The following is a 542,198-nucleotide window of genomic DNA, read 5'->3' as shown; positions in this document are numbered from 1 at the left end:
TTCCTAGCTGTAAAATGGATAGTTGTACCTTCCTCACAGAGCTTCTGAGAGGATGTAGTTTGTACACCACTTTGGAAAAAGTAATATACTGTAAGTGCTAAGTACCATTTGTCAAACAATACCACAGGTATTGGTACATTCTCCTTCAAATGCATCTGTAAGCAGAACATTAGGTAAAATAATCATTAATGCTGCTTTTAAAAACATATATTACAATATATCTTGCTGTGAAAAAATAGCATCTCACATATAATTAGTATTTTTAGTTTCACAAAATGATTATGAACCTAAGAAAAAACTGTACAAGATACTAAATCAATGAGGATTCCCACCTCTGTTGTTTTTGCAGCTACAGTCTAACACAGCTACCCCTCTGAGGCTTGTACAAGATTCCTTAACTTTAAAATCCAAATTTTCAAGGGCTAAATTTAAGGTTTTCTTGGAATGAGTTTGGCATTTAGGGAATTATTTTTCAAGTGTTTTGAATACATTCAAAACTTTTAAAAATATGTTTAAACTTCAGCCAGGGACAAATGTTTCAGTTTATAAATTAACATTGACTTTGGGCTAAAAACGTAGTTACATTTAACAAAGCAGCTCACATGGCTTTTTTTCCCTGAAGTTCAATTTATGGACATGGATCACAGGCTCATAACTGGGTTTTGTACATTTCCACATTATTGCAAGTTACAGAAGATGACACTTGGAAATGCAAGTTCACTCATATCACCCATGCAACACTCAGCCCAAAGGCAATATTGAGTGTAAAGGCAATTTCTCTTCATACCATGAAAAGAGAAGTTTTCCAAATCAAAATCAGAGAATAGCAGCATGGAACCAAATTAAATATTATTCTCTGGGCTTCTGCACATACTTGCAGAATTTGTGGTTTAAAAATTGCTGGAAGAATTAAGAATATTGTCCTACTTTGATTCAGTAAGTTTCTGCAAATGAAATATTAATCTTACTGTTGTGGATACTTACTAACTTTAACAGAAAACATTCTTGCAGTGTTCACATTGCAGTGTTTTCTTAGCTGAGAAGGAAATTAAAATAGTCAGGTATGAAGAGTTACCAGTTAATTACATTGTAGCCAAGCCATGAAGTAATCAGAACCAGCATTCTTATAATGGTTATTCATTGCCTTTGGAGAGCCCGTCATGGCCAATTCAAACTCCCACTTCTGATTGTCTTCCTTTCCTTGGAAAACAATAGTTAGCATATCACCAATGCACATTTCTTGTAACAACCGCCCAGATGGTCAATATTTCAAATGCTGATAGTGCCTTAGTTACACAACTAGATCACCAGACACTGCACCAAGTTATCGATATTGGTCAGCTACTTCTGATCACTAATTATAAACAGAAAGCCATCACTTTCAGAGTTGTCCAAGCCCATGAACTCAAGGGCTGGCCAAGGCAGCAGCTGTTCTCTGGGACATAAGCACATTTTGTATGAGTAAGACTTCTTAATGAGTCTGCACTGAAGTCTAGCTGGTGCAAAAGGATTTGTACACAACAGGAGACATATCTATGCCCAGATACTGAATGAACAATTTCTGAGTCAGACCAATAGCTTGCGTTTGTCAGCCAGCTCCAAAGAAATAGAGCACCAAGAAAAATTGCAAGAATCAGCAGCTTATGCAGAGGAAGTAAAACACTGAACAAAATATTGTGAAATCAGGAAATTCTATCTAGATATGAAGAACAGGAGGAGGAAGAGAGTTATCCACGACCACAAAGACATAACTGCCTGAAGCACTTCAATTAAATTTTGTGAACCCATATAAGAGTCAGCAGCCAGAGCCCTGTGCCCTTAAAACTGCTGCCAGAGTGCCATGTGGCACGCTTTGGGTGCCACTAAGGGCGGGCTGGGGTAGGTGCATTGCACTCCAGGTAGTGCTGAGGTAGCTTAGGAAAAACTAGCTCCAACCCCTGCCTATTCCTCCTGTGGCCCCACCCTTTTCAGAGTGCAGAGCCACCCCCTCCTCTGCCTTACTCCGGGACCCAGTGAATCTGTCAATCCCTCTGAACTTTAGACAAAAATTCTGTATTACAAAAAATGACCTTTATTAGCCCACTCTTCCCTGGATCTATAGCGACTCTTTAAAAGTTTTATTTCATGACCTTTCCATCTTCCTACTCATCCTTCAGCCACATCTTCCTGTTATCATCTTTGCATTTAACAAACAGTGGCAAATCAGAGCTAGCCAGAAACAGTTTCACTCGACACTTAGTCAAAGACTGTTAAAGCAAACAAAGAAATTGGTCATTACGTAGCTATGCCTAATCTTGGGGAGGTGTTCTTTTGGGGAACAAGCCTGTATCAAATAGAACAAAGATATTCCCACAGCAAAGCCCTTCATTTAGGAGAAGAATGTTCAGAGGTTCATCTCTGCTTCAGTGAATGTAAATGGGGGATTTGCCATAGTTTCAGTTGGAGCAGTATTTGATCAAATATATATTTGTGCATATGGGTATTTTGTAATAAGATCCCTACTTATGCAACAACTGAAGGAAGAGCAAGATTAGATGCTAGTTAAGTCTTGACAGGCTCCATTTTAAAATCTTTACAAGATGTGACCTGGTTGTTGCTATGTCTTAAGTAATTAGTTCTGTCAAAGATGTAAAACGGGCCCCTGGCTGGTGGCAATATTAAAACCTGGAGAGAAGAGTACTTTCCAATAATTTGCTGTTTATGGTTACCCCCATCCTTTTTGGCCATTGAACTGCTGGAAGAAGATTAATAAACTCTCCTCCTCACTTGCCACTGGTCTTTAGAACAGAAACAAGTCAGTGGTTTGGCTGAGGACTGCTGTCTCATTGTAGAGGAGGCAAGCCTTGGGAAAGTCTAGACCCTGCGATGGAATAATCTAATGCAGACAAAAGGGAGCCACACTGAGTAACATCAGTCTCAGCGGTTCTGGAAAATTTAATCAGATAGCTGGCTATGTATGCTAGTCTTCAGCCATTGAGGGCCCTTTGTAGTTCTGTTTCCACCTAATGTACCAGTAGAATGTTTGTCTGTGTACAGACGATAGGATCAGACAGCCTCATGTTTGTTGTCCAGTTTCACATAGAATACCAAGTTTGTTGTTCCCGTTCAGAATACGTGACATTGTGCTAACAACTTGGCTGAGGAGGGGGAAACTGTGCATGTTAACATAGACTAAAGAGTGGTATTTCCATAAGTAAGGCTGGTATAATCTGACCTGAACTTTAAGGTTACATTTCATGACTCCATTTGGGTTACTATAGCAGGGAATTATCAAGACAGATATGAAGCCCATTCACTGCCTCAGTATCCCACAGCATGCTGCCTCAGTTTCCTCTCCCTTCCCACTGATAAGGAACTGTTAGTTTCCAGCACTGCTAGCCTACTGTGGTGACTTAGCCCTCCAGCTGAGCAATAAAAGTCCATCCCTTTCAGAGTTAAAGTCCAAAAAGGGGCATAAAATTCTGCCTTCCACCCCAGATTTTTATCCAGCACAGCCCTTCCTCTCAGCATCTGTCTTATTCCAGAATAGTATTTAGCTCTTTTGGGCTTCTTTTCCAACCCTCCTTAGCTCTCCTCCACTCTCTTTTCTCCCGGTTGACACGGATGTCTACAGACCTCACAGTGAGTGATAGGATGACATATGGAGAATCTATAATCAGCCTTACTACAAGTCCCTAGCCTTTGAACCCTAAACCACTGGACCATCTGCCCCATAACCCAAGCTGCCCTGTCTTTCCTTCCCTGGACCTTTTCCTGTGAATTCAGGCTAAGTGTAGTCACACACTTACACTGCTTTTCCCACCACTCTTTAAAGAGGCCTTCTATGCTCCAAGGCCTGTTCTCTCTGGAATCTCACCCAGGATTTAATACAAACCACCCGTATATCTCCCAGCAGGAAGTTCTTAGTACGCCTCATCACATTACCCTTATACTCTCATTCATGGGTGGCGGGTGAAGCTTCCTCTAGGGAAGACTAGCTCCCTGCCACATCTCTTCTGCCTGTACCCTTGCCCTGGTTGGTTCCCTCTCCATTTAGCCCCTCTCACCTGCTACCACTTGCCACATCCCTCCTCCCCTCTCTCTCCATAGGAGTCAGGCTTGAGCGGTGGGAGGTGAGGCGGGAAATGACAAACGGGGGTACTGCAGGGTGGAGGAGAGGATGAATGCAGCAAGGTCTCACAGGGGTGGGGGTGTGAGGAGGGACACAATGAGTGGCAGGTGTCTTGCGGGAAAAAGGGGTGAAGCAGAGGAGGGATGTAGGAGCAGTATGGGATGGGGGGAATCTTGTGCGGATGGAGAAGAGAAGAGACAAGGTGAGTGGCTGATGAGGAAACCCTCTCAGGGCTGGGGGACAGAGGAGAGATGTGGCAAGCCATGGGAATCTCTAGAGAGGAGGGACTCACTTAGCAGTGGGTGCTCCAGGGAAGAGGCAGAGCACAGGGTAGGCCACCACAGCCCAGGCATCTGAAAAGAGTTAGCAGTGGCTGTGGTGGCAAAAGCTTAGCCTCCCCTGGCCTATCATACCCGGGCCCATGCTCTCATTTTCTCCACCTGCGACGGTGGGCTAAATCTGGCACAGGGGAGTGCTGAGCCTTAAACACCCCCCGCCCTCATCCCTCCCTTAAAGGGCTAGCTCACCCCATGAGTCACAACAGACCTTCTCTTCTGGGTTGAACAAACCTTTGAGAACTCAGTGGAGCCATACACAATAAAGAGTGTAAGAAAACTTCCTGATTTAGTTTTCAGTTTTGCTTTCGCCCTAGTAGATTTCAATTACTAATCTGAAATTTAAAGAGAAATGTGAAACTACATAAATCAGAAGAATTAGTCAAAACCTGCATGGCTAGAAACAGGCAAGTTTTACATAGTTCTATGAAGGAAGTGCTTCACATTATATGGCCTACAGTAAATGTAGAGAAGCATCAATGCTGCAGAGAAAAACATTATTATGACTCATACTGATTGTACCCTAGAATTCTATCCCCCTTTCTATCACAGATGCTCAATATTACTAAGCTCATGTCATACTTTAGATGAGATAAAGAAAACAAACTAATGGATTTGTGCAGAACGTGTTTTTTAATTTTCAGTAAGCTGTATGGTGAACAAACCTGCGATGTCTTAAAATGAAGCATTATACTGTCTGTTTGGTACTTGTCCTAAATTTTAGCATGTTACATCTTATGCTAATAAATACAAGTTAACTGACTGGCAGCCTTGTTGAATTTTTGTGGTGCTGGCAAGGACAAGGTAATGGCTGAGTGCCTGCAAAAACAGAGAAATCCCATCTGAGAGCTAAAATACCAGGCTCCAGACCTACCCGCTTCAGTGTAGTAAACACATGCTTGACTTATTTCAATTGGATTACTGCTTGTCTGATTTGTGTAGCAGGAATAAAACAAAAGTCAATTAAGATTTAATTGTTTAAAATTAAATGTACTTGTGATTCTCTAAGTACACATGTAGATTTAAATTGCTTAGATTAATGCATAATGCGAAGTAAATTTATTTCCTCAATGCATCTTTCTGGTGCAGTAGAAAACTAGAATCATCAGGTTTTGGTTTTCATATTTGAACTGTATTCAGTTACGGAATTCAGTAACATTCACAATTTTAAATTTAGAATAAGTCTCTTATTACCATTGAAGGTCTAAAGTCAAGCCAAGAAAGAAAAAGAACGTTGATTTTTAGTGGCCACCACGCTGTTTTCCAAACCCCCAACTCTATTCCACATCCCTAATAGAAAGGTAAAGAATAAAAACAGATTACTAAGATTTACATAATCTTAAAACCCTCTGCATGTGCATCATTTCCAACTCTCTTTGTGTGTGTACTCTGTAATTGCAGGTACAAATAGCATCTGCACAAGGAAATATGTCACCTACATAAACACCTTATATATATGCACCCAACAGGGTGGGAGCAGAGTTTATCTGGAAATGTAAGTGTACATGCCCTAATAAGTCTGTTGGTCTCTAAGGAGCCACAGGACTCCGCATTGTTTTTATGTTTTTGTATTTGGACTTCCATCTCCACACTTTTTTGACCTATTGCAGCCAAAAGTCAAAATGACGCTTAGCTCCTGAAGGGAAAGCAAAATGGTGCTGCTGGCATGGGGAGTCTGAGGCACCTAACTTTGAATAAGGAAGGTCAGCTATCTGGATTTGGTCTATAGCTACAGATGCAACTGTGCTTGGTAGCATGTACAAATGAAAGGGTTTGCTGCTTCTCCCTGGAACAGCAGTAAGATTTGCTATGAACTGTTTCTCAGCTAGGAGAGAGGCAAGGGGGCTTTGAAAAATGTCCTTGGTTGTACATTTTACTATTCAGGGCCATCATTAAGAATATCCAACATACACAGCTGCATAGGGCACTACAGGTTGGAGCTCCCTGGCCTGGCACCCTCAGGACCCGACCAGTCCCAGATGAGGGATTTTGCTGGACCAGGGGAGATCATTTCTGGACCTTCTGCTGCTGCCCTCCCCCTCCCCTGCTCCTCACCTCAAGCAAGGTAGCAGGGCCACCAGACTCCGCTGAGCAGCCATCACTGCCCTGGCTCTGGGACCTGCAGGGCAGCTGCATGTGTTGCTCTGAAATTCCAGGACCTGCCCAGCAACCGTGCACCAGGGATCCCTGCCCCACTGAGCTACCACAGCTCCCAGCCCTGCCGAGCAACCACGCACATGTCTCTCGACCCCGCTGGACAGACTTGCACTGACAGCAGGTTCACTGCAGGCATCCCAGTGCCCTGTTGACCCTCCAGGGGGACACTTGCCACTGGCCCTCTACCAGTACACTCTGGTCGTACAATATCTGTGCCAGACCATGGATGTTGCCAGATCAAAGAATCCCAGTTAGGAGAGTTTCAACTTGTACTAAATTTGTAGTATGCCTTGTATGCCTAGGGACACCTCTGGCCACAGGCAGCACCAGCTCTGGCAACCCCAATCTTCCATGGCTGGTGTTCTGCTTCCCAGCCCCATTGGATAAACTCCCCCGGCCCTGGTCTCCCCACCCCAATCCTCTGTCCCCCTGATCCACCACCCAGGCTGCCATTCCAGCAAGCTGCCCTGCCCACCAGCCTGAAGCTCCAGACAGCTGTGCCATTCAGTCTGCCTTCTCCCCCACCATCCTCCCTTCCCTCCCCACAGCTCCTGAGCACAGCCTCATCCCAGGGAGTGGCCCTACTTCTCCCCTCCCCCGGCGATGGAAGGTACAGGTGCTCGGGTTGCATAGGGCACCAACAATTTTAAGGACAGCCCTGTTTACTATTGCTCCAAAACAAGTAGCATAAAAATATTTAGAATATGCTCCTCCCCTTAAAACATGCTACATAGCACATGTCCAGAGAGTGTGATCAATTGACCTTATTCTCTTCGGGTCATAGTGTCATCAGGTGAAATTGCTGCTCCCACAATTAACATTCAAAGGAATGCTAGAGTGAAGTCCCGACTAGTTGCTGAAGAAGGGAGAGTCACTGGGAGAAAAAAAGAAATCTGAATCCCCTTATTAAGGTTCTCAGAGTAGCTGTACAGCAGTCCTTTTGCATTAAATTGTACATATGAAGGTATTGACCTATCTGCAGAGTTGCTGTAAGGCCTTCTAAAATACATGGGAGGTATTAGAATTGCAGCAAATACAGTACCTCATCTATGACAATGTTACATCGTGATTAAGGTGGGATCTGCCAGTCAAGAGAGCTGGGTTTTACTTCCTCCTTTTTCTCACTGACTAGCCAAGCCATGTTGGGTTCTCTGCCTCAGGTGCCACATCTGTAAAACAGAGATAATAATAATTACCTCATTAAAGTGCACTAAACAGTGTTTAAACTGAGCATTACAGACTCCCATATTTTCCCAGAAAGGATGGGGATTTGCATTTGGTAAAGGAATATGCCAGTAGCAATAGGGAAAGGAGAAAATGAAGGTAGGTGTAAAATCAAGAAACCTTTTTTTATTACATTTATTTTATAGTTACTTTCTCTGGGAAAATCACATTTCCTGGTTGTATTTTTTTTAATTGCATTTCAACAGGGCAGTTTAGATCGTGTTCTGAAAAATTTTGTGTGTGAATGTTATTCACCTAATTAGTTTATAATATTCATGCCTGCAGCGTACAATGTATTCACTTACAGAAAGGTCATTCAGATTGCTTTATGGTGTTGGCGCAAACAAACAGAAACACTGAAATGCACAGCTAAGTATGAAATGCACCACATCTCCTCAATTGCAATCAAAGTATAATAAGCTTTACCCAGAAAACCATTAATATTGTGCTCTAGAGTCTCTAGCCACTAGTGGGCGTGTGTACATTTTATATTTAACAGAGATTGTCCTTGTTAGTGGTTTGTCCCACCAAGCATGGGGCCGGAAATACTTTCCATATCTCACAAATCTTTTCGTGAGTTCAGCTCTTTTTTCCCCATCTCAAATCAGGGTAAGAAGTAGAAATGTCAAAAATATTTGTGAACCAAAAAAAAAAGTTGGTTTTTTTTATTTTGGCTTAATCAAACTATTTTTTTCAATCGTTTCGAAATGTTTCATTATGATTCAGTCTAATTAGCTTACATTTCTCAACCAAAAATTGTTTCATACTGGAATTGTTTTCATAATGGAAAACTGTAATTTTCCATTTTGAAAATGTCAAAACATCTTTTTTAAATTTCAGTTTTGAAACTTTTTTCCTCAACATTTTGAGGAGTTGGGAAATTGGATAACCCTACTGAACATTTAAATTTTGACAAATCAGCATTTTTGTATTAGAGAACAATTCTTTGAAAAATTCCCAACCAGCCATAGTCCCACCTTAATTTGCTTTTACTGTACTTTTCTGTGTACTCTGTATTGGGTTTTTTTCAAGTTTTTAAAAGTCAATTTAAGCACCTGGAAAGGTGCCAGATTGACAGCTCTGAAAACCTATGTCTTCCGTTAATCCCAAGCATCACTACAGCTCAGTCAGTGGTAATGCACACTTTACAACATCAACCTTCCAATGTGTCCCAGCCCTGTCCAGGAAGAATAATCTCAATGCAAGTCCCTATGCCCAGTCAATCCTGGCACTTTCTATTGAGATTACCAACAAAGAAGTCTTTTAATGCCACTGCTTGCTAGGATAGGAGACTGACCAGAGTAGTAAAAGTGTTGCACTTATGCAATGCAACAGCCAATAGCTAGTAGAGAGAATTTTTTAAAATTCTATAGAAGAATTGTGATTTTAAAATATATTTTTAACAAAACAAAGACTATTCTAAAGCATGTTACATATGTAAGTAAATTAAATTGCAAAACTATATCCTTTGAATTGTGACTATTCAACTCATTCAGAATCAATCCACTCGTAATAGAAGTCTATGATAAATAAGGATGCATTAGAACACACTAATTCATTCTAGTTACTGCCAACAAATCTTGAAAATCTGGGTTTCATTTCTTCCCTTACACATAATGTTTCAGCAGGATACCATCTAGTAATACTAATACATCCAGATACACTTACAACAATATCATCTTAAGGAAACTCTTTGAGAAAGCTTTAGAACTACGAGGATTTATAACAGCTTACTTTAAGAGTTTCTTCCTCTGATCAGTGGTGTTATAGCCATATTCATCCCAGAATATTAAAGAGACAAGGTGAATGAGGTAATATTTTTATTACACCAACTTCTGTTTTCAGAATGGCAAGTTTTCAAACTTACACACAGAACAAGAGCTCTGTATACCTCAAAAGCTTGTCTCTATCACAAGTAGAAGTTGGTTCAGTAAAAGCTATTACCTCATTTGCCTGTTCTGGCTGTAATTTAAATCCAGATTAAATTAGTATCCACTTTTATTGCCTTTCCTATGAGTCTCTCGGTGAAACATTTCATAGGGATCTGGGGCACAGGGATCAGTGAAATAAATCCATTGAGCACAAGTCCAATCGATGCTTAGCAGCAGAGGGCTCCAGGACTTCCTCATGGATGGTCTCTGGCTAATCCATCAGGAACTGTGCATGTCTCAGTGTATCTGAAGGCGAAAAGGGAAGGCTGGAATTACTGCTTGCAATGGTGAGAAATAAAATAGCAGCAATTCACCATGCTTAGTCCCTGGCAGGCTGTTGCTGCTATATTTACCTGTGCCTCTGCATGTATGTGCAATTGTAGCTCCCATTGGCTGTGGATTGCCATTCCCAGCCAATAGGAATTGTGCAAAGCAGCATGGACCAGAACATTGCTTCCCACAGCACCCATTGGCTGGGAATGGTGATCCACGGCCATGGGAGCTACAATTCCCCTTACCTGCAGAGGCATGGGTATATATAGCATTAGCAGCCCACCAGAGGCTAACCCTGGGGAATCAGATCTGGCCTAGGGGCAGTATTTGCCCACCTCTGTTAAAGGCTATCATCTTCCACATAAGGAAAGGCAAAGCTTTCCTCCTCTGAGATCCCTCAAATAATAAAGTTGTGCCCTACTGCTTTTACTTTAAAGAATGATGAAAAGTATCCAATCTTCTGTTCTGCAATGGCATCAGCAATGTAGTTTTGCACTTTACACCTTTAGCTTAATAAAGGATTTATCCACAAAACACGATCTAATAGAAAAATGTACTATGAATGGGCCACATGTCTATTCAGTGGCATAAAATATGCTACGAGTCTTGTTTCCAAGAGTAAACATAGTATTTATTCTAAATGATAAAAAAAATGGAACAAGATGTTAAAAACGTGGTCCGGGATAGGGCGGGGAAGGGAGTTGGATATTAACAATGGATTGGAAAACAGTGAATTTACAGCAGGAATGAATTTCGCTACAATGTTGATTCTTCTGTGTAACAGAAATCAGATAACCCATGATTATTCTATATACAACTGAAAGAATGTCTTCAAGGGTCTCAGGGACTCCTTCAGAAAGAAAAGAAATAGATCATTGGCACATCTGAATTAAATAAGGATTTAAGTGCATTAACTTCACAGCAAATGTTGTGGTAAGACACTATGTGCCATTACAACTGGTTTGATTTTTTTAAAACAATTTGGAAACCATTTTTTCTATGTCTGTAAAATGATCAATGACATTACAGGAGCCAAAAAAAAATGTCTATGATTTCCTGCAGAGTGTTACTTCAACAGAAGTCCTATTTTAACAGGATATAAATAGAATCATCCATGCAAAAGTAATGAAGATTTCTTGATGCATATCTTTATTTTAAAACAATCATTTTATCCAAAAGATTCCCATATGCTTATATCACCTATTGTTTCACTTAAATTGAATACAGAATATTGGATTTTCCCCTCAATGCTAAAAATGGGGCCTTAATAAAAACAAAAAACAATGAAAACAATGAAAATGGTCTTTACTGTTTAAGTTTAAAGAACAAAGCCTGTTTTAAAATATTGCATGTTTTCAATTACATATCTAAAAAACAAAAAGGACAGTTTTTCTTTGTAAATATGCTTTTATAGTTTAGTGTCTTTTTTCCCCTTTAATTTTAAATATATTTTGAAAGTCTTCAATAGAATATCTTCCAAATGCATTGCAGTTACCTTATTTTTGTCACTTCAAATTATTTAGCTAAAAAATGAAGAATCATGAAACAATGTTTATAGAAAAATGGCATCCACACTGCCCTCTTGTGCAAGAGTTCTCACGCAAGAAGACTTATACCTGTTAGAAAAGTGTAGCTCTTGCGCAAGAAGCCCTCTCTTACCACACTTTACTGTAAATCCTCTTGTGCAAGAGCGAGTGAGCAGTGTGGATGCTCTGCGGAAGAATGGCCCTTCTTGCGCAATAACCCGCCAGTGTAGACATAGCCTATGTGTTTGTTAGGCCTTGGTTCAGTCTATCCAATTTGCATATGAATTCCAGCTCAGCAGTTTCTCTCTGAAGGCTGTTTTTGAAGCTTTTCTGTGCAAAAATGGGAAGTTTCAAGTCTGAAACTGCCCAGGGAGGTTAAAAGGCTCCCCAGTGGCTTTTGGATGTTGCCATTCTTAATGTATGATTCATGTCCATTTATTCTGTTGTGTAGAAATAGTCCAGTTTGTCCGATGTACATTGCAGAAGGACATTGTTGGCATGTGAATAGCCTTTAATGGTATAGCTGATGTGGTTAGGTCCTGTGATTGATGGTGTCACTAGGGTAGATGTGTGGGCAGTGTTGAGAAGGGGCTTGTTTCAGAGATAGGTTCCTGAATTAGATTTTCTGTTGTGGGGTGTTAAGTTGGTGGTGAATTTTTGCCTCAGGTTGGGGGGCTGTCCATAAGCAAGCAATAGCCTGTTTCCCAAAGTCTATGAGAACAAGGTATCATCTGTGATAGGTTGTAGATCCTTGATGATGTATAGCAGTGTTTCTCAACCAGTGGGATGAGTACCCTTAGGAGTACTCAAGAGAAGGCTGGGGGTTACATCAACACAACTGAAATTTGGAGAAAACTGAATTTTTGTTTTAAGTTTTACAGTGTTTTATTATTTTTGTACTTTTTACACCCAAAAATTCCATTGCCCACTCAGCTACGATTAAGTTGTTTAAACAAATGTGTTGCAATGGTAGAAAAAAATTGCGTGTCTGAAAACTGTAGGTACTGGGGATACTTTTTTTTTTTGAAAAAGGGTTACATTATAAAAATGGTTGAGAAACACTGATGTATAGGAGAGGTTTTGGCTGGGGGGTTAGGTAATAGCTGGCAGTGTTCTGTTGCTTTCTTTGTTGGTTCTGTTTTGAAGTAGGTGACTTCTGGGTATCTACCTGGTTAGTTCTTCAAAAGACACAACAACACATTACAGCCTATTAACTTCACTAGTGAATACAGCTTCCTTTCAAACACTGAATTGCTCTATAGTGAACCTAAAACAAATTTACTGAGGAACAAAGACAGAAAGTTTCAAGTAAAACAAATCAATTTAAGAGTATAAGAATGGCCATACTGGATGAGACCAATGGTCCAGCTATGCAAACAATGAATATGCAAATATGCAATTAAAATGTTGCTGGTCCACCAAAAGCCCCGGCCTCCAGAGTTGCCATGAACAGTCAGCTTCAGCTCTGGCAATTGCCACGTGGCGGGTGGCTGCTGCAGCTGAAGCCAGCTGTTCACAGTGGCTCTGGGGGCTGGGACTGAGGTACACCCCAGCCCCAGAGCCTCCCAGTACCAGCCCTAATCCCTAGATCCCTCCACCACCACCCCAGAGCTAGCTACTGACTCCAGAGTTCCCTGCACCCAACCCCCAGTGCCAGTCCTCCACCCCAAATGCCTCCGTGCCAGTCCCGTGCCCCTTATAGCCCCTCACCACCAGACCCCCCCAAGGCCAGCCTCCTGTTTCCAGAGTCCCATTGCACCTAACCTCCCCGAGTATGCCCTCATTTGCCAGCCCCCAGACACCAATATTTGCCCCATTCCCAGAGCCCCCCAGTGCAAGCACCCTGTGTCATAGAGCCCCCACCCCTAAAGCCCCCCAGCACTAGCCTTGCCCTTGGAGTCTCCAGTGCCTGCCCCATCCCACTCACTTAACCTTATACTGCCTCCCACCAGCCAGCTGAGCACCGCTGCCTGGGTCATGGATGCTCTAAAGCTGCCATGCTGGGCTCTACGTAACCTTCCCACGGTGCAGTGAACCATTGTTCCACATCCGGCAGGAGACCACACCCCTGCCTGGCACTGGTTGGCTGAGAGGTGGGGCAGAACATGCCTCTCCCAACAGCTATGGTGGGAGGGGAGATGCTGGGCAATGTACCCCAGCCTGGCAGCCTACACAGCTCAGTGAGGCTGGAGCTTCTTCAGCCCTGTGGGGCTGGTGCTAGAACTTGGATTCCTTCAGCCCTCATTGTGGGGCATGGACTTCAGCTTTCTGCTCTGGGCAGAAAACCAGTTTTGCCTAGCTGACTCCCTGAAACCTGCTCACAGCTCCTCCACAGGGTAGTGGAATGCTGGTAGAAAACTGCTGAGCTAGTCAGCTTTTGCTTTCCTATATCATTCCCATAAAGTAATTCTGTAACTGTTCTAACAGTTACTGTATTTTTGCGCTGGTATCTGTCAATGATAGTTTTGCTGAAAGACAAAAGAAATGTTAAGTTGTTTAGAAGAAAAATACAATGTATGGTGATGTCCCAACTACACTCATTTGAACACGTTGAAAAGCAGATTCAATATTATTGTGGATCCAGTCACTAATGTGGTTTGCCTGCGGACTACATGGCCTACCCATCTCCTCTTCTCAAGGTACATCACCAGCACTACATTGGTCACCTCTGTACACCTTCTGATCTCCTCATATGTGATATGTGATCATGGAATGATACCTTACACATTTGCCTTTCCATTCCTCCTGGATGACAGTGAATTTTTCTTCCTCTGCTTTCATCATTGACTAGTTTTCCAATCCATTTAGCATTGTTGGAAGAATAGTGGAGTTAAACAGGTCTTTTTCTTCCTGGGCAGTTCATCATCTGTTAAAGGCATTTTTATTTTGTTGAAATTTGCTCAACCTGCCTTTCTCCTCCTACTGCATTCCCCTTTGAATGAATTGTCTCTGTTCAGCTGCTGATCCAGGTAAATATATTTGTCAACCTCCTCGATTACTTTCCCATCTACAGAGATGATTCCTGCTGTGTGATGCTAATTCCACATCTGCATTGTTTTCAGCGTGTTAGAACATAAGAACGACCAAAGGTCTGTCTAGCCCAGTAGCCTGTCTTCTGACAGTAGCCAATACTAGATGCCCCAGAGGCAGTGAACACAACAGGGAATCTTCAAGCAATCCCTCTCCCATCACCCATTCCCAGTCTCTGACAGAAGCTAGAGACACCATTCCTACCCATCTAATAGCCATTGATGGACCTAACCTCCATGAATTTATCTAGTTCTTTTTTAAACCCTGTTGAAGTCTTGGTCTTCACAACATCCTCTGGCAAGGAGTTCACCATGTGCTGTGTGAAGAAAAATTTCCTTTTATTTATTTAAAACCTGCTACCTATTAATTTCATTTGGTGACCCCTAATTCTTATGTTATTGAAACAAGTAAATAACATTTCCTTATTCACTTTTTCCATACGAGTCATGATTTTATAGACCTCTATCATATTGCCCCTTAGTTTACCCTTTTCTAAGTCTCAGTCTTTTTTTCCTCTCTCTTCAGATGGGACCCATTCCAAACCCCTAATCATTTTTGTTGCCCTTTTCTGAACCTTTTCCAATGCCAATATATCTTTTTGAGATGAAGTGATCACATCTGTATATAGTATTCAAGATGTGGGTGTACCATAGTTTTATATAGAGGCAATAAGATATTCTCTGTCTTATTTTCTATTCCTTTTTTAAATGATTTCTAACACTGTGTTTGTTTTTTTTGATTGCAGCTGCATATTGAATAGATGTTTTCAGAGAATTATTCACAATGACTCTAAGATTTCTCTCTTGAGTAGTTATAGCTAAATTAGTCCCCATCATATTGTATGTATAGTTGGGATTATTTTTTCCAATGTGCATTTCATTTGCCATTTTGTTACCTCTCTCCATTCTGAAAACTTACCATTTATTCCTACCAGGAATACTGTTTTTTTAACCAGTTATTAGACCATGAAAGTACCTTCCCTCTTATCCCATGACAACTTACTTTACTTAAGAGCCTTTGGTGAGGGAGCCTGTCACAGGCTTTCTGGAAATCTATTGGAAAGATAAACTTTTTGTAATCATTATCAATATCTCTGTTGACCTTATACTCGAGGTCTATTTCACTCACTTCTTGTGCCTCTTCAATGAAATGTCATTTTCACATCAGTTTTTGTCTTCTTTTTATTCAGTTGTCCATTGTCAAAACATATTTTTGGGTACAGCATACAATGGTCTGAGCCTGTGTAAATAATTTGGGTTCCTATTGTCACAACATCATTAAAGATTTTTCTAGTATCTGTCAATGCATAATCCCATCAGATTCAGTGCAATTCCATCTAGGTTTTTCCATGTGACTGCTGATGTTCTATTTGAAATATCGTATTAATTATGTACAGATAGTTTGCCTCAATGTACAGATAGATTGCCTCAATTAATGCAACCAGATGTGCTTTGTGATCATTTCTTATGCCTTTATTTAATTTTCCCATGTACTTTTCCTTCTTGCTCTCCTTTTCAGCCACTATTGCATTGAAATCCCATTGGATGATTGTGTAGGTGGATCTTTTCTGCATTGCCTTCTTCAGCTCTCCATAGAAATGCTCCATCTCTTTGACTTCCATTTGCTGTGTGGGAGCATACACCTGAATAATTTTAATTTTTCTTCTTCATTTTATCTGAAGCATAAGAACTGCTATTGGGGGTGATGTGTCACAACTGCTAATCTTTGGAACTGTTTCTTTCCTGTCAATGAATCCAACCCAAGTTCCTTCTCTATTGTCAAATTCTTTGCTGGGAATACTTGCTCTCTACTCTACCATTGTGCAACAAGGTCGTTTGTTCTTGTTTTTCATATCCTGACGATATCCACTTTTACGGATTCTGTGATTTGGATGCAATCATTGTTGTATAGACCAGACGATAGAGCTCTTGTGTTGTGACTTACAACAAATAGCTGGACTATTCTTTTAGACATTTCTATTTTATGCCCTATGCTACCCCATATTGTGAGTATTGGTCAGACTGATGCAAATGTCTGTGCTCATTTCCCCAATTTATTTTGTTTTGTGTGGCAGACAAATTTTACAGCAGTTCTGTCAGGATGCCAGCCCTTGTGTCCTGTAGTTGCGATGTCCCTTCCACTTTGGCCAGGTTTTCCTGGAGTAATAGAGGCATAGTCAGATTTGCAACTACCCTTGATACTAGCTCAACACCTTCTTGGCTAGGTAAAACTCGCCAGAGCATATGTTCCCCCGTACTTTGTTGTTGAACCCTATTCACCCTCATATTAATGCTGCGGTAGAGAGGTATGATTTATGAAGATGCATCATATTTACAATGGAAAAATCATGTAATTTTTATTGCAAACATTATATGCATTACTTACACAGCCTCTTTTCATACAAACACTGGAAATATAGTTTTAACTGGAGTTGTGTTTATCTTTCAGGATGACTATAAGAGCAGAGAAAGTGAACAATATTACTTAATGCTGGAACTTAATATACAACATGTGAACTATGCTAAAAATACAGAGATCTCAGTGTATACATCATGGAAGTTGATGTTAATTACAAACTTGTTTTTAAATGGCTCTTTATAGAGAAGGCTAAAGTAATAAACCAGAAACATAATCCAACCTTTTAAAGAATGGTAAAGTTGTGACACACATACATGGTCATAATCAAGGGAATTTGATGTTAATCTTGACTATTATTGCTAATATTAATATTAACATGGGCACACATATGAGGCAACACAGCTGTTGCAGTAGACTCAGAAAAAACAACCTATGTAGAACACTATATCTGTTGCAATAATATTAACCTATGACTCGTTGTTTAAGGCTCAGCTAGCACAGAATACAAAAAAAACCAGAGAGGAAGTAACTTAAATAAATAAAAATATTTTGAACTTTATTAACCGTGTGTCTTTACATCGAAAGACATTGGGGCAGGTCTCCAGAAATGGATAAACTATGCTCAGTGTAGGATCCTGGGTGGGAGGTGCAAGTAACCTACCTGCTCCTCTGATCTAGGGCTGTTTCTGTCTGCCTTGCACCTCCTGACTCAACCTAGGGTCAAGTTATGGCCCATAGGATATTTCTGTTTTCACATGCATATATAAAAATGCTTTCTCTATATTGTATTTAGAGTAAAAAATACTCATAAGAACGGCTTTACTGGCTCAAACAGGATGGTCCAGCTAGTCTAGTATCTTATCTTCTGGCAGTGGCTGGAACCAAATGCTTCAGAAGGAATGAATAAAACAAGGCAATTCACTGAGTGAACCATTTTCTGTTGTCTAGATCCAGTATCTAGAGGTTTAGAGATGCTTCAAGTATGGCATTACATCCCTGGCCCTTTTGGCTATTGATGGACCTGTTCTCCATGAACATAGTTTATTCTTTTTGGATCCAAGTTATATTTTGGTCTTCACACCATCCCCTGGCAATGAGTCTGCAGGTTGACTGTGTGTTTGTGATGAAGAACTACCTTATGTTTGTTTTAAATCTGCTGCCTATTAATTTCATGAGGTGTTCCCCTACTTCTTCATTCATTTTTTTCTTGCACCATCAATGATTTTTATAGACCTCTTTAGTATCTCCCCTTAGTTGACTCTTTTCTAAGCTCCAGTTCGTCTTTTTAATCATACCTCCTATGGAAGCTGTTCCATACTCCTAATAATTTTGGTTGCCCTTCTCTACATGTCTCAGACTATTCTAAGTTTTAACTGCACTCATAGAAACTTGAATCTCCCCCCCACCACACACACAATCAGTACCTATCAGCCATGATGATCTTACTAGGAACAAGGAAATAATGCTTTTATTCACCTAAAAGTGTTAGGCAAACCCTCTTAATGCAGATATATCTTATGCTGGCAAAAAAGTGCTTTTGCCAGTATAGTTTATACAGGTTCAGTGAGCTAAATAATCTACTAACAGAAGCACTTTACGCCATTGTAAATGCACATATGGCTTTTTCTAGTATAGAAATGTCACACACACACCATCCACCTTCCAAACAGGCTAAAGTTTCTAGTAAAGAATTGCCCTTAAAGTACTTGGTATACAAGAAAAGTTAACTTTGGAAAGATTTGTATAATGCATATTCCTCCTGTCTTCAACCACATCCTTACAAGCTATTTTACTGACTGACTCATGTACACAACAATCTAAAGCTATAATTCAGCAAGGAATTTAAGTCTTTGCCAATTTTTAAGCATGCAAGTAGGTCCAATGGATGCATCAAGGGTGCCATTTCATAAGGGAAGGGGGGGGGGCAGCAGCTGTGTACTCTGGGATGTGGCTTGCTTTTCATCCTGTTCCCCGGATGCTAAAGGAGTGAGGGGAAAGTGCGTGCATTCTGTGCATGCCTCTCACACCTGGTTGGTGAGCTTCCTTCACCAGCAAGGTTTGAGAGGTATTCCTGGAATGCAAGCACTTTCTCCGCACTCCTTTAGCATCCAAAGAACGGGATGAAAAGCAAGCCACGTCCCAGAGTACATGGCTGCTGCCCCCCTAGCCTCCCAAAATGGCACCTTTGGGATGTATATGCTTAAACTCTGGCATAGGTTTAAGAACGTTGTTCAATCATGGCCTTGATTATCTAAACACAATGGACACAGTTGGTTCCTTTGGCTAACTGCATATATGGTTAAATTGGGAGGTGCTGGCTACTGGCTTACTAGTCAGCAGAGTTTGAGTTCTATGGGATAAAAAGGGTTCATTTTACATCTGAGATGCTACTGCTTATTTTAAAATGGTGCTCCACTTCCATAAAAAAGCAAAAATAAAGAAGGACAATTAGATTAAAAACATGATATTCTGTCTTTTGTTCAACTCTGAACTTAATAAATGTGCTATGATTGCTTTACTTTTTAATATTTAAAGGATTATACATTAATACAGACTCACTTCTTAAAGGACTCCCATCCCACAACTATTCTGTTGCAGCTGTTGAGGTTGGTAGAACCATATTCTCTGAGAGCCCTTGACTTTGAAATTCTCTTCCCATCACTGGACACAAAAATTGATTTGTGGAATCCATCATACTCTAAGCTGTAAGAATAATTTTTGTTCCCTTTTCATGTTGTCTGTGTGGTCTGAGAACCTGTTTGCATTATGCAATATTCATGCTACTAGGTTGTTGGGGTATTTATTCCTTTTGATGGACTCAGTGGTTTATTTGGAACATGATTCTCTTTTGATCCTAGTTATCTTTTGTTAAGATTCTCAGATAATTTAGGCAAGAGTATTGGGTACTGAAAGATGTAATATTCTAATGTTACTATTTATTTACAAAACACACTGCCAAACAGTTAAGTATGATAACAGCTATTCCTAAAATTTAATATGATATATCTTTAATTTATATTAATGCATTATGTTGACTACTATATATTTTAGAGTGTTTGTTTGATCGAGAACTCCTCCTAAACTGCAAGAGCTAGGACTACCAAATTTGGTGTACAGCTTCCACTTATCATAACTTAAAAGTAAAATAAGGGTTTGATTATACCAGAAAAATGGGATATATCTGGAATGAAATTGCTTCTCATAAAACCAAACAGAAATGAGACAGAATCACCAAATCAAATACAGTCCTCAAAACTGACATGACCAAGTGAATATTGAAAGAGACTGAACCAAGATGAGCCAGAAAAATAGGACGAACCTAGAATAGGATTGCTTCTCAACAAACCTTAAAGGAAAGACATAAAATGGAAAAATTTGGAAAAAACAAAAACAGCAGGAGAACATTTAAAGCACACAGAGTTACAGACACAGAGTTACAGACTTGAAAGTTGCCATTCTCAAGGGAAAAAATTGTGTTGGCACAGCTAAATCAATGTTTAAGGTTTGAAAACTAGAAGAAAATATTATAAGAAAATATTGTTGGAAACCAAATTGACAGATCCAAATGAGTACCCAAAAATCACTTACTACAGAAGAGACCCAACAAAGAAAGCAACAGAATACTAACGGCCATTACCTATATCTCCCAGCTAAAACTTCTCCAACACATCATCAAAGATCTACAGCCTAACCTAGAATAAAACCCCATGCTCTCATAGACCTTGGGAAGCAGGCCAATCCTTGCTTACAGACAGTCCTGAAACACATACTCAGCACCATCCACATACCCCAGAACAGAAAAACTAACCCAGGAACTAATTCCTGCTACAAACCCTGTTGCCAACTCTGTCCACACATCTACCCTAGTGACGCTAACATAGGACCTACCCACATCAGCCTACCATCAAAAGGTCGTTCCCCTGCACATCTACTAATGTGATATATGCCATCATGTGCCAGCAATGCCCCTCTGCCGTATATATTGACCAAACTGGACTGTCTCTACACAACAGAATAAATAAACACAAATCAGACATCAAGAATGGCAACATACAATAAACAGTGGGAGGACATTTTATCCTCCCTGAACACAGTTACAGACTTGAACATTGCCATCGTCAAGGAAAAAAAATTTGAAACCAGACTGCAACATGAAACCACCAAACTGGAATTCATATGCAAATCTGATACAATCAGAATAGGTCTAAACAGGGACTGGGAATGGCTCTCATTACAATAAGTAATTTTCATCTTTGGTATTCTCACCTTCTTATCCATATTTACTCTGACTGAATTAGCTCTGATATAACATACCCATTATTTATTCTGTTGTGTAGAGACAGTCCAGTTTGGTCAATATATACGGCAGAGGGGCATTGCTGGCACATGATGGCATATATCACATTAGTAGATATCCCTGCTATCTTTTTTTTCTTTCACTTCATGCATCTGATGAAGTAAGTTGCAACTCACGAATGCTTATGCCATAATAAAAGCACCACTGGACTCCTTGTTATAACCAAGAATGTATTTAAACTAGTACAACAAAAATAAAATAAAAGGTTCCAAATGAAACCAAAGCAAAGCAATTGGTGTATGAGTGTGTGAAAGGGAAACTATGTGAACACATTTTACAAATCATAGGTTTAAAAGCTTACATTTTAATCAAAGCTACTCTAATGATGGAAATAAAATTGTCACGGTGAGGAAAAGGTACAGCTATAGCGCTGCATGCACCAACTACTTGTATCCAAATAACAAGGGGTGGTTAAATCCCTAGCTAAAAGGCATCTGGATGTAATTTTCTACAGTTACATGAATGGAAAAGCTTCTACATGAGCCTAAGGTTTCTTTGAGTTTTAACTGCTGCTGCAGGAATCTCCTTTCCCTAGTATTTTCTTTGCTTCAGATCAAACAATGTGAATTCATAGTAGAAACCGCACAAATAGCCTCTGTCTATGCCAGAGATCAAACAAAAGCTTGATAAATAAATAAGTTCCTGGCCTGCATGAGTACTTTGTACATTTCCATTTTTTTTAAAGATAAAATTAACATTAAAACAATATATAGGCTTTTTTGTGAGGAGCGGGGGGAGTTCAATTAGTTCATGATAAAAGCCAGAGCTATGGAAACTTGGGACAAAGCCATCCACAAAAGAAGACAAATTCTCCAAGTTCAAGCAAACAAGTTTAATTACTATGGTCAGTAAAGAAAAACACTCTTTGCGAGATCTCCCTAAAAGATTTCAACACTGTGATTAGATCAACAAATGCAATTTTTTATGATTTCGGAGTAAATTTTGTGAACATATTACAGCTCAGTGCATATTCCTCCAACACCTTAATTCTGTTCTCTCTCTCATCATGCCAGCCAAAGCCGAATATTGCAGGTGAATGAAAAGTTTTGTGGGCCACCACCAGCCTCTCTGCTGGATGTCAAGGAAGTCAGGGAACAGTCTCTATATGTGAAATACTCCCCTCAGAGAATCATTTCTCTGTGAAATTATACACCATAAATTCCAGATGTTCTGATACAATAAGCATCTTTAATAGTTTGTGAAGTCTGTGGGAGGTCAACACATGAACACAGACACCAAGGTCTCTTCTACTTGCTTGTGTAAATACCATCAAATGAGGTCTGTTCTACAAGTCATCTCCTCCCAAAGTGCTCTGTTCAATGGCATATCACACAACATACTGACATGTCTTCCTTTATTGCATCCTACCCCTTCTTCTTGAGTCAGCCTCTCATCTTTTTTTCCCCTCAGTCTTGGTCTTGTGGACTCTCTTACCTAATTAGTTGGCAGGACAGTGCTTTACCAGCTGAGTCTGCACTCCCTCATTTATTTTATCTGTGTGACTTTCTCTGAGCATGTCTCTAACATACACACTCCCCAAGCGATTGTTCTTGCGTTCCCCTCTCCTCCATCTCAACATTCGTGTATCTGTGGAACAGATCTTTCATTCATGTTTCTTTTTTGTTGCTCAACACTCAGTGCCACACATTAAAATTGAATGGACAACCATTTTATAGTCTTTCCTTTTACTCTTCCTGGTGACTTCCTGTCACAAAGTGCACTACTTATCTCTCTCCATCTGTGCCAGGCATGTATTATCCTCACTCTAATTTAATCCTCCATTTCCTCAGATAATAGAGCCCAAGGTCAAGGAGGAAAAAAGATTAGCCTACAGGAGACAATGGAGCTGACCATAGTTGAGTGTGGTGAGAGGAGCATCATGTTCCAGCATGTTATGTATACAAGCACCAAGAGACACATAATTTGGATGAGGTTTTCTCATAGTTCCTCAGCCTCTATGACTTCAATAGTCCAATCTTGCTATTTCCAAAATGCCATTGGCCACATGTCACACTGTACTATGGCAAATATCAGAGGGGTATCCTTGTTAGTCTGGATCTACAAAAGTGATAAGGAGTCCTGTAGTACCTTACAGACTAACAGATGTATTGGAGCATAAGCGTTCGTGGGCAAAGACCCACTTCGTCAGATGCACGTAGTGGAAATATCCAGAGGCAGGTATAAATATGCAGGTCAGAATCAGACTAGAGATAACAAGGTTAATTCAAGCAGGGAGGATGAGGCCTACTTCTAGCAGCTGATCTGGAGGTGTGAATACGAAGAGAGGAGAAGCTGCTTTTGTAGTTAGCTAGCCATTCACAGTCTTTGTTTAATCCTGAGCTGATGGTGTCAAACTTGCAGATAAACTGTAGTTCAGCAGTAACAGTTTATCTGCAGAGGCAGTTCAACTGTAGCTGAGCTACAGTTCATCTGCAAGTTTGACACCATCAGCTCAGGATTAAACAAAGACTGTGAATGACTAGCTAACTACAAAAGCAGCTTCTCCTCTCTTCCTACTCACACCTCCAGATCAGCTGCTAGAAGTGGGCCTCATCCTCCCTGCTTTGATGCACTCTGATGCCTCTTTTATTACAGTAGTAAGAATGATAAGGTTTCTTGAGATGCTAGGTGCTATCACCTACCTGACATTCATTCTGTTAGCTTATTTATTCTATGCACTGCCAAAGCAACTTGGCTTGATTTAGTTCAAATTTCAGTGAAGTTGTTGGAACAAAACAGTTCTACTAATGCACTTAACATGACAAAACAATAAACCTGTCTTCTTGTAATATGTGACAACACATACCACCTACAATGGATTTAAAGAAGTAATATCACACTAGCCTCAATATTCTCCTAATTTCTCTGCGAGTGTAGGTTATACAAAGGGTCCCAGAAATCCCACTCGGATACTGTTGTTGAAATGGATATTATCTAAATACTAGCCTGTTTTAACTTGGGATTGAAATTCACATAATCAAGTCTACACCTGTGAAATAGTTTTTACCAGGAGCGCCTGTGTTTTTATCTTAGCTGCTTGATTACATTTGCAGACTAATAATAAAGTCCTTGTTTCCAAGTTCATCTGAAAGGAGATTAACAATTGTGCATAAAGCATATGAATTATTGATAGTACTTGTGACTGTACAATGTATATTCAATTGATCTGATGCACATATATTTCCGGAATTACGATAGCAGATCTGCTTCTCAAGTGCAATAAACACTAAATGATCTTTTTCACAAATAAAATAAGCTCTTTCTTCTTCCCATATCTGTGTTTAGATAACTGTTAAATATACTCTGGTATATTCAACAAGAGTAGTAGATAAAACTGGTGTCCTGACCAACTACTCCTCTTCCAACAACAGCAATTCTTATCACCATGCCTGTGTGAACTGTTATTGTGCTGTTAACCTCCACAGTAACTGATCTGTTCAAATCCATGTCATTTGAGAGGCCCTGAGAATGAAAAATTGCAACCAGTTGGAAGACCACATGCACAGATCCAATGGAGCCAGGATCATCCGCCATTAGAGGCACAAGATCCTAATGTGGATGACCTGGCCGGAATCCCTTCCACCATCCTGAATGGAATGATGGGGGTGGGGGAGTCTCCATATTTAGATCCTACTAGAGATTTTCTCCCCTTCTACTTTTAACTACAGGAATAGACAAAGAAGGAAATGGAGATGTCAGCAATATGGGATAATACTGCTCACGTTTCTACCTTCTGGGGGAGTGGGGAATAATTAATCAGTGTTTGGACAGCTCTTTGAAGATGTATAATGCTAAATCATATGATCTTCCTGCGTGTAACATTCAGTTCTTTTCTTCCATTCTCTGACCATCTCACCTCTCCACTAAGACAACACTATAGGAGTTTTAAACAATGAATACCAAAATACTTCAGTGTTTGCCCCACAGATGCTTCCAAAATAGCATTTGGGGGAGGAAATGAGTTGGATCAGAAGGTCCTCACTGGGGCTGAAGGTGGATTTAGCTACTCTAAGCCATCACTGCCCCCACCCCCCTCTTCCCCACATCAACCCAGTCATGAAACTTGCTGGAAAACATGTTACATCTGAACAAGATTGTTGGGGAAATAAATACTAAATACCTCGGCTCTGATCTACTGAGCATTAGCTTATTCACAGTCGATGTGAAACAAGAAATTCGCCCCCCCCCCCAATACTATTGTTAAGAGCAAATACAGGGTAGTTTTTTATAGTGAGTTCTGTAGGGGGGCAGAATCTCAGCAAGATTCTTTGCTTGGGACATGTCAAACTCAATGGATAACAATCCAAAGTCCAACTGACTGCTCTCTTTCACTTTGTACAATAATTTACACCAATGCAAAATGAGCATTACATTCTATTAAATCAGAATGATTGTAAATTCACTCAGTTTGCACTGATTTAAGTGATTGTACAAGATGAAAAGCGATGGAAAAATCAGGCCTCCAATTTGTAATCAGGTTACTCCTTGACTACACAGAAAGTGGCATCTGTTTAGTTAAACCTGTGCAAACCCCTAAATAAGACACTTACTTGGTTTGAGAGCAGCTTATTTCTGTTCACTTTAAACCAGACCTTAACAGACTCAACCTAAATCAAAATAAGTCTTGTTTAAACTGAAATGAGAATATCTATGGAGCATTTTGCAAGAATTTAATTAACCAGTTTAAAAATTACATTCTGTCATTGGTATTTGTACCTTTTGACCATTTTAATGGCTCCTCTTGTTTCTTGTCTAAAATCCTTCAAGAACTATTAGCTTATCTGCCTCATAGTTTTCAGTGAAGCAATATACATTTTGTTTTTTAATCTTTCCACATAAATCAACCCCTTCAGCCCTTTGGCAAAGAGGAGATGCACTGGAAAAATGGAGGGATTTCCCAGGCTTACAGCTTTGACTCTATACAGTTGTGATGGGAATAGGATTTAATGTTATTTGAGGGGATTGCAAGCTACAGGTTTAGACCTCCTCTTTTATGATTTATTCTTGTGGTTTACTAATGTGTTACATTAATCAGTCAGTTGGGTCATTTCCCCAGCTTCCTTCTGAAGAGGCTCTTTATAGTTCAAGTAAATGAAGCATAAATCAAGATCCGATATGCAAAGTCAACAACAAGCATATGGTCACTGACAAGATGACATATACCAGTGAGGTGAGTAATGATCAGACTACAACTGCTAAAGAAAAATGTTCATTAAATAAATCCTACACAGTATTCAGGCCAAACAATCTCCCCCAAACACTTTGCAGTACCTTAGTTATACTGTTTAATAATAAATTATCTAGTGCAAAAGGAGAAAGCAAGAATTCTAGACAAGCAAAATTTTTCATCTGAAATTTTAAATTCATTCAGGAGGTAGTGACACACTCATATTAGAGTGGGTGTGTAACCGAGTCTCTCTTCGGGGGCCACCGGGCACGCCCCTCCCCGAGTCCGAGGGTCCCCGCCTTCGTGTGCCTGGCACCTCCCGATCCCGGTCTCTATCCTGTCGTCCCCCTGGACGCGGGCCCCCCCTGTCGGTCCTCCCGGGGCCGACAGCCTCACTGCCTCTGCCTCGGCTCCGGTGCTGGATCCTCTCCGGTCCGCTCCCCGGCCGTTCCTTCCCTGGTGGGGCTTGGCTCCGTCCAGCTCCTCTCCGCTCCGGGCGTCCCCGCTGCGCAGTCGGCTCCTGCTGCTGGGCTCCCCGCCGCTCCTGCTGCTGGGCTCCCCGCCGCTCCCGGTGGGGTCCCGCTCGGGTCCTGCGGAGGAGGCTGAGAGCAGAATCCTCCCTGCTCTCCCCAAGCCTCCTCTGCTGCTCCTTCCTCCCCCCTTTTGAATTCCCCGCTCGGCGTCTGGCCGGCCCCCGCCCTTCCGGGCGCCGGCCCTGCGCTCCTGGGTCCTAGCGCTGGCCGGGTTCCAGCCGCGCCGTCTTGCGCATGCGCGCCAGTCACGCCGGGTTCCCCTTGCCCCGCCGGCTCCGGCACGCGGGGCTGGGTTCCTGTCCCCCGCTGACCTTCCCCGTGGGGCGCGGGGCCGCGGTCCCCGTGGCTGGGAGTGCGGGGGTAAGTTCCCCCGTCACACCCCTCCCCCCTAGTCTCTCTTGTCTCTCTTTTTACCTCCTCTCTCTCAACACACCGGGACAAAAAGTCTACGTTTGAGTGCTCTCGCCCCGCCCGATGGACTATTATAAATGAATATTGCTGCAAAAACAGGTACCATCTCATTACCCGAGGGTTAACCTCTTTCATGTTGTGCATCCACGTTAAGGGTGCATGGTCCGTCACTAATCGGAACGTGTTGCCCCAGAGGTAATACCTCAGCATTTCTACCGCCCACCTAAGTGCTAGCGCTTCCTTTTCTATGGTGGAGTACTGTTGTTCTCGTGGCAGTAGTTTGCGGCTCAGGTACACAATGGGTCTATCCCCTTTTCCTTGGTCCTGAGCCAGGACCGCCCCCACCCCTAAATTGGACGCGTCCGTTTGCACGATGAAGGGTTTAGTGAAGTCGGGTTGTGTTAGTACTGGTGCGGAGGTAAGCCTCTGCTTCAGCTGTTGAAATGCCTCTTCGCACCGCTCCGTCCACTTCACTTTTTCCGGGTAACCCTTTCTCGTTAGGTCTGTTAGGGGGGTCGCGATGGTGGCGAACTGCGGGATGAATCGGCGGTAATATCCGGCCAGCCCCAAGAACTGCCGCACCTGCTTCTTCGTGGTCGGGGCCCGGTAGTTCTGGACCGCTGCTATCTTGTTCACTTGCGGCCTCAAGTGGCCCCTTCCTACCACGTACCCCAGGTATGCCACTTCTGCCTGGCCAAAGGTGCACTTGGCCGGGTTGGCTGTCAGTCGCGCTTCCTTTAACGCCTGTAGGACCGCTCGGACATGTGTCAGGTGCTCTTCCCATGATGCGCTGAAAATGATGATATCATCAATATAGGCGGCGGCGTATGCCTGATGGTCTCGCAACACCTGGTCCATGACCCTCTGGAAGGTGGCCGCCGCTCCGTTTAATCCGAAGGGCATTGTGATAAAATGATACAGTCCCGATGGCGTGGCGAAGGCAGTCTTTGCCTGTGACGTGGGCGTGAGTGGGATCTGCCAATATCCCTTGGTCAGATCTAATGTCGACAGGTATTGTGCCCGCCCCAGTCTCTCCAGTAACTCTTCTACCCGCGGCATCGGGTAGGCATCCATTCGGGAGATGGCATTCACCTTTCGGAAATCGATGCAGAACCGCAGGGTCCCGTCCCGCTTGGGGACGAGCACGATGGGGCTTCGCCAGGCGCTCCGGGATTCTCGTATGACCCCCATCCGCAGCATCTTGCTTACCTCCTCCTGCACGGGGTCCCACATCTTCCGAGGTAGCGGGCGGAGGGGTTCTCGAATCTTTTGCCCGGGTGGCGTCTGGATATGGTGATACCCTGCCGTGGTCTTGCCTGGCTGAGTCGACAGCACGTCTGCAAATTCCCGCAGCAGGCTTCTCATCCCCTCCCTCTGGGGCTCCGTCAGCTCCGCTCCCAGGGGGGCCTCTTCCTCCACGTCCTTGATGTCGCCTCCCCAGGGTCCCAATTCCGGCTCCGCCTTCTGCAGGCTGACCATGAGGCCTTCCCGTTCCCTCCATCTTTTTAACAGGTTTACATGGTAGATTTGCGCCCCTTTTCGCCGGTCCGGGAGTTTGATCTCGTAATCCACGGGACCTACTTGCCGGATGACCTCATAGGGGCCCTGCCATTTTGCTAATAGCTTTGATTCTGCCGACGGCAGCAGCAGCAGAACCCGCTCTCCCGGGGCAAAGGTCCGCACCTGTGCCCCTCGGTTGTAGTAGCGCGCTTGTCTCGCTTGGGCCTTGCGGAGGTTACCCTGGGCCAGTTCTCCTACGGCTCTCAATCTCTCTCGTAGTCCTAAAATGTACGGGACCATCCCTTGTACCTTGGGGGGCTGTTCTTCCCATTCCTCTTTGATAAGATCCAATATACCCCGAGGCTGTCTCCCATAGAGTAACTCAAACGGGGAAAACCCGGTAGAAGCTTGGGGTACTTCCCGCACGGCAAACAGTAGGGCCGGGAGGAACTGGTCCCAATCCCGGGGGTCTAGTTCTATAAACTTCCGTAGCATGGTTTTGAGGGTCCTATTAAAACGTTCCACCAACCCGTCCGTTTGGGGGTGGTATACGGATGTGCGGAGCTGCTTCACCCGGAGTAGGCGGCAAAGCTCCGCTAGGACTCGCCCTGTTAAGTTTGTCCCCTGGTCCGTTAATATTTCTTGGGGTAACCCGACCCGGGAGAATACCTTAACCAGCTCCTCGGCCAGGACCGGGGCCTTCGTGCTGCGGAGCGGGACCGCCTCCGGGTAGCGGGTGGCGTAGTCTATCAATACTAAAATGTATCGGTTGCCCTTTCTTGACCTCTCGAGGGGCCCCACTAGGTCCAATGCTATTCTCCTAAAAGGCACATCCACTACTGGCAAGGGTACCAGCGGAGCTCTCGCCACACTCTTCCCCGCCACTCGCTGGCACTCCGGGCAGGAGTCGCAGAAGTCTCTGGTTTCTTTGTGAACCCCCGGCCAATAAAACCGTTGCAGTATGCGCTGCAGTGTTTTTTCGCTCCCTAAATGTCCTGCCCAGGGGTTGGCGTGCGCTGCCTCCAGCACTCGCCACCGCCGCCGGGCTGGCACCAGCAGCTGCCATACCTCTCCTCTTTGCTCTGGGGGGCAGACTACCCGATACAGTCGGTCGTCTCTTACCTCGAAACGAGGTCCCCTCTTGCCGGTCCTGTCTGGTTCCGCCGTATTCCCCGCCTGCTCCCATGCATGCTTCAGGGATTCGTCCTCGCACTGCTCCCGTACGAACTCGTGGTCGTCCGCCGTCGCTCTTCCCCTATCATCGATGCTTGGCGTGTCTCCGGCCTGGGCCTCCCGCGGGGGCGTTGTTGCGTGGGGTCGTGACTCCGCCCTCTCCGCCTGGGTGGGATGGACCTTTCCCCACTCTTGGAGGAGTCGTGTTAGTCCTGGCCAGTCCCGCCCTAGCACTACGGGGTAAGCCAGGCCCGGGGCCACGGCCACCCGGCACCTCCGCTGTTGGCCCCCCTCTGTAATCAGGACCCATTGTGTCGGGTAGTGCTTCACGTCCCCGTGGATGCACTGCATCGCTATTGTCGGGCCCATTGTACCTCCTCGGGGCAGCAACGCTTCCCGGACCATCGTCTGGTTGCACCCTGTGTCCACGAGGGCCCATACCTCCTTCCCTGCCACGCCTACCTGTACGGTGATCTTGTCGTCGGCCCTGCTCCTAGCCCGTTGGTCGGCCATCAGGGCCCTCCCGTATGAGCAGTCCATGAACGGGCAGTCTCTGCGGAAGTGTCCCTCTTGCCCACACTCGAAACAGGCGCCGGGTGTCGGTGCCTCCGGGGGTCTCGGGGCGACTGCCGGCTTTTCCCGGGGCAGGTTCTCCTTTGGGGGTCCCGGTGGGGGTGTGGTGGAAGGCTCCCCCCACCTTTTCCACAGTATGGGTGGCGCGCCCCAGCCTCCGCGGGCCCTTGAGGGCCGTGCTCTCCCGCGCTCCCCACGACCCCCAGGGCCTTCAGGACCCCTTTCCACCCTCTCTTCTCCCCCTGCCGCTGCCATGTAATTCTCCAATATAGAAGTAGCCTCTCCCAGGGTAGTGGGCTGGTGGCGTCGGACCCACAGGCGACTATCTGGGGGCAGGATCTGCAGGAACTGGTCCAACACTACCATCTCCACGACTTGCATGGATGATTTTCTCTCCGGCTCCAGCCACCTCATGGCCGCCTCTTTGAGCCTCTGTACCACCGCTCTCGGTCGCTCACCTGGCCGATATTTCTCCGTCCTAAACCTCTGCCGGTGCGTCTCCGGCGTGATCCCTGCCTGGTCTAAGATGGCCTCCTTTACTTTATGATAGTGTAAAGCGTCTCGTGCTGCCAGACCCCTGTAGGCCCCTTGCGCAGCGCCCGTAAGGTATGGGGCCAGCAGGGTCGCCCAGTTCTCCTCGGGCCACCTGGCTGCCGTGGCCACTCTTTCAAACGTTATGAGAAACGCTTCGGGGTCGTCACTCGGGGTCATTTTCACTAGCCTCAAGGGTAGTGCCAGGGCTGCCCCTACGCCGGCTCCCTCCGTCGTGGCCCCTGTCGGGCCCCTTGACCCTGCCTGGAGCCAGCGCTCGACCTGCCCTTGCTGCTGCTCCATTAACTCCCTCACCAGCCTTTGTTGTTCTTTCTGTTGCTCAGCCATTTGTTGGAGGAGCTGAGTTTGTTGTTGCTGCTGCTGGCGCTGGTTATCAGCCAGCCACTCCAGCAGCTTCCCTGCATCCATCTCCGTAACCTCAGTTGCCCTCAATCTACCTCGTCCTTTGGGTCTATACATCCATACATACGGTGCACCCCTATCCGCTACGGTGTACCCCTGTCTCCCCCCCTTTTTTCCTTTTTTATATATATATATATTTATGTTTTTTTTTTTTTTTTTTTTTTTTTAAACGCACCCCCACTATACTACTCCTACACCCCCTTTTCCCCTTGGGGCAGTACCCACATTCTCCACCAGTGTAACCGAGTCTCTCTTCGGGGGCCACCGGGCACGCCCCTCCCCGAGTCCGAGGGTCCCCGCCTTCGTGTGCCTGGCACCTCCCGATCCCGGTCTCTATCCTGTCGTCCCCCTGGACGCGGGCCCCCCCTGTCGGTCCTCCCGGGGCCGACAGCCTCACTGCCTCTGCCTCGGCTCCGGTGCTGGATCCTCTCCGGTCCGCTCCCCGGCCGTTCCTTCCCTGGTGGGGCTTGGCTCCGTCCGGCTCCTCTCCGCTCCGGGCGTCCCCGCTGCGCAGTCGGCTCCTGCTGCTGGGCTCCCCGCCGCTCCTGCTGCTGGGCTCCCCGCCGCTCCCGGTGGGGTCCCGCTCGGGTCCTGCGGAGGAGGCTGAGAGCAGAATCCTCCCTGCTCTCCCCAAGCCTCCTCTGCTGCTCCTTCCTCCCCCCTTTTGAATTCCCCGCTCGGCGTCTGGCCGGCCCCCGCCCTTCCGGGCGCCGGCCCTGCGCTCCTGGGTCCTAGCGCTGGCCGGGTTCCAGCCGCGCCGTCTTGCGCATGCGCGCCAGTCACGCCGGGTTCCCCTTGCCCCGCCGGCTCCGGCACGCGGGGCTGGGTTCCTGTCCCCCGCTGACCTTCCCCGTGGGGCGCGGGGCCGCGGTCCCCGTGGCTGGGAGTGCGGGGGTAAGTTCCCCCGTCACAGGGTGACTCATTAAAATATATTTCACTGAAAAAATAAAGATTCGGGTTAATAAACATTTCACAAATTTGTTTCAAATTCACTAAATTTTCTTGGTTGTAACAAGTTCTCAAAATGTTCCCTTTTGACATTTTCTGAACAAAATAATTTGACTAGTTTGAAGCAATGTTGTTTTGAAATGTAGCTCACTTTTACTGAAAAATAAAGAAACATTTTTAAAAGCTCAAAAACTAACTCAAACTATTTTGTTGGAACAGGTTCCATTCCTGTTATGAAGTGGATTAGAACTCCAGATAACAAGGATATAAGCAAGGTAAGCCATTGGAAAAACAGATGCAAAGGCCACTTAGCAAGGATAAACTAGTGGAAAGGCTGCTGATATTGTACATGATATTTTGGAGTTGGGATTTTTTCCAGATATGTTCATTTTTCATCATTAAGAAGATGGAAATATCCTTTTTTCTGCCTGATCTGAGTGTTATATATTTCTTCCACAAAGTCCAATAGTGATCCAGGACACTGTGGTGGCATAGAACATCCCTTTGCTCACTAGCTTGGCTGCCTGGTTTTTGTTCACATGCTTAGGTTCTAATTTTTTGTCATATGTGAGACTGGTAAGGAAAGCGGGTTTAGGGGGGCATTGGGGTTATGTCAGCTCTGTGCCTTGGCTGGGGGACACCAGAAGATTTGGACCAGCAGGACAGGGTGGTGCCCCAGAGAGAAAGAAGGCGAATATCAGTGGCTTTATCAGCACACCAGGAAGCAGCCCCAAGGTGTCTTCTGTTACTGCACCCTGTCATAGTTGGATTTAGTGCATGTGTGCTGCTGGTGATCTGTGGAATAAAGTGAATTACCTCGTGGTCCTTTCTGGGATTAAACTCTAACAAAAACAGAAGCACTATTAAGGCTTTTCTATCTATTTACCAAATTGTTTCCTTTTCTTGACTAAATGATTCTCTACCTTTTATTTAGGTCTTTTTATCTCCTGTGTTGTTCAACCTGCTCTATATTGTCTGCCTATATATTTTCCCAAGGGCTCAACATTTTATCACTTACTAAGGAGGGGTTCTTAACAATACAGTTTGATTTTGAAAGCCTTGCTTAGGTTGAGTGGCACTTACTCATTTCGGTCCATGGGAAAGCTCCCAAGAGTACGTGCTGCTCAGTGACAGAACCAGGCCCTTAAAAATAAATGACCTAAGAAGAGTCAGAAAATTAGGTGAAATCCACAAGGGCAAGGAAATTCAAATGCAAGGCTGAAATGTACCATATGTCCTCTAATACTTAAGCATAAAAGGAGGCATTGTTGGAAAGTAGGTCATGCTCTATTATGATGAAGTATGAAAAAAACACATGGCCCATGTCAGCTTTACCTTTGAATTTCTTTGTTTTTATAGTTTTAAATTAGAGCCTTAATCATTACAATGATGTCACTTGGTGTTTTTATATTTTATGCATGTTGGAATAACAAATATAAAGGAAACTTAAGAAAATAAACTCTTCTGCATGTCTCTGAAATGCTTTGTTTTAGTTGCACTGACAGTTCTGTGCAGTATACAAGGTACCATTGCAAGCTTATGAAACTGTGGGCCTGATTCTCATTTACACTGAAGAGCCCCTTTATATTAAATGTAGTTTACAGCCACTCCAAGTTCACTTTACACTGTCAGATGGTGTAAAGATATCTTAGCATAAATATAAGCAAGATGTCTGTTCTATTCAGGTCATGAAATCTTTGATTAATCAACTATAATACATTCTGGTTCTTCAACTGCAGTTCAATGGAAGTGAACAAGAGAGATTGTTTTGCTATACGCTGTCACATCAGTCCTTAAACAGTTAATGCAAATAACTCACTTTCATACCAGGTTTTAAATTGGAGTTGCATATGCTAACATTTTGTGAAAGATAATTGTTGTGTACGTGCTATGACCATCTTTACTGCATCTGTATCTTGGAAACACTGGCCACATTTTATTCAAATTATTATAAAATATTGTCTTATTAAAGGCAAACTCTTGACTATATTATTTGACTAGAAGAGAAAAAAAGACAGCTGAAACCAATAAAAGCGCATATCCTTTTGATCCTTCCCCTGCCTCCTCAACAAATGACAATAAACTGATTTTTTAAAAACACTTTTTTGACATCTTCCTTATGGTCCAGTTTCTGTCCACAAAGGATTTTTTAAGTTTAATTATGTACCCTTGAAAATAACTGCAATCCCCATTGCAGATGCTAGCTATCACATGCATAGAAATATTTAAAAGATATTTTAATACATTTATAGTTTAAATCATCTTCTATTTTACTACATCAGAATCTTCATTTTGCTCATGAGCTAATCACAATTTTATTTATATTTGATTAGACTGGTGTTGCATAGGTTGAAACCTATTTTTGTTTGTAAAGGAAGACATTTATTAATGTTTTTCCCATTAATTTCATAAATTCACAATCTCACTAAATCCTCTTTATGTGATGTTCATTGATTTGGGTTGAAACCCAATTGTTTCTACCAGGGAACCAATTAAATAAGATAGCAACAAAAAGTAAAGCATTTTCACCCTTCCACTCTATTTTTATGTATTTTTTCTGTCCATCAATGGCAGAATTCATTTTGGTGGGAAAAATAACAGTAAAAAGGAAAGTAGATATTAGGTTTTGTTTTGCCATTTGGTATGCAATTCAAGTTTGCCAAGATACAGTATGAAACTGACCATATATTACTATAACAATGGCAATTAGACCATTTCTTGGGAAATTTATTGTCATGCTTCACCATTTGAATTTCTTCACATCATTTACATTAGGTGATTTTAAGAAAAGTTAACTTTAATCAATACATACAGGAATTTAGGGTCAAATTTGCAAGAGTGCTTAGCTCTTATGGTGACTTTTATGGACAGATTTTCAGAAGGGTTCAGTATTAAATGAGTTAATCTATAGTGAATGTAGAGTTCTTTTAAAAATCTGGCTATTTATTTTGGGATTAAACAGGAACAAAGTTATTTTGCAAATGAGGCTCACATGGATACTGTTCCACAGATCTTTTTTGCCTCATTCTCACCTTTCTCTTCACTGCAAATTTTACACCTTTTATAAAAAGATGAAATAGTCTCTTATACAAATTCTTGGACCGCCCCACCCTAACCTTTGCGGTCCTCACCTGCAATTTGTAAATGTCTACTTTCTCTACACTGAGTGAAAACCCTGAATCACACATCCCAAAAGCCCAAAACTTGGAAATTCAGATACAGATTTTGATTTAAACACGTGCCCCAATCCTATAGTTAGCATAAATATATTTCTTCACTGTGTGGGCTATGTTGACAAATTACAAATGGTATACTATTGAATGCAAAAAATATATATCCAATAATGAAAACGTTAAGAAATTTTCCTTTTTTAGCTCTTTTCAGAATTCATGTTTGACATTTATCTGAGAACTATGCAGTCTTTTCTGCAACAATGACTAATTTGTAAGGGATAAGGAAAATGGATTTTAGACTCTACTACATAGTTGCTGAGCTCTTCACATTACCTTTGAAGTGCATTCAAAAGCCACAAAAGAATATTTTTGATTATTTCACTATTCCTGCTGATGAGAACATAAGAGCTGCTATACTGGGTAAAACCAAGGTCCATCTTGCCCAGTATCCTGTCTCAGAGTGGCCTGTACCAGAACTTCAGGAGAGTACACACAACATGGAGATTATGGAGTGATTGCCTCCTGTCTTCCACTCTTGGTTTCTGGTAGTCAGAGGTTTGGGGTTTCCCAGACCATAGGTTGTGTCCTGACCATCTTGGTCAACTCTCATTGATAGTCCTGTTCTCCATGAACTGGTCCAGTTCTTTTTGGAATCTACTTATATTTTTGGCCATTGCAACACCCAATGGCAATCAGTTCCAAACAGTAGCTGACTGAAATGGTGCTTCCTGTTATTTGTATGAAACCTGTGTCATATTAATTTTGACTATTTTCACTATTTTTTGGATTGTGTGAAAAGGTAAATAACACTTATCTATTTTCCCACACCATTCATGATTTTGTGGATTTCTACCATATTTCCTCCCTCTCCCCAGTCATCTCTTTTCTAAACTGAACAGCCCTAATATTTTCAGTCTTTCCACATACAGAAGTCATTCCATAACCTTGATCATCTTTGTTGACCTTCTCTGAACTTTTTCCAGTTCTACTACATTCTTGTTGTGATGTGGCCACCAGAACTAGACACAATATTCAAGAGTGCATCATGGCACTCTGTAGTGATATTTTGATATTTTCTTTCTTATTTTCTACCCCTCTCCTAATAGTTCCTAACATACTATTATAACTACTGCATATTGAGCTGAAGTGTTCAGCAAACTATCCACAATAACTTCCTCGGGTAGTAACAGCTAATTTAGAATGCATAACTGTATACGCTTAGTTGGGGTTAATTTTTCCACTAGCGGTACTTTTGTGTCCATCGACATTGACTTTCATCTGCCATTTTGTTGCCCAGATTTTCAGTTTTGTGAGATCCCTCTGTAACCCCTCACAGTCTGCTTTGGACTTGAATAATTTTGTATCATTTGCAGACTTTGCCTCTTCACGCTCTTTTCCAAATCATTAATGAATACGTTGAATATGTCTCAGTCCAGATGCTTAGAGAATCCAGATGCTCTCCTCTCTTCCCAGTGGAAACTGACTGATTATTCTTACCCTTTGTCTATTGGTGCATTTTGCCCATGTTTGTATATGAAAACAAACTTAGAGAATTAAGACCCTTTGAGAAGTTGGTTGTTGGTATCTTGTTTATAACATTTGGAATGGGACACTGAATGGCTCCTTAGCAGGGTTTGAACATGAGAACGTAGGCAGCAATGCACAGTCCTCTCCCACTTGAGCTAAAGGAATAACTCTATTAGCTAGCAGCAGAAGTAGGCCATTATCTAGTGAAACCACCACTAGAGAGAAGCGTGATACTTAATTTGCTAAAGAGTTATATCTAAAGAATGTTTATATGTACAATGGCTCAATTATCTGTGTTATAACAAATAGCACATCTTCATACTAGTGTAGCATCATCTGCATTACGAATCCAAAAAGGTATAACGGGAACTATTTTTATTACAAAGCTAAAACTGCAATCTTCCTCAAATGCCACTACTAGGCTCAGATTTTTGTCATACAACAAGAGAATTTCACGAATACCACAGGAGAACACATCTATACATTAATTAACCAATATGTCCCCCCTACACACAAACACACTTTTTTCTCTTTAAGGTTCCTTAGTGATTTGCTAGACTCTAGTACATGTTTATCCATGACACCCAGAAGAAACATTGCAGGCATGTCATATTTAATTTCTCTCTGAAAAGAACTCTTTCTGGCAATGACTATGGTTCAACACCAGTTAGCACTCAGTTCTCATGAGTAACATCTCAAGTAAGTAAAAGTGACACCACATACCATCTGAAATGTTACAAAGAGATGAGAAGAATCAATACTGATGTCAGTTTGTTGTAAGTTCCACATCAAAAAGAGAGTATTTCACCTTGACTAGTGCTAATATTCTGCCCGGAGACAAAGCTGTGTCAGTTTAAGTTGCTCTCTGAGATACGATGTTAGCTGGTAAGCATATCATATTACATTAGAACTAAAAAAGGACCTGTTATACTTATTTAAATGTGACACCTAAAACACAGAGATTTTGTGATAGTCGATACAAGAAGGTCATGTATATTTTACATGTATCATAGGCTGGAGTATACTGAGAGGGCTTCATTTTCCTCTTTCACCTTTTTTTATGTTTGCGGAGTTCCACTGAAGCCAATGGAGATAATCCTAAATTATATCAGGATCAGAGAAAAAGGACTGAGCCTAATAAATTAAAAGTGCACTATCAGCTTAATCCTGCACCACTGGAGTTAATGGACGTTTTACCTCTGACTTCAATGGGAGCAGGATTCAGTTCTAAATGAATGATGACCATAATATTTTGGCCTTAGCAAGACAAATGGAATCTAGTTTTCCCTTTTTTTCTATGGTTAGTTATTTTGTTTTTCTTATAGTAGCAACAACAAATTTTAATGCTTTATCAATATGGAATAATTTACAAAGTTCAGTAATAGGTCATCAATGTTCAGGCTAATTTTAAATACTTGTAAATTGAGCATGAGAAATAAAAGCACGATATTTGTTCTTATCACCTTCAAGTGCAAGAGAATCATCATAAAATGTAAGAAAATCCCTCCCAAAACTGAAAAATGAAGAAAATAATCTTTAAAATAATCTCTGGTGTTAATAAAAGTATTAAAAATTAAGAAAAACTCACTTCATAAATATAGAGCATAGGCTTTTCTTCACTATTATCTTGGCACAAGGCTGAAGTTGATTCCTAGTTTCTTATTAAAAAGCCAAATCATGTTCTTTACATTTCTCCAGTTTACATGTAATTTGTTTAGAAATGTCACCAAAATAAACTGAATTTTATAACAATATATGTTCAAGCAAAACCACAGTCCCACAAGGTGAAATTTCAAAAAGTAACAGATATTTAATTATATATAAATACCCTATATTATGAATATCACATTACATGTTGCATGCCAAAGAATTCCCCACAGGATTTTCAGAGACTATACACAGAGACTATTTTACTCACCCAATGCAGCCACCTCAGTCTGTGCACCTTTCTAATCCCTTATTTTGATACCTACATACATTTGAGGGTCAGAAGAAATATTTATGATCCTTTAGTCCAACCTCCCCCCCCCCTTTTTTTTTTGATAAAAGAAACAGATTGACCTGCTCTTACTATAAGGCATGTTTCCCAGACCTTGAATCATTCTGGTAACTCTTTTCTGAACCCTTGCCAATTATTCAACACTCTTTTGAAGTGCGGACAGCATAACTGGATGCAGTGTTCTAGGAATGATTTCACTAATGCCACATACAGAATGGTACCAACTCCCTGCATCTACTTGATATTCTTTTTGATGCCTCCAAAGATCATGTTTGCCCTCTTAGCTGTAGTATCACACTGGCAACTCATGTTCAGTCGATTATCTATCACAACCTCTAAGTCCTTTTCACAATGACTTGCCTCTCACAGGTCTTCAGAAACACCTGGGCTGAAACAGAAATACTGGTTCACTAGGAAAAATGAGGAGCCAGACTCTGGGTCCTCCTAGAATGGGCGTGACCTTGAGCAGAAGGCGCAGGATGGGGCCTAGTCTCCCCAGTGAGCCCTTCTATACTGTCCCAACCACATGGCCAGGCCTTCTGGAAGAAATTTAAAATGGCCCAGAGCTCTGGACACTCCTGCGGCTGCAGCCCCAAGCCTTTTTAAATTGCTAGGCCTTTGACACGCCTGCCCATCGGTGGTCCTCAGAAACCCTAGACAACTAACTCCATGTGCCACTGGCTATAGTCAGGAATAGCCTTTGAGCAATAGCCTGGCACACAATTTTCACATGATATTTTACAAAAATTGGAAGGGAAATCCAACAGTAAAGGCCTAATCCAAATCCCTCTGAGGACAGTCATGCACGAGAAGAAAAGCTGAGACTCTCCATAGCTAATTTTGCATGAATGAAATTGGTCTGTACTGATCTAGATCTGAGAAAAGAGTTACACTGCAGAGCCCACCAAACATAGACTTGCTGTTCACTACATATTTCATTCTATGGATTCACTGTCATCTTCAAGACTCTCTGATAACCCAGGAGTAGCTATAGCCATTACTAGTATGTTTTCTATGCAAATGTCATACAAAAGAATCTAGAGTTTCAAAAACAGGATTATTATCCTGATAATTCCTACAAGGTAGAAAATATTGAAACACCTATCCTAAAATTCATTTAAAAAACTATGATCAATATAATAAATATAATTTAAAAAATCTGAGAATAAAAATGAATTGCCAAGGCAGAATAAGATTTCATTACAGTGAGTGCTCTTACTAGTTGAATGAACTTATTAGGGTACTGTACTTCTTTTTCTAACAAACCTTAAGTACATTTAAAACATTGCTGAAACCAGCAATAGCTCTAAAACTGGAATAAACTTTTCCAGTGTAGCCACTGCATATGTTCCTGTAAAAACACCAACTTGACTAAGAAGACTGATTGTAGCATAGCAATCTGAATCATGTTTTTTGGAAGTAATACAGCATTACACAGACATTTACAAAGAGGAAGTTCACAAATTTTTCCTTATTGAAACCAGAGCGATACACTGTTTGACTAAAGGGGCTGTGAAATTTTCAGTCTTAAACTGTAATTTGCATTTGTTTAAAATATTAAAGTAAATTAAGAGGATCAATAAATGAGCAGATCCAAAACATAATGGGTTATGTCTGTCTCTAGTATATCTGCACTCAAATCAATGGCATTCTATCAAGGATGTCTTTTTGAATTTTATTTAAATATTTTTTTTTCTTTTTGTGGTTATTTATACTGGAGCCTGCTTTCTGTCAAAAACAGCAGAACTATAACCGCTCCCGGTTCCCAAGGGCTGAAATGCAATTCCTAATCATGTTTGTTTCATTCATTCAATTTTTACTGACCAAAGCCTGCAGTTCTTACTTGGACAAAATCCCCACCAAGCACAATGGATGATTTGCTTCAGTAAGGAGTAATTTTTTTAATTGCACGATTCTAGCTAATGTGTTTATTTTGAACAACAGAGATATTTTGTCTTAACATTAAGATTTAGATGCCTATAATCTCTAGCTTTCCAATGAGACATATCTGAAGTCATAATACATTTATGTATATGTGCTGTACAAATATTTCTCAGTATACTCCTGTTCATCTGAAAACCAATTACCCAAATCTTCATATGATCCAAATCATTTCCTTGTCCCTGTCCCCAAAACCAGCTTCATGTGTGCAACGTCTTAAGTAAGGTATCCTGCCCATTTGCTGGGAGTGACACCTCTGCCATCCATACACAGCTGCTTGTATGGACGTCCCCTCCCCTGCCCACTGTGCTATCCCTGCACCTTCGCCAGGAAGTTGCTGTTCACCTGGTCAGTGTCATAGCTCTAACTAACCCTGATGGATCCACACTTGAGTGACCTGCTCTTTTTTCAACATGGCCTCTGTCCTGCTTCCTGGTTGGCCCACTGGTGTCACTGCTGAGGCACATCAAGCTGAGCAGACACAATAGGAGCCCAGGTGCTAGCAAGTTTGCTGCTTTGTTCTCACTGTTCATGTTTAGTGACAACAGCAAAGTCTATACCCTGCTCTACTGTTTCTGACTGCAAAGGAAAGCGCTTGACCGACCTGAGAGAAGAGTCTGTCCTCTCGATTATCGAAACTCCTGACTATCTCAATACAATCTGCGTCCACCATGCTATTTGGGTAAACAGGAGCATACTGTACACTTTGTATTGGCACAAACAAATCATATAAAGAAGGTACTGTACTGTTATTATTAAAATCTGTTTGACCTTTGTACTTCCACTGAAGTGTTTAAGTCACTTCTGAAAATGGAATTTAGACTTCTAAGTCACATGCGTGCTTTTGGAATTTTTTACCCCAAATAAACATGGTTAATGATAATGGACTTCCTCACTGGCTAGAGCCATTTGATCATCAAGTCTGGTGCCCTATGTCCACCAGTGACAAGACAGTAAATCCATAATGCACCCATCATCTAATGTACAAGACGGGGGGGGGGGGGAGATAAATACCCATTATCCCTTCTGTCCTCAGCATGACATTGGGAGTTCATTATCTACCATGACCCTGAATATTTTTCTGAATCACTGCTTCCAAGGATAGCACCTCCTCCTCCTATTCTGAATGCCTGGCCTCTATAAGTTGTTACCTTGTACACTAGTGTATGAGGTTACATCTCCACTTGTTGCACTAGAGATCAATCTGGTGTTTGATTTAGTGGGTCTACTAGACACCTGTTAAAATGAATGCCGAGGGTGTTCCCAGTCAGTGTCAGCACTCCTTGCAGTTGTGAGGAGTAAGGGAAGTCGATAGGAGTGTTTGCTTCCATTGACCTCCCACTGTGGGGATTGTACCAAGCTCGGCTTATGGTAAATTGAGTCCAGCTATGTTATTTACATAGCTGGAGTTGTGTCTCTTAAGGCAGCTTTCTAGGTCTAGTATAGACTTAACCTGAGTTGATCGCCCTTTTCACTTTTCCAGCTTCAGTAGGTACATTTGTTAGCAATGATGAAACTATCCATGTCTTTTACATTTTTCAATTACAGCATCTGAGCCACATAATGTCTCGTATTTTAAATAGATTATTACTTTATTCACCCAGAATAATTAAAAGATATGGCTACATATATGGCCCTCAGTGTTAATGGTTTTATTAAATGAGTCATGGATTTTTTCCCCTCCTTAAATTCAGAAAACCCATATATTTAGAATATAGAGGACATAAGGTGGGTCTTGTTAGTCTCAAGTTAGAAGCATCCTCTTTAATGTTTTTTTTTCCCAGATATCTATCACTGACCTGCCTTCTTCCATCCAATTTAGCATCTCACGTCATCTCTCCGATTTTTCTTCTTGGATGTTCTTGTCATCTGGGATAGGTCAAATAATTGTTTTCAAGGGTTGGCTAACACTTAGTTGAGAAGCCATCACAAATAGTTTATGAAATTTCTATTGATTGCCCAGAGTCCAACTATAGTTCATATCCAAATCCTAAAGATAGTTAGCACTAAACTGAAAACTCATTTACCTCACTTTGATTTACAGAAAAAGCTTCATTTGGATGCCAGAATTCTTCACTGCACTCACAGTAGTGGACTGCCGTATTTGCTTTAGAAAAACTGAAAAGAATCTCTCAGTGATTCTCCTAAAAGTCAAAAGAAATGGTTCCATTAATTTTAATTTGAAATATACAAGCATCAAAGCAAAATTCCCTTCATGCTTTCCCAAGCATTACCTGTTTTCTTAACTCCCTTTGATATTGTAGACATTGTGAATGCATGGCTTTTCAGATACAGAGAGCTAAATATCAAAGTGAAATATGTGAAATATCCCATTGAAATGTGAAATACCAGCATAGTTCCAGTTCCTACATTATTCTGCATTGATAATTTTTAACTACACACCAGTCAGAGTCAGTCATTTAAGATTTTATTTAGTGTACATAGAGTTGGATTAAAACAATCTGAGGTCCTAGGCCAGGGGTGGGGAATCTCAGGCTAGCCTGGATCAGGTTGCCCAAAGCTCAGAGCCACCCCCAGCATTGGGGACCTTGTGTTGCTCCACTGCAGTGCTGCAGCACACAAAATCTGCTAAGCTGGGTCGCCCTAGACTCTGGTGGGCAATGGGAATGTGGGGAGTGTCTTTCTCCTCAGTTGGGGACCACACCAATGAGAGGGGTTTGTTTTTTGGGGGGTTGGTCCTCCCTTTCTCTCCAAGGTGTGGAACGGGGGCTATGAAGAAGTACCGGCTCTGATTAAAATTAATAAGTATGCTTTTCAGATCAGAATCAGGCAAAGAATATAGTGATACAAATGTATCTAATACAGGGGTAAACAATTTTTGATGGGGGACCGCTCCAAGAATTTGGTAAGTATTCAAGGGCCACACTTTTTTATAATCTTAATAGAGGGGGTGTGAGGATTGAAATGGAAATTGCATGCAGTAGAGAGGTCTGGGTAAGGGATTAGGGTGAAAGAGGGGTTGGGGGACTCTGGCAGTGAGGTATGGGTGCAGGAAAGGATTCTGACATGGAGAAGAGGTGTAGGAGGAGGTGCAGGATTTGGGAAGGAGTTGTGACCTGGGCAAGGGTGAAGAGGATTTGGGTTGTATGACTTGGGACTGAAAGGGATGGTGACCTGGTGCGGGAGGGGGGTGCAGAGGGTTTAGGTTGTGACCTGGGACAGGAGGAGGATGCCAGGTGCAGACTCTGGCCAGGAGTTGTTTACTTTAAGTGGCACCCGACCAGCAGCCCAGCAGGAATTTCAGGCAGATTCCCTGCTTTCCATGCCCCCACACACCACTCCAACCAGCCAGCTGCTGGGGCCAGGCCAGTGTGTACATCACTATGCGGTGCACCCTTTGGGGAGAGAACAGTGGCTCTCTGTGTGTTGCACACACCTGTAAATCCTGCCCCTGCAGCTCCCATTGGCAGGAATCCAGCCAATGGGAGCTGTGAGGATTGTGCTGGAGGCAGGGGCAGTGTGCAGACATGCCCCAATGGGCATGCAGTGCAGAGACACACATGTTGCATTTGGGGGCACAACAGGCAAGGAGTCCTGCTGAGCAGGATATTGGCAGCCCAGAGTATCATGTTGGGCTGCTTCTGAATATTTGGCCATGGGCTATATTTTGCTGACCCCTGATATAACTCAATGGCGTGATGTCTCTTTAAAAGTAAACATTGTCTCCTTTATGTCCTCTAAACAAATGTGATCAACTGTACATTTGATTTTGCATTGAAGCTTTAAGACACAAGCCCATCACTAATTTAAACTGGTATTTACCAAAGTCTTGAATGAAAGAGCTGAATATATACATGAACAGCTACAAATGCACCAGCTCCTGACGCGTTTGTATCCAGCCAGCTCCTTTATACTAATCTCCGTTCATGCCATACCAGGAACTCAGGGCATTCTGACTCAGTCATAGTAAATGTCAATGAGGTAACAAAACCTTGCTACTTTAAAGAAACGCCTACCAATTTTATTCAGCAAATCTATCTTGAGATGTGAAAATCTAAATATACATAGTGATAGAGAACAATAATCTCACCTTGCAAATCTCTTTATGCAAAATCATCCTCTAGAGAACTATAATGATAACTACTGACAGAGCAATGAGCCGTCTGTGCTGGTTTGTTAACTGTCAGTGAAATGGAAAATCTTAATTAGAAAGAGCAAGGAAAAGCAAAACCAGGATACATAACTATGACAAATTAATATGGAGGATAATGTGCAATAAAGGATTTAGCATTGTTATATGCACATAGATAGTATTATTCTTTGCAGAAGTCTTAAGCTTGTTTATCATTAACTCCCTGAATGAAAGCTACAATATACTGGAAATAAATGAGCTTCAGCATCTTACATGGTACTTCCATTCATTTCAGCCAAAGAATCCTAGAAATACTGGAATGCTGTTGTAATCCAAGAGTTGCTGGGTATTTTTCTTTATATTTCGCCTCAACTTACAGCTAGTTTCTGCATCTATTGAAATAAAAGGGAAAGCTTCATTTCTGTCCCTGTTCTATTTTACAGAACAAATTTAAGCTGTGGCTACATTATATCTTAAGTTGACATAAGCTACACTGCTCAGGGATATGAATTAGTTCCCCTCTGAGCATCAAAACATATATTGACTTCAGTGCAGATGTGGACAGCTCTGTGTGGGTGCATGTGCAGTGCCAGTCTGGGGCACACAGTCCCCAGAGGGAGCAACAGAGGGTGCTCTGGTTCACAGGACGTGGGGGCCTGCCATACTCCTGACACCAGGGTGGGACACCCTCGTGCCACAAGCCACCACTAGAAGACTGGGGACATAGACACACACACACACACACACCCTCAGCATGCTGGACATGGCACACGGGCATGCCTGCACTCTCAGGGAAGCATCCACTCCCGGGGCCAGTACAGTGAGGCGCAGGAGCGTTTGCCGCTCACACACACACCTTTGCCACAACATTCTGTCCTCCTCTCCTCCAGCAGGCAGGGATACACATCCTCTCCCTGCGGGGCACCACCACTGCCGGTCCCAGCATACACGTGGCATGGAAGGAAGCCCAGCCACCCCATGGCCCCCCTCCGGCCTGTAGGATCCTGGTCTGGCCAGCACCTTTACATACCTGCTTGGACCCAGGATGGGGCAGGAGAGGGTAATAAGGCTCCTCCTTCGGACATATTGGTCTCTGCAGGCAGGAGCCCACTGGCTAGAGTGCACATCACCTTCGTTTGAGCCAAGAACTTGGCTCGCAGATGAAGACTAGGCTTCAGGCATAGTGTCTCCTGGGATGACTGACTGTTTCTGTTTATTCTCCACAGCCAGAGCAGCTGTGAGGGGAGGGGATGGTCAACACCACCTGCAGCCGCCTCCCAAACCTGAGGGACCCGCAGGTGCCAGTGTCACATGGATGAGTTCCAGAGGGAGCACCTCGTGGCACGCTGATCCGTGGAGCTGACCCTGGAGTGCAGACTTGAGAAAGACATCTACCTGCAGCGAGACACCTGGTGGGAGATGCTGGATCAGGGCCGCACCATGTGCACAGCCGTGTAATCCCTTGTCACCAGCATGCTGCCTGCGCCTGCTCCTCCCCCAACACCCGTCCAATGGCTGCCAAGGCCTCTGCACCCATTGCAGTGGATCACCAGAGCAAGGCACCACTCCCAGCACCAACCCTGAGCCTCTCCTCATCCCCCCACCAAGGTTCTAGGTTCTCATCCCCCCTACTTCCCCATTCCCCCTCTCCCAGGTTTTTCCCCCAGTCCCTCCCCGGTTATTTTGACCCCAAATAAAAAAAAACCATGGAGTTTATTTTTTATGGTCTCTGCAGGGGAAGAGGGGAAGGATGTGGGAGGAAAGAAAGAGACAGGTGATACTCAGGGCCCAGGGGGGAGGCCCAGGGGACCTTGAGAGAAACTCTCCCTCTGGGTATCCCAGATGCACACAACCTCTTGATGGCAGCCTTGTGTGGCTACTTGAAGTCCCTTCCTATGGGGTCCGCCTCTGCCCCACACACCCTGGCAAGAATGCCTCCCCCTTCCACTCACAAATATTGTGAAGGACACAATATGCAGCCACCACGTGATATGTGAGATGTTCCACTCCAATGTCCAGCTGGGTAAGGAGGCATCTGAACCGTGCCTTGAGATGCCCAAAGGCACCCTCAACAACCATGAGAGCCCTGCTGAGCTTGGCCCCGATGGTTGAGCTCACCACAGCAAACTGGTTTCCAACAGATCGGTAGCTGTCCAGTGTGGCGAGCTTCCAGAGGAGGATGGTGGATCACTTCTGGAGGGAGATAGCAAGTCTCACATGAGTGTCCTGTCACCTGAGGGCAGGGGTGAGTCATTCACAGAGCTCCAGAAAGGTGTCCTTCCTCATTTGAAAATAGTGGAGACGCTGATGGTCGTCCCACCACTCCATGACTAGCCGGTTCCACCAGTCGGCATTGGTGTCCAGACACCAGAAACGTCGGTGCACGGTGTGCAGGGGAGGACGGGCGGGATCCAGCAGCATGAGCTGTGCATCTAGAGAGATGAGTAGGGTCTCCAAAATGATCAGAGGGTTGAGTTCCTGCAGGGTCTGGGAGGCAACCTACTGAACTGCTGCATGAGGCGTAGCACAAGCTGCAGTAGCTGTCAACTGCCCAGAGGCAGCTCCGGCTCCATAGTTGTATTGCAGAGGTGTCCACAAGGGCAACCACAGCAGGCAAAAGAAAAGGCTTTGCTGTCCCTTGATGAGGTAGGCAAAGGAAAAAAGCCTGGGACACTGCTATACAGGGGAATCCCTTTAAGCAAAAGCCTCAGATAGCCTCAGGCAGCAACCATGGGAAGTGAGTGCTGTCCTGATGCCCTGCCTGAAACGGTTTTGGGTGGTCTTAAATGTGATTTAGAGTTCAATCAGTGTGGATGATCTATTTCAAAATAGCTCAGTGCTATTTCCATGAACTTTTGGTGTATAGACACGCTATTCAAAGTAAGCTATTTGTGATTATTGCTTCCAGAATATTTTATTCCAAACTAAATGTGCAGTGTAGACATAGCCTTAGTGACCTCCGTACAGCATAACTAGAAGATTGCATAAAGCTGTAGGATAAAGATTAACATTGAAAACTCTTTGAGGCAGGACTTTTTTTGTTTGTTTGTTTTGTTAAGTCTTTGTACAATGAGGTCCTGGCCCCTTGAATAGGGGTCCTAGGAGCTATGCTAAACCAAATAAATAATAAATATTTTAGGATATAGTGAGGTATTCCTATAATAGGCCAACAAATATCTGTTTTGTAATACCAGTACTTGATGTACAATTAGTATGTGTTTTCAATGTGTTATTCCATCCATTTTATCTCTTTATAGGGCACTCATCACTACTTTAAGTAAGTACTATTTTCAGAGGCCTTTCTTTGAATGTTCTTTATAGTTTCCATATACACTGGTATACCTGAGGGTATTTCCAGGGGTTATTTTTAGAGAAGATTATTTACTGCACAGCATGGTGGATGATATTTATTGCTTAGATATAAATCTGCAACTTCCTGTAAACCCTTATGGATCAAATTCAATGTAATGTTTGTTTTTAAGCCTTCTCTCTTGAGCACTACATAATCAGTACACAGGGGAGTTGGGGATAAACTAATGATACCTCTGTATGCTCTGTTCCCTTATTATTTTTAGCACCTTTATGGCAGGTAAAGGGATAAAAATCTTAGAATATTTAAATAATGGATGTACTTTAAGTCAAGTACAAGAAGAACTAAAACAAATTATTCTATAAATCATCTTGGCTCATTTTCCATTTCTTCTAGGGGAGAGAAGAGAACTAATGACAGTCTATTGTAGGTAGTTTCAGAACAGTATTAACATCAAGCAATGTTGCCTCTAACCTTTTCCATCCATGTGTGGAATACATTTTTGTAGTGCACCAAGGCATGTGTGAATATACACCACCAGCAGAACAAAAAAAAATCCTATCTGCGGGTACGCTCGGCTAACTCGCTGGGCAGCATCTAAATCTCTCCAGAAAGGCCACAGTTTACAGGGAACATTGTCATCAAGCCTTTCAGAAATATATAGCTTATGAGAGAACACACAAAAGACCACCTGTACCACTACTAAAATAAACATCTTAAAGAGTGGTGTCTCTGTCTAAAGCTACTAAATAGTAAATAACTATAAAATAGCTATTAGTTCAACTACAAGGCTTTACTTTTCAACTTGAGTTCAATGGGACCTTTTACCTAAGGCTATGTCTAGACTGCAAGCCTCTTTCGAAAGAGGCTCTTTCGAAAGATACTTTCGAAAGAGAGCATCTAGACTGCACGCGGAACTTTTGAAAAAGCAAGCCGCTTTTTCGAAAGAAAGCACCCAGTGAGTCTGGATGCTCTCTTTCTAAAAAGCCTGTTTGCTTTCTAGAACGCCTTTTTTCAAAAGAGCACTTTCGAAAAAAGGCGTTCTTCCTCGTGGAATTAGGTTTACCGCCGTCGAAAGAAAAGCCGCATTCTTTCGATTTAATTTCGAAAGAACGTGGCTGCAGTCTAGACGCAGGTGAAGTTTTTTCGAAAAAAGGCTACTTTTTTCGGAAAAAACCCTGAGTCTGGACACAGCCTATGTAAAGATCTAAGGCAGGGGTGGGCAAGATAGAGTTAGCAGACTGGATCTGGCCCCCTAAACCACCCCTGTCCAAAACAACTGGCTGTTCTCTCTAGGCACCGCGCACCCCTGACAGGGTGGGGATGGTGGGCAGACTTTATGCACTCCCCTGCCCCTAGTCCAATCAGGATCTGAAGACAGGGGAACACTCAGTTTCCTCCTTTCATCAGGGGTGGACCGCACCTAGAGGGAACAGCCCTCTTCTGCCCAAGGACCCACCTCTTTGGAGTGGCCTGTGGCTACTTCCAAAATTCATGAAGTAGTCCCCTTCAGAAATTATTGTCCACCCTGATCTAAGGTCTAGAACCCAGGAAAAATGGTCTTGTAGCTAAGGTATTAAATTAAATTAAACTGGAGCACATATGCAATTCCTCGGACTGCCACAGACTTCCTGTGTGTCTTTAGGCACATAGGTTAGGTACTTATCCTGCAAAAATGAATGCACATGCTTAAATCTAAATGAGTGAGTAGTCCCATTGGCTTCAGTGAATTACTCACATGCATAAGTGCCTGTCTGTGCCTAAATTTCTCACCTACAAAATGGGGATGAGAATATTTCCTCTCCCCCTTTTGTCTAGTTCGTCCATTTAAACTTCAAAGTGGTTTTAGTATGTGTTTGTACAACATATAGCACAATGAGAGACTGAGCTTGATTGCTACATCTATATTACAAATAAATAATAATAAATAACCTATAACAGGCTTCTAAGCAAATGACACTACGTTTAGTGGAGGGCAGAATAATAGGCCATATAAGTTGTGCTTATTTGGAAAAACATGATATTCAAATATGCTTTGCAACTGGATGTTTTTAAATTGAGGTAGCAGCAAAGAACACAGCCTTGCTTCTGTGCATTATTTATGTTTTCAAATTATATAAATTGCATGGAACTGCTTTCTTCAGTGGTATGGTGAGGTTGGTGTTCCTATTTGTGGAAAATTAGAGTTGAATCACCTAAATAAATGTGCAAATTTTGCACTACAGAACTTTAGTTACATTTTGGTACATACTGTATACAGTACTTTTTTGCTAGATAGACTCAGTATTCCCGTTGAGAATGTTTTGTTCACTCATTCTTTCCTTGTTTTTTTCTTTTTTTTTTTAGTACTGCTGAGTTCACCTTGATCCAGTCAATCCTGCCAAAATACTTCCATTAAAAAAAATTCCCTTGTTTCTCTCTCCAGTAACGAATTCAGTCCAAAGCAACATCTTTCCATATCATACGTGGGCCAGGATTTGTTGGCGAAAAAGAGAAATCAGCATGGGTTTGTCTAGCCATTATATTATTTGTAAGGGCAGCCCCATTAAATCACAACCACACTACAGTGTAAAATATTCCACATGTTTTTCAACAACCTTCTTAGAGGGAGAACTTTGTATTTTTTGTAATTTAATATTGTGCTTTGGAGATGCATAGTAAGAAATGGGATTTAATTACAGCAAATATAGTGTATAGGTAGGTGAATGCTTCTTTTCTTAAGCTTTAACTGCATACTTTGTATTATTATAAAAAAGAAAATTACAAATTGTGAAGTGTGCCTTAAGAAAAACGCAGTCTTGTTTCCAACACAAATTATGCTGGCTGGTGAAAAAATCATTCCTACCATTTCTTTTAGGTCACATTTTCACCCACAAGAACAACAAAATGTGTCACTCCAAAATCCTCAGTCATTTAGCAGAGCAAAATCATTCATGGGAGTACTTCGTTTGTTTCTTTTCAGACTGAATTTAGTACTTACAAAAGGTGCCTGATTGATAGTGTTGAAGTCTTCTATTTATCTACCAAAGAGGAACAGGATTTATTTAGCAAAGAGGAACAATTCCATGTCCACTCAATGCTTGGTCTGGCTGTTGAGACTGATGGGGGAAAAGCCAATTAATACAACTGGTACTCTCTTGTAGGAATTGGACTAAGATCTATGCAGTTCACAAAGGGCACATCTAAACAGCAGGACTAAACTCAAAATAAGCTATGCAACTTGAGCTACGCTAATTGCATAGCGTAAGTCGAAATAGCTCATTTCGACTTTTGGCTCTGTCTACACAGCAGTTATTTCAAGATAGAGCACTCTTCCCCCAATTTCCCTTATTCCTCATACAATAAGAGTTACAGGAGTCAGAGTAAGCAGTTCTCCAGCTTGACATTATGTCAAAATAACTGCTTGTGTGTATATGCAGACTATGTTATTCCAAAATAACGATGCAGTGTAGATATAGCCAGACACAGCACTGAAAAAATATTGACTTCTACTGGGTGTTTACCTAGGAGAGACTTCTATTAGTGACTTGGGTGTAAAAGGCAATGTATTTCATTACTAATTTCCTGAGCATCTACAGACCATTAGAGAAAGATTTACTACACTGCTACAATATTAGTTTTGGAAATCATGAAAACTTTTTTAAAGTCAGCTAAACTGTTCTGAATAAGGAAGCATTGAGAGTTACATAAAGATTTATATCAAAATGCTCATTTGTTTTCTTATGAAACCATCTTGATTTTTTTTAGAAATCTCAACATTTCTTTAAAAGCTTTACCTTGTATATACTGTTGACACTATTCAGTCTCAGTGTTTTCAATGAAGACACACAGCAGGACTTCCTCATCCCTCTAGTAGTTAAAGTTTGAGGCATTAGAGCATACTTCTCACTCATAAAATTAGGCCAATTAAATTAAATAGTTTAAGAGAGTCAACCACTGCTGAAATTTATAACCACTCCAGCAAGCAAGGATGAAAACCTTCCAAGATTACATGTGTCAGAATTCAGGGCACTTGTTTTGTTTAGTTGGTTTGCTATCCTTTCCCATTATGTCCTTTATTGGTCTTAACTAAAACTGATAGTAACTCTAAAGAGATTTTAATTGACATAAAATGAAACATTTTTTTCAAATCTATAATAGGGAGTTCTTATGGCCACCTTTTCTTAAATAGATTGAGAAGCATTCTTAGGGCAATCCTAGAAAGACCCCTCCCGTGTCAGTGAACAATTTTAATACAGTTTGCTTGTAATTCTATCACATACATTTGATATAGATCATTCTGCAATGCCAGCAGCAATGCTGCTGCATTGTTTTTTGCATATAGTGATGGTAGTATGTATTTTTTTTTAGTAAAAAGTAAATGAGCCATTGTCCATTGGACAGGACATTGGAGTGAGACTCAGAAGATCTGCATTCTGCTCCTGATTCTACCACTGGTGTGCTGGGCAACCTGAAGTAAGTATTTCAGAGCAACTGTGTAGGAAAAGCTATGGTGATACTCTTCGAGATAAGCTTACTGGATCTTTCTTAAGTTGTGTATCAGCACTGATTTAAACTTCATAAACATTCATTTTTGTTTTGACAGTAGCACCATGTTCAGGTCCATCTTCATTATCTTCAATTTACTTCGACATCCCTAATTTCACTCCTTTATTATTGTTATTACCATGGCCCATTTTTACCTGCCAGCATGTAATACTGTCATGAAGATACAGTGCATGCTCCTGCTGATGAAAAGTTGACATAAAATATTTTATTAGATTTTAGTTTGGAGGAGTTTAGGTCCAGAGAAATTTTAATTTTTGTAAATCAGCAAGCTCCCAAAATAGTAGGCTTTGCACTTAGCTGTATTTAAAAGCACTTGAATGGAAATAAGTAGCAAAACAGACATTTAAGTCATTTTACAACATCTGTAGATAATTATTCCAACATTTGTTAATTCCTTTGACTGAGTATTTCATTTTTAGTATTCATCTTGTTGAAAGGATCTGGAAGTTAAAATATTATTTTATAAATAATTTATGTATTTTCTTTGCTTAAAGAGTACTTTAATATAATAGTCAGTATATCATTTTCAAAACTTCTTGTTGCTGTAGAGCAGGGGTGGGCAATAAGTGACTCATGGGGCTGAGGTGCTTTGCCATGGTTATCCCCAGTGGTCCACTAGGCTATTTATGTGCGCATCTGCAGGTACGGCCGCCCACAGCTCCCGTTGGCCATGGATCACCATTCCTGGCCAATGAAAGTTGTAGGAAGTGGTGCAGACTGGAACACCACTTCCCATAACTCCCATTGTCCCAGAATGGCGATTGGTCTCCAACAGGAACAGTGAGAGGCTGTATCTGAGAATGCAGCCCACTAGGGGATAGCCCCGGGGAACCACATCCAACTCGTGTGATGTTTATTGCCCACAACTGATATAGAAGGGGGCAATATGTCTGGAAGATTTAATGATGTCAAATCTACAATGACAAAGATGTTTGTGTTTCTTCCTTACATAATGGGACATGTAGTCCAGACCAGGATCTTAGCCCATAAGGGTAAACCAGTGCCTGGTGGCTCAGACAGTCATAGATTAATGTCAACCTAGCCTAATATGTTTCAATTTTCCTAACGGAAAATGCAAATATTTGGCAAAAACTGACATTTTTTCTAAGGAGATTTTTCATTTTGTGGAAATTACATTTCCCAGTGAAAAAATTCTGATGGAAAAATCTCTGCCAGAAAGCTATTCAAAGTCCTATGTAAAGTAAGTTGGTGAACATAGTCTATTTACAAATAGACAAGAATCTACATCATATTACAAAACCCCTATAATTGACACTAATTGGAAAGCTCAACAAAGCAGCTGAGGTCTTGGCAGACAAGGAGCTTGAGGTATTATATCAACCCTAGAAATCAACATTGATGCACATTGGCAGGCTAGTCTATGAAAGGCTTGTACTGATACTTCCTATGATTTACCTGTTCTTTAAACAATTCAGCACCATTTACAGGGTATGAACAACCACTGGTTCCCTCCTATGTCACCTCTCATCCTGCAGTGGCCCTTTCTCCCATGCCCATTTTCTTTTTCACTTAGTTAATCACAGTTCCTTTGTGACCTTTCCCAACTGATGGCAAGAGTAATGGTCACTTCTGTTTAAGTGGGCAGTGTCCTTGTTTAGCTATGGATGTGAATGTCCTGATTAAGAGTCAGTGCAGACAGATACTGCCCGTTGACACAGAAACAGCGGGGCCAACAGAATTGCTGGGACCGTAGGCAAGGTTGGAGGAGGCCAGCTCTGCACTTCTGGAAGGGGTAGGGCTGGGGACAGTCAGACCTCATCACTGCCCAGAGTGTGCCATGCCCTCCCCTCCCCCACCAGCCCTCAGCATCGCCCAGAGTCCACCGCACAAGGCTCCAGCAATGATTTCAAGGGCCTGGAGCTCCAGATGCCACTGCAGCTACAGCTGGAGTGGAGGCCATGAGCACTGGACCCCAGGGCAATTGCCCACTGGAAGAAGTTACAAGTTTGACTGGTAAAGCTAACAGTATTTAGAAAATATACTTACCTTTATAGAAAGCATAGGACTTGCTACTACATGACATCTTCATAAATAAAATAAAATGATACAAGATCAACAAAGCACACATTAAATGGATTTAAAATGGTTAAATGTCAGGTCTCAACTTGTAATTATAAATGGAGAATCACCATTGAGAAACTGTGTTTCTAATGTTGTCCTGCAAGAATTGTTTTTTGGCCCTATATTATTCAATATTTTTATCAATGATTTGGAAAAAAAATAAAATCATTACTGAGGGAGTTTGCATAGCGTACAAATAGTGAGGGGATGGTAAATAATGAAGAGGATTGATCACTGCTATAGAGCAATCCGTATCATATGGTAAACCAGATGCAGATAAATGATACGAGTTACAATATTGTCAGATCAAGTCATACATCTAGGAACAAAGAATGTAGGTCATACTTAAGGGGACTATCTAGAGAAGCAGTGACATTGCAAAGACATGGGTATCATAGTGGATAATCAGCTAAACATAGCCTCCCAGAGTAATACTATGGTAAGAGAGTTAATGTGAACTTTACCTATATAACAAGGGGAGTATTAAGTAGGAGTTGAGGTGATATATTGGGAACATCTTTAAACAAAGCAAAATAAACAATAGGACTAACTATATGGCTCCTGGAGACTCCCCCATATATACTGAAGCAGGGGGTAGAAAAGGAATAAAAAGAGGAGAGAGAGGGAGAGAGGATACTGAGGAAATTCTCTGAAGTGCTAAATTGACAATAAAGACAAGCAATGAACACTAAAATGACAGCAGAGCATTTCCAATTTGTTCATCATTGTGGTATAGTCCCTGGTGATCCTGGGTTATTAGAGAGCAGTACTTCATATAAAAGTCTAGAAATAAATAATAATTATCCTCAGACTGTCTACCACATGCCCCACAAATATCCACTCAGTTCTTACACCAGTGCTTGGTGCTGGATGGGGAAATTGGAACAATCCCACCACTGCATCATCACTGCATGATATTAAATGGTTTATGGCAACCTAAAGCGGCTCATAGCCTCAACTGTATACAATTCCATAATGTGTACTTTTCTTCCATTTCATGTTTGTCTGTAAAACTGTTGTTCCCTCTCACTGGTGAAGGAAAACAGACAAAAGAAAGAGATTTAAGAACAAAGGATACAACCTTAACAAAAATACACAATTGTTGCTGACAATATTCTGCATTTAGCACTCAATTGAACAGCAAATATCCTCCCTGCTGTTTGGGTTATATGATAACTGTTGTCCGCTTGTGCTCCAAGACCACAGATTTAATGGCTGCTTTGTGAAGGTGAGGGAGTGGGAAGGTCCCCCTTCTTCAGCAGCAAGTGTTAGTGCACATCTTGATACAGCAACTAGAAGCTGTGAATGTATATTATCAACTGTAATGTGAAAAAAGAAAATCAGAGGCACTCGCATTTCTAGTTTATAGGGGCTGGAAGAGTTCCCCTATATGGATGTTCACCTTCCTACTATGCTGGATCCAGACCTTAGTGCAGTGGTCCCCAACGTTGCGTGGCTGCCAGGTGCCCGGGGCAGGGGCCGGCAACGCACCCCGAGCCAGCACTGCACATGGGCTGCGCGCCCGGGGCCGCCCACGAGCCACGCGCCCCAGGCCGGCACCGCACATGTGCCCTGGGGCCGGGGCTGGGGCCACCCACGCGCCCCTGGCCGGCCCTGCGCATGTGCCGCGCGCCCAGGGGAGGGGCCGCCCATGCGTCCCGCGCCTGGAGCTGGCACCATGCATGTGCCGCGCGCCGGGGGCGGGGCCAGCCCAGATGTTTCAGCGGGCGCCCAGAAATCCCCCGGCGGGCGCCATGGCGCCCACGGGCACCGTGTTGGGGACCATGGCCTTAGTGCCTATATGTTCTTTGGTTTGCTGGGATCTGGGCAGAGTCCAGGCACTATCAGACTGGAGTTCTAGGCACACATTTGGGTTACAGAGCCCTGTCTTGTGTCCATTCCTCCCGAGAGATGAGGAACCCATAATCCAACTACCTAGGCCTGAAACTGGTGCTATCTTGGCCAAGAATACTCAGCATATCTTGTGTGCTCCCAAAATTCCACTACAGTTGTGGACCCTTAGACTGACTTTGGGGGCTACATGACAGTACAAAACAAACAACACCGAGACTTTGTAAAGGCATCAATAACACTTTACTCACAGAGTACAAGAGACACTGAAATCTAAAGAAAATAACAAAATCCTGGATTCACTTTCTTCACCATTCTGAGCGCCTTTGGTCAGTGTCTTTTCAGGAGTCCAGGATCAATCCTCTCCTGCATTCCTTGCCTTCTGCCTCTGATCTTTTCTCTAAGGGCACATCTACACTAACATTATTTCAAAATAATAATGTGAGTGTCTACACAGCAAGCCTGTTCTTTTGAAATCATTTAAAAAGAACAGGCTTCTTATTCTGGAAAAATAAACCCTCATTTTATGAGGAATAACACCTATTCCAAAATAGTTATTTTGAAATAGGGTGTGTACAGCTGTGGTTATTTTGAAATAAGTGGCCTCCAGGGTTTCTCACAGCTACCCTGGTGGACACTCTATCCACACTAATCAGAACTCTATAGTTCCCCTTCCCCTGCAGCTTTTAAAGCTGCAGCCAGAGGAAAGGGCTTATGGCAGGACATGAGCCCAGCTAGCAGCATGCCACCCAGCAGTGCCCTGCTCTACCTACCCTGCTGCCATAGCAGACCCCAACATTCCATCTGAGCCCCCCACAACTGCCAGCACAGCTGCAGTCAACTCTCAAGCCCCCAGCCAGGGGAGAAAGAGGAGGGCCCCATCCTGGTCTGGTGCAGATATCCTGGATCTCATTGAGGTCTGAAGAGAAGAGGCAAACCTCCAGAATATCTGCACCAAGTGCAGGAATATAGCCATTGACAGCAGGATGGCCAACAACCTGGGCCAGAAGGGATACGTACACCTAGGAGCATGAAAGTCCTACACCAAGGCCAGGGCACAGAGTGCTGTTGTGTGATTTATTTATTTTAGATCTGAGGGAAACCAGGACAACTCCAGAGAGATTTAACCACTTTCTTATTTATTGCAAACTTTAAGCAGTTAATATCGTTTTTTAAGTTTTACAAGCCTTAAAAACAATTACTATGCAATTTAAACCTTTATGAATTTTGAAAACAATAGAAAAGCAATTCATAGAAGATTTATTATATTACAATAATTAAGCCTAGTTTACTTAAACTTCACCCACATACCACCTACAGTATCAGTCCTTTGACTCTCATGTTTCAAGATGCCATGCACTGCCATAGCTGATGTGAAGGGTCTTTTACTTCTAGTTATAACTAGTAGGACCTGTGCGTCAATCCTGCTCACTCACTCCCGTCGATTATTCTTACTAAGCCATTTTATATCTAAGTGAGACTTGGTCGTTCTAATACTACCTACCAATTGACTATGTATTATGTAAGATACTTAAAATGTTCAATGCCCTTATTTGTGGTACATCCTGCTACTCAGGATGTTGCAAAAACTATGTGCTTGGTTAATAGTTTTTGGCTGTATCATGACTTTGCTTATCAGAAATAGAATGTACCTGTACAAGGTTCCTCCCAATGTCCTTGGTGTTGTGGAAGGACACTCTGCGTTGTGTTTAAGCAACAGTGTGGTCTCACTGTAACATGCTGTATCTGCTTAACTGTGCAAAAAACATTCCTGCCTCTCAAAGCTTCTCCCCACTCCCCCCAGCCTTGCCTGTGTGCTTGCATGCACCAGACTTGAGACAGGCCTGGGTTTTGCTTTGATAGAGATCTGCACTGTGATCAAAGCAGACATTATTATTTGTGTCAAGGCAGAGCCGTTCAAGCTCCCCTACAAGCTCCTGCTCAGGGGCGGCACCCCAGACCTACCTCTATTAAGAACAGCTCCACTGCATCATGGGAGGGGGGGATCAGTCCCTTCCCCCTGTTGTGGACTCTGGGCTGGAGGCGTCCATTGTCAGCCTCATGGAGGGCAGGGCTGTGAATGAGGAGGAAGAAGAGGAGGAGATAGCCAGCACTGACACCATGCCAGCCAGCCAGGAGTTTGGCCTGTACCTGGAGCCAGTACTCCCTTCCCAGGATATCACACAGGGCTCGAACGAGGCTAGGGAAGACCCACCAGGTGAGTTCCATTAATTTCCTTAGACATGCGCCGGGGGAGGCGGTGGGTGTTGAGGGGCTGCACACTCCTTGCTTGGCCTTCTTGGCCTGGGGATCACATAGCAGCCTGTGCACGTGAGTGCACATGGAGCACCAGTCCGAAGCACACAGCCACAATGAGGCTGCCACACAGGAACCTTGCACTCCTGCTCTCAGGGTTCTTGCACAGGCCTGCCTTACTCCCAACCCCATAGCGCAACAGCTTCCCACCACAAGCCACCACTAACGAGGCTGGGGTCATGGACACACACATCAGTGCCACATATGGGCATGCCTGCACTTTCAGGGCAGCATCTGTTTCTGGGCAAGTGTGGTGAGGCAGAGGACACTGAGCCTCTACCAGAGGGAGGAAGAAAAAGGGGCCCCAGTACCTCCCTCCCCAGCAAGTGGCATCTGCTACTCACACACCTTCCCCAACAACCTATTCCCCTCTCCTCTAGAGGGCAGGGATTGAAATCCTCTCCCTGTGGGATGCCACCACTACCAGACCCAGCGCGTGCTCGGCTCGGAGGGAAGCCAAGCTACCCCATTGCCCTCTTGCTATCCACAGACTCCCAGCCTGGCTGGGACCTTCTCATGCCTGCTTGTCCCCAGGGCATAGGGGTAGCAGGACTCCCCTGTGACATCTGTGCCCCTGCAGGAAAGCATCTATGCCACAGAAGCGCACGGCCTTCATCTGAACCAAGACCTTTCAGTGTCAGCTCACACATTAGGGCTAGGCTTCTGGCACCCTAAGATGACTGCCCTTGTCACTTTTCTTCACAGCTGGACCAGCTATGAATGAGGTATGTCCACCACCTCTCATGCCACCCTCCTAACCCCGTGAGACCCGCAGGCACCAGCCACCCAAGGAAGACCTAAAGTGGGAACATGTTGCCAGCCTGCGTGCCCTGCAGTGGTCTCTTGAGTGGCAGGAGAGGAGGTTGGATGCTGACCTGGAAGAGTGCCGTGCTGACAGGGAGCTTCACCGCACCATCTGGCAGGAACTATCCCAGAACCAGGAGACCCAGAGCATGTGTGCGGCATACACCACCACTGCCAACTGCCTGATGGCTGCCATTAAGCAGTCCAGCAGCCGCCCCCTGCTCCTGCTGCCACTGCTGCTCCCACTCCTCCAGTTTCTCCTTCTAGCCTCTTGGGCCACCAAGGGCCCCATACATGAGGCAGTGGGACCACCAAAGGCAGGTGCCAGTCCCAGCTCCATCCCTGAGCCCCCATCTCCTTCCTCCTCCCCCTTTTAGCTCCCTCCTTCCCCCTCCCAGGTTCTTTCCCCAGTCCCTCCCCAAATGAAAAAAAGAGTTTATTCTTTCAAAACAAAAGTCCAGTTTATTGTGTCTGCAGGGGAGGGAAGAAGGAATGGAAAATGGAAAGGGCGCATAGGGAAGGGGAGAGATGTGGGAGGAAAGGCATAGAGGGGCAATGCAGAGGCCCCTGGTGAGGAGGCCCAGGGAAGAGTGTCATAGGTGTCCTTGCCTGAAACTCTCCCTCAGGACCTCATGGATGCGCACAGCCCCCTGATGGGCCTGCCAGATGGCAGCAGTACATGGTTGCTCAAAGGCCCTGGTCAACCACTCAGCCTCTGCCTCCCACCATGGCAGGAACGTCTCCCCCTTGTTCTCACACAGGTTCTTCAGGACATAGCAGACTGACAGCACCTGGGGGATGTTCTATTCACCAAGGTCCAGGCAGATGAAGATACTCCGGAAACTCCCCTTCAAACAACCGAAGGCATCCTCCACCATGATACAGGCCCTGCTGAGCCAGGCATTGAACATTCCTTGGTGGGTCTAAGTGTCTCATGTAGGGTTTCATTAGCTGCAAGAGTAAAGGGTAGGCTGTGTCCCTCATGATGCACATCGGCATGTCCACATCCCCGACCTTGATGGTGCAGACAAGGAAAAAATTGCTGGCATGCTTCTTCTGGAACAGGCTGGAATTCCTGAAGACGTGGGCGTTATGTGCTTTCCCCAACCACCTGACACTGATGTTGATGAACCAGCCTTGATGGTCCATGAGGGCCTGAAGGACCATTGAAAAGTACCCCTTCTGGTTGATGTAATCAAAGGCCCAGTGGTCTGGGACACAGATGGAGATGTGGGTGCCGTCAATGGCCCCCACAACTGGGGAAGCCCATGATGACAAAGCCAGCCACAATGGGGTCCATGTTGCCTAGGATGATGACCATGCACAGCTGGATGGTGTTGACCCTGCACAGCTGGTGGCCCTCACCACCTGTGGAAGGATACAAACAGAGAATCACAGGGGTATCCAGGGCCCTCAGGAGGTCCCTGAGCCTGAGCCTGAGCCCAAGCCCTTTCCCACAGCAGGAGCAACCTCAACTTACCGCATCCCCCACAAGGCTTTGTGAAGGCGGGACTGAAAAACCTTCAGAGGGAGAGTCTGCTCCACCTTCTCTAGGGAACCCCATTCCAGTGGTTTACCACCCTCTTGGGACAATAGAATAAGAGTGTCAAACCTGCATAAGCACGGCCCTGACAGTCAATCTCCCTACGGTGAACTGGTTACCAATGGAGTGGTAGTGGTCGGGTGTGGCGAGCTTGCAAAGTGCGATGGAGACCTACTTCTGGAGGGGGATGGTGGGTCGCATGTGGGTGTCCCATCACTGGAGAGCAGGAGTGAGCCACTTGCACAGCTCCAGGAAGGTGTCCTTCTGCAGGTGGAAGTTCTGGAGCCACTACTGGTCATTCGACCATTCTGAGAGGATTTGGTCCTACCAGTTGGAACTGATGTCCCAGCACCAGAAGCGGCAGTGCACAGTGTGCAGGAGAGGGGGAAAGGGGTTGTACTGCATGAGCAGCACATGGAGAGAGGGGAGGAGGTGCCCCACGGGGGGCAGCAGGTCTTCTCCCTGCACAGCCACGTGGGCAGCCTTCAGTAACTGCACCAGGAGGTGCAGCATGAGGTCTAAGAGTTAGCAAGTGCTTTGAAGCACATCCAGCTCTATGGCAGAAGTGTTATGGTGTCTACAAAGACAACCAGAGCAGGCAAAGGTGAAGAGTCTGAGATACAGCTGTTGAGGGGAGCCCCTTTAAGCACCAACCTCAGATAGCCTCAGGCAGAAGCTCCAGGAAGTGACTGCTGTCCTGGTGCCCTGCCCGAAGTGCTTCTGAGGGGCTTTAAAAGCAATTCAGCCTCCAATCAGTGTGGACACACTATTTCGGTATAGATCTGTGCTGTTTCAAAATAGCTATTTTGGAGTACTGATTCTGAAATAACTTATTTTGAAATAAGCGTGTAGGACAGATGTACCCTAAGAGACCAGTGAGAAACACCTTCCTGTTATAATTTTTTAGCCTCCTCTGTCAAGTGTCTCTCCTGAGTGACATCAAGATCCTCCTAAAGTGAGATGATGTTGGTTACAAGACAACCTGAGAGAAGTGGTTCTTCAATCTGGAAGCTAGCTTATTGCTTTACAGTGCTTCCATTTGAATTGGCGATGATCCAGGTTAATGCTTCTTGATCATTTTCTACTGTTAGGCATAAGTATTTTTTCCTGATACCACCACATTTGAAGGGTCAGAACTGTTTTATAATCACTTTGGCATTCACAAAACAAAATGGAATTTACAACATACAAAAATTCATCACAACCTGACCCTGCAAGATTTTATACATGTGAGTAATCCTTTATCATGGAACCAGTCTTACTAATCTCCTGGGGACCACTCAGATAAGTAAAGACTTTGTGTGAAAAAGAGGTTTCCAGGACCAAGAATGTAGTAGTACTATTAGTGGAGTACTATTAGTTATAAACTATTGACTTAAACACATAACTTTTAAGAGAACTGATGGGCGGTGGACTGCATTTCATTCTCTCTCACTTAACCACTGTCATAAATCCTCAATTTCAACTGGGACTTCTTGTTCCTAGTCAATAACGCCAAATGAAATACAGTAGCACAGAGTATTTGAACAAGCAATATAAATCTAAATAACTCATAAATTACTCCCCTTCAGTCTGTGGCAGAACATGATACAAAGGAAGACAGAATTTTCTTAAGAAAACAAGCACCCATAAATATTCTACCCTCCCCACCCTTAAGGACTGTATGCCATTTTTTGAAGTAGTAAGGGGGATATCTGAAAATGGGGAAATGGCAAAATGCCTAAGTGGAGAAAAGTAAATAATTACAGCAAAAATAATTTAGACAGTCTCTAAATCAGACAGTTTTTAAATTAAAATGTTTAAATCTATAAAAAGCCTAGGAACCGTAGAATACTAGAAGTGAAAGGGTCAACAAGTCCAGTCTCCTGCACCCATGGTAGGACCAAGCATGATGGGTTTAGAAGAATCTTGTTGATGTTGAGTATGCATAGGGTTTTTTTTTTGTCTTTTTAACTCATATTGTATTTGTGACATGAGTTTTGAGTAATCACATTTTGTAACCCCAAGAAAAGAAGGCAAACCTTAACCAGTGGCTTTCTAGTTTCTACAGTCTAAGGTTTCGTTAAAAAGGAAAAGCCTTAAACACTTATGGTTACAAAGCAAACTTTCTGAACTTGAACTGAATAAAAACTTCAGAGGGGTAGCCAAGTTAGTCTGTAACAGGAAAAACTTAAAAAACAACAAATAATCTAGCAGCACTTTGAAGACTAACAAAACATGTAGTTGTGCCCACTAAAGTTCATGATACCATCTACATGTTTTGTTAGTCTTTAAGGTACTGCTAGATTATTCATTGTTTTCTAAGTTTTTCCTGAGTAAAAACTAACAGATACATACCTGTCTTTCAGAGTCTGAAAACAGGCAATAAGTTAAGGGATGCAAATTAGCTCAGTTCAGTTCACGAGTGTTAACAGTGAAACTCAGGAATAATTTAATCAACAACAAGAGCCATATGCTTATGTAGTGGGTCTAGTGCAAAGAATATTGCCTTAAACATGAAGTAGGCAAGCTAAAGCATAATTAATTAGTTATCATATGTTAAAAATGATTTTAAATGAAACTTTTAACAATAAAGCTACACAATTAAAAAGTTAAACTTGCCTTTGATAGCAAGGGTGGAGAACTGGATGTGTGACAATGAAACTCTCAACACTGATGCAAAAATTACTAGTAATTAATAAAAATAACAACATAATCAAAGATAATATTGTTTGGATTATTACTAACCCAATTTCCTCAAGTTTCAAGAGCTTCACAAAATTACACATTTTACACTTATTGGTTGCTTAGCATACATGTACTTATTTATGGCAATTTTATTTAATAAAGTAAAATTCTAAAGCAGGTTGAGACACATTCTTGGGACTCATCCAGGCCTTTTATTTCAAAGTGACACAAACACTTATATGCCAGCTAACACTCATAAGAAAATATGGACTGGTCATACAAAGATCCATAGCTATTACTTTGATTTTTGTATTCTCTTATACTGGATTATGAAGGAATATATTTAAAGTAGTTGTTGCTTATGTAAAAGTGTTGCCAAAAGTTGTATAGCTGCAAACTCAGATGTGATCAGTAATGATTCCCAAGATATTATGTTTAAAAGGCATAATAAACAAATATGTTCCTTCAGAAAATATGGCATTTATGAGATGCCCTTAAAAAACCCTAGGGCTGCGTCTAGACTACATGCCTCTGTCATCAGAGGCATGTAGATTAGACACATAGGCAAAGTCAAATGAAACCGCGATTTAAATGATTGCGGCTTCATTTAAATTTACATGGCTGCTGTGCTGAGCCGACAAACAGCTGATCAGCTGTTTGTCCGCTCAGCGCGCTAGTCTGGATGCTCCCCTGCCGACATCAAAGCCCTTTGTCGGCAGCCCCGTTATTCCTCGTGGGATGAGGTTTACTGGGGCTGCCGACAAAGGGCTTTGATGTCGGCAGGGGAGCGTCCAGACTAGCGCGCTGAGCGGACAAACAGCTCAGCGCGGCAGCCATGTAAATTTAAATGAAGCCGCGATCATTTAAACCGCGGCTTCATTTGACTTTTCCAAAACAACAAATCTACATGGCTCCGTCAACGGAGCCATGTCGTTTAGATGTACCCTAGTTTCTCAACTAAGATACCATAAAACCAATCTTGCACCAATTAAAAACTTACCATTAAGACACAAATAAATTATCTGACCAAACTGACATAGACTTACAGACTTTAAGGCCAGAAGGGACCATCATGAGTACCTAGCCTGATTTCCTGTACATTGAAGGCTTTCTCTCTCCTCCAGCCATCTCCTTAGTTCATTCATTCACCAGACAAGGGAATTCAGCTGGCCAAGGAAAGGGACAGAGAGGTCTCTAGTAGCAGCCAAGGAAGCAAAGTTCTCAAAACCTCACTAAACCTTCCAAGTAATCCAGAGAAGACTGCTGAGAACAGACATGAATGCAGAAATGTGGACCATGTGAAGAGAAGAAAAACAATAAATACAGAATTTATAGCAGATGCCACCTCTTATTTTGTGTTTGTACAGTGCCTAATGCTGATCGCATCCACTGATCACTACCACTAAAATGAATAATAATCAGTAAAGTCCAAGTGACTCTAATCTGCTATATGGAAATGCTGAATTTGTTTGTCAGGTCCTGAAAGCTGATCCAAGACAGATTAATGAGCCACAGGGGATTTAGAGCTAAAAGTAGGTGACACAATGGTTCTTCACTTTAGAGAGAAGACGACTAATACAATTTTGCAGAGACATTTTGAGATGTTTAGACCAAAGCTGGCAACAGACTTTGTGGAGCTGCAACACAAGCCCTCAGGAGGGGCAAAGAGCATGGTGGGGAAGGGGGAATTAAAGGGGGCAGAAGGGCCATGCCAAGGGTCAAGGATGAGTATGGTGGGGGCTGGGGCAGGAGCAGGTGCTGAGGAGGCAGTGAGTGGAGGGAGGAACGGGGGGGGTGCTTAAGACAATGACATGGTGGGGGGGAAGGGAGGTGCAGAGGGGGGTGCCCGGGGCAATGCCCATGGTGGGGGAGGGAAGGCCAGTGGGAGTGCCCGGGGCAATGAACACGGTGTGGGGGGAGGGGAGTGAAGACGGGGCAGAGGGGCGCGCAGGCGATAGGAGGCCACGGCCCACGAGGCGGGGCAGAATCAGCAGCGAGAGGCGCCCGCTGGGCTCAGGGTCCCGCAGCTGCAGCGCAAGACAGACTCCCCGCCAGCCGGAGCCGGGCCGCTCTCCTCCAATCAGCGCGCAGCAAGGGCCGGGGGGCGGGGCTGCCGGCGACAGAGAGCTGCTGACAGCGGAGGGGGCGCGGGAGCCCCTCGCTCACCGCGGGCTGCAGCCACCGAAGCGGCTCGAGCCCTGGCACCTGCGCAGGGAGGGGGGCGCTGGCTCCGGACACGCGGGGTCCACGCTGCGGAGCCTTCCCGGGCGCTCTCGCCATGCACCTGGACTCGGCTCGGGGGCCGGCGTCTCGCTGACGGGGGGCAGGTAAGTCACCCGGCTCCGTGCCTGGGGCGATCTCCTCCTGCGGCGCGTGTCTCGCTAGCTTTGCTTCTAGCCCCATTGCCCGCCCGGCGCGATGGGACTGAAAGCGGCACCGACGGCGGCGAAAACCTGCCCCCCACCCTTCTGAGCCTCAGGTATGGTCCCCTGGGAGGGCCTTAGGGCACTTGTCTTGGCAAGTTTCTCTTTGGTCACTTCAGGCACCACTGGACGTAGCAGCTGTTTTAAAAGGAAAATTATGTAATGAACATTGAAAGGGCTGAGACTCACTTATTAACTATTTAGAAAATGCTGTGAAAAGGCCGCTATGCAACCAAATTTTGCTTCCCTTATTCAGCTGGCCAGGTTTATGGAAATGAGGAACTAGATTTGACCTATTGATTCTCCAAACTCCCACAGTCCCTTGGCTATGGGTCTAAAGCGTTGCTGAGTACATTGTTGATTTGCTCTCAGACCTGAAGGTACTTAGCATTTCCCAGGTTTAGGGCACAGATTTTTCAACAAAAGAAATTTGACAGTTCAATATAAACTTGTCTGTAGTTAGGACTGTTACCAAATGCAGCTCAGTTTAGGGAACCAACAAACTGTTGGTTCTAGACTTAAGTACCAAACTGGTAGATGATTATAGACATTCCTGGTGAACAACTATATCTGAGAAACTCTGTGCCCATCTTTGCCCTCAGGAGAAGCAGAGTATGGGAGGGGAGATTAGAAAGGACAGGATTAAACTTGAGTGGCATCTGTCATGCTTCTACATCATGATTTTAAAACTAGTACGAATTCTTTGAAATGTGTTAATTTTGTTTGTAGTAATTATTTGGCAAAAGAGGAGCTGATGTGTTCTTTGGCAAGAAGTTTACAAGCATATTTATGAATGTTGCAAATAATGAAAATCATATATTTGTAACAATAGTCTCATTGGGGTGTCAGGTTTATTATTGTTACTACTATTACACCTGTAAAGCCTGTATAACCTGCCTCTTGCTTCTCAATGAAAGTAAGAAACTGTGCAAGATTTTTTTAAATGATAAATATTCCAAGCTATTGCATAGATCTGAAAAGTGAGGAAAACTGTACAGTTTTTGTAGCAAACCTCTCTCATAGTTGTACTAGTATCCAGATTTCAGATACCAGATTCGTATCTCACAACATGACTGCTTGTGGTTTTTTTGTTTTGTTTATAGAGTTGCATTTGTTCATGCTTGCTGTGAGGGATGTTGTTTTAGGATTAGCACGCAGGATGAAAGTAAAAGGCAGAGCTAAACCCTGCTTGCTGGAGTTTCTCTTCAGTGTCTGCCTGGCTACTCTTCCCAGCAGTAGTGCCTGCCCCCAGCGCTGTGCCTGCTACGTTCCCACTGAAGTACACTGTACATTCCGGTACCTCAAAGCCATCCCACCGCACATCCCCCAAAACGTGGAGCGCATCAATTTAGGGTATGTTTAACATCTGCATTTTGTTAATGCTGTGCAGTTCACTTCCATTGCCTTGCAAAATGTTATTAGAGTTTTTGGATTTGGGTTAAAATTGATTTTAAACCTCCAAACATCTTTAAAAACTACTATTTTGCAGTATTTAGAATTCGTTACGGTGACAGCTGGTAAAAATGTTCTCCTAGACTGATTGAGAATTCAAAGTATCAGACACTATCAAGCCAGTTAAATAAATTAAGAATGATAACTTATAAAAACAAATTGAAAGCAAAATGTATTCAGTTTGAAGCATAATTTACACAAGAATAGACACCACAAAACAACACAAAAACAAAGCTAGAAACCCTATGTACAGTAGTCTTGTCCTCAAAGAGGTAATTTTATAAAAAGCTGCAGTTTTCTGACTTCTATCACTTTCACCCACTTTCCCTTTTCCATAACTATCAGTTTTCCACTATCAGGGACTTGAGTTTTCCACTACTTTTATGCTACCACCTTAAAGCACTTTGGAGTATGAGATTCAGTTTTTATACTTATCTGAAATTACTGAGTCTATAAAATTAAATTAAGGGCCTGTCTATACTGGCAAGTTACTGTGGTGTAACTTTCTCACGTAGGGGTGTGAAAAAAACCTCCCCCACAGTGAATATAGCAATTTACGGTGCTGTAAAGCACCAGTGTAAAAATTCTACCAGTGCTGTTAACTACTTCCCTTGTGAAGGGAAGCGCTTGAAGCCTGAGGCCCGGCACTCGTGGAGAATGGGTACGCAGGTAGGTGGCCCTTTGCTCCAGTCTCCCCAGCCCCAGAGCAGAGGGTGGGAGCTCAGATAGCTTCCCTCATCTCCAGAGGCTGCACTGAATTGGGGATGGGCCTGGAGGTAGTGTGTGGGTGAGGCCAGACAGACAGTTTGACAAGGCATTGCCTCTTATACCTGCTGCCCATGCATATCACAATATCCCTGATCATAACCAAAACTGAAAAGCCGTCAATATGGTGAAATTATTTGAGAACATGCCTTACAACGATAGACTCAATCTATTTAGCTTAACAAACAGCAGGTTAGGGAGTGACTTCATCACAGTCCATAAGTACAAGTTGGACCTTCCTGGTCCCGCACGCTCGGGACCTGACCAGTCCCTGATGAGGGATTTTGCCAGACTATGAGAGGTCATTTCTGGCCCCCCCGCCACTGGCCCCACTGCCCTGATGGCCCCTCCAGGCAGCCCATTTGGGGTGCACCAGACTTCAAGGCCCTGCTAGCTGCTCACTGCCGGCAGCCCACTGCCCTGCTGGCCCACAGAGCTCCCAGCAGCCAGCTCTCCACCAGGACTCTCTGGTCTTGGTCAAACCAAAGATGTTGCCAGACCAGAGAGTCCTGGTTTAGGATGGGTCATCCTGTACCTCCACAGCGAGCAGAAATTTGTTAATGGGCTCTTCACTCTACCAGACAATGATACAACAAGATCAAATGGTTGGAAGTTGAAGCTAGACAAAGTGAAGCTAGAAAAAGTAAAAAAGGAAATACGGCACACTTTTAAACGATGAGAGTAATTAACTAATGAAACCATTTACCAGTTGTTGTGATGGATTCTTTATGACTGGCTATTTTTAAATCAAATCAAGATTGGATTTTTTTTAAATGCTATTCTACTTTGAATAGGAATTATTTTTGGGAAGTTCTACAGCCTGTATTAGATAAAATTATCACAATCATCTCTTCTGGCCTTTGAATCTATTCATCTACTCTTTAGTTAATGCAACAGAAAGCAGTAACTGAACTGGCATGAAGAGTTATGACTTGTTATGACTTCATCTACTGTTAAAGCACTTTGATGGGACAACTTGGGGAACCTTTTATTTGTAGAAAAAGACCCCAGCGATCTTACCTTTCACCTGCCATGAATAATTTAAAAAATAATTTAAAGTTCAGTACATTATTGTAGACATCTACTGGCACTGAAGCTCTCTTTCTCCTACACAAGAGTTCAAAATGTCAACCTTTTTCTCATGTTCTTGTAACCATCTACTGCAGACATCACCACTACCTACTTGAATACAGTCCATATGAATCACTTTGTGCCAGACTAGCAAAATCTTTGATTTTTACTTGCTAAGAATTTGCCTTTTCAAATCAGTAATAAAATCTACTTGTTGTGCATTTGCAAAAGAAAGTTTTCTTTTGTTTTTTTTACTTTTGAACTTTAGCTGACTGACTAAACCCAGATCTGGAATGAAATGTTTGTTACAGTTACAACAGCTTGGTTAAACTGACCGAAACAGATTTTTCTGGCCTGGAGAAATTGGAGTTGTTGATGTTGCACAGCAATGAGATCCATACAATCCCTAACAAGACATTCACAGGTTTAAAAGCATTACAGGTAAGAACCGAAACTGGAAGATGGCCCTGTCTTAGTTTTGCTACAGAGATACAACAAAAGGTACAAATCAATAGGAACAGACTCATAATCCATCTAGTCTGGAGACCTGTTTCTAATGGTAATTCAGAAAAATATTTCAGAGGAAATCATGTTCTTCCCCTTCCCAGTGGATGTAATTTTGCAATACGGTACCCACAGGGGAAATTTCTCTGTCCCAGATAGGGATTCAGATACCAGAACAAGCAAAAAGGAAGAGCTTTGCCACAGAGCTCCTTGTATTACATCTTTGGTAGAAAAGTTCTCTACCAAAAAATGTTCTCTTGTTAATTTGATGGACTAAATAATTTTTAAATAAATTTTAAATCATTATTCCATCAAATTTTTCTTTCACCTGCCAGCATGCTCTAGTTTTGCAGCTTTCTCTCACTTCAGCCAAGAAAGTTTTCTACTGAAATAAAATGCTACATTCTAATAGTAATGGCCATAGCAGTTCCTTGGTGTTATAACAGTATATAAAAGACAGGTGTACAGAATTTGGTGCTTTAATATTTTATTTTAAGTAAGAAATAATCAACATACGACAATAGATATTTTAAATTTGCACATCCCATCATTTACACACAGACCCAAGCCAGTCTTTGCAGAGATTTTCTAGAATATTTTTAAAGGAAGGTCATATTTTTATTATGTGTATTACATGTTCAGAGGCAGTCCTGCCATTGGAGCTGCTAGTGAATTGCAATATTCAGAAATATTAGAAAATTGAACAAAATTAAATATTCCTCTCCAGACCAACACTGCGTGCAACTCACACATTAATTTGAAATTATAGACTATTAATTTAAAATCAGAGAATCTCAGATGAGAAGCCATGTAGGATGACTGCTACAACGTCTCTGGCTTTATTAGTGCATATTTCACTAGGGATGGCTCTCTCAGATTTCAGAGCATTTTGCATTTCATTGAACAGCCTTGGAGGATACACTAGAGCTCTGAGGGTTTGTGCACGTTTGTTTTTTCAGGAGTTCTTTAGCAGTTAGAGTAAGGGCGTGTCTACATATGGAGTTAGGAACTGTTATTTTTTAATAACTCCATGTGTGGGTACTTCTATTCCAGAAACCAAATTACTCTTGCGTTTAACCGGTTAACCAATTAAGTGGGGTGCAGTGGGGTTGGCTTCTGCTGCTGGCCCCTGCACTTGGGGCTTCTGCTGTCCTAAGGTTGCAGTCCTAAGCACAGGGAGCTGGCTTCTGCTCCCCGCCTCCCTGCACAGGACACCGGCTCCTGATTCCCACGGGGCTGGTGCAGCCCTCTGCCTGCGTCAGGCCACCAGCAGGGGGCTGCTCCCAGGTACGTTAATTTATACTGGTAAACATCATCTATCAAGGTTAACTAGTTCAGACCCCTAACTTTTACCTAACAGAGTAATAATAATGCAAAGTTGACTACAGAGTATTTAACAATACTGAAATAATATAGTTTATTAGATTTTTTAATCACTTTTTTCCCCACCAACAGGTTTTAAAAATGAGCTATAATAAAGTCAGAATACTTCAGAAGGACACTTTCCATGGCCTCAAGAGCTTGGTACGGTTGCATATGGACCACAATCAAATTGAATTTGTGCACCCAGAAGTTTTCTATCTTCTTACATCCCTCAGGCTGGTACACCTGGAAGGAAATTTACTTAAACAGCTTCATCCAGACACTTTTGTCACCTTGCGCTATATCCAGATATTTAAAACATCCTCCATAAAGCATATATACCTGTCTGACAACTTCTTAACTTCATTACCACAAGAAATGTTTTCCTACCTCCCTGAACTAGAGAGTATATACCTTCATGGAAACCCCTGGTCCTGTGATTGTAATCTACAATGGTTCGTAGACTGGGCAGAACAATGGCCAGGTACAGTCTGAGCTGAAAATTTTCTATTTTCTTATACCTTTTTATTAGATTGGTGACTTTCCTTAAACTCTTTACATCATTGTCTATTGGTTATAGGTACAGGGTGAGCCTAAAGATCAGGATTCTATCTCTGTCATTGATTCATGTGTCACCATAACTTCTGTAACTCACCATTAAAATGGAGAAAATAACTGCCAATTTTGAAAATGCTTTGAGATTCTTTGTTGCACTGCACTATAAGTGCAAAGTATTATGATTACCAATGAGTAAGGGATGGCTAGAAGCATCTTTAGAATAGTCTCTTTTTTAGGGGGCAAATTGGTAATTAAATGACTATGAAAACTAAGAGACTGATCATTACTAGTCTAACACTTTATTCTGTGACTTTCTGTTGATCTTCTGTGACTTCCTTGTCAGCGACTTAAAAAGTATTTCTTGCCACTCCATGGGGCCATGGTATTTTATTCTCTTAAGCAACAATGAATTATTTATTTCCGTTATTGTTGATGAGCAAGGGGTATTCACACGCACATTCATGCAAACAGGGAATATCTGAATGATAAGTGGTCTAGATGAATTGTCGTTAGTGGTCCCAATGTATTTCTAAGTTCAGCTGTTTCTAAATAGAGCCAATTTGGCAGTGCCAAAGACTGAATGTTCAAGAATGATTTATCCTACAATATTGAATTGTGTAATTGTCAGTGTATTTTACAATGTGATTATCAGAGCAAATAATTTTGCTGGTTTTTATATTTTTAGAGCATATTATTATTTGTAATTTTAGGCTCAGGAATAATAATTATTATTTACAAAAATTAGCAGCTTTCTTCAGACACACTTTGAGATAAAGCATAGCCAGATGATATTACCACACTACCACAACAGGATTGTCTTGTGGCTAAAGGAGAAGAAAGGCAACCTTGGATATGTCCCTTTGTTTTTCTAGGGCTTGCTGTTATTAAAATAAGGAAAGTAATAATTACCTCACAATGGTTAGCCTCAATTAATTAGGGCTATATTGTGTCTGACCAGAGGGAAAGCACACAAGTGAAGAAGAGGGATCAAGGAGTGTCTTCTTTTTGTTCCCCAAACAGGATCTGGGTACAATACAACAATGCCTCCTACAGCTCTTGCTAGATCTACATGCTTCCCAAGGCAATGCTGTGGCATGCTAATTAGCTGTGATAGCAATGCTGATCATGATGAAAGTTTCACTAATGGAATAGGAAACAGTTAAAATTAAGCTTGGTGATCATTAAAAAAAAATCACTATTGTCAGTATTTTTTAACCCTTTATTCAAGGAAAGATCTTTCAGCAAAATACAAGTCATTCTTATAGTATTAGAACTAGTATCACAAAAACTTACATTATTTTTTCCTCCCCCTAGATATTATAAAGTGCAAGAAAGACAGAAGTTCTTCAAGTGCCCAGCAATGTCCAGTTTGTGCCAATCCAAGACATTCTAAAGGCAAACATTTAGTTAACATCTCATCTGCAGCTTTAGCCTGTAGTAGGCCAATCATAGACCCCTCCCTGAAATTGAAAAACATCACTGTGCCAGATGAAGGGGACTTCATTTCCATCTCTCCTGAAGATTTTATAGCTCCTATTGGAACCATAATGTTGAATATAACAGACCAAACAGGAAATCAAGCTGACTTAGTTTGCAATGTTCAAAAACCCACAAAAATGTCCCCAATCTCCTTTGATAAAGATGGTTATAATACAGTCCTCAAAGTATCATTTTCAACATTTCTGGTGTGTAGTATTAATTATGAATACATTCAACAGCTATGGAGCATATTGGCCCTATACAGTGACTCTCCCCTGAAACTTGAAAGGAATCTCTTACTGACCAAAGTGCCTTACACCAGTTACAAGTATAAACAGATGTACTCTGAAAATGAAGATGTTTTTACCAATGTAGAGAGTGAAGTGAGAGCTGAACCTTCTTGGCTGCTCCAAGATCAGGTGGCATTAAAATTAGACAGAATGGCAACCACACTCAGCACACTACATATTCAATATGTAACTGATGCTCAAATTGTCTTGCCCCGTGGTGATGAAAAACAGTTGAGACACAGCTGGGCCCTAATTTCAAGAGATAATAAAACAAGAACAGAACACTCCATTTTAGTGGGTAGAACCATGGAACTGGACTGCCAGGCATTGGGAGAGCCTTCTCCTACCATTGAATGGATACTAGCCGATGGGAGCAAAGTTAGAGCGCCATATATTAGCGAAGATGGGAGAATTCTAATTGCTAAAAGTGGAAAATTCACACTACAGACAGCTGATAGTTTTGACACTGGGGTTTATCACTGCATAGCTACAAATTATAACAGTGCAGATGTCCTAACATTTAGGATCACAGTGATTGATCCTTCTGTGGAACATGACCACATTAATGGGGCTCAGCTCTTGGCATTCATTGGTGACACACTCTACCTTCCCTGTCAGTCTGTTGGAGTTCCAGATGCATCTGTTAGTTGGATCCTACCTGACCACACAGTTCTTCATCATTCTGTACAAAACAAATATATTTTCCACAACAGTACACTAAAAATACAAGAGATGACAGAACGAGATAGTGGCTATTTTAGATGTGTAGCAGCCAATCAATATGGTATTGATTTTTTGATTTTCCAAGTACTGGGTAAAGTGAATGAGGCTGCTTCACAAGAACAAATGACAGCCCCAGAAGAAAATGAAGAGAGAGATGGATCTGGTCATGAGGCTCTTCAAGCTGTTACAAAGCGTAAGTATCCATTAGCTATTGTGCAGACTTCAGTAACAGTTAAAGCACCTACTGATTCTGCATCTAGAAATCAACCAATATGGAATAACTACAGAGAGATGACTTACAGACACAATGGAGACAAAATAAACAGACGGTTTAGGGGACACAGAAGAAAATTTACTTCCACAGCTAGGAGAATTGACCCACAGCACTGGGCAGCATTTTTGGAAAAAACAAAGAAGAATTCCACTTTGCCAGAAAAGCAAGAAAACGCTGCAATAAAATCACCTACACCACCAGACCATCTGTCCTCTAAGATGTTTGGGAATAAGGAAGAAACATCTGGTGACCATATACCCCCAGAAGAGGAATTTATGACACTACCATCTGAAACACCTACTATACCTACTTTGAAAAAAGTTTCAGCAATTGTTGTGACTGGAGAGCCTGATGCTACATCAAGAAATACCAAGTCTAAAACAGCTTCTGTCATAGTTACTGAGGCAGTAGCTACAACAGTTAGTCCCTGGATTATGCAGTCTATAAGATCCAAGACCAAACCTGCAATCACAAGACCAAACTCACTAGAAACTTCTGAATTAAATCAAACATCATTAACTATTATACAGCCATTAACATCATCTAGTTTAGTGAACAGTACAGCAAAAGACTTTAATGCTGAACACAGATTGGTATCTTTTGGGCAAAGTAATCAGTATTTACAAGTCAGATCTACAACACCAACAATCACCAACCTTGTAACCTCCCAGAACACAGTTGAAAAACCCAATTTATTTACTGATTCTATTTATAAGACTTCAACTAAATCAAATAATCAGTTTTCTATGGTGACAGCCAGTGAGCCAAACAATGAATTTGGTCACCTTTATTTTCACAGTACTCAAAAAGTAACAACTCCTAAATTACAACCATGGTCAACTAATATTACTCATCAACAGATTCAGATAATTAGAGATGCCACAACTAATACACCACAGTCAAGACAAAGATTTGGAAGACGAAGGAAAATTTCTGGTAGGAGACGAATTGTTAGACCAGATCGAATTCCAGTTATCAGAGGTCATAGGTATAATTTTGTGAGACAAGAATCCAATAGAGAAAGTACAACTCTGCTTTCAGCTATAGAGCTATACACAAAATGTCTATCATGTTTTCATCTCACAACACCTTCCCAAAGTTCTCTTGATCTGCTTAGCCCCAAAACACATATAGCCCCATCTTTGAAAGCAGTTATACCAGAACTCACATCCCAGCAGCCTACAAGTCAAACCACAGCATTCCTGGATGAAGAGAAAAACAGACCCACTGCAGAAGGAGAAAAAAGAATTCCCACAGTCGTGCCTTTCTATCATGAAAACACACAGGGTACCCTGCAAAGAGAACAAGAGGCCAATGCACCATTGCAAACATACACTGACAGAATCCTATCTTTTAGTGTCGGACTCCCTGCAACCGCAAAACAGACCCCTAATGTATCTATGGAAATTACAACTTCTTCAGATAGCAAGACACCCTCAGATGTTAAATCTGTTTCCCCAACCACTGAAACTTCTTCCAGAAATTTAAGAGGAAAAAATCCTTGGCACCATCTCTTTGGAAAGACACACATTCAAAAGAAGAAGTTACCCAGAAGACAAACAAGTACAGTGCCACCAACAGCAATACCCATCATGCTTCCTAAAACTACTGCCACACTATCCAAGGATAGAGTTTCTCCTTTACATTTAACAACTATATCAGTGAAAGTGAATCAAGCTGATGACCTCTTATCCCTAGCTAAGCCTATCAATCATGACAACAGTATGTCAGAGAAATTTACTCCCAGCCTCTCTTTTACGACTACAAAACTGCCATCTCCAGCCTATTTTTCTAAACAAGTAACTGTTATAAACAAAGAAATGAATGCAACAAAAACAGTACCATCATTTAGATATGTTACTCACACTGAAACTAAAATGACTAAAATCAAAGCATTCAGACCTGGAAGGAAGAGAGAGCAAAGAAGGAAAAAGCCGCAGAAGATTATGACTTCACAAAGCACTACTACTACAAGCAGTAGCACCACCACTGCTATGTCAGCAAATACAGGCTTGTACATCATGACAACTGCTAAGTCTTTAACTAAGCCCACCATCCCCATGCCCACTGAATCTCTTTATGAGAGCACAAGTTCAATCCCAATTGCAACTGTGCCTCAGCCGCAGATTCTTAGCACAAAAGATGTATCTAAAGGTTCACCTGCAACAGCAACACAAACACCACCACAAGCATTAACAAGAATTACAACAGTTGAGAACACTCAACATGTTGAGCTACCATCTGATGTTCTCATAACAGAAAAACTGGCCATTGCAATCCCAGCTGTGCCACCTTATTTGAAGCCTTTCAAAACCACAACAATATTACCTGCCCCATCCTTTGTAACATCTGAATCAGTGTCTGTTCAACCAACGAAAACTATCACCATGGTAAGTGAAAAACCACATCAGAAAGTGGGACAGAAAGTTATTCAGCAGAAATACACAGCAAAGGCAACATTTCCTGACAGAGCTGAGCTCAGGACCAAATCTCCTGCTGTAACTACCTATGTGATCAAACCCAGCATACATCATTCTACTCCATTAGCATCTCAAACAACAGAGACACCCCGCACAAGTACCTTACAAATGACCTTATCTCCCCTGTGGGAAAACAAGTTTTGGCATAAACTATCTCCTGAAGTTTCAGAAATAGGCAAAACATTAACAGCAAATACTCTGACTATATTAAAATCACCACAGAGCTCCTCTCCGTCTACTCCTGCATGGGGAAAGGACAAGGACAATTCTGTCAAAAGCTGGTCAGACAAGACTGCAGATCAAGAAAAGAACAATAATCGCATAGCCCTGGACTCCTTATATAGAAATAGATTGGAAAAGCCTAGAATAGTTGGAGGAAAACTGGCTGCTTTTACCGTCTTGGCTAATTCAGATGCCTTCATCCCTTGTGAAGCAACTGGTAATCCCCTTCCCACGATTCACTGGACTAAAGTGTCATCAGGTAAGTTTTTTATAAGCCTTCTTTAAAATGTTATCCTCTAGTATAGATTAGAAATAAGACAGATGCCAGGTGCACCATGCTGGGATAGTGCCATGCTTTAGGTGGGACACCAGGCATAAAGCAAAAAGATGAATAGTACATTTAGCTGACATGTAATAATAGCCCAGCACTGCACAGAGTAAGACGCTTTAGGATACATTTACAAAGTGACCCTTCAAGAAAAAAAGAGAAAAGGAAAAAAGGTCAATCTGTATTTAACAATGTTTAACTATGTTTAGCATCTGTGGACAATCACATAATTGTAGTGATGCTTATAAAGACCATGCTTATTATTAAGAATCCACCTGTAATAAAATATTATGCTTCACTGATGAGCAATTCTGCTTCCCCTTTATTGGAGTGTCCCATCCAGTGTGTAATTGATGCTTGTTGGTCCCTTAAGACATCCTTCACAATATACATAAACACATGCACTACTATTCCTTTCATTCCTGTTGCTATTTGTTACCCCTTTTAAGGAAAGCAGGCTAGGACAAAGAAAGTGTGCTCAGATACCACTGTGATGAGTTCAGACTACAAGCCCAGGCACCTGGATGGATGTGGGTTTTTGCTTGCAAATATTATTGTATTAAATAAAAATCAAAGTAATAATGGTTTTGTATGAATAATAATCAATTCTGTTTTTGTTAAATTAGGGATTGATGTGTCAAAAAGCAAGCGTGACAACAGGTTTGAAGTATTTGCTAATGGAACCCTCTCCATCCAGAATGTGAACATTCAGGACCGCGGACAGTACCTGTGTATTGCAGCCAACCAGCATGGCTCAGATCGGCTCCTGGTCACTTTGTCTGTGGTGGCATATCCCCCGAGGATCCTAGAGGGCAGGTCAAAAGTGATCACCATTCATTCTGGAAAGCCTGTGGCTGTGAAGTGTAGAGCTGAAGGTAGGCCCAACCCTACCATTTCATGGATTCTAGCAAACAAAACACATGTCTCAGAATCTTCTCCAGGAAGCAAGCAAGCATCTGTGCAACCAGATGGCACTTTAATAATCAAGGCAGCTACTGTTTACGACCGAGGACTTTACACGTGCATGGCTAGTAATCCAGCTGGTGCCGATACGCTGACAGTAAAACTACAGGTGATTGTGGCACCTCCCATTATTTTGGAAGAGAAGAGACAACACATTGCTGGAATTATGGGTGAAAGTTTGAAACTCCCCTGCACAGCAAAAGGAAACCCTCATCCCAGTGTTCACTGGGTCCTCTTTGATGGAACAGTAGTGAAGCCTTTGCATTTTGTAAATGCCAAGCTGTTCCTGTTTTCCAATGGAACCCTCTACATAAGAAACATAGCTCCTTCGGACAGTGGTAATTATGAATGCATAGCTACCAGCTCCACTGGGTCAGAGAGAAGGGTGGTAAATCTCACAGTGGAGCAGAGAGATACAATTCCCAGAATAGCAACTACATCTCTGAAAATGACTCAGTTGAATTTTGGGGACAGGTTGCTTCTGAACTGTTCAGCTACTGGGGAGCCAAAGCCAAGAATAATCTGGAGGTTGCCTTCCAAAGCAGTTGTTGACCAATGGCACAGGTAGGAACATGTCTTTGTGACTGAGCTCTTGTTTTGCATTTCTGCTGGTTTAACACTGCAGACCACAAATAATTGAAAGAATTCTTACTCAAGGTCTTGCCAAACAAATACTTAACGTAATATAACTGCTTAACTGATGCCAAACTTGTTTTTAACGTGACAAAAATAAGTCATCTCTGGTGACAGAAAATGTAATTTTATTAGTGTATTTCTAATACTAATGGCCCAAATTCAGCCCAGGCATAAGGGGGTGCAGACTAACTAAATCAGTGAAATTGCAATTTATTCAAGCAGTAGCTGAAATTAGATCATTTCATTCTGTTCTGATTTAAAGCCAAATCACCAACATATGCATGTCAGTTGAATGAGATTCAGATGTTAATATAAAATTGACACTACACAAGATATATATGTTGGACTAAGCTAAGCTTGAGGATTTTACTTTGCTAAAGCTTTTATATGCCATATGTACTGCAGAAGAGATTTAACATAAATCAATTAGATTAATGGCATCTCATGTCACAATGGCTGCAGAAAAACGCAATAAACTTACTATAAATCTGGTGTACATGACAATAGTAATTTTGCTTTGTAAGATTGCTTATTGAAATAAAACATTTTAGCAATGACAATGATAGTTTGTGAATGTAGTGCCAAGCAGTGATTGCTCAAATTGACACAGTTGGATAGCAGATAAATATTTAACTAGTAACAACTATCACTTTATTTTTATAAAAATAAAGAGCTTATTCATCAAGAAATCATGTAAAACAGTTTCTGCACAATAAAATCTAAATTTCATGGAGCACAAGTTGAGAAAGTTTAACAGTTACAAAATAAGTTTTCGTTGTAAGATTCCAAAGTTGCTAAAAATATGAAAAATATGAACACAGTTACTAGTTTATCTGCAAACAGGATCTAGTGAATATATTTTATTCTGAATATAGTGGGAACACTTACAAAACCATCAATTATAAAACCAGGGTTTTGATAACTCCGGCAACCTCTGACAGGTGCTTTAACTTCTGTATTTTATGGTTGAGTTGCCATGTCTTATATCCTAACCTGTTAGGGAATGAAAGCAACTAAGAGTGATTAGCACAGTTTGTTTTGACTATGTGCATACACCTCTTTCTAGCCATTTGCCTGATGAGAGATGGGCATTACTAAAGTATTCATTTTTTAACTTATACATTGAAAATATCCCTACAGAAAAAAATCTATAAAACTTCATTTACTGTATTAAAAGCAAAATCCCGTGAGTTTATAGTCCAATTACTGAAAGCTGGGAATAAATTTATTACACAGCCATGATACTGGCTAATTTGGCTTCACATTTTATATTGCTGGGTAAACATTAATGTTAGTATTATTGTTTCAAATGGTAAATAGCAGTTTAAAAGGCCCAATTCAATAATGACAGTTTACTTTTATTAAAAAAAAAACCCAAATAAATCTGCTGATGCTGAGTTGATTTCAATAAGTTTGCAGTTTATTGCAATGGCTACTAAGTTCACACACACAACATACTTGCTGTGAGTACTCATTTTATTATTACTTATTTTAATGGCCAGATTTGGCATTCCGCTGCTAGTGGAGAAGAACATGGTGGATGAGCTTTAGGTATAGCCTGTACTACGGGTGCATGGAAGAAACAAAGGGATATGCTCAGGTTAAGCGTAGATGGAACCTTGCATTTAATTATTATTTCTGAAAATCAGTAGACCAGGAGCAATTCCAGCAAGTATAAGTTACTGCTAGTCTCCAAGTGCCATTACTTGCTTGCAGTGCAAGAGAGCCTTGGCTTTCTATCTATATTCTGCATGCCAGAAAAGCTGTAGTATCTTCTCCTTTTATAGGCTGCTAGAAATTAAGATTCTTTTTTATTAAAGCCAGCCACTAAAGAGGAGCGAGAAACTCTGCTTCTCCTGTTTTCTGGGCTCTAGTTATTGGACAAAGGACATGGGGGTGTTCATCTTACAACTCCAGACTGAACCTTACTTCCCAACAAAAAGTTCAAGTTGATTACATTTCTCATTATATGAACAACTTCTATAATTCTAAAACCAATAATTTTAGAATTCCTCCCAAAGAGAGGCTGGTTGAGATCCAAAAGGTTGGCTGAGGAAAGGCTAAGTCTACTGAAGATGTCAAATAATTGCAATAATTGCATTTCCATAGTTTTCAGTTATATTGTAAAATTGAAAAAGTCATTTGATGCGGTAGAGCTTAGGCACTTGACAGAATTTGGTATTACAGAGTGCCTAGGTTCTGTGACCATGGAACAGCTAACCGCAGTTTCAGATGAACTGTGGTCCTCAAATTTTGGTGTGTAGCACGTTTATAATTTAGCCTAATTTTTTCTTTAGAGCAGAAGAGGTTGTCTGAAAGGCTGAAATGTGAGAAATGAAGAGGAAAAACAAAGTTTTCAATATAGCGTGCAACAAAAGCACACCCTAATTTAAAAAAAGGCATGATCACACAGTGTAAATCAGGGTGGTAAATACATTTTGATGGAAGGGGGGCACTCCAAGGATTTGGTAAGTGGTCAAGGGCCACGCACTTCCATCATACTAATGGAGGAGGTGTGAGATCTGGGATGGAGCTTAGGGTAAAGGATTGGGATGCAGGAAGGGATGTGGGATTTGGGAGGGAGTTTTAGTAAAGGAGGGGGTTGTGACTTGGGGCAGAAGTGCAGGAGGGAGTACAGGGTCTGGGAAGGGTACAGGACCAGGGGTGCAGAGGGATTGGGTTACATAGGTGAGGAGTGCAGGAGGGGGGCAGAGAATTGGGGAGAGGGAGGAGTTGTGGTGCTAGTGGCAGGCTCTGGCCTGGAGATGTTTACTTGGGTGGCTAACAGCCAGAAGTCCAGCTGGTTCCTCTGCCAGGATCCCTGCCTTCCATGCCCCTGCAGTGGCTGTGTATGGCTGAGTCTGGACACTGCTTGTCCAAAGTGGGAGGGGTACTTCATGCAGGCTCCCATGGACTGCAGTCTATGGCTTGGCAGGCCAGATGTGGTCCAGAGGCCATGTTTTGCCCTCCCCTGCTGTAGGTGAAGATTTTCTTATGCAATTGTCAAGTGTCTGAATTTGCCACTCTCTCTTTCCCAGTGTGCATTTTTCGTACAGAAGGGCAATATACAACTCTCACTTTACAACTGATAGCCAAGTAAGCATGTATTAAATAGGGAGCTGTAATAAATGGTTTCCAATTTAAAATTAATTACATGAAACTTTAATATGAATATATCGAAAAGATTGGATATTTGATCTTCAATGTTCATTTAATGAATGTTTATCCATATTATTTTATACATTCACTATCAGACATAAATAACTGAGTATGGCTCCACTCCGCCTCCCAAGTTTAAATAAGAGCAAAATAATGGAAAGAATGCGTGCCTGGGGGGCCTAATTTTACTCACTTGCACCACTGAGATGCCAAAGCTTTGCCACTGAAGTCATTAGAATTACATCATTGCAAACATTAGTGCGAGATCAGAATCAGACTCCAAGCACCACATTATTTGGTGCATTATGTTCTAACTAAGGTACGTGTAGACAGCAGAGGTATCCCAAAATAGCTACCCCATGTCTTTGAAACATGACTGTTATTTTGAAATATTTTTCAAAATAGCGGGCACACTATTCCAGCATAGCCCTCATTCCACAGGGGTTAAGGGATGTCTCGAAATAGCACGTAATTTCAAAATACAATCAAAATAAGATATGCAATTTGCATAGCACAAATTGTGTATCTTATTTTAAGTTTAGGGTGCTGTGTAGACACATCCTAAGTGTCATGCTGCTGGCATAGAGTGGCTCTAAATTCAGTTTAACCAGACAAGAGAAATCATCTCACTATAAGGATGGTCTTGCAGTGGCTGCTATACCATGTATTCCACTTGCTGCAGTCATCCTAAGGAAACAAAGTAGGTCAGGATGCCCTTTAATGCCATGCTGATCCTGGGTTGTTTTCAACCCCTTGGTGCTGGAGCAGCCATCAGGCTGTTCTAACACAAATGCAGGCAGAAAATGTCAATATGCACAACTGCTCCAGGAAGGAGACAGTGTAAAGGAGAGCTCTAAGTGTGCTGTGCACAGCTAACATAGGTCAGAGGATTGCTTTTTGGTTGAAAACCTGTCTACAAATTCTGGATCTCTCTTTCCCTGTTGTTCTGAAAGTACCCAAATTTTCTGACTTTCATGGTGCATAGCAATACATATTTTCCCAACCTTTTTTGTGGGGGGATTGAAGTGGATTTCATTGGTCAAGCAGGGGATAAATGGGTCCTGACAAAAATGGGTCTGTTGGAGAAAAATATTGATATTTATATTTTTGTTTCCTTAAAATTATGTACATGTACCTACAGCATAAGACAGGCACAGATTTAAGATATAGAAGAAAGCCACCATAGCACATTCACCCAGTTCAGTCTATGCATCTTCATGTCACTTACCAGGGCTTAGGGTTCTTCATCATGTGGCTACCTATTAATTCTTTTTTTTCTTCTAGAATGGGCAGTCGAGTCCATGTTTATCCTAATGGATCCTTGTTTATTGAGGCAGTCACAGAAAAGGATGCAGGTGACTATTTATGTGTAGCAAGAAATCGAATTGGAGATGACCTGATACTGATGAAAGTCAGTGTGACAATGAAACCAGCAAAGATTGACCAAAAACAGTATTTTAAAAAACAGGTACCATATGGGAAGGACTTCAAGATGGACTGCAAAGCCTCTGGGTCACCTGAGCCAGAGATCTCCTGGAGCTTGCCAGATGGCACCATGATTAATAATGTGATGCAAGCTGATGACAGCGGACACAGGTCTCAGAAGTACATTCTTTTTGACAATGGAACTCTGTATTTCAACAAGGTTGGAAAAGCTGAAGAGGGAGATTACACCTGTTACGCTCAAAACACACTGGGAAAAGATGAAATGAAGGTACACATTACAGTTATAGCAGCTGCACCTCGTATAATGCAAAATTACAAGACACATGCTAAGGTAAAAGCTGGGGATAATGCAGTGTTTGACTGCGAGGTTGTTGGCGAACCCAAGCCAAAAATATTTTGGTTGCTACCTTCCAGTGACATGATTTCAGCTTCAAATGACAGATATTTACTGCATATTAATGGTTCGCTGTCAGTCAGTAAAGTGAAACTATTGGATGCTGGGGAGTATGTATGTGTTGCCCGTAATCTTGGAGGGGATGACACAAAACTTTATAAACTGGATGTTGTTTCTAAACCACCCCTGATAAATGGTTTATATACGAACAAAACTGTCATTAAAACAACAGCAATAAGGCACTCAAAAAAGCAAATAGATTGCATGGCAGAAGGGACACCTTCCCCTCAAATTATGTGGATAATGCCTGACAATATTTTCCTAACAGCTCCATACTATGGGAGCCGAATAACAGTACACAAAAATGGGACCCTTGAAATTAGGAATGTAAGGCCTTCAGACACAGCAGATTTTATATGTGTGGTACGTAACGATGGAGGAGAAAGCATATTGGTAGTGCAGTTGGAGGTATTAGAAATGCTAAGACGACCAATGTTCAAAAATCCATTCAATGAAAAAATAATAGCAAAAGCAGGAAAAACCATCATATTAAATTGTTCAGTGGATGGAAATCCACCTCCTGATATCATTTGGATATTACCCAATGGCACACGAATTTCCAGTGGAGCCAGAATTTCCCAGCATCGCATCGGCAGTAATGGTACCCTCATCATTTCTGATCCTTCCAGAGATGATGCAGGGAGGTATCGCTGTGCAGCTAGGAATAAAGTGGGCTACATTGAAAAGCTGATCATCCTAGAAGTTGTCCAGAAGCCCATTATTCTTACTAATTCAAGAGGACTAATAAAGAGAATCACTGGGGAATCATTATCCCTCCATTGTCTCTCTGATGGAAGCCCGAAGCCAAACATTATATGGACAGTACCAAGTGGTTTTGTGCTAGATCGGCCTCAGATTACTGGGAAATACATATTACTTGAAAATGGTACTTTAGTTATCCAAGAAGCAACGATTCATGACAGAGGAAACTACATGTGCAAGGCTCAGAACAATGCTGGAGAGTCATCTATAACTGTTCCTGTAGTGACTTTAGCTTATCCCCCACGGATTACAAATAGACCACCACAGAGCATACGCACTATGACTGGAGCAGCAGTTCAGCTCCACTGTATGGCACTGGGAATACCAAAACCAGAAATCACATGGGAGCTGCCTGACCACTCTGTGCTTTCCCCAACTAGTAAAAGCAGATCATCTGGAAGTGAACTACTTCATCCCCAAGGGACATTAGTCATTCAAAATCCAAAATCTTCAGATTCTGGCATGTACAAGTGCACAGCTCAGAATCAGTTTGGCAGCGATTTCACAACAACATATATTCAAGTTGTTTGAAATGAGAAATACAGACTGAACAATTATTAAAAGTCTCCATCTGAACTGAGTTTATTTGTGGAAGAAATTTAATCAAAAGCAGCCATGAAGCATGTAGGTAAATCCAAATACATTTATAATAATCAATGTACAATGCTGAACACACACAGAGAACACATTTGGGGAAAAAAAATTGCATTGTGAACTAGCATGAATTTACTCAGTGACCAAAATAGAAGTCAATTAAAAAATAATAAGGCACTTTTTTAGTCATAAGTGAACTACTTGCTAAAAATGTATCTGAAAAATCTTCAGTAAAGAATGGACTTTTTTATATTAGTTTCTTATTGTCCCTCTTGTATCACTATAATAAGCATGGCAAGCACAATGCAAAAATATTTAAGAACAAAAAAGAGGAAAGTTTATTGTGATTTAAATTGCCTGATATGTATGAATATTTTGTAGTTATTTTATAAATATTTCACAAAAAATAAGAGTTTTGCTATTTTTAATAATATGACTTTCTATTCTTTTACAATGGAGATCTTTTCCCAGGGCAGTAGGAGAAATACAAAATGATTTACTAATGTTCTCTAAATGGACAATACGGTTCCTATTCATCTTTGTTTAAAAATTACAAAGCAATAAAACATGCTTATGAAAACACTCAAGGTTGGTATAATGTCCTTTTTACCACATGTTCAGCTTCTAAAAATTTCAATTTTTTAAAAGAAGTGCATAAATCTGTATAAGAATTTAGAATGAAGGAAGCACAAATAGAAAATAGTCTTCCCAAGTACCTGCCTCCTGTAATTCAGGAGATAGCCCCTTTAAAACAGGAAATGGCCACTTAGACATTCTGCACCAGAGAAGATTCCCTGGGCCAAATAAACCTCAAAAGCTTACATGCCTAATGATTCGTCTTTCTAAGAGAGGTGTTAAGGTAGGTACAAAAGTCCGAGCACAACCTCTAAAACCACCGCAGAACCTGAGTATTTCTGTGAAATGCTGGGCCTAGCCTCACAGATTTGGGACATATGCATGGAGCAGAAGCCCCTCAATGTTACTCCTCAAGGTCCTTTACACACTGGCTGGTTTTGCTGCCACTGGTTCCCATGCCCATAACCTGAGCTCTGCGAGCCCTTTCAACAGGGATCCTAGATTGCAAAATAGAAATTAATGCCTCTTAGCTGTGACAACAGAAAATCTGTTGGATACAGAAAACAGTGTAGAGCAGCTGCTATCATGTAACACCATCCTAGTACCTCACCTCAGTGAAATGCCATACAATCTTTATTACTGACAAAATATGTATTGCTCCACTGCACATAAAAAGCCCCATAATAGAGACCCTCCCTATATTCTAACAAAGCAACACACCTTCCCTCAACCCATCTATTGAATTAACCCATAGATCATGCACACTCTTGACAATCAGAGCATGGTCAGTATTCTCCCCAAGATCTGACTGAAGATTTTACCCCAGTTGACAAAATATTAATCAATAGGGAAGAACTTTAAAAAGAGCATCAGCCACCACATAACTGACAGTTTTGTGATGAATCAATCACTTCCTGATGACAGCTGTACACATATATACTAGCTGCTTGTTCCTTCCTTCCTTAGTACTGATAGAGAAGTAGTGAAAAATAGGCTGAATTAAATAGTTCTCTTCGCTTAATCTCAAGAGTGCTTTTTTTTGATCACCAAAGATGAGCACTGAAGGACAGTTGCCATGAAATTAACAAATAATCTCACTCCCATTATAAACCCGTGAAGGGAAGTAATCCTAGGCCATGGGAAATCAAAATGTATTTTCACTGAAAAAGCAGCAAAGATTAGAACTGTTCAAAGACCTGCCACTAATATGGTGGTATAAATCTTCTGAATTGTGGTCACGTAGAATTATGATTCTAATTTGCTGTGAGGTTCAAAGATATTAGGAATCATGAGTTGGTGGCAAAGATTACCTAGCCAGCACCAAATCTTTGCATCAAAAAGTTGTCAATTTGTTGGTTGTTTTTCAAAAAGAGCTTTTGATCGTTTTTACTGAATAACTTTGACTCGAGCAGAGTCAAGGCCCAAGAACTTTTGGGGTTTTGCAAGACATAAGGGCTGTGTCTACATTGACATCCCTTTCCGGAAAAGGGATGCTAATGAGACACTTCGGAATTGCAAATCCGCGAGGGATTTAAATATCCCCCGCGGCATTTGCATTTACATGGCTGCCGCTTTTTTCCGGCTCGGGGTTTTTGCCGGAGAAAAGTGCCAGTCTAGACGTGATTTTCCGGAAAATAAGCCCTTTTCCGGAGGATCCCTTATTCCTACTTTCAAGGGATCCTCCGGAAAAGAGCTTATTTTCCGGAAAATCACGTCTAGACTGGCGCTTTTCTCCGGCAAAAACCCCGAGCCGGAAAAAAGCGGCAGCCATGTAAATGCAAATGCCGCGGGGGATATTTAAATCCCCCGCGGATTTTCAATTCCGAAGTGTCTCATTAGCATCCCTTTTCCGGAAAGGGATGCCAATGTAGACACAGCCAGGGTGTGTCTAGACTACACGGTTTTGTTGACAAAAGTGGACTTTTGTCAACAAAATTATACCTGCATTTACACTACCACCGAGTTCTGTTGACAGTAAGTCGACAGAACACGGCAGTTTTGTCGACGGTGGTAAACCTCATTGTATAAGGAATAATGCCTTTTGTCGACAGAGTTCTGTTGACAAAAGGCGCTATTGCATCCACACTGTACTTTTTCAAAAGAGAACGTCTAGACTCTCTGTCGAAAAAGAGGTTTACTTTGTCGACAGAACTGGCTGTAGTCTAGATGCTCTTTGTCAATAGTATCTGTCGACAAAAGCCTGTAGTCTAGACACAGGGCTGGCCTTAGGCCGATTCAACCGATTCCCCCGAATTGGGCCCCGCGCCTAAAGGGGCCCCGTGCCCTGAATCCGGAAGTGTGCCGGGTGCCATAGGCGCGAGTTAATATTCAGAGCTGGGGGCCCTGCTCCAGCAATATTTAGAGCTGGGTCTCTCCCCCGACTCTGCCTGGAGTGGTACCCGACCACCTGCCGGCCCCCCCCCGGGCATTCTCCCATTCCACCCCCAGACCGTCCTCCTCGGCCCCGGACTGTCCCTGTCATGCGCTGCTCTCGGTGAGGCTCCCCCTCGTCGGCTGCTGTTGCCATGCGCAGCTTTTCCATGAGCAGGGATACGCCTGGCCATGACATGACATCATGACCTGGGACTTTAAGTGTCTTGGCGCTGCATTGCGGGGCGTGGCCTGGCTCCGGGTTCGGAGTCCGGGGCCCAAGCGCAGACTCCGGTCCCGCAAAGTGGAAGGCAGAAGGTAGAGGAAGGGGTAGGGGAAGGGGAAAACTAGGGGGAAGGGGTGGGAGAGGAAGGGGCTTGTGGGGAGGGGGAGAGAAATGCCAGGGGGCCAAGTGCAGACAATGAGGAAAAGGGCAGGAGGGGAGATGTCAGTGGGGGGGGGGGGGGGGGAGAGGGTGATGCTGGGAGAACAGAGGGTAAGGGCATTGAGGGTTAGAGGGGGAGGGGAAGTTGCTGCGAGAAGGCTTGACAAGAGGTGGGCATGAGAAAGGTGGAGATGGAGCAAGTCATGTGTGAGGGCATGGGGGCAGGAGGGAAATGGGGGCAGAGAGTGGTGAGGGGGTGGGCATCAGGGAAAAAGAGGGCAAAGGGGGTGGGGGCAGGGGCAGTAAGGGAAGAGGGAGGCACCAGGAGGGTGCAGGGCTAAGGGAAGTTGCAGGTGTCAGGGGATTTTGGGGGTGAATCAGAAGGGAAGATACCTGCAGGGGAGGGACCAGCACCAGAGGAGAGAGGCAGGGCAGGTGTGTAGAGGGAGGTGTTAGGAGAGGGGTAGCTCACATGATCAGAGTGGGGCTACTGGAGGAGTGGGCACAGGGGGGAGAGAAGGGCTGGTGGAGGGGAGGCAGGTCTCAGGAAGGCTGAGAGCAGTGAGAAGGGCAGGAGTCAGGACAGCAGAGGAGGGTGAGGAGTTGGGGGGCAGCAGGCACCAGGAGAGCTGATGGAGCAAGGAGAGGAGACATGGCAGCAGAAAGAAAAGGTAAAGGTTTATAAAGTATTTATTAATAACTTGGGTGCTACAGTGGCACATCCAAACAAGCCACATGAACTCAGTACAGATACACCACACAAAATCCATTCTGCTCATGGGAGGAAACTCTTAGACTATGTCTACACTGGCGGCTTCTTGAGTAAGAAAGCTCCAATGGCCATTTTAGCCATAGAGGTTTCTTGCACAAGAAATCCCTGCCGAGCATCCACACTGCCCTCTTGCGCAAGAAAGCTTACACTTGTTAGAAAAGAGCATAGCTCTTGCCCAAGATACCCTCTCTTACCAAGCCATACTGTAAATTTCCTTGAGCAAGAGCAGATGGGCAGTGTGGCTGCTCTGTGGGTTCTTGCGCAAGAACGCCTATACTTGCGCAAGAAGCCGCGAGTGTAGACATAGCCTTAGAGGGAACACTTCCCCCAGCCTCTCTGCCCCCTTTCACACACATTGGGTTAATGCAATTGCAGGATAGTTGCATGAGGGTGGCTTGGTGGGGGCCAAACTAATCCCTATTGGTAGGAGGATGGTGGGAAAAGTCCTTCAAGAGGGGTGACATGACACCTTTTACTTCTGGTCATGTGTCCTTCTTGCCCAGAGCGTGTTGCCTCCAGAGGCTTGGTAGCAGGGGTCAGGGCATGGTTAATGTGGGTCAGGGGGTGTGGCTAATGGGGGTCGGGGCATGGTTAACGGGGCTAGAGGGTGTGGCTAATGGGGCACCACCAAAAATTATACAAATCTGCTGCCCCTGCCAGCCCCGAAGGAGGAGTGCGTCGGCTGCCTGCACCACAGGAGGTGTGAGTTCAGTGCAGGGTTTTCCTGTGCCACAGGGAGGGTGTGTGTGGCATGTGTGCTGTTTCTTTTTTAAATTTTATTTTTTGCTTAACCAAAATTGCTGCCGGGCCCTGTCGAAATTGTTCAAATTGGGCCCAGCACTTCCTAAAGCCGGCTCTGTCTAGAGGTACCCATAGTCTGCTTTGAATACTTCTGCTGATTAGGACCCTGGTCCCATTGAAAGTTGATTATACAATACTCTAGATTATTTTTGTTTAATGTAGCAAAATTAAGGTTAAAATTGGATCTTGCTTCTGACACTTTCAATACCATTACTTTGTAAACAAGCAAATTGTATTAGGTAGACATGCACTCCCAGTTTTGCCCTCAGCTGAAACCACAATTCCCCTCTGCTGTCAATGGTGTTGTATAAATGTGGCCGAGGAACAGAAACTGGTCTTAAGTCTGCTTTTCTGGGGAGGATACTATTTCAGTTATAAGTAGTCACTTGAAAGGAAAGGGACATTGATTTGCATCAGTCTTTTATTTATTTATTGAAATATCTAATGTACCAAAAACCAGAAAATGAAAGTACAGATACACATTAACTTTTCAAAACAGACAACCTATTCATTTGTGGAATGAGTGGTCTTTCTGTTTTGATAAGGGTCCATACCAACTGAGATGGTAAAGGACTTTTGAGCTAAATAATTTTCACAGTATACAAAGCAGTTCACAAGAATTTTATTTCAGTAAAGATGCCGACCCATCCTACAGGTTGCTTGCACTGGTAAGACTTTGTAGTGTGAAAGTCAGAATTAGATCGTATCATCAATAATTTGTATTTTCCACATTAACTGTTATGATAAGTTTAATTACCTGTGCTGTCAGAGTTCTAAAGTGCTTGCTGAGTGTTGAATCTTCTATTGAATGCAAGTCTGATTATGATACCATACAGTACAATTATATTATGGCAAATGAAAAGATGAGTTAATACAGAATTTGAGAACAAAATTCCCATGTATTTTGAAATGCCCTGGATGATTCACATTCAAAATGTGTGCGTCTAATTCCAAAAAACTATCATATGGAATAACTCTTAACCAATAATAAATTTATCTGAATCTTTTCTTTTACTCTATGAGCAAATATACCACATACCTGAAAAAAATGTTAAAATAGTTTTCTTTATAATACATTTAATGTATAACTTGTGCTTTTGCAACACATTTATAAATGCAGTATGTATTACACAATCAAAACTATCTCTCAACATTCAAATCAAAATAAAATATTTAAGTACTTACCATACAAAATAAATACATCTATTAGAGGAAGAACTCATTTAGAGCAAGTTCAATAGATGCAAGGCCCAGAGAGAGCACAGTAAAAACAGCAAAAGGGATTTTTTTTCCAGGGTGGGGAGAGGAGGGACTTTGTACCCTGGCACAAGCTTCCAAAGGGCAAAAACTGGAAGGAGACTTTTATTAAATCTAGCACATTGAAATCAATGGAAAGATTCCCATCAGAGTGCAGCAGGCCTTGTTTCAGGCCCTAAATGATTTAGAGCAAAATCTGTTGTGACTATTCAGGCCTTTGTTACTACATTTTGTACCCTCACAAGGTTCACTGCCAGTGAACTTTGCACTAAAAAGAAAATGTGAAGCACGGCTACTTCTAGTAGGTTTATTAATGTTACATTGTGGCTTTTATATATAAACCTTCGGAAGCTCTAATACAAGCAAGAAACCCACTTCAGCACCTTCTTTCCACAATGAAAGCGAGAGAAAATTGGGTACTTTTAAACAAATAACTTTATAAAGTGCTTAATAAAATTACAAACAATCAAAATTAATGATTTAAATCAATGCTCATTTTACTGTTGAACTAAAGAGAGTACTTTAAATAAACAAATCAATCTTTATGCCAAAATTGGAAGTGCCTTTCAAATCAGTAGTTTGGTCCAGTGAAGTTCTTAAAAAAAGAAAAATGTTTCCCACAAATAAATAAATCCAACATTTTCATCCTATTTTAAAGTAACAGTACCTAAAAAGCACCAAATTCATTGCAACGACTCTTTTCTTCAAATAGGCCCACAAATCCATACATTTAAATCCAGTTAAATGCAAAAAAAAAAAGCCTCTTTCACTTCGTTACATATTCACATCAATTGCAACACAAAAATACGTATTGAAAAAAATTAAAGAAAAAAATTAAAAATTTGCTTCCTAGCAATAACTAGTGCATTGAATTTTGAGTTTTCTTCAGTGCAAACATAACACATTTCGATCCCACCTTCCAGAGTCAGAAGTGTGAAGAGTGTCCGTATTGGCTCACTCCTTGTTGTGGCTGGTTACCTAAATAACAAAAAACAAAAACAAAAAAGCAAAGTGTTTGTCTGTGTTGTGCGCTATACACTTTAAAAAATTCATTTATAATTTTGTATTTCAAATCACCATAGTAAACAATAAGCAAGGCTCAGAGCATTTCAGTCACAAAATTAGTTTCTCTCAGTGCTGAACAGTTGCAAATTAAGGACCCAATTCTGCACATCCACACAAACAAAATTCCAAGAGAGCTTTGCCTGCCCAAAGATTGCAAGATGGGCCCTTAAAAATGACCTTTCAGATAACAATTGCATGCAAACAAATGGGCCTGAGCTGATAAAGTAAAAAGCAACTATTTTGTAACACTTGTCTTCCTTTCTACTCTCATCAATTTCTGCGGTATTTAATCTTTCATTAAAAAAGGAGGGACTCCTCACTTGTATTTCCTTGATCCACATGTGGATCATGCTTCCCCTCTCTCGCTTTCCTTCTCAGTGCTTCCAGGAAAAAATCCTACACTCTTTTACCACACCATGCACATGGGCAGGATGAGTGCAGACACACACAACCCCCTCCCCATGGAGATTTGAGAGGAAAGATAATGTAGTCTCACATCCTATTAACTTCATTCTGTGCCACCTCCATGGTGGAGATCCACCTGCCTTTAAGCCGGCAAAGGTTATCTTACAGCAGTTTGGCTTTAGTGGAGTCATGGACAATGGGAACACAAATCCAAGACAGGCCTTGATGTGCACACAGTGATGATTGTTTTGAATAATTAAGTAAATGTGTCAATACAATGTCTGAAACATGACCAAAAATGAGTGCAAGAAAAACAAGAAACAAAATGTAATGCAATGGTGTCCCTGATTTACCCTGGCAATTGAAAATAGGACATGAAAGGGGAAAACAACATTGACGGAACTCAGATGGCACACAATTAGGTTCCAATCCTGCAAACGACTCAGTTTGGATTTCTGTGTTTCCATGCAGACCTATGGGAATCAATGGTTGTGCTGGTACTGAGTCATGTGCAGAGTCTGATCTTCAGGATTTGCAGTTACCTTGTTCTCACAACTGTCCTTTTACTAGGGACCAGAACTGAAGGTGTCAATAGGTTGATGTACTGACATTTTCTTGTTTCAAATATGCAAAAGAAACTGCAGAGAAATAAATGTCTTTTATAGACGGGTATACTTACTAGAGAGCTGTTTTTGGAGTTGTCTGACTAAAGCAGCCGTCTGCTGTTGCTGCTGTGTCTGCTGCAAACCTTGTCTTGGAAACTGCAACGGTAACAACAGAGAAGATGATAAATGCTTATACGATTCAGAATGATGCACTGATGTCTTATCAAAGAAGCATGGTATAGACCTTCCTCAAAACACAGAGAAAGCAGACACTAAAATTTTTATATACATATAAACAAAGGACTAGCATGCTGAATTTAATGTATCATGGTATACATCGGTATTAATGAACTGGGGACAAAGAAAATCCTTCTTAGATTTCCTGCTTCACCAACCCCTGACCCGAGTAGTAAGCAGTTTGTTATAAACATCAGGACTGAACATGTACAATAGCCTGAATAAACCTCCCAAACTGCTATCATACTGGCTCTCCAGGGAACTGCACCTCCTGTTGTTACTGTAGACACTGGGGGAGGAGAAGAATGCACCAGCAACTCTTTCAGATGCTCTCCACTTTCTCCTCCATCTTCTCTTTAGTTTTCAGTTAAGTCTCCAAATCTCTGGTGTCCCCCTGCCAGAGCCCTACACAGATACAAAATTGGTATCCACATCTGCAAAAATAAGCCATGGATAGCAGTGAATGTGCAGGGCTCTACCCACTGCTGTCATTGGTATGCTTACATTGCAGCTGGGAGCTTACTTCCCTAGCGGTGTTTAAGTCTCGGCTCGACAAAGCCCTGGCCAGGTTGATTTAGTTGGGATTGGTCCTGCCTAGAGCAGGGGGCTCTATGTCTCTGTGATTCTATGTATACATGCTACAGGTTGGATCTCTATAGACCAGGCTTCCCATGTCCCACAACATCCATTGTCCGGCATCTCTAGGTGTTCCCTGGTTGAAACACTCAAAAGGGGAAAGCTGGGAGCCCTGAGCTCACATTTCCTCCCCAACCCTTCCAGAGCTTCTGGAGCCCTGCAAACTAGCTCATTTGCAATGCTCCAGCCCAGGGAGGGAGCGACAGGAGCAGGGACAGTGAGGATGCACAGGGGAAAGCAGCAGGGTGGCTGTGGAGTCCCATCTCCAGCAGCCAGGAGTGCAGCCTTGAAGCTGTGGGGTTCAGTACACTCCCACGGGGCTGTGCTTCTCATCCCTGGCCACAGGGTTCCACAGCCTGCCCCACCTTTCCCCCGAGCATACCCCCCTTTGGTCAATGCTGGCCATTCTGCTGCCACTGGAGCAGAGCCAGAGGCAGTAGAGAGGCTAGCACTGACCTCACTTGGTCCAGCAAATTCCGTTTTGGTCAAGTCCTGAACATGCTGGATAGGGAGATACAAACTTGTAGTTCGTTTGAGCTAGTTAGCTTAAAATAGCAGTGTAGGCAAGAACAAGTTCCCAAGTACAAATCCACTGGAAACCTTGGAACATATTTAGGCAGCTAGCCACTCATGCTACTCCCAGCTACTGGAATCATAAAATCCTAGGGCTGGAAGAGACCTCAGGAGGTCATTGAGTTCAGACCACTGCCCAAGGCAGGACCAATCCCAACTAAATCAACCCAGCCAGGGCTTTGTCAAGCCGAGACTTAAACACCTCTGGAGATGGAGATTCCACCACCTCCTTGGGTAACCCATTCTAGTGCTTCACCACCCCCCTAGGTTTTTTATTAGGGTTTTTCCTAATATCCAACCTAGACCTCCCCCACTGTAACTTGAGACCATTGCTCCTTGTTCTGCCATCCATCACTACTCTGCCTTTTTAAACATGATATGTTAAGCAGAACTATTGCTTGTCTGGCTGCCCACGCTGGGAAGTGCGCTCCCAGCTGCAGTGTAGATGCTTGGAGGCACTGCCAACCCAGTACCAGAGACTCTGAACATGCACAGAAAATAGCAGGCAAGGAGGGAAGATTCTATGTAACAAAGAAAAATGTAGCAGTGACGTTCTGGAGTTTATATTGACCCAGCTGTCACCAAATCTATTGTTGCTGAAAGAGACAGAATGTGAATTTGGGAGCATTATACATACATTTGTTTTCCACAAATTCTGGAAGTCAAAACTGCTCATTTTGTCCGATCACATCCTAGGAAGAAGCAAATGCTGCTTTTCAGTTTCTCTAAGTACTAATTGTAAACAGAAAAGAAAACCTCCATACTTCTTGAAAATCACATATGTAACTGACAACAAAATCAACTCAAAGGAGACACTTCTGAAGATAGATGACGACAGAAATTTTGGTAATATATAATGAAGACACACAGAACAAAGAGTGGTGAGGGCTATAAAGAAATACGTGCTTTCCTCCATCCCTGGAACCTTCTACATTTCATGTTGGCTTATAGGATATTACAGGTGCACCCCGGCAGAGACAAGGCATAGATTCAGTCTTCTTTTGCAGACCATCCCGCATTCCTATCTTTGAAGTGGCTGGCATTCATCCAGGAAAGTAAGTGATTTTACTGCATGTCCTGTTCAAAGCTGATATGATCAAAACCAACAGAGCTTTTTATCATTTGTAAGTAACTACACGTTGGACCTCCCTTGGCTGACACCCTTAGGAATTGACCCACTTCAAATGAGGGATTTTGCCAGACCAGGGAAGGTCAATGCCAGCCCCTCTGCTGCCAGCCTCTGGGCTTTCCCAGGGAGCCACCAGCCTCCAGCTGCTGGATTCCCCCCTGCTCCTAGCTGCTAGTTCCCTACTCCCAGGCTCTCTCAGAGACACCAACCCTGCATCCAGCCCTGGCCCATGGGCTCTACTGACAGCTCTGGATGGGCTCCCTGCACCTGGCTCCAGTCCCAGCCCAGCTGCATTCTCAACCTGCCAGCCCAGCTCTGCCCAACCTCCAGTAATGTCTCTGTCTAGTTGCTTTTGTTGCCAGTTGTTTATGTGATTTTCTGTAATTCAGAAGGTTTTCTTTTCTATTTACAATTAACATGTAGAGAAACTGAAAAGAAACATTTGCTTCTCCCTAGGATGTGATAGGAGAGCATGCTTTCAGCTGACAGCCCCCTGGCTGCGGGCCCAGCTGCGCACTCGACCTCCAGCTGCTGGTTAGCTCCACTGGATCTGGCCTGGCCAGACTCCCAGCTGCTGGCCTCCTGGCCACCGGACTCTCAGCTGGCTCCCACTACCAGCCACCAGGGCTCACTGGTCCAGCAACATCCCTGGTCCTGCCAGACCAAACTAGTGTGTCTTGAACCAGAAAAGTTCAACCTGTATTATGTTTTGACTAAGTGTAATCACTATCAAAACTGATACTGGTGGGGGAGGGAGAATGATTTTTTCCCCCACTATGACAAAATTAAAGATAAGCACAAAATGGCCTGAGCCCCTAGGGTTCTGCATACCACTTGCTTGTCAGTGTCTGTGTCCTCATTCCCTTTGACTTCAGTGGGAAGTGAGGATGCCCAGCACTTTTCAGAATCAGACCAGCTCTGCCCATATCATAGAATCATAGAATAATAGGACTGGAAGGGACCTCGAGGGGTCATCGAGTCCAGCCCCCCGCCCTCAAGGCAGGATCAAGCTCCGTCTACACCATCCCTGACAGATGTCTATCTAACCTGTTCTTAAATATCTCCAGACAGGGAGATTCCACCACCTCCCTTGGCAATTTATTCCAATATTTGACCACCCTGACAGTTAGGAATTTTTTCCTAATGTCCAATCTAAACTTCCCCTGCTGCACTTTAAGCCCATTACTCCTTGTCCTGTCCTCAGAAACCAAGAGGAACAAATTTTCGCCTTCCTCCTTGTGACACCCTTTTAGATATTTGAAAACCGCTATCATGTCCCCCCTTAATCTTCTTTTTTCCAAACTAAACAAGCCCAGTTCATGAAGCCTGGCTTCATAGGTCATGTTCTCTAAACCTTTAATCATTCTTGTCGCTCTTCTCTGTACCCTTTCCAATTTCTCCACATCTTTCTTGAAATGTGGCGCCCAGAACTGGACACAGTACTCCAGCTGAGGCCTAACTAGTGCAGAATAGAGCGGCAGAATGACTTCACGAGTTTTGCTTACAACACACCTGTTGATACAACCTAGAATCATATTTGCTTTTTTTGCAACAGCATCACACTGTTGACTCATATTCAACTTGTGGTCCACTATGACCCCTAGATCCCTTTCCACCATGCTCCTTCCTAGACAGTCGCTTCCCATCTTGTATGTATGGAACTGATTGTTCCTTCCTAAGTGGAGCACTTTGCATTTCTCTTTATTAAACCTCATCCTGTTTACCTCTGACCATTTCTCTAACTTGCTAAGGTCATTTTGAATTATGTCTCTATCCTCCAAAGAAGTCGCAACCCCACCCAGTTTGGTATCATCTGCAAACTTTATATGAAATAAAACAACAACAAGGAGCCCAATTCTGATCTCATTTATGCCAAGGAGAATCGGGTGCAAGTCCTTTCAAGTAAGCGGAATTACATCAATAGATCACTAGCCAGAGATAAATCTTAAGGGCTAAATTCTGCTCTCCATTACTTCAATGGTCTTTCATTGACTGGAGTGACATTACTCTATGAATATTGGCATGAAATCAGAATTTGGCCATAAATTCGCTATTCCAACAACATTCATTACTTCCCTAGCAATTCTACCCAGGAGTCTGGGGCCGTGTTAACACAGTGGGACTAGCACCACTTTATTTTCTAAGCTTGTGGCTGCCATTCTAAGAAAATTATTCTCTGTTAAGAGCTTTTATCTGTAGGTAGCTGATGATAAATAGATCTTCCACGTGTGCGGCTGAATTAGAACAAGAATAACATGTGCTCCGAACTCCAGATGTTCCTTATACAAGCTTATAGCAACTTGAGTAGGTAAATAATTACAGAATAAGAAAAAAATGAGTAAATACACATCATGTATCTGGTTTGGTCAACACAGACATTTGACTTCAAAAGGTTTTTCTGATTAGTTTCAATTGGTAAAACTGAATTTTATTCTTACATGTTAGAATAAGAGGTTACTATGGCACATGAATTTTAAAGAATTACAATTACACTGTTTGCATTATGTTAAATCTCTTTTTAAAAGTGATGCTTCTCTTTCAGTTTTTTCAAAGACTAAGGACCCAAATCTGTAACCCCTTAATCACATAAGGAGACATTACAACAAAACCATGAATATTCACTGTATATCTGGAAGGTGTATTTCTATCTTAATTCTTTCATTATGGCATTATTGTCAGGGTTTATTATAAATTGCTACATTTTAGACATAAGAACAAGAAAAAACCTAGGATACTGGCAGAAAAGAGAATCATAATTCAGAAATCACTTTAAAAGACATTTATCACTGGGTATAATATACAGCGTAATAGACTTGGTCTATCCGTAAATCCCTGGATTAAACTCTGTTCTCAATTATACTGCTATAAATCCAGAGAATGTCTCCTGAATTACACCAGTGTGACTGAACCAGAATTTGGCTGATTGCTCTTTAACAGCTCAGTTCTACAAAGCTAAGCACGATGAAGATGATGTTACACAGCAATTAAGCACATCTGCTAAGTACTATGCATGTACTTAAGTGCAGTGTAGGAGCAGGGAAAGAATGCTCATCTTATTGCAGGATTGAGACACAAAGTAATTGAAGAGACACAACAGGAAGGGCCAAAGTAGACCTCAGTATTTATTTTAGAGGGGTAAAAGTATCTTCAGGCAGAGTTTAAGTGTTTTTTTGTTTTTTTAAAAGATCACTGCCCAGATTCCAACAACAAAACATGTTAAAGGATTCCATCATATTTTCCCCCTGGATTTGCAAGTATCCTTGATATTTAATTTAACACATCGGCCATCACTGTCCACCTTCAAGATTACAAAAATGAAAGTTCATTGCCCAGTTCATCAGGAAGATTTCCCAATAATGAACTAATTTCCCACGAGGATGGTGATTTTTTTTTAAAAAATGTTTCTCAAATGCAAAGTGTCATATAATAAAGATGAACAATCTCAGCCCTGCCAGATCCCTGTCAGCCCATACAGGGTGATTTCTTTACATTATATTTTCTAGTGTATGTCAATCTAACTTTAGATACCCAAAAGCAATGAGGCTTCAAAAGCTTTCTACAAACTTTGGTTTGGGACCCCCAAAAGCGGGGAGGGGGGAGCAAGATCCAGCTCAAAAGGCAGATCCAAACTTTCAATCCTTTGACCCTCAAGCAGGGAGAAGCTCCAAGCTACCTAAAGTAGCTGGCTGCTCCATGTAGTCTCTGTGCTCTCTGCTGGGGTGTGGGTTTGTGCGCTGTCCCCTTCAACTCCTCTGGTGCATGGCACAAAAAGGCACATGGAGCAGCCAGCCACTTTGAGCTATGTGGGGCTATGGCAGTCAGGAAGCTTGTCTCAGGGTTCCACTGGGCTGGGAGTTACCTAGGTAAGCACATCCCAGCCAGAGCCTGCTTCTGGCACCACAATTCCCTCCCAGACCCTGCACCACCGCACCGCCCCCCCCCCCCCCCCCCCCCCCCCCCCCCGACGGGCCCCAGGCCAGAATACTCTCTTGTTCCCATACCCCTCTCCCAGTTCCTGCACTTCAATCCTCTGCCCCAGGTCAAAACCTCCTCTTCACCCAAACTTCTTCTCAGACCCCACACTCCTGCACCCTAATCCCTTACCCCAACCTCTCTTCTGCACCCCACCTCTGTCTCAGATGCTGCATCTCCTCCATAGAAAAGCGTGGCTCTTGACCACTTACCAAAATCTTGGAGTGTCTCCCCATCAAGAATTATTGTTCACCCTTGCCCAAGAGGGTCAAAGAATAGTTTAATGGACACCTAGGCCTTATAAAAGGCCAGAGATAGCAGTCTGGGAATGGAACCACAGACAGGGAGTGTGCAAGCTTGAATGGAAAATCCTGAGTCAGGGTCTACAGGAAGCTGGATATTTCACAGGAACCAACCTGGGTGCCTACTGCTCTATACAGAGCAGGAAAGGATGCAAGGGAGAGTCCAGAAGGGGTTGAGAACAGTATTCCAGTGGAACCAGCCAGGGCGCTGAGAGCTCTATCCCGGAGACAGAAACACTCACACAGATAGCACTGAAAGATGCTCATTACAGGGCAGGCTGAAGAAAACCCCCAAAGAACAGAAGAATCTTGTGGTTGTTGGGACTTTTACTAGGCCAGAGGAGGTTATGTTTGTTGTGACTTGACCAGAGGTCTAAACCACATCTCCAGCACAGACCTTCGTAGGGAGACCCAAGAAGAAAGAAAGGAGGCAGGGAGCACTGGCAGTGCCATGGTTGGCCTGCAAGTGGTACTACAGAAAAACCAGAGCCCATGATGCTCCCCCGATACCTTACTAGGGCTGCCATTACTGATGTGCATGTAGTATACATACCTTAAACGTTTAGAAATTGACACATTCTAATAACTGAGCCTAACCTGGAAAAATCAGTAACATTCTAGCCAATCTGCAAAAACATTTTTTAAATGCGAGAGACAAACCAGAGGAAGCGAAGCTGATAAAGCATGGACCCCCACATCATCAAACAGCTGGAAGGCATAGTTCAGTGTAAAAAAAACCAAACAAACAAACAAAAAAAAACAACCAACCAAACCAAAAAACCTACAAAAAAGATCTTGTGCATTGAAGGCCCTGGTGATACTAGACTGAATTCAGCCATGGTTCCAGACCAGTTTTGATTCTGGCTTACTTCAGCCATGTTGAATCTGGGGCAAGGAGCAATTCCCACCCTGGCTTTCTTTTAGTTTCAGCCTCAGTTCTCTTCCCGGGTGACATTAAACCTGCCAGTAGGCTTATTAATATGTTCTTTCCTCATTGATACGCTGGCCCTGCTATGTTGCACCACCTTATGTGATTCTGCCTCTACAATGATTAATCCTTTCTCTGCCAAACTCAAGGCCCTGTCACAGCTTATTTAGCTCAAAGACCAACCAATAAAAGGCATTTCTACAGACTTACTATGTGTTCAAGTCCTAAAAAAGAAGAAGTGCTACAACACACCTCCAGCACTATGCCTTTGCTCTGTTTGAGTACGTCTACACTTGCACCCTAGTTCGAACTAGGGATGCAAATGTAGGCGACCGAAATTGCTAATGAAGCAGGGATTTACTCCACTGAACAGCTGTTTCAAAAAATGAGGCGTAACGTTAGTTTAAACCAAGAGGTTTGGTTCGAACTAACGTGTCCCGGCGCGCACTTTCACTTTCCAAACAGCTGTTCAGCAGAGTAACGCGCCGGCGAGATCATGCTAATGAAATGAGGGATATTTAAATCCCCGCTTCATTAGCAATTTCGGTCGCCTACATTAGCATCCCTAGTTCAAACTAGGGTGCAAGTCTAGACATACCCTGTTGGCGCCGCCCAACAAGCACACAATAACAACATTCCAGAGCTGTCAGCCACAAACCCTCTTTTATACACATTGCAATGTCAGACAACAAGCTTACAAAAGAACCAGAGTGACTATATTTTACACCATTCAACACACATTAGCAATGCATCAGGAAAACAACTTTTATGGGATATACAAGTCCATTTATCTGTACTAGAGACATATGTAGACATTAAGCTATAAACTCAAGTTTTTGATTAAATATGATAGTGGAATTTTTACAATTTAAAATTTGCTACCAGAAGAGCCCATACAAATCAAGTAAATAGAATACAAATGTATTTGTATTGGCAAGGGAAAATATAAAGTGCCTTAGAATCCAAAGTAGATTCTATTGTTCATATGGGATTGTATACCATCAGTCTCAATCATGTATGTTATCCTGTTTCCCTGTAAAAGTTTTTAAACAAAAATCCATGTAAAAATGTAAGGTGATAACCTTTAGCAATACTGAAACATAGCCAGTGAAGTTAACTCTTTATTAGTCAATATCATGAGGAAATTTATAAAACACATAGTACGCATAGAATATATGGTCAACATTCACTCCTGCTGCAGTAAAGGTTAAGTTCAGATACTTCACTCCTTGTAGGCTAATAAATGTGTAATCTCCCTGGAATAGAATGGAAAGATTCACAGTTTTCCAATTATACACCATCCCTTGCCATTATACCAGAGATTGAAATAGTGACATTATAATGTCCAGAATGTAAAGAAGAATTTGAGAGGTTTTAAAAATGTATTGATTATAAATTTTCACTATCTGCATAATAAATTATGTGGCCTTTCAGCAACCTGGTTTTACATGTGGAAGGAAATCAGAGGAAGTTCCAACAACATTTATTAAAAACTAGGGATGTTAGAAAGTGTGTAATCGAATAGTTCTAAAACTGCATCAAATTTTAGCAGTTACATGACTATTCGATAATCTCTGGGGGCTGGTGCCGTCAGCCAGTGCAAGAGCAGTTCCAACTTTCTCAGTATAACTGAACACTGACATCTAGGGGTAACTGGTATTCCAGTCCCAGAACTAGAATTTTGAGAGAGAAATTAAAATACGGAGTTTTAAGCAGATCAGGTGGGGGCAAAAGATCAATACACAAGTCTTTTGCTTCACAACACATGCTCAAATCTGGTCTTTACATTTAAAAGAAAAGATAGCCATTAGGTAACCTGTCTTAGCCACATCATAAAACCCATCACACCATTTGGCAAGGGCCATGGATAGAACTTCAGGGTTATGAGTATCAGCACTGCATGCAATGGCACAGTAGTTAGAGCAAGCTTCCACAACACTTCCTGGCATTGCTCCTAAATTGCTTTACTTTCAGGATTAATAAAATCTACCCCACAAGTACCCTCATACCCACACAAAAATGTCTGCTTACCAAAGGCTGCTGTGGTTGCACTGCTTGGAAACCAAGGGCTGGCTGCTGACCCTGCTGCTGCAACTGAAAGTACATTGCTATGGTAACAATAATAATATGTATACATGTACTATATTATATAAATGATTAATAACAACAGCAGCAGCCTTTTTAGTTGAGAAAGCATATGCTGTTCCAGGGACACATATAATGGAATTTGGCTTTTCACTATTTGTCTTTCTAGGCATGATTTGTGCACTGCTTTAAGTGTTGGTTGAGGAAGGCGTGTTCCTGACTAATATTTGGGAGCTAGACCTTACTTTTCTCTCCATTTGCACAGACAGAGCCACATCTTAAATGATGAATAATGAATATTTACAATACAGTTTTCATAATATCTATTAAAGAAACATTATTGCAGAAACAGATTTAAAAGCCCATCTGTCTGGTATATTCAGTTGTTAACTATAAGCCCTCATAAGTTTATCCAAATTTGTTAATGGCATTAGAGTGAAAACATGAAAATAATTATATCAGTCACAAAAAACAAAGTATTTTAAATATGTGGTGCTTTTTCCTCTAGGTCAACCCCAGCATGCTGTTTTAGTTTTTAATTGCCAAACTGAGATTTAACTACCAAATGGGGCATATCATCAAATCAGAATATGGAAAATATTGTAGATGTGGGCTTTTTCCACCCAACTTTAATTCTGCCATACACATATTTTCATAATACAATAATAATGTAATAACTGAAAAGTATGTATTTTATGTGTGATAATTATCCAGTAACTTGAGGCAAGAAAGGTTACTGGAGAGGACAAAAAAAGCAACACTTTTGAAAGTAGAGCTTGTCACACATCTTTTGACAAATTAATGTTTTGTTGAAAAATGATGATTGTTCCTTGGGTCCAGGTTGATATTTTTGTTCTAAATGAGAGAGAGAGAGAGAGAAACTAATTCCAGAATGAATGACTAAGGCCCTAAATCACCAGGGTATTGATTATTCTGAGATGGGTCTCTCAATCTCTCCTGTTGGAGCTCTTTCACTTTGTACGTATGTACAAACAAACTTTACAACATAAACATTCACTGGACTAGGGTTGGTGGGGGGAGGGGACTGGCTACACAGCATGGCAGCTAAGGCACTCTCCTAGGACACAGGACATCCAGGTTAATGCACTACCTGATTCAGAGAATAAGGCCCCCAATTCACTTTTCATTGACACAACCAAGTGTCCTACCTGAAGGAGTCGCTGTTGTCGTATTTGCTGTTGTCTCTGTCTCATCTGTTCCTGAGGCAGCTGTACCGAGTTAAGGTTTGGGTGAGAAGCTGGGGTTGGTACAGTGTCGAGTCCCCCTCCGACCAAGGAACTCTGTTGCAAAGGCTGATGAGTCAGTCTGAATGAGAAGAATCTATTTCAGGATAACTATATTTAATGTAAAGACAAAGATCAAATACATCTGAGCGTTAAACTCCCTGGAATAAAATTTGAGCTTTTATCTATTTGAAATGCAAGTTTTACAGGAAAGTTGTATTTTTAAGCAAGAATGTTTAGGAAGAAAGTATCCAATAGAAACATCTACAGTGATATTACCTAATAACTGAACTGGATGGTAATATGTTGTTGAAATTAATATATGTATACTAATCAAACTGAAGAGAAGAAATCCAGATTTTCAACTCTTCAGAGTTCAGATGAGCAGCCAGCTTCTACACCGCATATAACATTTATTGTAGAACTAGAAAGCAGACACTGCACCAGTCTTATGATTTAGTTCTAGACAAAAACTATGTTAAGATGAACTTGAGGTTGAGAAAAATCCATAATTTGGAATAAGAAACATTACAAGAACAATGTAATTATCCCCGGAACAAGCATTATAAACTCAGGACATTTAGAGTTAAGTTTAGAACAAATACAAACCTGTTCAAGTATGGAAATGCATAGTTAGTGAACCCAAATAATCTTAATAATAATCTTAATAATCTTTAGCAAAACTCTGCATTAAACACAATTCTGATTAACGCACATTAGACTTTGCAGTCCCAAATGAAACTGATTTTTGAACAAACAAAATACTTTTTAATTTTCTTCCATAATAATATGATGCTGTTCTTAAGCTGAAAGTGATTAAGGTCAAATTTCATAATGTGCCTAAACAGGGGAGTTTTGGTCCGGGAATGTTTTAGAACTGAATTCACAATGAGAAAGAACATCATATGGGATAGGTATAGGTAGCAGGGCAGCGGTCATCGATGGGCAACCTGGGCTAGCTAGTGGGCTGCATGAGTGATCCCCTCCCATTTCAGTGGCCACAAGATTGTTGCAACCAAGATGGTCTCCCAGGAGAGGGTAGTTTTGCTAACTCTACTTGCGTATATAAAATGTCTAGAGTGTGGTGACTGAACCATAGCAGCTCTTTGATTGCATGCAGAGGACGTGCATGGCTCTCATGGTCAATGTTGTGTGCAATCAGCACTCACCTGACTTCACATGCCCTCGCTTAATCTGCATTTGACTTTAGTAATACTGGAAGCGAAAAAAAACCTATGTGAGCAGAAGCCAGCGGAATCTGGCAACCTTCCTTGTGAGCCACAGTAAACAAAATGTTTTGTGGGCCACACGTAGAACCCTGATGGGCCGCAAAGTGCCTGTCACTGGCAAAGGTTATTATTCTCCAAGACTGCATCTACACTGCACTTTAGGTCGAAATAAGACCTATGCAAATTGTGTATCTTATTTTGATGTCTACACAGCACTTACTTATTTTGAAATAAACTGCTATTCTGAAACATCCCTTACTCCTTATGGAATGAAGTTTACAGGGATGTCAGAATAATGAGCCCGTTATATTTTGATATAATGGGCGTGCTCAAAAGATGCAGAATAGCTATTTGGGGATACTGCCCATATCCCGAAATAGTGCTGCAGTTTAGATGTAGCCCAACAGATAAATCAGTGTTACTCCAGAACATGTGGATAGAATTCAATGTGGGACATGTTCTCAAGATGGTGTTCAAGCACTAGATTTCCATGTAATTATTAATGCTTTTTTATTTGTAAACTGTTTACATAAAACTGGGGTGAATGTCTTCCAACAGTGGTGTAATTTACTAATAAGAAGCAGGTGAGGTAATGACATGCCAAAGTTTACAGTAAAAATTCTAAATACACCCAAATTAGGGGATCTCTCATTGGTTGGACACTGAGGGATACAATTCATTTCCTTAACAGGATAGTTAGTTTTGGAACGTGGCTAAAGTTTAGCCAGTTTTGTAACAAACTCAAGATGATTAATGCTTTGTTGTTAGCAGCCCATTATGTAGTCATCAGAAGTTGGAAATTATCTCTTCCCCAACAGAAGAAAAAGTTGGACACAAACTGGATACTGTTGCTGAGCTGAAAAAATGGATTCTTGACCTTCAAGATAAACATCAGTTACTCTACAGTGTGTGGGCTGGGATTATAATTTTGAACAATGCTGAGGACATTCAAAATGAACTGTGAAGCAGAACAGATTGCAAGCACTTCAGGGCAGTGACTCTTCTGACTCTCCTTGTGCAGCATCTAGCATGAGATCTGAAACTGATCAGGGCCCTGTGGCGCTATTCCAATCAGACTAGGATTTTCAAAGGAGCTAAAGGGAACTGAACATTCAAATCCCAATGAACTTTAGTGAAATCTGTGTGCCTAACTCTCCTGGGCTGTTCTGAAAATCCCAGCAGAAACAGATTGAGAAAATGACTTTTATTGCTCCATTCCTGTGCATAAAAATGGCCTTAAACTTTTTTTTTTTTTTTTAAGTTGTGGGAATTGGTGGTTACATTTTTTTCCTGCAGGGTTTTTTTCCCCCCATGATTTGAAATACTGTTGTACCTCTCTAATGTGAGAACCTGGTCCAGCAATATCTATGATCCAGCAGGACCACTGATGTTGCTGGACCTGAGAGACCTGACAGAGGGGTCAGTGGTCAGGAGCCAGACCAGAACCAGGCATCAGAATCAGGCCAGAGGACAGGAGTGTAGGGGCTGGGAGCACAGCCAAGTCAGCAGCAGGAGGCCCATAAGCCTGGTAGGAGAGCCCGGGGCAGACAGCTGAGTTGGTGGCTGGGAGAAGATCATCATGTGAACTGGGGCCACTGGAAAAGCCTGGATACCAGCTGCAGAGGGGCCAGCACTGACTTTCCCTGGTTTGGCAAACTCCTTTATTCCGGACCAGTCAAGTCCCAATGGTGCCAGATCAGGAAGGTGCAACTATAGACCAAGTCCTCAGAATCCTCACCCTGCTAGAAAGGTTTTTTGAGTGTCTGGGTGATGGACATGAGGGTAGAACCTGAAATGCAGCTACCTGCCCCACTACTGGGAGCAGAAAGGATACCAATTCGGAGATCATGTAATGATAAAAATTAAGTTTATGGGGAAATTAAAATACAATATTTTAATAGCTACATATTTGTTTCTAGAATATATTTAAAGTAATGAGGCTATTATTAATAACTACTACTACTACTGGCACACCTTTGGGCTAGGTGCCACGCTTTTAGGATAACCACTCCTGTACTCCCCTCACCTCCATGGCATCCCCCTCCCAAGAATGCCCAATCAAATCTAGAGCCTCCAGCCACGACATGCCTTTGAGCGAGGACCTATGCCCCACTCCCTTCTGACCAGGGTTTAAGGTTGCACAACCCCTAGGTCACATACAGCTCTTTCTCAGCAGAATGTTTATTCTTAGGGCAAAGCATCACAAAGAAAACAAAAAACATTAACACTTCCCCAGGGTTTACTGAGCTACCAGAATTCACCCATCTTTCACATGGGGAGCATAGTGGGCCAGCTCCCCTTCCAATCCTTCAAGAATCCCCCTCCAATCCCCCTCCACTGGCTTGCTCAGTTTGTTTAAACTCACCCTTTAAATACCCCACATTCTCTCTTTGTTGATTTGTCCATGACAAATCCAGCCTGGACCAGCATATGCAAATCCTAGGAGCTAGTGCTTCTCCAAAGTTGTTTACAGTACCACTGGTAGTCACCCCCTACTGGTTTTAGTTCCTACATAGGAGTTGTGGTAACCAGGGCTGTCCCAAGAGGGGCATAGGGCCTAAGGCAACTTCCCCTCCAGAGGCCTAAGCAATGGGCCCCGAGCAACCCCCCACCTTGGGCCCTACCCCTGCCCCTTCCAGAAGCCCACCCCTGCCCCTGACCACCGTAAATTTGCGGATTTGCAGAGGCCTGCATGGCAGCAGCAGGGGTTGGCCCCCACACTGTGGTGACAAGAGATGGAGCCTGCTTGGTTCCAACCTGCTGTGCTGCCCTGCCAGCATGCTGCACCCTGCTCCTCCATGGCAGTGGGAGACAGACTGCCATGGGCCAGGGCGCTCTGCTTCCCACTGCCATGGAGAAGCAGAGTGCAGTGGACCAGGAGAGGGCAGCAAGGCAGGGCAAGGCAGAGCAGACCGCTGGGCTGCTCTGGCTCTTGCCACCAAAGTGAGGGGAGAAGATGACCCCTGTGGCTGCCCTGCACCAGGTAATCCTGCAGGTTGGGGCAGCTGCATCCAGGCCCCAAAAGCATGGGGCCTGGAGTGGGCATCCCAAACCATCCAATGGATGGGACGGCTCTGGTAGTAACTCTCTCCAAAGAGTAGGACGCAAATCTGCATACATTTTTCATGAATTTAATAAAATGGTTCTCAGAGACCCTGCCTGGGGTTACAATATCTGTACAAGCACTTAACAGACAGTCCCCGCTCCAGGTGTTCATAGTGTAAAAATACAAACTAAGCATGCAAAGAGAAGCAGCAGAGGAAAAGGAGGGGAAAATTTGCCCAAGGTCACAGCAGGTTAGTGGCAGATCCTGGAACAGGATCCAGGAAGCCTGATTCCCAGTTCAATGCCTTACCAGCTAAGCCATTCTCTCTCATTAACAGAAAAATGGTCATTGACTTCACTGGGAGCTGCATCAGGCCTTGTGCTATTAGGCATATTTTAGAAATATTTTAGTTCCAGGTCAAGAATGAAGTTGGATGGCGCAGTACAATATCTAAAACAGCATATTATGCCAGATTAAAATCAGGGTTAGTCTCTCCAGCCTTGGTTCAGATTACTCATTTTCGTTATGGGAGGACATATATAACTAATAAATAGAAGCAATGTGTTTCATATTGATTTTGAAACTTAACATCTGCACTGTAAAGAAAGCCAATAACTGTTCTATCTTCTGGTCCCCACAGTTAACGTGATCTCAGAGATGCTTTCAACAAAGTGGGGGTAGTTTTTTAAAGTGTCCTTTAAAAAAAACAGGCTTTGAATTATATCGGTCTTTATTACAATTAGGGATAGATAAATGTGTAGAGTCTGAGATTTTGCAGCTCTTGAAAACTTTTTTTGTTTTCAAAGCTTTTTCATCTAGAATTTAACCTGTTTTTTTTCCCCAAGGATCATTCAGATAAAAATGTGCATTTCTAGACAAAAAGTAAAATTTGCTCCATATTAGGGACAGTAAAACTCTCTAAAAGATAGGTGAGCACAAGTGACTGTCAGAAATACACTGAGCCAGTGGGATTTTCAGAAACACTTGGTATTGGTCTAACACTGCTCTTACTGAAATGGAAGGTAAAACTCTCATAGGACTTCCATAGGAGCAGAGCGAGGCCAACACATGGCACTTTTGAAAATCCCAGACTATATTTTCATTAACATTTCCCTCTTTCCCCCTCGCTACATTGATTAAATGCCCATCCACTCTTCCTGCTTTGTATTCCATTTTCACATCTTCCTCCCTTCTTGTTTTTCCTTCTTCCCCTTAATGCTGCCTCTCTGATAGTGCCTTCTACACAGAAAATAAATTTCACTACATCATTTTCAAACCAAGGATGACCTAAGCAGACAAAACTAATATGCAGATCTTGTGTATCCCAGATTTTCCAACATTTATTTCCTATGAATCCTGCAGGATTTATGCATGTCAACCAGATTGCAGCACTGTGTTACCTTGGTAAATTCTCTGTGTATATGTAAATGCACCTACAGGCAGTCCCCGACTTACGCGGATCCGACTTATGTCGGATCCGCACTTACGAACGGGGCTTTTCTCGCCCCGGAGCTCACGGGCGGCGGGTCACCACCCGTGTCCTCCGGGGCGAGAAAAGCTTCTCCCGGTCTCCCTGGTCTGCTGGGGGGGTCCAGCAAAGCTGCTGGAACCCCCAGCAGACCAGGGACACCCGAGCAAAGCCGACCAGGGACCCCCCCAGCAGACCAAGGGGACAGGAGCAAAGCCGCAGAGCACGCCCGCAGCGGGACAGCCTGGGCGCGCTTGGGCTGTCCCGCTGCGGGCGTGCTCCAAGGCTTTGCTCCTGTCCCCCTGGTCTGCTGGGGGGGGTGCAGCTAGTGCCCCCCCAGCAGACCAGGCTTTTCTTGCCTACCCCTGGGGTAGAGCAGCTGGGGGCTGCCGGGTTGGTCCCGCAGCGCCGCTCCGGACCAACCCGGCAGCACCCCAGCTGCTCTGCCCCAGGCGTCCCCAAGTCAGCCGCTGCTGAAACTGACCAGCGGCTGACTACAGGAAGCCCGAGGCAGAGTTGCTCTGCCCCAGGCTTCCTGGAATCAGCGCTGATCAGTTTCAGCAGCAGCTGACTTGGGGACGCCTGGGTTTCTTAAGTTGAATCTGTATGTAAGTCAGAACTGGTGTCCAGATTCAGCCGCGGTTGAAACTGATCAGTTTCAGCAGCGGCTGACGCTAGTTCCGACTTACATCCAGATTCAACTTAAGAACAAACCTACAGTCCCTATCTTGTACGTAACCCGGGGACTGCCTGTATATACAGAAGGACTCCATTGTGCAGATGCTGCACCAATACAGAGGACTGCCCAATCTGTGAACAATTTATGATCTACAGCAGTGTTTCTGAAAGCGTGCCGCAGAATCATTCTCAGAAATACATTAACTGGCTGCCCCAGTTTGTTTATTTACCGGTGCTATGGCCACGGAGCCTCGTGGCTCCCATTGGCTCCATTTCGTCCTTTGCAGCCAAGGGGAGCCAAGGGAAGTGGCTTGGGCCAGGCCACCCCTTCCTGTGGCCTCCATGGCTGCAAAGGACGAAATGGAGCCAATGGAAGCCACGAGGTTCCATGGCCGCGGCGCTGGTAAATAAACAAACCGGGGCGGCCCGTTAATGTGTCTGAGAGTGACTCCGCGGTACGCTTTCAGAAACACTTATCTGCAGTACAACTTCAAAGGTACAAACATTAGTTATGGAATTCTGATCAACTGGACACCCTCTGGAACTGAAAATGATCCAACGGCATGTGCATGCATGCACACACACAAAAGGCAAATATACTACTGGCTCAGGGCTTCAGCCAGGATATGGGAGGACAGGGCTCCTGTCAGGGGTGGTAGTCATGGCTTCTGACTCTCGAGAGCATCGGGGCTTCAGCCACATTGCTCCCCCAATACCCCAAACCCCCCTCAACTCCCAGCTGCACCCAGGAGCAAAGCCATGGAAACCCTGAGCCCTACTGCCAGCTACCAGGCAGAAGACAGGAACTGCAGCGCAGTTCAAAGATTCCCTGCAGATCTAAGCCATGAGCCCTGGTGCTCCCAAAGTTCAGAAGCCCTGACCTCCCCCTGCCAGGTGCTGCATACCCTGTGGGTGCAGCCCCCATCCTCCCCCAGTGCCTGAAGTCCGTAATGTCTTATTCAGGGTTACAGCCATTTCAGATTAATGAACAACCTCCATTCCCAAGGTGTCCATAATCCTGAGGTTCTACTGTAACTCTAAACAAGAAGCAGCAAGCCACTGTAACAAACAATAGGTGGGAAGAAGGAGGGAGAACAAATGTAATAGCAGCATGACACATCATTAATCTCATTCTAATTAATGGGCATGATTTAAAATCAAGTTTTAGAGCAATATGTCAAGACAGTAATGTCCCTGGATTATAACGAACCAAAAGAACATGTAAAGCCTTACCGCTGAGTGCCTGTTAAAGGCTGAATATAAGCAGCAGTCTGCTGTTGAATGTATCCACTTGGCTGTTGCTGCATCTGTCTTAGTCTTTCCATGAGAGCTGGACTGGAGTGAGTTGCCGGATACGTTCTGGGATTGTAGCTGGGTGAAAGCACTATGCCACTAGCCTGTTGTTGTTGCAAAGGCATCTGAGTACTATACATTGTGTACCCATGAGGCACAGTCTGCATGGAAAACAGCCCAAGGTACAATTTAACAACAGCCACATGTTCATCTCCTTAAGCCATTAAAGAAAAACAGGTAACCTTTATTAAAAAGCTGTATTTGGGCCCTTAGTAAGGCACTGAGCTGTGCGATCATACCAAAGAACAGTTCCCCTTATATTTTAATAGTTGTATTTCTCTTCTTCTAACAGGGTCACTCAGCTGCCGTGTGGTGAATACACGTTTCCATTTTTAATTTAGATCAAGCCTAGATTTCAGTACTTATTCAGATATGATGTCTGGAGTCTTCAGCACCAATGCTTCTTTTGGGGATCAGTAGCATTACAACACAACGAGGGGAACACATCACTGATTCCAATCTCACTGAAACCAGCCTGGAATTCAGACTCAGTACTATAAAGGCATAGGGCTTCAGCCAGCCCCCAGAACTGCCTGCCCAAGCCCTGCCCCTTCTGCCTGATGCTCTGGCCCCTTTCCAGGAGTGAGCGCAGAGCTTCCCTCCGCTTCACATTGCCCAGAGGCCCCGCGATCCCGTCAGCTTCCCTGGGCACACATGGACTTTATAGTATCATTGGGAAAAGATTAGAAACCGGCCAAAAAGATGTTTGACCAAACTGAACTAGGGAATTGCCAATCACTTTTCATTAAGAGTGAAATTCTGAAACCCCACCCACTACTTTAACTCCCAATTAAGCCCTTAACGCAATTCTTAACTCGGTTGTAGGGCACTGCTTGTACCCTCTGCAAGAGGTGAATTTCATGTGTGTACCTTACAACCTGTAGCAAGTGTTCCATAGGAGCAGCTCAGTACCTGTGTCTGCTGTAACCCTGGGTACTGTGGAAGCTGGGGAGGAGGACGTACTTGCTGAGCGAAAATAGCAGCCTGATCTATTGGCTGGCCCTGAAAGACAAAGTACAATTCAAATAAAATCTGCTTATTATGAAACAAAAAGTCTTTCTACTTCTGTCCATGAACCCAAACGGCTCATGCAGTCAAATCTTACACTCATTTTATGAACAGAATTAACCAGTTTCCAATCTTTTTCCTTCAAGAAAATTCTGTTTTCTGACACTGAAATGACCATTGAGCAATAGGGGCATCTACATCCCTCTTGGGGGTGTAGAAAGGTTCTATTTTGTTCCCACCAGAAACACTACTGTAGCACAGAAACTTAGTGAAAAAAGTTCATAATCAAGTCAGTAGAAAGATTGTAATTTAACAATAAAGTCTGGAATACAACTGGCCCTTTTGCATGAAAAGGTAACAAATTCTTGAGGTCAAAGCACTGAATTATGCAGGAGACATAGCTGAGAATAAACTGAGAATAACTTACTTCGATTTGCAAATAACTTTTTAAAGCCATTATGATCAATTATTGTAAGAACCACTCCTCATAACAGAAAGTGCATAAAATGAAAATAAAAGTACATAAAATAAAAATAAGCTATCATAAGGAGCTTCGATATTGCCGTGAAATATAAAAACCTATTGAATAAATAAGCAGACAGACAAGGCAACCATTTCCAGTACAGTCTGAAAACACATGCAGTGCTTTTGACCCTAAAGAGCACAATTTGTTGATTTAATTTTTCCCTCTATATGTAGATATTGAATTGTGACACACTTGTCAGAGTCCATACAAACTAAAGGCACCCAAACAAATAAGGTCAATGGTACAATAGCAGAATTCATTACAATGTAATTTTCAAATCTGAACCCATTAGTGGTTATGCCCTCGATAAATAATAAAATACTAAAAGATTTTAACAGCCTACGACTGTTTTGAGAGTGAAAAACTGGGAGGTGCAATGACACTTTTCTTTTTCTGTGATTCTGATGCCTCAAACAGATGAACTGGACAATCATCCTAGTCAGTATGGGCCAGAGTTTTAGAGTATGTAGGAGTTGCTGTGCTCAGCACTGCAACCCTTAACTGATTTAGGAACTTAAGTCTCCTTTTCAAAAGTGAATGAAGTTTAAGTTCCTAAGGGTATGTCTACACTGCAAAGTTATTTTGAAATAACAGCCATTATTTTGAATTAACTTTAATACCTTCTATACATGCAAACTGCTATTTCGAAATTAATTCGCAATAGCGGAACGCTTAATTCGAATTTGGTAAACCTCATTCTACGAGGAGTAACGCCAAATTCAAAATAGCTATTTCGAATTAAGTGCTGTGTAGACACTTAATTCGAAATGGGGGCCTCCAGCCCTTCCCAGGGAGCCCTGGTGGCTACTCTGGGCACAACCAGGAAAACTTCCTCTCCTCTCCCTCAGCCCCGAGTCCTTAAAGCCCTAAGCCTGCCAGCCCAGAGCCAGCAGTTGCCACCAGGGCCCCTGACCCAGTGGCCCCAAAACATGAGCCAGCAAGCCACTGGCAGCCAGCCCTCCACTGCTCCCCAGGAGCAGTCTGCCAGCTCCCAGGAGCCTGACAGAAACTGGAGAAGGCGGGTGCCTTCCTGGTCCAGGGTGGAGATCATGGACCTTATTCAGGTTTGGGGGGGATGCCCCCAACGTCCATGATCTCCGCACTAGACGGAGGAATGTGGCCGTCTATGGTAGGATAGATGCCAGCCCAGCCACCAAAGGCCACATGCGAACCCAGGAGCAAGTTTGCATGAAAATCAAGTTGGTCTGGTGAGACCCCCCCAACCCTGAGCTTCCCCTCCTCCTTCTTCCCCTTGCTTCCCCCTTCCACCTCATCACAGGTTTCCCCCTCCCCTCTCCCACCCTCTCTCTTCCCCTCTCCCACCTCCTTTTCCCAGTCTCCCCAGAGGTTCATCCCGCCCCCTTCCTTCAGTTTTGTTCAATAAACCAGTTTCTATTTTTGAACATACGTGTCTTTTATTTGACACCAGGAAGGAGGGCTAGGGAGAGGAAAGTGGAAGGACGTGAGGGAGGAATGGGGCACGAGCCCCCGGTGGGGAGGACTGGGGAGTCTCTGAGGGGTGGACACTCTCCTGCAGGGCCTCCTGGATCCTGACAGTCCCCCGATAAACCCCCTGGATGGCAGCCTGCAGCAAGTGCACGAGACGCACCAGCATGCCCAGGGGCAGCTCTGGCTCCATGTGACCGAGTGCTGTGGTGTCCCGAGCGCGGGCACTCAGGACACTCCAAAGCAGGAATGCTTTGCTATCCCTCATCGAGGTAGACAAGCAAGCAGGGAACCCTGAGAACTGTCTGTCTGGGGTGAGGGTAGGGTCCATTTAAGCACGGAGCTCAGTTAGCCTCAGGCAGCAGCTCCACACACTAAGTCCTAACCTGCTGCCCTGCCAGCACTGGTTCCAGCCAGCCTCAACTTCGGTTCAGGGTCCACTCAGTGTGGATGCGCTATTTTGAAATAGCAAAACGCTATTTTGAAATAGTTTTTGTGTGTAGATGCATTAATTTGAATTAACTATTTTGAATTAAGATAACTCGAATTAACGCTGTAGTGTAGACGTACCCTAAGTGACTAAATTACCTTTGAAATAAGATTTAGGCTCCTAAATCATTTAGAGGTTGCAACAGTGAGTGTTCCAGCACCTAAATACCAAAAATTTTGGAACAAGGACTCAAGACACCTGACATTTGCAGAGGTAAATAAAATTACAGGACCTAAGTGTGTCATTCAGATTTTGCATTGAACTTCCCTCTCCCCTCAACAAAAACCAAACAAATCAAAATGCCAAAAAGCAAAACAAAAAATCTGTTTGTTTTTTTTCAATGTGGAGATGATACATAATTTATGTTCACCTGGAAAATAATGCACTGCCAAAAGCAATGTTACGCTCAGAGCCATAAGGGAGACAGAGTAATGCCACTTGGGGATTTTTCCTTTATCGTTCACACTCATCTTGTTGGAAGCTACATACACTATTGAAATGTGAGAGTAAATCTATACAAAAATTAAATAAGTAAATAACAGGTTTACGGTTTAACTATTAATTGGACATTGCCACAAAAAGCATCAGGAAAATAGATCTGGGGAGTAAAGACATTATTGTGGGCTGAGTGGATTCTGCAGAGCTACTGTGACACTCTACTTCAAAGCAGTCCTCGGGAGCCCCCGTATTCACCATTGTCATATAATTATGATACGTTTTGCACAACGTATTCCTTGTGAGGTATCACTTTAAAAGTGTTTATCGGTTGAACATTACTCTCATGTTGGATTGTATGTGCTATCATTGCATGTAGAGTTATGAAGTTTTGTTATGTGTGTTACTGAAATATATTATGAGGTTGGGAATAATCACAACCAGCCTTTCAGGTACAACAACAGAGTAGCCAGATGTACTCATAACACACTAAAGGAAATCCACTCTCCCATCAGCCATCCCAGAAGACTTCTCAGAGAGGACATATAGACAGTGGGCACTGCTTGCCTAATGGATTAGACCCCCCACATCACAAGCATAGACCTTTCCAGCAAGCTGGAAGAAACTATGGAAAAAGTGACATCAGTTGACACTGGAAGAAACATCAGGGGTACAAAAACTTATAACGTGGGAGGATGGTCCCAGGCCAGAAAACAGTTGAGACACAAGTGCTGAGAATTTGTAACCTGTTTGTACCAGTTTGCAGAACTCAGACTGTGAATTTATTTTTGTTTCTTAAGCAACCAACTTTGATCTCTATACTTGTTACTATAATCACTTAAAATCAATCTTTCTATGTTAATAAGTCTGCTTTACACAGGTTGAACCTCCCAAATCCACGATTCTCTGGTCCAGCAATATCTGTGGTCTGGCAGGGCCACTAATATTGCTGGACCAAAGAGCCCTCGAGGTGGGAGCAGGAGCCAGCTAAGAGAACACGGAGCTGGGAAGTCCTGGATGGGCCAGCAGCAGCTGGATGAGGCAGTGGACAGGGGAGTTCCCAGCCAAGGAACCCTGACATCAGCTGGGGTAGGCAGCCAGGAAATCCTGACCCTAGCTAGGGAACCTGAAATGCCGCGCGGCTTCCGCTGGCAGACAGCCCAGCCAGGAACACCTCCCACAGCAGGGAGGGTGGCAGATGGGCAGCCCTGGCTGGGAACCTCAGCTGTGGAACTTGCAGCCGAAGCAGGGCTGGCAAAGGCGGGTGGCCCTGGCTGAGGCAGCCCAGGGAGTTCCCAGCAGCAGCAGAGCCAGCTCCAGCAGCAGCACACTGTGGCTGGGCGATCCTGGCTGTGGAACCCCCGGCGGCAGTAGGGCTGGCGGTGGATGGGTGGCCCCAGCCCAGGAAGCCTGGGGAACACTGTGTGGCAGCACAGCCAAGCTGTCCCAACCAGAAACTCCGGGAGACCTTGGGGCAGTGTGCGGATAGCAGCATAGGAGCCCATGCCAGGCCAGTATTAGTGGGACTAACGGCAGGGTAGGGAACCCAAGGATGAGGAGCCCTGAAGCGGAGCAGCCAACAGGGGAGCTGACCTCCCCTGATCCAGCAAATTCCTTGGGTCAGGACAGCTCAGGTCCCTGGACTAGGGAGGCCCAACCTGTTTTTTTTTTTTTTTTAATCTAAAACAGTATGTTTGGATTGAAGGATTTGGGAAATCTCAACGCACTTTACAAAGGCTGATGCGTGCCTTCTCCACCTCGAGGGAGATGTGGACTTGGTAATGAACTTACACTGGTCAGGCTTCTGACCTGTGAAAGGCAGTACAGTACTGGGGTGCAAGGCTGGGGAGCCGGGAAAGAATTGGCCGGGGCCTCTCTGTTGTTGGTCCGTGAGTGACTGGCCAAGCATTCACGTAACTCAGGCCCCCTGCCTGAGAATATCTGTGTAAGTGCAGCACCTGCCTGAGATTTATAGCTCAACAATATGACACTGTGTGGGGTGGGGATTACCCCAGGTTGGTGGGACACAGGGCTCAGTCCAAGATGCACCCAGGGAATCCCATGACAGAGACATCACCTTGAGAAGGGGTAATTGAGCGTGGCTAGAAAGCCTGACAAAGTCCATCCCCCTGAAGACCGGGGGTTGGTTGTGCTGCACCCTGGGGACAGAATGGTGGAAAGGGCTCAAGGCCTGAACCAAAGGCCCACATTCTTTTCAAGGGGTTCGGGCTGAAGCTCTCAGCAGAGGAGGGTAAGAGGCCCCTCACCTTTGCTATCTTCTTGTTTGGGTAAAAAGTCTCAGAAACTGGAGCTCATTGTCTGTCCTACAAAATGCAGGGACCACAGTTAAAGAAACAAAGATGCCAGAATTGAGACAGAAGGGCACTTTAAAAAAAAAAAAAAACCTTGAAACTAGAGATTTGGGATTTTCGAGGAATTTGGTTTTCAAGAGTCTAAGACCTCCTGCAATCAGTAACACTGTTTCTAAAAGGATTTCAGGAAACCCATGGGCAAGTTTCTACAGGTGGCACAGAACCTAATATGTAAAAGTGTTTTGAGAATATGTATATCAGCCCTTTGTCACCATTGTTTCTAGTGATAAATACATCCAACTGCCAAGGAAGTCAATGGAAAATAGAATTTTGTCCACTGATGCAAAAACCCATTTACTAATGGCCCTGTAACTCTCACTGGCATCAGTGGAAACACTTCTGTAATTTCAGTGGGGGCTGGGCCCTACTTACTTTATTAAGAAAATGCTGAAATGATTTCACAGACAGAACCAAGTTGTAGTCTGGAACTTCCAAATTTAATTACTATTGTTCATAAAATTCATACAGACTTTTCTCAAGAATTAAAAGGTACAATCAGAAGCCCAGCAGACTATGTTTTATGAGTTACAAAGCAGAGCATATTTTTATTTATGACTGCAAATTTTAAATTTATTTATGAGCTATCAGCCAGAGATCAGAATAAATCTATTGATATAAGCCAGGGGATGGCCCATGGCCATCAGGGGCAGGCTGTGAAACATGTTTGCACTGACTGTTCATGGTTACAGTCCCTTGCAACTCCCAGTGGCCCTGCCAGTGGATTATCTTGATGGGCTGCATGCTAATCAAGGGCGGAATTTCAAGAGAAGGGGGCAGCAGCCATGTGCTCCGGGACAGGGCTTGCTTTTCATCCCATTTCCTGGACACTAAGGGAGTGAGGGGAAAGTGCTTGCATTCTATGCATGCCTCTCACACCCGCGGCATGTACTTTCCCCTCACTCCCTTAACTTCTGGGGAACAGGATGAAAAGCTGGCCATGTTCTGAAGCACAGGGCTGCTGCCCTTCCACTCCCCCATTGTCCCAAAATTCCACTCTTACTGTTGACCCCTGGCATAGGCAAAGTGAACTTTAAAACAAAAGGCTTAGCTAGGCAGGGTATAGATCAACTTTATCTAGAGCAACGGGCAACCACAGAAAAATTCTAGAGTGAGAGCAAGAATTCTGTTATTTTTTGATAAATTCTAAAGAGTTATCAGAACAGGCATTATTAAGTAAAGAGTAAAGAAGCATGCAAGTTAATTGGTGAGAAATGGAATCATGCATGCACGTAACAGAAGTGAGCTCTTCTGAGAGTGGATGCAAGCTTACAGTAATGCAATGTTAACTTGTTCCAATCATGTATAAAATAAAATACATCAAAGCTCGCTGCAACTGTCTGGTCATACATTATCTTTTATAGTAAGGCAACAGAATTAGCATAGATCATTTAAGCAGCCTGAGCTACCTCAACAAGGCTGGCAACAAAAACTGTGTTTGGAAACAGAGAGCAAAACACTAATACTTATTTAGTTAGACCATAAACATCATGGTTTGATACCTCCATAACATGAAAGACTCCACTCTATGCCCTGTACAAATCTAGGCATCATTTATTGACTGCGCTCTATCCCTTTGCAGCCAAGTCAGTAAATACAAATATTTACTGCAATTATATAAAACATTAAAATCGCAGCATCCAGCAGATATTTTTACAAAGATGGATTTAGTTTGCCTCTCTCTGTCAATTAGCGTTTTAACAACATTAACAGTGCTCACCAGGACAGGAAGTAAGATATGCAGCCAACTTTGAAACATAACTTTCCCAATCAATAATTCCTTACAAGCCATCAACACAGTGTCTAGAGTATGGACCTCACTAAGCCACAGTAATAAATGAATTTTTAAATAATTCTTTTAAACTTTAAAGAAAAGATTTAGGGTGGAAAAAAACCCCTCTTATTGATGTCAACAGGGCCAGGATTTTACCCTTGTCTGCTAACAAAATGTCAATCAAGAAGCCATTTAGGTCAGATTTTCCAAATTTGAAATGTGCTCAGCACTCAAAATGTCTCTCTGTGATACTTATAGGCAGATTTCTAAAAGACCTCAGCTTTAACAGACCACCCAACATGCTGATAATTTGTTTTTAAACTTGGTCATTTATGTTGATACCTAAATGGGAGCTAAGCTCTATTGAAACCTGGCCCTTGGATAATAGACATGCCAGAGACAAAATACCCTTTTCATAAAAGATTAGCTAGAAAATGTATATCATTTTCTCCAATTTCTGATAAAAACTTTACCTATATTAATACAAAAATTAAAATATGCTACCTACAGATCATAAAACATTTGCCTCTGGGATTTGAAACTGGGATAAGGGGTTACATCCCAATATTCATACATCAACATGCTATGATGATAGTTTTTTACTTGACTTAAAATCTAAAATATATTTATAATAAAACCTGCTTTCTGAGATGGCTCAGTAGGACAAGGGGTGCAGAGCTCAGGCCATGCCTTCATGGGCTCCAAGACAAGCTTTTTGGAGGGTGCCTCCAAATACAATGGAACAAGAGAAAACTTTGCTTCCATAAATGAAATGGAAAAACTACCATGCACTTAAGCAGGAGCAGGAGCAGGCCAATGCCCACAATCTGAATGAAATTAAGTGCTTCTTTGGAACGCCAGATAGCATGAAAAAGGGTGCTGAGAAGCATGTTGGCCACACTACTTTTACAGCTCATCAGTCAGTCAGTCCATGGAGCAGTAGTGGAAACACTGTTGCAGAATCCCATAAATTTCATTTTATTACATGATTAAACCTGTCATAATAGAAGCTCAAATAAGGGAGGCACAGGAAGGTAAAAATGGGAGCATATCCAACAATCGGCATGAAGTTATGGGCAGTATGTGACTATATGGATCATGCTTAGATGCATTTGACATCAGAAACATCTCTTCTTTATTCTAATCTTTAAGAACAAAAAGTATTTAAAACGGGAAAATAATAAATGAATGAAAAAAGTTACTGGAAACATTTGTCATAAGGAAATACTCCACGTGTGCAAGTGTATATGTAATCTACACACATGAACACATTCTGAGTAACAGGGGAGCTCAAAGCATATCGTTCTCATTTATAGCAAATTGTGCATTGAAAGAAATGCATGTTTGTGCAAAAGGAGAAAAAAGGGTTGAAGACAGCAGGTGGTTACCATTATGTTGTCAAAGCCTTCTTGAAGACCTACGGCAGTGTTACAGACATCCTAAAGAAAAAGGACAAGCGAGAAAATGGCAAACAACATAGAGAATAAATATTAGCTTTGGTTCATCAACAAAGATGTTCCCTTAATCCAAACAATATATTGTACGTGAATTATTTCAGTTTACATAATAATCTTTATAATATGGCTATTGCACTGATGACCAAAGACTAGTGACGTTCTTTCCTATGTCTTAGAAATAATTATTACTTTACCTATATCTCTACCATCAGCAGTAACACAATCCACTTACCAAATGTCTTCTCTTTGGAGACTTAGTATCAGATATTTTATACACTTTTATTTTTAATCTTTTTGCTATTTGAAGAAGACTCTGATAAATATGATCCAAGACAAATGATTTCAAATGTATCTCGTGTTTCAGTTTTGCATAAGCTATTTACAATAAATGAGTTTAAGAGTAAAAAGCTTCATAGTATCACAGAAGGTCTGAGACCTGACCAGAACTCTCATTTCTTGGCAAAAGAGGGGAAAAATTGCCTGGAAGATCTTAACAGGCTTGGCCAAAGCTAGACACCACCAGACAACATGCTCTGTGAAATGTGGTCACTGAAACAAAGCTATTATTAACAACAACATGTCCTCAACAGTCCACCTCTCAGGCTATGTCTACACGGCCAGTTTTTTTTCGACAGAAGATATGCAAATCGCACTCAGCGTATATTCTGCTGATCCTTTTTGTGGAAGAGGTTTTGCCACTAAAAAGCCCTGCAGACAGGGCCATTTGTTGGAAAAAAAACCCCTTTTGCGCAAGATCCCTTATTCCTCAAAAAATGAGGTTTACAGGATCTTGCGCAAAAGGTTTTTTTTCTGACAAACTGCCGCATCTACAGGGGGCTTTTTAGCGGCAACACCTCGTCCGCAAAAAGGATCGGCAGAAGATATGCAAATGAGTGTGATTTGCATATCTTCTGCCGAAAAAACCTAGTAGTGTAGACAGCCTAAGAGAATGCTCAAGTTCCCAAACACTATTGCTTGCACAGATAAAGGGGAGTCTCTGGTTTGGAAATTGGGATCAACTGTCCTGGATTAGGAAATAATTTTCATTGGGCCAACTTCTGTTTGTTAGAAAGACAAACTGTCAAACTACATCTCTATGGCTCTTCCTCAGGTAAAGGTACTCCAAGTGACATAGGTAAATGCAAGGTGCAACAGTTTGTTTAATATAACCACCAAAGTTGGTCCAATAAAAGATATAACCGCACTTTCCTTCCCTCTCTAACATCCTGAGTCCAACATGGTTTTGGCTACCCTGAATATTGGATTAGGAAAGGTACATCTGAACATGCAAACTGACCAAGAAAAAACAGGTTCTTGAAACAGGAGGAGAACTGATATTCAGAGAGCAAGGGAGGCTGCTAGTCTCAAAAGAAAGGGGATTACCTTCAAGAGATGTAAGCTATTCAACCCTTCCCTTTTTATTACTGTAATTTACCTGAGAATATCTTTCCATTTTCCCTTTATTTACTTACACACACACACACATACACACACAGTTTTATGCACACATCCCCAAACAGAATTTACAAGGAGAGAGGCTATTGTGAGAGCAGCAGTGGGAAGCCTCCAGATTCCAGTGGGAACTGTGGCCAGTGGGAACTGTGAGCAACTGTGCCTGTAGGTGCTCAGGTACACACAGTGTCTGGTGACATGCCAGCAGCTAACCCAGACAAAACACAAGGAGGTTCCCCACTTCTGGTGTGGAGTTCCTGGTGTCTAATCACAATGAGCTGGTGTTGCTATCAGGTCACAGAAGGTGAACACAAGGGGAGACGTCAACAGGCCAGGGAGGAGATGAGAGCTGGAGGAGGTGCAGGTCACAGAGATATGAATACCACCTGTGTACACTTTCCTTGCTCTTCTCCATAGGTCAAATCCTTAAAAGTGTTGTGTGCCTGCTTACCTGAGACAGACTAAGCATTTTCACACATTGAAATCAATGGGATTCAAGGGCAAGTAGTAGTTTTGCATTATCAGTTGAAAAGCTGCTTACAGAGAAACCAGTTACTTAGCAGCAATGAGATTACTTCACCTGAGGCACAACTCTTTAGTAATAAGAATATAAGAACGGTCGTACTCGCTCAGATCAAAGGTCCATCTAGCCCAGTAGCCTGTCTGCAAACAGTGGCCAGCACCAGGTGCCCCAGAGAGGGTGGACGGAAGACAAGGATCAAGCGATTTGTCTCCTGCCATCCTTCTCCACCCTCTGACAGACAGAGGCCTGAGACACCATTTCTATCCCCTGGCTAATAGCCTTTTATGGACCTAGCCTCCATGAAATTATCTAGCTTCTCTTTAAACTCTGTTATAGTCCTAGCCTTCACAGCCTCCTCTAGCAAGGAGTTCCACAGGTTGACTACACACTGTGTGAAGAACAACTTTCTTTTATTAGTTTTAAACCTGCTACCCATTAATTTCAGTTGGTGTCCTCTAGTTCTTCTATTATGGGAACTAATAAATAACTTTCTTTATGCGCCCTCTCAACACCACTCATGATTTTATATACCTCTATCATATCCCCCCTCAGACTCTTTTTTTCTAAACTGAAAAGTCCCAGTCACTTTAACCTCTCTTCATATGGGACACATTCCAAACCTCTAATCATTTTAGTTGCCCTTTTCTGAACCCTTTCCAAGGCCAAAATATCTTTTTTGAGGTGAGGAGACCACATCTGTACACAGTATTCAAGATATGGGCGTAGCATAGTTTTATACAGGAGCAGTAAGATATTCTGTGTCTTATTTTCTATCCCTTTCTTAATAATTCCTAGCATCCTATTTGCCTTTTTGACCGCCGCTGCACACTGTGTGGAAGTTCTCAGAGAACTGTCCACGATAACTCCAAGATCTCTTTCCTGATTTGTCATAGCCAAATTAGACCCCATCATACTGTACATATAGTTGGGGTTATTTTTCCCTGTTGTGCATTACTTTACACTTATCCACATTAAATTTCATTTGCCATTTTGTTGTCCAATCACTCAGTTTGGTGAGATCTTCTTGGAGTCCCTCACAGTCTGCTTCTGTCTTGACTATCCTAAACAGTTTGGTATCATCTGCAAACTTTACAACCTCACTGCTTACCCCTTTCTCCAGATCATTTACGAATAAGTTGAAAAGGACTGGTCCCAGGACTGACCCTTGGGGGGACAACACTAGTTACCCCTCTTCATTCTGAAAATTTACCATTTATTCCTACCCTTTGCTTCCTGTCTTTTAACCAGTTCTCAATTCAAGAAAGGACCTTCCCTCTTATCCCACAGCAATGTAATTCACACAAGAGCCTTTGGTGAGGGACCTTGTCAAAGGCTTTCTGAAAATCTAAGTATACTATATTTACTGGATCCCCCTTGTCCGCATGTTTGTTAACCCCTTCAAAGAACTCTAATAGATTAGTAAACCATGATTTCCCTTTTAGAGAAACCATGCTGACTTTTGTCCAACAAATTATGTTCTTCTACATGCCTCACAATTTTATTCTTTACTATTGTTTCGACTAATTTGCCCACTACTGAAGTTAGACTTACCGGTCTGTAATTGCCAGGATCACCTCTAGAGCCCTTTTTAAATTTTGGTGTAACGTTGGCTACCTTCCAATCATTAGGTATGGAAGCCGATTTAAAGGATAGGTTACAAACCACAGATAATAGTTTAGTAATTTTCCATTTGAGTTCTTTTAGTACTCTTGGATGAATGCCATCCGGTCCCGGAGATTTGTTGACATTAAGTTTCTCTATTTGTTTCAAAACCTCCTCTAATGACACTTCAATCCGGGACAGTTCCTCAGATTCACCACCCACAAAAGAAGGTGCAGATTTGGGAATCTCCCTAACGTCCTCAGTCATGAAGACTGAAGCAAAGAAATCATTTCGTTTATCTGCAATGGCTTTATCGTCCTTGACTGCTCCTTTTATATCTCGATCGTCTAGGGGACCCACAGGATTTTTAGCAGGCTTCCTGCTTCTAACGTACTTAAATATTTTGTTATTTCTTTTTGAGTTTTTGGCTAGCCGTTCCTCAAAATCTTTTTTTACTTTTCTTATTAGATTTTTACACTTGATTTGACAGTGTTTATGTTCCTTTCTATCTATCTCACTAGGATTGGACTTCCACTTCTTAAAAGATGCCTTTTTGTCCCTCACTGATTCTTTTACATAGTGGTTAAGCCACAGTGACTCTTTTTTAGGTCTCTTGCTATGTTTTTTAATTTGGGGTATACATTTAAGTTGGGCCTCTATTATGGTGTCTTTAAAAAGTTTCCATGCAGCTTGCAGGGATTTGGCTCTAGTCATTGTGCCTTTTAATTTCCGTTTAACTAACCTCCTCATTTTTGTGTAATTCCCCTTTTTGAAATTAAATGCCTGAGTGCTGGACTGCTGAGGTGTTCTTCCCACCACAGGAATGTTAAATGTTATTATATTATGGTCACTATTACCAAGCGGTCCTGTAACGGTTATTTCCTGGACCTGATCCTGCACTCCACTCAGGACTAAATCGAGAATTGCTTCTCCCCTTCTGGGTTCCTGTACCAGCTGCTCCAAGAAGCAGTTATTTAAGCCATTGAGAAATTTTATCTCTGCTTCTCTTCCTGAGGTGATATGTACCCAGTCAATATGGGGATAATTAAAATCCCCCATTATTACAGAGTTCTTTATTTTGATAGCCTCTCTAATCTCCCATAGCATTTCAATGTCAGTATTGGTGTCCTGGTCGGGTGGTCGGTAATATATCCCTACTGCTAATTTCTTATTATTGGAGCATAGAATTACTATCTAGAGCGATTCTATTGAACATGTTGATTCATTTAATATTTTTATTTCATTTGATTCTACATTATCTTTCACATACAGTGCCACTCCGCCACCCACCCGGCCTGCTCTATCCTTTCGATATATTTTATATCCCGGTATGATTGTGTCCCAGATTTTCCTCATTCCACCAGGTTTCAGTGATGCCTATTGTGTCAATCTCCTCCTTTAATACGAGATACTCTAGTTCACCCATCTTATTAGTCAGACTCCTAGCATTTCTGTAGAAGCACTTTAAAAATTTGCCACTGCTTATTTGTCTGCCCTTCCCTGATGCATTAGATTCCTTTATATGTGGTTGTTTGTCTGCTCTGGCCCATGGTTTGTCCTCTCCCTTCCTCTCTTACGGACTACAGCTTAGAGAATCTCTATCAATGGATTCTCCTCTAAGAGAAGTCTCCATCCGATTTACGTGCATCTCCACACCAATCGGCTTTCCCCCATCTCTTAGTTTAAAAAACTGCTCTACGGCCTTTTTAATGTTTAGTGCCAACAGTCTGGTTCCACCCTGGTTTAGGTGGAGCCCATCCTTCCTGTATAGGCTCCCCCTCTCCCAAAAGTGTCCCCAGTTCCTAATAAAGCCAAACCTCTCTTCCCTACACCGTCTCACCCATGCATTGAGACTCTGAAGCTCTGCCTGCCTACCTGGCCCTGTGTATGGCATTGGAAGCATTTCTGAGAATGCCACAATAGAGGTCCTGGATTTCAGTCTCTTTCCTAGCAACCTAAATTTGGCCTCCAGGACATCTCTCCTACCCTTCCCTATGTCATTGTTACCTACATGTACCACGACCACCGGCTCCTCCCCAGCACTACACATAAGTCTATCTAGATGCCTCGAGAGATCCGCAACCTTTGCACCAGGCAGGCAAGTGACCATACGGTTCTCCCAGTCATCACAAACCCAACTATCTATGTTTCTAATGATCGAATCACCCACTACTAATACCTGCCTCTTCCTAACAACTGGCATTCCCTCCCCCTCAGAGGTATCCTCAGTGCGAGAGGATACCGCAACATCCTCTGGAAGGAGGGTCCCAACTACGGGATGGTTTCCCTCTGCTCCCATTGAATGCTCTGTTCCCTTGAGACTTTCATCCTCTTTGCGGGCACTGGGGGTCTCAGACTGGAGGTGGGACAGTACTACAGTGTCCCGGAAATTCTCATCAATATATCTCTCTACCTCCCTTAGCTCATCCAGTTCAGCCACCCTGGCCTCCAAAGCCCAAACTTGGTCTCCGAGGGTCAGGAGCTCCTTGCAATGGGTGCACACATACGCCACCCGCCCAAAGGGCAGATAATCATACATGTGACACTCGACGCAATAAACAGGATAGCCCCCACTCTGCTGCTGGGCTTCTGTCTTCATTTTTCTTATGAGAAAGTTTAAGTCTAAACTGGGCTTATTAAATGTCTAGAATATAGATTATAAAAGTTATGTTTAAAGAAGGTCAGAAGTCACTAGTGCCCTCTAACCTCCCCCTCTGAATTCCCTCTCCAAACTTCCTGTTAGCTGCTCCTGGTCGCTGACTCACAGGCTTATAAAGCTCTGGTAACTCCCCCGCCTCCACCCCCCCGCCCCCCGGGACTGAGGCTCAGCCAACTAACAGATGCTTCTGGATTTCAAACCTTTTAGAAGCTCCTTCAAACAAATCAACCAACCAGACAAACACAAGCTCAGCACACAGCAAATAACCGCCCCCCCCCCCCACACACAAACATACACTCCAGACAGCCACTTACCACAAGGGTCCCGTATTTACTCCTCTTTTACCTGGAGAACTCCCTCTCCAAACTTCCTGTTAGCTGCTCCTGCTCGCAAGCTCCCTGGTCGCTGACTCACAGGCTTATAAAGCTCTGGTAGCCTTTCCCCCTCACTGAAGCTCAGCCTATTAATGGACGTCACAGAAAAATATCTAAGGAACTGCGTTTATCAACAAATTATGTATTTATCTGGTACTATTCTAACTCATGCTGAAGCAATACAAATCTGTGGTTGGCCATATTAGAAAGGTCTTTTAATTGTACACTTTTCTAAAAAAAAATATTTCCAATTAAAAACATATTTAAATAATTAAAGTAAGGGCTTTTTTTTTTACCTGAGCATACAATACTTTAAACAACAAATGGTCTGGTAGCACTTCATAGATTAATAAAACATGTAGATGGTATCATGAGCTTTCATGGGCATAGCCCACTTCTTCAGAAAAGTTAGATGCCTGCAAGTCACCAGGACCTGATCAAATGCACCCTAGAATACTCAAGGATCTGATAGAGGAGGTATCTGAGCCTCTAGCTATCATCTTTGGAAAATCATGGGAGACAGGAGAGATTCCAGAAGACTGGAAAAGGGCAAATATAGTGCCATCTATAAAAAGGGAAATAAGAACAACCCAGGAAGCTACAGACCAGTCAGTTTAACTTCTGTGCCAGGGAACATAATGAAGCAAGCAATTAAGGAAATCATTTGCAAACACTTGGAAGGTAGTAAGGAGATAGGGAACAGCCAGCATGGATTTGTAAAGAACAAATCATGTCAAACCAATATGATAGCTTTCTTTGATAGGATAACGAGTCTTGTAGATAAGGGAGAAGTGGTGAATGTGGTATACCTAGACTTTAGTAAAGCATTTGATACAGTCCCTCATGATATTCTTACCAATAAACTAGGCAAAGACAACTTAGATGGGGCTACTATAAGGTGGGTGCATAACTGGCTGGATAACCGTACTCAGAGAGTAGTTATGGATGATTCTCAATCCTGCTGGAAAGGTATAATAAATGGGGTTCCGCAGGGGTCTGTTTTGGGACTGTCTCTCTTCAATATCTTCATCAATAATTTAGATATTGGCATAGAAAGTATGCTTATTAAGTTAGCAGATGATACCAAGCTGGGAGGAGTTGCAACTGCTCTGGAGGATAGGGTCATAATTCAAAATGATCTGGACAAATTGGAGAAATGGTCTGAGGTAAAGAGGATGAAGTTTAATAAAGACAAATGGAAAGTGTTCCACTTAGGAAGGAACAATCAGTTTCACACATACAGAATGGGAAGCGACTGTCTAGGAAGGAGTACGGCAGAAAGGAATCTAGGGGTTATAGTGGACCACAAGCTGAATATGAGTCAGCAGTGTGATGCTGTTTCAAAAAAAGCAAACGTGATTCTGGGATGCATTAACAGGTACATTGTGAGCAAGACACGAGAAGGTTAGGCCTCGGTTGGAATATTGTGTCCAGTTCTGGGCACCGCATTTCAAGAAAGATGTGGAGAAACTGGAGAGGGTGCAGAGAAGAGCAACAAGAATGATTAAAGGTCTAGAGAACATGAGCTATGAAGGAAGGCTGAAAGAATTGGGTTTGTTTAGTTTAGAAAAGAGAAGATTGAGGGGGGACATAATAGCAGTTTTCAGGTATCTAAAAGGGTGTCATGAGGAGGAGGGAGAAAACTTGTTCATCTTGGCCTCTGAGGATAGAACAAGAAGCAATGAGCTTAAACTGCAGCAAGGGAGATTTAGGTTGGACATTAGGAAAAAGTTCCTAACTGTCAGGATAGTCAAACACTGGAATAAATTGCCCAGGGAGATTGTGGAATCTCCATCTCTGGAAATATTTAAGAGTAGGTTAGATAAATGTCTATCAGAGATGGTCTAGTCAGTACTTGGTCTGCCATGAGGGCAGGGGACTGGACTCGATGACTTCTTGAGGTCCCTTCCAGTCCTAGTATTCTATGATTCTATTATTCAGATGACCGGAGTTATGAGTTTAGGATGTGCACAACCAAAATTAATAGGAGAGAGGAAGGGTAGGGGGGAGGGAAAAAAAGAAAGGGGGGTGGGAGACAGAGAGCTAGACGGAATCAGTAAGTATCTGAAGATTGGGTAGTTGAAACAAAGCAGATAAGAATCGAAGTCTGATATTTTAAATGTTCTCATTAAAATAAGTGTACTCTGACACTAGAAGAATATGCCTATTCTACATGTTCCTTAAAACAAAAATATGGAAAAGGCGCAAATGTTAAACCTGTGAACTGACTTCTGTAATATGTTTTGCATGATCATGCGGCTCTAATAAAAACAAATATTTGATGTTCTAGGACTAGGAGAAACATAACCTCTAAGTCATCACAAGTAGTTAATTTTGATTTGTAACTGACACAGAGACATCACATCTCCTGGAAATAAAAAAAATATGGTTAACATTATCTTACTAATTGTAAGAATACTGATAAGACAAAACAAAGAATTTCTTTAGTAGCAAATACATCTATAAGGAATTTAGATCTCAATCACAACCTCCTAAATGCATAGATACATTATCATACTCAAGGGCTATATTTATTCATCGGCTACCCTGACTGGTTATCTTGTGATTCTCCCAACACAAATACCTAACTGTACTTCAACTCTCATTGTGCATCTCAGACTGGACCCCTATTTGTAATTCATTGTTTCCTTCACTTAATCTTTACACTTACCAATAAACCTACAGAACATTCCAGAATCAGCACCATAGTAATTTACTACATTAAAGCAGATGGACACAATCTTAATCGCAAATAGTAAAATACATGTTTTGCTTCAGAAACTGATTGCTTTTAATAAAGGAAGGGTGCTAGATTCTGCTGTAACTTTAGAATACAACTCTGGTACAACTAGGTTCATCATTTCAAAGTAGCCGTACTGCAATCAGTAGCATTACTCTGGCATTATACTAAAGTAACTTTGGTCATAATGTGACTTATTTATATCTTAAGGTATCTTATTTTAAAACAATCTAGATTATACATTGCAGAAAACAGAGAAAAGAAACCTACTATTTTATTGATAATAAAAATATCAACTAATTTTACTATCAGAGGGGTAGCCGTGTTAGTCTGAATCTGCAAAAGTGGTGAGGAGTCCTGTGGCACCTTACAGACTAACCGAAGTGTTGGAGCATAAGCTTTCGTGGGCAAAGACCCACTTCATGCATCTGACGAAGTGGGTCTTTGCCCACGAAAGCTTATGCTCCAACACTTCGGTTAGTCTATAACGTGCCACAGGACTCTTTGCCGCTTTTACTAATTTTACTGTCATTTAAATCATTGCACTTTCCTTATTACAAGTTAGGAAATTCATTCACCAAAATAACACAAAAACAACTTCAAAATGTCTACTGCAATCACTATATAGTAATCCTTCTTTCTTCCTTACACAATAAAATTAATAGAAGAATACATGACATACTTTTTCCCAACTAAACAAAAATCTTTATACTGCCTATTTGTATTTAACATCAGAAATTTTTTCCTTCAGGAATACTAAAAATTGCTTACTGGCATTTTAAGGTGCTAATTAAACTTAACATTGTTACAAGTTTCTGTACAGGAATTCTCATCTATAAACTCCTATAGCATGCCTTGTAATTCACAATACCCTTTTATTCTATATGTAATCTTTGAAATCAGGGGAACAAATAATAGTTTTAAAGTAGAGAATGGTATTTACTCTATAGCTAAAAGTTTTTAATAGAATGGTATTTACAATCCCACCAGATCAAAAGTGCTGGTTTCTTCTGGATTTATTTACAAGAATCTAGGGGATCCTAAGAACTGCATACTATGGATGTTTTCTGAAATACACAGTGCTAATTACATCAGTGAGTAACATCTCCAATTTTCCAGATGGCCGCTATATACAGAAAAATATTTAAGAAACCCTCTTTGCTTCGCCACTCTTTTTTTTTTAAAAGACAGCTCATGATGATGGTACCTCAGACTTGCCAAATGATTCAAAGAAAGAGAAGATTTGCATGGGCTAACTTTTCTTCTTCTTCTTCCAGTTTTCAAGGTATTTCCTATTCTAAGTCCAGGGAAATAAAAAGAAATACTTCAAATGCTAAAGTGAACATGTCTATTCATTTAGGTAAAGCTTGCAAATATTTCAATTGCACTACTGTGTTTGAAGTACAGAGGAAAAGGCTGCAGAGATGTCATAAGAATTTCTGGTTATACTATAACACGTGCCTGGAAAGCCTGTGAAAACAACTTATACTTTAAAAGTGCTTATTTACTCTTGATTTGACAACAAATTATCCACAGCTATTAACACAAATGCAACTCCACCATGTATTAAACCAGTGTTTCTTAAACTTTTTAAGACTGAGGAAGACCAATCATTTTTTTAAATAAAGAACACCAAGGATTTCTTGTTGAGGAAAAAAAAAAGGTTTGGGGGAAAGCTATTGAGCAAAAATAAACATCACCTGCCCCTTTAAGGGCAGCCATTTTGAACTCTAGTGTTCTCCACGGCACACTGGTGTGCCCTGGAACGCAGTTTAAGAAACACTGTATTAAACCCTAGGCAAAGCTGATCTAAACTATGTGATATTGAAAACACCAGCAGAGAGAGGAGCCTTTTCTATACTATCACTGGCACCACTGAAGCAGGTCACATGGTGTTAGTAATGAGGGAATATTTTGTTAATGTGTGTAGTATAGACACAGCTACAAATACAGGCAGTCCCCGGGTTGCATACAAGATAGGGACTGTAGGTTTGTTCTTAAGTTAAATCTGTATGTAAGTCGGAACTGGCATCCAGATTCAGCCGCTGCTGAAACTGATCAGTTTCAACAGTGGCTGAATCTGGACACCAGTTCTGACTTACATACAGATTCAACTTCCTGTAGTCAGCCGCTGGTCAGTTTCAGCAGCGGCTAACTTGGGGACGCCTGGGGCAGAGCAGCTCGGGTGCTGCTGGGTTGGTCCAGTAGCGTGGCCGCTCCTTGGCGCTACTGGACCAACCCAGCAGCACCCCAGCTGCTCTGCCCCAGGCGTCCTGATTCAGCCACTGCTGAAACTGATCAGCAGCGGCTGAATCAGGACTCCTGGGGCAGAGCAGCTGGGGTGCTGCCGGGTTGGTCCAGTAGCGCCAAGGAGCGGTGCTGCGGGACCAACCGGCAGCGCCCCACCTGCTCTACCACAGGCCCCGGGCTTTGCTCCACATCTCTCTGGTCTGCTGGGGGGGGGGGCACTAGCTGCGTCCCCCCCCAGCAGACCAGGGAGACGCGGAGCAAAGCGGCGCAGGACCCGGGCCGGACTGCGGCGCTTCCAGATCAGCTGGAAGTGCTGCGGGTCCGGCCCCGGGTCCTCCACCACTTTGCTCAGCGTCTCCCTGGTCTGCTGGCTCCCCCAGCAGACCAGGGAGACGGGGAGCAGTTTTTCTCGCCCCGGAGGAGGCGGGCGGCAGGACCAGGCGTCCCACCGCTCCAGTCCTCCGGGGTGAGAAAATCCCCGTTCGTAACTGCGGATCCGACATAAGTCGGATCCGCGTAACTCGGGGACTGCCTGTACTATCAGTAGGCCATTTAGGGCTCGTCTAGACTACATCGAAGTTCCGAAAGAGGATATGCAAATTCTGCGGGAATTTGCATATCTTTTTTCGATCTCACTTTCAGAAGTGGAGCTTTCAAAAGTGAAAGTAGTCGGGATGTGGTTTTTTTGGCAAGCCTCCCTCCCCTTTTTCGAAAAGCCGCTCTTCCTCAAAAAATTAGGTTTATGCAATTTTTCAAAAAATGGGGGGGGTGCCAAAAAAAGTGTCCCAACTACTCCGCTTTTGAAAGTGAGACCGGAAGATGATATGGAAATCCTTGGAATTTGCATATCCTCTTTCGGAACTTTGGCGTAGTCTACACAAGCCCTAAGGTTATGTCTACACAGCAGTGTTATTTCAGAATAACTTTTGTTTTTCTGAAATAACATTGTTTGTGTCTAAACTACAAGCAGTTATTTCAAAATACTGTCGAGCTGGAAGACTTCTTACTCCGACACCTGTAACCCGCATTTTACAAGAAATAAGGGAAGGTGGAGGAAGAGTGCTCTTCCTTGGACTTCCTGCTGCGTAGACAGTGCCAAAAGCCAAAATAAGCTATTTTGACTTAAGCTACACTATTGACTTAGCTCAAGTTTCACAGCTTATATCAGCTTTAGCCCTGCTGTGTAGACCTACCCTCAATCACTGATAACAATGCCAGGAAACTACCAAGAGTGCCTTCTGGGCCTAGGCATTACACAGCATCTTGGCAGTGGCTAACCCAAATATCTGTATAACAGCCTCTTGCAAGAGGTGAAAGTCTTGTCTACACATAAAGCTGCACAGGGTTTAACTAAAAGGTTTAAACGCTAATTTAGGGAAGTCAGTATGAAACACATATATGGATACTCTCACATTGATTTCAGTCTGGGGTGTGTTGATGTACCTTAAATGGATTCATTACCACATTAGATTACACTTATTATTTTTTGCTGGTATTTGCTAGAGTGAGCAATAATTTTTGCAGGGGGAGGCCATGTCACAAGTTTTGGCAGTGGTTGTGGGACACTCCCGCAGCGGAGGAGCCTCAAGTGGGAAGGGGCTGTTCCCTTTAGGCACGGCCAAGCCCTGGTGGGAGGGAGGGGAGATGTCCCACGCTCCTCCATCCCTAGACCAATCAGGGCCTGAGGGCGGGGGTGCACACAAAGAGTCTCACTCCCGCCCCTCCCACCCCCGTCCTTGCCTCTGCCCTGCCAGGGCCATGCAGTGCCTAGAGGGAACCACCAGCTGTTTTGAACAGCTGACAGTTCACTCTAGGCACCATGCGTCACTGATGGGGGGGAGGTGACCTCACACACTTCCCCTGTTCCCAGACCGATCAGGGTCTGGGGGCAGGGGACCATGCACCTAGCACAACAGAGATCTGGTCTCTAGGTGCTACAATAATGAAATGTCAGAGACTCGCTCACTACTCTCTGCTGTTCATAATAGTGCAAAGAAACCAAGGAACAGCTGCTCTCTGTGACTCCCCCAGGATGTGGGTAGATTTCAAATGGAAAGCAGCCCAGCAGTTCCCGCTGGTCAGCTGAGCAGCATCTCCTACACAGCTGCAAACCCTCCCATATCCTCCTTGGCTTTGTCTACTGGCAAGTCCAGTAGGGTTATATCAGGTTGGCGGTCACAGGTTCTCTCATTATACATTGTGTACCACCATGCTTCACAGTAGTATCTGGAAGCTTCAGAGGGTATCCAATTTAGTCTGTACAGGATAAACTTTAAAAATAACAAATGGTCTGGTAGCACTTTATAGACTAACAAAACATGTAGACAGGCTCATGTGTTCTACACTGATCACTAAGTCACAATCAGCACTTGTGTCGAACAACACATTTTTATAATATAGGCAAGTTTCCCATGTCTGTCATGGTGCTGGAAAAAGCCCACACAAATCCCCCAACAGCTTGTGGGTGTCCTAAGAGCTGTTTGGATCTTGAGACTCATACAGTTTTCTGCAGTCAACCCCTCTTCAGTGTCAAAAGAGAGGAAGAGAATTTCCTGACCCTGTGGAGGAGTAGCACTTAGCCCCAGCAGTATTTGGTTATGGGTATTTGTGTCAAAAAAATCAACAGCATTTGTACCACAAGAACTAAATGAGTTCCAAATGCTAGTAACTTCCCTCATTCTGAAGGAAGACACACACAAGGAAAGAAAAATCCTCAAGGAAGAAACTACAACAATGCAGGAATTTCTTCTCCTTCCATCTGAGAAGTACAGGTGAGTACATAGGAAGTTGTGTCATCATTATTTACTATTAGTATAGCAGCACTCCTGGGTTCCAAAAGAGTGATAAGGACCCCATTGTACTAGCCCCTTTATAAGAAAATCCCTGTCCTACAGGACTTTCAAGAGTTAATGAAGAGACAGACATATGGGAAAAGTACAAGGTAATGAGAGGATTATGGACAATGTACTTAGCAGGTGGTTTAGCATACCAGCTTTCTAATCAGGGTCAAGATTTTTGTAGGCTTCGCAGCCAAGGAGTGGTTGAAGAAGGGATTTGAAGGAGGACAATGAGATAGCTTTATGGATGTTTACAGCACGGGACAAAGCATGTAAGAACTTGTTGGAAAATTTGACAAATGGGCAATCAAGACAGGCATCTTTGGCAGAAGTCAACAGCGTGATAGCATACGGATGATACATAGCATGGAGATAGGCCAAAATGGCCTTAAAAGTGAAGACAAGTAGTTTATGTTTGACATCATTTACATTTTATTTATAAAATTCAGTAAAATAAAACTCTGAAGTGCTGGTAATTCTATATTTGGTTGACACGCAGGCAGGAATCTACCAATATCTGTATATAAACATTGAGCTGGAGAAGTATGCAGTTCTGCAAACAGGGTTGCATTCACTCTGGGAATAAATGGAAGACAGGTGTCTGCAGGACAGTTCATTCAGCACTTTTCATAAACTTTACATTCAGGTATGGAGAAAAGTGATAAGTTCTTGAGAAATGGAAGTGTAGTGAATGTCATTGTTCTAACAAAATAAACATCTTGCTGATCTAGTTTTACAAGGAATCTACCACAGTTAAATGGAGTCTGTCCTCCCCATTCTCAACACGTCTTTCTATCCATATATTTTAGAAATGTGCATTTTTGCTGGTCTGTCCATCTGTCTGTGAGTCTGTTTGTTCAAGAACTCCTCCAACAGCTAGGACTACCAAATTTGGTATACAGTTTCCTCTTATCCTAACTTAAAGCAAGGTCAGGGTTTGGTTATGCCTGGAAAATAGGATATGCCTGAAATGGGATTGTTTTCCATAACATGGAAAGTGAGGGGCCTGATTGAAGGACAGCAATACTGCAAAGTAATCACTGGAGGCAGTGAGCTCATGGGGACAGCTATCCTGCAGAGTGACCACTGGGGCAGCCACAGTGCCAAGAGAGTGGCCAGCTGGAGATGAGGCTTGCCATCTCGCCGGACACCAGACTGGGTAAATGCCCCCCCTGCTCCAAACCCCTCCCTGCCACTTTTGGCCTCAGTGACATACTAGGAGAGGGACAGAGCTCCGCTGATCCCCCTGGATGGGGAGAAGGGAGGGAGAAAGCCCTGCCGGGTTCCCTGGCCTGAGCCAGGGGAGGGGCAAAGGAGAAAGCCCTGCCCTGGGCCCCCCACCTCAACCTCTGGGGACAAGCCAGAGGGCAGGATGCACAGCTGCTCCACCCTGGGCCAGCCCCTGGAGAAAGTGTGGGGCAGCATACATGGCCCCCCAACCCTGAAGACAAGCCAGCAGCCACCCACACCCCTGCTGTGAGCCCCTTCCCTTTCCCCTGAATTTCCCCTCTCTCCCAACCCCTGGTCTGATTCCTGCACCTCCACCCCTGCCCTGAGCCCCTCCTCAACCCCCCACCCTGACACCTGTGCACACACGCACACGCACACACACCACTGCCAGCCCCCTGCCCTGAAGATGAGAGAAGCCCTTATTCTTAGGGAAACAAAATTCTTCAGCAAATTTTACTCACAAATGGATACCACATATAATAAGCATCATTTTAAATTGACAATGAAATTACAGCATAAGCTGGGAAAACAATAGAATTAACTCATTAACTGAGTTGTCTTATTTTATTTGTTTTTCCATTTATGTTTTTAGTGTGCATCTTGCACGTCAGGAGCTGCTGTTCATCCATTATTCTGGGCCAAGAATGACACATCCACAGTCACTTGCATGAAATGACAAACATATCATTTTACAAAAGCAGATTAGCAAGAACATATTTCCTAGAAAATTTAAAAACAAACAAACACCCCAACTACTCCCTAGGAGCAATAAGCCAATAAAAACTATGGTTCAAGCTCAACTCTATATTTCTTGGTGCCAAGGATTTCCTTACTGGAAAGCTTAAGTTTTTGTTTTAAACGTGTCCAAGAAGCAGATTTTGAAAGATTTGAAAACACAGTCAACACTAAGGGCAAGATGTGCAAGGGCAGAGCAACAAATCACTCAAGTTTTATTTACGATTTTTTTTTTGTAACAGGGATTTGGAAGCCAGTCTTATTTATAAAAACTGTTCATTAGCTCTGATTAAAGGCATCAGGCTTTAGGAGGGATCTGCAGCAATCTCCAGAAAACTAGGTTTAAGTCATGCACCTCCCACATACTTACATAGCTTGTAAGTGTAGTCTGGTGTAAAACATTTGTTCATTATATTCTATGAAGTGAGTTAGCAAGCGAAACACCATCAATTTTAGAGTATGTGTGTGCGTGTGAGAGAGAGTGTGAATGTGAGTGTCAGACAGACAGAGACAAACACTGGTGTGTGTCTCAATGTCTCCCCTGGAAATACTGGGATTATTAAAATGTAATTAACATTGTCAATAAAGAGCAGAAACTGAGCAAATTTGGTTTTCCCAGTCTGGCAATGTCCTGGATTCATGCAGCATGAATGTGAAAAGCTTTCTGAGATTCTCACCTTGAGACAATTTGGGCACAGTCTAAAATTATGTGCAGCTCTAAGAACAATAAAAAGTCTGTTGTATTCTCCTAAAGTGCACTGTAATATTAACGATACCAGTATGAAGATGAATAGGAACCTTCTACTTCAAAATTAATCTCAGCGTCATAGGAAAGGCATACATTTTGTCAGAGTTGCAGCGCAAGCACAGTGCTCATGAGCTCTTCTTTAGCACTGATTGAAGTTTTAAGTAACACCTAGTTTTATAAGGTAAGTGACACCCTGCTGAGATCAGAATAGGGCTGAAGGGATTTGAAATCGCTGATGATACTTCTGCGGTCAATGTATTCAATTCTAAACATGTCGTCTACCAAAAAAAGGGACCTGGTCCTTTTTACATGCATTTAAAATACCAGTACACTTGCTAACAGTGAAGTTAAAGGTCACTAAGCAGCAGAAGACAGGCCAATGATTTCATGACATTAAAAGGACACAGACAAAGTGGCTGGTTTGACAATGGGCCTGGTGGAGCACGCACACATGTACCTGCTGCTGTGGCAGTAAACTGAAGTCAAAATAACCTCAGATGGTTCTCAGTCTCACAGGCCTACATGCAACTAATTATAACAGAAGCTGAAACAAAAGCCTCCCTGTCCATATTTTGGGGTTTGAACAAACCTGTTGGTAAGGTCTTGTCTGGGCTTGCTGCCTGAGTAGCCGCTGTTGCTGCTGCTGCTGCAGAAGTTTCATCTGAAGCAGCTGCTGCTGAGACGTAATTGCATGTATGGAGGGTGGTTGCATCATGGTGCCAGAACGCCTCTGTAGCATGTTTGACAGGGCTTGTTTGGTGTTCGTTGGAAGAAAAGATCCTGTAGGATCCAATCGGGAACCTAAAAAACATAAAATATAAATGTTTCTCCTTCCATTTAAAGCAAAAGGGACTGACAGATTGCTGTTAATATGCAGTAGAATATATGCAGTAGAATAAATTATGGTGGGCTATCTCTTTAAAGGCAGAGAATTGGACTGAGATTAATAGTTCCAGAAAGAACACTTGCCAGGCAAACATGGTTTTCAAAAAAAGAAGACCACCTTTAGAACAGAACTTTGCTGGAAGTCTATCCATGTTTCCAGGTTCTAATAATGGAGCTGGCGCCCAAAACTAACATCGGAGTGCCTCAGATATAAAGCTCAGAGAGGAGACAATTTCTGTGTCAAACACACAAAATAGCTTGTCATTTTGCAACAGTCTGACACTGGAAAAACCGAAACTAAAGTGCTTGCCCAAAGCAACATACACAATCCTGAATGGATTTAAGAAACATACAAAGATCATTTAATAAGAGACCATCAGAACCGTCTGAGAAGTACATCATTGGAAATACCTTTCTAGGAAGTGTTTTAGGGGGCAGATCAAAGTAAACTCCTAAATTCTAGGTCCTTATCATGGCATGTGCTTGCCCAGAAAAGATTAATGTAGGTGAAGGATTACAAAGTAAAATATCTTACTTTGAAATATAGGATTAAAATTAAAAATGGACAAACTGGAGAAACTGTCTGAGGTAAACAGGATGAAATTCAATAAAGCGCTCCACTCAGGAAGGAATAATCAGTTGCACACACTGAAAAAGGGAAATGACTGCCTAGGAAAGAGAACTGCGGAAAGGGATGTGGAAGTCACAGTGGACCACAAGCTAAATATGACTCAACAATGTTGAAAAAAACCCGCAAACATCATTCTGAGATGTATTACAAGGAATCTTGTAAATAAGACATGAAAAGTAATGCTACTCAACTCCACGTTGATTAGGCAGGCCTCAACTGGAGTATTATTGTTCAGTTCTGGCTGACACATTTCAGAAAATTTGTGGAGAAATTGGAGAGAGTCCAGACAAAAATAAACATATGTTATTAAAGATCTAGAAAACATGATGTATGAGAGAAGATTGAATAAATGGGCTCTGGAGAAGAGAAGACTGAGAGGGGACTATGACAGCTTCAGTTACAGAGATCCCTTTGGGACTGTCACTTGATGTGTTGAAATATCCTGAGCCCACCAACCTGCCCTTTGGTACCTACTACCCACCCTGTCCTGCTGAGCCAGACCCTCCCGGTTACTCCAGTGCTGGCGCAGAGTTGGAATCACAGCTCAGAGGAGAGGAAAGTAGACAGTGAGATCAGCCCAGCTCCGGGAAGGGTCAGTCAAAGAGACTAGCCACATCACCTAGATGGACAGCCCCAATCGGACCAGAAGCCCAGATAATCCATCTCACTCTGTAAATTGTTGTATACAGAACAAGCTCACAATTTGGTTGCCTCCTTTATCAATGAAAGAAATATGCACAGCTGTTTCTCTCCCAGAACTATTATTTACACCGAGTTTATTAATAAACAAAAGTGATGCTATTAAGGGTAAAAGGTAGGATTCAAAGTAAGTTATTAAGCAAAATAAAACATGCCAACTAAGCCTAATATGCTAAGAAACTTGTTACATGCAATTTCTTATCCTAACGGTAGCTCTAATCATCTCTGCTCACAAGTTGGGAAGCCTCCCAACTTGGGCCTGATCCTTCCCATTGTTTGGTCTTCGATTTGGTTTCTAGTAGTCATTTTGGGTGGTAACCAAGGGTCTCCTGGCATCTGTCAGCTGCCCTTATTGTTCGGTTTCCCTCCTTATTTCTCTTTTGTGTTCAGTTTAAGCTTTTCACACTTCCAGTGGAAAAATACAGCATCCAAGATGGGTTCCTGCATCAGGTGACATGGACACATGTCGTGGCAGGACGAACAATAGTTGAGACTTGTTTTACTGCAAGACTATTCATAGACCACTGCATATCTGCAGATATCCATTTCATAGCTGCAGACCATTTTTGTGGATAGCTACTCCCCCTTGTCTGCTCAGCCACCAGGCAGAGGGGTGGCATCAGCACAGGACCCTTGAAGTGCCAGCGGGGAAGGGACACAACAAATTCCTAAATCTCCCTGCAGGATGGGCTGAGTGCTGTACCTGACCGGCTCTCCCCTACCCTCCCGCTGGCCTGGTGAGTACTGACCAGCAGGATCCCAGACCCCGGTTCAAATCCAGACACATACTGCTCACTCTACATGCTGTTCTGTGCTCCTGACTAGTGCAACAGGCCAGGAGCACAGACGCAAAAGAATGAAATACTTGGGTTTTCCCACAAATTTTAAAAAAGTATGAGTGTTTGTAAGACACCCAAGGGAGGGGAATGCAGTGATATAGACAGTGTACTTCAACAGTGGTTCAAGCTTCACTATAATGAAGGTGCTATCTTCAGGCAAGATGATGATGATGAAATAAAAAGAGACTCGCTTGTTACACTATTGACCACCCATGGTTCAGCAAATTCTCTGGCTTGGCACTAGTCAGGTCCTCAGAGTTGTGATCTAGAGATGTTCAGCCTATATAGATCTTGGCTGCTGGAAAGAGGCCCCTGGACTGGAACCCAAAGTAGTGGGTGGGCCCTGGTTCCCACGCCAGCCGATGAATGAGTGACACAGACATGGCAGTCACCTTGACGACTATCTGCGACTGTTCATCTGGTCACAGGAAGTGATTTAGCCAGAGCAGTGGATTTAAGAACGGTCTGGGATGGCACAGAGGACTTTGATAGAACACAGGAAGGGGAGGACCATTGTGACTTGGCCAGAAAGTTAAGCCATAAACAGAACGACCACAGAGTCACAGAATAAGATGATGAGCTGGGAAACCGAGAGAAAAGGACAATAGGCTGAGCTATCTCCCAGAGTGGCCAGGAGGAGGCACCCCAGCTATGAGTTATCAATACTGTGACAGCACTATTGTAATATCTCTCTCTATATATTTTAGAGAGTTTGTGCATCTGTCTGTCTATCCACGAGTCAGTCTCTCTGTCTGTTCAAGAACTCCCCCTAAATGGTAAAATATAGGACAACCAAATTTGATGTGCAGCTACTTATTGCAGGGGTGGGGAAACTTTTTTAGGTCAGGGGCCACTGACCCACAGAAAAGTCAGTCAGGGCCTCACATAAGTGAGAAGCAAAAAACAAAACAGAACAAACCCCCCTCACTGCCATGGCCCCTGACTGAGGAAGAGAAAGACACTGCCCAGATTTCCCTTGCACACCAGCTTGGGGGGGGGGGGGGGGGCAGCCTAGTAGATTTTGTGTGTTCCAGCCTCTTGGTGGAGTAGCAGGGCACTGGAGCACCAGCTCCTAGGCCATAGCTTCCCCACCCCAGTCTTTTCATATCTCAAAGCAACGTGAGATTTGGTTATGCCAGGAAAATGGGATAACATGGAAAAAAGGGGGAGGAAGTGTCTCAGAATAGAGACAGTTATACTCTGTAATGACCACAGGGGGCACGGAGTGCAGGGGGACAGTTATACTGCACAGTGACCACAGGGGGCAGGCCGCACCAGAAAAAGAGTGGCCAGAGCTTTCCATGTTGCTGCTAGTTGGGACTGGCAGAACAGCCCTGCTGCTTCCCCAATCCAGGAGCAGCTGTTGGCTGGAGCTGGGGGAAAATTGCCCTAGCCCTCCCCTCTCCACCCAGAGGAGCCAATGGCTGGGATCAAGCAGCACAGCCCTGTCTTCCCCTGAATTTCCCCCCTCCCCTCCCTCCAGAGGAGCCCCCACAGAGAGGAGCTACCAGCCAGGCAGCACAGCCCTGGGTGCCCCAGGAGGCTGCCATTACCAGAGCAGCACCACTCTCACTCCTTCAGGTGGCCCCAGTGAGCCCCAACACACCTCCAAGTCCCCTGCCTTGAGCTCCTCCTCACCCTGACCCCTGTAACTCCCCACACCAAACCCCTGCCCTGAGCCCACCCCTATCCTCAAAAGCCCCTGCCCTGACTCTTGGAACCCCACACCACTAGCCCCCTGCTTTTAGGGACCTGAGCAACATAGGGTAAATCATCTAATACATGTAGAATTGAGGATCACCCCAGAAAACCAGAGGGCTTGAAACCGCAAATCCCAGGGAAAGGTTTTGAAGCATACCATCCTGACCAAAGGACAGGGAAAAAGACAGCTATCTGAAGAAATATAAAATATTGATTCTTCCCTATAACAACCTCAATAGTTTAGCTTGCACCTTGTATGTATTTAGATTAGCATGCGGAGAATTTAAGCTTTACCCTATGTTATGTATAGGCTCTTGTTTTATATTATTTTTCTATTTCTATAAGCCTTGTTTTATTGAAACCCAGTTATTTCAGGCAGATAATCACAAAAAGGTAAAACAATTTCCAACTTTTAAGAGGTGGCAGTTAAGAGTATCTGAAATCTAGCCAGCTGTGGACTTTTGGTCAAAATGGCATGGCCTGAGGAGTACCTTCATGGACTCAGGGCTGTGATCCTCTGGCCAGATACAAAGAAGATACCCATATTTAACAGTCAAAGTGACAGGAGCCCAGATACCACACCTGTACTACCAAAACTATGGTATTTATGATCGCTGTGACTAGAATTGGACAGAAAAATTCCTATTTGAATAATCAAAGTGATTTAGGCACAGAGCTTTATATTCCTTCTCTTTTATTCCTTGCAAGTTTCCATTTCCAAGAGACTCCATTCCCTAATAGTTATTGTAGATGTTCAATTTGCCACTGTGCAGTGTCTGCGTGTGGGTGAATTAGTTCTGTACCAAAGGTTGAGCCTCAGCCTTCTCTATGGTGTATGGCTAAGATTGTTTGCCATCCTCCACACTAAGCTCAGCAACGCTGGCATTAGCAACGTTGAGACCCCTGGTGGGTATGGTTCTGGCATTGTTGGAACCCTAACAGGTACTGTGTGAAATCTTTTATGCTTATATATTTGTAACCAAACTTATACAATTTTTATATTGTATAATTTCCCTTCATAATGTGGTAGTAATATTTTATAACATTAAAAGATTTGCTGCATTAGCACTTGTAGTGTGCTAAATATTTTCATTGGTCATGGACATGAAATGAAAAACAAAATAATTTATACTAACACACATGGCAAGCAAATGCTAACGGATACCTATTATTCCATGGCATTTATGTCCATTTTAAGTGGTACATTGATCAATTTACAACAAACCAACAACCAGGATTAGAATAAATTCAAAATCTACATCATGAATCAAAGTAACAAGGCAAATACCATTTTTTAAAATTACATTTTCTTAGTGCTAAAATGCAAATGTAATACGTTAGTGGGGATGATCCTCAAAGCTTTTCAGTTGAGAGAGTCAAGCCCTTGTAGTACATGAACTAAGGATTAAAACTCAGGACCTTCAGTAGTCACATCATGTTTTGGGGGAAAAAGACTAAGGTAAAAGTAAAATATTGCTGCTATTTCAAGAAGTAACATACTTATTATATGACAAATAATGTATCCCCTTTTACTTAAAAAGTCTACACATACCTGGTGTCAGGGGCTGGTTCTGAACAAAAAAACTAGGCTGTTGTGGTTGTCCCATAATATTATAACCCCACAAGGCAGACTGGGGATGATGCATCATTTGAGAGGAAATCGGTGAATAGTTGGGAGGCACTCTATATAAGTTGTTCTGTGGATATTCCTTAAACATACCATAAAAAAGGAATGTTACTGACATTCATACCCTACTCACTCATAAATAATGCCAGTTTTCCTACTAAATTATTTAAAGCTTGGAGATAGTTCCTATTGTAGTCTAGCATGCTGTAAAAACAGCATTCATTAACTATTCATAGTTAATTAAAAATGACAGCTTCTCTTAAATGTTCCATCTTACTACTTCTTATAAACAAGTATCTGCTGCGTTCCATAGTTGGAAACACCACAATCGTACAATTTATAATATATCAACAGATAACATGGAGAATCTAAAGTGAAACATCACAAAAGGCCAAAAAAACCCAAACCCCTATTAAAGTTACCGCTACTGCAGTGGTGGGCAATAACCAGCCCATGGGCTGGACTGGGTTAGCCCCTGGTGGTCTACTACCACTATATTTATATGCACCTCCACAGGTACAGGTGCTTGCAGCTCCTGTTGGCTGTGGATTGCCATTCCTAGCCAATGGGAGCTGCAGAAAGTGGTATCCCACTCCATACCGTTTTCTGCCAATCCCATTGGCCAGGAACGGCAATCTGCAGCCAATGGGAGCTGTATCTATGCAGGTGGTGGTAGAAGCCAGATGCTGCAGCAAGAGCCTGGCATGGCAATGAGAGCTGGGTGCGTGTGGAGGCAAAGGGGCTGCTGAGTGCAGCAGCAAGAGCCCAGCAAGCAGAGGTGGCAGGGCTGCCCAGCAGGGCTGCCCAGCAGGGCTGCCCAGCAGGGCAGTGGGGACTATCAGGGCAGCAGGGGCCAGTGCAAAGGAGGAGCTGGCTGGAAGGCCAGCAGTTGTGCCAGGACTAGAGGGGGCTGGCAGCAGGGGGGCCAGAAATGACCTTCCATGGTCCAGCAAAATCCCTCTTCCAGGACCAGTCAGGTCCCAAGGATATCAGACCAGGGAGGTCAAACCTATAAATTTCATATTAATGTATAAGTATAATTAATTTTTAGTGCATTCTTGTACATCAGACCTTTAGGCAGGCTTGTCTGGTGACATTTTGTCTTATCACTTAATTTTATTAACCTTCTTCTTAGCACTTGATCCTGCAAGACAAATGCAGCAAAAAACCTTTTAATTCCTGGTTACTTGTTTAATAGTGTAGTTAGTCACTTACATCAGTTCTTGAGTTTGATTTTGTCTTTCTTTTCCTGCCTTTTGTTTTCTTCTCTTCATCTGTGCTTGGCTTTCCCTGATCTGACAGCTCTGCTGATTTCCTTTCTAGTTCCTGAGAAATGGGGGTTGTAGGCTCTTCCTCTTCCTCCTCAGGAGGAAGCGATAAGGGCTCGAGGTAGTAGCTTCGTGGCTTGGGTTTGGGATGTGTGTGGTATAGGAGAAGATGCTGCTGTTCCTCATACTTAATCACTTTCCTATCAACTCGAACTGTACCAAACCAAGCCCAGGAAAGTGGAGCAGGATTTTTATGACCCTCAAATAAATCCCAAGAGGACACTTTCTGTTTTGTTGATACCTGAAGACCCTGTTTCAAAATACAAAGTACAAAATATAATAATATATAATAATAATATAGAATAGCATTCTTAAAATGATACTTTAACAACAAAATAATGTGAATTGAGCTGCTTTTTGTGTCCTATATTAAAAATCAATATATGGATATGTTGTTTTCTTCAACACAAAAACATGCTTGTATGGGGATATAACTACTATCTGAGGCTGACACTTGTTAGAATGAATCAAGCTACAGTTACATAGTTTTGTTTGTTGATCACTCTAACAGAGGTTTTTTGAAAATATGGCTAATTTCCAATACGTTTCTTATGTTTCATCTATCATGCAAGAGATTCCTTGGAAATCAGTGCAAATAATCTACCTTTTAATTAGCAAAAATATTAATTACCAGATTAAGACATAGGACTAAAACAGTCTCTCAGTACATATATTCAAAATACATATGAATAAGAGTCATCAAGAAATGTAAAATCTGGGTTGTAAAATAAAAAACGGAATAGCACAGTAGAACTTAAAGCCCTAGCTTTACTTTTACAATCTGAAATTTAAGTGAAAATGTATGTAAACCTACATAAAATCATAGAACACTATAACTGGAAGGGACCTTGTGTGATCATCTAGACTACGGGGAACGGTAGAAAGAAGATATGCAAATTCAATGGGAATTTACATATCTTCTTCTGATCGCACTTTTGAAAGCAGAGCTTTCGAAAGTGAAAGTAGTTAAGACCCGGATTTTTCGGCAAAGCCCCCCATCGTCGAAGAGCTGCTCTTCCTCAAAAAAGGAGGTTTATGTGGCTTTTTGCCGAAAAATCTGTGTCTTGACTACTTTCACTTTCAAAAGCTTTATCCAGAAAGGATAATGCCAGTTTTGGCCAGACTTTTAATATATCTTTCCAGACTGCAGTAACAAAGGGGAAAAAAGCATGTTTAAAGGGTAAGGCTGTGGCTGAACTCCTTAACCACCAGTGTATAGCCCATCCTGGACCCCTATTAATTTTTTTCATATCTCAACAAAGCCCATTGCTTCTTGTCCTATCATCAGAGGCCAAGGAGAACAATTTTTCTCCCTCCTCCTTGTGACACCCTTTTAGATACTTGAAAACTGCTTATTATGTCCCCCCTCATTCTTCTCTTTACCAAACTAAACGAATCCAATTCTTTCAGTCTTTCCTCATAGCTCATGTTCTCTAGATCTTTAATCATTCTTGTTACTCTTCATAAGAACATAAGAACGGCCATACTGGGTCAGACCAAAGGTCCATCTAGCCCAATAGCCTGTCTGCCAACAGTGGCCAGCACCAGGTGCCCCAGAGAGGGTGGACCGAAGACAATGATCAAGCGATTTGTCTCCTGCCATCTTTCTCCACCCTCTGACAAACAGAGGCCAGGGACACCATTTCTATCCCCTGGCTAATAGCCTTTTATAGACCTAACCTCCATGAAATCATCTAGCTTCTCTTTAAACTCTGTTATAGTCCTAGCCTTCACAGCCTCCTCTGGCAAGGAGTTCCACAGGTTGACTACACGCTGTGTGAAGAAGAACTTTCTTTTATTAGTTTTAAACCTGCTACCCATTAATGTCATTTGGTGTCCTCTAGTTCTTCTATTATGGGAACTAATAAATAACTTTTCTTTATGCGCCCTCTCCACACTCATGATTTTATATACCTCTCTATATAAAGGTAGACAACTTTGTGAGGGCTACTCATCTAAGGAAGCTGGTCTGCACTGCTCATTTATGAAATGTCTGGAACAAGTTACATTCCAGAAATGCATTCCCAACATATCAGTTTCACATACCTAGTCCAAAAAGACCCTCCTTCAAAGGAGAAATAACTGTGCATGAGTTAACTTGCTTTACAGAACAGCACTTCCCAAATTTTGAGAAGCAGAGACTGTTCTCTCCCTTCAGGAAAAGGAAATCAATTGGGTACTTAACCTCCCTATCAAATCCCTCCAATGATTTTTAAAGGTATACCCCCATCCTTTGTTATATGCCTGATATGCCCTGTGGGTAGGGGCACAGTTCACTTTTGAGGAAAGTTTGATTGTGAGGCTGGATGATTGTGCCCCGGTGGGGCAACAGTTTTTCTCAGACCTCCTCTGCTAGTCTCCTCCATTGGCAACATGCATAACAGATGGCAATCAAGACCCGAGATTGTAAAATTAAACAATAAAAAAGTCATTTCTGATCAGATTATAATGAACCTGGGTCTCGAACTCCAGGGCCCTTATTTGTAGAGGTTCATAATAACTTTTTGTTCAAATTTAATTAGTAAGGCATCTCCAATTTTATGTATTAATTAAAGCAAAAATAAAGTGAAACAATCAAAACTGGTAGATTTTGATTGATAATTACACAGGACTATCTAAAAAATAATGAATTTTCCACGGCTGATATCTGAACCAAATCTATCCAATCTTCTCAAAACTTGCAAATATCAGTGAGCTGTCCATCCTTTGTACATATGAATATGATGTAATCTGTAATTGCATTGCCAGTGATGACCTTAAATGGATGTGTAAGTAGGTTTAGAAAAACAGTTAGTTGGGGGGGGAGAGGCCTTGATGCTGTTTGGAGCAGGGTTTTTTGACTCGGTGACTTCCTGAGGTCTCTTCCAACCCATATATTCTATGATTCTAGGAGGGCAGACTGAGGATTTTGGGTTGGTTGTTTTTTTGAGGGGGAGTTGGCAATGAAATCTAGAAAGTGTCACCAGCTGTGTGAGAATTTTCACACAGCTCAAATTAAAAAGTATATTATCTCTAATACATGCACCCCTGTACCAATAAAAGGTCAATTATCTTGAAAAAAAATTCTAAAAGATACTCTTCCAAGAGGTTGAGAATTCTCAATATACCAAGAGCATCTATTTCTCCTCACAACTTGGTAACCATATGGACCTTTTTTTAAAGAGTGATTATGCATATAAAGACTTCTGCTTTTTAAGGAAGGCACAATAAAACAGAGGTACAGTACTCTCATAAGTTTCAGATACATAGTCATACACAGTAAAAATTTAAACTATTTGACTTGCATATGCATAAAAAAGTCATAATAAAATTGAGATGCTAAGACAAGCATTTACTCTTGCCTGTTTCTTATCTATAGAGTCAAATCCTGCAATTTTGTTTCCCTTGGTGTCAATCAAAGATCCCATCGGCTCACAGGTGATAATGTCACACGTCTGTTTTGGCAAAGGTAGCAACTGGCGAACTCTGTCAATACTTTCCGAACACTTGTCTCCTAGCTCTTTCTGGAGGGAAAAAAAAAGTTCAAATGTTACAATACTTTCACAATTCAAAAGCAGCAAGTTCCCAGATGAATTACTTAATTGAGTAATCGGGTGTTTTAACTTGGCCTTTGTTCCACCTATAAATCCTTTTGCAATTGCCTTTCATTTGACCAGAACACAGAAGATATAAACAAGATAAACAGGATTTAAGTGAAAAGCGAATTTAAAAGTCTCAAACATGACTAAATGGATGACAATATTTCTTCAGGTATTGCTAGGGTACTTGTTGCTGAAGTATCTTTTTTCTTTCTACCTCCCTCCCTTCACAGTTAAACTGATAAAATTAAAAGCTAGATCTAAACCATGATTCAACAGGAGTGCAGTTAAAAATCAGAGGTCCAGAACTTACTTTCAACTTTTTCACTAAGTTCATGTATGCCCTTTTGTTTTCTTCAGACCCCCCTTGGGATGCATTTGATAGGTCAGAGGCTAAAGTTCCATTGATGAGAACTCCCAGCATATCAAGCACAGTTGTGAATAATTCACTAGGATGTAAAAAGACAAGTATTATGTTGCGTCTTGAAGAGCAATACTGACACATCTTGTAATAGAATTTTAAATGCTGGGTTAACTTTTATAGTAACATGATCATCAAAACATCTTGGAACTAGGTTATGACAAAGACTACTGACACTTGTTTAGGCTATGGAACCAGATATTTCAGGCATATTTTGCATACTCATGAACTCCATGCAGCTTGTATAACTCCCAGTGTAACATGTAGGTGCCTGGTCAAACAAGTGCACACAAATATCTGCAAAAAGGAGCCTATGTAGGTTATAACATCATATAAATTGTTGATGTAAATGGCCAATAGAAAAAATAGGCCCTGAATCAGGAAAGCACCAAATACATGCTTAAATACACCCCTACTCAGAATAGTATTTAAGGAAGTACTTAATTTTAAATTCTTGCATAAGTGTCGTTCCTCCCCCCCCCCCCCAAGAGCACTTCCCCAAATCAGGGTTGTGACTACAGTAAGCTATGATAAACACATACATATGACACATACATTCAAAGTATTATAGATATTAATGAACTATTGAATAGTAAGAGTAACTTACTTGTTGGTTTGCATATCAACAGTTCCTGAAGTAATTATCTGAAGGAGCAGCAATGCCCAGTCTGTAGTCCACTGAGTACTTCTCTGCACAGTGTCAAACATTCCACCAACCTACATGCAAAACAATAAAACAAACATATACATGTTTACATATTTAAAAATATTTAATAGTTATACTAGATTTGATGGCTTGTCTCCACTGAGTAATTTATACATTAAATAGAGAAATTATTTGACAATAAGATTTGATTCTCCCTGCCTCAATATAACACTGCAAAAAAGGGCTGAAAAAAAGATTGCAATATCAGTCTTAACACATTTGACCTTGATCCTACATCCACTGAGGTTAATGGAATGATTCTCACTGATTTCAAAGGGTTACAATTTCTCTTTGTCCAAAATTAGAGTAAAAATAGTTAATGTTGCTGCTGCTGAAAGATCTGAAGAAAAGGATACTACCAATTGGTGACACTGGCTCACAGTTAGATTGAAATAGCTACACATTGCAACAAATTTGATGCCTTGACCATGGGAAGCACATGAACCTCATGTTACTGAAGAGTTGGGACTCTATACCCAATGCACTGTCAGCCAATCTCCTCCATCAGACTTTAGTGGAGGGCGGATCAGTTGCTAACCTCTGGTCTGAAGCCACATGCTAGGGAGATATTTAACTATAAGTTTTATTTGTTGCTTCTCTTGCTGTAGGCACAATTCAGTCTCTCTCAGTAAAGTCTAAGGCTTGAACTGTTTCCATGCTGGCTTTTTTGTACAAGGAATGTTCTTAGAGTGTGCAGAGTAACAATCTTAAGTCCCAGTCGTGCATCTACTGAAAGTCCACATTACTCATGAAACTGACTTAAATAGGAGAGGACTGGGTCTGTTGCCTGTAAGACTGCTCAGCATTGCACTTTCTCCTTGGTTAAAATCTGCTGATTTCACCCAGCTGTTCTGTTTTATTTTGGGGCTTCCCCATTTTGCCTTTGCATGCTGTTTCTAAGTGTTAGCTATTCTGCTGTGCTAAGCATTTATTGGGAGTTGCATTAAAATGAGGAAAATGCTGTTCAACCACCTCTCTCAACTTATACATAACAGTTAGAGGCCTAGGTGAAAATTGTCAAAGCTGATTTAGAATTTAGCCACACAGCTGCCACATGTGGCAGAATCTTCTAGTTATGGCTGAGATTTTCTAAGCTGACAAGTGCACATTTCCAAAAAAGTCATTTTATATCAACATATAGTGACCAGTTCATAAGGACTGAAGCTTTCAGCTTCCAGAAAAAGGTAGCATATTTGTGACATTCTGCAAACATAATATAGGTAAGGGGGAAAAGGAAGAAAGGACAAGAGAAAGGGGGGAAAATGTTGATTCTGCTAGGGACCTTGCTATTGCTATTTGATTTTATGTAGAAGGTACCAAGGATATGGGCAGCAGTACAAAACCCAATAGGCAAGCAGGCAGACTTCATTATTCTCCACATTTCTTGCCTTTTATTGTTAACTGCAAACAAATGTTAAGTCAATGGCTGTTTTAGATAATACAAATACAAAGGAAAATGCATTCATGCTTCTTCCTTACCAAATTAAGACGTAGTTGTAAGGCTTCATGCATCATCTGCCTAGCTTTAACATCATCCTGGTATCGTTCTTCCCTCCAGTTACTTAGGATCTAAGAACAACAGTTATTTGAATATATGTAGATTTTCCCCATTTAACTGTTAAATAGTTTTACTCCTCCCGTCTTGATACAGTCTTATTTATAAAGAACTATGGAAGAATTTTCTCACTTTTAATCTTCATGCCTTCATTGAATTTGGGCTCGATACATTTTAGCCCCATTTAATGTTTATATCTACAATGAACTAAAATAGAGGAGATAGTTGTTTGTTAGCTTTGATAGTGAGACTATATCTTGCTACTGTTTTTATAAAGGGAAACATTTTTTATCATCCATTCTGTTAAATGAATATTTTCTGCCACATAGAATACCACAGGCTAAGAACTCAGTCATCAGGTTTGATACAGTCTCTCACAATATTCTTGTCAGCAAGCTAAGGAAGTATGGATTGGACAAATGGACTGTAAGGTGAAAAGAAAGCTGGCTGGATTGTCAGGCCCAATGGGTAGTAATCAACAGCTCGATGTCTAGTTGGCAGTTCGTTTCAAATGGAGTGCCCCAAGGATTGGTTCTAGGGTTTTATTCAACATCTTTATTAATGACCTGAATGAGGGATTGGATTGTGGATGACACTAAGCTAGGGGGAGAGGTAGATACGTTGGAGGGTAGGGATAGTGTCCAGAGTGACCTAGACAAATTGGAGGATTGGGCCAAAAGAAATCTGATGAAGTTCAAAAAGGACAAGTGCAGAGTCCTGCACTTGGGACGGAAGAATTTCAAGCACTATTACAGGCTGGGGTCTGACTGGCTAAATAGCAGTTCAGCAGAAAAGGACCTGGGGATTACAGTGAATGAGAAGCTGGATATGAGTCAACAGTGAGCCCTTGTAGCCAAGAAGGCTAATGGCAAAATGGGGTGCATTAGGAGGAGCATTTCCAGGAGATCTAGAGAAGTGATTATTCCCCTTTATTCAGCTCTGGTGAGGCCACAGCTGGAGTATTACATCCAATTCTGGGCCCTCCACTATAGAAAGGATGTGGACACAGTAGAGAGGATCCAGCAGAAGGGCAACCAAAATGATTAGGGGGCTGGAGCACATGACCTATAAGGAAAGGCTGAGGGATTTTGGCTTATTTAGTTTGCAGAAGAGTGAGGAGGGATTTGATAGCATCCTTCAATTTCCTGAAGGGAGGTTCCAAAGAGACTGTTTTGAGTGTCTCCAGATGCTACTGCAAAGCCAGGGACTAGATCTGACACAAGTAGCATCTAGAGACACTGAAAACAGGCAATAAAAAGACAGACAGTATCAGACAGAGCTTACAATCTTGAGGGCTAGAATGGGAATCAGGTGGGAAGGGAGGAACTGGTGTAGAAGTGGCAGGGAAGATGGACATGTGAATGTATAAATTTGCAAAAAAAAAGTTGCAGGGTTGCTTTGGAGGACTAAATAATTTTCGGATAAATAATTTACAAAAATATTAATATACATTTCTAATTAGCATCAACTAAAAAGAGAAACCTTTTTCCAGAAAAATAAAAAAATTATAATTGGAAAAACTCAGACATGAAACGATGGGAGGGGTTTCCCTGTCAATGAAAATCCACAATTGCTTTTATTCTATTATTTTTAGAAACACTCTAAGAATGTTATTGGTCAGTGAGCAGGAAAAAGTTATTTTTCATTTGCTGTTAAAGGAACATTTGCTCATTCTTATGAGCAGATAAGCTCAAGTTTTTTTCATCTTCAATTCTTCCTTCATTTGACAATTCATTTCTGCAATCAGTGGGCTGACCTTTAGGAACCTTCCCAGTTTCGCATGATCTGATACACATAAAACTGATGGCACAAATATCAGGTGAAGAGTGCTCATTAATACATGTTTGTTTTACCTGATTAACTTGATTTTGCAGTGAGGTTAGAAGCCCTTCCCGTTGCTCATCCTGTCCTTTAAGGCAAGTGAGTACCAAAGAAAGGAAAGGCTGCTGACTCAATAGAGACATGCTTTAAAAGAGGCAAAACACATAAGACTCAATTAGTAAAATGATTCTGATACTTCCCTTCTCCATTTCCTTCCTTCCCTATAATTTTTCCTTGGAAGAAAATGCTGCTGAGATCTACTTCAGCTTCTGTTTTAGTAAGTTACAGCCCTGCAAGCCAGAAATTAAACAAAGTGTAAAGCAGAGAGTGTATAAAGTGGACCGATCCAAGCATAAAGAGTCAAATCCTGAAGCGCTGTGGAGCTGAACCCTTCACCCCCTGTTTCAGCCAATAGGAGATGAAGAGGCACAGCACCTTGCAGGACAGTGTCAGGACATACTCTGGAAAACATGAGCCATTTTTAATCCATGTTAATAATCCATGTTAAAAATCCCATGAACACACTGTAGGGGTAGTTTTAATCCATGTTAGCTGGGCACAGTAAATCCCAGACCTTTCCTGAAGGTTTACCTCATTCTTCTAACATGCTTTTAAAATAACACGTTCCTTGTCCTCCCCAGGATTTTAATGGTTTTTTTTTAAGTAAAGTTAATGACCCTGTGTTAGAATCCTAGTGAAGAGAAGGCTGTTGTAGTTTTAAGCTATGTTAACTGGTCCCGGTAAATTGTCTGGGAATTGTAACAAAATTTAGCTAATATGAATTAAAAATACAACTTTTCCCTAGTGAAGACCGACCCCCAATAAAACTACCATTAAAGGGTATAGGAACCGTGTTGGAGTAAGAACTTCAAGACCCAGTCTAATGGAATATATATTCAAACAGAAAATTAAATAAATGTGCAAACATGCAGTAGTATATGAAGGAAGAAAAAAAGTAAAAACTTCAGCAGAGGCCTTTGCATTCAGATAAGCTTAATTCAGTTGTTTTAACATTGTTTTAAGCTCCATCTACCCTATGATCTAGGGTAATCCTACTTGAGTACACACACACACACACTAACTCTCATCAAGCTAGCATGAGTACAAATAGCAGTATAGCCATGGTATCAGGGATAGAAGCAGCACACTACACAGATCATAGCCACCAGTGTATACTCATGCTAACTCAATGACAGCTAACATGAGTATATGTATAACAAGCAAATGAATCACATCCCTACCTCATAATGTAGACACATCTTTCACTGTGTAACACTCACTGACAGTTCTGTACACCATTATAGATTATAAATCAAATGTACGTATTAATTTCAACACATGCACGTCTGCATACAACTGTTCAACAGCTGTATTCAGCATTTAATTTTTGCTTTTATAATTCAGGGGATAAGTAGTTAGAAGGGTCCAAAAATTCCAAAGATATAAAAAAAAGCAATGCAGAAAAACTTTTCTGTTGAAAGCATAAGTCAAAGTGTGATTTTGGCCCGAGTAGTGGCCCTAAGGATGGCACTATAGCAATCCCTATTCATTCTCTCAACAATTTCTATAACACATTTGCTCTGCAGAAAAGCCCAATGTGGATTGTTATAATTGTTATCATTGCTATCAAACTGATCTGAAAAACGAAACAGCACCCCCCAGCTCTTACGTCACCACAACTGATGATAAAAATTCTCCGATCAGGAGCTTCTCTGACAATAATGTAGATGATATAAGACGAAACAAAGTTTAAAACTCTCCAAAGTGGTAAAGGCTTTGCCATGCAAGCACCAGTAAAAGTTTCTCTCTTTTACTCAAGTAGATGCATCTCAGTGTGCCTTTACTGAAGCACTACACATGTAATTTTAACTTCACATCAACATATACTCACTAGTTCTGATTTAGGTAGTGCACTAAAAATAGAAGTGAAGCCATGTTAGCATAAGTGGTCTAGGGTCTAGTACAATCTCATCTGAAACCAAAGGTACATGCTTGGGTACTAGCCCCTCCTGCTGCCATGCACATACTACTTCTTTTAGTACTCTGGTGGGGGTTGGTCTAACTATGCTGGAAATCACAACTTCCTGCTCTGGCGCAGAGATGCTCAAAGACAAAGCATAGATATAAAAAGTCTATGAAAGTTTTCTCTTGATTGTCACAGGAACGTTTACGCAGGAGAAATTTCCAGATCTTCACATGGGGATGAGAAGATTATATCAAAATGAGGGGGCTAACTTTTCTGTGCACTGGGAGACTCTTATGGGCAGGAAGGGAGACTCTTATGGTTTCATCTTAGTGCGGAATCTTGCTGCTGAAATAGCAAACTGGGAAATGTTAGAAGCTTAAACAAACAAATAGCTAGGAAAAAAACAAAGAGGTACAAAGGAATACTCAAGTTAATCAAAGAAATATGCTAAGAACGTCAATAACACAAAGGTGTTATTTGTATCCAGTATAGGGTAGGGCAGAAATTATAACTGACTTGGAAAAGGAACCAGCTTGAGATCAAAGAGGTAAGCTCCAAAAAAAGTGTGTCAAGACAAAAGAATTAAATAATATATGGACACAGTAAAAAAAAATATGAAACCAAACTCACATGTCTCTTATACAACCAGTATGCCTAGCAATGGAGATTACCTCAAAATACTAGGCATCTCTCAAATATGTTGCAATGACAAGATAAAATTCACTGTAAATTATACAGGAAAGATAGGTTAGGTTGCAGAGGTGGGGGAATAGCACTATACAAAAATTATTCCATAGAATCTAACGAGAATCATACAGTATTGTCCATATAAATACAAATGCTAAATGTTTTGGTAAAGTCATATTACTGGTCTATTAGTCAGGAAAAATATGCTAAGCACATAATGCTGAAGCAAACAAAAAAAGTAACAAAATATCATGATGTTGCAATCATGAGTGACTTCAACTATCTGCATATAGAACAAGGAAATATCACTTGATTTAGAGAATCTGGTACCATAAGTTATGATTTCTTGGAACAACTACACAAAAGGAGAAGTTGGTAAGAATTTAAAGGATGTAATTAATTACAGCATCCAGGGTAATTCATAGAATAACTCTAAGGACATACAAGGAAGCAGTGCAGGTCCAGGTACAAGATTATCAATTTTTCATAGGCAAACAGGTGGCAAGTTTTTGAGACACACCCCTACGTGTAAACTTAGGTATGACACTGCCAAAACACAATGTTAAGACTGACATTTTAATGGTTATAAAAATATCCTGTGTTGGAAGAAGGCAAGAGATGGCAGTTGTAATTTGGGGTGTATTAAATACATATTGATTTCACATCCCTTTATTATTCACGTTTGCATAATATTTAATCCGAGTCCTGTACACCCATTTAGAAATGGAAACATTTAGTGTATCTCTCCTCCCTCCACTTCCCTCAAAACTGACTGTTTTTGATAAAATAGAACTAGGATCTGAACCACAGCTGATTTGGGGATTTGCAACACCAAAAGATGACCTATGAGATTTTCAAAAGCAAAAACACAGCCCCCCTAAAGCTCTACTTTCCGTGTGCCTTCTGAAATTGCATACAAATATTGCTAACGGTTGTACCTTTTTTGCTTTTGTCTATCTCTCTCCTTCTTTGAGGATGATCCCAAATGCTGACCTTTCTCTAGCTCTTCTCCAGCAGCTTTCAGGACCCTACCCTGAACTGAGGTAGGCAGTTTTGCAATCAAGGGAGCCACCAACCATACGCCTTGACGTTCAGAAGAGCTGAAAGCAAAATCACAAACTTATTTCATCCAGAATCTCAATCTACTCTTGACATAATATTCAGTCATTGTAACCAATGCAATGAGACAGATGATACAGTTTTTCTAGGATAACTAGTATTTGCAAAGCAGCCACAAATGCTACATTCCAAAAAATTGGGGGCTAACACCAATGTTTACTATAAAACAAAAGTAAAACAGTAACCTTCAAGGTATCATTTCCTGAACATTCCCATTTCAAAGGCAAAAAGCCTTTATACGTGTCAAAGTTTTCATTTAATTCTATGGATTATTAACCATTAAGTCAGTTAAAATAATTAAAAAGGTGCTACACAAAAATACCTTAGGAATGTCTTTTTACCATTCTGTCTTGTATTACTTGTGTCAGCATTTCCAACAGAGTTTGGATTGAAGAGGCCTATACCAGAGTTAGAAGAGTTATTGTTTAGATCAGCGGATTGCTGAAACACCTCTATTGTCGCCTTTGCAATATTATCCAACAAGCTGTTCATTTCAGCCACAGACCCAGAACCCTACAGTGAAACATAAGTAAACTAGCATATTCATGGTATGTTTGCTCATGGACTAGGTTCAAATTTTACATACTTTATTAAATTAAATATTTTATAAGCACATTAAAAGAATCAAATACTTACAGGCTCCTTCATGCACTGTTTGATCATTAGCTGGAGCTCCAACCAAGACTGCCTGAGAGTCCATTGATCTAAGTTCTGAGTAAAATTATTAAAATGAAAAAAAATGTTACGTTTACAGTAGAATTTTTAAAAACTCTCTAAATTGAAACAATTGAACTGATGTCAACACAGCAGGTTCTCACATTGTTCTTTACAACTTTGGAATCTGTAAATTTTTCTAAATAATTCAAGGATCTAATAGTCCATATATCACCGCTTTGCATTCTCCCTACCTATAATATAAGCTCATCAATATTTTTAACCAGTTCAAATTTTTGGATGTGACAAATCTTCTGATGTTACCAACTCTGCTGTGTTCAGACACAACTATTGAAATCTGAATTCACTGACAGGATAGTTTGTCCTCAGTACAGATCAAATCACACACAGTATTATGTCACCTAAATATTATGTCACAAGGTTTGATCATAATTATCTGACATTAGGATGAATATGATTTGTCCATGTCCACACCAGCCAGCATAATCTTAGCTAACTCCATTCTTCATAATGCTGTTTAAACAGGATACAATTTTCTAATGAAAACATGTCCAGAGCAGAAGCAGATGATAAAAGAATCCACTAGGCTTGAAATCGCTGTTTTAACAAAACAAAACCAGTTCTGTAGTTCTGTATTATTTAAACATTGTCATGTAGTTAATGTGCTTGGCTTTAGTGCCTCCTATTTACCTATAGTCATTTGGATGCTATGGGAGTTCCTGAACTTTTTATCTATTGCACATGAAATCAACACCACAAATTTTATGTTGTGAAAGTAATCTGTCATGTCTATACTATAAGTTGTGATTACATGGCTAAAATCATGTAGATTAGCTTGTTGTCAGTTGTGTTTTCAAGGGGGGCTGTAAGTTTACATAGGAGTAAAAAACAAGAATCTGAGTGGGCAGCTAAACAATTTCCAAGTCAGACCAATGCAAAAAATAAAACCTTTCAGTTATTGAGGCAAGAATATTTTTTCATCCACACACTGGGGCTTTACATGGGAACACATATTCCCATAAAGTGTTTTTCGTTTATTTTCCCCACACTAATAAGTGCAAAAGAACAGTTAGGTAATTCTATAGTTGGGGTGGGATTTACCACCTGGAGAATGGATAGGGAGTTTGGTCCCTGCCCACAGCCTATGCTCACTAGTACACACGTTTCCTTGTATTTCTCCGTTTGTACGTATTTAACAATTTTCTCAACTTGTGCTGAGATTTTAAACTTCTTGGGTCAGGGATGAGGTCCTCATACATGACTGGGACTCCTAAATGCTATAGTAATACAAATCATAGATAATGAAAATATTGTGCAAGTGACTGGAGTGTGTGAAAAACCCTGTGCCTTTACACTGGCTCAATATGGCTCTTTTGCAAAAAACTTATCAGCAATGGCTACGCCCACTGCTATCCTAGAACCCTCCTCAAATTCAGCCCAGAGATAAATACAGGCAGTCCCCGGGTTACGTACAAGTTAGGGACTGTAGGTTTGTTTGTAAGTCGGAACTGGCTTCCAGATTCAGCCGCTGCTGAAACTGACCAGCGGCTGACTACAGGAAGCACGAGGCAGAGTTGCTCTGCCCTGGGCTGCCTGGAATCAGCCACTGATCAGTTTCAACAGCAGCTGAATCTGGACGCCAAGGACAGAGCATCTGGGGCGCTGCCGGGTAGGTCCCTGCAGGAACGGCGCTGTGGGGACCAACCGGGCAGCACCCCAGCTGCTCTGCCCCAGGTGTCCCCAAGTCAGCCGCTGCTGAAACTGATCAGCGGCTGATTCCAGGAAGCCCGGGGCAGAGCAACTCTGCCTCGGGCTTCCTGTAGTCAGCCGCTGATCAGTTTAAGCAGTGGCTGACTTGGGGACACCTGGGGAAGAGCAGCTGGGGTGCTGCCCGGTTGGTCCAGTAGTGCCGAGGAGCGGCGCTGCAGGACCAACCCAGCAGCCCCAGCTGCTCTACCCCAGGCGAGAAAAGCCTGGTATGCTGGGGGGCGCACTAGCTGCGCTCCCCAGCAGACCAGGGAAACCCGGACGGCGGGACCGCGGAGATGCGCCGCGGTCCCGCCCACATCCTCCCCAGCTTTGCTCCGTGTCTTCCTGGTCTGCTGGGGGGTCTCCAGGAAGATGAGGAGCAAAGCCGCGGAGGGGCTTGGGCAGCAGGGCAGCCCAGGTGCTTCTGGGCTGTCCCGCTGCCGGCTTCCGCCAAGGCTTTGCAAAGCCGCAGAGGGGCTCGGGCAGCCGGGCAGCCCAGGTGCGCCTGGGCTGTCCTGCTGCCAGCTTCCCCCGAGGCTTTGCAAAGCCGCGGAGGGGCTCGGGCAGCCGGGCAGCCTAGGCGCGCCTGGGGTGTCCCGCTGCCGGCTTCCCTCGAGGCTTTGCAAAGCCGCGCCTTTGCAAAGCCCCGCAGCCCCAGTCCCTCCGCGGCTTTGCAAAGCCTCGGGGGAAGCCGGCAGCGGAACAGCCCAGTCGCACCTGGGCTGCCCCGCTGCCCGAGCCCCTCCGCGGCTTTGCTCCGCGTCTTCCTGGTCTGTAGACCAGGGAGACGCAGAGCAGCTTTTCTCGCCCCGGAGTACACGGGCGGCGGGACCGCGAGGTCCCTCAGTCCGTGTCCTCCAGGGCGAGAAAAGCCCCGTTCGTAACTGCGGATCCGACATAAGTCGGATCCGCGTAAGTCGGGGACTGCCTGTATATATTTTTTACCTAGCAGTTAATACAGCCTCAGAACTGATTGACTTTTCAATGGATTCCCTGTTGATTGCTAGGATGGGATAGGAATTAGTAGAGTGGTGTCCCAGTCTTTTTAAAAAGTAGATCTCTGACTCCTCTGAAAACCCCCCTGTGGTACTGGGTATGGAAAGGGCCGTAGAGACATCATACCACACTTTTTTCCATGAAGGGTAGGGACCCTTTGCTCATACATCAGCATGAGGTGACTTGGTACCCATTGTATTGCTCGGACAGAGTAAAAAAGCAAGGGAAGTTAAACCTGCTGAGTGTTTACCGTAAACAATAATTCCTACATGCTGATCTAAACAATTAGCATTTGTGAGCAGAATGTGGACTGCATCCTAATAGGCTAAATTCTTAACATGTTTCCAGACCCAGGGTTCACAGAGGATGAATCCTTCTATTGGAGAAAACAGGCAGCCACCAGAAATCTACAAGGTAATACTTTTCCATCTAAATCACCCACAATTCTGAGTGCCACAGCAGCAGCAGCAAAGAGGGAGCCTGAACTAACTGAAAGAGATTCAGAGTTAGACTTTGTGATACTGTGTCTTCAGAACCGATTTTCTCTGTTTTCTGATTTCTCCAAGTTATCTGAATATCTTAAAAATGCTTTTCATCTCAAGTCTCTTACTTCATTTGAGAACCCTTGTCAAAGTTGTATGGCTTTCACACACCCATTGAACTTGAACAAATTTTTGACACCTATTAAAATTGTTAGTTCCCATTCTTAAAATCCACACTTCAAGCACTTCTGAATGTAACAAACTTACAAAATCAAAAAATGCAATCCCACAGCTTTGCATGATGAGTATCTCATTGGACAGAGATATTACATATTACCTGGTTTTAAGTTACAAATTTCACACAATTGGGTAGGTTAAAGATGAGTTTTAACACTAAAATGGCACATTTCTAAGGCCAGTACCAAACTTTATGTTAAACTTTGTTTCTTGCTGCTTTAAACTTTGATATAGTATGTTGATGCAACAGGAAAAAAAAATATGGTAATTGTGACGGGCCGAAGGCAGCCCGCACGGAGGAGGACTTCCCCTGTGGCTGAGAAACTGAGCCGCAGCCAACCCGGCTCCCGGCGGGCACTGGGATTGCCGGGCAGGACGGGGCGGGGGAACACACGCCAACACAGGAGGGGCGGTGTGCCGGGAGCACGTCATGTCCGGCGGGCCTTTTAAAAAGGGCGGACGGCAGATCTGGAGGATGGCTCCAGAGGGGCTTGGAGCCAGGTGACGCCCTCCCTCCCCCCCCCGGGAGCAGCCCGGAGCAGGGCCCTTTTGGCGCCCGTGGATAGACGTGTTTCGGGAGTGCATCCCACATCTATTGCACAGGGGGCGAGTAGACCCCTGTGCTTAGGGCCCTGGGCTGGGACCCGGTGGAGGGGGTGGCCCCGGGTCCTCCTCCCCTCCCACCACCGTAGGGAGTTGAGAGTTGCTCCAGTGCTGGTGAGCGGGAACCTCCAGTTGAGACTGCGGGGAAGAGCCCCGCACAAAGGGACAGACAACCCCTGGGTTTACGGATCCCCCAGACTCAGCTGAGCGGGGTGATCGCACCCAAAGACACTAATCCGGACTAGACTCCGGGACCAGCAGACCAGAATCCGGCGACTGGGTTCGCTGACCCCCCCCCTTCCTGTTGGAAGGGGGTGATCGCACCCCTCAACGCGGTCACAGTAATATATAGTATGGCTCTGTCTAAACTGTAGACTTCGGTTGGCACGGCTATTCCAGTCAGTGAAGTGCCATGATTCCTGACAGACTCAGCTATGAAAGCAGAAGTCTTTAGTGTACACACAGGAAAAATGTGGTTTTGCTATAGTTAGCTTCACTTGTTGAGCATGATTTTAATAAGCTGGTACACAATGCAGATTTTTCTGGTATAGCTACACCTACACCAAGATCTCTCTGCTAGTACAGTATACTCATATTTCTATAATGGTCAAACACTCCTAGAGTAACAGGGACTAGTCTCCAAAGTCTAGCCAATATACTTAGTGTTTTTACCATGTGATGAAATACATAAACAGACAAACTTGGATTTGATTTTGGTGAGTACGCTTGAATAGAAACTTGTGGGGTCAATAAAAGTACCTGATAGGAAATGCCCATCAACCACAAAAAACAGGGAGAAAAAAAAACTCCGGGTTGTTAGCTCTTGTGCTTTCAGTTGGGGCTGGAGCCTCTCACAATGATATAAGAAGCTCCAGGCCTTGCATGCATTTCAGCTCTGCCTAAGGAGGCGGGGGGGGGGGGGGAAATCCCCTCTGTTTGGCTGCTATTCCCACTTCCCTATCTCCTGCAGAAGAACCACCAATCACGGTTACTTCAAGAAGCAGTGAGAGCTGCAACTCCTTCCCTTAAGAGCTGAGCAAAAGGGAGGAAGGGGGAAAGAGCAGATAGAGCCTATGGCTCAGGGTGGTTCTGCTCCCTCCTCTCCACTCTTCTCCTGTGAAAAATGGGCCAAGTCTCCTATCTGCATCTCCTTCCTGCAACTCCTGGAAAGGGGGAGGGGGAGTTGAAAAATCCCTGGAGCTGCCCAAGCCCCTGACCTGTGAAGGGGAATAAGAGAACCCTATTGCAGCTGCTGCCCAGGCCTGGGAGGAGGAATCAAGAACCCCAGGAGCTGCATGAGGCACACAGAAGGGAGTGGCTGTACGCAGGGGTCTCCAACCTTTTTAAGCATGAGATCACTTTTTGAATTTAGATGTAATCCAAGATCTACCTCAAATCCAAACACCCTGCCCTGCTTCCTTCGTGCAGCTTCTCCGAGGGCCCACCTCCTGCTCACTCCATCCTCCCTTGCCTTTCACCAGGCATTGGGGCACAGGCTCTGGTCTTGGATGAAGGCATCTGGACTGCAAGAGGGGCTCTGAGCTGAGCCTGGAGCAGGCAGTTCGGATGCCGGAGGGGATTCTAGGTGCAGGCTCTGGGAGGGTGTTTGGATGCAGGGGTGGCATGGGGTGCAGGACGGGATTCATGACTGGGGTAGAGTTGCAGGATGTGGCCTCCAGCTGGAGCAGGAGCTGCTTACCTCAAGTGACTCCTAGGTGGTGGAGCAGAGGGGCTAAGGCAGACTCACCCCTGCCCTGGCCCTGCACCACTCCCTAAAGCAGCCAGAAAACTCCCTCCATCCCAAGTCCTGTTGTGTCCCCTGTCTGCTTTGTGGAAATAGGATACAGAGTGGGAGAGGGAGCACCTTGGCATGAGCACCCCTCACCCTTTCCTGCCCTGCACAGAAAGCCGGAGGCTCCTGAGGGGACAGCTCCAAGACAAAGGGCAGGAGTTGTGCAGCAGTCTGTGGGAACAGCTGAAGCGCTGGCACTTGAGAGCCTCTTGGCCAAACCAGTCAGGATCACCTGTCAGAGGCTCCAAGATCTACCAGTAGACCCCGATCGTCTGGTTGGTGGCCACTGCTGTACAGGCATATGTAAGGGTTGGGGAGGGATGACATAAAACTAATTAATTACAATTCTGGGGTTTGGAGAGAAATTGGAAGCACTGTACAACCAGTCAGCCATCAAGAGCTCTCTGCAGGCAGGGGACAAATCACCACATTCAAATCTGGGATAGCTGGTGTTGGCAATGCTAACTCTCTCTCATGCAGGGGGTTGGAGGTAGAGGTGGGAAAAACACATTCCAAAAATTAATTTTCACAAAAATCTCTCATGATTGGGGGTGATCCGAGTCATGATTTTTAAATTTGGGGGTTGGTAACGCTGGGAATTGCATGACATGCACATTGAATTGATGGTGCTGCTGAATGAGACTTGAGAATTAATATCTTACAGCAATTTAGAATATTTTTACATTTTATTACCTGAAGTATGCGCTTGATGTGTTGTCTTTGCGTGTTGTCGCTCTCCAGGCATTCTTTAATACCATGAGGGTAGCAGATAAGCTGCAGTAGTTTCTGTGCTTGCTTGTTTGAAAGAACAGGATCCAATACAAGATCTTTGTCTGTGCATAGCCTCTCAGGTTCTTTCAAGCAGTGCTCTCCCACCCATTCCTGAAAGTAATCAGACAGCTGGATCGATAACGTAGTTGTGAATTTAACACTAATTTTTCACACAAAACACAAATTTTCCACATGCAGATATTCAGAAGTTAGTTCCACATATGATACTTGAAATTTCACCTTTATTCAGAAACTTACAACTGTTAGAAGTACACTACGCTTCCAATGGCTTTCCAAAATTTGTTTCTTTAAAAATGCTAAAAGCTGCTTGATAATTAACTGATGCTACCAAATGATATCCACAAGTTTCATGAGTACCTTTTACTAGCCAATTCATGGAACACCACTAACATTTCTCAGTTAAGGCCTGCTATTTCAGCTACCAAAAGGGCAGGCATTTTAAGGTTCAATTGGGAAAAAGAGGGATTAATTAAAAAGACTGGGAGACACTAAAGTCTATAGGCCAAATTCATCCCCAGTATAGCTCCACTGACTTTTAAATGATCTCTGGTCAAAGCCAGGCCAATATAAGGGAGAATTCAGATTCAAATAACATAAGAAAAATATGTACAATACATCCTCAAAGTCTTTCATTCAAACACGTTAAAGCCTCTTACATGACAGATTTTTGTCAAAAGAATGCTGTTTATAAAGAAAAGCTAGAAGCACAGTTTTTACCTGCTGGCAAATAGTTCTTAGCACATATCTAGCGTATTCACTTAGACTAGCAGTTTCTATGGAAACAGCTTTTCCACATTTCAGTGAGTGTGAGGCACCCCAAATTTCATCATCATTAAGGTCATCTAATAAACCTCTCATAGTAAAGTCCTCCTTCTTCAAAGAGTTAACACCGCTGCTGCCAATTTCCGCATCACCTACATAGCATAAGCACAGGAGCAAAAACATGAACATCTTTTCAGAATCTAACACTTTATTGTACATATTCAGTTAGGGAAGCACTTGAAGGTATGTTCTAGCCAAGAAACAATGCAGAAATGAAGTTTGTGCATAGCCAAATTAGACAGTGGGCAACACCAAGAAAAAACAGATATTAGAAAAATACAACTTTTGAAAAATGTTCCTTCCTTGTTTTGCTTCAAATATTTTACATTTAAATGAAATCTACTTTTTTTCTGAACTATCAACAGTTAACACAGAACATCATAAATAGAGAGAATACATCCTTCAAACCCCAGTAAAGAGTATGCACGTGCGCACAGACTTGATTTGGCTGTAAAATAAGGAAAAGTTGGGTTACTCACCCTTTGAGGTGTCCCTTTTTCCAAGTCTTCTGTCTTACTCTGATTTATTAACTCTCCATAGATCAAGAGACAAGTTTTGACTGGGGATCCCCTTAGCCCACCTTACTATGAACTTCTTGACAAGAGAGATTTATTTTCCTGGGAATGGAAAAGGGCAATGCATGCTGAGGGAGCCCTGTCAGAAAGGGCAAACATTGAATAACCCGTCCTTTCTGCAAATCATCAGCACATCTGCACACACTTGACCTGAATATTTAATTTTGGCAGGAGGAAGGAGGACAGACTAAGAAAAGTTAGATCATTTGGGCAGAAGCAGTAAATATTCACAGAATACCTTCTATTGAAATGGCAACTAGCAATTTTTGAAGAATTTCAAATCTTAGATTAAGAGCTCTCTCCCAAAGCAAGATGCAACTACTATTTTTAACACTGAGAAATAAGCTCCAAGATGCTAAATATAATTTCACAACTGTTGTAGGACCTTCTGTAATCATTCATTATGCAGAAAATGTTTCCAGGTGCTGTGTAAGTTAGTGGAACAACATATCCATTCTAGAATTCAGCAGACACTCTTGTGAACCATAATGGATATACCATATGCTCTCTCCAGCACTTATCAAACACCACAATTTGATCTAACAACAAACTCAATAACCAACATGGCATAGGAAGTCCTGATGAATCAACTAGTTAAAACACTTGGACACAGCCACATGAACCTATCAAACAGCCCCATCAAGTCAATCTCCATTTTAAATAGTCATCCAAGTATCGGTCCATCTTTCGGTTTTCCGTCATGGTTAAAAGTGTCTCCACAATTCAAGTTCAACTCATCTAAAACCAGGACACCAGATTTTTTTCTTTTTGGTTGCCTCTACAAAAGGGAATGTTTTATTAAAATCTTCAACTATTGCTGCCACTGTCATAGCAATTCCAGTGAAAGTATCAAAGAAACTGTTAAACGTAGACAGTTATAAGCAGCCACTGGCATTTTTAGCACAATTATGTCTACAGTTGCTTAGAGCAAATCTACACAACATGGTGCTTAATATGTCATCAGCTACTAGTGATCTGTGTAGGCTTGTTCTCCCACCACTACAAGTGGAAAGCTGTACCACTGGCAGCAAAGACTGGAAGTTTTAAAAGAAGTTCTTGTATCAAGAAGAGCTGTTTCACCACACAAAATCCTCACAATTTGTATCACTTTGATGTTCTTCTCCAATAAGCAGTACACCCCCCTGTACTTTTTTACTCCTCAAAATTAGAGGACATTTTGGGTACGTCTAGACTGCAAGCTTCTTTCGAAAGAAAAAGCTTCTTTCGAAAGAGAGCATCCACAACTCAAAACAGGATCGAAAAAGCTTTCTGCTATCTGCTTTTTCGAAAGTCAGTGTCCAGACTGCATGAATGCTCTCTCAAAAGAAAGCCCTGATTGCTAGTCACAGAGTGGCCACCAGGACACCTGTGCATTTTTTGATTGCTTCTTCTTTAAAAAAATGTCCCTATTCTACGTCTACATATGCCTTTTTTCTTGAAAGAGCTCTTTTGAAAAAAGGTGTTCTTCCTCGTAATTTGAGGTTTACCAATGTCGAAAAAGCCCCTCCATTGTTTCGATTTAATTTCAAAAGAACGCAATTGCAGTCTGGACGCAGGTGTAGTCTAGACAAACAGTTCATGATAGACAGGTTTGTAACTGAACGATGCCTTCTTGGGCATAGAATAGATCTCAACCTGCTGATATATCGGTTTATTTGACTGATTGAACTAGATGTGGCTCTGATTCTTCACCTAACTCTGCACAGCAGGATCCCTGCAGCCATATGGAGGGCTACTGAATCCAAAATACAGGCAGTCCCTGGGTTACGTACAAGATAGGGACTGTAGGTTTGTTCTTAAGTTGAATCTGTATGTAAGTCGGAACTGGCGTCAGCTGCTGCTGAAACTGATCAGTTTCAACAGCGGCTGAATCTGGACGCCAGTTGTGACTTACATACGGATTCAACTTAAGAAACCCAGGCGTCCCCAAGTCAGCTGCTGTTGAAACTGATCAGCGGCTGATTCCAGGGAGCCCGGGGCAGAGCAACTCTGCCTCGGGCTTCCTGTAGTCAGCCCCTGGTCAGTTTCAGCAGCGGCTGACTTGGGGACACCTGGGACAGAGCAGCTGGGGAGCTGCTGGGTTGGTACAGTAGCGCCGAGGAGCGGCGCTGCGGGACCAACCCGGCAGCGCCCCAGCTGCTCTACCCCAGGCGTAGGCAAGAAAAGCCTGGTCTGCTGGGGGAGAGGGGGGCACTAGCTGCATCCCCCCCAGCAGACCAGGGAGACGCGGGTGGCGGGACCGCCCGCGTCCTCCACGGCTTTGCTCCTGGTCTCCCTAGTCTGCAGGGAGATGGGGAGCAAAGCCTTGGAGCACGCCCGCAGCGGGACAGCCCGGGCGTGCCTGGGCTGTCCCGCTGCAGGCGTGCTCCAAGGCTTTGCTCCCCACCTCTCTGGTCTGCAGGGAGACCGGGAGCAAAGCCGTGGAGCACTCCCACAGCGGGACAGCCCAGGCGCGCCTGGGCAGTCCCGCTGCAGGCATGCTCCGCGGCTTTGCTCCCGGTCTCCCTGCAGACCAGAGAGACGGGGAGCAGCTTGTCTCGCCCCGGAGGACGGGGGCGGCGGGACTGCAGCGCATCTGGGTGTCTCGCCGCTCCAGTCCTCCGGGGCGAGAAAAGCCCTGTTCGTAACTACGGATCCGACTTAAGTCGGATCCGTGTAACTCGGGGACTGCCTGTATCCCTGTACTTGCGGAAGCCCTACAAGTGAAGTCAGTTGCAAGATTTGGAACTAACATTTATGATAAGAAGAGAGACTTGCCACCAATCAAGTGCAATAGTTATGACTTCTTATAAGAAAGAATGATAAAGAATTGTAAACAGAGTTTCTACATCCAGCCTCTTTCTTGAGCATGACTGGCACAAGTAATGTCAGTACATAGGAGAAAATCCTCCTACACATATTTCCAAAATTCTTACAGGGTCCATAAATCACAGAAATATTTTAAAACTATAATTCTTTGTTAACACTGATTAGAAAAGATCAGTTCCATGGCAAATGTATTTGCAAATGGACTGAAAGCAAGAAAATAGGAAAAGAATATTCTAGAAAATAGAAATATTTTTTAAAAATCTCCCAAAACTAACATAAGCCAGAATGAAACCAACGATTAAGAGAATTAATAAGCATACAAGGCCTTAGGCATGAGATATTTATACAGTACTTACTCAGTTCTTCTAAGCCAACCCCTCCCCACCATGGAAATCAATGGGAGTTTGCCTGACTAATGATCTGAGGATATGGCACATTATAATTAGTAAAGATTGGAACCTCATCTGAACTGTGAAGCTTGAGCCCACCTCAGGTAATGCCACTATAATCCAATCTGTAGCACCTCAACAATAACCATAGCACAGCAAAACCAAATAAAACAGGCCTAAAACCAGACAAAAGGACACAAAACGTATGTGACTGGATGACAACATGTGGGCCCAGATTTGTCTTCCTTGCACACAAGAGGCATTTACATAGTGTTATTGTCATCAAGCCTGGTATTTGCATTGAGAATCACACACTGACAAGGGATACCTAGTCATGCAATGACACAAGTTATTTATTGATTTCTCTGAATAAAACCCAAACCATTGCAGTATGGTTTGTGAAAAGGCTACCCTGAAAATATTCCTACTGCAGTTCACTATCGTCTTTCACTGTGAGGAGAAATTAAAGTTTTCTAAAACTAATTTCTGCTCCCAAAATTACTTACTAAACATATCACCCATTAAGCATAGTGTACCCTAATGCTTTTGTCAATAAATTAAATGCATTTTTTAAGGAATTAATTTGAAATGTGAAGGCATTTTTAAAAAAAAATCAGTATTTTATCTTCCAAACTATTATATTTTGAATATTAATAAAGATGGGCTGAGGTGGGATTGTGCTAGGTAAATGGGTGTTCTAGAACTATGTACTCGATAGCCCACGAATACATAATTCAGAATTTTTTTAAGTGGCCTCAGGCTGCCTCGGAAGGAGCAGGACCTCAGGTGGAAGGGGTGGGGCCAGGACACTTCAGTGCTTCCCTGCCCACAGACTCTGATTGGTCTTTGGTTGGGGGAGTGCGTGAAGTGTTTGCCCCTGCTCCCTTCTACCCCCTCCCCCCGAAAGAACCACCAGCTGTTCAGAACAGCTGGAGGTTCTTTCTAGGAACCTGTGCCTTCGGCAGTGGGAGACTTCACACACTCCCTCACCTCCACCCTCAGGTCAATCAAGGCCTAGGGGGAGCACATGAAGTCTACCCCCGTCCTGCAAGTGACCGCTGTGCTTAGAGTCATCCGACAGCTAAGCAGGGCAGTGAGGAGCATGAAGTCTCTTGCTCCCTGTCCTCCGGCGTGTGGTGCTTAGAGTCAACCACCAGGGGAAGCGGCAGGACCTCTGCAGGACGGACCAGGCCCACAGAGGCCATTTTGCCCACCACTGTTATAGCTTTTAACCTACACAAGCTCCACAGCTTTTGCATTGCAATACATAATGCAATCCCTGCACAAGTCATTTATTCAAACCACAGCAATGCATAAAAATAAGAATTCTCATGTAATCATTGCAAACACCAATAAAGTATGAATGTTAGGCCATGAGTACTTTTTTAACTCCACCTCACTCCACCCCAAATATAGGTGTATATTAGGGACATTATAATGGTATAGCTTTGTCACTTATGATATGATTTTTTAACCAGTATAGCTATGCTAGTATAAGCCACAAAAATAGCCCTTTCTACTGTTTTAAGTACTTTCATGCCAAGAAAACTATGCCCACACTAGGAATGTTCTGCCATTTAATTGTACCAGTATAGTTACATTGGCAAAACTTTTGAGCTTGGACCAGCCAATACTTCACACATCTTCACTTAGGATACACTTTTGTCAGCATAACTATGTTGTGTCAAAAATAGCTCCAAGCATAAGGTATCCTGAATTTTTGCCTGTATCGCATGGTTTGCTCAGGAGGGCTGGAATACGCTACGATGACAAAAGCATTAGCAGACACTGCATCCTTACTGGAAGTACTTTGATGATACAGTATACAACTGTAGCTATTCCAGCAACATTATTCTAGTAGAACTAGCTTTAGATGTGAGAACTGTCATAAGTGGAGTGATAGTGGGCACTCTGGTTTTGAAGGCTTATTTAGCAATGGCTCTTTCAAGACCTCTAAAATTCAATAGCCATTTGAATTTACTTAGAGTTCCAAACATAGGAATAAGTGAAACTTAAGAATTAGGTTCAGAATACAGGCAGTCCCCGAGTTACGCCGCAGCTACGAACCGGGTTTTTCTCGCCCCGGAGGACAGGAGCGGCGGGACGCCCAGATGCGCAGTGGTCCCGCTGCCCGCGTCCTCCAAGGTGAGAAAAGCTGCTCCGCATCTCCCTGGTCTGCATCTCCCCCCCCCCCCCCAGCAGACCAGGGAGACGCTGAGCAAAGCCGCGGAGCACGCAGGCAGCGGGACAGCCCAGACACGCCGCGGCTGTCCCGCTGCCGGCGTCCTCCGAGGCTTTGCTCCCCTCTCCCTGGTCTGCTGGTCTCCAGCAGACCAGGGAGACGCAGAGCAAAGCCGCGGAGGACCCAGGTGGCGGGACCGCAGTGCGTCTCGGTCCGCCGCCTGCATCTCCCTCGTCTGCTGGGGCGGGGGGGGCGGTGCAGCTAGTGCGCCCCTCTCCCCCCCCAGCAAACCAGGCTTTTTTCCGGATGCCTGTGGTAGAGCAGCTGGGGCGCTGCCAGTTGGTCCCACAGCGCTGCTCTGGGCGCTACTGGACCAACCCGGCAGCACCCCAGCTGTTCTGCCCCAGGCGTCCTGACTCAGCCGCTGCTGGTCAGTTTCAGCAGCAGCAGCTGAATCAGGACGCCTGGGGCAGAGCAGCTGGGGTGCTGCTGGGTTGGTACTGTAGCGCTGAGGAGCGGCGCTACTGGAGCAACCCAGCAGCACCCCAGCTGCTCTGCCCCAGGCGTCCCCAAGTCAGCCGCTGCTGAAACTGACCAGCGCTGACTATAGGAAGCCCGAGGCAGAGGTGCTCTGCCCCGGGCTTCCTGGAATCAGCCTCTGATCAGTTTCAACAGCAGCTAACTTGGGGACGCCTGGGGTTCTTAAGTTGAATCTGTATGTAAGTCGGAACTGGCGTCTAGATTCAGCCTGTTGAAACTGATCAGCGGCTGATTCCAGGAAGCCCGGGGCAGAGCAACTCTGCCTCGGGCTTCCTGTAGTCAGCCGCTGGTCAGTTTCAGCAGCGGCTGAATCAGGACGCCAGTTCCGACTTACATACAGATTCAACTTAAGAACAAGTCCCTATCTTGTACGTAACCCGGGGACTGCCTGTACTCCCCTTAGAAACATCTTAATCGTTTTTAGACTGAGTCAAGTTAAATTTTACTGCGACTTTCTGAAAGGAAGTGTGTGCAAGAGTCACATCTGCTTAAAGTCAAGTAAGCAGGGGGCTGACTCACCAGAGAAAACTTCTGTCTCTTGACCTATGCGGGGGAAGTTACTCACTGGTGTTAAAGAAGGATAGGAAGAATTCAAATTTGTCTTCTGTCAGATACTTCAATATCTAGGAATTCCCAATCACAGGAGCATCCCCACGAATATGAATTAAATCTATTCCTTTTTTAGCCAAATGTTAAAGTCAAGATCTTCTCTCACAATTCTATGAATAATCTTACCAAGCATCAAAATTGCTTTTAAGACAGCGAACACAGCTCCTACTTCAATGCTGTTGTGAGCAGCAGTTAAAAGGTGGCGGTCACAAGAAGAGCGAATTTCTGGAAATGACTTCCCTAAGAGTGGAGAAACAGGTATATGTAGCACTGTGTTATTCTCTACCAGCACAGATTTCTTCATAAGAACTTTTCTACAATGCATCAATAACTAATTAATGAGGTAAAGTGCTGTTTTGCATGAAGCTGTGGACCCAGTTGTCATTAATTAAAATTAATGGGTGTAAGTAGAAACAGCATGCTAACAGCAAAACAAGTTACAGTCATTTACAGCTAGTAAAATAAGTTTTGGATCCTGCCTTTGGGCAAGAGCCTTTAAAAGGTGTCACAAACATAAAATTCAATAATTTAAACTTGTAAGTTATCAAGGAAAGTAGAGTCTATTTTGGCTTCTGCTCTACAGGTTTATGAAATTCCTACAATTCTCTTCCACAACAAAGATTTATTTAAATCTAACAAAGTACATGTAAGGCTGATTCTGCATCACTGAAATAGGTGGATTTTTTCCACACTTCAGCAGGAGAAGGATCAGACCCAATGTCAAGAAATGACAAAATGGAGGTTGAACCCACAAGCTTTGCTTAGTCCACCTATGCATGTGTTTTAAGAGAGTCTGCACTATGACCTCATTATATCATATAAAATGTTAAAAAAAATCATTGTTTTTAAAGAGACATCTTTAGAATTTAAAAGAGGTGACTGTAGCAGTAAAAGATTTCTATTTGTTTGGTTGTCTTCATCAGAACTATATATAGAGCACTACAAATCTGCGAATATCAGCTTTATATCTGTGGATGTGGATGAGGCTATCCAAAGCTCATTTCTGCAGATATGGGTACAGACGCGGATACAAATTCTGTACCTAGAAACCTGCAAATTTGTGGATATCTGGCAGGGCTCTAATTATATTAAGCTGTTACATTTAATCTGAACTTTTATTAAACTTACTATGATAAAAGGCTGGAGTTTTAGGTTGATAGGATAATTGTTTTAATGCTCAAGTATCCATAATCCATTGACTTCAGCAGTCAAATGGTTTCATCTGCATAACCATTTGGTTTGAAAGGCACTAGTTTTCAGAAGTGTGTGCTGCTGAGGTGCTTAACTATTCAATAATATTTTGATTGCACAGACAGTTTAAAAATGAAAATCCAAAATGCAAAGGCAACTGTTGCTCAGCTTCTCAGAGAACATTATATTCCATGTCAGAAATGATTTGGTTACTTGATGCCATAACAATCCCTCTTTGGCCTCTGCTCCTTTTATCTAATACTGCCTACAATTTTCAAACCTAAGTGTGGAAAAAATTAATTAACGTATGATGCACAAGGCCTATGCAAAAGTTTCATAATTCACTTCATTTTCTACAATTAAAAAACCCATGCCACTTGCCAACATACCCGTTGCTTGGGGTAACAGGTAGAGCTGGGGTGTTCTAAAGAGATGAAGCAGAAGACGGCATGTCATTCTTGCTCCAGGTTCAGCATCTGGGTCTCCACAGGCTATGAAAAAGGGGACATTGACATAGGAAACCTCTCTCAAAGACCTTAGAAATCACTCACAAAATTTACTGGAAGAGCCACAGAAAGGTTCTGTCTTACAGAATAATATTTCAAATGTAACTAAAGCATTCTATTGTATGGGAGCCAGCATTTGTAGATTTTGGAAGGACTGAGATAAATTAAACAAAATTAATTAGTGGAGGAAAAAGCAAGGGAAGCAGTGATCAAATGGGAGCAGAGACTAAGACATTCTGGAGAGTATTTAAAGCCAAGGAATCAGCACACACCTGAAACAAAGAGAGAGAGAGCCAGAGGTGGGATTCCAAGGATTTTGTGATATGGTCTGATCAGTGGGCAAGGAAGAGAATTGTACCTATTGATCTCTGAATGGACTAGCAGGGAACAAGAGGAGGCCACAAAGAAAGTGATAGCAGTAGTTGGGGCTGGAGCTAATCAAGATACTGATGAGAATGTTAATCTGGGAGGGGAAGGAAGGAAGGGTTAGATGTCCGAAATGTTACGAAGAAAGACCTGACATGATCTGGAAATTATCTGGATTTGTTGTGTGTGTGTGTGTGTGTGTGTGTGTGTGTGTGTGTGTGTGTGAGTGTGTGTGTGAGTATGTGTGTGAGAGTGTGTGTGTGAGTGTGAGTGTGAGTGTGTGTGAGAGAGAGAGAGGATTGATAAAAGTATGGTGTTGTCAAAGAAGCAGAATACATTTTATATGACTATTACGCAATCATGTATCAATCACAGATTATTTGATTCACCCTGACAGTAGTACTACTTATGGAATATCTGTTACAAACTTAGAGAAAGCACTCCCTGGCCATCACATTTGCAGTAGCATTCTGCAACAGAAAGTGGTTTCAGAATGAGTTGTAAAATTTTGCAATCAACAGAAAGAAAAAGGTTGTTTTTTTTATAAAAAAAAAAACAACTCACAAAGTTTCCTTACCTGCCGCAAGAAGAGAGGGAAGTGCAACATGCTGAACAACATCCTCCAAAGAAAAACATTGCCGGGCTATCAGTATAGCAATGAAAGTGGCCAGTGAATCATGGAATGAAAGGTCACTCACCTTGAAAGGAAAAAAACACTGGCATGCTTTCATGTTACAATATGCAAATTTTCATTGATGTGATTAATGACCAAGTTATTTAACTATAAAAAGCAAACTTGGCTTACCAACAAAGTAAAATTATCACAAGCAAATAGATTCTTGCACTCAAAATACTTTCAGTGGCAAACTTCAATTGATTTAAGTTAATTACAGAACGTACTGATTACTTTCCTTCATACGTCAGTTGTAATGAAATGAATGGGAGACAAATTAATTTATAAAAGCTGGAACAATTATTATCTTTAAATAGAAACTGGTGATATACATATTCACTCCTTAGCTGCTAGCACATACCCAGAAAAATCCTGTCCTTTTAACATGAAAGCTGGCCTTTAACATGCATAGTCAAAGAATAAGCAATCCTATAAAGTACTAGAATCAGTTATTAGAACAAGCCAGATCCTCCACAGATAGAAACTCATAACCCCACTGGCTTCAGTGGAGCTCTGAGAATTTACAGCAGATGAGTTAGGATCAATTAAGGCTATTTAAGAGTGAGTCTATTCAATCCACAGAAATAGCAATTGTGAGGCAAGAGATGCATATAGGTATCACCCTGTGTCTGTCACATGAGGTACCTCCCCTAACTTATAGCACTACAGTAGTGCAATGAAGAAAAAAATGTATTAGAGTAAAAACACAAGTCAATACGTAGCCTATATTTTATTTTAAATGAAACCATGAAAATATAGAAAACAGAATTCAGGAGTTTCAGAAGATGCTTTGAAAATATAAATAGATACAGTTCTAAAACCATGTTCAGCAATGGATAGAGGCAACTTAAGATAGATGTATTAAACTGGTATTTCTATTTCAAAATACATTCAACTTACATCCACACTGCAAAGCAGATCATTAAAACCCCAGACATGATTTGAAGAACAGCAAAGTGCCTTTAGAACCCCTAACCATTCTGAACTTAGCACCGTGCAGCAGGCTGTCAACTCTGCGCAAAGGTTAGCTATATCATTAATTCTAGAAGACAAGAGAAAACAAGTTAAGAGAAGAAAAATACTCATTAGCAATAAATAATTTGGAGATAGATAAGAGTTTATGTCTAGACTAAGCATGTAAGAGTGTAGTCAATTAACTGATTAACCGATTATCAAAAGCTTATAGGTTAATGCTATAGACTACATGCATTTCTCCCACCTCCAAAGTGAATATTTTAGCAGGCTGGCCAGCAACCTAGCTCAGTCCTGGCTTGCAATAAGTCCAGGACCTACCCCTGCTGAGGCTCTGCATTTAATGTGTATTAGGAGCTAGGCCGACAGACAGCCCAGTTCAGTTCTGGCTCATGCTGGGTCCAGGAGCACAGACCACACCCTGTCAAAGACAGGGGCTGCTGCCATCCCGCGCTATTGCCTCTATATCTGACGCTATGTCTAGATTTCACAGATCTATCAGAAAAGGGTATGCAAATTGTGCTCCACAATTTGTGTATCATTTTCCCAATAGCTTTTTCAGAAGATGCTTTTCTGAAATCTGGCCATCTACTCTGGGCCAAATTTCGGAAAAGCCTCCTCTTTCAGAAGAGCCCTTCTTCCTCGTGGAAGTAGGAAGACAGGGCTTCTGAAAGAGCACATCTGCTCTTCTTTTTTTTTTTTTTTGCAGAAGAGCAGACGTGTTCCCTGGACGTGGCAGAGTTTTTCCAGAAAAACCTCATAGTGTAGACATAGCCAGAGGCAGCAGGATAAGGTGACAGGCATGAAAGGAGCCGGTTTTTAAACTGATTCCCCTCAGACTGGCTCCCACCTGACTCCCCCCTGGCACTGCTGCCTCTGATACTGCCAGCCCCACCGCCGGGTACTTCAGAATAGTCGACTAACCGATAAGAATTCATGAGGTTACTCGACTATTCAATTAACCAATATTTAACATCCCTAGTCTAGACCTGGGTTTTTTCAAAGAGGTATGCAGATCAGTTCTGAGAAACCCACTAACTGGCCACTCCAACATGTTCATTTACTGCTTCCCACGGCTGCCCTTGGCTGCAAATGGTGTACCGCAGACAACAGGAGCCATGAAACTCCATGGCTGCGGAGCCGGTAAACAAACACACCAGGAGTAGCCAGTTAGCTGGTTTCTCAGAGTGGATCTGTGGACCACTTTGAGAAACACTGGTCTTGACCTATATTTCAGAGTTTATCTAGGGTTCTCCAGTTGTGGACACCTATTTTTGCTAACTAGAACATTCGGTACATGATGCTCCCAGTGACTGACATGGATCCAACATGCTGTTGCACAAAGCACTGCATTCTGTAAAGATCCTCCTGTGGCAGAATCTGCTCATGTCCACATTCTACACACTGCTGTAATAATCTTGGTTCAAATTAAGACCTCTAAAGCTATCATTTGAAAACTTATAATTTGCTGGTCAATATTGTCCTGATAAAATATGTGCGGCTACATTGTATGTGAAGTTACAATATTCTAGTGAAGGGCCACATTGATTGGTTAAGAGATAAAAAAAAATTCCTTTTTCCCTTCCAGAGGGCAATTTCCCTGTTAACCTCAGTATGCTCCTTCTCATTGACTTACTCCTTTTCAGCTACTCCACATTGCAATATTCCCTCAGTTGCCTGGGGTATGTAGAGTAAAATGACAAAATATCAATATGCTCTTTCAGGAGGAAGAGAAGGAATAATCTACTGTATGAGGGTCACTCAGAAATTAGACAAAGGTCAGAATTAAATCTCAATAACCTTGAGCATGGAAAAGTTTGTCATTTACTGCTTCCCATGGCTGCCCTTGAATTCTGCCCTGAATTCTTAATTAAGTCTTAATAGGAACAAAACTAATACTCCATCTCTCTCAACTATTTTGATTTTGAGGGAACTGGAGTTAAAATCCAGATGTAAAATTGAGATGTAAAACTCATCACTACCTGCATGTAGGTAGGGTTTGCAGAATGGGAAATTAAGAAAACTAAGTCCCACAAAGAAACAGAAGGCAATTTTTTGACAGAAGGAATAGTTTTAACATTTGATAAAGATCCTAAGAAAATGTTTAACATTGTTAAAGATCTCCCAAAAAAAAAAGTAATGGTGAGAAGAAAAGAACTAATCTTTTTGAGAATGATGATCTCTAAAGAAAGTCCAGACACTGTCAAGACCATACCAAAATGCAAGGCCCAAAAAGACAATTAATGTTTGTTATAAAGGACAATAGTAAAGAGAAGTATAATATAGATGGTTTTTCTGTTCTCTCGTCTCAGAAAGGGTATTCTTGATTCAAAGTGAAAATCTTTGGATCAAATTTTAGGTGTCCAAGGATAATTTTTATGAGATGGGGGAAAAACAATGTTTTGTCCCACAGAATCTAATACTTTTGGCAACTCTTCTTCCTTCAATAAAATTGGGGTTTAGTCTGTCTTTTGTAGATGCTGAAATGTTCACTGTAAAAGTTATCTTTCAATAGCAGTCCTAAACTGGAGGATCCCAGATTACATAGAGGAAGACCTCAGGAGAATGAAAAAGTTGCATAGTATTGGATCTGCTCTTCCAACACAAGAACACATCTATGGCTATAGGCAGTACAGAGAAGGTTCTCTGAAAGTCACATGCCTTCCTTTCTCACGTTGATACCTATGACAACTAAACAATGAAAAAGGTAGAGAAGCCATGTCTACATTACAAATTGAGGTGTGATTCTCCTGCTTGCATATGTACATTTGGGCTAGCTCTTAGTGAGGTAGCCTAATTATAAATAGTAGGGTGGCCGCAGGATAATGCCTTTCTGTTTCAGGAAGGCTTGCACTCCTGGCTGAGCCATGCTTCTGTTGCTGCTGCCAGTACTGCTGCAACCAGTATACACACATTAGTGGTATGTGAGCAAACATGAGTATGTGTAGGCAAGCAGGAGAAAAATCACACAACTGCTCATAATGCAGTATAGCGAGCGAGCGAGCGAGAGAAAGAAAGAAAAACAACAGAGGTAGAAACAAAGAGGGAAGAGAGAAACAGGACAAAGAAAAAAATGGTGGCAAAGTGCCAGGAGAGAAACGAAAAAAGTTTGCTATAATTAACCAACCAGCCTATGCAAGGATGCTTCATCAGAAAAGGCTAGGAGCCTCTGGCATAGTCCCTTAAGACCTCTCTTTAAGACCTAGTCATTATCTTGAAAGAATGAACTGACAGGAATGTTAGTCTATTTTCTTCTCTGCTGTTGTAAGTACTTTCCATTTAGAGCCCAGATACCATGGACCAATAGGAACATAAGAAAAGTCAGACAGGTTCAGTCCCAGGCTCCATCTAGTCTAGTATCCCGTCTCAACATCCACCGGCACTAGATGCTTCAGAGAAAGGTACATAAAGCCCCATAATGGACAGCTGTGGGATCTCATGTAGGTCTCACCTACATCCTTAATAAGAAGAAAAATGGTTTAAAACCCAAAGCAGGAGATTTTATTTCCCCTCCAAAACTTTTCTTTAATGAATTAGCTATAACAAACCTGGATGTCCATTTAAATGTTCAATCCCTCTTTTAAACTAAGTACTTGGCCTCAACAATATCCTGTGGCTAGGAGTTCCATAAATTAATTAATTAATATAATAAAATAATATATTTCATCTGGAGAAGGGAATTGATCAGTACCCAACACTCCTTGAAAATGAGGATACTGTCAGGATGTGATGATAATTTTGCTGAGAGAGCAATCCAGTGTCAGAATCCTGAGAAATGGAGAAAAGCATAACAAGTCTCCTCTTGCTAGGAAGCTAATAATTGTACCTTGTGTCTTACAAAACTTTTCTTGTAATTTTACATATAGGCTGCTATTTATATTATTTGGTGATGCAAAGAAGCCTACACCTATTATTAATCCTCGTAATGTTATGCAAACCAGTCTGATGCAGTCTTGGTGAAACCTATTCTAAAGAATTGTACAACTCTGAATCGGGAAAAAAACAACCCAGGAAATCTGTCAATGAAGATAAACCAAAAGAATACAAAGGGAGAGGAAAAAAGGGGAAGGAAGGACAACATGCACATAAACAGCCCCAATTAGTTCTAATAATATCCCAGATACTTCATTTCACTGAAGCACTAACCCTTATTTCAATTACTTCTATAGTTCTATATCTGAATCAATTTCTCTTACCTTAGTGCATCTTGGTGCCCCATACATACATTCATGAGTGCATTACAAACAAAGCTGTAGCGATTGGCTGCATTGTCACTCAGGATCTTGCCTAGTATCGAGTAGTTGATGCTATGAGCAGAGGGATTCTCGATAAAATCCAACATGAACTCGGGATCCCATAACAAGTTGGAGTTTGAGGGCTGTACATTGCTGTATATGGTTTGCTTTACCTTTGAACAAGCACTACTAAGGGTTAAAAACAGGAGAGAAAAAAACATTGTTCACATGGCTTGAATTGTTGAAATATTGATACAGATTAAAACAAGATTGCCACTAAGTATTACTCAAAGAGTTCATCTAATAACTGTTAAATCCCATTGGCTATGTCAACACTGGCCCCAAATTCCGGAAAAGGGATGCAAAGCAGGTAAGTCAGAATAGGGAAATCCGCGGGGGATTTAAATATCCCCCGCGGATTTAAATAAACATGTCCGCCGCTTTTTTCCCGGCTCGGGGAAAAGCCGGAAAAAAGCGTCTAGACTGGAGCGATCCTCCGGAATAAAGTAGGAATAAGAGATCCTCCGGAAAAGGGCTTTATTCCGGAGGATCGCACCAGCCTAGATGCTTTTTTCCGGCTTTTCCCCGAGCCGGAAAAAAAGCGGCGGACATGTTTATTTAAATCCGCGGGGGATATTTAAATCCCCCGCGGATTTCCCTATTCTGACTTAACTGCTTTGCATCCCTTTTCCGGAATTTGGGGCCAGTGTAGACGTAGCCATAAAGTCTATCTTATTCTCTTTGGAGGCACTGCAGTGCACAACTGAGATTGCTCTTCTGGACACCATTTCTGAAAATTTGATTAAGTTTTCCTGAAGCAATAACATCAACTCACAAGTTTTTATACCAGCTTTGTGATATGTTTATTTAAAGCTTGAGCAGACAGATCAATCAGATCAAACCTTTTTCTGGTAATGATTTCAACACAGCATAACATAGCCTTATAAATATACACTAATGCTGCTTCTTTGCATTCACAACTTACTGAGTTAACTGGAGTGTGTGCGGGTGTAAAATTTCAGAATTTGACAATTTTTAAAAATAAAAAAAACCTCAGCAACCTAGAAAGATAGGTTTGATAATAGCTTTTTAATTATTGTTACAATGAACTGGATATCATCTTTGATTTCTTGACGGTCACTATCAATAAACAGAAAGAGAATATGAGAATGTCATGCTTTTGTGACATTACCAATACACACAAAAGAGAGGCAGTATAGGCTCAGGGTATTAACATGTTAGTGGACCTCCTTCAGCAGGAGAAAAGCTATTGTTCCTAGAAAGCAGATAAGAACATATGCAAAGATCCCAAAGAACATTTACATTAATTAATGAGATGCTGGCTCTGACTCCATAGTTAAGGCCCTATTTACATCAGTAAGATTAACAAAATTCAGAAATCATCTTAAGAGTTCCTTATGTCAATTTAGTGGAATCTGATTTGATATAAAACACTTAAGTTGCTTACAGAAAGTCTACAGAGGGGTTGCACTGATCTAACTAGATATGTGTAACTCTGGAGAAATTACAAAGAAAGTAAACTCTAATACAAGTTGGGGAAGAAGCTATCAGATCAGATCAGAAGTATTCGTGGGTCAGAAATGGATGTGATCCCCAGGGAAATTGATGCTTGGTCCTGCCATGGGTGCAGGGGAATGGACTTGATGACCTCTTGAGGTCCCTTCAAGGTCTATGATTCTGTGAAATGGAGCTCAGACACTGGGATCAAATCCTTCACAGTAAGTCTTCAATTCAAAGTTAACTCAGGCTCTAATTGGCATATTGCCCTCAACCCTTGTCCTGTACAGAGATGAAAACACTAAACTTGGGGTCAGGTTTTCTCAGATTAGCCGGCTTGTTTCATGCTAAAGGCTGAGTGAGGTTATTATACAGCCTGGAACCCTACTCACTTTCAGTGAGGATGTATCTAAACTACTGAAGTCCTCCAATGCCTTCCCATAATTCCTCCACAACCCCAGAAGGACAGATGCGTTGTTTCATAATTCACTGAAAAAAATCACAGAGTGGCTTAGCTTACTGAAGCAGCAGAGAGAGCTATGGGACATGCCACCAGAAGTCACTCACATAGGTGAGTGCAGCACCAGTGAGGACACAGTAATGTAGGTGTGGTGTTGCAGTGTAGCTCTTCCTCCAGGCTAGGCTAACCAAGACAACTACCCATGTTAACTCTGCAGTGAAGGCTTAACATCAGAGGCAGGAATTTTCTCATGATGAGAGCATTTAATTTCTCCTGCAAATAAAAGTTTCTTTGCTTACCAGAAGCTAGGTCTAGTTTAGTACTGTGGTCAAATTTAGTACTGTTTAGCTCCAATTTAATTTCAAATTCCATTTTCTAACAAACTTGTTTTCATTTAATATATTTTAGGTAATAACTTCTTCTTGGGATTTTCACCGTGGTCCACTCTGAGGATATTAAGTATTGAGTAATTTACTAGTTGAGTAGTCAATGGAATTTTCATCAACTACTCAACTAGAGGATAGGCACTTCCACATTCCTCCTTTGAAATGGAAATGGCAGCTGATCCCAGGATCTGTTGTGTGGTGCTACCCCATAGTGGCAGCACTGTAGGGAACTCAATACAGGCTCCATCTGGTGCTGCTGCTTTAAGTACCCCATTTCCCCCCCCCCCCCGCCCTTGCTGCTTCTATTTGATAGAGGCAGCGGGGGGGGGGGGGGGGGGAGAGGGGAGATCGACTAGTAGACTCGACTATCTGACAAGCATTTGCTTATCAGATAGTCAACTAGTCCTTATCATCCTTAGTCCATTCTCAAAACTAGGGAAGATGAGTTTCTGATTGCGGAAGAGAAGTGGAAAGACCTAATACAGGTTGCACCTCCCTGAACCAGGACTCTCTGATCTGGCAACATCTATGGTCTGGCAGGGCTAGCAGCAGCCTGGCAGGGGAGCCAAGGCATCATGAGTAGGAGGACTGGCAGGAGAGCCAGGTCTGGGACTGCACAGCAGCCCAGCAAGGGAGATGGGGCCCATGGTAACCTGGCAGGGAGGCCACGCAAACTGGGGAGCCATGGCCACATGGCACCCTGGTGGGGGGCCAGAGCTGCACATGCCAGAGAGCTGGAGCCAAAGCCAGGGTCATGCACCAGCCCAGCAAGGGAGCTGGATCCAGAGCTACAACGGTGTGACAGGGAGACCGGGCTGTGGCAGCCTGGCAGGGACAAGGGGGGGGGCAGCAGCCCGGCAGAGGAGCTGGGCCAGGGCTGCACAGCAGCCCTCAGAGCTGAGACCGTCAGCAGGCAGCCCAGCTGGAGCCTTCAGCAGCATAACCGGACAGGGCTAGAAACTGAGCCAGTGGAGGATTAAAAAGCCAGCAGCAGGGGAACCTACCTTGGCCTGGAAAATTCTCTCATTCAGAACCGGTCAGTTCCCGAGGGTGCCAGATCAGGAAGATCCAAGCTGTATATACTGTGTGTGCTACTGTGGCATAGTAGAGTCATGGCTGCTCTGCTAGTAGCGCCACAGCTTTGACACTGCCTAGAGTTTTTCTGTGTGAATTTGTCACAACCCTGAGTGCCAGAGGTGCATTCTCACCTAATTTCTAAGCATAGACCAGGCCTCGGTGCAAACAAACTGCACCTCCCCAGGAGCGGTTTCCAAAACGCTGGCGAGGCGCGGGAGAGGGAACACAGATGCACTGAGAGAGTCAGGCCACTACTAGAAATTATAGGAACAAGAGGCCATCAGTAACAATTGTTTCTGAATTTTTGCCTTTTTTCTCATTACCTCTTCCACAACCAGAAAGAATTTAAATGGCCATTGCTCCACATGGCTATGGTGTTCAATTGTATATTACAGAGACAAGCTTCATTAGTCTTTTGGTTCATCACTTGTTGTCATCTCCATTAGTATAAATGGGATACACATAAGGAAATCCAGACCTATCATATCACACAAGCACATTATTCAAAGTATTCTCTAATCATAGGACAATCAATAAAGAGAAAGGATGAGGGTAGCAACATTTGTCTTCTTTTTAAAAAATACAAAAAAATAAAAATAATCAAGCCTGAAGTTACAGAATACCTTGAAAAAGTCCCTCATCAAAAGCTCTTAAGCCAACTAAGCAGTAATGGGATAAGAGGGAAAGTCCTATCATGGATCAATAAGAGGCTAAAAAATAAGAAAATATCCTGTGCAGTTAAAGCACAACATATTTATCCATTTACATCAAATAAGAACCAAGGGTCAACCCAATGAAATTGATAGGCAACAAGTTTAAAACAAATATAAGGAAGTATTTCTTCACACAATGTACAGTCAACTTGTGGAACTCAATGCCAGGGATGTTGTGAAGGTCAAAACTATAACTGGGTTTAAAAAAAAGAATTAGATAAGCTCATGGTGGAAAAGTCCATCAATGGCTGTTAGCAAAGATGGTCAGGGATGCAAACCCATGCTCTAGGTCTCCCTATGCTTCTGACTGTCAGAAACTGTCAGTCTAGAAAGAGTCTACGATGGACTGGATGACAGAGGCTGGATCACTTGATAGTTGTCGTTTTCTGTTCATTTCCTTTGAAGCATCTGGACATGGCCCACACCTCACACTGCCCGCCCCCGCAATAAGTCGGTACTGGTGGAATTGCAGCATATAGCAGTGAATTCACTCACTAGACACACAGTGGTTGGCCCTTTCACAAGTGGTGCGGGAAGAAGGGGAAAAGTTCATTACACTTCAACCCCCCAGTTACAATCTGACCATAATCTAACAAATGTCAGTGTCACCTCAAACCTAGCTAATATATGTAAAACAGGCTTATGGAATACATTCGCTTCCTGAAAAGCAACATGGTACACATACAATGCAGCAGAAGGCCATAACCAGTCAATTAGAGACTCGCATTGTACTTTCAAAACACCAGACGCCACTCAGGAGCCTAAATCCTATTGAGATACAAATGTCCTTTCCTCTAGGGTGCTTTGAAAATGGGACTTAGGTACTTTTTATACAAAATCTATTCTACGGATTGGAACACAAAACTGGATTATTCTTCTTTTCTAATGGTCACAGTACTAGCCATATCTTAAGAGAGTGGATTGGCAAACTGAGTTTCTGACGTGTTATGCTGAAGGAGTGGTCAGATGATCAGAAACATAAAAAAATGTGAAGAGACAGTTGAAAAAAAGGAAGTACAGTGAACATTAGCATGCAAAACTGGCTGAAAGCCTCAGCAAGCTTGTTCAGGATGATGCCAGAGAAACCCCCTTTAAAACCTAAAGTCAACAGAAGGTAAGAATTGAGCATAAAGTGAATGCTTACTTAAATGAGGCATTGTAATTTATTTTGAAATTTACTACAAAAGGGAACCAATGGGACCTGCAGTGTCATAGAAAGCAGCTAAAGGAATGATTGGGAATAGTTAACTATATTGTGCACTATACATGGTAAGGCAGCTCCATAGAATAAACTAGTATTCTGCTAGTAACATATGCACCCTGCTACAGTGAAGGAATCCCTGTATTTCCTTATAATTACCTGTTTTCAGAGGATTTGTATTTTAAATCAGCCATTTCTAATTACCCTGGACAGGAAACCTGTTATAAAAGTGCTGGGTACAAATGCAGTTAGAACTCTCATGTTATTACCATGCCATTTTAAAATATTATAGAACACCAATAAAATATATTTTTGTTTGTGGGGATTTTATTTTGTGTTTGTTTTGAGGGATGGTTGTTGCTATTTTATATTTTCTATTAAGCTGTAACTTTTGTAGTTGAAAAATATGAGGATGGGGTTAGCAGTAGAATAAATGTACAGTTATTTTACAGTTAAACCATCTATAGTTAAGAAGCTACCGTATATTTGATAATTTTTTACTAAGAAACATTGGAGAAACACTGTTCATGTGCATTTATAAAATCCATTTACAATATCTGCAAGTTCTCTTACTGAGAACTCTCACAGATACCTATGCAATACAAACCTCAAACATGAAACATGCAGATCAAAACCACAAGGATAAATGAAAAAATAATTGTGACTAAGCTGGCTTGTAACTTTCACAATAAACAAGCAAACAGATAAAAGTTCTTTTTCAGAACAGCCACAAATTCTGACTTTTGAGGTCTCTACAGTAAGATTCCAATCCAGAACAAGAAATTGAAACTTTGGCAATGTAGCATCTCAAACTACACACTTTTTGTTGTCCCTCTACCTATATCTAATGAAAGATTTAGTGAGCAGAGTACTGCAGAATTCATTCTCTTCAATGCTGGTGTAGCTATTACTGTTAATTTACAAGTATATTAAAGAGTATCTTACATTAATCAAAACTGAACTGCAATGAAGGGAATTAAACGACTTTGCTAGCATTGTGTATGAGCACAGGCACACTTCTCCACCTGGGTCCTTCCTGCACTAAGCTCCATGCAGGTGGACCTGTGGAGCCTCAGGACTTCAGTGGAGTGTCAGTGGACACAGAAGTATGCCTGCTGTGTTCAGCACTCAAACAGTATCAAGACTAGGGCTTTCAAGTTGAAACAGTCTTTTGTAGGCAAAATGGTTCCCAAGTAAGGAAAAGGAAAACCAGAAAGTAGAAAAGATGTGTTTGCAAGAGCAGATAAACTGAACTGAAAGATAATTAATATAACACAGAAAGGCGGGAGTCAGCTTTTTAGTAATTTTAGTTTGTAACAGCTTTGTGCTACTAACCTGAAAAGGTCCCCAAATTTGCTTCGTAGGTGACTGCATGATACATAGAGATCATAGAGGTAAGCTAAAATGCATCTTTCAGGGGAAGAACACTCTGATGGATTAACAACATGCTTGACAACACCACATAATCTGGGAAAAAAAATCAGAGATTAATTCCCAACTCAGACTTTTGAAAATGTATTAACTGTTCATTTCACTTGGAATGATCTCTTGCAACATGTTAATTTCTTGTCTTAACAACCTGTTCCACCTTGCACTCAACTGTGAGTACTTTTCCCAGACCAGAAGAAGATCTCTGCATAAACTCAAAAACTTGCCCCCTCTCACCAAAAGAATTCCATCCAATAAAAGATATTACCTCACCCACCTGGTCTCCCTAAAATCTAATTATGCGTTTTAACATTATAAAACTAGCATACCCATGCCAAGAATTAGAAGATGGTCTATGTCCATATAAAAGTCAAAATGGATGCCATTTTTATAGGTATAAAGGGTTTCATTGGAAGCAAATTTTCAAATTTTCAGATGAAAATAGTAAAGCGTTCAGAGTATTTTACACATATGGGACACAATCCTGCAGCAAATTACGTACAAGGGGAGTCACACTGACTTCAAGAGGGCTCCATACAGGCCACAGAGATGTGCCCAAACAGAGCTCAATGCATAATCTGGGCCATGGAAAACAGATCAAAGTTTTACAGCCTGGCACCAGTGCTCCCTGCAAGGTGTGTACTTCTGAGACTGCTAAGGAGAGACTCCAATGATGCCCAGCTGATTAGCAGAGCACCCACAGCTATGTTTTGTTTCTACTGGTAGTGGTCAATCTGCACATTCCTCGGGCGCATAAACATTTATTTTGCACATGGACAGAAAAAATCTGCACATGGATAGAAAAGATTAGAGGGTGCCTTGTACCCTAAAGACGATGATATAAAAACGTGCAACAGTTGCTAACCTAGCACATCACAAGTTCACTGTGCACAAAGGACTAAACATTTCACACTTTAATTTGGCTTTGCTCCAATGGAATTCAGTTTTCATCTAGTATCTCTGTAATAGTACATGGAAGCAAACATTTCCCAGTTTATCTGGCTCTACCGTGATTGTCTATAAGGCACTGTTGAGGAAGGAAGGTCACAGTATTCTTTGCATCAATGATTTTATACTGAATCATTACCTACTGTACACCCTTACTGCCACACTTAAGAAGTCAGTGTGTTCTACACCACCTGTCATTTATACACTGTAAGCTTTTGAGGTAAGGACTGTCCTATATGAGGTTTGTATAATGCCCAACCCAGTGGAGCACTTGGGATTAACTTTAACCCAAAGGGGAAAAACAACAACAGCAAACTGTTACACTACTTTTGAGTAAAATATTCTATAAACTACTCTCAGGCATATATCTAATAGGACAGATAAATACTGCAAATCTCAATGAATATTTAAAACCAGCTTATTTAAATCAGTTCAAAAATCTGAAGAGAAACTATTGCACTGTGTGTAAATAATTTTTAATGGAAACTGATGTAAAATCTTTCTTATAGTGTTTTATCAAGTTAGCTTAAGTCAATTCCTCAATCACTTAAGTTTAAACTAAACAAAAACACTCACATTTTATTTTTTGTGATAGTTTAAACTTTTCCTGAGCAATTTATAGCAATTCAGTGTATACAGCTGACACATATTTTAATAGCTCAAATGCCAGTACAATACAAGAAAACATGTAGATGGTATCATGAGCTTTCGTGGGCACAGAAAGTGGGCTGTGCTCACGAAAGCTCATGATACCATCTACGTATTTTGTTAGTCTATTACGTGCTACCAGACTATTTGTTGTTTTTTCAGTTTACCTGTATAGACTAAGTTGGCTACCCGCTGAAGTATAATACAATTTTAATTATGCAATAAACATAGAAAAAATACAGCGGCTACAAACCCTTCAAAAACTTGGGCAGTCTGCTCTGGATTTAGAATTAGGCAGGCATGGTAACGCCGCAAAACTGCAACAATGCACACACATAATCCTGTTGTGTAACTTCCTGCCAGGCTGGATGACTTCAACAGTAGTTCTGCTTCCACAACACTCAGTTCATTTAACAGCTAAAGTAGAAGACAAATATTGAGTGTCCTTTTCCAAATTAAGCTACACAAAACATTTCCAACAATCATAAATGAGAAAAGCAATAGAAACATCACACAATAACATGCTAAAAATAAAGAAAAAAAGTGTTCAAACAATACAAAAGCACAAAGGATTGTTCTGAGCTGTAGAAATGTTCTTGTGCCTAGACAACTGTCACATAAGATAGAGAAGTGCTTTAGATTAAAATAGCCATTTAAACCATATTAAATAAGACATTCTGGACTAAGATGTTCTGGATTTGCTATTTTGAAAAAAAACAGCACATTTTAAAAATAATTGGAAAATGTTTTCCAATTAAGAAAAAATAAAAGTACAATAGCTAACAAACTCTTTTATAGTGTCTGATCTATAGATCTTCAAGGATTGCATAAGATTAGTTAAGTATTGACAGCCCATTTAAAGGTAGGGAAACTGAAGCATATATAAGTTACATGATTTGCACAAATGTTACACAACAGCAGATCTAGAAAAATACAGATCGCCTCACTCCCAGTACAGTGTCCTCCTACCATGGAATACACTGCCAGCCAGTTATGTGTTTAATATCAAGGTAATAATTTCATATTTATAATGTGAGAGGAAAAGTCTACTCTAACACCAAAGAACGTTTACTTGTACAGCATATCACTGTTGTGCATGTCACTTTCACACAAACTGCAAACTTATTTGTTAGACGTGTACTATTTATGGAAAGGTCACATTATAGCTTTGTCTTGACATACATTAGAACAAAGCAATTGCTTTGTTACCTGTATAGCAAAGTCAATAAGCCCATTGATGTTGAGTGCTGGCTCCATAAGATCAAAGATAAGCTGTATGTGGTGAGCCAAAGGGAGATGATACGATGTACCTGAAGCAAAGCTAGTTATTTGTTCCAGAACATTATTGGAGATCTGTGAAAATGAAAAGCATCTGTGTTTTAAAACATTACAATGATTGAGTATTTATCTTCCTAAATATTCAAATTTCTACCATCAATTTTGGCCACATCTATATTCACCACTCTGGAGATTGATACTCTGGCATTAAATTTAGCGGGTTTGATAAGAACCCACTAAATAGAACACTGAGCGTGCCCCCAGTCGATACCAGTACTCCTCAATTTGTGGGAAGTAAGGAACGTTGACAGGAGTGTTTACTCCCATCGACCTCCCACCGTGGAGATGGCATCAAGCTCAGCTTAAAGTACATCAACTCCAGCTACATTATTTATGCTGCAGTTGTGTATCTTAAGCCAGCCTTCTGCATCTAGTATAGACCTGGCCTTAGGTAAGTGATTTTTGATAACTGTTTAATGAAGCATTAGACAATAAAAGCACTTTAAAACAGGTCAATGCTCTAGTAACTGATAACTGAGGAAAGGATTTTTATGTACTGTTTTATTACAATGTATACTCAGTTCTGACTTAGTTTGTGTTCCATGCCAGCAAAATAATGTTAAATTATTGTGTGTCCTAAATAGATCAACCTATTCTTAACTTTTGCAATTTCATTTTTATTATTTATAAAATGCTTTAAGAAAGTGATTTGAAATTAAAAGTAGTGTTGAATCCATGTGTTTTAAATCTTCAGTCAGTTGGACAATTCTAGATTTAAAACATATTTTTTTGCTCATTATGATTAATGACTAAGATGCTTTACTAACAAAAGTCAATCACAAAGCATACATAGCAAAATCATCCAAAAAAAATGAAAATCCGAAAAAAGTGCTCTAAGGATTTATTGAATATATGCCAGTTTTTGTAACTTCTTCTTTCTTTATTTTTGGTGTCAAGATCAAATTAGTAAAAATATATTTAAATGAAACTTTACTGGAATTAAAGGAATTTTTATAATGCTAATTAGCACTAATCGCTTCACCGCTAAATGTTGAAAGTCTGTGTCAACAAACTAGTATTTTGAATAGAAACATATTTGCAGCTCTTGATAAAGTTTCTTTACGGAACACCCACATGTAATTTAAAACAAATCACATATTATTTGTGGTTTGTAGTTATTAAAGTAGCTATAATAGGAGAAGCAAAAATAAGCTTAAAATGTTTAAATTCTACAAAAAGCTTAAATCAACTGCAGCTTTTAATCTCTCTCACACGCACGTTGAACAGAATCATGGAAAAGATTCCATCAACTTTCATGAAAGTTACAATGATAGTTTGTGCCTTATGCCCATGCATAGCATTTTGCACAAAACTGAAAAATTGAAAAGTATTTACATTAATAATTAGCAGTACACTGCTGACAGTTAATATTCTATACATAGAAAGTTAAATATTCTATACATAATATTCTATACATACATAATATTCTATACATAGCTGAATATTATAGCAATAGTTCCAAATATTTCATTTGTACTGTAAATATTCATGAAATTAGTAATAGCTTTGCTAACATCTTGCCAATACAAAACTACCAATTTCTAGAAGTTACTTAAAAATACGGAAGAAGCATTTCACTAGCTTTTACCGTATTCGTTAATTAAAAATACTATGTATGGACAGATTTTTTTATTCTACGGTTTTCTTCCTACTTGACATGTAAACAGTGTAACTTAAATAACTACAATGTTATTCAAAAAAAGTACCTGAGATGTCACCTGATGTTGATCAAAATAGGATAGTTGCTGCAGTTTTGTGAACACGTTCTCAAGAGATGGAAATGCTTCTTGTTTGTTCTTCCTGGCTTTTTGCCCTTCATCCCCAACTTAACAGAAAAAAACATTATTCTGGTCATTTTACATTTAATAGATCCCATGTAGTTTTGCATTTTTACTGCTTTAAAGGCCATTTAAAAAAAAATGCTTTGCTCGAAATGACTATATAAAACACCATTCACACCAGCTTTCCACTGTGCTTCAGGGGAAAAAAAATTTCACAGCATACAAGATGCAGCTTTGGGGCTGGGGGGAGGGAGAGGAGGGTGGAAAACATTTTTAGTCATTCAAGTGAAAAAAGTGACAGTTATTAAGGGCCAGAAATAGCCAAACAATTTTGCTAAAATAATAGTAAACATAAATCTCTTCTGGCTGACCTATTGTATTCCAGATTTTAGCCTGAACATAATTTTTACAGCCAAGTTATTAATATGGACAGAGAGGTATAGTTGAAATGACTAGCTGTACTGGTACAGTTATAAGGCAGGGCTACTCTGGCTACTTCATTCTGTAGGTGTAGTAGCAGTATTTGTTTGACCGACTATGCAGGAAAAAAGGCAAATTATATGATAAATTTGCATGGTTCTAATTAGAACCTGCTCTACATAGGCCCTACATTGTGAATTACAGACTCTGGAAAGCTCAGTATTTACCTCCTGTTTCAGTAGTACTTTTCTTATTCAGAATTTTCAGGATATCTTTGGTAATCTTCTTCAGCTGATGCCTTGCCTCATCACGCTCTTTGCCAACACCATAAAGAAGAATCATGCGTTGGTTACATTCATGACTAGAAGATTCATCCTGAAAAACAAGCAAAGCAAGCAAATTAAGCAACTTTCATTTTCTCTTGTTGATTGCAATTAAGGAGTAAGAAAGGACAATTAAACCTTTTTCCAACATTAAGTTCAGCTTGGATTTACTTGCATAATACAGATTAATTTTGCCAAGGCTGGAGTTGCCAGGAGCACCGCCCTTTTGAAAGTCACATCACTTAGACTCAGATGCATAAATATGAACTTTGCAGTATTTATTCATGTTAGCCCTCACCAACTCTCCTTATTAACCCTCTCCCATAGTGAATAATGAGCAGCAGGGATCCCAATAGCAAAAATAAGCTCTAATAAAACTGTAACCAAAGGACCTCTTGATGTCACCTGGAAGATGCCACAGGGGTATAAAGGGATCCTCTGGATTCATCAGAAATGGTCATGTAGATCTCTATGGAAAGAAGAGGTATGTACAGAAAACACTTGAAGACTATGAATTGACACAGACCCAGACCAATTGGCCATCGCTGTCTGATGGAACTAGATATGCTGGTCTCTGGGGGTGCATCTACACAGCAACATTATTTCAGAATAATAGATGTTATTTCAAAATAACTTTGCGAGCGTCTACACAGCAATTACATTATTTTGAAATAGTATTGAAATAACAGGCAGCTTATTCTGGATTCTGTAACCTTCATGCCACAAGATATAATGTCTCTTCCAAAATAGCTATTTCAGAATAGCAGTCACGTGGACAGTCCACTGCTGCTATTTTGAAATAGTTCTATCCCCAGGACATTCAAAGTAATTACTTCCCAGTGCTTCCTGGGACTCTAAATCGATGTCGTGTGTCTACATTAGGGGAGCCTGCCTTGGACTAATTTCAAGGCTTCCCTGTAGTGTGGATGTGCTATTTCAAAATGAGCATTTCTGGAGTATTTCTTCCTGAATAGCTTATTCTGAAATAAGTGTGCAGTATAGATGTAGCCTGGGTGAATAGCTTTCTCTTTCTTGAGTAGCCAGGGCAGGAGTTGCTGCAAAGTGACCAGGAAGAACCTGGGGACAATTAAGAACTTGCCAGAAGCAGCAGGCTAATTAGAACACCTTCAGCCCGTTAAGGACCTGCTGGGTCTAGTTTAAAAGGTTCCCTTCAGGGAGGGCAAGAGGCCAAGGACTGGGAGTGAAGGTGCGCTGGGAAAGAGCAGAAGGACATGATCAGGTACCAAGAGAAAGGTTCTTGGGACAGTTGGTTGTGGAAGGGGCTCAGGAAAAAGCTGCAGCTGTGGTGGTGGAGGAATTACTATCTGCTGCCTCTACCCATGTTCTCTCCAAACCTCCCTGAACCAAGATGAAGGCAACCTCTGAAGGGGGAGTTTGGGCCAGAAGAGTGGTTCACCCCAAAACCTATTTGAGCAGCCTATGATGAGGTTGGCTCAGTAGGCTGTAACCCTTTACTGGATCAAAGGATGAGAGGCTATGTGGAGGATCACAGCGAGCCTCGGACACAAACACTTTCCGCCTAGAAGTGCAGGATCCTGAAAGGCCAGGCAAGCGCTTTGCCACAGTATATATGCTGAAAAATATGTTCTATAGGCCTTGTAGTTAAAGACAGGCCACTCAAAATTAGTGTGCTCTGAGACTAACTTCTCCAGATAGGACATGGGAGACATTTATCTTCCTGGGAACCATTATGTATTCTATCTTGTACTGGTAGTCTGAAGCATTTGTCTCAGTATGCTACTAGAAGGAAATTAATGAGACGAGGTAAACAGTGAGGGTTTGGGGACACCCTTTTTTAGGTGATGATCAAATGTCTTGTTTGGTATAGCCTAAGATGAAGAAACACATCCCTCAATCTTTGATGACAAGCTGCGAACAGGCTTACTATGACAAAAGAAGGGTATCAGCCAGCCTAGCAGAAAATTCTGAGAAATGTGTTTGGGATAAGCTATCTTACAGGAGATAGAAAAATTACTTGGGAGTTAAGTTTAGACTCCAGAACAGCCATGGGCAACCTAAGGTAGTGAGTAGGCTATATGAGTGACCTTCTTTCATTTCAGTGGGTTGCAAGATTGTCATAACCAAGATGAACTCCTGGAATAGCGTAATTTTGCTAAATGCAACTATGTGCCTAGAATTTGCAGGCTGTGCTGACAAACACAGCAGCACTTAGATTGGATGTGGAGGAGCGCATGGCTCTCAGTCAGTGTTCTGTGCAATCAGCAGGCACCTCACTTCATGTGCCCTTGCTTTATATGCATGTCACTTTAGCATTAGAGGAAGGAAAAATATATGGAGGTAAAAATCAGCGGAATCTTACAACTCTGCATATGAGCAACAGTAAACAAAATGTCTCATGGACCACACATAGAACCCCAATGAGCCACAGGTTTCCCACCACTGATGTAGAGTTATAATTCTATTGTTTATAACTGCTTGTTTCAAATACTTTTACTTTCCAACACCTATTCTTTGGTAAACTCATATTAGAAAGAGAGACAGGGAAAGAGACATGATGCATATGAAGTTGAGTGATGGTCCAGAGCTGACTCTTATAATGTGATGTGTACTATTCATTTGGGAGCAGCGAAACGGAGACTTCTGTTAGTGTTCAATGGAGTGGAGGCTGGGCACCACAGAATAATCCTCAGAGGATTTTGGGATTGGGGTGTATTTATTGCTGGTCTGTGGAAAGGAGGCAAGTCCTGTGGCGGCCTAGAAGCCAGTGCTTGTGTTGTCAGAAGCTAGTGGCATCAGGAAAATGATCCACAGCGAGCACAGACAAGACTCCTACATGCTAAGCGCAGATGGCACTGAAGTGCCTCACAACCCTGGGTACCCCAGGGAAACATCAGAGCATTTGTTTCTTCTTTTTGATCACTTTTGGTCAGCATTTGGACAAACTCTGTGCTGGTGCCTGTGCCACAGACTTCTACACTCACGCTGTAAGCAGATAAGATTCAGATTTTTTGCCATGCACAACTGCTTTATATCAGTTAGGGCTGCAGTGATCAGTACTACTACAGGCATTTCCCTTCTGTATTGACACAGCAAAGATTGAAGCTTTCTCTCCAGAAACCAGCACAAATATGGTATTAACAGTGATTGGTACAACTAAAAAAACACCCATCAGTACAATAAGACTTTATCCTTTAAGCTACAATATATTCCATAGAAAATATATTTGCAATTGGATCCTTTCCAAACAACCTAACATGAGTTTACGGAATGCTCCATTAGTGCATTTAGAGGAAATGCCATTTGAAACAGGAAAAGACCTTGACAGGCAATGTTCCACAGTAACAATCTGATTAAAGAAGCTGCATGAACGAAAGGAAAGCACACAGGCCTGGAAATAAACCCTAGCACACCTACTTACTTGCTTTATGATCATATGGCCCATGGGGCAAGTCACTTCACCTCAACTCTCCCAGCCATAAAAAGGTGATACCATGACTTTCCTACCACACAGGGGCTGTGTCCAGACTCCATGCCTCCGTCGACGGAGGCATGTAGATTAGCCAGATCAGAAGAGGGAAATGAAGCCGCGATTAAAATAATCGCGGCTTCATTTAAATTTAAATGGCTGCCCCGATCTGCCGATCAGCTGTTTGTCGGCAGATCGGGAGAGTCTGGACGCGATGCCCCGACAAAGAAGCCTTTCTTCATCGACACAGGTAAACCTGGTTTCACGAGGCTTACCTGTGTCGATGAAGAAAGGCTTCTTTGTCGGGGCATCGCGTCCAGACTCTCCCGATCTGCCGACAAACAGCTGATCGGCAGATCGGGGCAGCCATTTAAATTTAAATGAAGCCGCGATTATTTTAATCGCGGCTTCATTTCCCTCTTCCGATCTGGCTAATCTACATGCCTCCGTCGGCGGAGGCATGGAGTCTGGACACAGCCAGGGTGTGGTCTGTTATCCCTTGCAGAATGTACTGAAATGCTCAGTGAAAATTATACAAATGATCATTCAAACACACACAAAGCAGCTGTGTTCATTCTATGCAGACATCCTTCATTTATAAACCTGTTGGCATGGTCTGTTTCAAATGCATCCTGCAACAAAATGTCTTAAGCAGGAGTTCAACAGATGTTTATCAGTCTGGTTCAATATCACCACCATCACATTTTAATAATTACCTAGAAGAGCTGACTCCTTCGGAACAATGCTGTGCTGGAATTACTTTTCCCTCATTATTCAGAGCTGCAGAAAGTTCAAATAATACACACTTCACTTGCACTGTCATTTGCTTCTATTCTGAGTGAGTCAATATGCTTTCATAGAATCCTTTTCTTAGGTACACAATTCTTACCATAATGATGTTATTTAAGATAAGGTGAAATAACTGTTTTTCAAAACAAAAGATCTGAAGCCCAACACAAGTGGGTACAAGATCTAAAGGATTCTGAAGTCTATACATATAGAAAACATCAACTCCAGATGCCAGTCACACCCTACACCTGCAGTGTACCCACAGGGACTACATTAGTTACAAAAATATCTTGGCATGCTTCCTACACAAACTAGTGCCAACTTCTCATTGCTATCAGTGAGAAATGTACATGATAGAAAAAAAGCTGAGAGAAAGATGAAACATACCAGTTTCTTCTCCACACACTGAGTACTGAAACAAAACTGATGTGAAGAAAGTTAGTGGTGAACTTACTCTTTACTCAGTTCTGCAGATATTTATTCAATGAATCCTCGTCAGAAAAAGAAAATAATTCTAACTGCAGCCCATAAGCCCTCATGACATTTCCTTCTTATCATTGACAACTCCATAGATTTGGTCTATAAATGTGGAGAAGCAAATTAGAAAATTAAAGAAAATCTAAATCATTTAGGGCATTGTAGTCCTCCAGCTAGACACTCATCAGGCTGTTGGCTTTGAACGGACAGCCTGGGGACTGTGCGCTTTTATGCTCCTTTTTGGTCCGTGTAGGCTGAAAACACTGTCTCCTTCAGCCTTCCTGAGTAAGAAACCAAACACTCATGTCCATGACACTCAAGTATATTAATCTGTATTTGAACCACTCACACTTTGCTATTACAACTCCTATTACAGTCAGAAATGACAGATGTACAGAAAAAAATTAATGGCCAATATCTTCTCTTGGGACATAGGAAAGTCATGATGGATTTTTTTATGGCGCTCCAACTGCCTCTCATAATATACCGTATTTTATACACATGTAAATTATGCTCATTAATTCTCTTCAAATCATTGAAAATTATGAATATTGTATGTCTTATGTTAGACAACTTATTACAGTATATATGCACAAATTTGAACTGGCTTGATTTTATTGTCCTTGTTATTTTCATGTTTTTTTCTCTGCACCAAACATGCATGCTTGATCAGGACATTTTTAACCTTCACCTCATATTACAAAGTTGTCTTTTGCTAACTGGCATTTGGGAGCACATTTTGCGTATCCATTATTCTCCAGTTTAAACACATAGTGAAAATATTACCTGTGTTGCTTCTAGCTGCTGCTGTATCCAAGTTTACTTAATAATAAGATCACTAAAGCAACAATCATGTGAAAACTACGAAAGCCAACCAATCAGTACAATCATCCAAACCTATCACTTAGAAATGACATGTCAATTCCCAATACCCTCTAGGCCAGGCCTGGGCAAAATAAAGCCACTAAATCCCCACCATGGAGGCTGCGAGGAGCCCCAGGCAGGGTCCCCCGTTTGTCCCGTAACCCCACACACTATGCAGAAAAGCAGCTGCCAACTCCCTTTCTCTTTCAAAATGGGGGTGGGGGAGGAGAAGATGGAAGCTTCAGGAGTCACCCCCAGCACAATCCCATTGGCTGGTCGCTGTCCAGCTGCTTGTTTGAATAACAGGCAGCCAAGAAGAACTGTGCCCCCTTTCCTCAACTCAGTTATTCACTGAAGCACATGGCCAGGTAAGCAGGCAGGCTGGCTGGGAAACGTTTTAAGCTCTGCCAGCCTTAGCTCTGCAGGCAAGCAAGCTAATTTGGCAGCTGGCAGGTAAGTCTCCTCGCCACAGCCTGCTTCTGGCACCCCATCTCTTTCCTGTCCCAACCCTCTGCCTCCCCCCAACATACCCCAAACCCCTGTCCTGCTCTTCTACCCATATCCCTTCCCAGATGTGGCACCCCATTCTCCTACCCTAGGTCACATTCCATACCCCTGCACTCCAGTCCCTGCCCTAGGTCACAACCACCTCCTTCACCCAAACTCCCTCCCAGACCCCACTCTCTATTGCACCCCAATCCCTTACCCAAACTCCCTCTACAGCCAACCTCCATCCCAGACTCTGCATCTCCCCATTAATATCATGGAAGAGTGCAGCTCTCGACCACTTTCCAAAATCTTGGCACGCGCCCATCAAAAATTATTGCCCACCCCTGCTCTAGGCTCACTCCCTACGCATAGGCATTTTGTCTGGCAGCCCTGCTTGATAGTCAGATCAGATGCCCAAGTGCCCTAAATCCCAAGCCCAAAGCTGAATCCATCCCCTCGAAGACTTTCCAGTGGCACACTTTTCCCAGAACTCCAGCCTTGGGGCACTCTCATTTGTAGTGTACTGCTTCAAAGTAAAACAAAAGACTCTGCAGAAAGATTTCTAAAACAATCATTCTTTACTTTATACCATACGAGAGAGAGAGAGAGAACCATGCAAAACAAGGACAGCCATACAATATTCCCTGGCTCAATTTCCTTACCACTCTTGAGCATTTTTTGGGATTTGATCTCCTCTAGGAAATCCAAAATCCTCCTCCTCCCCCTGCACAGCTTTGCCTTCTATGTGCTGGTCTCTTCTCTCAAACAGCACTGCTTTTTATAGACTTCCAATCACTCCTGTGACTTCTCTGATAAAAATTCTGATAAGTGATCAAAATTTCCTGTCATGGACTTGGAGTCCAGATTTGAAAAACTGTTTTGCCCTAGGCAATAGCTGTCATCCATTGAAATGGAAACTGTCAAATGAAATGTTTCCATTTGAATGAATGACAATCAAGACTTAGAGGACTTTGGTTAACTCTCTGCTAGGTATGAACGTTTCTTCTAACAGCTCTTGCATGTTTCAACTTCTAGTTCCACATGAAGGTTACAGAGTCAACATGAACCCACAGAATAGAAATATAATCAAAATGGTGCTCAGAAAACAAAGTGGAATTTGTAATTTAAAATATATATACACCCATACAGAGTTCATAAGATCAAACAGAATTCATAGCTTGTAAGTGTATGGGTTTCCCACAACTGTTACCAAGACGGTTTGTTTCCCACAAATGTGTATTTTGATTGTTTTTTAAAATCTGTATTCATTAATCCTAATCCTAATCCTCAGTGCCATTTATGTGACAGCTATACAAATCAATCTTTAATGGAGGAAAACTTACATTATGCTAATTTTTAAAGTTTCAAAATGTGAATTGTTTAATAAGCCGATATGGAACTGGGAAAAGTATGTGAAATCTACATAAAGGACCAATAAATTGTATAATATAATTTTCTGCTCAAAAATAATAAATGACCTCTTCACCTTTTATTTAAAACACAATTAAATATTTTCTAAGCAAATAAAAATACAATCCTGAATATCTTCTGTAATAATACATATATTATGACAAAGTTAGAAATATATTGATCATATTATTCTAGAAAGTTTCAAAGTCACTACTATATAAAAGCTTTTAAAATATACTACCTGTAGTCTCCACAAATTATTTTAAGAGACTGAAAGCAGAAGGATAATGTCTCTAATTTCTTTTCTCCCTTTTACAGGAAATAAAAACAGAAGCATTGAAGCTGTCACCTGGATTTGAAACAGCTAAGACACAAGTTTCAAACTGGGAAGGAGAGCATCATTCTAAATACTGAAGCCGGGAGTTTCCTTCTCTCTGTTTACCTGGGTTTATTGAAGTAAGCTACTAAACTAATGCTACCTTTAAGTCTCAGGCTTAGAAAAAGGAAAGGAAATCAGAGGGGACAAGGAACAGCAAATTATGATCTGCCAGCAATATTAACTTCCCACCACAGGAAAAAACTAATATTTCAGCATTAAAATAATAAAGTATTTTTCTCTCCAAATATTCTTTTCTGATCCCTCAATCTTATATAATAGCCATTTAATTATACTTGATATTTTTAACTAAAATACATATTTACAATTTACATGTATTTAAAGATGGAAATACAAGTAAGCAACTCAGAATAATAAAGGTATCAGAGATGCACATAACATCTGACAACTCAGAGCATCTAAAGTTATACCACGCAGCTCCTACTAGGATAATACTGTAGCATTTTTTATAATTGTATGTCTGAAGGGCCTAAAGTGTACTACTTAGTGAAAATGTTGCTCCTGTAACCATCCTTATATGGTTTTTCACTCCTCTTTCCCATCTTTGGAATACATAACAGACAATCATATTTTTATACTAATTTCTGGGAAATCCAATGTTCTCACTTTTGTAAACAGAGCAAATCAACAACCAAAACAAAGCAGAGATTTGTTAATTTATTTGACAAATGCACTTTAATTCTTAGTGATAACTGTTCATAGTCCATTTAATAAATATTGTGAAGTTTGGGAGGAGGGAAGTGGGGGAAGAGAACTGCCATTTGTACACAGATCACAAAGGTTCTTGTTTATGACAATAAGATAATGTACAATTTTTTTAAAGTTGCATCATATACAGTTATTTGAAGGGATCTGTTGGTAAATATTTTGACAAATCAAAGTAAATTTTATAACATGTTGAAGCTGTAATTAAAGCAAGTGACTCATAGTAGCATTTCCCATTCTACATCTTATTTTATCATTCTTCCTATACAGTTAGTAAGTAGTAAATAATGGTAATAATATCCAACACTTCTATAGCTCTTTCCATTTGAGGATCTCAAAAGCACTTTAACATACTCAATTTTAGGAATTCTCCACTAGAAAACTGTTTCAAAATAACTAAATTCACCTTGACTCCTGATTTTACAAAATTGAAATAGCGTTCCCCAATATGGGGAAGCCTCAAAATTATTACGAGACAGGCTCCGTTAAAGTGGATGTGCTACCTCGACTTAGAGCCCCAGGAAGCACTGGAGAGTTATTACTTCAAATTACTCTGGGGAGTAGTTATTTCAAAATAGCAGCACCAGAGCATCTACACTATTTTGAAACAACTATTTCAAAATTTAAAAAAGCAGTCATGTAGCACTTTAAAGACTAACAAGATGGTTTATTAGGTAATGAGCTTTCAAAGTGCTACATGACTGCTTTTTTTGTGTGTTTTACCAAGATCAGACTAACACGGCTATCTCTCTGTTATATTTCAAAAGTAGCGTTATTCCCTGAGAAAAGCAGGAGTACAGATTCAAAATAAGTGGCCTATTATTTTGAAACAAAAGACTTGGTAGTGTGGATACTCTGTTTAATATTTAACTTAAGGGGGGTTATTTTGAAATAATGCCCTAGTGTAGACCAGAGCCTTGGTCTTAAATATCAATTGCTGGGTGTCAAGTTTATAGACAAAGGAACTGTTTATTAATTGTTTTCACCTTTAAGATCTGAAACAGGTGCTCCTAGCTTACATGCAAACTGACACCAGTTTGTGTTTTGGGGTGAAGGAAGGGATTTTCCCTAAAGCAGTGTTTCTTAAACTGTTCTGTGGCATACCAGTGTGCAGCGAGGAAGTCGAAATTGTGCCACGGAGAACAATAGAATTAAAAATGTCTGCCCTTAAATGGGAAGGTGACTTTTCCCCCTCAATAACTTTCCCCCCGATCCTTCCCCCCCCCCCCCCCCCCGCACACACACCAACTTTGTTTTTCTCTCAACAAAAAATCCTTGGTGTTCCCCACAAAAAAATATATTGTTTGGTGTTCCTCAGTCTTAAAAGTTTAAGAAACACTGCCATAAAGGCACATCTGCCATTATGGGACTTGTGCTTTTCCTGTGAGGCTGTTAGAGGAACTAGATCAGTTTACTTTCAGAAGCTTTTGGTTTGACAGCTGGCAGGGGATCAGTGACCACGTAGCATGCTAAAGGCAGCTGAGCAGTGCCTCGAGATTTTTATTTCACCTTATTGTGACAAGAAAGGAGTCAGTCCCTTGCAACATGGTGCCTTCAATGCATCCCTGTCCCCATGCAAGTGCTCAAGTCTCCCTCAGAAAATGTGTTGTTAGGGGACTTGCAGTTCAGCATACCTGGCCTCTAGGTGCCTAAAAGGTCTAAGGCTCACAGCAATAAACGTTGGCTGCAGGTACATATGAGGGGCTTTAAATAGATACTCTGGCTCTGGGGGCCACACATCAGCAAAGCATTTTTCTGCCATTTTTCCTCCCCCTGAGCATTGCAGCTCAGAAGTTGGAACGAGAGTTGGAAGGTGCCTAGTGGGCTGGACAGAGTCCTGAGGACAGGATACACTTCTAGAGATGTCACTTGCCCCCAAATCACAACTGGAGACCCCTCCCACTGTCTTTTTGAAGCTATAGGGGAAGGTGGAATCTGAAGCCAGTCTATAGTAACTAAGCTGAGGCAGAGCTGACTCTTACCCACCCAGCTTCACCCATAGCCACAGAAGGAGAGAGAATCCAAAAGCTGCTCCTCCTCCCTCCCTCCATCTGCACTCCTAGGGAAAGCCTCCAATGGCTGCAACATGAGTAAGGAGACTGACAAGTAAGAGCAAAGGAAGATGGGGGAAGAATGACCTTTAGAAGAGGCACAAAGAGAAGTCAAGAAACAGCACTGAGGGAGGCGATCAGCAAGAGGGGGCAGCAGTATGACATACATCATGGGGGAGGAGGAAAAAGAACAAGAGACAACAACTGGCAGAAAGATATGGAAAGAGTGGGGTAATAGGAAGGGGCAACAAGAATAATCAGGCTAGGAGACAGGTCCATAGTTCCCCAAAATTCCTAGGATGGAAGACACAGCTGGAAGATAAAAAAGTTAGTAGATAATATAGTGAGCACTGGATATGATTTAATAAATCCATTTGAAAACTGTGGATTGAAGACATCACTACACAGGCAAAAAAATTAAATGTTAGCCTTGTATTCCCCATGAATTCATTATCGATGATGTTGAGAGTTACTAGTCATAGCTAAAGGCCTTTAACCCACAACTGTGTACAGTAGTATGCATTACCAGTATCATCCAGCAGGAAGCAGCATTAGCAATGACCAGATTCAATAATTGGTTAGCATTCACTTCGCAATTCCCCACAGAAATCGCTTGGAAAGATCATGCATCTCCAAAATGAATATTCATTGGGGATATATGCAGACATAAAAGTATTGATGCAGCTCACACCTTTTTCTGGCCCCCAAGCACTCACTGTGTATGTCAGACTAGTAAATATTCATTTCCTGGTGGGATGAATTTATTCAGCTCCCTAGCACATTATCTCTTTGGCCCTGAGAGTCAAAAAGAGAGGAGAGGAAAACAAGGTGCCTTCACCCTATCTTAATTTTAAAACTTTCTTTCTTTTACAGGCAGTCCCCGGGTTACGTACAAGATAGGGACTATAGGTTTGTTCTTAAGCTGAATTTATACGTAACTGGGAACTGGCTCCAGATTCAGCCGCTGCTGCTGAAACTGACCAGGGGCTGACTACAGGAAGCCGGAGGCAGAGTTGCTCTGCCCCCAGCTTCCTGGAATCAGCCAATGATCAGTTTCAACAGCGGCTGAATCTGGAGCCTGGGACAGAACAGCTGGGGCGCTGCCGGGTAGGTCCCCCCAGGACCAACCCGGCAGCACCCCAGCTGCTCTACCCCAGGCGTCCACAACAAAATCCTGGTCTGCTGGGTGGGGGGGCGCACTAGCTGCCCCCACCCCCCACCAGCAGACCAGGGAGACCCGGAGCAAAGCCGCGGAGGCGACGGGGTCCCGCGCCTCTGCGGCTTTGCTCCGGGTGTCCCTGGTCCACTGGGGGGGGGTCCCCAACAGACCAGGGAGACCCGGAGCAAAGCCTTGGAGGCGCGGGACCCCGCTGTCTCTGTGGCTTTGCTCGGGGTGTCCCTGGTCTGCTGGGGACCCCCCAAGCAGACCAGGGACACCCGGAGCAGCTTTTCTCACCCCGGAGAACGCGGTGGCGGGACCACTGCGCGTCTGGGTGGTCCCACCGCCCGTGAGTTCTAGGGCGAGAAAAGCCCCGTTTGTAAGTGCGGATCCGACGTAAGTCAGATCCGCGTAACTCGGGGACTGCCTGTACTTTCTTTCTCTTGCTTCTTGACACAGGAGTTTCTCCCAACTGCACAATGTCTAAGAGTCTAACTGGGTCTAAGTGTGCCTATATCTGTCCCAGTTGATGGTAAAAAAAAGTCTCCAGGGGTAGTCGTGTTAATCTGTAACTTCAAATTAAGTAGTCCTGTAGCATCTTACAATATCGTGAGTTTTTGTGGGAAAACCCCACTTCCTCAGTGTAGTTGAAATTATGCTAAATTATTTTAAGAAAAGCAGGCTCTGAATTTAGCCCTGTGTCTACAAATCTGTTATGATGTGGCGATAAATCCACCAGAATTATGCTCAAATAAAACCTGATAACATTCATATCAAGAGAATAACTAGAATACAATCCGGGTAGAATGATTAACATCATCACCGAGAGGTAGCCATGTTAGTCTGTTTCAGCAAAAAGAATGAGGAGTCTAGTGGCACTTTAAAGACTCACACATTTATTAGGGTATTAGAACATAGAGCTATTTAAATTACTAGTTTTAATTATGATTTAAATCTGCAAGCAGGAAGCCTGATTTAAATAATTTATTTTAATTACATTTTGCATTAGTTATTTTCTGAAAGAAAAATTGATTCTCATTGGCTGGTAACCGTTAAAACATGTTGATTTTCAAGTAAATATAGTCTTTATATCAAATCAGCTGCTTGTTGCTGATTAAGAGGATGTGTCTACTTATACACATTTAAACAATTATACAGCTTTTCGGATTTTCAATTTTTAACATTTTTATTATGTAAGAAAATGGTGGATGACATTTCTTACTAGATTACATTTTGCTTGTGATTTTTGTTAGTCTTTATTTGGATGAAAATGAAAATTAAATTAAAAATGCACAAAAGTGTGTTTTAAATTAAATAAAACTACCTTAAGCTTTCTGGATACATACCACTTATTTTCCAAAACATGTTCCGCATTGAAAACAAACTGCTTTAGTAAACAAAGGAAATAATATCTATAATTACTGAATTGGACTGATCATTTCTGGTCACTGTATGTCAAGATTTTAGAGCTAACAGATTTCACTCTTAGCATTTAACAACAAATTAGAACAAACTTTTCAGCTTTTTCAACTCCCAATAAGCTTCTTAACTTTGAACAAATTAGTCCTTGAATTGAACTAGCTGAATAAACTGAAATTTAAAAAACCAAAAAAAAAAAAGACATCCTATCTGTATCTGCTGAAGACGCTATTTCTGCAAAAGCTAGGTTAGCACGTGGAACATACAAGTATTGAAATGGTTAACCAATAAGCGAGGGCTCGGTTACCAGTTATACACAGGCTCCTGCCCCACTCATGAGGAGCCAGCTGCCACCACATGCTGCTAATTCTGCATCAGAGTTAGCAGCATGAGGGTGGAAGCTAGCTCCCTGGGAGTGAGGCTGCAGCAGGAGTCAGCTGCTGCCCCATGCGGCTAACTCTGTTACAGAGGCATCAGTGCAGGGCAGCAGCCAGTGCACACTCACAGCCAGTTTAAAAGCTAGCTCACAATGCACACCAGCTCCTGGGGAGCTGCTGCTTTCCCTTGCTGTAGGTGCATGTAACCACCAAGATTTTCACCAGTTACATGGTTACCCAATTATCTGCTTTTTAACATCCCTAGTTAGCACTTCAACAAATTCAGGGTGCAGGTGCTTAGTCAGTGACTTCCACCAGTTAAGTAATATAACTTGCTATCAAATGAAGCACCAAATATGTTCTGCTTAATATTATTTTTTTAATTTAAATTAAAATAGTTTGATTATAATAGGTTTATGTCTTAAAATAAGTTGCCAGTTCCAAAATTAGTGTAAATAGGTTACATTTATCCACCCTGAATATGAATGCTGGAGTTTTCTGACTGAAGAATGATAACCTTGCATCTTTTGTCTTAACAGAGGGAAAGATATCAAAGTACAAATGAAAGCTACAGACAACTTCAGCTATCCTGGAAATGAAAGCAACTGCAACTCTGATAACAAAATCAGTCAAGTTCTCTTTCCCTTGCTCTACACTGTTCTCTTTTTTGTGGGCATTGTCATGAATGGCTTAGCAATGCGGGTGTTTTTTCAAATCTCCAGTAAATCTAATTTCATCATCTTCCTGAAAAACACAGTCATTTCTGACATCCTCATGATCCTGACCTTTCCATTCAAAATTCTTAGTGATGCAAAACTGGCACCTTGGGCGCTGAGGGGATTTGTATGCCAGGTCACACAGGTTATATTTTACTTCACAATGTACATTAGTATTATATTTCTGGGGCTAATAACTATTGATCGCTATCAGAAAGCTGCCAGACCATTTAAAACATCAACCACTAGCAGCCTGCTAGGTGCCAAGATTCTGTCCACGGTAATATGGTTATTTATGTTTATTCTTTCACTACCTAACATGATTCTAACAAACAAAAAACCCTTGCATGAAATGGTGAAGAAATGTGCTCTCTTGAAATCTGACTTTGGGTTAGTATGGCATGAAATTGTCAACTACATTTGCCAATTTATCTTCTGGGTTAATTTGGTCATCATAGTTGTATGTTACATACTCATAAGTAAGGAGCTGTACAAATCATATAAAAGAACAAAATGCACAGGAAAGGTATCCAGAAAAACTGTAAATATGAAGGTATTTATCATTATTGCAGTGTTCTTTATTTGTTTTGTGCCATTCCATTTTACTAGAATTCCCTACACCTTGAGCCAAACAAGAGACGTTTTTCAGTGCTCTGCTCAGAACATTTTGTTCTACATAAAAGAGAGCACACTCTGGCTGACATCTTTAAATGCCTGTCTTGATCCATTTATATATTTTTTCCTTTGTAAGTCCTTTCGAAAATCCTTGCTAAATACGTTACACAAACACATCCAGGAGCGGAACAATGGAGATAGTAGCGATGAGACACCAGTGTAAAGCTACAACACTGGCTAAATAGCAAGTATTATAGGTACTGACATGCTTAGTAATAATAAATATTCAGGTCTTACTCCTAATAAAATCAACTGGTAAATTACCACTTAGTTTTCTGGAAACTAAATCTGTGGTAATTGAATCTAGATTCTGACACACACACACACACACACACACACTACAAAAACTACTAGTTATGGCCCCCATCCAGCCAAATGTATGCTTACTTGCACACAAGCAGTTTAACAAAAGTCACTGGGAATAATCTTGTACTTAAGTTTAAGTACATGTTGGAGCCAGGCCTGCATGCTTATTAAAACAATTAAAGGTAAAAAAAAAAAAAAGTGTTTTACTCATGGAATACTATAGATGAATTTGTAAACTGTGAGGGCTCAGAAGAGAAACAGTGAAATCCTGGTTCCCTTGAAGTTGGTGACAAAGCAAACAGACCTCAAAGTGAGACCTAGGATTTCACCCAAACCAATTAAAATCTGAGAAATGCAACTAAATAAACTAGAACTAGTAAAGTGGATATCTTTAAAAAAAAAAAAAGATCTCCTTGAATCCAACTGCCAAACTACTAAGCATACTAGAAAAAATAAGCTATGTATAAGTGCTGAATTAGCAAAATACACATTTCACTTCTGGCATCACACATCTGACTGCAGATGACCGTAGGTTGATGTAAGCTACCACAGGCAGACTTAATGATGATACAACTACTAAGCAGACTCCCAGTCTGAGAAATCTTCTACTGACATGCCAGGCCTTGATCCTACAGAACAGAATTACTGATTGTATCCTTATTATTGACACTGAAAACAAACACAGAGGTAATCATTTGTAGGATAGAGACCAAATACTATAACCTATATCTTCACATATATTACAAGTTTAGTACTAAAATTTTGTGGTTTATTCTGTTGATCCACTAAATCATATCAACTGGAAGGGGTTAGATTTTTATCAGTCAAAATCACCATAAATGATACAAAAATATTTTCATTGATAATCAAAATGTGCATATAGACAACATAAGAGTTTATGGGCAAAATCTAGTGATTTTACTTTTGAATTAGTCATGTTACAAGTGGACTAGTAAACAAACAATAAAAACAGGCACAATTTTTGATTTAAGAGTATTTGTATGGTGTATTTTGAAGTGATGATGACAATGTGTTTTTAACAGTTATAAAACTAACTTTTTGAATCTCGTTGTTTACTGCTATTAAATTTTCTGATGTCCCCACAGTTTCCTGTACTTGTGACATAATAAACATCTCAGCGGGATAGCCGTGTTAGTGTGTAACTTTAAAAATGAGTAGTTCTGTGGTCCCTTAAAGATGAGCAAAAATAAATATAGCATCATGAGCTTTCATGAGAAAATCATCAATATTATCTGCTGAAATTGTAATAAAAATTGAATACTGTCAAACCTAAGTATAAAGTGTAGTTACTAATAATTTAAGTGATGTTTCTTTCCCCTGTCTCTAGGCATACAATGACATTCAGAATAAAATATGGGTAGCTCTTTACAGAGGGGAATGTGTCATTTACAACAGTTTACTACTCTGAGATAGTATCTTTCAGATCTTTCTGAAGCTAACATCATACAAAAATCCTGATTACAAAATGATCCATTAAAAAAACATTTACTTTTGCTTTTGTGTCCACACTCATGTACACGCAGAATTTTAAGTGTCCTCCCTGAAGCTATAGACACTCAGGGACAAGCGTTGGTAAAATGTACAATTTAAAATCAGAGAATGGGAAGCAGTAGCTGGTGAGGTGGAATGGGGTTGGGTGTGGGGGAAGCAATCTGTGACTCTAGAACTGATTATCTGTCCTGGTCCACTGACTGATTCACTGAATGGGAACACCCAACACTCTGCCTGCTCCCTGGCCACCTACACAGGAGATGAATTAGGAACCTCAGGGAAGCTGTTCTCTCTTCTACGCTGCTATCTACAATACTGGCAGCAAGCAAGGGGAAAGAAAGGGCCCAACATGCACTCTCTCCCTTACATATCTACAGAGGTGCATCAAATCAGTTGACATCTGTCTTTTAACTGGTATCTTTGTACAATTCTCTACAGGATTTCTATTGGGTTGTTTTGCACAATAAAATATCAAAATTCAGACAGGTAGAGTCTTGGTAGGCACAAGCGCAGAGAAGAGTACTCCCTTGCACATCTGAAGAGAGTCTTTCCACCATTTTAACAGGGTGAGAACTTTTTGTCGGCATGTGATCATCCTGGCCACTGACGGAAATTGAAGTCAGTCTTTGAAAGATCTGAATGAGCAGTAGCGTCCACATCAATACAAATGGACAGGCTTAGTCTCAGATGTGAGCAGCATCAACAAAAATATCTAAATGGAGAAGAAAGTATGATTCACAATCTGATTTAAGGCTGCTCATAGCCTACATTTAAAAACAAAGCTATCATGATAAACAAACTCCAGTTGGAGAGATGATTCAGCATTATTATGCCCAGTACTTCACTGTAATGTAAAATAGGTTATTCTTGCCTCTAGTTCCCCTCATGCGCCAGCAATTTCCCATGTCATGCAGTTATTTAATATAGTTCCCAAATATGTCAGTGCAACTCTGATGATTTTGTAGTTGAGCAAGCTGTGGTTCTTCGTGCTTACTTAAGACAGGACCGTAAACAGGATTTCCTAACACTGATGAAATAGTTGTAGGGATCCACAGTACTCACGAGTAGCATAACATACAGGAAGAGTTTCACTTAAAGACCTTTAAGCGCTGTGTTGAAATATACACGAACTTACACACAAAAACTAATGCTAATGTTGAAGTGGAGCCTGCTTATTATACTGGAAATATTTCACATACTGAGAGAGGACAGAACAAAGGAAAACTTCAAACAACACTCTTATTGTCAGAGGCAGTGCACATAGATGAGGGCCAGCAGGTTTGGCTATTTTGCAGTTTTCAGCAGCTTGATCCAATAAGTGCTTCTCTCTAACAGAAGACAAGAAAAAAAATGTATACAGTACAAACACTCCTAAGCATCAGATGGGAAAGGGGCTGGAGAAAGCCAGGAAAAAGAGAAGTGGGGATGTTGGCTGATGGACCCACTAACCATGTTCCCCAAATTTTCTGCTCTAAACTTCTGTCAATGAAGCTACTGCACAGCAGTCCTTGATGGTATATATCTGTGCAGTGTACATAACACACTAAATCTGGGCTCAGATTTAAGACCAAGATGCCCTTTCCATTTGCACAGAAATTAGCTTTACTTGGACCCGTGGTCAGAATAGTGCTGTGACATAGGTCAGAACCCAGTCATTTTGCATTGGGAACACAAGTCCAATCACCAGACTTCAAGTCTGGAGAGTCTGCCAATGCTATCCCACAATACCCTACGCTGTGCTTCCCAGTCTTCAATCCCAAAATTTACATTCATTCTCCTGAACCCAAGGCAACCACCTGATTCAAATGCAACCACATGGAAACAACACAGGCAACAGTGATTTGCACTGGCTATGGCCAGCAACCAGCGGAAGTCAGGCACACTACTAGCGAACCAGAGAAACAGAGATGACTTCTGTTTATCTTCTGTGGCATAGCAAGCAATACATTCAGTAAGAGCATAAGGAGTAATCTCATCTACAAAATTATATTGACATGACAGGCAGAACTACAGATCAACTGGACAGCAGAACAATACAGAAAGCAAATTAAGCACCTGAATTAAACTATCATTGAACCAAGGATGCTACTAGCACCTCCTGAAACTCCCCATTTTCTTAACTTGTATAAGAAATACTAATGCGTACCGGTCATTGCATCAAGCACTCAACCACCAGTGCATGACACTCCACTGAGGGAGAGTTGTGATTTTATAATCTCTCCCTCACAGGTATTATCGGAGGCCACTGAGCTGCAGGATTAAAAACAAGAAGTGACTCTGGTGCTGAGGCTGGTAACTGAAGAGGCTGTGATGCCAAAGAAGCTACAGCACAACCTGGGTCCATACTTTGAGGACCTCTTTGGGGAATGTCCCAGAGAGCAGCTTCCTGCAGAACTGTCATCAAAACAAGTGCTGAAAACCTGGTTAATGTCTGTTGCTGTGTTTGTTATCTATGTATAATGGGATGGATTTCCAGATTATGGGCCTATGAAGTTATTCATTCAAGCTGAGATTTTTTCAGGGTAGAATGCATATCACTTCTCTATTGACACTTTGCCTTCCCCCAGATGCCACATTATTTCAAATTCACACTGAGAAAGGAGGGAAAGAGTTAAATAAGCAGTTACCATGAAATTACTGCCAGTTACTCATTGAATTTACACAAGGCTACAAGTGCAAGTGTTATTATTTGCAATGCTAAAAGTGGCACAAACTGTAATGAGTGTCATCCCATGCCCAATCTGAAACTTTCATGACCATAATTTAGCAACTCTAACTGCAAACGACAGTATGGATAAAATGCATGTGTCATCTCCATACATTTATCAAAGTGTTTGCAGAGTCCATACACGATACAACACATTTACAAAAATCTTCCCACTGCTGGTCCATCCTCATCACAGAACCACCTCAAATACCATTTCATTCTTTGTCATAAATGGGAAAGTGGAAACACAGTAAGCAGGCACTACGTACACTGGCTGTTCTCCAGTTCACTCATCCAGCAGTGCCTTGAGTCCATTCCTGCTGAAGATTCCCCATTCTCTTCTCAGACACTGGTGAGAGTGCTGCAAGCCACGATAATGCAGACTGCCACTGACTTCCGGATGGTTTTGAGGGTAGTGCCAATGGGATTTCAGCCTGCTCAATGCACTTTCCATCACCATTCCACATCTATTGAACATATATAATTGAACCTTTTTTTGCCATGTCCATTGAAAATAGTGTATGGTTTCCCAAGTCATATCAACATGTCCCTTAGAATGGCAACGAGGACAACTTCATTTATAATAATGTTATTCAATTGGAACAGTATCACAGCTGCTCCATGAAGATCAAGTCCATCTCTGAACACCCTGACATTGTGCACCCTGCCAGTGTACTCCATGTTAATATACATGAATCTGTTCCGATGGTTGACCAGAACTTGCATAACAGAACATCTTTTGTGGTGTATGTACTCATGTGTTCCTTGCAGAGGGCATGAATCCCATGGAGGGTCCTGGCACAGACTGGAAAGCCTATTCTCTGAAAACCTGTAAATGTGCACATGCCTAAGACAGAAAAGCCAGCTATTAAGAAAATTACAGAGGGTTAAAGAGCTTGAGGGTATCCCACAGGAAGAAATTCCCAACTGCTTCATCCTGGGTCTCAAAAGTGTTTTTGAATTTGCGTGGTGACAGCAATACCAATCCAAAGCCAAGGAATCTGTGGCCTTGGGGAGATTTTAAACAGAAGCCGTTATTGGATGATTATTTTTTAAATCTCTTGCCGGCCCCCGCCTTCTACACTTTAGTAGACACAAAATGGGTTAACTTAGTGCCTGAAAATGAGGAAGAAACATTGAAAAAAAATACAATTGTGTTCCGCTTGTAAAGACACTTCACTATTCTTAAATGTACAAGTGAAGATTTCATTCAGCATAGAAACCACCACCAAGTATTCCTTCAACACAAAGGAGAATTTCTTGTTATCGTAACTCTTTTTCCAGGTACCTAAAATACCTATATTCATAGAGATTATTCAGTATATAGATTATGCTAATGACTTATGCTTTTATGTCTTCTGCTCAGATGAATGTTTTAAAATTGTGCTAAGAAATGAAATATGATTTTCTTTTAGCAAGAAATGTTAAAACCTGTATGCTATTATTAATTCACAGTACAGTTATTCCCCTTGGAACATGTTGCTTTCAACCCCTAACCCTGATATTTATACTCAAGGTTATATATATATTTTTTTAATGTTCCATGGAACAAACTGTCTTCTAGCCACTGCTATGATACCAATCTATGTTAGTATACTAACAGAGTCCTACTTTAATGTATAGTATGTTAGAAAATAATAAAATAATCCAGAAAATATATTTTCCCAAAGGTTTACAAAGGGAAAGGGTTTAATTTCTACAGGAAATAGAGCACAAATTTAGTCAACAGATGTAGTTAATGCAATGAATTAAGATACTTATGAATGCATTATTCACAGGTCTGTAGCATGCCATATTATAAATACTAACTTTTTAAAAAAAAATACACTTTTATCTTCAGCTTCTCTTTTAAACAATGAACTGGAGTAACATCAACATCACCAATGGAACATCTCTTTCTGGACAATGCCACAGAGACACCAGAATTGTACATATTGTATTCCCAATCCTATACACTGTTGTTTTCCTCACTGGAGTTATATTGAACAGTTTGGCTATTAGGGCTTTTTTCCACATTCCAAGTTCTTCGACTTTCATCATCTACCTCAAAAACACATTGGTTTCTGATTTTATTATGACTCTTATGCTTCCTTTGAAAATTCTTACTGATTCAGGACTGGGACCATGGCAACTTAAAGCTTTTGTTTGTCGCTTTTCAGCTGTGATATTTTATGAAACCATGTATGTTAGCATAGTACTACTTGGACTTATTGCTTTTGACCGATTTCTCAAGATTGTGCGACCTTTTGGGAAGTTTTGGGTGCAAAATATCACTGCCGCACAAATTCTTTCAAGTCTCGTTTGGCTTTTCTTCTTCGTCCTTTCCTTGCCAAATATGATTTTATCAAACAATGAAGCCACACCTATGTCTGTGAAGAAATGTGCTTCTCTGAAGAATCACTTAGGACTGAAATGGCATGCAGCTGTCAATTATATATGTCAGTTTATCTTCTGGACTGTGCTAATTCTAATGATTATATTTTATGCAATTATTACCAAAAAGGTTTATAAGTCTTATATAAAAACTCAAAAGAAAGATAGAAAAAACAAGCAGAGAACTAGTGGGAAAGTATTCATCATTGTAGTGGTCTTTTTCATATGCTTTGCTCCGTATCATTTTTCTAGAGTACCATACACACTAACTCAAACTAGCAATAAAATGGACTGCAAGGTACAGAACCTTTTATTCATTGCTAAAGAAAGTACTCTTTGGATAGCTACTACAAATATTTGCATGGATCCTTTGATATATATAATTTTGTGCAGATCATTTGTAGAAAAAGCATTCTGTGTTAAAATGAAAAAATTTAGCAAAACAATTCGGGAAAATCAAACAATCCTTTTGGACACCAGGATATCTGTATAGCTTCTTGATTTGGTATAACTTTATAGCTTTCTGTAATTTGCACTAAAATATTTGCAGAGAAATTAAAATTTACTTTATGTCGAGGTGTTTTGTTCTAGAACTAAACTTAAAGTACTGTTCTTCTCTGAAATGTGACTTTTTAAAAATGGCATAGTCTTTTCACATTTGTGCAGTTACATTGTCAAAAGGTACTCACTTAAACAAATAAAATGGTGTTTCTCTAACTGCCAGGCCCAAAAACTCAGCTTGGAGTCCAAGAAAGAAATTGGGATCTTTTAACCTGATGAATCATCATCACTAAAAAAAGTTCTGCCAGCCAAAATTTCCTCAAGGCACCTGTGCAGTCACAATGTCTTAACAGTGTATCTCAAGTGATAATTGTGAAACCTCACTGCCTTCAGTGAGATTGCACAGGTGTTAGGACGTATAGAAAAGTCATGTAAATGATAATACAATTAGAATAGATGTTCACATTCTCACACTGCTATAACAAAAAACATATATGGTTGTGACAATTTTCTTCCACTATTTGATCTGAGGAAGTGGGTCTGGCCCACGAAAGCTCATCACCTAATAAACCATCTTGTTAGTCTTTAAAGTGCTACATAGTCCTGTTTTTTGTTTCAGCTACACCAGACTAATACGGCTACATTTCTATCACACTGCTATGTTAGCTTTAAGTAGCTAACAGGAATAGAAAGCACTAAGATTTGTTTGGTTGTGGGGTTTTTTTGGTTTTATTTTTGGTTGGTTGGGTTTTTGCACCTCTAATTCAAGTAAAATAAAGACAATATAGTGATTGGAGATGGTGAATAAGAGCATGGACTAAAATACTTTGCCTAACTTGGGTAACAAGATGCATATGGCAGAGTAGACAAATATTTAACTTCTCTCTATTGCACCTGAGAAACTAGGTACACTTTAGCATAGAGTTCAGTGGCATCTAAGAGAAACTGCAGATTTTTGCATATTGAATCGGGAGGCTCCTATTAAATGTTAAGGTTTTGTTGCTCTTAAATGGCACTGCTGGTTGTTGCTTACTATATATGGAACCACATGGTAGCAGAGAGGAAGAAGAATTTTGCTTGATACTGAAAATTATAATGAGGTAGATGGGGCAAGTCATTCCCTACCTCTCCCCAACTGCACATTGCATCTCTCATTTTCTTGCCTCCTCCATCTCCCACTTTTCCCTCCTTGGCACTGTAGCGATGAGGAAAGGAGAAGATATTTGTGTATGGGAGGTAGCACTGAAGCAGCAGGAGTTAACTTGGGCTGAGAGGCACAGCCATTCTATTTTCGTATAAGTCTTTCCAAATCCCAGGGTGGTTGTGTTTTAGGAAGACTAGGCTGAGAGACATTCAACATCCAGTCCTGTATTTCAGTTCACCCATTGGTGAGTAAAACCTAAAATGTGCCTCCCATCCCTTGCTGTGGGCATTTAATACCCGAATCCCTGAATTCATAAACTCTGAGTGCAGAGGTGGGAATAAATAATATTAGACAAGCCCTCTTCTCTCCTTCCACCCTGAACTGCCTGCCAGATTCTACTCATCTGATACCAGGAGAACAAACCAAAAAAAAAATCCCCACAAGAAGAGTTTAGAAGTGCAACCAACTTTTTAAAATCATTTTAGGGAGGAGCAATGAAAAACATTTGTTCAGGTCAAATCAAAATGAAATTTTCAAAACAAAATGTTTTGTTCTAAAAGTGTCAAAACAAAAAATGTTTTGACATTTTCAAAAGATTTTTTCCAATTTATTTTTGGATGAAAGTATTTGTTGAATTCAGGCAAATTTCAGGAAATATTGACAATGCCCTGAAAAACGTATTTTTTGGGGGGAAATTACCAGTTTTTAACCATTTTGTGGGTTGAAAGATGACAGTTTTGCAGGGTTACCCTGAAAAGGCAAAATGCAATAGAATTCAAACTCACCACTCCCTAAAGACTTTTTCCATTTTAAAACCTGTCAGCCCTTGTAGAGGATCTTCCTAGTCCATTTTTAATGGCCGTGTACTCTGTGGTGTGACATTGATTAAAATATGACAACATAGATCATTGTTGCTACTACTGTTATATAATTGAAACAAATCTTGCATAAAGTGTGGCATGGAAAAGTTATGACATGATGCATATGATTATGCCATTTATGGGCATGTGAATTTTTGTATTTGACAAGTTATGATTATTAATTGTATATCTGTATTTCAAATGTTTACTCCTACAAGGCATATAGCTAGCATATTGTCAAGGAACTACTGATATTAGATACTGAAGGATTGGCAATAGCGTGATCATTGGGTAAAATTTGAATTACATGTTGAATGGAGTATGTAGCTGGTCCTTTGGGATCAGAAGGACCCTTTGATTGATGAAATTGACTTTAGATAACCACTCATCATTAAGGCCTTGTCTACATTTGTTTCCAAGAACCCCTTTCTGACAACAAAACCCAGAGAGCGTTCACATTGCAATGTAGCAAAAGTAATGGCATACCCCCATTTTTGGTAACAAAAAACTTCCACCTCCACATGAGACTTTTGTCTCTACCCCACCTTTATTGTTGACATTCACATAGTATGCACTACGTTGAGTTTATTGGTCTCCAAGATGTTTCTCACTGTGTCTGATTAGCCATTCTGGCCAGCACAATGAACTCTGCTGCTCTGCAGACATGTAAACAAGTAAACAGATGCACCTCTCCCCACCTACAAACCCCAGGAACTTTAAAAATCCATTTCCTGGTGTCTGGATCATAGTATATTGGTTCTCCTGGCTCATTGTGTAGTTGTCCTCATGCTGTCTTCGCAGTGAGCCAGGGGTGAGTGTCGCTCAAAGTGCTCTCCTGCTTGGAGAAATGCAGGGCTTTAAGATCTTATTGATGTGTGGGGTGAAGAATTGCTGTACTCACAGCTGCAAGTGACCAATAGGAACTGGAACAAATACAGCCACATTTCAAAAGCCCTATGCAAGAAGGGGTATGCAAAGCCAAGATAACTCTGTCAGGCACACCAGAAGCTGACAGAGGCAAACAGCTGCTCTGGTACTGCACCCAAAACATGATGTATATAAGAACTAGATTCAAACCTGGATGGGGACCTGTGACAGGGCACCTCCGCCCCGCACGGGAACCCCTCCCAAACTCCGAATTGGGGAGTCCAGGGAGACGCGGAGCCCAGTCGGGGAACGGCCAGAGAGAGCGTGGGCGGCAGAGTGGGAGATGCGGCCCATCCACTGCCAGGGGCGCAGATGGATGACATCACCTGAGACATCACCCAAATGATCCAGGAAGGGGGGGGTCGGGGATGCCGGGGAAGGCGGAGCACCGGACGCCACGGCAGGGAGTTTAAAAGGAGGTAGGGAAGCCCGAGGAGGAGGAGGAGCGGAGGAGAGGGGAGACGGCGACTGGAGAGCGGAGAAGGTGTATGCCAGAGTGTGTGATGGGAGGACCCAGGAGAGCGATCGACCAGGGTGAGCTTTAATCCGGCCTCCACCGGTCGGACATAAACGCGGAACTGGGGAAGATGTTGCCCAGGGCAGGGTCGTGGACCCAGTGAGTGGAGGAGTTTAGGGGCCACAGCCCCCTCCACTGAGCAGGGACCTAGGTCCCCGCCTTAGGGCCCTGGGCTGGGGTTCAGAGAGAGGGAGGGCCCGAACCCTCTTCTCCGGTATCCTGGGTGCAAATCCAGTGCTGTATGGGAAAACAACCATACGGCGTGACCCGCGTAATATAAGAATAAAACAAACCAAGAAACCGCTACCGTGCACAGCGGCTTAAACTGGTACTTGGTAAACAGAGGGGAGTGGGGAAGACATGAACCCCAAAAGGGGAACTTGTAACAGGACCCCACGCCCATACCCCAGGAGTGTGCAAATTTCCCAGAGCAAAGTCATCAGAAATCTTTGCTCCAGAGTCAGAAGTTATTGATGAAGAGGTGAAAACGGACAAAGGTCTTAGGGTCAATCTGGTGACAACTAGTGTGCCAGGCAGTAAGAATTTTTTCTTAAGTCCCAATGGTTTGCAAGGACTCTCAACAACTGGATATAGAGCATGAAGCAAGGAAAGGGCCATGGGGCCATGCAGCAAGCAAAGAAATGTAGGGTAAGTTGCTATGCAGGTGGGGTGGGCGATGCAAGGCGTTGATTCAGTGCAGCCGAAGGAGAGGGGATCCGAGTGGCCCAGAATGCTAAGATGCACTAGCACAGCTGCAAGGGGAAAGGGTCAGGGGGTGGAAGGAGGGGAGAAGGACAGAGGGCATGCAGGGTTGTTCCAGTGCAACTGAAGGAGGGGGGGCCACAGCAGCCACGTGGGGCAGTTAGTCGCTATGTATCGCAGTGGGGTGGGCTGCGAAAGCACAGGCAGAAAGTTTCTGTTGCAGCAGGGTAGAGGAGGGGAGGGCAGCAGCTTGGTAAATTGCTCTTGAAGCCATAGGGGGAAGAGGTGCAGCAGCGCGGGGCGAACGAAGACGGTCTTCCTGGGAGCTAGCCAAGCCCAGCCTTGGTCCTTGTTATGTCCAGAGCATCGATGTGCACACAGACGTTGGTAGAATCCTGCTTGGAGATGGAGCTGAAGCTTTGCCTGAGGTACTTAACTTTCTCTCAGAGATTCCATGGCAGGGCTTCCATTTCCCCACCGCCATGGTACAACATGCTTGTACTGTGCTGCCATTCCTCAAACCATGCTGCTAGAACCAAGGCAGCACAAAGTTTGGCTGCATACTAAATTAGAGTTAGACACAAACCACAACAGAAGATCTAAAAACCTATTCCCCCGACCCAATTACTGTCTTTTGGAGAACTTTGGATCAGATTCAGAATCAAACTTTACAACTAAGACAAGTCTTTGTCATGGGCTGTACCATAACTTTGAATGTAAACAGCTCCATGACTTTCACTAAGGTCAGATATGGTTCTGCTTCTCAATCTAAACTGTAATTCAAGCTTATCTTGAGTGTAATGAGAGAGAGTCCCATGCAGGTCATTGTAGAATAACTATGATAAAGCTCTATGCAAATTTCTAACAGACCTTGAAGAAGGAAACTTTTTATTTTGTCTTTTCACATATGCTGAAAACATATACTGCACAGTACATGCAGCAAGGCAATACCAGCTAATGGAGGGTGTAACCACAATATGAACTGAGTTGTTCATTAAAATAGGGGTGTGTCAAAGGTTTTACAGAAATCTGAATCAGCTTTTTTTTATCTGCCTACATCTTATGACCCTGACAGAGGCAGAAATATGAACATTTATAGTACAGACAGAAATATGAATACTTATAAAAGGGCACAGTTGTTGCAAAAATAAAAGACACCCAATTTTTGCTCAGTTTAGAAAGAAGCATCTGTTAGATTTTGAAATGTTTGCACATTGTCCTGTCTTTTCACATGTTTTTACATTTCTGGTTTCCCTCTGGAGAACAGGAAACAAACTGTCAAAATGCTGGCCTTACAGCATGTTGGAAATATTATAAAAATCATGTTCTCCTGAGATTTGCAGTGCAATTTTACAACTCAACAAATATAGTCAGACCAGAAAATTGTTTTGCTTTGCCTAACGCTATTTTACAATGGAAATTTAATGTCCCATAGTATAAAAGAAAATTCAAATCCATAGTTGCTTTACTGGAGGTCACATGGCCAAGTGTCAACCAACATGGCTTGCACTGACAAAACAAGGAGGTAACACTGTATTTATTAAAATAAGGAACGGACAAACTATCAGAGGTAAACTTCCCCCTGAAATTCACCCACACTCTCCCGCCATTCTTTTTAAAGATTTTTTTCTATTTTCACAGCTTTCTTTGCCTCCATCCTTTTTGCTTTTGTCTGAAGCGGGAAGCAGAAATGCTTGAAGACACTCACAGGAGACTTCTGACTTGACCACAGCCAGGAAGTACCAGAAACCTAACCACAAAGATTATTCTTTTTTGGCTCTTTCATGCAGTGAATGGATTTATGTAATTCCTATATAAACCCTAAACCAACATTTCACACTCTGGATGGCTTTCCAGACCTTAATCTTTTCACAAATGCAATTTGACAAGGCTGGCTGGAGCATCTTAGATTCCAGAACTGATACTAAAAAAATACCCTGGTTTTGGCTGACAGAGCAGCCATTCAGGAAGAAAACAACAAGCATAAGATTTTCACTATAGGCTCCTTTGGATTTGATGCATCATTACTGAAGAAGAGCTTTTCCTTTAATTAGAACAACAAATTTCTCTCTTGTGTTCTACCACCATGGTGAGGAAAAGAACAGACACACTATCTATTGACTAACTGACCAATTTAAACCTCATTCTTAATCTTCACAAGTGATTTCATCACTGGACCCAACCACATCAGCCACTATATCAGGGGTTCATTTAACTGCACATCCACTAATGTGATCTATGCCATCAAGTGCCAGCAATGCCTTGCTGCCAAACTAGACAGTCTCTACAGGAAAGATTTAATGGACACAAATCAGATATCTGAAAACGAAATACACAAAAAACCTGTTGGAGAACAATTTAACCTGCCCGGGCATTCATTAATGGATCTCAAAGTCACCACGTTGTTTCACGCCAATTCCACAAGCCAAATACACAGGGAAGTATTGGAACTTAACATCATTTACAAGTTTGATTCCTATCACAGAGGTACAGGCAGTCCCCGACTTACGCGGATCCGACTTATGTCGGATCCGCACTTACGAACGGGGCTTTTCTTGCCCCGGAGCTCACGGGCAGCGGGTCGCCACCCGTGTCCTCTGGGGCAAGAAAAGCTTCTCCCGGTCTCCCTGGTCTGCTGGGGGGGGGGGGGGGGGGTCCAGCAAAGCTAGTGCGCCCCCCCCCCCCCCCCAGCAGACCAGGCTTTTGTTGCGGGACGCCTCGGGTAGAGCATCTGGGGTGCTGCCAGGTTGGTCCTGTGGGAACCTACCGGGCAGCGCCCCAGCTGTTCTGTCCCAGGCTCCAGATTCAGCAGCTGTTGAAACTGATCAGGCTGATTCCAGGAAGCTGGGGGCAGAGCAACTCTGCCTCCGGCTTCCTGTAGTCAGCCCCTGGTCAGTTTCAGTGGCAGCAGCTGAATCTGGAGCCAGTTCCGACTTACATACAAATTCAACTTAAGAACAAACCTATAGTCCCTATCTTGTACGTAACCCGGGGACTGCCTGTATGAATAAAGTCACTGGCTGGCTGGCACACTACCTTCAACATTCTAATGATTTAACCAACTAAACAATGGGTACTCAGAGAAGGTGCAAATTGTTCTTATCAGCTTCTTGTAACTTGTACACTCTAATTCACTATTTTTCCCCCTTTCCCTATTTATTCTTGGATCTGGACTTTTAATACTCCATTCATCTGAAGAAGTGGGTTGTGCCCACAAAAGTTCACAATACCATCTACATGTTTTGTTAGTCTTTAAGATGCTGCTAGACTATTCTTTTTTTTTTTTTAAGTTTTCCCAGTTACAGAGTAACTCGCAAACCCCTCTGAAGCTTTTATAACATTTGTGTGGGGTTTAAATTGGTTCTGAGAAATAACCCCAATAACCCCTTCTCTCACAACTCTCCTCCTCTTCACCATTACTGTACACCAACTGGACTCTCAGCACTATTCCTTTATGTACTATTAGCAGAAGTACCCAGCGCTGCTCAAGTCCTTAACTGTAGCAATATTTGGGGAGAGAAGGGCTCAGAGCAAGAGGTTGGGTGTGGGAGGGGGTTCAGGCATGGGGGAGCAGTGCAGGACTGAGGACTGAAAGTGGAAGACAAAGCAGGGAGATGAGAAGCCAGGGGGAGAGGGGAAGCTTACCCCCAAAGCATTGAGAGTGGCATTACTGTGGCAGCAGCTCATCCCATGGAGCCAGGGTTGTGCTCTCCAGCCAGCAACTCCTCCTGCGGGGCCAGGGCTGCATGGGATGGGTGGCTCCTCCCAGAAGACCAGAGCTGCATGGGCTAGGTGCAGCCTGCAACTTAGCTTGAGGGGAATGCAAGGCTCAGAGAGCTGGCCCTGGGTCCAGTCTTCACCCTGTGGCCTACAACCTGTTCAGGGTGGGCGAGGCTCTGAGGGCCACTTCCATTTCCTGCAGCCTGTCCAGGCTCTCTGCACTGGTAGCAGGCTCTGGGGGCTGGCCCCAACCTGCACTGGCCCCCATGTCCTGCAGTCTGTTTCAGAGGGAGTGTGAGATTCTGAGGACCAGCACTGGCCTCCAACAGCCCCCCTCTCTGCGCTAGGGGAGCAGGCTCTGGGGGCTGTCCCCACCCCATAGTGCTATCCGAATGGCCTGCAGGCTGTCGGTGGTGGGGGCAGGCTCTGGGGGTTCAATCTAGGCCTCCAGGGGACCTCTGTGTTCAGCAGGCTGTCAGCAGAGGAGAGTGAGGGTCCCAGAGCTGGGCCCAGCCTCCAGCAGCACCCTCATGTCCTGTAGGCTCCCTGCACCAAGGAGAGGGAGCTCTAGAGAAGGCTGCCCTGGCCTGCAGTGTCCCCCTCCCCACTTCCTGAAGCCTGTCTGAGGGGAGAGAGACTTTGAGGGCTGGCCCCAGCCTCTAGAAGACACACCCCTCCCTGGTGGCCTGCAAGCTGTGCTGGAGGGTGGGCTACAGCCAAGGGCTGGAAGTGGATGAAAGGATTTGGGGCAGGTAGGCTACTTATTGGTATGCTTGCAAGCAAGACGGTGAAACCTCAAAACAAGAACATAAGAACGGTCATACTGGGTCAGACCAAAGGTCCATCTTGCCTAGTATCTGTCTTCTAGCTGTGGCCAATGCCAGATGCCCCAGAGGGAGTGAATAGAACAGGTACTCAAGTGATTCCTCTCCTATCATCCATTTCCAGCCTCTAACAAACAGAGGCAAGGGATACTTTTCCTATCCATCCTGGCTAATAACCATTGATGGACCTAACCTCCGTGAATTTATCTAGTTCTTTTTTTGAACCCTGTTAAAGTCCTGGTCTTCACAATATCCTCTGGAAAAGAGTTCCACAGGTTGACTGTGTTGTGTGAAGAAAAACTTCCTTTTGCTGTTTTAAACTTTTGGTGATCCCTAGTTCTTATGTTATGGGAACAATTAAAAAAGCATTGTCTCCTGATACTTGCAATCCAATTTTACAACTCAACAAGGATAAACAGATCACTCCCCTGGTGGTACGGCTATCCCCAGTGGACACACTGCAATATAACTCTCTCCTGCAGGCTCACTGCCCCCAGTAGCCATTCTCATATTGCATCCCTTGGAACAACAGCCCTGTCCTTTGCATGTTATGAGAAAGTATCTTTTCCTGGATCTTCTGGTTCTCCTGGCATAACCAAAACCTAACCTTTCTTTAAGTTAGGAGAAGAGGAAGCTGCCTACCAAATTTGGTGGTCCAAGCTTTTACCATTTAGGAGGAATTATTGAACAAATGGAATCTCAGACAGACATACAGATGCACTCTAAAATATATATAACGCCCCTCACATACTTCCTGTCTGGGCTTTCTACGTCACTTCCCCAAAGCAGCCACTTGAGTTTATTCTTCCCACTTTTAATTTATTTATAAGTCATTTTGTTTTCCAATCATTTTAAGAGGGTCATGCAGCCAGGTTCTGCAGGAACCTCACATGCTAAATATAGTCTTATTTGGATAAGCCGCAATTCTCTGTTTTTAAATACGAGAGCTGGTCTTTGCATGGTATTTTAACTTCAGATCACCAGATTTCACATTTTTTCAGCTGTAGGAATAACCCAGTCAAGCATTAAAAGTTCATAAGAGCCCCACAAATACCAACACTAGACCCCATATATACTCCTAATTTTTAAGAAGCAGTCATGCAAGCCTTCTAACAAGGCAACAGTACCTCTCTCAATTTGTTAGAAATAAATTTGTGTTGTAGACAGCAGTTGGGAATCCAAGGAAGATATACAAGATATACATGGTATCCAAGCTTAGAGGCGCTATATGAAATCAATCCTAAAATAGATATTGGCAAAATACTAATATTATAGGAATTAAGCCAAATGAGTTAAATATACAAGCTGTGGTAGTTCTCCTTCAGAAATGAGGAACCAATCACCCAAGAGACATAACTCCAACTAGTGATCCACTAACACTGAAGTGCAAAAATAAGGGGATGAAGGGAAGACAAACAGATATTTTAGTTCTTACTGAATTCCTTTCTTTGTCCCTTTAGTAGAGTGGGTATCAAGACAAAGCAAAAGTACAAGACTTCTGTAAAGCAGTAAGCAGAAAAATATAGTTCCATAAGCTAAAACTTATAAATGTCCACTAGAAGAGCCTGAATAGGCATTGACAGTTAATGTGTGTATTTCCAATCAAAGGAAGATGATTAGTGGACAGTGCCATACAAACTCTAAGAACCTCCTCTGATATGGTTATAACTGCTCTCCATGTGCACACTCAGTTAAGTCAACAACATCTCAGAGTAGCTTCATTTTCCAAAGATGCACTCAGAAGTAGGCATGTCTTCATGTTCCATAAATCTGTGGGTGTTACTAAAAACAGAAGAATATTCTACTTGCAGTCAAAACTCATGTTTCAGAATTACATTAAAATACATCGTCAGCCTCTGCACCTGAAACACACAGAACGCAAAAGCTTTGTTGAATACCACTTTAGAAAGACTGAGGAATCATGCCTTGCTGAGGAATCAAGCTAGGCGTCAAGTTTGGCTCATTCCCTTACTTTTTGGTTAAAAACACGATAAATAAATCACTTGTATTTTCCAGATGGTAAATGTGTATTAAAACATAAACTTAACAATCTGACAATAAAAAGATTTAGTATGAAGCAACATAATAATTGTTCTAAGAAATCTATTGAAGACTTATGAAATGTGAGAATTACTCTATAATCACTAGAATAATATATTTGCAAGCACATTCCACCTTTAAATAATCTGAATAATAATAAAGTTATGGGGTTGATTCTCAGCTGCTCTTTTCATCAAAGTTTTTCATTTCTTTCACGCCACTTTCATGACTAACCCCTCTGTATTCCCTTTAGACATGGGCTAGCCTTGACAAGCTTCAGCTTGAGAACTGGCACGCACATCTGGATTAAAAAAAACGCACGTATGATCTTATTTTTAACCTTTTCAAACTCCATCAATTTTCACTGACGTATCAAAATACATACAATCGTTCAAAGGAAAGCTATTAGGTCGGTGCCATATGCCCAGAAAGAAACAAATGTATTCAGCCCTTTTAGTGTGCTAGTTATTTATAACATGACCAACACAATTGTAATTAATCATTATTAAAAAATTCCAGCTATTATATTTTGGGATACCAGTAACTAAACCTTGGCCTTTCCTAACAAGTATTAAAACTATGTCAAAGAAGGTTAGCTTCATTTTTTCATTGAATTGCGTGCGTGTAAGTGAACATGCATGTCCGTCCACCCTACATTTTATAGGCAAGTCATACTCCAAAGGAAGAATTCATATGGGACTGCGTACCTTATAGAAAAACGTCACAAATCTTAATAAAGAGGATAACCCACGAGTAAGGCTTGCAGACTAATGAGTGTCTGCAATAAAGCCAGCGGGCACCTTATATCCTGCACAGACTTGGCGAACGCACTACAAAACCTAGTGGGAATTATCTTAGCACTTGATAACACTTCAGAACAAAACCAGTAAGTTTGCAATTTGTTAGTGCAGCTGAAGCATTGGTGGCTACAGTGTAACTAGTCAACTGGAGTGAATAACCTAGTTACTGGGATTACAGCTTGTACTTTCTGATAAAAGACCAAAAGGTAATATGCAGAAGCGTAATGTATGTTTCCACTGGCTCACTTTGTATGACTGCCATTTGCCATACAGGATCTGACCTTGAGGAACAGACATCCAATTCCTGAAATCAGGAAGCACACCACATTTTTACAAAAATGCAGAAGCACGTAGGCATACCTTCCTTTGACAAGAACTGGATAAAAGCACAAGTGTATTCACAACTCAGACTCTAGAGTGGGTGTTCTTTTTATTTGTTTTGGGGGGGGTTGGATACAGGCAGTAGGATGGAACAGTGCACCAGTACAATGATAGGGGCTCTCTGATAAGCAGGGGATTAGACGCATCTGGTATTAGCACTGTTTTTCCAAGCTGGGTCTGTTTAAGACATGAAAGTGAGGATGAGGAAAACTGTCTCCTGTTGTTGGCATGGTTGGGTAAAGACAAATTCAAAATCAAGGACTTTAGAGGAGGACAATATATATATATATATATATATACACAAGACAGGGAAGAACTCACAAGGGATCAAATGCGCTCCAGAAGCAGTTTTGGCTTGGTAATCATTGCAGGGGAGTTCTAATAAAAGGTAGTGTTTTTAGATGATCTCACCAGGGACTGGATAAATGGAGAAAGAACCACCTTCTTCTCCTGGTTTAAAATGAAGTTACCTTTCTCCAACTCTCTTAATAAACAATAGCCATTAACTTCACTCTTAATTTAAGCAAAGATTTATCTATGTTCCTGGACCCTTATTTGTAGCAATGCAAGCAGCACAGATAACACTCAGATCCTCAAAATAATGCTCTTATTGTAATTAGTATGGACTAATTATTTTTTAGTTACTTACTAATTTAAGTAACTTTCTTAGTTAAAATCTGTATATAACATTTTGATTCTACTCATCACATAGAACAAAATATCTGATCAAATTATAACATTAATGATATCTAAATATAGACAGAATCAAAGAAATTAACAAGTAACATCATGGTTATGACCAACAGAAGACAGATTTATATATGTCCAACACAAAATTTTTAAGTGTCAATTAAATTCATATACATACTAAAAGAATAACTGAAACACATAGGTATGGTTATATAGTATGTAAAACATGCTTTCAGCCTCTTCACAGATACCCAGCTTGAATGTTTCTGGCTTTAAAGACAGTAAACCACTGTTCCAGGTGAATCACTGTCTGCTTCTTTAGACTCAGGAAGTTTGCAGATCTTACCTACACTGCCATGTGAGTCACTCCCAGGAATAAGAAAGCAAGTTGCTTCAGTTGTTCCCAGCACGGGGAATTTTAACTCTGATCAGATGTCATAAAAAGCAATCTGAAGGTTGCAGAATCACTTTAAATGAAAAAAAGCTAATATCCAGAAATGATTTCTATTACTACCTTTTTGCAAGAAATAGTTTTATGCCTGTTTTAGTTTCAAGATGGATTTTTGAGGAACTTAATGCATTCTGAAGACGCAGCAAAGAGACAAACAGAGCACAATAATGACGACAGGTAAGTCATTCTCTAGTTCTGTCAAAAAGGTTTAATAGAGTATTCGTTACATGCTTAAATATATAAACATCACCCTGTTTTACCACTCTTAAATAAGTAGAAAACTTAAAATGTCACTAGTTAAAAATGTTTTGAATGATAAATTAGACATCACATTAAATGTGAAGTCTTACAGTTGCAGCCAGAAATGAGATTTCACTAATCTTCAATCCATTCAAAATGTCATGAAAACGAATTGTATTTTCTATTTCCAAGAGTTTAAAAGACCAATAATATATTGAATTGTTTCCCGTACAATACTTATGCAAGTACAGGAGCTCAAAGTCTCACTAAAATGCCATTTCTTAAAGGTAGACTAGCTAATATTGAAAAAAAATTCCATACATTTCAAATTAGTTAGAAAAGGTTTATGTTCAATTCTTTTCACCTCTTTCAAAAAAAGAGGAAAATATATTTGCAGTCTGTTAATTAGAATATGAAGAATAAGAGCTCCCTTCCTTCTTAATCTTCTGAAATCATGTTAGAACTTGTTAGCTTTAAGAGTCATTTGGAAGAATCACATAGTTATTAAACAACTTAGCAACAGTATGAGCTGTACTTCTAAATTCAGGAGGCAAGTCTATGTCAATCTATGACACTTTTAAAAAACCTCTCTCACTTAATAATTATTCTACCACTTGAATAATTATTCTAAGACTCCAAGGACTCAAAGTAAGAGAGAGACTATAATTTCTGTATTGTTAAAAAGGATGTGTGTTACGTATTACGTCAAATGTACTGTAGTAGACTATAACCTCTTCCTGCGTTACACATTTGCTTTTATTAGGAAAAGGGGTTTGTTTGCTTTTTTTTTTAAATCAGGTGGTATTTGGAGATTTTGCAATTTGCTTTAAAACAATGTCTACATGGACTTTTATTACAAATGACAATCAGAGAACACATAGTCAGCCCTCAAAAGAAATTGTAGCAGTCAGATTATATGGAGACTAGGCAGGTACCGCTCTGAAATTAGGATTCAAGCAAGTGTTTCCTGATATTATTTACTCTTTCAGAGAGAAATCAGTCACCTCACAAAAGCCTTTAATTCTTTTTTTTAATTTAATTGTAAATGAGATTTGCTCTCACTCCTCTCATTGCTTACTCTGATGCTGAGGATACACCTTAGATATTTCAGGTGGCGATTGATCTGTTTGAGAGACAGGAGGCTTGTCCTACATAGGTTTGAGGATGTGGCTTGGGTCCTACAAAGAGTAAGAGGCAATCAGAGGTGATAGGTGTTTGCAAATAGAGGAGATGAGATAGGCTAGAGTGGGGAGTTTGTTTGCAGTGTGTAAATGGGTTTCAGAAACAGAAGGAATATTTTTGTCTTATGGGTGTGGGAGAAAAACTGATTGTCACAAGTGTTGCACTTCCTGCTCCTCCCATGGCCATTTTTGTCTTCCTTCCTCCTCCTCCATTTCTTCCAGTTTCCTTTCACATTACAATTTTGCCATCTCATTCCTAGTCCCCAGTCCCTAACTGCTAGTGTCTTCCTGAAGGGTAGGGAGAGGAGAGAACCCTGGGTCCAGGTGGTTCACCTGCACAAGTCAACCATTCATGCACTAGCACGCGATCATGTCTGAGCTGTTCCGAGCACCAAAGGTCCTCAGGCACTCTGGGCTTTGGAACAGCCTAGACTGCATTGTTACTACATGAACAACTCACGTGGGAAGTCATTTTGGAGATGATGCAACACTGAACCCTGCATTCCTTTAAATTGCACAGGGAGTAGACACCAGAAAGGTGAAGCAAGTGTGTCAAATATGTTTAGTCTGAGATTTTTGTCCTGTTAAGCATCTGGTTTGCTAAATATAAGCATCTGCTGAATAGAAGGACAAGTGGACTCTACTGCTTCCCAAAATATACTTTAGTAAAACTACCGAATTAACTGGTATGGGGGAATTTCCTTTCTGTTATTGGACATCCCAAGGTTGTTTGATCTCTTTTTGTGAGGAGAGCTCCCTGTTAAGTCATTTATAAGTTTAAATTTATTTGGTTGACCAGAATAAACAGTAATTTAAGTCAGCCAAGAGAGTAGTATTGGAGGCTGTGATGTAAGATTTATAATCTAATAAAGTATAATTAAATAAATAATCTAGTAAATTGAAGAAGAGGTGCTAATGATGTTTCTGTGCTACAAAGAAAGGACATGAAGTGCCTCTTTAAAGTCCTCCACATCAGCTTCAAACACATTGTTTTCTCAGAAAGCAACTGGGTTAAATGGAATATAAGTCCAACTGCTGATAGTGAAGGCAGAGAATCCTATACTTTAGTTGTCAAGCACCCTCCATTATAAAATATTCTTGCAACCTTGTCTTAAAATATTCAACCTGCCTCTTTCTCCCTCCTACATTGTTGATAATGTGCCTTTGAAATACTGCCAGAGCAAGCTTTTGAGTTCGAGAAGTATCTTTTCTTTGTTCCATGAAATTGATTCAGATATGGTTGAAATATAAAGTATTGCAAACACACAGAATTTATTTTTCCCTCTTTAAATAAAATTTCAAGAAAAATCAGTATTAAGAATGCCATGAAACCTTAACTCAGACCCGTTGGGTATATGCACTAGGATACAATCTTTAATTACATGCTCATATACTACTTTTTCCACAAGATCCCAGCCAAATTCAGTGCACAGGAGGGTGCACAAGAAGCCAAAGTAATGTTGCCTGTGCAACCATAAACCTAATATTTTCTAACTTTCGCATGCTCAATTCTCCAATATCAATAATGATTTAATGTATTTTGTATGTAATAATTATTACTTCCGAATAACTTTGAAAGATCACTTAAATGGAATACAGATTATATGTATTTAAAAGAAGGCTCTGCTTGATGACAGCGAAGTAGCTTGACATGAGATTGCTCCCCACCAAGGAACAACATGGAGGAGAGCATAAAAGACAAGCATATGAAGAGAATGTCAAGGGAGTAGTTAGGAGAGAGGCTTGGTCAAAGTGAAGAGGATGAAAAGATTACACAGAGATGTATGCAAAGTGAGGTGTTGTAAAGAGCCTTGCCAGGAAGAACTAGAAATGTCAACTTGATGCAGAGGACAAAGGGAAGCTAATAAAATAAATTAAAATAGGGATATTACATGGTCCAAGCACCAAACAAGGCAGCTTTTTCTTTCAGTCATGTTGTAGACAGATCAAAAAGAGTAAGGTCTGAGAGAAGGAGGTAGATGTCCAAGGCATAGTCAAGAATTTTAGCAGAAGGGATGGAGAGAAAAGGGTGGATTTAAAACTTGTATGTTTTGGCAACAGACTGGATATGAGGAGAGAAGATGAGAGATAGGAACAAAGAGGATCAAACTGGGTAAAGAGGAGGATAATGAAACACCAACAGTGATGCAGAAGAAAGGGAAAGAGGAAAGGATAGAGGCAAGGAAGGGGCTATGTGATGGAAGAAGTTAAACTTTTGCCATTAAGTTGGTGGCGGAACATACAAAAGCTATCAGAAACAAAAGGAAGTGCAAAACTGAGCAAAGGGGGAGGTCAGAGGAGATGAAGTTTTTTGGGGAATCATCTGCTTAAAAGTGGATTTTGAAACTATGAAAAGAGATGAGGAGTCCTGTGGCACCTTATAGACTAACTGAAGTGTAGGAGCATAAGCTTTCGTGGGCAAAGACCCACTTCGTCAGATGCATGTAGTGGAAATTTCCAGAGGCACTACATGCATCTGACGAAGTGGGTCTTTGCCCACGAAAGCTTATGCTCCTACACTTCAGTTAGTCTATAAGGTGCCACAGGACTCCTCGTCGCTTTTGCAGATTCAGACTAACACGGCTACCCCTCTGATACTATGAAAAGAGATGTGGTCACCAAAACAAACTGCAATGGAATGAAAAGAGGGGTTCCGAGATAAGAAAACTAAATGAGTTACTAATGTGAAAGACTCCAGGACAAAACCCTAAGACAGAAAGACACTGTCAAAAAAGGTCGTTTCCTTCCCCTTTTGAATAAACAACAAAGCAATAGAAAAGGTGCTGAATAAGCATTAGAAGTTACTGATGAGAGAGGGAAAAAGCATGAACGAGGAAGCAAGAGAATTTAAGGGGACAATTTAATCAGTCAGAAATGGTTTTGCTGAGAAAAAGTATGAAAGTTGCATCCTTTATATGAGAGTTTCTCAACATAGATTCTAAGAAGGCTCTTTGTGAGGCTGTATCATTACCTGCAGAAATGACTAAAGACAGGAAGACAGGAGAGGCTATTACATAGTGTTTATTTTCTGTGCTCAGGCTACAATAGGAATGAAAGCATATCCATGAGCTAATATGGGGCTGACAGATGCAGGAGGAGTTGCACAGCGACATCCCAAAGCCTGACACCATTCAACTGAACTCCTCTGTCCTCCCTAGGAAAAAAACCTGTCAACTGCACAATGGAATAGCAGGCTATGCCTGCGGGTGATTCTCGAATTGATTTGTTCTAACACACAAAGCCAAAAAAAGGCTATGTTTAGCACTGCATCTCTTATAATTTTGCCCTTTTTTAAACACAATATCCTCTGCTTAGAGCAGATTAAAACATTGAGTCTGGAGCAAGTATGGGACAACACAAAACACCAACACGCACACTGAACATGCAGTAGCTATTTCCACTTCACTCTGTGACCATGAAATACGGCCAGCACACCAAAACACCAAAAAATATTTCATCAACACACCATCAAGCCATTATGCATGTTTCAGGAGAAAGATAAAATCACCAACAGTGTATATGTAACCGCCACCAGGCAGATTTGACCTGGGACCTCGGGAGCGGAGTATAAGAGCCTCTGTCCTCTGAGCTAAAAGCCAGCTGGCTCCCAGCCCATGCTGTAAAGGTCTCTTGATCTTAACTGTTGCCGTGATCTAGGTACCACTTGCATTGCTCAGTAACCACACTAGGTGTGTGGTTTACTTGTACACAAAAGGTATTAAATCAATGGTTACAAAAACACCGCTTTATTGGACTACGCACATGCTCTGCATAAAACATAATATGCTCCTGAAGGAAAATGTTTAGAAGTTGTCTAAAGAACATATCAAGAGACAAGAGAGAGAGAAGGAAAAGATATTTTGAAAAAAAATTGATCCCTAGCAAAAAACAATAGGTAAACTACAGCAGCAAAGAAATCAATATAGAAAGTTAAAGTTAACATCTGAATGAGAACATTTTGAAGTATATTAGTCAACAAGAACAGTAGAGAGCAAAACAAGAAGTTAAGGAAAGAGGACTTGTAAACACATGTAACTAGCAAACATTACCCCATTTCCCAAATTGACCAGAGGAAAGCACTGTATCTCAAGAAGCAGTGCCTTCAGCTACTTGGAGGTTTAAATAAGCTCTTACTAAATTATTAATATTATACAAAAGAAAAACTGATATTTCATAAGAATAGATTCGAAGTTTGAAAGAACCTAAGGTTTAGGGATGGCAGAAGTGTTATCAACATAGCTTTATAAAAAAAATTGGTTCCCATAAAAAATAAAATTTAATCTGGGAAAATATATGCCCTAAGGACATATACCTTTGTTCGTTCATGTTGCTGTACACATCTCCAGGCACACTGAACTCAGTACTAGGCTGAAAGAAAATCATTCATATAAAATAGCACAGTTCTTTTGTCTGACTGTTCAAAACACTGTTATGCAAGCTCTGGCAGTATTAACAGTGAATATGAGAATTTGAGGTACAGTATTTTATCCAAGCTTTGTGAAGCGGATATACATATTTTACACTTAGAAACTTTGGGTGACTAACTCATCTCACAATTCAACATAGAACTTACCGAAAAAGTTCTCTGTATTGTATCCTTTCCCAACTGCCATCCTCATCTGGTTCCAGCACTGCTCCATTTAATCAGTACACTCAAGATAAAAAAAGGTTCTAAATAACAAAAACATCTTCCAAAAGCTTCTATCCTCACTTCACTTTTAAAGACATAGGTATCTTGTGTCTAAACCCTTTTTTGCCTCCTATAACTTCCTGGTTTATAACAGTCCAATTACCAGTTTTTGAAATTTCACTTGCATACAGTATTAGCTTTTTGCTGCTCTGCAGTGAAGCCTTTGTCCACAATAGACTTGAGGAGTGTCATGTAGAAAGAGCCAAACTTTACTCAGCTATAAGTGTAAAGCTAGAAGTATCAATTATATGACTCTGAATTTAAACCAGCATAGATGAGAGCACAATCTGACACTAAAAGCAGGTCTAAGAAGAACCATTTGCCAGCATAGCTATGTTTGAGTGTTTGTTGACTTAGCTAAGCCAGTAAAAGCCACATTGTCTATGCAATTATGTTGGTATAAGAGTACTTACACTGCCATACCTGATTTCACTTGAAGGACTTGCAATAAGTTATACCAGCAAAAGTGCAGTTACCAGTATGAGGTATGTTCACAATAGAAGCACTTTGCCCATATATCAATCTCATCTATGTGTGTGTTCTAATACCACATTCATCACTGTCACATCTGAGTGTCTTTCATTAGTGCCTCATTTCTCAAACTGTGGATCCCGATTCCCCGGAGGGTCGTGATATCACAAAGTTTGAGAACCCCTGCATTAGTTCGGCATTGCTTAATGCACATCTCATGCATTTGTTCTCTCATTCCCTCCTCAAGGGAAGAAACACATACAGTGAAATGCCTTGGTTTGGTAGAGTATATGGGAGGGGGGGATTTCTTTTTTCTTAAATATACACATTGCTATGTAGTTACGTTAGAGAAGGCAGGTAAATGAAATGCACCTAACAGCTGAAATGGAATGTGTGGTTAATGATGGTTTTTAGTTCTCATGGAGTAAGCCTCCTGAATCTTGGCGCAGCCCTTAAGATAGCTTTGTCTCCCCCGGATACAAGCTTTACCCTTAATGGTCAGTTCCATTATGCCAGAGGAGCACAGTTGTTAACCATGCTCTCCATTCTAGAACTTCAGGCAGTCTCCTAGGTATCCCAGACGCAAGCCACAGAATGCCTTTAAGGCACAGTATGTACAGCATTTCATGTGGTCAAAGCACACCTACTGTAGCTCTGGCTGAGGGCTGCTAGATACCAGGCGCTGAACAACAGCAAGGTAGGCACCTTAAAATTACTCTAGAGAGGCCCAAATTATTCTCTACATCTAGCCTCTGTTAGGCTCAGCAGGATCCAGTTATAACTCCTTCATTCTCAGGCCAGGTCTAAACCAGAAGTGCTATAGGCTACAAGGGCAAAAGCAAGTAAGTACCTACCCCAACCCCTCATACCCAGACCTCGCGCACACATGCCCCACTTCCACCAACATCCCCATCCCTGTCCTACTCACTGGCAGCTCTGTCCCACACACTGAACCCCTCATTTTTGTTCCCACCCTAGAGTCTAAGGGGGGGTCCCCAAAATGCACTAACTCCAGAACCCCAGAAAAGTAAATCTGGCCTATGGGAGGCCCTGAACCTCAGTCCTCCCTGTCCTTCTCCCTCGTCCCATGGGGCTGGAGTGCCAGAAGAATTGTGTGTCTCAGTTGGGGGCCACGTCGGTGAGGGTTGGGAGTTTTTGGAGGAGTTTTTTTGCTTTTCACTTGTTTGGTCCCCAACTGATTCTTTGGGGCAGTGTCCCCCGACCCAAAAAAGGTTCCCCAGCCATACCATAAAGAAAGAAAACATGGAAACCTTTTGTGCTGGACATAATATTTTACTTCATTTTAAATGAAGTTTGATAAAATAACATGAGAAAGTAAAAACATTTAATCTGTTTAATAATTTAAATTAAACTGTTCTCCCAAGCCACAACGGGTTCAGAAAAAATGGTCACCATACCCAGCCTGCCCTAGCCCCCCCCCCCCCAGCACACAGATCTGTGAATAAGTTAAATCTTGGTATGCCATTTCTGAAAGATTGCCAACCTCTGCACTATAAGGTAAGATCTGCAGATTTCTTTATTAATGAAGACGCTGTAAGCAGGACTATCATTGAGTTTAAAAAGTATCATCGGTGTTTGGACCTGTATACAGAGGTGAATAAGTCAAATCTCGTCACTCCACCTCTGACAGGTTGCTGATTCCTGTTCTAGATGGACAATGTCAATATGTTCTAGAGCGACAGTGAAAGTTTTTTATCCACAATGAAATAATGCAGCCTGGAAAATGTACAGTGTAAGCTTCTTTTAGTACCTTGGGCTATGTGCCTCAAGTCTGCCCTTTGACATCAGAACTTCGCTGAGTATTTCCTAATGTTACGAGAATACTTTCGTAGAACTCAGAGCCGGTGAGAACAGGTGGTGGGTGAGATGGGATTGAAGAGAGTTTAGGAAAGCTGTTCTGAGATTAGACCAGTTTTTGAGGAAGTTCTACTGCTCTCTGGTTGAGTGATGAAGTGCGGTGTTGGAGGATCTTAAGAAGAGATGAGATCAGGGTTGAGGGTAAGTCCAAGGAGGAACTAGGAGACCAAACAGGATATTTTGCACAGAATACAGAAATGCGCAAGACATTTTCTGTGCATGAGAAAATGGTTCCTACTTCTAGGCATAGCTAAGGAGACTGCCACTACGTTCTAATGAAACTGTACTTCAGAGAGAAAATACATGAAATAATACACCCTGGGTAAGATTCTCTTGCCCTTTGCACTGCTGGTTACATAAGAACATAACAATGGCCTTACTGTATCAGACCAAAGGTCCATCTAGCCCAGCGGTTCTCAAACTTTTTGGCCCGTGGCCCATCTGGTTCAATGTAAACCTGAAAGATGCAAAAAAACCTCCTCCAAAACCCCCCAACCCTCACTGATGTGGCCCCCAGCTGAGACACCTCTCTTCTCTAGTGCCCCAGTCTCACAGGGTGAGGGGAAGGGAAGAGGGGAACGGAGGCTCAGGGCTTCCCATAGACCAGGTTTACTTTTCTGGGGTTCTGGAGTTAGTGGATTTTATGGACCCCCTTAGACTCTGGTATAGGGACAAAAATGAGGGGTACAGTGTGAGAGAAAGGGCTGCCAGCAAGCAGGACAGGGTTGAAGTGCAGGATCTGGGAGGGAGGGAAGGAGGTTGCAGAAGAGGGAGAGGATGTGAGGTCTGGGTGGGAGGTAGGGTACAGAAGCAGGCTGGGAGGAGGGTGTCTGGCCAGGTGGAGGGAGCAGGAGCAAGGAAATGTGCAGTGTGTAGCCAGCAGAGGGTGCAGCAGCAACGGGGATGCAGGAACAGGGTGGGAGTGTCTGGTCAAGCCAGGAAGGAAGGGGCAAGAGCAGGGCAGGGTGTTCAGCCAAGACGAAGAGTGCAGGAACAAGGAAGGGTGTCAGAGCAAGCTTGGAGTGTGGAGTCTTGGCAGGGGGAGGGGAGTGAGGGAACTGGAGTGTGGAAGGGTCTGGGCATGAGGGTGGACCTTACCTGGCTTTGCGCCCCATTGCAGTAATGACTGTGGCCACACTGTCCTGGGCCATCTTTAAGGGAGGCCCCACTGCTGCTGCCAGGGCCCACATGGTCCAGGGCCAGCCCCAGAACCCCCACTGCCGCAACCCACGGTCTGGAACCAGCCCCAGAGGCCCCAGCTGTCACTGCCGTATGATTCTGGGCCATCTCTGGACCACGTGGCCACAGCAGTGGCGCATTCAGCCTTCAGGGCCAGTCCCTGACTGCATGGCCATGGCAGCAGCACCTCTGGTCCTGGCCAAGTTGCCTCTGAGGAGCCTCAGCCCCAGCGCTACTTCCTCCAACTGTAGCCTAACCTGCTGCAGGGAGAAGGGAGCGCTCTCCAGCAGCTGCATGTGGGAAGTGGGGCTGAGCTCCCTCCCATATGCCACTGAAAATCAGCTTGCGTACCTTAAGTGGCACACATGCAGTAGATCGCAAACACCTGCTCTAGTATCTCTATCATTTTTAGATATATTTAAAAAAACCTCCACAAATCTTGCCCCCAGCCTCTCAGTTTCCCATGTGCAATCATTTGCCCTGAAACTTTGGCATTCGATTTTTCTCGACCTCTTAACAAATGATAGCTACAAACATTACCTGGCAAAATATCACACAGCGTGTTTGTTATACTTGGCTCCTATTTGAACAGAGTAATTGGAATGCTTTCTCTAATTTCTACAGTTCTCAAAAGTGTGCTAATCCCGTAACAGTAAAAATACAAAAACGTGGTCTCTAATGATCCATTTTGGGCATTACACAGCTAGCAAACATAACAAGCAAGAGTGGCAAGCAGAGAGGAAGTGCAAGGGTTACAGAAATAAGACCAGATGGTTACTCAGTTATGTTGCATGAACATCCCATTACAGCTTTCTGTCTTTTCCTTTAAATGAAAATTAAGCTTTGTTATAGACAACATGTAAGACATGTATTTTCATGAAGAACCTGAGCAGAGGTGGGGAGGGTAGAGTGGCCTGGTTAATGGACTGGAGATCATTCCGAGCATAGAAAAAGGGACAGGAATGGGAGGGGAAGAAATAAACAAAGGAAGCATTGAGAGTTGGTTCCAGTAGTGAAGCACAGGAGTGGAACAGGGGTGCTTGTAAAAGTAATGTGAACAAATATGCTGTATTACATTGCAACTTATATTGTTTTCTTTTAAAAAATATTGTGTATTAATATTTAACATTAAGTAGCTTGTAAAGAATAGGTTCTCTTAGGTAAACAAATGAACATGCATGCAGCCAACCAATGATAAATGTAATATTCAATCTCTTTTTTCCACGGCTTAATACTTAAAACTTTTCAACCAATATGAATGGTAATGACTGGAATAATTGTCAAATGCAATACATCGATCAAGTTATACTGTAGTTAACACGTTTTACATTTAAAATAATTATGACCCAACATATGCAATCTAGACCTGGGAAAACAAAAGTTGTAAGATAAAATTAAAAAGTAGTGAATTAAAGTTCAGAAAAAGAGCAATGAGATTTACAGATCCCAATTTTCCACCACATATTTTCTAAAACTGTTCCATTTGCAACTTTTCCTAAACAGGTCAGGGAATTCAAAGATGTGGTAGTTAGAAACACAATTAACTAAGCCCATATATCCGTATGTAATATTTTGTAACTATGATTTAAGTTCTTGTATGAGGATATGTCAATCATGCACATAAACTAGTCTATCAACATTACTAGTAAAAGATTACACCATCTATGCAACAATATGTACTTAACCTACATTTATTGAAACTGTCAAGGTTTTATTTTACCAACACTAAACACACACACAAGCAACCAGAGCCAAACAACAAAAATGCTAAAAATCGTGATGTAAATTTTTAACTGAGTAAAGGTCCAAGTTCTACTGCACCCTTAGCTGACCAGGCATGAAGGACCAATGGAACTGCAGGGGTATACATATTTATAAGATATGCAGAGGTATACATATTTATAAGATAAAAGATTTGACATACCTGAATGGAATGAAATTGGCTGGAGGAGGGAGGAAAGGACTTTCACTGAAGCTGAGGTTACTGGCAATAAACTATGGTAATACAGTGAAGACCAACTTTGTCCTTCACAGAAATACAATATATACATGAAAAAAGAGACTGTTCTGAAAGTTGATAACGTCAGTCACCAACTACATGATACCTTGTAGCATTTCCATCAACATCTGCTCCAGCTCTTCCTTTTTACAAGGAAGAGAGTCTTCATTTCCAAGTCTAAAGGGGCAATAATATGTGGAAGTGTGTGAATTCTGGGAATATTATGTTTCTTCTCACATCATCAGAAGGATGACATTTCCTGTAAAATGGGCTGCTTTAAAGCAATGAGGTTTGAAAGTACACTAGGATAAGAGCTAGGCTATATGGATCAGACCACAAGATCCATCTAACCCAGTATCCTATCTTCAAACAATGGTGAATGCCAGATGCTTCAAAGGGAATCAACAGAACAGGTACTTATCAGATGATCCATCCTGTTGCCACTCTCAGCTTCTTGCAAACAGAAGCTAGGGACATGAACCCTGCCCTGGCTAATAGCCATTGATGGACTATCCTCCATGAACTTATTTAGTTCTTTTTTAAACCCTGTTGTAGTCTTGGCCTTCACAACAACCTCTGGCAAGGAGTTCCACAGGTTGATTATGCACTGTGTGAAGAAATATTTCCTTTTGTTTGCTTTATATCTGCTGCATACTAATTTCATTTGATGACCTGTAATTCTCAAAGATAAGCTTACAGTTCTCATTTATCAACTCCACCTTTCTGACACATACGGTTAGTAATAGTTGTTTCTGTTTGGTTGGTTGGATGGTTGTGACTGTGCTGCATACTGAGTGGATGTTTTCAGAGAACTATCCACAATGACTCCAAAAGCTCTCTCAAGTAGTTGTAACTAAATTAGTCCCCATCATATTATAAGTGGAGTTGAGATTATTTTTTCCAACATGCAATACTTTAAATTTATCAACATTAAATTTCATTTGCCATTTTGTAGCCCAATCACTTAGTTTGATGAGATCTTTTTGAAGTTCTTCACAGTCTGCTTTGGTCTCAACTATCTTGAGCAATTTGGTATCGTGCAAATTTTGCCACCTCAAAGTTTACCCCCCTTCTCTAGATCATTTATAAATCAATTGAACAGGATTGGTCCCAGGACAGAGCCCTTGGGAATACCACTAGTTACCTCTCTCCACTCTGAAAACTTACCATTTATTCCTACCCTTTGTTTCCTGTCTTTTAACCATTTATCAATCCACAAAAGAACCTTTCCTCTTATCCCATGACAACTTACTTTAAGAGCCTTTGATGAGGAACCTTGTCAAAGGCTTTCTGGAAATCTAAGTATACTATATCCACTGAATTCCCTTTGTCCAGATGTTTATTAACCCAACCCCCCCGCCTCCCCAGAACTCTAGTATATTAGTAAGGCATGACTTCCCTTTACAGAAAGCACGCTGACTTTCCCCAAACAAATTATGTTCGTCTGTGTGTCTGACAATTTAGTTTCTACTAATTTGCCAGGTACTGCCATTAGAGTTACTGGTCTGTAATTGCCAGAATGAGCTCTAGAGCCCCTTTTAAATATTGGCATCATGTTAGCTATCTTCCAGTCATTAGGTACAGAAGCTGATTGAAAGAATAGGTTACAAACCACACTTAATAGTTCTGCAATTTCACATTTGAGTTCTTTCAGAACTCTTAGGTAAATGTCAGCTGGTCCCGGTGACCTGTTATTGTTAAGTTTATCAATTTGTTCCAAAACGTCCTCTAAGAACACCTCAATCTGGGACAATTCCTCAGATTTGTCACCTAAAAAGAATGGCTCAGGTTTGGGAATCTCCCCCATATCCTCAGCCATGAAGACTGAAGCAAAGAATTCATTTAGCTTCTCCACAATGACTTTATCATCTCTGAATGCTCCTTTACATCTCCATCATCCAAGGGCCACACTGGTTGTTTAGCAGGCTTCCTACTTCTGATATATTTAAAAACATTTTACTATTACTTTTTGAGTTTTTAGCTAGCTGTGCTTCAAACTCCTTTTTGGCTTATCTTCTTATATTTTTACACTTAATTTGACAAAGTTTATGCTCCTTTCTATTTTCCTCACTAGGATTTGACTTCCACTTTTTAAAAGATGTCTTTTTATCTGTTACTTGGTTGTTACCCCAACTTGGTTGTTAAGCCACGGTGGCACTTTTTTGTTTGTTTTATTTTAAGGTATACATTTAAGTTGGTCCTCTACATGGTATCTTTGAAAAATTTCCATGTAGCTTGCAGAGATTTTACTTTTGTCAATTTAACTTTTAATTTTGATTTAATCCCCTCATTTTTGTGTAGTTTCCATTTCTAAAATTAAATGCCACAGTGTTGGGCTGCTGAGGTCTTTTCCCCACCACTGGAATATTAAATTTTATTACATTATTATCACTATTTCCAAGCAGACCAGTTATATTTACCTCTTGGATCAGATCCCGTGGTCCATTTAAGAATAAATCAAGAATTGCCTCTCCTCTTATGCATTCTAGAACCAGCTGCTCCAAGGAGTGGTCATTTAAGGTATCAAGAAATGTTATCAGAGCCCAAATTTTTGTGCTCTCTCTAAAGGCTGACCTCCCAAATGACTACACAATAAAAACAGACCATTCAGATGGCAAGTTCATGAGCAAAGAATTTAACATTTCCAAAAAAACTCCCCACCAAACTCCATGTATTAAGTCAAGATAAAACATCATCATACATTCTGTATTTATATCTATAAAATATATCTAATATATAAAAACACCAACAACAGATGAATATTCTGGCTGTGTATTACTTTTTTTAATTTGAAACACAGAAAATGTATATTGTATAGTATCTTAACTATTTTTCTCCATAGCACAAGATATAGCCAGTCTTTTATTCAGGTATAATCATTTATATCTTGCAAGTTTATCCAGAGTATATAAAAGCTTAATATATTGAGACAGAAAATAACGAGAGGGTCCAGCGATAAAGAGCAGCAGCTCAAATTCGTCACTAGGAATTCCAAACTTGAGAATAGACTTAAGCATGTGATCATCCAACAAGGGATGGGCATAAATCAAAAATTCTTCATCAAGGGAGATGTCGTCAATTGCCAGGGCTACTCATAAGGAAGAGATAAAATTGTTAAAGGTGCAATAAAAGGCATTTCAGCAGCTAGGACAACGGAATGAGCAAAGTAAAGCAGTTACGTTTGTATATTAGCATATGTTTCTAACACCAGTCCATACTGGTGCACAGTACTCTAAAAGGTGCTTAGGAATACCGAGGGAAAACCAGAGTAAAAAATTAGGGAATACTTAAGTGGAAGAATACCTATGAAGTGTTTGGACTCATCTGTATTTACTATTCAGTTTTGTTTCTGAAATGCTGGAGATGCTGCTGTTGCATTAAAACTTCTGCTTATATTAATTACTTTTTATTTCCTATATTTTTCAGAAGTTCCAGCTGGAACAGCCCTGGCTGAGTCCCATGCCCATAAATCCTGTGTGTCTCCTGAGAAGCATTTCTGTTGAAAGTCAACAGCAACAAATATAATGGGGTTCAATTTGTCATACTGGAAAATACCAGGTACATTTAAAAGAATTCTGAAAAGTTAGCATTACTTACGAAATAATTTACAGTACTCCCAATTTAGAAATGGTTACTATCAAGAGAAATTTTTTTGAAGTCCCTATAAAAAAAGGCTAACAAAATACAGTATTACACCACAATTCCTCAATGGGCTTCCAATTTAGATTAATACACCACAAAAGTGCAAGGGAGGAGCAATTTTAAAACAATACAATTTGCCATTATTTTTAAAAGAAACATTTAATTATTAGGAGTCCGATGAAATCAGTCATTTAAATTATTAATAGTTAAAAATGGATGTTAGATGTTTATTCACAAATGCTTATGTGCAAAATATTAAAAGCCACAAACACTATAATTTTGTGCTTTGTGGAATTAAGTAAATTGAATATCGTATTTAGCCATTTAATAAGGGCCAAAAAGAATTCTTACCTTCCCAATTCTGGGTGAATAACTCATTTTAAATAAGAGACAATGCTCTGTTATGAAAAAGAGCCAAACAATAACCTATAATTAAGATCAAAAGTTTACTGCCAGTGTACTGGTAAATATAAGAGATAAATTCTGATTATACTGCACTTGCACAGGTTGTGTCAGCTAAATATTTACACACCTACATAAGCCATAATATCAGCACTGCAAAACAAATGACCTAGTCCTGTGAAATGCTGAATAGTCAGTTCCCTTTAGAGTCCAAGTGAATTAAGGTCAATCAGGAACCTGGTCCATAATTATTAATGTTAATTAACTATGGCTATGTCTACACTATGATATTTGCTGGAAGAGGTAATGCAAATGAAGCACGGATTAGCATTTTTTCGTGCTTCATTTGCATACTCTCTTCTGATATGTTTTTGTGCAGAGGAGGGTTGCGCAAAAACAAGCAGTGTGACTTTCTTTTGTGCAAAAACTCCCTATTGCGCAAGATCGTTATGACTCAAAAAAGGATGTATAACGATCTTGCGCAAAAAGGGGTTTTTGCACAAAAAGGAAATGGCTACACTGCTTGTTTTTGCGCAAAAAACACATCAGAAGAAATTATGCAAATGAAGCACGAGAAAATGCTAATCTGCGCTTCATTTGCATTGTCTCTTCCGGAAAACATCATAGATTAGACATAGCCTAATACAAATATTCCTCTGTCCATCTTAATTAGTTTGCTAAGTACTCTAAAAAGAGTATTAGTTTTGTCACTTTTCCTTATGGTCTATGCCATTCATTTATGTTCTCACTTGGAATACTGTACAACCTAATCTTTAGACTCACAAAATACTTTGTCTTAAAGGTACAGTCCCTACAAATATTTAATTTTCCTTCCATCTTTTAACTGAAAAGCAACTTTATGATTCTTTAAAATGTCCTGTTGTTGGTCAAAATAATAGGCACAGACAGGTAAAGAGACTGCACTCTGCCACTTTGTTTATGTCTGGCCTCAGGCACATAACTACTCTAAATCCAGTTCTCGGTTCTAGCTTTCTCAGACCAGATGTAGGTAAGCAACTGAAGTGACATAAAGCCACTTGCCAGCCTCTGAATAGGGTGGCTGCTTTGGCATGTGTCTAGTTGTTTATGACCCTATGGACTACTCCAGCAGCCAGGAATAGCCATAGCACAGAGATCGTCTTTCTAATAGAGTGGGGGTCCCGGTATGCCCATTGTGCTACACTTATGGACCTTTCTCCTGACCTATGTTTATGGACACTTTGTTCCAATGAGCCCAACAAAGAATTAACCCCCCTGTATCTCAATCTCCTGCTGTCAGTTAAACAGAAATAATAATGCCCCTCCTCTGACAGAAGTACTGTTTTGGTTAACAAATGCCAGTGTGGTATTCTGGATATTTAAAGTGCTATGCAGAAGTGTTTGATTATAATATAATAGCAAAAACAGATCACAATTTTATTAAACAATGGCAGGAAGATACCACATCAGTATCTGTATGCAGAGAGCCCTTGTGGGTAAGAACAAACCTGTTGGCTGGGTGATTCCACCCAGATACCTTGCTTGCTTACCTACTAAATCACAAGGCTTTTTATATGGGTGGCAAGCTATAATTCCACCCACAAATTCTACCTTTATGTGTATCTTGTGCCAAAAGAAACCACCCATTCTCACTATCCTAGCCGAGCCTTACAAGGCAAAGATGCAAGGTAGAAAAGGCTGGCTCTCCTATCCAATTGAAGTACCCATTAAAATCCTCCAATTTCTGCTTATTATTCCATTGAGACTTAAACCCCACATTACTGTTCATGCAGAGGCCATCGTCTTTCTTCCATGTGACCCTACAACCAAGCACATTTGACTCAGAGGACAGAAGGATATTTTCAGCCTAAAAGATAGCACACAGTATATTCTCCATCTCATGCCTCGGTGTACTTATTTACCCCACAAAAATGAACTGAAGGGTCAAATAAATTGACCTTGGCAGGAATTATGAATTGGGAACACACACCAATGCAAAATTATAAAAAAATGTTTCGTGGGCATGTGTGCATCCCACTTTTTTTTACTTTGCAGCAGAATTTAACAAATGACTTCATATGAACGAACATTTTCCTCAGAAAGTATCTGAAGAGTAACAGAAGTTCAATTACTATATTTCTTATATGAGAATTCTGTCAAGATTTTTGTTAATAGGGCAATGAAGGAAGCTTTCCTAAGCGATTCTTAGGAAAATATTTGCTATAGTAGCTTTGCTACAAGAGATGAAAGCTTGAAGTATCAGAAAAGCTGTGTTTAGAAATCCCTCCATGCATTCAGTTTATACACAGTAGATTAGTTCAAACCGTGATGTTTTCAGTACATTTCATTTAGCCTGCTATTAAAAGTAAATAAATGTAGTATACCCATGAGAAAAACTGGGAGCACTTGACAGGGAGGAGAGACCTCTCAATCTCAACAGCTCACACAGGTATCCTCAGGGCCTAGACAAGTCTCCTAGAACTCAATCCTACAAGAGGGAAAATAGTCACCAACAGTACTGTGGCGCTGGTACAGCAGAACCCCGGAGCTTGAGGTGGTTTCCATTATATACAGTTTTGTTCATCGGCTTTCAGCACCCCACTCTAAAAACTGTTTCAATACAATCCTATCCATGTTGGTAGCAGGTCTGCCATACCTCAATAGTGATAGAAATGTAGCAGTGTTAGTCTGGTGTAGCTGAAACAAAAAACAGGACTATGTAGCACTTTAAAGACTAACAAGATGGTTTATTAGGTGATGAGCTTTCGTGGGCCAGACCCACTTCCTCAGATCAAATAATGGAAGGAAATTGTCACAACCATATATACCAAAGGATACAATTAAAAAAAATGAACACATATGAAAAGGACAAATCAAATTTCAGAACAGAAGGGAGATGGGAGGGGAGGTAAGTCATTAAGACAATGTCCTTTCTGGTGGCAATGCCCACAAAACAGATATTAGACAGGATCACAAAGAAAAAACAGTTTCTTGCCATTTCAACCAGAAAGGACATTGTCTCAACGACTTGATTACCTGTATCCTGCTTCAAAGACCTTTTCAGACCACACTTGAAAGAGAATCCTCTGAACTGTCATTCATGCTTAAATTCGACACTTTACGCCTAAGTTTAAACAAAGACATTAATTATTTTACCCATTATAAAGATAGCTTCCCCAATCATCACCTCTAATATCATTAGCTCACAGACATTTACCTTCACCCCCTCTCCCCATCTCCCTATTGTTCTGAAATTTGATTTGTCCTTTTCATATGTGTTCATTTTTTTAATTGTATCCTTTGGTATATATGGTTGTGACAATTTCCTTCCATTATTTGATCTGAGGAAGTGGGTCTGGCCCACGAAAGCTCATCACCTAATAAACCATCTTGTTAGTCTTTAAAGTGCTACATAGTCCTGTTTTTTGTTTCATACCTAAATATAGCTCAGACTGTAGCACCATACCTTCTTCCATGCTTGAGGGAGCAGGCATGTCACCACCATTGTTTTTAAATGGATAGCCTGGCTAAAAGCTGATCTTTCAGAGCTCCACCTGTCCCCAGCCTCACAAGACAGTGGGGCACTCTGTGCCCAGCTCAACAGCCCTCCTTCCGAGCAGCACCCTTAACCCTTCAGGTTCTTAAACAGTAAATCTAGAACTAATAAGGAGGGTGTTATGGGATCCCACCCCATAATGCAGTAACAGATGTACGATTTGTTGTTACATACTTTAGATGCTGAAGGATTCTATAGAAAAAGACGAGTATTATAATGATCCGTTTTAGCCACATGCATTGATTTTGTCCTCTTAATTAAATTATGGAAGTGTCCTCATGTTCCAGCTCTAAAGAAAAGCCAACGCTTTTAATATTCTGATTTATTTTGTGGCTGACAAGTGCTATCTGCTTTTATTTTAAAAAGTGTAATATTAAAGGCTATTGTATTAAATAAGCTCAGGTTTTCTAAACTGGTTCAGCTGAGAATCATTTGGGCTCAGCCAGTGATGATAATATGACAAGCTTTGGAGAACAGCTGCTGCAATCATTTGTTCAATTATCAAAACACACTTACATTATTTCTTCCCATCATTTGTATAGATGATCATCTGGGCCAAGACAACAGTATTTCAACTAATCACACAACAAGTCTACTTGGGAACTCCACACAAAATGAATTTACAACCATTGTTTTGCCAGTGCTTTACCTCATCATATTCCTGGCAAGCATCTTGCTGAATGGTCTAGCCGTATGGATTTTTTTCCACATCAGAAATAAAACAAGCTTTATTTTTTACCTCAAAAACATTGTGGTTGCAGATCTTCTAATGACACTGACATTTCCATTTAAAATAATTCAGGACTCAAGACTGGGACCACTGCGCTTCAACTTTTTTCTATGTCGATATTCCACAGTTTTGTTTTATGCAAACATGTATACAACTATTGTGTTTCTTGGACTTATTAGCATTGACCGGTACCTGAAAGTGGTAAAGCCATTTGGGGATTCCAAAATGTACAGTATTACTTTCACCAAGATTTTGTCAGCGTGTGTTTGGGTTGTTATGGCTTTTCTAGCTTTACCAAATTTGATTCTTACCAATCAGAATCCAACAGTGAAAAATATAGATGACTGCTTAAAACTTAAAACTCCCTTGGGAGTCAAATGGCATAAAGCAGTAATTTATATCAATACCTGTATGTTTGTAGTAGTGCTTATAGTACTAATAGGATGTTACATTGCAATATCCAGGTACATATACAAATCAAGCAAGCAATTTATTAGCTCATCAAGCAGAAAACGAAAACACAACCAAAGTATAAGAGTTGTTGTGGCTGTATTTTTCACATGCTTTCTTCCATATCATTTGTGTAGAATACCTTTTACTTTTAGCCACATAGATGAATTTTTAGATGATTCAGCACATAAAATTCTGTACTACTGCAAGGAAATGACACTTTTCCTGTCTGCATGCAATGTGTGTCTGGATCCAATCATCTACTTTTTCATGTGTAGATCATTTTCACGAAGGCTATTCAAGAAATCAAATATGCGAACCAGGAGTGAAAGTATCAGGTCACTTCAAAGCATCAGAAAATCAGAAGTGCGCATATATCACGAATAAACGGATGTATGAAATTATCCTCAGAGAGACTTTTTGTTCATTTGCAAGAATATATTTGTAAAGCATGTAAATAATAAAATAATTCTTTTGATTATCTGTGTGCTTAACATATACTTAGCCAACAAAATCTGAATATGCATATCAGTGATAACCAAATATTTAATTTTTATTCACTTCAACTTGCAATGTAATTTTTTAAAAATTACAAATAGCTATTAGGAAGACTAGATAACAGATTCTCTAGTATTCAACATGTAATTTTTTAGCCTACCAGAAATCTTCAGCAACTTGTGCAACAGAATTTATGTACCTTTATATTAATGACCAAAAACAGTCCCATTAACCCATAGGCATTATTTTTTTTTTTTTTTTGGCTTGAAGTTTAGCTCCATTGACTATCACACTTAAAAACTGGAAAGAAAAAATTTGTCAACCTCTATTCTTATTGAATATACTCAGCACTCCTCCTCTGTAGAAACAAGCAAGACACTAAAGGCAGCATCTCATCCTAGCCCAATTAAAGGGTGTTGCAAAAGGGTGGGCAGCACAATGAATGTAAGAATGGCCATATTGGGTCAGACCAATGGTCCATCCAGCCCAGTATCCTGTCTGTTGACAGTGACCGATACCAGATGCTCCAGAGGGAGAGAACACAACAGGTAATCCTCACATGATCCTTCCACTGGCACCCACCTCCAAAGAAAGAGGGGCTAGGGACACCATTCCCACCCATCCTGGCTAATAGCCATTGATAGGCCTAACCTCCATGAATCAATCTAGCTCTTTTTTGAATCCTGTTAAAGTCCTAGCCTTCACCGCATCCTCTAGCAAGGAGTGTCACAGGTTGACTGTGCGCTAAGTGAAGAAAAACTTCCTTTTGTTTGGTTTAAACTTGTTACCTATTAATTTAGTTTGATGACCCCTAGTTCTTATATTGTGGAAATAAGTAAATAACTTTTCCTAATTCACTTTTTCCACAACAATCATGATTATATAGACCTCTCATATCCCCCTTAGTCTCCTCTTTTCTAAGCTAAAAATTCCAAGTCTTTTTAACCGCTCTTCATATGAGACCCGTTCCAAACCCCTAATCATTTTTGTTGTTCTTTTCTAAACCTTTTCCAATGCCAATATCTCTTTTTTGAGATGAGGGGAACACATCTGTATGTAGTATTCAAGGGGAGGGTTTATATGGAAACAATAAGATATTTTCTGTTTTATCCTGTATCTCCTTTTTATGGTTTTACTAACATACTTTTTTTTTTTTTTTTTTGGTTGGTTGGTTGGTTAGGTTTTCTGACTGTGCTACTTACTGAGTGGATGTTTTCAGAGAACTATCCACAATGACTCCAATTGTAGTTGTAGCTAAATTAGTCCCCATCATATTGTATATATAGTTGGGATTATTTTTTCCAACGTGAAATACTTCACATTTATCAACATTAAATTTCATTTGCCATTTTGTAGCCCAATCACTTAGTTAGATGAGATCTTTTTGAAGCTCTTCACAGTCTGCTTTGGTCTCAACTATCTTGAGCAGTTCAGTATCATCTGCAACTTTTGCCACCGCAAGTTTTACCCCTTTTTCTAGATCATTTATAAATAAATTGAATAGGATTGGTCCCAGAACAGAGCCCTTGGGAACACCACTAGTTCTCTTTCTCCACTGTGAAACCATTTACCATGTTTTAGCACATATAACCCATGGATTATACGAAGTTTTACAAACTTCCCAACTCCCCCGCGGGGAATACACGTCTGTAGGGTGTACAAGTTTATTTTTACTTGCCTGCACTGCACTCTCTGTTCCCCCTGCCCGGAGGAGGGTGCGTTGTGCCTGGCTGCAGCTGCGCAGAGCCTGGGCGCAAGTGCGGCTTCCCTCCCGCAGGCCAGCCAGCTCACCTGCACTGCACTCTCCGTTCCCCCCTCACAGAGGCTGCGACTGGTATGTGCAATTACCAGGTAACTTAAAGTAGCGTATATAACCCATGGGCTATACATGGTGCACGGGTTATCTAAGACTTTTTTTTTTTTTTTTTTTTTTTTTTTACACATCAGAAAAAAACATGGGTTATACAGGAATGTGGGTTATATACGCTAATTTACAGTATTCCTACCCTTTGTTTCCTATCTTTTAACCAGTTATCAAACCACGAAAGGATCGTTCCTCTTATCCCAAGACAACTTACTTTACTTACAAGCCTTTGGTAAGGATCCTGTCAAAAGCTTTCTGTAAATCTAAGTATACTATATCCACTGGATCCCCCTTGTCCACTTGCTTGTTGATCCCCCTCAAAGAACTCTAGCAGATTAGTTAGGCATGAATTCCCTTTACAGGAACCATGTTGACTTTCCCCTAACAAATTATGTTCATCTATGTGTCTGACAATTTTATTTTTTACTGTAGTTTCAACTCATTTGCCCAGTGCTGACGACACTTCCTGGTCTGTAATTTTCAGGATCACCTCTAGAGCCCTTTTAAAATATTGGAGTCGCATTAGCTATCTTCCAGTCATCAGGTATGGAAGTTGATTTAAAGGAAAGGTTACAAACCACAGAGTTCCACAATTTCCCTTTTGAATTCTTTCAGAACTCTTGGGTGAATGCCATCTGGTCCCAGTGATTTGTTACTGCTAAGTTTATCAATTTGTTCCAAAAACCTCTTCTAATGACACCTCAATCTGGGACAATTCCTCAGATTTGTCAAAGGAATGGCTCAGGTTTGGAAATCTCCCCAATATCCTTAGCCATAAAGACTGAAGCAAAGAATTCATTTAGCTTCCAAGCAAGCAGAGAATTCACAGCTCATACTGCTAGCATTGGGAAAGACAGGTCACTGGTATTAGAGGCAATATGTTCTTCATTGCAGTCAGAACAAGAGCAGAATGTGCACCATTCCCACTGCCTGTATGTACGTAGGGTAGCCGGACTAAGGATATGTCCAAGCACATCTGGTGAATAGAACACCAGCAGCAGATACATTACTGCCTGAGATCTTAAGAGGATAATAATGAAGTATCAGGCCTGAATTCTGGGGTGATGGGCAAGACGCTCTATATGTTGTCTTTTTACCGAACAAACACAACACAACAGCAGATCACAAAATGTAGGCCAGGATCTCAAAGGGGGTCATGACCCCATTCCAGTAGAGCTTCCAAGACTCCCTTAAATTTGCTGTGGTTCAGGTTACAAGCACCCTGCCTGAGATTGAAGCTTGAGCATCAGGTTTGATCCCTTTCCCCATCTGCCCAAGTTGTGGGGCTCATGCTTGAACCCTCTCACCCAGGGAAGTGGAGTTTGGGTGGGCTCAGGCTTCCATCCTCCTTCCTGGGATCATGAAGTAATTCTTGCTGTCAGAAGGGGGTTGCAGTGCAATGAAGTTTGAGAGCCCCTGCAGTACAACATTTTCCCCCAGTCTAGCTGAGGAGTCATATTCTTTTTTAGTCAGCTAGCAGGGAAATAGCTATAGGGATGGGATGGGATGATATTATCTTGCCAGAATCTCATTCCTGTGCTGCTGCCAGCCTTAGGTGTCGGTCTCCAGCTTTTATTTTTTGTTTTTTAAATGGATCAGATCAAATCATAAAATGAAATAAAAATAAAAGTATACTTCTCTCTGTACTAGACATTACTGGTACACTGTATGAGCCACAAAAGATGACTGCAATAACTTCAGCATTAAGAAAGAGGTATAGGAAAAACTTAGAAAACAACAAGTAGTCTAGTAGCAACTTAAAGACTAACAAAACATGTAGGTGGTATCAGAGCTTTTGTGGCACAACCCACTTCTTCAGAGGACAAGAGACATCTGAGGTACATCTGACATACAAGTGGTATAGGATTAATTTGAATGGATGCTCAGCAACATATTCAGATTATACAAATAGAGAAGTTACACAGCACCATCTAGTGGAGACAGCTTTTTCTACTTTCAAAGTATCTAGCTCTCCAAGTGTCAGTCACCCTATTATCTAGAACAGTATTTCCCAATTTTATCTGGCCATGGAACCCTTTTAAACTCGAAAGAATTTTGCAGAACCCCTAATAACAGTCATATATGGAGCTGAAAAAGACGACCACAAATAAGTAAGGATAATAAGCAGCAACTGGTTTGACAGCTGAAGCTTCAACTTTGTCCAGCGTGGTGCTAGTATATTTGTATTTAGTCACCCACGTGATCCACGCTCCCTGGGAGTGAGTACGGGGATTTACGGTGGTATGTAACAGGTGATCACACCACTGATTGACTGCGCACGCGGTACTAAGTAGTGACATCATCGTCCCCACTCTCTGGCTAAGCTGGCATTACACAGGAACACTTAGTGTGGCAAACACAAATGAAAATTGTTTTTAATAAAATTAATAAACAATTAAATAGTAATCTTTTTCATCATAAAATGTTATTGTAACGGAATTTTCTCACAGAACCCTTATTTTCACTTCAGGGAACCTTGGCTTTCCACGAACACCATTTGGAAAACACTGATCTAGAATCAAATCTACCATTTGAATCCAACAGAGCTTTTAATTTCATCTTCATTTATCAATTGCAAATTGCTGATCTAACAACTTTTTTTTACTTTATTTTTAATAAGAAAAGATTATGGTGGTAGACTTTTTAAAAGAAATTCAAGATTTGTTTTTATTTCCCCAGTTGTCGTCATCCCCAATCCTAGACTTGACTCAGAAAAGCACAATAAACTAGTGAGAGGAGGCAAAAGAAAATGTTCATCTGAAACAATCACTTCTACTGAAAATTAAAATATGAACATTTGAACATGAACAACAATTTAAGAGGTTGCTTCTGTGAGATGCTGAGTAAAAACTGCAAATCTCTTTTTTCTATACATTTGTGCACTTGTAAAATGAGTCCATCATTTAATTCACACACAAGGGTCTAGATATGCCCTATATCAGGAGTGGTGAACCACAGGCCTGGAGGCCATATGTGGCCCTCAGTTTGCCTGGATCCAGCCCCTCCAGTATTGGGGAGCCCACACTGGTTCTCCAGCCCCTCCTGCAGGCTGGAGCACATACAATCTTCTGGACTGGGCTGCCCTAGACCCTGGTGTGCATGGGGAATGTGTGGAGGGTCTTTCTCCTTCTCAGTTGGGGGCCACAGTGAGGGCTTCTTCCCTATCTTCTTACTTGTGTGTGGCCCCCAACTGATTTTTCTGTGGGTCTGTGGCCCCCGACCCAAAAAAGGTTCCCCATCCCTCTGTCCTAGATTATTTTAGCTAGGGCAAATAAATGTTATACATGCAAGCAGGAGAAACTCACTCTTTGCATAACAACTCCCACAATGCCCTCTGTACCAAGGGGGTCCATATAATTTTCCCTTCCCGGGAGCTATTTCCCCAAATTGTGAAACAGATGTGATCCAGAATAGTATAACAGTGGACATGTAATAAAAGAGCTGACAAGTGGTAGGAGTTGTGGAGGGAAGGACTGCACACAGCATCAATTAGTGTATTTGAATGCGCCAAAATGAAGGATGCTAATTAATGAATTATTCCAGATGAATGAAAAATATGTGGGGAATCCTATTAAGCTGAACCCCAAGCAAACTGTGTGAGCCAGAGTTTTTTACATTGAGTGGACACTGACTAGCCTCATGTTTGTGAATGGGTCAGGCCATCATTAAATTCAGATGGACCATATTCTAAAACAATAATGATCTTACAGTTACATTTTCAAAGTAATATAGAAGAGTTTAGCCACATAACATGTATTAACTAACACATCATCCCCAGAAAAATTACTATGGACTACATTTAAAATGCAGTCAAAATAGCCGTGAACAAATCTACCAAATAATTATTAGAAACAATTAGAAAAGAGTAAGTATACAATGTATCTCAGCGTTATAAGCGAGTTACAAGGAATTGCACAAAGGGACAAAATTGTAAGACACATTCTAAATGAGGTTATATTGTGACTAAATCATCTTACTATATGTTTTGGAAATGTGTGTCTGTTTTGGAAATGTGTGTCTGTCTCTGAGTATTTGTTCAACAACTCTTACTAAATTGTAAGAGCTAAATTATAAGAGGTAGGACCACCAAATTATGCAGCTTCCTTTTATCATAACTTGAAGCAAGGTCAGGGTTTGGCTGTGTTGCGACAAAGGGATGTGCCTGGAATTCAACTGTTTCTCATAAAATGGAAATGGAGGGGATCTGGTAGGAGGGAGTTATACTGTAGAATGACCACGGGGGGGAGGCAACAAAGAGCCGGAGATGGGGACAGGGACAGCTATAACCCCCCTGGGCCAGCAGGGGGGCAGGGATGGAGAAACAGACAGCTATGTACTATATATTTCAGAGAGTTTATATTTTGGGGTACGTCTACACTGTAGTGCAGTTTTGGGATACTTCCGGTACCCTGAAATAGCTAGTCTGCATCTATTGAGCAAGCCCGTTATTTTGAAATATAATGGGCCCACTATTTCAACATCCCTGTAAACCTCATTCCACAAGGAGTAAGGGACATTTCGTAATAGTGGTTTATTTTGAAATTTGGCCCTGTGTAGACCGCTCCAAACTACAAAATAATGTATTTTGAAATTAATTCAAAATAAGCTATGCAATTTGCGTAGCTCAAATTGCATAGCTTATTCCGAGCTAAGAGTGCAGTGTAGATGCACCCTTTATGTACCTTTGTCTGTATGTTTGTCCCCCAGGAAGGGGACATGGCACCCTCTTCCCCCAGCTGTACCACCCACTGCGCTGCAGTTGCCATGGCTAGGCGCTTCTCACTTGGCCCCAAGCTGCTGCAGTGAGAGAGGGCTGGGGTTATCCTCTCTGCATGGGACAACCTACCTACTGACCCACTCATCCCCAGCTCCACCCCAGAACAATGATTTAAATAAAGAAAAAGAAAGATTATTTGAGGTAAGGACCTGAGCAACACCGGGTAAGTCTTCCAGTATATCATAATTTGTCCATTTATTTTATATACTATTGATATTCTGATTCATAAGCTTTTTCATGCATTTTTCCCATATGTTTAAAATTGTGGTGCCATTTTATAAGTGAAAGATACAGTATGATAAAGAGGCCATGTAAAAAAATCAATAATCCAGGGAAGACAAAACACATACATTTACGTTTACTTTGTGGCTAGAGAATAAGCAAATTTGAAATGGGGAAAAACATATCCAAAGATAAAATGAGATCTCTAAAAATATCTTGACAGTTATTTTTTAGGAATTCCATGCCTCCCTGAACATTTATTTCATTATCTATATATTTCTTTCTATTCTTCAACATACATTTTTGCCTTCCTGGTCATTACTGAAAAATAATCCCCATTAACTCCACCCACCCACCCACATGTGAAGTGCTTGTACATACTCAAAGACATTCATAAATCTTCACTGTTTTCTGAAGGCTACGCAGATTAGTTGTATTTAATCTCTCCTCAAAGGTCATGATTAGTTTTTCCTTTCAGTGGATCCTCTAGTTTATCTGTGTTATTATTATGAGTTGTATTTCAAAATTTCTTAGATTTTTTTAGTTCTCTAACAATACTAGCTCCCATTCTGAACTTGTGCAAGTCACCCTCCTCAGATGAGCTGCATTCTTCCTTCATGAATCTAATTTTATTGCTAGCTTCCTTTTCTCTAGTGTTGCAATGCAAGTCCATGTTGCATTTTTTTATATTCTCTGAAGCCTTTCCCATGTACTCCCTCACATGCTAATTAGTTTGACATGTTCATTTTCTAAGCCTTTAAAAATGGTTTATGTTCACAGCATCTCAAGGTGACAGACTGCTGTGTCATTAAATTAACTTGGTTTTTTTATTTATTTAGATAATTGTATTATCTGTCTTCATACCATTCCATCCAAACTCAATTTCTCAGGAAAAATACGATACCATGGGGAAACATGTTGAATACTTTACTCAAGCCAATAAATACCATATAACATATTCATCAATTACAGTAAAACCAGTGTTATCTGGCACACCCGGGGATTAGAGCATGTCAGTAACCTAAAATTTCTGGTTATCCGAGGGGAGGGACGGGAGTCGTGCAGGGCCTACAGGAAGGGTGGGGCATGAGAGCCATGCAGGGCCCATGGGTGGGGGCCCGCGCTTCATTAGCATGATCTCGCTGGTGCGTTATTCCACTCAACAGCGGTTTCAAAAGTGAAAGTGCATTCCAGAACGTGTAAGTTCGAACCAAATCCCTTGGTTCAAACGAATGTTACTCCTCATTTTAGTAATGTTAATTCAAACCAAGGGGTTTGGTTCAAACTAATGCATCCCGGCGCACACTTTCACTTTCGAAACAGCTGATCAGCGGAGTAACATGCTGGCGAGATCATGCTAATGAAGCACGGGATATATAAATCCCCACTTCATTAGCCATTTTGGTCGCCTACATTTGCATCCCTAGTTCGAACTAGGGTGCAAGTGTAGACGTATCCTTAGAGATTAACAACAATATATGTATAGTGTCATGAGCTTTCATTGGCAAAATCCACTTCTTCAAATGAGATGTTCCTAAGTGGGGGGAAGGAAAAGGTGGGGGGTGGATAAGAAGGGAGAGAGGAAAGAAAAAAAAATGACCTATTAATAGTAGTCCTGCTATTAATGAGGCTAATTAAGTGGGCTGGGAGTGTCAGCTTTTGCTGTCAATAGTGTTGAATAAGAGGAAAGCTGGTGTTATATTAACCAGTTTAAGTCTTTGTTCAAATCAAGTGAGGCGTCGTCAAATTTGCATATGAAAGTCAATTCTGCACTGTCTCTGCAACTGACTTGTGAAATTCCTTTGTAGAAGAATGGCTACTTTTAAGTCCATTAATGAGTGCCCAAACAGTTAAAATGTTCCCCTACAGGTGTATGTGTGTTGCCATTTCAAATATCTGGTATGTGTCCATTAAGGAAACAAGGATTCTTTGTCGTAGAGACTGTCCAGCAGTTTGGCCAATATAGATGGCAGAGGGGCATTGCTGACACTTGTTGGCATATATCACATTAGAGGATATGCAGCTGTATGCTCTTCTGACATAGTGATTATGTGCTTAGGTCCTGTGATGGTGTTGCTTTTATAAATATGTGGACAGAGTTGGCAATGGAGTTTACTGCAGGGGTAGGTTCCTGGATGAGTATATCTGAGGTGTAAGTGGGTTTGCCCAAGAAAGCTCATGATACTATCTACATTTTTTGTGGCTCTCTAAGATGCTGCAGGACCATTCATTGTCTTTTAAGTTTCTTCAGTTACAAGCTAACATGGCTACCCCTCTGTGATGTAACAAGTGGCTGCTGGAAAGAATTTGCTTCAGGTTAGGGGGTGGTCTGTAGGCAAGGATTAGCCTGTCTCTTAAGGCCCGTGAAAGTGATAGATCGCTTTCCAGGACAGGCTGTAGATTGTCCATGATGCACTGGAGCAGTTTGAGCTAGGGGCAGTAGGTAATGACTAGTGATGTTCTGTTATTTTTCTTGTTGGGCCTGTCTTGAAGAAGCAGATTCCTGGGTACCCATCCGACTTAAGGATATTAAGGAACAAGTATCTTGCTAATCATGTAGTTGTTACAATTTGTATCAACTACACGTTTAATCGATAAGGGAAGACACCTGCAGAGCCTCAGGAGGGGTAGCTCCCAGAGCCAGTGCAAGCCAGGATTGACTCGTGCCAGCTCCAGGACTGCTGCGCCTCTGCATTTTAAATGTAGTAAGAGCCTGGCTTCACAACAGCCTCACATGCCCCTCCTCCTCCCTCTCCTCTGCTTCTGAGAGAGACAGCAGTAGGGGAGGGGCAGCCGGCACCACGGAGATGGTGCTGGGGTGAATCAGCTTTTAAGCCAGCTCCGCCCCAGCACTGGCTCCTGTTTCCCGTCCCCGCTGTCTCTCATGCAAAGGCAGGGGGAGAGTGAGTATTCAAGTACTTCATCTGAGTACCCAATAAGCTTAGGCTTATCAAGTAGTCAAGTACTCGCCTACATCCCTGGTCTGGCTCTATCAGTTTGTTTCTTTCCTTTCCCAGGTGGGTATTTAAGTTTTAAGAATGCCTGATCGAGATCCCATAGGTGATATCTGGACACAGCTCCCCTTTGTGTCATCTGAATACACATGAGCTCTGTTAGGTTTCTAATGCAAGGCGTCTTGCAAGGTTCAGATGCTCTGCTTGGCTACGTCTACACAGGCCCCTTTTCCGAAAGGGGCATGCTAATTTTAAACTTCAGAATAGGGAAATCCGTGGGGGATTTAAATAAAGATGTCCGCCGCTTTTTTCCGGCTTGTAGATAAACCGGAAAAGAACGTCTAGACTGGCCCGATCCTCCGGAATAAAGCCCTATTCTGGAGGATCTCTTATTCCTACTTCAAAGTAAAAGATCCTCCGGAATCCAAAGATCCAAAGTAAAAGATCTTCCGGAATAGGGCTTTATTCCGGAGGATCGGGCCAGTCTAGACGCTCTTTTCCGGCTTATCTACAAGCCGGAAAAAAGCGGCGGACATCTTTATTTAAATCCCGCGGGGGATATATAAATCCCCCACGGATTTCCCTATTCTGAAGTTTAAAATTAGCATGCCCCTTTCGGAAAAGGGGCCAGTGTAGACGTAGCCCTTGAGAATTTGGCATTGGCTTTCCTCCCCCCCCCCCCCCCGACTTGTGGGGAAGCTCACTAGTGTTATCTCAAAAACCCATTTGTGTGTAATGCTGAAATGAGGCATCGCAATGAGTACCTCGTGTAGATCCATGTAATTTGATCCTTCTCTTTTTCTACATACTTATAAGCAATGATACAATTAACAACGTGGACATTTGCAGAATTATCATTGAGGAGATGAGTTAGTACCCATCGAGATTAGTGCTCCTCTCAGAGAGATTGCTTCATGTTCTGCAAATGCTGGCAAAGATTACTGACCTCAGTAGTCATTTTTGAGGTGCTCTCGGCAAATATCTAGAGACTTACTTAAAAAAAAAAAAAGTCAAACAGATTTTGAAGAACAAAAAGCCAGCATGAAAATGGTTCCAGAATACAATACCACTGTTTGCTAACCCAATCTGAAAAGCCTGGCATTTAGACAGGATCCCCATATTTCAACCCAACAGTCAAAAACTAACTTTGATTGGAAAGAAATGTCCTTCTTTGACAACAAAGTTGTTTACTACAGGGTTCCTTGTAGCTTCTTTTGAACTAAGTACAGTATTGTATCTCTGACAGTAACCATATCCTAGATATAATGCAGCACTGATCTTATCTCATCTACTAGGGCAATGCCTATGTTTCCATGTCACAAGTCCTTCTCCCTCCCCCCCCCCATGATAATGAAGAAAAATCAAGCAAGTTTAACAATATTTCATTACTACTACTGTAGGTTACAGACAGACTAAAAGAAAAACAGGATACTGCTTTTAAAATGAATTAGTTTTATCATTACTTTGGTTCTGTAAAGCACTGGTCCGATCTTGACTTGGACACAGTACTTTATATATTTCTTTCTTTTCTATGTTGCTTAATTCCCATTTTACCAATGATCAAAGCAACACAGCGATGTTAATAACTTTATCTGAGGGCAGAGAGAGTCAGCAGCAGACCTAGCTAGTTCAGAAGTTACTGACTCTTTTTTGCACTTAATCCACCAGAATAACCTGCCCTTCTTACTAGTTCATGGTACTATCTACACTAACACAGAAGCTGATATGTTGCATCACTAGGGGTGTGAAAAAATGTCTCTTTCACAAGTAAAACTTACATCAACTGAAAATCGTGTCTGCACCACATTATGTTAGTGGGAGGTGCACTCTTGGCAATACAGCTTCCACCTCTCATTGAGGCGGAGTAATTACATACATAGGAGAGTGCTCTCCCATCAGTGTAATGAGTCTTAACCCGAAGAGCTAAGTCAGCACAGCTCCATTTGTGGCAGTGGCACTGATTTAGTGCAGTAGTGAAGACAAGTCCGGGGTGGGAGGGCGAAGACAACAAAACAGGAGTAGTAATTAATTCCCTGGGCAATAGACCTAATTGAAAAAGAGACTTTTTTGTTCCTTTTTTTGCCTTGAAAATTTTAACACTCAAAATTTTGCAGTAAGCTCTACCTAGCTGGGCTTACTGTAAACGATCAGCAGTGATTATTGTAATTATTACCTCAATAACCATCTGAAGTATGAAACTGATTCAACAGCAGTATTTCACACTATCAGTACAGTCAGGTGCTGTAGCCCACGTCACAGTACAAGCTGGGTGTTTCTTTTGTTTTGTTTGCGCTACTATGCAACATGATGGAACACTGTCACCATAATGGAAAAAATTAGCAATCAAATTAAATTTGGCTATTATGTGCAAAAGGGATCTGCTTGTTTGTGTCAAGCTCAGTAAAGTATTTAATGTTTATATGGTTATTCTCTTCTCCAATCATACATATTTCAGTGGGCATTAAAGCAAATTGGTTAGAGTAGAAGAGTTTGAATAAAACCATTACCAGTCTAAACAGAAATAAACAGGTTACAGGCCATCACTGTTGAGTGTGCTGAATGCTGGTAGTTTAACTGAATGCTGGTAGTTTAAATATATATCTTATGCCGTGTACTTAAACTGCACAAACAGAAGGTGGCAATAAACCATTGTACATTTGCTTTGCTCTACAAAAATTAAAAAAGATTTTTAATGTAAAAATGACATCTGACAAATTTTTCTCTTAAGAAAATGCAATTTTAGCAAAAGTTTAAAAACTTTTCTGGGAAAAATATATTTATTTTGGAAAAGTTTTTCCACAGGAAAAAAATATATACATTTAAGCTCTCTCATTTCATTACATGTTCAGCCTCTCTAGTCTGGCACTCTCTGGTCTAGCAACATGCGTGGTCTAGTACAACCATGGGATGCTATTCCAAGAAATAATAATGCAGAGTTGGGGCTCACCTTTAGAGGAAGGGGAAGAGAGTATTTGGAGACAGACTTGCTAACCCAGTGAGGAAGGATTTAAACTAGGCTCAATGGGGACAGGTGACCAAAGACCACAAGTAAGTGAAAAACATGGACACTTGGGAGATGGGTCAGAAATGGGAGGGAGCATGAGCAAAAGCAGAGATAAAGGAGGGACAAGGCAGAACTGGGAGGCAAAAATCAACTCAGTATCTTAGATGTCTGTATACAAATGTAAGAAGTATGGGAAATAAGCAGGAAGTGCTAATAAACAAACAGAACTATGACATAATTCAGGGGTTGGCAACCTTTTCAAACCAGAGCCAAACTGCATCAAAATTCAGAACGAGTAGTAAACAAAGAACTGTATAAGAATGCCAATTTACATGACTGGAAATATACAATGTAATATTATTGATAACTGACAATGATTAATAATTGCATAAATGAAACATTGTACTCACAGACTTTATTTATTGGGACTTCTGCTGCTAGATCTTTTCACATGTTTCTTTGAAGTTTACATCATAACTGGTCAAATCCAGCTTCATGCATGCAATCAGGCTGCCTTCTGTCAATCTTATTTCAGGGGGCTGGTGATGTGGGGGTTCAGGAGATTGGGTGTATGATGGACTCAGGGCACAAGGTTGAGATGTGTGGAGGTGCAGGAGTGTTATGTCAGGGGACTTGGGATGTGAGGATGCAGGAGTCTGGGGATATAGGGATATGAGGGACTCAGGGCAGGAGGTTCAAGTGAATGATGGACTCAGTGTTGGTGTGGGCAGGGGTACAGGAGTGCTATGCTGCTGTGGCGAGATGGGGGCTGGGCAACTGGAGGCTTGCTGGCCAGGCTTCATTTTTAAATAAAGTAAAATATTATGTTCAACAGAAAAGGCTTCAATGTTGTCTTGATTTATGGCAGGAGTTGAGAACTTTCTTTGGGGCCACTGACCCACAGAAAAATGGGAGACTTCAGGGGCCACTGACTCACAGAAAAATCAGTTGGAGACCATATAAGGGAGAAGCAAAAAAAAAAAAAAAAAAAAAAACACAACACCCCTCCAACCCTCACTGATGTGACCACACTCCCCTGGTGCTCCAGACCCATAGTGGGCAGGGTGGGGGAGGCCTGAGGTTCAAGGCCTCAGGCCATATTTACTCTTCTGGAGTTCCACAGTTAGTGGATTTTTTGGGTGCCCCAGGCTCAGGGGTGGGGCCAAACATGAGGGGTTAAGTGTGCCTGACAAGTCTACCAGTGAATGGGATAGGAATAGAAATGCAGGATCTGGGAGGACGTGGGGTGTAGGAGGGAACGACGTTGCAAGATCTGGCCAGGAGGCAGGCTGCCTGGCCACAGGGCAAGGGGCAGAAGCAGGCTGCCTGGGCAAGAGGACAAGAAGCTAGCTGCCTGTCCAGGGGCTGTCTGACCTAGAGGACTGCGGCTCAGGGAATATTTTGGGCAGAGGCCAAGGGATGTCTTGAAAGGGGCCTAGAGGTAGGGAGGATTTTGGCCAGGGGCCTTGGGGAGGGGGGATTCTGGCCAGGTGTGCAGGAGGGAATGAGGGCATGGGGTGTCTGAGCAGGGGGGATTTCGGCCTGAGGGCAAGGGGGATTCTGGCTGGGGAGCAGGGAGATTGAAGGCAGAAGGTGTCTGGCCAGGAGACTCGAGGCAGGGGGATTTCAGGCAGGGGCTCTCTGGCCAGGGGAGGCGAGTGAGGGGCTGGGGGGCACTTATTTGTTTGCACCCCATGTAGCAGGGTCCATTTAACACAACTCCTGTTGTTCCCATTCCCCAGAAGCCTCCAGGCAGGATTTACAGGGAATGACTCCAGGGAAGTGTTTCCTGGAGAGACGAAAAAGGCTAGTGTGCATGGAGTCGTTTTGGCTGTCTCTCCATGCATGTTTGTCTCCTGCATGCCGAATCTGGTGGAAAGCCTTAGGGCTCCTTCCCCTCCCCCCCCCCCCCCCCCCGGAAGCCAGAACTGATACTCCAATCTTGTGGGGCGGAGGGGGAGTGTCAGGTAGTAGTGCCTATGCACTCCAGCTGCTCCCTGCTGCAGGTGGAACACGGGCGGGGGGGCTGAGCTGGAGCTCCAGAAGTACAATATCTGGCTCCCTAGAGAGCCATATTTGACTCACGAGCCATAGGTTGCCAACCCGACATAGCTGGTATCACAGAAACTTGGTGAGATAATACAGTAAACTTCCGATAATCCGGCACCTTTAGGACCCAGGGGGTGCCGGATTATCAGATTTGCCAGACTATTGGAAGGGGGGGCTATGAGGCATCAGGGGTGGTGGGGAGGCCACCCCAGACCCCTCATAGCCCCCCCTTCCGATAGTCCGGCTCTGCCCCAGGTGTCCCTGATTCAGCCGCTGCTGGTCAGTTTCAGCAGCGGCTGAATCGGGGACGCCTGCAGCAGAGCAGTTGGAGTGCTGCCTGGTCCGTCTGGTAGCGCCGACCTTTGGCGCGGCGAGACCAACCTGGCAGCACCCCAGCTGCTCTTGGGGACACCTGGGGCAGAGCAGCTGGAGTGCTGCCCGGTTGGTCCCGCGGCGCCGCTCCTGGACCAACCCGGCAGCACCCCAGCTGCTCTACCCCAGGCGTCCCCACGTCAGCCGCTGCTGAAACTGATCAGCAGTTGACTCCAGGAAGCCCGGGTCAGAATTGCTCTGCCTCGGGCTTCCTGGAGTCAGCCGCTGGTCAGTTTCAACAGTGGCTGAATCCAGATGCCTGGGACAGAGAAGCTGGGGCGTTGCCGGTTTGGTCTGGTAGCGCCAACCCGGCCGCACCCCAGCTGCTCTGTCCCAGGTGTACCCAAGTCAGCCACTGCTGAAATTGATCAGGGGCTGATTCCAGGAAGCCCGGGGTAGAGCAGCTCTGCCTTGGGCTTCCTGGAATCAGCCGCTGGTCAGTTTCAGCAGCGGCTGAATCAGGGACAGCTGGGGTGCTGCCGGGTTGGGTCCCGCAGCCCCAACGGGCAGCGCTAGGGGACCAACCTGGCAGCACCCCAAGCTGCTCTGCCCCCGGCTTCTCGATTCAGTCACTGGTCAGTTTTAGCAGCGGCTGAATCGGGGAAGTTGGGAGCAGAGCAGCTCCAATGGTCCGGCTGCCCGGAGCACTTCCGGGTTCCTGATGGTGCCGGACCATCAGGAGTACCGGACCATCAGATGCTGGACCATAGGAGTTTTACTGTACATACGGTTGGAATATTGGTACAGAAGGGTGCAGCTTGCTCAGGAAGGATAGGCAGAGAGAAAAGGGAGGTGTTGCCTTATAGATTAAAAATACATACACATGGACTGAGGTCGAGATGAACATAGGAGATAGATTTGTTGAGAATCTCTGGGTTAGGTTAAAAAGGGGAAACTAGCACAGCAGGGCACAGATTATCCAATAAATTCTTGGTCTGCATTGGAGACAATTTTTTATTTCAGAAGATTGACAAAGCTACTAGAGGAGAAGTTTTTTAGATTTGATTTTAACAAATAGTGAGGAACTGGCTGAAAATTTGCAACTGGAAGGCAGCTTGAGTGAAAGTGTTCATGACATCAGAGGTATGCCTACACTACAAAGTTAATTCGAACTAACGGATTAACTTTAATAGGGGCTACACATACAAACCGCTAGTTCGAATTTAAATAGAACTAGCGGAGCGCTTAATTCGAACTAGGTAAACCTCATTCTACAAGGAGTAACACCTAGTTCGAATTAAGGGCTGTGTAGCCACTTAATTCGAACTAGTTGGAGGCTAGCCCTTCCCAGGTTGCCCTGGTGGCCACTCTGGGCCAAACCAGGGAAACTCTTCTGCCCCCCTCCCATTCCCAGAGCCCTTAAAGGGCCACGGTCTGGCTACAGTGCTCGTGCCAGTTGCAAGCCTGCCAGCACCAAGCCAGCAGACCCTGCACCTGGCACGGCATGAGCCAGCCACCTGCTGACATCCAGCCCTCTGCCTCTTCCCAGGACCAGGCTGGTGGCTCCCAGGAGCCTGCCCGGGGCTGCAAGAGGCAGGCACCCGCCTGGTCTAGTGCGGAGATCGTGGACCTCATCGAGGTTTGGGGGGAGTCCTCCAATGTCCTCGATCGCCGCACTAGGCACAGGAATGCGGCTGTCTAGGGCAGGATAGCTGCCAGCCTGGCCACCAAAGGCCACATGCGAACCCAGGAGCAGGTCTGCATGAAAATCAAGTTGGTCCAGTGAGACCCCTGACCCTGAGCTTAGAACATAAGAACCATATTGGATCAGACCAAAGGTCCACCTAGCCCAGTGGCCTGTCTGCCAACAGCGGCCTACACCAGGTACTCGGGAGGAGATGGACCAAAGACAATGACCAAGCAATTTGTCTCATGCCATCCATCTCCAGCCTTCCACAAACAGAGGCCAGGGACACCATTCTTACCCCCTGGCTAATAGCACTCCATGGACCCAACCTCCATGAATTTATCTAACTTCTCTTTAAACTCTGTTATAGTTCTAGCCTTCACAGCCTCCTGTGGCAAGGAGTTCCACAGGTTAACTATGTACTGTGTGAAGAACTTTCACATATTAGTTTTAAACCTGCTGCCCATTCATTTCATTTGGTGTCCTCTAGTCATTATATGATGGAAACTAATGAAGAACTTTTCTTTATTCACCCTCTCCACACCACTCATTTCAGATACCTCTATCATATCCCCCCTCGGTGTCCTCTTTTCTAAGCTGAAAAGTCCCTGTCTCTTTAGCCTCTCTTCATATGGGACCTGTTCCAAACCCCTGATCATTTTAGTTGCCCTTTTCTGAACCCTTTCCAAGCCCAAAGTATTTTGTTTGAGGTGAGGAGACCACATCTGTACACAGTACCGAAGATATGGCATACCATAATTTCATACTTCCCCTCCTCCTTCTTCCCCTGGCTTCCCCCTTCCAGCTCCCTCCTCCCAGGTTTCCCCTTCCCCTTTCTTCCCCTCTCCCACCTCCTTTTCTCAGTCTCCCCAGAGGTTAATGCCCTCTCCCCCAGTTTTGTTAAATAAAGAGAGTTTCTATTTTTGACCACACGTGTTCTTTATTTTTTACACCAGGAAGGGGGTTAGGGAGGGGTAAGTGGAAGGAGGTGAGGGAGGAATGGGGCATGAGCCCCGAATGGGGAGGATTGGGGTGGCTCTGAGGGTTCCTTGGGTTGGAAGCTCTCCTGCAGGGCCTCCTGGATCTTGACAGCCCCCCGACTGACTCCCCCGGATGGCAGCCTGTGGCAAGTGCAGCCGGGCTGATGGCCGAGTGCTGTGATGTGCCGAGCGTGGGCACTCAGGGCACTCCAAGACAGGACTGCTTTGCTGTCCCTCATCGAGTTAGACAAGCAAGCGGGGAACCCTGAGAACTGTCTGTCCAGAGTGGGGATCGGGTTCCTTAAAGCACAGCCCTCGGCTAGTCTGAGGCAGCAGCACCACACTCTAAGTCCTAACCTGATGCCCTGCCGGCACTGGTTCCAGCCAGCCTTAACTTCGGTTCAGGGTCCACTCAATGTGGACATGCTATTTCGAATTAGCAAAACGCTAATTCGAATTAGTTTTTAGGTCTAGATACACTAATTCGAATTAGCTTATTTCGAATTAACTAATTCAGATTAAGTTAGTTCGAATTAGTGCTGTAGTGTAGACATACCCAGAGTTCATGATTCTAAGGAATGGTAGAAGGGATAACAGCAAAATAGAGAAAATGGATTTCAAGAAGGCAGACTGGGAAGATAATGGACCAAGTAATTAAGGAATTCATGGGGGTCATGGTGGAACACAAGCTAAATATGAGTCTGTGTGATGCTGTTGCAAAAAAAAAAAAAAAAGCACAAACATGATTCTGGGATGCAATAACAGGAGTGCTGTGAGCAAGACACAAGAAATAATTCTTCCATTCTACTCTGCACTGAGTAGGCAGAAGTATTGTGTCCAATTCTAGGCACCACATTTCAAAGAAAATGTGAAGAAGGTACAGAGAAGAGCAACAAAAATGGTTAAAGGTCTAGAAAACATGAGGTAGAGAAGATTGAAAGAACTGGGCTTCTTTAGTTTAGAAAAGAGAAGACAGAGGTGACTCAATTGAACTTTGAGTATCTAAAAGGGTGTTACAAGGAGGAAAGAGAAAAAAATGTTCTCCTTGTCCTCTGATGACAGAACAAGAACCAATCAGCTTAAAATGCAGCAAGGGAAGTTTAGGTTGGACATTAGGAAAAACTGGAATAAATTGCGTACGGAGGTTGTGGAATCTTCATCACTGGAGATATTTAAGAGCAGGTTGGATAGACATATATCAGGGATGATCTAGACCAGTGGCCTCAACCTTTTTACACCCAAGATCACTTTTTAAATCTCAGAACATGAGAAGATCTACCACCCCACCCCTTCCTTGAAGCCCCACCCTTTCCTTGAAGCCCCACCCTCTCTATTCTCCTCCTGTCCATCACTTGCTATCCCCAGCCCTTACTTACACACTCTGATAAACAGTTTATTTTTAAATTATGCAATATATAAAATTAAAATCACATGTTTATAGTTATGAAATAAATGGTCTGTTTTTTTTTATTTAAATCTAAAATGAAGCATTTATAATTATACATTTTGTGGGGACAGAGTTGTGCGGCTGGGGGCAGGGGAGAGGGAACAGGGTGCTGGGAGGGCAGAGGACAGGGTTCTGCAGCAGGGGACAGAGCGCCAATGGGGACAGGTTTCTGCAGCTGGGGACAGGGTGCCAGTGGGGACAGAGTTTGAGGAGTGGGGACAGAGTTCTGTAGCTGGGGACAGGGGAACGGGGTCTGGGGAGCAGGGCGTGCGGACAGGGTGCCAGTGGCAGCAGAGAGTCCCTTGCATCTGCCTCCTCCCAGGATTCTTCCCTCCTCCCCCCCCCCCCCCCCGGTGGGAAGCCACCACCTGCCTCCTCCAGCGGAGCCAAACCCCCTCTCCCATGGCGTGGCACGGCATGGCCAACCCCCTCCCGCAGCACGGCCAACCCCCGCAGGCGCCTGCCCTGGAGCCAAACCCCCCTCCCACAGCGCCGCCCGGCCCAGCCAACCTACCCCCCCAGTCTCCTCCTGCAGCGCAGCCAACCCCCACGGGCACCTGCCCCGGGGCCAAACCCCCCTCCCACGGCCCGCACCGGTTAACCCTCCCCCCTCCCACAGCATGGCCAGACCCCGGGGCCGACCCCCGCTCCCGTGATGCTGGGAAACCCCTGCGCTTGACTCACCCCTCTGGCGCCGCTGGAACAGGTAAGCCATCGCACTCCTCCTCCAGGGCCGACACCCCCTCCCGCACCATGCAACATAGCTGTGGGAGGGGAGCAGCCCACGCCCTTCCGGAACCCCCGGAAGCGACGTGGTCTTCAGACAGGACTTCCGTCCACCCCACAGGAAGCCAGCACTACACTAGAGGTCGGTAGTGGGGCTTCTCAGGGAGGTGGGGGGTGACTGAACACCTCGCAATCGACTGGTCGAGGCCTCGCGATCAACGGGTTGGTGACCACGGATCTAGACAGTTCTTAGTCCTGCCATGTGGGCAGGAGACTGGACTCAATCTCTCAAGATCCCTTCCAGTTCTAGTATTCTATGATTCTAGTTAGCAAATGTCCACTTATCATAGAATCATAGGACTGGAAGGGACATCGAGTCCAGCCCCCCCGCCCTCAAGGCAGGACCAAGCTCCGTCTACACCATCCCTGACAGATGTCTATCTAACCTGTTCTTAAATATCTCCAGAGAGGGAGATTCCACCACCTCCCTTGGCAATTTATTCCAATATTTGACCACCCTGACAGTTAGGAATTTTTTCCTAATGTCCAATCTAATCCTCCCTTGCTGCACTTTAAACGAATTACTCTTTGTCCTGTCCTCAGAAACCAAGAGGAACAAATTTTCTCCTTCCTCCTTGTGACACCCTTTTAGATATTTGAAAACCGCTATCATGTCCCCCCTTAATCTTCTTTTTTCCAAACTAAACAAGCCCAGTTCATGAAGCTTGGCTTCACAGGTCATGTTCTCTAGACCTTTAATCATTCTTGTCGCTCTTCTCTGTACCCTTTCCAATTTCTCCACATTTATCTTGAAATGTGGCGCCCAGAACTGGACATAGTATTCCAGCTGAGGCCTAACTAGTGCAGAGTAGAGCGGCAGAATGACTTCACGAGTTTTGCTTACAACACACCTGTTGATACAACCTAGAATCATATTTGCTTTTTTTGCAACAGCATCTCACTGTTGACTCATTCAACTTGTGGTCCACTATGATCCCTAGATCCCTTTCCGCCATGCTCCTTCCTAGACAGTCGCTTCCCATCTTGTATGTATGGAACTGATTGTTCCTTCCTAAGTGGAGCACTTTGCATTTCTCTTTATTAAACTTCATCCTGTTTACCTCTGACCATTTCTCTAACTTGCTAAGGTCATTTTGAATTATGTCCCTATCCTCCAAAGAAGTTGCAACCCCACCCAGTTTGGTATCATCTGCAAACTTAATAAGCGTACTCTCTATCCCAATATCTACATCATTGACGAAGATATTGAACAGTACGGGTCCCAAAAAAGACCCTTGCGGAACTCCACTTGTTATCCCTTTCCAGCAGGATTTAGAACCGTTAACAACAACTCTCTGACTACGGTTATCCAGCCAATTATGCACCCACCTTATCGTGGCCCTATCTAAGTTATATTTGCCTAGTTTATCAATAAGAATATCATGCGAGACCGTATCAAATGCCTTACTAAAGTCTAGGTATATGACATCCACCGCTTCTCCCTTATCCACAAGGCTCGTTATCCTATCAAAGAAAGCTATCAGATTAGTTTGGCATGACTTGTTCTTCACAAACCCATGCTGACTATTCCCTATCACTTTATTACCTTCCAAGTGTTTGCATATGATTTCCTTAATTACCTGCTCCATTATCTTCCCTGGGACAGACGTTAAACTGACCTGTCTGTAGTTTCCTGGGTTGTTCTTATTCCCCTTTTTATAGATGGGCACAATATTTGCCCTTTTCCAGTCTTCTGGAATCTCCCCTGTCTGCCATGATTTTTCAAAGATCATAGCTAAAGGCTCAGATACCTCCTCTATCAGCTCCTTGAGTATCCTGAGATGCATTTCATCAGGACCTGGTGACTTGCTGACATCTAACTTTCCTAAGTGATTTTTAACTTGTTCTTTGTGTATCCTATCTTCTAAACTTACCCTCTCTCTGCTTGTATTCACTACGTTAGGCATACCTCCAGACTTCTCCGTGAAGACCGAAACAAAGAAGTCATTGAGCATCTCCGCCATTTCCAAGTTTCCTGTTACTGCTTCTCCCTCCTCACTGAGCAGTGGGCCTACCCTGTCCTTGGTCTTCCTCTTGCTTTTAATTTATTTATAAAAGGTATTCTTGTTTCCCTTTATGCCTGAAGCTAGTTTGATCTCATTTTGTGCCTTTGCCTTTCTAATCTTGCCCTTGCATTCCTGTGTTGCTTACCTATATTCATCCTTTGTTATTTGTCCTAGTTTCCATTTTTTATATGACTCCTTTTTTATTTTGAGATCATGCAAGATCTCCTTGTTAAGCCAAGCTGGTCTTTTGCCATATTTTCTATCTTTCCTACGCAGCGGAATTGTTTGCTTTTGGACCCTTAACAACGTCCCTTTAAAATACTTCCAATTCTCCTCAGTTGTTTTTCCCTTCAGTCTTGCTTCCCATGGGACCTTACCTACAAGTTCTCTGAGCTTATCAAAATCTGCCTTCCTGAAATCCATTACCTCAGTTGTGCTGGTCTCCCTTCTACCTTTCCTTAAGATCATGAACTCTATTATTTCATGATCACTGTCCCCCATACTATCTTCCCCTTTCAAGTTCTCAACTAGTTCCTCCCTATTTGTTAAAATCAAATCCAGAACAGCTTCTCCTCTGGTAGCTTTTTCAACCTTCTGAAACACAAAGTTGTCTCCAATGCAGTCCAGAAACTTATTGGATAGCCTGAGCCCTGCTGTGTTAGTTTCCCAACATATGTCTGGATAATTCAAGTCCCCCATCACCACCAAATCTTGGGCTTTGGATAGTTTTGTTAATTGTTTAAAAAAACATAGGTGTGCCCAAGTTTCTCATGGTCCCATAAAGTTTATTTATAAGCACCAGTCCTGGTTCTCAGTGCTGTTATTTAGCTCTAATTTACCCCTAAATGTCTTCTAAGAGCCTAGTAAGCAGTGGAAGTATTGATAATGCTCCTAGACAATATTGACCTCACATGCTCCAGAAAATTCTCTGGTTCAGCTCTGATCAGGTCTTGACAGTGCCAGAGTACAGAGGTTCAACCTGTACTACAATGCCAAAACCTTTTAGTTGGGCTACTGTTTCATTCATTTTTACTTTTATATTAATTATTAATTGTATTATATATATTTAAAATACTTTATATTTTGTTTTAACATTATCTGAAAAATATTGCAGAATTTCCTCCTCCCACATGAACTTCTACTTTTCATTCTGATTCAAAACATCCAAGTTTTAAAATATCTGAATTTCTCACAAGAAGGGAAGTCCATTTTCTGATCATCGAATGTAGAAACCAGGATACATACAAAAAAGTTAAGCCTGATACTTTAACAATAGCTGATGTAAAGGTCCATACTAGCAGCTCATGTAGAAAGACTTGGGCCTTTTCTTGTGCTTACCTTTCACATCTCTTTATAATGATATGAACAATAGTTATAACTGAAAAAGTGCAAGGGCCTGCTTTTACAACATAAGAAGTATACCGGCAGTCCCCGAGTTACGCGGATCCGACTTATGTCGGATCCATACTTACGAACAGGGCTTTTCTCACCCCGGAAGACATGGGCGGTGGGACCGCCCAGACGTGCCGCGGTCCCACTGCCCGCGTCCTCCGGGGCGAGAAAAGCTGCTCCGCGTCTCCCTGGTCTGCTGGGGGGAGGGCCCCCAGCAGACCAGGGAGACGCGGAGCAAAGCCGCGGAGGACCCAGGCGGCGGGACTGCGGTGCGTCTGGACCAACCCAGCAGCACCGCAGCTGCTCTGCCCCAGGCATCCTGATTCAGCCGCTAGTGGACCCTCCCCCGCCCAGCAGACCAGGCTTTTCTCGTGGACGCCTGTGGTAGAGCAGCTAGGGTGCTGCCGGTTGGTCTCTCGGCACTACTGGACCAACCCAGCAGCACCCCAGCTTCTCTGCCCCAGGCATCCCCAAGTCAGCTGCAACTGACCAGCGGCTGACTACAGGAAGCCCGAGGCAGTGTTGCTCTGCCCCAGGCTTCCTGGAATCAGCCGCTGGTCAGTTTCAGCAGCAGCTGACTTGGGGACACCTGGGGTAGAGCAGCTGGGGTGCTGCCGGGTTGGTCCTCGCAGCGCCGAGGTGCGGCGCTGTGGGGACCTATCCGGCAGCGCCCCAGCTGCTCTGTCCTAGGCGTCCAGATTCAGCTGCTGTTGAAACTGATCAGCGGCTGATTCCAAGAAGCCCGGGGCAGAGGAACTCTGCCTCGGGCTTCCTGTAGTCAGCCGCTGGTCAGTTTCAGCAGCGGCTGAATCTGGACGCCAGTTCCGACTTAAGTACAAATTCAACTTAAGAACAAACCTACAGTCTCTATCATGTACGTAACCCAGGGACTGCCTGTACTTATCTCAACATCAAAGACCATATTTATGCCCTAGACTGCCGCGGAAAGAGGGAAAGAAGCTAGACTAATTTATCCAACATCTCATCTTTGATTGATATAAACAAAGCAGCATGCAGCAGAAGTACCCTTTGTTTCACCATCTAAATAGTATAATATTTAAATTATGTCAAACTGTGCTCAACAAGTATTATTTAATGTTATACACATCTCAAATCTCTGCTGTATGTCATCTGCCATGTAACTACTTGTTTCCTTCACTGCACACCATCCAACTTCTCAGTCTTACAGAAAATAGCCTCCCTTACAACACAACTCTCATTCTTCTTGTGCAATGAATGAGACCAGGATCCTGTGGTAAAAAATAGCATGTGATCATATTAATAGAAATTGCGTCATAATGCATTTGCAGAATTAGGGATGCATTCAAGTTGCATAGTCAGCCTTAACGCTGGCACTTTTGCATGCTTGACTAGGTTCTTTCAAACACATTGTGTATAAAAGTGTGTTTAATTTCCTAGGTTTTTTTCAAACAGAAAGTGAAAACAAATTTCATCATGTGAAATCTTGCTGATACCCATATGTTTCAGCAATAGGGTCGCAACCTTCAGTGTCATCAGACTGATATCTGCCACTTGCACTAATGAGATATCTGACACTAGTGTTGTCTACTAAAAGGACCAACCAATAAAGCAGGGGGAGGGAAAGGGGATGAAGCATTTTGCCAGGTATCTGTTGACAGCAGAGGAATGGTGAGATTAAGGAAATCTGAGTTCCATTCCCAGCACTGCACAGGATCATACACTAGTAAGCACTTTCTCTGCCCTTTTCTCCAACCTTGACCCTTCTACTTGGCCCCCTCCAACCTTGTCCCAGTGCTTCCGCTTCCTCTTCCTCATCCTTCGCTCCAGTTGGTCTATTATCACTCTCCACTCTTCTGAATTTTCATGTCTGTCCCACACTCCTTGCCCAGCTCATCCTTGCCCTCTGGCCTCATATATGATCTTCCTCTTCTTTCCCTGCCCACTGGCTCCCAGACCTAGTCTCCCTCCCTGAGCTCTTCATCCACTCTGTTTCCCCCCATTATCCTTCCTTAGCTCCTTATCTCAGGCTCTTTGTTCAGCCAACGTGCTCCTACTCTCTACTTCTCTTCACAGACACACATTTCTTTCACTGGTTCCACGTCCAGCCTCGTTGCCCAGCCAGTTCCAGCCTCCCTCCCTCTGGACTCAAATCACCCCATTCCAAACTTCCAGTCTCAGATTTCTTGTGTCAATTTATGCCCCTCACCCTTCACCCAGATTTTGTTCCCTCAGACAACTTACTCCTCCATGATAACTGAGTATCAATGAGGTAGGTCATCAACAGCACAAGATAAACAGCATACCTACTCTCAGTTCCACTGTTTGGTCCTATCCTAGCAGAAAACTGCCACTGAAGGGCAAGTCTGGCATCGCTGAAGTATCTCAGAGATGGAGCATGCACTGTCATCACAAGTATGAGCTGAGGGGATTGAGTACAGTCTGGTCACAAATAGGAGGCTCTGAGGGCATGAAATATGCCCAGTGAGGATGGAACATGCATAGTCTAGTTACACACAGCAGCTCTGAGACTTGATGATGCTCTGAGGATAAAATCTTCAGAGAATTTAGCTGCTAAAAAAACCTAGTGTTTTTACTCAGCATGTGTCAACTGACCTTTCCAAGGTTTATAACCTGACCACATTTGGGAAGATTTTCACAGGGGTGCAAAGAAGCATCTCCCTAACACAAAGGCCAAAATACAATCAAACAGACAAATACTTGGCATGGAAAATCTCAACTCAAGTGTTCGAACTCTGGCAACGTTCTAAGAAATTGAAAGCAGGGTCCTTTATTGCAAGTGCTGGGCAACATTTACAGGAAACGTTATCAGCCTTCACATATACATTTACTCTTACCTCCCCTTCTCTGCCCAGGAACAGAGAAGTTTAGATAATTGCATGACAGTTAAGCATCTGGTACCAACTTCCTTGTTGATAAAAACCACTGCCAAACTATTTTTAAAATATCACCCTTTACATCTTAGTTGATTAAAATTTGAGTTAAAGTTCTTTGGGCATCTCTTCATGCTCTGAATTTGGGCCAACTGACACTTGGTTAGAGATCTGTTCTTCCATTAACCTCGAACAAAAGTTTGTTCCCAGAATGAGTTTCCCTGCTCTTGGAGCTGGAACATATTTTCTCTACTATCTTCTCCAATTCTGATAGATGGTGACTTTCCAAGTACCCAGGATGATGGGTCCTGAAAATTTAGAAACTGCTGCAAGAAAACATGTGGAACTTCATTCAAAAGAGTATACTGATGCAAGGGTCCAGAGGTCAGTTTGAATCCTAATCCTGCCCTCTGAAGTGATAGCCATCCCTCCCCCATACACAATTTTTTCATAAGCAAATGTTATAAGCACACTCTCTACTCTATTATCATTATTGAAATATCTCAGACCCAGGACTGACCTCCGCAAGACTCCACTATATATGTTCCCTTAGTTTGACTGTGAAACATTTGTATCTACTCTGAGTACAGTTTTTTAAATCAGTTGTGCACCCAGCTTTACCGCAATTTCAATTAGTCAGTTTAGGAGAACATGACATGGAACTGTGTCAAAAGCATTACTAAAATCAAGATCTCTCCCATCTGCCACTTCTCCTCTAGCCACTAATATAACAACCTAATCAAAGCAACACAGTAGGTTGGTTTTGGCATGATTTTTTTCTCAACAAATCCATGCTGGCTATTACTGATCACTAGATTGTTCTCTAGGTGCTTCCAAATGGATTGTTTAATAATGTATTCAGCTTTCTTTCTAAGATTCAAAATTGGGGGTGACTGGTCGAGGATGCTCCAGTGCTTCTCTTTTTCGAGACAGGTACTAGGTTTCCCTTCTCCAGCTCTCTCTAACCTCACTCAACTTCCAAGAATTCCTGAAAATCATTGTTAACAGTTTTGAGATTAATGAACGTAGTGAAGCAAAATATCCCAGGCTGAATATCATCAGACCCTGCTGACATGGATATATGTAACTTTTTAACTTTTTCCTTCCCTGTTTTGACTTGTGTTCATTCACCTTTTTTAATATTAATTGAGCTAGGTATGTGATCACCATTAACCTATCTACTTTATAGAAAATAGATCCTGTTAAATTAACCTGAGTTTCTTCATGAGATTACAAGTTTAATTGATATAAATAATCTTATTGCTGTCATATACTTAGATTTCTGTAAGGCATTTGACTTGGTAGCTTTGCAACATTTTGATTGTATGGGGAATCATCACAAAGTCTGGTTCTAGTGGTCCTGCTAGGTTAAGAGATGACCTGATTATAGACTATAAGGATCTACCTGGAGAACAGATATTTGATAATCAGCCACTCAATCTAGCAGTGGAAGATATAACACAATTCAGTGGCTAGAAGCTGAAGTGGAAGACAAATTTAGATTAAAAATCAAGTGTAAATTTACCCAGGGTCATAGTGGATTCTTCATCAAATACAATTTAAAAATCAAGCTTGCAAAACATTCTAAAATATTTTTAGATTTTATCTAGGGATTATTTAGGGAAAGTTCTGTGTGTTATATAAGTGATCAGACTAGATGATAACAGTGGTTCCTTCTGGCCTCAAAATCTATGACTCCATATCTTGGTAACAATGACTGAAGCAAAATTTGCATTGAACACTTCAGTCTTCTTGATGTCATGATGTTTCCTTCCCCATGAAGTACTAGACCTACAGATGCCATCTTCCTCCTAACATATTTATCAAACCTCTTCTGATTGCTCTTTATCTTCCTTGTTAGTGAAATTCATTTTGTGGCTTTGCCTTTCTGATTTTGTCCCTAGATGATTGTGCTATTCTCTTGTACTCATACCAATATTTCCATCTTTTAATTTTGTTTTTTTCCTGATTTGGCAGTAAGAGAAACAAGTAACAAAAGATTTCTTGGGCTTCTGTGTCAGAAAACATTGAGCTAGTAGAGCTAAAGTACAGAAGGGAAGATGTTGAAAAACGTTGAAAAATCAAATGTGCAAGAACTTGACAATGGAGACCCACTGTCTTTTTTTCTCTGAATTGCAAATAGCACAGTCTGGGCAGTTGAAGATTGTGCTATTAACAGGTAATACAAGGGAGACAGAAAGGTGGCTGTCACCTGAATGCTATCTGCTCTTCAGCTTACATCATCTCCCTGGTTCTCCCTATTGTTTCATAAAGATATTGAAGACCAAGGATAAAGGACAGAGCCTTTTCGGACCCAACATATGAGGACCTAGTGGTAGAGGAAAAATTGCCCATAACTCTTTGAACTCATTCAAAGATAAACCAGAGTCATTTCAAGATGTTACCATTTACCCTAGCAGCCTCTCAGGGCATGGAGGGTTTAATGATCTACTGTACCAAATACTGTACTGTGGAGCAATGCAACTGGATGAGGACCTACATTCATCCATCCATCAACAGGAAAGTTGCATTTTTCAGAGCAACACATAGTGTCTTAGTACCATGCCCTGGCCAGAAACTCCAGAATGCTGACAACTGAGAGTGGAACAGGAGAGAGTTTCTGGGAAGCTTTTTTATTAGTTTGCTAAAGAAATGAATCTAGGTGGTAGCTTCTTCACAAGGAGGCTAGAAATGCAACAGGTTTCCATAGTACTGGCCAGATTACTGAACTGCATGAGTGATAAGACTCCACCAGTAATGTAAAGACAATCTCTACCAGGGACGGTAGAGGCAGCAGTGACTCAGCATGTGACCAGAGGTTAGGGCAGTTGAAGTGAAGTGTCCAGATAAGAGAGATGAATGAGCCTGGAACAGGAATGCCATTCCCACACAGTCAGGCAGACAGAAAGGGACACTCAGCTGCCACTTCCATTCCTGTCTGCTCCTTTTCAGGTGGGAATTGTGTGAAGACTGGAACTTTTCACACCATTGAGAGTATGCTTTTTGCAAGGATTTGCAATAAACTCAACAGCATTTGCAGCACTGATTCTAGGAGATACATTAGAAACACTGTAAACACTTGGAAGGTGGCAAGGTGACAGGGAACAGCCAGCATGGATTTGTAAAGAACAAATAATGTCAAACCAATCTGGATTGCTTTCTTTGATAGGATAACGAGTCTTGTGGATAAGGGAGAAGCGGTGTGTGTGGTATACCTAGACTTTAGTAAGGCATTTGATACAGTCTCACATGATATTCTTATTTTATTAGTTTGCTAATGAACTAGGCAAATACAACTTTGATGGGGTTACTATAACGTGGGCGCATAACTGGCTGGATAACCATACTCAGAGAGTAGTTATTAATGGTTGACAATCCTGCCGGAAAGGTATAATAAATGGGGTTCTGCAGGGGTCTGTTTTGGGACCGGCTCTCTTCAATATCTTCATCAAAGATTTAGATATTGGCATAGAAAGCACACTTATTAAGTTTGCAGATGATACCAAGCTGGGAGGGATTGTGACTGATCTGGAGGATAGGGTCATAATTCAAAAGGATCTGGACAAATTGGAGAAATGGTCTGAGATGAACAGGATGAAGTTTAATAAAGACAAATGCAAAGTGCTCCTCTTAGGAAGGAACAATCACTTTCCCGTGCATAGAATGGGAAGCGACTGTCTAGGAAGGAGTACGGCAGAAAGGAATCTAGGGGTTATAATGGACCACAAGCTGAATATGAGTCAGTAGTGTGATAAGAACATAAGAACGACCGTACTGGGTCAGACCAAAGGTCCATCTAGCCCAGTATCCTGTCTACCGACAGTGGCCAGCAACAGGTGCCCCAGAGAGGGTGGACCGAAGACAATGATCAAGCGATTTGTCTCCTGCCATCCCTCTCCAGCCTCTGACAGACAGAGACCAAGGACACCATTTTATCCCCTGGCTAATAGCCTTTTATGGACCTAACCTCCATGAAATTATCTAGCTTCTCTTTAAACTCTATTATAGTCCTAGCCTTCACAGCCTCCTCTGGCAAGGAGCTCCACAGGTTGACTACACGCTGTGTGAAGAAGAACTTTTTTTTTTATTAATTTTAAACCTGCTCCCCATTAATTTAATTTGGTGTCCTCTAGTTCTTCTAGATGCTGTTGCAAAAAAAGCAAACATGATTCTGGGTTGCATTAAGCGGTGTGCTGTGAGCAAGACATAAGAAGTCATTCTTCCACTCTACTCTGCGGTAGTTAGGCCTAAGTTGGAGTACTATGTCCAGTTCTGGGCACCGCATTTCACGAAGGATGTGGAGAAACTGGAGAGGGTCCAGAGAAGAACAACAAGAATGATGAACGATCTAAAGAACATGACCTAAGAAGGAAGTCTAAAAGAAATGGGTTTGTTTAGTTTAGAAAAGAGAAGATTGAGGGGGAACATGATAGCAGTTTTCAGGTATCTAAAAGGGTGTTCATCTTGGCCTCTGAAGATACAACAAGAAGCAACGAGCTTCAACGAGCTTAAACTGCAGCAAGGGAGGTTTAAGTTGGACATTAGGAAAAAGTTCCTAACTGTCAGGGTAGTCAAACATTGGAATAAATTGCCCAGGAAGATTGTGAAATCCCAATCTCTGGAAATATTTAAGAGTAGGTTAGATAAATGTCTATCAGGGATGATCTAGACAGTATTTGGTCCTACCACAAGAGCAGGGGACTGGACTCGACTTCTCGAGGTCCCTTCCATTCCAAGTATTATTTGATTCTATGATTAGAGGAGCAATAAGCAGAAAAAGCATTACATCAAATACAAATACCCTACTGTCATGTAAAATGCATGACATATGACAGATATACACACTTCACATGGAACACCTTTCCTGTGCTGGATCTGCAAAACCTCTGTTCATTCATATCCCTCCTAGATACTCATTTCTTCTGCAAGGTCTACAAGAAATTATATCATTAAGCCTTCCATCTACTTATGCAAGTGTAGTGGCGCATCGGAGTTCCCTCGCCTCCTGCACCCCCGTAGTGGCATGAACAGACTCCACCAGCCAGTAGAATAGAGGGAGTTTATTGCTTCTCCAGGATACAGCACAGCATAGATGTAATCTGGTTACAGGGCAGGCCTAGGATGCCTCAGCCCCCCTTGAGATGGGGGAGACTGGGTCCCTAAATCCCAGACCCTTTCCTAGGCTGCTTCCTCCATGATACCAGACAGAAACTAAAAACATCCCTTCCAGGCCTGCCCCCTAGCCAGGGGCTGGCCTCTCCTCCTTCCTTTGTTTCTCTCCCTGGGAAGTAACCGGTCGAACAGGTTACCTCCCCGTCCCATCAGCGACTCTGCTGGGCCGTGGTACAGACAGCAGCCAGTGCGGGTCACCCACAGCCCCAGCCTAGCAACCAGCAAGGTACCAACACTATGTTACAGCAAGCAATTCAAATAATTCTTTGCAACCAACATGCTATGCACTAGCCTTCATGGAATAATATGGTTGGTTTTTTTTACTCCGGTCCTTACCTCCCCTCTTGCACCCTACCATTTTCACCCTTGGTCGTGCCTAAACTTGGTACACTCATTGCAGCAGGTCTCATGAGACTGTTAAAAGAAAAAGTTAAGAGACCCATTAGAAAATTTTTTTAAAAAACTAATACTGAAATACTCTATTAAATACTTAATCTAACCTAAAACACAGTAAGTCAAGAAGCTAAACTTCAAAAAGATTTTATTCATCTCAAGAAGTTAATAAACCTTTGGGATCTATTTCCACAGCCAGCTGAGAAAATCAGCTGGAGCTCATCTGGCCCACATAACGCATTCCTAACTAAAAACTCTCCTGTTGTGATTATTCTCTAAAAATGTTTAGTCCCGACATTTTGCCTTAAACCTCCTCCCGCCCCAAAGACAACACATAATCTGAATATTTCTGCTTTATAAACAATTATTAAGGAAGGAACAGACTGGTTGCATAGCTAAAGGGAGGTGATAATGGGATATGCAACCTCAGAACAGATCAGAACTGTCAGAACAGTTACTAATACATGGCAGCTGTTGGGTTGCATGTAGTACTAGAGTTGGGTATCTCAGTTTATTTCCCAGCACTGGGGTTCTACATTGTAGACCTAACACCATATAACCCCAACAGACAGCTGAAGGTTCACATAGGCTGGAGAATTAACAATCCCCCTCATACCTAGAGATGGCCACAGATGTCTGAGGAATGTTGGCGGGGGATAGTAGAAAAATGTTCACTGTCCCACATCTGCGCTGTATATGTTCTGAGGGTAGATAGCAGAGTTCCACTTTAAGGGCTGTCAATCCAACACCCTTTCACAAGTGCTATATTTGAAGAAAACTAAATTTTTAAAGCTACATATCAAACATCCCATTTCTACTTTAAAAGTTGGACTTCTACTTATAGTAGAAAAACAAGACATATCATTCTTAAACTATCCAGTTTGTCAGATGTTGATAGGGTCTTCTGGCAGTCGTGATATTTACCACCATACTTTCTCTAACCCTTTGGAGACAGCAAATATATCTGTATATCCTATTAACTTTCCATTTGGCCAATAGTTTGGAAAATGTCAATGTTAGCACAATGGGAATAGAGTGACCCACTGATTTGTACAGCTGCCTAGAGTCATTTTAGCCAGCTCAAATTGCACACAAATAGTTGAAACTTCCCATCCTTCCTCTAAGCTTTTAATCCCCCACTCTGACCTTTGAGCAATTCTATTTCTCTCTCTCTCTTTTTAAAATACACACTAAATTATTTTGAATAAGGGGATATTTTCAGCCTTAACTGTGACTTTCTAAACTTTTGCCTATTTAGGCAATATCCTTATTGTTAACTAAAAGTGCACCCAGTTCATTATATATGGGAGTGCGATTTATTTTTGAAGAAGAACTCTGTATTGGAAGTGTGCTGAGCCTGGACTATGTTTTGCCCTCCAGAATTAGAGCAAGTAAACATTTAATTAGTCAGTATGACAGTTTAAATGCAGCCTGTCCTGTTTTATAGTTTACAGAAACTATGCCGCTGTTTTACACTGGAGAACTTAACTGCATTCCTGTGAACTTTTTTCCCTCTTAGGATATTGATGGAGTGCTGCAAATTATTTACTTAACTGAAATTTTAATGACATTAAAAATCCTTTATTAAAAACGCCCTTTTAATCAAAGTAATGTACAATTATAAATTATGTTTGACCATATTAATACATCTTGGTAGAAGTCCTATCCTAGTCACATTGGCAGTAAGTATGCAGAACAAAAACTCAGATGACATTTCTTTTAAGAAATCACTGTGTGCGTGTGTCCAACTTTTCAAAATTAGGCCTGATTTTGCAAGATGCTAGACACCTCTTAAAACATCCATGGGACTTTATGCCACTCAGTATGTCAAAGGATTGGGACCAAAGAAGTTAAAGGAACTAAGTGCCATTTCAATTTCAATAGGTAAGGGACATTCTTTAAAAATACTAGCCTACAGTGCTCGAGGCAGGGGTGGGGAAAGCATAGAGAGTTTTGGCATGAGACTCTTAAATCACACCACTAGGCCATCATCTAGATTATGTAACATAATTCAGCTATTGAATACCACAAAGGTGTTTAAAAAGGAGCCTCCCTCTCAGCTAATTGCTAGAATACGCTCCAAAACTCTAGCACTTCCAGTCTGTACAATCCATACCCACTCTCAAAATCTATTCCTCTTTCCCACACAGAAGTGCACGAATCTCCTCCAGGGAAGGGGAGAATCTGTGTAAGCAGAAAGGATAGCAGGTTTGATTCTCATTGACCAAATACTTGATGAATTGCATTTGTGGTATTTTTTATTTTTAAGCAAAGTGGTAGCTGAAGAAATGAAAAGCTGAAGTCAAACCTTTCTAATCAAGAATGAACTACCAATACTAATGGCCAATATCTCAATAATATGCTTTTGATAAAATATAATGGACCAAATGCACCGCAGTGTAATAACCCAATGAACTGTTGAGCATGATCTCTTTGCAGAAAGCTGGTTTAAGTGTGTTGTAACTCATTTCAGCCTGATGGGACAGTACTTTAAGGTGAAAACAACTAGGAGTGCTGTTGCACCTTAAAGATTAACTAATTTATTAGGACATATGTTTTCATGGAGTGTGGCTCATTTTGCCATATACATGAAGTAGAAGTTTTATTTTGGCAAGCATTTAATACACTTCCAACAGTGATAAGCAGGTGAAAATACTTAAAGGGGAAAAAAAAACTTTTTGTAATGAGCTAGCGATTCCCAGTCCCTATTCGAACGAGGGATGTTAAATTTAGATCAAATAGTCAATGGAAATTCCATTGACTATTTGATTAGTTAATTAATCTACAAGGGCATCTCTGCCTTCCGGGCTCTTGCTACAGTTCAAAAGTGGAAGCCCACAGGGGTGGGGGAGAGGCAGTGGGGCACTGGCCCCACGCTCCCTTAGAAGCCTGAGCCTTTGAAATGTACAAGAGCAGCAGAATCGCAGAATAATCGGCATGAGTGGACACTGCTTCAGTCTCCGTTCACACCATTTTCCACTGTGCCTCTACCTTCCCTGCTCCCCGCAAAGACAGTTCTGGGGGGAACTGGCTTTTAAGCCAGCTCCCCCCAGGACCAACTGCTGCTCTCCCCTCCCCCTACTAGATTACTCAACTAGTCACTTACATCCCTAATTTGAACCCATTCTGATGGTATCAAGTTTGCCTATGAATTCCATGACAGCAGTTTCACCCTGAAATCCATTTTTCAAGAATGGCAGCTTATCATTGATGGAACTGGGTCATATCCACCGTGATTGAATTAGCCTGATGAGCACTGATGTGACACTCTCATATCTGTATAAATCGTTGCCAGACTGAAGCTTCCATTTCATGCATCTGATGTTGGGATTTGAATTGTTAACCATCTGATGTTGGGATTTGAAAGGTGATGCTTATTAGTTCCAGTTAACCAATAACTGGAGGGGGCTGGATCAACTCTCCACCTCTTATCAGAGCAGACCCTGTCCATGGTGGGCCCAGGTGCCTCACTGTCAGGGGCTGTTCTGGCATCCCAGAGCAGCCTCTGTCTGCAGGGAGGCCAGGCCTGCCACAGACAGACTGGGGTAGTTCCCTGCCTGGATCCTGCTTACGCAGCTAACCAGTTAAACCTTAGGTTAACCTAACCCCGAACATTTAACTGGTTAACTGATGAACCAGCATTTTGCATCCCCAAGCTGATAAAGTGAACTGCAGTCCACAAAACTTATCACTTAAAAAAGTGAGTCTTTCAGGTGCAACAGGATTCCTCCCTGCTTTGGCTGAAACAAACTGACAGACTGCTGGCTAAGCCAGAGTTCTGCCACTACAGCCTGGTTGACAAGGCCAATTACACCAGCTGAGCAAGCCCAGGCCTGAAGGGCTAATGAAAGCAGCTGTGGGCCTCATTAGCTAGAGGGCTAAGGCAGACAGTGGGGAAGTGAGTAGCCAGGGTGTGGCTGAGTACACTTGCCAGCCAGGAGAGGCTGGCTGAGTTTGCTGTGAACAAAAGCTCTGTAAATAGAAGGTGGTGGGAAATTGGCATGAACAATAAGGCACATATGAATGCACCAGAAAGGGTTTCTGGTTGATCTGTGACCCGAGAAGGGGTCCCAAGGCAAGGGGCCTGGGCAAGGACTTTGACACAAGACAAACATGGCTGCATCTCTGAAGCTTGTCATACATGACAGTAACACATTCGCATAGCTGCATGACTTCTCAAACAGAAACCCCAAACAACCACAATTTAATTTCCAGCCCAGCTGTTTACTCAGATCACTTCATCTTCAAGATGGTGTGGGCTAGTCCACTCATCCAGCCAGCTTGTGACCTTCAGCAAAGGGAAAGCCTAGTGGCACTTCATTTCCAGGTTTCTAGCAAGCATCCTAGTGTTCTACTGCTATTATTCTAACTGCTGGTGGTGCTAAGCAGAGGTGGATTGAGGTTTCCTGAGCCCCAGGTCAGAGCAAGTGAAGGCTTCTCCCCACTCTTTCCACCTGCGGCCTCAAACCCCATCCCACCTCTTCCACCTGCACCCTCATCTCCTTCTGTCCCTTTGCAGGGATGGGACCTGCCCCTGTTCCATCCAGGGTCTCCCTCATTCTGCAATCCCTGCACATCCCTTTTTCCCTTCTCTCTCCTTTCTGTCTCCTCTTCCCCCGCCCCCCACTGCAGCCACAAAACCAGAGAAGCTCTGTCCCTACAACACGGCCCTAAGGTAAAGTGGAGGAGTGAGAGCTCCTCCAGTCCCCAAGCCACAACTGGAGTCTGGGTGCTGGGGCTTCCCCCACCATCCCTTGTGCTTCTGCAGGGACTAGATCAGGACACTCTCAGCTCACCTAGAGCTTCTGCTGGGTAGCAGGGTCCAGTGCAGGGATTTCCCCTGCTGCTCCACAGCATACCTGGGGGATGGATGATGGCCACAGGAGCTTCCCCTTCCCTAGCAGCATCTGCCAGGTACAGGGATGGGTGCTACTGGGGGGGGGGGGTGCTTAGGTGGGGGGACTTCAGCTGGGAACATGTTGCGATGTGCTGGGTGGGGCGGATTTCCCCTGCCCGGAACTGCTGCCACAGAGTTTGTTTAGGTTGTGGAAGCTTCTCCTACCCCACCTACTCATTAGCCAGGGCTCCTGGCTTCTGCCATCAGGAGTGGATCTTTTCCAGGTGCCCTCCAGTTGGCAGGAGCCCCTGGGCACAGGTCATATGGGCTCAGTTGCTTATCTACTGTGAGTGGTAAGAAACCATTTATAACCCCACCCATAATCACTCTGCAGCAGTAAGAACCCAAATACTTTTCCAATTCCCATTTGCAGCACAGCTACTCAGCCTTTACGGATATGTCTTCCGTGTATGTCCAATACAAGTTTTACCCTTAACCTCTTATCTCCACAGAAAACCCTCTCACTCAGGCTTTGAGAATACTTTCATCTCGGACTAGCATGACTCAGGATATGGGCATGAGCTTGAAGTTTAGTATGGGCCAGCTAAGCACACTGACTACTTGACAGTAAGAACACAGGCTAACCAAGCCTAGGTGCTCTCTGTCCTCCAATACATAATTACACCTGCATTGCACTTGTTTGTCAGACTTCTTCTTTCTTCTGCACTGAGTTTTAACGCCACATTTATCTGCTCTATTTCTACCGAATTTTCCACTGCATTTGAATAGAAATGCTATCCAAGAAATTCACCTGTTCTATCGGTTGGAAAGAACTTGACACCATCCTTCTGTTAAAGATATTGGTATGACACGCAAGAGAATGTCCACATGGGAGCTCAGGGCAAGTGACACTACAACATAATGTGAAGGAATTCAATGTGCCCCAGACATCTTGCAAGAAATCCAGCGTTGTACAGCACCATTGTGAATGCAGCCAGATGAGCGTGGCACAGGTAAAGCTTTGCTGAAAACCCACTCATTCCATCCTAGCTCAGGATATGTCTTCATTGCAGAGTTCTTCTAACATACTAGGCCAGAGGAAGTTGCTCCAGAACATATAAGGTAGGTTTCACATCAAACAAAACTTTCATGGCATTGTGCCCTGCAAAATGGGAGGAGTTTTAACATGGGGTTTATATCTGTATTGTGTATTCACAATTCATGGTCTATTAACATTTCCAGTCTAAACAATTTTGGGGGGAGTTTATAAATGAACTATATATATTTACATTGGCTTTATTCACTGGGATTGAGAGCCATGTGTATTTTATTCTAAAAAGCCATGTGGGTTTTTTCCCCTTTTTCCAATTTGCAGATGGCAAAGCTGATGTAAACAGTGTAGAGAATTTTGCCTGAGGGCACCGATGTCAGCAGTATCAGGGCTAGGACTGGAAATATGATCTGGCATCAGAGCCAATATTAAAATTAATAGGCTGTTGCATACTAGACTATGCCTTATATAAAAGTCCTTTATGTATTCCATTATTAAACTTTTGCCAGAATTACACAATGAAAGGAGCTCTTGAGGTTAACCAACGGTTGATATGGCTAGAGAAATATTTACAGGCATTAGCTAAGCCAATATGAATAGATTAAAATGAAAGAAAGAGAGGGAAAACAATATCTCTGCTCATCAGCACATTCCCAGTGGCACCCCCCTCTCAATGTTAAGTACATTCACAACACTTATAGCACTAATCAGGCTGAAATAGAACAGCCTCTTAAAGACACAGCGGACAGAAGAGGTTCAAGACTTCAAACAAAGGGACACGTTAGGACTTTTTTATTTAGCTTAAAATAATTTTTAAAAGTTTCTGCCACACTCGGGTTATTGCTACCACTTTGCAAAAGGACACCAGAAAAATAATTTTATGAATGTTAGTCACTCCATATTAAAGATGAAAGATTTACTATTTGAATTTCTTTCTGGCCAGTGAATGATACTTATATTAATTATCCGACGCTCATGTTCTAGCACAGTTGTCCAATATCTAGGTTGCACACCATATCTTACTATGCAATTTCCTATTCATTTTGGTTTTGTACTCTGGGTTCCAGCAATACAGAAAACATTTAATTTTCAAAAACATTGTTTTCATCAAGAAAAAATAGTGGAAAAATTCTCCTGAACTTGGGTGTTTTGAAACTTTTTTTAAAAATAAGGTCTAAATGTTGAGTTTAAGTCAATCAGAGAGTGGCCCTTTAAATAAAAAAAGAGCTACATTTAGAATTCTGCCCAAAAGGCAGATAACATTCCACAAGCTTTCTGTTGCCTCCAAATGTAAACATATTTCTGGGAATTCAGATACTTTAAACAAAGAAAAAAATGTAAAAACAATTGTTTTGTAACAAAAAGGAGGATTCTATCAGAATCTAATAGCCCATGCTATATAGATACACACACACACACGAGTTACCCAGCATTGCTCGGGAAAGTGGAGGAACAAAATGTAGAAAAACAGTAGTCCATTATCGTTTTTTGAATGGTAGAAAAGTTGCACTGAGTTCTATAGGGATTAAAATATATATTAAAAAAGTATAAAACAACCAATTTTACATGTTATCAAAAACTTTAAACTATATTTTGTTTCATTATTCTTAACAAACATATACAAATTTTTTCTACTTCCAACTCTTGAACACGCAACAGAGTTGTCCATGTGAAAAGAAAGATATCGCCAAATCAATTCCAACTACATTAAGTGACTGTCCTTACGCTTTGTCAGTACACATTGTTGAAATATAAGTTGACAGTTGATATAACTGAGGTGAGGAGCCTGAGGGGAAGGACGGGGAAGGGAGCCGCGTGCCTGCCGCAGGCGTCCGAGCCTGCCCTCCGTTTCTTTATCCCTCCACCGGCCTTAGTGAGTGAATGGCCCTGCCACTTCCCCAAGGAAGTCGCTTCTCTCCACACTGCCAAAGTCCATGCAGCCCCGGGGAGAGGCGTCGGTCTCTCATCTCTTCCCTCCCACAGTACCTTAAAACCTTCTCCTGGAGGAAAGGTTATCCCATGCAAAGTTTGGTTGCAGTAGTTCTTATAGTGTCCAAGTTATTTGCGCATAAACATACAAACATTCTCCTTTATATATTAGATATATATAGTTTTGATCTTTCCTGGAAGTGGTTACAAGAGACAAAAATACAGAGCTAGACACAGCCATAAAGCCATGAGGCTCTTTCATGGGCCAAAAAAAGACATCTGTTAAGGTGGAGTTCCAGTAAGATTCTTTGCAGCATCAAGGCCTGTGGTCTCAGTTATGATGTAGCAAATATGAAGTAATTTCACTTTATTTGCAATTAACTAACTAACTAATTAATTTGGGCATAATTAAGAAGAGTAACTGGTCCTACATTATTAAAGCCTTTTGTTTAACATTTTTATTTAGAATGACATTAGGTCAAAATAAAAACTGATTTATGCTAAACTATTTTGCTGTTCTAATTTTTCTTTTGCCATTAATTTTCCAGATGCTAAGTAAAAACAAATACCATCCCTATTTATACAATGCAGAAGGACAACATCTAAAAGAGAAAACGACAATTGTTGAAAGTCTCAAAATGTGCTATTTTTTGTTTCAAAACATCTTCTGCTGAGAACAAAAGGCAAACCAACCGACTCCCCTCCAAAATAAAGAATACAGCTATATAAAAACGTTAAAATACCAGGTCTAAATTTTTCAAGTCTGACTAGTGATTTTGGATGCCCAACTTGAGACATTTGCAAGAAGCCTGGCTTTCAAAGGGCAGTAACTCAGCCTTTTCACAAAAATCAATCCCCTTTCAGATGTTTCAAGTTGGGAACCCTAAAGGAGCAGTCACATCTGAAAACTTATTACCTCTCCCCCAGACTGGGTGACCTTCTGCTTCTTCAGATACTATAGAGTGAATGGATCTCACTCATTTGCCAGAATATGGTAGTGACTCCTCAGCATAGATTAAACACAAAAAGAATCTACAGTCCTTTTCTAAAAGCTTATTTTCAAACATCTTTTTAAAACTTTATATTACTTTTTAGCCTAATGACAGCTTCCCTCAGCAGTCAGAGCCTGACCATGCAAGATCATGCCTTTCTCTCTGGGAGCTGTAGGTGCTGGGTGCCAGTTAAGTCAGGGTCAAGAGTGCTCAGCATCTTGCAAGATCAGGTCCTTTATTGAGAAAGCCTTCAGAGAATGCATCCAACAAAGGCAAAGGTTCAAAAGTAATACAAAGCTATCCACATGATCACATAGTTAATGAGGTCATTTCAGTGGTTCCTCTCCCTCTGTTGAAACACCAAAGGCATCACAGTCACAATGATTGTTTGTTCACAAAAGCACATGTCTTTCAGTCTGAGAACCTGGGACCACAGGCATTTCACACTGACCACCAAAAACCACTGACAGATGATCATTTTCTGTAACTATGGACTGCACTGTCAGTAACTCATGGTTTCAGTTCACGTGCGATTGGTAAATCTTTGAGACACTTCCTGTTCACACAGTTTCAGGTCTCTAAGCCTGGCACTGATGTCTGCCATTGACACCTGTTTTACTCTGCCAACACTCCAATGGCTCTGATTTATAGAGGTATTTTAGGTGTGGCGCCTCTCAGCAGTATTTCCCCTAACTAATTTTGAAGACTAAATCTCATTTTGAAAAGGAATTTAAGTATTTAGGACTCAAACTGCCATTGACAGTCAATGCAGTGTTGTAGCCCAGTTTATTAGAAAGATAAGGTGGATGAAGTAATATCTTTTATTGAAGCAATTTCTGTGGGAGAAAGTGACAGCCAATGAAGTTTTGACTCCTAAATGCCTAAATTATTTTTGAAGGTGAGATTTAGGCTCCAGAATTGCTTAGGTGTTGCAATGATGTACACCACAACATCTAAATACTTTTTAAAATGCAGACCATAGTAACTAAACATGTTAAAACAGGTGACAACAGTAAAATGTATCTGTGTGTGTTACCTGAAATTTGCTATCTTGGGGTAACAAGGTTCACAGACCCATGAAATTGTGTCTGGTCTATGCAGAGACTGAGACAGACGAGACATGTTAATCAATAGCAAGGAACTAGGAAATCTCTAATCACTATATTTTAGTCAGGGAAACTAAACATTAAAATCAAATAGAAAAATCCTCTGGGAGAGGAAGGAATTCAAACAAATAACTCTCTTTACATGCTAATAAATCAATCCTATACTTTCCTCAATTGACAGCCCATTCAGAGCAGGTTCATCGGTGGATCTTGTTACTCTACGAAAGGAAATTTTCAGGTAAGGCACAGATACATTTTCCTATCCTTATTTGTAGCGAGGTGAAATGAATCCCATGACAGCTGCGTTTTCATAGCCATGTTCACTCAAGAGGAAAAAGGGGAGTATGCACACAATTACATAAAGAGGTAACTCCTTCCTAAAAATTATTGAGATGCTAAAGCACAAAATCACCCATCTACCAATTGCAGCATCAGATATCGGTAGAACATCTTATCTCTACATAGAGAAAGTGCTGAAGCTGCCACCCCTGGTGTTCCCCAGTGGCTAGGGGGAGAGCTGTGGTTGCCTAACCCCCGAGAGAGAGGGGTTGGTGATCATAGCGAGCAGGGAACATAGCCCCTAGCAGCTTTTGGAGAAGGTATTAACAGGTGAGCGGACTGCTGCTTTACAGATCTCCTCAGAAGGAGGAGTCATCAGATCTTTCTGTACATGAATTTGTCACAGCTCTTCAGAAGCTCTGATTGTGGAAAACAGAGTTAATCTCTCGCAACTGTTTCATTAAGACACTCTAGCGCTACTATGTATTGGAGCTTGCATAGTGAGGTCATACTGACAGTCATGTGATGGCAAATCCGGACAGCTTTTCCCAGACATGGTGTCATAACCATGAGAGCTAGCCAGCAGCTAGGGTTGCCAGGTGTCCGGTTTTGAACTGGATAGTCCAGTATTTGAGCTTTCTGTTCAGGAAACAAACTGAGAAATATAAAACTGAGAAAATAGAAATGTCCAGTATTTTCAAAATAAGATGTAATACAGATTGTGATGTAATGTCAAGTGCATGCAGTATTTTTATTGAAACCATCTGGCAACTCTACCAGCAGCCTGGGGACTAAGGGATTAACCTAGCCAGGTATCTGATCAGCCAATAACAATGCAGGTAGGGATTTCACAGTGGGACAAAGGAATTATTAACTTTTCCCTCCTTTGAGTCAGAGAGGTTTCTTCCAAGTAACAGGGAGATGGGAAGGCCTGTCTCTCTCCAAGAAATGTCTTTTCGCAATATGTAAGTAGGGCAAAGTTTAGATAATCCATCAGGTTTTATTGTTTTTCCGGTTTGGGAATGTGGAATTGATGTCTGAGCTGTTCAAAGTGTATTTTTTTCTTTCCTTTTAAAAGTGTTTTCCTTCTGTTCTTAAAGTCCTGAGCCCAGAGGATCCCTATGAATATCTAGATTGATGGCTCTCTTCCATTAGTCACTATGTTAGCAACTATAATTTAGTTTTGATAATAAAAGTTTTCTTTTTTTATTAACCTGATATTGGCTCATTTCTGTGTCCTGGAAAATCTGTGTGTGGGTATCTGCATACCTCTGATTAGGGGGCAGCTACCACAGACTGCAGCTTGTATTTTCTCTTTTCTTTTCAAGCTCTTTGGGGAAAAGAGCTTGAGGTACCTCTCAGGTTTTTAGGGAGGAAATTTCCCAAGTGATTTCTTCCCTGGCTTTCTTGGAATACTAGGATGGTGGCAGCGGTTTTTATTCTCCAAAGTCCAAGTATTAGGATTTTGGGGGAAGTTTTTGTACCAAAACCTGTAGACACCAGATTTTGGGGCGCTTTCACAGTCCCTCGTTTTTGTAATTGTCTTGCCAGAGTGGGGAACAGCCTTGACACATGGCAAAAGACCAAGTCTCTAATATTACTCCTTCCAGCTGCTGAAGCTGTGCAGGTGCTAGGTACAGGAACTGAGAGCAAAGATATTCTTTCCCGGGTTCTCAACGATGGCACCCAGGAGAAAGAGGAAGCAGCCTGCCTGCAATGCACTTGTGGAGAGGAAGGAAGCAGAGGGCAATAAGGACAATGGCAGGGAGGGGGGAATGCCAGAGAAAAATCAGAGAACTAGAAACAGACTGAAAGGGAGAAAAGCAGTGCAGAGACAGGTTGTGGGAAGTACATGCTAGGAGCACAGGTAGAAGAGGCAGGCATGATGGAAAGAGAGAAAAAGGACCACTAGAACATAATTTCAGTTCCACAATTTGGAACAGTCAACGTTTCCGAGTCAACATTAATCCGCTGTCTAACAAATACCTGAAAACCCCACTGTCAAAGTTTTGTCTCAGCCACCACTAGTGCTGATTCACATAGCAAACAACAGGCTATTGCTATCAGGCTCTACACAAGTCAAGTGGTTGAGGTCTACACCGTGGTTTTAAAGGCTCCAACCCTGCTGACGACCCATGTAAGGGTTGGCATGATTGCACATGACCGAATTTCTCTCTTTTTTTCCCAGTTTGTTTGTTTAAACCTAGGGAAATGCATGAAGAAACTATGTTAAAAGAACATTAAGGTTGCAAAGCACCAAAAGTGAGGACATGTTAGAGTTAAAGTTACCTCTGCAAACTTATTCTGCACCCACCGTACTCACTTACACATATGCACCATAATACAGTCTTTAATTCATGAGCACATACCATTTTTTTCTTCAAGGCTCAGGAGTGTGTAGTGAAAAGCTGCTGTTGTCCATTGGACCTGCTTCACTGCAGAAGCTGGGCATGTAGTGAATGAGGCAAGGGGACTGCAGGAAGAAAGAGGATGATTACATGGTTAAGGAAGGTGAACGCTGCCCTGGAGAACTGGATTCTATCCCTATCTGTCACAGCGCTCCTACGTGATGCTGGTGCAGTCATGTAAACCAACATTTTTTAGAGGTGACCACTAACTGAATTTATAAATGCCCAACTTGAAACATAGGGTCAGATTTTCAAGAAGCACTGAATGCTCGCAACTGCAACCAAAAATCTATGTGAGCTGTGCATGGAACATAAAATGCTATGCCAGGGGTAGCCAAACTGCGACTCTTTCACAGTTAAAATGTGGCTCACAGCGCCCCTCCCCCCCTTTCCAGCACACACATACAGCCATATTTGCCATCTACCAGACTGGGTCTAGGGAACTCAGGACTTCTGCCTGCAGTGGGGTGGTGGAGTCAGGAGCTTCCATCAGACACAACGGTTTCTTGTTGAGAGTAGCGAGGTACAATTTAAAGGGTCCTCCCCAACAGCTTGCATTATGCCCGGTAGGCGCACACACCCTTACCTGCAGCAGCCCCTACTGGCAGCTCCTACATATTAGCTCCATATAAGCTAATTGAGAGGCAGCAGAAAACAGCTGTGAACCTCAGGGACAGGCTGCTGCATTTGCTCCTGTGGGAGCTATAGGCACAAAGGGTCCAAACGAAGGTTGCAAAGCAATATTAATTTAGCATTTCCTAATTTCTGAGTGCTTGACTTTGCAAGATCAACATTGTTTTTATTTTTTTTTAAATGAATGTACTAATGCAAACCTTTGAGCAAAAAAAATCCTTGAGGATGGAGGGGGAAAAAAGAAACTGAAGTTCCCAAGAAAGAAACTAAGAAGAGAAAATCAAATGTAAGGAATGCATGATTTTGTATCACCATTCATTTACAGGTTTCGTGATTGACCTGGGAGCCTGCTACTAAAGCACATGGAGACAGAAGCAGGCAGGCAAGAAGATTAAAGTAATCATAAGGTTTAAAAAAATCCCCAAGATGTAGCATGCCTTTCCCCAAAATAAATATTTGTGATTTTCGCAATACACTCCAAGCAACTGCAATGCAACCCGTGACCTCCAGTTTAGAGCACTTCCACTAATAAATACAGAAGCTGTTTAGTAACTTCTTAGAGAGAGTCACAGCTACGCATGAGAACAATTATTTTTAAAGCTCAGCTTCATATCATATAGTGTTTTGCCAGACTTTGAAAATTTGTAACTTCTGAATACCAGTCTTTGGAAGTACATCTAAGAACAATGACATACTATTGGCCATCTGCAGTTTCTGATATTTAAACCACATTTGTTTAAAGAATTAAGACAATGCGAACCAGCCTTTAAATTCTTCAGTTTGGGAATTAAATTAGCAGTTTAAAAAACTACCACTACTTAAGAAGATTATGACCAAAACAGAGTGAAGCATATTTCAATCAAGAACAAAATACATCTGATTGCTGAGGAGTACCATTAATGGATACCACAAAGAAAGTCACACAATAATGGTAAGTGAAAGAAATTGCTATAATTAAAACGTTTTGCTTTAATATATTCCAATACATTCATATAGGATTTCTTCTGAAATATATTTCTGCTCTTAAATTAGCAACAACAATCATATGTAAAGTTTTATATTTAATTGCTTTTCTTATTAAAAGATCATTTTAATTGTGCACCTTTTAAAATATATTTTGTACAGTCTTACATTTTTGTTACTATACAAACATTTCAATTATTAGGTTTAAGAAAATGTTTTAAAATTATAAAAGTAAAGGAGAGCAGGAAGCCAATCACACAGCGTACAAACCACAAGCAAAACTATTATAATATCAATAGCCATTGGCGTGCAAATACTGCACGTAGAGCAAGCCAAAAAAAAACACATTTCCACGTATTTATCAATGGTACTCACAATGACACTATAAAATAGCACAGGTAAGAACACAGACCATTGTGATCATCTAGTTTAACCTCCTACAGATACACAAGTAAGGACTTTTCCATGTTTATATGTTGTTTTAAAATGTAATTGCTAACTTGTGTATTTTTGTTTGTTTGTTTTATTTTGTTCTTTTAAGCAGTGCTTTTCAGATTTCGTTTAGTTTTCTATGACCAACAGAATATAAATGTTTAAAATTCAGGAAGGTGTCCATTGTCTGATGATTTTATATTAAGTCAAGGAGTTTTATGAAAGTAGTTACATGTATTATTCAGACATGAAATTATAAAAATAATTCCTTCTCATTTGTATTTTTTAAAATACCTCTTATATCCTCAAATGTTTGCTTTCAAGGATAGTAAAATTGTTAGTTCACATGAAGTGTTTTACATGACTTAAAGGAACCAAAATTGGCTGATATTTCTAAAAACTAAATTATATATCTTTAATCCTCTGATGCTAAGGGTCAGGATCACTGTATACACACTATGGGTGTGTCTAGACTACAGGGTTTTGTCGACAAAAGTGGACTTTTGTCGACAAAACTGAACCTGCGTCTGCACTACCGCTGAGTTCTGTCGACATAACGTCGACAGAACTCAGCAGTTTTGTCGACGCTGGTAAACCTCATTTTACGAGGCATAATGCCTTTTGTCGACAGAGTTCTGTCGACAGAAGGTGTTATTGCATCTAGGGTTGTGTCTAGACTACAGGGTTTTGTCGACAAAGCAGCTTGCTTTGTCGACAGAACTGAATGTAGTCTAGACGCTCTTTGTCGACAGAAGCTTTGTCGACAGTATCTGTCGACAAAACTTCTGTTGACAAAAGCCTGTAGTCTAGACGTACCCTTTATTCCCACATCATCTTTTCCCCTTACTCCTCCTAATTTCCAATTAATGAAATACCTTATGGCTGACAGCAATGTTTCAAAGCTTAATTCAAATATCCAGTATTTAGGCTAAATAGATGCTACAAATAGCGCTACATGCAAACAAAAAGGATCCCTGAAGTAATGACTGAGTGTACAGGGGTTTACACAGATCCATAAATCTAGCCTTTTGATCATATAGTCTATTTGATTACTACTGAGCCTAGACTAAAATTCAGAAACAAAAATAAAACTAACTCTCCAAAAAAAAATCAAATTCTATCAGCCAAATGAGACAAGTTTACAATCTGAAGAGGAAAAGCAAGGATGCTGTGTCAGGCCCATACACAGTCGGGGGGGGGGGGGGGGGGGGGAGGAAGCTTTTTTTTTGTAAATGTGGACCACAAGGGTGGGAATGCACTCCCCATGGTTCTCCAAGTAAGCAGGAAAATCACCCCCAGCTTTTCCCCAGGACAGCCAGAGCATGGGGGAGGAAGGCTCAGGCAGCGAGCTGCTCCCGCCTTCCCCTGGCCGGCCAAAGCATGCTTATCTGGAAAACATTGGGGGTGCTCTTGCACCCTTCACACACCTCCTGCATATGGGCCTGTGTTGATTGGTAATCTTGGTCTGTAAGAACAAATGAACTGGCTACAAGCACATACTGCAGTGACCAAGCAATTATTTAGGTGTCCTCCATCCCCAACTACCTGAGCTTTGTTCTAGCTTCCAGTGAATTTGATATTCTATTTTTAAGGAGAAAATTAACTGTATCTACAGCAATTGATTTCTATACCCTCCTGCTTTTCCCTTCCAAGTATAAGAAACCATCATAAATACCAGTCAAGTTATAATCGGTTATATCCTAAATTAAATAAATAAGTGTGGTTTGTAAAGTAATAAGACTATCCATATTAAATACACCTAGTGTAAATGGCAGGCTTTCTATTGCCACATCAACTTAAGAGTCATCTTTACCCAACCAACATTTTTTTTCCCAGCACGTTTATATAATTTCACAGGGGAGCAGGAGGAGAGATGGACAGAAACACTCAGAAGGTGACTGTTTATACACATACTGACTACGTATTTACCGATGGACCAAATTCCATGATAATTTACACTATTAGCATGTCAATTTCAACAAAGGCCTGATCTTAAATTAGTGCAGAATTTGGCCTTCTTTCTGCTCCATCTCCAATTTTACAAAATGCTATATCCTATCGACTCCTATATTATAGTAGCAATTGTAGAGAAGTAAGCAAGCACATAGCAACATCAGTAAGGAAAACTAATGAGTTTTACTACCTTGCTTACTTATCTTCTGTACTCATGTTCCTTTCCCCCACAAGGTATAATCCCCATTGTCTATGGTCAACATCTGCAGATGCCAATGTATTAATAAAAACAACATGGACAATTAATACCACCATAGTTTGTAACAGCACCTTAGAGATGAATACAAAATGTAGATGGTATCATGAGCTTTTATGGGCACAATCCACTTAGCTCATGATTCCATCTACATTTTTATTAGTCTTTAAAGGTGCTTCTATACTATTCATTGTTTTTTAAGTTTTTCCGGTTACAGACTAATATGGCTACCCCTCTCAAACTATGGCAGTAACAATTTCACTTAAGTCCTAAAAGCACTGAATACTCATAACTTTAGCTGAAATCAATGAAAGCTGCAGGTGATTAGTATCTCTGAAAAATCAAACAAGTCATCTAATTACATTTCCTGTATTCTTTCAAGTCAGTATCAGTTGTTTGATCTAGCAGGACATAAAAATGACTATATACAGCATCGCTCTCTTGACTGAATATCTATGGTAGCAACATTGTTGAGGGTAAAAGAAACAGAACAAACCTCAGTCTACATGCTGCCTAGGAACGACACCAGAGTTAAAGTAGGCAAGGAGACAGACTCACACTAGCTTTAATCTAACTAGCACAAATAGCCAATAGGGGCTCTTGGTACATATTTTGGCTGCTGACCCACACCAGGGTCCACGTCACCATATCTTTACTGCTAAAATTAAAGCTAATGTACATAAGTGTCTGCATAATGCAATCGCACTTTCAATTGTGATATAGGCATATATTTGGACACACGGATATTTTGTATCTGTTTGGAAACAGGCATTCATTTATACTCCATGTACACAAAAACCCAGACACATCAGATTAATTTTGTTCTGTATTTCTGTATTCTCTCTCAGTGTTGACAATGCTATTCAGAGGAAAATACTTAACCTTAAAGGTTATTATAATAAAAAATAGACAATATAGTTTTAACAAAGGAATATGTAGGTTGAAGCTCAAGACTTTCTTCTTTACCATTTGTTGAAAAAGCTCCTTTAAAAGCTACAACATAAGACTAATTCTTTCCAAAACTGTTCTGTATGAGGCCTCCTATTTATGGCCTCCCAGCATGGCATCCTATTTTTGTTAGATCTGCAGCCACAGGGAAAACTACTATAAGAAGCAGAGCACTGCATTTGACAATGCTCATATAGCAATACATTACCAAGACAACAGAAATAGTTGGGTTTTTTTTTTTATTGATTACGATCTTTGACAGGAAGGGAAGTGAGGGGGTTGGATGACACCAGGCATTGGTCATGTTAAATTGAGTTTGATGCCTTTATATCATCTGTTCAAATTCATCCTAGGTCAGCAATCACCTAGAGTCATTTCCATCCGGTCGGCTAATGATCAAAGGAGTCAAAATAACTACCACTTAAGTCTTCATCCCCCATCATCCCTCCTCCTGCAAAAGGCAGCCAGATAACACAGAATAGTGAAGAATTAAAATTTTCTAATGGTATCTCCATGTCTGTCAATCAGCAGAATTTTTTTGTAAATAGAGGCTTTGCATTGAACATGTTCATGTACTTGCTACATTCTCTCAATAATATTTTTTACATCGTCCAGTGAGAAAAAACTTATTTTGGCTTTTCAGGAATCCTATAATTTGATTTATTGCATGTTCCCATTTTCTCTTTTTATGGCCTTGAAATTTGTGACAACCAAATGGAATGACTAGCCAATACAGAGTATTTCAAATGACTCAATGACTAGTCAATACCCAGAGTATTTTAAAAGACTGTAGTAATACACTGTATTATTTTTATACATACTTTATACTACTTCGGTTATGGCAAAAGTTGCAATGAGATGAGAAAAAAAATATGAACCGATTCTCTTAAAGGAGATAGCAAGAAATAATTGATCACTAAAACAAAATTTAGGAATCTACAATTACTGTAGTTCTTTTGACTTGTATTAAAAATAAAAAAATCTGACAGAGCAAGATGTGCAAGGTCAGATAAATAAAATATTTTTTCTCAACTACAATAGCATCTAATGGACTGGTCTATGTTCCCACAGAGCTTACAATCTTAATGAAGTATGAGAGGCAAGAGGTGGATACAGAGAAAGATGGAGGGAACAGAAGGGCTTAATAAGAGTATAAGGGAGAGCTAGACAAGCAGTAGTCACAGCTGCCCAGCCATTTATAAATGCTTACAAATCGATGAACAAAACTTGTTGCTGACAAAATTAGCACAAGCCCATTACATTAAAGAATAAAATTACCAGGTTAATCATTATTAAGTGAAGGGAAAGTTCTTTTATGCAACACTTCCCTTACTAACTGTAAACCAGTTTTCTAAACTATTATCCTTGGACATCAGTCACCAGGGTACAAGGTGTTTTATACCTTTGATTATGAAAATAAAAAGCTAGTGTAAACATGAACTGAAAATGGTTAATTCATTATGGAATTTATCCTTAAGAAAGCAGGCCCAAACTATGACCAGTTGAAGAATCTAGAGAGATTTCCATGCTAGCTTACAGTAAATCTTCATTGACCCTACTTAGTGTATGCATATCTTGTGCATCACTAGTGGCTGTGTACACAGCATGTGTAGCCACCTATTGCAGTGAAAAGCACACGGCATCCACACTGCGGTATACAGCTATATGCAACAGTGAACAGCTCTGGATGCAGGGAAAGGCTCAGGCAGCGAGGATGCTGCCAAAAACAGTGTAGATGGTGGAAGCATTGCTGTTTGAGTTTCTAGAGGGCTGTGCAAGGAACATGCCCTAAAGGGTTCAAGGAAGTTTCTACTCACCTAAGCAGTGCCTCACTGTCTTCATAGCTATTTATACCTGCACTAGAGGAAAAGGAGGGGCATGTAGTGCATTTGTCCTCCATGCCCACATAAGGGAACACCTACACTGCAAACTCCTACAGAGAAGCATGGCTAAAAGTGGTGTGTCAGCATGCTGTGAAACCAGTGAGTTACGATGAAATCATGATGAGGTTATGATGAGAACTTAAATGTTTAGCATACCATGGTACAAAGTTAGAAGGTTCAGAAGCAAGGAAAGAAAGAGGTTTACTTAATACAACGTTGCTAGAGATTAAATTCCCAATCATCCATGTGGCTATTGCAGACCTTCTTTACTTTAGGAAAACAAATACTGAATGTTTTTCAGCAATAGGAGCTCTCTCATCTTTTAACCTCAAAGGCACATATACACTAGGAAAATAATGTGTTGTTTTAAACATAACCAATATGCTAGCACACATTAAAATCCTACTGTAGACATGGCAGTTGTGCTTTTAACTCAAGTTAGTCAAGGTAAACAAGGATTTTTCTGTAACTATGCTGGATCTATTTTGACTCATTTGTTTTGTTCCTAAAAATCTCATGCTTCAGTTGGTTGCTTGCAGGGTTCAGGAAGGACCCTTCCACACAAATGTATTCTTGGGGGTGAGGAGAGGGAGGAAGAGAGCATGTCTCCTTTGTCTGAAACATCAAAGATGGTCACAGCTAGAGACAAGACACTGGTCAGTGTGGACCAGTGTTCTGAGGCGGCACTGAGAATTCTATCCTACAAGCTACTTGCTCACATCAGGGGGTCCAACTGATAGCCATATGTGGGGTCAGGAAGCAATTGTCCCCCAAATCAGACTGACAGTAATATGGGGGGTTTATCGTCCTCTACAGTGTGGGGCTGTTGTGTTTTAGATGCTGTTTGTAATTATTAGAACTGGAAGCACTGGCTGTTGGGAATCTGGAAGCACAGGAAACAGGAAGGAGGGGGGAGGAGATGGGCCAGGCCTGAGTGAGAGCTACAAAAGGGAGCAGCAGCAGCTGTGTAGAGAGGTTTCACCTTTGTTGAAGTTTGTTATTACCTTGCTTGCATGATACAACAGGGGCATGGGGTCACTTGCCAAAGAACATCTGGGTAAATTTCACGTAATCAATTCTCTGCCCTCCCAGGAGCCTCTGGCATTGGTGAAATTCAGTCCTTCCTATTTTCTTCCTGTGGCGTATAATAGTTTAATCTACTCTGGATTGTAATACTGTGGTCTCAATTCAGTTGCTGAGCTCAGAGTGCAGATGCAGGGTGGTCATGATTGACCTGTGATATTCAGGACGTCAGACCAGAGGATCTGGTCATCCCTTCTGGCCTTAAACACCATGATCTTCTCATGCAGTTAAACCACTTTCAAGCCCAAATCAATCAAGGAGAACACAGCATTAAATATCACTCTCCAGATTGATTAATTTTTCTCCTGTAGGCAGGTCCATCAAGCACTGTCCAGTGTGTATGTGTACCATGGCTCTCTGCTAAAAAGTATCAGAACTACTCAGCTGCTAAAGGCCTTCGGCTGGATGACTAAAGAGGAGCCTCATTTAGCAGAAGTGGTAGAGGTCTGTATTTTGAGAACAGGGTGATCTGAACTGTCTCTCCAGGCACTTAAGCACCCAAGGATGGCTGGGGCCTACCAGTATATACTCCAGGACATTTTGTATTATCACAACTATGATACAAAATGTATTTTAAAATTTGGTATACTTCAAAACACGGGCTGCAGCATGATTTGTAACTGCAGTAGAATGTTTACGGCTTTAAAAAGCTTCTATTTTGTATCTAGGGCTTCACATGGCACCATGGCACTCACATTTAACATTTGTCCTAGTCTTGCCAGCCTAGGTAGACCCTATTTTCCCATTCAGAGAGTATTTCAGAGCCAATAACTGCTCTCAACAATTCTTTCACCTATGAATTGTATCACCTATTCACAAGGGTACCAACAGAATTGCTGGGCTCCTAGGCCAGATGGAGGGAAGGCCAACTCCAAATTCCCTTCAGTGTTGCCTGGAGTGCAGCCACGAAGGCTCTGGAGTATACAGCGCTGGGCTCCAGCGACAATTTAAGGACCCACTGCTGGCAGCTCTGGCTACAGCAACTGCAGTAGCCAAGAGCCCATAGCCCTTTTGAATTGCCAGGCCTCAGGGCAGTTGCCCTTCCCTGCCTATTCTTTGATCAAGCAGCTGCACTAGTTAGCAAGCTATCTTTGGAAACATCTCCCATGTTTTAGGGCAACCATTTGCATCAGGGTGAGAAAAGGAATGCTTAAATAATCAGGGAAGAGGGCAGAAAAAAATTAAATTTAGTCTTTCATCTTTCACACAGAAATCAAAGGTTTTATCATTTGCCTGATTGTTTAAGAAAATATTGTTTGGCACTAAGTTAAAAGGAGGTTATGAACTGTGTCTTAATGGCTTTGGAATTCGTGTATTGTGTGGTTAGGCATTTAAATATAGAAGGAATCCCAGCATTTTAATCATGTCGCTGTAAACAAATTTCCTTTCACATTTTTGGCAAGACTATAAAATAAACTGGCAAACCCAAAAGAACCAAATGTTTATATGCTTGACCAAATCAAATCTTTGAGAACGCCACTTGTCAGTTTTGCTTTCTTACAACCCACTAATGTATGTGCATTATATACAAGCTATATCATGTTATTTGACACATGCATTTAAAAAAACAATTATGCAAGCATGTAATGTTTACATGAGAAATTGAAACAGATTTTAATACGTACATGAGCAAATCCCAGAAAAGAAGTTACGTGATAGCTGTCATATGAAATATGGTGATTAATTATTATTTTATTAATTATTATTATTATTATTATAACAGATACACCAGCCAAAAACTTAGCCCTAAACCTTTAGAGCATGTCAGACAGCAGATGGTGTTTCTGTGTTTCACACAGGCTGAGTATCTAGAACAGCAAAACAGTCAGATAACCACAAAGTCTTGCTAAGCTGTGAAATAATTTCCTCTTTTACCTTTTTGTCCTATTTTATATGCTTTACACTTATGTGTAACAGAAAAAAAATCCCACTAGTTTATTTTATACAGCATCAAGGAATACAATATATATCTAAAAGGGTATTAATTAAGGTTAAGAAACTATCAGAAAATTAAACCCATCTCAAAACATTCAGTAATAGATTAATTCAGTTTGAGGAAGTCTCATTACCTAGGCAATCTGACCACAAAATATTATACAGTTCAAGCAATGCTATCTATTCTAAACAGAAATAGACTGGTCAAATAAATGATGTTAAACAGCTGTCTCTCTTCCAAAGTTTCCTTTGTACTAAACAAACTGATACATTTAAATGGTATACTGAGAAGTCAATACGAAATAAATCTTTAAAGTGAAATAATCAAAATATTTTACAGCCTAAATGACGGTAAAGCCTGATTATCTATGTGACTTTGCGACTGCCAGTGTTTCATGTATTAATGGATCCTACATGGAGATATACAAGATCCATAGTTCCATACAGATATCAAAATTGCCACCCAGACTAATATAGAAAGATAAAAGTTTCTCTCTGTAACAAGACTGTAATGAGACCTTGAATTAATTCAACTCATTTATCTCTTGAAAATTTGTATCAGGCCATGACGACATTGCGAACACGATCATGTGATAATTTTTGACATTGCAAACACTATCATGTGATAATCTTTTATTTTGATTTCCGTAAGTTAGTTGTTTTCCAAGCTCTTTTGGGTCTAATTCAATCTGCACTTTATACAAGGAACACACATCCACAGAACCAAGGAAAAGCTAGTAGAGGTAACAGATCAATGAAATTCATTAACCAATGGGTGTCTTATAACATATTATTGTCACGCAGAAAATTTACTAGCAAAGAATGACACTATTTTCCTACCTCAGTTGGCTTTATAATCACTCTCACCTCCAAGGTAACTGTGCAAGATACAGCCATCTATCACCCACTTAAGATTGTACAAGAGAGACAATGTAAGTTTCAATGCCATCATGGATAAGACCACACATACAGTCAATTCTAAACTTAACACAGGCTGCTTCTATCTAAAATAGGAGATAAAAATTAAACCCCCTAACAATACTGGAACTAAGACCTCGCTGTTGTGGGGGACAGCTATCAAAAAGGTATGAAGGACTTCACACCTGCACAGCTTCATATAAGCCACCCCAGAACAGAAGTGTATATACCGGAAAGGGTGAGGCCAATGGCTTTGTGGTTACCAAGGTCCAGCTGCCACAAATTTCCACATAGAGAGAAAGGGAGCAGCAGCTGCTGCTGCTGCACAAGGCCATATCAGTTTTCTGAGGTTTTTTTCAAAACTTACGAGGGTAGGAAATGATGAGTTATTGGAGAGAACTTGGTTTTTTAGTGGAGCAGCTATTCTGCTGAGGCCATTACACTAAACTAAATATTGGATCACTACCTGTGGTATTGGCTTTCATTTTTATGTTTTAAGAATGTCACACATTAAGAGAAATTTGCTATGCATGTTAGGAAGCCTAAAAATGATATATTTGATTGAACCACAATCCACAGACAGCTGTGAATACAGATGCACATTTATAAACACTATGAAGATGTACAGTACAGAATTCTAGCCTCCTCATCAGAGGATACCAAACCACATACATAGTACATGATCACAATCATAAGCACCAACTTTCCCTCCTCTAGACAGTGGATGCTTGACCCTCCCATCTGGCCCCAGTTCCGTCCCTACTCCACCCTTTGCCCCAAGTACCTGCCCCACCTCTTTCAACTCTGCTCTGTCTGCATTTCAACCCTTTCCCCAAGCCCCCGCATCTTCTCTGCCGTCGCATCCTGTGAGCATACCGCTGTTCCCTCTCCCTCCCAGAACACCCCTCATGCCACAAAACAGCTGTTTGTGTCAGGTGGGAGATGCTGGGAGGAAAGGAAAGGAACTGAGTAGCAGGTGACATGCTAGGGAAAGATGAAATCATGGCTGGCTGCTGCATGCTGAGCACCTGCTAATTCCCCGCATCCCCCACCTCCCCCCCCCCCCCCCACACCATGGTTGGCTCCAGCCCAGAACACCCAAGGAGTCAATACCCTTGGCTTCACAGATGATTAATCAGCCCTGCCCAGTCAGAGGCTAAGGGCTCCATGCAGGGAGCTGACTGACAGAGCAGGGCTGATTAATTACCTATGAAGCTGTGCTGCCATGCAGCTTAGAGGGAACACTGCCTAGGACCACAATGAAAGTGAAAAGCTAGATATACCCTGCAACAAGAACTACAGAGGCTGTGTTAGGGACATCGGGTCAAGGATAATAGTTTCAGTTACAAATGAGCTAAAAAGAATAAAGTATCAGAAGGGTAGCCATGCTAGTCTGAAACTGCATAAACAACGAGAAGTCCTGTGGCACCTTACTAACAGATTTATTGGAGCATAAGCTTTCATGGGCAAAGACCCACTTGGTCAAATGCACAACTACAAAAGCAGTTTCTCCTCTCTTGGTGTTCACACTTCCACATCACCTGCTAGAAGTGGGCCTCATCCTCCCTGACTGAACTGACCTCATTATCTCTAGCCTTACTCTTGATTGGTACTCTTTTCATATGCCTGTATATTCATACCTGCCTCTGGAATTTCCACTACATGCATCTGACAAAGTGGGTCTTTGCCCACGAAAGCTTATGCTCCAATAAATCTGTTAGTTTATAAGATGCCACAGGACTTCTCGATGTTAAAAAAGAATCAAGTTTGTTTCGGCATTATTTCCCTCACCTTATTTCTATCCTCGGGGATGAACTAAGTGAATTTTCTAGCACACTATTAGAAAAGGATAACATAGATTTACTGTTTAAAGTGTTCTTAAAAATGATGTTAACTGAAGACTTTTTTCTCCTTTTTTAAAAAAGAGGGAGGAGGTGAGCTGCTGGTGCAGCCAACTAGCTTACAGGAGTTCAGCCCAGCTCATCAACTCTCTATGGCCACAAAACATAGTGAGCTCGTACTTCATTTGGTTTCCACAGGGAAAGATATTGGATTCTGGGACTATATACACAACAACCCCTCACAACAGCTGCTCCAGTAACTCCTTAGACTTCCAATGCAGACTTCCAACGCCTCAGACTGTTCACAGTTAGTTATTTTTAGGCAATATCAAAATTTTCCTGAGGAATGAAAGCCACAGCAGGAAAATGACAGTGTTTATCAGTTTACAACTCAGTCAAACCTGAATGGAATTCCATATAATGTATATAAGAAATCTCTAGCCCTAGGCGTTTGTCTCTGCCAAACAGTAAAGGCCTGCTACAAAGAATGGAAGTGTTAGAGCTTCTCAAAAAAAGGATCTCCACAATCATTTATAACATTAAATATCAGCAACTTAGATACAGTGTTTACTCTCAGCTCCCCTTGTAATACTGCTTAGGAAGATATGTAACCACTAACACAACACTTTTTTTTTCTTATGTACAGATTACTCAGGAACGGGAAAATTGCTGTGCCTTGAGATGCAAAACTCTCTCCGGACACTGAGACCTCAGTAAATCATCATTGCAACCAACCAAATCAGGGTAAGAGAGGTACAAATATGCCACTGATTTCAGCTGATTTACAGATTCTGTCCTCTGTCTAATTTCAACACACACTACACATGCTAGCTTGTACAGTGTCATATATTTATAAACTATATAACTATGAAAGTCAAACTTTACTAAGTACAAATTGAAACTAATCTTCCTCTAAGGAGTACTCTGTCTTGACTTAAGCTAGAGACAACAAACAAAGTTCTTTTATACCTACCTGCTTGATCCACACCTTTGAGACAAACCTCCAAAGTCTGCAGCATCTGCGCTAGGACCTTCACCAGAGCTTACCCCAAAACCCTACTACATACTGAACCACTTGCCTTCACCAGAGCTTACCCCAAAACCCTACTACATACTGAACCACTTGCCATTCATGAATGAGCATATAGCTCATTTTCTAGTATAGGTTGAACCTCTGTAATCTGGCATCCTTGAGACCTGACCCGTGCTGAACCAGAAAATTTGCTCAACTACAGGCGGTCAATATCATCTAGCAGTATCACCAATATTTCCACTGCTTATTGGGCTCTTAGAAGACATTTAGGTGTAAATTAGAGCTAAATAACAGCACAGGCCACCAACAGGTGGTTGTAAACAAATTTTATGAAACTGTGGAAAACTTGTCCACACTCATGATAACTGGACATCTGTCCAACTAAAATCACGCCAGATCACACATGTTACTGGACCAGAAAGTGCCGGACTAGAGAGGTTCAACCTATAGTATCCAAATGTGTCTGAGGCACTTGACAAACATAACAGCTCCCAGCTTGGAAGAGCTTAAAGTAATAAAAGAAAATATATAGTACAAACAAGGGTTTAAGGAAGACTACAGTTTTCAAATACAGATGCTTTAATACCTAAATAAAAGTGTTAAAATTTTCAGAGATATGAAGGATCTGCAACTCCCATCAGTTTAGTTCCTTAAATAGGGCTTGAAGTATCTAGCTTTCACAATTTAAGATGGGAAAACGATAGCAAGGTTTTTTTTTTTTAAGATATACCTATAATTGATAATATCTTCCCAAACGCTAAGTGAATTAACATTATTTCTCCTTAATGAGCCTCCCCATCTATCAACATTGTGACTATAGTCTAACAGCCCTAACAGTTTTACACACACAAAACACATCTTACACACACATTTTTTCCTAACTAAAACTGACAATTAGCTAGATTTTAGACTTGTTGATATTCGAGCATATGTCTAGGAAGAGGTTTAACTGTGGTGCTTTGAAACAATCACAGGGAGAATTTGGGACCCTTCAAACACCACGTCATCTTATTCCAAATTAAAAGTGACTGATTTAAAATCTGACAATCTCTCTTTAAAAGGAAGGTCGCAAATACAGTATGCAAAATGTGACCCTTTTCTAAGAAAATTTCCCATGTGATGTATTTAAAATTACTGTGAGTTTGTGTCTGAGTTCCAGCCTCCCACGCACAGGGAGAGGAGAGGTTAAGGACACTGGGGGCTAGAGGGAGAGCAAGAGGATTCCATGGAACTGCTATTCACTTCTGATTCACTTGTGACCATTTCAAAACAAGCTTATGATAACAATCAAAAACTTTGCTTTCAAATAGCTTTATTTTCTCTGTTGTTCTTAAAGTTTCAGATTGACAAATACAGCAGCAATAGATAAGATGCTCATTACTAACAAGGACAATAAACCCCTATAACCTTGTGTCAAAACAGCAGCAGAGCAGGCAGCAGATGTGATGTCCAAGAAATTGTTATTTGGGGGCACTTCAGAAGACAATTCTAGATTACAAATTATGCTAGTGTAAAAACATATCCTTATGCATTGTGCTACCAACAACTAGGTTGTATCAAGCTATGCTAGCTGCACATAGGCTGTCCTTCAACAGAACACAAAGGTAGGGATGTTAATGGTTAACAATAATCTGGTAGGAGCTGGAGCAACTCACCACAGGCTGCTCCAGCTCCTTTGGGACTGTCACAGGTGGGGAGGCAGCAAAGAGGAGGGGCTGCTCCAGCCCCATCACAGTCCCTCTGCCTAGTCCCTCTGTTTAATCCGTTAACCAATTACATGGAATTTTACATTCCCAACACAAGGAAGGTCAGCACTATATAGTGTTCTTCACCAGCCTCTTGTTTACAAGCACAATATACAGGATGTAAAATTTGCTGAAGCAACATTTCCCACCCTCACACCTTTTAATAATATACAGGGTATCTATAGTATACCTGCCTAAGAGTTTGAGACTCCAGAACTTTCTAACTACACATATCTACAGTCATTAAACCACATATACTATGCTCCTAATCCTATTCCCAGTACCTAGACCAAGTAAATGGAGTTAGTATCTCTATGGGGGCATAACAGGAAGAAAGCCTACTCACCAAGTAACAAGTACTGGATGAACCTCTCTGGTTCGTCAACATCTGTGGTCTAGTATGATTTTAGTTAGCCAGATGCCCACTTACCATGGGTGTGGCCCAGGTTCCCGCAGCCCCATAAAGTTTGTTTACAGCCACCAGGCCTGGCTCTCAGTGTTCTGTGCTCTAATTTGCCCCTAAATATCTTATTAAAGTCGAGCAAGCAGTGGAAAATGTTGGTAAAGCTGCTAGATAATATTGACCTCCCGTGGTTTGGCAAATTCTCTGGTTCAGCACCAGTGAGGTCCCAAGGATGCTGGATTAGAGAGGTTCAACCTGTACCATCTGAATAACTGTGCAGAGGCTACTTCTGCCTCCGGACTGAAGAGGCCTCTGCAGCCCTAATGACCAATGGATCTGGGCAAGGATATAGCCTGGGCTCGACAAATGCACTTGCCCACGGCAAGTAGATTTTTCCAGCTGGCAAGTGCAGGGGCGGACTGGCCCGGTGGGCCGTTGTGACGGGCTGGCCAAAGGCTGCACTACGGGCGGTGCAGCCCCATCCGATCCGCCAGCTGGCGGAGGAGCACAGCGCCGCTGGGAAGTGCAGCGATTCTTCCCACCAGGCTGCCTGCATGCAGCTCCAGTGCGAGGAGGTGGGACGGGATGCCAGGACGCTGGCATGACCTGGCCCTGCTGATTTTAAAGGGCCGCGGCAGCTCGGCTCTGGCTGTGTGCCCCTGGGAGCTGGCTGCGGCGCGCAGCACAGCCAGAGCCCGCCCCGCCGGCTCCAGTCCTGCCACATCCCCAGCCCCCCTTTCTCTCTGTGCCGCCCGTTCCCCATGTCTCCCCTGCACCCCGGACCTCCTGCTCTCCCTCTTCCCTGCAAGCCTTTGGCTCTGCACTGCCCTTGCACCCCGCACCCTGCTCCCCCTGATCCCTGCCCCCTCCCCAGCTCAGTGCTGCCCATTCTCTGCACTGCCTCTAGACCCCGATCCCTCTGTCCCTCCTGTTCCCCACGTCCCATTCTCCGTGCTTCCACTGCACCCCCGATAAATTTGTTATTTATAGGACTAAAATGCTGGGACAAAAAAGAAAAACAAAAAGACAACCCATTGCAAAATGAAAACGTGTAAAAGACAACAACGAAGGGGGGGGAAATGTTTTGTTTGGGGCAGCAAAAAACCTAGAGCTGGCCCCTGAGGAGGGGAAGGGACTGGGCTAGGCTGGGCTGTGGGAAAGGGAGGGGAAAAATATGGGGAAGTGGCTTGTGCTGAGGGGAAGAGGTCAGGAGAACAATAAGAATAAGAAAGGGGAAGGCACCAAGGGACGGGTGCAGGAGAGACAAATGCCAGGGGGCCAAGTGCAGACAATGAGGAAAAGGGCAGGAGGGGAGGTGTCAGTAGGAAGGGGGGGGGACAGGGTGTTGCTGGGAGAGGAGAGGGTAAGGGCACTGGGGGCTAGAGGGAGAGGGGGAGGTGCTGGAAGAAGGCTTGAAAGAAGGGGTGGGCATGAGGAAGGCAGGGATGGAGCAAGGCATCTGTGAGGGCACAGGGGCATGAGGGTGGTGAGGGGGTGGGTATCAGAGAAAAAGAGAGCAAAGGGCAGTGAGGGAAGGGGGAGGCACCAGAAGGGTGCAGGTGCCAGGGGATTCTGGGGGTGAAGCAGAAGTGCAGACACCTGCAGGGGAGAGACCAGTCTCAGAGGAGAGAGGCAGGGCAGGTGTGTAGAGGGAGGGGTTAGGAGAGGGGATGAGGAGGGGGAGCTCACACCATCAGAGTGGGGCTACTGGAGGAGTGGGCACAGGGGGGAGAGAAGGGCTGGTGGAGGGGGGCAGGTCTCAGGAAGGCTGAGGGCAGTGAGAAGGGCAGGAGTCAAGACAGCAGAGGGTGAGGGGTTGGGGGGCAGACGACACCAGGGGAGCTGATGGAGCAAGGGGAGGAGACATGGCAGCAGAGAGAACAGGTAGAGGTTTATAAGATATTTATTAATAACCTGTGAGATATTTATTAATAACTTATTCGTTATTACTGTTCTTATTCTTATTAGGAATTTATGCCATTAAAAAACACTTTTTGTGGGGGAGGGTGGCAAGTCCCTTTTTTGTCTGGCGAGTGGTGTTTTCCATAATTTGTCGACCCCTGCATATAGCCACCAATCTCCTCATCCCCAGTAGCACCAACCTTGTCTCCACTATCGGACAAAGAACAGGGAGCCCCCTTTTAGCACCGGAAATCATGCCTTACGTATTACTCCTACAGAATAGAACTGCATAGATATTGCTGTGTCTGGAACCCTCTGTGCTCAGATGGTGCAACTTGTAGTATGCTAAAGGGAAAAAATGAAATATTTCAATATTTCCAAAGTATAATACACTAACTTTTACCTGCTGCTCCCATAGCGACAGGGAGCAATGCTTAGGAGGGGCAGGGGATGCAGAGCACCAGGTAAGCAGCAAACCTCATTCCTCTCGCTCCCTCCCTAACCCAGCAAAATCTTTAATCCAGCAAACTTTGCATCCCAGGGTTACTGGATGAAAGAGGGTCAAGTGTAATTTAATTGAAGTGAAAACGCACAAAACAACCCACACTTGAGGCACTAAAAAATCAAAAAGAACACTGCTATTCCACATTTTCCTGTAACACAACTAATGCTATAAGGGCACTTTTCTTCTGCAAGCACCCAAAACATAGAAAGTTTAGATCCCTATGTGAGTGCTCTCTATGGTATTTTCACAAGGCAGTCCCACAGAATTTCCTACTTCTTTTGCAATAAACCACTTGTCCAAGAACATAGTTGAGCATGCACAACATGCAGCTATTCACACTCACAGAAAGGTATCAAGGACTTATGAAAACAAACCAATAGGTTTTCTATTCAAAACAATTCTATTTGACACAGTCAAAAGTGTGAACCAACAGCAGTGATTAGACATTTATACTAAGCACTTTTGTTGAGAATGATATCTACTTTGGTTCCTGAAAATATGCTGAGCAAGGGGCATTAAATGTTAAATTTATAATCATGGAAACTGAAACACAATCACATCCAATTTATCTTACTGGTAAAACTGCTTTCTCTCTTCTTTCAGGAACACAGACTGAAATATTCTAAGATGTCCAACTCAAGCATAAATACATCAGGAAACAACTGCACTTACAGCTCAGTAATAACTACTCGAGTCCTTCCAGTGGCTTATCTATTCATTTTCATAGGAGGAATTCTGCTAAATGGTATAGCAGCATGGATTTTCCTGCATATTCCAAGCAAGAAAAGCATTGTCGTCTATCTCAAGAACATTGTTGTTGCCGACCTTCTAATGAGTCTGACTTTTCCTTTTAAAATTCTTAGTGACTCAGAAATTGGGCTATCGCAGCTCAATGCTTTTGTCTGCCGATATTCTGCTGTAATTTTTTACCTAAATATGTATATTGGAATAACATTTTTTGGCCTCATAGGATTTGACAGATACTACAAAATTGTAAAGCCTCTGCTTACATCCTCTGTTCACACAGTTTATTTCAGTAAGATTATCTCTGTAATCACATGGGCACTGCTCATGTTTTTAGCACTGCCAAATATTATTTTAACTAACCAAAATGCTACAGAGAATACCACCAAAAATTGTGTAACTCGTAAAAGTCCTCTGGGTGTTCAGTGGCACAAAGCTTCGAGCTACATTTGTGTAGGGATTTTCTGGACTGTGTTTCTTCTGTTAATCATTTTTTACAGTGCAATATCAAGAAAAATATATCATTCCTACAGAAAATTCAGGAGAAATTCAACGTTAACTAGGGAAAAAATCAATCGCAATATATTCAGTATCATGTTTGTATTTATCATTTGTTTTGTGCCATATCATCTCTGCAGAATTCCATATACATTAAGTCAAACTGGATCTAAGTTCCCCTGTCAATCAAGAAAAAACCTATTCTATGCAAAAGAATTTACTCAGTTCCTGTCTGCTGCAAATGTGTGCCTTGATCCCATTATTTATCTATTTCTCTGCAAGCTCTTTAGAGAAAAGTTGTATCAAAAACTGCATTTCAAGTTGACATCAGATGAAACAGAAAATTCTAAATCCAGAAGGTCAAATACTACATGAAAGTATAATTATTTCATAAACTCATATATCCCTTATAACATGCTGTATGGACAATTATTCCAAGCTGCAAAGCAGCTAATGAAGGAATTGGATAAATGAAGAGCATGTGGAACAAGTGACACAAGGTTTCAAAATAAAAAGCATTTCAACTGTTTATTTTCCAGATTAAAAAGTATTACCACATATTGTACTGTGTACTACTTCCAGATTACTTCATATTCTAGCTTATTATAATGGAGCCTATTAGCTGTCAGAGACATAAACAGACAGGAGAATGACTGGGTTAGAAAGCCCTAGATAAGAAGGCCATGGTTCTACATGAGTGGCAAGGATTAACTAGCAGATCTATACAACAAGCTGAAGCTCATTAGCCTCCAAGGAAGCAAACCCTGGTGCATGTAAGAAGTGCATGCTAGCAACAAGGGTTTGGAAGTGGCTGAACAGCAAAGTTGGGCAAAAAAAATGGACAAATTGTTTTCCACCAAAAAAAAAAAATGCAGTTTCAATTGCCTTCTGATTATTCATGAATTTGACACACATAACTTTGGGAAATCACAGACCTGCCAGAGGAAAAAGCAGGAGAAATAATGAGGTGGTGGTGATGCTGCTGATTCTGGAAGTGCTATTCCCACCCATAACTGTTAGCTCACTCATCTGCTAGGTATTCATCTTACATTAGGTAAACTCAGGTTTAAATTCTCACTGTGAAACAAACTTTGATTCCATGATTTCAACCCATTTGGATTTTTTTTCTCTATTTTTTGCAATTGTTATTGAATTAAAAAAACAGTTATTTGCCCAGTTCAGGGATGGAAGAGATCTGTCACTTCTCACTTCAGCATCAGACTATCAATCTCTAGCAAAATGAAGAGCTAAGAGTACAGATTCTGGAGATGGTCCCATCCAGCCTACCATAGGACAGTTGAAGGAAGAGAGGAAAGAATAAAGGTGCAACAGCTCAGATCTTCAAGACTCTGTGTAGAGCTTAGGAATCATAAGTTTAGCAACATGAGGTAATTTTAAGAAAATCTACAGGCAGTCCCCGGGTTACGTACAAGATAGGGACTGTAGGTTTGTTCTTAAGTTGAATTTGTATGTAAGTCAGAACTGGTACATATTGTAGGAAAAACTCTAGCCAAACATTTCTCCAGAGCTCAGTTTTATTCTCCCACACCTCACTTCCCTCAGTCCTTTATTCTGAAGCTGAGGTGTCTGCTGAGAAGCCGCTCCGCGTCTCCCTGGTCTGCTGGGGGAGAGGGGGGAACGCTAGCTTCGCATCTCCCTGGTCTGCTGAGGGGAAGCAGCTAGTGTGGGGTTGCCTCACCCCGTTTGTAAGTAGGGATCCGATGTAAGTCGGATCCATGTAACCCGGGGACTGCCTGTATTTGAAACTTTAATGGAAATTTCCTGTCTACCAAAATCTACAGAACTTCATAATGAAGAAAGGATTTTTAATGGACCTTTCTATAAGTCTCCCAGTCTTCTGATTAACATACGAATCATTATTATACTGCAATGCTGCATGTTTAATATGCCATTCTGCTTTGGAGTTAGAGGTGAGGCTAACTTTCTTGCATTTTGGACAACTTAGTACTGGCAGAATTTGAGAGATACCAATCCTTATCCCTGTTTCTACAGGCTGAGATAATGCCTAGGACAGCGGTTCTCAAACTGTGGGTTGGGACCCCAAAGTGTGTCTCAATTCCATTCTAATGGGGTCACCAGGACAGGTTTAGACTTGCTGAGCCCACCCACCAAGGACCAAAGCCGGAGGGCCAGGGTCTGAAGCCCTTGGGCCTTGGCTTTAAGCCCCTTGCCTGGGGCAGTAGAGCCCAGGCTCTAAACTCCCAGCCAGGGGCCTGGGGTTTGGGCAAGATTCAGGTTTTGGTCCCTTCCTCCTGGGGTGGTATAATAAAAAGAGGGTCACAATGCAATGAAGTTTGAGAACCCCTGGCATAGTGTGCCATTTGCATACTCTCAAATGACTAGTTTCAAACGATCTCAGAGTACGTCCTTTCTGGTAACATGCCCATGCACATACAGTAGCTTGTCAAATGTAGGTGTAACATGAAAATGCATGCCAGTGTATCAGAGAGTGGATTCTGCCCTTAGACGAGCCTGTCGATTCTATCTAATACCAGAGTGTGTATCAAAATACATAGCAACTGATGCTTATTTTGCAGAAAGGTGGAAATGAAATTTGAGGAAAAATGGGTGATCACCCCCAGGTGATTTAGTAAGTGAAAAAGTGAACACCCATTCACATCAGCAGAGACTGAGTCATATACTATCGGAGGAAAAAACCCATCTGGCATGCAGTCTATTCTGCACTAAAGAACCTGCAAGACAAAGTGGCTATGACTTCATTAACGATGAATTTTTAGGAGGCAAGGAAAATCTATTGAAGCTAGCTGTTTGTACTTAAAACTCAGAGCTATTCATTTCTCTTTACAATAGGCCATTTGTATACCTGGAAAGAATGGTTTGATATTTTTGCTTTGTTTCTGGCGCTGTTACATTGTTGATTGATCTTTGTAACGAAGGACTGAAAACTACCCGTATTTCATTTTTTCATGTGTGCGTATGTGTATATATGTTTTATTGTGTATATACTAAAAAAATAAAACCTTTTTTTTTTTTAAAATGCAGCTAGATTTATTTGCTTCCATTTTTATATTTTGCATAGGCAGTGGGCCAGTGAATGTACTGATTACAAAAGATTCCAAATGACACCTCTGAAAGTGGAAGTTTTCCATTTCATTCTATATCATTGGAAACACATAAGTTTTTCGAACAGGGATCCTGCCAGTCTGCCTTGCCTCTGTTCTGAAAAGACAGCCTCTCAGGATGAAAGAGTAGTTCATGATCAATAAACATTTTAAGCTAAAAATAAGGCATCCTAGTGACAAGGTTATGAGCTATCTTGATAATCAGTAAATAAATGCATTAATTCAATCCTTACTCTGTTTGTCTAAGCTCTGTCTAAAATTTACTGATTTGAGAGGACCAACCTTCAATAATGGCTTTTTGTAACTCTTGACAGATGCCATATTTGGCCTAGGAAGACTAGAAAGAAAACGCTACATTTCAGGAAAGCCATCTAGAGCCCTCTTTATTATTGTTTTATATGAAGTGGTCCCACACTAAAATCCCAGACCTTCACAGCCTCACATTTTGAATTTTCATCTGAATATCATAATAAGGGCCTATTCCTAGATTGAACTTTCTTTTGTGATCAGAAACAATATTTTTCATGTTGCCTCAGATCTCCTCATATCAGTCTAGTTACAGAACAGTTTATTTAGAGAAACTGCACTGGTTGCATTGGTAGATTACTCCTTCCTGGTACAAAAAATCCGAATTTGTCAAAGAGGGGGTTTCTACTGATTTGTGAGTAATTTTAATATTATTACTGTGATTTATGGCCAGAGTATCTCTTGACATGCAATTTCTTCTTTGTATATACTGCATTATTAGACTTACCCAGCATTGCCAAATAAAGCACGGATACGGTGCAATGGGCACACCCTGCAAATTCCAGGAATACCAGCACAGTTAACAAAACTACCCTATCTTGGAAGAGCATCTTGGTCATGACAATCGCGTGTCCCAGGGAGATGAAGGAGGACCACTCATGCATCCCATTCACTAGCTTAGGTTGTCTATGACATATCCTTGCACTGTGAAAATGAAGTTGTTTGTGAGGTTTTGAACTTAATTTCTAAATGGAATTCCAAGCCACCTTTTTCTTAAGTGTCGCTTTTTCAGTCACTCGGCTCTTGCAGTAGTGAATAGATACGAGCATATAAATCTGCCACATAATGCTCATAAATCTCACACTAACTTATGCATCCTTTCATACACCTGCTCTAGTCTGTAGTGAAAAAACACAAACTACACTGGACAAATATCAATGTTCCCATTAACATGCAATATTAATGCTTTGCACTAGCATATCAAATTAGACTTAAAATTCCTTTTCCACCAACAAAATATTGCACTTTTTTCAGTAACAAAGGGCTAAACTCAACAAATGGGAATTAATTTCATGGAGGAAAACTCATCCCAAATTCTGTCAAAACAGAGGATGAAATCCTGGTCCCACCAAAGTCAGGTAGAGAACTCTCACTGACTTCAGCATGGTCAGGTTTTCACCCACACAATGATTGATTTTCTTCTTCAGTTTTAATCATGCATCTTTTTTATTAAATTATACTTAAGGGGAACGTCTCTTAATAGATTGAACATCTCTTAATAGGATTGACTAATACAGATATTTCTACCCAGCACTCCACATCTTGAAAACACCGTGTAAACTAGCGATGTGAATGTATAACAATGTAAACTGTTAACTGATAAGCCTAGGCTTATAGGTTATTGTTCACAGTTACATGCAGGCTCCAGCCCCACTCCTGGGGAGCTGGTTGGTGCTGAGAGCTGGCTTTTACACCAGTTTCCCATGCATACTAGTTCCCGCCTGCCTCCCCATACTGCTGCCTGCGTACCAGCTCCTGGGGAGCTGCCTGCTGCCCTACACTGCTGCCTCTAATAGGGAAGCATCAGCATGGGGCGACAGCTGGCTCCCCAGGAGTAGCACGCACCAGCTCTCAGGAAGCCAGCTGCTGGTGTGTGTAACCCCTGAGATTTTTCAGCAGTTATACGTTTACACAATTACCCGGATTTTAACATCCCTATTGTAAACATTAATTAAAAGCAACTAATTGTAAATTATAAAAAACTACAAAGCCAGTCACGGAAAATAGTTGCTATCACATATTACACAGCTGATATGAGCTGCCACTAAGTGCCGCATTAGGTCATTTAGAGGCCCGGCTCATTACCATTTTTATGCTACAGCTTTCTTGTACGCAGTGCTGTGTGCCAAACAAGAACTATACCTCTTCCTAATGGGATTAAAGTCTTAAAGACACAAGAGATATACTTAACTACAAAATAATATATTACCATTTTTTGTGTTTTACTTTTTGAGTTAACTCCATTCCTTCTCCTGCAACCCCAACATAGATAACACCGCTCACAATCCATATAACTCCCTTGTGGCAGAATCTGAAGTTTTAATGTTTTTGTAAATATATTAGAGAGTAAAAACTGAACCTGTCAAACAGAAGCACCTCAAAGACACAGTGTGCTGAACTTAGTAGCTCTTATATGCAGAGGTTAAAAAAAATACAAGAACTCTGCTCATTTCCCAAGAAGATGTGCAGGAGCCTCCCTGAAGAGACTCAGGGACAGTACAAACAGTGCCAGAGTGAACTTAGATTCCTCATAAACAATAAGAACTTTCACAAGAACTGCATGATTGAATGCTGGTAATAAAACTTTTCAACAATTACTCCTTAAGGACACAGTTTTTAGTCACAAAGCTTATAGTCACAAGATGGATGTGGATAAAGGGAAATTCCAGGACTCATTTGGATTATTCCCGATTACTGAGTTTATATTAAACTCAGCTCTCTCAATAACTGGCTCAAAGCCAAAAACTACTTACTACATATTCAAGAGTGATGTACAGGCAGTCCCCAGGTTACGTACAAGATAGGGACTGTAGGTTTGTTCTTAAGTTGAATCTGTATGTAAGTCGGAACTGGCATCCAGATTCAGCCGCTGAATCTGGACACCAGTTCTGACTTACATACAGATTCAACTTAAGAACCCCAGGCGTCCCCAAGTCAGCTGCTGCTGAAACTGATCAGTAGCTGATTCCAGGAAGCCTGGGGCAGAGCAACTCTGCCTCGGGCTTCCTGTAGTCAGCTGCTGGTCAGTTTCAGCAGCGGCTAACTTGGGGACGCCTGGGGTAGAGCAGCTCGGGTGCTGCTGGGTTGGTCCAGTAGCGCGGCCGCTCCTCGGCGCTACTGGACCAACCCGGCAGCACCCCAGCTGCTCTGCCCCAGGCGTCCTGATTCAGCAGCAGCTGAATCAGGACGCCTGGGGCTGAGCAGCTGGGGTGCTGCCGGGTTGGTCCAGTAGCGCCAAGGAGCGGTGCTGCGGGACCAACCGGCAGCACCCCACCTGCTCGACCGCAGGCCCCAGGCTTTGCTCCACATCTCCCTGGTCTGCTGGGGGGGGGGGGCACTAGCTGCGTCCCCTCCGCCCCCAGCAGACCAGGGAGACGCGGAGCAAAGCCGCGGAGGACCCGGGCCAGACCGCGGCGCTTCCAGATCAGCAGCTTCCAGAGCAGCTCTGCCCCGGGCTTCCTGGAATCAGCCGGTGATCTGTTTCAGCAGCGGCTGAATCGGGGATCCCTGGGGCAGAGCAGCTGGGGTCCTGCCGGGTTGGTCCCGCAGCGCCGTCTTTTGGCGCTGCGGGACCAACCTGGCAGCACTCCAGCGGGACCAACCCGGCAGCACTCCAGCTGCTCTGCCCCAGGCATCCCCAAGAGCAGCTGGGGTGCTGACGGGTTGGTGCCATAGCGCCGCCCCTCAGCGCTGCGGGACCAACCCGGTAGCACCCCAGCTGCTCTATTGCAGGCATCCCCGATTCAGCTGCTGCTGAAACTGACCAGCAGCAGCTGAATCAGGGACGCCCGGGGCAGAGCCGGACTATTGTAAGGGGGGGCTATGAGGGGTCTGGGGTGGCATCCCCTCCCACCCCACTCCAGACCCCTCATAGCCCCCCCTTCTGACAGTCCGGCATATCTGATAATCCGGCACCCCCTGGGTCCTAAAGGTGCCGGATTATCGGAAGTTTACTGTGCTTACTAGCAGCCACACACTACACCTCAGATACACTCACCCAGGAACCTAAACCTGCAACAAACCCCATTGCAACCTTTGTCCACATATCTATACAAGTGATACCATCATAGGATCTAACCCGGGGTGGGCAAGAGGCTGCCAGGAGACCAGATGCCGCCGGCCAAGCCACCAGATCCTGCCCACAGCTGCCTTGCTGGGACCCTTAAGTACAGTGCAGTAGCAGCTGCTCTGAATGGAGCTGCTTTATTCTGGAAGCGAGGAGGGAGGCTTTGTGCTCTGTCCTGCCCCTCAGCAAAATCTCTCAGCACCCATTGGCCAGTTTCTGACCAATTGCAGCTGAGATTTTTGCTGGGGGTGGGTCAGCCAATAAAGCCTCCTCCTTCCCTCTCACAACTCCATCATCCTGCCAGAGCATAGCCACATGGAGCAGCTTCTTACTGCAGACTTCAGGTTCCTGCAGAACTGCTGACTGGCAGCTGCCTAGGTAAGTGCCTCCTAGCCACAGCCTGCCTCTGACACCCCTACTCTCTTCTCTCCACCTCCCCACAACTACCTGCTCCAGGCCACCACCCAAACTCTCTGTACCCTTTTCCTCAGGTCAGAACTCCCTCCCAGACCCTGCATCCTCTCCTACACCCCTCCCCCAGGGCAGAATCCTCTCCTGAACCCCCCCCCCACTCCCTCCTGAACTCTGCACCCCAATCCTCTGCCCCAGATCCCAACCCTCTCTTTCACCCACACTCCCTTTCAGACTCTGCACCCAGTCTCCTGCCCCAAGCTCCCTTCTACATCCAACCTCTGTCCTAGACCCCAAGCCCTCTCAGTAGATATGTGGCCCTCAACCACTGACCAAAATCTTACAGTGGCCCCCCATTAAAAATTATTGCCCACCCCTGACCTAATCTCACAAACCACAACAGCAGGAGCTCCTACAACTACACACTTTCTAATATAATATGTGCCAGCAATGCCCCTCTGTCATATATGTTGGCCAAACCAGTCAGTCTCTGTAATAAACGATTAATGGACACACAAATCAGACATGAGAAATGGTAAACACACCAGCCTCTAGGGGAACATTTTAACCTACCTGGACACTCAACCATGGATTTAAAAAATACCAATTCTTCTATAAAAGAATTTTACATACCAGTTACAATGAGAGACTAATGAAGTGGAAGTAACTTACAAATTTGACACTGTCAACCTGGATTCAGTTATTTCCCATTCAACTCATCTGATCAAGTGGGTCTTACTTATGAAAGCTCATAATCCTTTACATTTTTGTTAGTCTCTAAGGTGCCACAGGACTACTCATTGCCTAAGATTTGGGTTCAACTTGAACTCCAAAAATCTTTAAAATGAAATTAAATTTGAGCACCTGGGGTATGTCAAAAACATATAGAGCCACCATTTCTGCATGATTTAGCTAGAAGCCAGGCTTGCTCTAAACTGAATCCAAGATCACTCAAACTTTATGAACCTTTGCAAACATTTGACAAACATGGTCTGAGTCTGAATTTGTGACTAAGCCTGAAACCAGACATACAGCGTTTTTTCTGAAAGTTTTTTCCCAAGTCTGTAGGCTATAAGGGTATTCTTGTTGGTAATTATGGCTACTTCCATTTGGCAAGCCATTCAATTGTCTGAGACCTTGAGGATTCTCTCAGCTCCTGATGCTGTGTTTACACCATACATTTTAGTTTCTATTGGCTATTGTAAGTAACACAGCCCCCCCCCCAGGCTAAATTCAGCATCTTGTTCTACTGTCTAGGATTTTTTCACTAACCTTAAAAAGCAAATATGAAGATTTTCCTGCCTCCTCAAACTATCTATTTTTAGTAGTGACTGACAAACCTCAAAAGATTTGGAACTTGAGTTTGGTTCAGAAAGATGTCCGTATGCTCAGATGTTTACCAGAAGCATCTGAAACATTTAAATCTGCAAACTGGGCTGTAACTTCTACAAGAAAGACTTACTGATTACAATTTCTTATGCTTCTTCTGGTTTCAAATCACATGCCACAAGATCAGGCCTGCCAATGAAGGTGGGGAAGGGAAAGTTGCCCCGGGACCTGGTGACTCAAAGGGGCCCAGAGCTCCCAGCTCCTGCCACTGTTGCTGCAGCTGTTACTGGAGTCCCAGACCCTTTAAATTGCAGCCACGGTGTTGCACCACACACTCTGGCCAACACTAAGGGCTGGGTGGGGGGAGCACATTGTGCTGTGGGCGGCACTAGGTGCTGCTTTGGGGCCAGCATTGTGCACTCAGGACTGGCTCTCCTGCACCTGGGAACCAGCTCCCCACACATCTTGCAGGCCCCTGCGGAGCCTGTTGGCACACCTGTACAAGATCACCTCTTCGTTACAGAGACCTAGCACTTCTAATTCTTCTGGATCCAGCCATAAGTTGAAAGCATGAGGTGGGGAGAAAGGGGAAGCCATTGTGAATGTGAAACAAAGCTTCCCTATAGTGCACAGAAAAGCATGCCAGAGATGTATGAAATATAAAGTTCACTAACATGCTAGATTCCAACTGCCCCATACAGACCCTGCTGACAGTCTCTAAAAGGTACCTCTCTCACGTTAAAATAGTTTGGACAGCATAAATGAGCATTAGGTACCTTTTAGAGAGCACCAGCAGGGCCTGCACAGGATAGTTGGGCTGTGTCTACACTGGCCACTTATTCCGGAAAATCAGCCGCTTTTCCGGAATAACTTGCCAGCTGTCTACACTGGCCCCTTGAATTTCCAGAAAAGCACTGACGATCTACTGTAAAATCATCAGTGCTTTTCCAGAAAAACTATGCTGCTCCCATTCGGGCAAAAGTCCTTTTCCGGAAAACTGTTCTGGAAAAGGGCCAGTGTAGACAGCACAGATTTCTTTTCCGCAAAAAAGCCCAGATCGCGAAAATGATGATCGGGGCTTTTTGCGGAAAAGCGCGTCTACATTGGCGCAGACGCTTTTCCAGAAAAAGTGCTTTTCCAGAAAAGCATCCTGCCAATGTAGACGCGCTTTTCCGGAAATACGTTTAACAGAAAAACTGTTCTGTTTTAAGCATTTCCGGAAAAGGGTGCCAGTGTAGACGTAGCCTTAGAGATCACTTTACAAATCACACACCTCCTGTGAGCTTGGCCACCACCATCTAGACAAGCCCAAAGTTCCATTTCAAATTTAGGCATTAAAAAAAGACCAACGTTTGGGCCCACAGAATCACTAAACCAAGGATGGGGATCCTATGGACTGTGGGCTGGCCCCCCTCCTCCTCCCACACCCCCACCCACAGCGTAAGGAGCCAGCTGCAGGATCTGCCTAGCAGGAGCGGCTCTGCATGCAACAGGGAAGTGCTCCCTTTAGGCACTGGCCAATAGGAAGGGCAGGGGCAGTGCCTGCAGTGTGTAGACCCACACAGAGCCACCTGTGTACCTCCTGGGAGCTGCACCATGTAGGAGACCCAACCCCATACTCCTTGCCACACCCATCCTCCCACCCAGACCCTGCACCCCACCCTTGCCTACTCCTATACTGAACCTCTCATTTTTTACTCTATAGTCTAGGGATGCCTCACAAAATCTACTAGGCCCCAGAAGAGTTAATCTGGTTCTGGGGGTAAAACACTGAGCCTCAGCACCTCCTCCCCCCTCCCCGGCACTGGAGCTGAAGGGGCGCAAAGTGAGCAGGTTTTTTTTTTTCCTGTTGCTCATTTGGGGGCCACGTCAGTGAGGGTCGGGGATTTTTTGCGCTTCTCACTTGTGTGTGGCCCCCAATGAATTTTCTGTGTGTTAGTGGTCTAGGACCAAAAAGGCTCACCCATCCCTGCCTCATTCCTCATTTTCAGTCAAATCAATGTTTGTTAACCTTCATTTTTATTACAACATATTGACAAGCACATGGGATCACTGATGGTCCAGCTAGGGTTGCCAGATGGTTGAACCAAAAATACCAAACCCCCCACCTCCAACTAAAAAAATACTGGGGAAAAAATTCTGTTGAGGAAAAAAGGTGGTGGGGGGGGAGAGACTAAAGTTATTGAGCAAAAAAATGAAATAATAAAACAGCATGGCCCCTTTCAGAGTGAGTGCAGAGTTAGAATAGAGATAGGAAAAGGAGAGTAGTTGAGCACTAAGACCCAGGGAAGGCATTGCTTCCCCTTGGTCTTTAGGCTTTTTGCCAGCAGCCATTTTGTGTTCTTGTTCAAGCCAGAACTTAGCTTCCCTGTGGAACCAGGGAAGCTCCGGTATTTCCGCCTCCTGGCCGGGGAAAAACAAACAAAAAAAAAAATCAGATAATACCAGACATTTCAGGGGTCTGTTATTTTCTGATTTTTTTAACTGGACAGGAGGTGAAGATACCTGACTGTCCGGGTCAATACTGGACACCTGGCAAACCTAGGTCCAGCTGAAACATGGAGGTAAAATTACTCTATATAGAAGGGGTCTCAAACTGCCAGCCCGCAGGCCTTCCCTGGCCAAAGCAATTGCATAATTTGGACCAAGAGTCCCAGCAGGCGGGGGGGGGGGGGCTTAAGAGGGAAGGGGAGGATGGGCTGTTAACCAAGCCCAAGCCCCTACTGCCACCACCCAGCCCTCTCAGTCCAATGCCCCCTGAGGATGCAGTAGCAACAGTCGGGCCCACTAAGTGCACTCCGCTTCCCCAGGCTCCTCAGACACTAGTCAGTAGGGGTCGCAGGGCCCCCCCCCTGTGATCCCCAAAGCTGTGTCCTCAGGGGACACCATGCCATGTGGGGGAGAGGGCAGGGCAATGGCAAAAAAGGGCAGTACTTGGGGAACAGTAATGGATAGTTAACCCCCAGCCCATTAGGACTCTTATGCCAGATTGCTCAATTGCTCTGATTGGGGATAGACCATGGGTCAGCCATTTGAGACCCCAGTTCTAGAGTGACAGCATATCCAAATGCCACCAAAAAGTTAAAGTATTATAATCCATTCTATTTGTATTTGCATATTAGAGTTCATAACTTCTTTCCTTCACTGGCTGCCTCCTACCCACACAGCTCACTCTGGTTTTGTCCTAAAAGATGCTCTCAACATTTCACAGAAGACAACAGAAACTAAAAGGTGTAGATGACTATGCAAGGCAGGACTCCCAGACAGCAAGAGTCAGTTTGCCTTCAGCTCAAGAAAACATTGTTCCATAACATCTGCTTCCAAAGAGGAAAAAGACAGCTCTGGCTTGTTCCGTGAACACTTCAATTTTTCTCTCATGACCCTTTTAGGTAACTTCCATGTGGTTTAGTAATTTGAGTGCTGGTTTTAATTACGTCAATCTACACATTTGAAAACCACAGAGACATTTCTTCTAAAAACCAGCTGACGCACAAAGGGGAAAGGATTAACATATTATCAGAAGATGTGACTACTTGCTGAGACAAATCAAGCATTTTACAAACTTTCTTCTAATGCCTATGAGCCTCCAGAATCTAAAAAGGAAGGTATGTATTTTAAATGCTTTTTATACATTTTAATCTGTACAGCTACATCAAGGTAAATCTATTGCATAAAATACTTAATACAGCAAAGGCACTGAAAACCTAACAGGTTAAATATTTAAAAGCACTAACAGTTTTCACTGTACATAGTAAGTGTTACTTCATGATCTCCATTTTGAATATCTTGCCTTTGGAGACCCTCCTTTCACATGAAAAAAAGGCTTTAGTGGGGCAGTTTCTGAGCAAAGAGCACTGGATACAGCTTATTCACAAGCTTCTCTGAAATCAAACAAAATACTCATCGTGGAATGACATTTTGAATTCACTTTCATATTGGGAGTGTGTCTCCTACCTTCTGTTAGCTCAGGAACAAGCCAACCATTTCCTCTGTTCCTTGTGGGCAGTCAACTTGGTTTGGCCTCAGTTTAATACTCTTTTTTTTTTTTTTTTTTTTTGGGAGTGCAACATCCTCCATTTGCTGAAGGATGATTATCATCATGTTATAGATCTTATTTCTTGCCACTCAGTAGCTTCAAGTAGTTGCATTTATACACACACGCAACACACTGTGTCAATATAACTTAATTATTTGGTCTTACTGTCGATTGTTACTACTCACGTAACATTTAACCTAGAATTATATTTGATCACTAAAATAAACAGAATTTTCAGCAAATTAAACAGGCTGTGCTGCATAAATAGAAAACTGTTATGGTTCAAAGTACTTCAAGAAAGACTTCTTTCCCTTTCTTATTTCTCAGAAAAACTTTAACTCACTCATTTCCTTTTCGGTCTGTGTTCCCACGCCAGTGTAGCTACTAATAAGCACTGATAGTCATTTTAGGTAGTTAAATATGACTACCATATTTACCAAATACCATACTTAGGGTCCCATTTAGACAAATACACTTTCCCTAAATGTCAGAGGAAGCCTGAAAATATTAAACCACTAACACATTTTGAAAAATGTTTTCTTAACATAAAATATTCAATTTTTTTCTTTTGTTCAACTAGAAGAATCAGCTGTTTTAGAAATATTTACTAAGAAGTATGGCTACTGTGCTTTCTCTCTCTATTGGTTGGACACTATATTGCTTTTGACAAAATTCTATTAATATTTACTACTCCTATAATATTTTTATATATAAACTATTTTTATAAATGTCAACCTAACTGGGTTTTTTGGGGGATTTGGTTTGATTTATTGTTTTTGAATAAATACATCATCTTTTCAAAAAAATACATTTTAAATATGGCTCCAATTTACTAACTGGCTCTCTTATCCACCAAAAATTGAGCTAGCCTTGGCAGCAAGGTGATCACCTTTCAGAGGTAGCAGCTCATCTTCTAGGGACACATCCCTGGTCCTACTCCACTCATCTGGTGTTGTGTGATTTTGTTTGGGGGTTTATTATTTATTTTGGATCAACTGCTTGGCAGCATTGAAAATGTTTTCCACCATGAAGTGGAAGTGACCATACAGTCAGCCCTGCAGACACTAGTAAATTTATACACACAAATAGTCCCAATTTGTGGGACACAGAAAGACAAAATACTTCAGTTTTACTAAATTCACTCCCAAGTCTAGTCACACATTTATACTGGAATAAAATTCTCACAATGATTAATTCTAATATCTTATTTTTTCTCTCTTTTTAGAATCTGAATAGCTTTAAGAAGAAAACAAAACATCTTACTTTTCCTCAAGATAATTAAAATGTCCTCAAGCAATATTTCAAATTGCAGCATCTACCGTCAATTGGAACCATTTACCTATTTTTACTACTTAATTTTTCTCATTGGATTTATTGGGAGTTGTTTTGCCTTATGGGCATTCACTCAAAAGGATCAGAAACAAAAATGTATGAGCATCTATCTAATTAACCTCCTAACAACGGACTTCTTGTTGACTCTGGCATTGCCAGTTAAAATAATCGTTGACTTAGGTATTGCCCCCTGGAAACTGATGATATTCCACTGCCAAGTGACAGCTTGCCTCATCTATATTAACATGTACTTATCAATCATATTTTTGGGATTTGTAAGCATGGACCGCTGCCTCCAGTTAATGCACAGTTCTAAGATTTATCGAATCCAGGAACCTGGTTTTGCCAAGATGTTATCTGCAGTTGTATGGCTTATGGTTCTCCTTATAATGGTGCCTAACATGGTGATTCCAATCAGAGAAATAGAACAGAAGCCTACTGTGGGGTGTATTGAGTTCAAAACAAAGTTTGGAAAAGAATGGCATGTATTTACTAATTTTATATGTACCGCAATATTCCTGAATTTTTCAGCCATGATACTCATTTCCAATTTTGTTGTTCTTAGACAACTTTACCGAAACAAATACAGTGACAGTTATGCAAACTTTAAGAAAGCCCAGGTAAACATACTACTAATAACTATAGGCTACATCATGTGTTTTGTTCCTTACCACATCGTTCGGATCCCCTACACTTTGAGCCAGAGTGATGCTATAACTGACTGCCTTCTGAAACAATCCCTCTTTAAAGCAAAGGAATCCACCCTACTGTTTGCAGTGTCTAATCTTTGTTTTGATCCTATTTTGTATTTTTATCTTTCCAAGTCATTTAGACTAAAAATTACTGAAACATTTACTACACATAAAGAAACAAAGGCTCTCCCAGGAGAAGAAGATAATTGAGAAAAGGTGCATTATATACAAAAGTACTGTATATTTCTGCCTGTGTGTGCATATGTAGTATGTGCAACTGCTGCATATATGGCTAACAAGATCAATAAAATTTCTGTCAAACCCTAATTCTGTACAGAAGAAAACCTTAATGATGGAGCAGCATCACGTTAGTCTTTCAGTTTCTTTCACCAATCTGGAATATTATACAGTTCCAGAAGATGTGATAATAGTTCTAGGAATATTTTAATGCATTATGCTTACTTAAGAACATATGACCAGTCATACTAAAGGCCTAATCCTGAGGCAAGATCCAAACACGTTTCACAATGCAACTTATTGAAAATATTCAAACATATTTAATAAAGGTTTAGGGGTTGAGAATATCTGGACTCACCTTTACTACACGGTAATAATGTTAAATGCTTTCTACAATAGTTTTACCTGGTATAATAAAGGAAGAATATACTCAACAGCAACTGATAAGCTACAACAACTTTCCACAGCCATAATTAATCCAAATGCATTTCAAAGGGCACCACTTTCTCTAGAAAGTGATTTTAAACTGCACTGATTTAAAATGTTCTGTATCTGCCAATATCACCTCTGCAGTTGCTTACAAATAATTTTTTTCATGTTTTAATACCTTCTTTCCCATTTTGTGATGTTACTGAATATTAAAATTGTGGTAATACGTAAATTACCTGAGTAAACGTTGCAGATTAAAGAGGGTAGGTGAACAAACAACGAGTGAATAGACAAAATTTAAATACTCCATTTTTGTATGTTTGTGATTTTATGACATTTTAAAGAAAAAATACCACCAATAAACAAGCTATGTGATATTTATATACAAGACATTTAAAAAAATAAAGTATCTTAAACGCCCAATAAATCAAAGACAAATACAAGTTACTGCTAGTGGGGATTTGTTCTAATGGTAAAGCAAAAATACTTCAGAAATATAACAAACTGGACTGTCTTCATTTATTGACCTGCAAAAATGTATTCGTATTTTTACCAACAGTAAAGGAGCGCCCACAATAAATCTGGACAGATCGCTCATCCAACATCTAATAGCAAGAATTTAAGAGTAAGAAAAATTCAACTCTAAGCTTCTTATAATTTTTAAAGCAGAAGTGATTATTGGTGTTACACTGCATCCCACCTCGATCTGATAACTACAATAACTGATGCAATTTTGTTCTGTGTTCTAAAATTATCAGTTTTTCTTTGTTTGGGGTGAATGTAGGCTCAATCTCTTGGCTTATTCAGTACTTGGCCACTCTCCTGAAGCTGCCAGCAAGGGTATGTACTGGAACGGTGGGGTTTTCTGGGGCCTTAACACGATCTCCCTTCATTTCTGAAGAGCCTACAGTTAAAGGTCAAAACAAAACACAAAACAAAAAAAGACCCAAGGAAGAAAAACCTACCTTAAGTCTTCAAGCCACATACATTTCACCATTTTTCACCATTACTAAATCTCATACATTGATAATTTTTCTGTTTAATTTGTTTCATTTTCTGAGTGATAATTGACAGTAGAGGTGAGAAATAAGGGAATCAGAATCTATCAGGAAGTTACCCAGACAGTAGTCAACTAACTCTACAGAAAATGAATATTCTAGTGACTAACAGTATCCAACTTCCTATTCGGTCTAATTGTTTATTTGATCCATAAGCCATTTTAATGCAGTACAGCAGAGGTCACCAACCAGTAGATTGGGATCTACCAGTAGATCTTGAAGCCTCTGACAGGTGATCCTGACTAGTTTGTCTAGGAAGCTATCAAGCGCTGGGCACTTCAGTTGCCCCTTCACCCACTGTCATGCTGCTCCCGGTCTCTGCCTTAGAACTGTCTCTGAAATCTTCCTGCTTGCTGTGCTGTGTGTGGAAGGGAAAAGAGGCAGGGTGCTGATGTCAGAGTACCTCTCTCCCATTCCTGTACCCTATCTCCACGCAGAGAGAAGAGGATGGAGAGAGTTTGGCAAGGCGAATCTCTGTCACTCTCACTGTGTGTGTGTCTGTCATTCTCACAAACACACACTGTCCTTCACTCTCACCTCACGACCCATGAGTAGCATGGGATGAAGTGAGCAGGGTTGAGTAGCAGTGGGGCCTCAAGAAAAGGGGAGGGAAGGAAGTGGGGCAAGATCTTACATTACACTTAAACTGAAAAAAGTGATCTTGTGGTTAAGAATGTTGGCGATTGTTGGCCATCACCGCAGTACAGGTTGGACCTTCCTGGTCCAGCACCCTTGGGACCTGACTGGTCCCAGTTGAGGGATTTTGCTGGACCAGAAGAGGTCATTTCTGCCCCTCCCTCCAGCAGGCAGCCCAGCCCAATGTACTATTGTACCATGGATGCTGCCAGGCCAAAGAGTCCCAGTTTACAGAGGTTCAACCTGTATTAATTTGCTTCCTCTAGCATAACACCCTATGTTATAAGAAGATATATTGCCTATGCATATATCTATACCTAAACAGCAAAACAGCCACATGAAAGGCTTGTTAAAATATGAAACACTTAAAACAACAAAGAAGATCCTTGATGCATCTTGCACGATCCTCAGCTCTAAATATGCTCAGTATTCAGACACAGTAATCCAATGCAGTGCACAACAGGATTAAAAATAAAATTAGTGTAACAGCAGCTGTAATGGCAATCCAGGAGGAGATAAAAAAACTACACTGCACCAGCAAATTGTGGTTTCTGTCCAGCCAAGACCCTCACAAACAAACCAAAGTTCTCCAAACAAACCAAATGACCGAATGAGGTGAGGAACACAAGGAATTTCATTCTCAATGCAGGAGCACATATTTTGTTCATCTAAATCCCCTGGGTGGTTAATTATGAAGCTCTAGCCAAAAAATAATCTATTATATAAAACCTAATATTTAAATACACATTTTCCAAAATTTCAAGTATATATTATCATCATCATCCAGAAGAAACCAGATAACTTTTTTTAAATGACCCAGTACAGGAAGAAGCCTTAAGAACATCTCATCCTCCGAGTAGTTTTATTCTTTTATCTCCGTGCTTTACCATCATCAATCTATACATTTACACAGAAAATTAAAATGTAAGGAGTTAACTTACCTGAGGGATGGGGAAGTGTGTTGCATATTGCAAGTGGCGAAGGAGGTCGTAACTGGATGGAAAAATCAGTTCTCTCAATTTTTCTCTCTTCACCGACATCTCACTGTTAATTGAAATTCTTCTGTCTAAAGAAGAGTTCACATTCTCACAAGGTTCCCCAGGCATTGGAGAAAAAATCTAAGCCATGTAAAAGAAATGTTTAAGATTACTGTAAACTGAAACATTCACTGTCCAACCACTGCACAATAGGTTTGATTTTGCTCCTGTTTATACTCATCTTATACAAGCAGAACTTTCTGATCTCAGTGGAGATGCTCAGGATTTAAACCATCATGAAATTAGACAATCAGGCTCCACATTTAAAAAAATACACTGTAGAAATACTTGGGGTCATGTTGTGTAGTGTGTTTATTTACAGACTAACAGTGCTTTGCTATGCTGGAGATGACTGAGGGGCAAGTGTGGAAATCAGTGAGAGTGCTGCAATGCAGAAATGAAGGGATGCTGTAACAGGTCAGTATATGGAGGTTACAATGTAATACCCTATACCTGTAACAGTACAAGGATTGGAGATGAAAGAATATTAGTCATATGACAAAAATAAGATGGTTCGACTTCAGGATCATTGAGAACATATTTTTGTGCAAATAGCAAGCAAGGGGCAAAGAAATGCATGATGTGCAGAAAAATAAAAAATTAAACCTACTGGAAACTCCGAACCAAAATCTGTCTTAAAGTCATTCTTGTCTACGTCATCAAAAATGTTAGTGGTTCCTGATTCAATGCCCATATGTTCCATAATACTATGTTCCTAATAATCACCAGAGAGAGAAACAAACACCAGTCAGATTACAATGAAAACTCTGTGTTTGGTCATAAAGTCAAAAATTCCATCCATTTGAAAATTAAGAAATACTTGTACAGGCAGTCCCCGAGTTACGCGGATCCGACTTATGTTGGATCCGCAGTTACGAACGGGGCTTTTCTCGCCCCGGAGGACGGGAGCGGCGGGACGCCCAGATGCACTGCGGTCCGCCACCCCCGTCCTCCGGGGAGAGAAAAGCTGCTCCCCGTCTCCCTGGTCTGCAGGGAGATGGGGAGCAAAGCCTTGGAGCACGCCCGCAGCGGGACAGCCGTGGCGCGCTTGAGCTGTCCCCCTGCGGGCGTGCTCCAAGGCTTTGCTCCCCGTCTCCCGACCAGCAGACCAGGGAGATGGGGAGCAAAGCCGCGGAGCACGCCCGCAGGGCGACAGCTCAAGTGCGCTTGGGCTGTCCCGCTGCAGGCGTGCTCCACAGCTTTGCTCCGTGTCTCCCAGGTCAGCAGACCAGGGAGACGGAGCAAAGCCGTGGAGGACTTGGGCGGTCCCACCACCCCTGTCTCCCTGGTCTGCTGGGGGTGGGGGTGGTGCAGCTAGTGCCCCCCCTCCCCCCAGCAGACCAGGCTTTTCTTGCCTACCCCTGGAGTAGAGCAGCTGGGGGCTGCCGGGTTGGTCCCGCAGAAATACTTGTACAGGCAGGAACCGCAAGGAGCAACCCAGCAGCACCCCAGCTGCTCTGTCCCAGGCGTCCCCAAGTCAGCCGCTGCTGAAACTGACCAGCGGCTGACTACAGGAAGCCCGAGGCAGAGTTGCTCTGCCCCAGGCTTCCTGGAATCAGCCGCTGATCAGTTTCAGCAGCAGCTGACTTGGGGACGCCTGGGTTTCTTAAGTTGAATCTGTATGTAAGTCAGAACTGGCGTCCAGATTCAGCCGCGGTTGAAACTGATCAGTTTCAGCAGCAGCTGACGCCAGTTCCGACTTACATACAGATTCAACTTAAGAACAAACCTACAGTCCCTATCTTGTACGTAACCCGGGGACTGCCTGTATTGTTCAAAGTCAGGCAAAAAATGAACCATTCCTTCAGTCAATATTCACAATATTCCCTAATGTATAAAAAGATTTTATAATTCATATCCATATACCAAAGATTAATCTAGGGCAAACTGGTTGAGAGGGAGACAAAAGACAGATAGCATATCGTGTTCACCAAAAATCAGTATCTCCCCCTAAGTTGACTCTGCTTATATGGGCTCCTACAGAATTCAAAACTGCTTCCATCAGTATTGCTGCCTGTCCTCCCTTGTGGGATAGTACTTCTCCCTTTACTTCGATTGGCTTTCCTGAAACTTAGAGTTTCCAGATGAGATTGTACATGAATCAGAAGCACAGCCTTGAATTACCATCTTCAACTAAATGCAGTTCATAATACCTGCACTGCAGCTGGGGTATTTTAAAGTATAGGGATACAGGCACATTTGACATAGGGCTCCAAATACAACAGATTATTTTCATTTTCAATTCTTTCCCAATTATTAAAAGCTCAGGTTTGAAGTTTGGCTTTCCTTGTGTGGAAAGCTGCTTTTAAAAGGATTTTTTTGTTACTGAACCTTGAGTGCAAGATTAAAAAGAAAGGTTAAGCTGTGTATTTTTACCTCCAATTTCACATCATGGTCTTTAGAATAGTGTTCATCCACAATTTCTCCTGTAGGTGAGCGTGGTCGAGTAGTTGCAGTAACTGACAAGTCCCCACGTGATATTAAAGTGCACATGTATGCATCATGGGAGAAAACTTCATGTCGAATAAACTCACAGAACAGCAGCACCAGATTCAAAAATTCTGTCTTCTCATAGTCACTCTTTGGGTCAGCTACCAAAATAAATCAATTGTCATTCAAAACATAAGTGTGCTCTTTAATTCCACAAAAATGCAAAGCCTTTCGATATATTTTATGTTTTGTCTTAACCATTTTAACAGCAGCCTTTTTTGGGGGGGGAGAGATGGTTGTCCAAGAACCGTTTGTATCTTTTATATAACAACCCAACTCTAATCCAATGCTGCATAACTGGCATGCTTAGATTTGTTACCATTCAGGGCACCTCTCTGAAGAACTATCTTCTGGCAGTGTATTCCAAAGCCTTCTATTCCATAGACTTATGCCCCCATTACATTACAAGTAGGGTATTCACTGCTCTCTATTGTTTTCATTTTTATTTCTACCATGTTTAACAATTTGAGCATATTACATATTTAAAAGTGGATACACTAGAATCTCTTACAATCTCTCCCCACCTCACCAAAGTAGTATTCGTGATTTTATTATGTTTCTGTCTATTGGGGCATTTTAGGAACTATACAAAATTATGCTTTTTACTAAACACTTTAACACAAAAATTAAATCCTTTGAAATATTATTTTAGAAAAGTATTTGGGAAATTATGTTTGTACACATAAATGCGGACTTTATTTTCTTCAGTTAAACATATCCATGTATGTACAAGAAAAGAGTTTATTGAAAGAAACAATCATCCACTTTTGCCAATGAGTTACCTCTGACTGACAAAGAATCAAGACTGAATAATCATTTTTGAAGATTACTATTTCACATAATATTTTCATTTGTCACAGCAATAGCAAAATTTTGCTCAGTCTAACACATCAAGCATTTCATGTTTGTAATCATGCAGAGGTAGCGGAAAGTAGCTCTTTACCACAACTTCTCTAATAGGAAGCAAAACCATCTGCTAGGAAGCAACCACAAATTCAGCTCAACAAGTATTTCAAAGTACAAAAGTTGAGCTGCAAAATCTGAAACTGGTTTAAAACACAATCATTGGTCTATAGCAGCAATAATTTCCTATGAAATCAATTTCAGAGGGGTAGCCATGTTGTCGGTTTCAACCAAAAAACACCATCACCTTAAAGTCTAACAAATTTACTTGAGCATAAGCTTTCATGGGCTGGAACCCACTGTGTCACATGCATGAAATGAAAACTTCAGTTTGGCAGGTATATAAACACACGCAAAGATGGGAGTGCTATTTAACTATATGGCGGACCAGTGCTAATGAAGTCAATTCAATCAGGGTGAATGTGGCCCACTCTCAACAGTTGATGAGAAGGTGTGAATATCAAAAAAAGGAAAATTACTTTTTGTAGTGAGCTAGCCACTCTCGCTCTTTATTCAGACCTATTATGACAGTGTCAAGTTTGCATATGGATTCCAGGCTCTGCAATTTCATAATGAAGTCTCTTTTTCAATTATTTTGTTTTTGTTTTTGTTTCTCAAGTATGGCAACTTTCAAGTCTGTTACTGAGTGTCCAGGGAGGTTAAAGTGCTCTCCTACTGTTTTTTGAATGTTACCATTCTTGATGTCTGGTGTGTGTCCAGTACACACCACACAACAGAAACACTAACCCAGGAACCAATCCCTGCAATAAACCCCATTGCCAGGACGGTACTGTGTAGTAACCAATTAAAATACCAATATATATAAAGACCTCATTTGTAATGTCACTATTCCAAATTTCTGTTTTACTTCTCATATACATAGTCTCGTGGCACACGCTGTAACAATGCTTATCTCACTATTGCAAAACACTCAGCCTATAACCAATAATGGTAACTGTAACATCCCTAATAGAAGTGTGTTCCTACCTGTGTGTGACGGGGCAGCAAAGCCCCGCACTGAAAGACAGGGGCTCTGCGCCGAGAAGCTGCGGAGCAGATACCGGCTGTGCGCCGGCTGCTCCCAAGCCGCGGCTCAGCAGAAACGCCGCAGCTCAGCTGAGCAGGGGCGCCGCGGCTCAGCTGAGCGGAGGCGCGGCTTGGCGGGGCAGCTCCGCGGATCAGCTGAGCAAAGGCGCGGCTCAGCTGGGCAGCCGCCCGGCCACCGCCGGATAGGTGCAGGGGCCAGCCCGGACGGGCCGAGAGGCCAATCAACGGCCCCAACCGGGGAGGGGGGCGGGACGACCACCGGGGGGGGCCGGCCCGCCGGGAGGTTCAAATACCGCCAAGCCACACAAGCAAAGAGGGGAGAGCAGCTGGACGGAGAGATGCTACTCGCCTGGAAGGACCGCGACACCCCCCCACTCTGTCGCCCCGCTGAGACGCACCGCCGCTGGGGGTAAGGACCACCGAGGGGAGAAAAGGAAGTGGCCCAGGGCAGGGCGGTGAGGAAGCCCGTGGGCTGATGCGTTTAGGGGCACACCCCCGTCAGCCGGACCCCGACTGGTAGTCAGTCGGAGTCCTTAGGGCCCTGCGCCGGGGCCCGTGAGAGTGGGCGGGCCCGGGCCCCCTTTTTCCCCCCTCCGCTTGGGAGAACGTGCCGGAGGAGGAGCACTCGCCGCCGAACGACTGGAGGACCTCACTGACGGGGCACCGGGCGCCCCAAGGCGGGGACGACTCGGATAGATATAGACGTATCGGACGCCTGCCCTCCCCTCCCCCTTTCTCCCGGATAGGAAGGGGAGTGGCAAGACCGTCACACTGTGGCACTACATTTATAAGAGCCAGACAACCACATCATATTATAAATATGATTATGTTTGGGTATAAGATGGTGTCATAGGCACCCATACTTATATATTCACATTCATTACAAATATACACACCTTATCCGCATTATCCATATATATTTCCTATCTGGCAGTGCTCCAAGGTTCAGTCATAAAACTATATTAGGTCTGGTTGAGGAATATTAGTCCCAGACCTAACATTCCCAGGCCAACAGAAGGGACTTAACAATTGGCAAATAAAATCTGTCCAACAGTCATACAAGGGACAGACGGGGCGTGAATGTGAGAACAATAAATAAGGTGACCACACAACAGTGTTTAGCCCACTGGGTCACCTTCAGTCCATGCATTATGTTTCTCTGGGATTATGGGTAAACATCCTCCCCATAAAAAGACAAAAAGTGGGGGAATGTAGGACAAAGAAAGAGCCTGAAGCATGAACCTGGTGCCTGTGTAGCCTTCTAGGTACTAAGTTAATTATAATGAATTATATTATAATATAAGGTTTTGATTATATTTTAAAAACAAACACAAGATGTAGGCCTCAGACAAGCATACGGCAGCTTTGCCAACTTAGCTCCAGCTCTGCTGGATGTGATCATGTTCTGAAGTTAAAGTGAAGGGATGGAACATTGCAATGCATAGTGATATCAGTATTAGATAAAGCCTTGTAATAGAAAGAAAGGCGTTTAAGAGAAGTGGCTAGAAGTACCCTTTGTTCTATGCTTCTTTCAAATGTTATGTTCAATGCTATATTTCTTCATCAAAGTTGGACATCCAAGCTCTCCAGACCATGAACACCGTCGCTGGTTAGATTGTGGATATCCTCCAATAAGACAGTAAATATTCGTGTTGGGCATTCTGCAACAATGTGATGCATAGTTTACGGACTGCCACAATCACTAGGTGGGGATGGCAACAAATTTCACTTATGCAGTAGTTAACTGCATCTGCCCTGACCAGTCCTAAGCCAGTTTAGGACACACCACAGTCTCCGGAGAAGATCGAAGCTTTTCTACTCAGTGGTGGATCTGACATAAGGTGTTTGTTTAGGACGTCTAGTTACTGCCATTCAGCTCGCCATAGTTCCTTGACATTGGCCATGACTTCCTTCATTCGCGACCAGGGAGGCTTACATGATTTTAGATGCGATGTTGGTGGCTGATCAAAGTATTTCTGGATGGGAAGAGGTTGGCTGCTGCGGCTGATACGTTGGTATAGTCTGCATTCCTGTTCCCAGCAACGAATGCTTGGTGGGGCGATGTTTGCCAGCAGTAGTAACCATTTTATGGCAGTGGGCTTTAAAGTTCCAGTTATCACTCGCATGGCGTTATTCAGTTGAGTGATGACTAGGTTTGTGTGGCCACTTTCTAGCCACACAGAAGAGCAATATTCAGCAACAGAATATACCAGGGCTATTGCTGAGGTCCTCAAGGTGCATGCTCTCACTCCCCAACTAGTTACAGTCAGATTTCTCAGAAGGTTGATCCTTGGCTTTAGTTTCTCCTTTGTTCCAGATGGCATTGGAAGGAGAGCGTACAGTCAAATGTTACACCTAGGTATTTGGAATGAGGCTTGTAAGCAATCTTTTTTTTTGCTGCAAATCTGTAAATGTGTTGTTTGTGTGAATGGGAGAGAGAATGTTTTAAGAGTGATAGGTATGAAGGCCACTGCATGCCCAGATGATCAGCCAAAACTCAAAGGCACCAAACAGTTATCAATCAGGCTAAGCACTTTGATGACAAAGACTGGACAGGGGTAGAATGACGAACCCTAAAGTTAGTGGCAGGCACTCCCTGATAGGGAACTGATAACACTGAGGAGGGGTTGTCAGCATACTGATATTAGAGGACTGTGTCTTGTATTGGTCTTCAGGTTTCCTCCTTCTATGGCGTGGAGCATCAGCCCGGTCTGACAAGAACCCGGCTCCTCCCTCGTACCCAACTTATCTGGCCAATAAGTAGGGTTGAGCTACAGACTGGTAACTATTATATCAGCAGGAAGAGAGAAAGAGAAAGAGTGAGTGAGTGTGTGTGTGTGTGTGTGTGTGTGTGTGTGTGTGTGTGTGTGTGTGTATAAATGCATATGCTACATTGTTACATTATCAATAAATATGGTATCTTGCCTTATCCCCCTGAAAAAGATCCCGTGTGCTTCTTTTAAGCATAACATCTGAACCAAAGTAAGCAAGAGTTATACTGTACTAGAAGTAATAGACAGGCCTTTTCAAAAGCAGATATTTGCATGCAAGTCCATGTGTCTCAGCCCTAGAACTGCTAGCACTGCTAAAAGCACATGAAATATGTAAATATATTCCATCAGGACAGTACAAGGACACCCCAACTTAGTACATGATAAAATAGTTTGAAACAACAGGAGTGAAAGCATAACAACAGGTGGTAAACAGGAATGCTTTGGAGGAAAGTACAAGAGGAGGTACCAAACGTATCATTAATGGTTAAGATGATATGTAAGGTGTGTTATCATAGATTGTTTATCTCCATCTATACATGTTGGGATACCTTGAGTTAACTCTTTGTCCAGCTCAGATGGCAATAGTGAATCCATACTATTGACTGAGACATGTCCATTGTCATGGGTACAAAATGCACAGATGCTCGAGGTCTATTTGGCTACCGACAACTATTAATGTACTAAGTTTGACAATAAACCTGACTCGGGTGCCTTCATATTTTATCTGAATCTGTGGTCTTTGGGGGCTTTCTTAAAGTCTATTATGCTAGCTATCTATGCAGACCTAACATGAAATACGGAAACACATACAGCCGAATGTTTATCATCATTGACGGAGAAGGGGACATGTCAGAACGCCACACCAGTGACTCCTGAATTTACTACATCCCTGTGCTGATCTACTACAATCATTTGTGAAACTGTATTTGGCCACAACCACTTACAAGTCTGTGATCCTGAACTGCAGGTTTGCAGATGAACAGATCCAAATAGATCCAGTCTGTTTTGGTCCTTGTCAAATGGAACAGAACTGCTGTACATCCATGACTTGGAAGCTAGCAAGAGGATGGAAGAGGAGGAAATCAGAGTCCTTAGAAGGAACACAATACTTAATCTACCTTTTCAAATTTTAGAGAAATTGTAGCAGGAGTTTGTCTCACAATCTTAGATGAATCCAGAGGCATGGGTAACGCTCATCTGTGTTGCTGACCACAGAGTATCCAACACCTTGTGCTGTGAATCCCTGAACACTCCAAGTGGAATCTAAAGAGTGTCAACTAGCCACTTTATCAGGTCTTGAAATTACCAAAAATTGTCAGCCATGGAAGGTGGTAGAGCTACTTCTTCTGGAGATGAAGATTAAATGGCTGCTTGAGGGGAAGCCTCTTTATTCACTCTAACCTCTGTTTCCTCACATTTCCTCCTGTGGGTGAACTGGCTGGGAAGGAGAGGATTCAACAACTCTGTCTCCCTTTGAGGTGGTGGTCTGAAGAATTGCTGTTGGTGAGCAGCCCAGAGATCTCTGTACTACCAATGGGGAGCCCATATGGCAGTGTAGGTGGCATGCAGGGCAGGTTCCACCAACCTTTATGATAATTTTGATCTTCCCTATAACTGTCAGAGAATGGGCTTCTCACAGGATTTGCAGGTAGCCCTGGATTGAAATAAAAGACCAACTGGAAGTCTCGGTCTTCCTCATCATCATCCAACATAGAAGCTCCCAGAGAAATGAATGGAAAGTCCTGCATTACTAGGGTACAGTAGCAATCAAGGTGTTGGTATACAAAGATGCTCCTTACCCATGAAAGGTGGGATTCCAGTTCATCCATTATGGACAGGTCCCTTGTGTATCTAAACTCTTGGCTTTACTGAGTAGGGTACTGACACAGTAGCCAAAGACGCAGTAGCCAAAGCTACTGGTGCATGATGGTACCACTGATGGGGAGTGTAGTAATGTAGATGCAAATGGAGACTGACAGGTGTTGGCTTGTTAATAAGACTGCAAAAAAGCAAGACTGACCTTGACAGTAGCAGACTGAGATGAACAGTGTCTTTCCAATAAGAGAGGAGGGGAAAAAATCCTCTGACTACTAACTAACACTACTACTAACAAAGTGCTACATTGTCCTGCATTTTGCTACTAACAACTAACTAATCTTAAGCAGGAGCAGCCGTAGTCAAGCTGCCAGCAACTGGTGCTCTAGGCAAAATGCGCGATCGGCGCCCCCGCCTCCAAACCCCTCAATGCTGTTTAACTTTGGCGCCGTAGGCAACAGACTAGTTCGCCTCTGCGGACGGGCCGCCACTGATCTTAAGAAACAACTATAAAAAGAATACAAAAAGCCAAGGCACACTCAAGGTGGGCAAGCAAATCCTCTGACTCAGAGCAAGGAGATAGACAAGGAACTGGGGACAGTTTGCCCATTCATCCGCATATGGCTTCAGTGTCCATTACTATGAGCCCAGAACAGCAGTTCCTAGTCACAGCAATCCAATGTAATATTTAAAATAGATCTCAGTCCCAGAGAGCAGGGCCATCCCACAACATTTTGGCACCTGAGGTGGGGAGCTCAAATGATGCCCCCATTCCCGCTTGCTACTCTAAAAACTGAGTTTGCAAGGTCTCAATTCTCTGGGTCCTAGTGTCACCCCCCCCAGTCTGGCACCTGAGGCAGCTGCCTCAGTTCACCTCATGGTAAGGCCAGCCCTCCCAGAGAGTGTAAACACGAGTGTTGATTAAAACCGTGGGCAGTTCTTACCAAAGCAGGACCAAAAGCACCTAAAGACAGATTTTGTAATGTGCATTTCTAAATCTCCTCCGTGCAAAAAGTGTCTGCAGCCCAGTGCTTGTCAGGCTTCTGAGTCAGGAGAAAATGTTTTATTAAAAGTCATAAAAGAATTTAGTTAGAAGAAGAAATATCTGATGGCTACTTAGCACACTCATTTAACTAGTGATTTTCCCACTTGCTTATAATCTGACCAGTTTCCTTTTCAAGTTAATCACTGAGTATTGATTATATACCAAATAAAAGTAAGCTGTTTTGAATTCCTCATGAAATCAAAGGAGAACAGTCTTATTACTTTATTTTATGTATTATGCACAAAAAGAATACTTTTCCCCTTCCTCATGCTTCAGTCCAAACAAGGATAAAAGAAGTTCGCTCAAGCTTTCCAAAAATCCACCTTCAAGCACAGAATGCAATGGAAACCTTCAGTACAAAAATGAAATATTTCGGAAAATTATGATCACACGAAAATTTGTGGAGGGGATAATAGAAACTACAAATAAGAAGCACATATTCTAACAATGCAGGATAACTTCAACAGGTGGACACAAGGCCAATTGTTCTTTTCCTTGGAACAGATATGAATTAATACTTACATAAAGATGGAGCCTGTGTATCTAAAAACCTAAGTAGGACATTCTGAAAAACAGGAAGGCTGGATCCAGTGAGAGAAGCTGAAGAAATGGATTCTTTTTCATCTAGCACTTCTGACTCACCACATCTCTACATAGTGGGGAAAAAATACCAATTAGCCTATCATGTAACTCTAAATGTGACAATGTTTCTTTCCCCCTCCTCTCCCCTACCCCCCCCCCTCCAATGCAATATCCATCCAAATCCCAGCAATGCCACAGAAGCATTACCAAAATAGAGCATTTTCCCACCTTTGTCTACTTTGGGTATTTCTAACGTGCTTGTTTAAAAGTTATATAATAATTATATAGAATTGTACAGAATCACCACTTTTAAAAAAGTCTTAAGAGTTAGAATATTTTAGCAAAATTTCAAACAAACTTAAATTTCTGGATTGATTACATAGGCTATAATTACAGCTTTAGCAAAGGAAGTTATTTTTCTTCCTTTGCATACATTACCCATTACTGGTGTAAAGGCATCTCCCTTCCCCCACTACTTGTGTTGGTGGTGGTGGTTTGAAGGGACAGATGAAGAGTGAAAGTAAAAAAGTGTTTGTGTCTATGTTGCTGCAGCCAGTTCCGGTGGAAGAGGCACTTCTAAAACAGTACTCTGGCTGCATTAAAAAGATTGTTGTATCTTAAATCAAAACATAAGCTATGTTTTGTTAGTAAGGCCATCTACTGAAACAGTCTATTAGACAGAGCCTAAAACACAGCTGACAGTAATCTGCATTTAGGGTTGCCAGGTGTCTGGTTTTGAACCAGACAGTCCCGTATTTGAGCTTTCTGTTTGGGAAACAAATTAAGAAAATATAAATGAGAAAATATAACTGTCCGGTATTTTCTAAATAAGATGTAATGTAGATTGTGATGTAATGTCAACTGTGTCTGGTATTTTTGTTGAAACCATCTGGCAACCCTATCTGCATTAAGAAGTCAACATTTACCAATGGGCTACCACACCACAGGATCTGAGGAACTCAGTTTTTAGACTAGTAAATAACTAAAGTACTAATAGCATCTCCATTTGATTCGCAATGTGGAAATGGTTTGGTTTTATAAAGAAAAGAAGTTGCAATGGGCCTAAAGACCATTATGAGCCCAACAGCAACTGGTGTAAATTAGCTTATATTCATTTGTTGCAATAAAGACACACTTGTTACACAGTCATGTGCCTATGTGAAACATTTTCATTCTTCTCATATTTTCAGTGGAAAACATACAGCTCTGTTTAAGACATGTTATTATAGTTCTGATGTGCCCAGTTGATTTTTAGAGTTCCCCAGATTTTGTAGGTCATCAGAAAACAATCTTTAGTATGTAGAATTGTATACCAGTCCACACAGTTTGATGCTAATTTCTTCAAGGGACAATAGATGGCACATGCAATACCACATATAAACGCCTAAAACACTAAAGTAAATCACAAAAGGAAAAATAAACAGTAATGAAACTAACTGAAGATTTAAGGTTTATTTTTATTAGAAGCTTCATCGTCATTCAAAGAGAAAGCACAATTCAAGAACCATAAATTGGTGACATGACATTCAATTCGCTAAGTCTGAGCCAACAGTTTTAAAAACCTGTATGCTGAATCAAGCTAATTTCTCCTTAACATTTTAAGTGCATTGCCAACATATCCTAACACTAGGAAGAACAACTTACTTCTGCCTCAATTTCTGCTTGCCTCTTCTCCAAGAGTTTTGCCACAGCCATCGCTCTGTGTTTGCCAGATCTTTTACAACTCACAGCCCATTCACAAAGCAATGTTACCACAGCTTCATCATTAGGGGCGATCTGTTCAATAGAGAAATAAAATAAAGTTACTTCACGTGCACAGGAATAGCAGTGCTTATTTATCTGGTGGCTAGAAACTGTATGTAACCAAAGTGCTGGTGATTATGTACTTTGTTCTAGCACTTTGTTTTACCATGTGAAACAATTTTTAGAGCTTTCCGATCCATGTGTATGCACATTTTATCTTCAAAAGGAAGAGGGTGTGAGAGGGCATAGCTGCAGCAGATGGAAGAAACCAAGTGCACAACAAAAGCATCAACAGATATAGAAGGATATACCTGGACGTGGGGAAGAGCTGGGAGAATGGTAACCAATTAACAAGCGTTAAGTGAATCCAGGCTGGGTTTAGTGGAACACCCCATATTTCAAATAATCATACAAATTTCATGCCTCTCTTATGCTGATTCAATGCATGTTTTATGTGGTTTTTTCCTCAGCTTTGTGCCTCACCAACAAAGACTTGACTGGAGAAAACAGGGAAGTTGGTACATTCCCCACTCCTCTAGAGAAGTGTAACTCTGAGCGTCCCCAAAAGAGTAAGACAGAAGTCACTCATTCACATTCACTAAGAAGAGCATGCCAACAGGCCCTCCTTGCTCACATCACTGAGCATGGGAAACAGCCCTGTTTTCCTCTCTTCAGTCAGGGGAAAGAGAAGATAGAAGGCCCAGGCTTTTCCTCCAGCTTCCCACAGACAAATGCTAGGGGCTCTTAAAGAAGGGATTACTTGCGGACAAAGGATCACGGTAACAGGGAAGAGAGGGAGGAAAGAACCCCCACATGTTGAAACAAATTTCTACGCTTAGCCAAACTCAAAATTTTGGAGCTAACTAAGGGTACGTCTAGACTACAGGCTTTTGTAGACAGAAGTTTTGTTGACAAAGAGCGTCTAGACTACATTCAGTTCTGTCAACAAAGCAAGTTGCTTTGTCGACAAAACCCTGTAGTCTAGACACAACCCTAGATGCAATAACACCTTCTCCCCACAGGAAGGTCAGGCCAAACGCCCAGGGTGCTCAGCACTGCCACTTAGCACCGCACGACAGCTGGGAAAACGTAGGGCAGAAAGGGGCTGCGCTGTCACAGGCCAATCCTCCCCCAGCACCTTCTCATCACCATCTCATCACCATCATGAAGCCAGGTTTCATGAACTGTGCTTGTTTAGTTTGGAAAAAAGAAGATTAAGGGGGGACATGATAGCGGTTTTCAAATATCTAAAAGAGTGTCACAAGGAGGAAGGAGAAAATTTGTTCCTCTTGGTTTCTGAGGACAGGACAAGGAGTAATGGGCTTAAAGTGCAGCAGGGGAGGTTTAGATTGGACATTAGGAAAAAATTCCTAACTGTCAGAGTGGTCAAATATTGGAATAAATTGCCAAGGGAGGTGGTGGAATCTCCCTCTCTGGAGATATTTAAGAACAGGTTAGATAGACATCTGTCAGGGATGGTGTAGACGGAGCTTGGTCCTGCCTTGAGGGCGGGGGGCTGGACTCGATGACCTTTTGAGGTCCCTTCCAGTCCTATTATTCTATGATTCTGTCGACAGAAACTCTCGTAAAATGAGGTTTACCAGCGTCAACAAAACTGCTGAGTTCTGTCGACGTTATGTCGAAAGAACTCAGCGGTAGTGTAGACGCAGGTATAGTTTTGTACAGAGTTTTGTCAACAAAAGTCCAGTCTAGACACACCCATAGATACCTGTATTCAAATAAACTTCAAATCCATTGGCATACACACAGTTCTCTCTGTTACCACCTGCCTTCTATGAAGCATCATATATATATAGTAGCCCAGTGTCTGAGAGTCTGAGACGCCAAAATGCTGGCTGTTCCCTCTGGGGGGTGCTGTTGCCTGAAATGCTGGCTATTCCCTCTGGGGGCGTTGTTGCTGAAATGCTGGCTGTTCTCTCTGGGCAACCCATGCTGCATGGGAAGTGCAGGGCCCAAACGGCCGCTTGCTCCCCCACGGCGGCCTGGCTGAGCAGCGCAGAAGTCAGCCGAGTGCCACGGTGGGAGGCGAAGGGGGGAGGGGCAGTGACATGCAGCATGACAGCAGCTCCAGGCCCCACCCGCCCTTTGCCTCCCACTGCCGCACTCGCCTGACTTCTGCGCTGCTCAGCCAGGCTGCCGCGTGGGAGCAAGCGGCTTAAGTGACTGTTTGGGCTCCGCGCCCCCCATGCAGCACAGGAGTGCGGAGCCCAAATGGCCATTTGGGCTCTGCGGTCTCCCGAGTGAGAGGCAGGAAGAGGAGGAGAAATGAAAGAGAGACAAAGAGAGAGGCAGGAGGCGGAGGAGAGCTGAGAGAGAGAGAGAGAGAGAGAGAGAGAGAGAGAGAGAGAGAGAGAGAGAGAGGAGGAGGAGGAGAGACAGACAGAACAAGAGACCGGAGGCTCAGAAGAGAAGACTGACATGGAGGAGAGACCTGAAAATCCTGTCTTATGACAGGCTAATTGGCTAGTTTTATATAGAATTACTTTAAGTGCTGGCAAGTACTTTTGAATAAGGACTGCACTTCTCAGAAAAACTGTAATGTGTCTAAGCAAGAAGATTTGAAAATGCTTAAACTGACGTGGAGGGTTTTTTTTTTTTTTTAAACACCCTTTCCCCTAAAAGGCACTTCACCACACACATAAGCAACTTTGGTTTAGTTCCTCAGATGTATATTGATCTGCACTGAACACTTTTATTTTGTGAGTCAGAAGAGTCAACTAGCAAAAATCCTACATATAAATAGACTTGACAGAAAGAGTAATTTCGAGGCTGTGACACAAACAAACACTAAACATAATAGAAGTAGATCACCAAGATGAGAAATTGGGATTTTCATCACGTTGGAGTCCATGTTTTAGAGGGTTGATAAATTTTATCCAATTCATACCAGGGAAAAACATTTTAAAATCTTCATAGATTAAGTATTGAGCCTATACCCCTTCGCGGGTTTCAAGTTCTGCCATCTTCTATGAAGAAAACTCACTATACAAAGCAATCTGATTTTAGTATTTTTTATACATTAGTTCAGCAAGAAGAGTAATCCAGGTACTTGCAACATTTTAATGAAGTTTTCACAGCCTTCAAGAACTGCAAGCATGAGGTTCTCTTGTTACATAGTGAGATATCATCCATGCGAAGACACTTTGTTGGAATGCCAAAGATAACCACGGAAACAAAACACACATGCTGCTTTTAGGAAGACTGTATTATTTACTAAGCAAGCTAAAACTTCTGCATCATCACTTCCACCAGTTATCACCAATCAGTCGATCACAGCACCTGTAGGGGTCGATCGTTGTGGACAGCTGGCTGGATGGCTGCCCATCTTTGATCTAGCCCCACTGGAGGGCGGTACAGCCTCAGTGGGCTTTCAGCCCAAGTGGCTGCCCCTGTTTGCTCCAGCCCAGCTTGGCGTTCAGCCTGCCGAGGCTGGAGCCGCGCTCCAGTTGGGCTGGATCAAAGAGGGGTGGCTGCCCCTCTTTGTTAACTTGCTGGCTGGGATGGAGTAAGAGGCACGCACACTCACGTCCCCGCTCTTTCCTCCTGCTCTGGGAAGGGGCTGGGAGGATAGCACATGTGCTGCAGTGGAGGACAGGCTGTTCTCTGCTGTGAGAGGGGTCAGAGAGCCACCTTCCCCAGCACTCTGCTGCACCTGGCCCAGCTGAAGCCAGTCCTGGGTGGCCTCTGGCTCTGCTGGTCCCAGCCCTAGCACTGGAGCATGCAGGCAAAGGGCTGGGAGGGGCAAGGAAGAGATGCTGCTCCCTCCCCCTCCTCACCCCAGCACTGCTCCCTGGTGGCTGCGAGTCCCAGTGCTGCTGTCTGGAGGTGAGTGCCTGGCAGCACAGGGATGTGGGGGCAGGAGATTAAATTTGGGGTAAAGTAAATCTTCCTATGGGAAGCCCTGAACCTCAGTCTTCCCTGCCCCTTCTCCCTCACCCTTCAGGGGCTGGACTGCCAAAAGAGTGTGAGGTAGCTCAGTTGGGGGCCACATCACTTGTGTGGTCCCCAACTGATTCTTCTGTGGGTCAGTGGCCCCCAACCCAAAATGGTTCCCCACCTCTGCCAGAAATAAAGAAAACATTAAAACCTTTTGTGTTGGACATAATGTTTTACTTTATTTAAAATTAAGTTTGATAAACTAACATGAGAAAGTTAAAACGCTTAATCTGTTTAATAATTTAAATTAAAACGTTCTCCCCAGCTGTAGCTCTCGCAAAATGGCTGGAGCGTAATTATGTAATTGACAGTGAGTTTCCATTCGCATCAGGTAGTCTGCGGAAAGGTTTGGAAAGGGCAGGGCCTCAAAGGAGTGTGGTCTCGGGGAAGGGATGGGGTAGATCTTGGCTTGCCCTGACATTTAAAAAGTGATCTTGGGTGTAAAAAGTTTGGAGACCACTTACACATACATTGTACTGAAATTATACAGTCTCTGCTAGAGTGGAGGGATGTGGTTTCCAATCTATTTTTCTCTGATTATTTCCTGTTGACACAAATACCCTCACTATCCAGCTGAAGTAGGCCGATTTAACTAAACAGGTTAAAAAATTAACCTCAACTGTCCCAATATTAAAAACTTAAGACATTACTGTTAAGAGCCATTTGCATGTGTCCAGATAACATTTTGTTTAGACTAATTTTAAAAATCTTAAGTACCTTCTCAGCTTCTCTTGACAGAATATGTCTCAGAATAAGAGCCTACTCTGTTAGGAAATCTCCCCAGATTAAAGCTTGTCAGCTGTTTCCCCTCTCCAGCCTGGGTCACACAATGAAGGTGGTGTTGGACTTCTCTGTTCCTACCTGTTGCTTCCAACCCTTTTTGTTCCCCCTTGACATTTTTTGCTTTTTCTTGAACAGCACTATAACCAACTTCTCCCTTCTTCCCCCCTCTCTGTGAAGGCAAGTTACTGGACTTGATGACTTCTTGAGGTCCCTTCCAGTTCTAGTGTCCTTGATTCTATGAAGTCAACCTGCTGCCCTCATTCAACTCTCCCACTCACTAAAAGAGCCATTTGCTCAACTCCAATTTCACCCAGCACCGCACACGCACTTGCTACCATCTGGTTCCTTTCAGAAATGACCATCAAGCCCCTTGTCTATGCCCTGTCTTTCAGTCTTTTCCATGACTTCCAGTCAATCAGCACTGATGACTTCTCTGCCCATCTTCCACATTGAGACAGTAGTTTATTCACTTCATGTTTCACTCTTAAATCTTAGCCTCCCTCACACATCCTAATGTCCATCATACCTCTGCAGAACATTCATCTGCTCTGATCCTGCTCTCACTCTTCAGAGTTTGTCTAGCAGGAAGCCTAGGGCCAAGAGGACTTCCTTCTCTACAAACTCACACTCTCCTCTTCACTTCTGCCATCTTTCTAGCTAACCAAACAATGGATATTACCCTACAGTAACTACAGTTCTTCAAGATAATGTAGATAATGCTGGACAGGGATCATGTCCCTGGTCTCTTCCACAGTCTGGGAATGGGTGACAGGGGCTGGATCACTTGGTGATTACCTGTTCAGTTCATTCCCACTTGGCATTGGCCATTGTCGGAAGACAGAATAGTCAGCTAGATGGACCTTTGATCTCACCCAGTATGGCCATTCTTATGTAGTCAGTGTGGATGCAGATACATATGCACCTCATGTGCACAAGACCAGAATTACTTTATTAGCAATGTTCATGGGGCCATGCATACACTGAATACCTCTTTGTGCTGCCACATCCCTCAGTTCCCTCTTACTTCTCATGTTACTGAAGTCTCCAAAAAGAAGAGGCAAAGAAGTTTGTCAGCTGGTTTCCTTCTTTCACCCCTTTATTTGCCCCACATACAACCTCTCACCTACCGATTACGATTATGCCCACACTCATTCCTTCCCTTACTCTTCTCTCTCTAAACTCTCAGCCTTTTCTGGTTCTTGCCCCTCGTAATACAAGCATGGATGAATGGAGATAAAAATTAATGTTTCAACATACCATACAGAGAAAGGATTATGACAAACACCAGGGGAAACATTACAGAAAATACTATATAGGAAGTTTTACTCATGAAGTTGTACAACTCTATTATGGATATTAATGTTATAATTTATAAAGCAGAATGTTCATCACAAACATGTCAAGCACACACATAGGTTCAAGGATTACAGTTAGTTCTCATCAAACATCCAAATGTTAAAAAGTTCAAGTGGACGGTGAATTCACACATGTGGACTACATCTATGTTATTATGAAGGTAACAGACCTCAGCATTTTGAGGTTTCCCCTCCACTATACACAGAAACATGAACTACACTGAAGATTGTGTTACATTTGTTTACTCAATGCACTAGGTCATCACTGGTACCTTCCTGACTGCATAATTAAGTTTTCCCAAAATAGTCCCAGGTACACATTAAAGCTCATGCTGAGATGTGTTTTATTGACCTTTCCCATTTTCCTGTGTGTACTCAGACTAAGACAACAGATGCTGGAAATATTCAAATTCTGCTTTATCGGACACTCAGCATCTCTACAAAGTGTAAATTATTACATTTTTCCAAGTACTATCACATTTCTAGAGGCTCTAATTAAGGAACCATAGCTTCGATTATGTACTGTACCAATGAGAACTAGTGGCAAAGACTTATTGACTCAAATACTCTTTCTTTCATAGAAGGATTTTTTTTTAAACCCCTCATTAGGAAAGCTTATCTCCTTCTGCAGTCAGTGTTACCAAATGATAACCTGAAAGTTTGGATTGGCTACTAAATGAGGATGCGGCACAGTGATTAAAAACAAAAGAGCATTCAAACCTTTTGCTCTGCCAATAATCCGGGAGGCAGATTTACAAAACGTATCATGAGATTTATTATACACACATACACAAGTCACCCCTAGATAATAGATACACCAGTAACAGTAATCTTATATCTTATTTGAATAAAGCTTACATAATTAACTTTGGTTAGGAAACAGGCCCAAAAAGAGATTAAACAACAAAAACAGTGCCAGCTGACCATGTAATCTGACAGCTAAAATTTCTTAATGAAGTTACTCGAGAACAGCTGTGACTTCTTGCATTTGAATTATACAATATTTACAGAGGCCCAATTTTAAAATTCTGCTAGAAGTGTTAATTTATTGCAAAACATACAGAGTACAAAACATGCATTTACCCTACTGAGGACACTAAGGTTGACAAAGGCAGCTGCAGATTAAACTAAATCAGTGCCATGGTTGTTTTCCAGTTTCACCCTGAATTTAAATAGGTTTTGTAATAGAATTGTCTAAATATTTTAAAGAGACAATCATTTATCTCCTTACTGAAGACTTTAAAATATATTTTTATTTGTTCATTTTTCTAACATTAATAAACCATAAGAATAGTTCTGAAATTGGAAGAGGCAAACTTCTGATTCTGTTTCTAAGTGCATCATTTATTTGTTAATATTGTACAACCGCCAGTCCAAATATAAAAATACATTTTCATTGTAGACCTACAAAATAAAATTAATCTGAATTTTTAGAAAAGTAAGGTACTAACAAAAAAACAAAGGGAGCACTAATTGGTTGCAAGTGATTAAACTCAAAAACCATGGCACTGATTCTAGAGCTTCAGATTTTTCACTAGCACAGTAAATGTGTTTTTTCAAAACACAACCTCTGTTGAACAAAGACAATTATCTGAAAATTACTTGAAAAACAACTAACGTGTTCTACCTCAAAATTCAAAATCACACAATTTCCATGTGCCTACAAGGACTCTGCATGCATAACAATAATATAAAATAGCTGGATTTCTTAGCCCTGTATCCTCCCAACGTATCTATATTCTTCTTTTGTGCACTGTGAGTATTCTCATGGAAGTCACTAAAGTGTGCCTGCTAAGAGCATAACACCAAAAATCTTCATTTTATCCATTTAAAGTGATGGGTAAGTTGAGTATAAAAATACAGCATTGAAATGTCATATGCACAGTATAACGAACACATTGTCTATGTGATCCATAAGCCAATGACAGAGAAAGTAGAACACCAATTCTCATATATATAGTTCACCTTTCTTGTGAATAAGGGAGCATGTGACATCTTAAAAGCTGTATCTTAGGACTTCCTGTCACCTGATACTGTGCATTTTTATTTACACTGTAATTTAGTTAAAAACACTCAAGTAGAGTCACCTAAAGGTGACGTATCTCATCTCCTCTGTGTCTTATCTAAGAACTCTTTGTTCCTGTAAGGATCCAGGAACTAGAAACAGAGCCTACAGACTGGGATGGCTGATAATCCCACAATGCCACACAGGAGGCCAGGCAAAAGCAAAGGAATGCTACTGGAAAGTAGAGTGACTGGTCCCTCAGAGGGCAGGAGGATACCAACACCCCATTTAACCCCAGGCAGTAGTAAGTGCAACCGCACAGACTCTGACCTGCCGCAATACCAGACGTTGCTTGATCTCTGGTCTCCAACTCCAGCCTGACTCAGACACTTATTCCTAGCTCTCGATATATATGCCACATACTGGAAAATTATTTTTGACCGTTTATAAAATTTTATTGGTTTTGTTTTAAAGCACTCTAAAACATAATTATACAGTGTATAAAGTGTATGTACGTATAACACCATGACTGATCACCACATAGAAAAAAGTTATGCAAGGAAGATGGAAAGAGCCATTACTCACTATACCAGGATACCCTAGGGCTAAAGACAAGCCTTGGATTAGAGCAGTGGTTCTCAAAGTGTGGTCCATCTTGCTGGTGGGCTGCAGGCTCATGCTACCCTCACGCTACAATAGTGAGCCTGTAGGGTCACGATGCTAGAGGGCCAACACTGGCTTACTGCTGTGGGGAGCGGAGCCCCGAGCCTCATAAGCCGACCCAGATTGCAGGGGAAGGAAGCAGCTCCACACGCTGCTGCTATCCCTCCCCAGCCAGCCACCCATTTGGTCATCCTGGATGGTTGGCGGGTGCTCCATGAAAAGGTCTGCATTGAGTGCAGTGGACCATGGGCCAAAAAGGTGGAGAACCACTGGATTAGAGGTGCATGCTACATTATATTGCATATTTGCTTTTAAAAAAGTCTGAAGAATATTGTCCTTTTAAAAAACACTTCTCTAATAATAGAAATTTTTTGTTCCATTTGTTTTTAAAAAACTGTTCATGTTAATGTCACAGGAAAGATTTTTCCTCACATAAGTGATTTTATGCACAGCTGTCTCAGCATGAAGGTATTTCATGCTGGACTTCTAAAGCAGAGAAGAAAAATAGAAAGTTTCAAATGAACAGTAATTCAGTATGCGCTGATTGCATGATTAAACTTGACAATCTCTCTCAGCAGTTATTCTTGCTTTTTCCTGGCTTGTTGAACTAAGCTGGAAAAGGAACAGAGAAGGGCAACAAAAATCAATAGGATCACACAACAGCTTTCAGAAGAGCAGACATTAAAAGATTGAGACTACAGGCAATCCCCGAATTACGCGGATCCGACTCATGTCGGATCCGCAGTTACGAACGGGGCTTTTCTCGCCCCGGAGGACTGGAGCGGCGGGATGCCCAGATGCGCTGCAGTCCCGCCGCCCCATCCTCCGGGGCAAGAAAAGCCGCTCCCCGTCTCTCTGGTCTGCAGGGAGACCGGGAGCAAAGCCGCGGAGCACGCCCGCAGCGGGACAGCCCAGGTGCACCCGGGCTGTCCCGCTGCGGGCGTGCTCTGCGGCTTTGCTCCCGGTCTCCCTGGTCTGCAGGGAGGAGACCAGGGAGACGGAGCAAAGCCGTGGAGGACGCGGGCGGTCCCGCCACCCGCGTCTCCCTGGTCTGCTGGGGGGGGGGGGTGCAGCTAGTGCCCCCCCACTCCCCCAGCAGACCAGGCTTTTCTTGCCTACGCCTGGGGTAGAGCAGCTGGGGCGCTGCCCGGTTGGTCCCGCAGCGCCGCTCCCCGGCAAGGTTGGGGGTAGTGGGGCTGTCCCACAGAGAAGAAGGTGGGGCAGGTAGCAGAAGCAGGGTTGGAGGCAGTGTGGCTGTCCAGCAGAAATCAGGGAGGGCAGGCGGCGGAACCAGGCCTGAACGAGGGGCAGGAGGGCTGGCCAGGGGAAAACAGGAGGAAGAGGATAGGAGAAACAGCTGCGGGAAGCAGGGCTGGACAGGGGCAGCTGGGCTGGTTGGGGGGGGGTCATTGGGGGAGCAGGGCTGACAGGGGAGATTAGTGGGAGGCGGGGGGAACTGGCCACCGGAAGCAGGGCTTGACTGGGAAATCAGGAGAAGGGGGGGGGGGGAGAGCGGGACTGACCTGGGCACATGCAGATCCTACAGACCCTGGCAGAGGAGTGAGTCTGCCTGGGGATTCCATTTTGCCCCCCCGCCTCGCCCCCAGACCCTCCCTCAAGTAGGTGCAAACTGCCTGGCAGGTAGACACACTCAGGCAGCGTGAGCATATCTACTATCCAGGCAGTTCGCAGCTAAGGACTGATACACCTAATTATAATAAAAAACTTACCTAATGAGAAAATACCAGAATTTTTTTACGTCTGGTAATTTCTCAATTTGTTTCTCAGACAAAACCCTCAAATACCAGATTGTCCGGTACAAAACTGGACTCATGGCAATCCTACCCTTCCTTGCACCCTCCCTCCTAGACAGCTACCCTACCCCCAGGCTGCTCCTACTCCCACTTCCTGGAGTGCCCATGAGGCGCCGGGTCCCCCCAAGCCCTGGCCCAGGCTGGGTGAAGGATGCAGCTGGGTGAAAACTGAAAATTTATTCATTTTTCATTTTTTTTTACATGTGTTTATATTTTTAGGCTGCAAAAAACAGTACTAAAAAGAACTGGGTTCCAACTAAAGTAAAAAGTTTGGGAAACACTGATCTAGCCAGCTTTCTATCCATCTTACAGTCCATTTATCCAATCCATATTCCCTTAACTTGCTGGCAAGAATATTGTGGGTGACTGTATCAAAAGCTTTACTGACGCTGACACTGGGGGCTTTGGGAGGACCAGAAAACGTATTTGAATATTCATCATTTGATTAATGAATATGCAAATATGCAAACGAATGTTACTGGACCTCCAAAAGCTCGTGAATGGATTTACTGGTCCCTGTGTCAAAAAGTTTGGGAACCCCTGGCTTAGGTGAAAGTGTTTACTGTACAGCAGAAAAACAGAAAGATGATTTCCTGGCATGGGAAGAATACAAATTTTCTAGCAATGGTCAAAAGATTTTAAAACCTCTTGTGATTTAATTTGTGAAAAGATCCTTATTGCACCTATGAAAATAGAGACGGTCCTATTCCAAATATTGATTCAGGATGTGTTAGAACATTTGAAAACGTTTTCTAGAAGTAGCGTGTCATCTTTTGATGCAGAAGGCATGTACAATTATTTCAGTCATTTTGCCAGGATTCAGGCTTGTGAATCAGAATTCAGGCTTAACTGCTCTATGGGATAAATGCTACGTGACACACATTTTTGTGTTTATTAACAGTAATAATACTAATTGGGCATTTCACAGGGCTTTTTATCTTCAAAGCACTTTACAAATGTTAGCCTTCATCAGTCACCCTCCAAAGTAAACATTTGTGGTTTATAAGAATATCTATTAATAGAATTAGGGGAAGACAGTAAAATACAATTCACCCATCATTTGCATTGAACTCAAGTGAACTGCTCTAAATGGGATATCCTCTGTTGTGTGTTGGGTTGTAGATATAGATCTTGTTGTTATAGTAACTAAGTTAGCTCAGCCCAGCCAGTTTGGGCAGGTTCCAGTTAGTTCTGTGTTAGGCAATAAAATGGACACTTGCAACTTGAAGCTCTCTGTTTCCACGGATTTCTTCTTCAACTGTGGAACTCCACACAATATACCACTCTCCACAGCCTGAGACCAGAAACTGGCCAGGCACAGAGAGCTCACCCAAGCCTCAGAGACTCATATAGAGATTTTTGGATCCATTAAATTCACCAACCTGGTGACCTTCATGGGACGGACATGAAATCTAGTTCTAGTATGTGTGAAACAACTGCCACATCTTCCTGGGTTCTCCACTGGCAGCTATTCAAGCCCCATCTTAGGGAACGATAACAGTTCACTACCCTGGAGGGAGAAATGGCTATAAACCTCTTGTGGCAGGCAGCTGCACTAGAGGAACCACAAAAATATGTCACCCTCACAGGTGAGAAGTTACACCCTGCTGCAAGAGAAGAAAAGTCCCATGACATCCAAGGACAAAGGACTTCTTCTTAAACACAGTATCTGACATAAATAGAACTGGAACAGAGCCCTCTATTATTGCAAATCCAAGATAACTCCAAGTCAAAAAGTTAGTGATGTAAGACCAATGTGAAAACAACTTCAGTTTTGAGTACTCCCCTCAGACTCATAGTATTTGTCTTTACAATTAAGGTGTCTCACCACAGCACTAAAACATCCAACACAAGTGGCATCTTGACAATAGGACCAGATAAATAGGTAGCTCCTTCATGACTATATCTGAACTCTTCTTGTGATGCACAGGGATTAAACAGGACCTCAGGGAAGTTGTGAGGGGAGAGATTTGCATGAGTGTCAGGCTTTTCAGTATTCAGAATAAATGATAGCATATACCAACATAAATCACCTTCTCAACTATTTTTGTTGAGACATGCTGACTAAAATCCAACATTCTCTTGTAAAAACGATTTTGTACCACTCATCTGTAACCATCAATTTTCCCTTATGGAAAAAAAAATAAAGGATATACCATAATCTAAACAATAACTTACATTACACACAACCAAATAGTCTTGCAGCACCTTAGAGACTAACAAAAATGTAGAGTGTGGTATGATCTTTCGTGGGCACAACCCACTTCTTCAGATGAATGGAATTTAAGGGGTCCAGTTTTCAAATAAATAGCACAGAGGAGATTGGGGGGGGAAGAAGGGAAAAAAGGAGAAAAAATTGTCAATTAGTGTGCCTATGCTAAATGAAGCTGATAAGAATGCTTGGTACCCACTCTTTAAATAAAGTACTCTTTATTTGTTTTTATGTCATTAGTATGTGGAATGTAGCAGGCCATCGAGCCAATGTCTTTGCTTAGACTTCTGTTATAGGACTCAAACTCGTAAATAAAATTAAGTTCTGTAGCTTCCCTGTTGAGCTGGCTTTTGAAATAATACAGTGACTTTGAGATCCATTAATGAGTGCCCAGTTTTGAAGTCTCTATTGTAAAGGACTCCCCTAAAGTCACACACTGAGCAATTAACAGTAATAAATAGAGCATCAGTCTTCCAGCTCCCATTGTGGTTCCAGAGCACCTGAAATGCTCAGTTAATCTTTCAATTTCAAGTCACAGTTCTATCAAAGAGAGTTGCATATAACATGCTTACAACTAACCATACATCCTGATTTTTCTGGGACTGTCCCAAATTTGAATACTCTGTCCCAGTGCTCCATAAAGTAGTGAAATGTCCCAGAAAGCCCCGCAAGATATTTCACTGCTTGATGGGGACATTGGCACAACACAGCAGCCTCCTGCCCCCTCCTCACCAGCAAGGCGCATATGGTAGCCAGGCCAGCTTCCAGTGGTGTGCAGCCCCTCCCTCTATGGGACCGCCTCTGCTGCATGGGGTCCTGTTCCAATAGCACCACCACCTCCTCCTCTTCCTCCTCCAAGCCGCCTTGGAGCCATGTGGCACCCAGCTGGGGTGCTGCGGGGCAGGGTGCACTTGGGCTCAGCAGGTGTCGGGACTGGAGTGGGGGCCATCTGTCTCTAGCCCTAGCTCCAGCTGGAGTCAAGCAGCAGCTGCATGAGGTGTGTTTCAGCTGGGGCAGCCTCACTGTGACAGGCTTCGTGTGGCTGCTTCTTGACTCAGCTAGATCCAGGCAGCATGCAGGGACTGGACCACAGCACTAAAAATAGCATCAAGGGTGGCCTCCATTGCAGTTCCAGAAAGCAATCCTGCCCCAGAAGCAGTTGGGGCCAGAGCTGCATGGGCTTCTGGGGCCAGACCACAAGCTCAAGCCTCGCAAACTGCTTTCTAGAAGGCAGAAGGTGAGGGAAGGGGGAGGGGGAGAACTAAGGGGAAGGGGGGGGTGAAGAGGAGAAGGGGATTGTGCTGCGGGGAGAGGAAAGGACCAGAGCAGGAGAAGAAATGTGAAGGTATCAAGAGGCAGAGTGGAGGAGAGACAAATGCCAGGTGGCCAAGAGGAGACAATGAGAAAAAGGGCAAAAGGGGTGAGGGGAGGGAAGGTTTCCGTGATGGTGAGAAAGGGGAGGGGACAGGGTGATTCTGGGAGAGGAGAGGAGAGGAGAGGAGAGGAGAGGAGAGGAGAGGAGAGGAGAGGGGAGAGACAATGGGGCCAAGAGAAAGTAGAGGAGAGGGGGCAGTGCACGCCAGGAGAAGAGGCATTGAAAGGAGGAGTGGGCATGAGGAAGGCAGGGGATGGAGTAAGTCGTGTGAAGACACAGAGGGACATGAGGAGAACTGGGGCAAAGGATGTTGAGAGGGTGGGCACCAGCAAGAAAGGGCAAGGAGGGCAGGGGAAGTGAGAGAAAGGGGGAGGCACAAGGAAGGTGTAGGGGTAAGGGAAGGTGCAGGTGCCAGGATACTGTGGGGGTGAAGCAGAAGGGCAGACATGTGGAGGGGAGAGAATGACACTAGAGGACAGAAGAGAGAGGCAGGGCAAATGGGTAGAGGGAGGTGTTAGGAGAGGGAATGGGGAGGGATAGCTACAGATGATCAGAATGGGGCTAGAGGAGGAGTGGGCACGAGGGAAGAAAAGGGCTGATGCATGAGAGGGGGGCTGGTCCCCAAAGGGCTGAGGGAAATGAGAAGGGCAGGAGCCAGGACAGCAGAGGAGGGTGAAGAATGGGGGGCAGCAGGCACCAGGGGAGCAGATGGAGAAGGTAGGAGACATGGAGCAGAAGGAAAAGAGAGAGGTTCGTAAGAGATTTATTAATAACTTGGGTGCCACAGTGTCACACATCTGAACGAGCCACATGAACTCAACACTGGTGCAGAAGACAAAATACACTTCACTCATGGGAGGAAAATCTTAGAGGAACACTTCCCCCAACCTGTCCCCCCAAGTTAATGCAATGCAAATTGGTTTAATGCAGTTGCAGGATAGTTGCATGGAGGGTTCTGTGGGGGCCAAACTAACCCTTATTGGTAGGAGGACCGGAGAAATGAGTTCTTAGAGAGGTCACACAACACCCTTTACTTCTGGTCATCTGTCCGTCTTGACCCAGGGAGTACTACCTCCAGGGGTGGGACTTCTTGTGGCAGGGGGCGTGGCTAATGGGGGTAAGGGGATAAGGCTAATGTGACCCTAATTTTGGTTCAGAAAGTATGGTCATCATAAACATGCTGCATTTTTCAGCTACAGCATTACTGCCATTTAATATACCATTTAACTACAAGGAAGAGAAACTTGCAAAAAGGAAAATCCTGCCATCCCCTTCCCTCACACACAGTTCTGGATGCAGTGATACCGGTGCCCTTCCATTTAATCTTGAAGGACAGGAGACGAAAAAGCATTTGGAGACCCTGTGCAGACCATGGCTTCCTTGGACAAGCCCTTGACATTCACACCTGGCTGATGTCCTTCCCTAAAGGTTCTGGAGGCTCAGGCATGGAAGCGCACTATGTGCAAAAGCACAGTGCACATCCCTGAGTGCCCACAGAGCCACTCCACAGCCAAGGAGGATTTGGGGGGGAAGGGGAGGGAGTAGAGATGTTAAATTTTGATTAATGAGCTAATCGAGTAGTCAATGAAATTTTCATCGACTACTCGATTAGTCGATAAGGGGGGGCCGCTCGCTCTTCCACTGTGCCTCTGCCTTTGAAATGTACAAGAGCCGCCCGTGGTTCTTGCACACTTCAAAGGAAGAGGCGCAGTAGGAAACCCACATGAACGGGAACTGAATTGGTCCCCGCTCGTGCCGTTTCCCCCACTGTACCTCTGTCTCTCCTGCCACCCTGTGGAGAAGGTGCTGGGGGGAACCGGCTTTTAAGCTGGCTCCCCCAGCACCAGCTCCTGCTCCCCACCCTCGGTGCCTCGGATACAGATGCAGCAAAGCAGGGGGAAGCATCTAGTCAACTAGTGACTTGTCTACCCTATATCCCTAGGCTTATCAGGTAGTCAACTACTTGCTTACATCCCTAGGGAGAAGGAGGAGTCCTTTATTTACTATTCCATGGAACAGCCCCATTATTCATGCTGTGCAGGAGGTTGGTGATTTTGCCCAAACTAAATTGCAGTGCACAAATATGAAAAGGAAGCTTTGGGAGTACTTTAAAACCAGATAGTTGCTAATCATGCAAATGAAGCAACCTGCTCATGATTGTTAAATATAATTTTTGACTTCTGTGCATCTTGTTGCAAACCTACTCATTTAAGGCCCAGAAAGAAAATGGTACTATATTCCTGTGCATTAGTCTGCTCTGTGGGATACTTCTTCAGTGTTTTTAAGAGCCCTATTTTTAATCCAAACCTTAAGAGGCATTTTAGCAGCTAAAAAGCAGGGATTAAAAGGCATCCTAACTCTAATTAACCACTTATTTGAAATCTAGCTGAGCTTAATAAACATTTAGTCTTACTTGGAATTGCTTGGCTGGAACGGAGGCTGTCCACACAATATATTACACCTGCATCATAGTATTTATAGCGCTACTCATTTCTGAACTGAGCACAACAATTCTACAAACATACATACTTCCTCAAATGACATACCAAGCTGTATGGACACACTGAACTTTTTAAAATCCTATGCTGCTATGATTTTTTTTTTTTTTTTTTTTTTTTTTTTTTGCTAGAGGGTGAGTTATCATAGATCAGGCAATTGCTAGAAGTCAGAAAGCAGCTTTTTCAATCCTTTACCTATGCCATACCATAGATGCTTTGGGTCCAATGCTATCACACTGCTGAGAATTAGGAGCAATTCCACTGAAGTCAGTGGTGCTGAACTGGTATGAATGAAAGGAGAAACACTTTGGGTTAGCCACTATGCTTAGCATCACACATTTTCTCTCTTTTGCTATGAATTTCTGTAATGCATTATGAGCACAGATAAAAGTAGTAAGAGAGTTCAGACCATATGCATTGGTTTTTAAGAATTCACCTGAGTATTACTACTATATCACAGAATTGAAGAGACAGCTCATTGTTAAAAATCAGAGTGCACATTGCTTTTTGGTCAGTACACAGATGGATAAATCAATTAGGCTTGCTTTTATGCAAGATCTAAGACCAAGGAACTAAGCAGGCCCTCCAATGGGCACAGGAAGGGGACAACTACTCTAGGGCACAGAGAAGGGCTCAGGGATCCTGGCTGCTGCTACAGCCACAAAAGTCATTAGGTGTTTGGAATGGCTGCCACATGAGGAAAGATTAAGAAGACTGGGACTTTCCAAATTGGAAAAAGAGGAGGCTAGGGAGGATATGATAGCAGTCTATAAAATCATGACTGGTGTGAACCAAGTGAATAAAGAAAAGTTGTTTACTTGTTCCCATAATACAAGAACTAGAGGTCACTAAATGAAATTAATAGGTAGCAGGTTTTAAACAAACACAAGGAAGTATTTCTTCATGCAACACACAGTCAACCTGTGGAACTCCTTGCTAGAGGATATTGTGAAGACCAGGACTTTAACAGGGTTCAAAAAAGAACTAGATAAATTTATGAAGGATAGGTCCATAAATAGCTATTAGCCAGATGGGTAGAGATAGTATTCCCAGCTTCTGTTTGTCAGAAGATGGGAATGAGCAACAGAGGCTGGCTCACCTGATGATTTCCTATTCTGTTCATTCCCTCTGGGGCACCTGGCATGGGCCACGGGATACCGGGCTAGATGAACCTTTGGTCTAACCCTTTACATCATCCCTTTACATCATCACCGGAGCGTCAGGGGGCACGCTCCAGGTCCATTGAGAGCTGACTGCCCCCAGTCCAGTGCTTAGCACCCAAGACCATCTCTCTTCCAAGAGCACAGAGCCGCTCTCTTTGCCGCCCCGCACCCACCCCCGACACTCACACCTTGTACAGAGGCCCAGTACATCTGCTGGCTTCCACTGAGTGTATGTATCTTCTAGTCTGTGACCACAGAACTTTTGTTTCCTCAGGCTCAATTCATCAAACTTAGCAACTTGGAGACCACCACCCTGCTACAGTACAGGTACAGTCAATCAGAAACAAGGAACAATCATCGCCTGCTTAAAGTGTCACTTCTTCAATATAGTATCTATGCTCCTTCATGTAGCTGTGGACCAACTAGCCCTGGTCAGAAAAAGAAGTTAGAAATTGTGACTATAGTCTGACCCTTCCTAATTAGAGCACAGCCTAACAGCCTTATGGCCATATCTAGAGGCCCACATACTCTGATATCCTGCATCGTTGCTGATCACACCCTTCAGCCTGAAATACTGACCTCCCTTCCCTTTTGTAATGACATCCTCCTTGGTTCTCTTCCTGCTTCTTCGCCAGTGATTCTTTTGATGGGCAGAATCCCACCTGCTTTCTGCAAGTATCCCACAGGGGCCCCAGTGCTTAGTCTACTCTTCCCCCTCCAGAGCTTCATTTTTGGTGATCTGCTCACACCATTTCAAAATGCCACCTTTACGTTAACCACTCTCAAAATCAGCCTGCCCACTGTCTTACTCAATCCATTTACATATTTCCTCCTACTTATCTCACGGTATTTCACAACTTGTATTGCCACAGATGAACACTTATTTTTCATCCCACAGATTCTTCATTTACGGTCTTCTCTGATATGGTCACTGGTGCCATTCCTTCCCTACCCCCTGCAATCATCCACCTCAAGGGAGGTCACCCGCAATTCCCCCTCTCAGCTACCCAGCAGTTCATGCAGCTGCTAAGACCGTGCGTCTGGCCCACTCTGACTACATCGACTCCCTCTGCTCCCATTGATCCTCCACTGCATCAAAGTTTAAACTTCAAGGCTCTGCCTAACAATTTCACTCAACACCTTTGCTTATCCATGCTTCTCCCACAATTACTTCCCATTTGTTTTGCCACACTGCTTCCATGCTTACATTACTCTTCCTCAACTGCTTTATCTGGACATCACCGCCCTACCCTCATTAAAAATCTCTCTCCAAGTGCCATTTGTTCCATGACATCTCCAAGAAATACAAATCTTTACTTTTACTTCTTTCATAAAAAAAACCCTTCATGGAACCAATACGATACATTGGTGGCAGAGAACCACTCCAAACATAAATGTGCATTATACCTGTTTGCAGCCCCATGGGGGACTGTAAATAGATTTCAGGGAATCTGCCAAGCAGGGCCAGTGTTAGACTCACTAGGGCTCAGGAGAGAAAACTGAAGCCCTACTGCATGGGGCTGATCCCCTGGTCCCTCAGCCCAGCCACCCAGGGCTGAAACTGAAGCCTAAGCAGCTTAGTTTCAAGGGGGTCCCTGTGGCATAGGGCCCAGGCAAGTGCCCTGCTTGCTAACCCTTAATGCTGGCCTTGGCTTTTATACACAGAAAACAAGTTGTTGGGGTACAAATAGCTTCTTTTGAAATTGGTGTGTCTACACAGCACCAAATTCAAAATAGCGTGTTATTTTGCAGACATCCCTTAACCGTTTGCTTTTTTTTGGGTGGAGGGAGGATCAATTCTAAACAGATTTTATCACATCGAATGCAACAATAGAAATTTTCCTGTTGACCATGGCTTGTTGGTCATTTTTTACTTTGTCTTTTTGTTTTGAGTGTAGAGAGCCACTATTTATTGTGATCTGTGATGTCTGTCTCCAAACTGGATTGCCAACTTCGGCTTCCTGGGTCTGTGGTTCAATAACAAAGCCTTTTAGATCTCTCTCTTGCAAGAGTCCTGAATGAATCTATCCTCCTCATCGTCCCGTCCCCCTCATCGTCCCATCCCGTCCCCCTCCTCCTCCCCCCCGCCCCTCCATATAAGATGTCTTTAAAAAGGTCTCCCATCTTGCATCTTATGCACATGACCTAAAAACAAAGACGGTAGTGTTTGATAATAGCTGTTAGATTGGAGATTAGTACCCAGCACTTCATTGGTGATTTTAACTTGTCAGCTGATGCCTAAAATGGATCACAGGAACCATACATGGAAGCTATTGAAGCCTGCTATATGAAGTGCATGTCTTACTGCTGTAAAGGAGGATGCTGATTATGCTGGCTTTATAAATCAAGATCTTAGTCTTCATTGTAAGTTTCTTGTTCTTCCATGCTCATTTTGTCAGGCAACCAAAATTAATGGCTGCCTTCCCAATATGTGCATCCAACTCCTTGCCCAATAATTTCTGGTTAAAAATAGATCTCAGGTAACTTCACCACTCAAGTGAAGAGTTTGCCGGTAATGCTGAGAATGGAAATGCATCTGTGGTTGTTACACTGTCCCTTGCCTCCTTTCTTTCTGTAAAGGGTAATGATACTTGCATCACACATGTCCTGAAGAACTTTTCCTCCTTTCCAACAATGAAGACAGAGACTATATTGATGTAGTAAAATAATGGAAATGTTCAATGCTGGAAACAAGGAACAGTTCCAGAGTAGGGGGGCACTCCTATAGTGTAAAAGAAACACTATCATCATTCACTGTTTTCACAATGTAGTTTTGTAATTTATCAACCATGGAAACAGGAGGAAAAAAAATCATAAATGCTACAGTGGCTTCATATCAATGTAGAACAGCACACACAGTCCTTCATACCAAATTATACTTTAAATAATGGTTCGCATGCAGATAATCTGGTGCTGTGAGCACTATAAAAAAATAACACAAGGACAAGCCACAACGTTACATAAATTGCTAGCTAAAAATAGGAGTACAAGCATAAACCTATGATTGAGTGCTTCTTGTTGCATACTGAAAGAAAGCCTGCATCTTAACAATTAAATCAAGACAAAAATACAAATCAGAGGCATTCTAGCTGGGTACACATCTATTGTCTCTTGAGTATGTAATTCCTACAAAGGTAAAGAATAAGTAGTACAGCAGAGCCCATACAGGTGCCTGATAATAAACTGCCACCTAGTGGTTCAACTACACATTCCTAAATTTTGTACATGGGCTAACTAATGCAGAGAATATTATTTATCTTATATCCATGGTCACCACATACTTGTGAGTAATTTAGATGTAGGCATTCCACGCAAGTCTGTGGGCAGACGACCACATACATCACAAGTGTCAAATTTTTTCCATGGTTAAAAACTCAAATATCAGATAATACTCAAGTTAACACTGGTAAACAGCCCTTCAGCAATACAAAGCTCTTCCACTTCCTGTGACTCAATTGATTCATGACATCAAGCAGAAAGTTACAATCCTCTGAAAACCCTAATCATGTTCTACTAGTTTAAAGGATCACCTTGCAATTTAACATCAGCCTGGTAGTCAATCAGGAAGAACAGGAAGAGAAAACTAAAGTCTTTCAACCTACCCACATAAGTACTTCTACATTCCTTAGTCTAATCCAATAATCCCATATAATCAAAGTGCAAGTGTGTTTGACTTCAACAGCTTGCTGTAAGAATGTGTCATAACTCACTACCACCACATACTGGATTATAAAGTTGCCATTTCAAAGCCTTTAGAAAAAGGCCTACTTGGCAAAGGAGGGGCTAGATTTTAACAGAGAAGTTCAGTATTCAGAACAGGGGCCACACTTTCAAGAGAGCTCAGCTCCCATTTAGACCCAAAAGTAATGACTGGTTTTGTTTTTGAGATTTGGGCACCAAGCTTCTTTGGGGGAAAAAAACTGGCCCCAGGTGTCTCAAAAATTGTGAAATAATCTCATTCCACATATACAGGCACAAAAGTGAGCACAAACTGAAAGTTACTGGCATATGCAGTAAGAGAACAAGAACACTAAAGTAAGTTAAGAACAGTCTGAAACATGTATATTCTTAACACAGGGCAAAGTGCTAAGCACACCACGCACACCAAGCATATCCATACCACCTCTGTCATAGAAGCCAATCCTGTTCCAATGTAGAACATCACTCCTGTGACAGAGGAAGGTGAACTGGAAGAATCAATCTGCATAGGGAGAAAAGCACAAAGAGTCAAACAGCCACAAGGGGATCAGTCAAGGTGAAGATCCATCAGCACAAGTAGTTTTACAAAGTAATGGTGCAGATGTGTTAGGTGACAAGAAGAGGCAAGAGGGAGAGTAAAAGGGGAGCAAAAGGAGACCAACAGATGCCAGAAGAAAGAAAAAATGGGAATGGAAAAAGAGATAATAAAAGAAAAAAAATAAAAGCAGCAGATGCAATTAGTAAGGAGAAATTCCGTCTTGCTGCCAGCAATGCCTTTTTGTAAAATACAGACGGAAGATGAGGAATCAGTTCAGACACTGGGAAATGCAGGAGCAATAAAGAAGAGCCAAATAACCTGACAAAGAAGGAACCTGAAAACAAAATGTTAAGTCCTAAGAGCACCTAAAGGTGAACCTTTTCTTATAGTTTAAGACTTTCAGACTTTCGTTGGGGAAAACTCCCAGCATCTTCACCATGATTTAAGATCAACTTGTTGAATATTCTGAATCTTCTTGCTGTAACACACTTCTTTTTCATCATCATTTTACTCTGACTCCACTGCACTAAATGCTTCCTCTTGGACCCCAACAGAACATACAATCCTTCTAACCCAGTGGTCCCCAACACCGTGCCCTCGGGTGCCATGGTGCCCGCCGGGGCATTTGTGTGTGCCCGCCTACTGACCAGGGCCGGCCCGAGCCATTCTTGCGTCCTGGGCCCATGAGCGGCCCTTACCCCCAGGCCCATGGCGCATGTGCGGTCCTTGCCCCCAGGCGCCCAGCAGCCCCAAAAGGTTGGGGACCACTGTTCTAACCCATCCACATACAAGAGCCTAAAATATGTCATTGGAAGGGGATCTTTCTGAAAATCTAAAATACCAAATTATGTAAGGGCCACAATTGTATATTTACATATGAAACAAACACAAGAATCAAAAGCCTCAAGGGGTAGCCGAGTTAGTCTGTTACTGAAAAAAAACTAACAGATTGTCTGGTAGCACGTTATAGACTAACGAAACATGTAGTGGACTCAGCCCACTTCTTCAGATGACCCAAGTTATGAGTTGGAGAATGGGTACTTAAACCTAAGCAAATAAAAATCAAAGTCAATAGATAGATTCCTAAAACAGGAAGGATACCAGTATTTGCTGAGTTATTTAATCCACTTTGTAACTGGAACTACATTATAAGTGCTGGAACTAGGGGTGCTGGAAGTGCAGTAACATCCCATGGCTTGAAGTGGTTTCCCATATATATGGGTTTACAGTTTGGTGCCATGCGCCCCTGACTGGACCCCAATTTTAACTTTGCTACAGGAACCTAAACTTTGCTCCAGGAACCATCAAAACCTTATTCACAATTCACACTTGCACGACTAAAGGTTACAGGATACAGACATTAAAGAATCTTGACACAGGAAAGGATAACAAAGGAAGGACATAGAAATTCAAGCAATAGGCTTTAACATGTGAGTAACTCCTGGTTCCACTGAAGTCATCAGCAAAACTCCCATTAGAACAGGATTTTACCCTATGTAAATGCTTTGCGGTTAAATCTATTTTAATTTAATCTAATTAATATGTCAGAATTAGCTGCTGGTGCCCAGAAGAGAGAAGTGATGATATAATAGAGATTCTAACACACACATACACTTTATAAAAATCACAATGTGGAATCCTATAAATGGAGTGTCCATTAGGCTGCAGGCATGTTTGACAGATCCTTGGGGGACTGCACCAGCACCATCTTCCTGCTGATGGGGAGCAAAAGCCCCCAGGGGAACAGCAGAGCACGAACACACTGCCTGGAGGCTTTCCCCACTGCTCCCATTGGCCAAACTGCAGTCAATGGGAGCATTGAGAGGCAGTGCTCCCCATCCCCCTCACACACACACACACAACCCTGCCATGACACAAATAATAAATGTGATAGACAACCACAGAAGACCCATGGCAATGAATTGATACATACGATAAGAAGTTGAGATCAAGGATATACTGGCCTATTGGAAAAAGACACTTCACCACTAGTAAGATGAGGCAATACAAATAAGGAGAAAAGGAAACATCTTCTACTGAATATGCATCAAACTTAACAATGTCAGCGTAATGTGATAAAAGTGGCATCCCAGCCTAGGAGAAGGAGGTAAAGTCCTTGAGTCTTAAGGGTGGTAACTGGAAATTCATAAGCCATCTTAGATCAGGCAACAGTCAAACACAGTTTCCACTGCTACCCTGCAGCTTCTGCTGGGGGTGTCAGGGCAATGGGGGCTTCCTTTACCAGGACAGTGTTGAGAGCAGTGGGAGGGGGGCTCTCTCCTACCTGGCACCTTTGAATGGGAGGGATTTTCTCCCATTTTGCAGCTTCTGTCAGGGATGATACTGCTGGGGGAGGGGGGTCTTCCCCCATCCCAAAACTAGTTCCAAGAGGGTGTTTATGGCAGATGCTGTGTCCCCCCCCATCTCGCAGCGTCTGCCAAGGATGGTGCTGCTCGGGGGGGGGGGGGGGGCTTTCCTGTCCTGTGGCTTCTGCTGAGGACAGAGTCAGGTGGCATGAGGGCTTCCCAGGTTCACCCACCAGGCAGAAGCTGGGAGGCCCCTCTGTTGGCTAGGGCCCCCGGTCCAGGACCCATATTCTCTGTGCTCATCTGCCACTGCCCAGAGCACCAGTAATCTTCTTGGAACAGCCCTTTGGTGGAGAGGGAGGCATGATGTGGGGCTCCTAAAGAGGATTATTAAAAAAAAAATAAAGGAAGAGTTGTACCTGTTGAGAGGACATGACTTGAGGGAATCAGGGAGTTGGGAATCTCTCTTTCCCCTCCATTCAGAGAGAAGGGAGCTATGCACTGGTGGAAAATGAGTATTCCTTCTGAAAAAAAGCTGAGGCCGCTGAAGAAGTCTCATAACAATGAGGAACCATTTTCTCCTAACAATGTTATCAGTCAACACAAGTAAACTAAAGACGACATGAAGCTTTAGAACCAAACTTTTATAAAATAATTGTAACGAATAAAGCAATCATGAGCCTACAATTTCTTAAAGTGGAATGCGAGAATATTAATTACCTCCTGGTTATCCTTATTCTGGTTTGCCCAGAAAATCTTGTGATAAAGAGACTCCATTGAATTGCTGGAATCTGATCGGTCAAAACAATGTCGATCCAAGACCTCCAGTGTATGCAAAACTCGGCTGATGGTGACCCCTACATATGGAAATTAAAAAATAATTATAATAATAATTATAATAATAAATTTACCAGAAAAAAAATCTTCATTAAATTTACATCTTCACTGGATACAGGCAGCACTAATGACTGTGTTAAAAGGGTAAAAAAGCTATCTCCACCACATCTCTTAAATAGGAAGAAGGTGAATTTGATATTTATGATACTATGAAAAGGAGTTAATTTGAGTAGTGGATCTCATGACACCTGTCCTCAGCCAATATGACTAAAACTAATATTAACTTCCCCATTGAACTAATGGCTCTGCTTCTCAGAGACACTATCAACTTGGACTAATGTTGGGCTAAGACCAGAGGCACTTTCTCTTTTCATGAGTCCTTTGAGCCACTGCAGCCCACCAATGCTGCAGCAGATACTAAGTAATCAACAGCTGAGCCACATAAAATTAATCATACTGCAATGTAATCAAGCCCAAACACACACAAATATGCCAAGCCTAGGATCCAAAATGTCTAACATTTATTTGGTGTTTGACTTGCTTTACCTGCCGTTGATTCTTGGCACTTGTCGAAAGACCATCGTACCTCCACAGCACAACCTCTTTGTTTTATCTGCTGTTCTACTTCATAAATCTTTGCCCGAACCTAAAAAGATTATTGTTACTCATTACCAGTCGTGGGGAAGCCAGAATTCTCAGCTTTAGCATGCGACATTTCTCTGCCAGAGTAAGATATAGGAGAGTGTCCAGGCTCATCAGTTAAACTTCACAGTAATACGCAGGCTCGTCTTCTTACCCTTCTTCCCCATGCTGCTGCCTCTGTATCTGAGGCAGCAGCACGGGTTGGAGGAGGGAAGAGGGAGCTCATATGCAGATACAAAGGCAGCAGCACCAGGGAGGGGAGCAAGTGGCTCCACAGAAGCCACTCCTACATATAAACGTGTGACCTCCTACTATTTGTTGTTCTGTACCACTAAACAACATCTGTTTAACTCTAGATCTTTACTTTGAAATCATTAACAATGCTGTAATTTAAATGCACAATGCTTTAATCCCATACTCATAATGATTTGACAAACAATTAATACACCATAACTAATACAATTCAAAAGTTAACATGTCAGTAATCCCAAACCAAGACTAGCCATACCTAAACCTTGTAGTCTTAATGAAGGTATACAAAATGCAGAGTTTTGCCCTTCAAAAGCAAAACAAACCCACCTGTTGATTAAATGCTGAATTTCCACCTGGCATGGGTAAATTAGATGGAGCAACTTGAAGTAAATCCAGAGGAGAGCCTGGATTAATGCTCTTATTTTCATTTGTGGAATAATTCCACACCAAGGCACTTGGGCAACAGAGAGTTACAGTCTGCAAGTGACAATGTAAAATAGTTAAAAGTAATCTCTTTTGCAGAACATTTGCAATAGACAGGGTCATGGCTAAACATCAACAAAAGGAGATAATCTCTTCAACTAAATCACTTCTGTCCTCACTACTGCAGTGAAAATGACTAAAAAAGGCTTTTGCAGACCACTGGCTTTTTAAAACATCAGTGTGGGAAATTAAATTAAAATTGTATTTTCTTTGCTCATTATTAAATTGAAATTTGCATTTAAATCTACATTTGCTCAATTTACATTTGCATTGCTTTCATGCTGCCATCAAAGAACACTTATTGAAGGCTAATTTCCATCAGACATTGGCTATGAAACATGGATAACTTTCAGCAAATAGGTGTCATTTTAGGATTTAGTTTACAAAGAGAAGTTGCATATGGGAAATTAAAATGTAACTAATTAATTAAAATATCCTTTCCTACCCAGACTTTAAAAATACAAAGGAGCTATTCAAATGCACCAGGAAAATGTCACTTATTTCTAAGCAAATCTATCATTATGAAAGGTGGGGCAGCAGAGGGGCGGAGACCAAGAGCACCAGAACAGGTTCCCCAGTGCAGGGGGGTACAGAGCCTCAGGGGGTAGATCCAGGAAAGGTGGGGGCTGCATCCGACCCTTGGACCGGAGGTTCCCCACCCCTGATTTAGATAGGAACCCACTTAGAGGGGCTGCTTATGATAGCAACCCATCCTGCTCTAAATTACTTGCATAAGAACAAATTCTAAGTTACTTTTGAGATTGTCAATCTGTTTGAAGTTTTTTGCCCTGTATTTTTGGAAACTTTTTTTGGTGAAGGGGAACTGGCTCTTAAAGCATGATTTGAAAAGCTGATAGGGTAAGGTTCTTCCCAGCTTCTTCTGAGAAGAGGTTCCAGAGTCCTGAATTATATTCTTTGAAGTCTCTTCCTCTTGCTCTCACAAATCCAGATCTGGATTCTGACAACAGTAGCCTGCTAAACAGGTTGCCTGAGAAGTGTCATTTGAAGATAACCTGGGCATATCCCATTGACTGCTGCGTGAACCAGTACCAAAACTTAGTATTGATCTGGTTGAAGAGCATACTGTAGTCTCTCTGGACAATTCCGCTTAGGAAATAAATCTCCTTGTTCACCAGCTTTATGTATTTGTCTGGGCTAAGAAAGAGGAGGAGCACATGCTGCAGAAATCCAATATGGAGGCAAACACATACACATTAGCTCCAAAGGCAGGTCCTTGTCCAAAAGCAACAGGAGTCCATTAGGAATTTGACTGACACTACCCATTTCAAACTGACTAATGAGCAACCAAGAGATGGTAATAATATTTGTCACAAATAGATACAAAATAATGACCTCTAGGTATGAGACTTTTTATCCCATTACCAGACCCATAAATCAAGTCCCCAGATACATTGCAGTAAAAATTGTTAGAGCCTTGAAATCATCTACCTACCTGCAGCATACAACTAAGTCCATAAACTAGTGGACGATGTTGTGGGCAAGAAAAGAAATCTGCACAGGCTAGCTGTACCGGGCTCACCACAGGACCATTTGCAGTAGGACTTGGAGCTGCCAAAGGAGGATTGTTTGGTCCAATAATCATATGAGGTGAATGTGCAGCTACGAGGTTAGGAGTATCACTTAGCAATAAAGACAGTCGTCTGGCACAGAAATAAGCGAGGCGACGGGACAGGTAGGCTGATTGAACAAACTCTTCTGAATACTGAAACAAAAATTGCATAATTTCTTAAGCATCACAGCCTTTTCAAGGTACTCACTTTCACTACGATTCTAATCTCTAATTGACATAAATCAGAAGGGATCATCTAATGTACCTAGAAGATCTAATAGAAAACATAGTTGAAAAAACACTAGCCCACAGTTCTGATTCTTTAAAATACTTTCTGTCTTCAAAGAGCAGGTATTAGCTTGTTTTTCTACTAAGAAAACCTAATTTACGTATTCAAGGCAGGAGGACTTTTAAAACATTAAAATGCATACAAAACTACAGCTTAGTCCAAATACAAAGCATCTAGAAAAGATTTCAACACATTTTATATGTAGAGCATTACTATATAAACAATTTTTATATATCTTGATGAACGCCAAATAAAAAATAATTACCTAGAGTATTTTAAAATAGAATTGGCTTCAAAAATAGCTATAGCTTTAAACCATGTTCTGTACCTGCAACATTAGTGGTAACAAGAGTTTAAGAAGTTCATCATCTGTCGGTCTGATTTTTTCCAGAACATCCAGTATCCATGTCAAATACTCATGTCTTTCAAGCATTCCCTCCTGAAAGAATTTTTTAAAAATTGCATCAAAATTAATTGGAAGCAGCACAAAATAAACTTTATAATTTTGTTATGAATGCTCCTGTATCATGATACTTGGATCTGATGACATGACTTCAAATCAAAATGAATTTAAGGCTTGATGATAAGATGCTATAACTTGCAAAAGATTTTTAAAAATTAGCCTTGGAAGAAAAACCTGCAAGAACAAATGCTACTCCAACAGCCCAGCAGATGAAGAACCAACCATGAACTGGAATGGACTATGCATACAGTTCAAATTCACCATACTGTTCGAACCCTATCCCCTTGATAAATTCACTCCTTTTTACTGCTATTTTTAATAATCAGATGAGAAAGAGGTGCTTAGTGGTAGGCAAACAAGTTGGAATACACAGTGAACCATGCAGGAGAAGAGCAAGGCTGACCAACCAGGAGGGAAAACTCCACAAGCATGGTCTTATACTTTGCAAATGGGAAATCAAGAAACCCTGTATGTGACCTGGCTTCATTCCCATTCAAATTGCACATTGGTTAGTCTATACAATAGCTATTTACTAGTTACACCTTCTTTAGCTTCTTGTAAACCAAAATTACTATAACTTACAACAGGAGATAGGAAGAAACAGTAACTTACTTTACATAACTGAGAGACACGTGGCCCATATATATTCCACGGTTAGTGCAAATATGCCCGATACACTTGAGTTCAGATTCTTTTGGCCAGCAATGTGTGTGGGTAAGCAATGGCTCACCTTAAGTGTCCTTATGCACTGAAAAGAGGCATAAAGAGCAGGATGGCCTCAACTGTCTCTCAATTCCTTAGCCCAATACAGTATCCAGATGTTATCAGACTCCTTAGTAGCAGGGTCACGGAATATGCATGGACAACACATCTCAAAGAAACACAATTACTATAGGGTAAGTACTTATATTATCTTTGAGTACTTGTTCATGCATATTCCATGGCTTGTGGCTCACAAGCAGCAGCTTAGATTATTGGAAGTGAATATTACCAGTCCACCTAAACAAAGACTACAGGTAGGCCATTGCCATCGGGGATACTGAAGTCTCTCCTATAACTTTCTTTTTTTTTAAATGGAGTTCATATTGATTGTTCTTGATGAAAAGTTTCAGTCCTGTAGTATGGAGTATGCAAATAGTTGCATTGACAGGTTTCAAATGAACCAGTCACCTAAATACAGATAAATCTGAACTCCTTGTTTCCTGAGGTAAGCCCCAACTACTGCTAGGGATTTTGTGAATACCTTTCATGCTGTCAATTGGTAAAATGGTGAAACACTATCCTGGTAGAGGGAACTGTCCACTTGTCATCTCAGATACCTTATATAGGCAGAATGAATCACTACGTAGAAGTAGGTGTCTTGGAAATGAAAGCTATATGCAGTCGTGTGGATCTAGAGTTGGAAATACCAAAATTATAACTACCAATGTGAACTTGTGCATGAAGGTTTTAGTTGTCCCAGGTCCTGAATGAGGGATCATCCCTCTTCCTTTCTGGGAATCAGAAAGTAATGAGTAAAAGCCCTGCCATGTTCTTGAGGTACTTCTTCCCTGTTCTGAGATGTGGAAGTGACTGCACCTCCTGATTTAGCATACTGTCTTGACAGGGCTCCCTAAAAACAGATGAGTGGGGGTTGGGACTGCACAATGAGCAACAAAGCTTGGACACTGCAAATCTGACTTGTAGCCTAGGCATGTTAGATACTGTGTAACTGAATTTTACATGAAATTTTAGCAGTTACTCAACTATTTGATAGTCCCTGGGAGGTGGAGCCAGCAGTCAGTGCACTCCAGGCCCAACTCCCAGGGAGCCCCCTGACACCCCGCACTGCTGCTTCTCTATCAGAGGCAGCAGCATGGGGAGGCAGGTGGGACCCTGTCCACAAGGGGAACCAGTTTAATAACCAGCTTCCTGCGAAGACCAACTCCACCTGCCACCTTGCACTGCTGCCTCTGATAAAGAGGTGGCACTGCAGAGCTGGTGCTGGGGGGTGAGGAGGGAACCATCTTTTAAGCTGGTTCCCCCCAGCACCAGCTCCTGCCACCTGTCCTCCTCACCCTACATACTGCTTGCAGCAGGGGGAGGGGAGCAGGTGGATCCAATGTTCATGGGGAGCTGGGATACAGGGGCAACAAGGGCAGAGGAGTGCATGTAGTTGACAAGATTAACCAATAAACCCAGGTTTATCAGTTAATCTTGTAATCGTCTACATGTTGACATTCCCGCCCCTTCATTGGAGGCACAAGGAACCTTAAGTTGTAGGCACAGCCCCCTACAGACACTGCTGGCCAAAAGAAGTGTTTCAGGTGGACAGGCTGCACATGTCCCAGGAATGGAATGCATGGACAAGCACTAGAATCACAACTGGCAAATACATGCTGAAAATACAATTATGGAAGCCACAGGCTCTTATGGGCTGAGCAAGTGATTAATCTAATTAAAGACTCAGATAATCTTGAGCTTTAACCCTATTTTACACTCTGTCCAACACATTATGCTAGCTGACCTCATTGTGCTTCACTCAGATAATTTGCACAGAAAATGAGGTTTATGGAAGAAGCACCCTCTCTACCTGCCCAAAAACAAAAACAAAAACCTGAAGATACAGTTGAGCTGAATTACACTGTCCTGTTATAGGTGGTGAGTTATATGGGTCCATGGTGCTAGTGTTCCACCAATATTCAAAGTACAGGGGGCGCAGCTCCACCTATGTTTGGGGCTGGCCCTCCCTTGGCCCTGACTACCACCCCTATGTGCCTTCCCCTGAGCTGGCTGCCACCCTCCTCACCCCCTCTCTTGGCTGGGGCCACAAGCCCTCTGCCCCGAGAACCCCCCACATGCCCAAAGGAGCCTCAGGTCGGCCGCACCACACTGGCCCAACCTGCTCTGGGGAATAGCTACCGTGTCTCCTTGATTCAAAGAGGCTTCTGACATGCCCCATGCAAGTTCCACACTCCTTACCCATAACCCCACACACCCAGCCAGAGCCTTCAACCCCTCCTGCACCTCAACTCTCTGCACTAGCCCTGAGCCACTCCCACACCCCAGAGGGCTCACCCCCTCACACATCCCACGTTGTTGAAGTTTTACTGTTTCTAGTCCATTTTTATATTAAAAAAAAAAATCAATCAGCTTACAAGGCAGGGAGGAGGGAGACTTGACCATTCACCAGACGCTATACTATTATGAACAAGTAGCTCTTTCATTAGCAAATATGAAGCCCAGAGTTTGCTATCAGCAGGTTGCACCTGAATGAACATATTAATTTGCTCATTATCTGTTTCAGTGACTAAAAATGTGACGGTTGATAACCATGTGCATTTCTTCCTAAATTATAAATGGTTTAAATTTATTTCATGCAAAATTAAACAGTAATAAGACAAGACAGTTGCAGCTTTGTCACAGTGACAGTAACTGTGCATACATCAAAGTACTGGGAAAGGAGACCCCTATTTTTAAAAAGGCATTCTGTTTTGGATGCATCCATTTTTGGTGTACAGCGCTAGTAGCGCATGATCTTCTGCAGGGATGAGTACCCACAATTGCAGTAGCTGCAGAATTTCTGAAAAAAAAAATACCTTAAAATGTCCTAAATCAGGCACACATTTAAAAAAAAGACACACACTTGAAAGTTCAGCCCTAAATCTGAATGCCTTTAACCTTCTCTAAATCAAATCCAAAAACATACTAAGCAAATATTAATACATGCATAAATTGTAAGATGCTAATTACAAATTATGAAAGAGTGGGCAAAGTGTCCAATTACTTCTAAGTTAATTTTAAAATTTAACCCTATCTAATACAATAATCCCCCCAAAATGCACTTATTACAAGGTTACCTGGAACAAATAAAATGCCAACTTTTCATTATATTCCCACTGCTTCAGAGCTTGTTCCACCTCTTGAGGCATAGCTACTGAACCACCAACTTGGTTTGCGGTCACATGATAAAATTCTGCAATCTTTGCCAGCTGCTCTCGAAGGTACCGGGTTGAGATTTGAGTCCATTCTATGAAATAAGTTTAAAATTAAAAATTGACATCTTTCTTTTCATGTGATGACATAGTTTATTTGATCCTTCATAGTAAAAACACAACTATTCAATTACCTCTACAGTAGTGTTTCTCAAAGCATCCGCAAAACCACTTTGAGAAAGCTGCTAACTGGCTGCTCCAGTGCCTTTATTTACCAGCTCTGTGGCCACAAAACCTTGCAGCTCCATTGGCTCCGGTTCGCTGTTTGCAGACAAGGGGAGCCACGGGAAGCAGCATGAGCTGCGTCGCCACTTCCTGCAACTCTCCTTGGCTGCAAACGGTGAACCAGAGCCAATGACAGCCACAAGGTTCCATGACCACAGAGCCGGTAAATAAACACACCAGAATAGCCAGTTAGCAGATTTCTTAGAGTGGTTTCACAGATCACTTTGAGAAACAGTGTTCTACAGTCAAAATAACTTTTCAAAACATTCAACAGCAACTCTAACATAGTTCTGAATTAACAGGTTTAGTGTGTGCGCATTTCCTGAGCTTTGTTTCCAAAGTGTACACCAATAAATATGTAACTAGCATGCTAGCTTAAGGAATGTGTAATTTAAAAAGGTACAAATACAAATTACAGGTTGAACCTCCCAAAACTGGGAATCTCTGGTCTGGTGACATCTGTGACCACAGATATTCCTGGTCCAGGGAGTCCTGGCCGGTAGCCCAGTGGCACAAAGGCAGGCAGCAGGGAACCCAGCGGGGCTGGAGCCAGAAAAGTGGCAACCCGGGTTGCCAGGGTGGGAGACGCAACAGCCCAGGCTATCAGGGCCACAGCAGCACAGCAGCCTGACAAGAAAGGGGTGGGTTGTGGCAGCCCAATGCGGAGGAGTGACTAGGGTACTGGTAACAGGGGACCTTCCGTTGTCCTTCAAATTCCCTTGTTTGGAACTGGTCAGGTCCCGAAGGAGCCAGACCAGAGAGGTCCAACCTGTGCATCTTTAGGTAATCACTCATCTGCTCCGCCAAGGGTCAATATTCAAATCACAAAGCAACCTTGTATAGAAGTGTAGGAATAAATATATTATAATCAATTACTTGGATGTGGAATCTTACTCCTCCCAGAATTAGCGACTATACATTTGAGAGTTTGCCTTTGTTTGTTCAAGAACTCCTCTTAAATGGTAAGAGTTAGGATCGCTAAATTTGTTATACAGCTTCCTCTTACCATAACTTGAAGCAAGATAAGGGTTAGTTGTGGGAGAAGGTGGCTGAAGCTTCCACCTCCCCACTTTTTACAGAGGGCCATAAAGAGAACTTCTCCTAAACGGTAAGAACTAGGACCACCAAATCAGGTGTGCAGCTTCCTTTCCTCGTAAGTTAAAGCAAGGTAAGGGTTTCGGGAGAAGTGGGGGGCTGAAGCTTCTCCCATGCATACAGGGACGCATAAACACCATAGAGAAAATAGACAGGATCACCAGGCAGGTGAATGGAACTGGCTGTGGTGTACCACCCCCTCTCCAAGACAGCCCCAATCCTGAGCCTCACACCCCTAAGGTGCCGTTCGGGGGGGGGGGGCAACTGCAGCTCTCCTCCACCCCCCGCCCTTCATATAGGAAAATTGCTGGCTGTTCCCCTTTGTCATGGAGTAAGAGGAAGTGCACAGTTTGCTCCATTCTTCGCTCCGGCTGGGGAGACCAGGGGGTAGATGAAACTGGACCTGCCCCAGTTCAGGAACATGCACCCTTCCCCTGTCTGTGCCCGCTGGAGCTGCAGTGGCCATGGAGAGGTGCTTCTCACCTGGCCTCAAGCTGCTGCAGTGAGAGAGGGCTGGTGTTGTCCTCTCTCCCAAGGGCAGCCTGTACACTGAATCCCTCATCCCCTGTCCCAGCCAGACCAATGGTTTAAATGAGGAGAAAACAAAAATTAACTGAGTTAAGGATCTGAGCAATGCTGGATAGGTCATCTAGTAACAAAACTAAAAGGATTTTACAAAAGCCAAAATGATTGGAAACAAAATTGTTCTTATAACGTTATACATCAGTTTCAAAGGAATACTGATTTTAGTTTTTTCCTCTAGAACATAACCTTCTTAGAGCAGTTTATTAGGTCAACAGACTGGCCACTGCAATGTCAAATGCATCAAAACAAGGTTGCTTTGAAGGTTCTTACATCAGGCCAACAAAGATGCAATCACATATTTGAGTCATCTTGCACAGCTTGTCATACAGGTCATGACATTGACAGACAGCAAACAATACTGCTTCTCTCTGTCTCAACCAACCAGGGATTCTACAAAGCAGGATGCTTTTGTGGAAGCTTGGAGAATTAGTACAAATTAAGTTACATTAAAACCATAGGTGAAAAATCCACCCACTGGATCACCTTTGGCAACCTCAAAGCATAAAAACGTCAACTTCATTTCATTCTGTATCGCAAAGAGCTAGTGGCACCTTGCTTATGCCACTTGGCATTTCTGACAATACTCACATTTATTTGAAAGGCCTCTGCCCAAAACCTTAAATCAAAAGTAACCAACAGTCATTCAGGGGCACCCAGCCCTGGCAGTCTGTGGTCACTGTATGCCTACAGACAGCACACAATCTCTTGGTGCATAACAACTTGAGAATCATACATCTCCCAACCATAATTCTCTCACTCTCTCAAAAAGACTCATGACAAGGGTATCATGATCACATAAAGAGGTGTCATCAATTTTTAGCTCCAGCTTCAATAGGTAACAGCTGTTTTACCATGTGAGCCCTGCAAAATGTGCTGAGAAAGGCAAACACAACCAATTGACCACACAGTCTACTGCCACAGAAGGTTTCCATGTAACTCTGAAAATGGCCATTACTGCACCTGACTATACATTGGCACTTTCTTATATACACCCCCCCTACCACCTGGGCCTACCAGTCTGGCCACATGACCAGAGCCAATAGTGACTGAGCTAAGAGATGGGTAACAAGAATGCTGTCCTGAACATCAAAACCAACTTCAGCTAAAGCTACTAGTGCCAGGCCACTTGAGTCCACACACGAGAGAGCAATGTATAACAAATACTGTGTTCCTCCTTTCTTTACACACAGGAAAGAGACACACAAAAACCTGGGTCACCACCCACTTCAGTGACTTAGAAGGTCACAGTCAAGAAGCTTAATTTACAAAATGTAGGTTCAATTATACAATTTAAGGATTTCTTAAAAATAAGTTACATTGCACAAGTAAAGAATTTATTTTGCCATGTTTTATAGGATCAAATATGTACTCGGTGCTTTACAAAGAGGCTAGAATGCAATTTCCCTGACCTGAGCTATTCAGTCTCCTTTTGACTCCCAATGGAGAAAATGGCCATTTAAAGAAAGGCAAAGCAGGAAGGAGAATTTCCAGTTTCATAATCCAGAATGGGCGGGAAACTACTCAATGGGACAGGTATGGGAAGCTGCCCACTCCCTGGGAGATCTTTTCCAAAGATTTTGGGCAGATCAGAAAGAAGCAGCAGAGCTTCTTGCCACAAGTCAATGGAACAGGTAAGTCTGGATGGCAAACACCAAGCAAACTTTTAGGATGTTACCCAAACCCTTCAGTTTTAACCCATTGAAGTTTTGCTAACTGAAGAGTTCCCCATTACTCTAATTGCAGCACTTTGGGCTACTCAAAATAAGATTCAAGTATCTGCTAATATTTTTTATTCCTTTCTGTGGTATGCCCCACTGCCTCATCGAGTTTATCAGAACAGCTTCTACAAACTGGACCTTTTCTTGCTTCAGAGAAGAGCTATTACATCTAACTTTACAGCTGATAGCTATGGAGAACACCCAATATTTGTAGCATTCCTTTTAAAAGGCTACGCCTCAGATTTCTACCCTCACCTTACCTCTTTTTCTTCCTTTGAAATACAAATACTTCCACATAGACACATAAAACATGCATCTGGATATGAATTTAAAAGTCTGTTTTGAGGCACTTGGAACTGCACATTTGGTTTTAAATCTTTACTTCTAACTCATTGCACTCAAAACTTTGGCTCTTCCTGTCAGCAGTTCATAGAATCATAGAATCATAGAATAATAGGACTGGAAGGGACCTCAAGAGGTCATCGAGTCCAGCCCCCCACCCTCAAGGCAGGACCAAGCTCCACCTACACCATCCCTGACAGATGTCTATCTAACCTGTTCTTAAATATCTCCAGAGAGGGAGATTCCACCACCTCCCTTGGCAATTTATTCCAATATTTGACCACCCTGACAGTTAGGAATTTTTTCCTAATGTCCAATCTAAACCTCCCTTGCTGCACTTTAAGCCCATTACTCCTTGTCCTGTCCTCAGAAACCAAGAGGAACAAATTTTCTCCTTCCTCCTTGTGACACCCTTTTAGATATTTGAAAACCGCTATCATGTCCCACCTTAATCTTCTTTTTTCCAAACTAAACAAGCCCAGTTCATGAAGCCTGGCTTCATAGGTCATGTTCTCTAGACCTTTCATCATTCTTGTCGCTCTTCTCTGTACCCTTTCCAATTTCTCCACATCTTTCTTGAAATGTGGCGCCCAGAACTGGACACAGTACTCCAGCTGAGGCCTAACTAGTGCAGAGTAGAGCGGCAGAATGACTTCACGAGTTTTGCTTACAACACACCTGTTGATACAACCTAGAATCATATTTGCTTTTTTGGCAACAGCATCACACTGTTGACTCATATTCAACTTGTGGTCCACTATGACCCCTAGATCCCTTTCTGCCATGCTCCTTCCTAGTTGCTCTTGTATGAACTCCTACCATTTTCACTGAAGTCATGGAGGTCGTTTGCTGAACTTTACCTTAATATTTGTAAAGTATTCTAATGTCTTGCCTATCAAAAAACCAAACACCCCTCTCAGCTTTCAGATTCTGTCTTTGTAGGACTTTCACACCACACAGGACACAATTATGCATTTATCATCTGTTACCTACCAGCCCTGTGCTTTTGGAAGCCAGGGAGTGACATTCATGGAAAACCATTCCCCTCCCCCTCTGATGTGCTATAGATTCACACCCCAGAGTGCCATCCACTAACTCTGTGTAGACAAGCCCTAAATCAGTGGTCTCCAACCTTTTTACACCCAAGATCACTTTTGAAATGTCATGCAAGCCAAGATCTACCCTAACCCTTTCCCAAGACCCCACCTCTTCCTTGAGGTCCCACCCTCTCTGTTCCCCTCCTCTCCATCATTTGCTGTCCTCAGCCCTTACTCACTCTCACTGGGTTGAGACAGGAGGTACGGGCTCTGGGATGGGAATGACGGATTTGGGTGAGGGAAGGATTGAGAAGGGCAAGCTCTGAGAGAATTTGGGTGCAAGAGGAAGTGGAGAAAGGGTTGCTGTCTCAGGGAGGGGGCTCCAGGCTGGAGAATGTTGAGATCAGATGAAGGGTTGGGGTGCTAAGCAAGCCATAGGCTTGTGGATTTGCAGAAGTTTGGGCTGGGTCATATGAGAGGCTCAGAGAAGTAGGGCTGGGAGTATGATGGGCACTGGACACAGATTTGCAGTGTGTGCATGGTGCAGGAGTGTTGTGGCAGAAGATTGGGACTGTGGGGGTGCAGAAGTTTGGGGATGTGAGGGGCTCAGGTGTATGATAGACTCAGGGTTTGGGGGCATGCAGTAATGTTATGTGGCCAGTGCTATGACCAGATGGGGGCTTGTTGTCCAGGCTTTATTTTTAAAATATTATTATATCAAACACACAATGTTGCAGCATTGTCTTTATTTATGGGAGGGGCAGAGAACCTGTTTTGGGTCAGGGGCCACTGACCCACAGAAAAATCAGTCAGGGACCACACAAGTGAGATGCAATAAAACCACCCCTCCAAAAAAACCCAAACCTCACTGATGTGGCCCCAACTGACACACCAGCACTCTGCCCAGACCCCATTCAGCACTTTGCCCAGACACCATCCAGCACCCTGTGCCGGTCTCATTTCCAGACACTCACCAGCATCCTGCTTCTATCCCCTGGCCAGACACCACCCCACCCCTGCCTCATTTCCAGAAACCCACCAGCACCCCGCCTCTACCTCCTGGCTAGACACTCACCAGCACCCTGCTCCTACCCCCTATCCAGATCCCTACCAGCACCCTGTTCCCTCCCTCCCTCCTGGACAGACACCTACCCCCAGCTTGCTCCTGTACCCTGTTTTCCACCCAGATTCTGCACCTCCATCCCTGTCCCACACACTGGATCTCTCATTTTTGGCCCCACCTCAGAGTGTAGAGGGGAACCTCAGAAAAGTTAATATGGCCTGAGGCCTTGAACCTCAGTCCTACCTGCCCTCTCTCCCCCCTCCCATGGGGCTGCATCACAGGGTACTAATGGGGGTCTGGGAAGGGGGCAGGTTGTTGGTGGAGGCCTGGTCACTGTTGGCAGGTCTAAACAGTGGGTGGGGACAGCGACAGCTCAGCCAGTATCTGGGGATCCCACAAAGCATGCTGCTCTTCCCCTCCCCAAAACTGCCGGCATGCTTCCTGAGAAGCTGGAGCTGGCACGCAGCCGGGGACTTCTCCCCCCAACCCCTGGCACAGGAAAGCAGGCAAGCAGGCAGCACGGGGAAGGAAGCCCCCGGCTGCGTGCCAGCTCTGACTTTTCAGGAAGCATGCCAGCTGTTTTGAGGAGAGGAAGAGCAGTGCACGTGCTTCCTGAGATGCCATATCTGGTGCACAGCCGGGGACTTCCCCTCTCCCACAGGAAGCCAGCGCTATCTCCATTTTCCCTGGGGTGGAAGAGAATGAGGGGGGCTGAACACCTTGCAATTGACTGGTCGTACCCCCAAAAATTGACCAGTCGATCGCAATTTTTGGGTTGGTGACCACAACCCTAAGTTAATATGGGGTGATAATTTAGGTGATAATTTTGAATTCTTCTTTTCCACCCTCTTAACAGTTCCGCTGAATTTACTAAGAATATTTTTAATACCCCACAAGAGACAAACATCTGTTACAGAGTTATGTTCAATCAGCATGCAATACATTTGAGAATAGCACATATTTCTATGAATGCATAAAAGCACTGCTTTGAAAGTCTAAACCAGTTTACTGCCAGAACTACAGGGACTTTCCATATGACAGGCCACAGGTTTACACCTTTGTCTTGTGCCATATTTGCTCCGCCAGCTTTATGCTAGCTTGCTCATCTTTGAACCTTTCCCCCTGAATTTCTAACAGAGGAGTTCTGCCACCAACATCTCTATTGGAAAGTTTCTCTTTTCAAAGCTAGTGGCTTGGTACAAAAACATGTAATACTTTTCAATGTTGTTTAAGCTTAAAACAATCATATAGAAATGTTTAGTAAATATTTGCTTCAAAACATTCACTCAATTTTCTAAGAAACTATTACAAATCTGCCTATTTCACACTTCTTTTCAATGTCACGCTGTGAAAGGATAATTTTCCCAAGGCAATTTATTACCAGTACCTTAGTGCCACAGAGTTAGAAACCATGGAGAATGAATCGTTTTCATTATTTAAGGCACAGACCTGAAACATTTTGAAGACTGCCAAAAACTAATCAGTGATTTACTGTATAATTATTCTCAGAAAGCTCTAAATAACCTTTGCAAAATAGAGAACTTGCATGTATAATGTAATCTTTAGCAGCCATTTGCCACATTGAAAATTAAATCTGTGTTGGAACATTAATGTAATACTGAACCAAAAACTAAGTGCATCAGCCTCAGGATAGTCCTGTTATCTCGTGTCATTCTGATAATCATGAGCCTCCTCCACGTGTCATAATGGAACTGACCGAAGACAGAACTGAAACCAGAAGTATGCACCCACCTATTTTTCTCTCTGACGTACAACTGGCTCTCCCTTTCCAGTAAACAGAACAACATTTTCTTCACAAATACTGTCTCAGCTGCTGCCTCAGCTGATGTAAACTGAAATTACTGATGCCACAAGTTACACCCACTGAGGATATGGACTTTGCTCAGAGGACTTAACATATTTATTTTTCTTTCTTCTTTAATAAGAGATAAGCTTCATCCAATTTGGTTTAAATGCACTATTACCATTATTCATTCAAGGCTGAAAAGATATGCCTTTGGTACTCAAAGGTAGTCATTTTTATCTCCATGGGATAGTGTGATGTGCTGTCTCTAAGAAAATCTCTAGCAGAGCTATTCACCATGATTAGGGAACACGAACATGTATTTGCAGTGGTAAAAACTGTAACCTTCCTAGGGTCCATCCAAAATACTGTTTGGAACAGCAGTAAGAGCAAAAAAAGGACAGAAACTGGAGTGGAATAGAAAAAGCAGGAGACAGGAGACAGCAGGCGCGTAAGTGCCCAGAACATTGTATGTCCTATACAAACGAATAACAGGTTGGGGAATGAGAGAGGGAAAAGAGCTACAGCAAAGGAACAGAAGAAAAAGTAAAAGAGAAGCAAGGCAGCACTGGTCACAGGATTAAAGGACATTAGAGAGGTCTTGAGATAGGGAAGGGAATGACACATCAAGCCCACACTGGCACCCTCAGTCTCTCCCCCTTCTCTCTGAAGTCTGCTCATTTCCTCTTCTCCATCCATGATTGCTGAGCACGCAGCAGACCCCTTAAAACAGGAGTAGGGATTTTTTTTGGGTCAGGAGCTGCTGACCCACAGAAAAATCAATTGGGGGCCACACACAAGTGAGAAACAAAAACCCCCAAAACAAAACAAAACCCTCACTGACATGGCACGTGAAGAGAAAGACACTCCCCATATTCCCCTCACAAATCACAGCATAGGAGAGCCCAGGCTAGTAGATTCTGCACGCTCCAGCCCCATGGCAGGGTGGCAGGAGAGGGGGCTGGAGCTCCAGCATGGGCTCCCTAATGCTGGGGGTGGGGCGCCCTGAGCCTTGGAGGCTAGATCCAGGCAAGCTGAAGGCCACATCTGGTCCCTGGGCCTTAGGTTCCCCACCCCTGCTTAAGGAGCTGACAGTGCCTCCTGCCTCCCTGCTGTTGTGGTAAGTGACTGTCACAGAAGGAAGAGGAGAAAAGGAAAGTGGCCTGAACTCACACAGGAGATGAACTCAGCAGCCCAGCCACCCACCAGCAGCTGAATTAAAACACACATCACTGGGGTGGGGGGCAGATTCTCATCTAGCGATTTTCTTTTCTTAATTTTACTGAGTACTGCAAATACCCCACCATCTCCCCAATTCTCTTCCCAACAGGGAGGGGAAAGAGGGCCTGGTTCTGCCAGACCTTTCCCCCAGCCATCAAGTGGAGCATATGGCAGCAAAGCAGATCTACTGCTGCACCCATACACCGCAGCTGGAAGGGTCACAAGAGGTGGGAAAAGCTCTGTTGCAACATGTACCACACCCCCAAGCTCGGGCCGAAAGAGAAGAAATTCTGCTACACTAAGGACATGTCTATACTAAGAAATTATTTTGAAATAACTAACTTTGAAATAACTCCTGAAATAATTCCAAAATAAGTGTTATTCCCAGAGGAAAGCAGGAGTCCAGATTTTGAAATAACCAGACCTTTTTAAAAAAAAAAAAAAAAAAAACACACTTCATATTGTGGATGCTCCGCTTATTATGTTGAAATAAGGGGGGTTATTTCAAAATAACTCCCTAGTGTAAACCAGAGCTAAAAGTGCTAAGGGTGAAACACAAAGTTAGAGGCAGCAAGGAACAAGGTGAGGCAGTGCAATGAGCAAAGTGGCAAGTCCCCCAAAAAGTTGCAAATCTGCCTCATTGATATAGAGATGAACTTCTCTTGTAGAGGAACGGAATGGAGTGGGGGGAGGGAGAGGAGAGAGCAGGAGCAGAGAGGGAAGGGAGGGAAAAAAAGGCAGACCAAATTCCACCAGAGAGCACTTTTTTATTAACCACAGACAAAAGGCACCCCACACCAAACCAGCCAAGTCAAAAATCAGGAGAAGGCTCCCTTGTCTGACTTAAGGAAACAAGAACAGAACATGGAGGCATAAACCTATTTCAGTGTTTTGGGTCTTTTACCAGTCACTGGTGATAGGACACAGCCCCATTTCAACCAAGCCCTGAAATGCACTCCACCAATCGTTACAGATTACAGAGTATCTGGGCCCCAACATGAACACTGGGTCCAAACATACTCAGACTTTGGAGAATGAAGGCTCGTACGAGAGGGACTCCATGGTCACCTTGCATATGGTCTGCGGCTAGAGCTCAGCCCCCCCCCTTTCTCCCACAGTGGGGAGCCCGCGCTGGCGGTACAGCCTCACCCTCCCTTGTGAGGTTGGAGCACCAGCCCCGGCTTCCCGCTGGGGAGGTGGAGAGAAAGCCCCGAGCCTCACTGCACTATCGGGCTCACGGGGAAGAAGCACTCCCCTTCTCCCAGGGAGCTGTTGCTGTTGCTCTTGCCACCAGAGCTAGCCTATGGAGCCCAAGCTGCTGGAGCCCAAGTGGCAGCCGGCGCGCTGTGCTCTGCAGGGGCATCTCTTCCCCCCTGCCCCCTTTCCATACACATTGGACAGAAAATCCAGACTGGCCCCATGTTGGGGGGGAGGGGACAGGCTGAGACCACCCCCCTTCCAGCAGGAAGTGGGGAACAGGCTGCCCAAGAAAGCAGCAGCAGCAGCATCTGTGAACCAGGGGGGGCAGCATAGAACCCATCAGCAGACCCAGGGGACACCCCCCTTTGCTTTGGATGAGGGGCAGAAGGCAACATCCCTCCACCAGGGCCAAGGAAATGCTGATGCTGTAACTACTGGAGGCAGGGGAAGTGCTCGCCTCTTCTGCCTTCCCAGTCAAGCAGAGCTCTAGGACAGGGCACCAAAGCCTGGGGGTGGTGCTCCTGGCAAAAAGCACTTTGGAGCTCAGGGCACGTGCCCCCTGCAGGGCCAGGCCAAGGCTGGCTGAGTTCCTGGCAGCAGTGTGGATGCCCAGTGTGGTTCTCAAGCTGATGGCATATGCCAGGCAGACACTGGCAGGACTTCACCCCACAGCCCTTGTTTTGCCTTTAACCTCCAGCTCCATTTTAAAAGCAGTTCTAGCCTCCACACACACTCATGGCCCTCCCCGGCCATTCAGGGCCCCAGGCTCAGATCTGGGTGGCAGCCTGACCCCTTGGGACTGGCTGCAGCCTCTCCAGCTGATCAAGTATCTGGGAGACATGAGGCCACTCCTGAGGGTTCACCATCATCATGGAGGAGAGTTAAGTGCTACAGGGCAGCCAAATACCAGCATCTAAGTTTACACGCTACTATGAAGAGGTGCTGCCTGCACCGCATGTCCAGTGACACCACCCAAGCTTTGCCTGCATGTGCTGCCTGGAGGTTCTCTGCTGCTCCCAGAGAATCACAGGAGACATGCCTGCAACCAGCATGGAGCCCGAAGACAAGTGTCCCCGACACCCTTATGCCCAGACCCCCACACCACAGCTCCCTCACACACACACACCCCATCAAGACCCCGCACCCTCAGCCTGCTCCTACCCCCTCCTCCCTGGCCAGACACCCTACCCCAGCCCACTCCTGCACCTTCCCTGCTGGCCACATACAGCACCTTCCCTTGCTCTTGCCCCTCTCCCCTGGCCAAACACCCTGCTCCTGCACCCTACCTCCCATCCAGACCTCACACCCTCAACCCCCTCCTGCATCCCACTTATTCTGGAACCATAGATAAGTGAATCTGGTCTATGGGAAGCCCTGAACCTCACTCCTCTCTGTCCTGCCACCTCCCTTGGTGCTGCTGGAGTGCCAGGGGAATGAGGTGTCTCAGTTGGGGGCCACATCAGTGAGGGTTGGGAGTTTTTGAAGGGGTGTTTGGTGAATTTTGTTTGTTTCTCACTTGTGTGGTCCCCAACTGATTTTTCTGTGGGTCAGTGGCCCCCGACTCCTGCCATAAATAAAACATGGAAACCTTTTGTGTTGGACATAAATAAAATAAAATATTAAATTTAAAATGAAGTTTGATAAACTAACATGAGAAAGTTAAAGCAAATAGTCTGTTTAATAATTTAAATTAATATTTCCTCTCTCACTGGTTAAATTAAATTAAACCATTCTCCCTCGCCATTACACTAGCAAAATGGCTTGGGCATAATTATGTATTTAATGGCAAGTTTCCATTAGCAATGAGTAGTCCATGGAAAGGTCTGCACTGAGCCAGGTGGACCACAGGTCAAACAGTTTGAGAACCACTGTGTTAGGGGGATGGGAGAGCGCTGTGTTACAGGGGGATGGGTGGGCAGGGCTGGTGGCAGCAAAGCAGAGCCGGGGGGGGTTGCACCCCCCCCACCTGCGAGGAGCAGCCCAGGCCCGGCCCTGCTGACTGGAAGCCCCATCCAATCTTGCTGGTACTGGTCTTGCAGAGCAGGTAGAACTGCAGCAGGAAGAGGCAGCTGAGGTAACAGTGGGCCATGGTAGCTGTGCTGCCTGCCATGATCCCAGAAGGTAATTTCTATAAAACCTTTACTACTATAGAAATTTTTAGTATGTTATAACAAAATCATTTTACCAATCGCTGTTTCCACTCAAATTTTTCATTAACCTCTCTTATGTGCATTCATTTCATGATTATTTTGAACTCCTTTATATTTAAAAAAATGCAGTCCACATTTACAAAAAAGCACCCCCTTCTCCTCACCCTGAGACAGAAATTGCTGCATATGGGTTGGAATGCCCGATCTAAGCATTAGGATATAGACTCCTCTCTACCATTTATTACTGTGTCTCGGGAAATCAATCTTAACAGAGTTGCACAACTGTGTCATCCTTAGATTGAACAGAATATGGAAGGCCAGATCTGGGCAGAAGTCTAGGTGAGCTAAGGAAAACCCAGGACAACAAAGCACGTTCATTTTGCCAGTTCATTAGGAGACCTTTATCTATTGGTGCCAATACAAAATCAATATACTTGCAAAACAGCACTGACACAAAGATTCTGTCTTTTGAATGATTTGCAAAACCAGGGTCTTAACTGCCAAATGCACAACTAAAAGTAGGTTAAGTTAACTTAAAAAGTTTCATTTACTTTCATTGCAGACCCTCTATTGAATGTACTACATTTTACACTGTAAACATTGCTTTTCCCCTTCTACATTTATACCTTTTTGGGACACTAGTTCCCCAGTATCACACCTATTATCTCCCGTTTTCATACTTTGACTCCTGAATGAGTGCTGTGCTGAATCAATAATTCTGTTTTCTACCACTGTAGCTCAAGTTTATTGATTTGAGAGTTTGTTGCTACTAATGTTCAGTCAAAATACATTCATAGTAACAGGCAATAGTATTATACAGTCAAATTATCCATTCCTAAGTTAAACTAATAACTGTCAACAATTTTAAAACAATTGTTCAGATTTAAAAACTGCTTTCAGATGCCATGACAATTCACTTTGAGAAAAAAGCCAGACTGCCAGAGGCTGCAAAAAATTCTGTTTCTTTCTGTTTGACCTTATTCTCCAAAATCTACGTGTCTATGAAAAGAACAGAACATAAGCAGGAAAGAGAACAGAGTTAAGTCTGCCTGGATGATTTAATTTTCCTATTTTCTAATGTTGGGAGTTTGTGTAACTTTATCTTTGGAGTTAGGTTGAAATCTGGGCATCTCCAGAAAGTTTTCCCCCTTTAAAACTCCCTTTAAAACATGATGAAGTTTTTACCTTTACTATTTACTATTTATAGTAATGCTGTAACTATTTACCACTTCTGTTTTACTCTGCATCTCCAACCATAGCGCAAACATTAAGCAATCTTCACAAGCCTCCTTCCAAGGATTTATTTCTTCTTAGACATTTTCTTGCCTTTCTTTTTTCTATTACTATTGATAACCATTCTTCCTTTCAACCACAGCCTCTTACTTTCCGTTCCTCTCCATACCCCAAAATCCCAGCAGTAACCAAATCCTACTTGTTTTTTTCCCTCCAATATGTCCAAATTTAGACTCTTGTGCCTGCTGCTAATGTGCTTGTTCATGCATTCATTCGTTAAATACTTACAAGGATAAAGAGCCATCTTTCTGCCCTCCACCATTCCCATCTTGCTCTCCTCTACTCGGTCTCCACTTAGAATGCAACTCCTAAAAATAAACATATTCATCTGCCTGCCACTTGGACAAGGTCACCTCACCTGGAATCCCTCCACAGACCTCCTCTCCCCTACTCCCACCCAATGTCAACTGCCCTCCATGCCTTTTAGTCCTGCTCAAGTATTCTCTGCCTGGCTGTTCTCAGGTACTATCATCATCATCTTTGCTTGGGAATTCTACTTCACTTCTCTCCCCTTTTTCTCTTATCTTTGCCCTTGCTGACTACAGAGCCAATTCCCAGTATGCCAGGCACCTCCTTCCATTTAAGCCCAACCCAAAACAGTACAACTGCCATCTCCAAATTACTCTTTAAAATTAATGTAAAAATAAATATGTTCAAATATAGAACCTTCATTTATTCTTCTCAGAGTGTAAATTTCTCAGGCAGGGACCACATTTTATGCTGTGCTGCATGCATACTGGGCACTTTTTGAAGTAATATCCTCACCCGTGTTTTACAGATGGGGGAAGTGTCACAGGGGATTAAATGACACAGATGGAATATTGCGTCCAATTCTGGGGCCCCCACTACAGAAAGGATGTGGACGCATTGGAGAGGGTCCAGAAGAGGACAACCAATGATTAGTGGGCTGGAGCACTTGACCTACGAGGAGAGGCTGAGGAATTTGGGTTTATTTAGTCTGCAGAAGAGAAGAATGAGGGGAGATTTGATAGCAGCCTTCAACTTCCTGAAGGGAGGTTCCAAAAGGAGGATGGAGAGAGGCTGTTCTCAGTAGTGACGGATGGCAGAACAAGGAGCAATGGTCTCAAGTTACAGTGGGAGAGGTCTAGGTTGGATATTAGGAGGGTGGTGAAGCACTGGAATGGGTTACCTAGGGAGGTAGTGGAATCTCCATCTCTAAAGGTGTTTAAGTCTCGGCTTGACAAAGCCCTGGCTGGGATGGTTTAGTTGGGATTGGTCCTGCCTTGGGCAGGGGGCTGGACTTGATGACCTCCAGAGGTCTCTTCCAGCCCTAGGATTCTATGACTTTACAAGGTCACCCAGGCACAGGCCTGCCAACAGGGGGGAGCAGAGAGGAAGTTGCCCAAGGGACATCCGTTCAAAGCGGCCCAGGGCTCCCAGCCACTGCTGCAGCCACCGCAGCAGCTGGAGCCCCTTTAAATCACTGCCAAGCACACTCCATGCAGCTCTGAGAGGTGGGGGGCACTATGCTCTGGGCAGCACCGAGGGCTGAGTGTCCCAGCCCTGACCCTTCAGCCCTGCCCCTTCCCGGACTGTGGACCTGGCCCCATTACCACCTTGCCATGGGGACAGGGAGCAAGTGAAAAAGCTGAGATTAGAACTCAAAAATCCCTCTCCCCATGCTTAGCATCTGCTCTGAGGCACGTGCGCCCTGCCCTTCCAATCTTTCTGTCCCTTTAACTGAACTGTGCAGCTTCTAAAGATGCCATATACACTTAACTCCTCATCCAACAGATTAAAAGTACATTTGCTTGCCTAGAGCCAGGTTTGCTTTTCTTTAAGCATGAAATATGTAATGTTTTGAAAAAAATCCTTTTTAGTCTAATGGCGTCTAGCCAATGATTTAAGACTTTTTTTAAAGTTTTAAGGGTGCCTTTTCTTTTTCTCTGACCTTCTAATTAGAAGAGATTTTCTGTTCACTTCCAAGGAATTGATATTCCACTGCACACAAAAGAGGAGGATGGGGAATCCTCCACAAATATACTTAGTATTTATAAGGAGTCAGTGGAAGTTTGCAGATTTTTACAAATACAATTTTATTTTGATGTTACATCACTGTTTTGCTTGTTTGTGTTTCCCAGTTGATTTATCCATTTGTAAGCGGGGGAATGGTCCCGCTATTGTGGGGAACTTTCCTGGCTTCTATACACCCCGGTGAAATGGGCCAGCAAAAGGATCGGAGTCCCCGCTCCTACTTCCTTTACCCCACGGCTTCCCTGATCCTGAGGGCTCTCCCCTCCACTTTCCTGAGTAGCAGAGTCCTTGAAACCCCAACAACGCTGGGCTCAGGTTTCCTGGGGCTTAATCCCCAACCTTGTAGTCACTAGGGGCAGGAGTTTGGGTGTCCCCACTCCGAGATGCTCTCTTCACACTGCAGGCCTTCTTGGCCCAGTGATCATTTCATAAGGTTCAAAGCAAATACAATTTATTAAACATCAACTGATTAAAGAGAAAAGAATAAGAAAAAAATGAGAATGGTTAAATGAGAATACACAGTCCTGCTCTGTAGCACGGGAACATCAAAACAGCAGTCTGCAGAGTGTAAGGACAGTCCACAGTCTCTTCCTTATAGGCCCCTTAGAGGCCCTGGATGTGCTGTAGGGGGGCTGCAGGCTGGACACGCTTGCTCTAGCAGTGACCACACAGCCTCAAGCTCTAAGTGGCCAGACCCCTCTCCCAGTCTGGCCTGCTGGGCCTCTTGGCTGGGTGATATCTCCCTGCCCAGAGCCTCTCCCCACACTTTGCTGGTCCCAGCTGCTCACCACACTCTGCTACAGGCTGTGCTGCTTTGCCAGTCTCCAGCTCCTTGCGTTGCTTCTCTGTCCCTTTTGGCTCTCTGAGCACTGCCAGTCTGCTGCTCAACACAGGGTCTGCGCTCTTTGGGCTGTATGTGCCTGGCTCTGCTGCTGCAGGACTGCTTCTCCACACAGCTCGCTCCTCTTAGCTGTCTCTCAGCTCTCTCCTTGCTCAGAGAGAGACCCAGAAAAATTCCAGCTCACAGGGAGGATGGGGCCTGGCCTCTTACTTTCCTCATTGGCCTGTCCAACCTGTCAGTCAGGCCAAGCTGGTTGGCTGCTTTCCATTGTCTCTGGGGTCTGTCAGTCTCAGGGCCCTGATTTCTCATGGACCCTTTCCCTTTTGATACTGGGAGCTGGTGAACCAAAAACTCCCACAGCGTTTTAGTAAGGGGCTAACAGTCCCCTTACACATTCAACATGTGTCATACTCAGTGATACAATCCTTTCTAATGACAGCAACCTTCAAGTAACAGTCATTACAAAAATAAAAGTACAATCCTATAGCTTGAAAGTCATTTCAGGGCAACTACTTGCATGATTTAAGGCCAGCATGATTGAGCCCATGTGTCACTCTCTTGCTTGATTTATTTGAAGGACAAAAGTACCACTTTCTCCTTCACATTTCCTGAATGCACTGTGCACAACACAACTTACTTTGTAGGGTGGCATATAGGAAGTGGGAAGAAAGAACAGTCTTGGAATAACTTCAGAAGATGAGTTAGCATTGGCCTACGTTATGGCCTGATCACAGTCTCAGACAGAATAAGCTACAAGACTTTGTGGGCCAGATCAAGACACACCTATACATACTGCAAAATGCTCTCAGACACCCTATATTCTGAAAATACTCTCCATGGGTGTGTCACATAAGCTTTTTTCCAAATCACTGCAGATGAACAATTATATACTGTTTGGCCACCTCTTTCTCCCCATGTCCTAGATCTAATGCAACATGTTACTATCATTCAAGTTTTAAAAAATAGTTTAATTCTTTCAACAGAAAGAAAAAAAAATGTAAGGGAAGATTAGTAGACAACTGAAAAAAGCAGATATACAGGCAGTCCCCAACTTACGCGGATCCGACTTATGTTGGATCCGCAGTTACGAACGGGGCTTTTCTCGCCCCGGAGGACACGGACTGTGGGACCTCGCAGTCCCGCCGCCCGTGTACTCCAGGGCGAGAAAAGCTGCTCCGCGTCTCCCTGGTCTGCAGACCAGGAAGACGCAGAGCAAAGCCGCGGAGGTGCTCAGGCAGCGAGGCAGCCCAGGCGCGCCTGGGCTGTCCCGCTGTCAGCTTCCCCCGAGGCTTGGCAAAGCCGTGGAGGGGCTGGGGCTGCGGGGCAGCCCAGGCACGCTTGGGCTGTCTCGCTGCCGGCTTCCCCCGAGGCTTTGCAAAGCCGCGGAGGGGCTGGGGCCGCGGGGCAGCCCAGGCGCGCCTGGGCTGTCCCGCTGCCAGCTCCCCCCGAGGCTTTGCAAAGCCTCGGGGGAAGCTGGCAGTGGGACAGCCCAGAAGCGCCTGGGCTGCCCCGCTGCCCGAGCCCCTCCGCAGCTTTGCTCCACGTCTTCCAGGAGACCCCCCAGCAGACCAGGGAGATACGGAGCAAAGCTGGGGAGGATGTGGGCGGGACCGCGGAGATGCGCCGCGGTCCCGCCGTCCGGGTTTCCCTGGTCTGCTGGGGGGCGCAACTAGTGCGCCCCCCAGCAGACCAGGCTTTTCTCGCCTGGGGTAGAGCAGCTGGGGCTGCTGGGTTGGTCCCGCAGCGCCGCTCCTCGGCGCTACTGGACCAACCGGGCAGCACCCCAGCTGCTCTTCCCCAGGTGTCCCCAAGTCAGCCGCTGCTTAAACTGATCAGCGGCTGACTACAGGAAGCCCGAGGCAGAGTTGCTCTGCCCCGGGCTTCCTGGAATCAGCTGCTGATCAGTTTCAGCAGCGGCTGACTTGGGGACACCTGGGGCAGAGCAGCTGGGGTGCTGCCCGGTTGGTCCCCGCAGCGCCACCCCTGCGGGGACCTACCCGGCAGCGCCCCAGCTGCTCTGTCCTAGGCATCCAGATTCAGCTGCAGTTGAAACTGATCAGCGGCTGATTCCAGGCAGCCCAGAGCAGAGCAACTCTGCCTCGGGCTTCCTGTAGTCAGCCGCTGGTCAGTTTGAGCAGCGACTGAATCTGGACGCCAGTTCTAACTTACGTACAAATTCAACTTAAGAACAAACCTACAGTCCCTATCTTGTACGTAACTCAGGGACTGCCTGTATATTAAATTGAGATGCACTACAACTAGGGTACCAAATATGTTGCCAAAGTTCAGCACACTCCTTAATAGTCCTGGTTAAGTTTACCAAATATCTTTTTGGAGGGGCAATCCACGAACTCATGTTCTCAATGGTTCTTGCAGAACTGAGTTTTATCCTAGTTTCACCACAGCACCAGAAACATAGTTGTCCAGTGAGATGCCCCTCTTGCTACTGTTGGATCCCAACAAAACTGTGCTGATCCCAAGTTCCCCACCTCCCGTCTTTACTGCACTGCACTCTCTCCTTCAGTTACTTCTCCACTGAGTTAAGCTGGTTGCCATGTTATACATTAATAGACACAATTTGGGATGCTCTATAAATATACTGCCATTATGCCATGCATATTAATTAGCAAGAAGCTGGTGGAAAGAAAAAGCATCCAAACTGGGATGTATATGGCAATGCTGGGTCCTAAAAGCAATGAGAGTTGCAACAGCCAGAAGCACCTAAACCCTTAAGGCAGGATGTGGAAAGTGTGATAGCCTCTAAGAAAACACAGTGATGGAGGAATAACAGATTTCCCATGATGTTATTTGTTTTATCAGCCTTCCTATCCCAGCTGTCAAAATCCTATCAGGTCTCATCCTTCTCCCACAGTGACAGGCATCTAGGATTTACATTTTTAAAATGCCAACCCAAAGGAAATATTTGGACTTTAAGCAAAACTTTATGTATTTTTTCCTGGTAGAAAGCTGACATAAATCTGGCTGGTAGTGGATCCCTCCAGAGCAAGAGAATCTCTAGGTAAATCCATCCCAGCTCTCGAAAGAAAGGCTTGGACACAGGGTCCATATGCCCTGATGATGTCCAGACACCAGAACAGCCCCTTGACAACTAGCGTAAGATTATAAGAATGGCCATACCATTCAGATCAATGGTCCACCTAGCCAGTATCCTGTCTCTGACAGTGGCCAGGACCAGATGCTTCCGAAGGAACTAACAGAACACAGCAATTTCAAGTGATCTGTTCTCTGTCATCCAGTCTCTGCTTCTGGAAATTGAAAATGTAGGGACAATGCGTGGGGTTGTGCCCCTCCCCATCTTGCCTAATAAGCCACTGATGAACTTATCTATTTTTTGAACCAGTTATACTTTTAACATTCACATTATCCCATAGCAATGAATACTAGAGATTAACTGTGTTGTGTGACCGTATTTCATTTGTTTGTTTAAACCTGCTGCCTATTAATGTCACGGGGTAGCCCTGTGTTTTACAGAGGTAAACACCACCATCTTTTTCATTGTCTATACCATTCACAACTGTATAAACCTCCAACATATCCCCCCTTAGTCATCTTTCCTCTAAAATGAACTGTCCCCATCTTTTTTAATCTTTCCTTTATGGAAGTTTTTCCAAATCCCTAATACTCTTCGTTGCCCTTCTCTGTACTGTGTACTTTCTAATATGCTTTTTTGAGATGAGTGACCACAGACCAGTATTCAACGTGTGGGTGTACCATACTTTTATATTAACAGCAGTTTCATATTTTGTCTTATTATCTATCCCTTTCCCAGTGGCTTCCTAATATTCTGTTCCCTTTTTTGACTGATTCTGTATCTTGAGCAGATGTTTTCAGAGAACTATCCAGGATACCAGTTAAGAAAGAGATTTTGGCATTAACAGCTAATTTAGCTATCATTCATTTGTAGATATACATTGGATTATTTTTTTTTGCAAGGTACATTACCTTCGCTTAATACCACATGCCATTTTACTGCCCAGTTATCCAGTTTAGTGACATCCCTTTGTAATTCTTCACAGTCAACTTTGGATTTATCGGTCATGAGTAATTTTGACACTCCACCATTGAGCTCATTTATGACTATGTTGGACATCACTGGCACTGGTAGAGATGCTTGAGGGATCCTGGTATTTATCTCTCTCCATTGTAAAAACTGACCATTTATTCCTACCCTTTAATTCCTATCTTTTGACCAGTTACTGAACATTTTCTATTGTTCCAGGATTCCTTACTTCGCCTGAAGAGCATCTGAGTGAGAACTGTTGTCAAAGACTTTCAGAAAGAACATCCTATTTAGGCACAGGAGCTGCATAGATGTGAGGATCTCACCCATATCCTCTGCAGTCAAGGAAAATGTAAAAAAATTAATGCAGCTTTCCCACAATGATCTTGACTTCTCTGAGAGTCTTAAATACCTCAGTGGGGCCACTGAATGGATTCCCGGCAAGCTTCCTGTTCCAATTTACGTCTTTTTTTTTAATGCCATTTGTTTGTGTCTTTTTCAAATTCTTTTTTAGACTGCCTTATATTTTCACTTGACTTGCCAGAGAGTTTAGACTTGTTTTTATTTTCATCACAGTATTTAACTTCCAATATTTAAAAGATGACTTTTTACCTTTAAGTGCTCTTCTACTCTTCTGTTTAACAGCAGCAGCATTTTTGGTCTTCTTTCTATTTTTTTATTCGGGATACACATTTTGTTTGAGGATTCCATGGTACCATTATGTTGATTTTGAATAGCCTCCATGCCGTTTGCAGGCATTTCATCCTTGAGACTGTTCCTTTTTATATTCATTTAACTAGCTGCCTCATTTTTGTGTAGCTCCTCTTTTTGAAATTAAACAATGTTGTGGTTGAGTTTTTTTAGTATTTTTACCATGCAAGGACACTAATTTTAATTACACTATGGTTGCTGTTACTGCACGATTCAGCTTGATCCATCTTCTGGACCAGATCCTGTGCTCCTCTTAGGCCTATGTCAAGAATTGCTTCTTCTCTTTGCGAGTTCCAGGACCAGCTGCTTCAAGAAAAAAATCATTTCAATGTGTCTAGACATTTCATTTCTACATCTCTTTCTGAGATCATATACCCAGTCCCTAAAGGTGCATCTACACAACAGGGCTTAGCTCGAAATAAGCTACGCCAATTGAGCTACGTCAATTGCATAGCTTATTTTGAAATAGTTTATTTCAAAATTGAGAGCATCTACACAGCACTTACTTCAAAATAGAGCACTCTTTCTCTGACTTCCCTTACTCCTCCTACAATGAGGGTTACAGGAGTCAGAATAAGAAGTCCTCCAGCTTGACAGTATTTTGACACTTCAAAATAACTGCTTGCTGAGATGCAGACTAAGTTATTTTGAAATAAAGCTAATTATTTCCAAATAATGTTGCTGTGTAGAGGTAATCCCCTATTATAAGAGCCTCTCTAATCTTCCTGAGCATTCTACAGTCACCATCAACATCCTGGTCAGGTGGTCAGGTCCTACTGCTGTACTCCTTTTGGGCAAGCATGGAATTTTTATCCATAGAGATTCCATGGTACCATTATTTGAGTCTATATTTTCTCTCACATACTATGCTACTCCCCCACCAGTAGACCCTGCACTGTCATTACCTGAATATTACTGTGTTCCATTGAATATCCTCTTTTTACCAAGTTTCCATGACGCCTATTAAATCAGTGCCATCATTTCATGATAAACATTCTAAATACGAAGACATGAACTAGACATTGAGCATTAGTACATATGCCCTTGTATATTTTATTAATAGTTACTTCCCTTCGTGTATTATGTTTAAATAGGACTCTTTTACAGTTGACCACTACTCACTAGCTTCTATCTACAGTTTACTAGTTTCTTTCCTTTACTCTTTACTATCACATGAAGTTTCCCCTTTAATAAATTCATCCCTAAATGATGTTTCTACCCAAGCTTTGTTTAGAGAAGCTTGAGGGCTGCTCTAATCTACCCTGAAAATCTATCGGATTCAGAATTAGCCCAACCAGGATTGGGGTTGAGGTGGTTGCACACTTCTCCTTTATACCTATACTGTCCAGCTATGCTCAAAATCGGATAAGATTTATCAGCCCCATTTCCAAAGACAGACATAAAATTAAAGTTCTCAGAGGAAAATGTGAGCTTACAGATAACTCTCATTATAATTATTTTAAACTCAAATATTTATGATCCCTCAGAAGGCTGCCCTCCAAAGACCCAATCTCTATCTAATAAGATAGAAATGCAACCTGAAAATTCATCTTGCCAGTAAATCCACATTTACTTGTTCCTTGCTGGATGGCAGAGTGGGTTGATGTACAAGCATTTCATCCCTTGAGACACAAAAGCAGCTCTTCTAAAATCACAAATTACTTCTCTTGATGATTTGTAATGTATCTTGAGAGGAGGATACATTTCTGTCCTGAAATTCTCTCAGAACACTTGTACGCGACGTCAAAACATATTTATGTGGCACAAAAGATTTATCAGCATAAGTTTAGCATAGACGTATTAATAAGAGACTGTCAAAGCCAAAAGTGAGTTATACGGGTGATCCCAAAAATGCACTATTAAAATCTTTATATCTTATCAAAATGCTATATTTTTGGCATATGCCACATGTTTTACAGAAAAAATATCAATATTGCAATTACGGGAAAAAAAAATCTAGTTTCTGTATTTTATATCCCTTTGCCTGACTTCATTAGTAGCAAGAGTACAAGCAGGCAGACTCAAGTTTTTGCTCCCATTCAAACTCTAGTTAGCGATTGCCAGTTAACTAACAAGTTTTAACACATTAACCTAGACACCCCTAACATTTGTCCCATGCCACAAACAAAATTATACTTATCGTAGGCCAACACCTAGAGCAAAACCACAAAGAGTAATAACCTATATTAAACAGTTTTGAGTGTCCAGATCACCATCCTGCAAACTGAATGACCCCAGGATCTGTGGGAAAGGGTTGTGTGAAATCATGTACAGGCAGTCCCCATCGGATCCGCAGTTACGAACGGGGCCGTTCCTCTCCCTGGTCTCCAGCAGACCAGGGAGAGGAAGCAAAGCGGCGGAACACGTGGGCAGCGGACAGGGCTGTCCGCTGCCCACGCGCTCCGAGGCTTGGCTCTGCTTTGTCCCCCCCCCCGTCCCCCTGGTCTGCAGACCAGCGGGACGGGGGGGAGAGGCAAAGCAGAGCCAAGCCACGGAGCGCCTGGCCAGCTGACAGCCCAGACACGTCTGGGCTGTCAGCTGATCGCGTGTTCCGCCGCTTTGCTCCCCGTCCCCCTGGTCTGCAGACCAGGGGGACGGGGAGCAAAGCAGAGCAAAGCCACGGAGCCCGAGGGCAGCAGGACAGCCACGGCACGTCTGGGCTGTCCCGCTGCCCCCGTGCTCCGTGGCTTTGCTCCGGACACCTGTGGTACAGCAGCTGGGGCGCTGCCAGTTGGTCCCGTAGTGCCGCTCTGGGCGCTACTGGACCAATCGGGCAGCACCCCAGCTATTCTGCCCCAGGCGTCCTGATTCAGCCACTGCTGGTCAGATTCAGCAGCGGCTGAATCAGGACGCCTGGGGCAGAGCAGCTTGGGTGCTGCTGGGTTGGTCCAGTAGCGCCGAGGAGCGGCGGCGCTACTGGACCAACCCAGCAGCACCCCAGCTGCTCTGCCCCAGGCGTCCCCAAGTCAGCCGCCGCTGAAACTGACCAGTGGCTGACTACAGGAAGCCCCTGCCCCGGGCTTCCTGGAATCAGCCGCTGATCAGTTTCAGCAGCAGCTGACTTGGGGATGCCTGGGGTTCTTAAGTTGAATCTGTATGTAAGTTAGAACTGGCGTCCAGATTCAGCCGCTGTTGAAACGGATCAGTTTCAGCAGCGGCTGAATCTGGACGCCAGTTCCGACTTACATACAGATTCAACTTAAGAACAAACCAACAGTCCCTATCTTGTATGTAACCCGGGGACTGCCTGTACTTAAAGACTCTATCAACATTCATATGCACTAAGGGTGCATCTGTAGAAAGATAAAGGCCTAAAACATCAGTCCATATAGCACAGGCCAAGTTAGAAGCCTGAGACATAGCTAACAGACAAAACACGGCTAACAAAGCAAACCTCAACTGTGAGCAAGAGGCAGGCCCCTGCTCACAGAACTTAACATGAACAGGGCTGAGTGTGCAAAACTCTAATTGATAATAGGCCCAGGTGTAGAACAATAATTGGTTCTGGTCATAAGTGGAAAGCACATGGTACCACTAGCTCATTCAAAAAGACCTTGGCACCCACTCTTCACAGATACAGACCCAGGTTCAGGAAAGAGTCTAAAATAACAGCATGATGGATAGAGATAATCTAATTAAACCATGAGGTAGGGTGATGAGCGGTATCTAAATAGCAGCAGAGGGTGATAACCTGACAATGTCAGAGGGTAGCAACCCGATACATCAGCAGTGATGTATACAGGCAGTCCCTGGGTTACGTACAAGATAGGGACTGTAGGTTTGTTCTTCAGTTGAATTTGTAAGTAAGTCGGAACTGGTACATATTGTAGGAGAAACTCTAGCCAAACATTTCTCCAGAGTCAGTTTTATTCTCCCACACCTCACTTCTCTCAGTCCTTTATTCTCAAGCTGAGGTTTCTGCTGAGAAAAGCCGCTCCGCGTCTCCCTGGTCTGCTGGGGGGGCGCTAGCTTCGCGTCTCCCTAGTCTGCTGGGGGGAAGCAGCTAGTGCGGGATTGCCTCACCCCGTTTGTAAGTAGGGATCTGATGTAAGTCGGATCCATGTAACCCGGGGACTGCCTGTAATTTGTTTGTACCTGTATGTAAAGTGATGTCTTGGGGGAACAGTCTTTGTATGACTTAGGGGGCAATGGAAATTTCCCACTGATTGAATCATTCCATTGTTACGGGGTACATATGCGTAGTGGTTCAGTAGAGTCTACTGACAACTATTACTGTACTTCGCTTAATAAACCTGGGCGGGTGCCTTCGATCCTTATCTGGGTTGTGGTCTTTGGAGGCTCTCTTGGGGTCTGCTGTGCAGACTAAGTGCACAAGCTGACAGCCCACATCACTGAGCACACACTCAAGCAGCCTTCTGGTTGTTATCAACAGAGCCAGAGACCCGTAAGGACACCTCAGCAGTAAATCCTGACCGTCACTTAACTAACTGCAGCATCTACACTGCACTGTTATTTTGAGAGAACTAGCATTATTTTGAAATAACTATGAGAGCGTCTACACCACAGCTACGCAATTTTGAAAGCCCCGGGGGCCACAATGATACCTACTGCACATGCTGAGGGCCGCAACTTAAGTGTGTTTGCATATACTTGGAAATATAGATGCAAATAGCTTCTTTCACACTGGCGGGCATGAATACAAAGATTAAGGCAAAAACTACACAACATGCAGGCCCCATTTAAGTCAGTTCTGCTGATATTAATAAAATGCAATATTTACCCGATTTCCATCCATATGACAGAACTTTTAATGAGCAATGACAGTCCACGAATTTAACTACTAAAACGCATATCAACAGAAGACCATTATATTGACTCGCTATTATGGAGAGTGTTCCCAGTGGAGGCCATATTCACAGGATCCCACCTACAGGCCACGTGTTGAGGCCTGTGTAAATCCAAACCACACCATGGGCCACAAAAACAGGCCGCAGAGCACATGCAGCCCATGGACTGCGTGTCGAGTAGCCCTGGTCTACACAGCCATTCTGATATTTCGAAATAATGGACAGCTTACTCCGAAATCTGTTAGCCTCATTCTATGAGAAATAACACCTATTCCAAAACAGCTAATACAAAATAAGGTATGTGTAGACACTGAACGACTGCTATTTCAGAATAGCCCCTCACCAGAGCCATTATAAGTTATTCCTCCCCAGTGCCTTCTGAGGCTCTAAATCGAGATTGCACATCTACATTAGGGAAGCCTGCATCAGACTAAATAAGGGCATGTCTAAACTACATCCCTCTTTCAAAACAGGGATGTAAATTAGACATATTGAAATTACAAATGAAGTTGGGATTTAAATTTCCCATGCTTCATTTGTATAATGGTGGCCCTGCATTCTTTTGAAAACGGGTATTTTGAAAGTGAAACTACCATCTAGATGCAATTCTTTCGGAAAAAAACTTTCTGAAGGATCCTGTACTCCTCAAAAAAAATGTTTACAGGATCTTTCGAAAAGGATTTTTTCAAAGAACCGCGTCTACAGCAGTTTCACTTTCGAGATACCCATTTTGAAAAGAACATGCAGCCACTGTTATGCAAATGAAGTAAAATTGAAATCCCAGCTTTATTTGCAATTTTGATATGTTTAATATACATCCCTCTTTCGAAAGACGGATATAGTATAGACATAGCCATAGTGTGCAGTGTAGACGTATCCTGAGCGACCAAATTAATGTTGCATGAGTAACCTCAGACCTGGCATTTCTTAACTTCTGAGTGCTAGATTTTGCAATCTTAACATTCGTTTAAGGTAGCTTTATAATGTAAAGTCAATTTTATAATCAACTTGATTAGTTCATTTTGTTAATGTGTTTGCCAGTAGAAGCGTTATTTAAAAAAAAAAAAAAAACATACTGTATATGCATATGCGTTCAGTTTGCCTCCTTCCTGGTCTGACTCTGAATCTGGAGCCCCAAGTTACGTAGCATGGAAAATAAAATATCACATCTAGTATTAACAATGCTGGCACCATGCAGCATTTCCACAGGTTTCTTTGGCTCCATCCACTACTATTTTAAATCTTCCAAAATACAAAAACCTTCAGAATTTTTGAAAGACTGGGTCAGACACTTATTTCTGTACATCCCCATTAGAGGAGCAAGTTATCTAAGATTTTTGTTAAAGAAAGAAAAACATGCTTGCCTAGCTTATAATATGTTACTCAAAGCCAAATTTATGGGAAGAAAACCCACAAATAGTAACTGAAAAAGTATTCATATAAAATACTAGCAAGATAAGTCAGCCAGACATCTCACAGGTGCTCAGAGCAGGTACATACAAGTGTGGCAGCATGATGGTAAAAAACAAAAGGTCTCTTGCTTTAATTTAGTGAGTTAGATTACAATTAAAGGATTGGAGATTATAAAAACAGTTTCCTTACCAGATCAATTTTTTTAAATATTTTCCCTTTATTTTTTAGTATTTACAGTAGTGTACCTGCTACTGCCTGATTACATATTTCCAGTTCCAGAGGTGGTGTGTGGTAGACTGGTCAGTTCATAACTTCGGCATTTGTAACTCTGAGATTCTACTGTATTATGTCTTGTCGCCTATCTAGCCTATAAACTTTCTGGGCTTGAGACCAGTGTTCCCTGTAAGCTGAGTTACTGGGTGGCCACCAAAGAGAAATTCAAAATGCTACTCAATTGATTAGCAGAGTGCCCACAGTTAAAACGTATTCCACATGTAGATGGAAAAAATGGGAGGAAGATTGGTTGGGATTGTCTTTCTGGTTATTTATAAGGAGTCCAGCACAATGTGGCCCTGATCCTTAATTGGGATTCCCAGACATTAGAATACAAATAATAAATTAGTGCAAACCTGAAAACATGGAAGAGTGGCAAGAGGAAGCTCAAGAGTGAGGATTTAGGAAGAGGAAATACAGCTGGACAACGGAAAAGAGAAATCTGCAGTGAGAATGATGGGTTGGGGTCAGAGGAAATGGAAAATGGGTAATGGGTAGTGAGAACAAGAGGGACCATGTTAATGACATAGCCAAATACCAGACCAGAAAAATGGCATATTTCCTCCAAGAGCAGGCTTGTTCCAATTATTATTTATGTTCTGGTAGTACCTAGGAACCATAATCAATGGCACCATTCTGGGAGATACTGTACAGACAAGGAAGAGAGAAGAGACTGTCCCTGCCCCAGAGAGCCCATACTAGATAATTCTGACAACACTGACAAATATATATAGAACAGATCTGGCTCAGGTAGCCCAACCTGTATGTATACACATATAATTTGACATGAAATATAGTATCTCCAGCCTTGAACAGCCTGAAAATATGTTTTCAAGTTAGAGTTCAGCAGGAAGACAAATTCTCCCCTTCTCTGAAAAAGCATGCCGTCTCGCTGTTCTTGAAAGCTCTTTGTAGTTCCATGTTCACATATATGGTACAGTCAGTACTTGGCCTAGTTCTTCTGGTTGGTGCCAGAAGGCAATATTCAACCCCCATTGGTAAAATGAAAAGTGCTCCCACATTAATTTTAATATAATTATACCTAAAATGTAAGCTTACAAATTTAATTTTGAAGCTTTTCAAAGTAGCAATTCAATTCACTCCAGGACAACATTCATCCTAGCATACAAGAACCTCTGGCCCTTATAAGTCCTTAATTTGATAATAAGAGGAACTTGAATGGTTATAGGCCCTTCAGAAGAGCTCCCTGCATTCGGGAGGGACATCACCAGGTGATGATGAAAATACAGTACATCCTTTTTAATAAAGTAATTAGAGATTTGGGATATGATTGCCCAGGTGGAGGGGTAATTGTATATTGCAATTGTAAATTGCAAATTTTATATCTTACAGTGCTTTATATTTTAAAGGTTTGGGAAGAAGCGAAGCAGGAGAATAAAAATGTAAATGATTCCTTGCTACATACTTCCCTAGCAACACCAGAACACTGAATAAAAACAACAGTTCCATTCAATTACTACAATGCAGGTAGAATTAGAATTCTTGTTCATTTACCAATATTTGGATCAGTAGCTTGACGTTTTTTAATTTTAGCTTCGGAAACAGCAGCATAGTAGGCACATGTCATCTTGATCAGCCATGCTGCTCGCAGTAGTGGCACAGAATATTTTGCTAAATAAGCAAAGACATCCTCTTTTTTACTAAGAATAGGAACCTAGAACAGAACAGAAAATAAATACTATGTCAAATCCAATATAACAAATTGTAAGAAAATCAGTTTGGGTTTCTATAAACCTTTGCTATTTAGTTCTAAAATACACTTCCGAAGGAATCTTATGTTAAACCATAATCTCAGGAGATCTAATTTTTCCATATCTAAGGAATAATTTTGTAAAACATTTTGAAGCATTATCCAAGAAGGAAAACATACCTATTGAGCACTTTTTCCAAAATATACTCGAACTATGGAGGAAGAAGTGAATGCTCAGCTTGCTGCCCCGGTATAATAATGGCCGTTTTTATCATCTTTGACATTGGTAGTATTTTTTATACAGTATCTTTCTGATGTTCAATACCAGTGGTTCATCCACTCTATGGTACCTGACACTATTAGCATCCCATTGTGGTGTTATTGGGAGGTCAATTATCCAACTGTTAAGGTATTTAAGTGTCCTGGCCACTTACTATGAAGCAAGTATACAGTCTAAAAGATCCATTCAGTATCAACTTCTGAGATTAACTTTTTTTAAGTTAAGAAATTAACTTTATTGGTCATTAATGAGCATAACTCTTATTATAGAAATCCCGCACTCCTGGCAAGATCTGGTATATATTCCTAGACTATTCATTCTAGTCAAATGACTTGGAAACACAGAAACCAGAACCAAAATTGGTCTAATTCTTTTACTTATTTCAGTTCAGTATCTCTACGCACAAACTTATTCAGAAATAAGAGTAACGTATTTCAATTTGAATTCATAGGGCACTCTTATTCCACACAAGATTGTCTCAGGCAGATTTATACCAAAGTAACTAATGACACAAATTTAATTATTTTGGTTTCAGTTTCATACTCAGGCACAGTAAGATTTCCACAGCCACACTGACATTTGTCTTCATTGTCTCAATATTCTTAATTGATCAGAATTTGATAGAATTTTCTCCTAGTTTCACACTAATATTTTTTCAGATCCTTCATGCTGTTTTGAACACACACACACACACACACACACACACACACACACACACAGCAAAAAGTCTTCCCCCATTCTTAAGCTGTTGGAAACATGCTGCTATCATACCTATGCAAAATGTTAGGAATAATAATGGTTCAAGAAAAAGAATTTACATAAAAATTTACTGATGTCAACATAAATGGCATTCAAGAGGGTTGGAGTAAAAACGAAGTATCTCTCTCAATACTCCATCAACCTCCTCCACCACTTATTTACTTTGTTATGAGAAATTTTTTTAGAGCAGAATTCTTGCAATGAGACAGAAAACATTTAAGTGTGTATATAGAGAACCTGGTTACCCAAGATTAACTTTAGCCAAAGCAAAGTAGCTAGTTTGCATGAAGGCCTTCACAGTTTAGACTGTGTTTGGGAATTTGCCCTCTTTTCTTTTGAATAAGAAGGTAAAAGACATCATCCTACTCCTGTTGAAGTCAATGACAAAAATCACTGATTTCAGTGGGGACCCTAAAATATGCTAATTTTCCCATTACTGTACATCTCTGGACCGAGAAAAAACATTTCCCCGATGTTATGTATACAGATAAGTCCAAATCCATCTACACCCTTACTAAAATAATTTTGTAGAAAGCCTGCTTTGGCACTGATACAGAATGAGATCAGGTCCCTTTTTAATAATACATGCAGAGATGGTCAACATAAACATAAACAAAGTATTACATAAACATTCTAACTCTGTAAAATCCAAGGAACATTAAAAAAAAAAAGGAGAGTGAAAAATCTGTTTATACCTTTTTTGCTAAAATGGTCAGTGGTTTACTTCCTGCTAAATCTGTGAACCAGTTGTGAATTGCACTCTGAGAGCGAGCAGTAACCAGCCAATAATTATCTTTGGCATTTACTTGTGGTTTCTTCTTTCCTGTGTCCTGGAAAGTATTAAGCTTTAGCTTTTCTGCTAATATGCTGCTAAAATAAGCCCCAATCTGGTGGAAAAACAAACACAAATATAAAACAATGCAATAAGTAAGCATCTATTGTACATTAACACACACAGGATTTCCATTTGAATAGATGTAGTGACTGTAGTCTAAGCTATCAATTTAATAAGATTACACTTTAATTCCCTGGGGCTCAGAGTTGGAGTTTCCTAAGCACCAAAGAGCACCATTACTAGTCATAAGAGACAAAAGCCAATAAAGCCAAGCAGTAAACAAGAAATGTGTTTGAAGATACCCGATAAAGTGATAAAAATGCACTGGACACCATAATTGCAATGATTACAGGATAAGCCACACTCCCAAGTCTCTTCTGTAGGACATTACCCCCAATTTAGACCTATTCCAGGAAAGAATTTTAAAGTGTCCTAAACATTAAGTACATGAATAGTCCAATTTTAATGGGATTCCTCACCTGTTTAAAGTTCAGGATGTGCTTAACTCCTTTGCTGGAATGAAACCATAATGCAAGTCTAAAATAATCTCATAATACATTTCTAATTGTTCCTTGATCTTTCATCGTTATAGCACATTGTGTGTGAGTGCATGCCTGTGTTCCCTCACACAGGCAAGCCAACCAATCTACTGGACCCCCTGGCCAGGGAGGAGGGACACGGCTCTGTGCTCCTAAGAAGGGGCAGTGCTTCAGGCAAAAGGGCTGGGGGCCGCCGGCCCTCAGCACCACGTGGACCATGCAACCTGCTCAAGTGCCATCTGGGACGTGCCACCCAGGACTCTGCAGCACTTCATGCTGGGCTCCAGTGGTGATTTAAAGGGATTTTAAAGGGTGGTGGTAGCCAAGATCCTTGGAGCTATTTGAACTGCTGAGCACCAGGGTAGTTGTCTTCTTTGCCCCTCACCTGTCGGTGGGCCTGCCCTCCCCACACTCCCTTTGTTTTAAAGGCAACTGTGGGCTTGTCTGCATGACAAATCATTGCTCAGCAAGCCCGGATATCAATCTACAGAAGTGGTCACCAACCAGTAAATCAGAATCTACTGGTAGATCTTGGAGCCTCTGACAGGTGATCCTGACTGGTTTGGCCAGGGAGCTATCAAGCACTGGTACTTCAGTTGCTGCTCCACCCACTATTATGCTGCTCCTGCCCTCGGCCTTGGAGCAGCCTCCCGGGAGCCTCCTGCTTGCTGTGCAGGGTGTGGAAGGCAGAAAGGGAGGCGTTGATGTCAGGGTGTCCCTCCTCCCCCCACTTCTGTATATCATCTCTACACAGAAAGAAGGAGATAGAGGGAGCTTGGCAATGCAAATCTGTCACTCACACACTGTGTATGTCTCTGTCATTTTCACAAACACACACTGTCATTTTCACATCTCCTGACCCAACACATACATGGGTTGTTGCTGCTACTTCTTTTCCTGCTTGCAAACTGGGTTATTTTTGGTTTTGACTGGTCTGTGCATTCCATCACTTTCATTTCGCTTTTACACTTACATTTGATTCTTTGAGTACTGAGTTCTAAAATGCCAAGCCTGTCACGGCTGGAGTAATTATCCCTGTGGTAACTGCTGCTCCTGTAAATAGCTGGCATGTCCCTGCAGCCCCCCGAGAGACAGAGGAGGGGGTCTCCACAGGCTGTCCTGGTCTGCAGACACCACTGGTCAATACTGGGGAACCATGGCCAGTAGAAGTTGTGGACTTAGTGCCTGCAGATGAGGGGCAGCATGTGGTGCGATGGAGCCATTGCTGTACACACCAGCTACTTTCAGGAGTGATGAAACGCCAGGGCAGGAGCAAGTCTGCCTTAACTCCACTGCTCCACTCCCGTGAAGCCAGCTCTGTGAGATGGTGCCCAACCAGAAACTACTTCCTGAACCCCTGTCCCAACCCTGAACCTCCTCCTACATCCAACCTCCTACCCAGACATGAGTCCCCCTGTACCCAAACTCCTTCCCAGAGCTTGCACCCTGAAACTCTTCCTGGACCTCAATCTCCCACCCTAAACTAAGCTCCATCCCACACTCCAAACTCCTTGGCCCAAAAGCAGAGCCTGCACCTCAACCCCCTCCCCCAGCCTGGTGAAAGCGAATGAGGTTCAGGGAGGAAGTGGGATGGAATTAAACAAGATGAGTCCTCAGAGAAGGTGGAGCAGGGGCAGGGCCTCAGAGAAGGGGTGGGAAGGAAGTGGGGCAAGGGTATTTGGGTTTGAGGTAGATCTTACAGTGCACTTAAATTGAAAGAGTGATCTTGTAGTTAAAAAGGTTGAAGACCATTGATCTACAGCAAACCAGCTTCCATATACAGGCAGTCCCCGACTTATGCGGATCCGACTTATGTCGGATCCGCACTTACGAACGGGGCTTTCTTGCCCCGGAAGTCGGGGCGAGAAAGCCCCGTTCGTAAGCTGCTCCGGTGCCCCTGGTCTGCTGGAGACCGTCTCCAGCAGACCAGGGGCACCGGGCGGGTTCCCGCGCTTCTGAGGCTTTGCCAGAGCAAAGCCTCAAAGGCGCGGGGAACCGCCGCTGCTGCCGCTTCAATCTGGGTGCCTGTGGTCTGCTGGGGACCGTCCCCAGCAGACCGCAGGCTCCCGGACTGAAGCCGCAGCCGCGGGGGGGTCCCGCACATCTGAGGCTTTGCCAGAGCAAAGCCTCAGAGGCTCTGCTCCCCGTGTCCCTGGTCTGCTGGGGAGGCGGGGGGCAGCTAGTGTGCTCCCCCCCCCCCCCAGCAGACCAGGCTTTTGTTTTGGACTCTGGGGCAGAGCAGCTGGGGCGCTGCCGATTGGTCCTGCAAGGCCCGCTCTGGGCACTACTGGACCAAACCGGCAGCACCCCAGCTGCTCTGCCCCAGGTCCTGATTCAGCCGCTGCTGGTCAGTTTCAGCAGTGGCTGAATCAGGACGCCTGGGGCAGAGCAGATGGGGTGCTGCTAGGTTGGTCCAGTAGCACCCAGGAGCGGCGCTACTGGAGCAACCCAGCAGCACCCCAGCTGCTCTGCCCCAGGCGTCCCCAAGTCAGCTTCTGCTGAAACTGACCAGCGCTGACTACAGGAAGCCCCAGGCAGAGTTGCTCTGCCCCGGGCTTCCTGGAATCAGCTGCTGATCAGTTTCAGCAGCAGCTGACTTGGGGACGCCTGGGGTTCTTAAGTTGATTCTGTATGTAAGTCAGAACTGGCGGTCAGTTTCAGCAGTGTCTGAATCTGGACGCCTGTTCCGACTTACATACAGATTCAACTTAAGAACAAACCTACAGTCCCTATCTTGTACGTAACCCGGGAACTGCCTGTAGTGATATCCCACGTGGACACTCTTACAACACAATGAACACTCTGTAGTGTGACTCTGTGTACTGTATTTTGAAGTAGAAATCTGCTAAGCCTCACTCCAGGACTCTGTGGGCTGTAATAGTGTCCATGTGGAACATTATTGTGAAGCAAGCTAGAGTCCTACAGATTCATACCCTGCCTTGCCACACAGTATCCTGGCATGTAGACAAGCCCTCAGCTACGATCAGGACAATATCCACTTCCCTTCCATCATCAGTGACAATACACAAAGCCTGAAAGGCATGAATAAGCCTATAAAGGTTCAAATGTCTATGCAGATTTTTTGAGCACAGATTCACAAGATTTCCAATACTTCTTGATTTAATCTAAGCAAAACTGCTTGAGGGAACTGCCTCTTGATTGAACCTGAAATTGCTGAAATACCAAAAGCTAGGGTTGCCAGCCATCCAGGATTGTCCTGGAGTCTCTGGGTATGAAAGATTAATCTTTAATTAAAGATTATGTCATGTGGTGAAACCTCAAGGAATACATCCAACCAAAATTGGCAAGCCTATCAACAGCAAAAATTATTCAATTCAAGACTAATTTAAATGTAAAAAACAAAGCAAGTCTGTAAATTGGCAAATATCAAAATATATTTATGCTTCCCCAAATAACAGTTACATGGCTTTTGTGTATAAAACTGTTGATTACCTACTATCACAGTAATATCACTTTTCCAAACAGCCCTGAAGATGTGTTTTCTATTAAAAATTTCAAATGCAATATTTTTTTCCTATTTGCTTGGAAGTTACATTTTTCTGTCAATAACTAATTCCTCTCTTCCCTCCCTCCTCCTCCCCGCTCACTTCCTTTCCTAGTTGTAAGTGGGGAAGGAGAACAGAAGGGGAGAAAAATAAATCGTCTGTTTCCTTTGAAAAAAATCTTGTTTTCAAAAAATATTTTAGTTTTCAGCTGCAAGTATTTATGTGAGAAGTCTTATTAGTGTTTTACTGAGCTTTACCATACATGGTACATAGCTTACCTTAATTCATAAAAATGTAAGAAGTTTCAAAACTACATTTTAAAAGTGATAATTTGAATAGAATCAAACCACAAGCAACAACTTATAGGCAAGGTATTTCCTGGCAAAGAGTAAACAGCTGGAATACTGAAGAGCTCACTATAAGGCAGGTGTCTTTACACCAGTACTGATAGCTTAGAAGGAAAGAAAGTTATTATTGCCTTTATTAAACCACAAAACATAAAAATTGGAAACAAAAAGTAATTACCTTTTTCAGGCTGAAATGTTACAATCTATTATTTTGACAAGCATACAGTAATCAGGTTTTAGTACCCTTTCTCCCTTAACATCGCATTACAGGAATGGAGGGCTGTAAGGGACCATGAGAAGTCATCTAATCCAGCCCACTGGATAAAACAAGAACAGGTGTTTGTCTAATCTGGTGTTAAAAACTTCCAGTGATGGGAATGCTACAGACTCCCTTGGAAGTGTAGTAAGTGCTTCTCTATCTCCTTTTAGTTATAAAGCTTTTCTTGGTATCTAACCTAAGTCTCCCTTGCTGCAAATTAAACTGTTTACTTCAAGTCCTAACTTTACTGCACATGGAGAAAAATTGATCAGAGTCCACTTTATAGCAGCCCTCAATATATCTGAAGATTATCACCTCTCTCTCCACCTCCCAGTCTTCTTTTCTTAAGACTAAAAGTGTCTAGTTTTTGCTAACTTTTCCTCAGAAAGGTTTTCTAAGCCTTTTATTATTTTGGTGTCTGTCTTCTGGACTCTTCTCTTTTGCCCATATCTTTTCTAAAGCATGGTACTCAGAACTGAACATAATACTCCAGCTGGGCTGTACCAGTGCCAAATAGAGCCAAGACAATTACATCCCATGTTTTACATACAACACTTCCGGTCATACACCCCTGAATAATTAGCTTTTTTTCAAAACTATAGTCCTCAGCTCCTTTTTGGCAGTACTGCCATCTAGCCAGTTATTTTCCATGTTGTAGTTGTGCATTTGATCTTTCCTCCCTACGTGTAGTACATTGCACTTCTCTTTAAGGAGCATCATTTTGTTGATTTCAGACCAATTCTTCAACCTGCCACGGTCATTTTGAATTCTAATCTTGTCCTCCAATGTGCTAGCAACCTTGCTCAGCTTGGTGTCATCCACAAGTATTTAAATTTGACCACTTTTGGAGGGTCACATTCTGTGCCCCCACCAATGGCAGGAGGAGATCATTCTCCCTGCTGCAGCCCAGACCAGGAGTTCTGTGCCCCTGCTGATTTTGAAGGGGACCGTGGCCCTGCGCACCCTCTCCTGCGCACGCCCCATTATTCAAGTAATTAATTTAAAAAGACTTAACAGTAACAGGTCTAGAACAGACTCCTGTTCACTAGACATATCCATCAGTTTGACAGCAATCCATTAATAACTACTCTGAGTACGGTCTTTCAATCAGTCGTGAACCCACTTCATTATAATTTCATCTAGGGCCCATTTCCCTAATTTGCTTATGCAACTACAGTGTATGACTCTCAAAAGCCTTACTTACTAAAATAAAGATGATCACATCTACAGCTTCTCTCCTACCCACTAGGCCAGTAAGCCTGTAAAAAGAGAGAGACTGATTTGGCTTGATTTGTTCTTGACAATTTCATGCTGGTAACTACAGGCAGTCCCCGGGTTACGTACAAGATAGGGACTGTAGGTTTGTTCTTAAGTTGAATCTGTATGTAAGTCGGAACTGGCGTCCAGATTCAGCCGCTGCTGAAACTGACCGCCAGTTCTGACTTACATACAGATTCAACTTAAGAACCCCAAGCTTCCCCAAGTCAGCTGCTGCTGAAACTGATGAGCGCTGATTCCAGGAAGCCTGGGGCAGAGCAACTCTGCCTCGGGCTTCCTGTAGTCAGCGCTGGTCAGTTTCAGCAGCGGCTGACTTGGGGACGCCTGGGGCAGAGCAGCTGGGGCACCCCTCGGCGCTACTGGACCAACCCAGCAGCACCCCAGCTGCTCTGCCCCAGGCGTCCTGATTCAGCCACTGCTGAAACTGACCAGCTGCGGCTGAATCAGGACCTGGGGCAGAGCAGCTGGGGTGCTGCCGGGTTGGTCCAGTAGTGCCCAGAGCGCGTGCTGCAGGACCAATCCGCAGGACCAATCCGCAGGACCAGCTGCTCTGCTCCAGGGTCCAAAACAAAAGCCTGGTCTGCTGGGGGGGGCACACCATCCGCGCCCCCCCCCCCCCAGCAGACCAGGGACACGGGGAGCAGAGCAGCAGCGGCAGTGGGGTGCCGCGCCTCTGAGGCTTTGCTCTGGCAAAGTCTCAGAGGCGCGGGACCTCCCCCCGCGGCTGCAGCTTCAGTCCCAGTGCCTGTGGTCTGCTGGGGACGGTCCTCTGGCAAAGCCTCAGAAGCGCAGGAACCCGCCCGCTGCTGCCGCTTGAGTCCCGGTGCCTGTGGTCTGCTGGGGACGGTCCCCAGCAGACCACAGGCACCGGGTTTCAAGCAGCAGCAGCAGCGGTTCCCATGCTTCTGAGGCTTTGCTCTGGCAAAGCCTCAGAAGCGCGGGAACCCGCCCGGTGCCCCTAGTCTGCTGGAGACTGTCTCCAGCAGACCAGGGGCACCGGAGCAGCTTACGAACGGGGCTCTCTCACCCCGGAGCTCGCAGGTAGCAATCCGCTACCTCGACCTCCGGGGCGAGAAAGCCCCGTTCGTAAGTGCGGATCCGACATAAGTCGAATCCGCGTAAGTCGGGGACTGCCTGTATTTACAACTGTATTGTAAACACCTGAAGTCCAGTACAGTAACCAGCAGAACAGGAATTTATCCTCAACATTTTCACACTAGATTTAGAATAAATTTCAATACTCAAACATATTGATCCTTAGACCAGAAGGGGCCATCATCTGACCTTGTGCATGGCATAGGCCACATAATTTCTCAAAAATAATTCCTAGATCATACCATCTAGACAAACACCCAATCTTGATCTAAAAACCACTAAGACGTTAGTAGTGTAGAACAATCATCAGTGCAACAAAAATACACCCCCAAAAAAGGAACTCAAGTGGCAAAATACACTTGTAAATCAGTACTGCAGCCAGCTATCAAACCTCGCCTTACCTTTGAGGCATTAATGACGATGTTTCTAGCAGATCCATGTTCATCTCCAGAGAAGGCTGGTTGATTATTGAAACCCTGCTTTACATTCACTGCAGTAAGTTCATCCTGCAAAGAGCATATTTGTGTTAAGTTCGCTAAATTTAATTTACCATATTTAAAACTTGATCATTTGCATCAACATATTTTCATGACAACAAGTCTTGGTGTGTCACATTGTAATTTTGCACATGGACTGTGTATTTTCTGCACATCTTCCCTTTTCAGACAATTTTAGAGAAAGAATGACAGTATGCAACTTGTGTTCCCATTTACATGAAATAATTCTTCCTCGTTCCAGATTTCCAGGCTTCTGCTCAAACCTGTCTGTATTTTTGTGGAAGCAGGAGGGTTCCTATAAAAAGAAGAAATAAGGAAGAACAGAAACTGCCTGGACAGCAAATCCTCCAAGTATCTGCACGTCAGGCCCACACACACTAGAACCAGTATCAGAGGGGTAGCCGTGTTAGTCTGAATCTGCAAAAGCGATGAGGAGTCCTGTGGCACCTTATAAACTAACTGAAGTGTAGGAGCATAAGCTTTCGTGGGCAAAGACCCACTTCGTCAGATGCAAGAAACGAAACATAAGACGAAGTGGGTCTTTGCCCACAAAAACTTATGCTCCTACACTTCAGTTAGTCTATAAGGTGCCACAGGACTCCTCGTCGCTTTTGTAGAACCAGTATGGTTCTACTATTTGGAAGAGGGGAGGACATGAAGCACAGAAGGAGCAGAGTGAGACTCCATAGCCCTCTGCACGTCTTAAAGCTGAGCTCCAGAGCAGGATAGGCTCTGGATTAGCCAACGGTATATGCCAGGGCATAACAAGCAGGTCCTGGAACTGGATAGAACCACTAGCCACAAACCCCCATGAAGGGGTACATGAAAGGGTAGGGGGGGTCTCCTGCCTTCAATTCTTCCATCTATGTCTCCAATTGCCTTTACTCATAAAACAGTCTGACCCTCTGGCCAAACTGAAAAGCATTCCCTTTGGTTACCCTTAAAGGTCCAAAGGAAACCCACACAAGACTGGAATTTCCTCTTCCACTTCAGTAGTATCACAATAGCCCCTTTGTCCATTGACTGCCATGGTGCCAGTACACCACTGCTATCTTGTGCCAACCCTCTAATCAGAGGCTTCAGCCCCTAACATCTTGGAGCAGCAAACTAGCTTCCCACTCCATGCATAATTCTCTCTGATCCACCTCCTCCTCCCATCCCTGACTCACCCACTCCATTGGTCCATCTCCCCTCTCCTTCCACCAGCTTTAGCACAGCCAGTTACTAGAAATTCTGTTTGTTTGTCCTCACGCTCTGGATAACCTCATCAGCACGCTGCTCTTTGCAAGTCTCTCTCCACAGTGACAAACAAGGTCCACCTTCTACATCTGCTTCCCCTTCCCAGCAGGCCTTGTTCTCAGCAGTTACACTCTCCTTCCAGGAACTGTAACTTACAGAATACCTACTAAGACCCAGCGTTAGAGGTGCCAGGCCTCAGGTTTGCCTGTTATCCACATGTTGTATTTAGGATTACAGCCAATAAACTGTACTAATCTGCCACCTTTTGTTGTTATTGGTTTGGTGGGCAGGGAGGAGGGTGTTGGGGGGGGAGAGGGGAAAGAGTGAGAGGCAAAAGGATTCCATGGCTCCTCGTGTTCCCATCAGCTCCAATACGTTCTCCAAGCAAAGCCCTTTTATGCAAGGCACCAGAATTTCTCTGTACACCAACATGCTTACATATATATTTTCCCCAAAATATATCTTAGGAGAATGACTGAACATTAATATTTAAGCCACCATCACTAGCACTGAATTCCCATTATCATCACTTATGCAGCAGACGACTCTATTATAGGTCTCAGTGCTCTTGGCTGCATTACAAGGACCATTTTCTATAATGACATGGTCTTCATAAGGAAGTTCTCCAGTGTATTGCTAAAGCCAAATATGGTCCTATTGTAACAGTAGGATTTTTCTAGAGCCATACTGGAAGGCCTAAAGCCAAATTGGAAAGCCTAAAGCCTTCCTCTGCAGCCAGAATGATCAGCAGAAGCCATTAGCTGTAAAGCTTGGAGTCTCATACCCACATTCCATCTAAATTGCATTAAAATAGTGTGAGACCAGGCTATTAAGGAGACCCTGCCTAATGGCACCCACTGTCACCAGATAAAGAAACAGATCTCAAGATGGGTAAAGAAAACAGTTAACAGCATTTCCTCTGCCAAGAAATTGTTTATCATTAGTTGAGGTTGTAGAATCCTCATTCTAGGATTATGGCACTCACTTTCCTAGGCTACGTCTACACTGGCCCCTTTTCCGGAAGGGGCATGTAAATTTCATGAGTCGTCATAGGGAAATCCACGGGGGATTTAAATATCCCCCGCGGCATTTAAATAAAAATGTCCACCGCTTTTTTCCGGCTTTTAAAAAAAGCTGGAAAAGAGCGTCTAGACTGGCCCCGATCCTCCGGAAAAAGCGCCCTTTTCCGGAGGCTCTTATTCCTACTTCAAAGTAGGAATAAGTAGGAATAAGAGCCTCCGGAGCCTACTTCAAAGAGGCTACTTCAAAGTAGGAATAAGAGCCTACTTCAAAGTAGGAATAAGAGCCTCCGGAAAAGGGCGCTTTTTCCGGAGGATCGGGGCCAGTCTAGACGCTCTTTTCCGGCTTTTTTAAAAGCCGGAAAAAAGCGGCGGACATTTTTATTTAAATGCCGCGGGGGATATTTAAATCCCCCGCGGATTTCCCTACGACGACTCATGAAATTTACATGCCCCTTCCGGAAAAGGGGCCAGTGTAGACGTAGCCCTAGTGTTTATCTGTATGGTTTTGGTCTGGTTTTTAATTGTTTCTGTCTTCTGTGTAATTAATTTTGCTAGGTGTAAATCCACCAAGGTGGGGGGGTATGATTGGTTAGGTAATTCTGTCCCAGTATATTATGATGATTAGTAAAATTAAACTAAAATAATTGGTTATGGTATAGCTAAGCAGGACTCTGATTTCACTATATAAACTGGGGCCCAAAAGGAAATTCTTTGGGAACCAACTCTAGGACACAGCTCCAAGATTAGACCTGCTAGATCTCAACCCTGTGCCAATGACATGGTGCTGTAACTGGATTCCCCCGGGATGGAGCTGATCCTGACTGGCCATCAAGACGAGTTCACCTGTTTCATTGGGAGTGGTGAGCACTGTGTGACTGGTGTTTGTGTCTGGTTTTGCTTATTGTTAATAAATACAGATTAAGTAGGACATTAGGCTATGTCTAGACTTCTTGCGCAAAAACTTCTTGTGCAAAAGCGCATCCACACCTCAAAGCACATCGCTTTTGCGATGCGCTTTTGTGCAATACAGTATCCACACTGCATGGACACTCTTGCGCAAGAAAGCTCTGATGGCCATTTGCATCAGAGCACCTGTGCTTTTTCAGATAGGTTCTATTTGCGCAAGAAACCCCTGCAGAGCATCCACATATTCCTTTTTGTGCAACAACTGTAGCACAAAAAGGAGTTATGCCTCGTAGAAGAAGGTTTACCTACACCACAAAAAGCCTTCTGTTCTGTCGATTGACTGTTGATTTATTTGCGCAAAAGCATGCTTGAGGTGTGGACGCTCCACAGGTTTTTGCACAAAAACCTTGTTGTGTAGACGTAGCCTTACTGTATTGGTAAAAGACCCCCACAAAGTGTAAGGTTACACCTAAGCCTTAGGAATGGGTGAGGGTGGGTGCCTATATTGGAAATGTTACCTTTGAGCCCTAGAAACAGGTACAGGTGGGTGCCTATATTGAGAGGGTTATGCCTGAGTCCTAGGAAGTGGTAGGGGTGGGTACTCCTAGAGAGAGAGGGTATATTGTGTGGGTTACATTAGTACACACATAAATTTAATATTTCCATCTATTTGTCCTCCCCTTTATCAAAGATTTATTTAGTGTTGCCCATAAAAGGTAAATCCCATGATAAAGTTGTTCTACATCCTGTTTAGGCCTTTTAAGACTCAAGTCAGGGGGACCAATTGCATTTATACCTCCTCTCCAAAGAGGGTTCCATATTTTCAAAGGGGGATAGGCATAAATTAGGTCTACCTTGCAATGCTAAATGGAGTTATACATCTGGCCTCTGCCTCCCAGCCCCTCTAACAGGTACCATAAGTGTCAAAAGTTGTGGACACTGCATTATCCAGGTGCAATGGCATGGCTATACTCCTGAGGTAATTCTGGCATTTACTGGAATGCACCTCACAATCCTTCGTGATCATAAATTTCAGACATTATTTAAATTTTACACCACCCAAACAGCACAAAACATATTTCAGATAACACCAAGAGCCCTCTGGAACGCCGATATTAATGTTGGATTAGAAACCTGAAGGTTGAAGCTGTAGGAAACAGAAGGGATGACATTTCTATATTTTTATGCACTCATGCTGTGGCAGCTGCACACATGACGCAAGTTAACATAAAGAAGAAATGAAACTGCTCACAAGAGAAAGCACAAGCAGCCCTGGTGCCTTAACAAGCCGTTATAAATATCACAAGGATGATAAATAACCAGAGTCAATCTGGACTTTTAAAAAAAAAAAATTAAAAAAAGGAGCCTTGCATGGCCTTCTGAAAAAGAAATCCGTGAATCTGAAAGCTCTCAGACTGGCCAAAGCAGAGTATTCCCACAGCTGGGGACCTTCTGCTCCAGGCCTTCAGAACACACATCTTGGTCCCATCAGCACCTTACATGCGCTGATAGACACCATGTCTGTCTGTGCACCAAGTAGTCAGATAAGAGAGAATGAAAAACTTTGCAAATTAGAATCAACATATTGAACTGCTCCCAGAAACAAACAGGAAGCCAGTGCAATTCAAGGGGCACAAGTAAAAAATGTGTTACCAATGCACTACTCAGGCAGCTCCACTCAGACTTGCGTTCCGTGGCAAGGTTAGAGAATGCCGTCCTATACAGTTCTGTCCCAAGAACAAAGAGCATCTAATTTATGACAAGTACAAAGACAAACAGCCTGTGCCACCTTTTGCTTGGCAGCAACTTTCTACACAACCATTTCAGAATGTTGGCTGAAACCACAACTGAAACAGACCTTTACTGTTCCTACTGAAATAAGCAGGATAACTAGCTACAATGAAGCAATGGTGTCCCTTCTGCAGTTCAACCGACTTCTTCTGGGGAGTTGCTTTTACAGTAGGAGTATTATGGTGAGAGGTTATCACTATTATAAAGTTTTGACAGCGACTTGATCCTACAGAGATTTATGCCTTTGCTTACATTACACAAATGCACAGCAGCGTCATTAATGGGACAACGAGAACTCAAGAAGAACAAGTAATCCCATTGAGTTCAGTGAAACTAGTCACTTGTACATACCTAAGTCTTCACAGGCTTGGGGTGCAATGTTCCAATTAAGACCAGTTCTAACTATGTTCCTCAACTCCCTAAACTTTACAAAACAAAACAAATCCTGTGCCAGGGGAGGGTTTAAAAAAATATGGACTATAACTGGAAGTTTCCTAATCTGTTTTAGCAAAACAGCCTTCCAAAAAAAGTTTGACCTAGAAACTCCCTTTTGGTTTATTCTGCTACCCTTAACAATGAGCAGAGATTTTGAGTATTTTGGGGAAGTCTGAAGGGTAACGTAGAAATTATTTACTACAGTATTTCTGAACTTAAGAGAACTGCCGGGTTTATGAAGGCAATCAGCAACACTAATTTGAATTTTAAATTAATACAACAAAGTGCTAAAATACTCCTCCCACTACACCATCCCTAAGACAGCCTTGTAAGCCAACCAAGAGATGAATGTGATCAAAAGGATTCTCAAAAGGATTTGGTGTATGTCTTTATTTTAATTCTGCTTTATTTTAATTCTTTTAAAAAAAAACCTATTTGCAAGTGACATTGCTTGACTACTTATTAACATCCCTATTTGGAACACAATCGACTATCCAATAAACCTAGGTTATCAGTTAATCTAGTTGACTACTTGGGGGGAGAGGGGAGCAAGAGCCAGTGTTGGGGGGAGCCGGCCTAAAAGCTAGTTCCCCCAGCACCATCTTTGCAGTGCCACCTCCCCCCATCATGTGAGGGAGGGGGCAGAACTGTCTGCTACGCATCCCGCCAAGCAACCCGTCTGCAAGGAGCTGCAAGCTCAGAGGCATAGCGAGGGTGTTATGTACCCTGGGGCAAAGGCAAAATTTGCGCCCCCTACCCCCACCCACTGCTGCCATGAGGCAGGGCCCCAAACCTGGTGCACTGCTGAGCACAACCCTGGGAGGAGGCGGGGGGAGCTTGTGCCGCATCTTTCCCCACCCCCTCCAATTTGGGGCCGGGCCCCTGCATGCGCTAACCCATTGGCAGAGATGGAGGAGGGTCGGGCGGGGGGCGGAGAGGAGGCTCCAGACAGCGGTGCTTGGTGGAGGAGGAGCAGGTGAGCCAAGGGATGACAGGGGAGCAGAGGGGGACTAAACTGGCACTCCCCACCATGGCGCCCATAGACAATTGTTCCTCCCTGCCCACCTTCGCTACACCACTATCCCAGCTCCCTGCTGGGACCCCCTGTGAACAGAGGCTGCTGGACTCTGTGCAAGCTGGGACCGATCAAGCCCAACTCAGTCCCGACTCGTGCTGGGTCCAGGAGCTACTCCCCCCCCCCCCTTCCAAGTGCAGCTCTGCAGTTTAAATATAGTAAGAGCCAGGCGGGCAGGCAGCCCCTTCCTCCCTTATCAACTAATCATGTAGTCACTAGAAAGGTCATTGACTACACTATTAGCTAATTACTCGCTTCCTAATATCCCTAGTTCCAATATCATACATACTGTTGGCCTATGGTACGAGTAGAAGATGAAGTAGTACCATTAACACTCTAGTTCTTTGGTTTGATTTAGGGAGATCAGTGTGTTCATGACTATGCGATTAACCAATAAACCTGGTCTTATCAGTTAATCCTGTCAACTACATGCATTCTCCCCCTTGATGCCTCTTGCTTTAAGTTGGCTCCCAAGAAGCATTGGATCTACCTGCCCCCTCCCCAACACCTGTGTCTCTGATAGAGAGGCAGTAGCACGGGGGTGAGGGAGGCAGGTGGGAACTGATATGCATGGGGAGCCAGCTTAAAATGGTTCCCCCCATCACCGGCTCTATGGAGCTGCCTGACACCCCATAGTGCAGCCTCTGACAGAGAGGCAGCATTGCCGAGTGACAAGGGGTTCCACGGGGGAGTAGCCAGGAGCATACTGACTGCCAACCCCGCCTCCAGGGACTATCAAATAGATGTGTAGCCACTCAAATTTGATGTGGTTACACAACTATTCAATTACATGCCATCTAACATCCCTAGTTTGATGTTACTTAGCCCTCCAACAACAGTTCAGACAGAAGAACTGGAAGTACATCCATGCCTTACACAGATCTAAGTGGGACTTCAGAGGAGTGGGATTACTTTTATATTAACTTCTTCCCAATCAGCTTTTGATTTTAAATTATAAAATGTTTAACATATCAAAAACAGAGGTCAAATAATCCAGGTATACCATCAAAAGATCCAAACATATCACACAAGTTGGATTCAACCAATCATTTTCATATCACTGAACACCCACCAAAGTAGGAAGATTAAAAAATTTAAGAAATAACTTAAGTATCCCATTCTTGTTGATATCAAAGAGATATATCAATTCCTTAAGTGGAGTGGGATCAGATCCTGAAAGTACAACTTTCTCAGAAAAAAAATGCCAAGCAAATTGGTAATACATCAGTAAAACACTTAGGACTTTTCCACACAGGGAAGTTACCGTTCAGCAAGCTAGCATGTGGAATTAAAGTGCACTAGTTACTCTGCACAAGCACCCTGTGTGAACGCTTATTGAGCAATAAGAGTGTATTAATCTAATGCACATAAAGGCAGTCTTACTGTACAATAAGCAAAACACACAAAGTTTGTGTAGAGCAACTAGTGCACGCCTGCTCCTGAAGCTTTTCCTCGGACAAACCCTACGTCGTATACAACTAGATGTACAAAGGTTAAGCATGCTGTCACTTGGTTTTCAAATCATCTCCAAGCAACAAACGCAGACATGCAGCACAGTGCTGTCACTCACAAAGAGAGACCCTCCCGTGGCACGCTGCACTGGTGTTAAAAGGTGCCTGAAGGGATGTCAAATCTGCTTTCAAAATGTCAATGAACCCAATGAAAGATTTAAAACTGGTTTGTAGTTTTAAATAGCCATTCAAGTAGCTGGGCTCAAATTTTATTAAGTTTTAATTGCTTTACAGAGCTTTTTTCCAGATCTATCCACGCATTCAGAACATTCATCGCTATAGTAGCTGGACATATATAAAGGTGATAAGTTCAAATATCCTTTTCAAAATAATAATTATGAATTAGAGTGCTGATGTTCAAAAGTGCAGAGCATCCTCAGCTTCCACGGTTTGAATGTCAGTTGCAGCTGTTCCACACCTCTGAGAAAAAGTCAAGCCTTAAACTTATTTCGGTCCTTCATTATTACACTACTCACGTACTGCCTTTGTCATTGTGTGGTAGTCTTGCAACACCTACCAAGTGCGGTCAAACAAGTCTTCAGAATATTAGCATGATGATCTGCCGGGTTTCCCAGAACTGTGAGCCAATTTGCTACCCCTCTGAGTCTCAGCAAGTGTGAACAATGCTGCTGCTAAGCTTTATATTAGCCTCCTTGTCTTGCCAGCACACTGCATAACTCAACAAGTCCAAACCTTGCCTGGCAGGGAAGAATCAGTGAATTGTAATTCCCAGGTACCTCAGATGTCTTACTGGTGCACCCACAAAACCTTACTAAATTCACTGCTCCTTTAAAGAGTTATTACATAGTTTATTAAGTTAACTGGGATCAACAAACCCTCCACTTCAATCACAGCATTCTGAGCTAGTTTATGGTAAAAGTAAAGCAAATGTATTAACAAAAGGACACAGTTTTAAGTGAATAAAGATAGAAATGGCTACAAACAACAAAACAAAAAATATGCTTCTAAAATGAAAAATTAACCAACTAGAGTCTTCTGTTCAAAGAAGTTTCTCTCCCACATTCTTGCAGCATAGCTTTCCCAGTCATTAGTCAGGACCTAACATATAGAGCTCAAAGCACTTGGCTTTTTTGACTGCATTGGTGAAAGATAAAACAAGTGTCATCTTTTTATAATCCAGTAAATCTTTCAAATATACTCTTTTGAAAAGTATGGCCAGACAAAACTTCTCTCTGCTGTGAAGTAGACACTATGCTGTCTATTCCCCCCATTTGTTAGCTTTATGCACCATATACGTACATTCATTGTCACTGCCTGACAACCAAACAAGTCAGACGAGCAAATATCTATTCCTTTTTCTAGAGCAAACTTTGTTTATGCATTGCTTGGCAAACACATTTTAACAGTATTCCAGCATATATTTATAACGCTTCGTACAAGCCTCATATATATACACACACACCATAAAATGATTTTTAGGACCAGTGTATTAAGATACCTGTTTTATAGGATACCTTCCATGATGACACCTTTTTGGTATAGATCATGACAACAGTATATGAGGTGCCTTGAGCTGAGATTTGCCGTTGCACATCAGGGAGTCCCATGCCTGGGTGTTCCGAGCATTACAATTAGTGCATAACAGGCCCACTCCAATTAACGTTTTTTAATCCAGAGAGAGAATACATATGTGTATGAAGCAAGTGCCCCATAAATAATTATGTTCACACAATATTAAAGGATCATTGTCAGATTATACAGTTGTATATGAATTTGTTTTTCATTGATTGAAAAAGAATATATTTCAGCATTCTTTAGGAATGCTGCATCATTGGGCTTCAGTTGCTGCATCATTGGGCTAGGGAAGGAAAATCAGAAAGTAAATGACTAGAAAATTACAGAGAAAAATGAAATGGGAACGGCCCAGTATACTTTACTTCATACACTTCAGATAATCTGGATGTCAAACAGCAGAAATAGCAAATGGTAAATTAGATTTTAAATTATTTCAGTTTAATAGTGTTATTACAAACAAGGGAATTTTTTTTAAATGTAGTTTTAACTTCAGAAAATCCTTCAGAGGACTAATTTAAAGGAGACCCCAGCAATCTAAGTGCAACAGGTATAAAAGTACACTAATGAACTGGCTCCTGTAGTTGGACCACAGCCCTCTACTGGATAGAATCAGAATTACTGTACTGTCTCATAGGTCCTGCATCTAGAGCAGAGTTCCCAACCTTTTCCAGATGGGACCCATTTTGACAATTCAGGAAGACGTGGTGACCTGAGGCAATTCAAAAACAGGAGGAGGAGAGCAGGTAGATCCACCTGGGGAGACACCTGGCGACCCTTTTGAAATGCAATGACGACCCATATTTGGGTCCCGACCCATAGGCTGGGAAACCCTGATCTAGAGCCTGCAAAACTACGAATATCTGCTTCACATTCACAGATGTGGATATTCAGACCATTTTTGGGGATCATGGATAGGGCAGAGGTGTAGCGAAGCGGGCTAGAGGTGGCAGTTGCCCCTGGGCAACACACTAGGGGGGCACCAGGTTGGGGTGGGAGTGAAGCGCACGCTGCTCTGGACCATGTAACACTTTTGAACAGAGACCCGGGAATTGGCTAAGTGCTCCCGGCTTTCTACACGCTGCGAGCTGAGGCAGCAGGGCTGGGCGGCAGCAGCAGCCACTTTAAAGGTTAGATTTCCTTACCCAGCCATCCCTTCCTCCAGTGCCTGGCTCTGGGGGGGAGGGGAGGGGAGGGGATTTGATGGGAGGTGCTGCCAGCACTGACAGGTGGGGGAGAAGGGATGGCCTGATTTGGGGGAGGGGTGAATGCATTGGGATGGGGGGGGCTGGCTCTGGGGAAAGGTGGGTGCATTGGGGTTACTTATAAAGTATCTTATTTAAAAAAATTATAACAAAAGGAAAAACTTGGAAAAATAATAGTCTGGTTATATTTTAAAGACTAACAAATGTATAGATCAGGCATGTCAAACTTGAAGTCCACTGAGGACCACACAAATGAAAACTGATAGAAGTACATTTTCTTTGGTGTCCCTGAAAGCTATCGGAAAGTTGTAATTATTTATTATTATAGATTATGTTTTAGGTATACTTTATAAAATTGTTTCAGGTCTTGTTTTAATATAATATAATAACTTGATGTGTAAAATTATTATTTACTCAAAAAATAATTTAAATTTAAATATAAATTTAAGGTACTTTTAAATTTTGTATATGATACTTAACTTGTTTTGTTGAAATAAAAACAAGTATAGACCATGGTCAATCAAATAGAACAGGCTTCTGTGAAAATGTCAGATACTCTGTAAGTTTGAAATTTTGCATAAACATATAATTATTTGTGCAATTGTAAAAAATTGATTTATATAATTATTTGTGCAATTTGTAAAAAATATGTATACATATTTGATATAAAATTCATACACATTGTGATTTTATTTGGAAATAAATAAATAAAAACCAAAATATTAACAAAATATCCCCTCCACTGCCTCAGAACCAGGCATTCCCATATCCCCGTTCTATCCCAACTCCCCTCCGCTCCCCCAGAGCACCCCCCCCCACCGCTCTAACCCAATGCCTCCTCCTTCCCCCAGACCCAGGCACTCCCAACCCCTCCCCCCCCATACCTAATGCCTGGGTCCCAGAGCCAGGTTCACCGCTGCCAAACATTTCTTCCTTAGGCGCTGGGGAGGTGTGAGCACAACAGCCAGCGGTGAGCAGGCACTTGATGCAGAGCAGCCCGGCTAGCCGTGATCTGCATGCACTTGGCCACGTGCTCCAAGCGGCAGGCCACACTTTATACTTTTATAAAATGTAGTGGCAGGCCACAAAGAAATTTGATTGGGCAACATACAGCCCGCCAGAAGCCTGTTTGACATGCCTGATGTAGATGGTATCGTGAGCTTTTGTGGGCACAATCCACTTCCACCCACTAAAGTCCATGATACCATCTACATAAGGGGTGGGCAATAATTTTTGCCCAGGGCCCACTTCAAAAATTTTTGAAGTAGCCCTGGGTCACCGCGAAAGGGGCAGGGCTACCCAGACCATGGTTGGTCTGGGGTGGGGGAGCCCCTTTGCCCTCTCCTTCCCACTAGGCATCCATGTCTCTGGTAGGGCAGGAGGAGGCTTCGGCGCACCCCCGCCCCCAGGCCAATTAGGGCTTGAGGGCGAGGGAGCACAAGAAGCTTCCTCCTGCTTTACGAGGAGTACGCGGCACTTGGAAGTGCTGTGTGCTGCTCCCAGGGTGGGGGCAGAGCAGAGAAAGCTTCATGTGCTCCCCCGCCCCCAAGCCCTAATTGGCCTGGGGGCAGGGGAGCAGCAGGGCCTCCACGGACTGGATCCAACTCACGGAGGCCCTTTTGCCTACCCCAGCTACATGTTTGGTTAGTCTTTAAAATACTACTAGACTGTTCTGTTGTTTTTTATGCTTTTCCTGTTACAGACTAACTCGGCTACCCCTCTGAAGCTTATAAAAAAAGGTTCTATACTATACCATTCCTTTTTGCCTCCCTGTTTCCTTTCTCCTTTGGCAAGTTGGGCAGGCAGGCGTTTCGGTAAAAATATATCAGACGTGCACACACTGCCCCCTCTACCTCAGCTGGTGCTGGATAATCAGAGCCTCAATTCTAAATCTGGCATTACTGAAGTAATAGATCACCCCACGTTTTGTTGCAGATTTTCCAACTCCCAGTCATAGCAGAGATTTGGAATTAATGTGGCTCTCTCAGCTAAAAGTCTTATGCATGTTTGGATGTTGTGATTGTGAACACCTGGAGAGGCAGTCTGCTCAAGGCAAAGTTGGCCTTGAATCTTCATATCTATGGCTTCAGTTTAATAACTTGTGTGAAATTCGGAAGAGCAGCTCAACGAGACCTCTCTCCTTTACTTAAGGATAGAATCTCATGGCAGCCTGAAGAAAAAAAGTCCTCATGGCAGACAGAAAACCACGCTTGTAGGGTATCCTCAGCCTTAAACTACTTGTTGCTTCAAGTGCCTTTAAGAAAGTGAGGGTGATTCTTGTGTTGTGTGTTAGTTTTATTTAAAAGATTTTCGGAGTGTTATTTTAACAGATAAGTTAATCTCTTACATCCATAACTCGTGTAGTTTTTCGCTGTGTGATAATGTGAAAAACAATTAGGTTAACTAGGTAAGTAAATGGGCAGTTAGGAACCATTACAGATTGCTTACAATACATTTATTAGGTATCTTGTTAGTCTTTAAAGTGCTACATAACGTTTTTTTGTTTTACCAAGATCAAACTAACTACCTCTCTCTATTACAATAAATCTGATATGCTCAAAATCTTTTTTAGTTTTTATTCATTAAAGCAATGTGTTACTCATTTGCTATAACAGTGGTTTTAAATGCTTGAGTGAAATATAGTGATGAAATTCATATTTAGGTTGTATAACATTAATTTATCTCGTGTTTTATAAAACTTACATATTTAATTGGACATTTTTTATGTAAAAGACATGAACCTAATAAAAATGGGTTATGAATTAAAGAGAAAAAATATTTAACAGAATGTAAACCACAAAACTTTATAATTTATGTCTGTTGTTACTAAAATAAGTGATTAAACAAATATCCTAAGAGGTGGATTATTTACAGTGGTGTAGTCGGGGGGAGACGGGGGGAGAGAAGAGAGAAGGGAAGTGGCCCCTGGGTGCCACACTAGTGAGGTGCCAGTATAGTCCCCCTACACTCTCCCTGTCATCCCTCTGCTCGCCTGCTCCTCCTCTGCCCTCCGCCACCGGCTGGAGCTACCTCCTCCCCACCTCTCTGCCCCAGCCCAACACCCTCCACCTCTGCCAGAAGGTTAGTGTGTGCGGGGACCCAGCCCCAAACTGGAAGGGGTTGGGTAAGACGCGGTACAAGCTCCCCTCTGTCCTCCCAGGGTCGGGCTTCAGCTGTGCACCAGGTTCAGGGCCCCACCATTCAGCGGTGGGAGGGGGTGCCAATTTTGCCTTCTCCACCGAGCACATAACACCCTTGCTACACCTCTGGAATTCGGTGCTGATACAAATTTTGCATCTGAAAAGGCTCTACCTATATATATATATATATATATATATATATACACACACACACACACACACACACACACACACACACACACACACACACAAAAAGAGCAAAAGAAGTTTCTCATAAGCTGAAGTAGTAGGAGCCCATATTTCTTCAGAAGAAAGATTCGGTTTCCATCCCAGCCCTTGCTCTGAAGATTCAAGCACACAATGCCATAATAATGGGTACTTGTGTTTGCCACCATTTATAATACAGCGACAATAAATATCTTTTGTATAAAACTCTGGATTCCCTTCCTCATATGAAATTTAAGTATGTTCGTTTGGTTTTTATTTTAAACATTTTACATTTTCACCTTTTTTTTCAGTACAATATTACAAGACAGACAAAGCATTATTCCCAGTCCATGATGCATTGCTTCAATGATGCTTTGAGTGGCACAGAGCAGCACAAAGCCTCAGGACACTTCAACACATCTTCAAAGCATTGTTGCATGGAAGAGCATTGACACAGTATCTAGTCGCAGCTTGAACTTTGTCAATTTACAGTACAGAGATGTTGGGGAGAGTTCTCTATTCTGGCCCCCACCTGTTGGTTTTGCCCATAGGAGAGAGTGATCTGTGCCACTGTATCATGAAAATCGTGACAGACCCTTAACTACGAACCAGTGCACAATATTTTCCTAAAATGTAAAATACATTTATTATGTGTTTTAGGAAGATGCACATTTAATTTTGTAATATAAGTGTCCTTAAGAATGCCTACATTTCTACTTGCAGGAATCGCTGTTAGGACGTGTGTGTGTGTGTGTGTGTGTGTGTGTGTGTGTGTGTGTGTGTGTGTGTGTGTGTGTGTGTGTGTGTAAGTGCATGACTTGTTAATTCAACATGCCATTATGAAACAGTCCTAAATACAATTTATTTCCATTTGACTGATGGGATTTCAAAAAGATGTGAGGTCATCTTCTAAAACATACAAAGGAAGTAGTGCTATCATTTAGACTTATTAAACCGAGAAACACAGTCCATAGAGCTAACATGCTGAAATGTGATTTCACTGATGACACCACACAAAGCAACTACAAGGGATTAGAAATGAGTAATTATAAAGCTGTGATATACAGTGGTTAGAAAATGAGACTGTATGTCAGGAACTCATGTGTTCAAATCCTATTGACTCCTTATATAAAGCATTAAGGGCTGATTCTGTCCATGGATATACAATGTAACTCAACACAAAGCTTGTACAACCAGGCCCTCATCCTCTCTATTAAAGAAGAATGTTTAGCTACCTACCACACAGAATTGCTATGAGGATCAGTTAACATGTGTAAACCTCCTTCAAGAGATGAAACAAACCCAAAAAAGTAACCAAATGTCTGTCTGTCCATCCCACTCTCTCACACATACACACTAGCTGTTTTTGAACTACAGGCAGTCCCCGGGTTACGTACAAGATAAGAACAAACCTACAGTCCCTAAGTTGAATCTGTATGTAAGTCGGAACTGGCGTCAGCCGCTGCTGAAACTGATCAGTTTCAACCGCGGCTGAATCTGGACGCCAGTTCTGACTTACATACAGATTCAACTTAAGAAACCCAGGCGTCCCCAAGTCAGCTGCTGCTGAAACTGATCAGCGGCTGATTCCAGGAAGCCTGGGGCAGAGCAACTCTGCCTCGGGCTTCCTGTAGTCAGCCGCTGGTCAGTTTCAGCAGCGGCTGACTTGGGGACGCCTGGGGCAGAGCAGCTGGGGTGCTGCTGGGTTGCTCCAGTAGCACGGCTCCTCGGCACTACTGGAGCAACCCAGCAGCACCCCAGCTGCTCTGCCCCAGGCATCAGTTTTAGCAGCGGCTGAATCAGGACCAGCAGCGGCTGAATCAGGACGCCTGGGGCAGAGCAGCTGGGGTGCTGCCGGGTTGGTCCGGAGCAGTGCTGCGGGACCAACCCGGCAGCCCCCAGCTGCTCTACCCCAGGAGTAGGCAAGAAAAGCCTGGTCTCCGGGGGGGGGGGGGGGGGGGCACTAGCTGCATCCTTCCCCCTCCCCCCAACAGACTAGGGAGACGGGACTGCCCAAGTCCTCCACGGCTTTGCTCCATCTCCCTGGTCTGCTGACCTGGGAGACGCGGAGCAAAGCCGCAGAGCACGCGGGCAGTGGGACAGTCCAGGCACGCTTGGGCTGTCCCGCTGCAGGCGTGCTCCGCAGCTTTGCTCCCCGTCTCCCTGGTCTGCTGGTCGGGAGATGGGGAGCAAAGCCGCGGAGCACACCCACAGGGTGATAGCCCGGGCGCGCTTGAGCTGTCCCGCTGAGGGTGTGCTCCAAAGCTTTGCTCCCCGTCTCCCTGCAGACCAGGAGACGGGGAGCAGCTTTTCTCGCCCCAGAGAAACATTTGGTTACATAAGTCGGATCCGCGTAGCTCGGGGAGTGCCTGTATACAAGGATGCATTTTAGTACACATTATATTTGAGATTTCTATGTCAGAAAGACAACTGCTCCAGTATCATGGGCATTAGGATTACAGCATAGTATCAAGACTCTGACCCAAAGATTGCACAAGTCAATGGGAGCCTTTCCACTCATTTCAATTAGCATCTACCTCATGTATCTGGTTTCTTTCATTAATAGATGGTGGTTGCAGATGTGGCTCCCATTAACTGCATATCTAGAGGAAGGTTCAGGTCTCAGAGTACACAGACTATTTTTAAAAAATGGGTATTTTGTGGTGTTCTCCCCTAAAATGCTAGGTGTAACTAGACAATACTTTGAGCAGTCAGTTTAAAAGAGAGATATTTTGAACCACACAACTGCAAAACCATTTTTGAGCTGGGGGAGAGTTTTGTTTTATTTTGGGTGGGTCTCAGTCTCACTTGTTCTCTCACTCTCTCATATAAGATGTTAATAGCAATCCATTTGTTGTGTTAGCTAAAAAAATTCACCAAAGACAGACAATAGCACACTGAAGTTAATCCTGGATCACATTTTCAGACTTACTGGATTACTATTACATTTTTTGGAAATGCTTTTTGAAAAATTAACAAGGTACAGGGTGTTATGATCAGCGTCTGTGTTTATTTTTCTAGTCTCAGAATGAAAATAAAATTGAGATAAAAAAGAAAAAATTCAAGATGAAATACAAACACGTAAAATTAAATCTAGAGCATGTACCAATAAGGACAGGTGAATCAGTCAGAGCTGCACATATTCAGCTACATTCGTAATACTACCTTTATATACTATTACAAATGCCTACAAAGAGTAACAGACATTACTGAAACAGTAGGTTTCTTTGGTGAGAAGCATGTATAATGTCTCATTATTTCAGCTCTGGCCTAAGTTTTTGTGAGAGTTTATTTACTTACTGTAGCCAGCAGCAACAGGCAAGGGATTGGATTTGGGGGCCTTTACTCCCAGGCTAAAGCACTAGTTTGGGTAACCAAAGCCTTCCTGAGTAAAGCCATGTCTACACTGGGATTTTAGGCTGGCACAAATCCCCTTGCATATACATGTTTTGTTGTAGTGCAGCTGATTTTTAACTATGGAATCAAGAAATAACTCTCAAACAGATGAGAAAGCACATAGACAACATATTATGCTAGTTATGTCTTATGAAGGACATGCTACATTGCAACAGGTTGAGGAAGGAAGCAGGAGATGATTAGTCTTAATGTTAATATGGCAATTAGTGCTTTCTAGGGAACTATTCAGAATGGTGCTTCCCTTACTTTGGAAAGGGGAAAGCACTGAACTTCAAAACCTCATATGTATCAGAGGCTGTGAAGATTACACATTGAACATATTAAATGGATGCTCAGAGCATGAGAGAAAGGAGTGACTGGCATGTGTTTTCAAAGGGCCTAAGAAGAACAGGCGTATTGTGAACCTGCATAAGGGAATAGTATTGGGAGAGGTTTCCTGGTACGCTGGATCAGACAATTTAGTATCTTAAATGAAATAAAATATTGGTTATGGCTTTAATGGGAGACTTTTTAACCTAGGAGAACTGAAGTTTGGGAAAAGTCATACTCTATGCTCCTAATTTGAAAAGGACAGTTGAAACCCCTTCCTTATTGGGAGCACTTCTTAAATACGCAGTGATATGTGTGACGCTAAATTGTTATACTTCAATTCTGTAAATCATTTTGAGATAGGATTTATATTAAAGGGTACGTCTAGACTTCACTCTAAAATAGAAATAAAATACACAACTTGCATAGTGCCTATTTAGATTTTATTTTGAAATAGGCTATTTTGAAATTTGGCACATCTACATGGCACCAAATAAAGCACTGCTTCGACACATCCCTTATTCCTCGTGGAACAAGGTTTACAGGGATGCTGAAATAGCGCGTCCATTATTTTGAAACAGTGGACACGTTCCTTGGATACCGCTGGTATCCCGAAATAGCTCTGTAGTCTGGAAGTACCCAAAGGGCTAAATCCTATGTTTTTAAATGAATGGGACTACTCATGATTAAACAGACAAGAGCTGGCCCTAATGCTGCATCATATTATTTAGTTTAAGTGTCATTCTTTAGATCTGCATTAGGCAGCATTTAATGTCATGCATCTAATGAAGTAGGCTCCAGCCCCTGAAAGTTTATGCCCAAAGACTAACACATTTATTTAAGGTGCTACAGGACTCTGGGTTGTTTTTACCTGAAATGGACTAACACAGTGAGCTCTCTGAAACTTGTATTTTAATGCTACTTCTTTTAAATGGACACTGTCAACTTGAAATCTAGCAAGTATTTTTAAAGAGACAAAAGTAAGCTTAGGTACAACACTTGCTTGAGTTCCCCTGTATGCATATTTTCCTTATTTCTTTTTTCAATTTTTTCTCTCCCATGTTACGTGAAAAATGTGTTTAATTAACAAAGGACGCTGATTATACAGTGGAACTTTCTGTCAAATGCCATCTAAAGTAAATACACCACAAATAATTCTAGAATCTTTCTTTTATAGTAATAAAAGGAAAAAAACAGAGACAGAAGTGTGATTTTTAAGGTGAAAGTATGCCTTCAACCACCCTTTTTTCTGTAAGTTACAGTACTAACTCCAAAGAGACTGACCAATTGTAAAAACCATAGATCATGAAGTCTTGAAGCCTATAACAATTCATATTTGCACCCATTAACTGTAACACCAGATTAGAGATATGGAGCTTGAGAATTCAACCTGTGAGATGTTGCCTGTTCTGAATGGAGTATGGATTTGGAAAAGGATGAAATGATGTTTTTTGACAGCAGACTAATCAAAAATATCTACTACAACTTGCTTCCAACTTTTCTTCAATCATTTAAAACTTTTTACCATCTTCCAAAAATTATGACTATGCTTTAACAGAGACTGAGTTTATGCTGCTACTGTTATTTCATACTTTATGTGCACAGTGTAACAAACATATAGTAATGCAATATATGAACATAAAGTGAGTAAATCCTAAAATTATATTTCAACCAATTATCTCATGACAAACAATAGAAATAGAATAATGGCCGATTTATTAATACAGCTATGCAGTGTATTCTAAATGTTAATCAGCTGGACACTTGCCACTATCATTCTTATTGTAACGGACTAGATACGTATAAAATGTATCTTCAAGAATCACTACACTTTCTAACTAAAAACATATAGCATTCCTGAGCTAAAAGTTGATCTGTATACATAACAGCTTAATCCAAATGCAGTTCCATAAATTTAGTCAAAATATATAATGTCACATTATAGTAAACTGGAATTTTATTTATAAATATGATAAGAGGGGCTACATGGAGGGTGGAAGAGAGGGACTGGAAGAAAGAAGGAAGAGAATCCTCAAGGGTTCAAAGGATTGTTAATAAGATAGAAAATGGAGCTTCAATATAAATCACTAGCCCACATCCATCTGAAGCCAGCAGGGATCAGAAGTAGTTACTAACTGATAATGACTGTTACTGTTTGGCCTATATCAATCAGTTGATGGCTTAAGTCTAATGCATAGTAGATGTGTCCATGTTCACAATCCACCATCAAAATTAGTAGCCCCTGGCATCCTTGCTGGTTGTCTCTGCAAAGAAACGAAAGACTGGATGGGCCATGATAATCTGATGATCTGGAGAATCTTGCACTGCTGCAGCCCATTCTATACTAGGTGTGTAGATAACTAGACAGCTTCATTCTCTAGGACTCAGGCTCACAACTTTAATAAGCGCTGAACTCACCAAAAAACATGTGGGGGAAAGGGCGGGGGGAGTTGGAAATGTGATAGAAACTGTATAATCAGCTACTAATGAGAAGAATAGCAGCGAATGGATGTGTGTGGCCTCCATACCACACAAGGGGCTTTGAGCCTGATCCAAAGCCCAATGAAGTACATAGAAAAAATGAGAATCTCACTGAATGGGCTTTGGATCAAACCTCAAGACTTTCTGCTAGAGGCATAAACTGCTTAAAGTAGGAGCTTTGAGTGTAAAAGAAATACAAAACTGAGATGGGGAAATCTCCTTGGCCAAAGGGGAAAATGTACAGGAAGCAGATATACTGATAGTGTAACTGACTGTCAGAGTTTACAAAGAAGCACCAATTCAAACACACTGCTAGCCCTGAATTACTCTCCCAAGTCCAAAATATAGAGATTAGCCGTAATGTTAGATACATTTTGCTATATTATCAAAGACAACTGCCTCGTAAAGATCATGGTCAAATATTTGGATAGTATTTCAGAGTAGAAAGTACGGTAACTTCTTCCCCTACCCCCTCTGACCAAGTTTTGAAAATACATTTTCAAGTTTCTGAATTCCTCTGGCTGCAGCTTACCTCAGAATTGAAGGTCATCCACAGCCCACTGCTTCAGACTTATAAAAACATGTTTCTAACCATTAAATTCCAGTCACCCACTTGAGATGGCCAAGCAACTAGTTGCTCTTTGAAATTGGAATAAATCCCTACTTCTGCAATTTCAGATCTCTATTAGGTTTACCTGCAAATGGACACATCAGCAAGCACTGCCTAAAGAATTACCTGTCATGTTGGGATTTGCAATTTTACAATCTAGATTAACAATAAGGGGCAGATTTTGTTAAAATGCACTTTTAGAAAATAAGATACCAAACCTTTGTAACAGAGGACATGAACACTTGTACTTCTTAGAAAGTTTTACCCTAACAAATTCAGGGGGCCCATCTCATTTCAGTCATCATCTCTGGTAAATATTTACTAGTTTTCTCCCCTCCTTCCCTCAATTATATGCAAAATATCTATGAGGGCAATTACCACCATTTGGCTGAGGTCACAATAAGGAAAGGAAAGTTACTAGGCAAAATGGTTTACAGGTGACTATAGCTTTCACTTATCTGAATCACTACAGAGGGGAAGCAGGTGAGTTAAAAAATAAACAAGTCCCATGACAAATTATAGCACCCTGACTCTTTTAACAAGTGATTATTTTAAAATAATTGCAGTGTATCCTACCTACGGAATGCCATGGTTACTGCACTGTGCCTACCTGCCAGGGGTACCCTGAGTGTTAGAAGCCAAATAGCTTTTGTTCCAGCAGATGTTACTGAGCATTGCCCAACAGCCAAAGTACTTGCCTATTGCAGTCCAGCATCCATGGACAGAGACAAGCTTCTGTCAGTCACAAATGATTGTCCATCTCCTCTGGGTGGGGATTTACTGCCCCAGACGGCGGCAGAACCAGTGTCCCCAGGCTGCCAAGGGAGTGGAGAAGTGGAGGTCTCCTGCTCCCGCAGGTCCAGCGAGCTACGCCTGCCCTGGTGCCCAGCCCCGAACCCCAGCCTCGCCGCAGAAAAATGCAAGTCAGGGGGGTGCCTCGCCTTGCCAGCCGACATTTTTTCAAAAGTTTAAAAGGCTCCACTGGGAAAGGGGATGGGGTGGCTGCAGCCGTGGCGGCCTCAGGCCCAGGCAGGGAGCAGCCCCCCACGACGGCATCCCTGCTCCGGCTCGGGGCTCCCCTCAGACTAGCAGCAGCTCCGCGCCGGCAGGCTCCTTTCCCACCCCCGCCCCCATCACCCCTTCAGGTGGCCGCCGGGCAAACTTCTGCCCCTCGCCAGCCCCGCGGAGCCCGCGCCCGGCGCAGCCGAAGGCTCCGGCTCTCACCTCCTTCTGCTTGGGGTCCTGCGGGTAGACGTCGGGCGGCCCCAGGCGGGGGCGTTTGAGCGGTCTCTGCTCATAGCTGAGAAGCCCGAAGGCGGCCATGATCTCTCATGTTAGCCGGCAAAATGAATGGGAGTTGGAGACGGAGCAGGCTCTGAGCACCAGGGAGCAGCACTTGGCAGACAGGCTCCCTCGCGCCGTCTGGCTCGCTCTCTCTCTCCTGCAGGGGAGCGAGAGGCAGGCTGGATGCGGCTGCCTCCTGACACACACCAGCATCGCCCCCGGGCTGCGGTCGAACAAGTGCCCCGCAGCTGGGGCGGCGGTGCGTGCCCTGGGACAGCAGCGCAGCCAGCTGGAGGGACGCGTTTTGGGGCGGGGTATCCCCCCCGCGCCCAGCCCTGACAGGGCTCTCTCACACTCTACGCTAATTGCTCTGAGGGGGTTTCAAACCGCGCTGGCGATTTCTTTTCCAACTATATCGCTTTAAATCCCAGACAAGTCGCTCAGCAGGAGGGAGATGCCTTCCAACTGCATGGGGGGGGGGGATACCAGACTGCAAGGCAGAGCAAAAATCTTTCCTCCTGAGGGGGGCCCAGAAATAAACTGATTTTAGATTAATCTCAAAGTGAAGGAGAAAGAATTAATCTTCACATAACGGAGATGTTCAAAAGCGTCAGCGGTGTAGCCCAGTTAGTCTGTAACTGGACAAACAACTGAATAGTCTAGCAGCACCCTCTTGAACTATTTAGTCTTTAAGGTGCTACTAGACTACTTGTTTAAGTTTTTCCTGATACACACTAACTGGGCTACCCCTCTGAAGCTAAAAGACTTTATAACTAAGATGTTCAAAAGCTTCAGAGAGGTAGCCCAGTTAGTCTGTAACAGGAAAAAATTAAAAAACAACAAATAGTCTAGTAGCACTCTAAAGACTAACAAAACATGTAGATCAGCTCATAGTAGAGCCTTGGCTAAGAGCTTGGGTCATAACAAAGCAAAACTTTGTTTTAATTAAAATGTTATTTGCTATTACATGGTTTAAAAGCTAAAGTATCCTCTGGCCCAACACCCACTGCTTTGAGGGGATTGAGTGACTCCCATAAATGCTCTTGTAGGGTGTGAGCACAATTGAGGCCTGAGACTGAGCCAGGGGAGGCAGTTGGGAATCTGGAGGAATTTTGTCTGTGCCTGTTAAGTTGCTGCTTCCTACTGCTTCCACTTAGAAATAATGAGGAGAAGATGGGATAGGGGCTCTGCAACAGTCAGGCAGTTCTCACAATGACTCACCATCTAACTGCTTTCTTAATTCCTATGTGCTTGGTGGCTGCATGAAGGGGAGTGCTGGAGACATGCTCACAGTTATTGTGGAAAAAGAAACCTCTGCAGAGCACTCCACTGTATAGAGATGTTACTCGCTTCCTCCCAAACTTGTCTACATTCCACAAAATTGGTGTCACTTCTCCAGACATACTTTTACTGTTGAAAATAATGTAATTCTGAAATAAAGAATCTTAAACTTCTGTTAATGAGAGACAAGCTTGCAAGCCCATACAGTGCTCTTCTTCCAGTCTGAGAGGTACTCTGAGCACTGCAGCCAAATGCAAGGTGGATCAGATTGACTAGCACTAGTAGTTAGCATGTTTTCTAAGGTTTTGTCTACAGTTCTAAAATTAAAGTGCTGCCGGGCATCACCTAAACATGAAAGTGTAGCCACAGCACAAGAGCTGGGAGAGAGGTCTTCCAGCACTCTGGCTACATCTAGACTGGCATGATTTTCCGCAAATGCTTTTAATGGAAAAGTTTTCCGTTAAAAGCATTTGCGGAAAAGAACGTTTAGATTGGCACGGATACTTTTGCGCAAAAGCATCCATGGCCAATCTAGACGTGCTTTTGCGCAAAAAAACCCCAATCGCCATTTTCACGATCAGGGCTTTTTTGCGCAAAACAAATCTGAGCTGTCTACATTGGCCCTTTTGCCCGAACAGGAGCAGCATAGTTTTTCTGCAAGAAGCACTGATTTCAGACAGTAGGAAGTCAGTGTTCTTGCAGAAATTCAAGTGGCCAGTGTAGACAGCTAGCAAGTTTTTCCACAAAAGCAGATGCTTTTGCGGAAAAACTTGCCAGTCTAGACATAGCCTCTGTGTAAACTGCCTCCACGAGGGGAGAAGCTAACTGCTCCAGGAGCCTGTTTACGCTGGCACTTTATAGTGGTGTAACTTGTTGCACTCAGGGGCTATGATTTTTCACGTCTCTGAGCCAGAAAAATGCAGCGCAGTAAGGCGGCAGTATAGACTTGGACCAAGGAAACCATTCAAGTTAGAGAGTAACATTTTTGGAATCATAGGGCAAAAAAGGGGTTAACAGATCACAGATTGTTGTAATAAACATAAATCCAGCATCTCTATTCTGGCCTTGATCTTTAGTGTCTAGTAGAGTAATGAATTTAAGCTCCCAGGCTCATCTTTTGGTAGTGTTATACATTTACGTGCTGGCACTGTGGTGGGTGCTGCAACACCCTCTGGCTTGAAATGGTTTCCCTTATATATTGGGTTTACAGTTTGGTTTAATGGCTCTCAGCACCCTCACTACACAAACTGTTCCGGCATCCCTGGTTGTGCAGGTTTCTTTTGAGGATGAGGACTGATAGGTCAAATGTAGAGTGATCGCTGTGTGAAAAATGTTCACTCACAGGTGATAGGGTGTTATCTTTTTTATTTTCCTGCATGAGTTCATTCAAGAGCATGGTGATTGTCTGGTTTCACTTACATAGTCATTATTGGGGCACATAGTGCACCGCATGAGCTATCTCGTGTGCTGTGGTAGACATGGGCCTTGAAAGGTATGTTATAGGGAGTGTTGATCATATGGAGCTGTGAAGCTGTGTCTACAAGTTTTGCATCTGTTGTTCTGATGCCACTTTAAGTTGTTGCATCCTGGTCTAAGTGGAGCTTGCTTTTGATGATGAAGTTGGAGCAGTTAAGTCCTTGTTTGAAGGCCAGAAATTGGGGTTCAGGAAAGATTTCTTTCAGGGTGGGGTCTGCCTTGAGTGTGCATTGTAGTTGTTTGATGATAAAGGGCCACTCTACTATGAATGGGCCCTTACAATATGCATTAACTACTCATGCTAAACAAATAACAAATAACCTGTTCCACTTATTTTGCTGTGCTGCTAGGGGCACCTTTTCCACACCTGGAGAAGAGCTCTGTATGACTCAAATGTTTGTCTTTCTCAGCAACAGAAGCTGATCCCATAATAGATATTACCTCATCTACCTTGTCTCTCTAATATCCTGGGACCGACACAGCTACAATTATGCTGCATAGATTACAGAGGGAGTCATTTGCACTAACAGAAGAAATCCCACAGCACTTTAAATTTCCTGCATGGATGCTTTTTTGTGTTCCCCATTCTGGGCCTTTGTCGTATCACATCCCCCTTTTGGGTTTGGCAGGTTGCTACATTGTTCCTCTGGCAGGTGTGTTGTTTGCAGTGCTGAAGAGAGGGTCCACCAGCCATTACAGACCCTTCTTCCAGTGAATATATTATGTGGCTGCTGGAAGAAAGCCCACAGTTAGGGTGTGTCTAAACTCCATGGCTCCGTCGATGGAGCCATGTAGATTTGTTTGTTCGGCAAAGGGAAATGAAGCCGTGATTTAAATAATCGCAGCTTCATTTAAATTTAAATGGCTGCTGCGCTGAGCTGACAAACAGCTGATCAGCTGTTTGTTGGCTCAGCGCGCTAGTCTGGATGCTCCCCTGCCGACATGAAAGCCCTTTATCGACCTCCCTGGTAAACCTCATCCTACGAGGCATAACGGGGAGGTCGATAAAGGGCTTTCAGGCCAGTGTGGGAGTGTCCAGACTAGCACGCTGAGCCGACAAACAGCTGATTAGCTGTTTGTCGGCTCAGCGCGGCAGCCATTTAAATTTAAATGAAGCCACGATTATTTAAATCATGGCTTCATTTCCCTTTGCCCATCAGCCTAATCTACGTGGCTCCATCGATGGAGCCATGTAGTTTAGACACACCCTTATTGTGTAGCAGGTGCACACCTTATGGGTCTCTTAAGTCAAGTGGTGAGAGTGGAGACAAAATCTCCTCAGGGTAGGTCTCTTCCCCTTGTGGATGTCACATAACAATGGAACAGAGATACAGAGTGATTGTGCTATAGAACAATGTTATCCCTCGAGCTCATCTTTCTCAGCCTTCACTGGAGAACCTGACTCACACCTTCAACCCAACTCCCCACCCCATCTGCCTTCCCACTGCAGTTTTACAGAAACAGCAACACCCATCTCCTCACAATTCCCCCTTCTTTTAGAAATTTCTAAGTGAATGTATTGTTCACAGTAGGGAAGGACTAATGGCTTTGGCTGGAGCCAGGTGGAGCACAAGTAGGTAATGGATAAATATCCCACATAGCACGGTGAGAGTGTATATCTCACTTTGACTCTACATCATGCCTGCTGTTTCCATCTTTTAACCAGGCCTGCCAACAGCAATTCTGGGTCTCAGGGCACTACAGTCAATGGGCCCCCATGCATGCACTAGCCACGCCTGCACAGATGCAGTCTACCTGGCCTCTGGGCAGTGCTGTGCTGTGCTGGCTGATGCCCAGTGAACTGCTGACTGTGCTGCTGGGTGGGCTCTTCCAGCATGGCCAGGGCTTCCATGTGTCTGCCTGGTAGGGTTGCCAGCTGTCTAACTGTGCAAACCCAAAGAGCCCTGCCCCATCCCCTACCTGAAGTTACACCCTTGCCCCACCCTTTCTCCAAGACCTGGACCCCACTCATTTTATCCCCCCTCCCTCCATCACATGCTTTCCCCCACCCTCACTCACTTTCACCCGGCTGGGGCAGGAGTTGAGATAAAGAGGGGATGCAGGGCAAAGGGTCTGAAAGGGAGATAGGGTGGAGGAAGGGGTGAGGAGTTGAGATCTGGGAGGGAGTTTGAGTACAGGCTCTAGGCTGGGATTACAGGAGGAGGTGCAGGGTACAGGCTTCGGAAGGGAGTTTGGGTGCGGGAGGAAGTGAGGCTTCTGGAGGGAGTCTGGGTACATGAAGGAGTAAGAGGTCAGGTTCCAGGAGGGAGTCCGGGCGCTGACTCTGGGCTGAGGCAGGGGATTTGGGTGCAGCATGGAGTCATGGGGTCAATACTTACCCTGGGCAGCTCTTGAAAGCAACTGGAACACCCCGCAGGCAGCAGCTCCTAAGCGGGAGGTCCAGGGGAGGTCTCTGTGCACCACTATCTGCAGGCACCTCCCCCGCAGCTCCCACTGGCTGCAGTTCCCAGCCAATCAGAACTGCAGATTCAGCACTTGGGACACAGGCAATGGGATGGAAACATACACACACACCCTAGGGGGCCACACGGATTTTGTCCTCCGCTTCTGGAAGTGGTGCAGAGCGAGGGCAAGCAGGAAGCCTGCCTTAGCCTCATTGCTCTGCTGGTGGTGGCTGGGGGCCCTTGTGCTCTTTAAAATCACCCAGGCTCCTGGGCAATTGCCCTTTTGCACCCCTCACACCCTGTCAGCAAACCTCTTTATAACAGAAACTGACACTAGTGCTGTATTAATCCAGCTGTGAAGTCGTTTTTGACAAGAACAAAAGGGGACAAGAACAAGACCAAAATCACTTAAATATGTAGAATGTATTGATTTGAATTTTGGTGTCCAGAAGTTACAGTTTTACTCTTTCAGGCATTGCACCATCTATGATCTGTTATACAAACCTGAAGACAGGTTGTGGGTTCTAAAGTTTCCATGTGTTCCTGATCCACATGCTTCCAGTCACTGGAGTACAATAAGTTCACTTCATCAGCATACTAATAAATAACATATCCACTTGATTGGGATGGTTGCCATGGAGCAGACTCAATACAATGCATTTCAGTCCCATTAAACAAATGATACTGATTTACAGAGCCGTTTAAACAAGGAGCTGTGCATATAAAACACAGAAGACTATGGCAAATCTCAGAGATACCTCCAGAGTGGCACATTAGTGTGTTTAAGTGACATGCTTGGTGCAGTACCAGATTCTCTAAAACTATTCACAGTAGTTTACAGGTATTATTCGGTGATTGCTAGCATGGGCTAGAGTGTAACTTAACCCTTGAGCAATGAGTAGTGTATACACCTCAGGGTCACAATGCCTCCCCTGCTTGCTCCTTGAGATGGAGGGTCAAAATCTACTGTAGGCCTGTCCCAGCAATAAAATTAGAACACCCCCCATTTCAGCTCTGGTGCACTGGCCAGCCTGTGGGGGACTGCAGCCAAGATTCCACCAATGCCACATCCACTCTACACCCACCTGCTCCAACGGAGGCAGAAAAAACAATTACTCTTAAGCACTTAAAGCCAGGGTCTGGTTGTCTGTCTACAGAAATGAGGACGGTTCTGACTCCCCTTTCCCTCCTTGAGGCAACTTTGGACCAAGTCTCAGTATTTTTCAATCTTTTGTTCATCCTTTTGCTTCTTTATTGGTCTATTATGGCTGCAAAATACATTTTAAATAAAATGTACCTTATTATGTGTTTTTTAGGCATTTTAGGGGTGTGATCTTGGAGGGAGCTGGACTTTACACAAAGTTTAACATTTATTTAATGTAACATCTACAAAGGACAGAACAATCATTAATTAATCAATTTTCACAATACCCCTGAGAGGAAGGGACATAAATATTTTTAGTTTACTGGAATATATTCCTATGAGAATCTAATTATCAAGATGATGTCTTACTCATTTTCTTGTTGTTGCTATGTCCAGCAAGATGTGTACAGGCTGAACCTCTCTATTCCGGCAAAATCCGTGGTCTGGCATTATGTCCATTTATGGATATAGCCAAGTCTCCCATAAAGTTTGTTTACAGCCACCAGTCCTGGCTCTCAGTGTTCTGTGTTGTTATTTATCTCTAAATTACCCAGAGGCAAAAGTAACTTACATTTCTTACAGATACTGTCCTATTACAACCCGCACCCCCTCAAGGGGGGATAAGGGCGAGGGTGGGGGGACGAATTTGGCCATAAACCAGTACCTGTATGAAATGTAAGTGTGGGATGCAGTGCGGGGGGCTCAGGGCAGGTGATGGGTGAGTGCCAGTTGGGGACAAGGGTGATATTTTGGAGATGGGGGGAGGGGTCGAAGGGCTGTAGCTACACTTAGTCCTGTCACTGAGGGGTTTGGGTATATTTTTTCCTTTTTTCTGACTAGGGAGTGAAGCAATGTGCACAGCCTGTGAGCCTTCCACCTCTGCCCTCCCCTGGACAGCTGGAGCGAGGGCAGACTGTGAACTTTTCCTCACTCCCTAGTCAACAAAAAGCAAAAAACACTCAACGACCAGAGTAAGTGCGGCTGCAGCTCCTCCCCCCTGAAATGGCATTGGGGGGCTCTGGGCTGGGACAGTCCCAGATGCCACCTCAGCCAGCCCCACTACACTACCAGGCTGGCTGCTTCTAGCACAGCAACATGCAGGAAACCCAGGGAGCTGGGTTGGGAGGGCCCCAACCAGGAGGGATACCCCTCTCGCTGCAGCTAAGTGCTTCAGCCAGCCAGTTTCTTGCCCAAGCGCCACACCAGGGCACACTGGTTTACTTTCGCCTCTGAATTTACCCCTAAATATCTTCTAAGAGCCCAGTAAGCAGTTGAAGTATTGGTAACGCTGCTAGATAATATTGGTTTGGCAAATTCTCTTGTTCAGCACTGGGTCAGGTACGAGAGAGATTCAACCTATAGATTCTATTATACCAGTGATTCTCAAAGTGGTCTGTGGATGCATTCTGAAGCTACGTCTACACTGCAACACTATTTCAGGATACTGGAGTATCCCGAAATAGCTATCCCACGTCTTCACAGCAAGCCCATTATCTCAAAATGTAATGGGCTTGCTATTCCGACATCCCTGTAAACCTCATTCCACAAGGAGTAAGGGATGTTTCAGAATAGTGGGTTATTTTGAAATTTGGCACTGTGTACACAGCACCGAAGTACAAAATCAGCTATTTCAAAATAAGATACACAATTTGCATCGCTCAAATTGCGTATCTTCTTTCGAGCTACAGTGCAGAGTGCCTGAGAAACCTGCTAAGTGGCTGCTCCAGTTTGGTTATTTACTGGCTCTACAGCCAAAGAGCCTCACAACTCCCATTGGCTCCAGTTTGCAGTTTGCAGCCAACGGGAGCCGTGGGAAGCAGCGTGGGCTGGAATGCTGCATTCCTGCCCACACTGCTTCCTGCAGCTCCCCTTGGCTGCAAACAGCAAACCGCAGCCAATGGGAGCCATGGAGCTGGTAAACAAACAAATCAGAGCAGCCAGTTAACAGGTTTCCTGGAGTAGATCTGCGGACCACTTTGAGAAACACTGTACTATACTATTTACCAATCCACTGGCAACCTTCTATTATACAGATCAGCTGATAACCTTCATGCTCAGAAGCTTTGTAATCTTTGTGAGGATTCTCACAATGTTCCTTCTTGCAAATCTCTTTTAGTCTATGCCAGGTGCATTAATTCTCTGCTACTGCTGCCATTGAATAAAATGCAATGCATGTGCAGGTGAACAGGTGTACTTTTTTTTTTTTTTTTGCATGAATATTTTCAGAAAAGCATACTCTGAAAAGTGACTTAGTAAAAAAGGCCATGGAGAAGTTTATGGCATTTCAATTACTTCCATAGCAAACCTATTTAATTTACAATTCAAATGAAAAAATATTTTCCGTAGCAGCACAAATCAACTTATGATCAGAAAGTCTAGCTGTGGTATTTCTGCCTATTATATCATCACAAATAAAGATCTTGGAACCAGAATGTAGCTAACCAGTTTGTTGATAATGTCGTAGGCAGCATAGAACTCAGCATGCTTTCTCACACATATTGCTCTTAACACTGCAGAGCTAACCTAAAATTTATTTTTTGTCTTTTAAGTAAGTAGCTGCCCGATAACTGGAAAAGAGCAGACAGATGTGACCATTAAAAAGGAGCCATGTTCATACATACACACTGCAAGGTATCCTACCACAACTAAAAGGCATGCTCCCTTGAAAGAAGAATACTGAATACTCCAGGAAATATATATATTGATTGAGGCTCTTGATACAGAGAAGGCAGTTAACCTTCTTACCATTATCATAGTTACCAAGAGAGCAGCTCCTTAGATAACCCTTTTGTCCCTCTTCTGTGCACCTCTTAGGTGACACGCCTGGCTTCCTGCACCTCACTATGGGTGGAACCATGTGGTCCGACTCTTTAGGCTCTCTCTCTGGGGTGCGGCCCACTATTTCCCAACTAACAAAATAATTGTAATGGGTACCTGTTAGCGTTTTCGTCTGCGAGCCTGTGACAGTGAGCTGACTAATGATACAGACAGGGGCGGATATAGGGCAGGGCGAATGGGGCGGCTGCCCCGGGCCCCGCGCTTCAGAAAGCCCCGCGCATGCGCCGTGGCGCCGCTGCGCATGCGCATGGCATCACTGCGCATGCGCCGTGGCAAAGAGGGGCCCCGCAGAATTATGCTGCCCAGGGCCCCACAAAACGGTCATCTGCCCCTGGATACAGAAACCAGTTTTTCCAAACAAAGCATAATGTATTAGTTCACCCAACAGTACAAAGCACCCAGGCTGTGTCTACATTGGCAAGATTTTGTGCACAGGCTGCGAGTATTTGCGCAAGAACACTGACTTTGTAATGTACAAAATCAGTGGTTCTTGCGCAAATACTCTGAAGCTCCTGCTCAGGGATAAGCCCTCTTGCACAAGTATTCTTGCGCAAGAGGGCCAATGTAGACAGCAACGTTAATTTCTTGCGCAAGAGAGCGTCTACACTAGCACAGATGCTTTTGCGCAAAAGCAAATCTTTTGCACAAAGGCAAATGCCAGTATAGACGCTCTCTTGCGCAAATACTTTTAACAGAAAAACTTTTCCATTAAAAGTATTTGTGCAAAATCATGCCAGGATAGACGCAGCCCCAGAGTAAAAGGATTAAAACAACACAGTCCTTTATGCATCTCCTGCCTTCCCAGTACCCTAATCTGGTTGAGAGAAGTAAGCTCTCTGTCTCTGTGCATGCCTGTCAAATTGTATGGAAGTGTCCTGGGTAGCCCCAATTAACTCATCCAAACTGCTTCTTTTCTTAGGCCCAGGGTCCTGTAATGGGTTAGCACCCTCCTTGGACCCAAAGGAAAAATAAACAATTCTTAGCTCAGATGGGACCAAGTAGGGCATATTCCCCAAGAAATATCTTCTCTGTTGTTTCCTCAAGGACTCTTATCAGTGTCATTGATTTGTCTTTCCTGCTTGAATCCTTTCACAACCCATTTGATCTAACTTTGAATTGATGCAAGAAAAAAATCACACATGTACCCTGAAGGGCAAGGGATATTTACACAAAATACTAGGTTTATCCGATGTTGCTTGGGTCCTTCAGGACAGGAGGAGAAGGGTGTGAAGGGGTGCAGAAGGCAGGGTAGTGTCTTGGGGATGTGGAGGGCACAGGCAGGGGGCTGAGGGTGTGGGGGGTGCAGAAAAGAGGATAGGGGGCAAGGGAGTTGGGGCAGAAGGTGGGGGAGTACAAGAGTCAGGGCAGAGGGTTGGAAGTGTGAGGAGGCTCAGGCAGGGGATGCGTTGCTCCCCAGGGCCAGCCTGGGGCAGTGGGAGCCACGCTGCCTTGCTGCCAGCTGCTCCCAGGACAGGCCCCGGGCAGCAGGAGCCACACTGCTCAAATGCCGACTGCCACCCTGGACCAGACTGCGGTGATGGGGGCTGCACTGCCGTGCCGCTGGATGTTCCCTAGGACAGGCTGGGGAAGTGGGAACCACACTGGCAAGCCAGTGGCTGCTGCCCTGAACCAGGCCGGTACAGCCGCATTGCCCAGCCAACAGATGCGCCGCAACTTTCTGGGGCTATTGGGGAGGTGGGGAACTCTCCCTTGGGCTGGCCGGGGCTACACTACCCGGCTGGCAGCTGCTCTGTGGCTCTCCAGGGCTGTCAGGAAGGCAGGGACATGCTTTCCTGCTGTTCCCCTGTGGTCTTTCTGCAGTATAACTGTCCCTGCTATCACAGCCCACCCTTTCCATTTGATGAGAAACAGTCACATCCCATTGTCCTGGCACAACCAGACCTGACCTTGCTTTAAGTTAGGGCGATGAAGCTGCCTACCAAAGTCAGTGGTCCTAGCTCTTAACATTTAGGAGAAGTTCTTGAACAATTAGACGCATAGATGGACGGACGGACAAACAGACAGACAGATGCACAAACTCAGGTATATTGTACACTACACACAACCCCCTCTTTCTCCATCTCTCTTTTGAAAACACTGTGTACAGTATTTCAATACAGATCATGGAGCATAGCCATTGCAATTAATTAGTGAATTTGGCTAGCCATCAAAATTGTTATTAGCTGTTAAGACAAGTATGATACCTGCCCTTAGGCCCTTGCAGTATACAAGATAGACACTGAAAGATGAAATATGCAGTGACATTGTAATAAGAAGGAATTACCCTGCCATTGTTTGTATTCCGGTAATTTATGGAAACCCCATCTGGATCTCATTATGCTATAGAATAAGAATAAGTATGGAGTCTCTGTCCCAAAGAGTTTACAATCTAATTAGACAAGGAAGACATAGTAGGGGAAGGATATAACATACATTGTGAACAGAGCCATGCAAGTGTCATATTACTGCCACCATTTTTTGTTGGCTAGATGACTAATATTTTGGGTAGGTTTTTATTTATTGTACATGTTACTGTATTATAGCTCTCAAACATATAATACACAGGGAATGGCGAGGATGGAAGACAAAAAGGGATCAGCTAAAAAAAATGGGACTGCAATAAGAAGGGAGAAGAGGAAAGAATGATACACTTAAAGATAAGTTTTATTTTTAACCTGGAATCTATTTTTCATTCATTTTTCATGAACATTGTGGGATACATGGGCCTTTAGTAGGAGAGGATTGAAAGAGGAGTGGCTAATGTCCTGGGACTGATAAAATATTCTGTTAGTAGGAGACAGCCTGGGGAAAGGCACAAATGTGGGAGTGGCAGAAGAGAATGAAAGTGGGAGGTTGGTATTAATAGAATGAAGGGGTCAGCTGAGAACATGGTGGAAGACAAGATCCACAATGTAGGGAGGCTGTAGTTGAGCTGTACAGGATTTTAAAGGGAGAATAAGTTTAAACTTGTCCTGGGTGGGCAAAGGGAAGACAATGAAGAGAGAGCAATTTGTCTGATCATCTGACAATGGTTTTGTTGGCTGAGTGGTTTAAGATGGACTAGAGAAAACTAGAGACCAGAGAGGAGGAGACTGCTTACTAATTACTTGCAGGGTGAGCCCCATACACTCCCAATCCCAGATTTTTTTGTAAATTTGTTCTGCATTGTCCAGCCTAGACAATCAGGATATATTAGGCTTACTGCCCTTCTAAAGGGATCACTGTACAAGTTTGATGTTATAAATGGAGTTACCATTATACTTCACAACACTGGATTAGTTTTGATTAAAGTCTACTAGGGAGCTGTGCCCCCTGCTCACTATGCTCGCCAACCCCCACTCTCTGGGGGTAGGTGTCTGGCCAGAGGGAAGGGTGCAAGCACCGGGGAAGGTACAAGAGCAGGATGGGGTAAGTGTCTGGCCAGCAGGGGAGGGGGCAGGAGCGGGCTGGGGTTGTGGAGTCTCAGCAGAAGGGTTGAAGGAGCTTGGGCTCAGATTGTGGAGGGGACATGGGGCAGCCCCAGAGAAGGGTCAGGCTCGGACAGAAGAGGGGACCCAGCCCCAGCAGCTCCTCCCAGCGACACAGCCCCCCAGGGCGTGAAATGGGAGCTGGAGCTGGAGCTGCCCATGCCCAGAAGGGATGGTGCCGAGCAGCTGAGGATGGAGGCGGAGGTGGGTGGTGATGGTGGCATGAGGTCTTAGATGATGCAATGACGTCACTCTGTCGTCCCACAGGAAATTTTTTTATATTTAGAGGCAGAAAAACTAAGCTTATTTACGTACAAAGAGAGATTGTGAGTGAGTATAAGTATGAAGGATTACAGTCAGAAATGGTTATAAGAGAAACAAAGATAAGCCTTTTTTCCCCCTTAAGCTAGACTTGGTGCAAGGAAAAGTTCTTACCACTGGTTCCCAGTAACCGATCAGGACATGTAAAGCCCTGCAAATCCACAGATATCTGCTTTATATCCACGGGTATCTACGGCTCATTTTTACAGATACAGATATGGATGCAGATGCAAATTTTGTATCCATACAGATTTCGAAGGACCTGCTCCCAAAATCCATAGGCTCTTTCTTTTGTGGAAGAGAGACAGGGCGAGAGAACTTGGGATGTTTTTATCCCGCACTTTTATAGTTGAGTCACCCTGGAAATGCATTTTTCCAAGGGTTACCCCTAAAAGTTCCTTCCAACTGTGATGATAGAGACATGGAGTCACAGCATGAAAGACATTTCAAGCTGTCGTGTCCTAAAACACAGATTTTCCTTGTCTGCAATCTTCACCCCTCATGGTCTGAGGAACCTGTTTACAAGCTACACCTAAATTAAGGTAATACATATTTCTTTGATTAGGACACACCTAGGACACAAAGGGTATCACTGGGCCCCCTTCGGTTTTACCCCGGCTGCACCCTGGACAAACCAGTGAGACACACTTGTTGGAGTTGCTCATTTGGACTTCCCAAGCAGCTGCTACTTTATTATTATTATTATTATTATTAATTTCCCACCAAAAAGCATGATTGGCTCCTAGTGGCACAATCCCGCCTACTAAAAGAAAGGCTCTGGAGAAGACTGTAGACTGACAGTCCTCAGGGCCCATAGGGAAATACCAATGCTGCAGGTCAGCCTGATAGACAGGGCACTATAAATAGAGTCTATATTAGTGCTATTACCCATGCTCTTTATTTGCAGCGTATGTTCCTACCTCATTCTTGCTTCTCTCAGTTGTTCAGGTTACAGCCTCAGGGTACGTCTAGACAGCAAAGCTATTTTGGGATACTGGCGGTATCCCAAAATAGCTCCCCTGAATCTTTTACACATGCCCATTATTTCAAAATATTTTTCGAAATAACGAGCAACCTATTTCTGCATCCCTGTAACCCTCGTGCCATGAAGGTTAAGGGATGTCTCAAAATAGCACGTTATTTGGAAATTTGGTGCTGTGTAGACATGCCAAATTTTGAAATAAGCTAGTGCAAATTGCATATCTTATTTTGAGTTTTGAGTGTAGAGAGCACTACCCTCAGAGAGCACTAGTGTCTGCAAAGAAGCTCTCCCGCTCACTCACTCCATTGGCTCCCTTCTCCTTCCTCTGCCAACCTTTACGAAGTCCCAGGCTATCAAGACCAGCAGCTGTTCTCCGCTGGCCCATCAGCCTGGGCTTATTCAGCTAGTTCCAATTTTCCTTTGTTTTGACTGGAGCTGGTGGAGCAGGAGTGTTGCTCGGCTTTCCTTAGCCAGCGCCTTGAAACACGTCAGCAATTTCATCCTTCCTCAACCCCTCTGTCCCCTGCCAGTGGGGTTGTTCAGGGGAGTCTCACCTTCTTTTAGGTGATCCCCAGAATTATTTCCAAGGGGTTCCTTCATCCCCCACTCATACAAAGGACACTGCAGGTGCCTCATTAGCTCTGCTGTTACACATAGATCTTCACACCAGTCACACCCCCTCTGGCATCCCTCCTTCATTACCCCAGTAGGGTTCACAATATTTTGCTGCTTTCATTTTCATCTAGTAGGAGGGTAAGGGTCAATCCTTTCTTTCTGCAGGCCAGCCTGAGCCTCTGGTTCCCCCAGATCACCAAAGGGTGGGCAGGTCTGCATCTCCTCTCTTGGGAATTGCATTGTGGGTAGCTCCAGCTGCCCCTTTTTTCTGTTAAGGGGCTAGGGCTGGCCATCTTCCCTGCATCTCTTTCTACTCTATCCGAGCTAGGTTGTCTAGGGACTCAGTGAACACTTTCCAGCCCAGGATCCTCTTCCTCCCAAGAGCTTTTCAGTCCAAGGGTTCCCACTCCCTTCTCCGGGAACCTTTCCTTTTCCCTCTAGTGAAGGGCTCCAGTCCATACCCTGCATGACAGGTAACTTCGCTAATATTCCAACCTGATTCCACTTAAATCTGCCCCACATTTCTTGGGGCCCCTCAGCCATCTGGTAGCATTTCCTGTTACACTCCATAGTCATCCCTGCAGCAGAAGTTATCCAGCGCAGTTTTATCAGCCTGCGCTCGACAAGCGAGCAGGCTAAAGCTGTATCCACCAGACCCCTTAGAATCCCCCCCCCCACACACACCCTTGCAGGAATGGTGAATACTCTCAGCCCCCTTTCCTACCCTCCGGCTTTAGTCTAGCTGCAAAATTCAGGCCCAACCGCATTCCGTATCTGGGCAATCTCCTGTTTTATGTCCTTTCTGTCTGCTCCACCAGCAAACTATCGCACCAGCTCTACTGGCGCCTTCTCAGTGTTCCTCCTTCCTCTCTGTTCCCTCAGCTTCTTCCCCACCTCTACGTCCCTACAACATCAGCCTTCCCTTTGGGGACATCTGCCTACGTTCACTCCTCAGTAAACTTGATTGCAGCATTGACCACACTACACGACTATCATCTGACTCAGGTGTTCTTGGAAAAGCTCTGCAACAACTATTCTAGAACAAGGACACCCATTATTCCCCCACCCTTTGAGTCTCCTGCCTCAGCCAATGGGAGGCCCAGTCAATTAGTCTCTGGGTTAGTGCCTGGGGCCACATGGCCCCCATTCATCTGGGCCAACCAGAACTCTTTTGGAAGTATTTCTCCCAGTCTAAGATGGCCACCCTCACTGTCTCATGGATCTGGGGATGTTCACCACCCAATGTCATGTAGTTTCTTCAGCTTCACCCGCCAAGTAAGGAGCAAGCCATAGGGCCCAGGTCACCATCCAGCACCCATTGCTACCAGCTTGAACATGCCAAGAAATGCATCCAGATCATCAGCCCAGCAGGACTCACCATTTGGTGCAGGAATTGCTGCTGCAAGCTGGCCTGCTCTCTTATAAAATCCTGCAGGCTTTTTTGCTGCTCTGTCTGCTAGGTTAGCAAGGCCTATCTCCCGGCCTGGTGAGACTACTGGAAGCATTGCAGAGCATTCTGCATCTGCTCTTGCTGCTTCATGAGTTGCTGTAGGGTCTCTTCCGTCTCCAGATCGCCAGCCACATCTGTTTGCTCTAGCCCTCAGACAAGCCCCCACATGTAACAGGGTATCACAGGGCCCTCTTCAGTTCTGCCCCTGATGTGTCCACAAACCAATCAGAGTCCTCTGCATTAGTCCTATCACCCATGCTCTTTATTTGCAGTGTACGTTCCCACCATGTTCTTGTGACAGACAGTGGCCAAATTATAGCCTCAGCGATCATTGGCTCCTGAAGAGAGAGGCTCCCACTCACTCTATTCCCTTGGCTCCCATCTCTTTCTCCTGCCAACTTTTATGTAGCCCTAGGCTAAGGAGACCAGCAGCTGTTCCCCATTGGTCCATCAGCCTGGACTTACTCAGCCAGCTCCAATTTCCCTTTCTTGATTGGAGCTGGCATGACAGGGGCATAATAGCTCAGCTTTCCTTAGCTAGCACCGTGTCACAACCTGTTTTACAACTTCTCCCTAGACAGGACTGTGTGATTTTGAACATGAGCTAATATCATCATACAGGGGGGGTTAATAACTTTACACTGAGTGCTGCTAACACATTTTACCATGATATTATTGACCAGCAAGTTATTAGTTTCAAATGGTATCTCCTAACATATTTTGGACAAAGATTATTACAATAGTGTGTAGGATGTGAACGCAGCTGTGCCTTGTCACAATCTTATACTGTAAAATATTTTAAGGCAATTGGTGATACTTTGAGTGGCAGCTTATTTATCAACAAAACAGATTTCAGTCATTTAGGGAGCATCTACACAGCACCTTAAACTCAAAATAAGATATGCAATTTGCGCTATGCAAATTGTGTATCTTATCTCAAATGTATTTCAAAATAGCTTATTTTGAAATTTGGTACATCTACATAAAGCCAAATTTCAAAATAATGTGCTATTTTCAGCCATCCCTTATGCCTTATGCAACAAGGTTTACCGAGATAGCAAAATAGTGTGCTCATTATTTCAAAAAATATTTTGAAATAACGGGTGGATTGTGTAGACAGGGGGTAGGTATTTTGGGATTCCTCTGGTATCCCAAAATATCCATGTAGTGTAGACGTACCCTTATTGACCATAAAAATTAAACTTCATCTCTTCCCATTTGATAGTATCCAAACACAACACTCCACTTACAACATGCCTTGAACAAATACGAGGTTATCAGACTTGCCCTTGAATGGTAATTAGCTTAAGTCTCACCCTCAGTGATATGTTTGGTTTCACATTCTCTTCAGGCAAAAAAAAAATGCTAGTTGCTTCCCATACATTTCTATCATATGATCTGTTGAAGCTTCTTTTGGCTGGTCACATATTAGGAGTAACATTCATGGAGTTGGAGCACACTGCACTTGCAATAATACTAGTTCTGTGGTTATCAAAGGCCTCACTTTCACTTTTGTATTTAACCACCTGAAAAAAATAACCATTTATTGCTTCATGTACCCTGGAAGTTGAAGGACATTTTGTATGAAATCTGCAAAGATTCACTGAGAGATCTTTCTCGTCCTATATACAAAACATCAACATCTAAAATAATGTGGTGGGGACTTCTTTGGTAAACTGCTTGACACACAATGTAGAAGATAGCTGAAGATACCACTCTAAGCATTTGGAAGATACTGCTGCTTTACAGTGCAATGGCTGTCAAAATGCATCTGATGAATATCTAATGAATTCAGAATGACTAAAGATGCTAAAGCAATCTCAAAATTATCCTTGATTTTTTATACATATAATTATATTTACTACTGGACAATATTAACTGTAATTCACTATGATTTATTAATGGGGAAGAAGAAATCCCAATCAAAAAGTGGACTTCAGGAAACTAGACTAATGCAGTTATACATATTCTGGTACACATACCTTGCAAGTATTCAATATTTGAGCTGTCTGATTAGACACTGACATAATTTATGCTTCTATTTTCTGATAGGAGGAACATAACCCTTAAGATTAAATCAAATACAAAGCCTTATACTTTGCTGTTTTTACAACCATTGCTAGTAACCATCTTATTTCCTAAAATAGTAAAATGCAAAACATGAATGCAGCAAATGTAGATTTGTTTAAAAGTTTGACTGAGTCCTTAGGGACAACTCAGCCACAGCCTCCAAATTTACTCCCAAAAGCATTTGTGTCCTCAAAATTAAATTCACACCCCTACCCCTATTTAAGTACAAGTTCTTAACTTCTTGGGGTAGTTCAAAACCAGCTGAAAATTTAGCCTATAATCTAGAACTATTAGCATTATTGGCCAGATGCTCAGCTGTTCTAAATGAGTACAGCTCTTCTGACATCAATGAAGCTGTGACCAATTTCACAAGCTAAGGGTCTGGCTGGCCCTGTATGGTATTGATTTCAAATAGCACCCACAGTGTGCAAAATGCTTCCCACACAGAGCAGAATGCACAATTCCTCTCCCCAAGAGTTCACAGTCTGAAGACAGGAAGGTAAACCAGGCAGTAGGTGGGGAAGGCAATAAATGTGCAGCTGTGCTATCAAATATAAATCACTAGGTCCTGTCAAATATTCCTCTTTTGTGTTATAAGCAGAACTTTAATGGCAGTATTTTACAGAGGACGTATGGATTTAGGCAGAAGGCATATTAATATTACTTGTTATTAGTGAGGGGAACCGTAGTTCCCCTCCCATAAGAAAGTTTGCTTTTGCTGCTGTAATAGTTCTGGGTGATGTAAGGTAAATAAATATAAAGACACCTGGCAGAGAGCATAGGGGTGCACAGGGTTTTACGGGAATCTCCTGGGTCAGATATATGTAGAGCTTTTTGTGGATACAAAATTGGTATTTGCCTCTATATCCACATCTACATCTATGGATGCAGACACTAGGGAATACAAAGCAGATCTCTGAAAATTTGCAGGGTTCTAGATACAAAATTTTTATTTGCACCCTCTTCCATATCCACACAAAGGAGCCACAGATATCTGCATCCACATCTGTGGATCTAAAGCAGATTTGCAGGGCTCTAGATATATGCATAATAGTTCACTGAAGGGTAACATGTCAGGTTTCTACTGAGCCACTAGCCCACTGGTTGCTATAATCACTGGGATCTCTGTGTACAGAGAGCATTTCAGGAGTTACATATCTAAACTGAAAATCATATTCTTATGGTCTTGAAGGTAAGGCAGGTCATCAGGAGGTGAAATACCTAGGAAACATTTCTGTCAGGTAGGAGGTAACTGACACCTGTCTACAGATGGAGCCATTTGTGCACTGTATGCCTATTTATATACTGAGCTAAGTGCAAATTAATAGGTCACAAATCCTATGAGAGAAATTCTACAGGAAGAAACATACAGCAGGGGGTGTGCTATTTATGAATAAAGCAAAAGGATTGGTCTGGTACATCTTGGAGCACAAAGAGACACCGTGAACTCTTCACCTAGGAAACAATGTGCTTGTCTCATGAAAGGAGAGTCCAAAAAAGTCCAAAAGCTATCAAGTGCTGCAAAGATCACAGGTGAGGTATGCTTTCTAAGGAAGGGTGTGCCTCTTTCTTGGAGGGTGGAATTGGTAAGCTGGGATGTACTCTGGGAGCAACACATCTGAGAATTCTACAAGCATCCCCTCTGAACTCTCCAAGGAGATGCTCAGAAGACTCAGGAATCGGAGTGTGCTATTTGTTAACCTTCAGAGTGACAAGGTGAGTGCTTGTGTTGCCCACGGAGCAGATACACACAATAACCACTGTCAAGTCTTCCCTAAGGGCCGGTGACAGAAAGGTGCCTCACAACCCTGAGTGCAGCCAGGGAGCATCACATCACCTCTCCGGCTTAAGCACAATTTTCTTTTGTCTTTAAAAAAACAGCAGCACTTTGAAATGCCCACAGACTTATCGAGCTTGAACTTCCATTGCCTTTGAATTTAAAACAAAACAAAGTCCCTGTTTTCTAGGTACGTGTTATATTTTGGATGAAAAACAGTAGGAGAAAGGCTACGGTAATATAGAAAATAAAGAGCTAAGTCAAAGGTCTAGGAGGTTTTCAATGCAGTGCATTTCATTGCTGAGTTAACCCAGGACTCCTTCCCATTTATAAACTGGAATAAAAAGTCTCAGAGAGGTAGCTGTGCTAGTCTGTAACTTTAAAAACAACAAGTAGTATTGGAGGCTGAATCGCATTTAAGGCCACCCGGAAGCACTTCAGGCAGGGAATCAGGACAACACTCACTTCCCTTCCCAGAGCTGCTGCCTGAGGCTATCTGAGGCTTGTGCGACCCCTCATACAGTCGTGTCTCAGGCTCTTCTCCTTTGCCTACCTCCCTGAGGGACAGCAAAGCTTTTTCTCTGTGTGCTCTGGTTGCCCTTGTGGACACCACAGCACTCCTACCATGGAGCCAGACCTGACTCCAAGCAGATGACGGCTCTTACATCCATGCTGCACCTCCTGGTGCAGTTTCTGCAGGCTGCCCTCATGGCTCTGCAGGAGGAGGACCCCAGCTATTTGTGGGGTACCTTCTCACCTCTTTCTATGCGCTGCTCATGCAACTCAACCTCACCCATCCTCCCCTGCACACCATGCTCCACCACTTCTGGAGACAGGATACCAATTCTGACTGGTGGGACCAGATCGTCATGGAGCAGTGGGACGACCAGCAGTGGCTCCAGAATTTGCACATGTGGAAAGACACTTTCTTGGAGCCGTGTGAGTGGCTCACCCCTGCCCTCCGGCAATGGGACACCCACATGAGACCCAGCATCGCCCTCCAAAAGTGGGCTGCCATCTCCATCTAGAAGTTCACCACGCTGGACAGCTACCGCTCCATTGAGAACCAATTCATCATGGGGCAATTGACTGTCGTGCTCGTGGTCATGCAGGTATGGTGCTCTTGGGCTATCATCCCAGAAGAGTGGTGAACTGCAGGCATGGGGTTCCCTAGGTAAGTGGAGGGGGGTGGAAGCTCCCTCCTTAGAAGGTTTTTCAGTCTCACCCTCACAAAGCCCTACTGAAGAGATGGGACAAGTTGGGGGTTGCTCCTGGTCTGGTGGGGGAGTTGGACTCGGGGAATTTCTGAGGACCCTGCTAACCCTGTGATTCCCTGTGTCTCTCCTTCTACAGGTGGTGAGGGCCATCAACACCATCCTGCTGCGTAAGCTTGTCATCCTGGGTGATGTGGACCCCACTGTCACCTGCTTTGCCGTCATGGGCTTTCCCAACTATGGGGGAGGAGGTCCATTGACAGTACTCAGACCCCCATCCGGACCCCCAAACACTGGGGGAACTCACCTGATGGGCCCTCCCCAGTATCGTCCAATCCTTGGCCATCAGCCTAGGAGGCGGTATTGGCTCCAGAGCCAGGATGACTTCCTGGCTGGTGCACATCATGTCCACGCTGGCTTCCTTCTCCTCCTACACTTCCTCTTCCTCATCCCCAGCCATGTCCTCCAGGTGGCTCATGATGAGCGTCCCCAGCCCTGAGTCCACGACAAGTGGGGGAATGGTACTGCCCTCCTCCCAGGATGCAATGGAGCTGCCCATAGTAAGGGCAGGTCTGGGGTGTCACTGCTTGAGTGGAAGCTGAGCTCCCTGGCATTCGTGTAGGACCAGCATAGTTCTTTAACCTTCATGCGCACATGCTCCTGTGTACACGTGGCCCTTGTGGCCCAGGCTTTCCGACATCCAACCACAAATCTCCACATTTCTGCATCTTGTGTGGTGATCCTGCTGGTTTTCCTCCTCATCCCAGACCTCAAGAAGATCCAGGATTTCTGACCCAGACCAGGATGGTGCCCTCCTCTTTCAGCCCCAGGCAGGGGCTTGGGAGCTGTCTGAGACAGTGCTGGCAGCTGTGTGAGGCTCGGCTGGAGCGGTGGAGCCCATGGTAGCAGAGAAGGCTGTGCAGGGTCCTGCTGTGTGGCACAGTGCAGTCAGGTCCTGCTTTGTGCCACAAGTCTTTCCCTTTCTGCCTGCAGCTTTAAAACCTGCAGGGGAAGGGGAACTATAGAGTTCTGATAAGTGTGGACGGAGTGGCTACCAGGGCAGCTGTGTGATTTCCTAGAGGCTGCTTATTTTGAAATAACTCCAACTATATACACTCTGTTCTGAAATAGCTATTTTGGAATTGGTGTTATTCCTCGTAAAATAAGGGTTATAGAATTCAGAATAAGATGCTCGTTATTTTGATATTATTTCAAAATAACGGGCTTGCTGTGTAGACACTCACTTTGTTATTTTGAAATAACGTCTGTTATTCCAAAATAACACTGCCCTTAAAGACTAAAAAAAATATGTATATCAGTATATAATATATATTAAATATCATATATTTTGTAAGTCTCTAAGATGCCATAGGACTACTCATTGATTAAACAGGAATGTTATTCAGAAATGGTCAGCACATTCTCGGTGTTATTTGAATAAACAGTAATATTTACTGCAGTGCTGAAATGCACTTCCCCATCTCCTCTCTCTCTCGTATTCTGCTTGTCTACTATAAATCTCTGAGATCTGATCAGCTAATAACAGCCCTGAACCAGATAGTGTGCCGGGATCTACACACTGTATGGCTGAGAAATAGCCATACAATATTTATTCAAATCAAACCCCTCCGCCACAGTGCAGACAAGTAAAACCACTGGAGAATAAGTACACTGTTCTGGGTCAGTAACTGCCCAGTCCTTGTACATTGGCTGCCTGAGAGAATTCTGCATCACTGTAATACAAAACAAACATCTGACACACACATAATTGCTTCTTTATTTGAGCCTTGCTGGGTGCCTTTAATTTTCATTCAGTTGTCCAAGTCCTGGGAGTCAGGCTTTTCTATAGCAGAAGCCCATTCTGCACAGCAGAGAGGAGAAGGTATCTCATATTTACTGCTCCCCAATTCCCTACCTGGCTCCACCCTAGCCCTGACATATATTACAACAGCCAGTGGTGGCTCTTTTCTATGTTGCATTCTGTTATCAGCTTCATCAGCACTACCCTTCCTAGTACTAGTGAAAATGTAGGAAAAAGCCTTCACTCATATTCTGTTGAGTAAGTTTTCCATTCACAGTCAGACACCTTTGGACAGATCACCATTATGTGTACATATTTATAGAGGGGCAAGCTAGACAGAGATATTTATTTGGTTTATTCTGATTTCAACACACACACACATACAGAATCATCTGCTCTAAAGAGTACAAACAGTACACACACTTAGGCTATGTCTATACTGCACTCTTCTTTTGGCTGGTCATATATGTGTAGACAGCTCCTTTTTGTGCAAAATCCCTCTCTTGCACAAGAGCCATTCTTCCTCATTTTTTCAGGAAGAACGGTTCTTGCACAAGAGGGGGGTTTTGCGCAAAAAAAGCCCCTAATTGGTTATGCAAATGAAGCACAGTAATATGCTAATCCGTGCTTCATTTGCATAGGCTTTTATGCAAGAAGAGTGCCGTACAGATGTAGCCTTACAAAGGGTACAGAGACCCCTCTGAATAGAGAAATCTAACTCAGTTATCTATCATCATTGAGCTACATCACTGATATGATCCAGTGCTGAGAAAACAGGGAATTTCAAACATACCACCAAGCCTGAGTTGATGATCTTACATAATGGATCTCTACATTGGGAAACAATATGGAAAAATAGATGATAGCTACTTCAATTCAGTGCAGAGCCACTTCTCCTAAGGAATAGGAGAATTAAGCTGGTACCTGAACTTAATAATGGGTACTCCACCTAAAAAAGCACTGTAGTAAAGACTGAAGGATGAATCCTGTCCCCAGAGATATCAATTGCTTTGTACCACTTGGGCTACAGAGTTGCCCTAAACAGACAACTGATAATTCCCCAAAGCGAGTTACTTTGATACCCTGGAGCTCAGTTAACTGCTAGCAAAATCAATACACAACATATGATCCAAGACACCAGGGCTACGTCTACACTGGCTCCTTCTTCGGAAGAGGCATGCTAGTTTAGAACTTTGGAATAGGGAAATCCGCGGGGGATTTAAATATCCCCCACGGGATTTAAATAAACATGGCCGCCGCTTTTTTTCCGGCTTGGGGAAAAGCCGGAAAAGAGCGTCCAGACTGGCGCGATCCTCCGGAGTAAGAGATCCTCCAGAACAGGGCTTTATTCCAGAGGATCGCGCCAGTCTGGACGCTCTTTTCCGGCTTTTCCCCAAGCCGGAAAAAAAGTGGCGGCCATGTTTATTTAAATCCTGCGGCGGATATTTAAATCCCCCGCGGATTTCCCTATTCCAAAGTTCTAAATTAGCATGGCTATTCCGAAGAAGGGGCCAGTGTAGACGTAGCCCAGGTATATTTGACAATCGTAATTTCATTGAACCAAAATCATGTACACTAGAATAGGATTTCAAATTACCAACAGTATCATTTTAAACACACAGTGCTGATGAACCAAATTCTGCTTTCCAATACACCATTGACTACAATGCAAGACAGTTGCAGAGTTCCTGGGAGTTCTCCAGGTAAAAGAGGAGTAAATACAGGACCCTTATGGTAAGTGTTTGCTGTGTGCTGAGCTTGTGTTTTTCTGTTGGTTTGTTTGTTTGTTTGTTTGCTTGCTTGTTTGAAGGAGCTTCTAAAAGATTGGAAATCTAGAAGCCTCTGTTAATTGGCTGAACCTCAGTCAGGGGGAGGGGCTACCAGGGCTTTATAAGCCTGTGAGTCAGCGACCAGGGAGCTTGCGAACAGGAGCAGCTAACAGGGAGTTTGGAGAGGGAGGTTAGAGGGCACTAGTGACTTCTGACCTTCTTTAAACATACTTTTATAATAATCTATATTCCAGACATTTAATAAGCCCAGTTTATACTTAAACTTATTCATAAGAAAAATGGAGACAGAAGCCCAGCAGCAGAGTGGGGGCTATCCTGTTTATTGCGTCTTGTGTAACATGTATGATTACCTGCCCTGTGAGTGGGTGGCATATGTGTGCACCTGTTGCAAGGAGCTCCTGCCCCTCAGAGACCGAGTTCGGCTCGGCTGAACTGGAGGAGCTTAGGGAGGTAGAGAGATATGTTGATGAGACTTTCCGGGACACTGTAGTACTGTCCCACCTCCAGTCTGAGAGCCCCAGTGCTCTTATAGAGGATGAAAGTCTCAAAGGAACAGAGCATTCAATGGGAATGGAGGGAAACCATCTCGTAGTTGGGACCCTCCTTCCAGGGGATGTTGCGGTATCCTCTCACACTAAGGATATCTCTGAGGGGGAGGGAACACCAGTTGTTAGGAAGAGGCAGGTGTTAGTAGTGGGTGATTCAATCATTAGAAAAATAGATAGTTGGGTTTGTGATGACCGGGAGAACCGTATGGTCACTTGCCTGCCTGGTGCAAAGGTTGTAGATCTCTCAAGGCATTTAGATAGGCTTATGTGTAGAGCTGGGGAAGAGCCGGTGGTCATGGTACATGTAGGTACCAATGACGTAGGGAAGGGTAGAAGAGATGTCCTGGAGGCCAAATTTAGGTTGCTAGGAAAGAGACTGAAATCCAGGACCTCTATGGTGGCATTCTCGGAAATGCTTCCAGTTCCATGTGCAGGGCCGGTAGGCAGGCAGAGCTTCAGAGTCTCAATGTGTGGATGAGACGATGGTGTAGGGAAGAGGGGTTTGGATTTATTAGGAACTGGGGACACTTTTGGGAGAGAGGGAGCCTATACAGGAAGGATGGGCTCCACCTAAACCAGGGTGGAACCAGACTGCTGGCACTAAACATTAAAAAGGCCGTAGAGCAGTTTTTAAACTAAGAGATGGAGGAAAGCCGATTGGTGCGGAGATGCACGTAAATCGGATGGAGACTTCTCTTAGAGGAGAATCCATTGATAGAGATTCTCTAAGCTGTAGTCAGAAAGAGAGGAGGGGAGAGGACAAACCATGGGCCAGAGCAGACAAACAACCGCATATAAAGAAATCCAATGCATCAGGGAAGGGTAGACAAATAAGCAGTGGCAAATTTAAAGTGCTTCTACACAAATGCTAGGAGTCTGACTAATAAGATGGGTGAACTAGAGTACCTCATATTAAAGGAGGAGATTGACATAATAGGCATCATGGAAACCTGGTGGAATAAGGAAAATCTGTGGGACACAATCATACCGGGATATAAAATATATCGAAAGGACAGAGCAGGCCGGGTGGGTGGCGGAGTGGCACTGTATGTGAAAGATAATGTAGAATCAAATGAAATAAAAATATTAAATGAATCAACATGTTCAATAGAATCACTCTAGATAGAAATTCCATGCTCCAATAATAAGAATTTAGCAGTAGGGATATATTACCAACCAACTGACAAGGACTCCGATATTGACATTGAAATGCTGAGGGAGATTAGAGAGGCTACCAAAATAAAAAACTCTATAATAATGGGGGATTTTAATTACCCCCATATTGACTGGGTACATGTCAGCTCAGGAAGAGAAGCAGAGATAAAGTTTCTCAATGGCTTAAATGACTGCTTCCTGGAGCAGCTGGTACAGGAACCCACAAGGGGAGAGAAAATTCTCGATTTAGTCCTGAGTGGAGCGCAGGATCAGGTCCAGGAGATAACCGTTACAGGACCGCTTGGAAATAGTGACCATAATATAATAACATTTAACATTCCTGTGGTGGGAAGAACACCTCAGCAGTCCAGCACTCTGGCATTTAATTTAAAAAAAGGGGAATTACACAAAAATGAGGAGGTTAGTTAAACAGAAATTAATAGGCACAATGACTAGAGCCAAATCCCTGCAAGCTGCTTGGAAACTTTTTAAAGACACCATAATAGAGGCCCAACTTAAATGTATACCACAAATTAAAAAACATAGCAAGAGACCTAAAAAAGAGTCACCGTGGCTTAACCACTATGTAAAAGAAGCAGTGAGGGACAAAAAGGCATCTTTTAAGAAGTGGAAGTCCAATTCTAGTGAGATAAATAGAAAGGAACGTGAACACTGTCAAATCAAGTGTAAAATGTAATAAGAAAAGCAAAAAAAGATTTTGATGAACAGCTAGCCAAAAACTCAAAAAGAAATAACAAAATGTTTTTTAAGTACATTAGAAGCAGGAAGCCTGCTAAAAAGCCTGTGGGTCCTCTAGACAATCAAGATATAAAAGGAGCTATCAAGGGCGATAAAGCCATTGTGAAGAAACTAAATGATTTCTTTGCTTCAGTCTTCACGGCTGAGGACGTTAGGGAGATTCCCAAATCTGCACCGTCCTTTGTGGGTGATAAATCTGAGGAACTGTCCCGGATTGAAGTGTCATTAGAGGAGGTTTTGGAACAAATAGAAAAACGTAATGTCAACAAATCTCCGGGACCAGATGGCATTCATCCAAGGGTTCTAAAAGAACTCAAATGGAAAATTGCTGAACTATTATCTGTGGTTTGTAACCTATCCTTTAAATCGGCTTCCGTACCTAATGACTGGAAGGTAGCCAACGTGACACCAATATTTAAAAAGGGCTCTAGTGGCGATCCTTGCAATTACACACCGGTAAGTCTAACTTCAGTACCAGGCAAATTAGTCGAAACAATAGTAAAGAATAAAACTGTGAGGCATGCAGAAGAATATAATTTGTTGGACAAAAGTCAACATAGTTTCTGTAAAGGGAAATCATGTCTTACTAATCTATTAGAGTTCTTTGAAGGGGTTAACAAACATGCAGACAAGGGGGATCCAGTAGATATAGTATACTTAGATTTTTAGAAAGCCTTGGACAAGGTCCCTCACCAGAGGCTCTTGTGTAAATTACATTGCCATGGGATAAGAGGGAAGGTCCTTTCTTGAATTGAGAACTGGTTAAAAGACAGGAAACAAAGGGTAGGAATAAATGATAAATTTTCAGAATGGAGAGGTGTAACTAATGGTGTCCCCCAAGGATCAGTCCTGGGACTAATCCTTTTCAACTTATTCATAAATGATCTGGAGAAAGGGATAAGCAGTGAGGTGGTAAAGTTTGTGGATGATACCAAACTGTTTAGGATAGTCAAGACAGAAGCAGACTGTGAGGGACTCCAAAAAGATCTCACCAAACTGAGTGACTGGGCAACAAAACGGCAAATTAAATTTAATGTGGATAAGTGTAAAGTGATGCACGTCGGGAAAAATAACCCCAACTATACATACAGTATGATGGGGGCTAATTTGGCTATGACAAATCAGGAAAGAGATCTTGAAGTTATCGTGGATAGTTCTCTGAAAACTCCACACAGTGTGCAGCGGTGGTCAAAAAGGCAAATAGGATGCTAGGAATTAGTAAGAAAGGGATAGAAAATAAGACACAGAATATCTTACTGCCCCTGTATAAAACTATGGTACGCCCACATCTTGAATACTGTGTACAGATGTGGTCTCCTCACCTCATAAAAGATATTTTGGCCTTGGAAAGGGTTCAGAAAAGGGCAACTAAAATGATTAGGGGTTTGGAACGGGTCCCAGATGAGGAGAGGCTAAAGAGACTGGGACTTTTCAGTTTAGAAAAGAGGAGACTGAGGGGGGATATGATAAGAGGTCTATAAAATCATGAGTGGTGTGGAGAGGGCTGATAAAGAAAAGTTATTTATTTATTCCCATAAAAGAAGAACTAGAGGACACCAAATGAAATTAATGGGTAGCAGGTTTAAAACTAATAAACTAAAGTTCTTCTTCACACAGCGTGTAGTTGACCTGTGGAACTCCTTGCCAGAGGAGGCTGTGAAGGCTAGGACTATAACAGAGTTGAAAGAGAAGCTAGATAATTTCATGGAGGTTAGGTCCATAAAAGGCTATTAGCCAGGGGATAGAAATGGTGTCCCTGGCCTCTGTTTGTCAGAGGCTGGAGAGGGATGGCAGGAGACAAATCACTTGATCATTGTCTTCGGTCCACCCTCTCTGGGGCACCTGGTGCTGGCCACTGTTGGCAGACAGGCTACAGGGCTAGATGGACCTTTGGTCTGACCTAGTACAGCCGTTCTTATATGTTCTTATGAAAGCTATCAGCTTTCTGTCTTTGGCTGGCCTGGAAAACCCTGTGAGAATACAAAGGGCTGGAGACCCAGGTCGAGGTAAAAGAGCTTATCTCTGACCAGAAGACTGTGCCCAAAATAAGAACAGTTCTTTAGGGTATGAATTTGCTTGCAATAAGATTTTTTTTCTTTTTTGTGAATAGAGCTAGATATGTATTTTCTTTATTTTAATTTAGTAATGTACTTTGATTGGTCTGTTTTCACTTGCAATCACTTAAATCCTACTATTTGTACTTAATAAAAAACACTTTTGTTTTCTGTAAGGCCCATTGTAAATAATTGTTACATGGGGAGAACAACCAGTGTTCATCTCTCTCTTTCATTGATAAACAGGACAAACATCCTCATGAGCTTTCTTTGTGTAAAACTTTTACACAGAGAAAGACGGATTAATTTGGGGACTTTTGATCCCTTGTGGGGGTTGTTTTCCTGGGTGCTGTGGCCTAGAACTGCATCCTCCCGGAGCTGAAGTGGTTCATTGTCTACATTGCTCTTAAGCAGGGCAGTAACCGCAATTCTGTGCCTTGTCTGGAAGAGACCAGAGAATCTGGCCCAGCAGGACAGGGTGGTGGGAAGCCTCATAGAGCAAAAAGGTGAATGTCAATGGCATTATCAGCACACCGGGGAACAATCCTAAACAGTCTTCTGTGACAACCCCATCACACACCTAATCCAGGGTTCTCTTCAAGGGAATGTCTATTCCCTACAGGTTCTCATGCTACCAGGCACTTGTTTAAACCAGTCTGCTACAAGAACCCATCTTTTTATAACTTTACCAAGAGACTTTCCCCCAGAAACCCTGTGATCCTAGATGCTCTCAATCCTGGCTTTTACAAATACCTGATCAGTCTGAACTGAGAGATCTCTGATCCATCACATATTAGGCTGGGTCCAACTCCCTTTAAATTACCAGCTACGCTGTAACAGCTATTTTGGTTCAAAGTGGCATAGCAGAAACCTGATTCAGAGAGAAATTACTGTTCACAAAATAGTACCTTTTTTGGTTTGGGCTCCATGAATTGCCTGACCCGACAGATTTAATAAAGATTAATTTAGTAATTTAATTAGTACATTCTAAGCTTGAATGACCCACCTACTGTGTCAGTGTGAAATTTCATTCAGAAAGGGGAGAGGGGACCAGAATTCTACAACAGAGCTTGCAGATGCCCTCAATTTTAATGTGACCTCTAGTCCACAGAGACAATAGATCCCAGCGTGCAATTTTGGTCTTGAGTTGAGTGGAAGGACATTATTAATGGTGACACAGTACAAATATAAGATCTGCTTTATCTTTTCCAAACTGGGAGTCATCAGTGAGGTTCCTGGTGAGTTTCCATATAAAATATACTTTTCCCACATCAAGTTTATTTTAATAAAGCACACAGAAGAGAGATGAAAAGTAGAAATCCCTATTAATAGCAACTCAAGAGCTGAATTCTGATATGGAATCAAACAGAATCTGAATGGTCATACTCTTGCTTTCCAGAGGAATGCTCACATGACACTGACAGAAACCTTATTTGCATTCTTAGGAGTGCAGAATACAGGTGATCATTAGAAGGGTGTTTTTGCTTATAGAATCATAGAACTGGAAGAGACCTCAGAAGGTCATCAAGTCCAGCCCTCTGCTCTAGGCAGGACCAATTCTAACTAAATCAACCCGGCCAGGGCTTTGTCAAGCCGAGACTTAAACACCTCTAGGGATGGAGACTCCACTACTTCCCTAGGTAACCCATTCCAGTGCTTCACCACCTTCCTAGTGAAATAGTTTTTCCTAATATCCAACCTGGACCTCTCCCACCACAACTTGAGACCATTGCTTCTTGTTCTACCATCTGTCACTACTGAGAACAGCCTCTCTCCATCCTCTTTGGAACTGCCCTTCAGGAAGTTGAAGGCTGCTATCAAATCCCCCCTCACTCTTCGCTTCTGCAGACTAAACAGACCAACTCCCTCAGGGTACGTCTACACTACAGCGCTAGTTCGAACTAACTTAGTTCGAATTAGTTAATTCGAACTAAGCTAGTTCGAACTAACGCATCTAGAACTAAAAACTAGTTCGAACTAGCGTTTTGCTAGTTCGAACTAGCAAGTCCACATTGAGTGGACTCTGAACAGGGCTTAAGGATGGCCGGAAGCAGTGCCGGCAGGGCATAAAAGGAGGACTTAGAGCATGGAGATGCTGTCTCAGGCTAGCCGAGGGCTGCGCTTAAAGGGTCCCGACCCCCACCCCGGACACACAGTTCTAAGGGGTGCCCCGCTTGCAAAGAAGTTCTGGCTTGGAGTGCCCTGAGTGCCCACACTGGGCACATCACACCACTCGGCCATCAGCCCGGCTGCACTTGCCGCAGGCTGCCATCTGGGGAGAGGGAGTAATTGGGGGGCTGCAGGAGAGCTTCCACCCCCAGAAGCCCGCAGAGCCAGCCCAGTCCTCCCCATCGGGGGCTCGTACCCCATTCCTCCCTCACCTCCTTCCACTTACCCTTCCTTAGCCCCCCTTCTTATTGATGTACAAAATAAAGATAACGTTTCTTCCAACATTGACTCTGTCTTTATTGAAAAAAAACTGGGGGAGACTGGGAAAAGGAGGTGGGAGAGGGGAAGAGAAAGGCTGGGAGAGGGGAGGGCAACTAACATGATCAGGGGTTGGGAACAGGTCCCAGATGAAGAGAGGCTACAGAGACTGGGACTGTTCAGCTTAGAAAAGAGGAGACGGAGGGGGGACAGGATAGAGGTCTCTAAAAGAAGGGGTTGGGTGGAGAGGGTGCATTCATAAAAGTTCTTCCTGAGTTCCCATAAAGAAGGACTAGAGGACACCAAAGGAAAGGAATGGGTAGCAGGCTTGAAACTAGTAAGAGAAAGTTGTTGTTCTTGACAAAGCAAATAGTTAACCTGTGGAACTCCTTGCTGCAGGAGGCTGTGAAGGCTAGAACTAGAACAGAGTTGAAAGGGAAGTGAGATAAAGTGATGGAGGTTGGGTCCATGGAGTCCTATTAGCCAGAGGGTAGGAGTGGTGTCCCTGCCCAAAGTTTGTGGAAGGCTGGAGAGGGATGGCACGAGACAAATGGCTTGGTCATTGTCTTCGGTCCATCCCCTCCAGGGTCCCTAGGGTTGGCCGCTGTTGGCAGACAGGCTACTGGGCTAGATGGACCTTTGGTCTGACCCAGGACGGCCATTGTAAGCTCAGGGCTCAGTGTCGGGGGTCTCAGTGGACCCCCTTGATTTTCATGCACACCTGGTCCTGGGTGGCCAGGCTGGCAGCTCTCCTGCCCTAGACGGCCACTTTCCTGTGCCTAGTGCGGAGATCGTGGACGAGGTCCACGATGTCCGCACTAGCCCAGGAAGATGCCCGCCTCTTGCGGTCCAGGGCAAACTCCCGGGAGCCGCCAGCCTGGTCCCGGCAAGAGGGGGTGGGCTGGGGGGCATCGGGTGGGTGGCTCTGTGCCGTGCCAGGTGCAGGGTCTGCTAGCTGGGTGCTGGCAGGCTTGCACCTGGCACGGGCACCGTAGCCAGCCCGTGCCCCTTTAAGGGGTCCGGGGCCGGGAGGGGGGCATAGAGTTTCCCTGGTGTTGGCCAGAGTGGCCACCAGGGAAACCTGGGGAGGGCTAGCCTCCCACTAGTTCGAACTAAAGGGCTACACAGCCCTTAGTTCGAACTAGCTAGTTCGAACTAGGCGTTAGTCCTCGTAAAATGAGGTTTACCTAGTTCGAACTAAGCGCTCCGCTAGTTCGATTCAAATTCGAACTAGCGGAGCGCTAGTGTAGCACCTATTAAAGTTAGTTCGAACTAACGTCCGTTAGTTCGAACTAACTTTGTAGTGTAGACATACCCTCAGCCTCTCCTCATAAGTCATATGCTCCAGCCCCCTATTCTCATGTCCCTAATTCCTGAGAATACCTGTTCAAACATCAAAGAATAAGTTTAAGAATGATCAGGCATGATTCTCCTTTCAGTTATACAGGGGTACACAAGAGGAGACTCCAATCCATAGAAAGCCATGACCTGGAAGAGGAATGAAAGATTTGGGGGGTTTCATCCCAGTGGGGTTGATAGCGTTCAGCACTTTGCAGAATCAAGCTCTGAGCTCCTCAAAGGACATAGGCACCAACTTCCACTGAAATCAATGAAATGCTTTTAAAGAAATAGCAATGATTTGTGAAGATCAATGCATAAGTCTATAGCCTTGATTGCAGGAAATCAATGACATGGAGAGGGAGATGACTAACTGACTACATCCAGAAAAAAAAGGCATTCTACCTTAGCAGAATAAAATGGCTCACAGCAAACCACTGATGCATAGTTGCCTGCACACTACTGTGGTTTCTTGCAAGATATCCTCTCACCTGCATAATGCTCTCCTTTGCCCTTTTTCTTCCTCATGCAGCAGCTCAAACAAGAGTAGGATATAGCCTGGAACCTAATCTGAAAGAGCTTCATTTATGCCTCTCCTAATAAAGTAATGAAATCATGATATACTGAAATACTCTTTGTTATACAATATAATCTGTACACTATGTAGATAAATCTGACTACCTAAGGTATCAAAAACTGAAGGGCAGTATATCAAGTTTCTCTCCTTTCCCATGCAATACAGGACTTAATTGAATTTTCTTCATACCTTTGCAACAAACCGATGTACTAAATCATACATCCTGGAACTCAATTGCAAAAGATACAACGAATGTGATCCCAAAACAGCAACATCCAGTTCTGAACTTTTGGTAAAGTCTCTTGGAGATCGATGCATATACTACCCACAATAAATAAATATTTATCTGTGGCCAGTAGATGTTACTAACAGGATAACACACCACGTCTCTTTGCCATTCATAGGCACACCCCAAGGTTCATGATCTCTGTATGTTGTGATGTACAATGCATCATACACACAAGAGGGGGAAGAGACAGATAGCTTGTACTGTGAAATATGGGCATTGCATGCAGCAATGGTTGATTATGAGCTAAATCGTATACTCTTAGTTCACCAAACATTCTTATCAAACTCAAGGAAAGCAGGCTCTAAACTAGGAAATGTGACTCAATTGCTCAGAGGTATTTAGGCACTTAAGGCCTTGTCAACATTACAAATGTTTTGCCTGGATTGTACTGATACAACTGATTGTGTTGAAACAGTTATATCAACAGGGCCTCCCTAATGCAGACAAAACGCATGCCAACAGAAGGAGTTTTTCTCTAAGCGAAGTCACACCAACTCCCCCTGCCAGCATGGCTGCATCTATGGGGAAGGAGCGGGGAGTTGCTGTTATAACAATCTTGGATGGTGTCCCTCAGCAGCATGGTTATGCTGACATTTTGTAATGTAGATTTTGTCTTATTCCCCTTTATATCAATGGAGGTAAGGCAACTAAATACTTTTGAGAATCTGGGCCTGTCTAAACAGCACCACATGCATAAGACCTGCCTCTACAAAACCTCTGTACCATGCTTAGGGTAACAACTGTGAGCAACCCCACTAAAGAAATAGTTTGGTAGTAAGTGCTTGAAGCAATGAGCCTAAATCTCTGAAAGCATCCTGCACCTCTGACACAGTTCAATAGCAGGAAATATTAACAGCACCAACCTGCAGCTCCTGACTCTTTGTCACAAAAGGAAAGCCTGGGGAAGGTCATAAAGAAAAGAGATCCCTGAATAATACCAGTAACAATGAGAACAGAACCCCACCTCACCAACCACCAACTGTTTGCTTATAGTTATAATTCTTCAAATTTGAAAACCATTAAAATATCCTTTTACCCACCAATCAGAGCAGGCAAAAGTCAACGCTGCACTGAATAGCCTCAAAGCACATTCATTCTTCTAAACTTACCTTACATCAATGGGCTTATATCTAAAAATGTATTATTTTATCTACAGTATAACTTCACTAACCTCAATGACACGAAGTGAGTCTCTGTCATGAGGTGTCCACACCCTGGCCTCGGGAAAGTGAGCAAAGGGTTAAGTGCCATCTTTATAAAGGAGAAAACTTTGTCACAATTCCCAGTCTTTGGCTATGTCTACACTGCAGCGTTATTTTGGGATACCGGAGGTATCCTGAAATAGCTATTCCGCATCTTTTGAGCATGCCCATTATTTTGAAATATAACAGGCTCGCTCTTCTGATGTCCCTGTAAACCTCATTCCACAAGGAGTAAGGGACGTTTTGGAATAGCAATTTATTTTGAAATAAGTGCTGTGTAGATGGTGCCAAATTTTGAAATTGACTTGAAATAAGCTACACAATTTGAGTAGCTCAGATTGCATGGCATATTTTGAGCTTCAGGTGCAGTGTAGATGCTCCTTTTGTGAGTATGTAGGGGTATGTCTACACTAGCCACCCTAGTTTGGACTAGGGTGGCTAATGTAGTCATTCGATCTTGCAAATGAAGCCCGGGATTTAAATGTCCCAGGCTCCATTTGTATGTTCCTGGGCGCCGCCATTTTTAACTAGGGTGGCTAGTGTAGACATTTAAATATCCCCCGCGGATTTCAATAAACATGTCCGCCGCTTTTTTTCCGGCTAGGGGAAAAGGAAAAGTAGGAATAAGAGATCCTTTGAAGTAGGAATAAGAGATCCTCCAGAAAAGGGCTTTATTCTGGAGGATCGCACCAGTCTAGACGCTTTTTTTCCGGCTTTTCCCCGAGCCGGAAAAAAAGCAGCGGCCATGTTTATTTAAATCCGCGGGGGATATTTAAATCCCCCGCGGATTTCCCTATCCTGACTTACCTGATTTGCATGGCTTTTCCAGAAATTGTGGCCAGTGTAGACGTAGCCTAGGTGTGTAAGGAGGCATTAAAAAGCCCTTTCTTTCCCAAGTGAGGACTATGCATATCTGCAATATTCTGTAGAGCTTCTATTCTGCCTAGCGTACAGGCTCTGCCTCTAGGCTAGCACATGGGCCAGTGCACAGTATGTATCTATCTATCCAGCCATGGCTTTTACATTGGCCAGTGCAGCTGAGCTTGCTCAAACAGCAAAGTAATCTATGCCATCAGTTAATTTCCTTCCCTCCTGCAGCCAGGAAGGAATCAACAACTGGATTATGATGCTCCGATTCTGCTCTTGGTACAGCACAATTGGATGCTTTCCTTTGCTCAGGGCTTGCACTATTTGTATTGAACCCTAAAAGTATTGTTCTAAGGAACTTCAGCTACTTTTGTAATGGAGCAGGACTTGGAGTATTTAGTTATATAAGCAAACAACCTAAGCACCCATTTTGGAGGGCCTTGAGAGGGCATTTACTCGTGTTTGCTCCTATTTACCCTAGCATGTGCATCACTGGGAGTAAGGGTGTGTCTAGACTACAGAGTTTTGTCGACAAAAATGGACTTTTGTCGACAAAACTATACCTGCGTCTACACTACCGCTGAGTTCTGTCGACATAATGTCAACAGAACTCAGCAGTTTTGTCGACGCTGGTAAACCTCATTTTACGAGGCATAACGCCTTCTGTCGACAGAAACTCTGTCGACAGAAGGTGTTATTGCATGTAAACTGTCCTTTGCGTCTACACTACCATGTTGACAAAGCAGCCTGCTTTGTCGACAGAACTGAATGTAGTGTAGACGCTCTTTGTCGACAGAAGTTTTGTCGACAGTATCTGTCGACAAAACTTCTGTCGACAAAACCCTGTAGTCTAGACGTACCCTAAGACAGGAGTGTTTGCACTGGCTGGAGGTTTTTGCTGGGTGTGGGCTGATGAGTTGACACCTCAGTGGTTCTTTGTGAAAGCATTTGGTGCACAAAGTCCCTCTGCTCCCTGGTCTGACCAATGGCAGGCTGATCCCAAGAGAAAAATACACTTCACTTGTTTATCAGAGCAACTGAAATTTAGCCTGAATTACTTGTGATAAGAATGAATTCATAGATGTACTGCATCCTATTTTCTAAAAACAGTGAGGGTTTATTTGTAACATCACTATGTAGAACTTCATTATAAAAATCTTTAGTGATATAGGGGGAGGCACAAAGAGATCTGTGTGATTTAGAGAGGGCGAGTGTTTGATATATGGATTAGCAAGGCTCTGCCGTGTCTTTTAATCATAAGCATTTCTGTTATGATAGCTCAGTATACAGGGCAAAATTTGAACAAGTGCTCAGCATTGGCCCAATTCTGTTCCCATTTGGAATCAATGGAGTTTTACCATTGCCTTCAATAGGAGCAGAGCTATGCTAATAGTGAGCACTCCTTTAATTACTAAGGGCGAGATTTCAACAGCCTTTTCCCTTCAGAATACGAGTAGTCAGTAGTGCCATTTTGTGGAAGTAAGGATAACAGAATATGGCCATAGATTAGTTGGAAACTTAGTCTCAATAAAGAGAGGTTGTGCCTATCACAATGGGGTACTTGATCTTAGGTCTCTAGATGCTACCTCAGTAGAATTGTTAAATTAATGAAATAATAATAAATTATACTTCAGATATTTACTACTTTATTATTAATAATAATACATTATTAATAAATTAGTGAAATAATAATAATAATACTTCGGACCTTTACTTCTGTGAGTAGTGTCATTGACTTCAAGGGTGCCATTTGTGCACCGTTCATGACCGCTTGCATGAACAAGGATTTGCAGAAACCTGAAAGTGTAACATCTGCCTCATATATCACTAGAATATTGTATGTATTTAGGTTTATAAATATGCTAAAAGGAAATTATCCCAAGGCTCACCCAAGGCTACATCACTGTTTTATATACAGTGATTTTAAAAGCAACCCATCACAAATCTGCTTCCCCATCAAACAATTCCCCACTCTTACAATTAAAAGTGCCACTGATTTAGCTGAGCTCCTTCTTAATTCACACTGGTGTAAAACCTGAATTAGGCCAGCAGAGTGCAACTGGAGTGTAGCTAAATTGAAGATGAAAGGCAAAACTCCCCACCCTTATACGGAGTAATACTTACCTTACAGTTTTGAGTAGCCAGCCTCCTTGAAATCAAGAGTCTTAAGCCTGACCCTTTGAGTTTTTTGTTTCAGATCTCTTTTAAATTAAACACTAAAATATGAGTGCCAGACTCTGATACGCTTGCTCATGTGGAATCCTATTTTATTCCACAAGTAACACTATTATTGTAATGGAACTGTCTGTGGAATAAGTTATTACTCAAAATGAGAAAGGGGATAAGAATTTGGCCCTGATCAGATAAAATCCCCTTTAAGAGGTGGTGCTGTTAGCACCCAGTTCTTTCATTTTTAAATTATGTACTGTATTTTCATTCAAATGAATCTCAGGCGTTTTTTTGTGTACGGTTTCCATGTTCTTGTACTTGTGATGTTTGTATAGTATGTTACCTGGGAATGTTCAGAGCATTCTTCTTAACCAGGAATTTTCAAAATCATCCTTAAAATTAAGTACAGGTTGAAGCTCTCTTACCCAGGATTCTCTGGTCTGGCAACATCCATGGTCTGGCACAGATGCTCAGGATCAGTGTCCCGGTGGAGGGTCAGTGGCAAGGATTCCTGCAGTGCCGGCAGAGCAGTGGGCTGCCCGCAGCGAGGCCACCGTCAGTGCATGGCAGCAGGTCTGCCCTGCGGGGCTGTGAGACATGTGTGTGGCTGCCCAGTGGGGCTGGGAGCTGCAGTAGGTCGGTGGGGCACGGATCCGCAGTGCGCGGCTACCCAGCAGGTCCCAGAACCCCAGCACGACATGTGAGGCTGTTCTGCAGGTCCTGGAATCCCAGTGCAGCTGCCCGACAGGTCCAGAGATGGGACAGCAATGGATGCCCCTGCCAGAGGTGAGAAGCCAGCTGGGAGGCGGGGTGGCTTGTAGCAAGGGGTCCAGAAATGACCTCCCTTAGTCCAACAAAATCCCTCATCCAGGACTAGTTAGGTCCCAGGGGCGCCGGACCAGGGAGGTCCAACCTGTACTGCTACAACATGTATGCATGTATTGCAGATTATAATATAAATCTGCCTCAAAGGACAGTAATGAAAAAGCAGTCTTGGTTACATCCACAATCACAACTATGAGCCAACAGAAGACTATCCCATTTTAGGTCTTGTTGATGCACAATCCTGTACCAGTTTAACCAAAAAGTCTTGTTTTAAAATCAATTTGTTAAAGTCGTGCAAATAATTAATGTAATGGATTTATCTTAAGTTAGTAAGGAATCCGTTAAGGTTAATTGATATAAGGTGTTATTAAATATGAGTGTCCATCCAAAGGGTTTGCACTCAGTTAACTAAATCCCTTTCTTAACTGGCTTGATTAAATTGATGCAACCTTTTAGTACAGACAAGGCCCCTAGTGTTTTATAAAAAAGCTTTGAGATAGCAAGTAATCAATGAATCATCCCAAGCTACTCACCTATACATCTAGTCCTTTCTGAAGCCCTGATCTGGCAAACACATAAAAACATGTGCATAATAAATTTATGCACATGAGTAGTCTCACTGACTCCAACTCTCAAACATAAAAAACTGGTCATATTCATATTTGCAAAATCAGGATCTAAATACATAACTGCTCTGAATAACATATTTATAAAAGAGTAAGACAAATGGAAATTATTTGCTTATATCAGAAATCCAAACTCAAAATATGTATTTGTCCAAACTTCATCCAGAAGCTGGCATCCAGCCACATATTTTTAAAAAAGTATGGTTTAAAACATTAGCAAAACATACTAGCTCTATTGTAAAGGGGATCATGATGGGGAAAAGGACATTCCACCTAAGACTTTTGTCTGTCTCAGGTTCTCTGTAGAGCACAAGGAATAGTAAAGCAATGAAAAATGCTATGTGTTGCTAACTTTTAGAGCTATGTCTAGAAAATTAAAACTATCTACAGACGTTGGACAGCTAATAACTTCACATGATAGCCAAACGTTTCTGTAATCTTCAGCTCACCAATCAGCCAAAGGACAGAGGAGAAACATTCATCAAATTACACAGAGGGTTCCATCTGTTATCCTAAACCGTTGTTATCAAGTAACACAGAGGATATGCTGAGAAAAATCTTGCAACTAGTTTTATTTCACAGCTTCTTTTAAAATGTTTGTATATAAACTAGGATTAAGAAAAATAATTAAAAGGTTCTTTGGAGGAAGATTACTTAGCATTATAGTAGCATTAGGGAAGGGCTGTCACTGAGTTGAAACTGCAGTTTTCGGGTTGGACAGTATGTCTGCTGTGCTGATGTGATGAAGATCTTTTTGCTCTCTTATTAAAAGTGTTGTTCCTTCTCGAGAAAGGACTTTGCAAGTAGCCATGCCAGCCCAACAGAAGAAATTCATTTTTTGCATCGCTGGGGTGTTAAGCTTCGCTTGCGCTCTCGGCATTGCAGCAGCCGTTGGAACTCAGTTATGGATCAAAGGAACAATACTGTGCAAAACTGGAGCTCTGCTTGTCAATGCTACAGGACCAGAACTGGAGAAGTTTATTGGTGAAATTCAGTATGGGCTTTTCTATGGTGAGCGTGTTAGACAATGTGGACTAGGAGGGAGACCTTTTCGATTTTCATGTAAGTAACAGTGACATTTGAATTATTTAATACCTTAGTGCAGTCTACCATGATAATGAACAGACAAATGCTCCAGTTTAACAAGTGTGAAATACTCTAAGATTAAAAGGTTTTGTTTCTGACGTGTCCATCTTAACATTTAAACTACCTTATTATTAATATTAATTATAATATGTCACAATTTCAGTAAAATCATATTATGGTTTATTATAATAGCTATGTACCCTTAATTTTTTTAATACTTTGAAAGAAAGATTTTGTTGACTATTTATCTATCATATGTTCTATTGCAAAATCAACAGTAAAAAGGTAACAGCAGCTTTACTAGAAAGAAAGCCAAGTGCAAAGCCTCATTTATTGCTTTTGAAGAACATAGCAGCAAGAACTACCAATCTTCTGCATTCATTTGGAAAACATACTGGGTTTATGGTAGTAGCTGTTCAATTAATTGATCTGCAAATTGAACTGGGTATCTGACTGATACAGAATATAATGGAAAGAGATTGTTAGAAATTGTTTTGATTTACATGCAATATTTATAACCTGTTTATCTTCAAGGATAAAAAAGATGAATAAAATGATCAGGAGAACATACAGTTTATATATAGCAACATATTAAATGGATAATAACAAATAGATCTTTGTTTTATGTATATATCTCACAATATGCTACATGAAATTATTATTACAAAAGACAATTTGGAACTAGTCTACTAAAACAGTACTGGTAAAATGCTTGCATAAATCATTTGTGATGAAGTCAGGTTACCAGATTATGCAACAGAAAAGATTTAGTATATGCTATTTTTGCAGAAGTAGTAGACCAAATTCATTTAGTTTACTATTAAATTTTGTTATGTCTAAATTCCATAACTGGTTTTTTTATGAGAGTTCTCTTTATTATTATCCTAACTGTCATAATATGCTGATGTTCTACCCCTGCAAGTTACAGTCTGGGATGAATTTTCAGAGCAATCTACTAAATCGAAAGGAATTAGTTTTCATCTGTAGATATTATTATGAACTGCAAATGCTAATGCACATAGCAGGACAGAGCACTGACTGGATTTAATTCATGTTCATTATGGTAATGGAGTTTTTAAGACTGGATAAAGACAAAGCTGGGATCACATGATTACCATTGAGGGCTGGAGAAGTGGGGTTGGGGGAGGAGGGTATCTCCCCAGCATTTTAGGAACATATGAAGCACTAATGAGTTTTGGCACAAATTGTTGCAGGGAGCCTGATTCTTCAATGCTTACACTGAGTAGAATTTACTTAGACAAATAATTCTACTGTCACTTAAATAGGGACTTCTTAGCATAGATAAGAATTGCAGAATTGGGCCCTGAGTTATTAGAATATTTGTATTGTCCTCATATTGTAAAGCAAAATGGTTATAATACATTTTACTAGCCAAGAATGGCAGGGCTCATAGAACTAGCCATCACCAAAATGATTTAATAGTCTGTTCTGAATTGCTCATTTCTAATCTGATACCACTTCTGCTCCTATACAAAGAGAAATTATGAATATATTCTTAATAAATTTGTAATGGTTTATAATAATAAAAATGCATCAAAAGATGTGAAAATGCTTTATTAAAGTGCAATTTAGAGCTGGGAAAATACCGCAACAAATTTTCCATGAATAGCTACTCCAATTTTAAATGAATTTGCTCTCTCATCATACTTGCACTCTTTGGATTTCTCTTCCCTGCAAATAAAAAAAAAAAAAAAGTGTCTTCTTAACACACACTATCTGACTTGGGTTAGTTAATCTGGGTTAAATTAGAAGTGATGATGCAAAATTCTATTTTTTAAATTATGTTAGCAGCTCATGTTCAACCCCTACTCTTCTACAGGTTTTAACTGCTAGCCCAAGTTAAAAATCGAGTTACTGTACTATGTTTTTACTGCTTTTTAACCTGTTATCTAGCTTGGGTTAGTTAACATGAGTTAAGATCTTCCCTCCCCCCCCCCCCCCCCCCCCGGAGATATACCCTTTCTGGAACCACTCGTCCAAATGAGCTTTACTGTTGCAAATATTCAATGAGCTTTACTTTCGCAAATATTCACCAAACATTAATTTCAAAGGTGCATTCAAATGTTATGCTTCACACTTACAAATAACTGCACCCAAAAGTGCATGTATGCACATCCAATCCATGAACAAAACCAATCCTAGGTGAGGTATCTAACTAATCACAGCTAAAAACACTAAACATTGTGTGGAATGTTGAAAATTGAGCACTGAATGTTCACAGTTAACTGTATGATCATGCCACATGTGAAAATATTCTTTAAAAATTCATCAAATATGTTTGAGTAATGAATAAATCTGAGGAAGTTTCAATGTTTGCATATATTTCACAAGCAAAAAAGAGACTGTGCTGAGTATAATATGGGAAACTTTAGCAAATATTATCTCTCCAGTTATACAAATGGAGAAAATGATGAACAAAGATATTAAGGCCCTGATTCAAGAAAGCACCCGTTTTCCTGAGGAAGAGTCCTTGACAGCATACTTAAAGTTGAAGAATATGCTTAACTGCTTTCCTGAATGAGGGTCTAAGTGACTTGTTCAAGGACATAAAACAAATCAATAGAGTGTCAGGCCTCCTAGCTCCAGTTTTCCTAAGTGAACCGCTACTATATGTTGCCTTCCTTTATCTAAAATTAAATAGGTTGCATTGCATTGTTATTGGAATAGGTTTTCCCCTTGTATTACAAACCCATTGTAAATTCTATTTATATGCCTAGGAATATATCATTGTAGTATATTCAGAAGAGACTTCCAGAAAGTGATTATTGGCCCTAGTGTTCATCAGAAACTGTAGCTCTCTACTAGGATGACTTGCTACAACCAGGTTACTACAAAATATCATAAATATACCCCTTTGGAAAATCACTCACTAAAGCATTTTTGTCTATATGAACTTTCACAGAGAGTGGATGGTGGAGGAGTAAATATTCCCTTTACAAATACCTTAGACAATTTTTATTTAACTGGAAGAGAAATAAATGTATGTGATTTTTCTGTTTAAAGATGCTAAGCTAGCTTAATATCTGCAGCCAAGGAAGGATTTCATCTGCACAGAGCCCAATTATTGAGAGACATTGGTTGACAGTCTCCATATCTGTGAGAATATACATGGAAAGTTTATACAAAATCTCTCTAGAAGTCCTTATAAATATCCTGGGAAGTCGTATGATTTATGTGTTCACAGTTTAATGAACTGAAGTACAGTGTAACACGTCTGAGAAGAAACAGTCTGGAAAATAGGTTAAATGATTTAGTTCTATGTTTGTTCCCATTAAATGTTCCCTACTGACCACTATATCTCTTTTAATTGTAAAATGAATTTGGTCTGCCAGCAAACTCTGTTAGGCTGGGGAAAGCCTTCTGCTTCATTTATTCTGGCTGATTCTCATCAGTTTCTGGGTCGGTGGCTCATTTTCTAAAGGTCATTGGCATTCAGACCTAGCACACAAATTCATTCATTATAATAAAGGAATGTTTTTCTTTCAAGACAACATTGCTGGTGAATTTAATTTTTCCTGATATGTCACCTATACAATTTTAAAATTCTAGATGTAGCTGTCAAAGAAAACAGCCAATACAATACAGTTGTATGTTTTACTTAAAACAAAGATTGGTCTTATTAATAAGTATGCAGTATTGCACTTTATTCCAATATATTCACTAGTGCTGAAAGACTTAATTCTGGAGAACCTTATTTGTGACAGAATGTGTGATATACCATTTTAGAAAGTCTATGTGGATTAAAAGCCATGTTTTCTCTAGTTTATGACTAACTTAAATGGCATATTTGTAAAATGTATACCATTTACACTGGTACTACTATGATTAGTACTGTTTCTGGCTAGTAAGAAAGTAAATGTGTAATATAAAAAATAAATGAAGGACCTAATTTTCACAACTGCGTATGAGCAGTGACAGGGGCTATACATGAAACCTGGGTAGAGGCAGCCTTTGACTTTATGACATTTGATTTAAGATGAATGGCACTTAAGACATTTCTGAATTGACCCTGATTTGACTTATGACCACTGGTTTAGACTTTATGACACTCAGTCCGCAGTGGACTGCATTGCAGCTACAAGTTACAACATTTCGACTTAAAATGCAATGTTCAGGAAACAATGGTGTCACTGCCTGTATTTGGATGTGCAAATGTATAGTTAGTGGCTCTCAGCAGAAATATAATTTGCAAATATCTGATTTATACATGTAGCCATGGTAAATATTCTGGAAATTAGGCATGCGACTGGTGAACACAAGTAGAGTTTTTATCAGATCTTTGAACAGTGCCTTAAAACATTCTTCTCGCAGAGGCTGAGGGGGCAATGGACAAGAAGAAGAGAAATTGAGTGCCCGGACTCTCTGTAGCACGGTATTATATTTTAGATAATATTAAAGATTACATTTCACAAAGCTCCTAGAAAATTTTACATATGTTCGCTTAAATAAAATTAATTTATTTTAATTTGTGAATTAATTAATCATGGATGATTATATTACTTACTTTTTCAAGCTTACTGTATTGCTGGCTACAAAACCGCTGGTAAACATTTTACAAGGTACAATAATTTATGTGAGGCTCCTATTTAGCTTTTTCTCAGCATCTTATAACGACAGCATGGCAGTTAGAGGAGTTATTACCCCCAGCTTAATCATGCCCTGTGGATTGGAAGCAGTTAAGTTTGTTCTATGATTAGTACTAAAATATTTGTTGTCACTAAACACACATAAGTGATTAAGAATTACTTACAGAGAATGAGTCATTGTCTACCAGATCTAGGTAGGTATGGTCAAATTTGAACTCGCAACTAAAACCCAATATAAAAGATGCTAAAACTATATATAATTCCCAACATTTTATTGTATATTGTGTATGACAAAATATGCCTTGTTTTTAGCTGAGCCTCAACATAGTTTCCGATTTTGCAGGCACGGTTTTTAAGGAAGGGTGCAAAAGTGCAGGCATAAGTATGCCCAGGTTTGTACTCATTTAGATGAATTGATTTGTGAATGCTTGGTTTGTGGATGCTTTTAGGAAGTTAGAGCAAAGGGCACAAATGCACATGGAACAAACCATAGTCGAAGTATTGAGGTCATTTAAAAAAAACCCAAAATATAGACTTCCAAGTTAGTGTTCCTTAATGAGTTACTACATACAGAGTACTATGCCTTGTAAAATGTAGCAAAGTAAGAACCCACCTCCAAACTCCATGGGCCAAAACACAGCCATAAGTGAATGCAAACTGACCAGTGGTAGAGTTACAGAATGTAATTCAGAGCAGAAAAAAGCTCACAAATAGCTAAATATCTTATTTTACCACCAGTTCCTTCTTCCTTTATTTTGGCATCCCATTTTTAAAAATTATTTTAAGGCTTCACTGTTTCTTTTTACTTCTTTTATTCTCTCCCTCTTTTACATGCAGAACTATATTTGCAGACACAAAATGTTCTATTAAATGTTTTACTTAAAGAAAGTCAAGGGAAATGTTCTGACCATATAAAATACCCTTGACCTTTGTCAGTTCCTAGCTTCAGCAGACCATTCAGAGAATTCATGAAGAAAGAGAAATTTAGTACATTTGTTCCAGTACATTGTTGTATCCATAAACAAAAGTGCAGAGCAAGGAAATAGCAATTTTGCACTTGAACTTCTTTGAGGAAGATTCAGGAACCTTGATAACAGCAAAGGTAAAATTATTCCCCTCACACTTTCAGTGCACTCACCAGGGCCGTAACAAGGGTGGAGCAAGTGAGGCATTTGCCTCGAGCGCATCATAAATTGGGGCGCAAAGACACAGTAAGTAAAAATAATAAGCTGCAAAAGTAAAAAGTGCAAAAGTAAAAGGTGCTAATCTAAGGAGAGGAGGTACAGTACATAATTAATATTTTGCCTCAGGCGCAAAAATACCTAGTTACAGCACTGGCGCTCACAGTCATCCTGTCTCCTCTTTCTTCTTTTTCTCCCCAGTGCAGCCTGGGAATTATAGCCCCTGGTTTCAAAGCTAGGGAACCAACTAGGAACAACTTACAAACACAAACTGGGATAGCTATCTGATTCTAGCTACATTCACCTCAGCCTTCTACTTAATACTAACTATGGTAAAACTTTAACAGTCATTTCCAAGCCATGATTTGAGTCTGTTATCAAAGTCTTCCAATCTTTGTCTCACACGTCTCCTAATTCCTGGAAAAGCAGGAACAAGACTAAGCAATTCCTATTACTATGGATTGTCCATCATTATTAGTAATGTCACTGATGTTCTCTGGTCCAAGGTAAAAAAATCAGCACTGTGTTCTTCAGGTGCTAGCCAATGAGCTACAAACAATCTTGAAATACTCCATTTCTTTGTATCTTTGATAGAAATCCTTGGATTTCTGCTATCTTCAAAGGACACTAATATCTTGAATGTCCTTTTTTGACTTTGTACAGCAAGCAACTTCACACAATCTACAGTTTGAAACTTGTAAGGTGTAGCACCTTTCTTACACACCATATACTGTCTGTATTTCTGCTGTTTATTCTTAACACATTCACAAATAGTTTCATTGGAAAGTTTAGTTGAAGGAGAACATGTGAGCCCTTGTGAGGTAGTAAGTCATGTGTTTACCTGGTGTCCTTTTTACAGTTCAAAGGCTGATACTCCTGTTTTAAGTATAGAGTGGTCCCGTAATCAAACAGTGTTTCAAGAAAAGCTTGCAAACTCATAAGTACAGTCTTTCACCAGTCTCTTCATTCTCTCAACTAGACCATTAGCTTTAGCATGGGTATAAACAGTTTTGTGCTTGATACTATTGCTAATGAGGGAGTGTTGCATTTCAGCAGAGGCCAGTTGCATTCCATTGTCAGATGTCAATTCTTTGGGAAATGCTTCTTGGGAGGAGACTGATACCATGAACTTAATCATTATGGTAACCATTCCAGTGAATGTATCTTCTGGATACTTTGAATGCATCTACCTTTGCATAACAGGCTGATCTTCAAATGGTCCTGTTATACTGAAAGCAATTTTCTCCTGTGGACTGTTGGGATAGTCAACTGCTGTGAGAAGAATGCTGAAGGTTTGCTATGACTTATCTCTACTAGAATAAGCCATGCAATTCCTATTTCCTTAACCCACTTGTCCATCCCTGGCCACCAGAAGTCTTGTCACAGTTACCTTTTGGTTAGACTCATCCCCAGATGTCATTCATGTGCCATATGAATCAATCACTCTCAGAAGTGTAGGCGCAACAAGACAGTCAATTTCCAAAATACATTCATTTAGTAGGAATAGCTCACATGATATGTGTCTATATGGTTGGAAGTGTTCTGGTGTCATCCTCTTGTAAGGCCATCAGTTGAATAGGTAAGCCTTTAGGTCCTCTCCTGAAGTATGTTGTTTTCTCCCATGGCTATTGCCCACTCTCAGACACTTTGGGCTGTAGCAGATATCTGTGCAATGACAATCACTGTATGATCTTTCTCTAAGGTCTGGGCAGGTGAGACAGTCTACAGCAGTATTCTTGACACGTGGAAGATATACTGTCTAGAAATCAAAGTCAATTAGTTTGGTGGCTCATTTGGCAATTCCTAGTGTTGCTCACCCATAAACTCACATGCTGAATGAAGCTGAAAGTAAAGATAAATCTCCTATCCCACAGGTAGGTTCTGAAGTGACTTACTGCCCAGAAATGTACCAAAGCCTCTTTCTGAGGGACAGACTAGGATTTTTCTGGATCAGTCAAGGCTCTGGAAGTGAATGCAATAGTGACTTCTTGTCCACTTTTAGCTGAGTCAAGATATCAAGACTGTACTCACAATCATCTGTTATGTTACTATTTGCTTCTCAGAAATAAAAGGGCTAAAAGGCAGGTTGGGGAATGTTGTTTTATTAAAGCTGGTCTTGCATGCTTCATCCCATTCAAACTTCACATCCTTTTTTAGGAGATGATGCAAAGGATCTACTTTCATAGTAAGTTGCTGCACATACTTTGAGTAATATTTGCTCAGTCCCAAAAAGAATCAAAGTTTGTTGTGGTCATCAAACTTTGGTGCATCATGAAAGGCATTCACTTAGTTTGGTTTGGGTGGTATGCTATTTTATATGTCCTAACTGTGTCACTGAGTCCGTACAGAATTGACATTTCTTCTTGCTGAGGGTGAGTTGACATCATGAAGCAATTAGATACATTTAAATTTATGTTTCTGTGTGATTATTTTATATCCATTGCCAGCATATTTTACACCTGAACCCTTTGAGGAAGGCTTGGGAAGCTTGATAACCACAGAAACAATGTTTATTTTCCTCACTATTTCACAATGCTCATATTCTCTCCCCCTTCTCCTTCTCCCCTCCCCCCCGCCCCATGCGTCCTGGGAATTGTAGTTCCTGAACTCAAAGCTATAGGAATCACCTATAAACAAACTTACTTACAAACACAAATTGAGGTAGCTATCTGCGCCTACAACAGTCAAGTTATGGGTCACCTTAAATCACAAATAAATGTCCACAAAATACATTTCCATACACACTGTGCATTTTCACTAGGAAGTTCCTTCTGTCTTCAACAGATAAGATAATACACTACACAATACAATGCATTAATCTCCCCTACTGTATAAATCAACCCCTTAATTACAATGGAAAAAGCTGGTAGATTTAATCGTTACATTTCTTTATATTTATAAAATCTCCAATAGAAGCTCATCAAATAAATTAAAGGACACAATAAAAATAATGATAAATTATAAATGGACTCCTGATCTCAGCCTAAACCCCTCAGCAAATAAAGGGAGAATAATATAAATCCAAACTCCAGCAAACAAAACTTTGAATTAATTTGGTACATTATTACAGCTATATAAATGACCAAAACAATGCAGAGTCCATCACTTTTTAAAATAACTTATATGAAACTATGGACCAGAGTTAATGGTGACATAAATGTAACCTACATTAGGGTAACGGGGTTAGAAAATTGATTTAACTAGCTTTAAGCAAAGTTGCAACAATTTGGCGTTCAGTATGTGTGTCAACTAAGTGTAACTTACACCAGTTTAGGATTTGCGGGGGACAAAATTTATCCTTGTATCATCATGTGACACTCTGAAACCTGTTAGTTTCCACTGTGCCTGTGCAGAATTTTGACTTATAGGATGAACAGGAAGGTTGTCTATAAATTAAGTGAGGTGAGAGCTGCATTTTATTACACCATTTTTCTGCTGCATCCTTCTCACCTTCTCCCCCAACCAGCTCGGTGTGCATGTTACAGTCTTTATCACCACCACTAGACCTGGTTTCCCACTTTCTTGCATTTTGTATCTTTATTTAGACCTAGGCAAACTGGAGCTGATTTACAACCGACTTCTTCCAGTTTTATGCCAGGCTAACTTAATAGACATTAAAACCTTAATGCCAAATGGGGGCAGTTACATTATTTTGCAACTTACATGCAGCAGGATCTCTTTCTTGACCAACTTATGCACAACATATAATTTGCACCAGTATTTACAACATCAATATTGAATTTGGCCCATAGACTTCCAGGGTGTTTTACTGTTGTACTCTAGTCTGCAGTCTTTAGGCACTACAGCTGTTGAAGTGCTTTAGTTTGTTCTAATACCATTTGGGAGTAAGGAGAGAACATTTAGTATGCTGATTCAGGACATATTTTTAGCATTTAACATTTCAAATATGTGGAATTTACCTTCTAAAAAGCTCAACACAAATAAGTCTGGCTCAGACAGAATGTTCTTAAAAGCCTGGCCATCACAGGGTAAGGTTTTGAGTTACTCCCTGGGCACAGAAAGGGCAGTAATTATTAATACATGTAGTTAGATGTGATCAAGGTGAGATGAGGTTTCCCACAAAGCAAGTGTCTGTTGGCCAATGCACTTCTGAATTCCACAATGTGTTTCTCTTTAAACATCCTTGCTAATCTGTTCATAATTAAATTTGGTGACTTTATTTTCCTCTTTCATTGAGTTCTGAGGAGCACAATTTAAAACAATTAGCACAGAGCAGCACTAAATCCCTTCTCATATTTCTAAAATACTTATTTTGTCTAATGTTTGTAGTAATTTTTTGTTCCATTTTGTTTTTAGTTTTTCCAGATTTGCTCAAAATTATCCCTGCAAGTATCCATGTAAGTGTCATTCTCTTCTGTACAGTGCTGATAGTCTTTGCTCTGGTGGGAACAGGTTTCTTCATGTACAATGCATTTGGCAATCCCTATGAAACGCTGCATGGTCCAGTAGGGTTATATCTTTGGAGCTTCATTTCATGTAAGTACTTTAGTATAGTTCTGCATTTAAATTAGTCACTTATTTATAATTAATGATTTAAGATGAGTGATCTGTTTAATAAAACATGTTACTGTACTGGGAACTGTAGCTGCACTGAATCTGAGCCTGCAACCTATAGCCAGGTGGAGAAAGGCATTCCATTTTGGAGGATTGTGACCTTTTAAAATTTGGTTCAGTTCTGAGCAAACCCCCAAACTTTAAAATTCTCCATAAAAAGTGGCTGAAGCATGGCCCCAAGTCAGTTTGCCCCCTCAGACCTTGGAAGCCTATGTTCCCCAGCACTCTACCAGACAGGTCCCAATGAGACAGGCAGGCAAACTGGCAGGACAGTAGTTAACATTTCAAAACTTGCCTGGCAGGCAAAGTACCATTTGTCAAACTTGAACCAGCTCCAAAGAACTTTGTTTCTACTGAATTGGTAAATTCATTCTCTCTCACTCACACACACACCCCCCCCCACAAAATATGGGTTTTTTTATTTGTTGGGGAACCCATGTGGCAATCTTTAGGCTTGACTCTCCCATTGGTTCCACTGATGGAAGTTGCATAACTCCATTGAAGTCAATGGAATTTCACTGGTGTAAATGAGGGGAGGCTAGAGCTCTGTGTTCGTATCTTATTAACAAGAACCATAGGCCTAATTCTCATTTACAACAGTTTGACACTAGTATAGCACTATTGACTTCACTGGATTCACTCCTAATTGACATCAGCATAAGATCAGAATCAGACCCACAGACAATCTGTGCAAGGAGCAGATTCACTGCCAATATTTCACACTTTGCAAGAGTTGCCATTGAAAAGCGTCTTATCTGAAGAAGCCCATTATAGACACAAAAGCTACTGCCACTTGCAGTACAGGCAGTCCCTGAGTTACGCGGATCCGACTTATGTCGGATCCGCAGTTACGAACGGGGCTTTTCTCGCCCCGGAGGACGGGAGCGGCGGGACGCCCAGATGTGCCACGGTCCGCCGCCCCCGTCCTCCGGGGCGAGAAAAGCTGCTCCCCATCTCCCTGGTCTGCAGAGAGATGGGGAGCAAAGCCTTGGAGCACGCCCGCAGCGGGACAGCCCGGGCGCACTTGAGCTGTCCTCCTGCAGGTGTGCTCCGCGGCTTTGCTCCCCATCTCCCGACCAGCAGACCAGGGAGATGGGGAGCAAAGCCTCGGAGCATGCCAGCAGTGGGACAACCGCGGCGCGCCTGGACTGTCCCGCTGCCCGTGTGCTCTGCGGCTTTGCTCCGCGACTCCCAGGTCAGCAGACCAGGGAGACGGAGCAAAGCCGTGGAGGACTTGGGCGGTCCTGCCCCCCCCCCCCCCCTCCAGCAGACCAGGCTTTTCTTGCCTACCCCTGGGGTAGAGCAGCTGGGGGCTGCCGGGTTGGTCCCACAGCACCGCTCCAGACCAACCCGGCAGCACCCCAGCTGCTCTGCCCCAGGCGTCCTGATTCAGCCGCTGCTGGTCAGTTTCAGCAGCGGCTGAATCAGGACGCCTGGGGCAGAGCAGCTGGGGTGCTGCTGGGTTGCTCCAGTAGCGCCGAGGAGCCGTGCTACTGGAGCAACCCAGCAGCACCCCAGCTGCTCTGCCCCAGGCGTCCTGATTCAGCCGCTGCTGAAACTGACCAGCGGCTGACTACAGGAAGCCCGAGGCAGAGTTGCTCTGCCCCAGGCTTCCTGGAATCAGCCGCTGATCAGTTTCAGCAGCAGCTGACACCAATTCCGACTTACATACAGATTCAACTTAAGAACAAACCTACAGTCCCTATCTTGTACATAACCCGGGGACTGCCTGTACAGAAAATGAAGCAAATTAGATTCGAAGCAAGAGTATATTTATTTTTCATTGAGCTGGAGAGAAAAAGGTGCAATTCTGCAAAGGGCTGTTGCTCATTAAGACCCTGATCAGCAAAGTATTTAAGTACATACTTAACTTTAGGTACCTGGGCAGTCCCATTAACATCAATTGGATTATTCATAGGCTTGCATAGATGCTTTGCTGAAGCTGTGGCCTTACACCAGACATAATACTTGGTATGGTTGGCTATTTAGGTCCTAATTGAAAATTCACTGTAGTCGATGGAAAGAATACCATTGACTTTGATGGTCATTAGCTCAGGTCCTGAAAAAGAAGCCACTGGGAAGGAGTCTGTTAAGTGACGCTAACATGTAATAGAAAATATTGAAATGTAATGAAAATGGCATTTTACTTTTTGGTTATTTGTATGTGCTCATAAAGATTTGTTGTTGGGAAATTTTTAGAACAGTGATGTTTCTTGTTCTATTTCAGGTTCTTGCAGTTGTCTCATCATGATACTATTTTCTTCAGAAGTGAAAATTCACCACCTCTCTGAGAAAATTGCAAATTACCAAGAGGGAAGTTTCATCTTTAAAACTCACAGTGAACAATTTGAGGATTCATTCTGGATCATCCTGGTTTGCTTCTTGGTGCACTTCCTGAATGTTTTGCTAATTCGGCTTGCTGGATTTAAATTTCCTTTTTCAAAATCTAAAGAGTCAGAGACAACTACTGGAGCAGTTGATCTCATGTACTAGCCTGATGTAGATTTTTAATTACATTCCAGGCAAAAAGGTTAATCTCCGCCACTTTCAACAATGACCAAATATCTGTAAAATATCTGCAAAATATCTGGTTTTATAAGATTGATTTAGAAGACATTAAAATCAAGAAGAGATTTAAAATAAACATCAACACAGTAAATATGATAAAACTATGGTATGGGTGATCCTCATTAAGGACTAGATCAAAATATCCTTAAATCATGTAGCACCTACCTTATTACGACAATTTGTTTCACTGGGATTATATGAGAAATAAGGTATATCTTAACATAGATACAGGTATTCTGGGTCTTTATGTACTTTAATAAAGGAGGAAGAAATAAAAGTATAGGAAAACATTTCCACCAGCCCTAGAGAGTTTGCCTATATCTGTAAAGGTGGTAATGTATAGGAATGACTACTACTACTATTTTATGTAACAAGACTGGACTAAGAATCCACTCCAGTGAATAAAGAGTGGTGATTGCACCACAAAACTGCAAGCACCAAATGAAAAAAATAGATAGCTTTAGTCACAAATTTAGGGCCCATAGCTGCAAAATTCTGTTAAGTTCAATGACTGTGGTTATTCCAAACAGAAGTAGGAGGAGGGAATCTACAGATTATGTAACCAAACTAGAAGGCTGGATATCCAACTCCTTGTTGTGCCTTAAAAGCTGTGAACACTCTGTATTTTAGGTTCCAGTGGGAATTGGACATTCTGCACCTCCCAGGCTTGCTGAATATCTTGCACAATTGAGTCCATAAAACAGAGACTGCTCTATACCTTTATCTATTAGATGCCTCAGCCTCCTAAATTGCTCAGAAAAGTCTCCTTTCTGCTTCCTGTTTCCTCATGTATTGTCTGCTGCCCTCACTTTAACAAAGGTGGGGGAAGTGTTCACTGGACAAAGTATTTGTGCGATAAAAGAGTTTGAACAGCAGGTAATTTTTTAAAATGGGTTAGTGCAGAAGCTCCATTTAAAAAAAAACTCATTTGTTCTCAGTGTACTGGTAATGTTAGGGGAAGACAGCAAACAACTTAAACTCATTCATATTTCATAGGCACCACATCTATCATGTTACTGTTAATCCCAGAGGACCATAGAAGGTGGAAATAGAAAACAAAACCTATTGTTTTGTTGGAGAAGGGGTCAAATTAATTATAATTTGAATAAAACTGATTTCAACATCACAAGGATTTCACCCATAGTAAGTGACCCGCTGTCCTGAAGACTTTACTTTCTAAAGAGAAGGCGAGTCAAAGGTTAGAAGGGGAAATGGAGGCACAGAGGAGCAGATGCGAAGTGACTTGCCCAAGATTACAGAGACAGTCAGTGGCAGAGAATAGAATACAACCCAAGTCTCCTGCCTCCTACTCTAGTACCCCATCACCTTTTAAGTGTATCATTTAAATTGGAATTTTAATGAAATGTAATGCACACTGTAGTGTGCCTTAACCAGTGTTCCCTGTAATCTGAGGCTACGTCTACACTACGAGTTTTCTCGGCAAAAAATATGCTTATGAGAGGCTCATTTGCATGAGTCGCAATCTCATTTGCATATTTTCTGCTGATCTGTTTTTGCATTGGGGTTTCTGCACAAAAACAAGCAGTGTGAACATTTCCTTTTTGTGCAAAAAACCCTTTTTCCGCAGGATCAGTAAACCTCCTTTTTTGGGGCATAAGGATCTTGCGGGAAAAGGGGTTTGGTGCAAAAAGAAAACGTCCACACTGCTTGTTTTTGCAAAAAAAACCCAGTGCAAAACTGGATCGGCAGAAAATATGCAATTGAGATCGCGACTCATGCAACTGAGCCTCTCATTAGCATATTTTTTGCCGAGAAAACCCGTAGTGTAGACATAGCCTGGGTGCTTGAGTGGCCACTCAGGAGAGATTCAAATGCTGCTTAGCTGATTAACAGAGAAGCCAAGCCAGCTACATGTGTTTCTGCTGGTAGTGCACATCTACACGCCTCACTGCACATAATTAAAATTATTCTGCACATGGATGGAAAAAACTAAGGAGAACACTGGCTATAACCAAGAAATATTTTTCATATGGACAGTTAGTAAGAGTACAGATAAACTGTAATGCATTTTAATAGGATTGTTGATGGAGAAACACAGTAAATGAAAAAAAGGGATGTTCTGGTTGTAAAGATTATATACGTTAACATTTTTGCAACATTTTTAAAATTGTAATGTAATGGCTCAGAAATACAAAATAAGTTTGTTTTGTATGTTTTTAAAGATATCTTTGTATGAAGTGGGCTCTGTAGAAGAACCTGCTGCAAAAACAGGGCCATATTTGTAAAATAAAGAACGAAACAAAAAGTGATCCGTAAAAAAGTCAGTATTTTGAATACATTTTAGCTCGATCGACCAGAAGATACTCTTTCACTGAGGTTCCCTGTGATGGGGGTGTGCACTCGCCTCAGCAGAGTGCCCACTGGTCAAGTGGGGCATGAGGCTGCTTTTTTCTCAGTTCAAGTGAGTGTTCAGTGACTCAACTTTCTAGCCACTTTGGGGGTCAAAAATCCAACAGGACCTGTCATGATACCCTCTTCCTGTAGCCGTCCATAAGTTCAATCCTTATCAGTCTTGCAACCATCAAATGTCTCTCAACCCTGGTATGGAGCCTTGTCCCCAGGGCTTCCTCTCTAGTCACTCTTTGCACACTCTGGCCCTTTCTAGTCTAAATCTCCAGCTGGACCACCTACCTGTTAAGTTCCCCTTCTAGCACAGATCAAGGTTCAGGCCACTTCCACAGTGGCTAATAGGGGGACTGGCATCTGCCCACTACTCCAGGTCCTAGCTCAGGTACCGTACAAATAGTAGCCATTCACTAGATCCCTTTAACCCAGGGGTGGGAAACCTTCTGTGCTGACCCACAGAAAAATGAGTCAGGGAGGATGGGGCTGGAGCACCAGTGCAGGCTCCCCAATGCTGGGGGGAGTCTTGAGCTTTGTGAGCCAGATCCAGGCAAGCCAGGGGCTGCATCTGGCACCCAGGCCTGAGGTTCCCCACCCCTGCTTTAACTAAACTGCACTGCTACTACAGTTCCCTGGGCCATTTCTCTGTAGCCCCAGCACCTTCACAACCACTTTACCCTTACAACAGGACTGAAGTATTGTATTCAGTCCCAGCAGCCAACCAGGAGCACCTTCTTGCTTCCTTTATCCCTGCCTGCAAAAATCTCTGCTCATGGTCCTGTACCTCCTTCAGCCAGCCAGGAATACCCTCCACACTCCGCCAGCTCCAGGTAGCAACTGATTGGCTCAAGTGAGCCCTGAAGCTCTTTTACATGTCCTTGCCAGGCCTGGACTGGCTGCTCCCTGCTAACTCCCTCTGATTGGCTGCTTCCCCCACAGCCATGGTAGGCAACCTGGAGGACTTCTCTACTGCTCCTTTCAGGAATGGCATATGTAGGACTGTAAGGGCTCCTGGGGGGGGGGGGGGCTGTCTTTGGGCCTAATATACCCTATCACATTCCCAAACATTCTTATAAGGTGAACCACTTAAAGAAAGTGCTCCAGGGACCACTCTATCTCCTATTCACAGTTGTGAGGAACAGCACCATTCCCATTCATGATCATACATCATCCTTTTAGCAATCACAGCAACTGTTTACTTAGAAACTATTCATGTGTTTTAGCAGCTCAAAGCAAAGGTGAGCCAGCATTATGTGATCAGCTCTGTCTTGCTACAGACTACCAGCAAGTGCTCGGCAAACCACTGCAGTACGCAGAATTCAAATTGGGAACCTCTTCCCTATGTTATTTTGATATTCACAAATGTTGTGATCAGAAAGCATGAAACAGTTGTACGTCAGGGGGGAAATATAAAAAATATTTTAAAAGGTTTCAACATCATTGTATTTGCTTACCAGAGTATGAAACATACAAACTGTGGGGAGGAGAGGTTGTAATTCCAAAGTCTGTAGTATTAACTTCTTTACAAACCTAAGATCCTTGCTCTTCGTCAGTGCCCATTGTTGAAGATGGCATTTTTCATATGCTGTGGCCGATTTTCCTCACAGCATAGTCAGGAGTAACTATTGTGAAGTCAGTGGAGTTCTGCTGGCATAAAACAAGTAAAAAGAGAAACAGTGTGGTCCTGAAGTACACACCTCCTCATGTCATTCATTTAGCCAAGAAAGGTGGTTTGAGATCTTGGGAAGGAAGTTGCCATGGAAATGCCAAGTAGAGTAAAACCTGCGCTATTTGGAACTTAGGCATCCGGAAAACTGTAGAAACCAGCAAATTTCTGATGCCGGGAAAAGCAAAACAAAAAACAAAAAAAGGAAACTGCCCCTTTAAGTGCCAGGCCACTCCTCAGACGAGTGTGCAGCACGTACCTGGGGGAGGGGCGAACGGCAGCCGGAAGCATGCAGCAAGCATCTTGGCTCCCCTCATGGCCTCCGCCGTCTCTTCCCCTCGCCCCTCGCATTCCATTCCCCCTCACTAGGCTGCATCCCAACCCCCTCTCTTGCGGCTGGTGGCCCCCCCAGCAGGCCACATCCCAGCCCCTGCATAGCTCCTGTGGCTCCCAAATGCCCTCCGTAGGCACCACACAGCTCCTGCCCCCCGCCCCTCAGATACTCAGAATTTTTAGGTTACCAGCACGCCCTAATTCCTGGGCGTGCCAGATAACACAGGTTTTACTGTATTATCTTTATAAAATGATTCCTTTTCTAATCACAATAATGGCCCTATGTGAAAGCCTGGAGGTGAAAAGCCATTTCCCTGCTGAGGCAGCAGTGCTGATATTCCCACAGAAATTGGGGAGAGAATGCTAACTGCACATGGGCCAGCCAGTGCTGAGAACATTCACAAGTCAGCGAAGCTGTGTCGCACCATTAGGCAAGAATTCCTCCTTCCACATGGAGCTGCTGCCTGCAATAGGAAACCTTGGTAATTTGACCTGACTTGCCGTTAAGAAAGAAGGAAATTAAAAGGATAAAAGAGCAAACGGGAGAGCATAACAGAGAGGAAGCTTCCCTGAAGAGAGACTACAGCACATGTACAGTACTGAGGCCTGCTGGTTGGGAAAATTATAACATTTGCAAAGGCATTCAACTAATTTTGGCTGCCCAAACTGAACTACCTGATTTTCTGAGACATCACAGTCAATGCTCTCGATAATCTCTTCCATCCATGTGTGGATTTTTTCCATCCATGTACAGAATAAATTATATGTGCACCGACACATGTGGATGTGCACCGCCAGTAGAAACAGAAAAACTAGCTGAGGGTGCTCTGCTGATCAGCTGGGTGGCATCAGAATCTCTCCTGAGCAGCCACACAGGCACACAGCTTACAGGAAACGTAGCTCACAGCCACCACTGAGCAGACTTAGAGTGTCTGCTGGATGGTCCATCAAGGGTGCAAGGTAGCATCCTCTTCCTTCTTTAGCCAGCCAGCTCCACAGGTCAGCATGAAGAGAGGAGCAGAGCCATAGCCCTCTTTCCACTTTCTTTTGACCAGTATTAAGCTTCCCAGTGAGGGTCCCAGCCATCCAGCTCCCTCAGGTGGACTGAAAGAGTATCTCACCTATTGAAAATCTGTCCTTTGACTCAGCCCCTTTCTCTGGGCCACAAGTGTGTACCTAAATTCTCTGTCTCTCATCCCTGAAGACAAGGAGAAAGCCCAGGAGCTGAAGGACAGCAATGAAGAGCCACTTAAAAGATCAGATCTGAAACAGACTAACCACTGTTGCGTAGAGCACTAGGAATTACACACACTGGACTGGCTTGTGCTGTCAATTTCTAATCCAAACTCCCCACTGAAATCAATGCAGTATTTTACACAAGAAAAACTGGGTGGGCATAGTCCATTAAATACACTGGGCAAAGTGTTAACGAAGGATTATAAAACCGTATGGATTAATCATAATAGCAGGAAGTCTTGCTGAATGACAAGTTTTCTAGTAGCTGGAGCACACTTTTAGTGAAAGGCTACCTACTGAGTTATTTATAACTAGTTTCCCTATATAAAGAAAGGTGATTTATACCTAGTATCAGGATATGTGGAAAAGTCCTAACTTTCCACTTCTCTTCCAAGTGATCACAGTTCTTATCCTCATATAAAATACCTACCACATGAGGGGAGAAACAATTAAAAATAAAACTAATTTGCTCCTGTAACTAACAGGAACAATTTAGCTATTACTGATGGTTATAAATAACAGATGGTGCTAGGTGGGAAAAACAGATTCCTCTTTACATTTTACTGCTGCAGACATTATGCAAAACCTTTAAAACACTAATTCATTGCTCCAGGCATCTGTTAATGTTAAAGTAGTTCTGACTTCACTAGCCAGGGTTTATTTATTACCCCTCATAATCCACCTGTCTAGGAATTTACCATGCAGCTTTTTAGCTGCAAAATTTCTATGGTGTACACTTCACAGTGAAACATATGTATTTAAAATGGCTATATACATGAACAAGATGACCTAATAGATCTCTGACATCTCAGTTTCAATGATTTTGGGAGCTGAGTTGAACTGGTTCTTTAGGCACCTAATTTAGGGATATGACTGGCACACAAAAATTCAATGACTTTCATTAGCCTGATACAGCTAAATTATGTTTCCCTTCTACTCAGTGCTGCCTTTAGAACACTGAACCTGAACTCGGAAGACCTGCCATTGGCTCAATAAGTGTCCTTGTGTATGTCATAAAACCTCTCCATTTTTAAGAGGGGAGAAATGACAGAGCCTTCTTTGCAGAGCACTTTAAGATCTATCTACAGAAGAATGCATTACGTTAGTGCTAATATTAGTATTCAAACAATTCAAGGCAGGCAAATTGAAAATGTATAACAGGATGGGGATTGTTTTTAGAACAAAGAAACATAACTGCATCTGAAATTCTCTAAACAGCATATCCTGAGGGAGGAGGATGCAGCAATTATGCAAAATCCCCACATACCTCAGCTGTCTGGTGATGTACAATATATGTTATTGCTCCTATGAAATGTTTTGGCACATTTTCTTTTAAAATGTGACAACACTTTAAAAATATACAAATACTGGGCTAAATCTTGTTCTGCTTCACTCGTGTTGCTGGAACAACTCCACTGACTTCAATGGAATTACTCCGGATTTACACAGATGTAAATGAGGACAAAATCTGGCCCTAAGTATAAAAACACTATAAATATACTTCTTGTACCCACCACAACATGCACACACCACTTTTGAAACACTGATTCCTATTTATACGTATGTTGAGGTAAAAGATTTTTTCAGAATCTTTTGACTCCTGGAGTTTGCAGGTCTTGGTTGAATAACAACATGTGTCATTCTCAGGTGGCACACAGACCTGGTGCTTTTCGCAACTTGTTCAAAACAAAGCCACACACTGTTGCCATACTAGCAGTGACATTAACTATGGCTAGATCTACACTACAGCTTTTTTTTTTCTTCTTCAGAAAAAGCTATGAAAAATGCGTTCTACATTGGTATTAGGGTGGTACCAACCCTGGAACTTTCCCTTGCAACAAAACCTGTTGCCAACTTTGTCCACATATTCACTCTGCTGAAACCATTATTGGACCTAACCAATTCAGTTATAAGATCAAGAACACATATTCCTGCTCATCCAGAAATATAATTTATGCTATCATGTGCCGACAGTGTCCGTCTGCTATGTACATTGGACAAACGTCTCAGACACTTCACCAAAGAATCAATGCACATAAAACAGACATTAGACAGGATCACAAAGAAAAAATAGTTTCTTGTCATTTTAACCAGAAAGGGCATTGTCTCAAGGACTTAACTACCTGCATCCTGCTTCAAAGACACTTTTAACACCAGACTTGAAAGAGAATCCTCTGAACTATCATTCATGCTTAAATTTGACACTTTACACCTAGGTCTCAACAAAGACGCTATATCTTACCCATTACAAAGATAGCTTCCCCAATTATCACCTCTAATATCATTAGCTCACAGACATTTACCTCCCTCTCTCATCCCCTCTCTGTTCTGAAATTTGATTTGTCCTTTTCATAAGTGTTCATTTTTTTTATTGTATCCTTTGGTATATATGGTCGTGCCAATTTTCTTCCACTATTTGATCTGAGGAAGTGGGTCTGGCCCATGAAAGCTCATCACCTAATAAACCATCTTGTTATCTTTAAAGTGCTACATAGTCCTGTTTTTTGTTTCAGCTACACCAGACTAACACAGTTACATTTCTATTACTAGAGTCCAAGAGTACATCTATACAGCAGCTAGAGACCTATGCCTGGCCTGTGCCAGCCAACTGAGGCTCACGGAGCTCAGGCTGTGGGGCTGTTTCATTATTGTGTAGATGTCTTGGCTTGGGCTGAAGCCTGGCCTCTTGGACCCCACATGCTGGGAAGGTCCCAGAGCTTGGATTTCATCCTGAATTTAGTAGTCTACAAAGGAATGAACAGCCCCACAACCTGAGCTGGTGGGCTTGGGTCAGCTGCAGATTTTTCTCTGCTATGTAGTCATGCACCACGAGGGGCTAGAGAGTGATGTAAGAGTCAGGTAACAGGAGGCAGGTAGGGTCAGGTTACCAGGATTATTGGAATAAGTTACAGACAACAGCTGAATAGCAAAGTTTACATCATAACTGGTCAAATCCAGCTTCATGCACACATTCAGTCTGTCTTCTGCCGATCTTATGGCATGAGGCTGGGGATGTGGGGGTGCAGGAGTCTGGATTGAGATGTATGAAGGGCTTGGGGCAATGGATTTAGGTATATGATGGACTCAGGGCTATGGTGTGGGGAGTGCAGGATTGTTATGCAGGGCCAGATTAAGGGGGGGGACAGCCGGGCAGCTGCCTGGGGCACAAACATATGGTGGGGCGCCTGATTGGAGTGGTAAAGGGCACCGCGTGTCTGGGGGCGGGGCCGCGCATGCGCCACATGCATGGGGCCGGCCTGCATGTGCACCACACACCCAGGCTACGTCTACACTGGCCCCTCTTCTGGAAGGGGCATGTAAATTTCACCAGTCGTCGTAGGGAAATCCGCGGGGGATTTAAATATCCCCCGCGGCATTTAAATTAAAATGTCCGCCGCTTTTTTCCGGCTTTTAAAAAAGCCGGAAAAGAGCGTCTAGACTGGCCCCGATCCTCCGGAAAAAGCGCCCTTTTCCGGAGGCTCTTATTCCTACTTCAAAGTGACCAGTGAGTGGGATAAGGATGGGGGTGCAAGATCCAGGTGGGAGGTAGGGTGCAAGAGCACGGTGTGGAGTGGGTGTTTGGCTGGGGGGAGGATGCAGGAGCAGGGTGGGGGTTCAGGGCCTCTGCATGGAGGGGTGGGGGGTACAGGGTCTGGTACTTACTTTTTTTCCTAGTGTTCGTAACAGGGTTTATTTATTGTAACAGATGCGAGTCACTCCCACATAGCAGCCAGCCACTGCTCCACACGGGTCATGGGCCCAAGGGCTGAGTGTGGAATGGAGGCCATGCCTTGCCAGGAGCAGAGGGAGTCCATCCGGCTGGCGGATCTGGGCGCGGATGGGAACTGACCTGCTCATTTGTGCTTCCTGTACCTCTCCAGGCTGGCTGCTAGCCCACCAGCACCAGGAAGAAGGTGCTCAGGCCGATGATGGACTCCAGCAGCCCCATGGGACTCTCCGGCGGATGCAAGTGCACAGTGCACGCAGGTAGCACAAGGTGGGGGCAAAGCAGTGCACAGAGCAGGGGGGACACGGCCATGGTAGCAGTGGTTCCTTCATGGGCAAGATGACAGCCGAGTCTGCTTTTTGCACCCCATGCTACTCTCAGGCTCCCTGTCCCACGTATGGCTTCCTGCTGCTCCATTGGCCAGATTCTGGCCAATAGAACAGCAGGAAAAGCCTCCAAATATGGACTTCTGTAAGCTGCTGTCTGGTTATATCTATGGGACAGTTTTGTCATGTCATACTCATTCTTCCCTTCTACAATATTCAAGGACTGTGGACTCTGAAGTTAGGGAAATGCAGCCCATTTTTTGTTTCTGAACTTGACTTTTGAGATTATACATACCTCTGCATAGAGGCCAGTTTTTCTCAGACATAAAAATTCTGGCCTACTTCAGCTTGCCTGCACGAACGGCCACATTATGCCCTCAGTCTAGGCCAACAACAGAAGTTAATTTTGGATTGTAGAACAATTCTATTCTACTAATATCTGAAGTCTGAGAAATGAAAGAAGTTCCATACCAAATCATTCCTCTGGGGCAAGACTACTATTTATCTAATGTGGAGATGCTCTCTGCTAGTTCCAGGTGAAACTATTTTTGTGCCTACACATATCCTTGCTTCTGCTTAATTTCATGTTGTTTGCTCTTTGGATAGGCCTGAAACAAAGCCCCAAATTCATACATCAACTGCGGAAATTCCAATCAGTGCTCTGATGTATTGACTCCTCTAGTTTTGACCTGAAGCTAGGCAAAATTCATTAAAATGAATTTTGTCTTAGGTTTGCATTTGAGTTTTCACAAGCTGAAATAGAAAGGAGGGAAACAATATATGAAACCAATGTATTTCCCATAGCTCAGCTGTGCAGACTACATACCTGACCATTGTTCCTTCAACAGTAAACTCTAAACAATGACAAGTGGGAGCGAAGACAGGGTGTCAGTCTTCAATTTAAATTTCTCACCATTACTATGTTGAGTGTCTCTGAGTTTATAGATATCTGTTCAATATATGTGTTCCTCGGGAAATTTATTCCATCATCAAGCATTCATTAAGGGTCAAGTCATGGACCTTTGTAGTCAATGGGCATTTAGCCATCAACTTGAATAGGATCAAGATTTGCTCCTTAAATAGGCTTCCTACAGTGCTATATGAAAATAATAAGTCTCTTTGATTACATTCTCTCAAGCCTAGTGCCATCAATTTAATTATTCAGATTTCTCTGAAACAGATATGTAATTGCAGTTCGTTTTTGTATAAATCTGTCTTGGATTAAACATTCATGCTGTATATACAGTGAACAGAAAAAACAGCTATGTCTAATGCTAATAAAAGTTTAATCAGGATCTCACAGTATGAGCTTACAGTAAACTCAGAGTGGTGATAGTCAGAGAGTGAGTTTGCTGCTATTCGGTGATGGAGCTAGGGTACTTCATAAAGGCATATGTGCCAAGAGGGTCAGTTTCCTTTTATATCCAAGGGAGTTTATATCCTCATTTTTAATGTTTGCATCATGTACTTCCGTGCAGAGTACAGATAGACAACAAGGTATCCAATGGTGAATACAGTTTACAACAAATGGAACTAGCTGAGCTATCCAGCAAATTTTCAAATCTAGATAAATGGAGAGAAATTTTTAGTTGCCATGGGTAAGATTTTTATTCTGCTTGGTTTTCACATGTTCTTACGGCTAGATAGTCTGTTACTATAGGGGTGTTACAATTTTTATTGTTTTATTCCTATGTCTGCATTCTCAAATGTATTTTTATAATGCAAGTATAATTGGTCGTAAGCTTTTTCTCCCACTAATCAAGAAAAATTATACTAAGTTAATAATGTTTAAATTCTTTAGCTATGTTTCATTTTCACTTGCACATTAGAAATCAATAATATAATTCACCAGGCAACTGTTTTTCTCAAAGGTAACATTTTTATATTTGGCTGTTCTTTTTTTTTTTTTAATCGCTTCACTAGGCAATTGCATTGAATAGATTACTTATGTAACGTGTAGCACATTACATGCGGGTATTCTCTAAAAAAGTAACAATTAAGCTATAAAAAAGCCTATTTTAGTAATGTCTTTTTATTTTTATTTTTTTTCCTTTTAGAAGCAAGCCTTTCATATACTTGAAAAAGAAATGTTCATAATTAGGATTAATGTATCAGAAAAATCTAGGCTAAATCTAGACTCTGAAAGTCAAGAGTTTCTTGGTCAATTTTAAAACATTGGAAAGAAGACACAGTGTTCAGAAATACAAAATCTATGTATTTTGAACCATTATCCAGCCTCCGTAAACTTTACATTGCAAAATCTCAAAGTTTAGTCAGAGATTATATATTTTTGCACTGTAGTCATTATATGCCAAAATTATTTGTAACCCATTGATAAAGAATGTGAGTCAAAAAGACACGTGAACTGCATATTAAGCAATTTAAAACAATCAATATGTACATATAACTCTTTCAACCTCATTAGTATTTAGAATAATATAATGATTTGTGGCTATAAAACCAATATATAACCTTAAATATCATGCATGTTTAAAATCAACTAACTTGAAATTAAAAGCATTACCTTTATTGGCCTTTGTTCTAAATGGCTTCCTGAACAAATTTGTTCTAAAGCAGAAATAATTACTATCTTCATTACTGTTCATTTCCTAATAGGGGACAGTGAAATAATTTAAACTCTTTAGAAATCCTATTCAAAACTAAATGTATGAAGCAGAAAGAAGATAAATAAAAAGAAATACTAGATAAATAACATTTTGTAGGTGGGAGGGTAGAAAAAACATTCAAAATGCCTATGAGACAGCTTTGTCTTTTTGTTTTCAATAAAGCTTCTCTTCCAGTAGGTGCCTATGATTCAGATTATGCATTCACTAGATAAGAATGAGATCTTCTCCTGTTCTCTGGTAATCCACACAGGTAGGAAGGCAATTCTCTTTTCAAGGTTCAGCTGTCACTGGGTAACTTCTCCTGTAACTGCTTTCATTACACAAGCAAACTATGGACATCAGTCCAAAAGTGCAGCAATTCAAAAGACAAGTAGATTCAAAATTAAATTACACTGAAATATTGGAGGAAGAGAGAAAGAAAAACCAAATAGTAAGTAGAAAAGTATTTGCTTTATTCTTTTCCTAACCCCCAAAATAGAAATGCCCTACCTTATTAGGAATTTGAGTCTTGAAAGTCATTTTGTGTGTGTGTTACCACAATGAATGGTAAGTTTTAGGAATTATTTATGTGTCGTGAAACAGCCTTTAGAAAGACAACTATACAATTATTACAAAAACTGCATCATTTGAGCAGTGTTGCACAACTATATGTTATCTGTTGTCTTTAAATACATTGTTGTATTATTTCAAACCTAGAACATCACTGTACTAATAATTTTAGAGTTTCCTTTTTACTAGCTGGCATTATATGACAAAGAATTAGTATTCTTAATCTTTTGCCCCTTTTTTAATAACTTCAGCTTCATTCTGTACATGTTGTGATGAAAGAAGTATGTGGGAAGAAGGGGGGTAATTTAGCAGAACCAAGCACAGGAATAAGCCAGCTTCTAACTGCTAAAAGAATATACAAGTTTTGTTCATTTCTCGCTATAGAAATACCAAGACTATCGCAAATCTGACTGTGACAAAAGGGATGGCAATGGAGCACCTCAGTGTAGAAGTTCCAAAAGACAGGGACAGTATCTATCCAATATCCTTTACTCAATCCCTAGACGGCTTACCATCTCTTCAAAGCTGGGCGGCCAGCCCATCTCCCAAGAAATGGCAATGGTAAGTATATCCTGCCAATTAAGCATGACCTGTAATTTGACCTCACCAAGACAAAGAGACTTGGGAATCTAATCTGGTGTTCTATGAGGGTTAGATTGTTATTGTATTCAAGGGTGCAGGTTTTTTGGACCGATAAAAGGAGCATATAATATTAATTATTTATTTGTGACTTTTTGAAGAACACAGTGGCTATACAAGGCACTGAACTGATACAATACAATCGTTATTAGATACTGTGACAAATACTAAAGGACTGTGTTTCCTTGCTATTTGGTGTTTTAGTTGCTAAGTACCGTGGTACTGAAACTTATCTGGTCACGCCATCCCTTTTACCCAACAGAGTTTGTCCAGGCACCCGCTCCATTACTGCACAGCCAAGCTTTCCTCAGCAGCAGAGTTTGAGCTGGAGGCAGAACTGGGGGGAGAACTGGGATGGGGGAGGAGCTGGGACTAGAGGCAGAGCTGGCCTGGGGCCCAAGCAGGAGGCACAGTGGAGCTGCAGCTGGGTTCAGAGCTAGTCTAGGGGCGGTGCAGGGGGTAGAGCAGAGCTGTAGCTGGGGTTGGAGATCACGTGATGGCAAAGACGGATGGGACACGGAGCAGGATTGGGGGGTTGAACAAGGTGGGAGGCAAAGCTGGTCTGAGGGCAGAGTGGGGCTGGAAGCATGATGCTCCCTCTCTACTCCTGGGGGTCTTCCTACTACTTGCCCGGTGAATATTCCTGCATATTCCCCTGGGGGGCACCCACGCTTTGATAACCACCGGCCTAGTGAATGGTGTTCAAAACACTGGAGATCAAGTTAACATTTTTCTGTTACCCCCAAAGGCTAGTTTTTTAGATCTCTAAATAGTTTGGAGCATGATCCTGACAGTCCCTCATATGCAGAATCTCTGCTGACATCAGTGGGGTTTTTGCAGATGGGGAATGTAACAGGTTTGATCACAGAGATCCCCTTGAGACTGTCATTTGGTGCTGTCTACCTGCCCTCTGAAATGCCCCACTACCCTGTCTTGCTGGGTCTGCAGCTCTGCTCTTCCCCAGAAAAGGCACAGAGTGGGCCAAGAGCTCCCCAGCAGAGTAACACACATGCTGAACCTGCTCAGTTCTGGGAGGGCTGAGCTATAGAGAGTTGTCTGCACACAGAAGCACAGCCCTAAAAAGGGACCAAACCTCCAAAGAAATCCATCTTAGTCCGTATAAAAGTTTTATAGAGAAAACTCATAAGTTCACCCCCTTTATCAATGAAAGAGAGGTATTCACAGTTGCCGCTTCCCCACAGTAACAATTATTTACACTGAGTTTGATGATAAACAAAACTGTTTTTATTAATTATAAAAAAATAGGATTTAAGTGATGGCAAATGAAAACAGGCCAATGCAAATTACTAAGCTAAACTAAACAAAAAAACACCAGCTAAGGCTAACACTCTAAAAAGGCCATGTCTACACTACGAGATAAGGTTGAATCTAATATGGTTGATTTCTGGGCACCTGATTTTGCAAAGTCAAGGTCCGGGTCCTCATTGCGGGGAAGAATTGAATGTAGTCCGAAGTAGCCTGTCTTCGACTCAGAGAGCGATGCAACATGGGTAGCACTTGGGGATATGCCCACTGGGACCAAAACTGTGCAGAAGGTGGTTGTGGGCTCCCATAGTGCACTCATCTAGTCCCTACCTGCTTGCATGAGATCAACAGGAAGCAGTGTGCTCGCACCTTTTTGTGCCCTGGTTGCCCACACAGACACCATAGCAGCACGAGCATGCAGCCCGGTTTGCTCCATCTCCCTGCTCAAATGTAGATGCATCCTACGATCACTTTACGCTTTTCTGGCAATGTGAAGATTGGTGCTTTAAATTGACTGTAAATGTAATTCACTTCTACTTGAAGGCTCCTTTACATAACCAAAGTGGGGTAAATTGACCTTAGTGTCAATCAGGGGGCCAACTGCTTCCATGGGCCCCCAAGCAAGGTGTGTGTGGGGGGGGGGGAGGGGGATGACTCCATACCCTGAAAGGTCTCAGGCCAAATAGGCAGGGCTGAGGAAAACAGCCCTCAGTGCCGTTTGGACCATGGCACTGGGTCCCCCCAGCCCTCAGAGCTGCATGGAGCACGCAGTGCGGCACTCTGGATGGTGATTTAAAGAACCCTTGGCTCCAGCCACCACCATTGCCACAGTAGCAGCCAGGAGCCCCAGGCTCTTTAAATTGCTGGCCCCAGGACAACTGCCCTCTCTGTCACCCCTCTATCGTCAGGCCTGGTGTAAATGAAAATCAGACCCACTCTGTCTTTATTCCATCCTCTCATCTTAAGGGGCTCCGAAAGGTGTTGTTTGGGAACACATTCCACGTTTTTAGCTATGAATGGAAAACGTCCTATTTCAAGTTCCATGCTCCATATTCTGGCCTATCCTATGCTTTGAAGGCAGAAAAGGTAACATTTTGTGTGTGTAATGACTGACAATGTATCTTCAGTATCAGAGAGTGAACTGCTGAGATTTGCAAATGTACTCTGATTCTGTCCAGTTCTAATTCCATGTGATCACACCTGAACATTGTGCTCTAGTCCCGGCATCTAAATGCCAGAAATATGGACAAATTAACATGGGTGCAGATTCCCTGTAATCTGTGCGCTTGTGTGAAGAAATTTCAGTGCCACCCAGGTCACTAGCAGAGCACTCACAGCTAGGTATGTGTTTCCCATAGTGGTGCACATCTGCACATGCCTCAGTGAACATAAAATTTATACTGCATATTGATGGAAAAGATCAGAGGGAACATTGGTTCACAGGTGATACTTAAGGGTCCACAATGATTTATGAGGAGTGGAATATATTACATGACTAAGCAGTGACTGAAGGGGGACAAATCAGTCTGCAAATATCTGCAGGCTATAAATACCAAAAACAGAGGGAGGATTTATTTATAATAATACTAGAATTAATGGGCTGAAATGGAGTTTAAGACATTTCTGCACTTTTCCCCTTTCTTGCCTTTGGCAGCTTCTTTAATTTAGAAATTTCCAATGTGATTTGTAATGAAGTGCCCTGTTCTTCACACACAGACATTGAGCGATTCAGCAAACTCTTCAGTTTATTCCTGTATGTAGAAATTGGATTTTTCCTTCCTATTTCTTTTGTCTTGCTCCTTCAAGGAGGTTTTTTTTTTGTTTTTTTTTTTGTTTTTTTTTTTTTTTGTATTAACTGTCCAGGTACAAGTACTATTGCTCTTTTCTTTGTATTGTTATTTTGCACAGATTTGCTGGTGTTCAGATCCCTCTGTTCACTTACTTTCTTTTATTTACAAAACTTGTTTCTTCAATTCAGTCCTTTCAGATTTCCACCTCCAGGCCCCTCTCTCAATAGTTTTTCTCATGCCTGTCATTTCCTAATTCATAGAATCAGTCCTGAGATCTGTATTTCCAACTTCTTTTAAATCATCCTTTAAAATAACCGTCCACTATTTTTGTTCTTTTTCTCCATAAAATGCACTGTAGAACAGGGGTACTCAAATATTTTCTTCCTGAGGCCCTCCTCAACATGCTAGAATAACTCCAGGGCCCAATGAGGGGCAGGAGGGGGTCTCAGAGCTCTGGGTTAGGAGTGGGAACCCTTAGTCATAGGTTTAGGTTGGCTTCTGTTTGGGGAAGTAAAAGCCAGCAGGGGTATCCTGTATCCATTGTCTCACCTCCGAAGGCCACCCATCTGACTGGGGCTGTGTGTCACAGCCCTGGACACCAACAGCAGAGGAAGGAATACCACTGCTGCCTGTTCTGTGGCACCACCAGCCAGATGAGCTGCTGCCCTGCACTGCTTCACTCTGGTTTCCCACCTAGGATCTGGGCAGAGGAAGGGGACTGGAGGCCTGGGGGAGAGAAGGGGAGGTGGAGTGGTCCCCAGAACTGCCCCATTCTCGGTAAGACATTGCAGTTTGAGGTGGAAACACCCTTGTGGCCCATCGACTTTGCCTATGGATTTAAAATTTCTGCTATTGCTCCTACCTTCACCTCGGGGGGGGGGGGGGGGGTCCAGAGGTCATGGTTTCAGCTGCACACCACTCCCCACTTCAGTCCGGTGGGGGTGCCAGGGCTCAGGGTACTGGGTTTCAGTGACAATGTTGTGCGACCTCCCTGAAAGGACTCCAGACCTCTGCTTGAGAATTGCTGCTAGAGAGGACTTTGAATCATAGGCATGCTCCCCAGTATTTTCTCTATGGACAATTCAAAATATCCCTGTGATGAATAGGAGGAGTGTTGGCCAACACCCGGTGACTAAAGGGTTAAACTGAGGTAGCTAGCAAGGGTGTTGGCAGGAGGCCAGAAGAACCAAGGGGATACAGTGTTGAAATCTAAATTGCATATAGATACTTTGCCTGCTCTCTTTGGCTAGGTCTACACTACACCCCTCTGTCAGCAGCGGGAAGTAAATAAAGCACATCAAAAGTAAAATGAAGTGCAGATTTAAATATCCCGTGCTTCATTTGCATAATCACGTTCTGGTGCTGTTTTGAACAAGCGCCATTTTGAAACTGAAACTGCGCTTTACATGCGGTTCTGATTTTTCGACAGATCCTGTACCCCTCGTTTTTTAAGGAGTACAGGATCTGTTGAAAAATCACCCTGCTGTCAGCAGAACCGTGTCTAAACCACAGTTTCACTTTTGAAATGGCACTTGTTTGAAACAGCACCAGAACGTGATTATGCAAATGAAGCACAGGATATTTAAATCCCCACTTCATTTTTACTTTTGATGTGCTTTATTTACATCCTTCTGCGGACAGAAGGGTGTAGTGTAGACATAGCCTTTGTGTGAAAATTCTAAGTTAAAGGATGGAAGGAACAGATGCAGTAATCAGAATTACTATGTCTATAAAAAATATTGGACATGGGAGTAAACTGGGACTTGAAGCATGGATCAGCATAGATCATGAGTAGAGGGAAAACATATTTAGTTGTGATCAGGTTATTTTTCTTTATTTTGATGTTTTGTAAAACTTCTCTGTGTAAAATCCATGTGCTCTCCCCCCGCCATTTACTATTTAAGTTGTGCCCAGAGATATCATTTTTTCTGTGTTTTAATCTGCTCTTCTCTTAGTTTCTCTGTAACACCTAGCAACCAAGTATGCTTTATCAAGTATATCTTTTTGTTTTTGTTAATAAAATCACTGTTTTTTAAGGTGATGATTTTACTCTTGTGTCCTGGAAGGAAACAGGAGGTCCGTGTCTGTGTATGCATGCCTAAGACTGTGAGGTCAGCTATCAGAGATTGCAGTTTGTTTTCTCTTTTTTCCAAACTCTCTTGTGGTAACAGAGCTCGGGGGTACCCCTCTGGAAGAAGTCCAAGTGCTTCCTTCCTGGGTTCAGGAAGAAAGGGGATTTTGTTTCACTTGCTGGTGGCAGCTACCTCCCAAGGCCAGGGAATCTGTGGCATTGGGGAGTTTTTAAGCAGAAGCCTATACAGGCAAGATATTCTTTTAAGATCTCTTGTGGGCCCCCACCTTCTTCACTTAGAGTGCCAGAGTGGGGAACTGTCCCAAAAGGCAGTGTTTCTCAGACAGGAACTCTCAGCCCCCTGCTGGCCATGGGCAGGTTTCAAGACTCTGTCAAGCAGGGCCAGCTTTAAACTTGCTGGGACCCATGGCAGAAAGCCAAAGTCTTCTCACATGGGGCTGAAGACTGGGACCCTGAGCCCCACCATCTGGGGCTGAAGCCAAACCTGAGCAATGTAACTTTGCAGGGGTCCCAATGGTATGGGGCCCCAGGAAACTCCTCTGCTTGCTTGCTTGCTCCCCCTTAGCACTGGCCTCAGCTTTTATATGCAGAGAACTCATTAATATAGTGTAGGTGGGCCGTGGGTGGGGGATTATAGCATGACAGGGAGACCTCAGAAAGAAAAACGTTGAGAATCCCTTTCATTAGGGATGCCCCAAAATGTTTCTAGATCCACATAAGGAACAAATATGATAACATTTCACTTTAATCCAGAAGTGCATGTACCTAACTTTAAAAACATGAGCAGTCCCAATGTAACTAAACTGTAATTACTAATGTGCTTAAAGTAACACACATGTGCAGTAGCTGAGGCCCTAAAACAGAAGCCTTTATATCACACATCTGGATTGAGGCCTACGCAACAATGGTCAAAACTTTGATAATACAAAGCAAATTAAACTGTGAGCAAGAGGCAGGCCTCTGCTCACAGAACTTGGCAAGAACAGAGCTGATATTGCAGAAACACTTCTACCTAAGACATACTAGGGATAGGCCATAAACACATACCAGAGAAATGCTAACCAAACACCTAATTAAAAAACATCTTGGTACCAACGCATTCCCCACAGATAATGGAGTCTTACTGACCCAAGTTCAGGACAGGGTCAAACGACAGCAGGATGAACAGCAACGTTTTGATCAAACCACCATGGACAAGGTAATGGGTGGTAAGTAGGTAATGTCAGAGGGTGGCAACCTAATATGTCAGGGTACGTCTACACTTGCTCCCTAGTTCGAGCTAGGGATGCAAATGTAGCCGACCGAAACAGCTAAGGAAGCAGGGATTTAAATATCCCACGTTTCATTAGCATAATCTCGCCCGCGCTTTATTCCGCTCAACAGCTGATTCGAACCAGGAAGTGTGCTTGGGGACGCGTTAGTTTGAATCAAACCCTTTGGTTCGAACTAACGTTACTCCTCATTAGCAATTTCGGTTGGCTACATTTGCATCCCTAGCTCAAACCAGGGAGCAAGTGTAGATGTACCCTCAGAGGTGAATGTGTAACTTGTTTGTACCTATGTATAAAAATGTATCTTGGGGAGGGTTGTCCTTTTTCGGCCTAGGGAGCAGTGGGAAATCCACCCCTGGCTAAGTCTATTTTAAGGGGATACTCATCCACTAGCAAACGTGTAGACATCTGATCCAGAGACCTGGAGACAGTGTTTCATTTGACAATAATCCTGGCCCAGTGTCTTCATCCCTTATCTGATTTTGTGATCTTTGGGGGTTCTCTTGGAGTCTGCTATGCTGACTGCCTGCACAGAGCCAGTACAACCTATAGGGGGAGCACACACATGCAGCCAAACGGTTATCATCAGTAAACGGAGCAAGATATCTGGCAGGACACCACAGCAGTGACCTCTGACCACAACATGCTGAGTGCTTTGTTGGGTAAAGGCCTCAAAATAGAAGCAAGAGAACTTATGGTGAGCAATTAATGTTGTGAATGTCCACAGTCCACTATTTAGGTAGCAATGCATTCTAGCAATTCTATATAACCTTCAATTAAATACTTTCAACAAGTCAATTAGAAACTCAGTAGTCTTGAAGGGTCTGATAGAATCACAGAATCACAGAACACCAGAATTGGAAGGGACCTCAAGAAGTCATCGAGTCCAGTCCCCACCACCTCACAGCAGGACCCAGTACCATCTAGACCATCCCTGATAGATGCCTATCTAACCTGCTCTAAAATATCTCCAGAGATGGAGATTCTACAACTTCCCGAGGCAATTTATTCCAGCATTTAACTACCCTGACTGTTACAAAGTTTTCCCTAATGGCCAGACTAAACCTCCCTTGCTGCAGTTTAAGCCCACTGCTTCTTATGCTATCCTCAGAGGCCAAGGAGAACAATTTTTCTCCCTCGTACTTGTGACACCCTTTTAGATACATGAAAACCACTATCATGTCCCCTCTCTGTCTTCTCCTTTCCAATCTAAACAAGCCTAATTCTTTCAGTCTTTCTTCATAGGTCATGTTCTCTAGATCTTTAATCATTCTTGTTGCTCTTCTCTGGACCCTCTCCAATTTCTCCACATCTTTCTTGAAATGTTGTGCCCAGAACTGAACACAATACTCCAATTGTGGCCTAATTAGTGCAGAGTAGAGCGGAAGAATGACTTCTTGTGTCTTGCTCAAAACATTCCTGTTAATGCATTCCGGAATCATGTTTGCTTTTTTTGCAACAGTGTCACACTGTTGACCCATATTTAGCTTGAGGTGCACTATAACCCCTAAATGCCTTTCTGCAATACTCCTTCCTAGTCATTTGCTTCCCACTCTGTATGTGTAAAACTGATTGTTCCTTCCTAAGTGGAGCATTTTGCATTTGTCCTTGTTAAACTTCATCCTATTTACCTCAGACCATTTTTCCAGTTTGTCTAGATCATTTTGAATTATGACCCTATCCTCCAAAGCAGTTGCAACTCTTCCCAGTTTGGTATCATCTACAAACTTAATGAGCGTACTCTCTATGCCAATACAGGCAGTCCCCGGGTTACGTGGATCCGACTTAGGTTGGATCCCTACTTAAGAACGGGGTGAGGGAACACTGAACTAGCTGCGGCTCCCTCCCCCCCCCCCCAGAAGACCACTCCCCCAGCAGACCAGGGAGACGCGGAGCAAAGGTGCGGAGGACGCGAGCGGCAGGACCGCGGCGCGTCTGGGCAGTCCTGCCGCCCGCGTCCTCTGCAGCAAGAAAAGCCGCTCCGCGTCTCCCTGGTCTGCTGGGGGGAGGAGGCACAGCTAGTGCGCCTCCCCCCCCCCCTTCCCCAGAAGACCAGGCTTTTTTCTCGCCGCTGGTCAGTTTCAGCAGCAGCTGAATCAGGACGCCTGGGGTAGAGCAGCTGTGGGGCTGCCGGGTTGGTCCCACAGCACCGAGATGCAGCGCTGCGGGGACCTACCCGGCAGCACCCCAGCTGCTCTGTCCCAGGCGTCCAGATTCAGCCGCCGTTGAAACTGATCAACAGCTGATTCCAGGAAGCCCGGGGCAGGGCAGCTCTGCCTCGGGCTTCCTGTAGTCAGCCGCCGGTCAGTTTCAGCAGCAGCTGAATCGGGGACACCTGGGGCAGAGCAGCTGGGGTGCTGCCGGGTTGGACCAGTAGCGCCGAGGAGCGGTGCTGCGGGACCAACCAAGCAGCACCCCAGCTGCTCTGCCCCAGGCGTCCCCAAGAGCAGCTGGGGTGCTGCCGGGTTGGTCCCACTGCGCCAAGGGTCGGCGCTACCAGACCAACCCAGCAGCACTCCAGCTTCTCTGCCCCAGGTGTGTCCGATTCAGCCGCTGCTCGTCAGTTTCAACAGCGGCTGAATCTGGACGCCTGGGACAGAGCAGCCAGGGCGCTGCTGGGTTGGTCCCTACAGCGCCACACCGCGGCACTGAGGGGACCAACCTGGCAGCACCCCAAGCTGCTCTATCCCAGGTGTCCCCAAAGCAGCTCTGCCTCAGGCTTCCTGTAGTCAGCCGCTGGTCAGTTTCAGCAGCGGCTGAATCGGGGACACCTGGGGTACAATATGTACCAGTTCCGACTTACATACAAATTCAACTTAAGAACAAACCTACAGTCCCTATCTTGTACGTAACCCGGGGACTGCCTGTATCTAAATCGTTGAGGAAGATATTGAACAGAACCAGTCCCAAAACAGACCCCTACAGAACCCTCCTTGTTATGCCCTTCCAGCATGACTATGAACCATTAATAACTACTCTCTGAGAATGGTTATCCACCCAGTTATGCACCCATCTTATAGTAGCCCCATCTAAGTTGTATTTTCCTAATTTATTCTTAAGATCATGCAAGACCATATTAAATGCCTTACTAACGTCTAGGTATACCACGTCCACCACTTCTCCCTTATCCACAAGACTCATTATCCTATCAAAGAAAGCTATCAGATTGGTTTGACATGATCTGTTCTGTACAAATCCATGCTGGCTGTTACTTATACCCTATTATCTTCCAGATGTTTGCAAATGAATTCCTTAATTACCTGCTCCATTATCTTTCCTGGCACATAAGTTAAACTGGTCTATAGTTTCCTGGGTTGTTCTTATTTCCCTTTTTGTAGATGGGCACTATATTTGCCCTTTTCCAGTCTTTTGGACTCTCTCCTGTCTTCCATGATTTTTCAAAGATGATAGCTAAAGGCTCAGATACCTTCTCTATCAGCTCCTTGAGTATTTTAGGATGCATTTCATCAGGCCCTGGTGAATTGCAGACATCTAACTTTTCTAAGTGATTTTTAACTTGTTCTTTTTTTATTTTATCTTCTAAACCTACCCCATTCCCACTAGTATTCACTATGTTAGGCATTCCTTTATATATGGAGATTTACCTATCTCATAGAACTGGAAGGGACCTTGAGAAATCACCAAGTCCAGTCCCCTGCCCTTATGGTTCAATATCTTCTTGGTGAAGACCAAAACAAACAAGTTATTTCCAAATTTCCGGCTACTGTTTCTGCCTCCTCACTGAACAATGGGCCTATCCTGTCCTTGGTCTTCCTCTTGCTGCTAATATATTTATAGAAAGTCTTCTTGTTACCTTTTATGTCTGTAGCTAGTTTGAGTTAGTTTTGTGCCTTTGCCTTTCTAATCTTGCCCCTGCATACATGTATTGTTTGCTTATATTCATCCTTTGTAATTTGTCCTAGTTTCCACTTTTTATATGTCATAGACTCATAGACTTTAAGGTTAGAAGGGACCATTATGATCATCTAGTCTGACCCCCTGCACAGTGCAGGCCACAGAATCTCACCCACCCCTCTTAGAATAATCCTCTCACCTATGTCTCAGATATTGAAGCCTTCAAATACTTTGAAGGCCCCAAGATGCAGAGAATCCTCCAGCCATGATCTGTGCCCCATGCTACAGAGGAAGGCGAAAAACCTCCAGGGCCTCTGCCAGTCTTCCCTTGAGGAAAATTCCTTCCCGACCCCAAATATGGCAATCAGCTAAACCCTGAGCATGTGGGCAAGACTCACCAGCCAGACACCCAGAAAGTTCTCTATAGTAATTCCTATCATCCCTCCATTGACCTATTTCCCACTGATAATAAATGGTCAATTAGTTACCAAGATCATGTTCTCAAACCATCCCCTTATCATAGAACTGGAAGAGACATCAGAAGGTCATCAAGTCCAGCCCTCTGCTCTAGGCAGGACCAATCCCATCTAAATTAACCCGGCCAGGGCTTTGTCAAGCCAAGACTTAAACACCTCTAGGGATGGAGACTCCACTACTTCCCTAGGTAACCCATTCCAGTGCTTCACCACCCTCCTAGTGAAATAGTTTTTCCTAATATCCAACCTGGACCTCTCCCACCACTACTTTAGACCATTGCTCCTTGTTCTGCCATCTGTCACTACTGAGAATAGCCTCTCTCCATCCTCTTTAGAACCTCCCTTCGGGAAGTTGAAGGCTGCTATCATATCCCCCCTCACTCTTCACTTCTCCAGACTAAACAGACCCAAGTCCCTCAGCCTCTCCTCATAGGTCATATGCTCCAACCCCCTAATCATTTTGGTTGCTCTCCGCTGGACCCTCTCCAATGCGTCCACATCCTTTTTGTAGTGCGGGGCCCAGAACTGGACACAATACTACAGATCTGGCCTCACCAGAGCCGAATAAAGGGAAATAATGACATCTCTGGATCTGCTGGCAACGCTCCTCTTAATGCAACCTAATATGCCATTAGCCTTCTTGGCTACAAGGGCACACTGTTGACTCATATCCAGCTTCTCATCCACTATAACCCCCAGGTCCTTTTCTGCAGAACTACTACTTAACTGATTGGTCCCCAGCTTGTAACTATGCTTGGGATTCTTCTGTCCCAAGTGCAGAACTCTACACTTATCCTTGTTGAACCTCATCAGATTTCTTGTGGCCCAATCCTCCAATTTGTCTAAGTCACTCTGGACCCTATCTCTGCCCTTGAGCATATCTACCTCTCCCCCCAGCTTAGTGTCATCCGCAAACTTGCTGAGGGTGCAATCCATCCCCTCATCCAGATCATTAATAAAGATATTGAACAAAACCGGTCCTAGAACCGAACCTTGGGGCACTCCACTAGAAACCGACTGCCATCCTGACATCGAGCCATTGATCACTACCCACTGGGCCCGGCCTTCTAGCCATCTTTCTATCCATCTTACCGTCCATTTATCCAATCCACATTCCCTTAACTTGCTGGCAAGAATATTGTGGGAGACCATATCAAAATCCTTGGTAAAGTCAAGGTATATAACATCCTCTGACTTCCCCATGTCCACCGAGCCAGTTACCTCATCATAGAAGCTAATCAGATTGGTCAGGCACGACTTGCCCTTTGTGAATCCATGCTGCCTATTCCTAATCACTTTCCTCACATCCAAGTGCCTCAAAATGGATTCCTTAAGGATCCCTTCCATGATTTTTCCAGGAACCGAGGTAAGACTGACCGGCCTATAGTTCCCTGGATCATCCTTCTTCCCTTTTTTGAAGATGGGCACTACATTTACCTTTTCCAATCAACCGGGATTTCTCCCAATCTCCATGACTTTTCAAAGATAATAGCCAAAGGCTCCTCAATGATATTTGCCAATTCCCTCAGTACCCTCGGATGCACTAAGTCCGGACCCATGGATTTATGTACGTTTAGTTTTTCTAAATAGTTCCTAACCTGTTCTTTACCTACCACGGGCTGTCCATATTCATCCCATCTTGCGTCACTTAGGCTATGTCTAGACTGCAAGCCTCTTTCGAAAGATACTTTCGAAAGAGCCTCTTTCGAAAGAGAGCGTCTAGACTGCACGCGGAACTTTCGAAAAAGCAAGCCGCTTTTTCGAAAGAAAGCACCCAGTGAGTCTGGATGCTCTCTTTCTAAAAAGCCTGTTTGCTTTCAAGAACACCTTCTTTCGAAAGAGCACTTTCGAAAGAAGGCGTTCTTCCTCGTGGAATTAGGTTTACCACCGTCGAAAGAAAAGCCGCATTCTTTCGATTTAATTTCGAAAGAACGCGGCTGCAGTCTAGACGCAGGTGAAGTTTTTTCGAAAAAAGGCTACTTTTTTCGAAAAAACCCCTGAGTCTGGACACAGCCAAAGTGCAGAAGTCCAGGAGCTGACCTTGTCCGTGAAGACAGAGGCAAAGAAAGCATTGAGTACTTCAGTTTTCCCCACACCATCTGTCATTAGGTTACCTCCTTCATCCATTAGGGGCCGCACACCCTCTCTGATCACCTTCTTCTTGTTAACATGCCTGTAGAAACCTTTCTTGTTATCCTTCACATCCTTAGCCAGTCGCAATTCCATTTGCGCTTTCGCCTTCCTGATAACCCCCCGGCATTCTCGAGCTGTATCTTTAAACTCCTCCCTGGTTATTTGTCCAAGTTTCCACTTTTTGTAAGCTTCCTTTTTGTGCTTAAGTTCACCAAGGATTTCCCCTGTAAGCCAGTCCGGTCTCCTACCATGTTTGCCTCTCTTGCTACGCGTCGGGATGGTTTCTTTCTGTGCCTTCAATAAGGCTTCTTTAAAATACTGCCAGCTGTCCTGGACTCCTTTCCCCTTCATGTTAGCATCCCATGTGATTCTGCCCATCAGATCTCTGAGGGAGTCAAAATCTGCTTTTCTGAAGTCCAAGGTGTGTATTTTACTACTCCCTTTTCTTCTTTTGGTCAGGATCCTGAAATCTACCATCTCATAATCACTGCTTCCCAGGTTGTCACCCACCTCTACTTCCCCTATTAGTTCCTCCCTGTTTGTGAGCAGAAGGTCAAGCTGCGCACGGCCCCTGGTCAGATCTTTGTTATCCCCAACATTCTCCAAAAACTTCCTGGATTGCCTGTGTACTGCCATATTGGTTTCCCAACAGATGCCAGGGTGATTAAAGTCCCCCACGAGAACCAGGGCCTGCGATCTGGCAGCTTCGCTCAGTTGTCCAAAGAAAACCTCATCTACCTCATCCACCTGATTCGGTGGCCTGTAGCAGACACCAACCACAACATCACTGCTGTTGTTTGCTCCTTTAAACTTAACCCATTGACTCTCAACAGGTTTTTCTCCCTCTTTATACTGGAGTTCAGAGCAATCGTAGTGTTCTCTTACATATAGCGCAAGTCCTCCTCCTTTTCTCCCCTGCCCGTTCTTCCTGAACAGTCTATACCCTTCCATGAGAGCGCTCCAGTCATGTGAGTCATCCCACCAAGTCTCTGTTATCCCAATTAAGTCATATTTCTTGGACTGGGCCAGGGCCTCCTGTTCTTCCTGTTTGTTGCCCAGGCTTCTCGCATTAGTGTACAAACACTTCAGGTAACCAGTTGATTACCCTATCTTCTCCATTCAAGACAGGGGTCCTTTCTTGCTCCTTCCTCTCTGCATTTCTTCCCAGTATCCAACTTTCCCTCTCCCCTCAGGGTTTTGGTCACCGTCCTCCGACGAACCTAGTTTAAAGCCCTCCTTACTAGGTTTGCAAGCCTTTCCGCGAATATGCTCCTTCCTCTCTTCGTTAGGTGGATCCCATCTCTTCCTAACAATCCTTGTGCCCGGAACAGAGTCCCATGGTTGAAGAAACCAAAGCCCTCTCTGCGACACCACCTGCACAACCACGCATTTACGTCCTCAATTCGACGATCCCTGCCCAGTCCTTTCCCTTCAACAGGGAGGATGGACAAGAACACCACTTGTGCTCCGAATTCTTGGATCCTTCTTCCCAGTGCTACATAATCCGCAGTAACCCGCTCAAGGTCATTCTTGGCCGTATCATTAGTTCCTATGTGGGGAAGCAGGAAGGGGTAGCGATCTGAAGGTTTGATCAGCTTGGTAAGCCTCTCAGTCACATCCTGAATGCAAGCTCCCGGTAAGCAGCACACATCTTGAGATTCCAGGTCCAGGCAGCAGAGGGATGGTTCAGATGTCTCCTTTTTTACTTTTAGATCATGCAAGATCTACTGGTTATGCCAAGGTGGCCTTTTGCCATACTTTCTATCTTTCTTACACAGCAGACTAGCGTGCTTTTTGGGCCCTTAATAATGTCTCTTTGAGAAACTGCCAACTCTCTTCAATTGTTTCCTCTTAGTCTTACTTTCCATGAGACCATACCTACCAGTTCTCTGAGTTTACCAAAATCTGCCTTCCTGAAATCCATTGTCTCTATTTTGCTGTTCTGCCTTCTACCATTCTAAGGCTTAGAATCATTAAGTCTATGATTTCATGATCACTTTCACCCAAGCTGCCTTCCACTTACATATTCTCAACCAGCTCCTCCCTATTTATTAAGATCAAATCTAGAACAGCTTCCCTCCTAGTAGCTTTTTCAACCTTCTGAAATAAAAAGTTGTCTCCAATGCAGTCCAAGAACTTATTGATTGTCTGTGCCCTGCTGTGTTAGTTTCCCAATATATGTCTGGATAGTTGATGTCCCCCATCACCATCAAATCCTGCGCTTTGGATTATTTTATTAGTTGTTTAAAAAAAGCCTCATCCACCTCTTCTGCCTGGGTAGGTGGCCTGTAGTAGACCCCTAGCATGACATCACCCTTGTTTTTTACCCCTTTTGGTCTAGCCCAGAGACTCTCAACACATCTGTCTTCTACGTCCATCTCCACCCTCCAAGGCTGTGTCTAGACTGTCAAGTTTTTCTGGAAAATCAGTAGCTTTTCTGGAAAAAAACTTGCCAGTTGTCTACACTGGCCGCTTGAATTTCCGGAAAAGCACTAACGATCTTATGTAAGATTGTCAGTGCTTTTGCGGAAATACTATGCTGCTCCCGTTCAGGCAAAAGTCTTTTTCCGAAAGACTTTTGCGCAAAAGGGCCAGTGTAGACAGCACAGTACTGTTTTCTGCAAAAAAAAAGCCCCAATCGCGAAAATGGCGATCGGGGCTTTTTTGCGGAAAAGCGCGTCTAGATTGGCCACGGATGCTTTTCCGCAAAAAGTGCTTTTGCAGAAAAGCATCATGCCAATCTAGACGTGCTTTTCCAAAAATGCTTTTAACGGAAAAGTTTTCCGTTAAAAGCATTTTCGGAAAATCATGCCAGTGTAGACGTAGCCCAAGTGTATACATTTTTAATGTATAAGGCAACACACCTCCTCCCTTTTGTCTCCACCTATCCTTCCTCAGTAAGCTGTACCCTTCTATATCAATATTCCTATCATCTATATTATTCCCCCAAGTCTCTGTGATACCAACAATGTCATAGTTTAGTTTATTTATTAGCACTTCCAGTTCTTCCTGCTTATTACCCATACTTCTTGCATTTGTATATAGGCATCTAAGATACTGATTTGACTTTGCCTTCCAGTTCTGCCATGTCTCTCCTTTTTCTCTGCTATTATAGCCCATGCTCCCTCCTATTTCTGACCTGTCTCCCAGGTCTCCATGTTCTTGCTTATTTAGGCCTCAGTAGTACTTTGCAGCAAGCCCTAGGTAAGGAGCTACAGAGCTACCCCCAAGGAATCAGATTGCATTTCAAATAATCTGGTTCCTCAGGTGCTCCACTCACACTCTGACCTGCCTGCACACTGCATATGTGCAGGCTGATCTGCACACTATGCACCATACAAATAGCTGTAGCCAGGACAGGAGAGTAAGGGACACATCTTCCCGGCATAGGGATATAGCGAGGGTCAAAACGGACCTTTCTTAGATAGCAATTTCCTATTTGTAGGCTCAAGAAGTCCTCTCTATTTACTTTTCCATGTATCTCCATAGTTTTTAGTAGCACAATAGCCATTCTGAAGGCTGAGACAAGCTAGACAACTTACTAACACTAGCACGTGACAGCTGAAACTTTGGTCAGAGATTCAGCTAGAATTAGTTTAGCATCAAATCCACATAGCACATGCTAGTTTTGTTGCACTAATTTATGGGTTTTGTGGTTGGTCTTTTATGGTTATGTGGTTGGTCTTTTATGGTTTTTGTTGCACTAATTTATGGGTTTTGTGGTTGGTCTCTGCACTTCCAGGGAGGAGCAAGAGTAATTTTGATGGCTGTACAGGTGTACATCATTAAACACTGCTTGTTTGTCAGAAACAGAGAAGAAAATGTTCCCTTCCAAAGGTAAGAAAATGTACTTCTCCCCTACCCCCTCAAAAAAACTTAATTACTTAAATTAGTGGGACATAAACAGAAAGAATAGTGATGTCCTATATGTTATACAGAGATAAGTCTATGCTCCGTTATGCTGCTGGAAATCCAAGTGTGAAGAGCAGAACTTGGACTAAAAGGCAATTGGGATAGCTGTGTACAGATGCCCCTGCTATAAAGGCAGATCTTCCTTTCCCTAGCAATGGCAGATTCCAACTGCACTCTAAGGGTGTGTCTAGACTACACTTTTTTTTAGAAAAAAAGTGGCCTTTTTTCGAAAAAACTTCACCTGCATCTAGACTGCAGCTGCATTCTTTTGAAAGTAAATTGAAAGAATGCCGCAGTTTTTTCGACCACAGAAAACCTCGTTTTACAAGGAAGAACACTTTTCAGCAAACAGTGGCCAGCAGCTGGGCTAACTGCACTTATGCTGATCCTTTAGCTCAGCTGATAAAAAGCCCAGTATGACCCAGTCTATGTTTAGACTGCTGACCACTAAGTGCTGAATCAGGACTATCTGTGTATACACAATACCTAAGAGCTTTCCTCTAAGTTCAGCTGCCATTGTCATGCCTCTGACATTCTTTTGTGTCCTGCATTGCAGTTTGTGTGAAATGAGCCAAACAGAACAAGAAAATGCTCTTGCAGAATCTCTGGGAGATATTCTGTGGACAGCAGGAGAAGGTCGGAAAGCCACTGTATGTCTTGTCTCAACTGATACTTATTTTACACCCGATATCGACTACAACGTAGATAACTTGACCGAAAGAGTAAGAAGATATTTTTATAAACAAGATTTGCAGAAAAAAAATGGGTTTTTTAAGACAAATATAAAATCTAATAAATCTGTGCCCTCCCTTATGATACATTACAAATTATAAGACTTTAAAATCCATGTCACAGCTGGAGCTCTGAAAGGCATTTTTATCTCCTCGTAAAGGCTTTATATGAATCCAGAGGCTATAATTCCTTGATTAACAACTACGATTTCCTCCACCCCCAAAAAGGAAAAAACAAGTTAACTTTATTACTATTTATTTAGTTATCCTGTATACAACTGAATACCTTTGTTCATGAAGTCATATTAGACACCTATATTATTCTTTTGCTTCTCTGAAAGAAATATAATAGTGGGTTGAAAACTCCACTTTTAGATATAATTCATGTCTCCTATTTTTTTCTTATGTTCCTGACTTATAGCTCCAGCTGTTTGAATTCTATGAGAAAGAAGCAGCTCAGAAATTTATCTGTGATCATATACAATGTGTAAGTGAGGAATAAACAAATTTCTTACATTGAGTTATTTTGTTGCTTCCCATCCATCCTTATTTCTTTTATAAAAACTGATTTTGCAGTCAGTTTATAATATTGTATTTAATGTGATCTTCAGACTCTTAATGAACAGATCATTAATCATTTTTTATTTTCAATATAGTAAACTGGAACAATACATTAGTTAGCCTCATCCTGCTCTTAGTGAAAATAATGGGAGTTTGGCCAGTGATTTCAATGGGATCAGGATAGTCCACTCTATGTAATGAGAAGCTAAATTTTATGTCAATGAAAAAGAGGATTGCAAAAATACAAACAAATTAAGTAACTAAAATAACTTGTTAAAATCTGCATACAAAGAAAACAACAACTGGGAACAACAACAAAAGATTTCTATCATTCCTCTTTACCTTAATAAGTCAGTGGCAAAGCTCTCACTGGCTGCACTAGCAGCTCATGCATCTGGTTCAGTATTTTATTCTAAGAGTCTAGTAAAAAGTGCAAGGGATACCAATCTGAAGAGTTAATAGAGGAGGTATCTCAACCAATCACGGGTAACTGCCATAATTCCTTTTTGTGGTTGTTGTTTATCAGTTCAAAGCTGAAGGAAGCCATGGAGTGATCTTATTTGTATATAGCCTGCTTTTCTCTAGGATGCTGGAAAGGTAAATTATGTCTTTCTTTTTTTTAAAGCCTACACAAGTTTAGCAATATCTGATAATGTGGTCTATTTCCTTATGACATTGGAAGGAAGGAGGAGAGGGAAGACCAATTAGATCTATAGAAGGAAAAACTGCACTCTATAATACCAACTCTTATCACATGGATAGTGGTGATAGTGACTGAAAGTCAATGAGATATAGACACCTAAATCACAAAGGGGTTTGTCTACACTCGAAAGTTATACCACTTTAACTATACTAATATAGATAAATGATACAACCCCTATTCCTATCCTGAGAACAGATACAATCCATGCTTTAGACCAGTATAGTTATTCCCATGTAGGACAGAGAATAAGATGTATTGATAAAAGGCACTTTTATACTGAAATAACTGCATCCACACTGGGAATGTAAAATCACCTTTAAGTAGTTAACTGATAAGCCAATTAAACATGGGCTAGCACCTCAGATGGGGACTGCTCCTACCGGGTTGGAGCATCCCTGCCTGTGGTGGGCTTCCTAGGGCTGGAGAATTCCCTTGCCTGCGGTGGTGGAGGGTGGGCTACTCCAGCTCCCATCAGCTAATCGTAAATGGTCAACCTCACCCACTAAGGCTGAGGCTTACCAGTTAACTGGTTAATCTTTCACAGCCCTAATCCACACAATACTTGTATCCATATTGTAGATTAAAAAATTATACCCTTCTACACCAAAATAGTTACAGCTATACACAACTGATGTGTAGTCCAAGCCTTAGGCCTTAGCGATACCCCCACTAACATTCCTGTTCAATTCCTGAAGATAGGTATTAGAATTGTTAATAATAGCTATTAGAAAAAGTGATAAACCAGAACCAAACTTTGTCACCCAAACCTACATAAATCTTGGAAAAGTGTGGATCTGCGTCTAAATTTGAATTTTGCATCAAGCTCCAACTCTAATAGAAGTTAAACTGGGGTGTAAAAATATAGTTAGGACACCACTGCCATGCCTGTAATAAAGGAAAACAAAATAACCCCGAAAAACATACTGCAGTTTTAATTTTTCTTTACAATCACATACTGATGTACAGTTATTCCTGTCATTCTGCTGACACCACAATAATACGTTGTGTTTGGCTGCACAGACTCCAAGAAGACCTAGACTTCACAACACCTCATCTGTTACAATTCAGTCTTGGAAACTTCATCTGTAGGCAGGTAGGACATGTGATTTTTTTTCCTAAACGGTTCTCAGAAAATACATGTAATCAGCTTACCTAACATTCACAATTGTTAATAAGACCTACCTAAAAGTAGATGGCTTCACTTCCATATGTGATCTAAAGGTATTTCTAAAGCTTTAGAATTGCATTTTACTAATTGACTGTCTTAACATGGGTGTATGCATTTTAGGTAGGGTGACCAACTGTCCTGTTACTCTCGGGACAGTCCCGTATTTGTTCCCGGCGTCCCAACTATTTTTTTTTTTTAAACGGACACATTGACCCGTATTTCCACTGCAGCAGGGGGCAGGGAGGAGGCACCAGCGCTCAAGAGCTTCAGCTGCCGAAGCCCCAAGCACCGGCGGCTCCCCACCCTGAATGCTGCAGGGCTGAACTTCATCCCTGTAGTGCAGCAAGGCGAGCAGGGAGATGCCGGCACTCGGAACTTCAGCTGCTGGAGCCCCAAGCACCAGTGATTCCTCCCCATTCCCAACTGTGGGGCTGTAGCCCTGAGAACTGGTGGCTTCTCCTTCCCCCACAGGGCTGGAGTCTTGAGTATTGGTGGTTCTCCCCTGTTCAGGGCTGAAGCCCTGAGTGACAGCGCCCCCCCCCCCCCGCGCAGGGCTGAAGCTCTGAGTGCTGCCCCTCCCCCTGCAGGGCTGAAACCCTGAGTGCCAGCACACACACACACACACACACACACACACACACACACACACGGCTAAAGGCCTGAGTGCCAGCATCCCACTCCCCCATAGGGCTGAAACCCCAAGTGCTAGCAGCCCCCAACCCCCATTTTGGGATAAAAGCCCAAGCCCCAGCACCGCCCCCCCCCCCCCTTGTTGTCCCATATTTGGCATGGAAAAATATGGTCACTCTAAGTTTAAGTCAGTTTTTACTATTGGTTCAATCTGATCAGTTTCAGGAAGACTTCATCAAGAACTTCCCAACCACAAAAATATTTTTATTATTTCTTAATTTCAATTTAAAACATAAAAAATACCTGTACATCATCTCTAGGTGTCATGACAACAATTAAACTTGCAATTACACACAAAAAAATCACCACATACCAAAATACACTAAGAAAACAGAACAAACCAGCTAGCAGAAAGCAGATGCCAGGCCCTGCTAACAGGGACAGTTGCCCTGGAGCCCAGCAATTGAAAGGGGCCCAGGGCTCATGGCCATCACTGCTGCTACTAGGGCAGTGGTGGAGGCCAGAGCCATGGGCTCTTTAAATTGCTGCCAGAGCATTGCTCCACATGCTTTGTGCGGTTCTGAGGGGGGGAGCTGTGCTCTGGGGTGTGAGGAGGGCTGGCTGCCACAGCTGCACCCCTTCCACCCAAGACTCCACCCCTTCTAGGGGCATGGAACTGGGCTCCCCCCCTCCCCCCACCTTGCCCAAGGGCTCACAGAGGCTGTTGGAGCCTCTGGTAGATGCCATGTTTGGCACAGCAGCATACCCCCATCCCACCCCATTCAAAAGCCCAGTTTCTGTACATGCCTATCAAACAAATGATTTTTACAGTTCATGGTTCGTACAAGTACCATAACTAAGTGTTGGTTTCCTAGAATTTGAAACATGAATGTGACCCATGATGAAGATGATTTCCTATATCATTTGATGGCTGAGGTAGAAAAACAGTCATAACTTTTACTGTGCTTTGTTAAAAGGCAAATATTAGGTAATAAAAAGTTATCGGGCAGATCCTCATTCAATGGAGGTAACGTGAGTTTCTACCAGCGGAGAGTCTGGCACCTATTTGCAGAGAAAAGCAGCAGATTACTGTGTGCTGGATATCGATGTCCAGAAATGACAATGAGGATTAAGAGCCATCATTATGGCTTTTACTGTTGCACAGCACTGTGTTTTATTGCCAAGGGCATTGCCGGGCTTTGTAAAGCTGCAGGCATTCTCCTGACATCTGCTACAAGGCTTTCATTAGGCATTTTTCCACTTCCCAGAATTATGCGGCTTTAGGGGCAAAAAGTCATAAAAACAGGAAATTAAGCCTAAAAACATGCATAATTAGAAAGGATCACAGGACAGCAGGCCTGTTTTAGATTTACATTTTTTCAAAAATAGGACCAGTTTTAGATTTTTGACAAAATGCAAAATTGCTCACATGGGAAACATTTCAAATGTAACTGCAAATATTTTTCCCACCACTAGATAAATGTATCAAAAGGCATCAGAAGTACAGATCACCTACCTTCAATGCACATTAAAGGCTAATAGAGAAGTACAAGCAGGAGTTAGAAGAAAGAGAAGAGAGAGAGAGAGAGAGAGAGAGATGCTTGCGCAGCATAAAATAAGTTACAGTTAGTTGTGGAAAACATCAGAGACAAGCAAGATTTCAGTGCTCAGGATTCAGAACCATAGCAATTGCTTTTCCTCTCTGAGCAGGGCTGTCCTTGGTCATATGCAGCTGCTTAGGGCACCCAAAAATCTTGGGCACCAAACTTCAAATACCCCTAACGTAGCTGTGTGTGCTGTTGTGCTACCAGTGGCCCTGACCACCATCAGCTGGTCCCTCTCTGGCCCAGCCCTCTCCCCCAGCTGCCAGTAGCAGGGCTGCCTTAACCCTGCCCCCTTTCCTCACCCACATTCTCCTATAGGCCAGGAGGCCACTGAGCTGAGGTCTCCCTCTTGCCACACCTGGGTTGGAGAGGAGCTCTCAGCCTCTCTGGCTCTGCCCTGGCTCCCAGGAAGCCCTAACTCCTGGCAGGATCCACACAGAAAGGAGGGGGCCACAGAGGAAGCCCCAAACTATGGAAGGAGCCCCACAGGGAAGAGGGCACAAGGGAAGCCCTGAGCCCTGACAGAAGCCAAATGGGGGTGGGGAGGCCTCAGGTAACTTGCATAGGGCTGCATACACTGTACAGAAAACCCTGTCTCAGAGGACACTTGCAAAACAAATAAAAATGAAAAGAGAACAAAATAGCAAGCACATCCTAGTGAAGTAATGAATGGCAACCTGTTTCAAGCAGAAGTTTGTGTTTTGCTGCCTGCCCGTATTTTGCTTAATTAATATAACGAATCCATCCCCATATTCCCATAGACACAATGGGGTTTTAACTGCTGATTATACAGTTTTGAAACTTGCATCAAAACAAGCATGGTCTAGCAGAATGAGCATTGGGTTTGGCAGCAAAGCTTCTGAGTTCTGTTCCTGGCTATACCACTGACTCCTACGTCTAAACTTGCCGGCTGTCTACACTGCACGAGTGTTGTTCTAGAAGTAAATTTACAGTAGAGCATTGTGAAACAAGGCTTCTTCTGGAAGGGATATTCCTCTGCCCAAGAGGAATAAGCCCTCTTGCACAAGAGCTCTTTCAGAAGAGGCCAGTGTAGACAGGCAACATAAATTCCTTGCGCAAGAAGCCCCTATGGTTAAAATGGCCATCGGAGCTTTCTTGCGCAAGAGAGTGTCTACACTGGCATGGATGCTCTTGTACAAAAGCACATCTCTTGCGCAAAAGCACATGGCAGTGTAGACGCGCTCTTGGGGAAGAGTTCTTGTGCAAGAAGCTGCCAGTGTAGATGTAGCCCCTCTGAAACCTCTTAACCTCGCTGCTTCCCAGGGGAGAGAGCCAGGGCAGCAGGACTGCCATGCCTCGGCCTCACCCTCCCTTGTGGCTGGGGAGAGAGTCGGGGCTGCCTATCCCCAGAGAGAGGGGGGGAGTTGACAAGTGCAGCAAGCAGGGGGAACAACCTCTAGTAATACTTTATTGGCATTTAGATAAAATATCTAAATGCCAGTAATAATACTCAGATAGATGTGTATGAAATCATGCTTGTGTTACACTTACTCTATATAGAGATAAGCAAATTATAGCCCATGGACCGCAACCAGCACATCAGACCTCAAACCTGGCCCTTGAGCTCCCGCTAGGAAGTGGGACCAGAAGTTGGCTCCACTCCAGTACTCCTGCTGGGTAGCAGGGTTGGAAGCTTGCCTTGCCCTGCTCCATTCATGCAATGGGTCCTCACAGCTCCCAGAAGCAGGGCAGCTCTGCAGCTCCCAATGTCCGGGAACTGTGGACAGTAGGAGCCTGCAAATGGGGCAGTGCACAGAGCCCTGTGGTCCCACCTCCACGTGAGAGCGGGCGGAGGGATGGGCTACAGCTTCCAGGAGCCACTTTTAGCCCAGAGTCTGCACCCTTGAGCCCGCCCTGCACTCCAACCCCTTCCCACATCCCTGATCCCCTTCCCACCCTCCAGACCCTTTGATCCCAGATCAGTGCACCCTCCTGTACCCCAAACCAGTGCTCCCTGTAAGCTGTGCACTTATGTGGCTGCTCAGGAGAGATTCAGATGCTGCCCAGCTGATTAACAGAGCACTCACAGATTGTTTTTTTGTTTCTGCTGGTGATGCACATTCACACATGCCTCGGTGCACATACAAAATTATTCTGCAAATGGATGAAAAAGATTAGAGGGAACATTGCCCCAAGCCCTTCATCCTTAGCCTCACTCTCAAGACTGCACCTCCAGCTGGAGCCTCACCCACCCGAGTGCTCCAACCTCCAGCCTGAGCCCTGATCCTCCTCCTATCCCCCGAACACCTCCTGTCCATCCTGTAACACCGGCCTGCACTCCAAGCCCTCATCCCCAGCCCAACCCCAGAACCTTACCCCAAGCCACAACCCTCACTTTCCCTTATGCCCTAGGGTATGTCTACACTTGCACCCTACTTCGAACGAGGGATGAAAATGCAGGCATTCAAAATAGTCAATGAAGCGGGGACTTAAATATTGCGCGCTTCATTAGCATGATCTCACCGGCGCGTTACTCCGATCAACAGCTGTTTCGAAAGTGAAAGTGCACGCCAGGATGCGTTAGTTTGAACCAAACCCCTTGGTTCGAACTAACGTTACCCCTCAAAAAAATGAGGAGTAACACATTAGTTCAAACCAAAGGGTTTGGTTTGAACTAACGCATCCCGGCATGCACTTTCACTTTCACTTTCAAATCAGCTGTTCAGTGGAGTAACGCACCGGCGAGATCATTTAAATCCCCGCTTCACTGACTATTTTGAATGCCTGCATTTTCATCCCTCGTTCGAACGAGGGTGCAAGTGTAGACATACCCCTACAGACCCTTTGGTCCCAGGCCAGTGCACCCTCCTGCACCCTTACCTCCTCATTTCTGGTTCCACCTCAGAGCGCACACCCCCAGCCAGAGCCCTCATCCCCTCGTGCAACCCAACCCCCAATTTTGTGAGCACTCATGGCCATCCATATAATTTCCATACCAAGATGGTGCCCTCAGGCCAAAAGTTTGCCCATTCCTGCTCTATAAAGAGAAATATAGAGCTATGGAAAAGATGAACAGCAGCATATAATTCTAGAGAGCAGTTTCTGCTCCACTGTCTACAAGTGTAATTGTAGGTCATTCCCCCTGCAGGCAATTATCAACGTCATTTTAACAGGCAGAGCAAGTCCACATGTGTTTAATGGGTTCCAGAAATTGACCAGTGAAGGTGGAGTGCAAGAACTATTGCATGGAGTCCTGGCCCGCAGTGATGTAGGCTATTTACACTGGAACAAGGAGGAAGTGGAGCATGGCAGACCCCTCCAGGTGAGAGTGTATGCAAATCACTGAGCTGCACTGACACTCCTATGTGCTCAGAACCCCAGGGCTTCAGATTGTTACAGTGGGTACATACACTGGGTGCTTGTCTTCACTGGGAAGTAAAGGTGGGTTCTTAATCTGAGTTAGATAACTTAGGGTAAAATGCTAACTAGGAAGAGTCCTGTGAACACTGAAAACTGCCTTAGGAAGGTTCCTATGGAGTAAAAAGCACAAGAGTCAGTGAGGGTGGGGGCCATGTCATGGCATTGGGAAAAGGCAGCAGAATGAGGGAATAGGCACCATTGATTAAATAAAGAATTTGAAGGCTGGGTATGTACGGGGTTACTGTCTCTGTCTCATGCCATCGTGCCATGCAGCTAAAATGTGCCAACAGTGACACACACAAAACTACCGTAAATATAGGGATGCAAATGGGTAACTGATTACCTAGTAAACATCAGCCTTACCGGGTGATGCTGACTAGTAAATGGTTAACCAGCACCCAGCCTGGCTGGAGCAGCCCCTGCCTGCAGCATGAGAAGGGCAGGGGGCGCGCCAGCCCAGCCAGGCTTGCACCACTGCACCACATCACAGCGTACTGTGCCGTGAGCAGGAGCACCGTGCTGCACTGGACATAGTTTAAACAGGTTAATATTTAAAACTGGATTTTATATCCTACATAAAAATAAATCATAGGCACATAAACTGGGCAACGCTGGGTAGAAAGTCGGTGGAATGAGTTGGAGGAGGGACTGGGGGAAAAGGAGGATTATGCAAAGGAAACATGGAAATACTTTCTTGGAAAGCCATCTGAACTATTGCTGACATCTACAAGGAATCAAAATGCAGCCGGGCACAGTTAGCCAGGCCCACACCACACTCCACACACAGCCAGCACAAAAGGGCAATGGATGGCCCCACAGTCCTGGTTACTGCTAGATATAGATAGCAGCACTCTCAGGCTATGTCTATACTACAGGCTTCTTGCGCAAAAAGCTTTTTGCGGAAGATCTCTTCCACAAAAACTTCTTGCACAAGAGTGCGTCTACACTACAAAAGCGCATCACACGTCCACACTACAAAAGACTGCATGGACACTCTCACAAAAGGAAATTCTGATTGCTATTTACAAACTGGCCACCAAGGCACCTGTGCTTTGTTCGATTGCCTCTTTTTGTGCAAAAACTGCTGTTCTCCGTCCCCACACACCTTTTTGCACAAGAGCTCTTGCACAAAAAGGAGTTATTGCTCGTAGAAGAAGGAATACCTACACTGCAAAAACCCCTCTGTTCTTTTGTTTTACTTGCGCAGAACACTTGGACACTCCGCGAGTTTTTGCACTAAAATGATAGTTTTTGCACAAAAACCTCTGTAGTGTAGTCCTAGCCTGAGTCTACAGCTCCTACACTTTTCCACCCTCCTCTCCATACAATCCCCAAATCTAGGTGCCCATATGCTGAATCTTTAAGGTACACTCCTGCCGTGTGTGCAATCCTTGCTGCATCACAGGAGCTTCCACTGATATGGCTAAAACAATTATACTTTGCTCTGGTGGCTTCACCACCAGCCTATCCAAGGAGCTACTCCATAGGTTCAGTGCTCCCTATTCTTTTCCTTTGTTCCCTATGGGATTTTCAGCCACACCCTTGTTCACTCCACGGGAGATCAACCCGTGTGCTCAACATGTTGCCTTGCAAACTCCAGGGCTTCAAAGCTATAGCCTTGAGTAACACATCTAACACAGTCATCAGATTGGCTGAAGCATGAATGTTTCACTGATGAGAAGAGTGAAGACAATATGAGACAGCTTGATAAGCTGCTTGAAGAGTCTTTTAGTGTCTTGGGACATTATTTCAAGAGCTTGAGTTACTAGGACCCAGTTCTAAATCTGGAAGCCTCAATACCTTTGTGGACCTGGGCCAAGGTTTCTGATATTAGTTCCCTTTTTAAGACTGAAATATTTTCATAGATCCAGTTATTGCAGAACAAATGCAAACATGACCCTCCGGGGTTAATTGCACTTATCCAGAGATGTTGTCCTTTTTTTCTTTCCTTTTATGTGTTACTATCATTGTCATATTCTTTCTTGAGGCTTATGTGTATCAATAGAATAGTAATCATGTCAAACATGACTTACATGACATTGCTGTCCAATAGTTTCGATTGCATTACTTTCTAGAGAGCATAGAGAATACTTTTTCACCCACCCCAAACAACAAAGAATACACAATCGTGAAAAATTAAAATTGTTCTTCTTATATATATATAGGAGATTAACTCTGGCATTTGAGGGTGTAAATAATCTCATATGTATTTTCTAATCAACCACTACTGTATGGATATGTTTGTGGATTAAAGTCTATAAAATGATTAAGAGTTTCCTTCTTCTTCAATACAGGCAGTCCCCGACTTACGCGGATCCGACTTATGTCGGATCCGCACTTACGAACGGGGCTTTCTCGCCCCGGAGGTCGGGGCGAGAAAGCCCCGTTCGTAAGCTGCTCCGGTGCCCCTGGTCTGCTGGAGACCGTCTCCAGCAGACCAGGGGCACCGGGCGGGTTCCCGCGCTTCTGAGGCTTTGCCAGAGCAAAGCCTCAGAGGCGCGGGACCCCCCCGCGGCTGCGGCTTCAGTCCGGGAGCCTGTGGTCTGCTGGGGACCGTCCCCAGCAGACCACAGGCACCGGGACTGAAGCCGCAGCCGTGGCAGGGTCCCTCGCCTCTGAGGCTTTGCCAGAGCAAAGCCTCAGAGGCGCGGCACCCCGCTGCCGCTGCGGCTCTGCTCCCCGTGTCCCTGGTCTGCTGGGGGGGGGGGGGGGGGGGGGCGCAGCTAGTGTGCTCCCCCCCCCCCCAGCAGACCAGGCTTTTGTTTTGGACTCTGGGGCAGAGCAGCTGGGGCGCTGCCGATTGGTCCTGCAGCGCCCGCTCTGGGCACTACTGGACCAACCCGGCAGCACCCCAGCTGCTCTGCCCCAGGTCCTGATTCAGCCGCTGCTGGTCAGTTTCAGCAGCAGCTGAATCAGGACGCCTGGGGCAGAGCAGATGGGGTGCTGCTGGGTTGGTCCAGTAGCACCAAGGAGCGGCGCTACTGGAGCAACCCAGCAGCACCCCAGCTGCTCTGCCCCAGGCGTCCCCAAGTCAGCTTCTGCTGAAACTGACCAGCGCTGACTACAGGAAGCCCCAGGCAGAGTTGCTCTGCCCCGGGCTTCCTGGAATCAGCTGCTGATCAGTTTCAGCAGCAGCTGACTTGGGGACGCCTGGGGTTCTTAAGTTGATTCTGTATGTAAGTCAGAACTGGCGGTCAGTTTCAGCAGTGTCTGAATCTGGACGCCAGTTCCGACTTACATACAGATTCAACTTAAGAACAAACCTACAGTCCCTATCTTGTACGTAACCCGGGGACTGCCTGTACTTAATTCTGCCTGACAGAAATTCTGCTCTCAAAGTGAGGAATTATTTCATCTCTAGTGTAGCCATATCTCATTTCACCTCAGTAAATCATCTTTATACACCGGGCTTAATTTTAATGGCCATTGGATGCAGGCTGTTTGTCAATCAAGCACTGGTCTGAGACTGCCAAATATATAACATATGACATCAGAGTCCAAACATAATGGAAAAAACAATAAAAGCAAGGTTCAAAGGCCACATCCAGAGATATGAAATTTGCATTCCCCACGTGACACTCACAGTAGTCTGCTGAGAGAGAGAGATCTTCCCTGAGGGGCCAAGTACAGCCCTGGTGTAAGCAGACACAGCTCCAACTAAGTTTATGGATTTATGGCCTTCTATAGCATGGCTGAATTTGGGCTGTTCTCTTTAACAGCAGTATCAGGTCTGTATGCGGCAGGGGTGTATGAAGGGTGCGAATGCACCCCCGTGATTTCCCAAGTAAGCATGAGGGGGCTCTGTTAGGGCAGTGGATCCGCCTCTCGAGCTCAACTCCCTTCTTTCCCACAGAGCAGGGAGCCCAAACTTGCGCTTCATCCTTGCCTTTCCTCCCCTCCCCAACCCTCGGCTCCAAGGCTGACGCACCAGCACCAGCTTCACACTGGGGCAGGAGACAAAGCACTGACCTCACTGAGCAATCCAGCTCATGGGGAAGAAGCACTCTCCCTTCTTCTCCCCAGGCTGGGGGAACAGCAGCGTGCAGGTGCACTGTTCGGAGGCTTTCCCTACTGCTCCCATTGGTTGGAATCCAGTCAATGGGAGCAGCAGGAGGTGGTGCCTGGGAGTGGCACAGGGAGCAAAGGCAAGTAAGTGCCCCCTCCCATTCATGCCCAGACCCCCGCACTCCAGCCCACCCATGCATCCCCTACCAAGACACCTCATCCCCAGCCTGCTCCTGAACCCTCCCCCCAGCCAGACACCCTGCATCCAGCCTACTTCTGCACCCTCCCCACTGGCTAGATACCATATCCCCAGCCTGTTTCTGCATGCTCCCTTATTCCTGTACCCTCCCCGCAGCCAGACATCCTACTCCCAGCCCGCTCCTGCCTCCTCTCTTACTTCTGGCCACACTGCACCACAGCCTGCTCCCACATCCAGACCTTGCACCCTCACCCCCTCCTTCACCCCACCTTCTGCCCAGATCCTGAACCCCCATTCCTTTCACTGGTAGCCCTGTCCCACACATTTTTGTCCCAACCTCAGAGCTTAGGGGGGTCCACAAAATCCATTAACCCTGAAACCCCAGAAGAATAAATCTTCCCTATGGGAAGCCCTGAACCTCAATCTTCCCTGTCCCTCCCCCTCCCCAGGTGGGGCTAGATGGCCAGAGAAGTGAAGTGTTTCTGTTGGGGGCCACATCAGTGAGGGTTGGAGGTCTTGGGGGGGGAGGTTGTGAGTCAGTGGCCTCCAACCCAAAAAAGATTCCCCAACCCTGTCATAAATAGAGAAAACATGGGAACCTTTTGCGTTAGACATGTCTCAGGCATAATTATGTAATTAACAGTGAGTTTCCATTAGCAACTGGTGGTCCACGGAAAGGCTGCATTGAGCCAGGTGGGCCACAGGCCAAAAAGTGTGAAAACGACTGTGTTAGGGGGATGTGAGAGCACTGTGTTGTAGGGGGAAGGATGGACTGGGCTGGTGGCAGTGCAGCAGGGCCAGGGGAACGGCGGCCCCCTTCCATGAGGAGCAACCTGGGCCCGGCCCTGCTGGCCGAACGTCCCATCCACACTCACCTGGCACTAGCCCTGCCAAGAAGGTAGATCAGCAGCAGATAGATAGAGGCAGCTGAAGGAACGGGGAGCCATGGCAGCTGTGCTGCCCACCATGATCCCAGGAGATAATTTCTATAAAACTTTTATTACTGTATGCATATGTAGTGTGTTATAACAAAATCATTTTACCAATCACTGTTTCCACTCAATTTTTTCATTAACCTCTCTACAGCACACTCATTGCATGACTATTTTGAACTCCTTTATATATAAAAAAACTGCAAAAATAAAAGCACCCCACACACAGAAATTCCAGCATATGGGCCTGAGTATGTTACTGCACTTTGTTCCATTTAAAGAGCACACCTTTTATTTTTCTAGTTTAGGTTATAGGGGCACATTCTGATTTCACTTACTCCTGTATAAATCAAGAGCAACGTATCTTGTGTTTCATCATTATAAAACCTATATGTAAGTAAGTGGATTGAGAATTATGCCGAAGGAAGTGCTTGGGTATTTGCCCGAGTGTAACTGAGATCAGAACCTAGCTCTGAGGTTTCCATGAAAAAACATCATAAAGCAGGTCCTGAAGGATAACACAGTGCTCCGACTACCTGGAAACATACTGGACTGGAGAGTTCATTGCTACTCATGGGGAGTAGACGGCATACTCTTAGGAAGACTTTCCTTGTTACAATGTTCAGCTCTTCAAACCCAGCTGAATATATCTTCCCCTCCACGGTCACACCACATCATACCATTGTTTGTTTTCTATACTTCAGGTGCTCATGTCAGTCGCTGATGTTACCATATAGAAATACTGGCAGAATTGCACCAGTGTTCAGAGACAACTGCACAAATGCACTTTAGAACGAATATAAGACTACAGAATTGGGTCCACGCTTCGTTAAACTGGCTATAACCTGATCATTATCTCATCCTATATTAGACCATTTGGAGCTCCATTATGTCAGTGCTATTTTTAAAAACTGATTCCCCTAAATATATTCCCAGGCATAGGATCTACTGGAGGCTTTTTATTTCACTATCCATAAAGCAAAGTGCACTTCTCAAGCTCAGACCCCCAGCTGCTGTAAATCAATTGACATGAAAGCATGGGTGAGGATGTCATCAGCACTGGAGTTCAACTTGCAACATAGATCATTCATACTACCTTGACTTATTTACTCATTTCCTGATTAAAAGGCATCTATGGAGATATTACTAGAGGAAATGGACAGTAATACCTTATAGTAACTCTGTATTCAGAGCAGTAAAACTGATGTACCTTTAAAGCAACACAGACATTAAGTGCCTATTAATAAATGAGAGTATGTTTTAAATATCCTTCTCTCCCCTTCTCCCCCCCTCTCCTCCCCCCCAGGTTGGGAGCATGCTCAAGACTCCTAAATTACCCATCTGGCTGTGCAAGATCAATGGAACATACAGTGTTCTTTTCAGCACAAACAGGCTGCTGTTATCGGACTGGAAAATGGAACACATCTTTGACCTTTACTTATATAATGGGCAGCCATCACAGAAAACAACAATGCATCTAACAATAGGTGGGCATTTAAGCTTATCAAAGGAGGGTGTTTAAATGTGTGTCTCTGTCAGTGTTTAATATTAATGTGTTCATGTAGTCTAGGGAAGATACAGCAAACAACAGTGCATAAGAGAAGGCCCAGATCAAAAAGCTGATTTTAAGAAACATAATCAGTTGGGTGGGGATAATGTTCCTGAACAGAAGTTCTACTATTGGAGAAATGTCTAAAAATATTGTCAATGGAATTGATCGTTTTTGAATCAGTACAATACATGACTATCAAGAATCCTCCGAGATGCTGAGCATCCTTGATACCCACCAATATTAAAAAAAAATTGAGAGCACAGCACCATGAAGAACTGGGACCATGTTATTATTATTACATGTACTACAGTAGTGCCTTGAGGCTCCAATCAAGATCAGGGTCTTACTGTACCAAGTGCTATAGATACACGCAGTGTGAGACAGCCTCAGGCATACAGAGTTCAACTTTCAATAGACCAGGGTGGAAGAGAGGAAGTATTATTATCCACATTTACAGATGGGAAACTGAGGCACAGAGAGATGAAATGATTTGGCCACGGTTAATGGCAGAGCTAGGAATTGAACCCATATCTCCTGAATCTTATTCCATGGACTTAATCACGAAAGTGTCCTACCACAATGTAACAATGCCACAGATAAAATCCATGATGTTGCAGTCCATGGGCAACATCCTACATTTGTGTCTAATAATAGGTATAGTAAGGCAGGAGAGCACAGTACTACAATTACCAGTCTGCTGCTACTCTGCTGCACTGTAGTCCCCTGAGGCCAAGCCTTTTGGGTTATAGCAGTTTAATGGAGCTGGAACCTGGATCTGCAGGAGGTGGCTCAGTGACTGAATCCTAGAATTGTGATTGAAGGATTATACTTCATTCCATGCACTATGTTGTAATCCCACCACCCTGTGCCCCTCACTGCTATATAAAAGCCACTATGGAAAGTGATGCCTGCTCTGTTTTAATAAACTCTATATCCTGAGTGTTGCTGCAGTGCAGGCTTTGCTTTATTTTCAGTAAGAGTTTTCCAAACACAGCTAATGGTTGGCACAATAACCCATGGGAGAGCAAGACTTCATTCTGAACCATTTCACTGAGTTCGTAAGCAAGTAATAGCGACTGATGGGAAGGGCTTTTCCACCCTGTTTATGATCAAGGGGAAGGATTGAGAGCCTAAGGGCCTTTAACATAGCAGGTCTTAAATTGACACCCAGAGGTCATATTGTCAGCTAGGGTCAGATTTTTAGGGTCAGAGGTTCTCATTCATTTTTATACCAAGAGTAAACGTTGCATGTCCAAGTGCCTGGCTTCCTGAAATTCTAACCCCCAAACAGAATGTTCAAAATAGCTGCCTCTGAAATTACAAACTCTTGGAAAGCAAGCAGTGCCAACCAGGATCATTTCAAACTGCATATTGCCATGAGTCTAGCGGGCCATCTGCTAGAGCTGCACTTGCCTAACAGTTCTAGGCCAGCACTGCATGTAGAAGAGCAGGATATTACTACATGGCCCCATTGGGCTTCTGATACAGAATTTTAAAATCTGATCAGTGCTTGAAGGGAGCAGTCAATGGAACTGTAGCAATGAGACGCATGTGGCTGGGAGGTTTTCACTGAATCTGGAGCATTGCTCTTTCAGACACTCATTCTCATCATTGGGAGAAGCATCACTGGGAAGAAAGTGATCCAGAAAAGAGATTTCCTTCTGTGGAGATGGCCATCAGAACTAAGTGGGAAGGGGCAGCCATCAGCTGGAATGGGGCTCTCTCATTCTTCTGACGAGACTGCATGCATGTGGCATCCGCTGCCGCGACGGGCGCTGTCAAGTACTGAAGTCCACTGACGAAGAAAACGCTTTGTTACCATTAGAACAATCTTTAGCCTCTTAACAGGATTCGCATCTTAGACTGACATTATGTCTACTGTGAATCACTTTGCATTTGGTTATGAATTATCATTCACAAGACTGGAGAATTCATTATGAAACTGTTTCAGACTATACAAGAATTCTAGGAGGGGTGTCATTTGTGATGCACACACACACACTCATCACTACTGCAGGCTGAAAAAAGGGTAAGGCAAAAGGGGAGCATGGCCTAGCTAGGGGCACGGCCTCAGAGAGGAGGGGAAGAGTAGAGGGTGGGGCCCCATGGCAAGGGCAGGCTACTAGGCACCCAAACACACACACTAGAAGAGGCTGGTGCCATCCCTGAGCCACTGGCAGATGCGGAGCAGTGCCACAGGACATCTGGGACAAACTCTGTCCTGGCGTTATTCAGCCCAAGACATGGACTTGAACTCTGCCTTCCAGGACTGTCTTACTCAAGTCAGACACCCTATTCATATATTGTATGCAGCAACTTAATCTGTAAGCAGAGTCTCTACCACTTGGGTAATTAAAAAGTTTAACTATTTCTAAGGAATCTCTATTTCTGGAACAACAAAACCCTAACAACTAACCAAGTTCTCCCATAATAGGTATGGAGGAAATAGAAGCTGGTAGTCCTCGCCAAATGAAACTATAACAGGAAATTAATTTCTGCTGTAAGTTAATTTTAATTATGAACACTTGAATTTCCCCATCATTACAAGATTTGGACTTTCCTGACAAAACATTATGCATATGACAATTTCTTTATAATT

The 542,198-nt window shown here is 42.8% G+C and overlaps 9 protein-coding genes across 20 annotated transcripts; 8 read left to right on the top strand and 1 right to left on the bottom strand.

Moving 5' to 3' along the window:
* The first annotated feature begins 66,430 nt into the window (after positions 1-66,430).
* Positions 66,431-86,962, top strand: IGSF10 (immunoglobulin superfamily member 10). Of its 2 annotated transcripts, XM_006115948.4 has the most exons (7): positions 66,431-66,742; positions 67,942-68,191; positions 70,438-70,567; positions 72,086-72,476; positions 73,865-78,277; positions 78,973-79,873; positions 84,389-86,962. In XM_006115948.4, the coding sequence occupies exons 2-7, from the start codon at positions 67,956-67,958 to the stop codon at positions 86,295-86,297; spliced, it is 7,980 nt and encodes a 2,659-aa protein (XP_006116010.2). In that variant the 5' UTR covers positions 66,431-66,742; positions 67,942-67,955; the 3' UTR covers positions 86,298-86,962. The 2 variants fall into 2 exon arrangements, with proteins under 2 accessions (XP_006116010.2, XP_006116011.2); XM_006115949.4 differs by lacking the exon at positions 66,431-66,742 and having other exon boundaries at positions 68,056-68,191; positions 70,395-70,567.
* A 5,683-nt stretch (positions 86,963-92,645) lies between these two features.
* Positions 92,646-440,794, bottom strand: MED12L (mediator complex subunit 12L). Of its 9 annotated transcripts, none has more exons than XM_075937723.1 (45): positions 440,328-440,794; positions 418,127-418,231; positions 410,562-410,753; positions 408,632-408,791; positions 379,187-379,356; positions 375,213-375,323; positions 374,479-374,748; positions 372,870-373,019; positions 372,195-372,294; positions 371,532-371,668; positions 346,345-346,476; positions 344,641-344,767; positions 342,203-342,313; positions 336,421-336,635; positions 334,655-334,759; positions 333,949-334,125; positions 195,034-195,181; positions 194,312-194,430; positions 192,477-192,620; positions 191,521-191,684; positions 189,579-189,710; positions 182,850-183,077; positions 178,582-178,723; positions 177,586-177,706; positions 176,526-176,627; positions 175,072-175,185; positions 167,738-167,934; positions 166,922-167,110; positions 160,331-160,405; positions 160,017-160,207; positions 159,514-159,675; positions 155,955-156,066; positions 154,026-154,115; positions 152,448-152,557; positions 151,733-151,868; positions 151,183-151,344; positions 147,729-148,091; positions 146,439-146,595; positions 140,721-140,932; positions 114,347-114,478; positions 113,357-113,577; positions 105,628-105,784; positions 104,405-104,467; positions 94,671-94,752; positions 92,646-93,499 (listed from the first exon to the last, which is right to left on the bottom strand). In XM_075937723.1, the coding sequence occupies exons 1-45, from the start codon at positions 440,424-440,426 to the stop codon at positions 93,447-93,449; spliced, it is 6,639 nt and encodes a 2,212-aa protein (XP_075793838.1). In that variant the 5' UTR covers positions 440,427-440,794; the 3' UTR covers positions 92,646-93,446. The 9 variants fall into 9 exon arrangements, with proteins under 9 accessions (XP_075793838.1, XP_075793839.1, XP_075793840.1 ...); XM_075937724.1 differs by having other exon boundaries at positions 182,850-183,074; XM_075937725.1 differs by having other exon boundaries at positions 114,389-114,478; positions 440,328-440,793.
* On the top strand, positions 188,022-210,817 carry P2RY12 (purinergic receptor P2Y12). Of its 3 annotated transcripts, XM_075937735.1 has the most exons (4): positions 188,043-188,156; positions 189,608-189,637; positions 202,925-203,062; positions 209,254-210,817. In XM_075937735.1, exon 4 carries the CDS (start codon positions 209,276-209,278, stop codon positions 210,266-210,268), a length of 993 nt encoding a protein of 330 aa, XP_075793850.1. In that variant the 5' UTR covers positions 188,043-188,156; positions 189,608-189,637; positions 202,925-203,062; positions 209,254-209,275; the 3' UTR covers positions 210,269-210,817. The 3 variants fall into 3 exon arrangements, with proteins under 3 accessions (XP_075793849.1, XP_075793850.1, XP_025036948.2); XM_075937734.1 differs by lacking the exon at positions 189,608-189,637 and having other exon boundaries at positions 188,022-188,156; XM_025181163.2 differs by lacking the exons at positions 188,043-188,156; positions 189,608-189,637 and adding an exon at positions 195,595-195,613.
* P2RY13 (purinergic receptor P2Y13) lies at positions 215,780-220,759 on the top strand. Its single transcript, XM_006115944.4, has 2 exons — positions 215,780-215,914; positions 216,471-220,759. The coding sequence occupies exon 2, from the start codon at positions 216,486-216,488 to the stop codon at positions 217,494-217,496; it is 1,011 nt and encodes a 336-aa protein (XP_006116006.2). The 5' UTR covers positions 215,780-215,914; positions 216,471-216,485; the 3' UTR covers positions 217,497-220,759.
* On the top strand, positions 230,319-251,438 carry GPR87 (G protein-coupled receptor 87). The gene is made up of 3 exons (XM_075937733.1): positions 230,319-230,737; positions 245,625-245,756; positions 250,320-251,438. Exons 2-3 carry the CDS (start codon positions 245,723-245,725, stop codon positions 251,342-251,344), a joined length of 1,059 nt encoding a protein of 352 aa, XP_075793848.1. The 5' UTR covers positions 230,319-230,737; positions 245,625-245,722; the 3' UTR covers positions 251,345-251,438.
* P2RY14 (purinergic receptor P2Y14) lies at positions 297,132-318,780 on the top strand. Its single transcript, XM_014569960.3, has 3 exons — positions 297,132-297,539; positions 309,467-309,564; positions 315,012-318,780. Exon 3 carries the CDS (start codon positions 315,036-315,038, stop codon positions 316,023-316,025), a length of 990 nt encoding a protein of 329 aa, XP_014425446.1. The 5' UTR covers positions 297,132-297,539; positions 309,467-309,564; positions 315,012-315,035; the 3' UTR covers positions 316,026-318,780.
* GPR171 (G protein-coupled receptor 171) lies at positions 327,787-333,505 on the top strand. The gene is made up of 2 exons (XM_014569961.3): positions 327,787-328,192; positions 329,849-333,505. The coding sequence occupies exon 2, from the start codon at positions 329,907-329,909 to the stop codon at positions 330,855-330,857; it is 951 nt and encodes a 316-aa protein (XP_014425447.1). The 5' UTR covers positions 327,787-328,192; positions 329,849-329,906; the 3' UTR covers positions 330,858-333,505.
* A 39,345-nt stretch (positions 440,795-480,139) lies between the features above and the next one.
* On the top strand, positions 480,140-495,338 carry CLRN1 (clarin 1). The gene is made up of 3 exons (XM_006115943.4): positions 480,140-480,916; positions 491,046-491,225; positions 493,531-495,338. Exons 1-3 carry the CDS (start codon positions 480,664-480,666, stop codon positions 493,794-493,796), a joined length of 699 nt encoding a protein of 232 aa, XP_006116005.1. The 5' UTR covers positions 480,140-480,663; the 3' UTR covers positions 493,797-495,338.
* An 11,880-nt stretch (positions 495,339-507,218) lies between these two features.
* MINDY4B (MINDY family member 4B) lies at positions 507,219-541,687 on the top strand. Its single transcript, XM_075937722.1, has 10 exons — positions 507,219-507,260; positions 509,571-509,690; positions 523,964-524,058; positions 524,690-524,855; positions 525,286-525,351; positions 525,952-526,022; positions 527,149-527,221; positions 532,640-532,813; positions 539,354-539,534; positions 541,181-541,687. The coding sequence occupies exons 1-10, from the start codon at positions 507,252-507,254 to the stop codon at positions 541,396-541,398; spliced, it is 1,173 nt and encodes a 390-aa protein (XP_075793837.1). The 5' UTR covers positions 507,219-507,251; the 3' UTR covers positions 541,399-541,687.
* The last annotated feature ends 511 nt before the right edge of the window (positions 541,688-542,198 follow it).

This window comes from Pelodiscus sinensis, chromosome 10 (assembly GCF_049634645.1).
Source record: "Pelodiscus sinensis isolate JC-2024 chromosome 10, ASM4963464v1, whole genome shotgun sequence".
In the NCBI taxonomy this organism is placed as follows: domain Eukaryota; kingdom Metazoa; phylum Chordata; order Testudines; family Trionychidae; genus Pelodiscus; species Pelodiscus sinensis.
The sequence above is the reverse complement of the archived record's forward strand: the minus strand, read 5'-3'. Positions and strand labels throughout refer to the sequence as shown.

Bases quoted from the DNA above. Each gene is read 5' to 3' on its own strand.
- IGSF10 (XM_006115948.4), top strand. From the start codon at position 67,956: ATGCTTGCTGTGAGGGATGTTGTTTTAGGATTAGCACGCAGGATGAAA. The intron at 68,192-70,437 runs GTATGTTTAACA...TGTTTGTTACAG, and splicing joins GTGGAGCGCATCAATTTAGG to TTACAACAGCTTGGTTAAAC. The intron at 72,477-73,864 runs GTACAGTCTGAG...TCCTCCCCCTAG, and splicing joins CTGGGCAGAACAATGGCCAG to ATATTATAAAGTGCAAGAAA.
- P2RY12 (XM_075937734.1), top strand. From the start codon at position 209,276: ATGAAAGCTACAGACAACTTCAGCTATCCTGGAAATGAAAGCAACTGC.
- P2RY13 (XM_006115944.4), top strand. From the start codon at position 216,486: ATGAACTGGAGTAACATCAACATCACCAATGGAACATCTCTTTCTGGA.
- GPR87 (XM_075937733.1), top strand. From the start codon at position 245,723: ATGGGGTTCAATTTGTCATACTGGAAAATACCAG. The intron at 245,757-250,319 runs GTACATTTAAAA...TCATTTGTATAG, and splicing joins GTCATACTGGAAAATACCAG to ATGATCATCTGGGCCAAGAC.
- P2RY14 (XM_014569960.3), top strand. From the start codon at position 315,036: ATGTCCAACTCAAGCATAAATACATCAGGAAACAACTGCACTTACAGC.
- GPR171 (XM_014569961.3), top strand. From the start codon at position 329,907: ATGTCCTCAAGCAATATTTCAAATTGCAGCATCTACCGTCAATTGGAA.
- MED12L (XM_075937723.1), bottom strand. From the start codon at position 440,426: ATGGCCGCCTTCGGGCTTCTCAGCTATGAGCAGAGACCGCTCAAACGC. The intron at 408,792-410,561 runs GTATAAACAGAT...GTTCTGTTCTAG, and splicing joins TGACCATTTTAGCAAAAAAG to GTTCCTATTCTTAGTAAAAA. The intron at 148,092-151,182 runs GCAAGAGTAAAT...ATTTTGAAACAG, and splicing joins ACTCTATAGATAAGAAACAG to GGTCTTCAGGTATCAACAAA.
- CLRN1 (XM_006115943.4), top strand. From the start codon at position 480,664: ATGCCAGCCCAACAGAAGAAATTCATTTTTTGCATCGCTGGGGTGTTA. The intron at 480,917-491,045 runs GTAAGTAACAGT...TTTTGTTTTTAG, and splicing joins GAGACCTTTTCGATTTTCAT to TTTTTCCAGATTTGCTCAAA. The intron at 491,226-493,530 runs GTAAGTACTTTA...GTTCTATTTCAG, and splicing joins TCTTTGGAGCTTCATTTCAT to GTTCTTGCAGTTGTCTCATC.
- MINDY4B (XM_075937722.1), top strand. The intron at 526,023-527,148 runs GTAAATTATGTC...TTGGCTGCACAG, and splicing joins TTCTCTAGGATGCTGGAAAG to ACTCCAAGAAGACCTAGACT. The intron at 539,535-541,180 runs GTGGGCATTTAA...CTGAATCTGGAG, and splicing joins AACAATGCATCTAACAATAG to CATTGCTCTTTCAGACACTC.